The 576,716-nt window shown below is 39.2% G+C and overlaps 11 protein-coding genes across 11 annotated transcripts in view; 3 read left to right on the top strand and 8 right to left on the bottom strand.

Moving 5' to 3' along the window:
* sec61g (SEC61 translocon subunit gamma) overlaps positions 1–449 on the top strand; it is a gene marked incomplete at its 3' end in the record, with an annotated part of 1,923 nt that extends 1,474 nt beyond the window's left edge. Inside the window, exon 3 of the transcript XR_014593016.1 lies at positions 284–449. The remainder of the gene's footprint in view (positions 1–283) is intronic.
* Positions 450–1,350: 901 nt separating this feature from the next.
* Positions 1,351–55,418, bottom strand: tpk1 (thiamin pyrophosphokinase 1; the record flags this gene model as incomplete). The annotated part of the gene is made up of 8 exons (XM_083901555.1): positions 1,351–1,496; positions 21,626–21,734; positions 25,448–25,594; positions 32,334–32,429; positions 34,650–34,722; positions 45,202–45,271; positions 51,390–51,464; positions 55,376–55,418. 8 exons carry the CDS (start codon positions 55,416–55,418, stop codon positions 1,351–1,353), a joined length of 759 nt encoding a protein of 252 aa, XP_083757681.1.
* Positions 55,419–123,896: 68,478 nt separating this feature from the next.
* On the top strand, positions 123,897–435,380 carry cntnap2a (contactin associated protein 2a; the record flags this gene model as incomplete). The annotated part of the gene is made up of 27 exons (XM_083901554.1): positions 123,897–124,002; positions 250,361–250,471; positions 266,185–266,378; positions 283,236–283,383; positions 290,103–290,155; positions 290,551–290,701; positions 295,106–295,290; positions 298,275–298,418; positions 299,453–299,714; positions 309,640–309,789; positions 323,515–323,677; positions 329,382–329,488; positions 331,150–331,269; positions 332,515–332,630; positions 334,629–334,713; positions 379,227–379,383; positions 381,480–381,607; positions 393,895–394,065; positions 402,975–403,193; positions 407,638–407,667; positions 409,414–409,650; positions 414,108–414,341; positions 415,309–415,442; positions 421,774–421,867; positions 432,678–432,962; positions 435,021–435,092; positions 435,181–435,380. The coding sequence occupies 27 exons, from the start codon at positions 123,897–123,899 to the stop codon at positions 435,378–435,380; spliced, it is 4,056 nt and encodes a 1,351-aa protein (XP_083757680.1).
* Positions 435,381–439,119: 3,739 nt separating this feature from the next.
* LOC310937171 (lipocalin-like) lies at positions 439,120–440,512 on the bottom strand. The gene is made up of 6 exons (XM_083901380.1): positions 440,389–440,512; positions 440,153–440,292; positions 439,983–440,062; positions 439,697–439,810; positions 439,494–439,595; positions 439,120–439,384 (listed from the first exon to the last, which is right to left on the bottom strand). Exons 1-6 carry the CDS (start codon positions 440,482–440,484, stop codon positions 439,365–439,367), a joined length of 552 nt encoding a protein of 183 aa, XP_083757506.1. The 5' UTR covers positions 440,485–440,512; the 3' UTR covers positions 439,120–439,364.
* Positions 440,513–442,015: 1,503 nt separating this feature from the next.
* Positions 442,016–445,797, bottom strand: c8g (complement component 8, gamma polypeptide; the record flags this gene model as incomplete). The annotated part of the gene is made up of 7 exons (XM_083901553.1): positions 442,016–442,041; positions 443,095–443,130; positions 443,259–443,363; positions 443,453–443,560; positions 443,654–443,724; positions 443,837–443,982; positions 445,636–445,797. 7 exons carry the CDS (start codon positions 445,795–445,797, stop codon positions 442,016–442,018), a joined length of 654 nt encoding a protein of 217 aa, XP_083757679.1.
* Positions 445,798–452,385: 6,588 nt separating this feature from the next.
* Positions 452,386–454,601, bottom strand: msrb2 (methionine sulfoxide reductase B2; the record flags this gene model as incomplete). The annotated part of the gene is made up of 5 exons (XM_083901552.1): positions 452,386–452,514; positions 452,631–452,778; positions 452,925–453,001; positions 453,334–453,431; positions 454,484–454,601. The coding sequence occupies 5 exons, from the start codon at positions 454,599–454,601 to the stop codon at positions 452,386–452,388; spliced, it is 570 nt and encodes a 189-aa protein (XP_083757678.1).
* Positions 454,602–456,051: 1,450 nt separating this feature from the next.
* armc3 (armadillo repeat containing 3) lies at positions 456,052–463,867 on the bottom strand (the record flags this gene model as incomplete). Its single annotated transcript, XM_083901551.1, has 17 exons — positions 456,052–456,258; positions 456,432–456,594; positions 456,769–456,891; positions 457,102–457,179; positions 458,183–458,271; positions 458,370–458,538; positions 458,783–458,919; positions 459,396–459,645; positions 459,837–459,945; positions 460,027–460,179; positions 460,301–460,484; positions 460,788–460,982; positions 461,063–461,238; positions 461,373–461,441; positions 461,638–461,763; positions 462,092–462,200; positions 463,730–463,867. The coding sequence occupies 17 exons, from the start codon at positions 463,865–463,867 to the stop codon at positions 456,052–456,054; spliced, it is 2,475 nt and encodes an 824-aa protein (XP_083757677.1).
* Positions 463,868–464,536: 669 nt separating this feature from the next.
* Positions 464,537–487,045, top strand: pip4k2aa (phosphatidylinositol-5-phosphate 4-kinase, type II, alpha a; the record flags this gene model as incomplete). Its single annotated transcript, XM_083901978.1, has 10 exons — positions 464,537–464,750; positions 475,041–475,138; positions 475,283–475,379; positions 476,927–477,079; positions 477,259–477,405; positions 478,289–478,327; positions 484,316–484,429; positions 484,615–484,855; positions 486,779–486,882; positions 486,965–487,045. The coding sequence occupies exons 1-10, from the start codon at positions 464,610–464,612 to the stop codon at positions 487,043–487,045; spliced, it is 1,215 nt and encodes a 404-aa protein (XP_083758104.1). The 5' UTR covers positions 464,537–464,609.
* Positions 487,046–493,283: 6,238 nt separating this feature from the next.
* On the bottom strand, positions 493,284–501,733 carry spag6 (sperm associated antigen 6; the record flags this gene model as incomplete). Its single annotated transcript, XM_083901550.1, has 11 exons — positions 493,284–493,356; positions 494,133–494,278; positions 494,386–494,502; positions 495,501–495,692; positions 495,872–496,024; positions 496,180–496,353; positions 497,519–497,724; positions 497,817–498,000; positions 499,096–499,262; positions 501,530–501,625; positions 501,709–501,733. 11 exons carry the CDS (start codon positions 501,731–501,733, stop codon positions 493,284–493,286), a joined length of 1,533 nt encoding a protein of 510 aa, XP_083757676.1.
* Positions 501,734–504,074: 2,341 nt separating this feature from the next.
* On the bottom strand, positions 504,075–567,273 carry bmi1a (bmi1 polycomb ring finger oncogene 1a). Its single transcript, XM_083901921.1, has 9 exons — positions 566,983–567,273; positions 563,568–563,702; positions 563,387–563,483; positions 562,891–562,946; positions 562,200–562,247; positions 561,966–562,078; positions 560,946–561,044; positions 560,761–560,841; positions 504,075–504,723 (listed from the first exon to the last, which is right to left on the bottom strand). Exons 2-9 carry the CDS (start codon positions 563,677–563,679, stop codon positions 504,358–504,360), a joined length of 972 nt encoding a protein of 323 aa, XP_083758047.1. The 5' UTR covers positions 563,680–563,702; positions 566,983–567,273; the 3' UTR covers positions 504,075–504,357.
* A 1,298-nt stretch (positions 567,274–568,571) lies between these two features.
* On the bottom strand, positions 568,572–572,856 carry commd3 (COMM domain containing 3). The gene is made up of 8 exons (XM_083902013.1): positions 572,716–572,856; positions 571,332–571,443; positions 570,041–570,104; positions 569,898–569,932; positions 569,332–569,392; positions 569,194–569,250; positions 569,048–569,101; positions 568,572–568,762 (listed from the first exon to the last, which is right to left on the bottom strand). Exons 1-8 carry the CDS (start codon positions 572,852–572,854, stop codon positions 568,703–568,705), a joined length of 582 nt encoding a protein of 193 aa, XP_083758139.1. The 5' UTR covers positions 572,855–572,856; the 3' UTR covers positions 568,572–568,702.
* Positions 572,857–576,716: the final 3,860 nt, after the last annotated feature.

The raw sequence follows: 576,716 nt of genomic DNA, 5'->3' as shown, positions 1-576,716 counted from the left end.
CAGGTGTGTTTTGCAACAGACTGTTCAGTTTTATATCGAAGGATACTATGTTGTTTTGATTGACTGCATTTAATGGGTTCCTTAATGGGCATTGAATAGGAATATTACATTATATTTACTGTAAATGCATGATAATTACTTATTAGTTGAGTCTTAATATCAAAGCAAATATAATATGTATATATGATGGAAATATGCTGAAGATTTGTTTCAGTGCATTGGAAATGGACTTGTTTAAAGTTCTTCAATCACTAACACTGTTTTTCTGTGTTTTTGTCCCTAGTGGTGGATAAATCCTGGACAAGAAAGAACAAACTTCAATACCATGTGGGGGCGGTGCTGTAAAGTGTTTTTGGGCTGATGTGATTTGGTTAGAAGGGTTGGCATTTTTACATTCTATGCACAACATTTTTATTTTGCTGTGTAAATAAAACAAACGGAAACCTACAGATGTGTCCTGTTCTATGTAAATGGACTTAACTACAAAGTGTTTTTCTTTTTTCCCACACATCAAAAATACGAACACAGATTTTCCAGTTGTAGTGCACGTGCGAGGAAACTGGAGAAAACCCTTGTGCGCATGGGGAGAACGTGCAAACTCTATACACTTAGTTGCGAGGCAACAGTACAAGCCACTATTCTGAAATTTCCCCTGTCTGTATGTAGTTTTCATGTTTTCATTTTACTCCCAAAACACTCCATAGCTATTTTAAGACAAAACACTTTGTACAGTGTTATAGGAATTTGGTCTGGACGTTCTCCAGAGTCTGACATTCATATAGGAAAAACGTAGTGATGGTGTGGGGCGGACACGTTCATAACGGCAGGAGGATGTCCTGGTGGATCCAAGCAAGTGGGGGTGTCACCTGGCTTGAGCATACAGGAGAAACTGACCCGCTCGCCTGCTGTGGATTGTCCGGAGCTTCTCTTACTGTGTTCTCACATGAGCTCATCCCTGTCATTATCCACAGGTTAGACAAAGGAGCTTAGTAGGAGAGTGTCTGGAGCCAACCCTGCATATGGAGAATATCCAGGCTTCATTGTATTTCTGAATGCAGCAAGGGAATGGTGCTTTTGTTCTACTGTCAGGAAAAACAAGCTGGTTTTCATGTATTTTGATTAGGTACTGAGAACTTTTTTTTTTTTTAAATTTGTGTGAGTGTTAGTCTCTAAATTGACCGTAGGTGTGAGTGTGAGTGAATGGTTGTTTGTCTCTATGTGGCCCTGCGATGGATTGGCGGACTGTCCAGGGTGTACCCTGCCTATCGCCCAATGTCTGCTGAGATAGGCACAGCACCCACCGCGACCCTCTGGTGGAGGATGAAGCGGTAGATAATGGATGGATGGATGTTAGTCTCCATTCGTACGAATCCCCATGCTCCAAAGTAGTGGTTGGTCAGTGATCACAGTCACAGGCTTCTTTGGGTTTCCGGGAGCAACAGACTCGTAGGTGTTGGAGGTGCTCACCAGCTTTCCAAACTGCAAGACTTGATTATCTGGACGAAAAAGACAGACATGTCGTTAATGAAGCAGGCGTTTAAAGAAAGTCAAATTATTCAGTGTAAATTAGTATGACAACTTTCAATGTCGTTTCTATTGCTCGGCACAAGAAAGCCTTCATAGATGAGAGGTGATAATTTGAGAAGCTCCGAAAGCAAGGTGACATGGTCCCTGACATTGTCTCTCGCACAGAAATAAGCTGTCTGAGACCCACACGGTGTTCACAGCCAAAACCACACACTGAGCACACTCCCGCTGAAGTGTTTAGAACTTTTGTGGACAAGAATCCTTCAGCTGAAACAGTGCTAGTGACTGCTTATATAAGGCTTTGTTGATATAAGCAGCATATTGAAGGATGGAGAACTCTTCAAGGAGACGGCCTTTCAGTCAGTCAGTCAGTCAGTCAGTCAGTTGAATTGACTGAGCTGAAATGACACTTGGTCAACACTGACCTCAAGTGGTCAAAACGGGAAGGTCTGCATTAACGGTTGTGAGGTGCATTAAATTCTGCCCATGCCTGAGTGGTCAGAACGTCTAGAAGGCTATGGATTTAATATCATAACGTTCTGCTGAGTGTATTAATTTGTTTTATAAGATACAGACCGATTTTTTTATATGCATTTATTGATTCATATGGGTTGCAAACACTCACTGAGCGCTGCACTATCATTGGGTAGATTCTTGTAGCATCTTATACATGTTTTTCAGAAATAACTCGATTAAATTTTAGCTGTTTTGATCTCATTATGAAGGTTTTCCTGCTTGGTGTTGAAATTTCCGTTTTAAGATTAATGCAGAGAGTGGTACAAACACAGCTGGAAACTGTGGGGTGAGCAAAGTTTTCTTTCCACTTGTCAATTATTTCTGCCCCGTTTAAAAGCTCTTTTTCATTATAATTTGCGTGAACAGCGTAGTTGTCTGTTCTCCTGAATATATTACACCTGGGCAAATGACCTAAAAGTATAAATCAGTTAAATCTGGGTCATATCTTTGGATTTTTTGGGTCTAAATGATTAATGGAATGAGTAAAAAAACAATGAAATAGTAACGTGTCACTGATAAAAAATATCTAAAGCCAGAACTATTTTTTGTGGCCTCTGTAAAAATGTATGAGATAAAAATTTACCCCATGGGTATTTCTATTTCTGTTCTATTTCCATGTGAGAGCAAGAGCTTTTGTTTGCATGTTTTCTTATTTCAAAGTAGCACAACAAATGCTCTTCTCTCGTAGAGAATATAGAGACCAATTAATCACACAACCTGTTTACGCCTCAAACATCATACAGTACATTACACACTGTTAACCCGAGCCAACGCCCGGTAAAAATAACAGGATTTTATAATTATGTAAAAATATTATTGGTGAAATGACAAAGAACACAAAAGAACAAAGAATGAAGCAAATCATTTTGTCCACAGGCACCTATAAGCACATCAAACGAGGACAAAAAAAAATGGGCTGCTTCAAAGACTGCTAAAATAAGCATTGTAATAAGCCGGTTTGACTGAAAACGGGGAGGAAAACAAGAAGTTAAAGTACTTAATGATTAAGTGAGAACAAAGCCCCAGTCATGACGAGCATAAGGGGATATCAGAGAATGTTTGTTAAAGTATAAGTGTAAATATATTTCTCTGGAGTGGCAGTCTAAGAGTCTGGGTAAAGTTGAGGACATTTACTGTAGTTGTGTGAACACGTACATAAAAAAATGTAACGGTAAACAACAATTTCTATTTAAAATATGGGCTGAATGATTTAAGGAAAGTATCTACTTTTCTCTCAGATATTGCAATTTTGAATTGCGATGCAATTTTGTTTCGAGTCAAGCTTCACTTTAATATCTGTGGCTTGTTCTCAAACATGATGAAACTTTACCGCAAAAGATACCATCGAAATATAATGTGTTTTAAAGCAAGGATGGAAACTTGTCGCTATGAATTGTCCTCTAAAAAAACCCCCCCAAAACATTGGCATAAGGGTTCCAAAATGCTCACATTGTTAAAGGAGCCATATAATACCCTATTTCTCCAGGTTAACCTAGTTCCCTGGTGTCCTAATGAACATGTCTGTGACATGCTTTGGTCAAAATACCATAAGGAAGAAGCACCACAGCAGTTCAATCACCCTGCCAAAACAGCCCTGTTCAGGACACTGTTTAGTAGTATCTCTTTAGGTCCACCTTAAAAAAAAAAGTACAATTAAACTTAAGGGACAGGAAATGACATCAGCTACAGAGGCTACTGGGAGCTAACAGCAGTTAGCATTTGGAAAAGTGATCATTTGCAGGCTCTAGCAGGCTCATTGCCGTCATATATAACATGTATCCACTGAACAGATAACTCCTCTGAGGCTGGAAGTTTGTGTAGGACTCTGTGCTGCACTGTGGAGCCAAGAATGGAACTTTTCGCGGACTTCTGGTTTTCGGATACCGTTGCCCTCGCCAGCACTCTCTCGTGTATTAGGTACAAAGCAGAGCTCCGCGAGACAACAATTCCAGGAATTTAGCGTATTGTGACATCCCAGTGAGCGCGGAAGTCAACATCGTGTGTTTTATCTTAAAAAACACGAGTGAGTCAACTTTTTTCACACTTTGCTGACTGAAATATAAGGACTTAAATGATTGAAAAGTTTATTTTGCATAATATGTCCGCTTCAAACAAGTAATTATTACAATGACAAAACAAACAAATCAATAAGTAAGTAAAAATTAGGAATATCATTAAAAATAACTAAAACCCTATAAACATATATCTAATATAAACATGATCATATGATTTTCATCTGAAATTGAGCCATTTTGGTTATTTCATTTACAATTGCACTAAAGTTATATTATTATTAGGGCTGTCAAAATTAACGCATTAACGCACTTTCTCACTTTCATCGCGCTACGAGTAGACGTGCAGTTTATGAACAGGCAAGGCGGCGGGCAACTGCTTGGGGCCCCGAGCCGATAGGGGGGCTCCCGACACTCGGACTTTAATGCATCAGTGAGCAGCCGCATCGCCGCCCCCCTTAAACAACAATGGTTGATTTGCATCGACATCGCAGTAGGAAACCTCCCTACAGGGGCCCGACATCACCTCACGTTAACCTGTGTGAAGTTATCGTTCTGCAAGTTGTAAATGAAGCTGAAGGAAAATGAAGAGGAGTTATCAATCAGGTCGTTAGAAGAGGAAGAAAAAAAGAGGATGAAGAAAAAGAAAGAAAGACACACAGTCGTAAGTGGCGCTACTGGCGCAGATAATGATATAATCAAAATATTAACAGTCATTGTAACGGGACACAGACAGCAGCTAACATTAGCGTCAGAATGCTAGCTGATGCTAACGCTAACTAGTAGAAGCAGTGCTTCAAATGTGCTGATGAGAAATTTCCTGCGGTGGGTTTAGTAAGAAAACTATTTAACTTCTATACTTTATATTTTGTTTATAATGTGAGTTATTTACAGTGCAATGTATAATCATAATAATAATCATAATAATAATGAAAAAAGTTATTTACAGTATTTTATTTTTTCTATATATTTATATTGTCTTATAATGTGGGTTCTTTACAATGTAATGTTTAATTTTTACTAAGCTTGTATAGGCTTTTACAAGTTATTTACAGTATTTTATTGTTCTTTACATTTATATTTTCACATACTTTATTTATCTCTCCGTTCCTAAAACAATATAAAGAGAAAATTAGAATTGTTCTGGCATATTTACGAATGGTAATTAATCGTGATTAATCCACAGCTACCCTGTGATTAATCTGATTAAACATTTTAATCTTTTGACAGCCCTAATTATTATCATAACATGATAATATTTTAAATTCTAGTTTTAAAATTATAGATCTCTGTATTTCTGGCTTTTAAGATATTTGCATAAAGTTTGTCATCGGAAAACAATAGTGTACAGTTTATACCTGCAACTCTTTTCTTAGAAGACACCAAATCAGGTCCTTCAGCCAGCTGCATAAAAACCTTCCACTGATGCTTTTATCTTTGCCATAAAATAAAATGCCATAGTATGCATCCTTCAGCACAATGTGTGATTACAACTGGAGAGAGAAAAGGAGATACAGACAGTATATTCTGGGGTGAAAACTGATGGCTGTTGTACTTGAGACCTGCCACCGGAGGCAGCAGAGCACAGCGACAGAAGTAGTAGGAGCAATGCATTGCTCGGCAGGAACGGCTGAGTGGCATCAATATTTACAAGCACACATCATCTGTCTCTCATTCACACGTCCATTTACAAGCAAGAGCACACACACACACACACACGCACGCATACACACACATTTGTGTGTAAACGCTTTCCTGAGCTCTTTACTTTACTTTATTGAGGGCTTTCAGACGGCTTCATTAGTAATCCCCTCCTCAAAGCTGATACCGATCAATAGCGGGCCCTGCTGCAGAGGGGGGACCAAAATGAGCGCCGCACCCTCAAGTGATAACAATGGAGATGTTTGCTGCCTGTAATTGCATTTCCAGCGCTACAGCTGAAAGGGCCCGTCAGCTGTAAGTAGACCATATTTACACAACAAATTACCCCAGAGAGAGGGCGGGCGAGGGGGAGGAGAGATTTGTACACACTCGCAATGCACTGGACAGGTAGAGGAGGAGATTATGGTTGTTGGGGGCCATTTTGTGAATGAGAGCAAGGTCTGCTGTCGCTAGATTTTGAAAGACACATTGCAGGTGCTGCAACAAGTATTTTTTAATGCAGAAACTTGGAACCTGGTCTCAATCTAAAGCTGTTATTAATACTTAATAGACAAGAATTATGAAATGTTTCCTTTGGACTCAGTTTATTTATTCACACTTTGCTTTTGTAGCAGCTGTTCAAAATGATTTGTCTCGTCCAATTTCCCTAATTTCCCTCGCTGCCATCTTTCTGAGCTGGAAGGAACTCACCGTTACTGTCTTGGATATGAATAGACGGATCAGTATTGAGGCAAGAAAAGTCAGCCCATCTTATCGTGAATTATTTAGAATATTCCTGCTAATTTGACAAATTATTTGTGTTTGAGGAGAACACACAAACTGATATTTTGACCAGCAAGAAACACACACTCCTCTTTAACACCACTTGTCAGTGACAGGCAATTTGAAGTCATTTCATCAGGAGGTAGATCCTGCTCTCCTTCACACCAGTGGGCTTCAAATTCCATCACGCTTCACAGTTTGATTGCAAAAATAATTTTCTATAAATCTTGTTTGTTCAATACCCAGCTGTCCAATTACTCAAATCAGTTGAAGGTACAAATGTGTTTCACAGTCGGTGCTGGAGTCGTCTAACCTACCTGGACAAATGAGAGAGGCTTAAATCAACCGGACAATTATTGTGACTAGACTATTTTAATATAAGGAAAATGGAATTCTACTTGGCCAATCACAAGAGAGAGGGAATCACAGAAACTGCAGAAGTAGATGGTCTCATTGAGAAACTACTATTTTGACCATGAAAACAAGCTAATGTTTTTACCATTTAACCCGGCTCAAAGCCATCTAAAGCCTACCCTACACAAAAGGATAATTGGCCAGATTTTGGTCCCGATCTGGCTCTTCCGACAATCGTGAAACAAAAAGATGATCTGGCCAAGTTGTCCTGAAGTGTCATCCGATGCATCTTCTCGATAAAAGCCAAGATGATTCAGTCTTCTCAGCACAAAACATCGCACATACAGCGGCTATTAACTGACATCGCCGACAGTCCGCTTCCATGTCCGCAAGTCATCCTAAATCCCTGGAACCCCCCCCCCCCTTGGAAATCGTTTGATTATTTGCAGTGTGTGCGTCTTGACTGGATCGTTTAATCTGTGCTTTCTCAAGATTAAAACATTGCAAATCAGTTACAAAGCCAAGTTGATTCCGTCATCTCAGTACAAAACATCGCACATACAGCGGCTATTAACTGACAATGCCGACAGTCCGCTTCCATGTCCGCAAGTGATCCTAAATCCCTGGAATCCCGCCAGAAATCGTTTGATTATTTGCAAGGTGTGTGCGTCTTGACTGGATTGTCTAGTCAGGATTAAAACACTGAAAATCAGTTACAAAGTTCCTTGCGTCTGTGGTCTCCCATGTTTTTAAAATCGAGGTTTAGTTACACTCTAAGGTCGAAGATGATCAGGCAAAACTCTTATTTCTAAACTTGGACTTAGATGTCCAAGTTTAGATTGAACGATTTAAACTCAAAATTATACGACTCTCAGTGAACAGCGATCACAGTCCATGAAAAAAAATAAAAGTTATTACAAATAATGTACCAGTAATTCACATTTTAGTGGCGATAACACCAGCAAAAAAAAAAAAGGGATTCCTTCTAAAAAGCATACAGCCTCTGATTTCAATACAGCAATGCCACCCTTTCTCTATCTGACAATCTCCTTATTTGAAAGGCTATTTACTGGCCATGACATGAGCCAGGCCATATGCACTGGCAGGGTTAGCACCATCTGCAGTGCAATGATAGCCGCTTCCATTAAATGTTTATGATGGCACTGGTGGGATTGTCCAAAAGAGCGTGAGGTGATGGACACTGTTCAGGCTTGCGTCGACCCTGCAGATAAGAAAAGCTGGAGGTTGTAAAGTACAAAATGGCTGCAGAATGAATGATGCATTTTGATATTGGGAGGACGACAGAGGAGATAGTTCATGGATTTTGCTCAACAGAGGGTTTGAATATATAAAAATATATCGAGCTGCAGATGTGTCGTACCTCACCAAGCAAAATTTGGATGATTTGGAAAACAGCAACTAAAAATAAGCATCCTCTCCTCCTGAAACACTGGGGGTCTCGGTTGACTTGTTCGCTTGTCACCAGATTTGATTGACAGCTTTTGCACCAGCTCAAATTAACACTTTTCAACAAACAACTAAGGTGTGAAATCCCAATGCTCACTCTTAACCCTAATAAGGAGAGGGCTGCAGATGGAGACGGGCGCTTCCACCCATCGCATTGTTTGCAAATCCCAGTTGTGTCCAGTGAAACTAATACAATCACACTTATTTTCTGACTGTGCTGTATGTCAAGGGCAATTTTGAATTCACTATCTTGCCCAAGGATACTTAGTCATGGATGAGCCAAAGATCGAACCATCAACCTCCCGAGTGTCAATCAATGCAGGCTACAGTAGGTGCAGTAACTTGCAAATCAACCACCGATGTGTATTGTATTTTGTTCTTTGCTCATTTTTATAAAAGAGGTTTTCTGTTTATTTGGTGCAAATGCAGCCACCTAGTGGTGCCCTATAGGAGACAACGGCACAGGACTGAAATTCACACAGTGCTCCTGTTAATTTAATAGGAGACAGGTGTGGACAAGGGTTGTGGAAAGACGCAGATGAGAAACAGTTCTCAACTTATGTCGTGGCTTCCTTCTCTTAGTTTCTAAAAAGCCACATTAGACACTTGAATAGGACCTCAAAACCTAAGTTGCTTATCATTTTAGGATTTTTGTCTCCTTTGTTTTGATTTGATTTTGATTGTTGTAAAGGCCTGTTTTCTTTGTTGAACTATCATCTATTGTTTCATTTGAGTGACCCAAGCCGTTCCGGCATCACTCCAGCCTGACAAGACAACAATTCAGCGCAAATGTGAGTAAACAAGAACACTCAAAAGAAAATATGTTGGGTAATGTCCTATTCAGAGCGTCTAAAGTGGCTCTTTAGAAACAAAGAGAAGGAAGCCACGACAAGGTTATACTGAGTCGGTTCATCTTTGAGCCATAACTTCAGTTGCAAACCAGCACCCTGTCTTGTTTAAATAGCAAATGTACTTGCGAGTTGGTCTTTAATGAGGTGTGGTCAGGTGTGTAGCCATGCTTAAGGCAGCGAGAAGCTATTTACTTTGGACCAACAAAAAGCTGGTCTGAAATCAGCGGTGCAGTAATTCACTGTTATTTTAGGAACCGTGTTCTTTCTACTATGTATGTAGATTTTTAAAATATATGTGCCCTGTGTGTTTAAAATGACGATACAGGATGGGTTGTATTTGGTATTTATAACGTGTGTGTGTGTGTATGTGCATGCTCTCTTACTCTGCCTCCTAGAGATGGACTGCAGCTCCACCAGACTTACAGGCAGCAGTTCACATCAGGCTACTCTTCATTCCCCCCACTTCATTCCCCTCGTGTGATGTGCACAGCATCAGGAATCTACAGATCCATAAATAAAACCATAAAACAGCAGTTTTCCCTCCTGCTGCCATACTGCAACACTACAGAATACATACACTTTTCATTTCCCCCGCTCTAAGACCTTGGCGAGTGGGAGCGAAGGAGAGAAGGAAGATATGAGAGGGAAGGCAGTTAAGAGAGGAAATGGGGGAGGCAGAAGGGCAGAGAGAGGCGGCATGGTGTCGTGGAGGAGTAGAATGAGAAAGAACACGAGTTGAAAGGCATTATGAAAGAAGAGGCAAGACGGAGAGATACAGCAGGAATAAATTAATATCTTTAAAACACCAGGCGAGAGCAGCAGAAGAAAAACATCGTCAGGGAAAGGAAAAAAAAAAAGGAAATATGAAAAGAATAGAAGGTCAGGGTGCATGCTTGCATCTCAAGAAATACAAGGAACAGGAGAGAGCTTACAGTAGAGATGTCTGCCTCTGGCAGGGACACTGGGTAAGACCTCACTGAACCAAGTTTGTCAGACACATCTATCTGTTTGATTACGTGATAAACTACATCACTTTGCCCTCCTCTGAAAATAATCCTTCCCTCTGTTTAGAATGCTTCCTGAATACTGAAAGCTCAGAGTGTACACCCTGCTAAAGTCTCGAGCTGCAGCGCTTTATCTCGGCGCCAGAACAGGAAAAAAACACTTAAAAGGGCGCCATGTTTTTGCCCTGCAGTTGCAAATTCTTGGAGAGTTTAAACCATAGGTGTCAAAGCGATGAAATCTTGAAAATGTCTGCTTCTTAAGTCAATAGTGCAAGGATTAGTAAAGTATGTGCTATGTGTGTTTTCTTTCAAACCCAAAGGGCCTGAAAGGAAGTCTGCGTTCAGCTTTTTCATTCATTTCCAGTGAGGGAAACGGCCAATAACGTGCTAGAGATCTTCTAAAAAAGTTAACAAATTAAATGTTATGCATTCCAGCAATGATTACTGGCTAATGAGGCAACATGCTGCATGTTTGAAGTGTCAAAACACTGCCTGTTTGAGTTACCGCTGTATATATTTAGAATGTAACGAGGAATATGGAACGGGAAGTCATGTCTTAATTCAAAACTGTCGTTTACATGCCGGTGTGTTTGTGAAGGCTTACATTTCATAAGCAGCCTGCTGTCATTAACAGTGAAAGCAAGCTTTCTAATCTTAGTCAAAGTTTACTTTTAATTATGCTTTTCCATTGCTTCAGCTCTCTGACAGACTTTGCTCCTAGAATCCATCTGTGTGCACATTTATTTCCCCTTTATTTTCAATCAAACTTTGCACCTGTCCACCTTGGATTTGTGCGTGTTGTTCTGTCTCATGTTGCACACGTTTAGCATTTGGGTCGGTGAGTGTGTTCACAGATGCTGGCTTCTTGAATTGTTGTGTGTGTGTGTTTGTTTATGCAGCAGCTGAGTTAAGAAACCCCATCTGGTCGGTCATTTAAAAGTCTTTACCATTATGATGATAACTGGAACGCTGCATTGGTAGAGTAGGTGTCACTGTAGATAGAGTGCAATGGAAGCAAATTAATTTATCAATGAATACAGCGCATTCAGAAGATAACTATTTCACTCGTTTCACATTTTGTCATCTTGTTGCTTTAAGCTGAACTGAAAAAAATTCCTATTCCCTGATCTATACTCCTTACTCTCACAATGACAAATAACAGTCACATTGACGTATGTATTTAGATCCTTTGCTATGACACTTACCAATTTAGCTCATCTGCCTCACATTTATTCTTCATTGTTTTGAGATATTTGTTCACCCTGATGTCAGCTTGTGGTAAATTTAACAGATAATGAAAAAACTGCACAACTGCCTGTAGAGTTCACAGGAGAGAAAGCTATCAAACGATATTCTAATGCATTAAAGTTTCCCAAAAGCCACAGTGGACTCTATAATTCTTAGAAAGTTTGGAACAACCAGGATTCTCTCTTAAGCTTCCACATCAGGTGTGGAGATGATGATCATGTGATTTGACTCAAAACGGATGTGACTGTCAATGTGATATGATTTAAAATTTCAAAAATGTTATCAAAATGAGCTTTGCGGTCAAAGTAAATAATTAAAATTATATCATAATTTTAATCTCTGTCCTCATTCTGCAGGTACCTGTCACTCCTGGGCTGCAGGATCCAGATCCAGTTGTGAGTAGGGATGGGTAAGATTAAGATTTTAATGATACTACTACTTTTATCAGTACTGCTTATCGATCCAGGGCTTTATGGTACTCTGATTTATTCTTTTTAGGAGAAAAAATGAAACAAAATAACTAAAGAATGAAAATGCTTTTATTTGTCCTAAATAGTTTTTTTTGTTTAAATGTGGTGAACTTTAGCGAAGTGTGTTTGCTCATATTTCCACCCTTTAAAAGTGAAACTGTTATTGCACTTGAACGACTGTTGTTTGTGTCAATTCCAGTGAAATATATCCAGACTTTGGAACGCATAGCTCCTTCCATTACGACTCTGTGACACTGTGTGTGTGTGCAGCCTGTACAATACAAAAACAAGACGGAGACACACACCGATCTCTCGTTATGTGAACAACCAAAATCTGTCCCAGACTAAAGGGCAAAGTTGTTTCCCCAAATTGACCGTTAGCAGCACCGCTAACATCAGCGCTTAGCGATATTACGGTACTTTAAAAAGGTATCCTCGGTGGCCAATTTAGTTACCGGGTTTCGCTACCCATCCCTAATTGTGAGGCTATTACTATTAGTCGGGGTAGTATTGTCATTAGTATTATGCGTTGATTAAAATTTCTCTTTTACTTTCAAGACTATGTGAACTGATGGAATTTTCTTTTCCTCTCACTATAATATTGTCAGGTTTTTGCCTTACTATGTAAAGAGCCTTGAGATAATGTATGTTATGATTCGGTGCCATACAAATAAAAATTTATTTGATTTTGAAATGCGGGCTTGAGGCTATAACCCCCTTGCGTATGAAAACAATTTTATTACACTATTGCCATATAGAGCCATTCAGTGTGTTTGTATTATGTGATTGCTTCCTTCCATTTTATTCTAATCCTTGTTTTGTAGACAACATTCACCACAGAGATAAAATATGCGGCGTTCTTCTGTTGCATTCACTCGGGTTAATGCAGTTGCAAAATTTGCAAAATGCTCTGGCACTTTCAAAAATACTGTATGCCACCACGCCACATGGCAGCCGTTCTAGGCTCATTTGCTGCCCCCAGTTTTGATTGAATGTGTTATTTGGCACATACTTCTGGGCGCTGTGACATAAAAACCAAATCATCCAGGACTAAAGTCTTAAAGATTATAACTTCACTGACTCCAAAGAGATGAAAAACAACACTGAAGATACGTTTCGATATAATAATAACCGTAATGCAGAGAATGCACTGCGTATTGCTTTATCAATACTAAACTGATTTATTGCACAGCTCGAGTGTCCATATGTGATTGTTTTAAGGTTTTGCTTGAGCAGGCTGGATAGAGTTTGACACTTGTTAGTGCACGGATATATGAGCCTGGTGATGCTCGGGTTATAAAGAGCAGGAGTGGAACCAGAGCTGTGAAATACTAGCAGCTTATTTGCATATGAAACTGGATGAAAACCTTGAAGAGGAAAACCTCCTCAGCCTTCCTGTCATCAGCAGTGTGACAGCCATTGTTCATAGCCCAAAGAAGTTTTTCTCAGTCTTTGTCACATGCAGAGCACACTTGCACGCGCGTGCACACACACAAGCAGGATTGCACAGCAACTCTTCTGAGGACACTGCACTGACTTCTAGCCAAAACAAAACATTATCCATAACCTTAATCACAACCAATTAATGCCTTACCCTAACCGTAACCTAACTACAATTCAGATCTTAGCCCTAAACCTAACCAGTCCCTCAGATTCTGCCTTACTAGGACCCGGTTTTGGTCCCGACAGTGTCAGCATTTATGCCAGAAAAGGTCCTAAAGTCCTAAAAAACAAAATACAAAAACATAAAATATAAGACACCTTCATAAACCCCCCTACCAAAATACAATTATATGAATAGGTGTCGAGGGACACTTCCCTGCAGTGAGTGTGGGTGCATGCAGGTGTGTGTATCTGTGTGGGTGCATGCGTCAATGCAGGAATGCAGAGTCCCTTGACAGCTATTCATATTTGTGCAACACGACAATCCATTCTAAGCCCAAATTGTCATGATTAAGCAGGCTCTAACATAAGCCACAACCCATATCCCCAGTCTGAGCTGCTGCAGGATGAGACCCTTCTAATTTTAAGAAATGAAATTGAAGAAAGCTGAAAAGTTCTGTCAGTCACAGACCTATTTTTGAATTGACCTTCATACCCATAATGATCCATTAAAGCTTTGGTCTCTACCTGTTGTAATAAAAGTCCACAAAATGCCCAACAGCTTTTGACCCCATTTTACTTTTAAGGAACATAATGGATGGCTGCCAGTGAGTGGCATAAAAGGAAACCGTTGTTTAAAGCCTCAAGCATGTCGTGGCCATTTAAACTGTGGGTGCCATAGCTTCGACTGAGCCCAACAATGTATTTCAGAACCACGGGAGCCGTGTTTTGTGTGACAGAGTTTGGATTAAAAGTCGCAAAAACTGTCATCAAGGATGATGAATGAGTCAGCAGAGGCTTCCGACTCAAGGCTGAACTACAAAAACAGGTTACCACCAAAGCGAAGTTGGATTACATATGGTAATGCTAACAAAGAAAGTCTTGGAATGCAAGCAAAAACAGCTTAGCAGGTATTAAAATGCACACTTGGTTAGACTGGATATTGCTCTATCTTTAAGTTGTCCTGTGATAAAAGATGATTTGCAAATAAATGCAGCGTCACAAAATAACAAACCGTTTCCCTCTGATGTCAGGCTGTTTAGTGCGGCTTGTCAAAAATGATAACTCTCAACACATTAAGGCTATATATTTTACTTAAAGCATACACAGAGCATTAAAATTATGGAAGACAGCTGTTTTGAAAAGCAAGAGGCAACAGATTTAATGCATCAGCCATTTAAACTGCGCCCAGAGTGCTTGACAAAACGTTCAAACATCTTATTTTCCACAACTCTCGTTCACCGCACGCCTGTCTGTTAAGCTGCTTTTGATCTTTTGTGAATGAAGGAATACGCTTTATAAAATTATTTTAATGTCTGTCAAGAAAAGTTTTATTTCCCAAAAGTAGCTTTCACACCATACCTCTCATGTAAATGTGCTGAAAAAGACGACAAATGCAATATCCATTAGCACAAGGGAAGAAGAAAATTAAAAATAAAGAAGCCTTTCAACAGGTTCTGGCTTTAGTACAGTACTTGACAAATGAAAAGGCCAAGTAACCAATAGAGAGTTAATGAATCTGTACAGAGTCTGGCTAAATAAAATATGTCAATCATGATGCGCCACATCAAGGTTTCAAGGCCTACATAATCTACAAGGGACCCCCTACCTCTGCATCAGGCTCCCACACCTGTGCTGCATCTCCCTGGAATCCGGTATCAAGACGGCTCAGCAGGGTGGAGGCAACAGGTTACATTCACTCTGGATACTTTTGCACATTTAGTATTAATGCACTTTAAATAAAGAAGAGGTCTGTTCAGCTCTGAAGTGGAGAAACAGGGCTTCAGGAACTGTGCATTTCAAAAGCACAGATCACAGTAAACACATTCATAATTACTGAGCTGAATCTCTGATCTTAAATCTTTCAATGAAGCAGAATAAATATTCCCTCAGCATTTCCTCTGCCTTTTATTAGAGATCGGCTGATGCAATATTCTGTATCTGTAGTGCTCCGATACTGGTCAAAGTCACTGGTTTGGATAGAAAAATCCCTTAAAAAGAGATCTGTGCCACAGGTGGACCCATGGTAATTTGCCATGGGGAAAAATACACAACTCCTTATATGGACATCCTTGGGTTGTGTGTTTATAGGTCAAATATTCTGGCTTTAAATTATGCAATTTCTTTTGTCTTATGTGTTGTTGAGTCAAAGTTATGATTAATTTCATATCACATTTTTAGTTGTGATATAAAGTAGCAATTTTTGCAGAAGTCACAAAATTGACCGTTATTCTTCTCTTTTTGTTCATAAAATCGAAGTGAACTTTGAACAGCGACATATTTCCAAATTTCACAAATTCAATCAGATTAGAAACATTTTGAGTACTTTTTGCTCAATTGTGCTTGTATAGTTTCATATAAGGTATAGTATATAAGACAGTCGACATTGCACATTCTTATAGCTCCTGTATGTTTAAACATAGTGATGGGTTAAGCACAGGCTGCAAGGAAAGAGATGTGCTCCACCAAAATAATGCTACCAGAATGTGAGTTAGGAATGCACGTCTGCCGTGCTGCAGTGATCATGTGAGCTGTGTGGACTGAAAAAGTACTGTATCTGACTGATATGGGTACATATGCTGTGATGTCACAATTTGTCTACTTTTAATCATTACATTAATTATTCAGCAAACAAATAACATTTTAATTATGGGGGAGTTTTTTGTTTTTTTTCTTTCTTGTGGGTGAAAATAGTGAGTCAGCAGGAGCCCTTGAATAAATCCATGATAACAGAGAGTCCAAAGAATACTCAAACCTCCAAATAACTGTTGAACATTCAGCTATGCACACACTCACATAAACACAATGTGATCTGAAGGTTGCTGTGCTGGAGCTGAACGTGTCCGTGGTTTCAGGTGGCTGAATCCACTCCTGCTTTCAAGGCTGTGGAGACTCAATGACATCCCTTTATGTCAGATTAATATTACAGTGGTATCTTGCTGTGGGCAGCCCAGTGCCATTTATTTTCTGCAGAGGTATAGAGATAGGGCAATGGGATGCACAACAGCAAAGAAAATGAGCAAGGAAATGAGGATTATGGCTGCTTATTGCAAATGAATTGGTGACGGTCTTAAAAGTGTCACTGCAGGCAAACCCAATGAACAATGAGAGCCCGGCCCAAAAGTGCTGGGTTTGGATTCATGTACACATGCATGACTAATCAAGAGTGATGAGATCCTTACACTTATTTTGCATTAAAGTCTAGTTTGACCCTCATGTGCCAAAAAGAATGCACATTGTTAAGTATTCTTCCTGATACTACATGCTCTAAATGTAAGTAAAAAAAAACAAAAAACCCTGAATGCAGGACCTTTTCCTTGACAGTTTTTGACTGCAGTCATGCCTGAAGCCCCAACAACACTTATTCCGTCCTTGTGCTGAATGATCAGACATTGAGAAATTCGGAACGACAGCCCAGGCCGTGCTCTGACCATTTCATATTGAATTTATGAACAATCAGCAGGCTGCTAGCATACATATCATAGCTGGGGGCAGTGACTTTTGAACTATGAGCTAGGCAGGTGAAAGCTGTGCATCTCTGTGCCTCGGTAGGATGTGATGGACTGTCACAAGATGTTTGAGAGGTTTCTCTTGGTTCGGGCTTTACATGCAAAAGACTCATACTGAAATACAAGAATCTTAAATAATTTACAGGGACTCATGTAATACCAGGTTTCAGTGCCCATTCCGAAGAAAGACTGAAGTTTCATCTTGCAAAAGAAAAACTAGCGAAAGCACTCGGAGAGAGCAGACCTCAGCCAAGGCAGCTCAGTGCCTACAAAATACACCCTGCTGGCGCGCCTGGGTTGTGTTGTAACCAGTAATAGCTTCTATGGATCACGGTCAAAATGTAATCACTTGTTCGTGGTCCCATTGCGGACATTTCCTGAAAATGTCATCCAAATCGGTCCATGACTTTTCGAGTTATGTTGCTAACTAACAGAAAAACAAACTCCAGCGAAAACATAACCTCCCTGGCAGAGGTAATACGCTTTACAGTTTTTTTCTGTGTGGCAATTTCCATACATGATCAAACCTAATACAGTCAGCTGATCTCTTTGATTCATTTTGCCATCTATCCGACATGTGTAAACATGTACAGTTGTAAATGTCAACACTGGATTACATACATGTGTGGAACTGAAAACAAACAAAATAAAGACCCCCACAGATGGTCACTGTATGAGTCAGTCCAATGGAGAAACACATGCACTGCGTGAGATTTAGAATAAGGACAATGCGAACGAACAGTCGAGACGTCACATAAAAATGTAAAAGGTTCTAGCAGCGGTAGCCGAGGAGAGCTAAAATGAATACAGACAGAAGAAAAATGTTTAAATAAAACACAAAGACTGTGGGGGTTTTAGAAACTGTTAAATTATTGACTTAAAGTTTAAAGGTCCGACGGTTTATTTCATAAGACACTATAAAAATACACATACATCTTAAGATTTCTAATCTAATCTTTTCCTATTTCTTATTCTTCCAGGACCACCAACCCCTGAGCCAGCAATGTAATGCTAACTTAGACTTAATTTGGGGTTGACATTATTGGGGGGGGGGGAAATCGGAGAGTGTGTTCCAAACAACAAGAGACTTTGTGGAGCCAGAAACAGACGCTCTCAAGCATGTCCAGGCAGATGTCACGGGCCACAGGGAAACTGCTGTCGCAGTGAGACCAGGGCAGGAGGAGACAAACCATCCTTGACCACAAGTAATCGTCTCATTTGTCTCAATCAAATTGTTTGAAAGAAGGTAGATGCCCGGTTAGGGCAAGACTACCATGTGTATTATTTAACAAACTGCACATGAATTGCAGGTAAAGCCTTTTACTGGCCTTTATTCTGTTTTGTCATAAACATTTTTAGATCTGATTTAGACGTATATACTTGAGAGAGCCACAGTATTGCTGTAACAATTCTATTATAACCACAAATATATATTTTGTTATTGCAGAAATCTGTTTTGACTGTCTCATCAAAACTAGCACTCAAGAAAACCTATGTCAAAGAAGGCTGCAAATCCAAGGTTGATGGTAAGTCTGTCTTAAGTCTCAGCAGAGAAAAAGGTAAAGTAAATAAATCATCAAAAAAAGTCAAACCATAAGAGATATATCACTTGCTCTGCTGTGCAAACACCTAACATGTGATATCTCCTGTAATCTGATATCAAATAACTGAAACAAAAACAACTAATGGGGGCAGAGGAGCAGAAATAAATGAGGAAACCAGGCGGGAAAAAACTTCTCTATTCGAAGAAATAAATCACAAAGAATGTTTTATTGCAAATTGACAACATTACTGTTAAGAATTGGTGTCCTTCTGTGCATGTGCCGCCATACGAGCTCCCACTAAAAGCCCCTCAACACTTTCCAACACTCCATAATCCTGCTTTCCCTGCTGTGTGTCAGCATCCTCAAACATCAATCCAGCCAGAAGCCTGCCACCAGGTCTCTTTTACTCCCGCCTATAAATCATCACATCACAACCTTTTATTCACCCTGTTCTCTCCCTTCTCTCCCCAAATCCTTATTTTCTCTCATGTTTGACGTTTTCCTGACTCAGCCACCTCTACCTGACTCCTTTTACTTTGTCCCCATTCCTACAGCACCTTCTGTTCTCGCAGACATTTTGCATGTTGTACGCTCCATTGTGGTTGGGTGTTTATTGGGTGATCAGAACTCGATTCTATCGCCTACTGATTTGACAGAAAAAACACGACCAGCCATGCAAATGGCGGTTACTTCAATTACCTTAGACATGGTCCCCTTAAATGTATTGTTTGTCATTGAGTGAAAACATTAGATTAAAATAGATTAAAACATGAGTGACATGTTTTATCCTTTACTTTAATTGTTTACACATAAAATGGCCCGCATCTATTTTTGGTTTTAGGGTCACTTGTATAGACTGCATTTGTTGATAATAAGATAGACTCCCATCAAGGCCACAGAGCTCTTTGTGGTAGAGGGCAAGCCATTTCTGAAAGCACAGCCAATTGAACATAACAAATGCAACAAACAAAGACACTTCTGGTGTATTAAGCTTTTGAGCAGGCCATCGAGGACAACATCAGTCGATGATGAAAATGGTAAGATTGACGTCGCTGACATCACCACCATCTGAGGGTAAGGGTAACCATGACTCATCATTCAGAGAAGAACAGGAAAGCAGAAACGCAGAGATAAAAATCTGATGATTGAAAAAAAGATGAAAAGGGCTAGATTGGAATTTGCAAAGAAGTTTATGTATACTGAAAAATGTGAAGGTTCTGGAAGAATGCACAGTGGGGAGAGATAAAAGCTCATCTGTGTGAAGTAGGGTGAAGGTGGCATCACGGCTGCTTCAATGTGACTCACAATGGCAGCAGCAGAAAAAATTAAGAATGACACAGAAACATCTCGTTTGCTGATTAACAGAGAACTGCATCCAGACCAGGAGGAACCTCATCTGGCAGCAGGACTTGGGAGTCCAATACCTGACACAATGGAGCACCATGGATGACACGAGGACAGCCCATACTCCAACATCAGCAAAACGATGTGAGTTAATATCTCATAAGTTTCTAAGAAAGTTTGCTCTCCGTTTCCAACATCTGCTTCCTGGTAAATATTTGTCAATATAAGTTTCTAATTTGATTTTGTAACGCTTATCTTAAAAACCCCAAAAAATGAAGAAGAAGCCTTTATCCAGCTCCTTGAACATACAGTACACGCTGTGTTTGGTTAAAGTTTTCGATGGGCTAAGTTGAAAGAAAGTGAACACATGACGTTATTAACTGAGACAAAGAGCACTTCATCTCATCAAACACACTCCCTTGGAGTACCACAAGCAGAAAAAAGCTTTGTGGAACAACTGTCTGCTCATTGCAAATTTATGCTCAGGATCCAAACAATATAAATCATTGTGGAATTATACTCTTTAAAGCAAGAGTCTAAACAAGCTTGGGATGCAAGCGAAAAGCCTCCGTTGGGCTATTGTTGTAATGGCTGACAACCCCAAACTCTTTCTTTATAAGCTCATACATTTTTCATCACAGAAACACTTTGAACCCAAGTACAGGGGATCATTTCAATGGAATTTTTAAGAGTCGAGAGTGACACAGCGTTGATATGGGCTTCCCTGGACAAACAAATGCATAAATCACTGAATAAGGAAATTACAAGATGCACCGTAGCCACATGAACATTCATACCTGCATTACTCGCAGAAAAAGAAAAATACAAAAACAGGTAATCCTAATTTTTTATTTCATATTCTGGTCTTTCTTTCCAACCCCAGAGGGAAATCATTACTTCCAACCCTCTAAATATGCATGTGATTAATTATGCAGCTTGTTATTACTAGCTAATCTGCACAGGACTCTCATGTATAAAGTCCCTTTCAGTACCACTCAGAAGACCATCTCACAGGTGTGGCGCTGAGCGAGAATACAATGCACTGGCTGTGAGTGCACACGGGGGTATATTCAAACGGGTATACAGACGTGCATTACAAGCGTGGTCACAAAAGCGTGCATGCGTATATGTACAGACTCCCAGAAAACAAACACGTGACCGTACATACACTGCGAGCGGACACCCACCACGAATCAGACGCATCATCCGACCCCACTGACAGAAGGTACAAGTTTCTCTCATTTGGCCCAGAGTTTGGGCTGTGCCAACTCATTAAAAACACAGCTGGTCATAAGCCCTAGAGTGCAGTAGGACTACAGGGTTCCTCAGATGGGTGTGTGATTGGATTTTCAGTCTTGAAGTATAGAAAATCGCTCAGTGTGGCATGTATGTGTCTTCAGCATGTGGAATTTGTTAAAAAATGAAGCCCCATGGGATTGAAGCAAATCGGACGCCTCTACTGTACAATGCCTCATTAAGTTCAATGGGCGTTTGTCCAATAAATGCTTTTTTTCACATGCTAAATGTCCCTTGTGATATCAGCACCATTGTCAAGAATTTGTTCTCACATCACATTTAAATCACACATCCTACATCTATATAATGCTCTTTCACTTTGTATATCTATGTGGTGTAGGTTCTTATAAAGTATATTTGATAAAAAGGTAATTCCATAACATGTTTTCGATCCTACAAATGAGTGACTGATCGTGTACTGCGGCATTATTCAAATACTGCAAAAATGGCAACTCACCCAGGTTCCATTTGAGCCCAGTGGTTGTTGTTTGGCACGCTCCACCTACTGGAATGAGACCACACCAGTTGCCCTCCAGACCCGTGTTCACTCCAAGTCTGTGTCTGCCCTGCTGACACAATATGAACGGGGAAATTTCAGAGTCACCGACAGGCTAAAACAACAAGTAGGAAAATCATTTAAAGAAAAAGTCAATGTACAACTGAAAAGGATATGTTCCTATTTTGAATTATAAAAAAATGAATGGATGCTCGGTCTTTTTATGAAGCTCTACAAAAATGAAAGTGAACTGAAAAAAAACAGGATGAGAGAAAAAAAAAGCAGGATTATCAGATATAGAAGGTGCAAGGTAGTGTCAGATTCTTCTAGCTGAATGAAGAATTGACTCAATACAATAGTTATAATAGTTTTAGTTATAGTTATAATTTTACTGGCAGTAAAAAGGACATGGGAATGTTCTTATTCATAGCAGAAAATAAAAACTAAATAGTGTTACAGCATACCAAAAATGCCAGAAATTTGATTATTACGTATCATCAAGACGAAACAGCGGCTCACAGTACAGTGTTTCAAAGACGAGATGTGTTGACAACTAGAACTGACAAAGGATCATGCAGGCACAGACCACATTGACAGACAATTAAAGGGTAACTAAACCCTCTCTTCTAAAGCTAACTCTGCCCAATGACTGATTTTGAAAAATGCCAAGAAGTGGGCTGAGAGCGGAGTGAGGTAGAGTGGGGAGCAGTGCAGGTCATGGCGTGGTCTGGTAGCGATATCTGACGCTGGAGATTCAGCCGTGCGAGACGAGCCTCTCACCGTGTTTCAAGTGGTGGCGGGATATAGGCGATGAGGTGACACCTCTGACGTTTATAAAAGAGGGGAGGAGTCAGGGACAAACCAATGGCAAAATGTGTTTATTTGTAGTAGCTGGTGTTTGACCAGAGAGAAGCAGAAGGAACGCTTACTTTTAACACAACATGTATCGTTTTAATACTTTACTCGAAACCGTGAAGATCTGCACCTGGATCAATAATCGACACTGCGACATATCCATATACAGTGGTTTTGACCAGAAACGAGTGGTTTAGGGGTTTAGTTAGGCTTTAGGAGTTTGAAATCTTGATGGTGTGACATGTTTGAAGCAGAGCCTCATTAGCTCGGCTTCCTGGAGCTGCAGGGCCAGAGGGAAGGAATGGTGTGAAAATTCTAAGCTTTGGAGCTTTTTCGTATGAACACAGTCTCTTTTGGTAAAAGACAGTGAACAACAAATGCATTTTCACCTGAAAATGAAGGATTGCAGATCACCTGTTGTGTTGCTGCTGTGTTGAGAGACTTGGCTTAAGCTAAGAATGCTTAACTTCCTGTAGTTATAAGACCAGCTGGTCAGTAGACCAGGTTTTCAAAGTTTCTTGGTGACTATAAATTGCAGTGCTATGATATAAACCTGAGGGGACCATATTTTCCAGGATATGTTACACATTTTAATTACATTTTAATTGAAAATATAATTGTAACATTGAGTCTTAAATGCTTTTTCACACACCTGCATTAAAAAGACAAATCATACTGGCAATAAATGCTAAAATAATAAAAGTAATGATGCTAAAAATCCATCCATCTTAAACTGCTTCTCCGAGATTGGGCTGCTGGGGCAGCAGCTCTGGCAGAGAGCCCCAGACGTCCAACTCTACCTTGGGGAACTCCTCCCAAGGGAGGTGCCCCCATGGCATCCTTACCAGATGCCCAAACCACCTCAGCTGGCTCCTTTCCACACAAAATCTGGTGTTTTGGTGGATACAGTTCAACACATTTAAACTTTACAAGCAGGAAACAAGAAAGCATGCATTTATAGCAGGTCAATTTGTTTAATTCTGTAAAATGTATTTGTGCATTTCTTGTTGAGTTGTATAGCCTTGCATTTAATTGCAGTACAGATCTAAGACCATCTAAGGCAGTTCTGTAAATTTTATATTAATGTCGCATGCTGATTTTCCCACAGAGCGCTACTTTGATCGAGTTCAGCGGATGTTGGGGTCCGTGAACATCCCACAGGTACTGCACGCTTTATCATTTAAATCAGCTCTTTAGGTTTCCCTGCTCAAAAGGGCATGAGGCAAACAAGCTTGTAGATTCGGCTGTGAGTCTCTCTCTGTATTCATCCCACAGAAACACTTCTCAAGCATGTCCAGGGACTGTGCTTCTCACTTGAGGAATTGTGGAAGTCTCAACCGAAAGAACGACAAATTGTGAACAAACAACACAGATGAGTGTAAGTTTTTTTTTTTTTTTTTTTTTTTTAAACAGTAGCATCACTTTGGCAAGTCGAGTCTCTGGATGAACACGTCTGTAGCCAGTCTTCCGACACATAATTTAATATAAGACATGAATTATTATAATGAGCCAGCTCTATAAAACACAAGACCTCTACATTTTTCTGAAAGACAGTAATAACATTTTGAGAAACAGGCATAACAACCTTGATTGGCTCTAAATCATTCCGGGACAAAGAAGAAGGTCTCACAAAATGTTCTAAAATGTGCAGATTTAATGAGATGTTGCTTTTAAGAGCATACTGTGAGGGCGACATGAACTATATTTTTTATGTTAAATTTGCAAAATTGACACAGGTGCTAATTTGTCTGTCATTCCGGAAAGCTGTGACATGGAAGTGTTGACTATATCACTGAATCCCCAAAGCTATAACAAATCTGTGATTGCGGGGAATACGGGTGGTGGGGATATTTGGTGTAAACACTTCAATTACAGATGTAAGTTCAACAAGAAGCACGGGACCTTTCAAAGGTTGTATTCACCTTCATGTTGCGGCGTTTGCGTTCATCAGTTACTGACGAATTGAAGGCGCATTGACAAACGAGCTTAATTTACCCTCACTGAAGTAAGATTAATTGGAGGTGTCGGGGTATGAAGCAGCAAATGACAACACGCCTTTGGAATAATGACGAAGTGGGGGGGGGGGTGTGTATGAGAAACAAGTTTACATATTTAACGTATTACAAGGTGTCGTCAGAAAGTGTGACAGTAAGCTGTTTGTCCCGAAGATCTCGCAAATTAACGGCACAGGAAAGAGAAGTAAGGTTAAAAAAGAGCAGTGTGTTCTCAAACGGGAGGCTGCTCAGCCCACTTGTAAATTCAATCAACTGAGGAGCATGAGAAAGTGTCTGGCATTGGGGAAAAACAATTTGGGAGCAAAACAGACTCTCTCTCTCTCTCTCTCTCTCTCTCCCTCCCTTCCTCCCCCTCCCTCGCTCTCATGCACAACAGTAAATTGGGGCACCATAAGAGCAGAGAATTGTATGTGTGTCTGTGTGTTTGAAGTGATTACTTAACAAAGAAACAAAGTGTTCAACACTCCAATCAAGGTGGAGGCAGAACAAGGCAGAAAAAAAACATTTTTGAGAGAGAACAGATAATGAAGAGAGCGAATGGGAGAGGGGTGATTAGAAGGGGAAGGAAATATTAGAACAGCAGAGCAGCATGTAAATCAGGTCCTGAGCCTTGTGTGTGTGATTTTCATATGCAACTAATCAGAGGGATATATTCACAATATCCATCCATATTCTGTTTCATGCAATGTGAAACGATGGGAAGCAGATACTTAAAAACTCAAGGACAAAAGCAACAACCAATGTTTTCGGAGGTGGGCGCATTATAAGCTTTTTTGTTGCATGCCACAGTGCCTGGAAAAATAACTAGTTGACTTTGTAGCTCAAAGGAGAGGGAAATCAAATGGAAACGAGTGGACAGAATAGAAAACTGGCACATTGAAGGCTGTGTGACGTGGTTTCATTATACACTCACGGGTCTGAGTAGATATGCCAGATTCGTCTCCTGTATGACAAACACGGGCAGCTGTGTCATGGACAGAGCGTGGTGGAGGGTCTCAACAGACGCCATGGTCTGGTCCAATCTGCCGGCCAACCCGCCCAGAGTCACGACGGCGTCCACCTGCAAAGACAGACAGAGTTTAATAAGTAACAGAAACATTCACTGGTTTGATTTGTGGTTTGTTTTTTTTCTGGCAGGTTTTCACTGAAGTGAAAGGAGAATACAGTTTTTTTCCCCTCAGCTCATGGGAAAGTGATTTAGCTGTCTCCTGAAAGAAAAATGATGGGGAAAAACAACAACAACAATCCTACACACAAAATATTTTTTCTTCTGCATTTGGTTTCATTCTGATGGACAATTTAACAGATTGCAGCCATTAATTCTGAACATAAATCATGTGTTAGGAAATATTTCAGCTTTATTAATGGTTGAATGGTACAAAACATCAAGAAAGTCAGACTCGCGTCTACTTGGTCATGGGTTTTTGAATTGTATGTGTTGAGTGAGAATTGCCATAACGTTTTATAGCATTGCTCCTAAAAAAAAACATAGAAGAGGATGCCATATGTGAAAGCTAAAGCGAAAACAAATCCAAATATTTAATGTGCCATGTGCCATGGCATGTCCAGTGTCTAAAGCTTCATGAGAACGGGCACCCCCTTCACTGTAGAATAAAATCTATTGAGCTTCTTTGAGTAACTGAAGCATGCTCCACAATATTCTTTATTGTTAGCAAATTTCACAATAAGACCAAAACAAATGATAAACTGTTCCAACGAAACACACTGTGTGCATCTACAAATGTGCCATGAGGTCCACAGTTACGAGCAGTAAAAACACTCCAGTGAGCCACGCTATTGCACTGGGTGGATTGTATTTTTCTTGCAGAGCAATGAACAAAAGACAGTCAGTGCAGTTTGTTTTGAGTCAATCCCACATACAGTATACCCTCCTGGTGCTATTAAAAATCACAAGTGAAGCAAACCCAGAGCTGAATGCAGTGTAAAGACGTTTAAATGGCTTTGCCTCGCTATAAAATTGTCAGTGTATATACTCGTTACGCAGTTTCATCTCTCTTGTTTGAAATAATAAACTCGAATGTCACAGACAAACTGGGGAGTTATTTAGGAATAGACAAGCCCTTTATTAGTTTGGTCTTTTTATGGGTCTTCTTTATTGTTGAAACTAATACGACACACATACAAAAAAGCATCTTCTGAAGAAACAAACGAGCACAACGACAAAGTCCATTGGGACCATTAAGCTTTAAACATCATAGACAGAAACATGAAGGAGGACAAACAAAGATATTGTGACAGAACAGTGAATTCAGGCCACTACCCAGAGGGAAAACATCAGACTTAAATTAAGAGGTGAACATGTTAATAGCAGATAATTGATCTCTTAAACTGATGCCATTTCCTGCAAGCTGGAAAAAGCTAAAATCGTGCTCTTTTTAACTTATATCCAGCACTTTACTTCAGTATAATATTTACAGCTCTCAGCAGTTACATCCTTATACAAAGGCCCCCAAGCAGTCAAGCACCAGTGCTGACAGCTTTAAAACCCAACAGAGTCTAAAGGGCAGACGCGCTGTCACAGGCTGACAACTGACAGTCACGCCAATGCGGGGAAAAAAACGTACCAAATATCCGTCACGCCAACTTCACTGCACTGTTTTCAATTGAACCATTCACTGTAGCTAAATAAACAACATGTTGGGAGGTAAAATAAAAATGCCTTTCTTGATTCTGATGTTGAATATAGGCAGTCATTACTTTCCTGCTGAAAATGTTCTCTCTTTCAGGACTTACTCGAACAGTTACAGCATTTCAGGCGTGTCCTACTGGCAGCATTCAACTGCCACAATAACAGATGTGTGACAGCTCTTATTTATTTTTGTACGTGAGTGCATGGAGTACATTCGTATTAAAATACAGTTTAGTGCCGGCGTGTCATTAGCCAGTCTGCAATGCATTCCCACTCCCTGTTTACAACTTCGACAACCTGCAATTACTTTAATATAATACATATTTCCTAATATGTCCCTACCCGCGCTGTATGTCCAAACAGAAATGTTACCAAATTTAATGTATCATAACTCACATTCTGCCTGCAGGGAGATGAAGTTAAAGCAAACCTGATCACCGGGAGTGAGTTTATTTCAACATCTGGCTTACACCCTCAGAGAGGCACTGCAGAGGCCCTGCTGAAACTGTAAACAACAACACTTGGTAAACAAACTCCCCTCTGTGAGAGAACGAGAGACGGGGAGTTTAAGAGGAAGCGATTCCTACACTGGATATAAAAATAAAAATCTGAAACTTACTGTATTTATCCACAGAGAACATCATACACAAGTTACTCTATACAGGGAAGAATAAACTCAAAGCTATAGTCTGATCCGGCAACATCAGTTTCAGTGACTCACAACTTCTGTATTCTGTATGTCATTCTGACAAAAAGCACTAAAAGTCCTCAATTACTGCTTAAAACATCAAGGTTTGAGAAGTTCAAAATACACAGCATGTCACCAAAACCAAACAAAATGAAAGGACATACAACTAAATGAGGAGAAGGAGCCAGGAGAAAACATCAGATAAGAACTAGAGAAATCATCCACTACCAATCAAGACACTTGTCCAAATAAGCTTCATGTCTTCTTGTATACATCATTGAGCTAAAGTTTACATCCTCTCTCACACCTGGGATGTTGTCCTCAACAGGATGTCAGACAGCAGGGGGCGTAGTCACCTCCTGCTGTCTGACAAACCTGTATAAAACAGGAAGGAAATCACATGTAACATCATGTGACCCACAGGAAGTGGTTGGAGCATGGCAAGGTAATCCAAACAAACCTTGTTTTTCTGGCTGACTGAACAACACTTATGTTACCCACACACACAATTCTCTTATACTATTCTTTGTGATTTAATCCAGCACAACACAATGTACATCTAAAGAGAGCTGTAAGAAAAAACATGTAGGGGTAAATAAGTTCTTAAACAGTCAGTAACCTTGTTGTTGTTTTAACAATTCCATTAATTCACTCACACGACCGTCAATAATTTCCTTACACAAATGGATGTAGAATGAGAGAATGACACAGGATGATATTAAATCATGATATTGTGCATCCATTTGGTTTTAGAACAGAGCAAGGAGTTGCTCCTGGACAAACTATTTACTGCTTAGAGACTTAACAAAACAAAATCAAAGGCTGCCTGAGTGGATTAGTCTTCTTTTGCCTCTCTCCCAATAATTGAAATAAAGATGGTGAGAGGAAAAGAAAAAAAAAGGTCCTTCAGATGATCTGATAATCTATCTCACTATGATTGAAGCCTGCTTTACAGAGCACATCAATGGAACGCTCAGTGAGTTAGCAAAATGAAAATGGTAACCTTAAGGCCAAAGAGAACCCAGTTTCTCTTCAATTAATTAAAATTAACAACGTCATAAACGTGGCTAATGAAAATGAATGAATCTGTATTTCGAAATTAAATGATCATCTATCCTGTTCGCAGTGCTGCGCAGCTCTTTAACCCGTTTTATTTTCAATTATTTATTGTTTAATTCATTTTAGCTTCGTCTTAAATCAAAAATTATTGCTCTGAATTTCTTTCTTTCTTTTTTTTTTTTTTTAAATCTTGCTTATATGTGCTATATCCAGTTAGTAAAATATTTTTCAAAAGTACACTTTAATATAACAGATGCCTAAGTGGGAAGGGGAATGGAAAATAAAAACCCATATCAGGTAATGAAAGCAGAAATAACCCTAGCAAAGAAAAACACATGCCACACATTCAGTGTCAGTTCAGAGAGAGAGAGTAAATATTAGCTAGACTAGGGCACAAAAGACCCATGACGGGAGGGAAGGACAAAAGTGTATTTTAGAGCCTTTGTGTCTCAGTTGTGGCAATACGTGTGCATACAAGATAAAGAGCATGTTTATGTGTCTGTAACTGTCTTCTCCAGGATGTTCCATCAGCTTAGAGATGTCAAGTGATTGGGGCACTTGGCAGTGATTGGGAGCAACACTCATCATTGCTACTTAAAACTTCTAATGATGCGGAAAATAGAAAGATTGAGAACAAAGTAAGAGAGAGGGGAATAAGAGAGAGGCAAAGCACGATTTCCCAGGAAACTCAAATTGTCAAAATTATTGAAACTTAAACATAATATACAATTAAATGTACTTTCGTAATGTGATGTGCATTTTGTGCAATTTAGTTAACAGATTGAGAGACTGACTGGGTCTCATGGTCAGATCTTTGTGCGAGTCTGGCTCTGCAGCAGCTGGCTGGGCACAATGCTTCACTCTGGCAGGCAGCTCATTTTGGCAATTTGGAGATGGTCTGTTAGAGAATGCTACACACTTTGAAGGGGGAAAAAAAGGGATTGCAAAAACGAAACGCAAGTAAACATCACTTAAATGGTTAAATGTGTCTAGGTGGTTTCTGTGATACTGAGAGAACATTTATGTTTCACATGCATACACCCACACACGCACAAGCGAACCTGGGATCTGCTTGCAGTCATCCACAGTCCAATGCTGTTGACCTCAGCTCAGATCATCTTCAGTACCTCAGGACTAAATGCTTTTGGAAGTCGAAGGAGAGGAGAGCTTTACTTACTCATTTCACCCAGAGCTACAGCTACTGCCGGTTTTTCTAACTGTGTTGAACGTTTCTGACTTTCATATGATCAAGTGTAAATGCACTTAATGAACTGACTGATACATACCACTCTGAAATATATACTTAAAAAAATATAAACGCATGAACTTGAAATGGTGAACAAAAATAGAATGTCATGACATTTGCTCAGATTCTTGATGCATTTGTTCATGGAATGATTTGTTTTGCTCAAACCCAGTAGTCCAGTGTCACTTGGCCACTCCTATTGACTACAATCTCAGATTGAGTATATCAACTCACGAGAGTCATGGAGCATGGCAGAGTGGTGGTCAATATGTGTGACCAGTACACAGACACTCCTTATGGTCTGGTCAATAAAAGGGCACACCAAAATGTGGACTTTTGTCACTTGTCAATATGCCACAGGTGTCGGAAATCACGAGGGAGCGTGCCATTGGCATGCTGAGTTGAGCGTTACAGCTGTGGCAACACCACAGCCACTTTTTTGATAAAGTTATAATGTTATTTTTTGGATAGTTATTTTGTTTTTTCACATAACAATAACTACACGTTTTCTTTGTGCGTTTAGATTTTTGTTGAGTGTAGAATGCTATATTAAGAAAGTATCGTGATTAGCACTCTTTGCAGCAAGAAGACCCGGGTTCGCAACCTTTCTGTATAGAGTTTGCATGTTCTTTCTGTATGTACGTGGGTTTTCTCTGGGTTCTCCGGCCCTCATGTGGAGGATAAAGTGGTAAAAGATGATGGAGTGGGTTTAAGATCATGGGCTAACTGTGAACTTGAGTTGTGAACTTTTCTTATCTTAATAATAAGACAATGTACTATATTTGTATAAAATACAATAACATAGGCTACTGTACCTGGTGTGAAGATATAGTTGTTTGCACATTTGCTTCATAGTTTGCTGGTATTGTTGGCTTGTTAAAAAATGCACGTGTTACAGTGACATTTACTTTACAGTTGAAACAGACAATACTGTTTACTAACTGTAGGGGGATCCTGTGTTACTTAAAATTTGAGAGGAGAGGGAAAATCAATCTGAGCCATTACACAAACATTGTGCAAAGCTAATGCAACAATTTGGAAAGAATAAAAAGTGAAAGAACGATGCTGAGCAACAGACAGGGAAGAGGTTTATCCATGACAACAGCAGCAAATGATGACAGAAACACTTCTGAGAGCTGTGAAGAGAAACAGCAAAAGTCGGTAACATCAGTATCAATCGACCAGGGCAGGGGTGAAATATTGAAGGTATCACAATTCACTATTCAGAGAACACTTCAAGAGCAGAAACACGATAGTACAAGACAAAAACCACTCGGTAGAGTCAGGATCAGACAGCCAGATTGGAATTTGCATTTGAAAGCAGAGAGCTGCAAAAAGTTCTGGATGGATGAGACCGTGATTAGCCACAGAAAGGATGTGCTTAGGGAGGAACTTCATCATGCAGCAAGGCTGTGACCCAAAAACTTACTGCCAGCACAACAAGAGACTTCATCAGGAAGAGGGTTGTCAGAGCAGGAGGAGGCTGCAGAGGAACCCTCATCAGTCAAACAAGAACTGAAAGAGGCTGCTCTAACAGGTTGGAGAAGCAAAACAATAAAATAATGTGTTGTTGGTGGTTCACAAATGTGTTGCAAGTAAAGGTCAGGGAACTAAATATTAAATATTACCGACCTCAACTTTCTTGAATAAATCTGTTCTTTTAACTTTGTCTCACCTAGAAATGAGGCATTGTCTGCTATGGCCTTGTGGCTGTTTACAGATCCAGACTATGAAAAGCAGGAATAAAACTCTTGTCTCATATTCATCCAAACTCAAACAAAATTATTGGCCTTGCCGTCTCACTGAGTAGACTGTGGCTTAGCTTAGTACAAAGACTGGATATAAAGGAAACTGTTAGCCCCACTCCAGCTTAAGTCAAAACACAATCTCATCATGAGTATTTCTAAAAGTCACACATTTTGTGTTTGTTAAAAAACTATATATAGCCAAGAAACAATGGTGCCGGGAAAAATGTTTTGCACATTTATGCATTAAGCTCTGAGAATATTACCAGTCTTCTCATGTAACCCCCTGGCAAGACGGCTAATAAGTACATTCCCCAAAATGTCAAACTATACCTTTAACTATTAAAATGTCGGACGTAATTTAAAATCATGTTAAAATGAAAATGTGTCGGGCTTGCAGTCGGTGTTTACCTCTAACTGTCTCCTCTGAATCTCCTCCAGCATGATACCCAGACACTTGGTGAAGTCTGTTCGGTCCTGGTCGGCTGTTTCTATCAGCTTGCACCCCTACACACGTAATAAAGAATGGAAACACACAAAGGTAACAAAATACAATCAGATAAATCAACACGTTCAGTCATACCAAAACAAAAACCCAGGCAGAGATGGGGGATAGGGGGGATAACGGAGAGAAAACAGTGCGATGGAGAGATAGGGAGAGGTATAAATCAGTGTTTAGTGTTGTCTGGCTGTCTGCGGGCTGTGTTGCTGAATAATGTAGAGGTTCCAGTCAGTGGCCCTAAACTTCAGCATCCAGGTAAACAACCAAGCTTTTCCTCCTCCTGTCTTTTTCCGTCTCCGCACACTGTCACTTTCCACCTATAACATACCAATTTCTGTATTTCACAAGAAACACACTGGGAAAGTACAACTACTTCACAGAAACTTGTTCTCTGTGCTCCGTTTGATCCCTTCCATCCTGCCTCCCCTTCCCTTTCCCCTTCCCTCCCCCATCCCTCCATCTCTGTCCTCTCTCCCCTCTTCTCCCTCCCTCCCTTGCGGATGCTGTTCTGCTCTCTTTCTTGCATTTATGCAGAATTATTCACCGCTTCCAACAAATCTCCAAAGGAACGCCTGAAACTTTCACATTGTTCTGCTCCTAAAGCATTAGCATAACAGCCTGTTCTCTCTCACGGTAAAAGGCACTGCTCTTTTTTTTTTTTTTTTTCTTAAGCAACTTGTGTGATATTGGTGAAAAGGGATAAATATTATAGTGAACTACAGAGAGTAGGGAAAGTGTGAGAGGGAAAAGGAAAGTGCCACATCTATGTGTGTGTGTGCGTGCACGTGTGCATATGTGTGATGAAACACTGAACATGCATTTCAAACTGTAAACATAGCAAATCAGAAGGGAACTGATTACAGTATCACACACTCCCTCATAGGCACTGCTGTGTATCTGTGTGGGATCCTGGGGCAGATGAGGGGGAAAACCTGGTCCCAATGAGGCAGAACCTCATTTCTGAGGACCTGGTTAAAGGAATACTTCACCAATTTGCATTTAGCTTTGTATGACTAGAAGAGGGGTAGAATTTTTGAAAAATTGTGCTTCCCAACCTCAGTTTCCGCTGAGTTGAGAAATATCTTCATTCTTTTTTTGTTACATACCCACCAGTGACACTTGGTTAGAGTAACTGTTAGCAAAGATGGCAGATACATTCTGGGAATGAGGTCCCATCCCCCTACGGGTGGGTCTAAAAAGTGTGGAATTAGCGTTGCAGTTTCAAGCCTCGGACCAAGAGAGCAAGTGTATCTGGTAGACGCATAACAAAAATTGAATTGTGGTTAGATCATGGTTTAGCTTAATGGTTAAGGCATTATCTGGTTATGATTAAGATTCAGATAACGATCAGTTTTGGCTGTCCGAATGAATAGAATGCAATGCAGTGTCCTAAGAGGAATAGCTGTACAAACCTGTGTATTTGTGTGTGTGTGTGTCTCTGACACCCTTACCCTGTATTTATTATTTATTGGACTGAGCGTCAACTCTCCTCAAGTGGTCTGGTTTGACATTTTGCTCGTTTTACACAATGGAAAGTCCACTCGATGGAAGAACTTTCATTTTATCTTTATGACCTTAGAGAGTTTAGCTGTGAACAACTGTCTAGCACAGATAGGGACATGGGGAACCAAGACTATGATGTCATCAGAAGACTGTAGGCAGCAGTGGCTTCTACCTTGGCTGTGTTTTCAGCTTTCTATCATATATATGTACCAAAATATTGCATCTGACATCTGTTCGCATTGCTTCTCAGAGTAAAGTCCTCATGCAACATCTAGTCTTATAACTAGTCACCACAGCTTGCAGCCATCTGTTGGCCCTTGAAATATAATTTATATGAAGGATTTACATTTTTCTAAATGTTAATTTGGTGGACTTTTTTATTTTTTTATTTTTTTTTACTTCTTTCCTGCTTACTTACAAAGTAAACATGATTCCTTACAGTTTTAAAATATTAAGTAATCTCCTTACAGCCTCTTGTTATAGGTTGTGTGTTAAGAACCTGTCTCAGGAAATAGCTGAGGTGAGTTCAAAACTTCGATTTTGTGTGCCAGTCAATGTTTCTGTATCTTGTGACCCATTACATTAATTGAGTACCCAGCTGTTCTGACTTTCAGGTTGATGGAAAAGTTTAAAGTCGGAGTGCTTTTTGTTTAGTGTGAGTACACTTGTGGTACTGCATGTCTGAGAGCACCTGAGAGTGTGAAAGTTGAGTTTCCACTCACCTTGTCAGCATAGAAAGCTTTGACCTTGGGAGTAATGGAATCAAAATCCCCAGTGATATAGTCCGGGAGGAAGCTGGATGTAAGGATAGATAGAGTGAGAGGGTTAAGATTGCGAGAAAGACAGTCAGAGACACAGAGTGTAAGTCAGAGTTGGGAGAAAAGGGGGAGAGAGAGGACATCGGGGCATATATCAGTTCTTTCATCTGTGCAACGAGAGGAGAGGAGTGACGCTGCCGGGGAAATACGGAAAAACAAAGATTGACAGGGTGATTTTCTGTGATACTGAGCCTGGCCCTGCCTCTATCTCTCTCTCATTCATTCATTCTTTCATTCACTCACAACATACCCTTACAGAGATTGTCTCATTCTTTAAGACACACATAAACATTAAGAGCCCTTTTAAAATTCAATGTTTTTCACATATTCACATATTGTCCACTCAAGTTCAGTTTGATTAAATCAGGTCACAGTGCAGTGATGCTTTTATGCCATTTGCTTTTATAAACGTGCATTATATCTTGGTAAAAATGCTTATTTTCACATTTATTTTCTGTACCATATATACATGTTTGTCTTTCTTGAAGTAAAATCTGGCAGTTTACAACATAAAAGGCCACATATATTAAAATTAACTCCATATAACTAATGAAGATGTAACAAGAATGAGTTAAATTTAGTTTTGCAAGCTTATTGTTTGCGTAGCTACTCGCTGTACTTGAAAATGCATTTGCCTTTTTTTCAGGATGTATTTAACTGTATCAAATGGAAAAGAAAGAGAAACATAATTTATTTAAATTCATTCTTTCACAACGCCTCTTCTGCATGGTTTAGTATTACATCCCCAAACAAAACATAATCCAACAATACATAATATTAATTGCTCACACCATAAACCTGGCAGAAAAGCCATGTTAATACATGCAATTATGAGGATTAAAAACAGAAAAGAAAAGAAATAGAACACGCAGCACGAGGTTTGGGAATTTGTGTACATGCAGGCTTTGCATTCTTATTTCTTCCAATCAAATACAACTGAGACAACCTGCATTCTCAGGGTGTTGGAATTAAGACTGTTAAGCCAACATAATATACCAGCCAGCATTCCTGTCAGGGAAAGATGGACAACTCTCTGTTTATTCCATTTATGTGTGTTTACATGTACAGAGCAAGGACCACTCAGGGATGCAGTAGCCGCTATCTAGGGGCATTAACAGGTCTGACATTACGATTTCATGGTTGGTTGGGTTGTGTGTTTGTTTGTGTGCATGTACCCGCAGAAAGCGGTGAGAGCGATGTTCTGGTTGGTTGAAGAAAGAGATACAGAAGGATTTATTCTCTCCCGACTCAGTGTTGCCATGTACACCGCCGAGATACAACCAAACGAACAGAACAACAATCGTGCACAATAAGAATCCATGAATCCATTTACCTTAGTGTTGTGCCAAGTAGAAATGTTGGTCTTTTAAGGGCTTTTGCAGAACTTGGCTTCTTTAAATTGTATCTTTCAACCTGATAAAGGATTTTAGTTTGACACCTGGATTCTCACTTGAATATGAAACCTTCCAAGTCAGACATCAACAGTAACCTTGCTGTAAGGACTATGGACTTCTTCCCAAAGCAAAAAATCAAAGATAGTCGAGTGGAAGCTGGATAGCTGATGATCTTAAGAAGAAAGTTTCTCTTTTTTCCAGTTTCATTTAAGATGTTTTATTCAAGGCATTACTCCTGTTCAACACCTAATCATTAGTTAGCTCAGACTAAAGTGGTAAATCCACAGAGACTGGGGGTATTTGGACAGAGCTGCCTCACCACTTTGCCTGAGTCTCTCAAAAATGATACACTCTTTTTTTTTTTCTGTGTTGGCGCTGAAGTCCACCCAGCTGCTGCTTCTGTAGGTCCCACTGGCACTAATTTAGACCCCCCCCTCTCTCTGAGAATGGTCCCTTCTGACTCTGCAGTTTACCCTCCATGTGTGGCTAACTCTTTCACAAAGCCAAACTAATGACCCTACTTCCATTTTGGCCTCTGGAGACCTCCTCACACCTGAAACCTTTACCCGGGTGTGCAGAAATGTTACCTACTTCTTCACTTCATTATTTTCCTCACTAACTCTTGAGTCCATGTTTTAATCCCACTACTATCACTCATACTGTAAATGTCTCCCTGCAACTGGTGTGTCACAGCTAATTTTAAGCTTGGAATTGCTCCAGCTTCCTCCCAGTCCAAAACATGCAATATGGGGATAGGAAAACTGGACACTCTAAGTTGACTGTAGGTGTGAGTGTGAGTGTTAGAGTTTTTTTTGTCTCTTTGTGGCCCTGCGATGGACTTGGCGAACTTTCCAGGGTGTGACCCAGCCTATCGCCCTATGTCAGCTGAGATTGACACAGCACCCTCCGCAACCCTCATGTGGAGGATAAGGCGGTAGAAAATGGATGAATGGACAGAGCATCCTTTGCATAAAACCACAATCTGTGGTCTGTGAGACATGGACCAAAAAAAAAATGGTTTCCTTTGTGTTCAGGTGATTTTATGCACACCTTTCAGCAGGTGTGTGACTTTCAGTAATATAAGGCAAATGTTTTCATACTCTTATTAGTTAATTCTGTCTTTCATTGCCAGCTGGAGCACTCAACTTTCGCCAGGCCCATTGTTAGTGTCTGTTACCTCATGAGGACCTTTTCAGGCATTAATACTGTCCTCATTAAGAATAGTTGTCCTTATGGAGACCCGAAATTTGGTCCTAATGAGGCAGGACACCCTTTCTGCAGAACTGATTAAGTTGAAGGCTCCAATTTGAATTGTGGTTTGGTTAAGGTTGTTTAGGCTGTTCAAACGAATAGCATTTTAAATGCAGTGCACAAACCTGTGTGTGTGTGTGTGCACGCTCACACGTGTGTCTGTGCAAGTGACAGGGAGAGTGAGGAAAAAAAGAATCGGGAGAATGTGTTGAGTGATTCAAAGCTATACAACTATATATTAAAAATAAATTAAAGCTTAGCCGTCAGCTCTGCTCTCCTGTCCTTTGAAGAGATGCAGATGCAAGCTCAGTATTGTGTGATTCTATACCACATTTAAAATATATATATCTGTATCATTTAAAAACTAAGTTACCACTAATCTCACAAGTTTTAGAGCAACTTCTTTCCAAATCGCTCACTGCCACCTTCACTCCAAACAACATATTTTGAATTTCGATCTGGCCTCCATCAGAAGCCTTCCACAGAAATAGCCTTTTCAGAGTCTCCAATGGCATGATGGTGTCTTATGATGTGGGTAAATGCTCCAGTTTAGTGCTGATGGATCTCACCCTGCAGCCTTTGATACTGAAGATGAGAGAAGCCTAATTAAGGAGCTTAGGCAGAGGGTTAGTGTCTCCAGGGCAATCCTGTACTGGTTCTTCTGTGTCTATGTTGCTTGGTCCCTTTATATCTGAAACTGCTGCACTCTCCTGTGGTGTGCCCCAGGGTTCTATCTTGGGTTGCTTCTTATTTTATTATCAGCTCCCTGTAAGTCATATTATTTTCAAATATAAAATACTTTGCTAATACTGTTGTGGTCTAAATGCACAGCTGTGTGTTTTTTAAGCCTGGTGAAACTGATCAGTTGTCCGTATGGTTTGATTGTCTGATGGAATGGTGAATGTTTTTACTTTTTTTCCAGCCAAAAGCTAGGGTTGTTCACCATTGTTCCAGAAAGCATTAATTTCCAGATTGCCCAGTCTATTGATTTTTTTTCAGCTTTACAAACTAATCTTATCTAAACTAAGTCACTTAGGTTTTTTGATCTGAGATTAATGATTGTCCCACGTGCTAAATAACCACAAAAAGTGATTGTGTGTGTCTTTGAACACTGGGGAGAGTTATTGTGTGACATAATCAGCAGCTTCTTCAACATTTGAAGACGGCTACATTCGTTTTAATGAGTTAATTGTTGATGATAAAGACAGATTAGCACAGCTAACCATATTTGTCTATAGACATTTCCAAACACTGAGCTGTGCACACAAACCCATGCAGTATGTTTTCAACATCTGCAAATCTGCAGGTAGACATGCAAACGTTTCCCCTTCTTATAAAACAGGACACCGCTGTTGCATCTCTATTCTGAAATAACCTTCATGTGACAGGCGGGATGAGACATGACACTGGGCCTGATCAGAGCTTAACATATACGCGCACACACACACACACACACACACACACACACACACACACACACACACACACACACACACACACACACACACACACACACACACACACACACACACACACACACACACACACACCTATTTGACCTATGTGCATGGCTCCATTGGCTGATAGTACTTGACCAAGGACGATGTGAAACGCTCTATTTGTGCCTTTGTGCATGTGAATGCAGTTTGTTTGTGTGTCTGACAGTCTCCACTTCCACATTAATATTAACTGACACTTTAATTTGGATGGGAAATAGAGCATTTTACCACCAGTTTGTCTGAGTATTATGTGGCGGGGATGGCTGTGTGACCTTTGCCTGTGTGTATATTTGTCTCTCAGCTTGCCTCTCTCACTCTCTCTCTCTCTATCCTTCTCTTTCTCCTTCACACATTGCTTTCTCATTCACACTCTCTCCATATCTGATCTGATTCCTGCAATACTTACTTTCCTGTGTAATTAAGGCAACTTCCTTTCATTGTGAGAGGATCTATTCCCCTATACATAATTATACCTTATTAGACTGTCTTGTTTTCCTTCAAACTCAGCAACACCTCGTCCCTTCATATAACCACTTAATTACAACAAATTGTTGTTTTATATTCGCTCCCTCTCCCAGCACAACTTAGCACGTTCCCTCATCTTCAGCTCCTCATCCTTTAGGTGAGACTCTTATTACTCCTCTAACCCCCCGCCCCCCAGTCAGTAGATGGAAGCTAATGAAAGGAAGGAGAAATTGTTTTGGATGACATCATTAGCAACCAGTGTCTCTATGGTAGTATAATACTGATATTTGCTTGAGACAGAAATGGCTTTGCTCTGTTTAGTCCTGAAATAACACGTTTAAAAAATACTTTTTCAGGTCACTCGAATGGGGAGGTGCTGTACATAAAGCAGCCAGACAACGCACTATGAAGTACTCTCTGAGATACGGACATTGACATTAACTGTACACAATGACAACATTTTACCGACTTGCATACAAAATCTGGAGATTGAGTGTGACGAGTGATTTGTCAAATGTGTCAACCTCACTGTGTGTGTGCGTGTTAAAGAATATTGTTTGATTGTGCTTCTAAGATGCTGTCCTCATTAGAAAAACAACACAATCAGTCATCTGTCAGAATGGAGCTGCTTATTGTCGTGTGAATAATGACTGTCCTTTCTCAGAAACAAAAGGCATCCTGCCGACACTTAACATGCTTTAATATCATAACCAAATAGTTTCAGCTGTATGAACTTACAGATTATTGCACTGCTCTCTTTCCAAACATGTACTGTATATGGTTCTTATGAAAGGCCCTGTCTGGAACCCTAATGTGGAGTATAAAGCGGTAGAAAATGGATGGATGGATGTTCTGTTACTGTCTGCATGTGTATCTCGTTCTATAATACTGCACCACTACAATTGTAAGCACAAAGAAATAGTGCTGTAAATCTGTGCATAGGCCTAAAAATCCTACTTCAACAGATTCTAATTAGGAAAGTGTGATCATGCTTACATGCTGATGTGTCTTTAATATGCTAAAGGACGTCTGTATTGCAACAGTTGAAAATGAAAACACCCGGCTGCACATGGTTAGATGTATGATCAGGAAAGTGTGTGTATGTGTGTGTGGCTGTAGATGTTCTTGTGAGCACTTGTGCGATCCACCAGCGACTCATCCAAAGTTAATCAGTGAGATGTCTGTGGACACTCGAACTAATAACTGCACATAGTCATAAACATCTCTTACCCCCAAACCACATACACTCAAGTTTATTATCAACATTACAGTAGTTTTACTAGCTCTACTTAACAGAGACAACAAGAGGTATTGAAACAGATAATTGTAATTTTAATCAGCCTTAACTGTTAAAAACTCTAATTCAATTTACCTAACAAAAACTAATGGAACATGGAAACGCAAACGTGTAAAGCCCTCACATTATGAAAGAAGACCCAGTTCCCTATTCTCATCAGCTCAACTCACCATTGCAATTTCCAAACCAGCGCAATAAACACAGAGGGGAATTTTCAAATCAGTTCTTAATAGATAAACCTCACCTAGAGGGCAACAACGGGGAGAAAGAAAATATCAGGGCTGATGAAAACAAGCGTGGCTATGGGCTTCTTGACAAAAGATGATACAGGGATGAAAAAACAATCAGTGACAAACCAAAATGAATAGGCATTCCTACCGTTCCCATCCTCTCTAACTGACAAAACTATGCTCAAAAATGACGACATGTTTAGATGAGAACATCAGTGTTTGAATTTGAACATACTTTGACTTTTCTTTCAAAAGTTATGTAAGCTCCCCTCAGTTCTGCCCACATTCCCCTTCCATGCTCATTCATATTATACCCATATTCTCAGGATTTGTTCAGACGCACAAATAAAAAAAAAAAAGTACAATTATTATTGGAAACAAGAAATATAATTACTCACATCACATGAGGGCTAGGTGTTCTTAGCTTTGACAAAAGAGCCAAAGCCCCCGAGTGAAAGCAGTTTTGATACAAATTTGGTTCTTTTGACAGAATGCAATGTTGTTTTGGCAGCTAGTCTGAAACCACCTTGTATCGTCAGTAATGAAGAATGTGTAATATTTGCTTCATTGACTTAATCAAGAATTTAATCAAACATTATTGTCGATCAGTACAGTTTACAAATTCATCTCAACCTGAATGAGATCCACCAGAAATCACAGTCCACACTGACAGGACGGGGCTAGGTTTAGGGTTGGATTATTGCTTGGTGAAGTGCTGCCGTCATTTTAGTGGTTACTGTTTGGTTGTACTAATTTAACTATACTTAAGAATGTACACTATGTCTGCATATGACTGCTACTCATTCCAACTAATGGATAGAGAAGCAGGAGTGGAACAGCATGACTTCAGTTAGTGAATAATTGTCAGCCACGTACGTATCAGCAAAGCACACAACTGATGGAACATACATGAATGTCATCACAATGATGAATGATATATGACTAGAGTATGTTTCCATTATTTATTTTGCATTAGTTGGGCAAGAGCATCAAGATGACTGCAAAACACCTTCTGATCTCTAATCTGTTTCTCAGAGTTATGATGCCGAATAACAGCCGGAAAGGTGTTTTGCACAACATTATGATGTCAAGATGAAGGTGAAATGCACCGATTTATCATTTGATCTAATTGGATATTTCCCTCAAAAGCTGCCATACTTAAATTGTACATTTTTGCGTAATAGTCAAAAACGTGCATTGGCCTTTGACCACCAAAACCTAATCAGCTCATCCTCACATCCAAGTGAACGCGTGCTCGGTGTAGAACGTCTAAGTGACCTTTACCTTTGACTTCTGACAACCAAATTCTAATCAGTACAAGGTGTAATAAAATTCCCTTCTTGCAGTTTGTGATTTACAGTTTGTATTTTCTGTGTAGAATTTTTCCTCCTCATACCATTCTCTCCGTCTGGGCAGAAAATGACATGTCGCCTGTCTTGGGAGGGCATCCACCTACTCTCCTCTTATAGCACAGCAAGGAGCTATGGAGGCTGACCAGAAAATGTAAACATGATTTTTTTAAGACGCACACCTACAGTCACAGAAATGTCAAAAAGTGACACCGTCATTTGAAATCGACACGAAAGCCTTAAAAAACACCAAACATGTCAGACAGTTTCCCTTGATTTATTTTTCTAAAAAGAAACGAAATAAAGCTCAACTGCAGTGAATGTGGTCAAAATAATGACCCCTTTAAAACTGGATGTTCGAAGCAGACATCTTCCACCGCAGTGAGGCAGCGCAATTTGTCAGCATCACTTGCAGAGATTTTGTGGGATACTGATAATTTCATGAGTGTGTTCATGTGTAATCTACGGCTTAGATGCAGGCTGGATGTATTAATCAAAAGCAGAAATTGCCTAGTTTTGCTATTTTGAACTGTGGGTTTTAACTGTGGGATATCTGAGGTGGAGAAACTCTCTCTGTAATGGTTTCATTCGTACACAGCTTGTGGTAATAGTGATAGTCCTAACGAAGACAGGGCCAGGAAACCTTTTACCCAGTCAAGGACAATTTTTATTTATATATCAAGTCTTTCATGAACCATAATAAATGACTGAACACATATAGTGCACTAACCTCCAAGTAAATCCAGCTTAATGTAATGGCTGCAATTGTTTAAGCTGGTTTATCTTTTAGCGTCCTGCATGACTTGATTTGACAGTAATTACCCTAACTCGAGTATCTGTTGTGTTCATCCTGACCTGGATGTTGTAGGCTGACAGGAATGTGTTTCTTGGAGAAAAATAAATGTGTGGTATTGTTTTCGATTTCTCTTTTTTTTGCTTGTATTTATGATATATCTCTATGGCTGGATCAAATTGTCACATGGCTGATACAAACACAAGCGTAGACCTGCATGACACTGCTGCTTAGCTACCTCTTATATCTTTGTTTCAGTTTACCTTTTTTTATCTTTTCATTTCACTGCATCTCTATCGTACTGCTGTTGTTTTAGCCCCAGTCCTGTTAGGATATCATAAAACTTGGCTTTGATTGATTGCTTACATCTCCCTCTCCCTTCTACCCATCCTCTACCTCTCTGTAGTCCATTATGGTAATGTTAGGTTAAACACATCTTAACTTGGTGGTGATTAATTTACACATCCCTGCAGGATGATTTACACGTTTTTTTACTCCCCTTCTCTTGGCTATTTCTTGCTTGCAGTATCTATCCGTGTGCAGTGTATAATTTACTGGGACACATGCTGATGTTAGGCCAGGCTAAAAGGGAGGTCTGGCTGTCAGCTCCACTGTGTAGACTGCTGACAGTGCTCAAACAGAAAGGTCAGAGGATGAATCTGCTGTGACAGAACAGAAGCATGAGCAATAGTTCCCGGGGACCGGGGAAAATAAGCAGAAATTAACGGAGACGCCTGAAACACAAGATACAACAAAAAAGGACACGCTCACAGTTGAATAAGTTATGTACGTGAGAAACGTAAAACTGGAACTCTCCCTATTTGCATATTCCTAACTTGATCTTAATTCTCATTACAACTTTTACAGTCAAGACTTGCTTCCATCAACAACATTAATAAAATTATATTATTAATATTATTAATATACAGTCCCCCCCGTTCATGATCCTTTTTTATGATTTCTATAATAGTCTGTCCTCCAAACGTTTTTATGATATTGAGCCAAATAAACAGCTATATTATTGATAATTAAGATGTTTTAATTTTGTGATTATCACTGATAGTTACATCTGTGATAAGAAAATACCTTTTCTTGTCGGCAAGGTCTGTTTTTCTTATTTGAGTAATCTATAGCACAAAATAATGCGTTCACTTTTTGGCAAACCTCACTTTTACTAGCATCTAGTGCTTCTTTTGTACAGCCGTATAATGGAGCGAAGTGTACAGCAAGGCGCTATTAAAGCTACAGTCTGTAAAATTGCTTCTAAAACCCCTCTATTGCCTTGTTTGTTGAAATCCCCCTCAAGTCCTGATAGTCATCAATAAATAAAGCTGCCTGAGAAAAACAATCTAGTGTCTGTAAAAGGCAGGACCGATCATTTCATCTCGACTGAATGGATCGATTCGCTGTCACTAACTGACCTGCCTATACCTGCATGGTTGATTATGATAATATTAGGCGTTTTTGTAGATGATTCTTACATAATGCAGTCTATTTCAATAAAGCTGTCCTCCAAGCTGTATCTTTCACTGAGCTCCTAGCAGTTATCAAGTGGTACAGAATGCGTTCTGTGTTTTGACCAGGCACTGGATTTTCTTTCAAAAAGTGTCTCAGAGATAAATTAGAGACTGCAACTTTAAACATGCCATGAAGGACTTTAAACTTACCATCTAAAATAAGTTTGCCCTGAGAAAAGGCAAGAATGGTTCAAGAAGACAACATCATTTTTCAAAGAATGTCTGCACTGGAGACATCTGCAACTTCACATGGTCGTTGCAAAGGCAGAAATCGTAAGAACATGCACGTGAACAAACACAAACACAGACACACATACCATCACATTCACACCCAGACATAAAGAGACACTCACGCTCACACTCTGGGTGTTAATGTGTGAAAGTCTCAACACCTCAGGGAACCAGTGGGTCCCAGATCCATCTCTTTCCTGACAGCAATCTTCCATTAGCCACACAAGCAAAAAAAAAAATGTGGTTGTAGAAAACACACACATACAGTTTATTTATTTTGTTGTGGTTCACCTTGAACACTGAAATGCTCCTCCACATGCAACCAGATACAGGGCTTCACCACACGGTGCTGATGCACCCTTAGAGGTAAGATCGGTGAAAAAAACACATGAACTCTATAAACGTGAATGTTTGCACAAAACAGACTCACCTGTTACTATCTCCAGCAGTGATGCTGTAAAGGTGATTGGCAGCTCCATCAGCACACGCCTTCAAGAGAGCTGTGTAGAGACAGAGCAACCGAGTAGTTTGTGTAAATGAAAGCAATTAGTAAAAAAAACCTGAAAATTACACCTTTCATTCTGCTGTTTACAAGTTGCTGTTTCTTAGCGGTGTTATGTCACACTATAAGCGTTCCTCTGTCACACATGGGCTTAGATGTAACCACTTCACTGCACGCAGGTGTAATTTACTCCTCAGTGTTTTGTTTTAGTTCTGCAGAAGTTGGATACAAACAGCAGTGTGCGTTTATGAATAAATTCGCCTTTCAAAGATACAACGTCACTGCTATTTCTGCAGATATCACTATACTTTTGCAGTTTTATGCAAGAAAAATATGTGATAAATCTTTCCATTGTGCAGGTTTTCAATTTGTATTCATAACGTGAACTTGTGCAACCCTGCTGATTTAAATTAATGATCATTTTGTAAGCTTCAGCATATAGTGCCTGTTTATCAGTATTGCACTTTTTATAGAGAAATGTCTCGTCTATCTAGTCTAATATGAACACCTGTCAACGTAGGGGTCTACAGAGGACTGCAGGTGTTCCTGTTAGCTTGACAACTCGGTGTGCATTGGACTTGTCGAAGCACACAAGCAGCATTTAAACAAGAAAAAACATAACGGTAGACAGAAACATCAGTATTATCAAGAAAGAAAAACTAATTCAATCACTCCATGCCCAAATTGAAACAGTTTGAATAAGGCCCAAATTAGTTGGAGGCTACAAAACAAATCACACAGACATGTAAAGCATTATTGTTAATGTGAAAAGGCAAAGTCTGTGAAAGAGAAAGAGCACTTATCTTTAGAGATTTTAATGACAGACAAATTTGACAGTGATTTCCCAAAATGGTATTCTAGTTCTCAGAAATTAGATGCAAACTATTTGCAAATGTATTCTCTTCCGTGGCCTCTGTTCCATTTAAATTGAGCAGCCTATTTTTTAAGAGCCCTTTTTCTGTTTTTGACTGTTGTGGTGGAGGGAGACTTCAAAGAATCAGCTGTGGATTTGTACTTGAACCTTGCTTAAAACAAAGTACTGCCTGCGCCAAAGGCACGGATAAGCTCGTCTCCGAGGCTTTTCATCCATGTGTCATTTCTCAGAATCCACTCATCGAGTGTGCACTTGCCTCTGTGCATGTCATTAGTTTGAATGCAAAAACATCTGCAGAGGTTTTTTGTCTGAAGATTCCATTCACAGCTGCTTACAACTTAAAACATATAGAATGGTTTAATATAATGTGGGCATAAGAACTCTCACACTGCCCACAAGCTGGGTGAGTGGACTTCAAATTTAAACATTGAGAGAATGTGGTAAATCTAAACTGAGTGCTCCCCTTGGACTGAACGGCAACAGTTTGTCGCCTCTGAACAGTGGGCACTTTGTTACGTGGACCTATCTTGACATTAGACTTTAAAAAGTAATATCCTGCATGAAATCAACTTTTTCCTGAAATGAACACAAAAAAACCCAAAGTAGTTTCACAGCACATGCATCTCATTTTAGAGATAAAGCAATTTAATTTGCTATTCCCAATGTTCCCAATCATTATTATTATTAATATATCTGACTTTAAAAATAAAAAAAAACATCTATTACATTATATATATATATATATATATATATATATATATATATATATATATATACTAGTTTTAATGGGTTTTTCCACCAGTGGGAGTGTGTGGGAATGTCGGTATACCCTCCAGGGGTCAAATAACTCTGCAGTGCATGTGAGCATACATCTTGCATTTGTTGGCATAACCATTAGCATCAATGTTTGTAGCGATCCTTACTTTTTTTTTTGTTTGTTTTTAAACAGCCCTCAATATAATGTATTCCACTAATGGGATAATATCAATGATTCACGAAAAAGAGAGTTGTTACGTCTTCACCTGGCTTTAAAAGTCAAACTAATTTTAGTGCGAAAGAGGCAACTTCTATACCCTGTAGTCACACAATTCTTAATATTATTAGTGCAATGGACCCTTAATTATGTGTCGTGTGATAACGAATAGGGACGAGGCTATCTTTCTCCATCTATCCTCATGTTTGATAGAAAGTGAGAAAACGCTGATGCTTTTTTCACTGATGGAAGAAAGACACTTATATTCAAGGTGTTGCTTTTATCCTTAAACCTTGCCTGATGCTGTCAATGATTCACGTCAAAAAGAGACTGGGAAGTAAATGGCTCATTATCTCTGACAGAGGGAGGCAGAGGTTGTAAAACTTTTCCAAAAACAAGAGGGGAAAAAAACTTCTTCTTAAGGCTTACTGACAATTGAAAAGGAATCAGTCATTATTTGTGAATAATCTCTCGCTCTCTTTCACACACACACACAAGTAATCTGTGTTATTATTTTCATAAGCGTGACAGTATCTACAAAAGTCTACACGATTTTCAATAACGCTTTTTCTTATTTTCTGTCAAATTGTGTGTCATGGTTTCCAGCAGTGTTGTAATGGCGTTGAATTCTGCTGATTCAAACTGCTATTATTAGATGTTTGATAATTATACTGGCACTCATTTCACACAATGAGAGCAATTTAGTTTATAAATGAGGCAACGGTAATGGGATTAAACTGTTAATATGGATTACCTGCAATGACAATGATAACATAATTCCTGAATGTGCTCAATAGATGATTGATCAAGTCTAGTACATGTTTATCTGCCAAGTATTGGTAAATACAGAATTGGTTTCAATATATTCAAACCCCTATTTTGTTGGGGGTTTCTTGTATGCTGGTTTTTATATTTAATGTTCCCAATCCTTGCATGCACTTTTTTATTTTGCATTAGTCATCCTTTCTGCACGTCATAAAGAGTGTTTGTGAAGGACTATCTATACATTTGCACTAAACTCTGCAAAGAAACAATTACTGTCACTCTCTGTTTCAAGTACGCCACGATTCTGACGCATTAGCCAAAGCCAAAACTCTGTCGTCTTCCTGTTCCCCTGAGAGTTTTTGAACTTGACAAACGCGCTCAACCGACAATCACGTGCAGAGACACAATTGTGTGAACCGTGACGGTGATGTGACACTAGGCGAGCAACGGGGGGGACAACGGAGAGCCGTCTGAGGAGAGATGACCCTGCAAATAAACGAGCTATCGTAATCCTTTCCCTACAGACCTCTGAACCAAATGCCCCTGTCACTCACTCTGCTGTATGATAGATCCACATGGTGGGCAGGAGATTAAGCAGTTCCATACACATGACTAAATGTGCCATTTTTTTTCCTTTTTTTTTTTTTACAGGATGTCAAATACAGGATGTCACTGCTGAGTACGACGGAGGAACGATGTGAGTAAATATTCTTGCAGAAACACACAAACACACGCTGCTTTTGTGGAACATACTATAGCACTACAATATTACTGAGGTTAGAGGTGAGTGTTAATACCTGTCAAGTTAAAGTTCCGGAGCTGTACAAGAGAGAGTAAATGGTCATGAAGAGTGGCAAAAATATTGCTATCCCTATTATGATGCCTTGACACCATTCCTTCATCTATCAGCCTACCTCTCCTCCTCTGTCAGCCTGTCTTCAGAATCACCTTGCTCTCTGCACCTTGCCTTGAAATTGATTGATTTCCTGCACAAACATCTCATTTTATTTCTCTCGAGTCCCACTCTCCGACTCTTTACTCTTCTGCTCTGTCCTCTTTGTAATTCTAGGTGGCACAATTTCACAAGCTCTTCTGCTCATTCTCTTTGCCTCTGCGATGACTGTCTCAATGGGCTTTGTTCTCTCCAGATTTCTATCCATCAGCTCTCCCAAACAGCATCTCTCTTCAATTTCTCTACACATCTATTTGCTTCATATGATGCACGTGCTGAAATTAAGTGCTAGAAGTGTGTACGGGGCGCATTATCCAAACAGCCTTGATTGCAAGGCTGATACTCGACTGATGGATAGGTGATGTTCACAAACTTTGACTTCAGCAATCTGCTGCACATCAACACATGATGAAACGAGGCACTCGAAGTAAACAGCTTTTTGTCTTGTAGAGAGAATCGCCTTGCCTGATTGCTTTATTGAATTGCTTGTTTGTGTTGTTGCGTGGTGAATAAGTGAAGGATCTGCAAGCAAGTAAATGAGTGACTGATTGAGTGAACAAGTGACTGACTAGATGAGGAAGTGGGTGACTGATGGACTAGATGAGTGAGAGGATGCACGAGTGAGATAAGCAGCTTGATCCCACTTCACAATACCACACTTGGCACCTGTGAATGAGCTTCACTTTGATCAGTGCTGTGCTCCTCCAGCCTGTATCGCTCCTCTGCCTCCCCGCTGCTCTACCGCTCCCACAGATGATGAGGGGGCCCAGGGGCACCACATCAGAGGACCTGAGAGTACTGAGCGCATGTTTGTGTGTGGAAGACTGTGTCTGTCAGGGTGGAGACCTGGCTATGATGCCTCCAGGTGAGCAATCATCTGGGGAGTGACACGCACACTCAGGCACCTTCACACACACACTAGCATCTGCTTGTCCCATAAACAGCATTAAAATTAAATGGCATAACAAGTGAGGGATGATAAGCTTTCTTGATGTGTGTTCATCATCAAACTTTATGAGAGATTTCAGATTTGTCTTTTAACACGCAATCATCATCCCGTCAAACTTCCAAAACTCTTATGTGCTTCTGCTGCAAAGAGCAAAACTGATCGAGAAAACTTCTCAATCCCCGACGTGCACACCACAGCATTGCCGTCTTGCTCGTGGCACTTTAGTAACTGCCCAAAATCTATCTGAAACTTTTCTGTAAGTAGCCTTGTCTAAACATGGGCAAATGCCCAAATCTGCCCCGTGACCAAGTACATCTGATATGTCTCACAGCTCTCACACAGCAGCTTGGTTAAATTCCTAAGAAATGGTGTTCCTATATTGCTGCTGTATAGCAAGCGTGATAACAAAAATAAATAAATGGAACAATCAAGGAAGGGATATGTAATGCATTTGCATCCTATTTAATCCCTATGGTATTACCACCAACTTTGCAGGGCTGATCAACCAAAATATCAATCTGCAAGCTTTGCGGAGGGTCAGTTACAGTGCACAAAGCGTAAAGAATCTATTATGTGTCTAATATGTCGCCATGCTGGTGCAATTTAAACAGAAAATTTAAAAAAACTTTTCATTTAAATATCGTTTGTGCTAATAATAATGGATGTTGCAATGCATTTCAAATCAAATTATAGCTGCAATTTGTTTTATAAAAAAAGGAATTGTATTTCTTATCTATAGAAAACTGCTGTTTCACTGGACACAGTGCAATGCTTTAATTGTATAGCACTTGGTATCAATTAAGCCATTTCTTTAAATTTTTTTGAAGTAATGCAAATGGTATGCATGTTTTCTTTCTTTAAATTGTGTTTTTTAGTCTAATAGACTATCCAAATAATCTTTAGTGTAGGTTCCACAGGTCTTTTAGCAAAAGGCACAACTCAGGAGAGCAACATCTACTGATGTCAGTGTGATGGAAAAGCTGAGGTGCTTTTTGTTCCACCCCCCCTCCCCCCTCCCAAGTTGATAAAAAATGTCAAAGCTGTGGTCTTAATTACTAGATTGCCTTCAAAGTGACTTTGTTTGACAAACATGTTTCCCGATTGCTTAAGTTTTTCATAACTAGGTTTGCCTACAGTTTATTTTTGACTGTTATTTCATCGCATCATTATCAAAAAAAATGTGAGGAACCACTGATCCAAGGCAATTCCTTTGACTCTGTTGTTGATAATACAAATGCTTGCCTAACACTGTTTCATGTTAGTCTTGTTCAGTTTAGTTATTGAACTCTGTAGGTGATAAACACAAAGAAACACAAATGGAGGGCAACAGATGGTATGACAGTGTTTGCAATATAGTTTAAATAGTTTAAAATCTGCTTTGTGTATTTAATATATCACAGGTGAGTAGCCCAACCAAGCAACACCTCTACTTCCCTTTAAGGACATACTGTACAGTCGTTCCTTATCGTGGATTTAATAATATTTTCAGGTCACGCAGCCCCAGAAGTCACAGAAGAATGAATAAAAATGTCACCCTTGCACATAGAAAATAGAAAAAGGGGATACAAAGAAGGTTTATTTGTTAGTTTTTTCTGTGCTGTACCTTTATTCCAGAGGATGCGTAGGTAGTTCACATCCAAAGGCTGGTTCAGAATGATCAGACCGAGCTTTAGCGAGCCTGTTGAAGGGGCAGAAGGAAAAGGGCAAATTAGTAATACAATAGTAATACTAATACACAATTAGACAAAGACACAGGCAGTTAATAGGGTGTAATAGGCAAATGGCAAAAACAGTAAAGACGCATCACCATTTGTATATTCAATTCAATATCTACTAAATCCAGATTGGAGGTTGCCGTTTGTGGCACTAAATGTGCTTGTTCAGGAGCAAAATAAACACAATGCTATGATTTGGGTTATTATCATGCTCTGCATGGAGGACGGCTAATGAAAGAGGATTACAAACTGAAACAAAAACAATATCCAGACTTTGTTTGAAAAAGTTTCTATCATTTCCCAGTCAATCTGATAAGCTGTGGTGTGCTTACACGATAATGAAACTTAAGCAAAGCACAGGCATTGTGAATCCAAATTTTGGATCCAGTTTAACCTGGAGTCACAATGGTGTCAAAGCCTTCATAAAAGGTTAAATCACTTCGACATCTCTTTGGTGCTCATCTGAATACCTTGCCCTTGATGACACACCATCTGTAGCTTCTCTCTTTCCCCCCAGTCTACCTCCACATCACTGTGTCAAACTTTCAGCCCCAGACATCGATTTATCATTATATTAATCAATTTTCCTCTTTAACCCATGTATCCATCTTGCTTTTTTGGCTTTGTCTTCTTTTTCTTTTGCTCAGCTGCTAATGCAAATTCCCTCAAACTCTCATATGAGACAAAATTATGGGAGACTTTGCATTGATTGGTAAAACAAAACACACAGCTCCTATAAAAGCCTTAATGGACTCGAAACTAAAGCACAACCTTTTTTCCCCTGTCTTCACACTTAGCCATTTAATTGCTCGCTCATTTACAGTATGTTTCCTTTCCACGTCTCCCCTTTATAAATAATTTCTCGTCTATTTTTTAAAGATTCACTCTTCTGTGGCAAAGCCAAAAATGTCATATGTTTCAGCAACGGCAAATTCCAGGCCAGAAAAAAAGGCGAGAGTGAGGATGAAAAGAATATGTTTGACGTTTCATGAAAGTCTCTTTGCAAAGAAAAAAAAAAAGTGCATCACGCTGTATCCTGAAGAATAACTAAAAGTGTAAAAAAGTGCATTTTGGCTTGGCTGAGGAAAGGTCCTTTGGGTTTGTGACTTTGTTGCAGCAGTGGGCTTGATGTTGTTAAAAATTTCACATCACTGGAAGGTCATTTCCAAACGAAAGTCAACCCTCAGCCCCTTATGTTAAAAGGGAAGAGGAGGAGAGGTAGAAAGGATGGAGAGAAAACGGAAAGCGGGAGGAAAAGACAGGAGAACACATGGAGAGGAAGGAGAGGGGTAGAAAAAGGAGGAGTAGATTTGTCAGGCTTGTCTCTTAATTGGCTGGAGGTGTACAAAGAACAAAACACAAACTCAACCAGCCGTGACTTTTCGGATAACCCTTCTTCGTACAAGCATCGAACATCCCCGCACATACACACACAAGGAGGTGCACAGCCTTTTGTGCACTCTGTTCAAGGAAATGTCACCTTGGGTTCCTTTTTATATAAGTGCTAGAGCGCAAATACCACAAACACATACATACACTCGAAAAGTCCGAGCCCATCAGCCCAACTTACCACAAAGATATTTTAGAAATGGATAATAATCATCCACAAAATGACATGTGAGAGATTAATGTGCGCTGGCATTTGTTCTGTTTCTGCAAACTAATCAGGATTATTTGCAGATTACACTATGACATCTTTAGAATAAATCTAGGATTTGAACAGTGACCAATGTAGCCTGTAAATGCTTAGCGAACACATTTAAGTCAACATTTGTCTCAATGGATGCTTCACAAATGCTGATGCTGCTTCTTTCCAAAGTGAGCTCCTCTTGACTGATGCTGGCCTTTGTGTTATTGATTTTCGAGCTGTAGCGGCACTGAAAATCAACATCAGCTGTGTGTTCTTATCCTGCACTAATCGCATACATGAAAGGAGGCATATTGTACGTGCACATACAGAAGCATAAATGTAGTTGCGTCTGTGGACTGAGCAGTTTATAATAGGTGTCTGAGAATGTCGACAGTAACCAGTGGAGATGGAGAGAAACACAGGTGAAACGCAAAACAGGAGAGTTTAATGCAACTTTGCAACATCACCTATTATCAATCAGCCACAACAGTAAAACTGCTAACTGGTATTTCTGATGAGGCAGATAATTGTATTTTTTGACTTACTAAAGCTATAAAGATATGGAGAATCTCCAGAATCTCCAGAAAAAAAAATGTAAATCTAATTACTGATGATTCAGAATGGACTATTTCAAAACGGGGCACAGATGTGAGCCACAACATTAAAGCCAGTTTTAATTTGGGGGCCAATCAGTGTCTGCTAAATTGCGTTTGGACTAAAAGCCTATAGCTTTTGTTCCTCCAGTGAAACTCATCAATTGAACAGGACACATTATGTTCATCATGTTCTTCATAAAAACCACATTTTGTTGCTGCTGCAATCTGGAACGGTAAGGGAACTGCCTGAAATGATTGCACGCAAAGATCCTACGGCTGCCTAAAGTGCAGCACATGTGAGGGCCAAAGAAGGTCACTAGAGAATCACAGGCATACTGTTTGATTGACACCGTCCACTGCAAATGTCAAACATTAAGTCTTCAAACCTGCACAAACAATGATTGATTTGCGGTGAATGCAGGTGCAATAGACAGAGGTATGCAACAAATCACTCTCGGCCTTCAGCTATGCCTCTACTGCTTTCTTGACAGTTTTGCTGTTGCCCAGGCTAAGCATCTCATAATATCTGATATACATCATCACCACGAGACATTCTAACCAATGGAGGCCTACTGTATAACCAGTGTGAATCCAGTAAAATCCGCTCTCTATATCGCACACATTTGATTGAAGTAAATAACTATAGCTGTACAAGACAGACATTAGAGAGGGCGGGAACAAAATCTGCTCTAGAGGCCAAACTGATGTACGACTCCCTTGACCTTTTCCTCTCTCTTCCTCTCTGTAAAATCTGCCCTTAGGCTTATATCATCTTTCCTTCCTCCACACTTGCACACATCACCATGGAGGTCACATAAACTTTGAGAGCAGTGGCTACAGGCAGCTGTAACCAGCTTTCTGCTCAGGGCAGTAAGAGCTGCTGACCATCTGGAGTTCTTTGTTTGTTTGTTTTTAAAGCATAAACAGATACAGAATTTGGTCATCATTAGGGAAATAGAATCATCCAACAAAAGCTGCACTGAGAATGCATGTATATCTACTGAAGTCGTGCGTTTTCTGCAGATTGCATACAAATACCCGAAGCCTGAGGGTGAAAAATCATATAAAATCTGTCGAACACACAATAGCAGTTCACCATCTGCTGCGATCACTCTTGCCAATCTTTGAATGTACTATAACCAAACTCCAAGCAGCCTAAAAACCTATGTGAATCATTTAAAAATATGATGATGTTTTTGTACTCATTGCACGAACACTTTATAACGCATGCATGCTTTACTTCACATTTGTGGGAATGTTTCTCTGTTTAGTGGGTGTTTGTTTTCTGTTCATTAAAAAGTTAAAAACCACAATTAACTGGTTTCTTCAACTGGTTTATTCAAGGAGCAAACTGTATCTTTAATTAGCTGATATTTTTCACAGAAAGGCCTAATCTGAAAGCATTTTACCATGACAATGTTTTGCCCATATTATTGTCCAGCCTTGGACAAAGCTGTAATTAGCAGCCAGCCAGTTATGAACAAAACACCTCAGTAACATAGATTTCGAAGTGGAGCTCAAGTAGAACATCTCGTAGAAGTAAGAATAAATCATATGACGTGCATTTGTGTCTGTGCAAGGATCTTTATATTTGATTGTGTGCATGCGATTGCAACAAGGACATGTACACAAGATTGAATGACAGTACCTGAAGGCAGCAGGCACTCCAAAGGTGTTAACTCTTTATCCATGGTCAGGATCCAGAGAGGTCCACTTTTTAATCTGCCAACTCACCTGGAAATAAAAACAGGGGAATACACACTATTGCTTCTCTTCTGCATTTTTCCCATAATCAGTTAATCTGTCAGTTATGTTTGGTCTGTAAAATTGTTTTGATTGGTGTTTACCAAACCTGGAAATGATGAAATTCTTGAATGTCTAGTTTTGTCCACGAACCAAGATTGATATTATTGAGTTTATCGATGTATTTGTTACACAGAGAATAGAAACCAGAAATAGAATACCAGAAACCAGAATATTCACATTCAAGAAGTCAGTGAGCAGTGAACAGTCAGAAAGCTTTTTATAATATAAAAATATAAAAAACTTATTATCAAAAGAGTTGAGGATTAATTTAGTAAGTGATTAATAATCAATTTGTTGAATAGTCTTTGCAACCTGAATTTTAATGGAAATTAAAATAGTGCAAAATAACAAGCAACAAATGTTCACATTGAACTCAATAATAAGCATTAATAACAGACATGTCATCACAGCACAATGTACTCCCTCTCCTACTCTAAAACACATGAATAACACGAACATTAAACAAACACAGCACCTTACCAGCACTTCTTCACCTTTTAACTTTAGAACACAGTTAGAACAGCACAGTGGAGCGTGGCGTGATTAAGAAAGATGTCCAAATGATATGATCATGTTAGATTCTGCAGCTTTTCTGGCCTGACTTTATTTTCATATTTGTTGATTATTATATTAACCAAAATAATAATTATAACAATAAGTTAAGAGCATTATTTGTAAACCACCTATCCAAAAACAGTTACACATTTGAACTTTGAAATTAAAACCAAAATACAAAGCATAGCAATGAGACCAAAATATCATATTCATGGTTAATATTCAATGGAATTGTATTTAAATCATCATAAAAGTACTTCACATTGTCATTGTTTTCTTGGACAATAATATATAAAATCCATCATTGAGTAACTTACAGTATGTATTAACAGGGCACAGTTGTGAACTATGTGGAAGTAAAAGTATATAGGTCAAGGAACCAGCAGGTTTGGATACAACTTAGGGACTGAAAACATACAGATGTGGCTCAGAAGTGTTTGGCTCCAGCTCATGAGTGTTCTGACAATAAAACTTTATTATTGGCTAATAAGTTGGAGATAAACTAAAAGCTGTTGTCCTTGACTTTTGTACGACTAGGGAAGTAAGCTGAGGTCGGTGTGACCCTTGTTTATCAGAAGGTTTGGTAGACAAAGGGCAGTTAGGCAGTAACAGTAACATGCGGGTTGGAGCATAAAAGTGTTTTTAGCACAAAAGAGGCTAATTGACTATTGCTCCACTGCCGTGTAACATGTACATTGTAAATAAAGCGTTGCCTAGGCTGCAAATATATTTCGAAAAAAAGTTATTATATTATAAATATATTTATTTTTCTCCACAATATTGAAAGCCCTGTTCCCGTTTCCCCTGCAAAAAAAAAATCTAATTGACTATCATCATGGCATCTGAATTTATTTTTTGCATTACAATTATTTGGTAGGAACCATTTAAAATCATATTTACTTAACATATTATTGATTTCTCATTAGCTGCATGATGCATTTCCACCGCTTCTAAAACGACAGCGTTTCGAAGCGCTTTTTAAAATGTGTTTAGTAGAGCGGACTCTCATTATTTCATTCATTAATCAATTCGTTCATCACTGCGGTCTGTCCGTGTGCAGCCTCGCTGTATTACAGCGCTATAACGATGCTGTGCAGCTGTTAGCGACACTGCTTCTTCACGCTGTCTTTCGATAAAGAAAAAAACCTTTTCTAACTGAAAACAGACCACATTCTATCGCGACGCCTCCCGACTGAAAAAACGACTTTATATTTTTAAGTTGTCATTACAATACTTTGTAACTAAGTTATGAAATACTCACGACGTGTAACCACTTCCGCCATTGAGAATGTAAACAGCCGAGGAGAGCGGAGGCAGCAGACAGAGAAGGGAGACACAAAGGATGAAGAGAGGCTAGAATTTGTTATGGGGACATCTAGAGGTGACAAGTGGAATTGTCTTTTTCTTGATCCATGGAGCAGCTCTTCAGTGAGATTATCTCAAAGGCAGTCCCATAAGTTTTTAAAGAGCCTCTTGGGCTCTCCAGCAAATTGAGGAATAATTTAATTTCACTCTCAGTCTCATTCACTGGAAATCATCTTAATAAGTGAGACACTATTCCAATCACTGCGTTCACTCCTCACTGTAACTTTCATGATCGGTCCCATTACTGAACAGATGTCCAGTGTAAGATACCAAATCAACAAAACAACATCTGGATCCTTAGAAACACATCTGCCAAGGAAATTATGTTTATTGGCTGCGTTTTGTCTGTCTGTAAGCAGCGTATCCCGAAAAGTATAAAGATGGATTTGGATGGAATTTGTTAGGGATGTAGATTATGGCACAATGAAGACTTGATTTGAATGAGTTAGGATTTTCTTTTCAAAAAAAGCTGTACAAAAAATGCATAATAAAGCGTATTGGCCTTGATGGAGGAATGGACTGTCTAAGTGCTTTTTCACACAGTTGGAGGGGATTTTATATATATATATATATATATATATGTATAAAAAACACGTACTGATCGCCTTACATGGACAAATCAACCAGTGTTTTTGAGTACATGAGTTTATAAATATCATCTGACTCATGATTATGTCTTGTGATACAGTGCAATATATCGCATTTTTAGATAGAAGTGTTGGTGTTTGTGGAAAATAGTGGGGTTTTTTTTAGAGAGAGATATCAGCCCGATACATCTTAGTAACCTCTAAAGATTTCTGGCCGTCAGAAAAAGTCAAATCTAAAATATCAGGAAAGCTCTGAATTATCTCTTAAAAGTTCAGTCAGTAACATTTAGGAGGGTGTGTTGGCAGAAACTGAATATACTAGCTATAAGATATATATATTTGTTGTGTGCTCTTTAGTCATTTTGTGGTTTGAAGCAGAAGCTCACAATTGTAAAAAAAACAAAGAACGCTTGCTATCTTATTTGACTATGACCTAAACCAAATACATGATGCTTTATAATGTATGTATCTATGTGATACAGTTTCCATGCAGTCTTGGGAAGGGGGAAGGGGTCAGCAGAGGAGATAATAATAATATATATTATTTGTAAGCTCTTTTCAAACACTCAAGGCCACTTTGCATCTTAAATAAGAAGATAACTCAAACACACAAAAGTTAGGATAAAATAAAACGGACGCATTTAAAAAGTTAAAGGGAAAAAGTTAAGATGAAATAAAGTGAGACAAGACGGGGTCAACAAGAGAATACAGAAAATGATGGCTGAGGTGATCGTGGGGGGGGGGATCTATCAACACACAGCCAGGATGTCCATATAAGGAGTTATGTATTAGTCCCATGGTCATTTACAAAGGGTGCACCTGCGGCACGGATCTGTGTGAGCACTAAGCAATTAATAGCAAAGGAACATTCAAAAATAGGTAGACAATCAATAATTAATCATTAAAAAATAATTCAACCATTGTCACTGTGGTATGTAATGGTCCATAATCAAATAATGCTCACAATCACTTCACCAGACATAATGCATTTCCTCACCCCTTACCCTAATCACAGCTAAGTGCTTTACCCTAACCTAAACCTTATTCTAACCCTAAACCAAATTCATTAATTGACCATTTCCTCAGGCATTATTAGGCCTCATAAGGATCAGGGTTTGGTCTCCACGAGGACGACTGGTCCTGACATGTTTCTCAACCAGGTATACAAGAATTGCAGACACGTCAGAAAAATCACACATATACCATATACACACAAGCAAAACACACACCGGTAAACCAACACGATGAGCGCACAAATGCACAAACACCCGAGCTGCAGACTGATGCTCTGCGCCTCAGATATCTTCAGACAGCAGGAGCAGCCGAAGTAATTTGAGAAACTAAATCCATCTCAAGGTGAATCCACTCTCGAGGCTCATTAAAAACAAACGCTCTCTCATCAGTCGGCACTTACGACTGCACACGGGAGGCGATCGTATGCAGCGCTCGACGTGCACAGCCACGTAGAGGCGGCCCACATGTATGAGCTGCAATAAATGCACAGGTGCATGGGAAGTCACTCATTCTGTGGACATGCATTATAAATACGCCTTTGAATAAATTCCAGGTTGAGTGCAAGTGTGCTGAGATACCCCCCCTCCCCCCATAAAATATATTTATTTATTTTGACATGGACGTACTCTCTGAATGTTTCATCACATCTCTGTATGCCTGTCTGTATCCAGCTAACGAGCTCCGCCTGTCTTGTCCATTCATCTCTCTAATATTTACAAACCCTCCCTATATCCCATATTTCTCTCTTTATTAAAACATGCGTCTGATCCGTCTCTCCCGCTCATTTAGTCTACTCGGAATTCCAAAATACATTTTTATATGTTCTACTTTTCAAGGAAAGGTCATACATGAGTGGGCGAGAGGAAGAAAATACAAAAATAAATATCACAATGCAGCCAGGTGGCACGCTGAGACGAGGCGTTTGAATTGATGACTGCAACGTGTAGAGTATTATTTGCAAGTGATGGAGTGGCAGAGTCATCAAAACACACAGTTTTGGGGGGTTTTTTCCACACAGTGTAACCACCGTAAACATTCGATGAAGAGCTGGAGCAAACACATCCAATCAGTAAGAGGGAAGTAAAAAGATTGACCATCTGTGATGTTACGTAAAGCCCCTTGAGATATAGATATAAAAAAAATACATATAGCTAATTTTAATCCTGTGTTCTTATTATTTGTTGATTTATAAGACATAGTTTCTCTTCCTGCTAAAACAGTTTCACTTGTTTGATGACTCTTCCTACACTCAGGAGTATTTACAGATATAAATATACTATAAAATGTGGATTTATATCTGCCTCAAATGCCTTTAGGCTAGCTTTTTTTTAACCCATAGAACTAATGCAGCTTCTTTTTCAGAAATCTGAAAACTTTATTCAGGGGGCGCTGGTTCCAATCCCAACTAACATAAAAGGCAAATGGTGGGGGAACAACCTGGAGGGGTGCCACACATAGACAAACAACCATCCACTCTCACACCTATGGTTAATTTAGAGCAGAGTTGCCGGATTTATTTCTACGTTTTTGACAGTAATAGATATGTTTTGCATGATAAATCATAAATATGCTTTTATTGTGAAGTGTGTACATCATTCCATATCAAAACAAGCACTTTTAATTTGGAATTCTGTGAAATATCATCGTGATTATCTTAGCTGCGATATCATGAGGAAATATTGCATTACAATTTTAAGCTCATGTTGCCAAACCTAATATGAAACCGCTTTTTTTTTTTTTTTTCTAGACCTGCCAGATCATTTGAATTTGATTAAGAGTTTCCAATTAGTCTAATAAAAAAACTTGAATGTCTGTCGTAATAGAAAAATCTTCTTTAGCGTGGCTCGACACATGACATGACAACATTGCAACTGAAATCATGGGTCACATTGTGTGAATATTTTTTAAGTATTAAAAGTATTGCACATTTAATATATCTTTAAAAGGACAATTTTAGAAAACGAGGATATGGTAGGCCTGATTGTAGGAGCTGGACGTCTATGTGTAGGGGGTTAGATCTTCCGTCATGAGGTTGTCTTTCCTTTTGTCTGCTTGGATACGGAGTGCTGACAGTTGAGTTTGTGGTTTTCCCAGTAATTTCACTTGCTTGATTTATGATCCGGGACCTGCATGTTAACGGTGAGAACAGATTATGTGATTTGTACACAGCTGTTTCTTATCTATATACACTTGAATTGTTCCTTTACTCTTTTAATCACTGGAGCGTAAGGACACTGTGAACAACCAGTGATTATCAGTAAAACTCTGGATGTGAAACTGTACTGTTTTAACAGTTTTTTTGGCCTGTTTTTGCACATTGAGAGACAAAGACTCAAAACATGTGATGGGTAAATATATTTTATATTATATTGACTTTATGCAGTCAATTATAAATAACTGCCAGATATTGAAAGTTATTCTGGAAAAATGGGCAAAAGCACTGCCTTGCTGGACATTTTCTGGGCCTTTTTATGGTTAAAATTAGAAAAAAAGGTCCAGACCGACATTGTGAGGCTTAGGTTTAAAAGGGATAGTGACAGTGGTCTCCATACTCTCTGCCAAGAAGACCACAAGCATTTCCCATATGTTTGCCTATTCCTTTAATGAAAATACTCTACGTTTCGGTGTCACTCACTGTTTTGGAAGCTCGTTCAAATGACAACGTGATGCAGAAAATCAACTAATCCTCTCTAAAGATTGCAAACAGACATAAACTGGACCTACCTGTCCAGTAGAAACAGAGCCACCATGGCATCATTTTGCAGCCCTTTTTGTCGCCACCATTCAAACGCATCACCGATGTTTGCTCTGGTCTTGGATCACCTTTTTCTTGGCAGGAGCTTTCCCAAAAAAACCTCTTTTGTTTGCGACCAACAACTGTTGTGGGTTCCTTTTCTGCCTAACCTTAAGCCCTGGCGCCATCTTCTTTCAGTTAGGGTCGTTCATTATGATTGGATTGTTTCTGTGACAATGCATTCATTAATTGGTTACAATCGGGGTGTGAAGAGGAATTTAAGCAATTTTGATAATGTAGCGTCTTGGAATATTTAAAATGTATTTTTATGTTTATGCCAAGTCCCTCAGTCAAAAATAAAGAGACAATAGACATATTTAATACACGGTACGGGAATTCGCACAACAGGCAGGTGGCAGAGCCACAGGAAAAAAAAAAAAACATTCCTGGACGTGAACCAGTTCCAGCCATTCATTTTCTACCTTTTTTTCCCTCCCCTATTGAGCAAAGTAATAATAGAAGTGTATCAACATTTCCTGCCAACAGCTTTTTAATCATCTCTTTGCAGAACACAGTCTCTTTTTTTTCTTTGTCTCTAGGTTCTGGCTATTTACTGTACCTTGTGTGACTAATTTAGTTTCAAAATTTGTCACGTCGGGATTGAAAGAGCTACTGCTAATTCCTCACCTGATGAAAACGGCAATAGTCACACGCGCACACACACACACACACCCACACCAGGGTTAGTTGTGACAGCACACCCAACTTTGCACATTTCTTAAATTACCACCTGCTTTCACAAACCACAGCCAGGATCTGTGGCACTGGACGTTTTTTTTGTTGTTTTTTTTTGGAAATTTTCATTTTCTCTTCAAGGTCACATCATGCAGAAGTGAGCGTGTGTTTGCTTTCATTTCATTTTAATATCCGCTCTCAGCAGATACTTGGGTCACATTATTACCCTGCAGAATACACCTGTTAATATGACAGATAATAAAACAAAGAGAGAGAGACACACTAACTGACATGCAAATTCAGACTCGCTCACCTCCCTGTGCACTCTCTCTATCTCCACTGTTCCCTGTCATTACCTTAACTCTTCTCTGTCATTTCTCTTTTACCTGTTCTCTTTCTCCACTAATGCACTTTCTGTTTGTCTCTCCTTTTATTCCTTTTTATCTGTCTAAGCCTCACATCCCAGCTGCCTCCCCCACCTCTTACAGCTCGCTTTTGTCTCTTCCTTTGGCTTTCAGCTCTGCGTCGCTTCATTGTGCCTGTCAGCTCTCGGGGCTCTGTGTTAAAACACTGTTTTATTTCACTCAAAATTATTTCTTTTTAAATTTGATGAAGGTTGAAAGCACCTCGAACAAGTCACTTCAAGTTCCTAAGGAGGGTCTTGCAACTCCTTAGACTGACTAAAAATGTGATTATCTCGCTCTTCTTTTTTTTTTTGTCTGCCAATGTTGATGACCCACTTTGGTTTGGAATGAAAATGACACAAGAGCATTTGTGTGTGGATAACGTCTAATGCCATGGTCAACTAGGATATGTATACAAGAGAGTGCAATGTGCTGCTTGGAGGCTGGATTGCTCTCACGCAGCTAACAAATAGCTCTTGGTGAGAGGAAAGGAGGCTAAATTATGCTGCATGTACCTGAGATCTGTGCTCTTAGAATGTGGAGGGCAGATTACAAGGGACTGCAGCCAGGATGCTGAAGAGGAGGTGGCTGAACTTTTACCTCTAAGTGCATGTGCAGGGTGGTGATTATTGACATCTTGGCAGGTCCTTCCCTGTAGCATCACCTTACTGTATTTAATCCCCCCCCAGAGGCTACTTGACATATATCCAGGGGAAGCTGGTGGACTTTCATTTTGCTCGCTGTGCCCTTGCCTAAGGGCTAGTATGCCTCACCTGTCTGTCCAGAAGCACAGATAAAGACCAACCTTGAGTGTGGGGTGGGTGGCATTATTCCAAAAGCTAGTATAAAGTCATATCTGTTGAGGAGGCTGGCGGACGTGCACTTAGATAGGACTGGAGCTGGCAGCTTTGCTCTTGACTGTCATTTTTTTTCCCTCTGCGTGAAGCCAAAAATGAGACCTATGGGTTATTAATCACTCAGATTTCTGCACATCTGTCCTAAGGGCAGAAGTATACATTTGCTGATAGTTTAATATAGACTTTAAAGTGTATGAAAGTGGGTGTAGCAGAGGTCAGTCCTCCAAAAAAAATTTACATTATTCACTTGTGTGTACTATAAGCCTTAGGCAGCGTTCTGTGATGGCTGGTATCACAAAGCTGGAGCACACAGAACGGGCAGAAATAGAACCATCTCGTCCTGACCATCCAGTAAGTGCTGGAGGGGTTCATGAGAGAAGCTGCTGTGGGACCCTGCCAGGCACTGTGAGGGATGACGCTGTTGTTGGTGCCTGGTGATGCCACAGGGGAGGCGACGTTTGAGCTCTCTGTGGCGCATTTACCAACAGAAACTGGGGTTTGGCAAAGGGGAATGGATGCAAACGTTCAGTGGTTATTTTGCACAGAGAGAAGACTGAGCTGGGTTACATGCCAGAAAAACAGTGAACAGTGAACCCTTGGGCGTCGATTAGATGTTGATGTGCAGCAGCCAAAAATTAACACTGAGCAGTTTTGTTTTTCTAACTATAGTTGAACTTATTTTGCCTCTTGGAATGATGTTAGGAAGGTGTACACACTAGGACAAATGAATAGGTTAGAAAGGTAATATTCACTAAATACATGTGTCCACCATTTTGGACATCAATATTAAATGATGTGATTATTGAAATCAAAATTCACGTCAATGTCAATGCTGCCATAACATTAGAATATTCTGAATTTATTCTCATAATATTACAACATTATTTTCATAATATTAAAGCAGACCTAGACCGGAAGTTCCAATTAACGCTGTTGTTTAGTGTGTATCTGCGTCATTACCTTGTTTACGAAGCGAGTGATAGTGTTTTCTGACTCTGGGTTTGACTCCGGGTCAAAGTCATAAAAGAGACTTGCGAGTCGTGACGAAACTATTTTTAAACATTGTTAAAACAATGTTTTGATAATGAGTAGCAGTGCATCCACCGCTCCAGAGGGGGGAGCTGCGCTTCTGAGAGCGGGTGTGCAGAATATGTCACTTCTGGGTATTGGCCAATCACAAGACAGTTGGGAAGGCTCTACGCTGGCTGACCAATCACAACACACTCTCTCACTCTGTCTTCTGGGGGTGAGATTTATGTCTGAAATATTGCGGCTGGGGAACAGCGTCAGAAAAGAGGATTTCTATCAGCTCGTTTAAAGCAACTTGGAGGTTTTTGACCATAAAATCAAGTTAATGTATGTAAGTAGACCTCCATAACTTACATATATATGCAACAGGACCACTCTATGTGAGCTTTATGACTTTATTCTCGTAAAATGAGATGACTTTATTCTTGTAATATTAAGACTTTATTTTCATAATATTCCGACTTTATTCTTGTAAAATGATTTGACTTTATTCTCATAAAATTACTATAATAATATCTTAATTCTTGTACGAAACTAGATTATTGCTCAGGTGCATTTCATGAAAAAAACGTTAGTTTCAATTCACCGTATGCTTCCTCCTCATCGCGTCACACCCTCCATCCATCTATCTCACTTTCACTGGTGATCTCTCTTCCCCTCTTCCTACTTCACTCTGTCCTTAAAACACCATTGATCTTTCATTCCCCCGCCTGCCCAGTCTCTTGGGTTTTGTGTGTTGTCTAAACACAGGGACCAGACACAGAAACTGTGACAACGAATCAATCAGTTTAATGAATGAAGTGCCTTCGAAAGTCACTATCACACGCTATTCTTCTGCAGAACCCGTCCCTCTCTAACATTATGTCTTCCTTGTCTGCTTTCCCGAGACTTGCACCGTCTCTTGTAAACCCTGCCAATCTACTGTGACCTTAATCAAATCCACTGCTTTGACTGTGTTTCTCCGTAGTCTCTTTCTTTATCTCCCACCACATAAAAAAGATCCCACTTTCCTCCCCTGCTTTTAATTAAAATACAACACTGATTCTTAATAACTAATTAAAAGAACCCCGAAACGTGGGTTTTCCCTGATTAACTCAAAGCACACCTACAAAGTTCAGTAATGACCTGTGCGAGAGAATGATGTGACTATATTTTCATCTAGAATCTATAGAACGGTTGAATAATATCAGCAGATTTGTAAATATGAAGTTAATTCAGGCAAATCACTGGCTGCTCACATTGTCCTTTCACTGACACAGTTCAACCTGTTTCTGAGTTTTTCCGCTTATCACAAACAAATGAAGTCATATCGAGAAAGAACACTCGAATGAACAAATAAACATAAATTAAACGAGCAAATGGAGTCATAAATCAACGAAGTGACATGGAATAAAAACATAATCTCAATCAAATGAATGTCAAATGCGAATGACATGGAATCAATCAACCGAAGATAAAATACCTAATCAGTGTATTTCAACTAAATCAATATAATGCTTAATTAGTCAGTCCACATTATTTCATCTGATCTTCAGGGTCAGCGATAAATCAACCAGGGTTGCAAAAGGAAAAAAACATAAATAAAGCATTTCTTTTTTCTTTAACGTGTGAGAAATTATCAATTATCTAGAAGAAAAAAGAAAAAAAAGATTATTCCTCTTATCGAGGAGCAAAGTTAACTGTCCCCAATGAAATTAAGATCATGGTTACAAGAATATACTGTCACCCATAAAATTATAATGAAACCCTCTTAATCATCCCTCCAATGAGCTGTTAAGCCCCAGAGCACACTGTAAGACGCTGTCAACGACTGTCCTGGAGCTGGAAACCCTCACATCCTTGGTACAATCACAAGACTCATGAAAGAGACAATCATTGCACTTGCCCATGTTGACCAAATAACACTTACAGTAATAGTTGTTGCTGAATATTTTCATTATATACTTATTATATTCAACATACATGTGTCTTGTTTCCTAGAAACCCTATGTGCGATTTAATTCTGTTCACCGAAACGTTTAATCGGCTCACGATTATTTGTAATCGCTGCACCTCATAGTCACAGTCACACGTAATATAAATGAACGCTATCTCGCTCACTGAGTCAGACGGTCTGCAAGCTGGTGTGACGTCGGTGTGGAGAATCGTGCGAAAACGGTATGTGTGTGCGGCGTCTGCAACAAGTCTGGCCTCGTTGACGTTGCCCGTCTCAAAAGAAGCAGAAAAATAGTTGCTCTATTTCTTCATCAGGCAGAAAAGAAAGGTGTCTGGATTCGAGTGAAGTGAGCGCTTCAAAGACGTGTGGCGCTCTAAGAGAATAATCACCCGGTAGAACGGGTGACAGGAGAGGCTGATAAATGCTCAGATACAGAGGTGCTGGAAAAAAAAAACGTGCTCCTCTGAATGAATAACACAGTCATGAACCGGAACAACAGGTGAAGATTTGTCAGTCACGCTCCCCCGATCAAAGACATAATAGTAGCAATGCAACATACGGTTGTGTCATGTTATGTTTTACATAACGCAATCCATCACAGTGTAATCGTATATCCCATACAGCCTATAAGGCACGGTGTGACCACACTCCGTCAGCCTTTTGTAGAAGCGAAAATAAGAGGAACAATGTGAAGCTTCCTTTCATGGCGCAGCCATCAAAAAGCCATCAGCATAGTGCAGGAGCGTGCTTCCCCTCCGGCAACTGAAAATCTCCCACATCACCTTTTACCACTGTGGCGCACAACACAAGACTTTCAACGGAGCCCAACGAGAATCCAATATCTTTACGTGTAAATAGAAACAGGGAATGACTATCTATATATAAAGGGGATAAAAGGAATATACTGGAAACAATGCGATGACTAACAAAGGCTCTCTTTACTCCTGGCATTAGAATGCGTTTTCTGTGATTGGATAGTGATGGGATAGTGCTTCACCACATATTTACACCTTACACGCTTCTCCGGTGTCCATATCGAGATTCGATCGCTATCCAATCACGGTCATCCCCCTTTTTGTCACCTCCCCGTCTTCTTCTGCGAAGACTCATTGCATTTCTCGTTCAATGTGATCACAATGCGTCTCCAACCATCCGCCAAATCACTTGGAGCTTTTTCTGCTTCAATCCTGTGTGGATTTGTGTGGGAAGTCTGTCGACAAATAGCTGGTCGTCGTGTGTGTGATTTAATATGCGATATAGCCCATTTTTATTCTAACATGTACACTAAATAAAAACGTGATTATAGCATTTCAGTTTGACATAATTCTTGCATTTCCTTGTTGTAGTTTTTCATTGATTGTCGATTTAAATTTTTAATTTCCCTATTTGTAAATGCTAATTGGGAAATGGCTTGTTTTTCCGATTTTGTTTTTATTTTCATCAAACGAAAATCCATTGTTTCTTAAAGCGGACCTAGACCGGAAGTTCCAATTAACGCTGTTTTTTAGTGTGTATCTGTATCATTATCTTGGCCAATCACAAGACAGTTGGGAAGGCTCTACGCTGGCTGGCCAATCACAACACAGTCTATCTTCTGGGTGTGAGATTTATGTCTGAAATATCGCGGCTCAGGACGGTGTCAGTAAAGACAGATTTCTAGCGGCTCGTTTACAGCAACTAGGAGGTTTTTGACCATAAAAACAAGTTCATGTATGTAAGTAGACCTCCATAACTCACATATATGTGCAACCGGACCACTCTATGTGAGCTTTAAAACGAAAATCCATTGTCCGTCAAGTACACGGTCCATTAGCTTTCTGGAAGTATTTGCTGAATATTACAATCAAATGCGAGTTGTTCCTGGGTAACGAGAGTCCGTTGACTATGGGAAACTCGGACACCTGCGCGCTCAAGTGGACAGAAAAGCCTGTGGGGGAGGAGCCAACGCTAGGCAACCAGGCTATAACGCTCACTCTGTCGGACATTAACATGCCTGTAGTAGCCCACATGTGGAGGAAATTCTTCCATTCAACAGTGGTGTTCCCTACTTTCCGTAAGATTATCAATAAAATCCCGACGATGAATCAAAGACAAAACGGTACCTGACAGGGAGACATTTGTCGCTACTTAGAATTTGCTCGAACATGGAGATGGCAATATGTTTCCACCACAGCGGACTTCTGAACAGCTGGCAATAAGTTTTATGAATCATGATCGACAGCACACTGGATCCGTCCCTCTATTTTGCACTGCATGAAAAAGTGCCGTCTCATGTAGGTGAGCGAGGCGCAAAGTTGCTGTGAGATCGAGCTGCAGATACATTATTGAACATAATGAGTTACTTTTCAGCTGCGGTAACTTTGTAACGTCATTAATTCACTTTCAAAGGTCTTCAAACCCCCCCCCCCCCCCCCCCCACTGCTCATTTTGTGAGTGACACAGTCCCACGTGCTTCTGAGGTTTAGCCCTTCAATTGTCAGGAAAATCCAAAAGTGGGTCTACACACAGCAGTGAAACAGGGATGCCCTAATTGTTGCAGCAGAAATGTGCTTTGCTGGTTTGGTGGAAAGTTGCTCACTTTGCTGGAAAAGGTCATCACCCAGCCTTGTTATCAACTCTGTGTTCCTGAGTTCTGCTGCATTGATTGGCATCGTACCAACGCTTCTCTGACATGTTTTCACTCACAACCAGGAGTCACTGCTACAATTACATGTGGACTGGATGTAAAGGCTTTGGCATTGGAACAGTTTTTTTTTTGGTGTTTGTCTTCAGTGCCCAGCTGACATGTTTTTGTTGCACTTCAATTGCCCCCCTGGGATCAAATTAATTTGATTTTGCTTAAATGAGTCACTCTTTGTTGACGCAGAGTGACTCATAACACTAATGGCCGTGGTGCAGACAAACATTTGACACAGTGATTATGTAACGTCAAAATGTCCACCAATACAGACGCTCAAATTCACAAATGTACCTCTAATCTCTGCTGTGTGGAACGCAGACATATTGCTTTTTATTCACGGTAGATGAAAAAGAGACATACATGTCTGTTTTGCTCAATAACTTAGACAAAAGAAAAATATGTATTTGCTTTGATTGTACGCAACCAAGCAGTACCTGAACGTCTGTGGCTACCAACAGAATGTTATATTATCCCTGTGGACACTCGCCATCCATCTTGTTTACACAGAAATATGCATTTTTTCAACCGCCTCAGGATGTCTCCCTCAGGGTCTAGACTCTCTGTGGGTTTTACCTCATGTTGAGGAAAAACCAAAACCATCCCCGGGAAACAAACATACCTTTTGTACTGCTTCAGGGTTAAAAAAAGGAGGAAAAACACAGTATGTTTTTTTTAACTTAACCACTACGGTCAGTGATATTTAGCTTCCACATTCAAATGTAAGTTAATAATTTTATTATGCCGTCAAACACAGACATGGCAAGGTAAAATAATAGAAGAAATGTTAAATTTTGATGCCCAGTTGTGATGGGAAGTTTTATAAGCTACTGGAAGAAGGAGATTCACTGCAATCAATTCAATCCAAGTAGTGCCACCCATTTCTTAATGTTACCCATTTATAGGTCACAGTTAAAGGCGCCATTTGTAAGAATGTGGCCAAAAATGGTTACTACACTCAAATTCAAAATACCGAGGTCTTTTATGTTTCGCTTACTCCGCCATTGTAGCTCAGGTGTAACTGGCAACCCGTGGTTGCTCGGCAGCTGAGACTCTACTGACTGCAATGATTGGTAGATGGCGGTAGGTGGCGCCACATGCCAAAACACGATTTGTGGTACACAATTTTTTTTTTTAATGCAAATATTTTTGCTGTACTGTTGTTGTTGGTGAGATCTGTATGTTATTTGAACATTATTCCTGAGTCTCTGTGACATATTTGGCCAGTTGCTTTAGATCTATTACATAATGCACCTTTAAACCCAAATACACCAACTTTTTTCAAATATAAATTTAGGTGCCATTATCCAAATTGAGAAAATGTTAATTTCTAATACAAACAGTGCAAATGCACATTCTGGTGACACATATTCCTGTCCACACACTGGCTTCTGCATTTTAAAAATTCAAAAGCACAAATCTAATACAACTCAACAACTATCCCAACATTCTCACTGCTGTCCTCCAGGGACAGGGATAGTTTTACCTTCTTTGATCTCTTTCACTGGGTGAAGAGAATATATTTTTTGTCACTTTGAATGGAATGGTGTAGTCTCAGGGGAGGGTTTTTTTCTGGGGTTATTTGTGCGTGTGTGTTAGCGGAAGGTTCCTCATATATTGCAGGAGACCCGTGTGGTATACTTTTAGCGTCAGACCTCATAACACGGTAACTGCACGGCTTATTTAAACTGCAGGAGCCAACGAGAGAAGAAAAGAATAATACATTAATACATGTGTTTTTGGACTTCATTAATCCATTAACCTTTTGTCTAAAGTGCGGTGGACAGTAGATCCTTCTCCTGAGACCATGCTGTATTCCTCTTTTATTCTGTTCTGGGTTGTGTTTGGGTTAGATATTTAAAAAGTTGGTTTCCTGGTTATTTAGGGGAGCTTATTTTTTTGTGGCACAGCATAACCATTTTGTTGTAATTTAAATCTTACACCTCAGCTACTGGAGCACCACTGGAAAGCCTGGAGAAGAAGTAATTTAATAATTTTTACATGATTCCAAGTCTGGATCATATATGCAGAACATGGGATGGATGAAACCAATGAGTTAGTGAGCCGAAACTCAGATGATCCTTCTTATCGAAGGCCTTTATTACCTCATGTAACGTTTTGGAGGAATGTACAGAATTCCTCTTCATGGCCATGTTCTGCTTCAAACATGCCAAAAATCTGCTTAGTCCAAGCACAGAAGAAACTCATGCTATTGGATACTGAGTGGAGCAGGAGAAGGTTAATGTGCCACCAAGTTTGGATCTCTAATCTTTCGACTTCATGCTGCACAAATGTGCAGCGAAAGTGTCCGACTAAAGAGTGGAGACCTGTGAAATCCTCTCACCTCGGCACCAGAGAGAACCCGGTGACAGAACAGAAATGTAATAACTTTTCCGTCAAAAAAATATGTTCCCGGGCTGTGGCTTAAATCTATGATGAGTATGTGCTCTCACAGTCTGAGCTTCAAACTAATTAAAGTATAAGTTTGAGACCTTTTTAGCTCAATTTAGGAGATGCCTAAGATTACATGGGTTTGAATCTCAGCTTCCACCACAACTTAACATCACCGTCTGTGTTTTTGGATAAAACTTTTGTTGTGATTGTACTAAAGTGGCAACCCACCAGCTTGTTTTTTCTCTCTTTTTTTAAACTAGAAGTGGGTTGGCAACAACAGTTTAGTAGCAGGCGTTCAAGTTATAATACTATATTTTATTGTGATATTTCACAGAATTTCAATGTAGAAGTGCTCGTTTTAAGATATGGCATGATGTATACTTCACAAGAAAAAACATTTAATGTAGAATGTGATACATTTAATAATGCAATGATTACAAATGTCTTATTATGAGTATAATAAAAAAACCTATCTAGCAAATTAGTATTATACTTTGTCTATAATCTATCAACTCGTGCTCACTCGTGCTGTGTTAAAAGGAAGAGGAGGTCATGCATTAAAATATGATATTAAGTAGTGCGCCACATGTAATTGATTTGGGGCTGCGTGTAGCCCGCGGGCGGCCAGTTTGACACCTCTGTATTATGCAGTCATTGACACTAATGCTATGCCCTAAAGACTACCAAGCTTTATCAACTATTTTAATGTAAATGAAAAATGTTTAGTGACATTATAAATCAAGTGAGAAGTCAACTTTTTTATTTTTTTTAGCTCAAAATGCCTTCTTTTTTGCCTCCTATAATCATTCCAGAGAATAGGTTTCCAATTCTCTTTTTTTTAGACTTTAAAAAGTACAGTCTGTGGTTGGTATCACTTGGACAACGCTGATGAAGTTACACATACATACAGTAGCCCTGGGTACACTCTTGCAGTAAGGACATGCAACCTGGCCGCCAAAGTGCTTAGGATGCATGACTTGTTGCTGTTATCCATAGCACAATATATTACTTTTCTCATCTTCGTATACAGTTTTTTTTTCTCAGGTATTGTACATTTTCTATTTCATAAATGCTCAAACAAACTATGCTGTCATTTATTCAATAGGAAACTGGAACCATTGCAACCCACGGTGCAGTATACGAGTTAGGACGCCATATAGCACCAGGATTTCTGCATAACCACTTAAAAAACGCACAGTGATGCATATCAACAAATATTTTTGACAGAAAAGTCAGTCATTTTCATTAGAAACCTAAAATGTGCACACTGTTTTCATAGGAAATAGCACTGGCTGTGTGTGCAGCTTTTTTTGTGCCTGTCCGCACTCCACCTGGACGTGACATACTCAACCGTAGCACTTCACTATAGCACTGCACGCTAATGCATCACAGAACCCAGAAGTTGAAACAAATGGAAGCAAGCAGCACTTTTGAGTGATTTCAACAGCGTGGCCAATAATCTACAGCAAATTTAGAGGACAGTGTCTGTGTCAGGAAAAAAAACCAAGAAAAACTTTACTTTTATGGGTCTTTTCCCACACAGTAACCTAGGTTGCTCTATACTAAATTCCTATAGCAATGTCTTTTTAAGGACTGGACATTTTATGATGAATATTGATGAGTATAGATGGTTGTTTGTCTCTATGTGGCCCTGTCATGGACTGGTGACCTGTCCAGTGACCAGTAATGTACTTTATGTGGAGGATAAAGCGGTTTAAGTTGAACAAGGGTTGGACCAACTTCTTTACCATCTTTGAATGATGCAGTGATACCTACACACTCCCTACAATCAAATTGGCTTCAGTAACGCACAGTTTTATTTCTAAGCAAAATATCTCACACTGTGTCAAACGTTTGTCTCTCTCGCTACCTTTTCATTGGTTGACAGATTGTTTGGCGTGATAGTAAGACTTGTCTGCATCTCTGAGCGGCTGACTGCTGAGCTGATGCACCAGCAGTCAAAGATTAACTCTGCTCGATAACAGGAAAAACTAAAATCAATTGCCACTGAGGATGTGTAAACAAGAAACAGCTTTCAGGGTGTTTTCGGCGATATAGATTGCCTTTTCTCTCAAGCCTTGTACCTATAACTTTAATTATACAAAATACATGAAAGGGGGGAATGAAAAATGTCTCTTGAAGGCAGGCAGCATGGGAAAAGCATGATACAATATTAAAAGTACTTGGCAGGGATCTGACAAGAGACTATGAGCTCCAACACCCGAAGCAATGAGGCTACCACTGTGCCAACAAGAGGATTTTTCAGCAGGGAGCCTAACAGGCTCTTTCCAGGCTGTTACTAGTAAGATTTCTTTAAATTGTCGGTGGGAGTGGCACGGTTTAGCTTTGAGCTTTTTGCACAATACCAATAAGCCAGGGATTATTATGGTTCAATATGTCACTTATGAAACAGACTTCCTGATTAACAATGAGGGAACAATGACCGTCAGCTAAATATTATCCAGCCAAAATATTAAAGTATTAGTGGGGAACCTGTGGGGCCTTCAGAGAATCATTTGAATATGTATCTAATCCCCTTATATAACCCTCCTTATGTGTTAGCCTTCTTTTATGTGCTGTCAAGCCTGCATCTAAAATTAAAAGTGTCCGTGAGAATCTGTGATCATTGGCATTGAAACTCATACAACATTGGTTTTTGTGAAATAGTAGGACAGATCCAGTCACGTTAATTAGGCTTCCACTCCGGGTTTAAGAGAGCCAGGGTCATGCTATTGTTCGATATAGCACCACCCCGCTGCTTCTGTCGGAGGAGCAAGGCGCACCACCGGCTCTTCTCATCCAGCAGCGTCGGGGAGTTGGAGCGTGAGCACGCGTGATAGGACTCAAAAGATAGTGAACCATGTCTTGGCAGGGTGAAGCCATGAGGAAGCTCTGGTGGAGGCCCACAGCGGTCCTGACGTGCAAATCACTCATCTAACCTGGGTATAGGGGCATAAGACTAATCGAACCATCTAGTAGCTGGTTCCCTCCAAAGTTTCCCTCATGGACCCCTGGCGCTCAACTCGCAGTTTTATCTGGTAGTGAAAGTGAAAGATTAGAGGCCTTGGGGCCAAAACGATCTTAACCTTTTCTCAAACTTTAAAAGCGCGGAATGCAAGCTGCCTAGTGGGTCACTTTTGATGCCGTCATTTCGACATATATATAGATAGAAGTTAGATAGAAGTACGTGTTTCCTGTATTATCTGTATGTATTCCAGTAAAGTGATTGAGAAAATTTAATTTAAATACACTATGTCAATATGGCATTATTTCAAAGTACTGTATATTTAAATTGTGCCACCATGACGCCTTATTCACTTGGCTTTATGTTGGATGTCTGTCAGTTCCAAACACATTTTTTTATTCAGTTTAATAAATACAGCTTTTTGAGGATCTAGCTCTTCTTCTTCTTTTTAACCAGCCGTTTAAGTGGTTTAAATGGCTTGAGCTCACAAACTTTAAACTGTGATAAATAAATGATAAATTCTTACAGCTCATAGTCATTATTGTTTAATGATAAGGAAAGATTTTCAAGAAATCCTTTTCCAAAAGTATGATCGTTTAAATTAGTTGTTTTTTTTGTGTCATGAATTTGAAAATAAAGAGCCAGTGTCCTGGGTGAGATAGTGGAGAGCATCAGGTGACATCACTAGTATTTATGGCGGAAAAGGGGACATTTTTTATTAGTCTGAACGTTTCATTACAGCTGCTGTGACATATGGAGGCCAGTGTCATGCTCGCTGATCAGCAGCGGGGAATTTTGTTAGACGTACTGTAAGCGGGCTCTTCAATCAAAAGCGAGGGGAACATAATCAAATGGTTAAAAGTCTGTCTCCCTCAGGCCTGATTGCTGACAGGCAGAAACTTTATGTAACCTCTGCTTCCTCTGGAGGGATTTTCAGGCTTTTTTCCACTATGATACAGTATTTTTCTAATAGCGGGGCGCTTATAGAGTGTGAAGGCTTTGCTCGAGAACATTATCTTGTCAAAAAATGCAATTTTATGTGGAGAGAAAAGGAGATGAAAGATTTGACACAATGACCACACCAATTAATTGCTGCCCTTTTCTCGTGTGGTCTATAATGGCTATTGAAAAGAGACTTTTTCCACCAAGCGACATGCAGTCTTAATGAGCGAGGCAGCATTCCAAGCTACAAAAAAAACAAATGGTTGAATGTATATCTGTTTGTTTTTCAGCCCACACAAACCAGAGCAGGAGTAAAGGAGGCCATTATACATAAAACAAGTGACACTGAGTTCACAGGAGTGAAATGGGTTCATTTCAAGTGAAATACATCTCTTCATGTGTGGCTACCTCACTTTAATCTCTGGGATGATACAGTTTGCTGTTTGCCTGCTGCTGCGATATTGACTCCCCGCAGACTTACACACAGAATGATGATTTCGTCTTCCGCCCTTATAATTTACCCGAGATTTTTCTGCATCTCTGCGAGGCTCTAAACCTGATATACATTATCACTGTTACCCATGAGGGGGAAGAAGTGGAATGCTTTTACGATATTGGAAAGATGAAGGACGGAAAGCACAGAATGATTGCTCTCTCCTGACACAATATATACAGACAAAATCCATCCAAGTATAGATGAAAAATATCCAATATGCAAGTATTGTTTGCACAATTCAATGCATGAAGCATCGCTGCTGTCAGGAAGTGCTACTTGCATCGTGCAACAATTGGATGTGTGCTGAGGAAAAATATAAATCATATCGAGCACAGTTACCCCTCTCACAGTGAGGGGATTTCAGTTATAGTTTTGAAAGTTTGTCCCATGATACATACATGGCATTCTGAGAGCGCCAGATTTGCATTCATCAAAGAAAAGGGGCAAAGTGAAATAAAGTAAACTGAGTAGTAGTGGGCAAACTGAAACGACAAGTTGTGACAAGATGATATTCAGCACACCGTGTCTTCTGTGTGTGTGTATGATCCCAGGGATAATGGTACTGGCTGATGTGGGAAGTGCACAGTTCCTTCACCTGCAGAAACAAATCATGTCAGAGGAAAGCTCTAATGCCAATCTTAATGAGATATCCCACTTGGGAAATACAATATATATGAACTGCTGCCCCTCACTGCAAAGGGAAGAGTCACATGGATTTTTGTCTCGGTACATGAAATATTACTTTCTGCAGAAAACAATTCAGGGAGGTTGCACTCACGTGGACATGATAGAAAGAATAAAATATATGAGAGAAGAGAGAGAGCGTCAAAAGGACAAATAGTTCTTGTGATGTGGAACATTAAGCTATGTATAATAAAATAAAAAACTATCCCGCCTAAATTGCTGCAAACATTGTTTTAGTTTGTGATGGTGACATAGCAATACTGTCAGGTATGCTCAGAAACATATTCTGTCATATATACCCGGAGCCTGTTGTGATGGCTCGTGGTTTGGGCCATAGCCTGTTCATTCAACTGAAAACATGATGCTTTTGTGTAATTATTAATTCCACAGTATAATCCACTTAAAACAATGGCATTTTTCCCCCACTGAAACTATCTCTTTTAGTTCCTTTTTGGTCAATAATTATTGAGCTGGACACCAAAATAACTACTGCCCGCTCAGTGTGTCAGCCTCCTTAGATGTATTCCAATAATGAGCCAGTTTTGACCATGGTCCTGCTGTTACCTTCATGTCCTTTGGGAGGTAGACCAATCTAGAAGCAGACATGCTGAGATTGAAAAATCCAGCAGTGTTGCAGTTCTTTAACAAAAAAATCTCGCACGACACCCTCTGTCATACGCTGCTCAAAGTCACATAAATCCTACATTGTTCATCTGCCTCACAATCGACAAATCACCGGAGCCTGAAAATCCCCTCAAATCCTTATTTTATATCCCTTCATTCATTTGCATCGATTCAGGTGGATTTGAAGATTAAATTAAATGGGGATCTAAATTTGAAAGAAAGAAAGAAATTCTGTTTTGTGATGTTTAGCACATTAAAACGGTAGAATTCCCTGTGCAAAAAAACAATTTTTCTTCCACAAATCTTCACCAAAGTTTCATGAAAGTCTTTATAGAAGCCACAATTTATTTATTTTTTTGCCAAAGAATCAGTTCAATTCTTCCATTCAGATATCACTCCTGCAGAGCACATGATAGAATTTTTTTTTTCATCTATTTTGGTGAACTAGAACTTTTGTTGAAAACACATTTTCTGCCGCTCCACCACGTAGGGAGACGGACGACTTAAAAATTCTGTAATAACCGCGCGGTGCGAGCGTTGCTATTCGACGATTTTGCAAACCACGAAAAACACTTTGTTTTGTGTATTCTGTACGAAAAAAAAACAAAAAAACAAGAATGGTATATGCAAATTTCTAAAGTGACACAGTTTTCAAGTTTTAGCCCAGTTTGAGACCAGGTGGAGAACATTCGCGCGTTTTAATTGCAAATTACAATGCTGCAAAGAAAAACTGGATTGTTTCCCTGCATGTCTGCAGACATAAATGAGTTATTTTGGGTCAGAAACATGAGCAAACACATATCTGTGTTTGTGCTGCTGAGATCATGTGGACAGAGATGAGCTGCCATGTTCTCCTTAATAAGAATTGGAGTCAACAAATGTGAGAGGAGGATGTTTATGAGCCAGAGGTTTATTACCATGTGATCCATACCGAGCTTGAAATCCCGTTCCCTTCTCAGACACTACAAAGGCACAAATTTGCAAATAAATATGACTGCTCTGCATATATACACCCTCAGGTGACAACTCAGCCAGCGAAAGCCCGCTTAAATAAAGGAGGCGTGGACACAAATCCATAGGCACATATATTGTATACACGCATACAGCAAATTTGATCACAGACACTAATAAATTATCTCTAACTCCTCCTTCAAACACAATCACTGAGGACACTTGCAAAGGCCAGCAATGGTAATCATTACTCTGGCAATAAAAAAGTGACGGCTGTAGTGTGAGAATGGCTTCTTTAAAATAAACCCCCTCGTACACACACACACACACACACAAATCATAAAACATCATGATTTGCTACTTACGCGACTAACAATAGTGTTTTGCAGGTGGAACATTTCTTCATCAGACACTTTAAATCCTTTGTAATGGCGACGAGAAAATATTTCTTGGGGAGCTTTTAACTCCTTTAAATTGCTTTGCTCGGGTGACGGTAAAGCAACAGGACATCAATCATATGGTGCTTCACATCTTTTTCAGGACCAAAAAAACTCCCACATGGCTATTTAACAATTTCCCCTTCGCCTACAGCGGTGACGCATAACATTTTTTTTATTTTTTTTATGTCCTCTACATCTTTAGAATATGTCCGACATGGTTCCTGATTCATATGCATTGATTTTTTTTTTTTTTCAAGCCCCATTTTGCCTTGTGGATTGAAATTTTGGCTTCAAAGCACAACAATAGATTAATTTAAATGCAGAGGAAACTGAGGGGGGAACACAGGCGTTTTCACAGACTGTTAAATCATAAACAGAACGGATGGTTCAGGTAGACGCTCGGAGAACAACCGCATATACATGCATTTGAATGCACGCACACACAGCCTGTGGATGGGCGGGTTAAACAGAATGAAATTAGACACAGGCTGGATACTTTTAAAGTCCCATCTGGTACTCAGTCAAGCAGTCATGACACCAAATTAGCATTTATGCCGAGGAGCAATTACCGAGAGAAAAGCTAACTGTGCTCAGCGTTCTGCAACCGTACCTGCTTTTAAAACACGGGACGCCATCTCTTTCTCTCACACACACACACACACACACCAGCCTTACAAACACACTTTTACACATTCGTTTGCTTTCTTAACCGTCTCCTTTTCTTACTGCTTCAAAATGTATTGCCACGTTCTTCGTACACGTTGCCTGTTTCCTTTGCTACGGCGTACATTTTTCACCAACAAATGAAAGTGAACAGGAGGCGGGAAGGAGGCAGGAGAGGAGGCATTAGAGTGAATAAGTGGCAAACGAGTAGACACGGTGACAAATTCATTTTATGCATGGCACACTAAAGCAACGGCTCCTCATACACCAGATTTTCTTTTCGGTCCCTTATGCATTTTGGACAATATTGGGTCACCCTCCCATAGACGCTAAGCTCCTGAATCTCCTTCCGTGTCTCTCTTTTGCTTTTGTCTGCCCGCTGCTGAGACAGCATGTCGCCCTCCACTGTGAAATGCCAGGGTATTAAAAAGTATTAAGAAAGAGTCTGAGTGGGAAGTGGAAGCGATAAGAAATGAAAGTTTACATACAGCATACAGCTATCTTTTGAGGCGTTTCACCGAGTAAAGGGATTAAGTGCAAAGAGGTGAACATATGCAATTCTTCTGAAGATAACATTGACTATTACAGTGCGGAGAGATTCACGATAATCCGATATCAAGCAAGTCATGCTCATCGCTATAAGCTAAGGTTCATCGTAAAATCACCATTATAGAAATAATAGTGGGCCGCAGTCATATTTTGATGCCATATACCATATGCTGTTGCAGAAACTCATATACATATAGATTACACTCACACAAAAAAACAAAAAACGTATCACCAAAGGTTATTTTTGCAGCTGTCCGAGAATTCTAAGTGTTTCTAATCAGGGCCAGATAACATGAGCCGAGCTCTGATTAGCGCTTCCTCCTCCCGGCGTTGACCACAGACTCTCTCTCCATTAGCAATCACCTGTGTTTGCAGTGTTTACAAGGGCAACATCTGATGTGTTCGGCCATTTACATGCTATTCACCCCTTTAACTTCTGCTGCATACATATGAGCCAATTACGTCGCCTCAGCCCTCGATGAGGGCTCTTAGGCAGAGTTATGACTCATCTTAATAAATTTGCACCTGGCACGACACGAATCCTGAATCCCTGGTCGGTATATAGGGCTGAAGTGGGGAACTAAATTAGCGAAGCCTTGATTGGAGCAATCATTTCTGTTTCCAGTCGATTTGCGTAATTTGTCATTTAAGTAAATATTAACCTCAGTGGTGCAGATGCTTGAGAATAGTTGTTTTTTTAATTTTACAATACGTTCCATTTTATGGACTCGTTTAAGAAAAAGAAGGGGGAAAAAAAATCATATTTAGTGTTCATTACCTGACCCTTGAAAGAGTAGATAATAAAATGAGGTTAATTTGGAAACTGCTCGAGCTTTCAATTATATTAAAGTGCCTTCTTTAAGAGTGTGCTTGATCGTAAAGGAATTGGTAAAAATTTCCATTTTCTAGCAACCTAAAAAAAAAAGTTACTGTGACTTAATATGACGTTGCAGTTATAAAATATTTTAAAGGTGAAGTAAGTAGTTTATAGTGACATCTAGAGGAGAGGCTGAAATTTACAACAACGAACTGCTCCTCTGCTCACCCCCTCCCTTCCCTGAGCGCTACGGTATCCTCAGCCGGTCAAATGTCGTCCTCGTCGTCTTTCTCCCTGTCAGCAGATGAGGTTCTAGTATTTATTCAGATGTATAAGTGTGTCACTACGAAAATGAAACAAAAGCTATTATACAGCCACTAGACAATGCAGGAGCACATAATAGCGTATAAAAAGGTGGATTTTGGGTCATATAAATCCATAAATACTACGCAGTGTCCCTTTAAGTGATTATTTTTGTTTATATTTTGTCTTCCTTCCTTTATTTCCTCTTTTATTTTGCAGTTTTCCTACCTTTTGTCACTTCCTGCCTCCATGTGACTCACTTCCCCTGATTGGCCGATTTGTGCCATGACTTCCAGCCTCTGTTCCCGTGTGTGTCTGCTAGTTTGTCACATTTTTTGGACCTTGTTATTTAGACTACACGCTTGCTTTGTGGTTTTGGGATATAGCTGTCAGTCTGTTTCCCCACTGGTAAGTGGAAGTTTGTTTTTTTATTACACTTGCTGCACTGTAACAGTTGGGTCCTGCTTTGTTCCTGTGACAGTGTCCTTGTATCTTAAACTCTTTTAATATATATTTCCTTTGTGGGTGCTTTAACACTACTGAAATAAATTGTACTTTTTATTCTAAATTTTAAAGGACATAACCGTATGGGGTGAAAATATATATGTATATACAATGCCTCTGTTGTTGCAGCTGATAGACCTATCAGAATAAATGAGGGCACTGTTGCCGTCATCTTGGTTTGTTTTGGAATTTGCTCAACATAAATGTTTCATCCTGCAAAAGTGAGGGGATGATGTAAAGTCGTGTCAAGAGTAGCCTCTTCAAACTTTTAGATTCAGGCAGAAATATCGCAGAGACAGATGCATTATCAACTTTGTACAGTAAGCCGAGACAGAACGCCGGAATAAAAGAGTCCAAACAAACTCTAAAATCCAAACTGAAAAGTGTTATTTCATCACCTTCAGAGGTGCTATGCTCGTAAAACATTGTCAAAGTGAATCCAGAGATAAATGCTGGCTTTTTTTTCTTTTTTTTGTTACACATTTTACCTGCTTTTACACTTTGATATCATAAGGACAAGCGTTACTTCCAGTCAGCCAATCTACAGATTCTAATCGACAGCCAATTTTTACAGTTTTTATTGACATATCCTTTAAATCACACATAATCAGGAAATGAACTTGCTCGCCTGCAGTTTTACAGTAATACAAACAAGTGTGTTGAATATTAATGCAAACAAGTCCTACAGCTGCTCGCAACTTTCGATGCAACAAAGACCCATTTAATACTATCTCTAGTTGCAATTAAACTTGGATCTTACTCAACAGCTGGGAAAAAAATGTACTCAATTGGATGTAGCTGCAGTTATCTGTTCTATAAATATCGCATGTGCAGCTTGACATTTCCTCGTACAAATCTGTTGTATAGCGCAAGAACCTTTCAGAGAAAAAAAAGAAAGCTCTCTGTCGACCGCAAATCCATGCCTCAGTAAGACCCTGACAACCTCTGTAATAACACTCCAATGACCCCCAGTACTTCACCGCCGCGGATCCCAGTGTGACCACTAGTGACCTTTTTAAACCTCACTTTGCAGCGACGCGATTGAGAAGATTTACAACATCTGTCAAATCCAGCCTTTACTCACCAGGGACTCAGCTCAAGTCCTTATCCAAGCCCCTGTCATTTCCTGACTAGACCCCCGTGTCAGCTCAGTCTGCGCTGTGCAGTTCACCCATTTAACTGTGGTCCATCTCCCTAAGTCACACAGTGCTGACTTTACAATATAGATGATTGGAGAAGAACTGTACCCCCCTACCTTAAGGGAAGGGTTAAACCTTATAATTCCAGCTTTGCACTCCGTAGTTAACGGGTGCTCAGCATTATCCTCCCTGAGGCGACCTGCCTATCACTCTGCCCTGTCTGGACCACTCTCCCTTGCGGGTCCTCAGTGGTAAAATGATCCTCCTGTCAGCTGCAAGACAGCAGAAACACTCCTATGATACTGTATAATGAAAACTTCACTTCAACCTGGACAGTCTTCTCCCTTTTATTCTCCTCTTTTTTTCCCCCTCTCCATCTCACACTTACAGTGATCTGAACCCCTTGGAATGTTTCACAGTGTGTCTTCATTCTCATTCCTGAACCAGTGTATTGTCCACTTTCTTGCCCTTTAACCTTTCTTCTATTGCTGCACCTATTATTTTTAAAGGCTGTCATGACTGTGCCAATTGCGCGCTGTAAGTGAGCGGCTGGATATAAGATGAAAACGTGAAGGAGGTCGAAATGTAATTTACCTTGAAGTGTAAATTACCCTGCTGTAGATGTGTGCGAGTGTATAGTGGATACATACACACATGGTGCTTCACAACCTGTCTTGCTCTTTGGAGAATGTTTGTGAATTTGTAAGTGACAGAAAGACCAGCAGGTCTAATTCACACGTATGAATCACATGGTGTGTCAGATAAATGGAGCTCCCCTATCAGCAATTGTTTTTTTTTTTGTGTTGAGTGTTACATATTCATGAATGTAGGTCTGTTATGTGATCTTATGCCAGTCAGATCTCTGCATTTGCAAGACTAAACAGTGACTGGAGAGGAGCCATGACAACTGTGTTCTTTGAAAATCTAAAACATAAAGTGTTGGATTGTCAGGTGAGAAATATTTCTCCGCTGCACTTCATGCGATTTCTCACCCTCCACTGTAGAGGCTGCAGGGCATCTTATTTCCCAAATGTTAGCCAGTATTAGATTAAGAACTTCACTGTCAGTGTCAAGTCAAAAGTATGTATTTGTGTGTGTGTGTGTTGTGTGCGCATGGTTACTCATACAACAGAGAATCAGCGTTGAAAAGAAGACATTCACATCACATCACGTCTCTTCCCATAACTGGAGATGACGGGGAAATATGCTGACACCAACCTCTTTTCAAATTGAATTTGAGATATAATATATTCCCACTTTTTTAATGCGAGTAGTAAATCATGTGTGAATAACCCTCACTCAGTGGTTTTTACACTCGCTATTTCTCCGGATCACTGGGTGAAGGCATGCATTGATGGATAGGTTAAATGTGATCTGATGCAATTCTTGCCTTCTGTGTCACACAGGTAATGCACAGAGGATATACGTACATACAAGTTCTGCCTGAGAGCCTGTCTCCTGCATAGCTTTGGGCATGTAACCCTCTAGCCCGTATCCAGCCTTTAAGCCCTTCATAAATAAAAAAAAAACGATTCAGAGATACAAAAAAAAACTTGCCCCTACACACACGTGCTAAATTTCTTACCCATGTTGTCATAATTAGGACGGTTTCCCAGAGCGAGGAAGAAATGTCATGTAGCAGAATTCTGATGCCCAACGAGCAGCTTTTTCACAAGAGCTTATTCTGACAGGGTTACATTATGTATAAAGGCACATTCTGCTGTGAGCGAGCTAATGGTTTGGAAGCGGAAGACTCATTCAGAGGAATTTGTGAAGGAACTGTGTTGCATAGCTGCCGCGCGTGGAAAAAGTAAAAGTAGTAGGGATTTAAAGCAGGGAGGAATTAAGGTCACCATGCATACATGTAGTGTTGAGGATTTTTTTGAACAGGTCTTATCATCACCACTTTTGGGAGGTTTTGTCTTGCAACTGCACACTGCTTCACATTCAGCAATGTAGAGCAAGTTGGGTTTGTAAGACACTGCCATGCTAGTTACATATGCTAAGGTGTCATACAGTCATTTAGATATTATCATAATATATTCATATATCCTGTCATTCAACTCTTGGCAAGAAAGCATAATATTGTGCTTTGACAGGACGTCGCTCGCCTGATTTTTAATAATCAAAGAATATTGCATGATTACAAAATGAGATATTTCTTATTCTGATATGAATCCTCAGTATTGTGAGTATTCAAGCTCAAACTGACACGGTAAAATACACTCGGATTGTGAGTTGTGCCATTTAATCGAGTCATAAAATAAGGAGAATCGCGAGAAACGAGAATCCAAAATGTGTAATTTCCTCCACTGGACAGCCTCCCATTCGTAGAACCCACTGGCTGCCTTTGTCGCAGATTGAACATGTTCAGTTGAGCGTTAAGGGCAACTACTACCAGCTACTACCGACTGTGCCAAACACACTGCAAAACCTTTGGCAATGACCCCACTTTACAAAATGTCTGACTGTCAGCGTGGTGTGAAAGTTGTAAACGGCTCGACAACAGGAAAGCCAGGACAACAGGCCCTTACCTGTTATACCTTGTCGGATGTACCATCATTAATATTGACACCAGAGTTTATCAACATCAAAATTCACAGAAAACCAGTGAAAAAAATCCACACATTTTCATGTGCTTTTCATGTTCAACAGGAAATCTATAGAAAACAGTTGGAGCGAAATGGCATTATATGTGTTAAAGGTGCCATAAGAATGTGGCCAAAAACACTTACTACATTCAAATTCTAAAATACCGAGGTCTTTTAGGTTTCGTTTTCTGACGTAACTGGCAACCCGTGGTTGCTTGGCAGCTGAGACTCTACTGACTGCAATGATTGGTAGACGGCGGTAGGTGGCGCCACATGCCAAAACATGATTTCAAAACATAAACATGATTCTCAGTCTGCAAAATGTTTTATTAATGCAAATATTTTGGCTGTACTGTTGTTTGCGGTGAGTTCAGTTTGTTATATGAACATTATTCCTGAGTCTCTTAGGATTTTATGGCCAGTTGCTTTAGATTTATTACATAATGCACCTTTAACAAATAAATTAATTAGACAGAACATTTTCTCTCAAGCCATGCTCAGGATGCAGAATGAAAATGATGCCTTTCAGAGACGCGTCTTTGATTTTAATATTTACCTTCTGTCAATAGTTTTTCTTCCCTTTTTTTTTTTATACTACTTCGCTGAATCTGGAGAAGCTCAGTCATATACATAAATACTGTGCACAAACAAGGTGATAAATTTCAATAATCGCGCTCATTCATACGCACAAGCCCCCGAGCTAAAGCCCCACACACGCATTAATGCTGAATTTCTTCCCCGTGTTGTGATAATTACTGTAGGCAGACCACGCAGATCTGCAGCGAGAGGCAGAAATGTGATGTGGCCCGCAGTCTTACCTGGCATTCATTCCTCTCAATAGAGCTTATGGAGACATTAGGCAGAAGTCATTAACCACAGCAGAGACAAGGAGAGATGGAAAGAGAGAGGGAATCCAGCTTGTTCACTGAGCTGAATGCGTGAAATAAAAATGCATCGGAGCATGAGTGCTCCTGTGTGCATGTGTGTGTGTGTGTAAATGCAGCCGCCTGCTTGAATATACAGTATCCTGTGTATATGTGTGTGTGTTTGAGCACTAAATGGAGAATAACTTTTTGCTTGCCTCAGTAATTTGAATCCAGGACTCAAACCTTTCAATGCCATAAGCTATATTTTGTTTATGCTGTGATGCGATGCAGAACAGCGAGGCTGTCGGCGACGAGAGCCGCTCTGACTGATGCGAGGTGTGCGCGAATAATCCTACATTTCGAGAAAAATGACAGACGATGCGACGCGTTCGCAGGGAATACAGCGGAAAGACAAACGCCCCTGTGCGCAGTGACAGCACCTTACACATCAACATTCTGCGTTCAGCCTTTAAAATAAAAATAGAGGTGGTAAAATGTCAACGAATGCCAACAATCATTTGCATTTGTTTTCTCATTCAAATCTGTTCCCCCATAATGTTTTGTTGAAGGAGTCGCAACAAAAGCGACATCTTGCAGAACAGGGATCTAATGTCCCTGTGTTCATTTCCACCGTTTGATGCATGTAATTCATTACATTGACGTGCACCCATCAGTGATTTGAAGTGTTCTTGATTAGCAGCTTCCGTGTTTTACAGGAGAATGAAATGACCATGTTTTTACCCCATTCCCCTGAGATCTTTCTCTTTGTTCTGACTTTGGTTTTTACTCAAAAATTGTTAAGTTAGTTGTTAAGTGCTGTTGCTAAATGTGTGTGTCTCTGGTGGTGCAAAATGAGGTAGATTTAAGAAGCATTTATCATTATTAGTCTTTCATCAGTGGACCAGTAGAGGCCTTTAATATCATTGACAGTCATTCCCTACTTTTTCCATCTTCATTTTTTATCCCAATCTCTCTGATTGCTCTACTCTGCTTTCCACAGGCGGTTTTCATCAAAGAAGCTCAATAATCAGCAACACCAATCCTCTTTTTTTCCCCCTTTTCCATCACCTAAGACTTACCAAAATGCTCATTAACCCATTAACACCTCAGCCTCTGGACATTTTTGCTTATTTCTAAAGTGCTTTTGAACAGTACAAAACAAATTTAAAATAACATTTGTTTGAGTCTTTGTCTCAATGTCCAAAAATAGGCAAAAAATGGAAACTATGTACAGGTGTTTTACTAACTCTCTCCTCTCTGGCTTCCTGCAACAGCATGAGTGAAATTACCGTAAAAACCACACATTGGTTTTGACTTGCAACTTCTCCGCTTTCAGAAACTATTGCAATTTTTCCGATAGCACAAACCATTGCGTAATTACGGTAATGCAAAATGTGTTTGCGCAAACTGCGAGTTAAAATGACTTTACTTGCTCTTTGTGGTTGAGGATGAGGGGGATATTATTCATATGGCATCATGTATATAGGATGAGGCTTTTAATTAATATTTTTTAGATGAATTGTTAATTTCATATTATATTTGTATTTAATTGTTTCACAGATTGTCCTCCGATGGAGAGTGGAAGCAGTAGTTGACAGTCGTTGATGAACTCAAACTGCCCTTGAATAATTTGAACATCTACAGTAATAAGCTATCTACTCTAGCAGTGACTAAATGGGTTATTTTCTCCAGGATTTGGAACATTTCACAATCTTACATGTGTCCTCGTTATATGAAATATATTGGCTAATTGCATCATTCCGTATTTGAAGAATCACATAAAAGTTGTTGACTAAAGCATAAGAAATTCACCAGAATTGATTCCTCCATACCAAGCCCTGGCTTCTTGCAGTTTTTACCTCTCTATAGTAGCAGTCATTACCAATGCGGAGCCTTTTGTGTATTTTAACTACACCATATCTGTCTTGTTCGCTGTTGATTTTCCAGCAAGACAAAGGGATGGCAAAGAAATGCACGACAGTCGTGTCTTACCTTTCTTGGAGGGCTGGGAAAATGCAGTGTGCTGTTAAATCTGATCCTACCAGTGCACTTGACAGCTAAAAGGGACTCTGTAAGAGGCTTTATTTCTGCTGCCGATCTGTTGTCTGTGGGATTTTTCTTTAAAAGCCAAGGGGAAGATGAAGAAAGGCTATGTGAGCTATTTCTGTCTGACAGGGAGAACATCAATTCTTGTTTGGTTTTACCTCATGGTGTTTGGATTACGACAAAGAAAAAAGGGGGGAAAAAAAGACCACACGCACACCTGCGGCATACCATGTGTGAATAACCAAAACACTTATATATATGCACACAACCTTGCACACGTGGCAACAGATACCTATAGTATTTTGAGTTTCTACCTTGGGATGTTTCCTGTTCCCTTGCAAATGTTGAGGATCATTTTGTCACCATTTGTAAAATGTTACTCCGGCTGTCGTTATGGACCGGGTGACAGATTATCCAGGCAATTGTTTTTAACGAGCTGGAGGAAAAGTAGGGCAAAAATTCCAATGTATTGCCTCACTGATCCATTTTAGCTCTATCTAATTTACTAGTGGAAGCTTCGTCCATGGACACCTCACTTACCTACTCCAATGAGAAAAAAAAAAAGACACGTGTACATTTTGCACAAAAATAGCAGCTAGTTCTGGGCTGGCAAATGTACTTAATCGACTTCTTGTCATTTTGAAGTTTTGTTCTGGTAAATACCAGGAGCCTGAGGAGAACAGAAGTATGTACTTGTATATCAGTGTCAATGTGACCTGCTTAGGGTTGAAGATCCCAGAAAAACACTTAGAGGAAGCTATATTTTGAATCGAGTCTTCCGAAGCTACGCCAACCAGAGCATAGAAACGCGCAACAAAACAAAAGGTCAAAAACCTCCTAGTTGCTGTAAACGAGCCGATAGAAATCCTCTTTTCTGACGCTGTTCCCCAGGCACGATATTTCAGACTCAACTCTCACACCCAGAAGACAGACTGTCTTGTGATTGGCCAATACCCGGAAGTGACATATTCAGCACCCGCTCTCAGAAGCGCAGCTCCCCCCTCTGGAACAGTGGATCCACTGCTACTCATTATCAAAAGATTGTTTTAACAATGTTTAAAAATAGCTTCTTCACGACTCCCCGCCGCAGTCCCTTTTATGACGACTTCTTCTGCGGTTCAATGTACGCAACCGGATGTGCCCGGACTAGTGCCCGGAGCAGGACGATCTGCTGTTCCGGAGAACAATAACTGGACCGGGTTTTTTCAGAGATCCCGCTGAGCCCGAGATCACAATACAACACAGCGTTCTCAGCAGTGGCTGAACTGTTTGTTTTGAACCTTCAGGGCTTCGTAAACAAGGTAATGACGCACAATGATACACACTAAAAAACAGCATTAATTGGAACTTCCGTTCTAGGTCCACTTTAAATAATTAAAGTGAACCTTCCTGTCCAGTAGAAACTGAGCCACCATGGCATCATTTTGCAAAACGCTCTCGGTCTCCACCGTTCAAATGCAGCACAGATGTATGCTCTGGTCTTGGAAGGCTCTGCATCAGCCTTTTTTCTTGGCAGGAGTTTTCCAATCGTCTTTTGTTTGCAACCAACACTTGTTGTTGGCACCTTTTCTGCCATAACATTGCTGCAACTGTCTCATTGGATTCAGCAAGCTAGCATTAGCTCTGGCGTTGTCTTCGGAGCATGCGTGATTACTGCACTAAGAGAGGGTACGTGCATGGGGTACATACTGTAAGTTCAGACATTATGATTGGATGGTGTTTTTACAGTCTGCTCCACAGATGATTGGATTTTTTTTTTTTTTATTTCTGTCACAATTAATTAATTAATTGGTTACTAACGGGGTGTGAAGAAGGATTTTAACCAATACAGTACAAAAAAAAAATGCTCCAAAAATAATCTACCACCCCACCTTTAAATCTTGAGAGGAGAGAAAGAAGAACATAACAGAGGACAGGGAAATATTGGCAGTTTCCTGTTGCAAGAGGAAGCCTGTGAAAGTATTTTATCCCTTGTTTATTATACCCAGAAAAATGGAAAATTAAACATTGACATTCAACAAAAAATTTAGTACAAAATATAGTTATTGGACTGTAAAAGGCCAGACAAACACATGGAGTACGTCTGCAAACATTTAAGCTTCCTGCGGGGAAGTGAACCTGTAAGCTTGGTATATAAAGCGTCCACTAATCCATTAGAGACCATTAGTCAAACACTCAAACATTGCCTCCTTGGGAGAGGTAATAAAGGAAGGTTAATCGATCAATTAAAACTACTGTTATCATTCTCAAAAATAATTTTTTCACCAACAAAAAAGTGTTTCATGTAGCCATCGATATATTAATTAGCCTTTCATTGTACAACCCGCCAATTAGTGTTGAAAGTGCTGGTGATGATAACAATGGCGTCCTCAGCAGTGACGTCAGTGGAGTTCAGTCACTGATTGGCAGGACAAAAATGGGTAAAATAGGTTTTATTACAATGCCAATAAAAAAGTAAAAAGAAAATCATGTGGGAGCATTATTGAAAGGAATAAAATGACTCACAATTATCCTCTTTCTTGAGCACTTCTCTGCAATCTGCGTAATTACAGAACTTCACAATGAACATGGAGGCAATTATCAAAATGTAATTCTAGACCAAAATTGTACCTGCTGTTGCTAGGAGATTTAGAGTAAAAGAGGTGCTGCATAACAGAGTGCAATAATGTAGATTTGTATATCAGTTATATATCATTTAATAAGTAATTTTTAAAAAGGTCCTTGTCATTTTTAAGTCAACATTTTGTGACTTTCAGCAGCTGTCAAGGTATCAAAAGGTCAGTTTTGTTTTCCAGTTGATGCATCATAGTGTCCTTGTGTAGGACAATGAATTGCCCCCTGATGGCTGAGCTGGTGGTTTGTGAATTGGAAGTGTGAAAGTAGATGACTGGTCTACTCAACACATAGAGAGATTTGTTGTGCAGCTGGTTCAAGAGGAATGTTTAGAATGTCACTCTTTGCGTGTGTGTTTGTAATTTTTTATCTCCTGCCCTATCAAGGGAGAGATTTCAGTGCTTTTTTTGCATATTTATTGTCATGTTTTATTTATTTTCATAACCAATCCAGTCTTCAATTCCATTCTAACACCGTCTGCTCCCTGGCTCATTCTCCCCTCTAGCAGTCTTGTCATCTCCGCCCCTCGGTCACTGCTCAGCCCTCATTGACTCTGACCGAGCCACCGTTTCCTCTTTGCCCTCAGCCTCCGCCTGTCACAACCTGTCACCTCCACAACACATCTTCATGGCCTGAAATCACAAGTATTTCTTTATTCCTACTTGCAGAGTTTTCTTCTTTTATTTTTTTTCCATTTAGAAATCCACTTTGTTTAATCCAAGAATGGCCAAGTTCTTTCTTTCTTGTAAATTCATGACTTTAAGGTTGAAAATCCACACTGGCACTAACATGCCTTGATTAATACATTTGAATATTTATGTTTATAAATATTTATATTTCCAAACCTCCAAGAGTTTCCTTTTTCTTATCTGCTGATGTCACATGTGCCTCAGCTGACACAGGGAACATCTGGCACACAGAGAAAGGTGGTAAAGACGGATGAATAAATGAGTAATGATTAATTTATTTGATTTATTCTTCTGCACAATTACCATATGTATGTATATGTGTACATATATATATATATATATGTGTATATATATATACATATATATATATATATATATATATATATATATATGTATGTGTGTATATATATATATATATATATATATATATATATATATATATATATATGTATATACATATATATATATATGTATATATGTGTATATGTGTGTATATGTATATATATGTGTATGTGTATATGTGTATGTATGTGTATATGTATATATATGTGTATATATATTTATATATATATATATATATGTGTGTGTGTGTGTGTGTGTGTGTATATATGTATATATGTATATGTATAAAAAGTATCAGATACTTTACCATGTACAGACACTCACACTTAAGTTGCACAAGAGAGGGTGAGCACATGCATTGATCTACAAGAACAGTAGCCAACACAAATGTCACCACTGGTCCAAAAACGTAATTGGGTGTGTGTGTGCGTGTGTGAGAGACGGGATCAAAGGTACTTTGATGGAAAGGATAGAAATGATAATCCTTTGGTAACAAAACTCTCTAATCATTTATGCATAGACTTAAACTTTTTCTCGTTCCAATGCTGCATCCCCGAGAACGAGGCAGAGACAGAACTGTGGCATTATTAATATATGGATTAATTCGAAGCTCGGTAGCTACCACAGCTGTAAAGCCTCCTGAAAAGATAACCAACATCAAAGCCCAAAGAGGAACAGGCTCCTGTTTTAAAAACTTAAAATGCAACTTCAAATTGCTTCCACAAGACAATTCACGAGTTCTTGTCAAATCAAGCGCGGAGATTTGTAATAATGCAATTTGATGCAGTGGCTTTTATTCTACCACCCTTACAACTATTACACAGGGTTTCTGCAGGAATCTTAATTATGGCTGGGTTCTGCTTTTTATTCCAATAACAGGAAATGGGAGTGGGGATTAGTGATGCAGCACAGTTTCCATGTATAGTGATGACAGCACTAAGTGTTTGGTTGTGGTAAAGTTTGTGGTCAAGTGATTCAAGTAGAACCAGTATCTTTCTCCATAACCATGACCATACCAAATTAACCTGTTAGTGCTTGCACAGCCACTGTGTAAATGTGTGAAAATGCAGCTCAGTAGACATCTTTTTTTGTAAGAGCACGGAAGTGCACAATCAGTTGGTCTCCAAGAAAAATCTTGTCATATTTACTTGAACTTGAAAATTTAGCTTGACATGATATTAAGCACGTTTGACAATATTTACACTGACATTTTCCCCCAAGCGACTGAAAAATAAACCTAATTATTATCGTATTTCATCTGCTCATAATCTCACTGTGACCATTATTCTGCTCTACTGCAAATCAGCGGGCACATGACTACCTTTTAGTGACAATAATGTCCCCTAACCACATTTCAAGAAAATAACTATGTGCTCGTCTTCCAACCTCAAAGGAGTTGGCGACTATTACTGCGTGTGATTGTGCAGTCTGGCAGTGCACGTTCATTCCACTGAAGCAGAAAGATCGGTCATTGTGGCGTCGCGCTGAAAAAACATTTACTTCACTGCAGCCTCACATTCTCATCACTCATTTCCAGCCAGATGACGGACTGATCCATTGGCAAGTCAATTATCCACACATTTGGAGACTAGAATTTTTTTTTGTACAACCCAGCATTTACGGAACCTGACCTGAATCCGACAGGTGTCTTGTATTTTTATTTATTTATAAATGCATGTCTGCTTCTGACATGCAAAATTCCCAGGTAATATTTGCAACAATTAAGTTTTTAGATTGGACCCCTCTGTTTGGGGTCAGTCAATCCAAGCATTTTTCTACAACACAGCTGGAACTGGAGCCAACACCATGCCGATTTTTGGGGGAGAGGCAGGCAGAGGTGGAAAGAAATGAATTACATTTACTCGTGTTACTGTAATTGAGTAGGTTTTTTGTGCACTTGTACCTTTTTAAAGTAATTTTACGTTAGTATGTCTTTTTTGGAAGTAATGTACTTCGCTTCGTTTTTGAAATCACACCCGAGTAATAAAATGTTGGCCTCTATTTAAAATAAAAATAAATGATAAAATCACCCACTGGAAAATTTGGCAGGAGAATGATGAGGACATTATGTGCTTACATATTTTATTTTGTCAGCTCAGCACTTTAATGCAATTCATGTGAGAGTTGTGTCCCTTTGTCCTTTTTGCACGACATAAGAAAGAGCCCCAACCTTTACTCCAGTAAATTAACTTTTACTTTTTAATTTTAAACAAGCTACTTTTTTAATTTAAAGCCAGCCATAGAGTGGTCCTATCGCACATGTATGTGAGTTATGGAGGTCTACTTACATACATTAACTTTATGGACAAAAACCTCCTAGTTGCTGCAAATGAGCCGATAGAAATCTCTCCTTGCTGAAGCTCTCTTCAGCCGAGCTGTTTCAGACTGAAATCTCACCCCCAGAAGACAGACTGTGTTGTGATTGGCCAGCCAGCGAGAGCTTTCCCAACTGTCTTGTGATTGGCCAATACCTGGAAGTGACGTAATTAGCACATCAGCTCTCAGAAGCGCAGCTCCCCCCTCTGGAACGGTGGATGCACTGCTTCTCATTATCAAAACATTGTTTTAAGAATATTTAAAAAGGGCTTTGCCATGACTCCCCGCCGTAGTCCCTTTTATGACTTTGACCCCGAGTCGGACCCAGTGTAAGAAGATACTGTCGCTCTTTTACTTGTAAAGTAAAATGATATGTCGTAGTGGTACTTTTGCTGGTCTATCACAGGGCCACAGTCTTTGAACTGTGGGGTGAAGCTTGAGAACACAGACACAGGAGAACATGCAAATTACACAGTCAAACCAGGATTCAAACAAATCCTTCATGCTGTGAGGCACCAGTGCCAAGGCCCCAAAACAGCGATGGTATACAGTACACAACATAATGTGCTGGAACTGTAAACCTCTACACCCTCCAAAGCTAGCAGACACTGAGGATATCTGGAACTCTTGCATTTCCTCTTCTCCGCCATCTATAGCGTTCACAAGTCTGTTCATCCTCTCAAATCTCACTCTTTGCTGAGCACTAACCATATTTCCCAACCCCTCCCATTTCATCTCATAAGACATGGGTTATATATTGACCTGACCTTTCTATCTTTACTCTAATATACACATTTATGACTGACACTGGCATTGGCTTTTCCAATGGATTGCCACCTTAGCTATATACTGACACTGCCTCATTGTCGTCACCAATCCGCATATGATTATTATATTACAGAAATGCCTATTACACATTTAAAAATGTTAAAATATCATGTAATTATAGCGTTACATTATTACATTTTTATGCTCTGTGACTGCACCTCTCAATGTGACCCTGCAAATTGCCCCTCGAGGCCAAAAGAAAGTGTTTTAATTCAAATTAAAAACCTACTGAGACCGTGTTCCTTTGCTAGAATTACAAGCCGGAAGGGGCTCAGAAGGGGAGCGTATTAAAGTAATAAAGAAAACAAGGAAAACGGTAGATTTGAGCAATCGATTCAATTTAAATTGTCAGCAATGACGTGTTATGTCAAGTGTGCATTCGCCCCGATCATACCTACGGCTGCAAGGGACCACCTTGAAGGATATGTTGGTCAACTATTTCCTTTTCCTTTTACCACGAAAAATATTTATTGCTGTCACATGATTTTTTTTTTTTTCATCTTTGGATTTCTTTTTGGGCCTTTCTGCATGGAGTTTGCTTGTTCTCCTTGTGTGTGCGTCTCCAGGTTCTCCGGTTTCCTCCCACAGTTAAAAAAAAAAAAAAAAAAGGTAAATTGGAGACTAAATTGATTGTGAGTGTGAGAGTGGATGTTTGTTTGTCTCTATGTGACCCTGTGATGGACTGGGGTCTACCCCGCTTATTGCCCTATGTCAGCTGAGATTGGCACAGCGCCCCCCCCCCCCCCCCCCCACCCCGCGACCCTCATGTGGAGGATAAAGCGGTAGAAGATGGATGACTCTGCATTTCTTTTTGTATTCATGAATTGCCTCGTCGCCGTGTACAAGGTTGGACATTCCCACCACTGGTTTAATTCCAATCTGACCGTTATCAGTCACAAAGTTTTTAAGAAAATATTTAACATTATAATGAAGTACACTCTATTCTTCTTTTATTTATCTATGTCTGTCAAGATGTGAATAGAACACAAGATATTCTTCACAGCAGCCCCCCAAAAATTAGTGTGTTGATAAAAGTATTCCATTAAGCCAACATGCTTGATGCAAAATCGATGGAACAAGCTCACATAACTGTAGTTAAATAGGCTGCTGCTATGTCCTCAATTAAATGTGAAATTGTGTGCAGTTTTATTGGAGCTTCAACTTTTGAGCAGCAGTTTCCTCTGGGTAAGCAAAAACGTGCCTTTTTTTCCTAAACGTTTCACTCTCCTGCAATAATATAACTGACAAAAATAGTTAAATAAATAACAGTAAAATATTATTCACAATGATGAATTACCTACACAAGTGAAGCATATGCAGGTTTATTTTCATACCCAGGGTGGAATGAACTGAATGAAAGTCGGTGCCCAGGGGAAGATAATTAGTTTCTAAATGTACTGTTAGTTTTGGAAACGTCTGCTGATGTAAAACATATACGAGTCTGTATATGAGCTATGGTAGTAGGCGACGAGATATTATAAAGTCTGAATATATCAACTCAAAACACCAACACGTGCTTTGATTACATTCTGTGTCACTCGCAAACCAGTAATTCCTTTTTTAATTGTATGAAAACAAGACAAGAGATTCTCAGCTACCGGGAAGCTTCAACACCGTTTATTTGACTTTTTGTACAAACTCCATCTTAAATCTGTGTTGACTGAATTTGTCTGGGAGTCAGTGATTGTACAGGGTTCCTTGAGCTTATACCCTATGGATTAATTTGCAATTTTTTCTGAAAAAGTTCTGTTTGTTTTGTTTGTGTCTTGTGAGGGGTTCCCCATAGCTGTGATGAAAAATGGATGTCTACATTTGCAAAGAGAATGAGGAAAATACAGGCTGTCAAACATAATCAATATAATAGCAAGAAACCCCATGTCTACATGTACTTGTTTCTTTTCTTCATCATTCTAGAGCTTTAGTAGCTGATGTCATGCAATCCCATCATGCAGCAAAACAACACCATTTTGGCAGGAACATGCACTGTTAAAATCCATAGATGTGTATACCAGGCAAAATGTCAGCCGACTCTTTTCTTTGCCAGCTGTATTCATAAAAAAAAGTGGAGATGTTGGATAGCTGATTAGAGAAGATCCCAAGAGACGATGGAGGTGTATCACTGCCATACAATGATAATAGAAGAATCCACGGGCAACGGATTCCACTTGTGTAGTGATCGCTTCATATTGGGTGCATTGGTTACTAGCGGGAATATGGTGTTTATTTTGTATGCTTATGTCTTAGCATTCTATGAATGAAGAAAGTTCATCAGAAAGTTGAAGATGTCGTAATCGTGCAGGTGTGGAATAATATCCTCTGTGAAAAAAGCACTACAGGGTTATTATAAGGATCAGTTTTATTCAGGCTGTCGGGGTTCTGCAATATATCGCTTGATCTCCGCGGATTTGAAACACGCAATGCACTTTGACGGCTTGGAACCGTCACTGGCAACCTCCAATCTTGAAGAAGCTGTTCCTGCCAACATGTAACGTGTAAACAAACTAGTTACGCAACATCCGGAGCTCGTCTTAGACGTGTGACTGTATTCATCCAGCAACATAATGAATGAATGAGGATAAACTATACAAATCCACCAGAACCACTGCATTATAATTGTGTGTAAAGCCTGCGGAGCAGAGGAATAACACAGATTGGAGTTCAAGGACAAACTAAGCATTATTTGTTCTGTTGCTTCTGCTTTGGTCCTCTCCCAATGGCCACCCTCACAGACTCCTTTGAGGCTTTGTTCATGGTTAGTCAGGGAGGTTATGGCCTGTCCTTTTGTGAAATCACCAAGTGTGTGGAGGCCCTTTTAACACTTTATAGCCAGTCAGTATTTTTGCAGACTTTGCCTGAGGGAATAACTGACAGTTTATATTGTATTGTACAGTTAAAAAAAAATACAATAATCTAAGTATGGAACATTAAGTGTTGTTCCTGTTTATATGATTTTGAGCCCGTGCAGCCTCTCACACAAGGACAATTTGACATCATCAAAGTCCATGAGGGTTCAGGGATTAAGGGGCTGTCCACACGGAAATGGGTTTAGGTGAATACACATACTTTTTGTGTGCTTTCTGTCCACACTGAGACGGCGTTTTAGTTGACTTGAAGCAGTACATTTTGAAAATGGCTCAAAACCTCATCTTTTCTTGTAGACGGCGAGTACGAAAAAACGATGGCGTCATATTCTCAGCTCTCTTGCGCTGTCATTCATTGTCTTGTGTGTTTGGAGATTGTTTGACAGTTTTACCAACAACTGTCAATGTAAAGTAACTAAAACTACAGTCAGCCTGGAAAGACACTAGATATCCCTGGAACACATCCTGTCTGATTTCACACATGGGTGTGTTGTTGAATCGTAAAAAATAAAGACAGGAGAAAACAACAGTCCAGGCATATGTACTACAGCGTAGTAGTTGAGTAGGTTCCGTGTTGATGGATATTTACGTTTCGTGCCGTTTCCATCTGGTTGCCAAAGTTTTTAGGGGGGGAACTTGGCCTTTTATTGTCATCCGTGTTTTGCTTGCATGCCTTACAGCTCCACCCATCATATGTTTCAATCAATTGTCTTCCTCTTTTGTGTATTTAGTCTGTGTATTTTGACCCGATCTTTGTCTTGTGTGTCTGGTTGCGTCTCTCTTCCCTGACTGACTGCCTTAGTACCCAGCAATTTAACTCTATTTTGTGCTTTGTCCTTCTTTTTAAGCACACAATGATGATGTGTCACAAGCTATCACTTAAAAAAAAAAACACACAAGAAGTAAAATCAAAATGTTAATCACTCTCTGCATCGATGCTTACAAAATTAGCATGCTATGGATTTGAAGAGGTTGGCCGGCTGTGCTCTATTGTCTGTGTTTTTCACTTGCTCTACTGTTGGCACTGGTCGTTGCTCACAGTTTATCACTGAGCCAGCAGCAATGGGTGGCAGAACGTCTGGCTGCTCTACTCCCAACATTACCTCATTAGATTATGAGGCTTCGCCAATGGCATCAGGCATTGGTAAACTGAGGTGACTACACTGCAATGATGTTCCCCAGGGACTGTTGGCTTTGGTTAAATTCTGTTGCCAACGCCAGGAGGGAGAAGGTCACTGTGTGTGACACAGACTGGGAATTAAATTGTGAAAAATGCTTTAACTTTTTGTCTGTAATCCTCTATGGCCTATTATTAGTGTTTTGGCTCACGCCGTATGGTGATAATAGCGGCGGTCACTGTTCTGAACTGTACTTTATCTCTGTATAGAGAAGGTTGTAATTAGTAAAGGGGCAGCTATTTTCCATCTGTGTTGGGTAGAAGAGGATGACGCAAAAGAAAAATATGTGGACTTGAATTAACTTTTACTGCAACAAAACCTGATTGGTGCAAACATATTTTTTATAGTTTAGATAAACACTTCAGTGCTCCTTCAAGTCATCGCCAGTATGCTGATAAACAATAACCATTTCCTGTGTTTGTGTTAATGTGCTCAATGTTTTCTTGCAATCAAATACTAGTACTTTTTTATATTAAAATGAAATATTAGATGTGACTGTTGAAGACTATTTGGGACTTAAGTTTGTTATACTGGGCCCACACATGCTTAAAGGTGCATTATGTAATAAATCTAAAGCAACTGTCCATAAAATCCTCCTAATATGTCACAGTGACTCAGGAATAATATTCATATAACATACTGAACTCGCCAACAACAACAGTGCAGCCAAAATATTTGCAGAGTAGTATTTTGCAGACTTATGTTTTGAAATCATGTTTTGGCATGTGGCGCCACCTACCGCCGTCTACCAATCATTCCAGTCAGTAGAGTCTCAGCTGCCGAGCAACCACGGTGTTTTGAATATGAATGTAGTAACTGTTTTTGGCCACATTCTTACATATGTCACCTTTAAAAGTAGCAACTGGATCTGTGATTATGCAGTTTACTGCACATCAAGTCCACAGTTTTAGAATTAGGAGGACAGGAGGACTCATGTGCAAGGTATGCAACTCCTCCTGTGTGGTAAGCTCTGTCCCTCACCTTAAGTACTTTCAAAAGGTTTATTCTAATGCTGTAAAACCAAACTATTGTTGTTTTTTTTTGAAGTGATTATCCACTTCTTCTTAAGAGTATATTCAATTTCTACCAAACAACCTAATGTTACACCATCAGCAGCTTGGTTATCCTTTACCCAAATGGCCAAAAACAATCAGTGATTCCATTTGTGGTCCAAACTGCGTGATTACAGACCCACATCAGTAGAATTCAGGGATAAGGAAAATGTTTACTTTTTGTACTTTGGAAAATCATATTTTATAACCATGATGTTTCTTTTAGCCACATGACAACACAAATCCTCTGTCAGCAACTGAAACGTTCCTGCTAAACTTGCAGGTTTGGCTTTAGCTACCACAGCTCACTGTTGAGAAACAGGCTTCTCTCTTCTCCTTTACATGCTTCTTTCTATCTTTTCGTATTTCCTCTTGTGTATTTCTATCCGTAAATTCTCACATTTCCCTTTTGCTGTCTCTCACTCTCTTTTTCAGTTATTTCCATTACCCCCCCCCCCCCCCCCCCCCCGCTCCCCCTTGCATTACTGCTCCACAATCACAAAGGCAGCTCAGATACAGGAGGAATAAGCAGGGTGAGCTGGGGGAGAATATTTCTCCTCCCAGATATTCCTCCACAGGATCTTCCTATAATGAATCACTGGCCCTTCTCTTGTGTTCACTAGGCTGCTTTTAAGATCTGGCAACGGATCAAGTTGTTGAAGAGGAAAATAATACTACTGTTTACCTGCGTGTGTGAGTGCATGCATGCGTCTCCATATCTCCGTGCATGTTGCGTATAAACATGCACATGTGCCTCTGGAGAGTATGGTGTTTGTGTTTGTGTGTGTACGTGCGAGTTGGCGTGCCTTGTGCTGCTTCCTGATATGGTTTCCAGTCATCTGTAACAGCTGAAATTGTATTTGCTAATGGAGCCAATTTGGGACACGCAAGTTCAGAGACGGAGCTATCTGACCCAAGATAACACCTTTTGTTTGTTGGCATTTCCCATTAATTCATCAGGCGTCGTGCTGTGGTGTTTTGTTCTCGATTAAATTCACAGAGCATAGAAATTTAAATCGGTCGCGCGATTACAATTATATCACTTAAAATACGTTTCATTTCTTCTGACTATACATTTATAACTGGGTGATATGACGCTTTTTTAAATACATGTTAAAATGTGATCGTTCCGTTTAAAATTTTGGTCAGTTCATTCTATGGGAGATCCAAGCCACTAATGCCAATTTCCGTATACAGATAATGGTATTTAATGTCATGGGAGGATAATGATGCATCATTGGTTCATCAGTCCAGGGCAGTTGCTATTAAATAAAAATAAATATTACCTCCTGCCATAAAATTGCTTCTGAATCTGCACGCACATCTGGAGTTTAAAGGCAGCTTGCTATCAACACGGCGTCATAACATTTTAACACCTGAGTTTCCACCTACACTGAGTTCATTTGGGCAAATTAGGAGAGCTGTTTCAGGTGAGAGATCAGCGGTTTGAGCAAACAGAACGTGCAGTTCTTGAATATTATCATTAAAAATGAATGTCAGAAATGCTCAGTGGGGCCTGTGTGAAATACACTGCACTGGGTATTTAATTGTCCTAAGTGTTCATAGAAAAGGTTGTGAAGTTACAGAGTAAATATTTCATTTTCTTTTTTATAAATGACATTGCAAACATATTTAATTTGAGTGTATTTATGTATTGCAGATATACATATTGTGGATTGTTTTGTATTAGTTGATTAAAGCCTCCAGATATGCCCTTTGGAGGTAGAAGGCTGCCAGCACTTATTTTAATTAAACATAATAATGATAATAATGATAATAATAATAATAATGATAATAATAAGAAGAATATTCTGGTCTCGTATTTCCACATGATTAGTGTTAGTTCCCATCACACACTCACACACAGACCCATGTATATGGAAGAGAATTGACTGGGTTGTCCTTTTACCTCCAAAGTAATTGAGAAGGTCTCTGTCTTCCTTCAGCCGTGGTCACTTTCTCATTCGCCTCACAATCTGCACTGGAATGAGTCGTCAAGCTTCCCAACTAGAATTACCTTGGACAAGACATTACCATCACTGACGGTGATATTACATCGTCATAGTTTTAATAAGAAAATGGCGCGTATCAAGGTGGAGGTGGAGTTGAGGGGGGGTGGATGATAATGATATTGAAAGGTGTGCTGTGAGGTGAGTTCGAGTTCACGGCTGACGGAATGAGGGTGTTAGGAGAATTAATATATTTTGGTCTCGGGTGTGAATACATGAATGTGAGAGGTAGCACTTAAGAATCTCCCCCCTCTACCAAATCCATGCATATTTTAAAACGCGATCTAGCTCGGCAAATTTGCCAAGGGAAGTGTTGATGTAATAGGGAGAAGATTCATGGTGACGTTACGCTTTTATGCGATTGTGTATTATATCCATTATTAATCTTAAATGTGAGACTTACATTCTCCCAAAAGGTTCAAGGTCAAGGTGCAATATTAATATATGAAAAACGGTAAAATCCTATTTTGTTTTGCATGTCATTCTCAAGCAAGCTGAGAGTTGCATTGGTTTTTTCTTTTCAGAAGAAAAAAAAAACACCATTTACTGACTTAAACGATGAGGCGGCAAAAGGGAAAGACTCTATATAAATTATTTAAGTACAATTTTTCTGTGTCTGTCTATCTTTTAATATGGCCAGTGCAATGTGCTTCTGGAACAATACTGTAAGCATTATATGCATTTATGCATTCAGCGAAATGTTTTGGCCTGCACTGGACAGATTTGGCAGGAGGATAGAGTGGTTTATTTGTGAGTGTGTGTTTGGAGGTGGAGAGTGAAGGTAAAGGAATAAGCGAGGGCAGGATAGGGATTTTAGACGTCAAGACTGCAGTAATACAAGGGCAAAAGGGCATCTGTCCATACTTTGAAGTAGCCAGCAGTCAGCCAATCATCATGGATTAGGAGGCTTCACAACGTCGGCCTGCAAACGAGGGGTAAACTCCTGGAACAAATAGTACACACACACACATACACACACATAGTGTAGCTCTTTTACAGACATTGGTTGAGAGTAAGGAAAGTTGGTAAAAAAAAAAAGCCTTGGATTTGCCACTATAAATCCAGCTTATGGACAAATGGCCCCCACAAATGGTGAAAATGCCTTCACAGCAGAATCACAGAGGGCTACAAAAAGCAGGCATTTTCAGGAGAGAGTGATAAAGACTGGAACAATGGTGAGGAAAAAAAAAGGGAAGATGTGGTGCAAGGGAGATCATAATTAATGGGGTTACATTGACCAAGTCCATGTTTTCTCCTGCTTTCTATCGTTTGGGCAAGGTCATTTGAATCATGCCGTTGTCAGGAAAACTCTGCAGATATCTCAAACAAAGCTTAACAAATTCATATTCTTGTTAAGTCCAACATTGGTGCACACATAGTTACAGTAATAGATTGTGTGTTTCCATATAGTTTAACAAAGCATATGTGAATTTGCACTAACTAAAACAAAAAAAAAAGTACTCTTCCATGAGCCAACGGTGTTCAACAAAATAAAATTTAACCTGAAAGGCACATTTTTGTTTCCATGGCAGTCCACTAGTAATTAAAAGATTTCACAGAAAATCTTCATGGTGGCATCATGACTGGCAACAGAGTAATTGGACAGCACTGGAAACTATTAATGTATTTGTCATTAATTGCTTTTAATTAAAGTCAAACTTTTAGAAATTTAACTGCTGTCAAAATAAAATATAATGTCAGTCAAAATGGGTCAAAGGTCACAAATGCTTTATCTTTCTTACCTTAATTAGTGCTAATTAAATGTTCTCCTTAACGGATGTGATTTAAAACGTAGTGAAGCAGCAGCACTTCCAAAAAAAAACCATACTTGAGTAAAAGTAAAATTACACATTTTAAAAATGGACTTTAAAAAGTACAAGTACACACAAAAAAAAAATACTCAATTGCGTGAGTAAATGTAATCCATTACTTTCCACCTGGTGATGGTACTGAACAGAACATCTGGGGTCATTAAACAGTTAAAATCCATTCTTTGAACTTTGTAACCAGTTGGATAGATAGATAGATAGATAGATAGATAGATAGATAGATAGATAGTTAGATAGATAGATAGATAGATAGATAGATAGATAGATAGAATTTAAAACCACATTGGAACCAACCAAATCAGTTTGAAAAATACATAATAGTGAGATTTATTTTTGCAGTCAAAATCAACTGAAAGATCGAGATTGTCATCTCTAGATTAGACTCACATTGTCATTGCAACCCTCAATCCTATAGGTGACCCAACACTGTTACATTTCCTTTCCGATTCACTCCATCATTTGAGTGAATGGGAAACATCCTCTTTCTGATCTGACGGCAATTAATTTGCTAATTCCGTTTTTGATTAGCCGCCTCGTACAGTGGCTCAGCCACACCTGTTTGGACATGCGCCACTACCCGCCCCCTCATTAACGGGAGAATGTTCCATCATTGATGACATGCCCAATAAACACAGTGACCTGGCAACATAATCCCAAAACATTCCATCAATCAGCGTGCACGTGAAAAATATTACTAACCGAACATTCATTAGTGATATAGGCAATGGCGCTGTCTGGGTTTAGGGGGTCGTGGTGGCACTTGAGATGACAAAGGATATAGCTAATGTGATAAGTCGTTGGCATTTAACTCCAGGTAACTGAGATGAAACACACGATATAATTATCTCACTGCAAGAGACAGGGAATTGACGAGAACAAGGTGATGCAAATGTGCAAAGTTCTGTATGTGCAGTTAGAGAGGAGAGGTGGGAGGGAGGGAAAATATGAAGAGATCAAAGAAAATCATAAAAGAAAGAAAGTAGTCAAGTGAAATAACTCAAATAGTTCATTGTTCAAGCCTCCTCTGCTGTTTTTTCCAGGTCTCAAATAAGGCTCAAGCACTTTTTATCAGACACTGAAAATGCGATTAGTGTTTTCTCAAGCCTTCGTTCTCCATGTTCATAAAGTGAGACAAAAAAAACACTTCATCAACATAATTTGATAACTGCTTTCACATTAAAACCTGAGGTGTATTTCACTTTAAGTAAACAGATCAAAATCCATTACCCCATGCCAAGTTGAGCTAACAAACACACGGGATCTTCAAAACACATCATAAATGAGAACATTACAGACATCAGTGGCACACATTATAAAACCAACGTAGAGTAGATTCTAATCCAATATTCTTTTCGTCAAATTCAGTGTGTGTGTGTGTGCTGAAATCTGATGTTACACAGCCTTGACTTTGTAAGTGGGATATAAAATAAAACATGCAATTTTTTTGAACTGGATTCAAGGGGACTGCAGGTGGTGGGAACGGGCAAAAAAACAAAAAAAAACAAGAAACAAATAAATGACATTATCAGTGTTGAAAGGCTCCACCTGCCCATTGATTCAGTCATCTGTTTGATGCCCACCAATATTTTTGGGAATTTGCTCCGTAAAGGCCAATCTGATATTTTGATCTCTTGGGTCCATTCTGGGTTCATTTAGAGTCACATTTTTAAAGATTATTTGATCTAAAATGCCTACTTTTACTAAAATAACACCACTCTTCCTCACCATAATATACTCTCTCTGGCTGCAACAGCAGCGTGCAAGTACATCTCTCACACTTGTACTGAGTCACCTACACAAGCACAGTCAGGTGTTGTCACATTGTTGACTAAAGCACTGAAGGGTGGGTGGAAAAACGAGGGGTTAATTTGATGACCGATGGGTGGAACAAAAAAAACTTGCTCTGACTGTCACTTAAAAATAACTAGTGTTTGTTTCCCTCCATAGGCAGAGAGAGGGAGAACATGGATTCTAGTTAGAGGCGAGGATTCGGGGAGGCACAGATGAGGACGGAGGAAGCAAGCAGAGAAAGAGAGGAGTGAAACGACACCAAACACTGGCCTAATGTTCCAAGAGTCATACCTTGGTAAGTACATAATTTAAATCTTATAATTAATCACTTAACCAGCCACTGGCAGATAGACCCATAATCACCTTTTGGACCCTGGTTCAAATGTTTAGCAGCAGCCTAAGCTTTTCCCACCTGATTCAATCCATCATTGTCATTTTGGAGAATAAGAAAAACCTGTTCCAAACTATGTTATTGTGGAAAATGTGTGTGTGTGTGTGTGGGGGGGGAATTTCATGGGGCAATCTCGCCATAGTAGACGTCTAACAACATCAAGGCCTTAATCTTGGATGTGGATTCTTGTTTTCTGGAAGCCTTCAGCACATTGTCTGCAATATTAAAGGAGAAAAAGAAGTTCACTTACAAGTTGACTCGCTCTCTCAGCCTACTCGTCTCATGGCAGGGCGAGCACCCACTCTAATTTTGTCTCTGTTCGACTATCGCACCGACGTGCACCCGGTTGTCCAATGCGGTCAACACCTATCAAATGGAAAGCTAAATGCGGCTGCAGTGGTCAGAGGCAAGTCTCCCTTCTCAATACAACACTCTGCAACCAAAGAGTAGTGTCTGCACATCCCATGCTCTTCTTGACCGAACATGTAATTTGCAATCTCTGTGTAGAATTGAGCAGAAATTGACTCTGACCGCACAACCGGTCCGAGGCAACTGTGTGGAAATTGCGGCAAATCTGTCACAAAGATAAATGAAATGCTATTTGGCACTCAATAATCCCGCAATAGGTTGTTTGGTCTTAAATAAACAGAATTACATCCTTTCGAATCGCATTAGAAATCACACACTGGCTTTAAAAAAGCAATCTCTACAGGAGTAATTTTGCGAGTGTTTGGTATTTTCTTTATTGCCTCATCCAGGGAGGTTATGTTTTTGGCTGTGTTTGTTAGTTAGCGGCATTGCTTCAAAGGGAAAAGACAGCTTTGTAATACATTTTCTTGGGGTATAGATTACCATCCCAGAAAGAAATGAGTGGTGATACTTGTGTAGATTTGTGATTTTTAAGAATATGATTAATCTTGCAAGCTAAGGGGGAGTGTATTGAGTACTTTCTCTCGTTTTAGAAGTCCTATGACTCACAAATCAGGGGACAATATAATCAGAGGTGCGACTTCAGCCAAAAAGGCAAAAATATGCATGATTCTAGATCCTTATTTTCACAATAAGATAAGATAACATGGTCCGGGATTAGTCCCGCATTGTGGGGAAATTACATTGCCACTAGCAGCAAAGACGGTAAAGATAAAAATAATAAATAATAAACATGCATTTCTAAGAAATAATATATACAGTATGGGCTTGACATTTACAGTATAAAAAAGATTGAACATGGGATATTATATATGTAATGTATATGGCACTTATGTAAAATTACAGATGCATAATGTATATATGCTGTAATGCAATGTCACACATTAATTCAATCACCCCCAAGCATATAGCATCGCATAATAGAAAGCTTTAACATGGCATTGTTTTTGTTAACCCTGCATGATAATTTTCCATGGGAAGAATACACTCCTTTTATGGACATCCTGAGGGTGTGTGTGTTTATAGGTCACATATTCAGGCTTTAAAAAAATGTTTCTTATTTGTTTTTGAGTCAAGGTGATTCATTTCATTTTTAGTAATGGCATAAAGTAGCAATAATTATATATATTCTGAAGAAGTGACAAAATAGAGCATTTTTCCTTTTCTTTTTGTTCATAAAAACACACGAAAAGTTCAAAATTTACTTTCTTTTCATGTCAAAAACAAAGTTTGCGCCTCACACCGAATGCTGCATTTCATTTCGCTTTCAATGTTGTAAGCAACTTGGAAGTAATCATGTTGTTAAACCAAGACATAATCACCAAATGGCTTCCAGCAACAGTGATGTGTAAACAACAACCCTTCATCGGCATCAGCAATATTCTGAAACTGTACAGCCTCAAACATGTCACACTTTCATTATCTGCGCTGCAGCGTATACATCGTATAGTATAATCGTATAAAAGGCTGAAGCCCACACATCAACATAATCATCCCTGTAATGAGATGAAACATCAACTTGATTGGACCAAAATGACAATCATTCTGCCAGCACAGGGCCCGGTTTAATCCCGTTTTTATTTGTTCTTTAATGTACTTGCTTTGTACGCGTCGCATAAATATATGCACACACCCAGGGGTGGTACCACTCCAAGAGGAAGAATCCATCTGTAAATAACGAGCTTAAACATAAAGCAAATCTCCTCTATCTCAGACTCCCGTGAGAGAGGAACTGTTTTACATCAATTATATTCCAGTATTAATTGACAATAAATCAGTTTCTCCTCAAACATCTGTATGTAGCAGTTAGTATTATCAAGGTTGGGAGAATAATGGTCCTTAAAAGACAAATATTTGTTGATTTATCTGTGTAATTTAGTGCCTTTTTGAAATTACTCTGATTTGCTGTTGTGTTTTTGTTTTTTTTTACTTAAATGATTAGATGTCAGTAAAATTGCTGCAGCCTGTGTTTATTTCGGGAACAAATGTCTTTGGAGAATGAATACACAATATGCATGTAAATGTAATTACAGAAGACTCGGAATAAATACACAGAATGGGCTTTTTTAGAAACTACTGGAAATGTATTTCAGACAAAGTAGAATGAAACAAAAGTCTCCTTCTCCACACGTCATTGGGGTGGGGGTGCCTCTACTCGGTAACTAAGTACTTAGAGTGATAAAAACACGAGGAAATCTCTAACTGGCTGTAAATCAATTATTAATTTCAAATGTATCTTAGCTTTTCTGCATGGTGATTGCAAGTTCTCCCTGCTGTGTGTGGGAGAACATATTGCATAACTGCAATATGGGGATTAGGCAAATTGGACACTCTAAATTGACCATAGGTGTCAATGTGAGAGTGAATGATTGTTTGTCTCTATGTGGCCCTGTGATGGACTGGCTAACTGTCCAGGGTGTGTCCGCCTATCGCCCTATGTCAGCTGAGATTGACACAGCAACCCCCACGACCCTCATGTGGAGGATAAAGTGGTAGAAGATGGATGGATTGTAACGGAAAGGAGTGCCTTTAGTGGAGAATGATAAGATGCCCTTGCAACTCCAATCTTCGGTGTTCACATAGTCATAGAACACACTGTTTTGTGGGTCTTGGAAAATAGTCAAAATGCTGTAAAACGCTTGTCAGTTCTGTGCTGAAAATGGCTGGCAGCCAATGAGTTAACGGTTAATTGGGATATTAATAATCAATAAAACACAAAGGTTGCACAAATCATTTGTTGTCCAAATGTCTACGCACTCCACTGCCACACGTTGAGGCTACAGTAATCATGTGAAGAAAGCTGGTTGTGTGACAGTGAAGTAGATTAATTTGAGTTGAAAGCGGGAAACCTACAGAGAGTGTGGGTGAAGGTTAGAGAAGAGGACCGTGAATGAATGCAAAACTTGTGAAGTGAAGAGAGATAAGGTATCTGATCTCTACGGGTTGTATTACTCCTTGCTTTTCCCTCTTCTTTGCCTCTTGCCCCTTGCTGATTCCTTTAGGCTCATTTAGTTAATTAAGGCCACGAAATGTTCCAGGAACCAATTATGCAGTGACATTATTAAAAGACCACCCTTCCATGTAAGTGCAGATTGCGTCTTCCTCTTGTCTTCGAAGAGAAAAGAAACTTGTCTGACCTAACCATCCATCGAAATGGGGGGCGAGGGGGGTTTGATTCATCCAGAGAAAATGCAACATCGGCAACTTTTCTTTCACCTTTTTAATTTTTCGGCGTAACTGTGGGTCCATGATTCCTTCTATAATCTTGTGATTGAGGCAGTGATGGACATCTACAATCTTTACAAATTGATTTTTTTGTTGTTGACAATGGAAAGACCTGACATCAGATAACTGACAATGCACGGGCACTGATACGATCTCCTGTTCATTCTGGGGTTGGTGTTGCCAGCTGAAACCACAGGCGGACGCTTTTTTCAAGAAATTATCTCAATTACAGCTGAAAGTGCTTGCGGACCGTTAGTCATAGTTATAGGTGAAGACAATGAATTTTACTCCATAGGAATGATTATTGGGATTTTTCTCATGCAAATGGACATTTTGCACGAGTTGAAATAAACTTGTACGACGTGCATCGTGATTTGTATTGCAATATAGTGTATGCAGGAGAGGAGCGACGCAAGAGAGAGCCGGAATTTCACAGAATTGCAGATGCTGATTTTACTATTTCGAGTGGTGTTTTTAAAATATGCAAATAAGTCTGTGAGGAGACTGACACCAAAGGTTGTTAATTAACATAAGTCAATTAAACTGTGCTTTTGGGAGAGAAATGGAGCAGCACTCTAGCCTCTCACTCTCAGCGCATTTATGAAAGATGGACTTAGTGAATGAAATAATTTTTGGCTGTGATAGAGTTGAAATGTTTTGATTGAATTTAATTTCATTTAATTTTAAAGCATCAGGATTCAAGAATCAACATAAGACGAACAGTCCAGCCACAACATTGGATTCATGAATACTGCAAAGGATGCGCTTTTCATTTTTCATGAACTTGTATTCTTCTTTCTCCGTGTATGTAGGCCATATAACACAAAAGGTTACTTCTCGGGTGAGGAAGCCATTCCACAAATGTTGCACAGATATCATGGAAAAGCAACATATAGGGACCTTTTGAAAACAAGCATGCAGTATTTGTGTGGTCACTGAATACAGTATACACAGCTCGAAAAGAACATATACGAACGAGATCATTATGTTGATGGAGCATCAGTTTTTGTACCATATTTTGAAATGCATCACAGAAACACTATTGTCAAGAATAAACTTAAAGGTGCGTTATGTAATAAATCTAAAGCAACTGGCCATAAAATCCTCCTAATATGTCAGAGAGACTCATGAATAATGTTCATATAACAAACTGAACTCACCAACAACAACAGTACAGCCAAAATATGTGCATTAAAAACAATATTTTGCAGACTGCAAATCATGTTTATGTTTTGAAATCATGTTTTGGCATGTGGCGCCACCTACCGCCGTCTACAATCATTGCAGTCAGTAGAGTCTCCGCTGCCGAGCAACCACGGGTTGCCAGTTACGTCAGAAAATGAAACCTAAAAGACCTCTGTATTTTGAAGTTGAATGTAGTAACTGTTGTTGGCCACATTCTTACATATGGCACCATTAACAAGAACAGGAAAATAAAACACAGTATATATGAGTTTGAGTTTGAGTTTATTTAAAGCAGGGACAATACATATTAATGAACATATACATGTAAATATGCAAGATTATAGCCAAACGGCTAATTTCCATCTTTAGTCCCTTATATTGTCAAACATCACCCATCTTGGGCTTATGATGACAAAGGTAATGTCAATAGTTTAGCTTTCATGTCTGCTAATGGTTTATTTTTAGATGCAAGGATTGTGCCTAATGCTTCTTGTTTGGATGACAAAGTCCCCATGGGTTTTCTTTGGGTTCTCCGGGTTCTCCGGTTTCTTCCAACAGTCCAAAAACATGCAGATTTGGGGATTTGGAAAAAATGGACACTTGTCATTGACCGTGAATGTGAGGGTCAATGGTTGTTTGTCTCTATGTGGCCCTGTGATGGACTCGTGACCTGTCCAGGGTGTATCCGCCTATTACCCTATGTCAGCTGAGATTGACACAGCACCCCCCACGACCCTCATGTGGAGGATAAAGTGGTAGAAGATGGATGGATTGTGACGAAAGGAGTGCCTTTAGTGGAGAACGATAAGATGCCCTTGCAACTCCAATCAAAAAGGGTGCCTACAAAGTATAGTATATATAGTTTTTCAGTGAACTATGAACTCATTGGCTGCCATTGGTATCTATAGACGTTAATTCAAATCCAATTGTTCACAACCAATGATGTCTGATGAAAGAGGAAAGTCTACTCTTTCTTTCGGTAGTTTCGGTGTTCACATAGAACACACTGTTTTGTGGGTCAAAATGCGGTAAAACGCTTGTCAGTTCTGAAAATGGCCTGCAGCAAATGAGTGAACGGTTAATTGGGATATTAATAATCAATAAAATACAAAAGCTTTTTCTTGCATTTTGAAAGGTGGCAAACTTGAACTTGCTTCCCCGGTTGCACAAATCATTTGTTGTCCAAATGTCTACGCACTCCACTGCCACACGTTGAGGCTACAGTAATTATGTGAAGAAAGCTGGTTGTGTGACAGTGAAGTAGATTAATTTGAGTTGAAAGCGGGAAACCTACAGAGAGTGTGGGTGAAGGTTAGAGAAGAGGACCGTGAATGCAAAACTTGTGAAGTGAAGAGAGATAAGGTATCTGATCTCTACGGGTTGTATTACTCCTTGCTTTTCCCTCTTCTTTGCCTCTTGCCCCTTGCTGATTCCTTTAGGCTCATTTAGTTAATTATGATTATTAGTTAATTATTAGTTGCACCCTGCTTTTCTTCCTGCTGCAGGGTGATTGAACTGCTGTGGTGCTTCATCCTTATGGTATTTTGACCAAAGCATGTCACAGACATGTTCATTAGTGAACTCGGTTAACTTGGAGAAGTAGGGTATAATATGACCCCTTTAAGGTCATAGGAGTTTGAAGAAGATTTAGTTTTATTTTTCAAAAATGCTTTGTATAGATGATGAAAGCTTTCAGTGCTGACCCTTTTTGGTAATCTGAGTATGAGCAACTTATTTATTTTACAGATGGTACAATATGAAGCAATATAAATGTCAAATTAAATGTTTGTTTTTTTTTGTTCTTCTTTTACTCTATAAAATACTGGGGGGAAAAATAGAGTTTCCCCTCATCTCTGTCAGGTGAGATGAGACCAAACATGAGATAAACAAGGGTACAGTTTTCGTGTACTCCAGCCTCCACTGGAGTTTTATAACATCCAAAAAAAAACACAGTGAGGAAACCGTTTCTAAATGAAAATCGATGAAAGTCTCACCTCCTCTCCAAACACAATCCAGCCACTCTTAGTCACATTTAAAGGTGCAAAAGTCTTTATGCTACAACAAGAAGGCAGGCTTGTGTTTACCTTGTATTATGATACAAATTAAGCATGAGGCGAGGATGAAAATGAATCAATAAGCAACAATACTTACATAGTAAGTTAAGTGAAAACATGAGTTTTAACTACAGCATGCATTAATATTTTATTTGACCCTATCTTCCACATCATCCCCATGTTTTCATCATGTCTTAAACTGCACGCAAAGCAATAAAAATATATTTTAAGAGCTGAAAACGAAAGCAACTGGACTTCTGTTTCGTCTCTCATCCAAAAGGCTTCTTAGTTCTGATTGTGGTCTGGGTGCCCTGGTTTCACAACCCTTCATTATATAACCATCTTTGAGTAGTTAAGGTCATAGGAGCCATGGTGTGATTCATCAGGGTCATCGTTTCCCTCGAGTGCTTCGAGAGTTGTTAAAGTCACATGGGTCAAGGTGTGAACTGGGGTGAAACCTTGACCTTGAAATGCAGGGGGCACTGGAGGAGTCGTACACACACACATATACACACTTTAGTGGGGACAAAGGCAGGTGAACATCGCTGTTTGTCAGTGTCAGATGTGAAGAATATCAAAGCAAATGCCCTGGTATCAAATTCTGTGTTCAATAAACACTGTATACAGTATATACAGCCATTCAGAACAAATAAGAACTAGATCATGTTGATGGAGCATCAGTTTTTGTACCATATTTTGAAATGCAGCAAAGACATCTAAATATGTATATTGTCAAACATCACCTATCTTGGGTTTAGACTTAAGGATTGTGGTAAATGTTTCTTGTTTGGATGACATAGTCTCAGTGTGTGCATGGGCTTTCTCTGGGTTCTCCGGTTTCCTTACAAAGTCCAAAAACATGCAGATTTGGTTAAATTGGACACTTTAAATTGACAGTAGGTTGGGGCTAGTGTGAGGGTGGATGGTTGCCTGTCGCTTTGTGGCCCTGTGATGGACTGGCGACCTGTTAGGGTTAGGTGGGTTAGGATTGGACTGGCGACTTGACCAGGGTGTACCCTGTTTTGGCATGATGATACAGTGATTCAGAGATACTCTATTCATTGCAAGACTATTTAATTTATGATATTTCATGATGTATGCATAACGGAACAGGGGGAAAAAGTATTTCTTCACAGTATTTGTGTTTATTCAGAATAAAATATGCTTCAAAAAAGAACAAACTGCCACAAAGCAGAATATTTCTGGACTTAAAATTGTGCTCCATCTATGCTTCTCTTAAATTTTTTTTGAGTCAGTGTTGTATATCTGCATTATTTCTGCCCTTTCCTCGCAGTATTCATGAGGTTTTTGTTGACAAGGAACGTCTGGTACAAGTCTGTGCAGCGAAAGGTGAAACTGAAACAAAGTTGGACTCTTTTGACCATTTAGAATTAAAAGATGTTTTATGTTTTGCCATTTGTGTAGCATTAGCCAGCAGCCAGCAATCAGGGTGAGCACCAGCAGCAGCACTGCTTTTCCATGCATAGCCAGTATGGAAGCCTTGTTTATGTTTTTGACCATTGGACATACAGTATGTGATGAACACCCCTTTTAACCAATGATTTATTTGACTATAGATCTTACGGCATATGCTGGGATTTGGTAACTCCAAAAAGCAGGACAACTTAATTTAATTATGTTTAAAAATATGAAATTAAGTTTTCGGTTTCCGTTTTTGCATCCAGGGAAGATGCATTAGGCAGAGGTGTATAGGAGCAGGTGCAGCACCACCAGTAAACTGCTGATAAAGCGTGCTAAAGGATTTTATATCATTACGCCATTTGAGGAGGAGTTGTGCTAACGAAGGCTGCGCTGCGTTATAGGGCCATATTTTATCACACTCCAAAAAATCCTTTTACAGAACACAGGAGATATTCCTCACTCCACAGTTATTAGCATGATTTATTTTCTCAGCCATATACAGTACATGTGGAAATAAGAGAATCTCTGCATTTAATTTACACGCACTTGTGTCACAGCATCAGGTCGTCCAAGCCTGTATATAGTTATTTAGCTATGCCTGGTGCACTTTTTGCACAGTCGGAAATGGAATCAGAAAGACAAATTAACACACATTAAAGGTAGATGTTTTGGAGGATGTAACAGTTAAGGCTAATTACAATTAGTACGTTCATTAAACAGGACGTTTCCCTCTCATGATGCACTGGCAGTTTGTGAATCCCCAGTACTGTGACAGCAACAGTGACATCACCCCTTCAGATGGAGTTTATGTGCAGGGACATGTCAGTTAACAAGTAACTTTTGACCACGCGGCAGAGCTGAATCTTTTTTAAACGAGCACACTCGGTCTACCACTGCTAGTCATTCAACAAATTAATTGGATTCACATTTCGTGACCAGGGAGGCCACTGAAGTACACTGGAGTCATTGTGATCTTCCCGAACCAGCTTGAGATCTTGCTCTGTGACATGGCACATTATTATGCTGCAATTTGCCATTAGAATATGGGTAAATTGGGGCCATAAAGGGATGCATCTATATAGTCGGCAACAATACTCCGATCAGCTGTTGCAATAAAAAAGGGATTTATTGGTACTAAGGGACCCAAAGTGTTCCAAGAAAACATCCCCCATCCCTGCACTGTACAACATAAGAAAGGTTCAGCTTTTCCGGACTCATTGACAATATCTAACTCCCGGGACGGGCCATATGCATCTCTTGTCTCAACTACAGCATCACCCATCTGTCATGCCTCCAGTCATGCACAGTGTAAAGACACTGATTGCCAATCAAACCCCGTTATGCAAAATATTCCAACACAGCTGCTACATTCATGCGTTTAAGCTCAAACAATACACCATCAAGAATGTTCTTCTCGTTGTTGCTGTTTTTTTTTTTTGTTTTTTTTTGTCAAAACCCAACAATGGAGAACATTTATTTAGCAACAATAGTTACACTTGCTGCAAAGTAAACCATGAAAAACACTGCCTGCCCACAATCAAGTGACGTGTATGTGATCGTATCCCATTACAGATCATTCAGTGCAGCTTTGCCTAAAATCAGCCTTATTTTAGTCATGCAGGAAAAACTGAACTAATCTTTCTAATATCCTGATTCTAATGATTCAATGCACCGAAAATAACTGCTTTGCTCGCCACTAGTTTGTGTCGTCAGTAAAGCCATGCCACAGCATTTTCGTGCAGTCTTGATATGGCGACTCGGCTCATGTTGAGGCGGTACTGTCGTCATGGATAACAACAACAAACTGTGTAGTCGAGCTGTGCTGTAACTGTATCATGTATCGTTATTTGAATGAAATAATTGACAGTAAATGTATGGGTACCACCTAAATGTTGAAGGTAGTGTCTTCATAGATGTTAATTATGTTTTGGCTCACCACTCTGTACGCTGAATTCCAGTATATCAGGATTAGACTTATAGTAATATATGTGGTATCTCAGAGTCCAAGCACAAAGCAGCCTCTCCATTATGAGTAATTATATATACAGAGAGATCTTTTGGCAGTGACAATGGTATGCATACAAGGTTAGCCAAGAGAGGACCTGGCCAGTGAAACAAAACTATATATTTTCCCGCAGACTGCATAGGAAACTACCCATTTTACGAGGCCATGAAATTACATTACTTCATCAGGCCTTTCGGGTGTAGTAAGTTTGGGTGAAGTGATGTGTACAGGTAAGTGTAAGTAAAATAAATCATTGAAAAATGATGTAGCAACTGCGAAATTCTGCTTAAGGATGAAATGACAAATACATCCTTAAAGGCACAAGTTAGTCATTCATAGTGTAGAGTATGAAGCGTGTGAGACAGGAACATGACAGTTGTAATCCCAGCGGGCAAATGCAGTAGATGGCATGTTAAGTTAAAACTCTTTTAAAAAATAACCCTGTGTTTTGCCCCAAGTCCTTAAGATATTGCTCTACCTGTTTAAATTTTTATGCGTGAGCTTTCTCTGACCTTAGAAGTGCTGTGTTTGCGTCATTAAAGCTGACTGAGTGCCATTCTCCATGTTCTAACCGCAAATATGTTCATGTTCTGAAATGAAATGCACCAATAATAGTCACCCGGACAAAACATTTGCTCATTGCTCTTCAGATATAAAGAGGCTCATGTAATGCGCAGATAACCTCTTCACGATTTTTTTTTGTTGTTTTTTTTGTAAGTAGAGAAGAATGGTTTCCTGCGTCACTTGAAATGTCAAACTCAATTAAGCTTGAACTCAAACCTAAAACCGGTAGCTTGATCCTCTTCTGTACTGAAGTATTTGCCATAGTAACCTCAACAAAAAAAGTGTTCTTGATGACACCGTGGAGGAGGGAGGAATTTGTGCAGAGCGTGCTGCAAGTAAGATGAACACAAAGCAACAACTTGTTTTCAGTCGTCATTAATTTATTTCCCCTGTGGCAACAGAGCGTGCTACACCGGCCTTGAGAAAAGGTTAAACTGGACTAACAAAAAAACACTTTTACGGATGATTAACTCTGATAGACTCAAAAACACTTGCTAGTCTAGGCACATATTAAGACTACAAATAAGACGTAATGCAACATGCTGTAAGAAATCATAGCGAGACAGGTACTCTCCTCATTCTAACAGGAATATCTGTTATAATCAATCAATATACAGCTCTGAAATACAAGCTCCAAGTGCTGAGTCAGAATGATGTACATTGTCATCACAGTAATTTCCCCCTCACCAAGCAGTCCACAGATTCTTATCTAATGCTTGTTCACGTCTTTGTCGGAGCACGTGTTTAGCACTGCGGGCCTTTCCTTGTGTAACTTTTCTAATGATCCCGCAAATAATATGTGACATCACCGCAGAGCCGTATTTTCTCCGCCCTACAGTGCGTAGATAATGGCAGTGAGTCGCTGAAAAAATAAAACCCCATCTTTTCTTTGCAAGTGCTTTACTTAACAAAAACAGCCCTCCTCGGGAGATTCATCACCGCTGTCATCAACTTTTTTTTTGTTCGGAATCTGCCATCAGTCATCACTGTTATTTTTTATGAGATGAATGATGGCCGTAAATTACCATGCGTGACATATTGACAAACCCATTTGCAGTCCTCGTGGAGAAAGAGTGCTGTTGTACAGCTGAAGGCATGTTGAAGTCGTGGATGTTGCAATCAACAGGCGGACGAGAGAGAGAGGGGGGAGACCATACTGATCAACCACATAAAAAGTAATAGAGAATAAAAGAATATAAAGAAGCATTGCTTTTCATTTGTTTATTTTACTTATGCCTGTTCTAGTATGCCTGAGGTCATAATTTTTTTTCTGTCACTATCCAAGTGTCCACTGAATAGGAAGGTTTTATCGTCTGTGCAGTTGCTTCTCAGAATAAAATGGGTCTCCCCACGAAGCTATTTTACGGCATTTGATATAGTTATGTATATTGCCTTTGAGGATCTGTTATTTCGGACAATGACAATTAACTTAAAGCGGACCTAGACCGGGAGTTCCAATTAATGCTGTTTTTTAGTGTGTATCTGCGTCATTACCTTGTTTAAGAAGCCCTGAAGTTTCAAAACAAACAGTTCAGCCATTGCTGAGAGCGTTGTGTTTTATTGTAATCGTGGGCTCAGCGAGATCTCGTAAACATTGGTTCTCCTGAACAACAGATCCGCCTGCTCCGGGCACTAGTCCGGGTATATCCGGTTGCGTACATTGAACCGCAGAAGAAGAATAACATCCGTTGTAGAGGTGTTTCACGAGCGACAGTGTCTTCTGACTCTGGGTCTAACTCTGGGTCAAAGTCATAAAAGGTAAAACGTATATACCTACAAACGATTGACTAGTTTTCAACCACTAATCGCGTGGCAACAGTGGATGTGTCATATCATTGAGCCTATAATGCCCTTTTTCCAGGACATGGTCCCAGCTCACCTTGCCTTGCTTTGGCAAGGCTTGACTCTACACGGTTTGTTTGGTTGGATTACAATATTGTACCTCCTCAGCGTGGGTGGTCGATACATAAAATTGCTATGACACACAAACTAGTGACTTAGACACTTGTAAAGCAATTATTTTCGGTGTACTGAATAATTGAAATCGGTTAATACAAAAGATTTGTGCAGTACTTCCTCCATGACCGGAGCACAGACTCCGTCCGACATAGTCACTAACTGAAATACAGCGGCAGGGGTTGTAATGTGGCTCGTTACTCGCGATCGTAGGCTATCAGCAGTCGCTGTCGCTACATACACCAGACTGTTCTGTTAAATATTGAGATGTTGGACATTTCCGTGCTAAATGTTGGAGATTGGTCTGATTCTTGAGTCTGACTTTTGCTCATGATCATCTTCCTGTAACCACACTCTGACCAAACAGAGGTCGGCAGTCTGACAACGCCACGCATAGTATCGACTCGACTCGCTTGGAACCTCACTAGAGCATTTACTGAAAAAAAAGTACCAGGTACTTTTGCTAATGGAAAAGCAAAATAACTGCCGTGCCATGCCGAGGCGAGTCGCGCTAGTGGAAAAGCGACATAACAGTCTGTGCACTTAAACCTCAGAAACATACAGCAACATGTACATTAGCAGCAGTGGAGTTGTCTGTTTATAAATGTCATACTTTAAAGGTGCCATATGTAAGAATGTGGCCAAAAACGGTTACTACATTCAAATTCAAAATACCGAGGTCTTCTAGGTTTCGTTTTCTGACGTAACTGGCAACCTGTGGTTGCTCGGCAGCTGAGACTCTACTGACTACTGATTATTGCTAGACAGCGGTAGGTGGCGCCACATGGCAAAACATGATTTCAAAACATAAACATGATTTGCAGTCTGCAAAATATTTTTTTTAATGCAAATATTTTGGCTGTACTGTTGTTGTTGGTGAGTTCAGTTTGTTATATGAATATTATTCCTCAGCCTCTGTGACATAGGCCATTTTATGGCCAGTTGCTTTAGATTTATTACATGATGCACCTTTAAGATAAATGATAATAATGACACATTATATTCGGGATAGACGACAATGACTGAGACTTGCAGACAATCACAGCCACAGAAAGCAATATGTCATGATGTGGTTTATTAGATTTTGATCAATATTTTTCTTTTTGATATTGCAAAATGCTGCATAACCACAACATATGAATCACCATTACAAGAAAAGAGAGTGACGAATGAAGAAGAATTACACGGAGGCAAATGTACTCAAACACCATCTCAGAGTTTTTAATCTTGTTAATGTGCCCATTTTTGTCCACATTAAACAACACATATCATAAATAAATAAGCCATACTTCAAAAAGATACACAGCTACAGTTTTATTCAGGAACCAGGAACCAAAAGGCAGCTTTTCATGAAGCATATCGAGAACCACAGGTCTCAAAGAAATGAGAATACAGAGCTGTTGGTTTAAACCAAAATATGTCTATTCGCTGTTTGATAATATGTATTGCTCTCTTTTTTAAATAACACTTTGGCAAACAAATATTTGAGTTGTGTATAAGTGAAATATTGTGAATGAATGTATTTAATATTACAGCATTTTGGCCAATTTTGAGGAATGGGAATTAGTTTCAGGATTTAATCACTGCCAGAAGAGGAAATTTAATTTGTTGGCAGCTGATCTGTTGTATCTGAACTTTTGGTCCAACGTCCTCCAGACTATAGCATTTTATCCACCGACAAAAAAAGCAAAACCAGCAGATGCAAACTTCAGTCTGGCTCTGAGAGAGAACTCCTGCTGAGCTAAATGTTTGCAGGACAATACTCCACAGTGCAGCTCACCATTGTTGAGTGACAGCATAGACGGAAGGAGCCGCAGACGGCTCAGTGGTGGAATTCTTTACTTGAAGAGAGAGATTTTTTTTTTTAACATAAAATGACTGTTGAACTGTAGGGATGCTCCTTAAATACTTAATCCAAGTGAAATCTGTGTGTGAAAAAAATCTGATGTGCCAAGTTGAAATAAATTTCAAAAATGGTTAAAGTAAACGGATGGAAGATGTCGACTTATCTTATCGTACCAGGATATTTTTTTGCATTGATTGGAGCAAATTAGCCTTTTACCAGATGTGCTGTTGCTATAGCGAGTGAATGATGAAAGTGGGATTTTAATGAAGTCTGCATAAGTGACCCTGAGTTCAGCAATAATCTTGAACTTGCTTTGCCCTGATTCTGGTTATTTGACTTGCTGACTATCATTAAGTTACACACTTTATTTTTGCCTCAGGAGGTCATTTTCAATCTAGAAGGTCGGAGGTTCGATACCCGGCTGTCCTTGTGCAACACGGTGAACCCCCAAATTGCTTCAGGCAACATGAGAATACTGTACTTCTGCTCATGAATGAATCACGTGTTCCCCAAAGGTAACATTGTAAATTGCTTTCAGCAGTCATGAAAGGGGAAGTCCACGTGCAAGTACAGATTATCTATAATTTCTACCACTTCTCACAGCCTTCTACCTGCCCACCAAACTTTCAAAAGCTGATTTCAGCTGAAGGAGTCCTCAGAAATTGCTTTGCCTAATATAATCTCCATAGCGCATGAAACGGAAAGTGACTTGTTTCCTGCAGTCTGAGGTCATTTGGCATGCCCTCAGATCCTCAGAAAATGATCTTGTTGTTGTGAACCTGTGTGACCTGTGAAGACAATGTCCCGCTGCGTTAAACTATGGTAAACATCTGGACCCAAGGGGCAGCATGGTAGAGCGAGTTGTCTTTCGACTTTTAACCCTCAACCATTAAATGTGCTGTATGAAAGTGTGAGTGAAGGGCAAAAACTGTAGTGTAAAGCAGCTTTGAGTGGTCACCAAGACTTGGAAAAACGCTATATAAACACAGACCATTTCCCAAGTTCACAGACATTACCTGGTTCATTTCTGAAAACTGCTAAGGACAAAGGTTCAGGATGTGTGTAATGAAAGAGCCAGTGGTGGCTGGTGATAAAAAAAAAAAAAAAAAAATGTTGGGGGGCGTATTTTAATTAGAAGAAATGGTCGCCAAGGATAGTCATCCGAGCCTCGACCCTCAAACCAGCTGACGCCCCAACTCACCAGCTGATTCAGCTGTGAGCCGCTATCTGTAGCTTTGGTAGGAATGCAATGGGATACAACAGGACCCTGACACGCCAGTATACTAGGGTCCCCGATATACGACATGCACTTGTGTGGAAGTATACCACGAGCAAGAGAATGTCTCTGTAGTTACTAGAGTAAGGTGTTTATAGTTAATTTCCCTTTCTGGGACCTCAGCTATAGAAGTTTGTTGGTCGCAAAGTTTAGTGCCCCAGTGTTTTCCTATTATTTGTGTCCATCTTCTACCCTTTATCCACCCCATGAGGGTTGTGGGGAGTGCCAATCTCGGCTAATTTCACTGAAACAGGCGCTTTACTTCTGTCAATGACGATCCTTGCACGTATCTACCTTTTCCCTTGGTTAATGTCGTTGTGTTTGTGATTGTATGTTCTTGTTGCATACAGGATGGCAGTCGATCACGTTGAACCTTCATTTTAAGATTACCAGGTTGGCAGTTGCCTGAGTCTCTTTGAAAACCACATAGTTCTTTGTGTAGTTGTGTGTTTTAAAAAGAAAAAAATATACAAATAAACAACTGTGTCTGATAACTCATCAATTTAGTCGTTGAGTCGACACATTTGTGAACGGATCATCCATCCATCCATCCATCCATTATCTAACGCTTTTTCCTCCTCCAGAGGGTCCGTGGGGGTGCTGTGCCTATCTCAGCAGACATTGGGCGATAGGCGGGGTACGCCCTGGACAGTTCGCCAGTCCATCACAGGGCCACATATAGAGACAAAAAACCATTCACTCACACACTAACACCTACGGTCAATTTAGAGTGACCAATTCACCGAATCCCCATATCGCATGTTTTTGGACTGTGGGAGGAAGCCGGAGAACCCGGAGAAAACCCACGCACACACGGGGAGAACATGCAAACTCCTTGCAGAAAGGCCCTTGTTCCGAAGTTATTCCAAACGGGGCACGAACCCAAGAACCCGGTCCTTCTTGCTGCAAAGGCAAGAGTGCTAACCACTACACCAACCAACGGATTGGGCAACGGATCTTCGTAACGTAAATAAACAAAAAACCTGTGGAAGTAGAAACACAAGAAGAGAGACATCAGATGGAGACGTTACGCCGCTACAGGGTAAGAGCTTCCCTTGAAAAGAAAGGAGAAGAGTACAAGGCAACCACCTAAGAGTATGAGGGGGGCACTGTGTGGCTATGAGAAATTGATATACATTCACACACACACAGAGAGAGAGGAAGAGACAGGATAGAGATAAGTGGAGGAGAGGAATCGCTTCAGTGGGTTCGGGCTGTGAACCTCTACTGTGCCATGAACACACTTTTCTCACCTTGTGCATGTGGAAGCATCTTCAGTTGTTGTTGTTGTTGTTGTTGTTTTATTAGTCAAAGGAGGCAAAAGGGCTGCAGAGATTCTTACATCATCTCTTTATCAGAGAGCGACAGAGTCAGCGAGACGTACATAAGGAGATACAGGAGAGAGAGAGAGGAGGAGAAAGGGAGGGAGGGAGTCGGTGTGTGTGTGTGAGAGAGAGAGAGAGTCGGTGTAGTCACTGTCTCTCCTCTCAGCCACTTCTCAACTGCGAAGCGAGTCTGGCGGAGCGGCTTGAATCAGCACCACCACCCCGGCAGGTTTTTTTTCTCTCTCTCTCTCGCCCAGAGTGTTTCCTCTCCCCCTCTCCCGTCCCCGCCGCGTCCACACCGGCCGTGAATATGCAGCAGCGGCTCCGTCCTGCGCAGGGAATGACGTTGTTATTGCCGGTCGCTTTGTGGATTTTCTGCCATGTCAACGACGTGTGCGGAGCTTTGCCAACAACCGGTAAGTTGTTGTTTATGTTTTGTGTCATATGTGGAGGTGACGGGGCAGAGCGCGTCTGCGGTGCCTTCTCGTGTGCGTGGATGGCAGTTGAGTGGCGGGGGCTGCAGGTTCATTCCCCCCACGGTGATGCCAGCTGGCGAAGAGGAGCCCGGGAGAGAACGGGTTTATCTTCCGAGTTTGCACGTGTCAACCCGTCTGCATCTCCTGTAAACTGATGCCAGAGCCCGGGTTTTTCTTTTTTTTCTTCTTCTTTTTTTTGTGCCCGGTGGGTGATTTATCATCACGGGTTGTTTGCGTTATTCTGAATATCTAAGTGGGTTGCTGTGCTCGTGCTGCCTGAATCCCAAGGGAAGAGTTAAAACAAATATATATTATCTCATGCGATGCTATGTCATTTAATCAGGGATGTTTATTTATTTGTTTGTTTCTGCTGGGAACACTCTTTTCAGCCAATGCAATGAAGGCACAGGGTTTTGTTGAGTCTCCGAATATTCAGGAGGGAGTCGTGGCACAATTAATGGGACTTCAAAGTCAAATTAAAGATTTGTTTTTGGCTCTTTTTATGTCTCCTCGTGTCTTGTGCAGTCTGATGCAAGTTCTGCTATACGCTAATTGTTTTTTAATAAGTCCCCACGTGCAGGAAACTTCTGGCAACTTTCTCAAGATCAAAATGGTTTTGATTTTATTTATTGTGGTGGTTCAAGTCGGTGCTGTTTTGCCCTTTGTGGCACATCATCTTGCAAATGTAGTATTTGTTTACGCGTTGCTTGGTGTTTTATTATCCTGCTACAACCATTCTCACTTAGGGATCTGTTTATTTATTTATTTATTTATTTATTAAATCCCTTTCATGCATTTCACACAATTAAGTACCTGACAGTTTCCGGGCTTAATGTGCTATTAAATGTGCCACTTTTGATCCCTCTCCGTCGTATATTTTCATCCACGCACTCACTTTGGCGTCATTACGGTCTCGCTGACGTTGACTGAAGGTTTCAGTGTGACTGATTCCCGCCGGTGATCGCCGGGGCTTCATGAATGTGTCCGGGGACGCGCCTCATTAATCATCCCGCAGGACGGACAACGGCGATGAGACACTCGGGGCCGTCTGTGCGTGCGTGCGCGCGCGCGCGTGTGCGTGCGTGTGTGTGTGTGTGGTGCGCGTGAAGCCAGTGTGTGACAGAGAGGGAAAGAGACAGGGAGAGTAAGGGGAAATAAAACATCACATCTTTTTCTGTTCCCCCCCCTCTCTCTCTCTCTCTCTCTCTCTCTCTCTCTCTCTCTCTCTCTCTCTCTCTCTCTCTCTCTCTCTCTCTCTCTCTCTCTCTCTCTCTCTCTCTCTCCATCCAAAGCGGTTACTCAGTGGAGCGACCTCACAGCCAATAGGTGTCATGGTGGTGAAACTATTTATAAAACTCTATTGATTCTTTTATGGAAATCATTAGTCGTCTCGCACCCTTCAATTGGCAGAAATGACTTGGGTCAGCCACAGCGTCCCCGGAGCAAGAAGACATTCAGTGTCTTGTTAAAAGACAGTTTCCGCTGGGGGCTGGAACAAGGCTGATTTAAAGACTAGTAATGCATTAAATTTAAGCTGTAGCCTATAGACCTGTTGTAAGCCCGGAAAAAAAAGTCTATCTAAATGATGTTCTTTCATAAATTTCATGGGGAAAATGTGGGAAATTATGATTCCTGTTGGTGTTTTAAAGCAGGAAGCTGAAATAATCAGAAAAACGTCACCGTAAACTGAAAGACTTTATGTCATATACTGTATTTTCACCATCAAGGATGGGGAAAAAAATGTGTAGACTGTGAGTAGTTTTTCCACACTCAGTTTCCTTAGAAATTTAATACATCTTGCATTATTTCGAGAGAGAGCGAGCGATCGAGAGAAAGAGAGGGATTATCTGTGTGTGGAGAAGGCTCAGTATGATTTGTACTAGGGATGAGACAGTAAGATTATACTCAGAATTGGTATATAGGTCTAACTGGTCAAAATCACTGGATCGTATATCAGGGACAAAAAAAAATCTATGCCCAAACCCCATATTTCACATAAATGCATCATAAAGCACAGGCTGTTTGGATATTTCTTCCGAATTGGAGCAGGATATTTGTTTCACATCTAGACCATTATGTTTTTGAAATGGCTGGTTATGTCGTGGTGGTAAATGCATCAAAATAAATGAGTTGCTTAGTAGTTTAAAAGGTGTAAAACAAGTATACAGAACTGCTATATGCAGATACTCAAGGGTGCGATTTCGGGGGAAAGGAAAAGCTATACGTAATTTGTGCAGGTGATGCTGTGTGTGGTGCACACTTGCGTGTGTGTGTGTGTGAGACATTCATAAATGGGATGTTGGATTGGACCAGCCGTGCTGACTTTATCCCTCCTCGGTGACTAGATGTGAGACACTCGGGGGATCCGGCAATGTCATTGTGACCAATGGTCTGAGGCACGGACTAAAAAAGATTAACATTTCCATCCTACCGCCGCAGACACACTCACACACTTAAAGTCAATGGACTGGTTGACCTACCGACAAGGTTCGGTCTCCCATGTGCACAGTAAAAATGCTGAGGTATGTCGCAATGTAAAGAGCGGGGGAAAAAGAGAGCAGTGAAGAGAAATAAAAGTCCATATGTGTGTTTTGTTCTTTTGTGTGTGGGTTATTCGTGCATTTGCGTTTTCTTGTACAGTATCGTACATTGTAAGGTTTGCCCGAAGCGTCTGTGGCAGCTACATAAATGGCTAACACAGTGATGCAAGATCTTGTTTGTGCCAATGAGTGCACACAAAACTGTATGTATGTATGTATGTTAGGGCATTTTAAAAATAAAACATCTTCTTAGCGCTAAGCTGCATATACACAACCACAGATGCTCACGCAGCTGAATAAGCGTAGACTGTATTTGTCCTTGTTGTTCTTGAGCTGTAAACGCTCTAATGGGTTGTCAATGTACAATATGTGAATTTGCTTGTGAATTTTTGTTGTCTCATAATCACTGTGACTTAATCACTGTGACTTAACTCATCTTTTTTTTTTTTATCATTTGCAAGTAAAAACAAACATGCTTTCATGATTAAGATGCTTCACTCGGAAAATATCAGACAGGACTGCAGGAGTGGGAGTATGTTTTTTTAATGACACAATCTGGCACAGGTGTGCAGTATTGTTGTTTTTAATTTTTATAAAATGATATATAATTGCTTTCATGCCTCTCCATACTTTCCAGGCTGAACAAATAAACTCAAATTAAGATTGTTTGAAACAACAAAATTAACAAATTACAAGTTTTATTACAGTTTATTTATGTGTTGTTTTCGGTGACTCTGTGTGTGTCTATCGCTTTGTTTGTTTGTGTTTCCGCACTTGCACTTGCCACAATGACCAAGAGAGGGCGCCAGAGGCTTGTTCCGTGAATGGGCGTAAGTCTTCCATCTCTGATTGCCTTGTTTACGTTTCATTTCGATTGTTCTCCAGCTGCAAAGATTACCCAGTTAACTGATTATTAATTGTCTGCTATTTTGATAATCAATTATTCGTTCTAAAACATCATCATTTCCTAACAATGGACCAAACAAGTATTCGATTAATCGAGAAAATAATTGACGGATTCAGTGATTATGAAAAGCATCGCTATTTGCTGCCCCCTTGAATGTACCACACGCATTTGCGAAAACAATTTATGTCTTTATTCTCATCCTCTCTGTAGATTATAGAGAAGTTAATGTTTTGATGTGCTTGTGGTAATGCTCCAACACATTTCAAATGATGAACTGAACTTTGACTAAAAACATTATCATAAATCAAATCACAGTTGCTATATCTGTCAGAAAAAATAGCAATTCCTCTCATCATTCAGCCGTAAATGAGCGTCTGCGTCTATCTGACATGCCATAATGTGTTCTTTTTTTAACACATTTACATTCCATTCACAGCGTTGTCTTTCCTGGAGCGTACGTACCGTTACTGACTGAGGTGGATGACGACATTCAAGTGTTGTGTTGACCTGAGTGGGGGACATGCAAACTATGATTCGGTCTTAAATCTACCTTCAACTTTTCTGTTTTTTCTTTTGCACCATTACGGTTAAGCGCTCACTTTTTTTCCACGCTGGTGGTGAGCATGTTAAAAAATGCAAACCCTTTCGCGTAGTCAGGAATGTGTCTGTAAGTCTCAGTGACACTGTGGGTGGATAAATGGGATGCCCCCGGAGCCTGTCTGTTATAGAATCAGATTACCCTTTTCTCATCTCATTAACTATGTCAGGCCATTTGACATGGACATCAATCTGGTTGCACCTCCAGGGCCACGCAGGGCAAGTCATGGTTTCCTGTTCTTTAATATTATTAATTATATACCACATTAAGCAAAATTAAGATATTTAGTCACATCTTGTTGCCAACACAGATGTCTTTAGGTGACATGGAAGCAGTCATAGATCTTATTATTTTTTGTGTGTGTCTGTGTGTGTGTGATGGCTCCCATCAGGAGGTGGTAATAATAGGATTGTGGCTGGAGGAAGCAAACTGGTTTGCCTCAGATTAGATCAGCTCAGTGGTGTTTAGCTTTGTTTGGCCCCTGTGCTTTTGTGTGTATGTGCACCCGTTTGTGTTTAGGGCACGTGTGTGTGTGTGCCCACATTAGTGGATTTATCATCCACTGAGACAAGTGAGTCAGAGCGTGAAAACAAGGTGTACTTCTTAATTGCACTGCAATTTCACTCTTCCGCTGCTTGCATTCATGTCCGAATCACTTCCTCCCCCTCTAGTTTTCCATAAATGTGCCTGAGTACCTCTTTTTTCATTTTCTTGTAGCTTTTCATTGGTCTTGTCCTTTTACTTCTTAAAAAAAAGAAGAAAAAAAAAACTCCAATCAAAAGAAAACCTAAGCTCCTTGCACGCTTTCTTTCATCTGTCGTATTCCTAATCACCCCTGCTGATTTTCTCTCTCATTCCTTCTCCTCCCCCCTTAGTCCAATGGTTCCCATAGTCTTCCTCTAATCATTACATTCAGTTTTTATACCTCTCACCTCTTTCCCCTTCTCTTGTGCCTAAGTATCTCTAATTCTTTCTATCCCTTCCCAGTTCTCCTCAGTGGTTTTATCATCTGGCCATAATCACTTTCCTCCTTTCTTGTGCTTTCTTCTCTACTTTTTTTTTTCATCCGCCCAATCTCTCTGCTCTCAATCTATCCCCTTTTCTCTCACGCCTGATTACAAATATGCTAAGAAATAAGACCCCACTCGTCACTTTTCAAGGGAGTGCTGATGCATCTGCTTGAATGCTCATGGAAACTACCAGAGCAGCGTGTTTGTGTCCGTGTAACAACCAGACTGTCGTGGATCATGGCTGGAAACACACACATCTACACTAAAATCACCACTTTCTTTTTTTTATGCAGCCCTGTCAGTGCATACATATTTGACCTAACCAAAATTAGCATGGCACTTTTGTGATAAAATGTGATAGTTTCCAAAAATCACACATTTTCTGAGCACAAGGAATTTGACAGCAAATAAAAGGATCTGAAGTTGCCTTGATCATGTTTGATAATATCTATTTGATCATCAAGCACATTGTGACTTGATGGAGAAACCCTTGTTAGCAAGCACCGAGATCATACATTTCTTGTAGTTGGTCACCAGGTTTGCGCACATCTCAGGAGGAACTTTGGTCCATTCCTCTTTACAGATACTCTCCAAACCTGTATGTTTTCTAGGCTGTCCCTTGGCAACTCAAAGTTTCAGCTTTCAGATTTCAGCACATATTTTCTATGTAGTTAAGGTCCAGAGACTGGCTAGGCTACTCCAAGACCTTAATGTGCTTCTTCTTGGGCCCCTCTTTTGTTGACTTGGCTGTGTATTTTGGGTCATTGTCATGCTGGAATACCCATCCATGACCCATCTTCAGTGTTATTCCTTTGGCCAGGATGTTCTCATCCAAGATTCTACTGTACATGGCCCCGTTCATCGGTCCTTCAGTGCGGTGAAGTCCTCCTGTACCCTGAGCAGAGAAACGGCGCCAGAGCATAATGTTCTCAACTCCATGTTTGACAGTGGGAATAGTGTTCTAGGGGTCATATTCAGCATTCCTCTGGCAAAGTTAATGCCCAAGAGCTCACTTTTGGTCTCACCTGATCACATGGCATTCTCTCAAGCCCTCTCTGAATCATTCAGGTGTTCACTTCAGATGGGCCTGTACAAGTGCCATCTTTAGCAGGAGGATCTTGCAGGCACTGCAGGATGTCAGTCCATTATGGCGAAGTGTGCTACCAATGGATTTCTTGGTGACTGTGGTCCCAGCTCCCTTGAGATCGTTAACAAGCTCCTTCCGTGTAATGCTGGCCTGATTCCTCACCTCTCTGAGAATCATCCTTACCCCACAAGGTGTGATCTTACATGGAGCTCCAGAGCGAGGGTGATTAACTGTTATCTTACTGGTCTCTTTCTCAACAAGCTTCTTGCTGATGGTCTTGCAGCCCATTCCAGCCTTGTGCAGATCTACAATCTCTATCCCGATTTCCTTCGACAGCTCTTTGGTCTTGCCCATGGTGGCGGAGAGGTTTGAATGGAATAGGTTGATTCTGTGACAGATGTCCTTTATACACATCACAAGTTGACATTAGGAGTACTTTCTTGAAAGGACAGGACTAATTTGTGTGCCTCATGGGCACATAACTTGTTTGTGTGGGTCAGAAGTTTTGCTGGTTGGTTGGGGATCAAATACCTATTCCATGCAATCAAATGTAAATCCATTTATAACCTGTATTTAATAAAATGTTCTGGATTTCTTTGTTGATATTCTGGAGCTCTCTCTCTCTTAAAATACACCTACCATAAAATGATGGACTGCATGGGTGTAAACTTACAAATTCAGTAGGGAATCAAATAATTATTTCCCCCACTGTATAATTGCTGAAACACCCATTCTCTCAGATACAATAAAAAAAGGTATTTTGCTTTTTTCTCATTAAGGTAAGCTTGCAGGCGTAGCAAACATCTAATGGTAAGAAATGCATTGTCATAGCGACCGTGACTGTTCTTTTTTGGTTGCAAACTATTCCCTGTATCAGTCTCCTTGAAGAACTGAAATATCTCTCTTCTAAGTGAACACTACTGTGATGCTGTGTTTCATCTTGGGAGCAAGGCCACAGTGAAACAAACGTACACTGACAAGTCACGCAGCGTAATTCCCTTATCAATGTCAGTAATGCAGCATGCACACACATTTACAGAGACCCCACACCATGCAGCTCTCACAAACCACATATGAACACACATACTCATTTGGTCACCATGAGGACTACAAGCTTCACTGTTAATGTGTGTTTAAGGAAGGGGTGTGTTTGTTAGGGGTGGGTCAAAATATGGATTTGGTGATATCCCGCCGGCCTTCCTTGTGCAATACTATAATCGATATTCCAGAGCAAATATCAATATTTTAAATCATTAATTAATGGTGCTCTAAAGTAAACAGTGCCTACCAAGTCTCCTCGTACACGAGGATAATGGCTGAGAAAGCTACGCTAAAAGATGCCCCATCCACATTCAATACATTAGTTTACTATGTCGTTAATAAGTAGAGAGATCCTGCACTTCTAACTTTAAAGACATTATTACACATTGCGACATATTGTATTGGGGCAAATTTAGCCATTTTTTAGTTCATTTTGGTCACTACAACCTCAAAGGATATTTTTAGGGCAAGAGGTAGAATTACATTATAGTTTGAATAAGGGGCGGGATGGACATATGTTTGTAATGTTTAAGGTAAGGGTAATGAGGGTAGAGAATGTATTAGATTTAGGAGTGTCCTTACAGCTATAGATGTCTCTATGTGTGTCATGTACGATTTGAAAGTTATTTTAGTGGAATGTGTTCACATTAGAACCTGACAGAATCTGTCTAACTTGTTCCATAAGGGTCTCTGACAAGGAGAGAATGGAAGAGCAGAGGCAGTATTTTATCAGAAATGAGAGAAAGATGAGGAGAGACGGCAGAGGCAAAGATGGTCAGGCGAGAAGAATTTTCTCTGATACCTTGTCATTCAATATTACTGTTATTATAATTGTGCTGCTGTTGCATTAGTCAGAAAATGGTCCACACTGTCACCTAATGCTTCACTTTGCTTTGCTATTCAAGTTGCATTTTCAGTTAGTGCAAATAAACTTCATTAATTTCATCATTATTATGATTTAAGTTACCTCTGTGGAATCAGTCAGAGCAGCGTGAAAACACTATGCAATAAAACCCAATCTATTATTCATATTATTATTTGTTAAGGAAGGTTGAAACCTGGGATATAGAAGTTCATTGAGTTCATTCTGAGCTGCAACCTGACCTCACTCAGCCTTAAAGGCCTATAGCTCTGCAAAGCCAACTGAAATCTCCAGCTCAGGTTTGAATTGAATTTTTTAAATCTACTCCATGTCATTTGAGTCAAGTATTTGGTGAGGCAGTCATTGTATTTAACCACCTTTTGTTCATTTTCTTTTTCTCCAGTGGAGAAAAAAAGAAACTGGTGCATATTCTGGTGCTTACCTGTAATTCTTTTTTCTCTTCTTTAGTCCTCGTACAGAATAGAGTTAAAAGTTGTGTTTGTATATCCTTTGAATATACCCGTTTATTATCTTCGTAAATTACTACAGCAAGTATTTCAGTCAGTCCGTTCTAATTCCGTGAGCCTCATGTCCCTCATCAACAATATTAATAAAATAAATCTATCTATCTGAGTGTTAGAAAACGGTAAATATCTGCTCAATCTAACCTGAATATTTACATAACCTTAATCCTTTTCTTGGCCCAAACCTCAACCACCTAGCTTGGTCCCCAATCCTAACCACATACTCTGATTTTATTTTATTTTATCTCTGCCTGGAGCATCTAAATGTGCCGCCAATGGGTTTACAATACCAGGGACATGACAGAACGCAGTATATGATGCTCTCAGGATGAGAACAGGTTGAGTTAGTGGGCTGCATATGAGATTTATGAGATCCATTAAATGTATCATTAGTGGACTATGTGTTTGCAGAAATACTGAAATCTCTGAGTGTTGTTGAATGCATCTTGTAGCTTAAGGTTAACAGGCTGTGGACCTTATTACTCACACCAACTCTCATAGTTTGGAGTTTAGGTTTGTTTGATTTCTTGGAGTGGAGATTTGCAAACAAAATAATGTCTGATCCATACAGTAAATATAACTTAAAGTCTGTTGTGTAGGTTTGGCCGGAGCACCTATGGCTTTTCCTTCCCTCTTAAAGACGGCGATCAAGTTAGTTTGAGGAAAACAGACCGGTGCTGGAGCTGAAAGAGTCAGTGTGTGTGGAATAGCCAATTTATGTCATAAGTACCAAGTTTGTTCAAGTGCTGTTTTACTGAGTTTTTAAGCAGTTGCTTTGTTATTAATCACACATTTTAATCACATAAGTGTTTTTTTAATGAGTGAATGTTGCTGTTTTTGTGCAAGGCATGATACTAGCCAGTAGCAACCAGGAGCCACCATGCAGAGCGGTGAGCTGTGTATCCACATGATGAACGAGGCAGAGCAGCCGTCAGCCACTATCGGATCCAGGGTCTGCTGATGCTGATAGGTTGTAAAATGTCCTGTCAGAGCTGATTAATCGGCTAAACAATTAATCAGTCGACCTCTACTTTTTACTTGTCTCATAAATGGAACTATAAGTTAGTTTAAGGGTTAAGGAAGTTCAAGAAACGGCAGTTAAATGTAGTGTGCGGCGAGTATTCCTCTATCAGTGTCATAACAGCAGTGTCAAAATGTGCACCTTTTTCAGAGAGAACGTTTTTGACACGCTGACTAATTCAGTTATAAAACCTTGAACCACATCCAATGCTAGAGAAAGCATCAGTGCACAAAATAAACTACTTTTGTGTCAAGCAACTGAGGAACAAACAATACAGACGTGATCCCTCACTGGCATCCCACCCGGAAATGCTGTCAATCGTGTTCAGGGACTGAATCCAGTGTTGGGCAAGCACTTTAATTCAGCTGCTATTCATTTTCTTTTATTTTCTTTGTCAGCCACATTCAGAAGTGCTGTAAAACCTCTAATAAGTGCACACGTTTCATTCACGTGTCTGGTGGCGGAAAATCCATACCAATACTAAGGTTTTCCAACGTTCTGTAAAATTGCAACATCATTGTTTGTTTTAATTGCCATTGATGACATCTATAAAATGTATTGAATATTTACAGCAAGTTTTAACTGCACTGGCATATTATTGCCTTGGTATATATAGCACATTGTGTGCCTCTCAGCTGTTATAAAGCACAGCCACTCAAAATCAGCCACTCAGTCCTTGTTTGGTGACTGTGTGCACAGCAATTTGAGTTGCACTCACTGTGCGTGTGTGTGGGTTCCGTTCGCCATATGGAAGCCGCAAACTAATCTTTGGTCCTTTCAAGCATTTCTCTTCACGGCACTTTCTTTTTCTCGTCTTTTTGCGTCGTATATTTTCTTCCTTGTGTTTGCTTAAAATGAAACAAAAAAAAATAAAATGAATCTCACAAGCCATTCACAAAATATGCACACCGAATCATATGTTAAGTGAGAGATTTTATTGAGCCATATTGTCAAATGTGATGCTCTGCGTCATGCCCACTATTCCACACTCTCTGTGATGTTGAAGTTACTTACTACAAGTGCGATATGAGATATCAAAAACGCATGGGTTACAAATGTCAAACACTGCACAGGAGGTGTTTTCTGTGATATCGCTGGTTGCCCAAGTGAGTCATTGGAAACCACTGGTTAATCATACATGCATTATTTATGTATAGAGTGTAGAGTACATCACATAGGGGGTACAGGGATTTAATGAGTCTTTGAGCTATAATTGCATTAAATAATTAGTTATTGCTCATGTAAAAGTAAGCAGCATACATTACTAAGTCATTAGCCAGGAGTGATCAAGCAGCAAAAGGCTGCATTTCTTGAATTCTACAGAGATGCATTGAGGGTATTGTTAGCGGAAAATTAAACTGTTGACTTTGCTCAACTCCCTCTTTGAGTTTAACCTATATTCCGCAACATTAACCCTTTGAGCTGCTCATGCCTGATGGGTAACATGATGAATCTAGGGATTACACATTAAAAACTAGAGCTCAACATCTGTTCACCACCGCCACCACACGCACATCATTGATGTGGAGTCAAACAATGTCTGTGTCTTTCATGTTGCTTTACTACATGCGTACATTTAGTGTGTTTCTAAGACCGTATACTTGCATGTGTGTAAGTCCACCTCTGTCACAACGGATCTAGCCACGGACTGGTGTGGAAGAATGCTGTGGAAAAGGGCATTGTGCCACAGCTAAGACAAATGTTGTTATTACTCTGTGCCTTTGCATTCAATTTGTTTCTTAAGCCGCTTGAATAGGCAATTTACAGGCCAAGATTAAGTGAATTAATCTTAGGGTGGCTTCCGTTAGAAAGAAACAGTCCTCCTTTTTGTCTTAAGACTCTGTAGAGGAAAAACACAGAGGCAGAATGAGAAGTTACTATAGCCAGCCCACTCCCTCGGTACGTGTGTGTATCTGTTTTAGTTTATTGAAGCCATTTGTGCATGTCCTGAATGTTTGCACTACTTTGGTTGATTGTATCTCACTGCAGACCATGTATGTGTCTGTGGAAGTAGAGTGCAGAGAAGTGTAAAGCAACTTAATCGGCAAACTGGAGTTTAAGGATTGGAAATAAGGTTTTTGGGGTTTAAATGTTAAGATTTACTTTGAGGGTTCTTTTTTTTTACAAGATGATGGTTAATTTCCATTTTTTAACATCTTTGCCTCATCTGATGCCAGCTGGTTTCACAATCTTCAAATGGAAACTGCACACGCTCCGTCTTCTTTCAGTTTCAGTTGTACCTGTGGAATACACAAGAGAGGTTTGATGTCATATCTGTGTCAGTGGGTTTTTCCGCGTACAGCAGAAGCTAGGCATGTGTTTTTGTGTACACAAGATTTAGAAAGAAACTGCTGAGGCTCGATGTGGATGAGGTCTGTAAGCTCTGGTTCAGGTTTACTTTGGCCAAGATTAGTAAGATGGCTGTACATGTGTTTCTGCATTTATAGTTAAAGGTGCATTATGTAATAAATCAAAAGCAACTGGCCAATAAAACTCCTTCTATGTCACAGAGACTCAGGAATAATGTTCATATAACAAACTAAACTCACCAACAACAACAGTACAGCCAAAGTATTTGCATTAAAAAATGTTTATGCTTTGAAATCATGTTTTGGCATGTGGCGCCACCTACCGCCGTCTACCAATCATTGCAGTCAGTAGAGTCTCAGCTGCCGAGCAACCACGGGTTGCCAGTTACGTCAAAAAACGAAAACCTAAAAGACCTCTGTATTTTGAATTTGAATGTAGTAACCGTTTTTGGCCACATTCTTACATATGGCACCTTTAACAGATAATCTGAGGTTTGTGGTCTTTAAATGCAGCTAACTCTCTGTCTATACATCCATGATTCCTCTTGTTTTGTGTATTTAAATTTACTCATTCAGGGACTTTCTCATGAGCATGTTACTCGTGAAAGGTCATTGTAGGATACTAGGACATGTTTCTTTATTGGAAATGTAAACCTCCCCTCTTCCCACAAGCAATTAAGTCTGTTAATATGCCCTGCAACAATGATTTGGGTTAATCCTGACCTTTGGTTAACAGGGTCAAATTTTAATTAATATATGCTAACTTCACAGTCAGTATATTAACAATGAGCTAAATTTATGAATTGCTGAAAAGGCGACATTAGACAGTATTACAATGAGTTAGGTCATCCTTTTTAAAAGTTTAAAAGGAACACCCATTGATATATCACTCTAAACCTGCAGATTAAAAAATCTAGGAGTTTCTCAATCGATTTCATACTTTTTCTGGTTTTAAAGTGGTAAGGTTAACCCTTTTATGAATTGGATTACTGGTGAGATCTCATGTAGAGCCACTTTGTGACTAAAAGTGATGGGGCCTTTGTTATCGCAGTTGTGAAATTCAGAACACGGCAAACAGGCAAACTGTAGTGTGTGGAATATGTATTCTTAACCTTGATTCATAAACATGTTTTTAATTTCTATGACACTGTATTCCTAGTTTAATACCAACGACAGCTATTATTTAATAGAGGCTCATCATGTCTGCTGGTATCTGTATTCGTTGTCTCGAGATTAAATGATGATGGTCTACAAACATGGAGGGGATTTCATCATGGCTGATCACAGACCAGTTTCATCTCTTTAATCTGTGTCTGGAACAAACAGAAATGCTGACTGGGTAATTGGCAGAGAACACACACACACACACACATACACACACACAGTGGAAACAGTGAATCTGTTTTATGGATTTATTTACACAGACAGCACCTTGCCATGCTCTCAAATTTCAGCAGTGTGGCTGATGGTTAGAGTGACAGTAGCATTGGCTTTCTGATTCTTACTTGTGTGGACATCAGATAATGAGAGGGCGGCTGTCATGAGTATGTGCTTGCATGTAAACATAGCCGTCTGTGTTTGTCTGCAGTGCCTGTGATGTATTTTTAGGGACGGGCACAACAGCACACAGAATTGCACACTGTAGAAATTTTAGCTTTTTACTAAGGAGGTGGAAAAGTGTACTATTGATCGACTGTGAGAGCAGAGGAGAGGCAAATGCTCTTTGGCCTTCTTTGAATGACATAGTGCAAAGTGCTGCCCTAAAAGCTCAGTGCAGGGTCTGCTTCTTTAGCAGCAAGTGAAGCTTTTGTAGTTCCTGCATCACTGTGTGGAGTCCTGTCTTTTTAGCCCCTGCCTTACTTTGCTGGTAATGTTTTTAAAACTGTATCGTTAGAATTTCTCTTACCACCTGATGCTGTGCAACCACTGGTCCATTATTTTTGTTCGCCAAGTAAATAAGCCAAGCAGCCACTAACTTTTCATCATCCTCTTCCTCATGCGTACTTCAGACACTGGTATAACGGAATTATGCCTTGTTTCCACTACACGGTCCCAGCTCGGCTCGCCTCGACACAGTTTAGTTGGTTTTCCATTACAATACAGTATCTCCTCAACCTGGGTAGGGTCGTCACAGCAAGGCTGCATGAATCTGCTATGACTTTCGTTTTATATGCGACACACACAAACTGGTGACTCGTAAAGTAGATGTCAATCATTAATCATCAGTTCATTAAAATATTTGTTCATTACTTTTTCCAGAGAACAGACTCTGACGCAGTCATTGAATACAGCGGCAGGTTTTTGTGATGTGGCCTTAGAAATAAGGGTTCCAAAAGTTGTTCTTCTACAAGGACTGAGGTTCTACCTGGAACCATTTGTTTTTAAACGGTTCTTGGTAACACTGATGGTTCCAGTAAGAAACATTTTGATCCAGAGAACCCTTTAAAATGTTAGTGAGAATGTATGTCTGTGTGTAAGTATGTGTGTGCATGTAAGCCACTTGGTGTACCGATTAGCGAGACTGGGACACCACACCCCTTAAAACCCCTTTTCTGAATAAAGGGTTTTAAAAAAGTTCTTGGTAACACTAAGGGTTTCAGGTGGAAACTTTATAAAAGGTTCTGCAGGAACTAAAAATAGTACCAGGTACTGTACAATAGTTTAAATACCTATACTATATGCTTAAGTAGTGAACAAGCTGACATATGGAGGGGATGATAATGTCAACTGCAGCAACAAATAGGAATGTGATTGCTCCAACAAAATCAGACAACCACATGTGCACTCTTTTCTTCATACTCACAGAAATCCAGAAACACATTAGCGGGGTGAGCCGTTTTGATCTGGACCATGGGAGATGAGAGCAGAGGACAAGGGCACTGGAAGTGTTGTGTTTAGTCAGCACTGTGTCTGAGGCAGCTAATGGACATACATGCCAGAGTCTCCCTGAATGGGATACAAAACCATTAGCAATTCACACACTTCAAAAGGTGGTAATGGGTGATCCCGTGAAAATCATCTTAACAGCGTGTGTTTGTGTGCGCGTGCATGTTAATGTGTGCTTGCTTTTTTTGTTTTTTTTACCTGGACAATGTTTGAGCTCATAAAAGAATGATGGTACCTTTTTTGACCTAAAAATATAAATGCATCTGTTTTGGCTTGTGTGTGTTTTTTTATCAGTGTACATGGGATGATGTTAATTATATTAAAATGGATACAGTCAGAGGCTTTTATGCTGTTAAGGAGGAATTGACATAGGTTTTTCAGTTTTCTGTCAATCCTGCTGAGATTATACAACACGATATGGATTATTTGACAGGAAATCAAGTCTTATGTACATATAGATGATGGTAAAGCTTCCGTAAACTTGGGTAATAGGTAAGCCTGTGATGATATGCATATCAAAGCCAAAATCGCGACACCTGTGTCGTGGTTCGAAAAGGTAGATTCGCCAACTCCAACAATGAGCTGTCAATGCTACCAAACTTTTTAAAATTATTATTTGATCATATTTAATACATAAAAAAAGAAAAAAAAACATAAGCTTAAATGAAGATTGAAGTGCTAAAGTAAGATGGAAAGTACAGCCGTTGCTGCTAATATGATTAAATAAGACAACATTGGATTATCTTTCAGTGTAGAAGCACTTTTTTTCATATCAGCCTCTGGTATGTTTTCCATATTCATTATCAGTAGAGTTCTGGCTCCTTTTTCTTTTTCATTTTATTTTTAGCATCCATTTTTTAGATTCCGTGCACCTGCAGAAACAGTATAATACAGCACACTGACCGTGTTGAAGAAGACTGAATCAAACTTGTCATTGTCAGGTGAATGTCACACAGTTGATGAAGAAGGTCACTGTGTATGTACGTGCTGCTGTAAATGGCTCAGCAGGTATTGCAGCTGTTGTATATGCACACAAACGGCATTGAAAAAAGATGAACATGCCAGTCTGCACCTGCTATATCTCTCGCTTTTCTTACATATTCAATCTTCTTCATTTACCATCATCCCCGTTTTCTAGCCTCACAACCGTCCTCAAAACTTTTCATTGGACTGTTAACTGGTGACTACAAAATTTAATATCCATGTCAAATTCATCCAGTCAATAATAGCAAACATATCAAAGCAAAGGGATGTGTTCTTGCATTCAAAATATAACTTATAGGTACCATGAGCAAGGTATTATAATGACATGGCAAGAAATTGCTGGAGTAGGTATGAGAACGTTTTGAAGTGTACTTACTTTTTCTAGCAGCACCTCTCATTGTGCTCTTGAGCAAGATACTTAACCTCCAGTCCCACAGTATATCTTTTTCTCTGCTTCTCCAGTTTGTTGCTAAAAAAGGAAGTTTGGGTGTTATAGCACCTGTGGACATGATCCCTTTACAAAAATATAAACATGTATATATATGTAAATATATACATATGTATGTATTTATGTATATATATGTAAATATATACATTTATATGTGTATGTATATATGTGTATGTATATGTATATATGTGTTTATATATATATATATATGTATGTATATATATATGTGTATGTATATATGTGTATATATGTGTATGTATATGTGTATATATATATATGTGTATGTATATATGTGTATATATGTGTATGTATATGTGTATATATATATATATGTATGTATATATGTGTATATATGTATGTATGTGTATATATATATGTATGTATACATGTGTATATATGTATATATGTATGTGTATATATATGTAAATATATACATTTATATGTGTATGTATATATGTGTATGTATATGTATATATGTGTTTATATATATATATATGTATGTATATATATATGTGTATGTATATATGTGTATGTATATGTATATATGTGTATATATGTGTATGTATGTGTATATATATATGTATGTATATATGTGTATATATGTATGTATGTGTATATATATATATATGTATGTATACATGTGTATATATATGTATATATGTATGTGTATATATATGTATATATGTATGTGTATATATATGTATATATGTATGTGTATATATATGTATATATGTATGTATATATATACATATGTTCATGTGTGTATATATATATATACATATGTGCATATATATGTATACATATATACATATGTGTATATATATATGCATAGGTGTGTATATATATATATATACATATATACACATATGTGTATATATGTATACATATATACATATGTATATATATATTTATACATATATACCTATATGTGTATATATATATATATATATATATATGTATGTATGTATATATACACATATGTATAGATATATTATGTTTGGGCGTATATGTTTATGTGTGTGGTTATGTACAGTATATATAAGCATTGAAAATGACCTTTCATTGTACAATTAATGCCCCTTTGATAATGGTCATCAAAAGTTACTCTTAAATAAAACAGTCGCATGAAAAAACACAATTATGTAGCTTCATTCAGAGTGTGACAAAGAAAGTCCTAGAAATCCACTGTCTTAAGACGACACTTCTTTTGCCCTTTAATATTCTGTTAACAAAGTGTAATTAAAGTGTGCGTGACATTTTTCCCTTTAATAAAAATGACTTTATCTGTTGAATATATCACAGTAGTGAAAAGGATGAAAAAAATACACAGCCATTTTAATAATTACAGTGACATTACATACAATATGAGGACATTGTTAGGGTTAGGTTTTTTCCATTTTTGTTTGTTCCTTTTTTTTAATTAATACTTTTTGACTTTACATTACAGCCTTTGCAATAAAAACCCAGTATTGTAATGTAAACTTCACAGATATGTCCTGAAATATTACTCATATTTCAGCTGCGGGCGGCTCAGTATCACATTGCATTTGGAGATTACACTGGCAAAACATTTGTTTGACACATGCTGCCAAGGAACAGCTTTACAGGAGATACAGAACACGACGCACATGCTCATGATTGTGGAGTGTTTGACAAAGACGTACTTGGAGAATTCCCAAGAGGAAATGTCTCGGTGTGTACTGTAGAATATAGTGATGACTGAAATTTGCGTACACTACACTTAATATGACAAACGGTATAATGAATGGGTGAGGCTTATGTAAAGATTGTTTGTTTTTAGCCCGTTTTTAGCATAGCGTATTGAGAACAAATGAGCAGTAGAATGGAGCTAATTATTTAACCCACTTCACCATTACTTTCTTCACACGTGTTTTAGCATGTCATTAAATGGTGCCAAGGGGACACTTAAAAAATAAAGCTCTGCCACCATCATGGCAACTCACCACCTCGTTAATTCGGCCAAAAACAAGACATTACTCAACCATCCTTGTCATGGTAAAATTCATATATAAGAACATAATCAGGAAATGGGCTCAGAATTTCTCTTAGGTATTTGTTTGTGTTACAAGATTGTATGCTTTATGTTTACATTATTTCATAAATGTGTTGACTAATTGCATGTTTCCTTTGAGGCTCGATTTATAGATAAACTCCGGTTGACAAAATATGTACAGGATTTTGTATTTGTATTCGCCTGTTATACTGGGAATACAGCTTGTTCAAAAACAACATTAGCATTAAAAAAGAAAAAATATGTGCAGTAGTATCTCAGGTCATGGTCGTTCTCAAGAGTAAGACAATTTATGCAATGGAAAACATCAGCGTGTATTGTATCTTGTCCTCATACCGCAAACAAGGCTTGGAATGAACTGTAGCTCTATTTTACATTGTGACATTGCCTTGATCCAGCTATATCTGTTCCACAGTTAAATACACATATTGTTATGTATAATGTGTGTAGCGTGAATGGTGTTGATTAATTACCTTACCCACAACCTGAGGATGCACTTTTTACATTTAGCATGGTCGCAGCAAACACTGGTACGTTTTAGAGGTTTATTTCTATTCAACAGCAATATTACCCATTGTGGGACTAATAAAGGATTATATTATGTGGAACTCTTCCAATTTTAGGAAGCGTGAGAGTTCTGTTGCCTTTGGTGGTAACTGTTAGTTATGCTTCAATAGTGGAACAATTCAGTACGGTACATATTTTTTGGCATCTCCATGAGGAACAGTACCAAAATAACTGTCCCCAACCATTCCATTTTTTTGGTACCCTTCCCTTGGGTTACCAGAGTAATGGTAGGTTACAGTACAGGGTGGAGCAAGACCCACAACAGTCAGCTGATTGAGTGACAGTAAAGCGTCCCTCCCCTTGCGACCGGTGTTTCTTCAACGCCCACAGTCGATTCTCGTACAAAGCTTGACATCTTGTTTAGACAAGCAGCCACAAACCCAGCAGTCCTCCATTGTTCATGTGTTGTTGTCTGTTGTGTCGCGTTCAATGTTGTTGTTTACAAGCCTGACCCACTGTACTGTACTGTACCATGATGGAAACACTGGCACTGGATTCAGTTTTCCCTGCAACAAGGACAGGACAAGAGAGAGTCATTTTGGTTCATTGCTGGGCTCAAGCAGTGACAGACTTGTCATAAATGAAAAGTTTTAAATAAGTTCTTATTTTATTTATTATTGAATACTGCACTTTTGTACACACTGTATTGGCCGGTGTACCTACTTCTGTCCTTTTCATGTTCAGAATGACAATACAAGTCCCTGCATGTGTGTCTTGTCCCCATCCTCACCCACGAAAACCCTGAGAATGAGCTCCATCCATTCGATTTCCAGCACAGCTACAGCATCAACAACGAAACATTTTACCACCTTTTATAGTAGCAAGGTTAAAATAGAATTAGAAATAAAGATTCCCTCTAAACAAACATGGCCTAACGACTCAGTCCTTGGTCTCAAGAAAGTTTTGTTGTTTAGCAGAAGAGAGGCTTTGGAAGAGAATCAATCGTTGGCCAGTGGGTGCATGTGGTTCCAGAAGTGATGGTTGTTGCACAGTCTAATTTCTTTTTCTACTGTTCAAAGTTATGTTTTGTCTAGAGTCATGTATCTGCAGGGCCTTCTCCCCGCTCCTGTGAGGGCGGTGAACAAAATTTTATATGGCTGTAAATATTGATGCCTTGAGTAGGGGCATGGGATAACAAAGCAGCTGCTGCACACTACACTGAAGGAGAAGGATAACGGGAAGGAATAACCAAGGGTGTTTGAAGTCATGCAGAATGCAACATGTTGGGGTTTGTGTGAAAGTGCATCTCTGTGTGATGTGTTTTTTGTGGCACAGTAACTCAGAAAGTCATTTTCCAGTCTCATTAAAAGCAAAGGGCTGGTTTGTAGTTGTACTTCTCCGCTGAGGTTGTGTTCGTTAAATAATGCACCAAATCATCTAATTATGAAATATGAATCGTCTTTGTTCTCTTTACGTTCCTCCACTTTACAATGGTTAAAAAAATGCCCAAAATACTCACCTTTCCCTTTTCATTTTGCATCTTTTGTTTTTCCTGACACTCCTTCCCCTTCTCATGCTCTCTGTCCTGATTTTACTCACTGTAGCACTGACTCATAACTTATTGCGCAGCTATAAACAGTGTGCCCATAATATCCACATGGGACTGCATCAGCAAGTTTATGGTTACAGTTTACGATATAAGGTTTAGACTGCATCATTGTCAATGCTATAATCGTAGCAGTGCAACCATTGTTTTATAACTTGGCCTTGTTACGGAGTCAAAAATCTTTTATTCCTCTCGGTTCCTTTGATTTCTCCTCTTAATCCTCTTCAGAGTTCTCTTTTGTGATAGCATCCTACACACTGATACTCTGTGCAGCCTCTCTCCTCTCACCAAATCTAGCTCTCATCTCTTTTCTTTAATTTCACCTTGATTCCTCGACTCGGCTCTTCTTCTTTCAACCACCTTTATTCTTTTTTTTTCTTCTTCTGTCACCTGCCACAATGAGATGAAAAACTCGCTTGGAATAATTTTTGGAATGTGCTCCAAATGTCTCGCATTCACACGCACGCCCCACTAACAGACATACAAACACACAAGCCACAGATTCAACAAGTACATATGGTAACCAATGACAACGGGAGATGAGAGGAAGGGAACCCGTTTCATTTGACAGTGACCTACGAGTCACAAAGACAACACGGCACACATGCTCCATACAAACCTTGAGTAGTCTATTTCGGCACTTTCAAGCTTCCGCTCCCTGCATAGATAAAGAGCAATGGAACGAGCTAATAATAGTGTGGGTTAAGGTTAAGAAAACAATGCTTTCTGAGAAAGAGAACTCGTCTTTGCAGTGAAGCAGATGCAAGCCTACGTATAAAGAAGGAAGGAAGATATTTTAATTTAAATTGTGGTTCCAAGGTTCTCGATAGTTTAAATAATATATATTCACATACTTTGCTCTGCGTTTTAGTGCTATCACACTTTCCTCTAACCTCAATCTAAGCAATTTATTAATTAGTTTCCTTTTTTTTTTTTAAAGCAGTTATTCTCAGACTGAGTTCAAACCCACAGATGGATCATCGGTGTATCTATATATATGCATGTGCTTTTTTATTATGCAACAGTTTGGATTTTTGTTGCGAATTAGGTCGCAATAATTCATCATCTTTAAAAAAAAAAAAGGGCCCTGGGAAAACACTGTCTTAACAAACTCACTGTATCCGCCCATTGTCCTAAAATCATGGTTCTCAAACTTTGAGACAACTTGAAAAAATATTCTATAAGCAAAATCAGCTTCAGACTTTTCACAGGAGGCTGATTGATTCCCAATAAGATTATTTGTTCTCTCCTTACCCTCCTCTTCCTCACACATACAGTACTTAAGACACTGGTGTAATTGTTTTGTTATTTCTATGCACTCCGATCAAACTCCCTCAGCTTCCCTCCAATCACATACCCTGGTATATAAAGTAGGATAGTATTTCTGATTCACATGCCACCGGTGGTACACGTGCCACAGTTTGAGAACCATGGTCCTCAAAAATATACTTCCTATCATGCAAACAGTTTGGTTTAATGAAGTCAAAGCTGTGTGTGATTGTGCGCCATATTTCTTCGTGAAAGGATAGAAGTAGCAGAGCAGACGCTGCTTTTAAATTCCAGTTTTTACCTGCATCAGTTTTGAAGCAAACTTCTGGAAACTTTGAAACTTACTTTTGGTTTTCCATTACTCTACGCAATATTTTTAGCTCCCCGAGACTTATGTAACAGAGCAATGGGAGGAGACGCCCTTTAACTTGCTTCATATCCTTATAAAAGTTTAACATTGAACCTGCAACCCTGAAACTTTGAGAAAGTATTAACCCAAATCTATGTACAGATATTAATATGAACAAAGCAGTATTTTCAACTTGCGCTGTGTTTTCAGGACCACAGCTATTAAACATCCCCTCTCCTTTCTCTGCAGGCTGTCTAATGAGCCTGTGTTTGAAGTGTCTTTCCCTCTGTAACAGAGCTCTCAGGGATTTATGTGTTTATCTGCTCACATTTCTGGATCAGCGTGCGTTTTCCTTTTTGTGTCTGTGTGTGCGTTTCCATGTGTGTGCTTTGCGTCATGCTCTTATTTGCACATGGGCAAGCCAGCAGCATTTGGGGTTTTGGGCTGGTATTCTCGTCTTATTGCTTGTTAGAGCAAATTGAGGGTGTGATGCTGTCATGCGTTGACACGATTTTCAGTGGCGTAATCAAGCGTAGATCGATTTTTATCCGAATAAAGCCTAAGGTTGCTGTTAGCAAAATCCACGCTTGAAGGGTTTGGAAATAATGAAGCAGCACACGTGAGTGTCGAGGGAGACGTTTTGTATTCCTCGGGGACTTTAGTCTGACTCTTGCCTGCATAAGCAAGATGAAGTGTTGTGGCTACATTTCTCACTGTGCTACAATACACAGAGTGAGGTTTTTTAGCTTTCACAAACAAAGTGTTGTGTTTGAATAGTGCTTCTCTTTGTGCTGTTTGTTCTGTGTTACTACTGAGAAGAAATGAGTTCAATTATCAAAGGATTAAAGAAGTTTAAGGACACCCTAAAAATTGCTCGATTTATTTTGTTTTGTCGAACATGTTCTATAGCATGTGAACCACAGGAACTTGACTTAGTTTTTGGGTCCCAAACCCAAAAAAAACCAACAACTTTTATGTGGGATTTTTCGGTTCTGATCGCTCTCCTTCCTTTAAATGTCTGCTTAGTTTATTTGTACCTGCTAATGCTGCAGAGATCGTTTTTGAGTGATTGTTGCTTACTTAAATTTGGAGGACATCACTCACTCACTCACACCACTTAATCCTACACATAAGGGTCGCGGGGGGCACTGGTGCCAATCCCAACTAGTATCGGCTCATCCTGCTAGAAACCTTGTCAGAGCAGGCACTAAAAAGTACCAGTTCCATCAGTAATGGAAAAGCAAAAACAAATGAGTACAGCTGAGCCGTGCTATAACTGTGTAGTGGAAAATCGCCAAATAGAGACTAACAACCATCCACTCTCACACCTATGGTCAATTTAGAGTTTCCAATTTGTCCGAACCCTAAATCTGCATGTTTTTGCACTGTGGAAGGACACCCGGAGAACATGCTTCTGCTTATGTACAGTTGCAGTGAAAATACATGATGCCTCCTGCTGGCTCATCATTACTTTCCAGTGTTCCAGTAAATCTCTTAACACTGCTTAACAAGCTCGACTAACTCAAACCTGTTTAATTTGCTATAACGCAGGTCTGGGCGGCCTTTCCCTTCACGCATGGCGAAAAAACTGTACAGATGGGCAGAATGTGGCGGTACATTTGAGCTTCGATCAGTCTCAAAGGGCACGTGTCAGTCCACTGCTCATCGACCTCCTCTGGATACCCTTTCATGCCAGAATCAAATTCATGTTCAGAACACCTGCCTACAGAGCCACTTCCTGAGCATGTGCTCCCTTTCAGCCACTGTGTTCCTACATTCAAGGAACGTTGTCTGACATTAACCAATCCTTCCTCACAAGGCAACCAGACAAGCACTGGTGAGGCTGGGCCCATTTGTGGTCCCATACAAGACTCTTCCTAACTGAACTTATTGTTTATCATTCTTTGTGTCCTGGTTGGCAATAATTTGTATTTTACAGATTAAACCCTCTCATCTTACTGGACACTTAAGTTTTAGTGTTGTCTCTTTTAAAGCACTTAAGATAAAAAATGTCCAGAAAATTAGGAACATGTAACAACATGTAAAGGAAGCGTTTTAGAAAGACCAACGTGACAAATCTAATTAAATGTGCATTGCACTATTCACGCTTTAATTATCATTAAATTAAATGTGCTTATTTTTCAACTACTGAATGTTTTTATTGTTTCTGTTTTCTGCTCAGTGTCAGGTGAGATTGTGCTAATGATGTCAAAGCAAAAAAATCTGCTTTCATGTGATGACTTAAACCCAAAAACAAAAAAGAAAACACGTCTCAAATAATGACATGACTGAACACGACCGCAGTCCTTGGTAACCCATCATTTTAAAAAGAAATAACTTAATGAACTGATTCAAAGTGTATTATTTTATCTTTTTCTTTTTTCTTTTTTTACTCCCTAAAATCCATCTTTGATGTGTTCTCTTTTTTCCCCTTCATTTCTGGTCGCTCACCATGTCTGCGTGCGTAACCTAAATTGAATTTCCGTATTCCTCCAGTCACTGTTGTCAGAGTTATAAGCCCAAAATCTCTTCCCAACTTCAAAGTGTGTCTGCATCTGTGAACCAATAAAGGCCTGTCTAAACCCAGGCTTTAGCCCTTTCTCTTCATGTCTATCTACCTTTTTTTTTTGTACTCCTTCATTGGCTCCACCTGCCCTCACTTTTACCAAAAAACTTTTTTTGTTATGCCTCATGTAGTTTTGCATCATCGTGACCAACTCTCATCTCTGTCATCCATTTGTTTTTATTACATTTCCTTCTGGCTCTCCCTTTCATTCATTTGCTGCCTCATCACTTAGTCATCCCTTTTCTTTCTCTTCATTTAACTTTGTCTCTTTCCTTGAGCTTTCATTTCTCATATTGCATTCTGTATTGTCAGTCGGTAACTTTTATTCTCTTTCTTTAAAAATATACATGGACTGGCGATCAGTCCAGGGTGTGCCCCGCCTATCGCCATATGTCGGCTGAGATTGCACCTCCCGCGACCCTCGTGGGGGAAAAAGTGGTAGAAAATGGATGGATGGATGTCTTCTCTTGGAATTATTTTTCGGGAAAGCACAAGATGACCAAGAAAGCTAAAATCTGATATGCCTATCATCACAAAGTTAAATTAGTAGCGATGCGCTAAGCCTCGAGTATATAGGATATTTTTACTTTTGGAGGCTGTGTCTGTGCCTGAACCTGTGTTTGTGTAAATTTGCTCACTCTATGTATGACTGCAAATTTGTTTGGTTGTCTGCAAGTTGTGCGTCTGCATGGGGCCTCTGAGTTGAGCAATTATTTTCACTGGCTTGTGGAAAATTGAAAGCAAATGCAGAGTTACTGCCAGCAGCTTTGGTGCTTCACACTTTCACTGAACAATAACCCAGTTATTAGCACAGCCCTCTCTTGATAGTCACTTCCTTCCTTCCTTCCTCCCAGAGAACTTCTGTGACGTTGGCTAATCTTATTTCATTGTTTCCAGTTTCCATCATAGTTATTCCTTTTTACCTTTTTATTTTTTTTTCCACAGAAGATGTGATTACATGTGCACGCAAAGAAAAAGAACACACTTGATGTTCCTCTTGCTGTGAGGGTTGAGGGTGCAAGGTGTAATATCTGGTGCCTGTCGATGTGCAATATCTAATATATAACTGTGCGGGGGGGCAAAGGTTCAATATAAAATGTTATAGAATGTCAGTGATAAATGTCGAATGCCATCTGTATAGATAGACTGTGCTGTTGTGTTTGTTTGTTTGTTACACTTGGGCACCAAACAAGTCAAGTTTCCTCTTACTGTGACAGCTCTTTTAGATCTTATTGCACAGGATTCTATTCTCAAGGCAAACCCTAACCCAACTCTATCCCTAACCCTTAATGTTATCTGCATTATTTATACAAATAACGCAGATTCCTATTGCTGTTATCTATAACAAGCATTATTATGTAGATAAAAAAAGAAACAAATCCAAAATAAATTAATTTAAAGAAAACAAACAAAAAAAAATCATTGGATATGACTCACATGTGCATGCCAGAAGCAGTTGTTTACCTGTAAACCTGTATACCTGTATACCTTTTGGAAAAAAAAATTGTTTAGATTAAAATCAGAAGTAGCACCAATTTCATCGTGGTTACAAGAAAGAAAATCTCATGTGACAGTCCGACGACTACTCAATTCATCTTTCCAACAAAAATGTCGTCTTAATGAAAAATTACTCTTCCCACTGCATCAGGTTTGGGACCAGGATAAAACTATTGATCAGGATGTTGCAGCCAAATTATGGTCAAAAGTTTTATTCACAAGGAAAGTTTAGCCACTGATCTATGTTAGTGGGGTATTTATGCCCTTCTGTCTCAGCCTGTCAGTCTCCACCCCGTCTCAGTATAATAGATTTTTTAAGTGCACACACAGAACAGAGCTGTCCATGGTCCTGCAACAACATCCTAGGCACAGCTGTATTTGGGAAAATCATTGTTTTTATTTGTGTTTTTTGTTTTTTTGACCATTGATTTAAACAAAATAAAAAAAATGATTTCATTAATACAGCTGAGGGACCTTATGGGGCTGTCATCTTCACTACCACGCTTACATACTTTTCCTCCTGTCATAACTGCCACAGCTGTGAGAAGTTGTCTGACAACAAAATACATGAGAGCCTGATTGTACAGATGATGCCTTTAACAGAATGGGGACATCACTTCAGGATCAATAGCACTGCTGTATATTCTCGAACCCCAGAAGTCTTAATCTTGAATTTTATTGTACATTTAAGGGTTGAAATTGAAATCCTCATATTTTAGTCATAAAGACAACTCTATTTCTTTGTAATACGTAACATGGAATGGCTATTACGTCTTTCAATGTGAGCTCTGTATGCGCTGTAGCACACTATCAATAGTCAACTTTGATCTTTCAAATTTCAATTCCCTTTTATCTCTCCTATATTTCTAATCTCTCTCCTTTCTCCTTTCCCGTTCTTTTGTTCCCTGTTTGCTTCCCAGCATTGTTCCTTGAGCTTTCAGTGGATTTCCTTGGAGGATACTCTTCCTCCACTTCACACTGTGCGCCTCTCTCCATTTTGTTCTCTCTTCTTGTGAACTTTGCTATCAGAATTCCATTGCAATAGAAGGCTAAATGGAGGAGAGGGTGAACGCTCATGACCTCTGAGAAAAGGGTGTACTTTCCTTTCTCGCAGATTGTATCCTATATGTTCCTTCGTTTGTTTCCTTTGTATGTGCTCATACAGTATGCTGCTGTACATAACTGTGTGAACATGTCTTTGTGACTAATGGAAAGGGTGGCATTGAGTCCAGGACTGGCCCCCTACTGTAGTCACTCCAAGCGAAATGGACTCCTGTTGTTAACAGGTTGCTGTGCTGACAGAGGTCAGACACAGAACACCCATCTCTTATTTTCCCCTAGCTTCCTGAAACTGTTTCTATTTACGTTCTTTTGCAGCTTCTGTTGTCCTTTTTCACTTGTTTCTGCCTTTTGTCTTTCTCTGTTCTCACCTCACATACTCCACTCTGATAAATAAACATATTGCAATTTCATTTTAAGAATTACAGAGTATTTCCTCATGCTTGTGTAGGGATTACAAAATTCAATTCAGTGAAACGGTTGTTTTTTTTAATTGCGTTACGGCGTTTGCATGAACCAGGGCTGGGTAGAAATTTACATGTAATTTGCATGGGTAATCAGATTTAAAAAAAAATAAGATCTGATTACATTTGAAAAATGTGGAATTAGATTAGATAAACACTTGCATGGTTTACATGATTACATGTGTTTAATAATGAAACTTTTTCTCTTGATACCATTTATGAAAACCACATCTGATATGCACTACGTGGTTTCATAGACACGTGTTTCACTTTGCACTGGGGAAAAAAAATCACTGTGTTGCGTTAAGATGGAAGTGCCTGCATTTCACATTTCACTGGCAACGTAAGGTTATTTGCCTGGTGCAATTTCTTCAAGACAAAAAGTTGCTTCTAGAGACACTTGGAGGTACATTTCCGTCACACTTAAGGAGCTAAAGACAACACAAGTGTCTTTGTGTTTCTTAGAGTGGCAGCGGAGACACAGTGTGATGCATGAAGGGAAGGCACAGCTGTGTCATTAAAGTGAGGCGGCAGCAAACTTTAGGTGGAAGGACTAAAACTCAGCTTTCTGAAACATGAATGAGGTGAAGTGAGTGTTGAAAGACACGTTTTGGTTAAGGCATTAACCCTTGTTCTTCGAAACACACAAGGAAGGCACTGAAATAAAGTACATGAACCTTTCACGGGTAAATCTGGGAGGCAGGGACACTAGCAGTGTTTGGGCATTTTGTTTCCAGTGATTGATTCTGCACAAATTAAAAAGTATTCACATTCAATCATTTTTGGAGTCTAGATTACATGACTTAATGGCCATGTATTTTGTATTTAGTACCTGACTGCATTTTACACTTATCTCCACCTTATGAATGGGTGGATACAGGGATATATTCTGTCCTGATAAAGTGGGATTGTGTGTGAGCTTTAAAACAGCTGTCCTAAACTCGACCTACTGAATGGCCGGATTAAGACCATCATCAGCGTTTGCTTCTACCATCACCCCCCACTCACACACACACACCCCCCCCCCCCCCCCACACACACACGTATAAACACACTCACAGCCAGCTGTCATCCCCTCCCCCATAAAATGAATAGATAGTTGAGATGTTTTACATCCATTACACATGGGTGATGATTTAATCATTTAGTTATTATTTTAGAATAATGCACACATTATTGCAACACCATCTCAAACAAAATTATACTGCCACTGTAGGTGAGTCCAATCCAAATCAATGCAGTAAATGTCTATACGTCTCGGTCTGTATTATGGCATGTTTTTTTTCCATCGATAATTTCTTCAAACACACACAAAATAATCAATTTAAATAAAAGCAATATTAACACTTTCACAACCTAAGCCTTGTTTGTTTAATTTAACCATAATAGGAGCCGAGAATGTCCTGTAACTTTTGTCCATTTTTCCAGAATGACTTCCAGCATCTAGCAGTTATTTACAATTTGCTGCATGCTAAAATACTGTTTTTGAAATGAAGAAAAACAAGAAAGGTTTATTTAGAAAAGCACAGCAGTTGTAAATGAACAACATATTTGGACTGTTATATTTGAAATTGGAACAGTATGAAACATTTTTGAGAGTCTTTATCTCTCAATATGCAAAAACAGGCCAAAAAAATAAATGGAAACTATGTACAGGTGTTCTTCCCACTCTCTCCTCTAATAATAATAATAATAATAATAATAATAATAATACATTTTATTTGTATTGCACTTTACATTTGAACAACAAATATCAAAGTGAGAAAGAGAGAAAAACAAGATAAACCTTTGTCCTCATGGTGACAAAGACGCTGATGCTGTAATAACCACATGATAACCCCTTCGACGTGCTACTCAGCTTTCAGAAACCGTTAGAATTTTTCCGATCGTGACAAACCTATGGTAATGCAAAGTCTGCTTGTGCCAACATGTTGTCAGCGATACCGTCGGTGTTTAAAGGGTTAAAAATACTTTTTCTATATGACACATATGAGCAAGATGCAATGTACCCTGGTATATTTTTGGTTCAGTAAAAAAAAAAAAAAAGTAAACAAATTCAGCACAAGCTTTTTTGACAATGTAATCAATTTTTTTTAAGCCACAGTTTGGCTGGGAAATCGCCCCAAGCATAAAACCTGTGCACAAAAACTCCTTTTTTAAATGAGGGCGACTCCTGTCATTGGGAGCCGTAATTGGGGGTATGCCACATGCAAGATGCAACTTTGTGTGACGTCTCAATCATAAGAAATGGCTCCAGGGAGCTCATTTTCATTCCCATGATATGTCTGTGTGTTTGTGATATTCCCTCGGGAACAATCCACTATCACACTGTCACATAACTGGTGTGCGCAGATATATACTTGGTGTGTTTGTGTGTGTGTGTGTACACGTTCTTGTTCCATCTTTAAAACCTTGTCTGGAATGAACATTGACCTTGTCAGAACCAGAAGTCCTCATGGAGACCAAGGCAGAACCTCGTTTCTGCAGCTCTGGTCAAAGATAAATGAATGAATTTGGTTCAGTTTAATTTGGTTTTTGTTCAGGTTAGGGATAAGTATTTGGTCAGGGTGTGTGTGTGTGTGTGTGTGTGTGTGCGTGCGTGTTTGCTTGGATTTCAGGTTAAAATCTGGTTTAGGTTAAAGCTTAGGGTTAGTTGTGATGGTTATGTTTAGGGACTAGTGAATGCATTGTTTATACTGTGCAAGAACGGGGACCTTATCTGGTGACATATATTACTGGGATATGTCTTTCATGGGATGTCTTTGTGGGGACAAAAAAACATAAACCATTACATGTTAAGTTAAAGTCCATTTGCTAAATGTAGCATCAGAATTGGCTTTTTTAAACAGCATAAAAGTCCAGGTTGTATTGTCAATATCAATAATGTCTTTGTTGGATTCATGTACGTAAGGACAATGTGATGATGAGCCAGCATGTACCCTGGAACTGAGGAAGTTAAAGGGACCTCATGACTTCAACAATGTGATTATTTCCGCTGTGCAAAAGGCCAGTTAGGCACTGTAGCTGTAGTTAGTGTCACACAATAAATCTCCAAGAAATGTTGTTGATTCAATAATCTCCAGAGGTTGCAGAGAGTTGTGTGTTCTTTCACATATGTGCATGTGTGTCACGAGTGTCTGAATGCGTAGACGTCATGCGCGCAAAGCAGCAGGGGTAAGACAGTGGCTTTTTTTTTTTTTGAACGCTGTTCAGACTTGGCGGTGCACTGAAACCACTCCTGATGTTACATATCAAAGGGAAGTCTGGCACCCATGCTGTTTCCTGTGACAAAGTATTGCTGGTTTGGGAGAAATGCCAGCAGGGAGAGGGAGGGGGGTGGGGGTGGCTGATGGGGGTGCATAAAAAGAAATGGAAAATATATTTTATTTAAAAAATCAAACAAAAAAAAAACAGACTTGATGGCAGCAAATGTGAAAAAACACTCCAAGTAGAATGATTCATTTGGAGTATGAGTCTATAATTATTGCTTTGAATGTTAACGGCAATCTTCAATGCGCCATCTTTACTAATGCCAGAAAGTGCAGCGTGGTGGGATGTTCCACTGACCTGCTCCACTGTGCTACGAACCTGCTGGAGAGTGGAGAGTGGGATTAGTGTTGCATGATTGCGTCTCTGTACGCAAACTCACTCATACACAAACTTACTACTTCAATTATTCTTTCCCCAAATCCTATTTGAAAGTCACACAGCAATTGTAAAATATGTTGTGTTGTGCACAGTCTCAGAAGAGTGTGAATAATCAGTGGAATCTTTTGTCCGTGGTACCGATCAGGCTTTGTGTTCAAAAACAACAGTGCCTCCGTGTTTTCACTGTCAATGGTTGTACAATGGTTGTCTATTTAGATCCTTTTTCACCACCCTTCTCAAATACAGGGTCAGAGCCTGACACATTGCTGTTAAACAAGTGAACTACATTAAGTTGAGTTGGAAGGTGTGAGTCTCTGTCTCACTTTCCCTGCATGCGTGTTCCATTCCAATCCGTCTCACTTGCTGACTTGTGCATACTCTTGTGCCTCCCTCTCTCTGTCTCTCTTGATGAGTCCGGGAGTCAGGAAATTAAAGATTTGAGACGCGAGTCGTGAAATTAACCAGACACCAGACTCCTTCCAGAATCTACCGTGCGGAACTTATGTTCCATCCAGGTCAAAAAGACGGTTGGTAAGTCGGCTTGAGCAGCAGCGTCTCGTTCAGATCGACCGCCACCGCAGGTTTTACTCGCATCACCGTGTCCATCTGAAGGAGGAATTACTCATTCTCACATCCTCTTGAGCTGTCCACCCTTCTGTGCCCTCCATCTTTTGAGCCACCCACAGAACCCACTCTAATCCCCCAGCAGGCCCACTCTCTCTGGGACAGGATTAGCAATCTCCCACTACTCTCTTGCTTGGCTTGGGGCTATTTCTGTGTGCGAGTGTGCAGCCACGTGTCCTTGTGTCAGTGCGTCTGCAGAGTGCAGAGGCACATGGAAGAGAAATGGACAATGAGTAAAAGCTACCAAAGAGTTAGAAGTGTTTGGGACAGAAAGACACAGAGGGAGGGAGGGAGGGAGAGGTAGAGGTGCAGAAATATAAATCACTGGAGCAGAATGTGTCAGACGAAGGGCAAAAAACATCTCCTGCAGCCCTCTGTGGCACAGACTGAAGGGCCCCAATGAGATCCATGCAAGGTTGGACACATTATATTGAAACTGAGCGACAGAAATGAGGAGAAAGGAAAGTATAGTTTGTTAAGTTTCCATGTTATAGCAAGGAAGGGGAACTTCTAAAAAGGTCTATTAATGCATGTTTTGTTAAAGAGCAAGGCTGAAGGAGTCAGGGACTTTTTTGAGCTGAGGTTATCAAGCTTCAATCCAACCAAATCTCAATGATTATGAGATCTGCCTCATAATTACTTGTATAAGTAAGAAGAGTACTTGCATGTATTTGGTGTTAAAACATGGCTACAAATCTCTCGGACAAGCGAACAACGAGCAGTGAAAGTGAAAGTGGCTGCAACTGGTGACGTATGGATGAGACAAAATATAAGAGAAAGGAACGATGGGAAGAGGACAGTCGAGCTCCAACTCCAAATAATATTTCTTACATTTTAGTTTTCTCACATCAGAACTTCCTGATGCAACAAAGAGGTTGTATGAGCAACAGCCAAAACCTTCGCAGCATGTCTGGACCGAGGTTCAAGTAGTTGTTTGGTCTTGTGTTGTTGGCTCTGAGACTCTGTGCACTCGTTTTCTAGTCTCTTTGCAAAAGTATCACACTGGTATTTTTCCATCGTATTTAAATCATCCTGTCATACTTATTTTCACTTATTTTTGATACTTTTATGCAGTGATTCCCAATCACAGGCCATGTATAAAAAGTGGATGTAGTCTTCTTCATTGCTGTTTGAGGCCAACCAGGTAAAGTGAAAAGGTATGGGACAGCCACCAGGGGGCGATCAATTGCAAAAATACTTTGGTTTGAATGGAAGTCTATGGGAAAATTGATTAGAAAATGCAGAAAATAAGCACACAATGTCAGTTTTGTAAATGATGTTCCCATTTTGAGGAAATAATGATGATGAAGCAGAACAAAATGAACAAAAATCAGATTCTTATGGATGAAGTTAAAAACAGTTGCCACTTGTGGGCCCTGCTCCCCTGGTGGATCAGGATTGTATTGCAGGTGGGCCTTGAGAGGCCATTATAATAATGAAATGGAAACAACTTGGACCTGTTTATGAAATAAGTAAATGAGTATAAACTTGGTCCTCGGCAGCAACTATCTAAGTGGATTTGACATGAGGAGAGTTAACCTTTTAAGATGCATAGACTAGTTAGGAGCGATAACTGAATTGTTAAAAAAAACACAGAATGGATGATGCACTTAGAATGTACTATTTACTGACAATGTGGCTCAAAGGCTTTTGTTGCCTGCATTCTGTTATGACATTGACCTTGTCTATATTTTTCTAAATTGTCCTTACACAGCACTTTCCTTGAACGCCATGATACTGCAGGGCCTGATCCTTCATAATGCTTGCAATGATGAGCATTGATCGTTGCCAGTAAATATCTCCCATTAAAGAAATATTCCCCCAGATGGATGTTTAAGCTGTTGTTTAATGCTTTGATTTTTTTTCTCTCTCATTAACCATTCCCTGTAGTTTTACAGGCAATCCATTTTGCAACTTGAACAGTTGTTCCATATTTGTACACTCACTACGACTAAACTTCTCCCTGCGCGTCTCCCTTTGCTTCGCCCTCCGTCTGTCTCGCTTGCTTTTACCTTTACTCATTATAGCACTTGCCTTCTTTGTCTCCCTCCTACTCTCTGTCTCTATCCCACTCTCCTATGTGAAGTCACGTGACCTGAGTCAGCAGTCGTTCCTCTCTGATTGGCACTCTCTTGTTCTCGTGAGGTTGGATCGGTTACAGGAAGTGAAGCACACTCGTCAATAAGCTGTTATCATGTTTCAGATGATGTTCTCCGTGGGAAACTCTGCCTCGATTTTTGAATTTGGAACACTGATTTGTCTGTGTTTTTACATTATTATCTAAAAAGTGACTTGTTCAGGATGATTTACTGGTTCATAAATAACAACATACTCCCTGTGCCCTGTGGAGAACACAGGTGGCACTGTTGCTGTCCAACTGTGTCTGGTAAATGTTAGCCTCCTGTTCCACTTTGCATGCCAGAGCCCTGATCAAGTCATTTCAGATAGTGACGCTCAATATGTGAGTTTTTGTGATTGACAGCATATTTTTGAATATTACTATTACTATTACTGTTGCTGCCTTAAACATGACTTTTGTGCTGATATAGTTGCTACTCAGTCTTTCTAGATACCTTTTAAAACGTTAACTTTCACACATGGTTGCCAGGATCGATCGTCAGTGTAATGTTTCATGTCTCATCTTCACTGCTGTGCTTTTCAGTCGTAGCATCCATGAGAGGATCTTTTCTTTGAATTATAGATGGTATGTTATGTGTTCTTCCACAGTGTAACTTCACTGCAGTGATACTGAGGACACACTGGGATGGAAAGAATAAATGTATATGGAGGCTTATATACGGTCTCCTTTTACATTGGCTTTGTTTGTTTTGTTGTGGCAAAGTAGAAGGCCATCGAATCAATTTCCTCAATCTCTGCTCAATATTTTGCCTTCTTTGTTACGTTGAATCTGCATACTTAATATTCAGAATCGATCTGCCTTGCTTGGTAGATGCATACTAAACAAACACATTCAAGAAAATCTCTACAAATAAAAGAAGCAGTTGGCTGAATGTGCTGTTATACAAACTTCAGTGATGAGATATTAGTCATTGATTAATTCATTTGTTTTATTTTAGTGGTCAGTTTATCATGAAAATAAAACAATGATATAACAAGACTGGACTCTGATAAAATAAATAAAAGGCGTAAATAACATTTTAAGCATGATACGCATATAAGGGCAGTTTATTTGCACAATTTCTTCAAATGTACTCCCGAAGTCGTCCCGAAGTCTCAATCACTTGAGTGCAAATACTAAGTGATACATACAAATCTGGGGCTACATCCATACAATTATGATTCCATTCAAAAAAAAATAACACTTAAATAATCTGCTTCCAGATGAGCATTGCAGCTACTCTGTGTCCATAGTTTCAGTCCAGTCCAGTTCCCAACAGCTAACTCTTGTAGATGACGAACACCACACCTGCACGACTGAGAAAACTTCACAGACATCTGCACCTACAGTACTAATACACCTGAAAACAATATTATGTCACATGACCCTTCAGGTACGCTGGGTATGCACATGCTGGTATAAGCAGGAAGTTGATTCTTGTTTCAGAAAATATGAACAAGAAACGGCAAAGCTGATGTTTAATTGGAGTCTTTCATTCACAGCTGATAGTTGAGTCATGGCTGGCATAATACATTGCCAGGGTATTAATGCTATTAAAACAGAGCTTGCATTATGGATGTAGTCTTTTTATGTGTATCACCAAAATCGTATAGTTCATCCATCTCATAAAAGTTGGGGTTCCGACTCAACGAGTATTAATTGTTTGTCAGTGACCATTCCTGGCGTCAAATCTTATAGTCTGTCTTTTTTCTTATTTAGGCAAACCAGCAGCTGAGCTAATGTAGTGGCATAGAGGATAAAGCTGTCTTTACTTTATCTTGATGACAATGTATGATCTGGCATTTTCCTGTCACACCTATGCACCAAATTCACAAGCATGCACGACTACGTAGTTGCAGCAGACAATCAAACAGAGTGTGTATGTACATCTGACACTGACTGCGGAAGGCTATTAAGTGTGCAAGAGCAACGAAACTTTAGTGCAAGTCAGCAAATGTGTGTCTGTGCGAGTGTTTTTTGTTCAGAGCCCTTTTATCTACAGTACCCAGATCTGAAGATTTTAATTGGCCAAGACGAGTGTCAAAATCCATTTGACCCAAATACAACCCAAGCTGCGCGATGTCACAGTTCACGGTTCGAATTTCAACCCGTCTAGACGAGCAGCTTTGAACCCAAGAGGCTCGTGAGTGCACGTCCAAAAGGTTCTCACCTCAGAAAAGGCAAAATGTGCTGTTAGGAAATGGGCTGAATTTAAAAGAGGGAGAAGAATTGGCGGAGAAAAAAAATGAGACACTGGAACAGAGCAAGATGGTGCGGTCAACACCAGAGACGGGGTGAGAGAGGTGAGAGCAGAGAAAGAAACATTATCTTCATTTGGTGACACATGGTTACTGAGGGTCACATCTTTAGAGTATTCAGAATACTAATTGTATTCTTTAGTTTAATGAGAAATGAGAAAACACTGTCAGAACACAGTACACACAGTAATTTGTTGTGATAGTGATGCATCTATAGTAGCCAGTAATTTACTGAATTTTTTTAGTCCCACTTTTACGCTGTAAATTCAGTCGATTAGACATTGTGAGAAAGGTGACTGAGACCTTGATGGTCACGCTGTGAGAGCTCCAGAGATCCTGCGTGGAGTTGAGAGAAACAATCGTCACTGCGGCACTTCACCAATCTGAGCTTTATAGCCGAGTGGCCCAGTGGAAGCCCGTCTTCAGTGAAAGACACATAAAAGCATCAAAAAGACTCTCAGACTGTCAGAAACAAGATTCTCTGATCTGATGAAACCATGATTGAACTGTTCACCAATGTTCCCCCTCCAAGCCGACAGATCTTGATCTCGAAAAGAAGAATGGCTGAAAATCCCCAAATCCAGGTGATCAAAGCTTATCATGACATACTTAGAGATTTGAGACTTTGTTGTGCAGTAAAAAAAAAAAAGGGTTATAGCGTTAGACACTGTTATTGTGGTGTGTCGATGTAACATGGAATTTTCTTTTGTCCTTTTTAATGAATTGGTCTCATTTTGCTTTTTCATTGTGTGGTTATGCATCTAGATTTAGGATTGAACATTATATTATAATAATTTAAGCCTTTTTAACAAGACAATAAGATCCATGATGGAAGTTGACTGTCTATGGGGAGCACGATAGAAACATGTTATTAAGGAAATTGCTCACTGACTATTGCAAAAGAAGTGTTTGCAATGTTTTCTGTAATTAAATTGAAAAAAAGAGCCAAAGGGTAATAGAAAAGTAGAAAGTGGGAAACAGGTTTATAGAGAGATACAAATGTTGACTTTCTTCTGTCCTACAATAGACAATATGCCATATGCTTGTGTTTTCATTGCCATAAAAAAAAAATCTACAATACTACTCTGTCAGCTAGCCCAATTTTAAATGCCATTGCTCTGAAAGGTAGGGTTCTATTTGTTCGGCTTTCGAGTTCAAATGTTACGCAAACTTTTCCCTTTAAATCCACTTTGCGATGACGATGACACAGAAAGAACAACAGAGAGAGCGAGATAGGAATAGGGAGAAGTCGAGAGACGCTGTGTGGGCGGTGTGAGACCAAGAGAAACAACAGACAGACAAAGTGAGAGGGAAAACACAGTAACAGAGTAAACCAAAGCACAGGATTGAAGGAGTAAAATATATTTGAAAGGAGGACATCTTGAATATATCCCTCTAACACGAGGGTGGCTGTGAGATCTTGGCTGAGAAGAACAGAGCTTTGTCAACAGTCACTGTTGCAGCCACCTTATATCTCCTCTTGCTCTACATTATGGATTTATTTTTCTCTGCATCATTTCTCGCCGCCGCTCTTTTGCTGTTCTTTCTCACACTGATGTAACTGAATAGCAAACTGTTTATGCATAGTGACCTTGTGTATGGTTGCATCCATTCCCTTATCTCACAATTTTTTTCCACTTTCAGCTCCCTTCCGTCCTCTAAACCGATTCAGAAATGAGCTGGAGATTTAGGGGATCTTTGGGTCGGGTTTTTAATTTCCAGACATTTTTTTCCTTCCAGAGAACTGACATGATGCTCAGATTTACATCACAATCTGCCATGTGTAGTGTTGTTTGATTTATGTTAAGTGTTCAGGCAGGATGCAGGGATTTGATGGTGGAGTTAGAATCCAAAAGTTCCCCAGTAAAAGCACCTTGCTGTTTTTGGATCTTGACAGTAATATTGTAGGTCAAACTCTTTGTATAGATTAACCTGGAAATTAAACTGGAATATTCCACTTTTCTTTTTCTCCATCACAACAAGTCTGAACTACAGTGGGGTTTTTTTTCTACTCTTAAACTTTTTTCTCTTTTTCTACATTTTTGCCGTTATTTCCTAATTTCTACAAAAAATGCAATCATTTTAAACCCCGGCACATGATTTGAAATGTCTCCCGAGATTTGTTGTCTGCATTGCTGAAATGAAACCCAATAGATAGACAGATGGATAGACGGAAAACCTTTAATGCCTGATCTGAATTAGTTTTGCCAGTTTTGGTTAGCCTCGAGGCCTGAGATAGCAGAGGAGGACGCAGCAAAAAGATGAGCTGTTCAGAATCATCAGAACTTAAACATCACAAAATACAGGAAGCACCATTTCCCGCAGTTCAGGTAGGAAAAACTTTCTTGGGATAATCATGAGTTTTCCCTGTAGTATCACCAAAACCGATCCTGTGTGTGTGTGTGTGTTCTTTCTTTTTTTTTTTTTTGCCTTGGATTCCTTTTGCAGTACGATGGAGAATGATGAGAAGCCTTTGGGAGGAAACACTCCCCTCAAATTATAGAAAGATACTTTGCTTTTGGCAGTCTGCTGACAGCCATGTGCTGTTAGACACAGCGAGAGCAGTCAAATAAACAATCCAGAGATTTCCTAGACTAGCGCTATGTTAGCTTGGCAGCCCAGGTGAACTTGCTGTGGCAGCTGCAGCCGTAGCAGTAAAATAACAGCAGATGCAGAAGTAGTAGTTGTGGTGGTTACAGGGGAAAGTGTGACGACAGGTTGACGGGACTCTCATATACAGTATATGGTGACCCAGATTTGACAGAAAGGGTTAATGCTGCACTAAAAAGACAACAATAAATGAAAATTTGGTTTATATGGAGTTTGGATCACTGTCCAATGGGTCGCTTGGCAACTTGGCACGTGACTTACTTACGGGCACTTGTGCGTGCAGTGTCGACTTTGGCGGTGTTTGGATGAGGTATCAGTAGAAATAACTTTTGTGACTGCTACTAATCATTTTTAATTTTATTTAACCCAAGACCTCTTCCACAAGGGTGACCTGGCCACAAAAGGCAGCATCACACATCGAAGTTAATAAAAACAGGGAGATGAAACCTTGAAATATAAAAGTGCAGGTAAATGGACAAATAAAGTACAGGAGTTAAAGTTGCAGTAAAAACCACAGGCACTGTTGTCGGTCTTTTACCTGAAACTGAAAGCTTTTTTTTGGGGAGCAGAGACGTACAAAATGTCATTGGAATATAAGAAAAATGCATAAATAAGCAGGAACCATGCAAAGAAGAGCCTTATAAACCAGAATCATCCAGAGTGTGTGTAGCAGAGTGTCTTACCTTCAAGGAAGTATACACTTTGCAGTGGTGGGTGAGGCGGCTACAACCAGTGATAAACCTCAGAGCACAATGGTAGACCAGAGTCGAGGACTGTAGGCAGCTCTATGAAGCACACATCATATACACAACATCGCCATAATCAAGTAAAGGTTAAAAAAAGTAGCCGACATCAGAAGCTTCCGAGCTATGAGGGAGAATATATTAGACCATAGAGACCATATTTAGAAACCATATTTTCGAACATGGGCTTTGAATGAAAGCTCCCTATCAATTAATAATCCCAGGTCCTTGTAACTGGAGACCAGCTCAAAAGTGTTGCCATGGATAGTTGTTGTTGTAATAATAATAATAATAAGAAGAAGAAGAATATGTCCAGATATAACGAGTTGCATACAAGTTTGACCAATTATTTCCCTTTTTATTCTCTTGAAAATGGTAAATGGCTTTTATGTAGCACTTTTCTAGTCTTAATGACCACTCTCTGCACGACATTTTTGCTATTTACCTATTCACACCCATACACACAGCACACACATTCGCACGTTCACACATTTCCAGCATCAGGAGCAGCGTGGGGTTTAGAGTCTTGCCCAAGGACACATCTAGCGTGTATGACTCGAGTCGTATGAATTTAAGTTTGTATTGTTGATTTTGATGAGTTTACATGATTACAGTTTACATGACTGGCGACCTGTCCAGGATGTACCCCGCCTTTCGCCCTATGTCAGCTAGGAGTTGCACCAGCGACCCACATGTGGAGGATAAAACGGTAGAAGATGAATTAATGAATTAATGATATAAAAGTTGAATGAGAGGAAGGTGGAGACCTTTTTTTTTCAAGAGATAAAACACAATTCACTACAGACCCTTTAATGCCCCTTTTTTTAATTTACTGATGGTTTTCCATTTTTTGGAGTTGCAGTGAAAGATGATTTCTTATGTGACAATGTAACCACTATTACACATGTTAGTGGCAGCAGGATTGACACAAAATGGAATGAGATATTGTAGATTAGAGCAACTGGAGAGTCCTTTGTAACTTTAAAGTATTAAAACAAGGTTTGTTCTGTACCGTGTTTTGTGTTCCCATTGTTTGCCCCAGCGTGAACACTGTCGATCGCAGTGAAATTTAGTGAATAGCTATTATCAGCAGCCCAATTTAAGCTCTTACAGTGGAGTCAGCAGGGTGGTATCTCCAGTGTGAGCATTTTGGGAAAGAGAGAAGGATGGAGTGAGCACTAAACCAGAAAAGGGGCAGTGCTTTGTTTACAAGACGCAGCAGCAAATCGGTGGATGGTGAGGGAGTATGAGAAGTGAGGCAAAAAGAGCGCAGGGGAGAGGAAAAAAGGGGGGCTGTGATGCAAGGAATGAAAAAGAAATAAACAGGTGATTGTAAAGAGAACATGAGGTGAGGAATGAAGTCTTGTGTGTGTGTGTGTGTGTGTGCGTGCGTGCGTGCGTGCGTGCGTGCGTGCGTGCGTGCGTGCGTGCGTGTGTGCGTGCGTGTGTGTAGGGACCTTTCACTTCACTATATACAAGACATTTTTCCACAGAATGTGTCAATTTATGCCGTTTATTCATGATAATACCAAAACATCACAGAGCAAAGAAACCGTTCAGTGAATACAAATATGTGATGATGCAAGGAGACAAATATTCCCAAAACACTAAATACATGTATATCTATTATTCATGGTGTAGATTTACTGGCTTCTAGTAATTCATAAAATCACACCGAAGCCTGTTAGGCTCCATGAAGACAGAAAAGAACACTCATCAGAGAGAGAAATTCTACTTTGGCTTTGATTTGCCTGATAGTGGCTGACTCGCACTAGAGTGTTCCCTTATTTTCAAATACTCACGGATTCCAGACTTAATTGAATCTTTGGCAAAACACTGACTTTGGCAAAAGAAAGAATGCACACACTGAAACACACACACACACACACACTGAAACACACACACAAACGTGTTTTCTATCTCTGCGAGGAAACCTCATTGACAATCCTTACCTCCTTTCCATGACATCATGATATCATGATGGAAAAATCATGATATCATTTTAAACTCATATTGCCCAACCCTACTGAACAGATGCTTTTTTTTCACTTGACTGCCCCCTACTGACCAGACTAGATGCTCAGTGGCCCCCAGGTCATTTGAGTTTTGAGACCCCTGCCCTATCCCCAACAATAAACCAGGATCTTGAAAATTAGTTTCTGGCTTTGGTCTCCCTGAGTCAGTAGACCCTGGGACCAGAAAAGATACTGAAGAGTTAATGAAGATGAGTATATGTGACCTTATATCATGTCCCACCTCATAGGACTGTTTATTAGTGATGACCAAGTTTTAGAATTAGGCTAAGGTGCAGCACTCGTAAAGAGTTCTCCGAAGGTACAAGGGCACTGTTAAGGGTTAGGATTAGGCAGTTAATTGTTATAAATTAGGCTCAGGATAATGTTTTTGTTTTGGCTCTCTAAACAAATTGAACTCGATGCATGTGTCCTGACATGAATAGCTGTGCAAACCAGTTTGTGTGAGTGAATAACAATGAATTGTGAGACACTTCCATCACAAACGTCAACAGCATTTTTCCTTCTTTTATCCCTTTGTCTATTTCTTCTTTTTTTTTTTTTTTTTTGAAGCACAGCTTCAAACCCAAAGTCTTCTAAAAAGAAGGGAGAATTTCAGAATTGCCCTACTTTATCACTTTTCTTTATCGGGTTTTCATGTATTTTAATCATTTAACTCCATGGACTGAAAGTGATTGGCAGCAGCTATCACTTGACCAAAGACATTTGTGATTTTTGTTAATGTGGCTCTGTTATTTAGAGACTGATTGGATTGGCTTGGGTGGGTCAATTACCAAGGAAGTAGTCGAACCCTCTAATACAATCAGTTTTGTCCTTTGAAATCAGGACGTTTGATTAAGGCAACTACATTTCCATATTGCCTCTCTGATTCAAGAAAAGAAATAGTTATGTTTGGGCTAGTTAAACTAAGCTTTCATGATGAAATGATGACATATGCTGTACTTGTACTGCATTGAATGAATGGAAGTCAGTGTGTGTTGCTTAGTTGAATAGATTACTCCCACAACTTATGACGAGTTGTCAGGCTCGATGTGGTCTGTGTGAGAGACCGCAACAGTGGAGGGTCAAGAGTGTAGTGAGACTGTGTTAGGAAGCATCTCTGGGTTTGTTGTTCATAATTGAACAGGCACAAGATCTCATGGCAACTTCTGAAATGAGGGTTGTAGGATATATCTTTTTTTTTTTTTTTTTTTTAAAGCTGCAAGTGGTTAATACAGCAGAGATTTAGCTCAGCATATTATTAAAATAACATTTGCAAGTGCAACACAAACCTGATTCTGACACAAATACACATCCAGACATTACATTCACGTGTAGTCTACCATGTTTGACCCACTAAAAAACACAAAACTCTAAGCTGGAGTGTCTTAGTGATAAAGGTGAGTTCAAATTAGATGCAAATCAAATCGGCGCTTCACTGTACTTTGATGCAAGATATTATTCACTGATTCTCTTTTGGAAAAAATAGGAGGCTGAAGTGTTTTACACATGTTGTACCTTGATCAAGGTTGTCATTTTGTCCTCCTTTGTGTTCTTTGAGTTCGACTCAACCAGGTGAAGCAGATGACGTGAAATAGAGGATAAAGTGGAGGAAGATGAATTAATTAATAAATATTACGATTTGGTTGTTGGGCTATATCATTTCGATGTCATGTTTTAGGTAAATATTCATTGTAGATTCAAAACTTTAGCAAAAAAAATTCCGATGCAAGCTTCCAACATGTATAAATAGCATCCTATTTATTGGGTGTCAAAAAAAAAACTAAATAACATCAAATGCAGTATGTCAATAAGACAAAAATAGAAGCTTTGAACAATTGCTGTCAGTAATATTGTAATTTGCAATACATTTATTCCAGTGTCCACATTGTTGAATCAGAGGATGCACTTGCTCCCATTGGCTGTTAAAAGGCACATATTCAAGGTCGAAACACACACACACACACACACACACACACACACACACACACACACACACACACACACACACGGCGTGTTTATCCTGCACTTGTTATACAAACCAAAACATGCAACAGTAATGATAAATGAAATATTTGACCAGTCACTGCTGTTTATACTGTTGTGTTTCCTGTGCCGAGTCACTACTCTTCGAATACCAAAACCCTCCATTGTAATAGCAATCTGCAGAGGTGAAAGCACCTGGCTTTTTACAGGGAATGAGAGCTGGCAGTCTGATTGGTTTGTTACACCCAAAATACCCCTTATTGAACCAAGCACCTGGTGCTGCGACCTATTTTCCACTGTTAAGCTTGCAAAAGTGGATTTGGACTCGGAAAGACCTCTAAATGCACTTGCTCCGTGCCCTTTACATCATGCACTTAGATTGTTAAAGTAGAGCTCAGAGTCTCTGTAGAACTGTAGGCCTGTATGCTAATAGCACAGGTCTGTGTAAAGTTTGGCCACAACATCCTGAGGTGAAGATTTTGCCAAAAGCCTGTAGTATGCTTATACATGCACAGCTGCCATAGTATGCACTCTTTTTAATGAATACAATAAATCCTGATTGGGTTTGGGGCACTGGGAGTTCAGCAGTGTTCAGAAATAATTCCACTGTGAGCTGGAGACGGATCACTTTTCAAGACAATTAAAATTTAATGTTTTGAAATTCAACAAATTGAAGAACATTACATTTGAATAGCTTTCATTCACCGAGGGCCCATACAAGACAATTTAGAGGATCATACATCTCCGACCGCGTTCCCCCAACAAATACTACCCAGTGTTGTATAAACTTTACCCAAGAAAACAGCTGCAAACCTAAGACGCACATCTTGGCAGGGTTTTCTTAATACAAATTAAAAAAAAACTAATGTAGTAAAACTAAAGTAGCCTTAGCCAAATTGGCTCAGTGCAGCATATTTTAATGTGCCAGCAGACTACAGGGGTGAGCAAACTGCAGGCCCAAATAGAGCTTTTGAGGAATGATGGAAAACGGCCATCGTGATTACGAGGTCTCTGGGATTCTGCGATTGTGGTTTGTGTGTGTGTACATGTTTGTGTCAAATGCAGAGACTTTTTTATTTTAGACTCTATGTGCTTCCATCTTTGTTCTTTGCCATACAGAACTCAAAATGGTGTACGCATTCATGTTTGATGTTAATTCAAGATCAAAAGTTGAGACTCCAGAAATTACATGGTTAGTTGACGTGGACGTAAAATGAAAGGATCCGATTGTGGCGTGTGACCACATGCATCAATCGTTCAGTCGGGAAAGACTACTTTGACGTGTGTAGTGTTGTCTAATTCTCTGAAAGTAGAGGCTTCACTTCTGTCTCATTTTCCTCCCATTTTACTTTTGTGTCTGGTCATTCTTCTTTTTTTTCTTGTTTTTTTTGGAATGGAAATACAGCATTAACAAAAGATTTTGGTGGATCAAACACGTGACAAACCAGGAAATCGTGATCTGATCGACTGTTTACGAAAACGCAGAATGACGATCGGCATACACCGGCTCTCTCATTCAGAATGATATGTCTTTCTGAACGCGCTGTATCGGGGGCAGAGTTTTCAGATTGGCATGTTTACGTGACATCCGATCAGGCTTTTAATCCAATTACTTGTAATTCCATGTAAACATAGCTACAGTCAAAGCCCTGTCGAGAATTAATTGACAAGTTGCAAAGAAAAAGTGGACCTGTAAACTCCTTTCACCTTTTCACCAGCAGACCTGACTCCTGGGTTAAGTCTACGTATTGTGTAACTTCTAAATATATTCACAGCATTACATTAAACCCTGACTTGAGACAGTGTTAAGTTAATCCACATGCTTTCATCTGTTTCACTTATATCGATCCAGTCCTTGTGTCTCTTTTCAACATAAGATTGGACACATGAAACAGACAAAAATAAAAGATAAAGTTAAAATAAAGATTAAGTGCAGAAATGCATAACCTTTGAAGAATAAATCAGTGCTGAAGTCGGGGAAGAGAAAACAGCCCAAGTGATATAACCCGTGGACTGTTTGGCTGCTTGTATGAAAGAATATAACATTTCCTTTAAATGTAAACATGAAACCATTATCTTTTAACTAATTCTTAAACCTGGGAGGGTGAGGCCGACTTCCGCTCCTTTTAAAATCACACACCGAGCAACCACCATGCCAAATCTGAGAGCATGTTGTAAATCTGGATCAACCAAAAAGGGCTAAATGGCAATCACGATCTAAGTGTCATATAAATTATGCTATAGAGGTGGAAGATATTGGTCCAGAAAGGTAAGATCCTGGGGCAGAATGAAAAACAGGTGTCCAGGTGTCCACTCAGCTGCCTTACATGTATCATAAATACTTGATACAGATGGAAAAAAACGCCTGGTTCAGCCTGGTTTTAGAAAAATGCAACCGTTGAACGACCAGTGTTTGTGTTTCTCAATTGAAATACTTTTGACAAATATCATTCCTCACACTGTTAATTGGCGTCTTCTCGCTCGGCTCGCTGTAGCATTTCAATTCCTGCCTCCTCTTTCACATTTGACACACATCCCCTTCACACTGCTCCCATCTCCAACCCTCTGACAGACAGGCTACATCAATCAATACGGTTTCCATCTTCCCCACACTGATTCATAGTTATGGGACTTTTACATGGTGGTGCCTTATCTTGTGATCTGTGAACGGTAATGATGTCTTGCGCGGTGTTGCTTCGGGCATTGGAAGCTCTCAAACAATCATTTATTTTCAAGGAGAGGGCAGGTGTGTGCGCCCTGGTCAGAGAGCTACACGGCTGCTTCGTTAACTTGAACATTAAGTGCTTTTCTGTGCGAGTGTCAACAAACACTGTAAAAGAGCAATGCCAGTCAAATCAGCGTGGATTGCTTCAGTTTAAATTGTCGTTGCTCCAATTAGTATTTGCCCCATGTTGTTTTCCTCTCAACTTTTAGCATGTTTGGTGAAAAAAAAACAACATGTCATTGAGGTTTAATCAATATTAGCATTTACAAAAATCTTTTGTCATAGTGTTTTTGCGATGTTGCACCCGGCATCAGTTATGATTCACATACAGAGTATACACACAAATGAAGCGGGTGAAACACGAATGCAACAGCGTCTTAAATGATTGTGATCGATGAGTAACGATGAGAGATAATTTCCCAAACATCACCAATTAGATTCAGTTCCCGCATGGAAATCCTGTGAATTTTAATGTCCAAATATCCATAAACATTTAAAATGGTTTTCATTCTCTAAGGCCATTTACAAATATTGACATTAAAATGTAAAGAGTCAAAAAGACAAAACTATTCTGATTAAAGCGTCTCTATACAATTCATTGTTTCAAACTATGTATCCATTGGTACAGTAAGAACCTATACTATATAACCTGGTACACACCGACAACTATTGTGTACCAGGTCAGAACACATGACATCCACTGTCAATCACATCATAGTCATGCCCTTAAAAAATGCCATGTTTTACTGTCTATTTTACTTTAATGGGGCCATAATTTAAAATGAAAAGGACATTGTGCTGTATTGTAAAAGAGACACGCCGACACGTAGGTCCTCAGGCTCCATACTTCTCTCCATTCAGAAGTCAAGGGTGAAAACTAAAGCAGACAGAGCCTTTGCCATCAGGGCCCTGAGAATCTGGAATGACCTGCCTGAAGAAATAAGGCCGTCTGAGTCTCTTCATTTAAGTTTAAATACTTTTATCAGATAGTATTTTATTTTATGTACGTAGCTGCCTAGGTCTTTTTTGCAATTGTTTTATTTAATCAGTTTTAATTGGTTATCTGCTTCTCTCTTTTGTTGTAAATGTTTAAATTTTTTTCATTATTGATACTTATTTGGGGAGTTTACTCCACATGGGCCACTTTGTGCATTGTTTTAATGAGTGAGACCAGAAACGTATACACCCCTTAGTTTATATTTACTGAAATAATATAACCTAAGGGGTGTATAAGTTTCTGGTTTATCATTAACAATATCAATAACAAGTGGAGTCGCCCCCTGATGGCCATGCAACAGAATACAAACCCCAGAGACACTTTTGGATGGGCTTCCCTCTTTGGTCTCGGACACTTTGTCCATTATTTATCCACACTCTGTGTTTTCTAGACACACGATAATAATGTATGCTCTGATGCAGCTGATTTGTTAAGCAGCTGTTAGGCAGTTAGCATAATCTCCCTGGTGCTGAAATGCCCTCTATTCACTGTAACCTCCTCACTGACTCATGACGGCTGAAGAGCAGTAATGTTACAGTATTTATGACCTTGTTCTGCTATTATGCCTCTTTGGATGGCGTGCATGCCAGGCGGTTTGCAACCTTGTTGTGTGAAAGTCAAGTGAAGCTCCCTTTTGCCACGAACATGCGCTCACGAGAGGGAAAGCAGGAGATCCCACAAGAACCAAGCATGCAGTGCTGTGTTCACTTGCAGCCTCAGGCGTTGTAGAAAAAAACACATGCAAAGGTTTTGATAAATAAAATGCCAACCATTGCTTGAAGCTTGCTCGCGCAACTCCAGTCTATTAATTCATTATTATTGTCTATGATTGCAGTCGGGACTGTGTGTTGGCATCTTTGCCAAGTTGGTGTACAGTTTATTCCCCCATCTGCCTCACAGCAGATTGATGTGTATAAAATAAGGCGTGTCAAAGTCTGTCTTGTGTCTGTAATTTCAGACATGACAGCCTCACTCACTGCAAAACCCCAAGGGGAAGAAAAATATATCTTATGTGTTCTTATACTGTATATTCACATGTATTTGTTTCTGTGCGTATACATTACAGCCACATGTTTCTGTGCGCGTGTGATCGTGTGTGCATTTCTTGTCTCCCATTTGCACTCATCGACTACAGTCTAGTGGCGTTTGACAGCATGACCCAAAAGGGTTTGTCCTGCCCTCCTCCGTTAGGTTGCCCTGCGTCACACTGGCACTGTGTTATGCCATGAACACACACAAATCACTTCTCCACACAGCGTGAGTAACGCATGATTAATGACTCTGGTGGTGTTTAATTTTTTTGTGGTGGCCTTTGCTTTATTTTTGTAGGGTATAGAGTACAGTGAAAGGAGAAAGAGGAAAAAAAAAAGGTATGACATGTTGAAATAAGACATGTATGCTCCGTTGGACATGTTTCTTCTAAAAATGCCTCAGGCACTGAGGAGAATTTCTGTATTAACATCAACTGAAGAGGAGCGAGTATGACATGGTGAAAAATATCTTATGCGCCCATGGTTCATTTATGCTTTCCATGGATTTGATGTATTTTATAAATATTAAACATAGCATGATCCAAGTTTTCTAACTGGATAGTGTAATTTATGGGCAATCAATAATTTAAGAAAGCTAAACCATTACTACATACACGGTATTCTTGCTTGGCCCTACAGTGTAAGCTGTGGTTGGTCTCCTGAGACTCAACTAACCTCAGGTTAACTTTGTCTCAAAATGCTGGACTGCTCTCCACACTTGGTTTCACCTCATTTAAGTGGTGTGCCCATGCAGGATAAAAGCTCGGCCAAAGCTGTTTTCAGGGACAGACAGTGGATGTCATGGTGAAGGAGGGTTGAAAGAGTGTCTGAACCAGCAGAATTATTGGAGAGAATTCGAAAGAGAAGCCAATTTTTCCTGGGTTTATTTTCTAACAGAAGCAAAGCTTTTTCCAGCACCGTATTTCGAAAATATTGCCACAAATATGACTTAAAGACACAATAAACAGAATTATTTATCTGCATGAACAAAGATTGAGGGAACAAAGGATTTAATTTGAAACTGGGAAAAAAGAAGTGTTTAAGAAATGATCATAATTCAAAAATAGATCAGTTGCATCCACCTTAAAATAAACACACAACCACATTGCACAAATAGGATGGATTTATATTGAAATATAAACCCCATGTGTTTGGTCTCTGTCGCTGCACTTTCAGACCTCTCACAGCTGAACAGGCGGAAATGCTGATTTATTAATTCTCCTGATCATATCATTAAAAACCAGACTTTTACAGCGTTTCATTCAACTTTTATAGGCTATCGTGACTGTGACTCATGTGGCCGTAAATTCAGCCCTCGAAACCTCTTATATTTCACTGTACAGCAGTTTCTCAGCAGAGATTTTTTGTTTCTTTCCCTCACTCCTTTCCTCGTGTATGGCTCTTTTGCCTTTTCCTGTGTCTCTCCACCCCAACAGTATTGTTCACGTGTGTCTTTTTTTGAGGGTTAGTGGGAACGAAAGTGTGAACGTCTTCTTGGTGCGTGTTGTGCATATTTTGTTTTAGTAAATGTGTTGGAGGGCATTTAACACTTTCTCAGAAACACAGTTTTTTCTACAAGTAGGTATGAATACTGTGATACTTTTAATTAAAGGTGCACTATGTAATAAATCTAAAGCAACTGGCCATAAAATCCTCCTAATATGTCACAGAGACTCAGGAATAATGTTCATATAACAAACTGAACTCACCAACAACAACAGTACAGACAAAATATTTGCATTAAAAAAAATATTTTAGCAGACTGCAAATCATGTTTATGGTTTGAAATCATGTTTTGGCATGTGGCGCCACCTACCGCCGTCTACCAATCATTGCAGTCAGTAGAGTCTCAGCTGCCGAGCAACCACGGGTTGCCACTTACGTCAGAAAACGAAACCTAAAAGACCTCTGTATTTTGAATTTGAATGTAGTAACCGTTTTTGGCCACATTCTTACATATGGCAGGGTGTCTCAGGGAGGACTGAGAGGATAAAGGACAATGACTGAGGGAAAGAAAATTATGTTGAAAAGGAAGCAGCATTGGTCAAAATGGTTTACTGGTATAATCTACTGGCCATCTTTTTTTCCTTTTGTTTCAAAAAAGGGCATTCAGTGTGGATTCTAAGGTTGAGGTGAACTCACAGCGCATATTTTTTCAAGATGGTCTGTTGCGCTTCAAGGCTGTTCTGAACAGGTTTCTCAGGTTCATCATCTTCACCTTTTTTTTGACCATACCTGTTTTAGCTTTTTCCTTCCCCTGAAGTGCACTTTTCTTTTCCCCTCCCTTTCCCTTTATTCTCACCTCTTCCTCCCTTCACTTTCTTTTTTTCCATTTCCTTTTCCAACAAGTAAGTGATGCTTAAACCAAACATCTGCTGTCCTAATACCCTGCACAGCTAGGATATGTCTGGCCAAACACATTTATCCATGAAAAAAAAAAAAACGCTGAGAATTTAGATCGAAAAGGTTTAAAGAGAAGGATGAGGAATTATTGATCATTTTCAAATTAAATTCCACTTTTAGTGATATGGTACTCAATTTGATTCGTGTAACAATTTCTGGCCACAAGGGCATGTGAAAGGCAAAGATTAACTAATAAAGACTGAATAAATTGAAACTGTAATAACTTAAACAGTGATAATAATAATAGGGCTGCAACTAATTACAGTGGACTAGTCATCGACTACTGATGAGCGCACACCACCCGCAATAATCCACAAATGTCACGGATTTCTTTACTTTATGAACAGTTTTAATAATAGTTACATTATTAACAGTGCTGTTAGTATTCATGAGATACAGCAGTCGATAGAGATTGATGAAAGAAACGCTCCTGACTTTCCGTTCTTTATCTAAAATGTAATAATGTTACATCCCGTAGCCGTTTGTGTCGATGCAAACCGCTTCATTTCTGCTATTATTTCATAGAAAACACAAGTCTGTCAACTTGATTGTGATGGAGTGTGGCACTTTTATTTACATTATTACCCGCGGATAAGAAAACACAACAGAGGTGCTGCCGGCACAGCATCGTGCCGCAAGTTGTCCTCACGGTTTGCGCTGCAGCTGACACTTGTATCGCGTTCAAACACGTAATTACAGTTCAAACGCAAACTTTTAATCCATGCTGTTGTTTCCCATTCTGTTTCTGGTGACGAGTGTGCAGTGCATCAAAGATTTGGGAAAAGTGAGATGTCTCACTCATCGACTACTAGAGTAGTCGTTGCAGCCCTAGAAAAAACATTCTCAGAACTTTCTCCTGACGGTTAAGGGTAAAGAAATCCCGCCTCACATCAATGACAAAAAGGGGAAAAAAAATAGCTTAGTGTACATTTCTGACAAATGTTTTTTTAAGAGTGTATATATAACTATTTCATTTAACAAGTATAACACATAAGTGTGAGAAAGCGTGTGTGTGTGTGTCTCCTCTAATGAGCACTTTCACTTTACCCCCCACAGAGCAGTCCTTATTTGTTGCTTGGGTGCTGAGTAAATATGACTTTTCCCTCACAGTGGCAGCCACTGTAGCAAAGTAGTACTCGCTCCAAGGTGCAGGGCAAACACATCTGTCTGGAAATATTTTTCTTTCATTAGAAAGGCAAACATTTCATATCTCGCATAGGAGGGCAGCCCTCACGCACGTAGTGGTTTTTCAGAGACGGCGCCTGTATCTGCTGCTTTATGTGTCACATCATGTTGAGAAACCCCTGTAATATTATTAACTCTATTTAGATGCAAATGACCTGAAATCTGATTTCAATGACAAGGTATCAAGGCCTAAATTATATCCACCTGGTTTGTGCGCTGGATCCTGTGTCAGGAAAGTGTCTGAAAACTGTGGCGTCTTTATTGATGCAAATGAAATAATGTCATTATGCTAATGACAGTTCATTAGATTACCTTGTTATACGTGTTTAATTGGCTCTGAGATAAACCCTTAACCCACCCCGTTTGAAATCGGAGTCTTATTGGAGGTTCTTTAATATTGGTTAATCTGATCTTGTCCATTTAGTGTGGGAGGAAGTATATGAAGTTCACCTGAAGGTCAAGAATTGAACATACTCTCTCCTCCTTGTTTAAAATGATAAAAACAGGCAGCATGCATGAAGTTCAGTGCCAAGGCTGCTGTGTGTCGACACTTTTGTTTGCACGTACTTTGTACCAAATAGTGTGTGTGTGTTTGTGTGTGTGAAAGAGAGAGAGTGTCAATTGCCACCTCTTCTCATTAAAGGTGAACTGAAGCGATGCGTGGCCGTTTGTTGGGTTGGTAATTGATGTGCACAGCTCAGTGGGATACGAGGTTTAATTCCTCAGCGTTAACGAACAATAAATCACACACACACACACCTACATATACACACGCACGCACACACACACACACATGGGTGAAAGGAGACATAAATCAAAGACTAAGGGCCTGCCACTGCCTGCCTTACTGCAATGACAATATCATACCACCTCTCCCTCCCTTTAGTTTTTTTCTCTCTGCCTTTCTTTCAATCCCAGTTAATCCCTCTCTACCTTTGACTGCAGTGACACTATCAGCACACACATCGTCCCTCTTTCCCCCCCTCAGTTTGCGTCTACTTTGGCTGCAATTACAATATCACAGCACAAGCTCTACCGCACTCTGTCTGACTCGCTTTCTCTCTCTCTCTCTCTCTCTCTCTCTCTCCCCCTCAATCTCTTTCAAGCTCTTTCTGAACAACAGATGGTCACCTCATCCCTCCCACAGATAGAGGGATAGAGAGATAGAGAGAAGGCTGATGGGGGAGGAAGGGTAGAAAGTGGAACATCTCACTGAATGTGTGCTCGAGTGAGACGCACAGATGCAGAGCGGGGGGTGGGGGGGGGGGGGAAATGCTGGTGTTTTGTGAGGCCATATAAACAGACACAACGCAAATCATAGCCTCACAGAGAATTCAGATCAGACAACACACACACACAAGCGCACACACACACATCGGGAATGCAAAGGGACATCCCAGAATCTGCTTGCACAGATTGCATGCTTATTCAACCTGATGGCACCAGGTCAGATAATTATTTAAGCTTCATTTACATATGAATCACCGCTGTGAGATTTCTGTTGAAGGAGGTGGAAAAAAAAAAAAAAAGAGAGGAGGCCAGGTTGAGAAAGATGTAAAGTGAAAGGGAAGAGTATAGGAGATGAGGGAGAGCAATGGTGGCAGATTGAAGTGCAGCGTAGTGCAGGATGAGATAGAGGTGGCACAAGGTGAATTACAGCCGCACTGGCGAAGGGAAACCAGGCCAAGCCTCTGTCGTTCTCAATAATGCTGGCCAGCAGGAATTTTGATCCCCACAACCAATACCTCACACACACACACACACACACACACACACACACACACACACACACACACACACACACACACACACACACACACACAAAACTTGTCTCCCCTCAAATTTGTATTCATAGGTTATTATGGCCACCTCATAATTGAGCCACTAGCACTAGGTACAGTATGATGACAGAAAAGGAAAGGGGGGGATTAGCCTTTGCACAGAGGTGGAGTGTTATTTATTGTTGCTGAAGGTGAAAAATTGATCTCAGGGATAACATTTTATGAAACCAAAATATGATCGTAGTCAAGTTTGTGACAGAACATTGACTGATAAAAATGGTCGGTAAATCTGAAGGGTTCAAATCCAGGATTCCACAGAGCACCAATACGTGGATGTAGACTTATCCTAATCCTGCCGTTTGCTGTGTGTCTCATGTGACGTCCGCCCCCTGCGTCTGCATGGGGCCTGTTTCTATTTTTTTAGAATCCCATTTTGCCAACAAAAAATACCTGGCCAGGAAAAAAAAAATACCCTGGAAACAGCCAGATTTTCTTTTAAATTAAGTATTTTAATGACGGTGATTGCCTCCACATGGCCAGAACAGATTTATCCCTGACATTATTTTGCTGTCGCACTGTTGCAAGCATTGTGAGTTCAGTGCCACTCAAGATAATTGTGATTTGTTTAAAGAGACACAAACAAGTCGGGGTGGTGTTTTTCTCCCCCTGTAGCAGAATGATAATGGGTGCATCCACACCATTCTCCACTGCTGACACAGCACTGTCGAGACACAGTAGGTCACCCAAAGTGAGACTAACTTGGAAGTGAAGCATAACACTCATGGGAGGCGGCATTTTTCCTTCCATTATCAAGCTATTTCTTTTAAGCTGTGTGCTGCATTATATGAGCGGTAAAAACACTAAATGGAGAGCAAACACACAACAGCTTGACACTTCCACTCCCACAACAATCTAACATGGGATAAGTGGTGGGAGTCAATCCTGAGATGCAAAAGGAACAGCAGTGTGATTTACAGACACATTAACTAGAGTCGTTAAATAAAAATCAAGTAGACATTATTGCTTTTTACACAAATTCAAGAAATTACACTCGAGAAACTGAAACAAAATGAAATGTTTTTTATCAGTGCATCACACAATAGTGCACAACAATGACACCTTCCTGATGTTTAAATGTAGATCATTTTTGACTGAGGCAAATGGCTAGAGGGACTTTTGATATTTCTTTTGATTTTTCAAACTTTTTCCCCCCCGTCATGGTTGCCTTTTTCGCCTCCCTTTTTGGTAGGTCAGTAATTCATTTTTACTATTATGATGATGAATACTGCAAGATTAATGTGGTGTATTGCCTGAAGCTAAGGCACCATGATTGGTTGAGTGAACCTGGGATTCACTAGAGAGATTTTGCTGTCATTTTCTCATATCTACAGCAAGGTGTGCAGAGTGATGACACATAAAGGATCCTGGAAAGAAGTACCCTAATGTGTTTTTGGTTGCTGAAATATAGCAGGCGCATGCAGATGGGAAACCTGACAACACATCATCGGATAATACTGTAAAGGAACGGCATGGCAGGTGCACATTTGACAGGACATTGCTTTAAAACAGTTGCCACATTTTAGTCAATGTTCAGATTAAAATTCAGAGAGCTTTATTGACCACGGGAGGGCAATTCATTTGCAGCTTGTCCCAATTACAATCACACAAACAAGAATCAATAATGTTGCATGTCAAGGCAAAGAGCAACAAACAGAGGTTAATGGAGGACAATAAGATCATCCTATCACTAAAGAAACTGGTAATTATAAATTATTAGACATATCATGTGTTTAGTACCCATATTTCTCATTTTATGCTCTCCACTTATGATGACTTAGTTTTATTGTCCTCCATAACTTAAGGACATGAGTTGATCGTAACTGATCCAGGCCACTCTGCTTTTAGTTTTTAAACCAGTTGTTTATATTGTTGTTGAATAATACATTCTAAAAGTCAGAAATATAATCAAAATGTAAAAAAAAATCATACTAATGTCTGCTTATTTTGCATTTGGATGTGAGTGAAACAATAAAAACCTATCCCTTGTTTTGCTGAGACACATAATGGCAGACACTGTAGAGGAAAAGTCATTATCTATAGACAGCAGTAGGAATGCTTCTTGAAAGTCGCCCTCGCAGATTCTCTATTTCATGAAATTAACTTTACACTTGTTTTATTCAGGAGATCTGCCAGTAGCTGTCTAGTGCTTGAGAAAACTGCCTTTGTCTACTGTGGTACATATCAGCAAAAAAATGACTTTATTGCTGATGTCAGTTTTCTGAGTTATTGCTGCATGATTGTGTTCAATAAATAATCCATAGGGACTAATTACGCAGAGCTGAAATTGGATATTGATAATGCTCTGTACTTAATGATGTGTGAGAAATTGTGACTGTATGTGTGTCTATGGGAGGTGAATGTAATTGTGGGGGTGGGTGGGGCGTGTGTCTAATGTGTGTAACATCTTGTGTGTGTGTGCGTGTGTGTGTGTGTTTCCTTTCCATTTCTTTAAATGGTGGAGTTTTTCTAAATCTATCCTTGGTGATGGACAGTTAAAAGTGAAAAAGGCCAGTTTTAATTTGCTGCTTGGATACCCTGCTTGCCTCTCCCTGGGACTCTCTGCTTACCACATCTCCTTTACAACCATCACACACGCACACACACACACACACACCCACACGTACGCAAACACACACACTCTTCATCTTAGGACACTACATTGACTTCCACTCATTTGGACGGCCTTAACCATAACCAGTTATTGCTTCTCCCGAACCATTATTTAACTGCAATTCAAATCTGAACTTAACCAGTTCCTCAGAAGTGACGTTCTGCCTCATTAGGCCCAGTCTTTGGTCTCCATGAGGACTACTGGTCCTGACAAGTTCTGTGTCTTATGCCAGAAAAGGTCCTACAGAGGTAACAATTCCACAAACACACACACACACAAACAAACACAGGTGGAGGAATCTCAGGACGTGCCCTATTTAGATGAAATGAGTCACAGCCATCTCATTACTACTGTCTAGACTTCATCACTCTTTAGTTAATATACTCTGCTTGAGAGGAGGAACTGAAGGAAAACAAGCAAAAAGTAAAAACACAGACATTGATGGGATAAGCAGAGAGTGAAGTGTTGTGAGAGGTGAGAAATTGAGATAAATGACAGAGATCACACATAAAATGAGCAGAGTCGATTGGAAATAATGCAAGGCAGCTGAATGAGGGGGTGAAGAGGGAGAGGGAGGAGCTGTGGAAAGTCCTGTGTCAACATGTCTGCTTTAGACTTTCAGTCTCACCTCTCAGTTGCTGTGTCTCCACATGTCTTTCATAATCTTCAATAGCATCGCCATGATATAGACATCAAAAGACATTATGCAACATACAGTCATATAATATGAAATACACCCACTATCCAAACTGTTGACCCACTGAACCACTTTCAATTTTGCAATATTTAACAAAGCATCTCTCTCTCCAGGTACATCCTGAATCCTATTCAATTGTATTTGTATATTTGTATATTCATAACATACACACTCTCAAGGCACGGAAAGGTCAAGACCTTACAATTGTTGTCGAGGAAGCCAAAGGGAACACAATGAGCAAGCACTTGGCAACAGTGGAGAGAAAAAAAACTCCCTTTTAACAGGAAGAGTTACAGTGTGCAGCCAGTTAGGGTATAGGAGAGAGGAGAGAAGGGAGGGGGGTAAGGATGGAAGGGGGTTAGTGAAGGACAGGTGGGGGGAAAAGAAGCATGTAAAGGAGAGAAGAAGATAGAGGAGAGATAGAGACTGGGAACAGTTGTGGGATTGGTTCCAGCTCCTCATGTCAGGGACAAGCCGTATATGAAGGATGAGGATAATAATAGTATTATGAATGATGAATGTTACAATGAGTAGCTATATAATATATAGTAAGGGTTATAGTAATTGAACTGTGGTGTCAAGTCTGGATGCTGAAGCTCTGGAATCAGGGAAGAGCAAAAATTGGGGGGTGAGAGAGAACACATTATTGTTACCATGGTGTGAGACATCCCAAAGTTCAGTGTTAAAAAAATGACTATCTCTATTCTTACTGATTATGTTATATTCTGTTGTATCGTGATAGGCTCAGTTAAACATTTTCTAACACCACTAAGCGAACATGTGGTGTTACATTGTATAATAGCCTGCCTTCTTTAATGGTATGAGGTGATGATTGGAATTCCTCACATTTAATTAGTCCTTAACTTTGGCATTTTTGTCCTGAAAAATATCTTATCACTTCAGGAACAGTCATCGCTGCTCCTGCATTCCTACCGCTACTGTAGTTCGACAGCAATTACTTATACTCAACTCAAATGTATTTATAGAGCACATTTAAAAAACTAGTGACGTTGACCAGAGTGCTGTACAGAATGTCGTTAAATCACAAAATAAAGTCAGTAAAAATAGAAAACATAAACAAACATGAAACATATTAAGAGCATAGTAAAAACACATAAGAAACAGAACAAAAAAAACAATGGTAGTCCTACTCAACTTGTGTTAAATGCCATGGAGTAATAGTAGGTTTTTAATGATGATTTAAAATGCTGGGAACAGTCTGGGAACGTCTAATGTGCAAGGCAGGGAACTCCAGAGCTGAAGAGCTGCCGCTGTCCCCTCTGGTCTTTAGCTTTGTCTTTGGGACTTCTAAAAGTAGCTGGTTAGCCGACGTAAGCATTGAGGTGCCAGCCCATGTAATGATTTAAAAACAAATAAGATAAGATAAGAGTAAAGTTTAAGATAAGAAACATAAACTGACTGTGAACATACAAGACAACGGAGCGTCCTGTTTCCTGCTCTGTGAGCCGTTTGTGATTTCAGCACCATGGAGAGCTCCTCGCTTGTTCACTGAACGCTCATCCAGTCCCTCTCTCTTTTCCTGCCCCTCTCTCTCTCTCCTTATTACATTGTCTCACCTCCACTCCCATCTTCACTCATTCCTCTTTTTTTCGCTCTCTCCACATTCTCTGCATTTCCTCTCCTCGTTGCTTCCCAACGGTGCTGTGAGCCGAGGTGCAGCATTCCAAAGCAGCCCAGCACTGACACAGACGTAATGTAGCTACAGTGGGGGCCCATTTAAAATGCACATATAAGCAGCCTGGATATGTGGTAGCCGTCGCCATCGCAGTGTGATGTTCTGGTTTGTGCTGTGAAGCTTCTTGAGACGGGTCAAGGTGTGTAATGCAGCAGAATGCTGAAACAGCCGGCGCGACTTTAAATGGCTTAAACAACTGCAACGCACCTCGCAGAACGTTAACATAACCCCACCTGTACCTGTCTCCATAGGACCTATGAGGAGGAGGGCATTCTGAGCATTGTTGCAGCAGGACTCGTGTACATTATTTATATCCGCCTAAGCCTGCCACTTTCACTTGTGCATTCAGGAACAATAAACATATTCTAGGGAAGAATACATTGACAGAGGTGTTCTTTTGAACACCACAAACTGTCCCCCTCAGTGAGTGAGTACAGATTCATAGCCTGTGTCACATGTGTGTGTGCAGAGGGCAGAGTGACAGCTGCATGACTTATTAGAGGGCAAAATAAAACATCTAAATTCCAGAGAATAAGAGCTCCTTTCCCCCCTCAAGTGTTACAAACACACACGCACACACATGTGTCTCTCTGAGGCCAAGAGATGCAAAGAGGGTAATTGCAAACAACATTTAATTGGTTTTTGGAAAGAGAACAGATGTGGGGATTAAAACAGCAGCAGAGAAAAGGCACACCAAAAGATGAAAGCGAGAGATGGTAACACGTAGAGAGCGATGAAGATGTTGAGATGGACAGATGGGAGAGTTTGGAAGCGAGGAGGAGGGAGTCATGGAGCTTAAGAGATGGTGTGATCATACCGTGGAAGGAGGGTTGTGGCGTGTTTAAGGATGTGAGCAGGGCTCTCACTTTAATCCTTTCTTGTTAATGAACTTGTTGTTCCCTCCGTTTCTTTCGCTCCCTGTTGTCCTGCTTTATGATTTTTCTCTCGCATGCTTCTCTTAATCTAACAGCGTGCGCTGCGCTCCCTTCACTGATGATCACCTCTCACATAACCACCCACACTCACTTACAGGTACACGACATTCACGGTTTCTCACAGCACTGCCATTTCTTCACAAGAAACCGCTGAAAATTCATTTGCAAGGGTGTTGCGTCATGTCTTGCTTGTTGAGACAGTGGGTCTTTGTGGCACCACATTTGCAGCATGGGGTAAAGCTTGATGAACACCCGTTAGTCTTAAAGGTGCTTGAGCATGACTATTTATAATCTGTACAGTTAATTCTTTGAAACCATGTCTGTTATATTAACCTGAATATAAGAATTGTTGTGGATAGTCGGTCTCAAATCAACTTTTATGTGTAATTCGGCAATTTAAAGCTCAAGTGCATATGTTTTGGTGTTTTTTCTGCCTCATTTTGGTCGATATGAGTAGATATAATGTAACGTTACTTATAAGCTACATCTTCCTCTGTAAATTTGTGAGTTTTTGTGTATAAACAGTTGTTTTATGAATCTTCTGTTAAAATATGGCTTTTCTTTGACTTTCTACAAAACAGGGAGGCCAAAACATTGACCAGCCATAGTTCATCGTTGGTTCTTTGCTCAAGGACACCGCAGTAGCTCCTGTTGCCTTCCACTTACAAATTCTGGGTGAAGACCGTGCTAAGTTCAAGTAAACACCATGTGATGAATGAATATGGCACACATACTGTACCTATATGCAGTCACTGAACCTGACAAACCTGCAGTGCCCTTCAAAGGGTGAAGGTAAATTACACATGCAGCGCATCAAACAAAAGTTGGCAGCTTGTTTAGATTTAGAGGTCAAGATGAGAAAACGAAAAAGGGCTGAAATTAGGGTTGAAAGTGTATCTGGGATACAGAGCCTCAAACTAAAGGGAGTTCAACACATCTAAGCAGAAAGGCCAAGGGAAAATCAAAGTCTTTTGAAGTTTGAATCGCAGCTATAATTTTCTAGCAATTTGAACCATTAGACCCTCTCCCTCTCATATAGGACTTTATAAAGAAGTCAGCCCCTGTGAATCACAGCATAACACTTTCATCCAAACTATCCCCTCTTTAGCGTTGTTATCCTACTAATGAAGGCTAACTTCAATAGAGACCTGGGCCATTACTCTGCCAAAGTGGGATTGACTGTAAGCCTCTGGGTGGAGGGCAGTGCAAAGACATGCATGTGTGCACGCACACTCCCAAACCTATATAAACTGCTGTGAAGCGCCGTTGAGTTAGCGGCGTTTGGATTCAGCGTCTATGTTTCAGAAAATAAAGAGAAATTGTACCACATAGTCTGAAGTCAGCTGCATCTGTCAGAAGTTGAAAAATTGTCTTCATAAAGCAGGTGTGCCCCCTTTACCCAGAGTCTGTCTCAGTCTCACGCACGACCCAAAAACTGTTGCTTTATTATCATTTCTACCAGACAGTGGAATAGAGGGATCTCAACCTGGTTTTTTCCATTCTGATTCACCGCAAAACTGTTTCTCCTCAAGATTTCAACGATTCCATGTGTGTGTGTGTGTGTGTGTGTGTGTGTGTGTGTGTGTGTGTGTGTGTGTGTGTGTGTGTGTGTGTGTGTGTGTGTGTGTGTGTGTGTGTGTGTGTGTGTGTGTGTGTGTGTGTGTGTGTGTGTGTGTGTGTGTGTGTGTGTGTGTGTGTGTGTGTGTGTGTGTGTGTGTGTGTGTGTGTGTGTGTGTGTGTGTGCGCGTCTGTGTGTGTTTCTCTTTAGGTACTGTACGTGCTTTATCTCTTCAGTCTGACATAGAAAGAGCCCCGGAATTCGTAGTATATAAATAACCCTGTCTGTGTTCCTAAGATGACAGCACAGGCTATACAGTAGGTGACTTATATTCATACACATTATAAAAAATGACAAATGGCCGCTTGGGGACTGAAAGTAATTCTGATGAATGCCCAAACATGCAAACTCCATGATGAATGGCCACCGTTTCGGGCCGGGTCGCAAACCCAGGGCTAGGACTGGTTGTTTACAATAGATCTACTGCATGTCTCCTTTTTTTTTAATTATTCCCAAAATTAAGTTTTCAAAAATCTAAATTAAAGGTTACACACAAAAAAGTCATTTAATACCTACCTACTAACTATTAAAATACTTCCTACCGAAGTGCTAGGATGTGTCTTCAGTGGGGGTCAACAGGTGTTTCAGTGGGTGACCCAGCAGCTGTTGACCACTTGGCCTCCCTCTTCAGCCAGAGCCACCAAGTGGCTTTCTTTGCTGCGTCTCTGATCGATTTGACAGCCCTCTACATTGCCACTCCCACTATTCCTAGCTTGGTCAGGACTCTGCAGAGAGACCGGCCGGCAAAGCCCCGACATCCAACTTCGATCGTCTCACAACGGGTGTCCCAGCCCCTCCTCCTGCACTCCTCTGACAACTCCTGATACTTGGCAAGTTTCCGCTCTTGAGCTTCCTCCATGCAGTCATCCCAATGTACAGTGAGTTCCACCATGATCACCTGTTTGGTGGAATTAGAAAAGATGACATGTCTGATGGAGACGATGTTGTTCAGGTGATGTGCTCAGGAAAGCGCAGCCGCGTGCCCAGATCAACTTTCAGCTGCCAATCGGCTGCCGTGGCAAGGAGGCCAGTCGTTGACCTTGTCTGTGAGGTTTGTTTCTCTCCAGCTTTGACGAAATTGATAATTGTTGGGCAGCTTCGCTTGCTAGTTGTCACGGCTGAGGCTACTCTCTCTCTGTCTGCAACTGCCTTGAGCACTTCATCATGCCGCCAGCGGTAGCGGCCGTCTGCGAGTGCCTTGGGGCAGCTGCTGAGGATTTGCTCGAGAGATCCTCTTCCGGAGCACAGAGCACACGATGGTGTTTCAGTCTTGCCCCAGATGTGAAGATCTGCCGGGCTTGGTTGGCTATCGTAGACAGCCTGAATCAGAAATCGTACTGACACTGTTTAAGGTAGAAACATCATTTCTACCTTAAAACTAAATCCTAAATCTTTCAGATGGGTGTGTCGTGGATGTGCTAACCTTCTGTGAACAGTTTGGTGATGAGAGGAAACTGTGTTATTATTGTTTGTCTATTTTTGGTGCATCTCCACATTTTCTCGCTGCTTTATTATGCTGTTAATTTGCAGGCAATTTGCTTCAATTATGTGAATATTGCTGCACACTGTGCTTCAGAAGTCCACGGATGGTGCTGTATATATTATATTCACAATTACCGCAAATTACAGTGCAATTTCTAGGCCTTTTCCATGGCTGGCATTTTGACATTTGTAGGAAAACAATCAGATTAATTATGCCTGAGTTCCATTAGGCAGACTCGGTTTCTGACTACTTGAACTGAACTGACCTGTTGATGTTGTTAAGTAACAAAAAAGGTCTTAATATCAAATCAATACGTCATGAAAAAATAATTTAAATCAGTCATTTTAGTTATATTAAATGAGTACATCTTGTACGACAATTTAAGATGTTGGTGATACAAAGCAGTTTGATACATTTCTTTGTGTTAAGTTTTGATTATTAGCTATACACCAGTGTTCCTTTGTGACTACATTTTTACTTTCAAGCTGATTTCTGATTTATATTGCTTAGTTGTGCTTTTACATAAACAGTTTTAATTCTACTAGACTAAATTCTTAAATATGAGAAGAGTAAAGGAGTAAATTATTTTCTTTAGCCTCCATTTTCTTTATGGCTTGCAAATGTACAAAGGTTAAGTCAGTGAGTTGGAAAGCTTGCAGAGACTGTTCTCAGTCTTGTGAAACAAGTCTTTGTTAGGATTTGCAACTTGCATTGAATCAGTTATTGCGAATAAACCACGACTGAGATCAGACTGAATATTTGAGCAACGAAGCCTGGGGCCATGAAAGACCATTACAAAGACTTAATCTTTAATATCTTGAAGTCGACTAGCTCTTTATTTTATGGAAAACACACCTGTTAGGCTTCATTAGTTCATTCATTTATTTATTTATCGCTACCCTTTTAATGAAAGTTGCATCAGAAAGATGCTAAAAGGTTGACTAAATACTTTTTTTTGCGTATCTTGACGTGGAATTATAAGTCTGTATCTTCTTAGTAAAACATTATTTTTTTTCTGAGAATATGTTAAAAGGCCATATAGACTTGTATATTTGTATTCATTTTTCAACAACAGACAGGTTAAACGTTTGCGTAAATGATTTATATAAATGTGTATATATATTTTCATTTAATGACACAGTTGCAGTGTCTGGTGTCTTGTCAAGCTGGGAGAAGATAAAAAACCTATTTCTGCTCGACTTCTAAGCTTCTCCATTTGCACAGCCGGGGTCAATACGTGATTGAATGTGTTTTTTTAACGACCATTTGCTGCAGAAAGGTGCGAGGGTGGATTTTGATGAGATTGATCAGTGCTGTCAGCTAATTATGTTTTCAGCCATCAACACCGATATCAATATTAACACTTAATTAAACTAACACAGCCACAGTGACGGACTGCAAATGCCACTGAGGCGCTGTGGGAAAACACGACTATTCCTTTTTCTGATGGAGGAGTATTTCATTTTCCAATATATGATTGCATTCTCCAGCATTTAGGGGTACAATTGTGTGCATTTACTTCATTACCATTTATCCGCATAACATGAACTGGCATAGGTGTAGACACATGTTGGAGGAAAATCATGTGACACTGGGTCAAAACTCGGCATCAAACGCTTCCTCCTCATCCTCAACAGATTTGAAAGAAACACAATTAAGCTCTTTGATCACCTCGGTGCTGTGCGATATGATGATTGATAGCACTTGCAGCTCCAGGGAGACTGCTGCCGTTCATTATAGTCTTTTGTCTGAAACAGATCAAAGAGCGTATTTGTCAGTGAGACAGTATATTAATAAAAGTGTCTGAACCACTAAGATATGTCATACGAAGCCCTCAGTCAGCAGAGTGCAGCTGAGTTCTCTTTTGGTAGAAAACAGTATGTTCTGCACAAGAGCAGAGAAGGACAGGTTCCCTCTTTGTTTCTTCACTTTTCCCGAGGTTTCAATCTCCACATTGTGGACATTGTGGAGTAATGAACAAATTAATGCACCTTCCTCTTATATAAACATTCCTTCGAGGAGAAATATGAATGAAGTGATCTCTGACTTTTCTGTATCCTTTTTTTTCCCCTCACCCCCTCTATACTTCCACCACTATCTGTCTCTTTCCCTGACTATCTCTCTGGCCTTTTGTCTTGGAGCAACTTTGTGGGTGTGCATACATTACCATATGTGTAATCCTGCTGGGCAATACAAGGGCAGAGATGGAAAGTGGCGAGCTCTTCTGCTTCTTCCCTCGGATAAATGACTATTCGCCGTGTCCCTTCCTCTCTTGCTCTCTCGTACTCGTACTGTTGCACTGCTTCACCCGCGGCCATGGTGACCTGCATACAGAAGCACAAAGAGAGAGGGAAAGGGGGGGACAAAGAAAGAGACAGATGAGAAAGAACACGGATATGAACAACTTGGGCTCAGAAAAATCACGTATCGGAAGTAAATGCGAGGCAGGAGAATACAAACAAGGATAATAGAGTGATGATAGGAAGATGTACAGGGAAGGATGGGACAGTCAGAGGAAAGCAAAGAGACAGAGAATGAATGATTGGATCATACACTAAGGTTGTCATATCTTCTTTGGATGAGACTCTCACAAACCTCACAATAGACACTGACAGTTGTTCGCTGATAAGTGTTGACTCCGTTGAATGTTGTTGAACAGATGCCCAATGTTTTGTTTTCTGCTTTAATGCGCATATGTTGTTTTTCTTCTCCGAGGAAACACTCGATTAGCACTCAATTACCTACTTGGATTTCAGAGGGAGGAGAGAGTCTTTCAGCAGGACAGCGGGGCCCATTCATCCACAATATATGGGCACACAGCCATGCAAATAGTCCGAGGGTTCCTCAGCCAGAGAGCCCCATAGACACAGTGTCTATAGTGGTGTCGTGTTGATATTGTTTGGATTTAAAGCACATACTCTGAAGCCAACTGCCAAGTTTAAAGATGCTTTAAGAAACTGTTCATTACTTAATTAAAGGGGCTTATTAGGTTTGGGTCGATGGACATTGTGCCATTGCTGTTGCTATCTGGATGCGGCACAACTTTGACAGGCAAATCCTGGAACACAAACACACACACACACACACACAAAACAAATGTATTCTTTATCCATCCATCCAGCCATCTATTTTTCTACCACTTTATCCTCTACATGAGGGTCACAGGGGGGTGCTGTGCCAATCTCAGTTGACATCGGGGGGGGTCAACCCTGGACAGGTTGTCAGTCCATCACAGGACCACATATAGAGACAAACAAACACTCACTCACACTCTCACACTTATGCTAAATTTAGAGTGTCCGATGTACTTAGTCCCCAAATCTGCATGTTTTTTGACTGTGGGAGGAAACCCGGAGAACCCGGAGAAAACCCACACAAACACATGGGGAGAACATGCAAACTCCATGCAGAAAGAAACTTGTTCCGACCAGGTCAAACCCAGGTCTTCTTGCTTGTATTCTTTATATTTAACTTCCATCCATCCATTATCTACTGCTTTATTCTCCAGACTTAAGTAGTCTGTCTGTCTGACACGTCAACATAACCTGTTTTAATTGGTTAAAGATGTACAGTTTTGATGAAATTACTTTTATTTGGGAAAAATTGAAGGTAAAATGTTATTTTGGACTACCATATTTTTTCAGTAGCCCACAACGGGCAAATTAAACATCTTTTTGAGTTTTGATACTAATTGAATGCTACATATGTTCTACAACAAGTTCAAGTTTGAGGTGAGGGATAATCAGCTGCAACATGCAACTTCAACTATTTAATTGCTACATTTTACACAGTGTAACACTGATCTCACACTTCTATTATATGAGCTTTTTTTTTTAACCTCATTTAAAATGTAGTCTGTGAACTCAATTTTTGAAGTGAATTCCAAATAGCGCCATCCTTAACAATGACATGAAAATGGAAAGCAGAGATGTCTCATTCTGTCAAATTTGTCAGAACTGCGGAAAGGGTGCGGCAGAGTGGCAGCTCTTCTTTCACAAAGTATCTTTGATGAGTACTGACAGCAGTGGACAGAGAAATCGCTAACATACTGGCATCGGACAAGTTTAATTAATACATTTTTCATCAAGGCATTTGAGTTGCAGCTAATATATCCGAGCACACCAGCACACTTGATTATTTCTAGATTCTAGGCATAACAAAAACAACATAAACAGGAGAAAGAAAGAAACTGGCTGCCCTTTCCTACATTGTCCCAAAAAAGAATCAGCATGAGACAAAGGATTATAAGGCAGACGTCACCTTCCAGGCAAACCATTCAGTGGCAGTGGCCCAATTGAGTCTTCATGCTGGCATCTATTTACATACACACACCTGATGCACAGCACACTCATTCATTCATTCAGAAGAGAAAAATAAAAATAAACAAATCCATACATAAAACAATATAATGGCAGGCATAATAGAGGGTTAAACTAAGCCAAGGTGCACATCAATATTTACTCTTATAGGATTAACACACATGAAATGCTGTCAAAACATGAAGTACTATATTCAAATGCAAGAGAGAACAAACTTATTAAGATATACAGATTTAGGCAGGTGTGAAAACAATATTTTCCTTTATAAGATTTTTCTTCTGTTAGCCCACTCTGCATTTTGTATATTGATATTATAAATGTTCTATAATTGCTCCGTGTATTGTTTCTAACATCTCTGTATTATTATTTTTTTAATTGGGAAAGAGCAAAAAAAACAACAACAAGCTAAATCGCAAACCTTTGCAATCTGCCAAGCCAATTGTTGCAAATTGTTATTTTGAGTTGAAAACAATTAATTGTTCAGCCATAACCTTGAGTTCATATCGCCAGACTGACGCTTTCCTACTTCATATGCAGCGCTCGCCGCAAACCGATCGCAGGAAGGAATATTTTTTATTGACTCCCTCCTCAGCTACTGAGCTTCAACTTTGAAGTCCTCTTTTCAACTAAGTTTGTTTTGTTTGCTGCTTGAAGGGATCTTCACCATGTCTTTCCATTGATGAGGAACCTCTCCCTTTAGATTTCTTTGAGCTTCGGACCCCTGAGCGGTTTTGACACATTCTCGCTGAGATGCAGAGTCCTGCTGTGTGTATGTTTTAAGACAGCGGAGGCGAGCGAATCAAAGGAAGTGGCCCTTGTTCCACTGAGTGAAACATAATATGAGTGACGGAGTGGCTCCTCGACCTGTATTGATGAAAGGTAGTTATGCATAGCTCAGACGGAACAAGCGTCAATTTATAATCAATGCCTCTGTTAAGCACAGGAAGGAGGATCAATGAGAGGAAATCACCACATACTGGGTTACATGTAATCTGCCTGTGGAGCTTCTCACTTTTATTACCGTGCCTTGTCTCTCTTCTGTAAGTGTGTGCGTTGACACATTTTACGGAATGACTTCCTATTTTGCCTTTTTCTTTATTTTTTTCTGTCTTTTCAGACACATTTTTATCTTCTGTCTCGAGTGCACAAGATAATGTGTCATATACTTGAACAAATCTTAATCATTTTTAAGCATTTCTTTTGCTGAAATTCCTTTCTGTGGATGCAGGAGGTGGGGCAGCGCAAGCAGATGCACTAATGATGTAGCTTTTTAAGAAGTTTGTTTGTTATTTCTAGAAATAACATTGCTTGAATTGCGTGGGAGATGCATTTCAAACCAAAATAAATATATGTATATATATATATACATATATTTTACAACTTTTCAAAGCCTGACACAAAGGGCAGGGATAGAGGGAGGAAACATCCAAGTGCCTTTATGCAGGGTGCAAAGAATCTCAATGCTAGTCACCACATTTCTTTAGACAAACCAATGAAATTGTCTTTTCCCGGACCCACTCGCAGAGGACAAGTCAATTTTTATGGAAGATGGAAGCAAAAATGTGCAGCTCGCGGTGAAATATGTGCTTGTAGGCACTCCACGATGCTTTTAATGTTGAAGGCAAGGCTTACATATACGAGTCAAAGTGAAGAAGAGAGAGTCTTAGTCGAAGATTGTGAAGGTATGGGCGTGTTGGCAGTGCTTATATTAGTATGTGGAATGCATTGGGTCAGTGTGGTGTCAGTAAGTTACATCATGGAATATCTGGGTAAACTCCCTCTCCTCATAGAATATGCATCATGGCTGGATGAATAAGGAATGTATGGGTTTCTAAATAATACATGGCTTTAGAATAAGTGAATGCGCATATGTTTACTGTTTGAATGCAATTTGGTGCATATAATGCAGAGAAAAGTGCTTTTTTTGTGTGCATGATTTCTGCATGGACACCGCTGGCTGTCACACTTAACGTCGCTCCTGTCACTTTTCCCGGAGCTGCAGCGCTGACTTTTACAACTGCTCTTGAACCACCGGCTTCACACTTTCTCACTTTCCACCAGCTCTCACTTTGCCTTCGCTGCATTCCACTATCTGTCTGTCTGCTGAATCTGATAAATGAACCGCAGGTGTGAGGTTCTCACACCACACACCAGTGGACAACATCAGTGTCTGGGTGAAAAGTAGGAGGAAAGAATGGGGAGTGTTGGGGAAACAGCACTGTACAAATTACAAAAATGCAAATACTTTTATCAACTGTTAAGAAATAATCTCAATAACAATGTTTCCCCACCAAATATACTTTTTTGTACCTTTGAAAGAACACCCACAACAACTAATTAAAGCACTGTGTCTGATTTTTGTGACTTTGCCTTGCAGCAGACAGATTTCTGCTCTTTTTTTTTTTTGCTGGACCACAACAGCGGGGCCAGTCTCGCATACACTACTGTCAGTGAGTGAGTGAGTGACAGGGTGACACACACACACACCTGTGGTTTGCTGGCTGAAGGCTGGACTTTCACAATTGTCCGTGACAATTTCAAAAGCCATTTTCAGATATGAACTGCAGATAATGTCTAGGGAATTGCGTTTGAACATTGTCCAGAGTTTGACTTTCTCACATAATGAGCAGCAGGAGAATCTTGGCGAGGTGAGGGAGGACGGACACTTGCCCATTCGCTAGCTGGGGATGATCTGGAGTAAGCTGACACAAATAACATTCTGGAGAATGTCTTGGAATGAACATTTGTGTTCTTTCCTTCAGCCCCTCTGGTCAGTATCCGGAGAGAGTCCAGATTTCATTGCACGTCTGAAAGCAGCCAAGGCTACTTGGTGTACGCTTCTGTTTCGGTGACAGGTGTTAGCTGAGTTTAGACCTGCCCGCCATCGCAGAGACATGTATGGCTGCGGAGGGAACAACAGGGGTTAGGGCAGAGATAACTGCAGCTCATAAGGATGTGAGAAGCTGAGCAGGGGACACACACTGTGGTGCAGTAGGATTCCATCGCTGCAACTTTATATATGAAAATAATCAAAAATACAGTAAATCTTAAGCCATTGTTCTTGTTTTCTTGTAATCACACTTACCCAGTCCAACACTGGGTAAAACAAAATGTTCCTCCACCATGTCCAGATGAATTCAGAGAACATAGGAAAGTAAAAGACTGGCATGTTAAAAAAAATATAACAGAGAATTGATCTAATTCTCTCTATGGGACAGCAAGAAAAAGAAAAGGAAAAGGTGGATTAAGTCAGACATGCCTGTTGTGCAAATATAAACTCAGTAGGAGAGCAGCCAAGGTGAACGTTTCACCTTTGTGTCTTCCACATGTAGTCTAAGAAGAAACATTTACAAACTCTGCAAGGGAAGACAGAGGCAGCATTGTGAAATATCTGGTAAAAAAAATATTAATAAACAAATAAAACAAAAGACTAAAAGCAGTGTTTGTGGAGTCAATACCACTTGGTGGACTGGAACGTAAGGAAAGGCAGGATGAGATGCAATACTTTCACTGTCCTCGTGCAGAATAGCACATTTCTCTGCCAGTCGTTTAACATTTGACTGTGGCAATATGAGCCATGCATTTGCATTGAATGATTTTCTCTAGTGAAGTTGGGAGCTGTCATGGGATTAAATTAAGATGCCATTACATGAGGCCCCCGGTGTTATTGCTTTCCGGTTATCATGTGCTTTACTGTCCATGTACGTGTGTGTGTGTGTGTGTGTGGGGGGTATGCCCTTGAAGCAAACACGTACACTATTTTGTAGTGGATGGGGCTTCCTCACGATCAAAGTTCCTTTGATCAAACCGTGCCCTCAGATCACGCACTTCCACTCTCGGAGTGTGAGCTGTGGGCCTAAATCATGCACACAGTTGCACGTAAAAAACAAAAAAAAAAAAAAAAAAAAACAAGTTGTGAGCATAATACTGAGATTTGGGTCTGTTTAACTATCTCTCTATCAGACATTCACACACACACTCATTTGCACTCATAGTTATGCGCACATCGCGGGCTTCAAACAAAAGTGAGTTGACATTTCCTTCAGAGCTTCACTGTTCATGACACGGCCTCTTTCCCCATGTGGGCTTTGCATCCTCAGAAGTGAAGACCAACTTTCCTTGCTTCACACACTCCAAACTTCTGTCCCCGTTCTTGCTCTCATTATCAACTCCCCCTCTGGACCGCCTGAGGTCTTTTTCTACTCGAGGAGTGTGTACTTTATGTATGTCAGTGTGCAAATCTGTTCTTCTCTGCCGGTGTGTGCACATACAGTAAAAGGTAGACGGCGTGTTCTTCCGTCCCCCCAACTTTGTGAATTACTTTGACAGTAAAGCTGAATTTGCTGAGCCAGATCGTAACTGTACATATTGGTAATGCGGTAGTGTGTGTGTGGATATGTTGAACGTCTGGTCTTTGATTTTCTGTTTAATCTCACTGATCGTAGCATTAAAGGCGCACACAGGAGACTTAAGCTGTTCCTTTGATTCAGAGAACAGGTAACAGTTTTGAAGCTGATGTGACCAAAGTTCCAAATCATTAGCCCCTTTTCACTGCGCAAGCTTTTCTTCATTTACCTGGGATTTTGAAAAATCTCAGCACGCTTTCCACCAAAATTACCCAAAAACTTCCCCTTGACCACAAACTTTCCCAAAATAAGTACCTACAGTAATCGCAACTAAGGACTTTTCAGATTACCAGGAATTCTGGAAGGCTGTGTACTGAAGGATGCTGATTGGTGGAACAAGTTTTTCAGCCGTGTTGCCAATTTAGCGGTTTTGCCGCCTTTTAGAGACACTGGCGCAGAAGTATGTATTGTCCTAAAGATCTTTGCAGAGCAGATTAATGCAGACCAGATCATTTGCGTGCCAATTAGGATGCACATCAAGCGCGATGAAACCAATACATCATGAGGACGAGGTGAAAGAAATCACATCGTGGTCTGTCTGCGACCAGAGCACGCTTCACACACACACACAAACACACAATCAGACAGCTGTTGCTGTCTCTGGCTGCTGCAGCTCAGATCCGCCACCTCCGTGTTAAATGTTTTGACTGTACGTCATCAACAGCATTTTTGTTGTGTGTCATTAAAAAAACAAGAACAACTTTGAGGTGTGGTGGAAACAAACCACACGTGTTAAAAATATATATCACCAACTATGTAAACACACCTTAGCAAAAAGTACCCAAAGTGTTTAAAACTGGATTACATTGGTGGAATTTGGAAATATGTCACATTTCAAAGTTCACTTGGCTCGTTTTTATGAAGAAAAAGAAAACAAAAACGGTCTAATTTTGTGACTTCTGCACAATTATTGCTACTTCACATCGCAACTAAAAATGCGATATAAAATGAATCACAACTTTGACTCAACAACACACAAGAAGACAAAAAAAATGCATTTTGGAAATCATGAATATGTGACCAATAAACACGCCCCAGGATGTCCATATAAGGAGTTGCACAAATTAAAGTTAGTTAAATCTATTTAACAGAATTCAAGTTAGGTTTTGTTATATTTTAAAATGATTTGTTTGCTCCGTGTTCAACATTGTGTAGTCGACAGTTGGTTGAAGCCAAAGGTCCCAAAGTCCCATGGTGTACTCCCACACTTAGCACGAGGGCTGTCACTTTTCCCAAAAATAAAGTTTGAACAAATTTATGACGCATCATTTTTTCGAATATATTCAGACCCCCCACCCCACCGTAATTGTTACATTATTAACAGCGTCACCAAGTATTAAGTATTAATGACATACAGCAGTCAGTAAACACTCCGTTCAGACTTCCCGTTCTTTATCTGAAAATAAATAGTGTTTCATCCAGTAGCCATTTACCAATGCAAACAACTTCATTTCTTTCATATTATTTGATAGAAACACAAGTCTGTCAACTTGATTGGGATCGAGTGTGGCTCTCTTTTGTTTATATTATTACCAGCGGATGAGAACAAAATGTGGATAAGCTCCTGACGCTGTGTGTGACAGCTCACGGCGAGATGCAGTTACTTGTGTCTGACTATATATCTGATATGGTAGGAAGCATGCCTGTGCCCTGTATACATCATGATGTTTTTCGAACATGTTATAACAGTTCATACAAGAACTTTTAATCTGCGTTTGAATATGAATTTTGCACAAAAGGTGGCAGCCCTAGTTAGCACGAATAGATTCAGTAACTTTGTCCTTTCTGTCCATTTTAATATTAGTGTAGTTTATGTGCTGAAATAACCAGGTTAATCCATTTTAGTGTTATTGGTTTTGCAGTAAATCACGACAAACTGTACATTTTGTCAAGGCAATTTACCCAGAAAGGTCCAGTCTTCTTAAGAGAACTGGGGGAACCAGACTCAAAACTATAGAGCGTTTGAATAGAAAGGGAGATAAATGGGGTGTGCTGGAAAATATCACTGTAATATCATAATATCATGCTTGACCTCTCATTAGTTTTGTCTAGGTCGTTGGTAAATTGATGAATACTGTGCTGTATTGTGTAACCCTTATTGCAAGTGTATGTTATCTGGCCTTGATCTTTAGCAAGTTTCCTTGCCAAATATCAACATAAAATGTATACGTATACTTTATAGGTCCAAATACTCTGAATACAAATGGCTATGTTTGGTGTCAAGGGTCCCACTTAATCACTCCCCACAGATATGTTGCATTGATATATTGGGGAATCATGAGCAAACATCTTAAACCACCCTGTGGAGCCTGCAGGTGGTGGTGGGGCTTAATGCATGAGCAGCAACACGGACACAGGGGATCAAAATAGCACTGCCAAGCAGAGGTTAGAGAATTAGAGGCTTTTGCAGCTTATATACCAACTTCGGAGGGGGTGTACATGAGGTATAGTCTCATGGACGTTGAATTGCAGCTCTTGTTGACTGCTATCTCACATCATTGTTGGTTTGCAAAGGGCTTTTGGAGAATTTTAGAAATACTGATAGAATGGATATACAGGTGGAGAAGGATAAAACATTGAGATCACTTGGTCGCCTTTTTGAGCAGTGGTTTAATTACTGCAACTTCAAAACCTGTGCTACATAGCCTGTTACTAAAGACAAATTGATTTGACGTCGGTTTGACGACCTGAGAGAAGCTGTTTAAATACAAACCGGGCAGAGAGAAGCTCATGAAGTCATTACTGCTGACAGTTAAAGGGACACATGTCTCAATAGACTGGATTCTCAGTCGGCCTGTCTACAGAGCTAATAAGAAGTATGGGCTCATTCTTATTCTTATTAATGATTGATAATAGGGTATCCAAGCGTTATGGAAGGCGTTCTTGATATCATCATTTCAAGGTGAGATCCAATTCGATGCCGCCCTATCCTTTACAAATGAATCAAATGCAGGAAACTGAATTGTGTTTCTCGATGAATTTTCACAAATGAGATAATAGCTAAATTATTCAAATTGTCAAATGACTCCGACTGATGTTAATTCAATAATTGCGACAAGGTGGGAAGTTCAGTCCCTTAGAAAGTTCCTGTTCCTTCGGTAAAGATTGTCCTTCAGATAGTCCTTCTGGAGGTGTTACAGGCAGCACCCAGTGGGAGGAGACCCTGGGGAAGACAGATGACGTGCTGGAGGTACTGCGTCTCTTAGCATGCCTGAACAAATAAGAACCCTCGGTGCGTCTCGGGAGAGTTTTTGTGCGATAACGTTATGCATTTCTTCCAAGAAAATGTTCTCGGGGAAAAAAAAATCTGACTGACTGTAATGCTGCAAAACTGCATGTTTAACTTTATGTTATCAGGCAATGACAAGTTGCCTCGACATAATTTCAGCTGACCTGCCACATGCTCATCAGACGAATCCGTCAATTTGGATGATGAGGAAAGTTGGAACAGCTCTGCATGCACAGCCATGCGTTAATTGTCCTTTTGAACACTTTTTTTGTTTGTTAAAAATGTCAACTTGCCTATGGGGAGTGACAAACCCTGCCCTGACCTTTATTTCTTTCAATTTGTCCTCTCAAAACCCCCTTTCATGTGCTCCTAATGAGCTGGTAGGACACATGCACATTACAGATTGGACAAGACTGTGAGCTTTCTGAACTTTTTTCAACTGATACGGGTTGATTTCCACTGCTGGTACATTCACTATTATTTTTTGTACCGTTTGTGTGATTTGTCATTGATCTCCAGACAGAGAAATATGTCTTTTTCTATGTGCGCCCACCCCCGCAGGGAGTTGAGGGCACCACCAGAGCAACAGTCTAATGATCTCAGGGCTTTAGGTTAAACAAGAGTATCATCTACCATGCTGTCAACATGGTTTCTCTCGCATGTAAGAGCACAGTAGAGAGGAATGGAAATGTATTTTATGTCTTGTGAGCTCTGTTGGTGATAGTTCTGTTCTATGCAGCAGAGGTGTCCTGATTAATTCTAAGTCTATTGATTCTGTTCAACCCTCTGGCTGAAAATAAAATAGCACTCGCATATTATCACGGCTCCAAAATAAGCCTTTACATATCTCTGACCTTTAAACCATGAGCAACGCACCACATCCTTCGCTCTTTTACTTTCATTTGTAGTTTTTTTTATGTTCCTCTCCCTTGCACTCACTCATTCATTTACTCACTCAGCTTCTTGCTCTGTCCACCCTTGCCCTTTTCTGAGATTTTGCTCTTGGCTACTTCATGTTATCACTCTCTCCTTCTTTTTTCCCCCTCTACCTTTTGCAGCTTGGCTCTTTTTTTCCCCTCCTATATGCCTCCGCTGCTATCTTTCTCTTTCTTGGAGTGCACTCTTCTATTTCTGCCACATCATACGCGACACAACCTTCAAGCTTTCCTCTGCGAAACCTTTGTCTGTGGTTGCTCTTAACCATGACCCTTTCTTCTCATTTGGGTCTATTTTTTTTTTAATCTCTTTCATTTTCTCCATCATCTGTCTTCCTCATGCTCTCTGTCTTTGTATTCCCCTCAGCAGTGCTGCTTTGTTTAAGCACCCAGCAGACAAGGCTGTTGACAAAGGTGAGAGAGAGCGCATTTAAAATGTCACGAGCAAAGTGACAAAAGGTCATATAGTAAGTAAGAGACTCCCAGCACAGTTACGGCTGACTGCTAAACAGGCAACCATGCATGTTTTGCTTGCAAGTCAGTGTGTTGCATACTGTGTGTGTGTGTGTGTGTGTGTGTGTGTGTGTGTGTGTGTGTGTGTGTGTGTGTGTGTGTGTGTGTGTGTGTGTGTGTGTGTGTGTGTGTGTGTGTGTGTGTGTGTGTGTGTGTGTGTGTGTGTGTGTGTGTGTGTGAAAATGCTGTGGAAGTTATACATATCCAATACAATATAGGTGGATTATTTATGTCTGTGCATCCATGCCTGACTCCTGTGTTCACATGTATTTGTATGTGGTTACGTTTGCAGCATACAATATGTGTCTGTTATGTTTGAGCTATTATTAATGTTGCTCCCTTCCTGAGGTGAGGCCTTGAGCAAGCTTTCACCCTGAGTCTGGTTCTGACACCAGATAGACACATTGCGGCACAAAGAGTGCAAGACGAGCAGAAAGTCAGCCAGATCTCTATTATGTTTAAAAGATGCTCTGAAAAACGTGTGCGTATGGTAAGTCACCAGCCTTCTGAGATTAGTGATTCGATGTTGATGTTTTTCTCTTCTGTTTTACAAGGACATATTTTACGATGTGACCTGTACTGAATAACATTTGATGTGTGCTCTTTACCTTTACCTCGTGTATATTCCCCAATTTTGTTTGTATATCACACAGAGAATTTGCCTTCAAAGGACTTTGCAGTCTGTACAGCAAGTGGCAACCTCTATCCTTAGACCCTGTGAAGGAAAAACTCTGCAAAAAGCTTGTACAGGGAAAGAAAGTTGAGAGAAACCTCGAGAAAAGCCACAGAGGAGAGCTTACAAAAAGAGGAAACGTAAAATACATCAATGCCTTCAAATGACTTTACAGTCTATACAGTAAGCGACACCCTCTCTCCTTAGACCCTCGCATCGAGTGAGGAAAAACTTCAACCTCAAGAATAATCACAGAGGAGGGATTACAAAAAGTGGAAACTAAGCTTAATATTCAACTTGCTAAAGAACCATGGTGTTTAACCCCCTCACATTTGTCTTTGCAACTTTTTAATTCCAATAATTGCAGGAAAAAAGATGAGAAGGAGAAAAAAAAGATTCCAGATTAGAAACTTAAGTATTCGGTTCTATATTTGCTCAGGTCCCACTAAAACCCACTCAAACCTCAAATGTCAAAATGTCGGCAGAACATGGCATTTTATGACATTAATTGTCTGGAAGTAAGGAGTGTTTGACAGCAGGAAACACATTTTCAGTATGCATGTGAGGAGAATCACATACAACGTTTTAAAGAAACACATGTATTACAAATAGCTGAGTGTGATTGAAAGATAACTGAAGGTTTGTTTATGTTAATGGTGCATTCAGACAGGATGAAAAGATGAGACTCATTTTTTTTTTGTCCATGACTCAGCTGCTTTTATGTCTGGTGACATTTTTCAACACACTGCATCTCAGGAGTCCCACAAAAGAACATGTTGTTATCATGGCTCATCCACTGATATGGATAAATCGACTGAAGTAAAGGCTGCTACCCTTAAAAATTGAGTGCTAGATGACAAAAGGGCAGATGGTGGAAAAACTAACTAGCCCAATGTTGTACAGAAACTGGTACATCTTAGATACAGTTTATGTTTGAAGCAGAGTGTGATTCTGCATCTGTTTTTGTATGATTTACCTTGAAAGCAAATACAAACCTTGGGAAAAAAAATTACTTTCTGGGATTCTCCCTGTGTGTACATGGGTTTTCCCATGCTAAAATGATGACTCATTTAGCATAACTCTTTTTTTAAAGCGGACCTAGACCAGAAGTTCCAATTAATGCTGTTTTTTAGTGTGTATCTGCATCATTACCTTGTTTAAGAAGCCCTGAAGGTTCAAAACAAACAGTTCAGCCACTGCTGAGAACGCTGTGTTTTATTGTAATCTCGGGCTCAGCGAGATCTCTGTAAAAACCCGGTCCGGTTACGTAAACAGCGGTTCTCCTGAACAGCAGATCGTCCTGCTCCGGGCACTAGTCCGGGCACATCCAGTTGCGTACATTGAACCGCAGAAGAAGAATAACGTCCGTTGTGGAGGTGTTTCACGAGCGACAGTGTCTTCTGACTCTGGGTCTGACTCCAGGGTCAAAGTCATAAAAGGGACTGCGGCGGGGAGTCGTGATGAAACTATTTTTAAACATTGTTAAAACAATATTTTGATAGTGAGTAGCAGCGCATCCACCGTTCCAGAGGGGGGAGCTGCGCTCCTGAGAGCGGGTGTGCTGAATATGTCACTTCCGGGTACTGGCCAATCACAAGACAGTTGGGAAGTTCTCTACGCTGGCTGGCCAATCACAACACAGTCTGTCTTCTGGGTGTGAGAGTTGAGTCTGAAATATCGCGGCTGGGGAACAGCGTCAGAAAAGAGCATTATATCTGCTCGTTAACAGCAACTAGGAGGTTTTTGACCATAATCACAAGTTAATGTATGTAAGTAGACCTCCATAACTAACATATATGTGCAACAGGACCACTCTATGTGAGCTTTAAGCATTTTACTCAGCACTCAAAGTTGTCACTTGGACAGTATGTGCCCCGCAGCACTTAATGTATAGTACATTCAGAATGTGTCTTACTTTCAGTTTGAGGCTCAGTGTCACCTGGTGCATACACAGCCATATGTCTGCCTGCCTTTTTGTCTGCCCCCACTGTCTTTTTGCCCACCTGTGCCTTCAGGACTGTCTCTCAAAAACGAAGTGGTGCAATAATCCATCTCTTGGGGAAAAGGGGCAGATCCATAATGCATAATATGTGTGTGCAGCATGTGGTGGGTGTGCAGTGAATGCGTGAGGTGTCTAACGCTGAGTGCTTTCATTGACGTCTAGCTTTGCACTAAATGTCAGCGTGTCCAGCTTGTGAAGATTCACTCCCCCGTCCTCATCCTTCGCTTATAATTTCAACCCTCATCCATATTTGAACCTTAATCTTTCTTCCATCTCATACCTGTGTCTGTCCTTGAATGTCGTTTTTCATTCTGTCCTTTTTTGTCTGTGAAAAATGATAGATAGGTTAGATAGACTGAGATATTTGGTGAACGTTAAAGACAGCTAAACAAATGACACGGACTGATGGATGTGCATAAGGGGCCGTATATATATATATATATATGGACAGAGGTAGAGAGGAGAGGAATGTCAGCAGTGTGTCAGCGGTTTTGACGAGTTGATGGCAGAGCTGACACTGCATTGGGAGTAAGAGGCCAGCCCTCTGCTTATCCTCATCCCTCTCTCTTTACCTGTTTCCATCTATATTTTGTCAATGTCTCTGTTTGTCGTCTGAAGGGCAGAGAGGAAGAGGTTACAAAGAGGGAAAGAGATAGTGGACATTATGAGTTTTCATACTCAACACGACGCCTCCATCATAACCTTTGGCCCTGACATGATTTCCCTCATCCTTTCTCCTTACATTCACCTTCTCGCTCTCACTCTTGGTCACATAATACACACACATTTATAATTGCAAATGATCGGGACAATACCTAATGCTACTTGTCTGGTTATGCTTGACATATAAAATGTAATTTATAGCTACATATCGGTCATTTTCTCCACTTGAAGGAATCTCTATTTGAGGGATGTGCGCCATTAATCGACTATGCGATAGTCACGACAGAAACACTACTCTGTGTGAATGTGTGTCACTTAACTGGTGCAACTTAGTGGGTTCACAGCTGCCGTCCCTACCCTCCATTCACCCAAATGCCCAGATGTTATAAACCAGCAAGTTGGAAAGTGGGGCAGATGCCACGCTGTAAAACCAGCTCAGTCTGGCTGTATTATTGAAGTTCTATGCAGGTTGTATTAGAATAAACTGGTGTATAACCACATAACTGGAACAATGTGCAAACATTGCAGCACAGAGAAGAGGCTGTTAAGGGGTGTCCCACATTTTTATAGTGTTTTCTGAGTCACAGTGGAACAGACATGAGGTAGTAATGTGACAATGGGTAACAAAATGACAAATCATAAGGTTATGTTTGTTTAATGTGATCACGTATGAGATGCATTGGTGGATGTTTCACTATATTTTACCCTCCATTAAAGCCTAATGTGCATACAGTGTATAGCAGTAACATATTGGTTTCGGAAAAGCATTTCATAAAGGCTGGACAAATTTATGGGACTAAATTGACTTCATTCATGCCAGTAGGCCCACTCTTACATCATTCTGGAGTTGGATGGCCTGAAAAGGCAATGAAAAAGTGTTTATTGAGACTGTGTAGTCCAGGTACAGCAGCAATTTTCTGCACTTCACAGGCGTGTAGGCTCTTAACCGTTGACTGGAAATGTGTGTAAATGGCGGTTTGTCTTTGTGTCAGTTCTGTGATAGACCTTAAAAAAAAAAAAGAGGTGTAACCTGCCTTTCACCTCGTGTCGGCTAGAATTGGCTCCTGCGCCACATGACCATCAAAGAATAAGTCGTATGTGATGGATGGATGTTACACTCCTAATTGGTTGCTATGAAGGAGAGAAGGTGTGTTTCATTGTCTGGTGGGACACTGCTGCTCTCCAATCTTCTTGTCCGGAATAGAGGTGAATTCACTGTGTAAATGCAAGAGTCCAAATCAGCTGTTTCAATGATCCGTCCTTGTCTGTGAAGGTTCTCGTCAGTCAGAGTGGTCGTATCTTACAGAGTGTAGGTCGGAAACGGTGCTTGCGTGAGTCCACGTGCCTAGACTCCTCAAGAGCTGATCTGAGTCTTCCTGCTGCATATTGAAATCCTGCAGATTTTTTTTTTTTAGTCCAGGTCAACAATGCGCTGCCCTTTTTTGCCCTTGTTACGCCTAATCATTTCCCAGATGACGGACTGCTCAGATTGTTCAGAGGCTCGAGGACATCGTCAGCAGAAATAATAGGACATGTCCTGAGAGAAATTACCATCCTCAGTCACAGTGGACAAGTCCTGATTCTTCTCGCAGTGTTGGAAAAATTCAGTAAAATCATATTTTCGGTAAATATATTTGATCTTTTCGTCATATTCTTTTCCAAGTTATACATAAGTGGACTACAATTAAAAGTAGACTACTTACCACTGTCCTGGAAAACTGGTTAAGGCGGCTCCACCCTGTTAGGACCACTGGGACAGTTTGATGTTGATGTTCTTCAACTTGCTTTGAACAGCTTGATACAACATGCAGGAATGAGGTACAGGACTATGTTGTCAAAATAAAGTTAAGTCATCATGTTTAAAGAAAAGGGAATTTTAAAAAACACCTACATAAGTCTTTGTAAGAGACATAGTTTATATCGGGATTCAAGTCACTGCAAACCTGATTAAAATGGTTACTGTCTGGTTACAGCAAGTCTCCAATGCATCACTTATGTGCCTCACAGCAATTGCCCTCATGACCTCTGCTCAGCTGTCCTTGCTAAGAGTGAGGCTGTGAGGATAAAGCTGTGTGTGTGTGTGGAAGGGAGCACGTCAGTTGTATTTGAAGTGTGCATTCATGTACAGGCGATTGTGTGTACACCGGGGTGTGTTATCATGTAGTGTTGTGTATTTCCCTTATCAAAGTTTAAATAGCCTGATCCAATATCTTAGAGCCCGTTTTGTTTGAGGTAGCCTGCTTATTAAATGCCATATGATATGCTTGTAGTAGGCTTTTGCTAAAGGACACGAGCATGACACCTTAATTGTAATGTTGACTGCTGGTGCCATTTAAATCACCATTACCAAAATGATTGTGATAAATAAAAGCAAATACCCAGAATGCATATGATACATTTTTTATTTTTTTTTGCTTGAATCCTCCCTGCAGCTTAACTTTCTTTACTGTGTGTTTTTTTTGTCAGCGTGCCAGGCAGCAAGAGGGTTGTGTATCTCATTAATGGATGGAAGAGCAGAATGTGCTTTGTGTTTTTTGCTGATGAGATCCTCCACCTTAATAGAGCTGCTAATAAGTCCCTGCAGCCCCGCGTACCACAACCCGCGTGCACACACACACACACACACACACATCCACAAATACACACTCTGACAATGCGAGGTATGAGCTAAGGACTATCTGTTGCCATGTGTCAGTTTTCATGACAATAAATCCGTGTGTGGGTGAGTGTTAGAGAGTGTGACAATGCATACTGTATTCCCGTTTCTGCGTGGGATCAGTGTCACCGGGCAGATGACCAGGAAGTAATGAAGCTTAGCAGCTGTTAATGAGCATGTCTCCATGGCAACACACTGGCCATTTCGCAAAGTCTTAAAAATGAAATCACAACAATCAGGAGTAACCACAAAATTATACGGTACAGCAACTTCAGCGGTTTATGAATTGCCTTTATATTTCTTATGGCCTGTTTGTTCTGCTTTATAGCTGAGCTGAATAATTAATATATTTTATATTATATATATCTTGTTTGAGTTGTGATTGTTCTGTTCTATGCCAAAAAAGAAATGTTCCAAATTGTGGAAGGCTATGTTAACTTCTCAAATTTCCAAAGGTAAAATAACATCTAATTTACATTTGATATATTTGAGAGCATATTGGGGAAAAATAAAAATCTGCATTTGCACACAGCACTCAGGAAGGGAAGTGCGGAAGGTGCAGATGGCCTTTTAATGCCACGTTTAAGTGAGTGCTCCACACTGCAGCAGTTGTGCTGACCAGTGCGTCTCAGCAGAGGGTGAATCGGCTCCCTTTGAACCTTGCGACCATTTAAGAAAATCTTACAGTATTTAATTAGGGTCACTAAGGTTGCGTTTGAACCAGGACAATTTAAGATTATAAAGCCATCCCTGGTTGACCTTTTGTGGGAAACTTTTTCATCTTTCTTATGGATGGAACGCACGTGGTCGTATATAGTGCTGGATTTCTCAATCCTGGTCTTGGAGACCCACTGTCCGCAGGGAAACATCTCAGTTAACCTCCACTTTCACACACCAGTGAAAGTGGAGGTTAACTCTTTATGTTTATAAATGTGATGATACACAGCATTGCATGTTGTGCACAAAGATGACAAATGCTCAAAAATAATTACTGCAAATTTAATTTTCCTAAAATATTTCCTCTCTTTTTCTCTTGCATGCTCCCTGTTGGCAAACCTCCATCATCATCTACAGGTAAGTCTCTTTTGTGTGTGTGTACTTGAATGCATCACCACCTGTCTTATTTTCTGTTTTTTTGATTCTCCATGTGCAGGTTTTACTTTCTAAATTATATCAAATGTGTTTTATCTGTGGGCCAAACTATAAATTGCTTTTGGCTTTTGACATTGACAGTTCCTCAATGTTTTTTATAGTGCTGGCTCGACTTCCCCTCTCAGAAAAACTATAAATATCATATGTTATCTTTATAGACTAGGCTGCACAATCTGATTACATCAGTACGATTGCTTTTGAAAAGCTGAAGTTAAATCCACACTGAATAGGCTTTTGATGGCTTTAACTTAATTTTCTTTTGATTTTGCCTCAAGCTACTGTTTGTGTATCTACTGGTGTGGCACCATGCCAATAATATCAGAACACACACATTCATTCTGCTGCCTTCTTTAAAATGGTTTCAGAAAAGATGAAGTAAGTTGCTGCTCTTATTGGAATGCCAAGTGGATGCTGATATGTTTATATATATATTTTTTTCCTTCTTTTATGAAAGTATTTCTTTCATTTGTGGTCCAACACTCACACCAGGTGAGTGTTGAAGGTGTTTCTAGTTATTTTTTCCCTCATGGTTGTGCTGCAAGATGTGTAATTAAAAAGAGGCTTTTTTCGCTCTCATCCATCACATTTTGTCCTTTTGCTCTCGTTGTTGTCTTACTCTCCTTTCTGTTGCTCATTCTTGTAAATCTGTCACGCTGGAGCTAAGGTTGTATACTGGTAAAAGCATTTTTTTTTTTTTTTTTTTTTTACATGTCTAGGACAATGGCCAAATTGGTGTCAACCTGGCATTTGAGGGCTGTGATTGGCCTTTGTGTGTTTGAATGTGTGGGTGTGACTCACATTGTGTGGGCTCCATTGTCTGTCTCAGGTGTTTCAAAGTGAATTGCACATTTCTTTGAAATTTGGGAGAAAGAAAAGAGAAGCAGGTGGCCTTTCAAACTGATTCTTTTTGTAACGACAGGTGCAGAGTGTTAATGCTTTTGTGTGTGTGCATCTGGAGGTTGCATCATTTTGTCCACATTTCTGTATATATCTCTGTGTCTGGCTGTACAAGTGTGGCTTTGTTTGAGGCATTTTGATTAGTACCACCATGAAACCATCGCATTTTGCTTGATGTCCCTAAGTTATTGATTATATCACTATGACTTACAGTGCCTTGCAAAAGTCTCCACTGGCTTTGTTGTTTTCATGTCCGTCAAATTCTGTGATCATTGGCGTTTGGATTGGAATGATGTGACTGAAAGTTGGTCTAGCAGATAACCTGGTAAACGCAATTCACAGCAGATTTTTGTTTTTTATATATATATAAAATAATTTGTTGAACCCAGTAGTGGTTAGCACCCTTGCTTTTGCAGCACGAAGACGGAACAAGGGCCTTTCTAGGTTTTTTCTGGATTCTCCAGTTTCTTTTGATAGTCCTGAAACACGCTGATTTAGGAATTAGGCAAACTGGACACTGAATTGAGTGTAGGTGTGAATGTGAGAATGAATGTGAGAATGGTACTTTTCTACCTAGTACCTAGCACCAGCACGGCGCAAGTCGGCATGCTCTTTTTGCTTTCCCATTGGCGATAGTACCTTACGATAGGTACTTTTTTAGCACCTGTTCTAATCGAGCTGAGCCCATACTATACATGACGTTGACAAACTGACGGCCTGAGAGTCGCCACTAGAAGAGTCATGAGCACGATGGATGTCCGACACAAGAATCAAACCGAACAATGCCGAACTGTAGAAGGACATTTCTAAACTCTCAATATTTAACAGAGGAGTCTGGTTTATTCAGTATCAGCACTGCCAAAAGCTTTGATAATGACCCCTTCTGTCAAATTTCTGTTCAGTGACCGTGTAAAACGGAGTCTGTGCTCGGGTCAAATACTGAACGATTTTGTGAACAAATCTTTTTAGTGTAATGATTCAGTGCACTAAAAAGAACTGCTTTACAAGTCACTCGTCATTAGTTTGTGTGTGTGTGTGTGTGTGTGTTGCTTATAAAATGAAGTCATGGCAGTTTCATGTAGAGTTGAGCCGTGCTGGAACTGGGTAGTGGAAAAGCGCCATATGACCGCTGGGATTCGGCACCAGCAACCCCCAGTCATTGAGATTAGAGGAATAATTAAACCATATGGTCATCATAGCAATGTTATGACAACAAATCTAAAGGTGGCCCAAAACTTTGGACCATCTTGTACGGATGTACCCGTCATCAGATTTGTCAGCAACTCATTAGTGAGGATGTGGGCAAATGCAGCAGCTTGATTCTGAATCCTGTCACCCATCCCATCCTCACCCGTACCCCACCCTCCACTTTAATGAGTCACATTTGCAAGGTGTGAGACAGAAAGGTTCCAAGTCTGTCCACATCAACACGGCAGCTATTAGGAGACACCAACAGCTGGTGGAAGGTGGAATTAGTGATGAGGAGGTGAGGGAAGGAATGACAAACTTTAGGGTGAAGGGGAGTGAGGAGAAGTGAGAAAAGGGTAAGATGATAGGTTGGAGAGAAGAGGGCAGTTCACTTTAATCACAAGTAGGTGCATGACGGCAATGGCAGGAGACAAGTGAGAGAGAGATGAGGGGTACAGCTTGTAAAGGTCATCGTGCTCCTTCGGCCGGACTCGTCCTTCATTAGACACATCACCTTGTCTGTTGGGGAATGAAGGACAGAAAGGATGGAGGAGGAGTATGCAATTATGAGAAGAGGTGGGAAAACACCATCCATGGTCTGTGTGCATGTGTGTGTGTGTGTGTGTGTGTGTGCAAGAAAACACAGCATAAACATGAATGCATAATGCATAAGGCAAATACAACTGCACCAGCTCTGACAAGTGCTGTCGTTGCAGCAGTCCTCTCATTAGTTCTGTCATTGGGAAGTCTGCTCAAGGCTGTTGCTATCATTAGCAGCTTAAAGAGTGTTTAAAGAGGACCAGAAACCAAAACAGGGACACGCAGAGAAAACACAAGGTGAACAGTTACAATCATGGAAGCAGAGAAAGCTGCGGCATGCAATAGAAGAGTGGACGGTTTGAAAAGTTTGACAAAATAACACGACTTTTGCTGAGGTGCTCTCTGATCGTGAATTCACTGTTCATGAAGATATGGAAAGTTTGAAATATATAAAAATATAGACCACATATCTATTATGCTCCTCCTTGAGCTGCCACCTTATCGTGGGAGCTATGTTGTCCGGGGCTTAATGCCCCTGGTAGGGTCTCCCATGGCAAACAGGTCCTCGGTGACGGATCAGACTAAGAGCAGTTCACGTACCCCTTATGAGAACAAGTAAAACGAAGTCGTGTACGTCGCCCCGGATTGGCGTTACCAATCCGGGGCGACCACCCCGTGACTGCCACCCAAAACTTGGGTGGCAGTCACGGGCGGGAACTCTAGCTATGGGGACATGGTATGTGTGCGGTACAGACTAGAAATAGTCAGGCTCACCTCCACACACAGTCTGGGCTCTGGAACCCAACTCCTTGAGAGAGGCTGGACTTTACTACTCTGGAGTTGCTCAAAGTGAGAGGCGGCGAGCTGGTGTGGGCTTACTTATAGCTCCCCAGCCCGTCTGTCTGTCCCTTTTCATTCTCTTGACAACTGCTCATCTCCACAACTTAACATATGCATTGTATAATGCCAAAAACCTTCGGAAGAGCAATGTTGACAGTTTTTTTGACGAGTGGCTAATATGACCTTGACCATAACTCCAGAGATGAGTTATCCTTGAATGAGATAAGATTGCAGTCTCAGTGGTAAAGGAAGGACTCACAGCATTTTCTGGAGAGGCAACACAGGAGCAATAAGCTCCCAGTGTTACTGCACATAGAGATGAAAGTGCCAGATCACCTGCCAAACGTGTTTTCTGAGCGGTCGAGTATTATTGTGATGATTGACTTTATTATGATTATGCCAACATTATTAATTCAGTAATTAGTTCAGTCTACTATTCTGTAAATGAACATTCTGTATGGATAATCTATTGCCACATTTATAAGCCGGAGGCTTCACAGTGACTAATGGAGTTGGATCAGTGATGGCAGACCAATAAGCCTTCCAGCTATCTATAAGTTTATATCCACCTAACCAGTCGCTTGCATCCAGGAGACTCATTAACACGGACATTTTTTGTTCATAAGTTAAAGTAGCTGTAAATAATGAATCCTGTATCTTAACCCTGTTGCACTATGATTGAAAATAAAGATACTGACCTAGAAAAAAAGATAATATACCAATGTCCTCAAGGTTTTTTAATATAATTATTACTATTTTAATGTTTTTGTATTTTACACAGTCAGTGACACAATACGAAAATAAGGATAGAGTCAATTCATGTTTAGAGGTCATGCATACATGGAATCCCAAAAGTATGGCGCATCTACACACAAAGCTTAAGTGTGATTGATACCATTTTAACGCAGACTGAATTCCATATAAATCTGCCATGAAGCCATCACACTGAAGCAAATCGCTGGCATTAGGACGCCTGAATTGAACTCATATGTACTGTAGTTCATTTCTCAAATTGATCCACAGCACATTTTGTCTTGAGCAGCATTTGTAAAGGTATGAAGTTCAGTGAATTTCAAATGATTGCTCACCCTTACCTGACAGTAATGTTTTTTTAATTCATTTTGACCTCAATACTCCTCTCTCTTTGCCATGTTAAGTGCCATGTTGAAGGTTTCAGCTTATATTTCCTATCCTCATTTTACTGAACTATGGAGCTGAGATCATTATAGATATAATTGTCACTTTTATGTTTTCAAATTTGTTTCTAGACTCTCACATTTAGTCTCGGGCATTAGCTTCTCTTTTATCCAGGCTCCAGACATGTAGCTTATGGAGCTCTCCTGCTTTTTGAGTGTTTATTTGAATTTATTTCTGCAGTGAGTAACTCAGGGTAAGGCATGGTCAGTGGACGGTAAAACAACTCAAACATCCCCTGACTCGAAAACGAATAATATACTTACTGGGATGCTTTGTAAGTTGTAGCACAAACATCACAGTCTTGCTGAAAAAGCTGCAGCATAACAAAGTTACATATCATTTCAGTCGGTTAAACAGAAAAAAAAAGTTTGACACTGTAGGTTAAGAATATTGTAAACAAAAATATGCCTCACACTGGGGAGACTGATGACAGCACACATCATGAATAATCCTCAAACACTTTAAGGGCAATGTTTTCCCCTTTCAGAGTGAGTCTAATTACGGCTACAATCATTTTGTGTTGAATTTTGGCAATAAAAGTGGCACCGTTTCGTGCTTTAGTAATGTTGTTTAAGTTGGAAAAGTTATTATATATATATATATATATATATATACTGTATATCTGCTAAAATGTCTGCATATTATTGTGTGGACAGAAGCTGACAAAAGGAACAGGGGTGAATAAAGGGCAAATAGCATTTTTCATCCACTTCACATTCATATTATACTTTTTGACAACCATGCCATTCATCCGTCTGTGATTCATCATTTGCAGAGAGTGATGTTTAGCTTGTATAGGTGCTCTTTGAGATGGGCTTTTTATACACTGTGTCATTTAATAGGGAGGATACAAGGTATTCAGTGACTGGTTTCCATTGGCTGTGTGTACCTGTGATTCTCCTGTCATGGATTTATAAAAGTACAAAACAAAATATATTATGTGCAGTAACTTAGTAAATGCTTATTCGGTCATCAGTTTAATTCAGGTGTGTCATCAATCTGACATGGACTTTCCTTTTGCCTTTCTCAGAAACTGATTTAAAGGTGCTTTTACACCAGCATTTAGCATTATGGATCATCAAAGTCTATGCATCCTTCACTGGAAGAATAGTTTTTTAAGACTGCAGCCACAGTGAGGAGAAGGGAGAGCTGCCAGTTGAGTCGCTGACAGGCAGAACTGAGCGCAGAACATTCATCCTCCACGTCTGGCAGGTCCCAGCCGAGCATTGTCGCCCCCCCAGCACCATAAAGACAGCTGCAAGTTGGCAGTCAGTTTCATGGCACTCCTGGGTAACACTGGTAACTGGGCTAATTGTGCTATCTTAACCTGTGAAGGAGGAAGACTTGGGGTATCCCAGACCTGGAGGATGGACAGTGTTTAATGATAGAAGTCCTCTGACTCTGTTCCCAGCTATCAGTGATTATATGGTTCACTGGGGAATGTGGGTAAAATCACTGAGGCTTTGACTGCATCAACGCCCAGCCACCTGCTGGTCTTTTGGGTGGGGGGGACCGTGAATCACCTGTGGAGGATAAAGCTGTAGAAAATGGATGGAGGTTGAAGCAGATGTGGACTTTTTTCCAAATGCAAAAATCTTGATCATGCAAATGCAAAATCATAATCTTTTTTTTTTTTTTAGCTGTAAAACCCTACTGTTTCTGTCATTAGTCATATCAGGTAATCTTGCCATGTTTGCCGATTTCCGATAATACATCTCAAAGCCAATATCCGCTGAAAGCATTATTTTGTTGATAATATCATGCACCCCTGTTTCTGTCCATTTTGATAGAAGAGGTTGTGTCACAGGAATATAATGCATTTTTTTCCGTAGCAATATTGCAGCAGTGTTGTGTTGGGATAAAAGAAGGACATTTCTTCTCCTTACACATTAATTTCAAAAAGTAAACACAACATTGCTTGAACAACACTGAAGCAGCAAATACATAGAAAAAAAACTAATCAGCGGCTGGATATTGTTATGAGGCAGCTTATTTTTTGGATGAAGGAAGCATGACAGTTATTATTAGTAGTGGAATCACTATGGGTGGTTGTGGGGGAGAGTGCAGGCTCAGTCCTATCTGCCGTCAGGTTTAGGAGACAAAAAAATACACTTGGTACAAAAAATACTTTGGTAAATATTAAACTTGTCTGAATTCACTGTGAGCTTCTTTTGTATTACACCAGCACATCCCTATCTATCTTTATATCTATCTGCCTGTCAGCAACAAAATGCTTAAAATAGGATAAACAAGTATATTTTGAAAATAATACTATGAGTAAAAACACAAACATATTTATTAATTGAGTTATAAGCTCTTTTTTATAGGGGCAAGGTTCCTAGACAACACATTATGTGTTCCATCACATGGCTGTGGTTGTAGGCTTCATACAAACTGAACACTTGATCTGATTTCAGATATGTTGCTGCAATAATGATAATAATAATAATACAACAAATCTGTGTTCAATGTGAGTTCTTATTTATTTGGAATCAGAGCCATTTTACTGTACATTAGGAATTATTTGCTTCAGGCTAACATTCACTTACCTAATTCCTCTCTGCTCCTGATGCCTTGAAGTGGTATAGCTGTCAATCAAAAACAAATACAACTGGGTTCTCCAGTTTCCTCCCACAATCCAAAAACATGCAGATTTGGGAATTAGGAAAATTCGACACTCTAAATTGACAGTCGGTGCGAGTGTGAGCGTGGATGGTTGTTTGTTTCTATGTGGTCCTGTGATGGACTGGTGACCTGTCCAGGGTGTACCCCGCCTTTTGCCCATTTGCAGCTGGGATTTGCACCATCGCCCCCCCTGTGACCCTCATGCGGAGGATAAAACAGTAAAAGATGAATGGATGGAGCTATCCAGATGCAGAAACCTCAATACAGCTGGTACATTCATCACAACACTAAAATGTCCATTATTAAGTTTGGGTGTCCGTTCTCACAACATTAAACCCAAGGTAATTTTACTTCATTTATCTGAGAGTATGTGAATGCACTGCCTCTGACTGTGTTTATGCTCTTGAGAGGAAGAGAGAGTAGAAAAAAAAGAGGTTTGTTCCCTTCTTTGACTCGGCTCTTGGTTTTCTATTGTTGTAACACTGTCATCTCTGCAGTCTCATGCTGCTGCAGCTTCTGCTCTCACTGTGGTTGGCAGTGCATTGCTATCACTGTGATAGATCACTGTTATTACCACATGTTCTCCATTACAGGAGAACAGCGGGAGGCTGAAAACACACACGCACACAAATGGAGCAGTTCTCTCTGGGCGCATGTATTGCACTTATCATGCACTCGACAGGTGTTTAAGATCACCGCCGCACCTGTTTTTGATGCAATTAGCCAATCGCGTGGCAGCGGTGTGATGCATCGAATCACGTCAGCTTCAATTAGAGTTCATGTTAAACATGAGAATCTGGAAAATGGGACTGCAGTGACATATTTTGATGTTCAGCTTTGAGTATTTCTGACACTGATGAGCTGAAGAGTTTTCCGTGTAAAACTGTCAAAACACTACATTTAGCAGAGGTAAAAGTATGCTTACAGGAGGGATATATATATATCTATATACATAGTGACAGCACATTATGAGCCACTGTTAAAACTCCAGAGTTGGTGAAGTCCTCGGTTGGATCCAGCTGGAGTTGTTATATGAGTGGGATGATAGAGTTAACCTGCAGGCTGTTGAGTGCTTTTCCGAAAGCAAGAGGACAAACGGGAGAGGCAACCAAAAGAAAAATGTGAGTATTGACAGGAAAAGCACAAGCCTGTGGTCAATACAAGAGTGTACTCCGTACACTCGACTTTAGACTTCCATCCGTTTGACGTCCAGTAATGGCAGACCAATCAATTACAAGCCGTCTCGTCTCTGCAGCACACGTTAGCCCCCATCATCCATAGACGGTGATTACTTTTTTATACCCTTTTTTGTCTTGCGTCTCCCTTTTGTGAGTGAATGGGTGGAATTGTCTGTCCCAAAAAATATATATACACTTATTAGTGACTACTGATGGATATACAGTACTGTGCCAAAGTCTCTGGGCTATATCCGAGTGTTCAGGTGGATGCTGTTAGTAACTTTATCCATAGTGAAAGTGCAAAATCAGGTATTTGTGCTATGGATTATTAGTGTCCTGTTACTGCCTCATCACTTTGTTTGATTACCGATATCAAGCAGCTGACTTGGTATCGTAGATGTCATGATGTTGCTTCACACATTATTCATTAGAGTAGTGCTACTGTCTACACTGGAAGTAAAAGTATCACATTTCAGGACTTTAGAAAGTATGTTGACACGTTGAATTAAGACAACACTTCCACATAGAAAAGATATCAGGGAGCTGGAGTGCTATATGAAGAATTTAGACTCAGCATGAAATGCGTTTCATCTCAAACTTCTTCAACAATATGCCTGAGGGTTTGGCTTTAGTGAAAAGAATTGTACTCCACCAGAGATGGTGCTGGAGGAAAAAATAAACACAACTGAATGTCTAGACCCACTCTGTGTTTACACAATAGCTGTCCTCATCCGACGTCTCCTTCTATTAACAATCAAAACAGCAATATCTGGATTACATGATGAGTCACATTTCCTGCTGGTGGGGAGTTAGGGAGACAGGAATGGATGAGGAAAGAGAGCTGAGTTCTTGTTGTCAATAAAGAGCCGAGCTCTTGTTGTCAATAAAGAGCGGCAGACAGAGAAGGAGGCGGACCATGTAAAGTCAGCATGGAGACAAATAATCAAGTGTTTGTGTGGTTGTGTCTCTACTGCTGCAGACCATCGCCTGAGGATTAGTTTCCACTAAACATTTAGGTGCATGAGAGATAGGGGGGCGTGTTATGAGGAGTAACTATAAAGCCAGTTGTTTTGATCAAGCACTCTCATTGGTTGAGGGCACATTTGAAATAAGATGAGGATTTCCATTACGCTCTCGGGAATAAGTGATGTCGGAAAGTGTTCAGAGACTTATAGCGAGAACATAATCTGTTTGTTTCGAGGCCGAAAATATACATGTTTTAGTAATGCACACCTCGCTAATATACTCTTTTTAATAGAGGGAGTTCATTTTGGATGTTTTTCTCTCACAAGTGCACGTCTGACACAAAAAATGACCAATAACTTTCAACTGTAAATGTACTTATTTGAATAGGAGCAACCGATCATTTCATTGTTTTACCGACTGCCCAGTATAAATATTTTTTTTTAGATAAGTGTCAAAGACGATAGATAGAGTGGTCCTACGGCACATATGTGAGTTATGGATGTCTACTTGTATACATTAACTTGTTTTGGTCAAAAACCTCTTAGTTGATGCAAACGAGCCGATCGAAATCTCTCCTCACTGAAGCTATCATCAGCTGCGCTGTTTCAGACTGAAATCTCACCCCCAGAAGACAGACTGTGTTGTGATTGGCCATCCAACGAGAGCTTTCTCAACTGTCCTGTGATTGGCCAGCTACCAGGAAGTGACATAATTAGCACGTCAGCTCTCAGAAGTGCAGCTCCCCCCCATAGCTACACGTAATGATTTTTCCTTTTGCGTTGTGCTTTCATTAGTATAACTATTCTCTCATTTTTCAGTGCAAGGTCAATCATAGCCACAATTTTAACTATAATACAGGCTTCACAATGAGGGCTAGTCAGGATATAAAGTGATCACATGAAGTCTTTTTCATATGGTTTAAAAAAAAAAAATACTATGAAGAAAAACTACAGTGGGAAACTTGGTGCAAAATAAAACAGTCATAAACAGTTTACACTTGTGTTGCAACTGCAAGATTTGGTAGAATTACCTTGTAAGTATTCATATTAGGTTTTAACGTGAACGTGAATGGTTGTTTGTCTCTATGTGGCCCTGTGATGGACTGGCGACCTGTCCAGTGCGTACCCCACCCCCACGACCTTCATGTAGAGGTTAAAGCCATAGAAGATGGATGGATGAACGTTGCCTAAAATGGTTGTAAAGGTTGCAGGCTATAGGTCTTCTCCCTGGACAGTTCGCCAGTCCATCACAGGTGTACATCAGGGATACATAGAGACAAACAAGCTTCCCGTTTAAGGTAACTGTTGTTATTTTTATATTTCACATGAACCTTTTTCTTACGGCGAAGCAGCAAGCATTTTATTTTCTTCAGCGATAGCTAATCTAGATCAGTGTCAGGTATGCAGGTAGTTCAAGAGAGTCAGTGGTGTGGAAAAGCAGGGAATTTGTTTGAGGGTGAGAGCCATTTTTTGTATCATGCCGCCTTCACATTTTGTTGTGAAGGCGGCAGACAAATTTAGTCTATAAAGTAGACTAAATTTGTCTAGTGGGTAGACAAATTTAGTCTATAAATGTTTTCCTTCCAAAAACAGATATTACTGTCAGACGTGACTTTGAAACAGGTCAAATGGCTGCATCATCGTCTGAACGAAAAAAAAAAATCATGTGGCAGAAATGTTGTTTTCATTTCAGTAGCCTCAGTGTGTCATACCACTAGTGCATACTTTTGAATTAGACTCTGCCTTTTTAAACATGTTCTATATATTTTTTTTTTCCAGTTTGTTTTTTCTGTTGAAAAAAATACAACACATACTTCAAAACCAATTTACCTTTTTTATCATATACTAATGTATGAGCTCTTTGTAATGACTCATGAGTGACAGGATTCCTCCTCCTCCAGGTTGGTGTGAGAAGTAAATTTGCTTTATATATCATGATACAGTGATATTTTTTTAGCTAAAGGTTATGATATAGCAGAATCTTATACCGTTCCCATGTCGACTCAAACACGTTCCGTCTAACTCCAAATATTTTTGGGGTAAAACAAAGCAGACAAATGCTTTGGCTTCAATCACAGACTTGTAAAACTGTGCGATTCACTACTTAACAGTTGAATACTCTTAGAATAGACACTGTGATTCATCCAACAGATGGGATACTCGTAACTACCTCACAAATATGTCTTCTTGAAAGTTATATTCTGATTGTCGCATCTCTGTGTTGCCGACAGAGTCTATGCTGTAGTTTCCACTTATATAGCACAGTCCCTCTTTACTTTGCTCCTATTTCAATTCCAAACCACTTTGAACTTCTGCAGTCCAAAATGCAATCCAAGCATTATTGTGCATTTTCCCACTGTGGAATACTTTACTAATCTCTATTGTATCTTTCCACTCCGTCATCTAATCTTTTCACTTTGGTTCCTTAATGGGCACAAAGGTTACCGGGACTTCTCGTGAGCTCTTATTCCCTCTTCTCTCGTAATGTTTCTGCCTGTGCCCTCCGTATTTCTCATTCATCATGTATTCACTGTAATTGCAGTTATTAATCTTCCGTATGGCACCTCACTGCATTGTTTTAAAACGAATCCTACAAGTAAATTGACTTGGCTGTATAACTTTGCATTTGGTCTATTAATCTTTTGACCTGAAAGACCCCCACCCACCTCATCGCTGCACATTTAAATGTTTAGCTAATGCGAGAGCTTAATGACCATGTTTACAATGGACACCATAAATCTGACTATTAACCTCATTCTGAATGAAGCATTATTTTGATCGTTACGTTTTCATTAGTTGTTTACCAACTCATTTAGTCTCCGTTTTTCCGTCATCGCTGATTGATGCTATGTGACATTTGTGATATATCTGATGTGTGCCTCTGATTGATTAATTGATTCACTTAGCACATATGTCTATGGATATTTGGAATATGAATGAATGGATATCTTTATTTTGGTTACATTCACATAAAAAGTAAATATAAAGCAAGATCATTTCACACAAACCAATTTTTTCGGCCAATAACCGAAAATGGAATAAGATTATGTTTGCCTATACAAGGGAAAAACCCAGAAATTCAGAAATGTATGAAAAAATGCATAAAACATTATAGAACTGAACTTTATATGTCAAACTTTTCTTGAACCCCAAAAGAATTTGACACAATTTCGATTCATCATTGAGTTCACTCAATATAACAAAACTGACAAACGTGTATTTAATATAGACATTTTTTTTTTAGTTTCAAGCGTGAATAATCCTCATAAAATAATAATGTCCTGCTCTCAGTTTAAATAATGTCTGAATGCAAACAGGAAGAGTTTTATTCACTACAAGAAAAAAAAAACTATCCCAGTGGTTTTTAAATATACACTGTCTGGAAATTCTAACATGAAAAATCCAATATGAAAAACTGATGTGAATTACAGGTAACAACTTCATTTATCATGATTAATACTCTTAATCTATCTTAATTTGACCATTGCTTATTCAAAGTATGACGTAATCTGGGATAAGGTAATCAGAAAAAGTTGTGTACACGACGACTGTATTGTATGTAGACAATAATCTAAATCTCATTTTCTGTAACTGAAAATAATTAAGTAATCATATATGTAAACCTCATGTGGATTCTGCTTTGAAACATTGAAATAGACACCAAAGATAAGGAAAAAAAAAAAAAACACACCATGCATTGCAATTTGCATTAATCGGTTTATATTGATTTGTGTCCAGCGTTGACGTAGGGACAGCAGCTTCAAGCCAAATGGACAAGGTATTGGTTGCATTTCATCTCAGGTAATTAACTCCGTTTTTTTCCTGAAGTTGGCTCGGAGACAACACAGTCCTCCTGGGAGTAAAGGAAATGTAATTCCATTTAATCCTGCAAACTGTGGAACAGAACAAAGTATTCCTTATAACAGTATTACATACCAGAAGTTCAAGTGTTCGTCTACAGTTTCTTTGTCGAAATACAATTTCCCTCACCTCAAAGGAATCCCATGTCACTTAAATATAAACTAATATGTCTGACTTATACAGTGTGATTCATCATCGCAGCAAGGTTAAAATGTATTGTATGAGTTAGTGTGAAAGTGATGTGTGTAGGAGAGCTTAAGGTCAAGATTAAGGTTAGAAACTATCCAGATGTTTCCTCATCAGCCTGTTCCCACTTCAGTGTTATACTAAAATAAGTAAACAGCACAATCCAATTCAGTGCAAACCTGATTGTTAAATACTATATTATTTAGGCCATTTATCAGTTAGTCCTCTCAATGGCTTCCCAACACCCACCACATGAACATTACCCCTGACCTTAGAATCTCACAGGAAATAAAGTAAAGCTTCCACTCAAACCGAATGCGTAGCAATATTACGCATACAATTGTGTATGATATGCATTTCAAGTGCTGAGCGCTGACTCTGTGTGCTATCGATTCCTCATCGCAAGAACTCGCCAGCTCCGGTTTGCCTCGTCTTGATTTGTTTGTGGAGAATTATTCTGCTGTGAAATCTACCAGACCACAGAGGAAGTAAAGATGTTCTCTTCCTTCACGCTACTATGACTAAAAAAAGTGTTGCTATTTGGGAGGGGGGGGGGGGTTCAACTTTGAAAAGTAGGACAATATCACAATCCGTGGAAGATGAGGTTGTCGTCTTGACATAAAAAGTGACATCCTTGTGTGTGAGACTCAAGACAAAAATAAAAATAGAAATGACTGTGGTAAAACATCTGGTGTTGGCTATCAAACGCAGCACACTCAGAAGCTCTTTATTGTTGTGGCAGTGTTTTAAGATGGCCGAAACTCTTTACAGCTTGAAGCAGATTGGAATTGTCCTTGTAGCTGACCTTGGGCACCAACTCTGACACCGTCTTTGTCCTGTTCAGTGTCACCGTTCCCACTTGTTTTTTTCGACAAACCAGCACAGACGCTCATGCAAAGAATAGGCCTCTTACCCCCGTCGCAGCACACACTCTCTCTCTCTGTGTGCCCTCAAGCACAGTCAACTGTTTTATCCACACTGACTGAACTGCCTTGCATCTCCTTCTGTCACACTGACACAAACAAGAGAGATGCAGTGAGAAATATAAAGCCAGAGAGGTCGAGGGAAAAGGGAGGGAAGTACAGACACAGAGGCACAATAAAAGAAAATACAAAACAAAAAAAAGAGATGGAAGGAGGACTGAGAGAAGCAAAGTGAACTGCTGCTGGAGCTGAAAGTAGACGTTCTACCATCTGTTTCAACTCCTCTTCCTTTTCTCTTGTTTGAAAGTGGAATTATCCCAAACTGAGACTTGTCATATTTGAGCGGAGTCAGATAAGGAGACAAGGAATCGCAGCGGCTTTAACCAGCGTGTTGAGCGGAAGAGGGAAAGGGAAACACTTTAGTTATTGACCGGTTGTCAGGCGTAATCACTGCTAAAACTGACAGGAAGATAATATTGAGAAAATGTGACTGTAACTCTTGTGGTTTTTTTTTTAAAGAATTGTCCACTTTTTCCAACACAAAAGGGTCCACGTTAACTCCGATTTATTTGTGACACAAATTTTGTATTGTATTGCATGTTCACGAGCTCCTGTCCTCTGCCTTTGATCCATCCACCCGACGTTAATGACACATGAAGATGTTTATCACTCTGCACAATTATTGTGCAGGTGTGCCTTAGGCTGGTTCGGAATAAAAGAGGACAAAAACATGCCAGTGTTGTCCGTGCAGTTGTGTGACGCCTCAATTGATGTTAGCCATGAGGGAGTGTGTGTGTGTGTGTGTGTGGCGACTGCAAGATTGTCGTGCTGAGTAACATCGATCATTCCACCCCCAGTCATCTAAAAGAAATATTTCCATGGGAAGCAGATGCGTTTCATTTAAGAATACTAATGGTGGACACACCGGATACTGAGTCATGAATCTGAACCCCTGTGTTGTTCATTTTCCGGCTCATGTCCTCCCTTAAAAACTTTCTTGAAGTTTAGTCAGTCGCGAGTAAGGGGACATAAATTCAAGAAGCACCTTTTTATGTATTATATCTGTGTATTTTTGGGTCGTCTGATTAGCATTTCTTTTGATTTCTAGAGGAAAATATGGAAGAAAATGTAAATGAGCTGCTGATTATGCACCAGAATGTCTCCAAGTAAGAAACATATAAATGGGGGCTGCTCTGCTAATGGCTCTTCCCAGCTAGATATTTGCCCAGTTGTTGCATTTTTCAAAGATTTTTATGTTTGTGTTCCGTTAAACACTACGTTGCCACTAAATAAAGAAAAAAATATATGGAGCGTGTGCACTCTTGGTTTATCACGTGTGTACTATGTCTTCAATATTTCTATAAATCTCTATATTATGCATCCTTCTACCAAGAGTGTGATTGTATTTATCATTGAAAAAGTACAGCAGAGAAGACAAACTGTCACACACTTCACAGCCGCGATATACAGAAACTGGCTTGTTATAGCAGTCAACGGTGCAACAATTTCGAAAACCATCAAATTCGTTCCTCTGCAGAAAAGGCAACTTGGCGACGACTTTATGTTTAAATAAGGACGCATTGTTAGTTGTTTCAGTCTCTCTTTTTTTGAAAGAGATGTTTATAATGAATGCACTGTGTGTGCATGCTTTGTGTGGGTGAAAATATGTACCAACATTTGCTTTGATCTTCACATTTTCTGTTATTTTGAGCCTTTATCGCTGTCTCTCTCTGTCTGTGTGTGTTTTTGTGTGTGTTTTTGTGTGTGTGGCCCTGATGCTGATGTGTGCTCCTGTAATAGATGCTGTCCTGCAGCACACTGTCTGGTGTTTGCAGCCTGGAAAGCTGTCATAAACAATCTGCTTCAGCGTCAGTTAAACAGCAAGCGTGGGAGAATTGGGTGCTTCTGCAGCCGACAACCAGCCCCTCCGCTCTATATACAGTTCAGCCCATCTGACTAACGCACTTAAATCAAGCCGAGCAACAGTCATGCATCAACAGGTTGGCATGGAGTTTAGGTGACATCGTCTGGTGACTGAGGCAGGTGTTAACCTTTTGACTGGGTGAAAACTCGCTGACTGGGGGATGTTTTATATCATGCCCCTGTGGCCAAAATTACATTTTGAGGTTCAAATGATTTTGAAAATGGTAAATCTACATTCTGAAAGGCTTAAAGACTAAATTTAAATGGCATTTGATGGATGTTTTGTTTCACATACACATATATATATATATATTGTAATTTCATTGGCACCCATTTTAGACCCATCTCTATAACTAAACCTGATTTTCTTGAGTTGTTAAATAAAAAGTGTTTCAGTGAGTTCATGGTCCCTGCACCATTTATTTATTTGACAGCTTTACTTGCACCTATATTTTCCCACCAAGGCTCAAAATGAGCTATACTAATAATAATGAGCTGTAATACATCTGCAGGAGTTTGATTGGTTTATTGATCAATGCCAGTGACTCAGCAATTCCCAAAGCTTTGAAAAACTTACTGATCTCTGATCTCCGTTTAAAGCCTTTTCCACGTTCTATTTTCAAATGAAGGTTTCAACACTTTAAAGTTTGTCCGAGGCCATGCCAATCTTATTCAGTGTCACCACCGGGTTAAACCACCATTCCTACTTTGTTATGGATATCTTTGGAGTACACGGGGACCCATTATGTCTCTAGTAGAATCCTGCTCAAACCCCGTCGTGTTAAGCACCGAGACCTATAAGCTCCAGATTTACATAAAACATGTTTATGCATAATTCAGTGCATGTGGAAAACAGATTTTAATATCAAAACCTAGAGATGGCATTAAACATTTATCAACAATTTCAGGGAAAAAAAAAAACCTGCCATCTTCCATCTATCTTTATAGAAAATGTCACATCTGTCACTGCTCTGTATATAATTATGGTAAATGATTTGTATTTATATAGTGCTTTTCTAGCCTTGATGAACATTCAAAGCTGCTTTAAACGGCACCCATTCAGTCAGTGAATCTATATGCAGCACTTTTTCGATCACAAATCTTTCATAGCTATTTAAAAGCTGCCGGCACAGTCATTGGGAGCAACTTGGAGTAAAGTGTTTTGCTGGGGGGATTTATCGGCACGAGAGCGGCGGAATCGAATCCTCAACCTTCCAGTTAAAAGATGACTCGCAATACCACGGATCCACTGTCACCCCATAATCACATATGTGGGCTGAGATTGGACCTTCTGCGTTAATTGTGTATTTTCTGCTTACAGATGTGTTTGCCTGGTATTTGAAGGCCTCCAACGTTTAAAACTTAAACTTACGTAAAGATGTTTTTATTAATATAACAACATGCCTTTTATATATGGAATTAGATTTGTTTCAAACAACACTTTTCATAAAGCAAGCAACACTTTATGAATTGAGCAAACCACAAAATCATATGAGGGGCCGTGTAGGCCATAATTCCTTTTTTTACCTCTCACACACACAATTTACCTCTCACATACACAATTTTACCTCTCACATACACAATTTTACCTCTCACACACACAGTTTTACCTCTCACACACACAGTTTTACCTCACACAATTACAATTTTACCTCTCACATACAATTGTTTTACCTCTCACATACTCTCTTTTCCAGGTTTTACGTGCTGTCTGTTCAAAAGATTCTCTGTAAACACTAGACATTTTCCGTTCCATTGAGCTATCGCTCCGAAACTCAGTTGCCAATCAGCAGGCAGCTTCCTTAGGCCCGCCCATGGTCAGAACAAAAAACCGCAAAACGCGAATGAGGGTTTGTTTTTTTGGTTTACTGGTTCATTTTTGTTTGCGCAGTTCATGAAGTGTTGCTTGCTTCTTAAAAAAATGTTTGGTTTACAATTATTGACACAAATCTATGTCAAATAATCAAATAATATAAAAACATATGTTCAATAATGAACATTAGGAGCTCCTATACTTTGAGTGAATATGTGTTATGCATTTTGTCATGAATCTAATCTGACATAATATGACTTTTTGCTCCCTCATGGGAAATGTAATGTGATAGTTGTGCAGAAAAAAAGGACCCTCTGTATCAGAGTAGTTGTTTTCCAGCCACAGAGACTATTTCAAAGCTACAGCTGTTGAGTTCCACAGCAATCATTTGCATGTTGCTTTAACACCGTGCCATCTGTCAAGCTATTAAATTACTCTTGGTGTCTGACCACCAGTGTCTCAATTAAAAATAGATAACAATTATGAGATATTTATGCAAGGAACTAACTTTTATTTCAAAGTTATACAGTATATGCAAAGTATAGGTGGATTCTAGGATTTTCCATGTGCTCTTTAGTCCTGACGAGCTGTTTTTAGCATCCCATGCTAGACTAAGATAAGCATACTTGCCAAATGTCAGTAAGTGGGACTTTGACACAGTGAGCACGACAGCATACTTTCAGCCCAAATTACCAACAAAGTGTGCTTGCATTCAGTGTTTACTGTGTTTCGCTTTCCAAACACTTGTCCCTTTTGTCGTCATGCCCCTTAAAAAAAAATCTAAAGCTTTTCTAATTTTACTGTTTCCTGTAAAAGTACCTCTGTTTGCCTTTGCACGTCAGTCCCCTGCTCCCTCTCCACTAACTTATTAAATTGTGTCCCTGAGCAGAGGATAAACTACTCAGCCAATAGTGACTGAATCTGTGTTATCATGTTTACTTGATTAGAAGTGAAAGGAGTTCTGATGTCACCTCTTAGATTATCATTGATCGTTTTCTCTATTAAACAACGGGAGGACAAAATGCTTTTTCTTCTCCACTCAATGGACTTTTTTCCGCCCATTCCACTTCACACACTTATCTGATATATTGATTCAGATGCGTGTGTTGTGTTGTGGTGCCTTGTGGGGGTTACCGTTTAGCTCTAGGACTGAATTTCTTGTAGATGGCACACCTTGTGGCTGTAACATAGTATGTAGATTTTTACTTTGCAGCCTTTCCTAATTTGAAACCAGTCCACATTAAAAAAGGACCTCCCTATTTTCTTCTCCAGTGGATGGTGATCCTAAAACTTTTACTACAGGCATGGGAATCCATGACTGATGTTTATGACAAAGAAATGATCATCCACATATTTTCACACACGCACACACAAACAGAGTATTAGGGCCAAACTAAACTAAATAAAGTCGTAATTATTATTCAAGCAAAATCTCAGATGATCAGCTGCGACCTGCGTCAAAAGATGAAAAACGTGGCGCTTTTTCACAAATAAAGAAACTTCACATTTTTGGCACATCAGCACCACATTATCATTATCTAACCAGCGGGACTTGAGTCTGTTTTGGAAGGAAGAATCACTCAGACTTGGAGAAAATCATCTCTGGAGGAGGAAATGGTAGAGGTCAGATTAGGACTTTCTGTGATATTACTGTAACCCTAAACCCACCTTTACGACTTTACTCTCGAAAATGTTTAACTTTATTCTCGTAAAATGATGACTTTATTCTCATGGAATGCTTACTTTTATCTCGTAATATTGTAACTTTTTTAATATTAAGACTTTATTCTCATAACATTACAACTTTATTCTCGAAATATTCAATATTGTTCCTCCTCAGTTTGGCCCTAATACTTACTTCTTACAAACTAGACACAATTACAGCGAAAAAAAAGTGAATTACTGTTAATCCAGCCATACATTGCCAATCCCAGCTGACAAAGGGTGAAAGGTGAGGTCAACCCTGGACAGGTCGGCAGCCAATCGCAGGGCCAACATAAAAACAAACAACCATTCACTTTTACATTCATACCTACAGGCACTTTAGAGTGTCCAATTAAACTTGGCATGTTTTTTTGACTGTTGGAGAACCTTGTGAAAACCCATGCGCACACACACAGAAACCTTCTTGCTGTAAGGCAGCGGTGCTCGCCACATGCGCCGCTGTGTGGCCCAAATGACTTTCAAAGGGAGATAATTTTATTGTCATGGATTTCCAAACCAGCTGACGGCCCATTTCCAACATGCAGGCCCTCGGGGATTTATAACAGGCTGCTTATCGTCGTGAAGCTTTGCCAAGGAGAAGATGGGCAGATTTGGAAAATTAAAATTTACACAAAAAGGCCAGTAAAAATCAAGCAGCTGTCAAGGAAGCACATTGTAGTTTGGAATTGTGGAGATTAATTGTGCATTTATTTTTCCACTTCAGTTTGTGACACGTTCCTTTCATGATTGCTGTCACACAAAAAAAAGTGCCCTTTTATGACAGAATTAGTTTGATCAGACAAGGAGTGAGTGGGGGAGGGGTGACTTTGCAACTCAAAAGAATGACCTAATTGGACTGCAATGAAAGTGAAATCTTGCTCTTTTTGGGACTGAATGGCTGAGCAGTGTATCTAAGAACTGTGAGTTCCCAAAGGTTCCCTCGAGTCTCTATACTTTACTGTTCCTTTGTCACTTCCATCTTTCATTGCTAAAATATGTGTTCTCTATTCCCTCTCTCCTTTCTATCCCACTGTTACTGCCATGGCATGCTGTGAATAGTTCATTTTTATAGCACACGGACCTGGAATGTGATTGGATGAGGGGACAGAAATGTCAAAACAGAGGGATTAGGAGCATCTTCAGGTGAACCAATGTAAATACTTCCCCAGACTTCAAATGCTTTTTGTCGCGCTTGTCCCTTTTCAGATGTGCCCTTGAAAATATGGATCCACAAAAAAACGTGGAAGACTAAGTGTGATAATCTGCTTTATACAGCCATTGAAAAGAATCTAGATTAGGTATATTTCCTCACAAGTGCAGCTATCGGATAAAAAAAGTAAGTAAATAAGTTGTTTTCTGTGAAGTGTTTAGAGTTGAGATCGGTAATCTCACACTATTGATCCATCAACTATTTAAAGTTTCACAGGCAAACCTTGCAAGTTAATTGTTTACAAAGCAGTGATAAAGAAGCCAATATTTCCTCACAGTGAGGAAACAAAAAGGCATAATTATTCACCCTTTTTTCCCCCTGTTCTCTACTGAATACTTGCCTCTCTTTGTGACTCGGGTTGTGGCGGGTGAAACCGATGACTTTTTGAAAGTGAATTTAGATAGGGAGCTTTAGAAATCCAAAGGGATTTAGGGAAAGCAATAAAACTGCAGGTGTGTGATGCGTATCATTAATTCCCTGACATATGATGCAGGTCACTTCACCTCACTTGTATGTATTTTGCTTCAGATGATGCTGAGGTGATGTCGGCGTCTCCGTGCTTAATTTAATACATGAGCGAATATCGTGTTTGCTTGTGATTTGTTTTATTTATTTATTTATTAATGAGCTACGGCAGATATGTTGTGTGGTATACTTATGTTTACGTTACACATGAGTGGTATTCCCTCCCAAACTCTCCTGTGCTCTCCTCCTCCACTTCCTCTCTGTGTCCCCTGTACTTCATTTCGTACCCTCTGTCTCCTCAACAGTCAGCATTTACTGTTACTGTGATCTTACTACAACCTCTCTCTCTCTCTCTATCGTTCTTTCTCACTCGCTCCTTCGCTTCTTTCTGCAGTACCACTGCAGCTCCATCAATCACGTACACACACACTCACGCACACACACACACACACACACACACACACACACACACACACACACACACACACACACACACACACACACACTGAGCATTCCAGAGCTTAGACAGTGAAAACAAAGATGGCTCTGTGATAGACATACATGCACCCACGCACACACACACACACAGCAACAACACTGTCAGTTCATAAAGCTAAGTGCAACCCAGTAGGGAATTAATTATTTTCAAATGTCTTAACATTATTTAATTCTGGAGTTATCTCTTTAGATCTCTGTGCTGGAGTGGAATGAATTCCTCAATTAAGAAGGGTAGAAGGAGAAGAGAGAGGGTGCACATGAATATTTGTGCCCTATCCATCCAACTATCTGTGTGTGTGTGTGTGTTTAAATTTGCAGAGAAGAATTTGCCGCTCTGTTTGGTTTTTTTTTTCCCTCCAGTGACTCATGTTTGAAATCACAAATTCGCTGTAAACAGCCGATGCAACGGAGCAGATGTGCAACACGCAACTGAGGAAGGCACCATGGAGAGGGTCATGTCATGATAGTTCCACTGTCATATCTGTCACCTCAGTTGTTGTTTTTTAGCTTGTACTGATGCACCCAAACTGGTGAACTGTCCAGGGTGTACCCTGCCTATCGCCCTATGTCAGCTGAGATAGGCACAGCAACCCCTGTGACCCTCTGGTGGAGGATAAAGCTGTAGATAATGGATGGATGAATAGATGGATGGATGATGCACCCAACAATTTGTATGTCTTGGATTTTTATCTCGTCTATCTGTGAAAGCCTCTGCAACTGGCCAAACTCACACTCAAGGAAAGATTACATTGTGGTCCAAACTAATCAAAGACAGAGAAGAAAAGGCTCTAATCCAGATTATGTGTGCATCACGGCGATAGTATACCCACCACAGTTGCTAATTTATTTATTTTTTAATTAATTTATTGATTAGATATGAGTTTTGAAGGTGCATTATGTAATAAATCTAAAGCAACTGGCCATTAAATCCTCCTAATATGTCACAGAGACTCAGGAATAATGTTCATATAACAAACTGAACTCACCAACAACAACAGTACAGACAAAATATTTGCATTAAAACAATCTATTGCAGACTGCAAATCATGTTCATGTTTTGAAATCATGTTTTAGCATGTGGCGCCACCTACCGCCGTCTACCAATCATTGCAGTCAGTAGAGTCTCAGCTGCTGAGCAACCACTGGTTGCCAGTTACGTAAACCCAAAAGACCTTGGTATTTTGAATTTTGAATGTAGTAATCGTTTTTGGCCACATTCTTACATATGGCACCTTTAAGTAATGCTAGCTGTGGTTTAATATTACACGAGTGAAAACGTATATGGCAGAAACAAAAAAAAGACCAATTTTTTTGATTCCATACAGTCGGTATCCAGACACTGAGAAGTAAATCCACAAAGAGACATTCATTACATTTGTGCACCAATAATGAAAAAATGGCTCAGAGCATGGTTGAGCTGAAATAAACGACTTTCAGTTAGTGGATGTTGAGACCATTAACTCCAGACCATTAATAGCATCACAGAGGATTTCATTTCATGCATCTTCCTTGGGGTAAATGCCAGGGAGAAAATGCTGCTCCTTGCGTAGTGGGACTAATTTCACATGAAAGGCCAAATATCAGCTAATTATATATATTTTGATTCCAATTTATACATTTCACTGTCTTGGCTGAAGAATGAGGAGCAGCAGTACAATAGCAATTATCCTTCATCATCAAAATATTTATATTTTTTACCTCACATGAGGCATTTTATAATGGTTATTATAGTCATAATAGTTTTTTGTGATCATAAAAGTTACTGCTTTTACTCATAAACAGTAAATGTAACCAATCTTAATTTGAATAATTTAGTGCAATTTTTCCAAAGCCTCAAACTCAAGCTCCTTGTTCCATTTTATTGTGTGTGTGTGTGTGTGTGTGTGTGTGTGTGTGTGTTTCCACATTGCATGGTTGCACTGCTAATGAGCAGTGAGACAAAATACTCTTCACATTCATTTTCCCTCAGAGTGTTATTTCAGAATGAATCATCTTTAATTACCAAGAAGTTAGAACACAACATTTCTCTTAAAAATGAATCTAGCTGCACAAGTTTTTAAAGATGTCGGAGCGGAGGTTTGCGCATTTTTTGGTCTGTATAGGTTTGTGTGTGCTTGTATTTGTTACATGTTAAAGACATGAAGGCATAAACACTAAACTTGTCTGATCATATAGAGGCAGAACCTCCTTTCTAAACTAGGTTTAGTTAACCTTGATGAATCTTTTCACAAAAGATATTATGAAAAACCTGAAAATGTTATGTTTAAGTTCACCATTCACGCTGGAACTAAAAATTATAGTATTTCACATATGATGAGAAGATCAAGACATGTATTTCTCTCAACTGGAACACAACACATATTTACCCCACTTCATAGTGACTAATGCTAACTCTCTCTAAATGGAAGTCAATCAGGTGTCCTATAGCTGCACAAACGTGTGTTTTGTTCTTGTATTTGTTCCATCTTTAGAAACCTGCTTTAAACACTGGCCTGAACTTAATTTCTGAGGAACTGGTTAAGTTTAGGGCTCATTAGGTTGTCTTACCCTGAGTGAAAGTCAATGAGAGTCTTTAAAAGGATAGCTGTGTGAGCTTGTGTTTTCATGTGTGTGTGTGTTTGAGCACTGCATGTTCCCACCATATGTCCCTTTCCCTAATGCCTTGTGAATGAAGCTGCCCAGCTAAGCTGTGTGGTCACTGTAGACTGATGGAGTTGAAAAAAAGGCCACTGGAGGGATTTTTACTTAAAAATAAGCAATCATTATTGTCTTGTGTCTTGTGTTTCATTATCGAAGATGTGTCTAATGGTATTACTGTTAAGCTGTCAATGTTTTTGAAATTGATATTCTATTAATACATCCAAGACATCTTTTCCTGCCTATCTGACTCATTCAATTTTCTCATCAGCCTTTTTGTCAATTTCCTCTAAACTTGGGCAATGTTTTACTGGGCACCAATGAAAGTGCAGCGTCTTATTGTTTTTTTAGAATAGATCCTCTTCATGCACATCTGCAGTCGTTTTTTTCACCTTGGCAAAAAGTTTGGAATACTTTAAGAACAGCAAATTAGCCACGATGAGGTGTTAAAGGAAGAGGTGAAGCTGACAGGTGTTTATTGCAATTTGGGCTAAAATTAGACATGTCATCCAGGTAAACAACACCCTCAACTGTGACCGTATGTCATGAGAAAAAAACTTTTACCTGAATCATTGATTTTAACCGGTTGCTTGTATCCTTGAGCTAAGTCCTGCTGCACTCCAGGTGTTGCAATTTTCTGTGCAAGGATATTTTAACTGTGACCTGTTTGCATTCCTCTCCTTTCTCAGTAACGATTATTGTTATTACTGAAGTTTATTTTTGTCCTTTTTGTTCCTTTCCATCAGTGGCCATCACGACACAATTTCTTTGCCTTTCTTTGTCTTCAGAACAACTCCATTATCAATGTGTTCTGATTCTGAAAATAATAACCCTAAGATGGAGATGGAGAGGAAGGAAATGATCAGTAGTGGCAGGGTACAGTAGGTGAAAAAGCACAGGAAAAATCTTTTAGACAGATACGTGAGATACAATCGCACACATAGATGTCTTATCTTGTTGATAAGAGTATAGAATATGACATTAGAAGTGGAAGCAGGAGCAGAGAGCAGCACGAATGTCCACAGTGACTTCCCACGTCACCATATCTGCAAGTCTTCTAACATAACCAATTTAAAATCCTCTCCATTAGCAGCAAAGGGTAATACTCTCATCTGACAGCAGTAGATACTGTTAACTCACCGGCTTTAAAAACATCACTTAATACATGATAAGCAAACACAGTTAGAGCTTTATTGCCGCAGCACAAACAAAGCTAACAACCATAAGCTTTGTTTTGTATTGCTTGGCCATGAGCAATGCTAATTACTGTTAACGCTGCCAGGTATTACTGACATGGAGAACAATGCTAAATCCCTGTTAGTGAAGCCCAGCCACTGCAGGGGCTTAGCACAGCTTGGGTTTCCATTAGCCTTGCAGTATAGATGCATACGCACGCACGCACACACACACATACGCACACGGTCACTCACACAAGGAAACGCATTGTCTTGCAGGCACGCACACACACTCAGCCCCCTGATTCCCATTAACCTGTGGGAGCCCCTGCGTGGCTGGGAGAGAGAACCCTAATTTGTCAGCCTGCCGTGAGTCTTGAAGCTGAAGGTCGTTAGAAAATAGACTTTGCCTCTAATTACTGTTGGAATTCCTGTAGCATCATTGCACGTGTGTTGGAATGTTCTTTATGTAACTCCGTGAGCAAGAATACTTACATAAAAATACACAATATGAATGTGATTATATACTGTTGTGTCGGCGCGTTTTGTGAACTCACGCTGAACTCTGAACTATCCACAACATTTAATAAAGCCAATGCAAAAAGACTTCAGCTCCAGTACTTTGATACTGCGTGTGGGTATAATGTATTCCCTTTAATTTAAAAATGCCATCATCTTCCCATCTCCGTCTCTCTGCTTCCATGTCTCTGCATCTCTTTCATATCAGTCTTCGCCTTGCTCAGTGACTACCTCCAACCCCTCTCCTTGGAGTGCAGGACTTGATAAAAAACAGTATTTATTGATTATAGGATTATATAAGCAGTCAGACGTGAACAGTCCTTCATGCCCACCTTGTTCTCTCTCTCGGCAGCCCATGCTTCTTACGCGATAAATAAAATGTACTCACACGAGTACCTATGCGGTCCAGTTAAATAGCTAACACTGCTTCTTATAGCTGTGTAGCAATTCATAATTATTATTTTGTTATGTGTGTGGGTTTTTTTTTCTCTGATGGGATATGTGTCACAGGTGAAGATTGGCTGTAATGTGCCCTGTCTTTGTGGGCACTTCTTAGTTGGGATTTGGTTTCAGCTGGAGGACACTTCAGATGGACAGTTGCTTGATGGGTTAACGTTTCAGTCTGCTTTCTCTATTTGAAGGACACTGATGAGTTTAAGAATTGATCGATGGTCTGTAAAGAATCTACACTTTAGGAATCACAAGTGAGGATGCAATTTGTTCGAGGCTTCAGCGTTTTTATATTATAAGCAAGTACTAAGTTCAGTCAGGGAGATGTTTTTGTCCTCAAATACTAACTATTATATATTATAAATGTTATACTAGAAATACTAAACTATTTTGGTGAAGATAAATAACCAATCAATCAGTACTGTCATTTCTAAAGAGCAGTGAATGTCACATTTTGTTAAGTTTGTCTGTTCTCACTCTGAAGATATGCATCAACCAAACAAAAGAGAGTTGTGCTTTTATTGATGAAATGTTGTCACACATATTGTCACATTCCTCCACCCCCATTAATTCAGTATCAGACACATAACCACTTTACGCCTCGCCAACCACCAAAGGATATAAACATATCTCTATTCAATCATTGCCTTCAGGTATTTCAAAACCAATTACATAGAAGCATATGAAAGGATTCAGTTTCAAGCACAAAAACTATACCATGCAAATATGTCTTGCTGTGCAGACCAGACTGTATGCTGTTTTCCTCTCTGTCATCCCCCTCCCCTGGATCAACCAACCTCTGCTCAACACTTTTCCGGGAGGCAAGCTGGCCATATTGGACACCAGCATGGGATTACTTTGATAGGAAGTTAATTAGCTATGCCCATATGTACCTCTTTTGACGCCATTGCATACATGTGTGATTTTAACATATGGTAAACAAGTTTTTTTTTCACAGTTTTCATCCCACCTCTCTCCTCCTCCATCCCCTCTCCCATTTGTCTCTTATCGCCAGTCAAAACATATCGTTTCTCGGTATAGCCGAGTTTTTGGGCAGACAGAGACATTGAGGGCAGTGAAGGGAGGGAAGGATGGATGTTATGGGTTTCAGTTGCCACATTGGCAGCAAATCATTTTTATGAGCATGCAGGAGGGCAGGGAAAGGCTTCCCCTGACTTCTATAGAGGAAATGACAAAGGTCCGCCCAGACCACAATGGCAGCCAGTGAATCACTGATTAGTCTGATGTTGAGGCATGGTGCAGGTATTCAGTGTGCAAAATGTCAACAGTCTGTACTTTCATTTATTAAGTGTGGAGTTTATTTTCTTTGCCCGTTCATGTGCACAATAATAGACAGGCTCTCAGTTAAATAGATGGGTTTTTGACACATTTTAAGCGGAGACATGTTGCAGGCTCATAAATCTGTTCAAACAGTCACATTATGGGGACTTGTCTTCCTTATGGGGACAAAATGAAGTCCCTATAATGTAAATTATTACATTTTGATTTCAAGACATGTTGTATGGTTAGGGTTAGGCTAAGGTTAGGGTCAGAGTTAGGCCATAACCGAACTCTGAAGGAAGCAAACTTGAACTATCCCCTAAAACAGACGTTCAGATTATTGACACTTCACAATGTTCCAAAGTCCTGCAAAGACAAAGGATGTTAGTTTTTTTTTTTTTACTTTTGTTCTACGTTGAACATTTTTGGTTCAACCTGAGCCTAATCTGTACCCAGTTCAGCAACAATAACACAGGATCAGGATTAGTATCATTTTAAATTTCCATCCCACACACAGGCATATATCATGCTAGCATCACCCCCTTGAATGTCCATTAATTAATTTAGAGACTGTGTGTGCGTTTGTGTTCTGCCCACTACTATCTTTTCATGGCATGTGTTCATGTGTCTGCTTGAGTAATTTGATTCTGGAGAATTGAGGAAACTATCAGTAATTATTGTACTGGACAATTCCAGCTAGATAATTTTTAAGTGTCCCCTAAGAGTTGCATAATAAAGTAGTATACTGTATAAATGCACAGCTCAGAGATTTTTTATAGCATATAATATAAAGTCACATTAAAATAAACCCATATTTTTTTTTTTTTTTTTTTTAAGTATATCTTGCATGGTATAACTTTGTTTCTAACTAAACGTTTAGTTATCGAGAGGCACCTGAGTGCTGAACTTATTCATTTGATAAAGAGTAGGTAATAACTGAAATCTAGTAGTGTAATTGAGTGTATATGAAGATATGGATTATCTATCCTTTTCATTTTCTGCTCATGATGAACTATGGTTTTGCCACTGTAATTACATATTACATCTGGCACAGAGTGACAGCCAAATAATTCCTCAACCTTGCAGCTTAACTCGATGAATATCCTCTCCAGACAGTAAATTTTCCGACATAATTGGCACTACTTGAACACATATCTCACTCTCCCAGTTATCTGATTACTAGACTGTTGTACTAGATGTTTTACTTAAGGCCTATCAGTGTTTAAGTATAATCATCAAACAGTTTGCATGTATAATTAACTTAATCATTTCATATTTTATACTGTCGCTTTTATACCTTTGGTTGGTTTTTTTCTACAAACTGTGCAACAAAAAAAAAGATCAGAGTAAACCTTTGCAGTAATATTGGAATTGTGTATTCTACAAAATGAACAATAGTTCACTGCCTCTAGTTAATAGCTTTTTTTTTTGGTTTTCAGACCAAATTACCTTAGTGTCACTGAACTCCCTGACTGACACTGATTTTGAAACAGACAAAGTTGAATTTGTGTTTCTGTTGGATCTCCATTGATAGCAATAAACCCTGGGACCAATGAGCCATATCCCATCCCAGCGTGGCCTGTATGTGGCAGTATTTTAATGGACTTTGGGATGAAGCCTTTCCCACCTGAGGACCTGTGGGAAATAATTAATAATACTCTGTTATGAGCATTGTACAGTAATCTGACTTCACTTGAGTAAAATGCAATTGGCTACATTGCCATTTATCTGCTCTGCAATTGTAGCATGGAAAACCAATTACAGACCAAGACAGCTTAGGGCAAGATTTACTTAGCTGTTTGTTTCTTCACTGATATATGGTGTACTTGGTAATAGCGAATACAGTTTGACCATTACCTGACAAATAGTGCATATCAGAAAAGTGACTCGGTATGGATTGAAATTTGGATCCAATTAACATTTGTTGCACTTTGAAAGAGTAAAAAAACAAAAACATGGGACAAATCATGACTCGATTGCTTTCCAACAAACAAATGAAAGAATGAGTCTTTTTGCAAGTTGTGTTGCGAATGCAGGTGTAGCGATTGCACATGACAGCGTAGTTACCTCGGGATTTATTTGAATATCTGGTCATATCAAGTCCATCGTCATGCTCCACCTATTCAGTGTTTTTGCTTAGTCAATAGTTGCCTCCAGAGTGATGGGAATGATGGCCAACTATTGATTGCCTTCTATATTAAAAATTTAGCATAGTGTTAGTTCAGGCCACAAAGTCAAGCCTACAGTCTCAGCACATCAGCAGATTGCAGCATATTTCAAGCTCTGACCACGTCGGCTAATGATCCCTTGCTCCTGTGCATATAAATCACAAATGTAACATACAGTGCATTCTTTAAGCAGCTTTAAAGTGCTCATACACCCCCTGCTTCAAGCCCTTTTAATGCTGTATCCACTTAATATCACTCGTCATCACTTTTTTGTATGTGTGGGGAAATTATTGGAATGATAAAAACGTGGTTCTGCCACAATAGTTGAACTAGTCACTGGTTTTAATGTTGTGGGTGGATATAAAAACTTAGCACAAAAAGTAAGGGTATTAGTGTTTGGTCGATTTTTTTCTGTGTTGAAACAAAGCTTCTTGGCAATACATCTTAAACCATTGGAAAGCCTGTTTATGTCCCTTTTTAAATGGTGCCACATTTGTAAGGAAAATGCATCTGTGGGTCGAGTATGTGGGTTGTTCCCATGAAAAACTTGCCAAATCTTCTCTGCCAATGCCAGAGCTTATTCTGCTATTGACTCCTGTTTTGCTATTGACTCCTTGCTGGAAAAACAAGGCTTGTCATCATGAGGGATAATCTCAATGCAGATATATATCCAGATGAAATTCTGCTAGAGAGGATGGAATGGCCTGCCTGCAGTCCTGACCTCAACCCCATTGAACGCTTGTGGGATGAGCTTGGGTGTGCTGTTTGTGACCAACACAACCACTTTGGCTGGTTTGATTTCTTCTGTTTCTTCAGAATCATCCAATAAATTACACCAGACAATAGCACAATAAGATATGAGTCAATAGCACAATAAGCTGTTTGGCATCTGCAGAGAAGATTTGGCATGTTTTTCATGGCCGTAACTCTCGCTAAACTCTGCTGCTCAACCCACAAATGCATTTTCCTTACAAATGTGGCGCCAAAAGGGAAATAAACAGGCTTTCTAATGGTAACTAAATCTTCAAAGCACACAGGTCACCGACTTCATATTTGCAAGTCCTGTATATACATCCCTGCCTTATACACCAAGTTAACACATTTACATTGGGGTTTTTGAAGCGAAGTTTAACAGCATAAAGCGTAATTGTGTGTGGAAGCCCTGCCCTTGGGCTCCATATGAATTGCTGTGAAAGGAGGTGGTAATGCAAAATAAAATGGTACTTTACCATTTCTTCTCGGGAACCTGCTGATCTTTTGAAATCTGCTGCACCAAAAAAAAAAAAAGTACGTAAAAGGCAGTTGCTCTGATGTTGGTGCATTGTAATTAGCTGTTCCCTTTGTAAATCGGGTCCTAATTGCATGCAGATTATGTCTGCAGATTTGAATAAACAGTGTAGCACTACTCTTACGTATGTGGATTAATCATTTTCCACACACACCCTATTTATTGTGGGAGCCACTTAATTGCCACATAATGCAAAGCCATGGTTCATGCCACACAAGACGAACATAAGAACAAACCACACACATTCACAAATACACATTCCCTACCAACTGTCTATGTGCTCACACAAAAACACACACTTGTGCACACACTGATGCACTCTTGTGCAGGTATAGAGTATTCATGTGGATATGCTTCACGCAGCTATAATCAGATCGGTCGTGGTTGAGAGTTCACTGAAGCAGGGAGGTATAACTGATCTGACCTGGCACCTAATGGGGAGGTCAAACAGCCGAGCACGTCTCCACAGAGTAACATAGAGAGAGATAAAAATGCAGAATAATGAGGTGCTAAGTGAATTGATGTTCAGGTGAAAAGGGAGAGTTTAACTAAATACCAGTCCTGGTATCTTTGTGAGTTCTATCCATTCCAGTTCCTGCACCTAATTTTGAACCATTTTAACCCAACAATAAGCAGGTTTTTCAAGACGACAGGTGACAGATCATTGTTTGGACAGAGAGGATGACCAAAGGCAACACTGAGGGAGGCGTGTGAGAAAGGGCAATCCAACAGCAAATACAGTATCTTTAATAACCATACAAACACAATAATCTGTGTGATCCACCATCTCACTCCCACTGTTTACTTCAGTTATGAATTGTGCTTGGTCCTGTGTCGATGACAAATCCTTTATTACACCGGTTCTGCGCTGAACTAGAAACAACAGAGGACTGAGACTCAAGAATCCTGAAGGGAAACGGTTCAACAACCGAAGCTTATTTGATGGAATAGGAGTATGTGTCTCTCTGATTGGTGCAAGGTTTGAATCCAAGGTGTGGAGTTGATGGGTGATATTAACTGCTGCTTGGTCCTCTGTGTCACACAGTCTCATCTATCATCTTGTCTCTCTGGGATCTGTTAGTGGAAGAAGACCATTGAAAGCAGAATTTTAATATATTGTGGTTGCATTTGTCATGCGTGTCCTGTACGTCAGATACAGAGCAAAGGTGGAGGGGGGAGTAAATGTGAATAACATAAGAGAGACAAGCCGACTTCCTTATTTTAGTTTCCCTCTGAGCACTGCTGCTCAGAGTTTTCTCTACCATTCATTTGCAGCAGCACGTCCACTATTAATTAACTTTTTTTGCATGATAGGCTTAGATACACTGTTCTTTTTTTAATTTTTCTTTTAAGAACTTGCTCATACTTAAGGAAATTGCATCTATACATACATAATTTGACCTCCAGCAAAGGCTGCCAGCAAAATAGCAAGTGTGTTTGTTTCTATCATCTACTACGGAGCTTCACACATCCCATGACTCAGTTTGTTTACACTGCCATGGTGGCAGGGTGAGCGGTGCCAGTGCCGATTTCAAGCCGTCAGACTTCACTGTGCACTTTCAATTTCACTTTAATTCCACAGAGATCAAGCAATTAATCGCAGAACTTGACAGACTGAATGGGTCTGACCCATGTAATGCCCTCGTGGTGCTTCTCACCAGTATGGAAACAGCCAAAGTGGACGTTATTCATCCATCTTGAAGTTTCTCATGTCCTACTTTGACATTTCACTCAAAACGTGTAAATAAACAAGATATTCAATCTAGTAAATGTAAAATGATGTAACCTGATATGAAGTGATCACTACACAAGCGGAATCTGTGGCCTGTGGGTTTACGATCACTCTTCTGCGCTTGCCTCATCCGTGTTTTCTGGTAGTAATTCACCCCCTGCTGACTCTTGGGATCTTTGGTAATCTGGTAAATTGTTTTCCTTTTTTGCTTGTTTCTGACTGTTGGCATCCTGGGGCATAGCGGCTATCCACTCACTTCACTTTTAATGAATACACCAGGCGATGAGGCAAATTGCCTGATATATTGCCTGGTGTGTTGCCTTGTATACATCTATGGATTATTTAAAAACTATTTATCTTCAAACCGATTGTTGCTGCAGTGACGAAGTGTGTCCAGCTGCTGATAATTATTCATTACTTCTTCTTTTCTAGTTATATTCCACTTCACGTGAGCCTTTTGGGTATGCTTAGCTGTATAGATTATATCAACATGTGCATTTGGATACAACTAAATACTAGCACTAAACATGTCACATATTTGGAACCTCCAAATTCTCCTGATCTCTTCTCCTGCTTCATGTCCTTCATCTGCCTCTGTTTCTCCCTCAACTAAAAGTACACATTCACTGGCCACCTGCTCATTTGTTTTTGTCTTTTCCAAACCTTCATCAAAATTACCAGAGGGGGTCCAACCGTGGGGCCTTCACTGTCACCACAACCCTCTCATAAACCAGCCAGAGACTCTATGGATTACCACTGTCAAACTAAATCACTCATCCTGAGCAGCACTTTAATTACTGAAATAAATAATAGATGAACCTGTGCAGCAGACACAGGAGTGTTTGTTGCATTGGCCATTGGTCTAACTGAATGCTAAACTGTGGAAACACAAATAAAGACTGCAAGGACTTGATTAGAAGAGTGGGAACTGTTGTTATTATTATTATTATTACTGATTTATTTAGTGAGAACTTAGTTTCTACTGAGGAGTTTAATGTAAATCATAATCCGTCAAATTGCCGATTGTCACACTGATGAACAGTGGCTTTTGTTTTGACTGACAAATGTTTCTTTAAATATTGAGTCGGTGCTGCCTAATTTACTCTTTGTAACATTTGTTTGCAAACAACATATGGTGTGAATTTCCTGCACAAAACTAATTCTGCATCCACTTTGACAGATGTGAGCGACATGTCTGTTTTTGGGGAATTTTCAAAAGTTAGCTTGAGTTTAATTCAACAGACCGCAGGAAAGAAAAGGCACATGTGCGTGCGCACACACGTGTGTTTGGACGTCTGTCTTCGTGTGCGGTTGCTTCATCCAGAACATCTCATTATGCGCTTGGTCTGTGCTCGCATTGGCACAGGAAACAAGATCTGTTGACAAAAAATGTTTGGTGAGGCTTCCAAGACATGAAAAATGAATCTGGACCAAAAAAATTTTTTAGATTAGCGACTCAAGCACATGAGCTGGAAAGCTTGGGGGGGGGGGGGGGTTGTGGGTATTTGGGGGTGGTCCGGAAAGGCAGGGGATTGAAATGGTGAAAGAGAAATTAGGCGAGTGTTCGTGTTTTGAGTGTCTGAGCAGCGAAAGGAGAGTTTTTGTTTTTAATACTGCATGTTCCCAGAAGACGGAGGCAAATATATACCTAATTACATGCTGCAATATCAGTAAACATGGGGGGGAAAAAGGCATAGCGAAGAGAAGGACTGAAACAAATAAATGTGAAAGCACTGTGAGATATGAATTAATAGTGAATATAGTAATGAGGTACCTTACCCTGAAGCAAAGTGAGCTCCACACACATAATGTATACATTTCTTAACAGCAAGACTTGGGAAAAGCAGCTCACATTTTTGTAAGATTTACCTGAAGTATGCCTCTTTTATTTTATTTTATTCAATTTCTCTAAAACTATGATAAACCCTTTCTTCTCTCTGCACTGGACACGTTTCTCATTTGATATTTGGCACCTTGTCATTGAGACTTAACTGGCCTTTTTTAATTCCCATTGTCATATTTGTGTGAACTGAATCTGAACAGACTTCCACTCGGGGGTTTGGATGATTGTTATTCACTTCACTGCCATTCACTATTTCATGCCACATGCTGAGGGAGGCCTGCACACGCAGGTGCAGCATGTTACTTTGCTCTGAATTGACGGTAATAGAGGATGTGCATTGCAGAACTTAAGACATATAGAATGGAGTCATTTGGATATATGTGATTTTGATATGATCAAAAATACTGTAAATTGTCTGGAGAGTTGTTATTGATTTTCGGAGCAATGGAGGGTTTATTTAGGGATTGCTCAAAATATACTATTTTTACGATATATTCTGTATGCATCTAGAAAATTCATGTTGGCTTAGGCCAAAATTATTATATACATATATTATCATACAAAAGTCCACTCAGTCACTGTATGTGTGTCTTGGACAGTACATGTGTGATTTGTTTGATTTGAAACTTGAGCATCAGTCTGCTTTGTTTGTGTCTGTTGTCTGACACTTGTGATGCTGTGATGTGGTCAGAAGCTGTGGGAACGTCCAAGATCTGAAGATGGTGTTCTTCACTGCTCAACAGAGCCATTGTTTACACCGTAAAGTGTTGTTTGGAAGCCAATATCGAAGTGGACGCTGTCAGCTGCTAAAGATGTATTCCAAAATACAGACTCACAACATTCACACTGCTGATGTGTTTGCGATAGTTTCATGCTACATTAGGACTTGAACTTTTTTTTTTTAATCTGTCACCTTTGTTTAGTCAAAGAAAACATCCTGTATTCTGTCCTTACTTGCACACATTTTGTTTTGGACTGAAGACAGTGGCAAATGGAAGGAGCAACCATCTGTAATGCCAATTAGAGAGGCCTTTTGTAGGCTGCAGAACATCTGTTAATTTGGGTCCTATACCTCTCTGTGAAGCCCACCAGGGAGCTGCTGTCATGCAGTTCCAGGTGTCCAGGACAACATGCCTGTGTTGCTGCTTGCTAATTAGTGAACAGCCATTTGACCAGTATTTTAACTACTTCCTCTTTAATACTGTTAAGAAATTATACATTTACTATATATTTTTGAAGACATTTTACGTGTCTAAATGTAAATCTACATTTTTAGATTTTGCATTTAAATCAGATATTTCTTGCTAGTTTGATAACGGGGATAACACTAAATGTTTTATTTACTATAAGCTGACAAAAAAACAAAACGGCGGCGTTTGCTCTAAGACGGCAAGGGAATGTGGAATGGAATCCTCTAAAATGTCATCTAATATGTACTATGTTGTATTTCAATACTAAATATGCACTAGAATGCACTTAAAACGCTTCCAGGGAAGCTCACCTTCAGTGACAGTGGTTATGGGGATGGGCAGAAACAGACGCGGACACTAAGCTTCTGCATGATGATTGGAGGAACTGTGTGAAAGGCGGAACCAACAGCAATGTAGACTTTACTGCATCAGTCCTGTGCGAATGTTTACAAGTGAAGTCTGTAGACAAATAGCAGGTTTTTTTTACTGATAGGTAACTTACAGCACACAATCTGCTATAATTCACATACTAGATACTGCTCTGGGACATACAAGGGACTGGAAGCTTGCACATACTGTATGTAGACTCCCCCACTGATAGTTTGGAGAGTCAGACTCTATCTCCATACAGCTGTTGGCACTTTTGACAACTTCCACTATGTCTATGAGTTGAGTCCAGAAAAAGCCCCCAGGTTCCATTCAGTGTTGCTGAGAGGATGGACTTGACAGCACCAAAGCAAACCTCCACACACTATGGTTGCACAGACACCGAATAAAGAAAAGCAGAGTTTTGTGTTACATTTTCTCAAAGAACCTGGTTATCAAACTCACCGTAAGGACACAAAGCAACAGGTCACATTGAGAGTTGTTTGCAGGCTTGCCTAAAACCTCAAATATACTTTGAATATCCATTGTGTTATGCCTTCATGATAAATGTGTGTAAAGTGATTTTGTCAGTGCTGTGCCTTGAGGGCCAGTGTGGCAGGTATGGCAATTTAGGAGTCAGGATTTTAGCAGACATGGCAGTTTTCTGTGTTATTATGACACATTCTGGATGATAAAATTTAGTTTTTCATGGTTGGGGTTTGTGATTTTATGCCAACTGATCTTTAGGGTGTCATGAATTTCACCCTGGATGTATAATGGTCCATTTGTATCCAACTCCCTTCAGCTCCAGAGATGTGGCAGCAATCTAAACGCATTTGAACAAGCTGGCCAAATGTTGTCTATCCATGGCTCTGGTCCCAACTGATGGCAGCCAGCTGACGCATCACCTGCTCGCAATCGTTACACATCCTAGTTATTTACCTTGCTGGAAATGTCACAAAGATGGCTTTGGTAGGCAGCCATTTTACTTTCCTCTCAGTTTCTGTGTTTTCTTTTATAAATATCTCTATCCTATAGCCTCCCTTACTTCCCCTACCTCCTTCTCTTCCCATATCATCATGCGTAAAACTATCTGATCTTTCACTCTCTTGGGAATAGGCTGACATTTGCACTTGGATATTGTAGTCATTTGCTTTGCCCTAAAGTGCCAGATCTTGAGACAGGCAAATATCAGCAGGCCACGATCACGCACTTCAGTCATGAATATATGATCATGTGGTCTGCATTGTTTTTGTCCTTTTTTTTCTTGACTTGCTGCTCACATTGAATGCATAGCATTACAGGAAAATACAGTACAGTATATAGTGTGTTTTGACCTTGTAACCCTGCACATGCTGTTGTGCAGGGTGTGGGTGTTTCTTGTGGTTTTTTTTTTAACTAATAAATGCATTTTATTTTGATGCATTTTCTGTTAAATTACATGGCTACGGGATGCATTGCATCGTTGTGCTATATCAGTGAATTATTGATGGACGTGATGTATCGTACTGTAGGTACATTAAAGATAAATGAGGAACAACCAAGAACACATGCACAGTTTTACCTGGGTGGTAAACCCTGTGCTGCTATTTAATCACAACAAAGCAATAAATCACTTAACTGTATTGCCATTTGTGGTAGAGGAACAGTCCTTTAGGATGCTGAAAAATGGGAGAACAATGTCAACAATGCTTTATTGCTGGTAATTTCAAGGCTGTCGTTGAGCTCAAATTCTCAAGCCAGCTCAGAAAGATTTTGCAGGATATGGCAAATCTTCTGCATTTTCTTTACTTATAATGAAACAGGTTAGCGACCAATAGCTATTAATCATATGGTACGGTAGTGTATAATGCAATAAATACAAAACAACAATTTCAATAAATTACAATGAATAATATAAATCAACTTTTATAAAAATTTTAGTTTAAATTTTAGCATTTTGCATACATTCTACTTGAAAAGTAGTGTTCCCCAAATTGTAGCACCAGGTCAGAGGCCTCTCCATCTCACCTCACATTTGTTTCCTTGACTTTTTCCACGAACTACATCCCCTGCTGTTATAAAACATAATTACACAGCATGTGAGGTCCAGACAAAATTACATGCCAACTAAAGGAAACACATGTTGGTTAATTAATGTATGAATGCGTTTAATGCCGCTGAATTCTTAACAGCATTTCACCTACAGACGGTTAATTATTAACACCCCTGTATATGTACATCACACGACATAAGGGAGAAAGGGAGGGTGCCATTTTCACAATTACAGATTCAGTGTGATCAGTGATGTCCTGGTTTCTGATTTCACAGATTCAACACACTCTCTCTCAAGCCTGCTTTGGAAGTCCACATAATGCAGTCATTAGTGGGATTGCTGCAAACAATCCTAGTATGTTGTTCAAAATGTTTAGCTCAATTGTGGTATTATTGCTTGCATTTTTTCTGGAATATTTCGTAATTTCTAAAATAAGTTTATTACACATTTTCCCTGATTAAGATGCATGGAAAATGTCTTCAGAATCACAGATTTTCTGCTTCTTGCATAGTTACGTGCAATTGAATGTAAAAACTTCAAAATATTCCGAAAAAGTGGGACTAATACCTGAAATAAGCTCTTTCATGGCTGCCACAGATTTTCTGTCTATTCCAGAATTTCCCATCGATGTGTACTACGTGGAAGTTTCACTTCCAAAGTGGATGACATTGCACGCTAGAGAGGAGAGTGGAGAGTTTTACATTTTCTACCGTAGACATAAATAGCAATGTTAGAGCTGCCTTCTTCTGCCACCTTCTACTGCGATATTTTTTGCGATGATTGCAACAGCACTAATGGATGTATTCAGATATTAAACATATTTCCTACTTCCAATCCCTCATTTTGCACTAATTATCAACTTCTTTCTAAACATTCAGACATTCAATTACAAACTTGAACTCGTCGTTTCAACATCTCATTCGTACCAATTAAACGCAGCATGCTAGATTGGCTTCTGCTCGGGCAGAAGACGGCAATCTCGCTGCAATTTCTTCAGAAATTGCCTTCTCTAGTTGACTATAATTGGCTGCATTATTTCTTCAAAAGCATTGAGTGTTAGCATTTATATTAGTATTAGTCAATTATTTCATTTTTAATCATCCGATCGCCAAATTGCACATAGCAGTTGTTCTCATGTGTAGATTAAAGAGTTATGAGGAAATGATTGGAGACAGGAAATTAATATATTTATCTCCACAGGTTAAAAATCTACTTTCGCTCATTCTATCCATTCATTCCCCTGCAGCTCAGTAGTATTGACACTGATACTGATACTGCTTATCCATACTGATACTTAATTTTTTTAAATAATTTGAAGTGAATGTCAGATGCTGCTGGAACTTGTGTAGATTAGAACGGATATTTTGGCGGGTTCTCTCTTTCTAGTTTTCCACCTGGATAAATCCACGAGTCTCCGCACATAGTATGTGTAATTTTGGTACACAAATCATTTCTGTGACACTCAGGCATGACCTAAAGATTTCTCTTAACTTCATGAGCAGATGCTGCTGCAAGTAGAGCGGTGGCACATTTGCAAAAGGAGATAAGCAGGAGCACATTGTTGACTGAGTTTTCAAGTTACACCCAATGACATCAGCTCATCTAAGCCCCTCTAAAAGCAACAGTTTATTTGATTTTTTTTTGTGAAGAAAAAGGCCAGGTGATCATCTTAAAACAGACATCCTTCATCTCTTCTACAAGCAGTTTCGAAAGGTTTTTATATCCTATATACACATGAATATACCCACATAGGTCAAGTATATTATATGATAAAACAACTAACCCAACCTTATTTGAAAGCACTCTAATCTGCTGAATATCAGGGCTATGTTATTGTTCCTATTGGATTTTACTACCACCTCAGTGCAAGGTCATTGTGTCACTGACCTAATTAATTTTTGTGTGTATTTATAATGGGGAATCCGAGTGTGTGACTGAGTGTGTGTGTGTCCTCCTGTCAGAACAGCCTGTGATAGAAATTATTTGACAGCAGGAGGCTGCAGACCATTTCCTCTTACATACAGAAACACACACATACACAGCTGTACATTACCAAGATTTGATGATGTGATTTTCTTTTTCCACCGTGAGGCCACCTGTGACGAGAGCTAATACGTCTGACAAGCCAACAGCCCTAGACACTCACCCATCGCGTGGTGAGAGAAGACAAACATCTCTATTTCTTCTACACCTGACTCACCCTCATATACACTCAAACGCGCACACACTTATATTGGGGCTATTGACTGCCTCTACCTGGCCTGACAGACCATTCACAATTTTTCTCTGTGTGAAGCCTAATGTACTGTAGGTGGTGTGTGTATTATTATTTTTTTGTATAAGGTTGCATGCCTTTGTGTACTTATACGCCGCTGTATAGTCACTTTTCCTTGACTAGTTTGTGAATACAGGAAGCTGTGGGTCGACACTAAGGTCATCTTGCATTGAGCAGCACAACAACGCTGATGATTTTGACTATCTTCCTTATGGCAACTCCAAGTAACTGGGTGCACAGTTCATCTAGCCGTAAATGTGTACAGAAAACATATCTGGACATGCAATCACATTCATGGTTATGAATGTCCAAGGAAGGACATTCTAAAGCTAGTGTGTTGTGCAGTAAAATGTCCCCATCAAGGGGAGGATCTCATGTCTTGTGAGTAGGCAACACATGGCTCCTGTGCTAGGTTAGCTGCTAACATCTGTGTTACACTACTTTCCTGTTTATGTAGTCTTTCACCTGCACTTAAAAATGGTACTACTTGGCACATTAGCATGCTAAGCTAAGTGCTACTGCAGTTTCATTAGATTCCATCCACTCAGTTACACAAAAGTACTTTAGCGTGCCATGTTAAAAGTTAGCAGTAATAGCAATGATTGATAAGGAAGGTACACAGATACACAGTTCATTTTAATAAAGTTATTTATTGAATTTGTGTGGCATGTTACCATGTTCAATGGGCAGTCATGGAAGGTCCCTCCATACACAGGTCAAACTGTCAAACAGGAAGTGGGAGCATCCAAAACCTTTTATAGAGGGGGTAATTTGGAGTGTCCCATTCATATGCCAGTACAGAGGGGTGTTCCTATGGGTACTGAAAAAAAAACATGTTTTTGGGTGGCTAAATAATAGTATTTTTGTGATGTTTTAATGTTATGTTGAATATATGGATATGTATGCTGATATAGCTGTGTAGAAAACACATTTTGAATTATCTAATTGATTGTGGGCTAAGTTTGGTTTGACTTGTAGGAGGAGCTCCACTATAAAAGCAGAGATGTGGATGGGGTCTCGAGAGCGTGTGTGCAGTATGAGCCTGGGAAGGCAGCAGTTGGCTTGTTAGGCCTTGTCGCCTTGTCAGAGGCCTAGTCTGAGGTTTTCTGTCTGTATGACCTAAATTACCTTATGATAATCTAAATAGTTTAATCTATCCGTCTTCTTCTTTGGTAAGTTGTATTCATCTTTGTCTAATTTCTTTCTACCATTTTGCTTTTGCACTGCTGTACTTGAGCACCAGGTTTTTAATCTTTCTTCCTTCTTCTATGGGTTAAATCCAACAATACCTTTCTTCTTTTTGGTGTGACAGTGATTTGGATTGAACCATTAATACAAACAATAAACAACATTTAACAACCTTCATCGAAGAACCGTGAAGAAGAGGTTAATTCACTTAATGTGATTTCATTATCGTCTTTTAATCTTTTAAGCAATGTTTCCTAGATTCATTTTATTCTTAAAATACATTGCATGTTTCTTTCAAACAGAGTTTTACTTGCTCTGCGATATTAAAAGTCACCTGGCAATATGTGAATTAAGGCAGAATACGACTAAACCGTACCGTAATTTGCAAATCTGAATGTAGGAGGGAACTGGTCAACTTCAGGCTTTAAATTATTTCACATCTATCTTTGGGTTTTCTTTGTTTTTTATTTTTTTACTAAATTAAGTATATCACTGCATCGGGTTACAAGGTCATGTTGTTTTATTTTTTACAGTACTGGTTTTAAACTTCCTTTGTTCCTGACCCACAAACATACTTCCTCAACCTCCAGCGATGCTCATGTTTCTTGCTCCTGAGCTCGATAGTGAGTGATGAAAAATACAGAGAACTTTTTTTTTTTTTCTTGTAGTTGTTGTTCTTCCCAATGTTCTGTGCCACTGTCCATGTCTGCTACTTTCTCTCACTCCTCTCCTGCACACCTTCTCTCATCTGTACCTTCTTGATTCTTCATATTTTTTTTTTTCTCTCTCTCTCTCTCTTCAGCAAAGTGTGACGAAGCTCTCGCCTCCCCTCTGCCTCACACAGCCTTCACCAGCTCGTCTGTTTTCTCCAATGGATACGCACCCGGATATGCCAAGCTCAACAGGAGAGGAGGTAGGCTCACGTGTGAACAGACACAGCAAAATCCTGCAGATGTTGCATGCACTTAGATACATGAATACTGTACATGAATCATTGTATAAGTGGTGCACATACAGCCTTATAATTAGTTATAGAAATAACTCGATGAAAAATAGATGTCCTCGCCTTCATAGTTTCATCCTTCACAGTGCTGCACAGCTGCCTTCCCTTCACCCTCCCTCCGCCTCCTCCTCCTTCTCTTCTTCTACTTTCTCTCCTTTTACTTTCCTCCCACCATTTCCTCTTAATTTTCTCCACCTTTCCTTCCCTCACTCCACTCCAGTCATTATCTCAGTGACTCAGACTGGAGCTCATTTTCACATCAGTTCACAGGATAGAGAGAGAGAAAGAGAGAGAGGGAGAGATAGGGCCAGACAATTACACCCCTCCATGTTTATACAATTAATAATTCATACTTTTCCATCTAATATAGTCACACTACAACTGAGGAAACGGAGCTCAGTGTTGGCAAATAAAAGCACCGTAATCTGCTGTGTTTAATTATACCAATAGACGCTGCTGTGAGAGGAAATGGGTGTTCCTGCTTAATCGTGACACCTAAAAAGCAAAAAATTAAAGAAAGAACAAGACAAAAAGAGAAGACCAGCCCCGTCTGTGACAGCAATTATAAATGAATGTTAATATGCCACATTTGCATTCTTTATCTGCATGCTTTTATTCAGTCCCCCCAGAGATGGTGGTCATCAGGGGGAGTACAATAGCTGAATCATTGAAATGTGATCCCTCTGAGATTGCTATTCTTCAAAAGATGTAGAATAATAATCAAATAGCTAAACAATGCAGCGTGAAAAGCACTCAATCGCAGTCGCTGAGGCCGTGGTTTTAATTCGTCAACTTTGGAAAAAGTGCAATTAAATAACGCTGAATAAAATGTCACGCTGAGGTCGCTAGCGTTGAAATCTAAAAATACAATTGTTTAACCCAGTGGCTTTGATTATGCACGATCTCACTGCTGATATTCATACTTAAAAAGAAGATTCTCGGCTCGTTCGCTACCTCGCAGTTTTCATTTGTAATTAGTGACAATTTTTTCCTTGCATGTTTCAAGTTGTTGGTGATAAATGTTTGTGATCAGAGCTACAACAGTGTTTAACAATAGACTGACAGGCTCCGTCAAATGTTGACATAGTGGTAAATGTGCCAAAGTGGACACTTGCTGAGATACGTGTCACAATACTGTCGGAATTTCAATATTTATCCTGAAGAGATGACCCTGTTTGGTTGATTAGTTCCTATTCTTGTTATCACAAAGTATGTGACAAAATGCTTTGAATGTAGATTAGCGCAGATGGGTCTGACATTTTTAGACTTGTCTAATTTAGTCTAGGATCATTGGTTTTATGTCACGATAACTCATCGGCTACATGGTGTTATGAGTGATATAATGTCCATCATTTGTTTGCAGTGTATCACCCTCAGGCCCTATTGTCAGATTTTAATGATTTATTAACAACATGAATGTAGCAATAATGTAACAAATACAATCCAGGGTTTTCTGTCACTGAATAAGGTTGCATGTCTGATGCTATTATAAACACGCCTTTAGAGCGAGTTATCGCTTTAATATGAGTTTTATTTTTGAGCAAAGTTACGCTTCAAATCAGAACAGAGTTCAGATCCGAGTTTCAGTGAGGCATACTTCCTTATGAAGCCTGCGTAGATGTCTTGCTGTATTTGTTGCGTTTTCGTGTCGATCAATAATCGATTAACAATCAAGATTGTGACACACCTAATGGAAAATGGATTTTTACTTTTACTACTACTACTACTACTACTTCTACTATTTTACTTTGCTTATGTTTTTTCTTAGATTTGGCTCGCTGAGACTCTTGGCTCACTAGCAATGTGATGCGTCTTATGAGGGTTATTTATTATTATTATTATTATTATTATTTATGTTATTTTTGTGTGTGTCTTTAGTCCAGGGGTCACCAACGTGGTGCCCGCGGGCACCTGGTAGCCCGCAGGCAGCCAATACGGTGCCCGCGGGCTCACTTCACTTCACCTCACTTGCATGAATCCGTATGATCGCTCAGTAAAATATCTTTGATATTGTTTATAAAAACTGGTAATCGTTAGGAGCAAGCACTGGAATGAATGTGTATGCAGTTGAATGCATAATATTAATCATTTAAATGGTAAACAAAAAAAATTAAATGTTAATGTGGTAGCCCTCCATATTATTCTTTACCCTTCAGGTAGCTCTCATCTCAAAAAGGTTGGTGACCCCTGCTTTAGTCTGTTGGCAATGTATATATATTTTTACTTGGCACACTAATGGAATTCAACCTCAACACTATGATAAAGATTTTGAACTTCAGGTTCATTTCTTGTAGACTTGTTATATTTGATTCAGGGATGGTTATTCAATTGTCCCAATAGACCTTTATAATGGCATATTCTGCTGGATCTTTATGACGCAATACTTATTATGATCTTTTGGAATTTTGCACCTGTAAATGCTAAAATTAAGAATTTAAGTATGCATGTTTTATTTGTTTTATTTATGTACCTCTGATGTACAGCACTTCATTTCAGCTGTTCTTTTTAAAGTGCTTTATAAAGTTGGATTGAATTGGATTTTGGGGAAAATATACTAATAAAAGCTAACCTGTTCTAAAAACGAATTAAAACATATTTAAAGTTGAAGCTAAAAAACTAATAAAATATCCAAAACTATTATAACCTTGGTTTAGAATAATTGTGAAAAATTAACACAACAGCCTCTGCATAAGAATACATCATTTAATAAGCCATCAATCGTGCCTGATACATGTACACATTTTCTGATAAAGTATGATACCTGCACTCTGAGGAATACACAGATCAGACCACAGACCACAGATTATAACCTCACACCCACAGAGCCATCCCGCAAGTAAGGGTCCCTCCATGCAGCTGTATTTAGGAGCCAAATGTGCCGTCAATGACATGAATGAGAGTGTGTGCAGAGACTGTCAACTCAGCGTCTCAGTGCGATGTAACAGGGAAGACACAGAATCAATCCGACGCAACACTCATATTAAGCTTTTGTTGTGAATCCTGATAGCTATTCATTTTTCATTCACTCATCGGTGTGTGTGAGAGAGAGGTAAACAATATGCCTTAATGATTTTCTTTGGCATGCAGCTGTTTTCTGTTTGCCAGCCAATTACCAGGCCACTGGTCCATACCCTCCTTCTTCATCTAACTTCTGTTGTACACGCTCTTTGCTTTCTATCTGTGTAGGTTTGTGGTAATGTGGATACATTAGTTATCATACGTAACAGGGCTATAGGCTAATGTTTATTTCAGTGTATGTAGTTAATAAATACCTAACCAGGAACATGCATACTCTATGCCATATTTAGGGAAGATAAGGGGCTCATAAAAATGCTTCATCTCTGTCCCCAAAACTAAATTCATTCTTCATGATGCAAACTTCTCTTGCTTTCGGATGGAAAAAACGCACTTAACTGTTTCATTATGCAACACTTTATTAATAAAAATTTTATCAGGTGATTTTATTTCAGTCCTGACCCATTTAGTCTGATTTTGAGTCAGTGGTGCAGTTCATTATTACATTGTTACATCTCCAGGATGATGAGCTATAGAGTTGTCTGTTTTCATTATTATGTTTGTGGTTAGATAAATAAAGAAGGGACAGTTTTAACCTCTGATATGTGAATAATGATAAACATATTCAATGGGTGCATTGGAGACGGTGAATCTATAAAACTAAAGCTTTACTTTTTTCACTGTTTAATGTTTGGCTTGTGCTCTTTTTTCATTCTCTGGCCATGTAACTGTTGGTAAAAAGGCTGTTAAATTCCCAATATATTGGCATGGAATGCTGTCTTGGCTCTTTCCTGTCTCTCACCATCATTCCTCCTTCACAAATGTATTCCCCTGCCCCCTCACTACCTTTCCATAGTATTGGTTCAGCTCTGAACCTCTGCACATCTCATATGTGCCAGGCAAAGCCACAACCCTTTGGTTTATTTCTACAGTCAGAGGCATGATGGGGGGGGGTGATGAGGGGAAGGAGAAGGCAAGGAAGGGGAAACCTAGACGTGTTGCTAATATCATGTATAAAGGGATATTTCCCCTCACATCTCTCTCTTTGAGTTTCTAGGTTTGAAGATGGGCCACAGAACATTTTAAAAACTCACATTAAAATGCGTTTGAATCCACGATCAACACTTTATAAATATGGCAGATGTATGTAAGTCGTGCTGTGCTCCCTCATTTTAAAGTGAAATCAGCCTATAGACTTGATAGGAAGTCAAGAGATTTAAGAGAGAATTTGACAGCACAAATGTACGCAACAGAGGCTAATGTATCTTTAATTCTTTGTCCATGTCACGCTCTGGAAACATCAGATACTACATACATTTCCCATGATGCAACTAAACAGCAGCGTTTCCCTAAAGTAAGAGAGTGTAACCAATTAACAAGCAGAGGATGAAAACAGTGCTTATGCGTATGGTACCGAAAATGAGCATCCGCTTTACTTGCCATGATGAAATGAACATCAAATCCTTGCAGATGAGAGAACAATGTTCCCATTTAGACCTCTGGTGCCTGCTAAACACCATTTGTTCTCCACAATCCAAGCCCTCGGGCAGAAAACATGCATGCAGTTATCTTAAATCATTCATAATCTAATATTTATGATTGAATCCCTGTAAACACACTGAATTTGGTTGATTTTTTTTAAAAGAGATATCCCATTCCAACATTTCTAATTGGAACCATGGCTTCATGATGAGACTTGTGCTGTAGAACTGTGTTCAAATTAGTGCATATTTATTGAAGATAATGCCTAAAGCGGTTAGTTCTACTGTCACTTACGCAGTGGCTGAGGTGTGCGCCAGCTGTCGATTTATCTGGTTACTGCATGATGTGACTGCAGAGCTCACTTAGCTCAGTCGTTTGAGAACTCAAGTTCACAGCGAGAGCAGATCGTTTCCTCACATTTTGCCGTGAAAACAAACAGACAGAAGTAGGACAGTGGACAAGTTGTGGATGGATTTTGAAAACTCGCTCGACAGAGTCGAACAATGTCGCGTTGAGTCTTTACTTGCTGCAGCTGTTATGTTGTTTATTTAAAAGATGTTTTTAGTACTGTATGGTGCACATAATTGTGTTTGACATGGCAGGCTATTAAATGTATTAAACTCTATATTGCTTCATAAAGCCACCTGCTGTGGTATTCAGGTGTTTCTATTATGCTGTCCACCCTATTCATATCAGGGAAGGTATGTTAAAATAAAAAAAAATCACCTCTGTCTATAATTCAATACAGCTCCTCAGCAACTTCTCCTGCTAAATGAATGAAGTTAAACCTCTCTGAAAGTATTTTAATAAAAGAGCAGAACATCATATTCCTCAGGAAGTTAGTATTTGTGCAGGTGTACCAAACTGTCAGCTGAGTTGATTGCTTTGGTTGGGAACAGTGCCTGGCCACCTTATTATGCTGGTTAATTCGATATCTTTGTTAAACATCATTGTCATATCGCAGATCTTTTTAACTACTCTTAAAGTGAGAACTATAGCACAAAAAGTAAGGAAATGTGTATTCGGTCGATTATTTATTTGTTGTTCTTGCCAATAAATATACTGTTGGAAAGCCTGTTTAACAACAGGAAGTTCGCTGGTTCAATCCCAGGACGGACCAAGGGCTGGTGGGTGTCCCTGAGCAAAGCACTTTTAAATGGTGCCACATTTGTAAAGAATGGATGAGCAGCAGAGTTGAGTATGTGGGTTGCGCCCATGAAAAACTTGCCAGATCTTTTCTGCCAATGCCAAAACAGCTAATTCTGCTATTGACTCTTGTTTTGAGCGTCTGGTGGGGGCGCCTCATCTCCCTCACTGGAAAAATTAGGGTTGCCATCATTGGAGGCAATCGCAATGCACAGAGCTATCGAGATGAGATTCTGCAACCAGTGGCAATCCAATATCTCCAAAATCTGAGACCAAACTCAAGCATCCAAGATGACAATGCCTGCCAGCATATAGAGCGGGGTTTATCAGAAACTACCTCCAGATTTAAGGAATGCAGAGAATGGAATTCAATTCACTTGTATTTGTATAGCTCCAAATCACAACATACATTATCTCAAGGCACTGTAGGGTACATAGTGAGAAACTTTTACAATATTATAACCCTGCATGAGGAGCAGGTTCTTCCACATTCTACTGAGGACCCCTGTTTGTTAAATTAATAAATTGTTAAATTTCAATTATGTCCTGTCTCTTCAGACTTCAGTCATCGTATAATTGACACCAAACAAGAGCCAATAGCAGAATAAGCTTGTTGGCGTTGGCAGAGAAATGCGTTTTCCTCACAAATGTGGCGTAATTTAAATGGGAAATAAACAGGCTTTCCAACGGTATAAGATTTATTTCCATGAAGCATTGTTACAACAAAGACATAATCCACCACACACAAATCTCCTTACTTTTTGTGCTAAGTTTATTTTTTATAAATTCATTTTAACCGACTTTGTTCTGCTTGAGTAGGGTTTACACATCTTGAAATGCCAGCACATTAAAATAATGCAAATGCTGCTTTCCACCCACACCTGTACACACTACCTGACAACTGATGGCAGTCATTTCAAGGAGGGAGTACATGGAATTGATATTCTGTCAGAATAACATAAGAAAACGCACAGTATTTACATAATGAACCATGCAGCTATGTAGGAAGCATAGCAACAGGTATGCCAATAAATTAATACATTTGGTCCAAAATAAACAATTGCTAATGTAACTATTAATTGAAGCATATTAAGAGGAACCACATTTTAAGTAACTAAGTACTTTTTTCTTGAATTAAAGTTGTCTACAATACTCTTTTTATCCCTTATGAGCATGCATGTTGTGCAGCCACATTACTGCGCAGTGCAGACGTGGCCAAGCATGAGATTGAGCCACTAATCACAAACACGTGGTCATTGATCCTTATATTCCATTTTCTTCTCTCCGTTTTACTCTCTCTCTCCCCCCTTATCTCTCCGTTCCTCTGCTCCGTCTGCTCTCTCTGCCTTCCATCACATCATTGTCTCCTCTTCTTTGCCTCTCCATCTCATTTTACCTCATACACTCTCTATTTTCTACAGTAACATTCTCAATCCCACACTCCATTTTCTCAGCCTGCCCTCTTTCTTACTTCCCAGACTTCATTATCATTTTTTTTCTTCTTCTTCTTCCTTCTCCCACACTCTCTCAGCCAGACATTTCTCAAGTTTTTCCAAACTTTAAAGAAGTTGCACTGTGGTTCTCTTTATTTAAATGGAGGAAATCAAAGTACCGCAGAGCTCTGTCTCGCTGGACAATTAAAGAGTTTCCCCTCCCGCTTTTGTCATGCATTGCTCCTCACTCTCTGTCATTTTTTGCAAAATTGTTTGATGTCTCCAGCCGTTGCAGTCATCCATCGATAATGGCAGTCCGCTCCTAATTAAATTACTCTGTCTCCATCCGTTCCCTTTGCTCCATGACAGAAAGATGAAGTACTAACAGAGGGCCAACCAGCTGGTTTCTTTCTACTGCCTTTTTTTTTACCCAACGCATGGCGTCTTAATAAATTACTAAGTTATACTTCCTGTTAATGTGATTTTGAGATGAAAAGTATCAGCTTTGATAAGCACACACTCCCACACACGTATAGAAACGAACGCACAGAGGCATGAAAGCATCGAATACCAATTCTGTCATGTGCATGCACCCACTCACTCTCCCACACTGACAGCATGACAGAGGAAAGATGTTCTTTTTTTAATGCTCTGATCTGCCCCTGTCACTTTAATGTGTGTGTCATGCCCGTCACCAAACGCTTGTCACTCGTCCAAAAGTCAGATTCCAAAGTCCCTCTCTCTCTCTCTCTCTCAACTCTGCACTTTGACGTGGAAATGCCTGTGTTTTAGGAATCTGCTTCTTTAGTACTCTCTCCCCCACTTCTCCTCGTTCGATCTCAATTTTGTTCTTTTGTTGCGTTACCTTGCTCACTTTCCACTGTTCCACTGTCTTTTCCTTCTCATTTTCTCCCATCAGTCTGTTGTAGATCCAGTGGGGCACTTGAAATGAATAGCATTTTGTGCTGGCCTGTTTGGCAGTAAAAAATTAGAAGCTGCTTTCTACTCGGCACTCACAGCTACACTGTCACTGTTTTTTTTATACCGTGCAGTCTCTACTGTAAGTTTTGTATATTTTCAATTTATATTTTCCCAGAGAGTGCTTCTCTCTTGCATTTTCTGTCAATTATAGTTCGCCTTTCATTTGCCGGCATGTTGCTTGTATTCGGGATGTGACGCTACCACTTTTTTGTGTCAGATACCAATATCACAAACTCAAGTATCTACCGATGCCAACATTAGTCCGATACAGTCATTTTAGACCCTTTATGAACTATTTATGCCGAGTCATTTCAAAGACTCCAATTGTGGAACAAATATTGCTGTAATAAATAGTCCAAACATGACAAACATGCTTTTGCTGATTTGTATTTATTTACATTTTTAAAGTCTGTGCATAGTTAAAGGCGCCATATGTAAGAATGTGGCCACATTCAAATTCAAAATACCGAGGTCTTTTAGGTCTCGTTTTCTGACGTAACTGGCAACTCGTGGTTGCTCGGAAGCTGAGACTCTGCTAAGTGCAATTATTGTATTGGTAGACGGCAGTAGGTGGCGCCACATGCAAAAACATGATTTCAAAACATAAACATGATTTGCAGTCTGCAAAATATTTTTTTAATGCAAATATTTTGTCTGTACTGTTGTTGTTGGTGAGTTCAGTTTGTTGTATGAACATTATTCCTGAGTCTCTGTGACATATTAGGAGGATTTTATGACCAGTTGCTTTAGATTTATTACATAATGCACCTTTAAGCATGCAACATATATGATTTTTGGATTTTTCGGACAGATTCCCATCCCAAGCTTGTGTACCCTCCACATTACCAATTTGACTTATAGTTGTTTGTACGGTCACTGTTTACAATCTGTTAGATACTGGAATTTCTAACTGTGAGTGTGAGTTTTACATTGATGTCTCCTTATTTGTTGGAATATACGATGTGATTTTATTCGGTGCTGATGTCATTTAGATGTTCTTTGCAGGGGAAATTCTCTGCTATTGATGATACATCGTAGCTATTTATCAGCCCATCCTGCAATAGCTTGAAATTTCTCACGCACAACCTTATAATTCACTGGCATCTAGAACCAGTTTGTGTGGCATTGACGCTGGCATTTTAATCAGATTAACAAGCTATCTGAACAGCTACTGTTCCTGTGTGGTGCCCTTTACAGGTCTGTGCTGTCCAAATGGAATTCACACAGAGAGGCTCCTCCTGAGATAAAAAAGGAGCTAGCCAAGGCTGAAAAAGAAAACGTAGCTGGAGTTTCTTCAAGCTTGCAAAACAAGGTCTGAGCTATCTGTGATGACACAGATAACCCGCCATTGTAGCAATGGTAGTTGCACAGTTGGAGCATTCATTAGAGAATAATAGTTTCCTTGTTAAATGTAAATTAAATTGTTTTAGTTGTCTGTCTGCACAGGGCTATTGTTAATTAATCTGTTGTTTTTGTTTTGTATAAAAATAACCTGAGGTGCCTCAACTCCAATCCCCACATTTAAGAAATTGAATTGATGAATATGTTTGGTGTATTACAGACTGACAATGTTCCTGACTAATTGACTATCATCCTTTATACACATAGCATGTGAAGTAGGTTTTTCTCCTTTTTAGTCCTTTCAACATTGTCTGCCTCACTGTAGAATTACAATATTTAAAAATGACCCCCAGCAACTGATGCCGTGTTATCTACTGAGAGTGTCTTTATAACAGAGGTACTTTGAAGATTTTTGTTTTATCATCTTTTGAGATCAAGGCTTTATTCTCCGTTCTCCTCTCGGCTTGTACTTGTTGTCCATCCTTTGTCCTGAGCTTTATCTCCTGATCTTTTCCCTCTTTTACTTGCCTTTCTCCTGTTTTCTTCATATCTTGCTCAGAGGTGGATTCTTTGACCTTCTCTGCTCCCCTGTTCTCCCCTGCTATCCTTCTCCTGCTCCTCTCCTCCACCCCGAACATCTGTGTGTGTGACAGGCGAGAGAACGGTGACGGTCCCCCCGGCACTCCTCTCCCTCTGTCTTCCCCTCCCGTTTTCTCATCTTTTTTTTTTTCACCAGTATTCCGGTTCACCCCCACCTTTTCTCCCTCCAGCTTTCACCTTTCACTGAGCCTCTGTTCTTTTATATATATATATATATATATATATATATATATACATATATATATATATAAATATATACATGTATCACTCTTGTTCTGCCCCTCCTTCCCACTCACCTTTTATCTGCTCTTTTTTTTCCCAGGCATCTCCTTTCCTCCCCAGTCTATGACAATATTTGACAGCATTTGCCCAGCTCACTTCCCTAGTCCCTTTCCTTTTACTGTACCTCATACTTTATTTGTGCCCCTTTTTTTCCTCCCCTGGCATCTAGCATCAAGCTCTTTAGCCCAAAGCTCTCTTCTCTCTTTACTTTTTTTTTTATTCCATCTTTCCCGAATGCTTGCCATCACTTTCACACTCTTTTGAACCTTTACATCTCGCAGGACTTTTAAATGTATCCGTCTCTCTCGGACTCCCATCTGTTCCTTCTGGTAACCCTGTAACCCTGCTCTATGCTTCCGCTTCTTCCACTCCTTTTTCCCCCCTAACCATCACCCACGTCCTTTTCGCACAACCCTTAGAGCCAAGTTCAGACGGACAGCAAGCACTTCTTTGAATCCACAGTCTGCTCATTCATTTCATTGACACTGCAGGGCTGGTCTCTGGCTACAAAAAGTAACAAAAGGTTACCATCAAAAAATGTTCAACTTTGCGCAACTTCCAAAGCAACACAAGGCAACTTAATCCAACAATGCACTGTATTGGCCAATCGCATTTCTCATATTTTTAGTAAGTATCTTTTTAAATTTATGTATAGAGATACAGTTGGACGAGACACTATAGATTCATACAAATTGAGACTTTAAAAACTTCAAAATAGCAGCAACAAACAACAGCACTGAAGGCTTTATGAATAAAATAAAATCTAAATTACTCACAGTATATTAAGTGACCTAGCTTTTCATATTTTCATATTAATGTTTCTATGGTTTGGTGCTTTGGCAGAATCTGCAGGATTTACCTCTGTAAATGAGTGTTAATGCATGAGGTGTTGAGTAAGTTAATGTGAGAGATTATTAAATGTGAGAGATTAGTTACGAGAAATGGCAGCCATTATGTTTCATTATGTTCTGGTATTTGTGCTTTTTGTAGGAAAACTGTGTGGACAACTGAGGATAAATTAGTTAAGTGTGCAGTCTTTATTATTTACTATAGTGTTCATGTTTTCTTTATCATTTTCTGCATTTATTTATTTTGGTTGCTTACTTATGAATTCATTTCTTAGAGGTCTTTGTCAGAGCAGGCAGAAATGTTGATATTGTAGTTTTGATTCTTGTAACTTATTTGCATCATAGTCATTAAAAACAAACTCTTTGACCGCATGCCTCAAATGATATGGATGAGTTGTCTAAAAAGGATGGTGCAAATTTGTAAATCATCATAATTGTTCCCATGTGCTCAGCCTATTGTGGTGAAACTAATGGATGAAGACAACACTTTTAAATTACAGTTTGTTTGTCAGCTTAAAAGGTACCAGCTATGTGAGTGTGGTTAGAGAGAAACCTTAAAGACAAAACAAACAAAAACATAGCAGCTCTGACAGAACATGCTTTTGGTGAATGAAGGTTATATCTAACAAGCTTCTAATAGATTAATCCATCTATCATCTAGACCACTTATGCGTCAAAGGTCACTTGAGGAGCTGGAGTCAATCCCAGCTGACATTGGATGAAAGGCGTGTGTTCACCGTGGACATTCCATCACAGGGCCAACATAGTGAGACACTCTGCATATCTGTGGAGCTTGGAGGGAATAACTCCCACCCAGTCGAACCAGGATTGAAACAACCTTTTTTCTGTGAGGTGCCAATCACCATCCCACTACATTTTCAATGCAGACATTTTAATAACCACTTTTTGACATCGAAATAATTCACGCTTCAGTTCTTTCATCAGACATGACCAATGAAATATCCTCGTTGTGTCTGAAAACAAATATAGTGCCGCATGTCTTTCTCGGCGCAGACGATGTGACACTGAAATACTTCAACAGCGCATTATTGGAGAGTGTGCAGTTCCCGCAACACTGAACAAATAGTCCCACCACTCTTTTCTCATTTACCCCCACTCTTCTGTTGTCCTTAATCTGCCTCTTAACTTTTTTTTTCCCCAGGCTTTTGCTTTCGGTTCTTGTCATTTGAACTCGCATGCCGTTCAATACCACATTGATGGTGTCCCTTTTTCAGTGTTTAATGGCTTCCGTTTATCTCTCTTTCTCATCCTTTTCCCTGCGCTCTGTTCTTCTTCCCCTCTTCACTTATGTGCTCATCTATCACCTTCTTTACTGCCACTACATTGCTCCCTTTCTGTCCTTTTTTTTTTTTTTTTTTTTTTTTTACCCCTGCATCCCATCCACATGCTATGCCATCACTGGCCTCCCCAATACCAGAACCATAAAACCCTCTCTCATCACCCTCTCCTCCCTTCACCTAATTCATCTCTCTTACTCGCCTTCATTTCCATCTTTCTGCCTCGCCTCTTCCCCTCTCTTGTCACCCCTTCACCACCGCACCACACATACCTTCTCATCATTCTCTTTGACAACTCGTCCTCGGATCCTGTTCAAGCCGTCACACTGCCTCGGTCAGTGTCCACTATAAGCTTGCCTTCTTAATCTTAATTTTATGCTTTCTGTTTACTTATCACAATCTCACCACCGCTGCGACTCCCAGTTTCTCACCCCCCCCCCCCCCCCCATCATTTTATCCATTCTACTTTTACCACTTTGGATCTTACCCCAGGGGAATGGCTTTGCTGCAACGGGTTTTTGAGGTATTGACATTTCCACTGATACAGGCCTGGTTATCTATCAAGGCTGCGGCCATGAGTGTAATGGCTCTGTAATTGGATAAGATATAGGATTTTTGACATGGGAGGGGGAATTCCCCCTCGCAAACTGCCTTGTCCTCTATTTTATCATACGTCTATCGTCCCTCTTGCTTCCTCCACTCTGCTCTGTGTTTTTCCTCCCACTCGTACACTTTCTCTGTCTCGCTATCTCCCTTCCCTTCATCTTGTCCCCATGTTTCCATTCCACTCTCTCTTCCTGTCATGTTTAAATCTGTCACTCTTCTTCTCTCGTTGATTTCGGGGCCGTCACTCTCTTATCTGTGTTCGTCCTTTAGAGGAAAAAAGAAATCGAACACAGAGAATGAAGGAAGACGGCCGTGACTTGGCCAGTTCGCAGTCAATCCACCACCCACTGTTCCTGATAATCATTTCATAGTCACATTCTGTCACAGACTCAGCTGTTTGCTGCAAGATACATCTTCAGTGCTTGGTGTGTGTGTGTGTGTGTGTGTGTGTGTGTCTACTTGTCCTTACATCTGTCTGTGAAGTCCTCTGTGCATATTTCTCCTTTATGATATGACAATCTGGTGGCAAAGTCATCAACAATATTGTACAACTTTGCAGATTTTTCCGAACCCTCTTCAACATTATTTTATTTGCCTTTATGAATGCCCCAATTGCCTGTTGGGAAGGTTGGTGAAGTGGTGAATAAGTCTCTGGAGTCGATTGGGAGTTAAGTTTGAAGAATTTACTGAAGACAGCTCAGTCCTGAGGAGAACAGAGGCTACATCAGACGTAAGCACAGGTTCTGATGAGCAGCTTGCCAGCGCTGATACATTTAGTTATCTGTCTAATGACCTTAAGGTATTTCATTCAAGCCCAGATGACCCAAACGTAACTGGAATGATCTGCTCTTGGCTCCACCATTATTTTGGGTTGCATCGGGCTCTAATTGGCGTTCCTGTCAAATAATGAATTCAATGGCTTTCTCTTTTGGCCAACCTTGAATACGGCATAGTTTCTGCCTCTAAGAATCCACCTTCAATGGGAGTTCTATAATATTTAATAGAGAGGGAGAGGCCAAAGATTAAGAATTTCCCTCACATTGCCTTTGCGCTCTTGTTTCCACACCATTCAACCTGAGGCTCATTTAATCTGCGAGGTCCAGAGAAGTTTGGCCCTGCTGTAGGTCGACATCTGGGGAAGTAAATGGGGACACAATCTGTCTCGCAGTGAAGTCAGTGCCGTGTCCAGGCTAACACAAGAATAGTGACTTCCACTGAGTGGATTATAGAACAAACACAGCCATCTGTCCCAACAGTTGACTATGTAGCCATGGGGGAAATGGCACTGAAATGATCTTCTTTGATGCTTTCGGAGAGTCATTTTCTTCAAAGCAATATTTCACCCTGGAAAAAATGTCTTCCAACTTTGTTGCACCTACTCTCTCTGTAGAAGATCATAAACACTGCATATATTGGAGGCTGTATTTAAAAAGGACATATATCCATCAGCCACAACATAAAACTCATGTTGCCAAACCAGCTCTGACCTATCAAGGCATGGACTACACAAGATCTCTCAAAGTGTCCTGTGATAAGATATTAGTTTCCCAGCACTTCACATGGATCAGACTGAGATCTAGGAGCTTTGGGGTTCAGGTCAAAGCCTTGAACATTTTCTGAACTGCTTTTCTTGGTTTCCTTTCTTGGTCCACTTTTGGAAGGTATTAATCACTGCATATTTGGTTCACCTCACAAAAACCTGCTGATGTGGAGATATTCTGACCCAGTTATATCGATCACAAATGGATCCTTTCTGAAGTTGCCAATTTTTTTTGCGTTTAATTTTAAGCACTTGCTGTTTTCTTGCTGCCTACTTTATTCTATCGTGTGTGTGTGTATATGTACTGTATGTATACGAGTGTGTACATTTTAAAGGAACAAACACTGACAAGAGCATCAACCCATGAGGGCCAGCCAGGTAGTGGTTAGCAGCTCTTTATCCAAATAAAAAGGCATGCTTTTAAAAATGATCCTGCATACAAATTAAACTGTGTAATTCGTTTAAAGAAGATTAAAAAATAAGTGTTTGAGTTAAGTGGATAGCACCCTCTCTGTGTGTGAGATTTGCAGATGGTTATACATTAAGATAAGAATAAATCGAAATATTACAAAGAGGAATCCATTCTAAGACATCAGGGAAAAACAGAATGCCTTCTCTTTAGATGTTTATGTGGACACTATTGTGGACAGTGAGAATTAAATTTTACTGAATGAGAGGGTATTTGTGACACATTGTCGTCTAACCCTTTATGCCAAGTTCTTAATAAAACATGATGTGCCCCATGCTATTCTTCATTCTGTGCTGAAGCAGATGTCAAGGCCACTCTCTGCTGGACACTGACCATTAATAAAAGGGCAGACTATAAGCTTCTGACTTCACTTTTCTTCTCATAATGGGTTTACCATGCTGATCTGTTAAAATAATGTTAATGGCACACTGGCTATTTAACCATTAAGTTTATTAATCAGAGGGCCAATCAGATCTACTATGAGAAAAAGTATTATGACGACACTTTTAATACAATTCAAGTGATTTAAAACAATACACCTTCCTTCTAAATGCCACTCATAAAATATGTCTACCTCCCCAGGTGCTGGTGGTTGGTCACCTCTGGACAGTGACCATTACCAGTGGCTACAGGTTGACCTGGGGACCAGAAAGCAGGTGAGCTCCATAGCAACGCAGGGTCGCTACAGCAGCTCTGATTGGACAACGCGGTACCGCCTTCTCTACAGTGACACAGGAAGGAACTGGAAACCATATCACCAAGATGGCAATATTTGGGTGAGTAAACAATATATACTACATGTACACAGTTGCATATATATAAATATAGCGTGTGGCTGTAGGAGTGGGACAGCATGTAAGATTGAAGCTCTTTATTCCAAAATGTAAAGCAGAGATGTCTTTTTGAGTGTGTCGTCTGTCTCTTACTCCAAACCAACAGATCTCCGTCACTGCACTGTTAGCAGCACTTGAGTGGGGCATCTCACAATCCATGATCATTAGCTAATGGGTTAATGGCCCACACTATTCACAGTTTCTGCTCGCTCGACGGCTACAGGTGATAACAGATGGGCTTTTAGCTAAAGACAGGCGAGTAGAAGAATAGCACTGTCATGAATAACATTTATAAACCAAGCTCAGCAGAAATGTAAGACATATAAGTAGGGGCCATTTTCACATTTTATCCTCTGTGTACTCAAACACAGTACTCCTTTTTTCCCCCTCAGTCCATCTGATCAAGAAAAGGCGTGGGACTTGAAAAAATATTTTGGATACTCAGGGTATAATTTGCTGCAGTAGACCATTCATTTGCTTATTCCTCGACAGTTTCTTATTTTTGTGCTTTAGCAAATAAAATTTTAAATAACTTGTACTCTGACCATCCAATTTTCACCATTACGTGGTTCTTTTATTTCTTTTGACTTTGTTAAAGGTGCATTATGTAATAAATCTAAAGCAACTGGCCATAAAATCCTCCTAATATGTCACAGAGACTCAGGAATAATGTTCATATAACAAACTGAACTCACCAACAACAACAGTACAGCCAAAATATTTGCATTAAAAAAAACATTTTGCAGACTGCAAATCATGTTTATGTTTTGAAATCATGTTTTGGCATGTGGCGCCACCTGCCGCCGTCTACCAATCATTGCAGTCAGTAGAGTCTCAGCTGCCGAGCAACCACGGGTTGCCAGTTACGTCAGAAAACGAAACCTAAAAGACCTTGGTATTTTGAATTTGAATGTAGTAACCGTTTTTGGCCACATTCTTACATATGGCACCTTTAAAAAAAATCCGATAGAGTAACCAGAGAAACTGACATGGTTGCTGGATTCCAATTTTCACCACCCGTAGTTATTATGAAAAATGAATAAACTATTTCTTATTCAAGAAACATAGGAAACTAAAGTAAAGTTTGCATTCGACTTTGGTAAGACTGCTAACAACGATGAACAACTGGCAATAATAACTTACAAAAGGTATTCAAATTAGTCGACACAACTAACTTCTACAGTCAGTGGTTTTGAGTACCCGTGTCACTCTTGTGCACGATACAGTCATTAAACTGCGAGCCCAAATTTGAAGACCACACCCATCTTTAATCTGAGTGCCCATGTTATACTGTAGAAATGATGACTCGGTACTAATGGCGTGGAACGTCGGCATGTTGATGGGTGTCACGGCTGATATGATCTCATCATAACATGCTTTCTAGCTAAAATGTGTTCTCATATTCGTAAATGTGCAAGGGGGGCGTTTTAATATACAAGTATTATACAAGACCCGGCTAGCCCCATCAGTATGCTTTTAGGGCTGTGTGCTCCATCATAATTGTTTGCTGATTATTATTTATGCTGAAGAGTTTTCCTTCTCCCATTAACCCTGATTCATTGCTCCTTAATATTTCTGCAAATACTCCAAAACACATTCATCTCTTGGGTGTATGCGAGTTTCGGCTTAGATGTATGGCATACATAGTGCTATTATATCTATCACTGGTATAATTCTAAGTATTTGCTTTATGTAAACAAATGTACAGCCAATAACTTTAAGCTGGGCATATGCCATCAATAACCTCTACAGTAAGACAGAAAATGAAATGTGTTTTTATTTTATTTCGTTTTTGATTTGGAGAGGGTTTTAGAAGCAGATACACACACATTATTCTACCACCCTAAAATTTGATTTAAGGGTGCATTCACACAAGCCCTTCTTAATTGAAACCTTGTCCATTTGCTCAGAAAGTCTGGTTCATTTGGAGAAGTGTGAAAGAAAGCAAACTCTGGTCCCCTTAAAAACATAGGTCTCAGTTTACTTCAAGTGAACCAGATGCAAGAAAAAACAACAAAACCATACACCCATGTAGAATGATAGCCTTATATGTGTTGTATGTTCATATAAAGCTAAATAAACAACCCAAGGCAGACAGGATTTGAATACGTTATTCAAAAGGTTTGGTTTGTTTCACTAAAGTGTGAAAGCAATCTCGGACCGGCTGAATGTTGCAACCCCCAATTAAACCGAGTTCCCAGTCGTGCCTAGCAGAGTTTTAGGTATGAAAACGACCTAAATTTGTCTCTGTACATGTTTTGACCCATTATATATAGAAATATATGCCGTGTGTCGTAGGTGGTGATTATATCGACACTATCAGCTCTACTGGGAATAAAGGGAAGGAATATGTAGAAACACACACACACACACACACACCCCATTAGGCCAATTCAGTATGATGGTCACACAGTGATCCCCAGAGAGAGAACCACCTGTCCCTCACTCTTTTGCATGAACATTTTATTCAGGAACCCTTTGCCACCAGTAACCACCTGTCATTACTTTGCGCTGAAGATAAAAAACCCCTTCTCGGCCAAACTGGGTTAGTTTTTGGTTCCAGCAGTCTTGTAGAGGGAGACCGCTGTGACCGCGATTCACTGATGAGGAGAAGTGGCAAAGACTCGGCATGTGCCGCATTGATTTTGTGAAAAATAATGTTTCGGGCCTTGCTCCACTGAGGAGACGCCACAGCACAAGATGCGTTTCCTTAATCAGAGCTGCTTGCACTGCCTGCAGTGGCAAATGCCATGGATTTATGTCTAAAAAATATTGTATCGAGTATTCGCTTAACAATTCCAGTGAAGTGAGTAGTGTAATGTTTTTTTGTTGTGATATATTCAGTCCTATCTGATACAGAGGTTTCTGTTCACACATTAAAGAACAAAGACCATAGTTGAAATATCTTTCTGAGTATGAGAATTTAGAAATGCTGTACAAGTAACACAATGGCTTTAATACATTTGTCAGACTTTAATGATGCATATAATGGGATTTGGTGTGCAGCGCTGAAGTCAAAACTGTTTGAAATTTAAAAATCCGCAGGGTGCTTTAATAATATTTATTTTTGTTTGTCAAGTTGCACTCTGGCAATTATGGCAATTTATGAAGATTTACTGATGTGCTTACTTACCCACCGTTAAAAAAAATATATTAAAGATGAGACAGATGAGCAGATATTACCATCATGTGTTTTAGAAATTCAGAATACTCAGTGACAAGTAACAATTTGTCATCTGTTTGTCATAGAAACCTTTTAAGTGTTCATCTTTAGATCATTTTTTCCCCCCAGTGAAAGTGTCAGAGTTTGACACCACATTGTTTTCTTTAATGTGCGTCTCAGGAGAAAATTAAGCACAAAAACATGTGAAGTGTTTTCTCTAAGAGTACTGAAAAAAAAAACACTGGCTGTTTGATTTGCATGTTCAGCTTAACACAAATATGTATTTATTTTCTACACTCTAGTTGATGATGCCTTTATACTGATAACCCACTCTCACATTGTCAGATTTGTTATTATTGTGGATGAGAAGCTGAAAGCTGCATGTCAGTTGACAGTTAAGTGTGTTCCCAATAAACTAGCACAGCTGTGACCACATGTCTGAAGTTGACATGTGATCAAACAGGGACACATTAATAATACCCTCTCCTTTGTTCTGCCATGGTTTTGGTCTTTGAACAACTGTTTAACATGTTATTAGTCAATGCATCTCTGACTTTAACATCCATTTCAGGTGGACAACTCGGCAGCTCTGAATGAACCCAGAATGCACCAATGACCCATATCTTATCTGACCACTCTGGTCTTGTTTAGACAACATCCCAAATCAGATTTGTAAACATATCTGATCAGAATCTGATCTGCCTGACCAATTGTTCACATTGCACCATTGCAATTGATCAAATCTGATCTGCGTGTGTTCGTATTGACATTGTCTCGTTTAGTCTTCCACGTGGATTTCGATTTAGCGACAGGCCACAAGTAGTGTGTAATCAGCAAGTGTTTCTGTCCCAAATGTTTATGTGAAAACGTTTTTCTGTGACAGAAATGGAGGAGACTTCCGAGCTGTGCCGCCTTTTCTGCTGCCATCACAGCTGGAATGGCAGTGGCTCAGTCTCCTCCTCCGCCCGTGGTCCGTAGATTTCTTCATGCTCGAGTCGTGCTGCGAGTGACGCAGAAGGCACTTTTTGAAATCATATCTGATATCATATCGACCGAGACGTTCAGATTGAAGCAGATCTGTAAAAATCTGATCAGCTTTGGAAAAATTGAATCTTGTGTTTTGTTTTGTTTTTCCAGCTGTCCAATCTGGATATGCTTAAGAATCCGGGGGATGGGCTGCAGTATAAACAAGGTCTTAGCAGACGATCTGGGAGATGTGTGAATGCAGGTGTATCATATGAGCAACAGTGAATATAATGACGATTCTCTGTTGTAAAGCAGTGCACAACATTCATTCCCTTGGCCGCACACTGTCAAGGTTTCATTCAGTAAAAGTTTGCACAATGTTAAAGCATCCGTTCAAGTACAGTTGCATGTTTTTCTTACAAATGGTTGCCCATTTAGGCAATTTTAATACGGCTCCAGTGCAGACTAGGATGTATTACTGAGTTTTTGTTTTGGACTCCCACTATCCTAGTTCATTAGAAACACAAATAGAAAATAAAAAGCATATAAAACACCTTGATAATTTATTTGGAGAAGAAACAAATGAACAGAACTAGTGTAAATGCGGCTTGCACATTCTGCCAACTTTTGTTAATGAGAAGCACAAAGTACACAAAACTTATTATTGAATACAGTGTGCTCATATAGGAAATGTGTCAGAGTTTAGCTAAAAAAAAAGGGCACAGCAAGTGTGATGCTGTAAAACTGGGAATGTGTCACTCTGCTCTCACCTAAAGGGATCAGAGCCAGTTTTCTCCTCCCTGCACTCCACTTTGTATAACTGCACCCAATGAAATGTGCAGGTGTGAGCGTTGACACGAGACCGCGTTCATACCTTTTGTGCGAGTGCGAACAAAGGTGCAAGTGTGTGTGTGTGTGTGTGTGTGTGTGTGTGTGTGTGTGTGTGTGTGTGTGTGTGTGTGTGTGTGTGTGTGTGTGTGTGTCCCACTGGCAGCCTGTAGTTCGTCAGCTAAATGAATGGTGATGTCAGTGTGTCTCAGGGCTGAGGACTAATTCAGTTTTGGAATCCGCGGTGCATGCACTGATAAATCATACACCTGGATTTATGCACGCACGGATGAACTGTAGCTCTCTCTGTCTCGCGTTATCCATGTGTCAGGTTTATTTCACATTCCTTTGTCTCGATGTTGCTAAGTGCCTCCGAGTTTCACAGTTGTCTTCAAGGTCAATGGACTTGATTATGATTTAACTTTAGGGAAAAGCACTACAATAAGCAGTTTAATAATCATCTGTTAAAAGACCTGATTAGTTAATAGTAGTTAAAAACTAAAGTGAAAATAAATAAAAAGTTTCTAAAACCTAAATGTATTCATTTCCCACCTCTGGTTTTCACTTTTCATAGACTTGATTTATTCATTTGCAATATTTCTCAATCACAAGAAAGCAACAAGAGGCAGGAAAACGCATTGCGGATGTCCTCAGCTTGCAAAACTTAAATTGTTCCTCCATGTTTTTGCATCTGATTAAATACAGAAATGGAGAAACTCGTACATTCCCAGTCCCTTTGACACTTTTATCTGGAGGGACTTACATTAGGAAGGGAGGGGAGTAAGTGTGCATTCGTGCTGGAAACGGCACTAAAGCGAAGTACAACATTAAAGCGAGGGAACTAGTTTGGGATTAAAAATGTCTTGGGCGACAGTTTTTCCACATTAGAACAGACTGGTTACAAAGCATCATCAAACCACAGCCATAGGCGGATGGTAAAAGATATCATATCAATAATTCGCTTTGAGGAGATCCTTTCTTTATGTGAAACTCCCAAATGTAACTGCCTTTTACTTTCTTCTGAACGTGCAAATTTGCAGCCAAGTAAATGTCAACTTGTAATTGAGTCATCAGGAGGGGTGCTGCAGATCGCAGCTGGACTGCTTACCATGGTTTCACTCTGTATTTGCTCTGCTTCATATGTATTTGTTTATTCCTGAAAAATGTAATGCCACAATGTTATTTTAAAGCTTCAGTTTTGCAGGCTTTGCTTATGAAGTCTTTGAATGGAAATCGTATTATGTTCACGTGAGAGAGACGGTACGTTTTTGGCTTGGCTCTGATAATATCATAATACGGAGAAGGAAGGTGTCTGAATAAAAATATTTTTGTGATCTAATTATAACTGCCAGAGTTACATCTGCTGTTGAGAAGCCTCAAATGTTGCAATAGAAATAATTTCAACCAGCCTCGAACCTTCACACACATGATGGCCATAAGTACAGCTGTAGTGGTTCTATTGTATATAAGATGTGCCTCACTTCAGTAACACTGTCGTGTCCTGATGCCCTATAGAGGGAAGTGGACTCCAACAAAAGATAAGTCGATATGTTTTGTCAGGAGCACAAAAGAATCAAACAGTCATTGTTGCTCGGGCAACTTTTTTCTTACTAATAATTGGCTTGGAAAGAAGCGCCCATCATAAAACATTGTGTAAGCTGAGCACTGCTCACGATTCAACGATGAGAGAAATGATCAACTCAAAGTGCTTCTGGTGTCAGCTGAAGTTTGTAACTTTTGTTACCAAGCCTTCTGTGAGCATGTGGAGTTTTCTGAACAGATGACTACGGCCATATTGAACTTAAGATATTATTATTCTTTATTTTCCATATCTCAGTACCTCACTCATATTTCAGAGACAAAGGTTAATTCCTTGATCTCTACATCTCTTTCAACATTTCTTTACCCCCACTCATGTTTCAGATAACTAATGACAATGTGAGCAGTGTGAAGCCTAATCAGAATTGTGCAAACTCATGTTATTATGGGTTGAAATCATTTATATTAATTAATTTATATTACACACTGCAGTTTAACATCTTCTGTGTATTTATAGCTATCGTCTGTGTTTTACCATGACTGGGCACATACTGTACACCGTAAAAGAGGTAATTTTCATGCAAGAGCATGTTTATTTACGCACAGATTCACTCATTGACTCCAGCCAATTTGAGTAAGTGAATCATTACATGCTGCATTATCAAATAAACATGTTTGAATTTAACCAATAGACAAACGACACAGGATCATAATACTCACAGTCAAAGATGTTTAATATCTCCTCCGCTTTTGCACGTTGGCATAAAGTCTCTTCCAACATCGTATCTTGATCTGCTGCTGTGACTTCAAATGAATTGAATATCAGCCACTTTAATATCACTTCACTATTCCAGATAAGAGTTGCATGGGTATTAAATTAAATTAAATAACAAGCATGATGAATTAAAATAGACTGAGAGGACACTGCAGTTGGACATTGAAGTCTGCTGTGGTATAATTTAAGTGGCTGATTTGACATTTTTAACACCGCTGTCATGACTGTATTAGGTACCATACTTTGTAGACAAATGAAGAAGCTTTTCTTTTTAGACAAATATTACATTTTATTCTTTTTTGCATTGTCTTTGTGCCAGTGTCTTTATGATACCAGAAGTTTGTGGTTGCCATTTTTGTGCTGTAATAAGTATTTTACCCATAACACTGAGCGTACCGTAGATGACACAACATGTAAAAAAAAAATTTTTAATCAGTAAAACAGTCATTTTATTTTATTTTTAAATAGTTAATACACTATTTTAACATGCAATAACTTGTAAATAGCATTGGGTTAGCATGTACTTCACCTCACTGTGTGCTGTGTGTGTTCACTAACTCACGGATGGGTTAAAATGCAGAAATTGGAAATTTCCCCACTGCGGGACTAATAAGGGAATCTTAATCTTAATCTTAAAGAAAGAAAAATCACTTACTCAGAGGATGATTTTCTGGCCTTGTTATGGTTAAAATAAGTGGGGGGGAGTCCAGACATTTTGAGGCTTAGGTGTTAACGGGTTAATTATTTTTGTGAAGACATGGCGTCTGTCTGCATCATTTTGAATACTACTTTTTTTTCTTTTTAAATGTTTGTGTGTCCAAATCTCTTGATGCACAAACTCTCAAATACAGATATGAAAACACTGCCCGTCCTAAACATCATGTCGCACGCACACACGTGCACCCACACACCCTTTGACACGCAATGAGTAAGTAAAATGTGCAGATGTCAAACACAGAAACTTAGCTCCATGTAGTGTGTGAGGTTTTATAACAGAGCCAGTGAGGCTTTCTTCACTCCATCAGTGTTGGTCCCTGGTGAGCAGAGGGGAGAGAAAAAGTGTTCATAACCTGAGTAATGGGCTCTTAAAACTCTTTTCTTTCTGTTTGTGTGTGTGTGTAGGACTGCGTGCACGCGTACGTGTTCGCCACTCTGCAAAATGTAATCCAGTGCATGGAAATATTTTTGCACACCAATGATAATTTACTGCAGTTAGGGGAAGAAATACTGATGATGGGGTAAAAATAAAATGCTAAATTTTATAGAGCCATTTCTTTCCTTTTGATTGCTGCACAGTAATTAATGAGCCCAAATGGAAGTGCAGGAAATAGCGTTTGCATGAAACGTTCTGCAAGTGTCTCTCATTTCTTCCCTAATGTATGTGAGGCAAGTAAAAGATTCGAGTTCCCTTTGTTCACCAGCAGATTCCATGCTCCTTTTAACAGACAAGGGCAGTCAGTGAGAGACTAAACTGTTGAGGAAATCTATAACACATGACCATTACAAAGCAATATAATTATGTACTTGGTCTAGAAGTAATAACAAAATATGTCTTTGCTTCCACAGATATGAAAAGTATGAATTAAAGCATATAAATCAAGTACAATATGCACATTTTATGTGTAAAAATGAATCACTTATGTGTGCAGTACAGTTCAAGATCAGGGTTATACCTCAAATGGCATTGAAGGGCAATGGAGGAGGATACAAGGAATAACAAAATAATGTGGGGACACAAACAAGGTGTGAAATGTCCACTGACAGCTAAGGCCTGTCATGGTGAATGAGTTTCCTCTGCGGTGATTTAGTGGCTAAACGGCATGGTGTGCGGTGTTATTGTCCCCCACTGTGATGTTTCATTTTTTCAGTGACCACAACAGCAGTACTGACGAGTCTAGTACATAATATTATCAATCAATGAGCATTTAAACGTTATGCGATCATGACTTTAAGGTCCCATATCATGCAAAATCAACTTTTTAATCATTTTAATACTTATATTTGGGACTCTGGAGGCCTTACCAGTCGCCAAAGCATGAGAAAAAATGACTCAGTCATGTTTTTGTGGTCCTCCTCAGACTAAATACAGGAAATAAAACATGCGATGTTGACTTCTGCGCTCATTGGGTCGCCACAATGCGCTAAACTCCTGGAATTGTTGTCTCACGGAGCTCCGCTTTGTCCGTAAAACATGCAATACTGCTGGCGAGGGCAGCGGCATCCGAAAACCGTAAGTCCGCATAGTCCGTGAAAAGAGCTGATAGAGCCTGCAAATTATCACTTTTCCAAATACTGATGTCATTTCCTGTCCCTTAGGTTTCATTTTTTTTTTTTTTTAAAGAGATACTACTAACGAAGCGTTCTGAACAGGGCTGTTTTGGCAGGGTGATTGAACTGCTATAGTGATTCATCCTTGAGGTATTTTGACCAAAGCATGTCACAGACATGTTCATTAGGACACCAGGGAACTCAGGGGTCTGAAGTCCCCCTAAAATATTCTTAAGCCCCCCCTAAATAGTTTGGAGTTTTTTTTTGTTGTTTTTTTTAACAAAAAAAGTGCCGACAAATTCTATATAAAATGGCCATAATCTGAGTTTGAATAAATTATGATATAACCTATCATTATTCACTTAAATATGATCATAAATCTGTCAGTTTCCCTTCACTTCATAGTGTAAGGCAGAGAGAGCCCTTTGAGTGCGTCGTTAATCCATTCCACTTGTTCATATAGAGATCGCCCACATCACTGAAAATCCAGTCCACGTTTTCCCTGCGACCTTGCTTGCGCTCCTGCAGCGTGTGTGTGCACCTTGAAGCACACAGAGCGAATACAGCAGCTTAGCAGAATGACGTGAATGAAGAATGGACATCAGAAAGTTTTTCAGTAAGTATTCATCACTGCTGGTAGTAACAATTAGTTAGCTCCAGCCCCCAGCTAACAGCTAACAGCTAACAGCAGAAAGTCCCATGTAATTAATGAACCAAGTGCTCCCTGTTTGAAAAATAAAAACCTAGCTTGTTGTTTTGCGGTCAAAAGTTACATTACAGCTCTAAAAGAACACTGCTACTTAGCTAGCTAGGTAGCCTGACTGCATTGTGAAGGCCCTGGTTGTTTATAGAGTTAAGTGTGCAGTGCACTCTTTTTTTTTTTACCATAGACGAACTTAATGAGCATCAGCTGTGTTTCTCAATTTACGCATGGATGCACACCGTGTATCAGGAGCTGAGCTCAATCACGTATGATTATCATCAGTGGATAATAATAATAATAATTCACTAATAGTAATCACTATTGACCTGTAGGAGTCAGGGCAGACGAGCACAGGGAGTGAGAGGAGAGAGACCTCTACTAGACAGGTGAGTCTAAAGGATTTCACAGGATAGAGTCATTTGTGATGCAGACAGTCTTGTATGGAACTCGATATGAGATATGAAACATTTCAGTCAAGATGCGCCATATAAGAGTTATTTAACTTGAGCTTTCATTGAGGAGAGTAATGATTAGAAAGTGGAGAAAGCGAAGATATTTATATAAAAGCCAAATTAGCCTGACCCAAATATAACGGTATCTTAAAGGCGCCATATGCAAGACTGTGGCCAAAAACGGTTACTCCATTCAAATTCAAAATTTCGAGCTCTTTTAGGTTTCGTTTTCTGACGTAACTGGCAACCCGTGGTTGCTCGGCAGCTGAGACTTAACTGACTGCAATGATTAGTAGACGGCGGTAGGTGGCGCCACATGCCAAAACATGATTTCAAAACATAAACATGATTTGCAGTCTGCAAAATATTCTTTTTTAATGCAAATATTTTGGCTGTACTGTTGTTGTTGGTGAGTTCAGTTTGTTATATGAACATTATTCCTGAGTCTCTGTGACATATAAGGAGGATTTTAACGGGCAGTTGCTTTAGATTTATTACATAATGCACCTTTAATATTACTTTAATTTAAGTAATTAAGTCATATTTTCAGGGCTTGAAATTGCAACCATTTTAGTTACATATGTGCCCAAAATGTAATCTGTGCGAGCAAACAATTACTTTGTTGTGAGGGAAAGTCATGGCATTAGCCTCTATGTTGATCAGTTTCTCAGTCTTTGTCAGCTGTTTGTGAAATTTTGTGCTTGTGCGGTATGTTCGCTCACATCCTGTGCTTCTCTTGGGGGCTAAGACTCCCCTGTCCTTAAAACCTAGTGACGCCTCTGGGAAATAGTATCATAAAAAGAAACGGCAAGTTCCTCGTTCAGCCAGTGTGCCCACAGCAGCGTGGTCTTAGTCTCCGGGGATGCTTGATTGACTTTGAGGCGTCGAATTTGAATTCTGCTGGGAATTGTTAGCATTTGTGTCCAGTATGGCTAGTTTTCAAGATTTGCTGTCATTTCTCAGCATGTACTTTAAAACACACACGTACAGACACCACCACCCAGTAGCACTCAGACTGTCTCACATTGGCAATGTTACAGTTTGCAATGTTTTCTTGGCACCAAAAAAAAAGACACATACCCATACAAGTACAACCACCCATATGGCTTCACAGAAACACAGTTTTCTCTATGGCCCTTCTGTTTTGTCCCATACACTTGTCGATAAAAACAAAAGACCAGACCAGGCCAGGCTGATTTCCCTCGTTTCTGTTAGTAAGAAGCACACACACAAAAAGAACACACACTCTCTGCTCTCTCTATCGCACACCCTCACACCCTCACACACACACCAGTTGTGTCTCTGGGCTGGTCGAACAAAGGGTCCAGCAAGCAACAAGCAAACGCCAGAAAAAGTGCTTTCACTTGTTGTTTCTCAGTATCTGGAGATCTGTTCTCAGGAAACGCATGTCTCTGGTTGTCAAGGCAGATGCATACACACATACACACAGATATACACTCACACTCATATAGATAGATTTTCACTGACACACACACGGACAGGAATGACAGATTCACATTCAGGAAATGGAAAGCATGCAGCCAGTGAGAATAAGTAAGTGAGTAGGGAGTAGGAAGGAGGAATAGCTCCTGAGCAAGTAAATAACAGGTGTATAGTTACGTGTGCTGGGTGCATTAATGTGTGTATGGACACAAGGCAGACACGTTAATAAAAAACTATGTGTTGACGGACATCGGCTATTTAAAGTGGTGATTGATGTATGTGTGTGTGAAACACAGGGTTTTTTTGTTGACCAGCTGTAGTACAGTGATTAGCTTGTTCCTTCATGAATGACAGGAGCACCAGTGTTCCAAATGCCCAGCAAGGACTCTGGCAGACTTTCAGCTTCCCTGGTTGTTATTATTTTCCCAAGTCTCTCTCTCTCTCTTTCTCTCGCTTGGCTTTTCTTTAATGATTTCATGTATTGGCAAAAGTCCTGTGACAACTCTGTGGTGATTTGATAATAATAATACATTTTATTTGTATAGCACCTTTCATGTATGGATTGCAACTCAAAGTGCTTCACAATGAAGGGGCAATAAACTTTAAATAGAAAAGATGCAAATACAACAATAAAACACAACACAGGGTGGTATGAAAAGGGAAAAGTCTTAATTAAAAACCCTGTTTTGACTTTAAAATAAAACAAAAGATGCAAATAAAACGGTAAAATACAACACAGGGTGGAATAACGAGTCGAGAGGTTAAAACCCCATAAATCCCCATTTGAATATACTCCATAGTTAACTTACTTTGTTTGAATAAACATGTATCAATGTAAAATAGCAGAAATATTGCAGATTGGAATGTTTACCAGCATTTTTAATTCATTCCTGTGAGCTACTGGTGGAACCCATATGTAATTGCACACTATATTTTATACTCAAATGTGAATTAACAGAAAGGTAAAGCCTAGGCCAAACTAAAAGCATCATATATTATGGTTTTGCAATGCTGTTTTAACAAAACAGATATTGCAAAGCGTTGCATTTTGTAGTCTTTATCAAGGAAGTCTCCTGCGACGCCGGAGTAACTGTCATTACTTGCAGTCCAGTTTGTTTATGCACCTTCATCTTCTTTAAACAATGTGTGCATTTGTTATGCAATAGTTTCTCTCTGGGGTCGAGTGTAAGATGTGTCTCTGATACTGTTTGGAATGATTTATTTTTATATCGTCTTCTACAATTTCCACCAAGTTTTTGTTCACAAAATGCAGGTTTCTTAATGTGGCTTGAATATTTGAATATAACCATTTTGAAGGCTGTCATTTATAAACATACAAATATATATTTCTGGCCTGCTAAGGAGTTACAAATACTCCACATTTTTGTTTTGATGTCGCACTGCAGTGTACACAGTCATGCACATCGCAGGATTAAACTGAAATAACACACATAAACTCACAATAGCATTAAGACGAGCAAAAGCCGTGAGCACTTTGTAGCCTTTGTTGCCATAAATTACTCCAGTTCTTGATTAAACAAAACGTCAAAGTGTCTAAGCTCTGAAGTTGCCAAACACACACACATACACACACTGTTCTGTCTTAAACGTTTACGCATAAACACTCTATGCAGTGAAACTTTCACACACAAAGATACCCATTACTCATTGGTTTGCTGGTTAATGATTGGACTTTGGAGGATAGGGAATTAAATGGTTGACTAGGCAGACTTTTGCGAGATGTTCAGCACCCACAAGTTTTTTCCACCTCTCCATTCTGCTCCTCCTCTCTTCCCTATCCTACCCTGTACGCTCCATCCTGCATAGCAATGTCATTTGAATTGAGCTGTTCATTCAGCCAAGAACAGATAAATGCTGAATTGAGGGATGAATACAATAAAGAAATAAAAAAAAGGAAAACTGGAAAACGGTGAAGGGGATGAAGCTTTGCTTTAGAGATGAAAAATGTTTTTGTTCCTTCTCTCTTTCCTTCTCTCGCTCCCTCACTCACAAGGAGAGGAAAGTGTCAGCAAAGTCTTTTGCACTTAGTGAGCCAAATCCTCAGTAGATACATATTGTTCAGAGTTGTATTATTATTTTATTTCTAGCTACGCAATGAGCTTAAAGCTCCAGCGTGTTACCAAAACGCCAGGCTTTCCCCGCGTCTCAGGTGAGCCCGCAGAGCTTTCTGAAAGGTTTCACCTCCCTTATGTGGAGCTTGATCAGTATTGAATGAACTCATTTGACAATGGTTTAAATGGCATGTTCCCCCCATGCTTGAAGGAAAAGTATAATAATAGATGTGTTTTTGTGCCTCCACATTGTACCAAGGCATTTTGGAAACAGAATAGTGTAGGGCAAACTTACAACAAAGAACAAAGTCTCTGCATTTAAATAAATAATTATGTTCGAGGAACAGCAGCTGCATGTGTTTTGTTATTAAGGAAAAAGACAAATTACAGTACTGTATGCACAGAACTAGAAGCAATGTGTATCTTGCTATAGTTACAATAAGAGCAATTATTGCATTCCCCTGCCCTTGAAAAATGTTGTTTCTTGATCTCATAGAGATCAAACTTAGAAAAATGACATTAATCTCATTGGACACATTCAAACTACATGAGTTTATGAATGAAATGGGACAAAATGGTTAGCACTTTTTGAAGCAGAAACATGTATTAAATATAACTGAAATCCTAGTGGCATACTGTATAGCTGCAGTTTTGAGTAAATATCTGTCCTTATGAGAATGTCGTTTAACCCACATCTCCAGGACCCGTGCACCTGCAGAGTAGAAGATGCAGTTTAAGTGTATTAAAAGGCTGTCTGATGACTCGTGTGGAGCTGTGTGAATTTGGAGCAGGGTGATACTAAAAAAGCACTGGTGCACTCGGTTAACCTCTCCTGGATAAATAAAGATTAAAAATTGATGGAAAGGCGAAAGTCACACTGGAGATAGAGGCACCTTGTGTCCATTCCCTCGCTGCTTCGGAAGTTCAGTGGCTTTGAGCTTAGTGTGAACTCTCGACCATCTCCTCTTTGGTTGATAGCATATCTTCAGGGTCATACATTTGGGTCACTGAAGAGTCAGCTTGACGCAGACCGTCTTGAGCAGAGTGTGTCTCTTTTTTTCACCCACACTCATTCACTGCTCTGCCTACTTCATGCCTTATCTAGAAAAACACATGGCTTTCGTGTGTGTCGCTCTTGTCAAGTTACCTACTGAGCTGTTTATAATGTTTCTCCACAATGGTTCATGCCAGCTGTTCTCGCTATTTGTGTTTGTGGAAGAAACCCGTTTGGGAAAGAGGTTATGGTGTGTGTGTGTTTATTTCGGAGATTAGGGGAACTCACACAAGTGTGAATAATTCAGGCGCTGTGGTGAATGTGGATTAGTGGGCAGTCGGGGGTTCTCCCCATCATGTCCAAGGTCAAGTGAAATTGGAGATGCCAGGCGAGAGGAGCTACAAGGAAAAGCAGTGGAGATTTGTCAAAGTAACTTCAGCCAGAGCCTTTTCTGCAAACGTACAACCCAGCTCATGTTTGAAAATGAAAATGTGGAGGTCAATCAAGAGTAGGTGGATGCTGTATACCAAAAGGAGCATTTTCTAAAACATCTGACATGCAACCAAACATACAGAAACCAGAAACTATACCTAGCCCAGCCCTCTGATAGTTATCAAGCCATCCTACCTCAAAAAAGGCACCTAGTCACAATCATCTAAATAAGTTAGAAAATGAACAATCATAAATCACAGGTGACGTGTGAGAGGCATGCTGGAGAGCTGGTGAATGACGACTGTGATGGATGTCAGGCTCACCAGACTATTAACAGGTTCTTGGATGGCTGGACTGGGAGCTGCTTCAATCAGGATCTTTTCAGTAGAGAGGAAACTGGAACACAGTTCTGAAACCAATCCTGTGTAAAAGTTTCCACGACTTGTCACTCTAAAGGAGAGGGTTAGGACATAAAAGTGCATGTACATGCAACATTTATACATCCCTGTCCTCCACGATACAGCTAATTGTGGCAAAGTTATAAACAAAGTTATTTAAAATTCCCATTGTGGTCGTAGAATATGTTTCTCTTATATTTTAAATCATCAGCAAACAAAGCTTGTCAAGTATTTCCTTTTAACTCATTATGAACTTGCCAGCATTAGTGGATTGCACATCTGTTTTAATGTGATATTAGACAACAGTCAAAAAATAAAGTAAAAAGTGGCTAAACAATCTGTTGACGTATTTAGAAACATAGTATCTCAATGTTTTATATGTTTTGCTTCTAGTCTTATTTTGTAAAAGTGTGCAAACAAGAAAATCTTATCATTCAAAAGCCGCCACACATTGGGAATCAGCGAGTGGGCCAAAATAGGAAGCGATGTGAGCAGGGATATCCACACCTCAAGTTTGATAAGATGTGTTTCCTCTTCAAAACCCCCTGCATTAATTCTGTCTTGTAGCAGGCAGCAGGCATATTAGATACATAGACCCATCATGCCTTGCATGTTTTGTGAACATGGACCTTAAGGGCTGAATGTAGTGAGTGGAACAAATATGCTTGTTCTAAGTCCCAAAGCTGTTTGTTTAACTGCGGGGCTTCGATTTATTTAATTTCATTATGTGAATGTGTGCGTGTGTGTGTGCACTTATGTGTTTCCAGGCCTTTTCTGGTAACTCCAATTCAGAGAGTGCGGTTCGCCATGAGCTTCAGCAGGGGATCGTGGCTCGCTTCCTCAGGCTTGTGCCGTTGGACTGGAGTGAAGAGGGACGGATCGGCCTGCGCATCGAAGTCTACGGATGCTCCTACTGTGAGTGGAGACAAACACACAAAAAACACTCGATGTGGAACTGTTTCATTCAAAAAAAAGTATTAATAGTAATAATTATAGCTCCTAGTGGAAAGCCTATTGAAGGTTTGTCAGTCCAGTCCTGTCACATAGTATTTTTCTTCGTTAGAAACCCCTTTTGTATAAAAAGTCAATTATAGACCCAGTTTGAAAACCTGTCTGGACAAATAAACACACAAATAAATCATTCATTTTCTACCATTCATCACGGATCGGGTCATGGAGGCTTCATGCTAAGCAGGGTTTTCCCGGCAACCCTCTACGCCATCACACTTCCAAGCTGGGAAATTTTGACCCTTTACCAAGACTTTAACAAGTCTCAAAATGAACATTTTGACCATGAAAGGGCCAGAAAATGTCCTGTGAGTAGAAGTACTTTTGCCCATTATTTACACTTTACTGCTTGGAGAAAATAGTGTAGTAACAATTTAAAATTTAGAAAAACACCATAGTTGTATGTGAACACCAGGTCTTGTGTGTTAAATTGGAAATTCGAACAGTATAACAACTTGCATTTTTGTCTTAATGTCCAAAAACAGACAAAAAAAATGGAAACCATTGTTCATTGTCATCCCTCCGGTTATTCTGTCTCTACCCCAGGGTTTCCTCCCAGTGGTTTGTGCCACCTCAATTTGCTCCTTACAACATAATGAAGGAGCAGTTTGATCTGAAGCTCCTCCCAGATATCTGAGCTCCTCAACATATTCTTTAAGGCTGAGTCCAGCCACCCGAAGGAAAAAGCTAATTCTGGCTGCTTGTAACCGCAATCCCTTGTAGACACATCCTGTGCCCTGTTGCTCTGACACATACCAATCCACATACATTCACACTCACTGTATTTAGCTTTCTAGCAAATGTATCATCCAGGGAACTGTCTCTCGCAGCCTCTTTGCTCTCATCCTATTAAAAATTGCCAAATTGATTTTGATAACAATTTTCAATTAAGACTCTGCATAAATTACTCTTATAAGTGACACACACATCTTCCGTTCCACATATACAGTTACTCTGTGTGTGTGTGTGTATGAAGACACTCACTCCTTTTGATTATATTTCCCATGTGTCATTCAGTTACCTTGTAAGAAAAAGGAAATCCGCACCGATAAGGACGCCAAGATGTTATAAACACAATCACATTATAAACACATGTCAATAATGTGATTGAGCAAGCACAGTTGATGGAAGTTCTTGCTCATCACCATCCCCTCATGCACACTCACAAATAACTTCAACAAGAAAAACACTACACACCAATGCGTCTTTTTTTTTGCACCTTGCTGCTTTATTTGTTTTGATAATTACTAAAAACCTGTTGCTTTCACTGATCTTTGAAGACATTTACATTGTAACAATGTAATTTTGTTTTATTACAACTCTGTCATTTCGTAAGATGTAAGACAATAAAGGAGGCGGAGAAGATTTTGTCAGACTTCCAACATCAAGAGACTGACAGGATAATTATGGCCACATCAGTACAGAACAAAATGCTGAATAATACATAAGTTAGACTCAGCAAAGGTTTATTTCTTAACTTTAGAAAGAAAAAAAATACATTTAACGCCTATAGTTATAAATGTTAGACATAACATATATGATACTACACAGCCTGTACCTACACCAAATTCACCATAGCCAACAGAAACATTCTAATTTAATGTTGTACAAGATTGAAATTGTCATGAGTTATAGCTAAATGCAGTGTAGAACTAAGTAAGATTGAGTCATTGGTAGTTAGAGTTAGTAGTCTTCAAACAGTGTCGTAATCACTGGCAATACTGTTGCCATGGTTTATTTTCTGTGGCGGTTGAACAAGGACTGATATAGAAATAATTGGTGCAGCTCCTGATTATATGAACGTCGTGTTAATCAGAAGCCTCAGAGTAACTTTCACTGAGTCTTTGCTGTCAACTTAAAAATGTTCCCCCCCAATTGTAGATTGAACTTTAAAACTTTCAACCCCTCTTCTCTCTTCGGTCTTCTTGCTAAGCAGTCCCATGTCTCTGAAATCCCACACTGCCCAATCGCCCGAGCGATTTGATCGATTCTCCTAGACACCGACTGTCCTCAATGTCTGACCACATCACACTGCACTCAGTGGGTCGTCGTCATTGTTGAGAAACAATAAGGCCTTAAAATAGGACATTGTTATTTGAAACTAAAAGTATTTATTTTATCCATGGATATTGGATTATGTTTTGGTTTGGATTGCTTCATAACCATGCCCAACAAAGTCCTGTAGTGCTTTTTCGGGTGCTGCTACCTTTTTTTTCTTCTATGCCAACTCAAAATGTTGGCCGTGGATCTATCAAGAGAGTTTTTTGAAAAAAGGGTCAAAGAATAATTCTTTCACTACATGCATCAATTCTAATTTTCTCTTTCCTAACATAACAGTGGAATGAGACAGTGTTTGTAAAAAAATTGAGCTTTAATACACGATCTGTTGCTCATTTCTCTACCTTAAGAATGTCTCCCTTAGATGTGACCTCGGTATCCTTTCATTTAACGACTCGAGACAGACGAACCATTTAGTAGATGACGTTTGAGGTTAAAAATAATAGCTTCTATTAAAAGAACATATCGCTTTCTAAGCCAAATAGGCACAGAGAAATGTTTTGACACACATGAATGTCTGCCGTGCCTTGACATCTGTCAGATGAGACGCATACTCACATTTAGGTACAAGTGGGATATCAGGGGATGACAGACAGACACATTTGGCGGGTCTATCATTTTTCAACCTTGTCTGTCAAATGTATAATATACATTTACAGGTACTGTAACGAACTGCTCTCTGTTTCTCTGCTCGGGTGTTTTCGCACCTGCATCTGTTTTTTTTTTAGTCTCAACACACTTTGTGTTTTTTTGTCACCTTTGGTGCAATTAATTTGAAAAAAGTGTCAAAAATATAAAATGTATGCGAAGACACATCTGGAGTGAAGATTCTCACATGGTCTGTGTGTTTTTGTCGATTCTTTTTTTTACCATTGTGAGAAAACACTTGCTGCACGTTTACAAACTTCTCATTGGATTCAAACCAGAGCAAATTAACTAACTACTTAAGTGTGGAAATTCCCTGAGAATATGTTTTCCTTTGAACCTGGCAGCTTGCAGGCAATAGAGAAACGTATAATGCTGGGTACCAATAAAGAAAACAGGATGCAAAGAAGTAAAGACAAAAGAGAAGCAGTAGGAGGAGGAAGAGGCAAACGTGCTATAGGTTTTATGTTCCCAGAATAATCACTAAATGTTGGTTATATATGATAATTCTACATTTTGAATGTACAATAATTACACGCATGTGGAATGAAAGGCTGTGTGTGTGTGTGTGTGTGTGTGTGTGTGTGTGTGTGTGTGTGTGTGTGTGCGTGCGCCAGAGCCAGAGGCCATAAAGGAGTCATGATCCAGTGTGCTGTGAAATTTACATGCTCATTTCCATTTTGATGAACATAGGATCAACAGCAAATCAATTATTTCATAGTTGAGTCGGGAAACGGTGAAGCCAGCCGCGTATAAGTGTGAAAGGAAGTGAAGTCGGGCGGAAACGGCGAGTATACAAATTAAATTTTCTACACAAACACGATCACGCTCGTGCAAGTTGAATTTCAAAATGGTGCGATCGTATCAAATCTGACTTCACCCTGTGGCCCATTTATGCCAAAAGTACTTTAAATCAGTTGTCAGTCTGATGTATTACCGTCATCTGTTGAGTCTCAGAACTCTTCTCATGTAGATCTTGTTTATGGATAGCATCTATCTCGCTAGTAGGACTGAGGCCAAACACATAAATTGCTAAAAGAGCATTGTTGTAGTCCAGGCACAGAGGTATAATGTGTTTACAAAAAAGAGGGGGCATGAAAATAGTACAGAGGAAGGAGGTTATTTACCAGCGAAATGTATTTTTGCTCTTTCGTTTTATTCATATTCTATAAACTAACAAAAAAACTGAAAATGAAAACAGTAAAAGTATGATTATAAAATGTTTCCAACCAATTATCAACAAATGCAAAAACATTTTTTGTTTCTCATTGTATGAAGCAGGCAAATCCTTACTTAAGCACGTCTGCTTTGAATTGGCAGATTATGGCAAAAAAATAAATAATGAGCTGGGCCCAACAGGGATGCTCGTTCCATCATTCTTTCTTATAGCATTTTGTGAAGGTGCACAGACCACAGTTGCACAGAACATCCATTCACTTGTTGGCTTATTGCTATGGCTACAAGTAAATCCTCGAACAATACTCGCTAGAAATACACAATTCATGCAAGCCCAAAACGGTTTGCATGTCGCTTTTGGAACGAGAATGACATTCAGCTACAGTCGTTTTTGGTCGACCCGGCAGAGACAGAGATGATACTTATTATTATTATTTTCCTGCAATTATCTTCAAATGTCTCTCATTCTTTTTGTATTCTCCCTCTTTGAGTTCAAAGGGCACAAAGCATTTTTTTTTTCTGACCCCAGCATCCAGTTTCATGAGGTGATTTGCCGTGTTTGTGTGTCTGTTCTGTAAACGTGTGTGTCTGCCACAGGTCTGCAAACGTAAACTCTGCTGCTTACCCTGCTTGCTCAGGCTCCTATAATGTCCCAGTGCTCCCAGTTGACTGTACACCAGTGGTACTACGATCACTTTAATTCACTTTCGACTCTTTAATTTTCTTTGTATTATTGTTTCATAATAAAATGTTTGCTCTTTGTGTCTGTACACACCTTACACCCTTGTTGCAGGTGCAGTGACAGAGTTTTAGACTAAGTGCTAACTACCATTAGAATATTACTTTGTCTGATGTCTCGCACCATCTGTTTCAAGGTTCAAAGTGTCCATGGGTCAATGTCTGAAAACCTTGTGTGCATGATCACCATGTCTCTTCATATTGCCAAAGTATTTCCAGCCTACATCCTCCTTTCTGTTCTATTCTCTCCATCACCACATTATCTGCAGGTGGAGAGAAAAGCCCCCATCCTCCATAAAGTCGCCCTCCTGACATCGCATTCTTAGCTCAGCTGGCGGCTGCCTCTCTGAGCAGCACACCCACCACCATAGAGTTCATTAAACCATTGGAAAACTGTCAGCGACCACCACCGTTTGCACCATAAACATGCCCGTAGACGATGATGATGATGATGAGTAGGAGGAGGAGGGAGGGGGGAGAAGTAGCCTATGAGAGAGAGCGAGAGAGTGAGCAAATGAAATAATAGGAAGGAAGAGCCAGGGTGCAAAACAGATGAATAGTAGGGGCAGAGAAGAGAGTCGTTGAAAGGAAGAGTGAGCGGTAAAGCAGTGAAAGAGATTGAATGCCATGCATCTGTACCCAGGGACGAGCAGCATGTGATCATTTCAGAAGCACTGAATTTAGAACAAAAGGGAACAGATGTAATTTCCTACAAGTACCCCCCGCCCCCCAGGTGTGTGTGTGTGTGTGTGTGTGTGTGTGTGTGTGTGTGTGTGTGTGTGTGTGTGTGTGTGTGCGTGCATTATGTGAGAAGGCAATGGAGCACGTTCCGTTGAGAGACAGTGTGACTCTGCACGTGTGTGTCTCCGTCCCTAGTTATCCTATCATATCCTGTGCATCTTTCTTTACTATCACCAGTCACACAACACACACACACACACACTCCACAAGCCACTTGAGCAGCTGGGGTGATGACAGTAAGATTGAAGAGTGCCTCAAATGCTGCACTTTTTCACTTCACAGAATCTCCTCCACCCTGTTGCTCATCCCTCCTCCTCTCTCCCATTCTCTTCTTATGTAAACCCTCGTTCTTGCGTGATAAATACATTGTTTGGGGTTAAAGTATAATTTAAAATTTTACTACCAGATATTCAGCGAAAAGAGATCGATCTAAAATTATTTTAAATCACCCCCATTTAATTTATAATGGTTGTGTGTGAACAAACAATGACACACAATACATTTACTCACAAGTTTAATTAATCTCATATAATATATGACTCACTATGGAAATTATCCATTTACTGTCAGCGTGTTTCACTGCTCACTGAGGGCAATTTTCATACCCTTGTTTAAATCTACATCTGTTCTGCATTTATTTAGCAAATATTTAAAGCCGCTAAGAATATTTTCGCTACAGGCCTTTTTTTTTCACAGCAGACGTTTTGAAGTGTCAAAGCAGTAAAGGCACAGGTGTGAGCTTTAATATTAATCGTGGTTGTGTTTAATTCAAGTTCCCCCACTAAGGCAGAACTGTGTTCCTATGAGAAAACATGTGCAATACTAGAGCCCTGAAACCAAAGCAACAATATGATATTCAGCCATAATTGATTTTGTCATAAACACCACTGCTTTTACCACAGTCGCATGTGAAAATGTTATCTTTAAAACTGCCTGCTGGGTACATTTTCACTTGAAATAATAAAACCTGTATTGTGCAAATAGTCACCTGCATTTTTAACCTTTATGAGAGGCAAATTATGAGCAGAGGCCATTTGCTTTTCCATCTGTTATTTGCATATTATCACAACTGACCGAACTATCTATAATTACTTGGTTTTTTTTTATCCTGGTCATAGGAAAGTGGAGGCTTCAGAGCAGTATTGGTCAATGTCTGATCATTTGAGTCATCACTAAACTGTTTTTTTTTTAACTAGTTTTCTTCTTTCACTGTCAATGTCTACCTGTCTTTCTCATGTTTTTTTTTTGTCTACTGTCTTTTTTCTTAGGGTCTGACGTGATCAACTTTGATGGACAGGGTGTCATCTCATATCGTTTTAAGGTACTGGGTTTACTTCCTTGTTTCAGTTTGTTACTTTGAGTACATATTCTCATGAAGTCATGCAGTTTAGACTAAAAACATTGTTAACATTGTCATGTCGTCAAGTAATGCAATAGAAATTTATTGGAACTATAGAGTGTAACTTTTCACACTGACTCGGCCACTGGGAGACCTGAAAACAAGTATGTTTCCATTTGTCAACAGCGTTGCAGAAACATACGCGTTAGTGGATTTGTGGATTTTTGTGAGGGAAGTCAAAATGACCGCATTTCCTTGTTTTAGTTGTTGGTTTACAGAACTTATGTATACATAACTGGGCCTGAATTGAGCTTCCCTTTGTTTAAAAGACCAGAAACTGCCACTGTTGTCAACACATGCATTCAATCGTTTTGCAGATGAAGAAGATGAAGATCATTAAGGATGTGATTGCACTGAGGTTCAAGACGTCCGACAGCGAGGGAGTGATCCTACACGGGGAAGGACAGCAGGGAGACTACATCACTCTGGAGCTTCACAGGGCGAAGCTACTGTTGCAGATAAATCTGGGTGGGCAACACGCATACAGCACATGACATTCCAACCAGGTTTATAACAATGTAGATTTATTTGTGTCACTCAAATACCAGCTTACCATCTTCACATACAGCCTAGTTTTAGAGGGTTTTACATCAACAACAGCAACACAAATACATTTCCTAAGATTGAAAATAAGTGAGAAGCAAAATTCACACCATCTGGCTGTTTAAGCACAATTTAGCAAATAAATGATATGGATAAAAAATGTGCCTTGGGAAAAGAAAGATGAATCATCACCAAGCTATCCTGACATTGTTAACTCAAGTTAATTCAGGCGAATATTATGCTTGTATATTAAGACTTTTAAAAAGGAACTTTGAATCCTGATGTGCACACACATGGACCCCATTATGAAGACCTCATTGCCAGTCACAGTTTCTCTGTTTGGTGGGTTGGTTGGATGCAATAGTTACTCAGTCTAATGCATGCAGCCCCTCTGGTTGTGTTTGTACCTCTCTGACAGGTCTACAAAGTAATCACAATCATTGTGGGGTTGCCATTGACTCGAAACCATAGAAATAAAAATTTATGTCACGCCTGTCACCCAGAAATTATGTTCAACTTAACTGCATCATTGTAAATGGACTGCAAGCAAAGTGAAACATGGTAAATGGGCTGCATTTATATGAGGCTTTTTCTAGTTTTAATGACAACTCAAAGCACTTGAATCACTTTCACCGATTAACAATGATCATTCACTGATGGTGCACCCATCAGGGTTTGTCTTGCCCTGAAAAGCTTGTGTCACTGATCTTCTGATAAATAGACTGTGCATCCTCCTCAGCCAGAGGATTCTTTTTTTTTCAGATTTTTTTTTCTAGGAAAACATTTGTTTTACAAAGTGTGCTGCAGAGACCAGGTTGTTTATTTAGAGTTCCTGTTTTGGTTAGGTTTAGGTTTAACAGAAACACATTGTTTTCATTTAGGGAAAGGTCAGTGTTTTAGTAAAAGCAGTAAAAGCTATTCTCTTTCTCTGACTGCAACCATTAGCTGTGGGTGCCTTAACATAACCACACATGTTTAATATTACCCATGGATATTGTGTGCAAGACGAGATATTTTGACAAAACAGTATCTATTAACTGACACAAATGTAAATCGTCTCATTTGCCTTTATCCCAATTCAACTCTATTTGCATGGGATTAGTATTACATGGGGTAATAATTCAGGACCTTTTAAACCCAGGTAAAATTCATCAGAACCTTTACTGACATCGTCAGGTACTGACATGGCACATTTGGACGGGACTAAACTAATAATTTTACCTCCACATGTAAACTGAGCTAATGTAAAACTAATCCCGTCTGAATAGGGCTCTAGTCAATCATAAGAAAATGTGTTAATATCAACCTTGCCAAATTTGAACGGTTAAAAAAGTGTTAAGCATGAATTTCAGATCATGTAAAATTGAGCAACAGCAACACTAGTGGTTGTATCTGCTGCAGGAGCCGCATGCATGTGCACACACACTTCCGTGCGTATAGTACAGAATAATATGTAAACACACATCAAAACTCATATTCAACAAACACATAGAGAATCAACATCTTCACTTTAGTTACCGTCCAGGCCTCTTTCTCCATTTTCTATCTGCAGTATAGCTTGACAGCTCTGTTTCCGTATTTCATTTTGTCATCTTTAGGAATTTTAAATTAAGCAGTAGAGCTTTTCTGCGTGTGTTTGCTTCGAGGTAAGACACATTTACAGGTCCAAGACTCCTCAGCTAGCTATAATGTAGTGTAGGAGCAGGTGCAGTTACTCACGAGCGAACAGTAAACTGCTGATAAAGTGCACCGAGGGTTTTTATATCATTACAGTGTTTGAGGAGGGAGAGGAAGCGAGCGAAAGGCAGAGCCATGGATTGAATGGTGCAAGCTGAAGAAGGAAGAAGGTTGTGCAGAGTTCAGGGAAGAGTTGCGACAGGTTCTGGGAGGCAGTGAAGAGTCGCATGACTGGGAAAGTACAGCTGAAGTCGTGAGGGATACAGTCGAGAAGATGCTTGGTGCATCTCCTGCACCAGCTTGTTTTCATTCCGAGAGCGGCATATACTGCTGCTATCTCCCGTCCCTCTGCTTCGCCTTACATAGTACCCTTCCGCGTCTGAAAAAGACACCGGGTGGCGCATTTAGATGCTCAGAGCAGCTGCCCTGACTGTCCGTCCATACTTAAACGTCGCTGTGAGCTTCAAGCCGGTACTAAGCAGCCACTGACAAGGAAAATATATACTCTATTATTTATAATTGTTTATGATTTATTATGAGCCATGGAAATGCAGATGGTATTAATAAAATAAAAGTATCTCTGAGTGTTAGCCAGCAGTGAATATCCACTTAGCCTAACCTGGATATTTATCCTAAAAGCAGTCCTTTTCTTAGAACTAACCTTAACCTCAGTCCTACCCCTCATACTCTGACTTTTATTCTACCACTGCTCTTCTCTAACCATCTAAATGTGCTGCCAGTGGGTTTAAATAAGAGTCAGTTGAAAGTCTGGTGTATCTCTCTCAGACGTGGAAGGCTACCTTCTGTGACAGATGGTAGGATGAAGATGCAAGGGGTGCAGGTAGCGGATCAGTTTAAATACCAGGGGTCACCCATCCAAAGCAATGCACATTGCACAAGAGAGGTGAAGAAGAGAGTGCAGGGTGGAGATGAGTGTCAGAGATGATGTGTGACGGAAGGATAGCAGCGAAAGTAAGGTCTGCAAAACAGTAGTGAGGACAGCTGTGATGTATGGCTTGGAGAGGATGACACTGTCTAAAAGACAGGAGATATAGCTGGAGGTGGCAGAGCTTAAGATGCTGAGATTTTCGTTTGGGGTTATCAGGATTGACAGAATTCAGTTCAGGTTCAAAAGATTTTGGAAAAAAAAGTGAATATACGGGACAAAGGATGTTAAAGGAGCTGCTGGGCAGGAGGAACATAGGAAGACCACAGAAAGGTGGACATGAGAACACAAGGGATAGGGCAAGATGGAGGCTGATGATGGCGACCCCTAAAGCGAGAAGTGAAAAGAAGAGGAGACAGTATTTGAGGAGGAGTTATGATAACTATGATTTTGTTATTGAGCCATATGTTAAGACATGCCTAAAACCGAACACTTCACAGTAATAAGCCACATGGTGGAGCATGTGGCGAGCACTGTTGCCAGCAAGACGATCACCTGTTTGCATCCACATTCGAGCCTTTCACTGTGGAGTTTGCATGCTCTGCCTGTTTGCGTGGGTTTTCTCCAGGTTCTCTGGTTTCCTCCCACAATCCTAAAACACGTTTAATTGGACACTCAAAAATGACCGCTGATTTGAGAGTTCATTTCTTTATGTTTCTATATGAGTGTACCCTGCCTTTTCACCCGTGTTAGTGAGTTCTCTGCCACTATTTTCCAACATGTATGTATTTGGAGAGACTCTACGTTTGCTTTACATAGAATTTAACACAAATGTCTCATAATGATGAACTGAAAACAATTACAGTTCCTGCTGAATGTACAGTGTTTATAGTTGTCATAGTTTAGTGGTATGAAAATGCTTTACGGAGACACATTTGCTGTCAAGATAACTTTATCTCGGAGCAAAACTAAAGTGTACAAACACAGCCTTTTACCACCTTCGTTGTAAACAACAGCCGCAGCAGTCCATTAGTGGGTGAAGCATCATTCACTGTTGACCAGCTGTGTTGCTGACAGAACTGGTATGGTGACCTTTAAGGATGCCTTCCTGCATCACAGACACAGCGACTGCAGTGATCCATTCTCGCACTCACTGTAACAACTAAAGGATGCCTGTTACAGTACAGAGGCTTCAGATTGTTCAACAATTGTTTATAGCTGAAAATGACCCAAAAAACAGCATTCAAATGCAACGTGCTATTAATTTAAATCAACCCATAAAACCTTTACATGTTGTGTTTATTCAGCCTTATGATACCTACATATTATATTCCCCTTATTTTTATTTTCATACAGTATATTTTCCCCAGCATTGTAATTAATTAATTAACAGCTTGTCAAAACATGTTTTAATGTCCACGAACGCTGTCATAAAGATACAGAAGTGGCAAGGTGCCAGTGAGAACACATATACTTTACCTCAGAGCTGGTGTTATGTCATAAAAATACTTCTGTGTGAAAAATACCAAGTGAACACTGCTCTCTTCATTGTTTTGGATACCGAATAACATAGTCCCCTTGCACCATGAATTGAGCCATCATTTTTCCGTGACAGTCTAATCCCAGTGGAAAAGAGAATAGCACAGTGAATGCAGCACTTCCAGAGGACCAACAAGTTTGAGCCATGAAGTTGTCTATTTCAGCTTAATGTTATTGACAAAATCTATTGTTTTCTCATTATTGTTATCTCAATATTATAATTACAGGCAGTAATCAGTATGGCTCTATCCTGGGTCATACGTCTGTGACCACTGGCAGCCTGTTGGATGACAATCACTGGCACTCTGTGGTGATTGAACGCTACCGTCGCAATGTCAACTTCACCTTGGACCGACACACTCAGCACTTCAGGACCAATGGGGAGTTTGACCATCTAGATTTGGACTACGAGGTAAGAAGCAAACAATATTGAGTTTTTACAGACAAAACTGTGACATTAATGTTAAGATTAACCCAGATATCGAATTACAAACACTCTTATTTACACTATTTAATGCAATTTATATCATCTTGTTTGTAAAACCAGCTTGAAATCATATCACTAACAAGGGGGAAAATCTGGTAGACGAAGGATTTTGTAAATAAGTGAAATGTCAGCTTATATCACCTTTATGTTAGTGATGGTTTAATATGTATGACCTAATGTGAGTCCAGAGGAGCTGACTCCCAACGCTTTAAAGAACAAATATATTCATTTAAATTACAGAAGTGTCAACTTCCTCTCGGCTAAGTACCCTACTGTTCTAATATGTATGCTTAATGTGCACTTGGTACATAAAATTCTCATTTAAAATCAGAGGACCAAACGTTTAAGCCAAGTCTATTTGTTTAAGCTTGTTTCACATACTTTACCCTATTTTCATACTTGGTAAAAAGCCAGTGGTTGCACACAAATGGAGTCTTCATGCATTTTTTACGAGTAGAAACCTGGCAATTGTCTGGTTTTCAGAGAACAAGCAGGGCTTGGGAAGGTGGATAATATAAGGCCTCACTCAGGGACTCTAGACAAGTAATGCAATTTTAAAATCTGTTCTAAAAACTACAAGTAAATACTTCACTTAGGCTAGAATTGGAGAAATGTGGTCACATTGTCTTTAGCTCTTGTAAAATACAGATCACTTAAGGTACTTTGCACAAGTGTTTGATTTTAGATTATAGTTTTATTTATATCAATTGCCTTTACTCCCACTTGCTGAATTGGTGATTAGGGTAAAATGTTTAAATAATTTGAGGACTAAATCACTGATAACTTTTTGGTGCAGTGCTCATCCCTCCCAATCACTCTGGTTTGGGTCACGTGTCAGTTATGTCTAACATTTAACATAAAGTCAGGAAATGTGGTTTCAGTGTGATAGATTTGACAGATTTGAGCATCATTCAATACAATGTAAAAATACACAGAATTATTGCACTTAGCAGTAGAATGTAAAAAGCATTATCCTTATTTATTTAAAACTCAGTGGGACATTTTCTGCAGATTGGTAATGATCAGGGTAAATGTTGCGCAATAAGTGATTAAACGAAAATTGTCCATAAAACTTTGAACAGGAGGACATTTTCTCAATTGTATCTCTATCAATAAAACAATTTAGATGGCATGATTTGGGCTTAGGATTAAAAACTTATATAGTAGAGGAGAAATCCAGTAGAACTGAACTGCGTTGTTTTATCAATTAATAGTGGTCCCGGAGATGATGAGTATAAGTGTCAAGATGGTGGTAAACATCAGTCCTCACGCAAACTTTGTAAGAATCCTAGTTTGAAAGCCTTGGGCATTACTGATGTTCAGCACAGATTATTCAATCTTCCAACGTGAGGAGTCCTCAGATACGATCTCAACCCACCAAAACAGCTTGGAGCATCAACATGTTTGCCCAATTAGCTCAAACCTATGAGAAACCATCTCTTAACTTATTATTTATCAGGTTCAGACTCAAGTCACTTTATTTCCAAAGAACTTAACAATTACATTTTATTTGTGAAGCTGCTCTTTTCTGTTTGTTATAGTCTTGGTACCTCCAACATGACAAATGCCTTTATTGATTTTGACAGTGCATCTTAGAAAAAAAAAAACTGCTCTACTCGTGGTATCTTGACCTCTGTCTGTACAGTACATTGATACTACAAAGGAAATTGGCTATTGGTTTCACACTGGTTTCACATAATTAATGTCACTCTGTAATGGAATGCAACGAGTTCGGCTAATAATACTAAACCAGGAAATTGATTTTGTAATGCTTAATGGTTATGTAAAGCATTTCTGTGTGAGTGAGTGAATGAGTGAGTGTGTGTATGTGTAGTGGTGAATCCATATATGGATGAGCCATTGTGTTTGTGAATATATACAGTATATTCATGTCTTAGTGTGACCTTTACCTGGTTTTGCTGATATGGCTGATCTACTGTATTCCAGTGTTAAGTAGGATACAGAGAAATGGGGCAGGACGAACCACAGTCCAATTAAACTAAAGCTGTTGAATTAAGGGGTCTTCAGGGAAATCTGTACAACAGAGTGAACCAGGGGTGTATGAATGTGTGTCTGCATGTGAGGTGTAAACCCTGAATGGATCCCACCACTGGTATTGCCAGTCTGAGTCTCTTGCAGATAGCACAATTCTGGCCAGCTTTTACTCAAAGTGCGCCCACTATACTCCATTTTCTCCACACACTCCATCACTGAAACTGGACTGTGTGTGCGCGCTCTGCTTCCATTTGAGCCTGTAGACTAAATATCTGGGTGCACTTGTGTCCACCCTTGGCAGTAATTACCAAGACTACTGGAGCGTCACCACAGACACATACTAACACACATACATCGAGAGTTTCATATCCACTGGTAATTGCACACCGTCCTCCATCATCTCGTCTCCCCTCAGAGCCTCGTGCTATGGCTGTACGAGGAAAAAAAATAAAATGGGAGATGTGTACGACACAAAAAGAAGAAAATTCATCCTATATATTTTATCCCCTCAGTGCTTCCCTCCTGATGCCTGTTTATTAGCTATGGTCTCCTCACCTCAGTCCACTATGTTCTTCCATTAATGATTATTAATAGGTACATCAATAGTCCAAAAATGTTTTGACTCTGCATTTAGTTGCACTATCATCAACACAAAGCCAGACTCTCTTGAGATATAGTTTTAGATATGTAATTATTCATGAATTCATGCATTATCTACTACGGTTTTGATGGTTATGGGGAGGAGCTGTAGCTGCTTCAAGGTGACCTGTGCATTTAATTCACACTGGCCTATGTGGTGCTACAGTATACGTGTTATCCATTAAAACATGATATTAATAATCATAATAATAATAATGTCTCTTCCTTTTTCTGTCTTTTTTGTTGTACCTCTTTGCCCCCATTTTGCTGTCTAGTTGAGTTTTGGAGGAATGCCATACAGTGGGAAGCCAGTGGGAGGAGGGAGGAAGAATTTCAAAGGCTGCATGGAGAGCATCAACTACAATGGGGACAACATTACAGACCTGGCCCGCCGAAAGAAGCTGGACACCTCCAGCTTTGTAAGGGGAATGAATGTGTTGAATACTGAATGTGCTCGTTATTGTCACACTGTCTGTTTCTGACCAGGGTGAGGGGGGGGTCAGATTATTCACTGCACCAACCATTGTTTAACAGATTCCTAATGTATACAACTGACCCACAAGTGCCAACTCTGCCTCCTCTGCTGCCTTAAAACGCGGAACTGCACTGTTTATTTTAAACCTTTCTTAACAGATCAAGTCTCGCCTGTGTCTGCCCATCAAATGCACCGCATTGTGGCTGACACCTACGGTGGATGCGCCACATTAAATGTCTTGCCATCCTTAAAATGTGTCGCTAAAATTGCATTAACAACTCTCACAGGCTCAATCTCTCCCCATCCCTTGTTCCTCCTCAACAGTGAACACCCAATATATCATCTTTGATCTGTGGTGAACTGGCTGAACAAATGGATCCACTGAACAAGTTCATTAAATTCGCTCCTCTACCTCTCTCTGATGACTCACACGGACATTCATTTCCAAACAAACCAGATTCACTTGCACACATACATACACACACAAAGGGGAAGGCAATCAGGAATCATCTGTAGTTGGTAAGGCAGCTCAATATTGTGCAATTGCTAATGATTTGATTAAGGTCATGATGTTGGTGAAGCTCAATGACAATTAGTGGCTAAATTCCTTAACGGTGTTTGTTTTTCCTCCTGCACACAAACCTCACCGTAGTTACCTTTCAGCCCCGGTTTTCGAAGACGTGGTGAGACAAAAGACGTGTTTTCTGTAATTGCACGAGCAACATGAGTCTTTGAATCTAACTTCAGTGGGGAACATCCGAAGGTAAACATGCAGGCGTTATATTCAAAGCAACAAAAGCTGGTGAATAAATACATGATTCTCTCAAGGGTTACAGCCTTTCAAACATGCAGACAGCTTCACTTACAAGCCCACGTTCAAGGGAATTATCTTTGTTTCTTACACCTCTTTTTGATAACACATTGAAGCCTTACTCTTGTCTTTCTTTGTCTCCCCACTCTCTTAATACGTCCTTGCAGCGGAACTTGTCCTTCTCCTGTGTGGAGACCCACACCTTCCCAGTCTTTTTCAATGCCACCAGCTTCCTGCAGCTGCCCGGTCGAGCCAGTCACAACACGTTATCCGTGGGGTTTCAGTTTCGCACGTGGAACCCCGATGGACTCCTCCTCTTCAGTAACCTCGATGATGGCACACTGGAGATCTCCCTGGAGGATGGCAAGATTGCCGTTCATATTAATGTGTCGAAGGTGACGCGAAACAACCAGGTCGACTTATCATCAGGTAAGATGTCGCCAAACACAACCGAATGAACACAACACATGTATGTTCTGTATTTTTAGTGTTGTATTGTAACAATATTTGGTAATGAATATGATCAAATAGTCTCGATCACTGGGTTTTTGGAATGATCCTGTTGCTAAACTGACTTTCTGCAAAGGTGAATTGTGTTGATGTAGCAAGTCTTCATATAGTTTTAACATTTTAATCCAGGATGAAAAACCGATGCACGCAGAAGGTGTTTCTACCACTGACTGAACAGCTGACTCTGCTCAATTTTATCCTGCACTGAACTTTACACTCTATTACACTCACTCGATTTGGAAACTGTCTCAATTTGACCTTTTAACTCAAGTCAGAATATTGGATATGTTTTAAGTATTCATCAAAACCACCAAATCCACAGTCTCACTCAAAATATGTTTAGCTGTCCTGGTTATAACTCACCTCTCGAGGAAATCTGTCCTGACATGGTCTCGTGGTCATACCGTTTTACGGCACTAACAAGCAGTCCAGCGATGGAGGATGAACTCCTGACTATGATTAAAAATCATACTTTTTTTCTCCTTCTTATCTTACTGTCCTCTTCTTCTCTCGCTCACATTCCCTGCCTTACTTCTTTCTCTCTCCTCCTGCCTTCCCTCAGATGCATTTATTTATTCTGTCCTCTGTTGCTTTAATAGGCCATTATGCCCAGGGGTAGGGATTATTACAGAGTCACCCTCTAGGCTAATTGGGCTTGAGCCTGCGATTACATCAGTATTACTAGAATACACAGACACAAACACAGGCTCACACGCATGCCTTGCTCTGATTCTGTTATTAGCAGAGACGTTATAAGAGACTTATTAGTATCTTTAAGAAAGAAAGCCCCACTGGCTTCAGACTGCGGGGACACAGTAGGGAGCTCTGTGGACTTGTAATGAAATGCTTAGTCCCCCTTTTTAAGAGCAAATAGTAGATGCACACTCACCGAGGACAAACAGCGTGAGCGAAAGTAAAAGACAATCCAGATGCCACTTTCAACCCATCTCATTAAAACAACAAAAGCTGACATACTGTTGTACAGTAAATGACAAAGTTGTATGTATTGTTTTGTTTTTTTGTTGTTGATGTAATTAAAGGTGTAGATGAGGGTGTAGCTAACTGTGAGTGACAGACCATCTAAAGTCCTATTCACACCAAATAGTCCGCTCGGTACGGTAGACTCGGTACGATTAGGATGTCGCTTCAAGTGCGCACCAAAGTATTGAGATTACATTAACACTTACGCAAATGAACCGAACCAAGGGACCAAACATGTTTGGTGCACACCAAATGCTATAGGTGTAAAATCACCCACTTCTTTGGTGCAGCTCAGAGTTCAGTTGTGCATTCAGACCTCCCCAAACAAACCTGACTTTCTGTGCAAAGGAATGAGTATTTAAATTAGAAGGGCTGGTGTGAATACGACTTTAGATTCTTTTAGTTAAAGTTAAGGGCAGATGCAAATAAGAATAATATTTTTCTCGCTGCTCCTTTCCAATCATGAAAAGTGCAACATTGAACTGTATTGTGCTCTGCACTTTCATGAAAGGAACAAAATAGAAAGAAAGAAATAATTATTTTTATTCAGGCTTAAAAATTTTAAGTTTATAAACTAAATTAGTGCTAGAAATCTATAAAATACGAAAAAACTACTTTCACAGCTTGATTCACCTATTTGGATCAGAACTGGTTCATGTGCGCAATGATTTTTTTCTTCTTTTTTTGCACTCGCTTGGGAACAAACATTCGGAACATAAGGCATACGAGAAGGGACACTTTGTCAGTAATGTAGTTAGGCTTTTATCTTTCGCTCTCTCTTTTTTTAGTCCGTTATCCTCACACACCGATGAGTAATGCATTATTAGGTACAGCCACTCTCACATCATGTACACCACGTGATGTTTACCACTCTGTAAATGTGATGTGGAAATGGGATGAGCTGGTTTTTGGACAATGCCCCATCTACTTTTAAATAAACCCATTTTGTCTGATGTACACCAGCCAAAGACGGAACCATTAATGACAGAATTGTACATACCGCACATTGCTTTTACCCACTTTGTTATTTTAACATCAAATCAATGAAATAACTGTAGAATTCTGCTCGTTCCATCTTTCATCTTGTAGCTCAGGCATGATTCACTATTTTTGGAGAAAACGGAAGAGATATGGACTCATTTGGAGATAAACATCTAACAAGTGGATGAGATCCATGAGGTTGAATTTTCTTATAGGGGTTGGTGGATCAAAGAGAGGGAATCAATGTTGGATATATCACAGAGTAATAAGACTTCAGAAGGATGCCTGTTTGCCATTTGAGCTCAGGTTCGATCACTGATGCTATGATTGCTTGTGAATGCATTAATAGGTAGAATCGAAGGTGAATGAGAAGGTTTGACTGAACTTTATGTGCTCATCAGCTCAGAAAGCAGAGCACAGAATGTTTGGCAATCCAGGTTCAGTGTGCAGTTGCAGCAGTTGTTGTGTGTTATAAAAAAAAGGTACATTAATTGGATTCATTCATCAGCCTTAGACATACTCATACGAAATTGCTAAATGTATTATAAAGATATGTGGCCTTGTGTTTGTATGTGCAACAGCACAGATTCGTCCCCAAGGCTACAACCTGCAAAAACATCCTGCTCTCTTTTCTGTCATTTCATCCTCCACAAACAAAGACAGAGGATGAAGCTAAAGTGAAGACAAGGCCTTGGAGACACAGCTGTACATTAGATTGTGGGTGTCGTCCGTGTGCAAAGTGTGTGTATGTGTGCACGTGTTATTAAATATCGTGCTGAAGTGTGACTCGCGCAGGGACTTTGATCTTATTTTACCATCAATTTCCTTTTGCTTATTAACTCTCCAACGCTGTCCAAATTTCCCCTGCTTTTATCACTTAATTATTCAAGTTATTACAACTCCTTCATCACAGCAGAGCTGGAAAGTGTTGTCTTGATAACCATGCAACAGGAAGACGTTTTTTGATGTGTCCAAATATAAACCAAACTCCTGTTTTCCGCCTTACCAAGCATGAAGTGATCTAACACCACTAAGTTAGTGAAAAAGGGCTCCTTTTTCAACCTGATGCAGACAACAGATGAGTGCTGGCATTTGTTTTCAATTATGTGTGGTGAGGATGCTACCTTCAGATCACACCCGCTTGATTAATTATTGAATTATTGGGTGCCAGCATTGTTTCTATGGAAACAATTCTCACTGTCTCCACTTTGCCGGAGCCTGGGGAATTTAGTGTCTTTAAAAATTGTCATACAACAAAATGTGAGAATGTTTTTGTGCCCCTGTTTGGTTGTGAAAGAAGAAATGGGGTGGTGGTGGGGGGGTGATAATTCATCTCTATAGTTATAAATATTATTGTAACAGCAGGATAAGATGAAAACATGATTTGGCTCTCTGCATTCCCATGCATGCTCTTCACAGTGTGACATAGAAAGGTAAAGTAAATAATTACTACTCTAATATCTGATACTGATAATCTAATACTCCAACAAATTTTTTTTTGTTTTCCTTTTATAAGATTTCTAATATAAGATTGTGAAAGAGTATTATTTTCTTCCGTCTTGAATTCTTTTTCCTCATAAGTGTTACACTTATTGTTGTTTGTCATTGTCATTTCTGTAAATTGGTATACTTGATCCAACACAGGAAATGAATATTTCCTTCCACAAAATCAGTCTCAGTCAGAGGTGAAGCTCTCCACAAAACAGGACAAAGCAAACTTTTCTTTAACAAAAAAAAAGCAATATTTTTGCTGTTTCTGTGCGTGTCTGTGTTCTTGCATGCAAGCATTCCCACCCATCAACTCAGCTAGAAGTAATAACAGCAGTTCCTCTGAGATGCAGAGTTACTATCAGTCACACACACACAGAAGGTTACTTGCACAGTCCAAATAGGAAGCATAAGGCATTACTATAATGGAAAGGCCTGAGGCACAGATTTGAGGGGGGAAACCACACTAAAGCCACCCCCGATTATAATGTCATATTGTTTCATTCCCCCTGAGTGCTGTGTGTGTGTGTGTGTGTGTGTGTGTGTGTGTGTGTGTGTGTGTGTGTGTGTGTGTGTGTGTGTGTGTGTGTGTGTGTGTGTGTGTGTGTGTGTGTGTGTGTGTGTGTGTGTGTGTGTGTGTGTGTGTGTGTGTGTGTGTGTGTGTGTGTGTGTGCGTGCGTGCGTGCGTGCGTGCGTGCGTGCGTGCGTGCGTGCGTGCGTGCGTGCGTGCGTGCGTGCGTGCGTGCGTGCGTGCGTGCGTGCGTGCGTGCGTAAAGCCTAATGCGTCATATTTTCTGGCTTTGCATGGTTCAAATATTGCCATTGGTGTCGACATGCAGAGCTTTTCGCACCTCCTCGGAGGACCGAATATTTAGGAGTGGAGGAGATGGAGAAGGGTAAATTTATGAATGCTAAGGGGCCCCATAAATTTATATCAGACCAGATTCATTTATACTGTACATCCAAAATCAATACAGAATAGAAACGGAGGTAAGAGAGGAAGCAGAAAGAGCGGAATGAGAACAATCATTTTCAAAGAGATGAGAGTCACCTAATCATCAGGTAGTCTGATACTTTAACTCGTACAAAATGTAAACACATATCTCTTTGTCATTCAGTGTTTCTCAAAAATTTACTATATGCGTCAGTTTCTACCACTGTCGAGTTATTATAGTAGATGCTAATATAATCCTATCCAATCCCGTTTTGCTGATGAAATAGGACACCTCACCCTGACTTTGATTAAAATCTTCTAGAACACGACTTTCTCACGCCACCTTGAGCTTTATTACATCTCTGTTAATGTGAACTAGTTATTATAATTCTGTTTAAATCAGTTCAAGTACGTCATGTTTTGCTCCACCTGTCCCTTTGTCTCTCATGTCCTTGCATCTCATCTTCCAAAACTTGTTTTTAATGTGTTAATTTATTTCACTTCTGTCTTTGTATTTTGCTCTTGCAATTTGATTTTCGTTCTGTCTGTTCATTTTTTGTCTCTAAATATAGCAAGATGGAAATATAATACAAACACACACAAGTTGGAAAAACAGTATATCACATGGTCTTAAAGCTGATGCGAAGGTCGTTTGGCTCTTTGTCAAATAGCAACAATGAGTCTAGCATTGATACAAAGCAGCTTCGCTTATTCAGTGTTCTCACTCTTTGACACTTCTGTCTCTCTGTTTTTGAAGTGGAGTGCTGTTGACAGTCAGCGCTACCCTCTGCTCTAATACCATGTTTCTTCACACCTTCGGCTCAGCTCCGGTGTCAGATGCCGCCGCTCTGCCCGCTTGTGTGTTTGTGTATTGGCTCAAACCTTTTTAATTCTTTACCAAACTTTCTGTGACACCTTATCTAAAACGATTGGACTGTAACTCTCGATGTACAGTAAACTTGTTAAACTTTACCATGTCTGATGTTACCACTGTAACAGACATTGTGGACTTTGTACGAGTTAAAGTATCAGACTACCTGATGATTAGGTGACTCTCATTTCTTTGAAAATGATTGTTCTCATTCCGCTCTGAGCTAAATGAACTAGTTGTAGTTCATGTTTCCTTTGTACTGTTTTGGCTGAGGCACATTTGGCAAAGAAAATCTATTTCAACGACGTTCATTCACGCCATTATGGTTTCTAAAAGCTTTTTTAAGAAAAATAGCTGTACGGTTCAATAGTGTTTGTGAAATATGTTTTGAAAATGTGACAAAGTAAGTATGTTGTGTTGAAGTTATAAAAGATAGTGTGAGACAAAGCTGTTAATTTACTTTTTACAACATTTGCAAGCAAGTAGTTAAATTACTTGACTAGACAACAGCCAAGTAATCAGTGTTGGAATGTCATACATGGTGTAGAGGCAATGTTTCTTATTTTTTTATTGACTAAATGTGTCTTGTTAATATATATAAACCTGCGTACTCTGATTCCATTGAAGTTCCACATCTAATATTTCACTAGTGAATAAATGAAGCAACAAAACCTGAGGGACAAAAATACTATACTCAGCATTTCATTTCTTACAAGAATTATGTCTTAAAGCTATAGGGAATATTATAGAATTTCAAATGGAGAACCATCTTCAAAAATATCTGTATTTCAGAAACACATATAGACCACACATTTTCTGGCTGTGGCATTAATGCAAATGCAAATTCAAATATGATTTAATTAATAATGTTTTTGGCAATCTTGCCCAGTCTTTCATGTAAACATTTCACGGGGAGAATTTGAATGACAAGCTTTAATCGTGCATTCGGTGGTAAATGGTGCATAGAAAAAAAGCAAGGGGGAGGAAGAATTAAAACAATCAGTTCTTTATTTAGAATTCACTGTCAGAGTTTATTGTATGTATATGTATATGTATATTTCCTCTTTGTTCTTGGTGAGCTGTAGTTCAGTCGGAGAAGCAGCCAGGTCTTCTCTGTGGCTTGTCACTTCTTTCTTCTGCCTCTGCACATCCTGCACACCGGTTGTCATCCAGGGATGCCAGTTTTGTTGTTTGGACTGTATGCATGAACGTCAGCTTTTTTTTATTTATTTAGCTGCTCTTCTAACATTTTTTCCCCCTCTCTAATTAACAATAATCACTCTCTCCACCTCTTTGTCAGCTCATTTTTCTCTTGGAGCTGCTGTTCAGGCTGAGTCACTTTCAGCGTCACTGTAATTGCTGTCACCTTGTTTTCGGTTGCTGTCAGTCTTGAGCTCGTTTCTGAAATATCACGGAGGCTGAGGATGAAGTTCTTTGAACTAAAGCTCTCTTAAGTAGTATACTACCGCGTCTTCATAAAAACATTTCACTATATCCAACTCATCCAGTCGATAAAAGCATTTTTATTGTATAGTTCTACCACCTGGTGTCTTGATATTACAAGACAAAATGAAACTGGGGTAGCTATTTTTAAATAATAATAATAAAGAAATGGCAATGTTTTTTCATCCTATTGACAGCATCACAGTAAAAATACAAGCAATTTACATTAAACCATATTTATATCTACAATATTCTAATTTTGGGTAGCAAAAATACCTTAACATTTTGAATAACATTGGCAGATATTAGCAATTTTAACAATAATTACATCCTTACACCAAGCCCCAACACCTTTGTTTATTTGCTCCTTGCATTTTCTTTCTCAAGACCAAATGATTAATCTTACAGGGATTGTGTTTCAAACCCCATCATCATGTGCCTCATTGTCTTTCTATAGTGGCCCCTTCTCTCTATATCCTTTAGTCTGTGTCCCAGACATGTTATACCAGAAGCAAAGAACCCCATATTTTAAAACCTCCCCAGAAAATTAAATATAAAATGAAATGGAATTATTATTTTACTCACTCATACTCTCTGTGACCACAAGAGTGGCCAAGGATGACTCTCTTGAACAGAGTTGGCACACAAAATCTGACTCCAGCCATATTTAAAAACACAATGTTTTATAATATATATTGTAAGTATGTTATATGATTCCCATTGTTTTCTCTCCAAGTTTTTTTAAGTAACACATTTGTAATTCATTATTTTTAATGGATTAGAGATTTATGTAGCCTGAAAAGTTGTTTTGGTCGACAGAATATCTAAGAGTATCTGGGTCAAATGGCACTCTTCAATGATAATCATTTAAATATTTCAATATGAGGCAAAGTTGAACACATCTTCTGACACTGTTTGACTTTCTGCAGATATTCAAAGTGTGGGCTTGATGTCATGTTCATGAACTATTAGGGCAATTTTCTTAATATGCAATTCATTGAAAATAAAAAAAAGCGCAGCAAAGTGACTGGTCTTTGACCTCATTTACAGGCTGCATTATATAAATATAGATCGGGGAGCTAAAAAACCTGATCTCATCAAATCTGAACAGTTATCTTTTTTTTCCTTTACCCTCCATTATCTGTTTTATCTGAGGGCGAACAGTCGGCATGTGTACGTTTTTAGCATGCATGTCTTTAGGTTGTGTGACAGAAAGAAATAAGAGACGCGGCCCACTTTTTATATTTGTGTTTCAGCAAGTGCTACGACTAATAAGCTCATCATTCAAAGCTATTGCAGGTGATGTAAAACAGATGAGGGAACAAAAGGTTCCAGGAGTCTATTTCTCATTACATTCAAGAGGTTATGGAGAGGGATGGGGTGGAGTGGAGAGCATGATAGTGATTACATCAAACCAATATATAATCAGAAGCGTGATTGTCAGTGAAGGAGCACGCCAAGGCCTCTTTCCACCTGATCAGGATTCTTTGAGGTCAGCAGTCAAAAGAAAAGAAGATGCATCGTCTTATTTTCTTGTGTAATTCCTTTATGTGATTGTATATTAGTCTCTGACAGAGTTTGTGGGGGAAAAGAAGAGGGCTGGTTAACCTTCATGGTGAGAATGTTTATGCTTTGAGTGGATATTTTTAGACTTTCCTCACCAATTCAATGGTTTCTATGAGTTTTCGGACTTAATTTTAGGGTTCGGTTTTGAATTAGGTTTTGTTAGGGATCGTGTTATGTCAAGTGTCCTCACTTCACAATGACGTTGTGTGTGTGTGTGTTTATGTGTTGGTGTGCGCATAATTAACCAGCATAGCCGAGAACAAGGCCATAGCGGTCATACCCCTCAGCAGGTGGCCATCTTGGTTGAGCACACTCATACGCTCACAGAAACATGCACATAATCACCCCGCTGATAGCGATTAATTGATGTAGACTCCCTGCTAACATGAAAGGCAGAGTCTCCAAATGCATTCTGGGAGGAGATAAACAACACAAAATTGTGCCTTGAAGAAAGCGGAGCGAAATCTGCCACACATACGCGGCAAATACACAAACAGAGCCTTGTGTTAAACTTACAAAGACTGTTACAGACGTTTTGACACACAACACATTAAGGCATGTAGAGAATTTATTGGGTTGTATACACGTGTGCTCTGATCAAAACTGACTTTCAACTGTCCATACCTTGAACTTCGCTGCCGTGTCTCTTCTGTCAATGTATCATCGTCAGTGAAGCAGTGAGCTGAGCCGAATTGAAAAAAAAAAAACTTTCACTGCAGCAGATGGCCACAAGAGGAGAGGAGCATGAAGACGGCAAAGCAAGGAGGGATAGTGAAATGCAGAAATAGGGGAAAGGAAATAAAGACAGGGAGATTAAAGAAAGAATCAGGGACAGAGAGAGGCAGGGAGGGACAGATGAGAGTGGTGTCGAGAAGAGGTGATGTATAGAGGAGAGGGTGATGAGAGGTAGCTGGCTTCTCTCTCGGCTCCAGTAGTAATGTCCCATTCCAATACATCACTCATATTTAATGGAGCAGAGCTACTGGAGAAGAGAAAGAGAAGAAGAACACAAAACTCATGCACAAATACACACATACATGCAGAGTACACAGACACATGCAGACATCGCACCACATTTCAGACTTGAACACAGACACAAAACACACACGCACACACATACACACGCTCTATTGCACTCAGCTTCTTTTCGTACTTGATGCAAAGAAGGTTCCAGAGTTAATGGAGTTGAGACGCAGGAGCCTTGAGACTGTAAGCTGCTCTCGCCGAAGATGGGGAGAGGAAAAAAAAAGAGGAACGTGGGAGAAAAGAAGAAAAGTGAATACGATTTAGGATGCATTGGTTTACATATATGAGATTATCTGTTATAAGTTATGTGAATAAAAAAGTGTGTGGCAGGGGTGGAGGATGATCCTTAGTGTGCAAATGTACAGGGAAGAAGGCAATAAAAAAAACAGGTCTCTTGACATTCAATATTTTTGTGTCACAAATGAACTCAAGGGAGAGTCGACGCGTCATCATCGATAGAAAGGACACAAAGAAATGAACATGACATGGATGTAAATGCATATGTTTGCAGTTAATCACCAATTGATTTGTATATTTTCATCCCCAAACTCCAGGTTCGGGCTTAAACGATGGCCAGTGGCATGTGATACGTTTGGTCGCCAAGGAGAACTTTGCCATGTTGACGCTAGATGGCGACGAGGGTTCCGCTGTTCGCTCCAGCTCACCACTCACCATCACCACAGGAGGAACCTATCATTTGGGAGGTACAGTCAATACCAAACCCTTTATTTTCTTCTCAATCTCCTCGTGAGAGCCATCACAGCGCTTGATGGTATTTGTGACTTTGCGATTGACTGACCTTCTTGTCTTTAAGTAATGATGGGCTGTCAGTTTCTCTTTACTTAGCTGAGTGTTTCTTGTCATAATATGGATTTGAACAGTAGTCAAATAGGTCTGTTCACTGTATAGACCTTTGACCAAACCTTACCTCCCATTTCATCTGACTACCTCGAGAAGCTGATTGAGAGAATGCCAAGAGTGTGCAAAGTAGTCATCAAAGCAAAAGGTGGCTAGTTTGAAGAATCGAAAATATACAACATATTCTGGTTTCTTTAACACTTTTGTTTACTATGTAATCCCATATGTGTTCCTTCATAGTTTGGATTTATTTATGATAGATAGATAGATAGATAGATAGATAGATAGATAGATAGATAGATAGATAGATAGATAGATAGATAGATAGATAGATAGATAGATAACATTGTATTGGTTGTCTAGTAAAAATTTAAACAAGGAGACACAAAAAAAATGCAAATTTAAATGGAGCTGCTTTTCATTTGCTATGAAAGAGATAATGTTATGTGAGCCAGATATTATTGTGAGGCATAACGCAGACAGATTCATGCAGATGAATCTGCTCATTTTCTGGCTTCTTACCAAAAATAAATAATTTGTCACAAAATATTGATTTGAATCTTATGAAGAAATGATTGCCTCGTTTCCATAATTTCACCAAGACGTGTGACAATCCTACATAGCCAGTGATGTGTGTGAACAGCTGTTCACATACCAATATTCGAGCAACACTGAAAGTTTAACATCAAACTTTGTTCCTTTACTTTGCGAAAAGAGCTGTTGCCAGCTGTAGAAAGAAACTCCAGTGTTCTGACACTCGCACAAACACTAGCATTACACACACTTCACACATGCAGCAACCACAATGTATCTGAATTTGGAAGATGCCAGGTTAATGATGCCAGACACCCCTGTCCAACGTTGAAAGATGGTTCATATATAAGTGTGTGCTCTTGTATTTGTTCCCTCTTTTTTGGCATAAACACGACCTTGTCAGGACCAGTAGTCCTCATGGAAACCAAAAACCTTTTTCCTAATGAGGCAGAACCTAATCTCTGAGGGACTCTGGTTAAGTTTAGGCCTAAGATTAAGGTTAGGGTTAGGGTTAGACGTAAACTGCTTAGGGATAAGGCTTCATTTAGGCTGTTCAAATACATGGAGGTCAAAGACGGTCCTTATAGGGATAGCTCAGCAAAGCCGGTGCAGGGTGTGTGGGCACCTACAGTAACTAAGAGAAATAGTCCAGGCTTGGATATCTCCATCAGGCCTCTGTCCCTCTCCCTCTCTCCATCTGAGGACAATCTCTTCCATCAAACAAAACTATTTCCCTCAGCCAGTCAATAAGGATCAGAGCACCACAAACACACACACACACACACACAAACCTACACATCCATATAGTTTTATTCTGCTGTCCATCTTAATTTACTCCTCACTGTTGTTGCCTGAAATCCCTTGAAGCCCATTATAACTTGTATTCTTACATACTTTTTATTTATGAAATCCAACTTTGTGAAGCTTTGGCGTATTGATGAGGTTTCACAGAAGAGGCATTTAGAAGGATTTTTATTTTTTTTTAGTCCAGCAATATAGTTGAATACAAATATTGCATACTGTATGTTGTCATTTATCTGTCCTTTCCCTCGTCTCCCATATCTTCTCATTCTCTCCTCTCCTATGTTCCTTCTTACTCTCGAGCTTCCGTTTTGATCCAATTGGTGATTTATTGATTTTGTTTACGCTGAGCCAGGAATCAATAGTGGCTGAGATGAGATGATCTCTCTAATGCTATAATGTCTCTACCTTTTGAAGATGGGGAAGAAACTGACTTTAATACGAGCAGAGCTGAAAGCCCCACGCCCACTCCTGCCTGTCATGTCTTGCTCTACTCTTCTACTACTTAAACTATAGGAGTTCGGATAATACATGTACAAAATAGAATACAACTGGTTTAAAAAGCTTTAATAATGTGCCTCAAACTCCTCAATCGCATGCCTTGATTACCAGAGTAGAAAAAATGAATATCTACAAAGCAGAACAGCTTTAAAGGGCTCTGATAGTGTAAACTCAATTATAAAACATCAAGGTGGTGTGAAAAAGTCAATGCAAGCTCCCTTAAGAATGTACAGCATTTGTCAGCTTTTGGTCCGTGAACAGCTAATGATTTAGCCTTGCTTATAACAACGACATCTGTTTATAAGAACCTTTTTTTGGCTGCTCCAGCAGTGATAAAATTCAACTTTTTCAAAAATTGCATCATGGGTTTCTGTGTGTACTTTACACAGATACTGTGGGCGTGCAGACGACCGACATGTTTGCCCTTTTTAATTCATGTATCTGCTCTGCAATATCAGTTTATGATCCCAGTCCAGTGTGTTACAGTCATGTTGTCAGTGCATTACACGGCACATTATTACTTCAAATGTGGTGGCGCTGAAGGAAAAACATGTTGAAGACTATTGTCACAATGGCGTAACTATCGATTAAGATTCCAATAACATTATGATCGCAATTCATAATGTTTCTCTATCAGTAAATGGCGAGGCACCACTGTGAGAGTGAAACCAACTCTCCGTGCCGCTGTCACTGCAGCAGCAGGCAGTGACTCACTGCTACCCGCCACCCCAGTAATGACGGCTCCACAAGATAGCAAAACACACAAATTGGTTGTTGGATTTGTCTATAAAACCTTAACCATCAGCAATCGCCCACAAGTACGCTTGGTTTTATGTTTGTCCGTGTGAGGGACAGGCGTCACATTAAAGGACATTCTGCTCCTATACCGAACATGGTTCACTATGGTTGCAATTGGGATTTGTCAAGATTATTTTCAATATTTACACTGGTAAAGATTTAAAACAAGATTGAGCATTATGAGATATTATTAAAATGTATCAACTTATTTGCTCTAATGCGATAGGAAGAGACAATTGCACTTTCAACTGAAAATGAAAGGGCCCTTGCAATCATGTAGTTGTGTTCAGAGTCATTCTCTTCTGAAGTTTCAAGGCAATCGGTCTATGTATGGCGATGTTAGAGGGCACTTCCTGTTTTGGATAACGGTTGAAATTTGCCAAACTTCCGATGGTTGCCGTGGCCGAACCCTTTTAAAACTGCAAAACCTTATGCTAACTTTTTGCCTTTGAAGTGTCCAGTACAAATTGACACTTTTTTTTTATGTTGATATGTGATAAACGTGCCTAGACCTTCACATGATATTTAAAATGATAAATCAGTCACACATTGACGAGCCCAGACTGCACATAACAGTATATTATTGCACATGTCTCGTGCTCAATGTTGCCAGGTTTACTCTCTCTCTCGCTGTCTCTCTCTCCTCCCACTTTCTGCACACATAATGCAGTAATTCTTAAAGTAGTTGCACTACATGTGTTACACTGTGCCGTGACAATGGGACATAAAATCACAGAGGCACTACCTGAATGTCGCCACAGGGATTACAGCTCTCTGAACATAAACAATTCCCATATTTGTATGTGTTTTTATTTGTATGATATAGATATTGTGTTTGTCTCCGACTGACAAACAAATCTTTGTTTTCATATGAATAAGTTCATCATCGCACAGAAACACTCACAGAGACATACAGCTACTTTCCATCACTGACAGTGACAGTGCTTAGGCTGAATTGGCAGCAAGTGTGACTATGCTTTTACCTGTTCATTTTACATGACGAAATTAGTGTTGGGAAGTCGGGAGCCTAAAACATGGGTTTTGAAGGCTGCATGGGAGTCAAAACTGCTGATTATTACACTGTATCAAGTGGTTTTAAGGCCACCCCTTCACGGGCTCAGGGAGATGTTTTTCAGAAGACATTTTTGAAATCACTTCATTCAATGACAAGAAGGAGGTTCAGTATTTAGTTTGGAGTCAAAAATAAGACCTGCTATTCAAGACACCTGACATGTTTTTCTTTAGTTTCAAGGCTTCTCCTTTCATTCAGTTTAACAATGGAGTCTTGGAGTGTGTGTGTGTGAAGAGGAACCCACACAGGTCTGCACATTTCCATTCATTTATACAGCCTGAGCAGAGCATTATGCCTAACCTTAAACTTAACCAGCTCCCCAGATATGAGGTTATGCCTCATTAAGACCAGGTTTTGGTTCCCATGAGGACTACTGATCCTGACAAGGCCACTGTTTATGCCAGAAAAGAGGTAACAAATACCCACAGAGAGAGAGAGAGCTTAAAAATCAAACATAATATCAACAGCATTTATTCAAAATACCTGAACCTGATTTCCATGCAGCACACAGGTAGCTGAATAATATAGTGAGTGTACAAAGGCTAGTTTGCTCTGTGGTTTGCCCTCAGTCGCTCTCTCTGATCGCTTAGCTTGATGAGTCAGAGAGGCCAAGCACATTAAGCTGTCCTAAAGCTCTCTAACAGTATTCCATCAGCGCTTTTGGTGTGTCACCAAGGCTTTTTCTGTCAACGTGCCACAATTAGCAGGAACAGTGCAGTATCATGGACACGCTAGTCCATATTATTTTATGTAACGACGAGGCTCCGCGTAATTGCTGAGAGTGGGTTCAGTCACCCAGGTCACACATCATCCACTGATCGTGTGAGGCTTTAAGGCAACAATCTGCTCTGGCTTTTTTTCTTTTTTTTTATGCCTCCATGACAGCGCGTGACTGGAGGCATTATGTTTTCCGGTTGTCCATCCTGCCGTCTATCCATCCACCGCTGTCACAGCTGTCATTTCTGCCTCCTTTTCCTGTCGTCGGTTATTTCGGCCCTTAGTGTTTGCTCTGCTAGGAACTGAGAGCTACCGGGTTTGACTATCTGTCTCATTCTATATCCTTCATTTAATGTTTTTCCCTCTGTGGCTTAGTGTTTATTAAGCATGGCCAATTGCCACATTAAACACAATTAGGACTAATTAGGACCATAGTGAAGCTTGACTGCCAAACATATGCAGGGATATAACGAGATAATGTTTATACAAAGTCTGATCATATCATAATTTAAATTTGAAAGTTCAACCCTAAATTATGATGTGAGTGTATTGAAAATGCTGTGGTATAGCTGTTTTGTTTTTGTTATGGCTTTCAACCAAACACTTTGCCTTCACCTACCCACACACACACACACTCTGAGAAGCTGTTGACACAAGGGCATTATTTGTTATAATTATCTGTCTGTTTTTAATCAAACAGAAAGTGAGCAAGTGCACGAGGGTAACACAGCAGTGATCTTACTTTTAAAGTGGACAGAATAGCACTAGTGGGACATGCTTACTTTTATTGTCCCCCAAAACAGCTGTTTTTATCCCCATTAAATGTGAAATATAGACAACAATTAGAGAGAAGGAGAGAGAAGGGGGGTTAATGGTCTCACACTGTCTTCCTCAAAACAAAAATAAGGACAAGTCAGCTATTCTCCCTTTGTCCTACAAACTTTGATGATCACGACTGCGTTGAGAGATTAGTCTGAGGGAAAGAAAAGTGAAGCGGCGCTTAAGCTCCTGATCCATCCATACAGCATTTGCTAGATTTGAGTTCTTGAATACATAAATATTCTTTTTTAATGAAGGACAGCAATTTTTTTTCAAACATAAAAGAGCTCCACGATCCTCTTAGATCACATTAATATTGATATCATTGATGTGTAATATTAAGACAAGTATGCTGGAAACTGCTAATCAATGTTTTAATTATCTTAATGAATTGCCGAATTTGCATAAGTGGTTATGTTCAATGTATTTTGATGACTTTGGTGGGACATTATGCAACTCAAGTGCTATTCCCAAAGAGTTAGTTGTTATGCAAATCATGCAGCTACTACCTTTTCTTGTCTGAAAAAGTTTAACCACAGGTGTGACCACTTTCTGGTCACTGAATGGTTTGCTAGTCTGTTATTGTCATCACCCTGATGTGCTCTGCCAAGTGTTATATTTTGGTATGATTTGATTGAAAATGGATATTAATTCATACAAAATAATTCATTAATTACCATTGAAGGCACTGAGTTCAGTAACCAAGCCTATGTTTGTGTCAGTTGTCAAGTAACAACTAATTTTATTGCAGGAAAAAAAGCCTTCCTTGACAGATTTTCAGTAAAAATATATAGTGACACACAATTGCACTTTTTAAAAAATAGACTACCAAGAGGAATTAATTGACTACAGTTATGAAATGACATGAAATAATAATAGTATTGATAATACATTTTATTTTATTTAGTGTCACCTTTCATGACACTCAAGGTTACCTTACAGAAACAATTTAATGTTTTAAAAAAAAATCTAAAAGAGCCTTTTAACAATAAAACAAATATGTAGTAGGGAAATGCAGAGTGTGGACAATGAATAAAAGGCAGGTTTTTAGAAAGTGAATACATGGAAAACAGCATGGGGCTGAGTACAGAGCCTTGGGGAACATCAGAGGAGAGGGGAGGTGGGTGCTGCCAGATAGATAAGATTTAAACCAGTCCAGGGATACTAATAGATGCAATAGGAGGATGGTGTTTAAATGTAACTGTCCTGTCTTGAGCCACACAGCAAGAAGGTTGCTGGTTCGTATCCCGCTCTGGGCCTCTCTGTGTGGAGTTTGCATGTTTTCCCTGTGTGTATGTGTGTGGGCTTTCACTGTGTACTCCAGTTGAGGGGTGGGAATCTGTAGCCACTTAATGCATCTCGATGATGCACAGTTGCATTGTAAGTAACCAAATGTAGCAGCATCCTCCGCTTATAACATCTTGATTCACAAATCACATTTATCACTTTTAAGATAAAATGTAAACTGAATTTGCTTTTATGTGCAATGTTTGACAGCTTAGCCATATTGGCACCCGTGTGGCTCTAATTCCTTGCTCTTGTTTGGAGCACATGTGACATTAGCCTCCAGTCCTCAGTGCAGTTATATTTACGTATGATTCGGAATCAGTGAGGGCTCTTCAGAGTTCCACTTCTTTGTACCATCTATTTCACATTATTTAACGTTGAAGAACTGGTATGTGAATCAATAGAGAATCGTCCATGCCCAAAATTGCGATGCATTGAAGTATCAATATTTTTCCCCACCCCTACTCTAGTTTCCTCCCACATGTCCAAAAAACATGTGAGGGTTAAACACTCTAAATCAGTAGTTCTAGTACCACCTGAGAAAATATTGAGCTCTCGGAGTAACACAATTATCATCAACATTAACGTACAGTGGTATAAATAGGCCGAGCAAAGCCATCTACGGACTTTTCACAGTCTTTTCATCATTCTCCTCTTCCTCACAGATACTGTCATAACAAAATTAGATTAAGATGGAGCGAGAGGTAAGGTGACTCTAATTATTATTATTTAATTTCACAAACCCTGGTATATACAGAACAGTATTAATGGGACTCCAAGTACCACCAGAGGAAGCTTACATACCATTTGTGGTACATGCACCAGTTTGAGAACCCTGGCTCTAAATTTCTGACAAGTGTGAATGGTTGTTCATCTCTATGTTGGCCCTGACATGGACTGGCGACATGTCCACGGTGTACTCCGCCTTTTGCACTATGTCGGCATGGATTGGCAGCAGCAGCTCCGTGACCCTCATGTGGAGGACAAAGCGGTATAGACGATGAATGGGTGAATGAATGTCCTGTCGTTCCTGAGTCTGTGGCATTAAAATTCATGTGGCACGGCCTAAATCCAAGGCTGCGGAGTTACAGGATATTATGGATGTCAGTGGAAAGAGAAGACTGTGGTTTTGAGCCTCTGTCATCTCCTCTGTCATCAACTCTGCCCTCTTTCTCAATTCTATCCCCTTCTCTGTTTTCTTTCTCCAGTTCTCTCCAATTTTTTAGTTTATGTTCCATCTTTCTTTTTGGCTCTCATCCTCCCCTCTCATCCCTCTTATCCTCTTTAACTGAATCGACCCCCTTCCTTCTTTGGCTCCCATCATCTCCCCTCATCTCCACCCCTCCATCCTTTGAGTGTCTGCTTTTAGAAGCAGTCTCCTGAACCCAAAGCCTATTTTACGGGGAGTAGTTTCTCACTCCTGACGCTGCGCTTTGAGAAAATTAGTAAGTGACTGACATGAGACATCCACAAATTGAATTTCTCAAGAGGGAAGACAGATGGACAATGACAAAAACGCACACATGCACACACACGTGTACAAGTCAGCAAATTCCTGCTATTTTTTGCAGGGACAGTGTCTGAAATTTGTTTTATACTTTTGAGAAAGTTATTAAAAGTGTGGGGTTTTAACAAAGCATGCTGGTGTTTGTTGATTTGATATTTTCCATGATTTGCATTGCACTTTTCTGAGTTGTTGAACATCATTTCATAGCTCATTCCTTCTTTTTTTGTCATTATTATTAAAATTTAATTTTTTTCAGTGCCCTTCGCACACACACCCATATAGTAGAGGCCACAGTGGACGGGAAGAAAGTGCACTTCAGCGTCATTCACACAAAAACAAGCACCTTGCCGCAGTGTTGTGTGAGGGTGTGATAAAGAATGGAACTGCCGTGAATGTATTCCGAAGACAACTTTTTATGCCTTTGATTCATTGCCGTGTTCTCACTAACATCACCCGCTCTTTTCACTGAGCAGGGGGAGGAGGAGGCAACTATGAATAGTGTGTCTGGAAACAGCAACTGACAAATCCCGTGTGTTGCTGATGAAACTCCATTTTAGTTTTTTATCTGCTCGCTGCTCTATGCACATTTTTCACAAACTGGAATGTAAACAAGTCTTTAACATGTGCAGTATTGGATAATACTCAGAGAATATTAGTGCTACTTTTGACGGTGTACAGTGTAGAACATGCTTCGGCCATGTGTCTGCGTTTTGGCATCTTTGGCGCATTCGACATGCTAGTCTCACTGCCGACATTTATCAGAGAACATCCGATGCTGTCTTTGTGAGAGCATGGGTACTTATGTGTGAATTTGTGTGCCTACACTGCACACTCATCTACCATGGATGTCACAAATCATTCTTGACATGTGCAGTAATCTCTGACATCCATACATGCTATGTTCCTATTGAATGACTTTCATAAGATCCTTTTGGGGGGGATATTTCAGTACTCTCCTTTTTTTTCCTTTTACAGGGACCTTTACTCATTTGTATGTTCAAATGTTTATTTAAGGATCCAACTATTTATTATCTTTTATTTCAAGCAAACATTTACAAGACAGGAATATGTGTCTACCTGTGTAGGTATTTGTGCACTCTGCCTGTTGCACATAGCGATCACCTGTTTACTCTGCACAGCAGCATTCTGTTCTCCTACGTGGCAAATATGCCCTTGCCGTAGTAGCAACCTCGACAAGGTGCAAGTGCAAAGGGAATCGGAGATGCCAATCTGATTGTTTTATGATATATTACACTCAAACATACCCAAGATTAATTACCAGGCTCAGCTAAACCCTTTTTAAAAGCCAATACCAAACAGCTGTGAAAAAAAATTGCCATGTGCTTGAAACCTGGGCCGAATGTCTGAGTGTCACCTCATTTTCACCTCCACGTCTCATAGCTCACCTTTGCCGCAAAACCTAAGGATTCCATGTTTGACTTTGACTCAGTATTAATCCATCTTTGAACTTCTGAATTTCAATCCATTTGGGGCTTTACTTCCTTGGATGGTGGGGACATAAAAAAGCCAGGAAAGTTCAGCAACTTTTCAACAAGTGAATGTAAAAGGGAGGGAGCATGATCTATCCAATCGTCTTCATTGTCACACACACTTATTAAATGATGGAACAAGAGGAAAGGGGAATAGACATCACGCTTTTTGCATGATATATTCCCTTTAAGGAACATAGCTCTGGGAGAAAAAGCAGCAGGGGGTCTGTAAAATGTACACTTGTGTGAATTTGAACGTGAAAGAATCTACATACTTTTTGTCTCCTCTGAATTTGAATCCTGAATATTTGTTTCATCTTTATACCCCAAGCATTTTGGCTGATTTCCAGCCTTCTTCCACTGGAAGCAGATGTACCCCCCCTACATGTGTTGGGGTGTGGAAACAAGTGTTGTGTAGCCTAAGAGCCAGCCGTGCATGTCTGATGTGTTTAGGTAGGAGAGAGCTGGTGCTGGCTTGTGAAAATGTGTGTGTGTGTGAATTGTAAGAGAAGTTCCTTAGGCAACAGAAAGCAAGACTGCGAGTGATTTCTGCTGCTATTCATAATCCTTGTTATACAAGGCTGACGTTTTGTTTATACTACAAATTAAACCCCCAGACCATCAGGAATCTTTTTTCAGGCCTTCTTAACTTGGCTTTAAGCTGTGATAGCTTCAGGATTTACAGATGCCGGGCTACATCTGTGCCTTGTTTACCAAGTGTTTGTTCTGTTGGATTCCACCTCATTAATCTTGTTCTGTATCTTTCTCTATTTGTCACTGCAGCTGCAATGCAGCTTTATGAATAATACAATGATACATTTTTGAGAGGCACAGAAGAAAATTGGTCTTAAGATTTGTTGACAGGGAAGAGGAAGACAAAATAATAACAGCATACTAACATTGGTCAATAACAGTCATAGCTTCTGAGTGACAAAGGGGTGAATTTATCGCCTGACTACTGTCTGGTTACATTTTTACAGCACTTATGGAGCCGATTTATATGCAAATCTAAAATAATTACTTTAGTATAATGCCAACATGAACATCGTGTCAAGTGTTATTTAAATGCTACTCTCAAACCGTAAATTGCAGATAGAGGTTGGGGATTACGTAGATGTTTGATCTCTCACCCAATACTCTTTTTTTGTTATTAACTTTCAAGTTTTGCAATTAAATTGTTCATTTTGCTCAAGTCAAACGTGAGTTTCGTATCATAATTGATATTTCTTATTTTTATGAAGCCAAAAGAAGTTACATTACCTATTGCAAAAAAGGTTCTCATGATAATACAAGCAGTGTATGAAATTAATGAAAAATGAAACAAGTGACACCCAACAAGTAAACATAGCAATATCTAGTGCATCGCTCTACCCATCCCTCATTCCATGCCTCTCTTTATTTGTACTGCCAAACTGTCAGGAAGGCCGCAGTTCCTTTGTATTCATATGCGATCTCGAGGACACAAAAGTGCTGCCAACCAGTCTGCTCTGTTTTCCATCCTCTGTCTCCCTTTCTGTCTCAACCTCTCTTCCTTTCTGTGTCCGCCGTTCTTCCGTTCCTCTGGAAAGACAGCAGACAGGTGTGGCAGGAGTAGAGACAGATGGCAAGGATGACAGGAGAAACTTTCCGAGTCCAAAGTGAAAGCAGAAGATATGAACAATTCAGCACAAACGCACATGCAAACAGGCACTTTTTTGACTTTTCTGCTGCTTTACTTGCAGGTAATGGCACTGTGGGGATTCATTCAGGGTTTAGCATCCCACATGCAGAATGCACAGCTATTCTTCTTAGGACACTGCATTGATGTCCATCCATTTGGACACACTAAAAAATCACTATCCTTAACTGTAACCATAGTGATGCCTAATCCTAACCTTAAAGTGGAATTCCTGGGCCCTATGTTTATAAATGTGTGTGTGTAAGTGAATAGTACTTACATAAAGTTTCATAATTGGTCCAGTAGATCACCTTTGGCAGCAGCCGCGACAAGTGACATGGCTGCCATCCAATTCGATCTACTGGACCAGTTGTGAAACTTTTAGTAATTGGTCTTTTTCACCTCACTACAATTCCATTTAACTCTGTGTAACTAGTTCCGCAAAAATTTGATACTACCTCAATAATACCAGGTTTTGGTCTCCATGAGGACTACTGGTCCTGACAAGGTCTCAGGAGGTAGCAAATACAACACACACATACAGTGCATATGGCCTCTATAATAAACCTCTGATGCTTTGGCCTTGAGGCTGATGCGTATGATAGAGAGTGTGACAGCTTATAACATCACGATGATGAAGATGTCATTGAGCCGCGGCGTTTTGCGCGTGACCTGCGTGTTTGGGGAGAGATTGAATTCCAGGCTCTCCCCTCCTTTTATACAGCAGGTCATTCTGAATACAACCCATTCATATGATGCATAAGACAGTGTTGCACAGAGAATACACACTCACCTGCTCTGTATCCCTGGACATTTTGTGCACAAGAGTTATTGTGCACACTCACATTCCCCCTATGCACACACTTTTGTCCTAGCCTTGTCCCCATTTCAGTCAAGGCCTAGTGCTACCTCTGGATGGGCCATTGCCTCCTGTATGCCATAAAGGTATTGCATATACTAAAACCTACATGTCCTCTAATTTACTGCAGCCTAGCACTCGTATTAGGGCTAATGAGGCCTGTGGATGAGCTCTAAAAAGAAGAGGACAAGAGGACCGATGAAGGTTCTCGGCTGTATAAAGTGACACTAACCCCGCACTGCAGTCTGTTGTTCCATGTCAAGGATGATGCTGTTGTTAAGTTTGATGTCTACTTCTGTAGAGGGACGTCTTTTCATGATGTGTTGTAAATCAAGGATCAAAAGCAGCCATCTTCCCTCATTATTTTCTTCTTCCCACCCACACACACACACTGTTTTCACTTCATTAAGCTGTTGTGCATCCTGTTTTTTTCTGTCCTGTGTTCATTTCATCTCCACCTCCCTGTGAATTTATGGAGTGATCATCTTGAAGGTTTTTTTTTTTTTTTTTTTTTTTTAACTAGAAAACAAGCGTTCAGCATGTTCTCTATAAAACTGTAAGCACATGTACATCCAAACAATTTCGCCTCCCATGTGGTGCAAGGTGGAACAAGGGCCGTTCTTCAAGGAGTTCGCCTGTTCTCCCTGTGTGTGTGTGGGTTTCTCCAAGTTCTCCGGCTTCCTCCCACATTCTAAAAACATGCAGATTTGGGGATTAGGTGAATTGGTTACTCTAAATTGACCGTAGGTGTGAGAGTGTGAGTGAATGGTTGTTTGTCTCTATATGTGGCCCTGCGATGGACTGGCGAACTGTCCAGGGTGTACCCCACCTATTGCCCTATGTCAGTTGAGATAGGCACAGCACCCCCCGTGACCCAGTAGCTTCCACTAATGAAGCCCATTAACACCGAGCATATCATCAGTGATACGTTTGGGCAATCGCTCTTTACATTACCGTAACTACACAAAAATCAGGGGTTTCTGAAAGCTAAGAACTTGTACTTCAAAGCCAACTGTATTATGGTAATTTATGATGCCAATGCAGGAAGCCAGCGATCCAGCGTCTTTGTCCCCCCCCCCTCTCCACACACTCGGAGAAACAGATGATAGAGCAGCAAATTTTATCTAAACATGCCCTGAAGATGACCCTTTTGATTGATAAACTGCTGCTTGTTTCCTGTTTTTGCACATTTGGATACTCAAAAATGTTTTATTGGAAATATGTTTCATACTGTTCAAATTTCAAAATTAAAATGTCTTATTCATGTACACAACTACAGTGTGTTTTTCGGGTCAAGAAAACAAACAAAAAATATGATTTTAGTAGTGTATTGACAGTTTAAAGTCAAGAAAACCCCAAAAAATGGAAAAAGTGGGCAAAAGCACTTATAGCAGGATATGTGTTCAAGAGTTAATTCATATATTTATGTAGTTACAGGGAATCTCTGAGTACAGTCACAATGTTTTGAACCTCAGTGATTACAGTTTATTGCATTTAAAATGAAAATGTTTCCTTTTTTTTTATTTCAGGATATTTTCTGCAGACATTGTTCCCGCCCTCTCGGCGTTCATTCCAAGGCTGCATGCAAGCAATTGTGGTGGATGACCAACCTGCTGATTTACATGCGGTGGAAAAAGGCACCATTGGAGCTTTTGAGAATGTTAGCCTGGACATGTGTGCAATCCTAGACAGGTAAGAACGATAATTCCCACATGCACACACGAACAATCACATGCGTGAAAATACTGATTCTAATCATTTACAAAGCCCCAAACAATGAGCGTTACAAATCAAGTGGTTTCAAATTGGAAGATGCAGTAAACAAGAACGTTACATAGAGTCTAAATTCTTTTTCAGAGATATATGACAACAGGCTGATGAAAATGTTTATGTATGGCTGGTTTTTGTGTGCTTGTCGGACTGATAAATGGTTTTGGTGGATTCATAGAGTAAAAGGAGGTGTGTGTGAACACACAATGGTATTTCATTGTAAACTGAAAGTAAAGAGTGGGTTTCATCTCGGGAAAACGCTGTGATCCTCATCAAACATCAGAAATAAGCCACTCATTTGTCTAGTTCATTGCCAAGTATATCAGAGCTGGAACTCTGCACAGCATGTCTCAATGTTGGCTCACTGAAAGAATTCATTACAACTTGTTGACATTTCAATTTATTTCCTTGTCGTGAACTAGACAAACACATTGGGATGGATTTGCCATATATAGAATCAGCCAAGCCTTGAGCTCATTTTGAGTGCTCCCTTACATTGAGTCTGGTGTCTGTGGCAAAGTGTTTAAACTTTGTGGACTGGTTTAACCTCCAGCGCTTATGTTAAATAAAGGGCAGAGGAAAGCTATGCATTATCGTAACCTTTAAGGAAGACACATTAAGGGGAAGCAAGACTGGGAAGCTCCAATTAGGAGCTGACCTTGCACTGATTGGAACAACATTCTCCCTCCAGTGAGCGATTTGTTTTCAGATCAGCTTTGTCAATAGCACTTACCTTCATCAATTTCCTTGCCCAGAGAAGTAGACACCAGCTGCCACTGCTTGTTTATGATCAGTGTCACCCTCACTTACGGGAGATCTGCTTCCGAGGATGCTAGAGTATTTAGTTGGACCATGTCCACACTATAGACACATTTGGAAAAAGCTGTACATGCAAAAACCCAAGCTTTCTTGCACAAAAGCATAGGTTCATGCTAAAAAAGTTTTATTTTTCGATGTGTTTTAAATATAGTGGTTTGATCAAAGATGCTTAATGTCACCCAGGGTATCAGTCTTAAAGGCACTTAAACTGTGAAGTAAAGTTTGAAGTGAAATTGTTTTCTTTTTATCCTTTGAAAAAGGAAAAGTATCTCAATTCAATGCCTTAACCTGACCGCAGGTGTGTCATTCTAAAAGCTAAACTTCAAAACATAATTCAGCCGGCGATTATTTCTCCCTCCAACGATTGATTTTCCTTCAAAATATATTTGCACATGCACATTATTTGTACCAGTAACACATTTCCCTCCATGAATGTGGAAGAAAAAGCCTTGAAATTTAATCATGGCTCAAATGCCAAAATGTCACCCCCACTTGCTGCTGCACCGTGGTGGTTCAAAGCAATTAAACCTCTACTTTTCTGTTTCTGGTGTCAAACGATGGTGCAGACAAATGAAAAATAAAAAGTAGGTTTGGTCCCATCATAGTACCATTATCCAGACGTGCAATGCAGACATAATGCATATGATGTCACAGCAACATTTACCTGACAAATGACAAAATAAAGCAGCTCTACGACCACATAATGATAATGTACATAAGTTGTCTTCTTAACAGTAGCCTATATTGTTTCATATGTGTATGATGTGCTACACTATGGCAATGTAAATGTCCCCACTGCGGGACAAATAAAGGACTATCATCTTATCTTATGCTCATAGTGAGTGCGTTTACATGCACACTAAAAAACTGATTATTATCGGGTTTTTGTAGTTATCTGGTTATTCAAGTGCTCATGTAAACGGAATAATCTGATTTCATTATCAGTCATTTTAGTGTGCATGTAAACACACACATTGATTAATTGATCTTTGAGACACTGTATATATAAGATTAAGATTACTGATCTGGTTTAGTATAAAAAACAGTCAGACAGTTCCCTAATTGTATGTGACGTCTATCTGCATCAGTCCTGGAGGCAGGAAAGAGAATTTTTATGATTGGTGCGAGAGTCAGTAGATTTTACTGCCACTGTGGTACAAAAATTATTACTATTGCTGATCGTGCTGCATTTCCAGTGCGGTTAGTTGCTCACTTCAAGGTTACGTTGGTCAGATTTTTGGAACAAACTTATGAAGGCCCTAATGGCCACAAGCTTATACCTATTCCCGCTGCTCGCAGTGTTGCCCAGCTCTGTTGCTTCAAATGTGTGAGCCCTGCTGTACTTTAGGTGGGCCCTGTTCTGCCAGGATGAATGGGCACACTGTTACCATCTAACTAATCAGAATGTCTTTGAAGGCAGCTCAATAGCCCTGTCTGACCTCTTTTTGATCAATGCCGTTCTACTGTGGGATTCTCTTTAGGCTGAGAAGCAAAACACACACACACACGCACGTCCCCACAGACACAATTTCATGCTTACACAAACAGGGGAAAAGCTTGGTGCATGCAAATTTCTTTATCCCACAATGTCACTGTTATTCTGTAATGGTACCACAGCAGCACAGGCTGTGGCACATAAAATCGTGTACGCACACACCAGATGTGCACTACCCTCTCTTTATCACATTTGGCTCTTGTCTCATACAAACCCCAGAACATACAATACTGTTGGTGAACATAAGTGTTCACGGCTTGCCAAGCGTAATATTTTGATTTTCAGTGGTTGTCGATCACGGCTCATTGTGAACACAAAATAACATTTTACATGTGCTTAATAGTCTGTTGATGCCACAAGAAAGTGTAACACACAAGGTTCACAAAGATATTAGATTGCATTTGCTGTACATTCAGTGGAAGGTTGAGAAAACCAAGGGGATATTATGGTTCCAATAAAAAATGAATGACGGGGGTTGTTTCTTAAATTAAAACATATTTTTAAATTATGTGAAGTACCGTTACCTTGGTGACTCGACAGTTTTAGGTCCTTTTTGGTTCAGTCAAGCTTATGATTAGAAGTCATTGATTATATGGTTTGAAAGGAAATATAAAAGTGCCAGGAACATTTTAAAGACCATGTATTAACATTCAGGCTGCATTATCCAATGATCTGTGGCCAGCACTTAGTACAGGTCTGAACTGAGGTGGTCTGTGGATCCATGTTGCTGTATATTTCTTTGCATGCATAAATGCAGTGCATCCTTCAGGACATATTAGAGAGCACCTCTACAGATGACGTCCTCTAAGTCTTCAAACATTTTTCTTTGTCTCTCACTCTCTCTCTCTCTCTCTCTCTCTCTGTCTACCTGTCACTTGCACTCATACACAGACACAAACACATTGACAGCAGAAACATTAGTGCAGTCAATGTTGCCATCACAAACAGACCAGATGAAGCACCTGTCCAATCAAGATGCATGTTACTTCCAAGTGTGAACAGTCGTACTCAACAGTGTCCGCTTGTGGTCGGATCTCTCAGGACAGACCATCTGGGGCTTTTTTCTGACTATTAATGGTCAAGTATGGACCTCACCTGAAGCCCACAAAAGCTGCGCCACGTTACACGTTAATTGCTGGGATTAATACGACCGAGATTAACAAGATAAAATAACTTAACACAGTTAACGCAAGTTGGTTTACTTCTGGTGTGCACTGACCTTTGACATTAAAGCCATTCATTATCTGCACGAAACAGCCGCTTGCCTGCAGTCAGTCAGATAGAGATAGAGATGGAGAGAGGTGAGGGATTGTTGGGCGGAAGGTTTCATTTTAAGAAGCCCCCGCCACCGTGCAGCAAACACTGGGTAACATATCCAACTTGAAACTCTCCATCCATCCATCCATCTTCTACCATTTATCCTCCACATGAGGGTTGCTGGGCTAGTACTGTGCCAATCTCAGCTAATTTCACTGAAACTGACACTTTACTTCCAGTTCAAAGTCCAATCAGTGACAATGTTTGACAGCATGTACCTTTTTTAATCTATTGACAGCACGTATTACTATGTACTGTACTTGCATGTGCATCCAGCCCAAGTACACATACATTTATTTTCTTATCACTTTTTTTATATTAATCTTCATTGTCGTAACATGTCGTAGCATAATCATAGTATGTCTCTATGAACAAACCGACAGTTCAGTCACTTAGTTACTGTACATATGACTCACCAATCACCATATCTCCCTCAAAAGGATAGAATGCCTCTGTGCTGCCTAACTGCCCGACTCCCTGCATGTCTTAAAAAACGATTCAGTATTTGAAAGGACCCCTGTAGCTCCTAATAGTCAGTTTTTGTTTTTCTTCCAGCTGGTTTTCCTCTTATCATCACTTTTTGTGTGCTTGTTCCAACACCACAGTGCCTCGGGATCCATCCCCGCAAGGCCTGCAGCCAGTTCAAACCACACAACTTTGATATATTTCATATTTCAATGGGTTTTCAAATTTTAACAAGTAAAAACAGTGATGTCTTAACTGCTACAGCGTGTGCTCCGAGCTGTATTCACAATGAGGCACCATGCGGATACTGAATTGTAACTATTTTTTGGCAAAGAAAACACAATTGTGCATTACAGCGACCATCTGTATTTCTGAACACTGCACTTGTGTTTTAGTATGCGCAGACATGCAATATTGTTGTTCTCATCAACATTTTTCTTTTATTCTTACCCAATTTAAGAGCATAAATCAGAGAATCTGCAGCGCAGAAAATACCCATGTTCTGTGATCAGTCCTTGATATTTCCGGTTAGCTTGCATATGTTACAACTTTGGGTGCAATTTTCAACCCATACATTTATCTCACGAGTCTTAGAGTGTGTCTCTCCATTAGAGCTGAAACGATTAATCGATGAATCGATTATTGATCGATTGCTAAATTAATCGCTTTGTTTGAAGCTTTTTTCATGATTAAAACAAGATTTCTGATTGTTTTAGCTTCTTAAATGTGAATATTTTCTTTGTTTCTTTGCTCCACATAACAAAGAAATCATTAAAATTGAATCATTTTGGTTTGTGAACAAAACAAGACATTCAAGAACATCGTCATTTCCAGCTGTGACAAACACTGATCAATGTTTTTTAACATTTTATGACATTTTATGGACCAAACGATTCATCGATTAATCGAGAAAATAATCGTCAGATTAATCGATTACGAAAATAATCGTTACTTGCAGCTCTACTCTCCATGTTGCTATACAACTAAGCGAAACTTGAAGGGGATTTCCTCTAGTTGCTATTGATTACTAACTGAAACATGTACATTCACTGTAGTACATATTACATTTTAATCATACAGTCGTGCTGGCACATTGATGTACATCAGCACTAGCCGAGACATGGCATTAGAAAATGATCACTGACATTTTACGACCTTTTCTTCCGAGCCATTTTTCTTCTTTATGACTATTTCCATTGTTTTAGGACACCATGGCTCAATCTGCTCCATAGAGGGAGATATTTACTATGTACATCACGCTTCTCGTGTTTATTACAAGTGCTTATTAAGTTCGCTTGAAGCTCGTCCTCATTGTGGTTTCACCACAGTCATTCAATATATACAATATACAGTAAATACAATCCAACAAAAGATAGATGGTGCAGAAGGTTACGTGTGAGAAACTATTTTATGTTCATATCAACATGGATGCATTTACATCTGCTTTATGAAGCTCAAAAGCATTGTGGGGATACTTTTTAAAGCAGGAAAAACTCAAAAGGACTTTCCCTCCTCTTTCCCTCTGTCCAGGTGTATGCCTAATCACTGTGAACACGGAGGCCGCTGTAAACAGACGTGGGACAGTTTCAGCTGCACCTGTGATGGAACAGGCTACAATGGAGCCACGTGTCACACGTGTAAGTACTGGAGAGGTCTGCTCACCTTACTCACCTACCACCGTGTTCTCTTCCTCGTGGGTTTCTTGTTTGGTCGTCCTTGTGTGATTAAACAGTTTCTCCTTTCAACGCCACCGACCTCGGTAGTGTGACAGCCCAAGCTACTGAAGTGCTCAAAGGCCAGGCGTGTCTGATGTTGCTGTTTGAGAAGAGGCAACTCACAAACGGCTCTATAGCAGACAAAGAGAACAAAGTCGGGGAGAAAGAGCCACAAAAATTGTTCTCTTTAAAGACCAGGGGCAGAGAGATAACATTAAACTACAGTATATTGTGTATTTCCAACCTTAAGTCACCGATTTAAAATGAGCATGTGTGTGTGCGATGTGAGAAGAGGAAGGTATTGCTCAAGCTTTGACAATAAAACTGCAGAAATGTGATGAAAACAATATGAGATGGCTTTGTAAGACCAGAAGTCTCTCTGTGTCAATAACAGTTAACAGGGTATTTCACGAGTAAGATATGGTTAAAGGAACAGCTGTAACATAGAGATCAAGGTGTCTGGATTGTGACTCCAAAGTTGCAGGTCTATTCTGGGAACTTTACAATCCATGCTGACTGTGACAAACCAATGTCCTTAAGCAAGGCAATGAAGATTTGCAAAGTTTAGTCATCAGATTACTTATATGTCGAAGACTACAAACTAGTCCTGAGTGGACCCTGTCTCTTGCCCTGTCTCGGATTGGCTCATGACCTTTAAATGGATAAAATGGCCAGTGGATGTTATGAAGTAGGATGAACGAGGACTTGAAGACAAACTAGTAATAAAAAGCCAACACAAACAAAGTCAATTTAAACTCACATGGACACTATTGAACTGTCTAGAAAGTTTCAGTCCAAGTCACACTCTCACATTTGTCTTTGAAATGTAATTCTTTCCCCCCGTCTGTCTCCGCGCAGATCAACACAAACATAACATCAATATGTTGTCAGATAGATTGCTAGAGTGTGAGGGACAAGACAGCACTTCCTGACAGACGCCGAATAGAGAGTGGCAGCCACCTGAAACGGCTTTCTGCAGGAAGAAACATAAGAAAGTACATTTAGACAAGATGGTGCTACTTGAAAACAATCCACAAAATCTACAATAAAATAAATTGTGTTGGTTATCAAACAAAAATATACATAATAAAGCTTCTTGAGGAGGTGTGTTATCTTTATTGTCTTTCTAATGTTATTTTTTTGCAACAAATTCCTGAGCAACTCTATTTTTGCCAAACTATCAACTCCATTTTTGTATTGTCAGTAAAATCATTGCTTTAACTGCAGTGCCACTGCCCTCAGGCTAAAGTCAACATTATTGTGTACCAGTAATGGTGAATTTGTTCGTAGGCAATAATGAGATCCGTGTCACTGCTATGTCTTACAAGAGTTTAAATATAAAAATATATTTTTTTAAATTACAGTTTGTTCAGGGTCCTTAAGTTGGAGAATAATACATCTGTATAACATGATGAGGTCATAAGATTATAATGTGTGTTTTCTGAAAATTTCACTCAGCACTTTTAAACTACTTTTTTTACTATGCGACTATGGACTCTGAGTCATTTTTGTCTCCCTCAGAACCCTTCCTCCTCCAACTGATTTTCTTTCCTTGTTTTTCTTTGCTTGACCTCCTCTCACAGCGATCTATGAACCATCGTGTGAGGCCTATAAACATTTGGGCAGGTCCTCTGACACCTACTGGATTGACCCTGATGGCAGCGGACCACTTGGTCCCTTCAAAGTCAACTGCAACATGACAGGTTTGTATATGGGAGCAGCTAAAAAGCATTGTTCTCTGTGTTTTATGGTGTGTGCACACACTTCCCGACTCCATACAGCCCCACTAACCTGTGAGGTAAGGGAACTTTCCAGCCCTCCACAGTCTTAACCTCGAGCAGCAGAGCTCTTAACCTGCTACACCTGGGGTTTCCATGGTAACGCTGTCACTGCTGACATTTAGCTGTGAAGGAGCAGACCCACACAGTGTTACACAAACACACACACCCGACCACACACACCCACAGCGAAAACACAAGAAACAGACTTGTTATGCAAACCTAAGAGTACTCGCAACAGTCTGAGTGACACTTCTGTCTCTCTCCCTCTCTCTCACGCGCACACACACACATGCAGACACACACAGACACACACAGACATGGCTGAATAAGTAGATATTCTGCAATACACAAGCATGGTGACAGAGCAAAGGCGAGACTTTTAATGAAATGTCACTGCAGTCCGCCGGCTAGGCCCTTGGTCTTGCTGAAAAGCACACACACACACACCTCACACTGAGTGAATGAACAGGCAGAAGTCTGAGTGACTAGCTCATGCTATAACAGTGCACAAATGTCTATTAAACTCAGGACTCTCCGCTGTAACTTCATTGAAGAAAATTCACTGCCATGCCAGCTAAACTCCTCTCTAATGTGTGTGTACTGCATTTAAATGTAAGTGAAGTCCGGTGATCATCTTAAATAGTCCAGAAATAAGAAAAACTATAAAAACAAACAAACGTAAGGCGAAGGGACACCTACAAAATAAGATTGTTTGCCTTCTGCAAGGACCCCTGCCAGTGTGTCACCACAACACGGAGTATTGGGGCCAAACTGAAGTGGAAAAATATTTTTATCTTAAAATCGTAATATATTAAAAGGCATATTACGAGAAAAGTCGCAATATTATGAGAAGTCTTAATATATTTTTATATTACTTAATTACATGTTTTATTATTATTTCTATTAATATTAATAATATTAAATAACAACAGAGCGCAGATGTAACCAGCAGTAGCCTTACAGCCATTTCCTCTTCCACAAAAGTGATGATTTCTTCGAAACAGACTCAGTTTCTTGCACAATCTTTTCCCGGAGTCCTGATGCTTATGTGATAATGTGGTGCTGATGTGCCAAAAGATGTATTTCCTTATTTGTGAAGCCCATTTGAGAACGACTGTGTTTGCCCTGTTCTGTAAATTGTTTGTGTGTATTTGTTTGTATGTGTAGAGGACAAAGTATGGACGACAGTCATGAACAACCTACCGCCCAAAACAACAGTTACCGGCTCCAGCAGAGACAGACGCACAGTCCTACAGGTCAACTACAGCGCGTCAATGGACCAGGTAACTAAACTGGATTCATGCATGCCCATTATACACAGATGTAATGTCCTATTATACTAATATGATGAACTAATTTGTATTTTATTGCTATAGGTGTAAACATAATTGTATTTTATTTGTAGATTAACATTGTTCACATTTTTTGCATTTCTATGTACTTGAATTTACAAATGTACTTTCATATAACATATTCATATAATATCTTCAGCATTTTGTTGAAAATTATTTATTATGATGGGTCATCACTTGTAGTATAAGTTAGGTTCTCAAATTGACCATTTTCCTCCTTTTTTGACCTTATTTTCCCCAATTTTGTCCAATATTTTTGCTGTTACACAGTGGCAAAATGTACTTTAGACACTATAACATTTTGTGCGTGTTGCTCAAAACTTGCTAGAAATGGGCCCAGTTTTACACAACTCGCTCACAGTGATCGACAGTAATAACATTTATTTTCAACAACAGTCAACAAAAGTTTGAATCAAATGCAACAAAGCACTAATCATATATCTCCACCCTTTTTAATTAATTAACTTGTTAATTGAACCACACGGAAACATCTATGCATCATTCATCTAATTTCTTTTAATCATGTGTGTTCAAGAAGGCCTACATTTCCATGTCAGGCTGTGCTCCCTAAAAACTGCAGGGGAAAAAAACAAGCTGTGTTCAGTTAGTAGATTCTAAATGTGTGCCACTTATCTCATGGCAGAACGCTGTGGCTGGAGAGCCAAACACAGTCCATCAGTGTTGGCTCGTTGAAGGTTTACAACAAATTATTTGACTTTTGTGTTGGCAAATTTATTTGTCACAATTAGCGCTAACGGGAAAGCTGTGCTTTCAGTCGTTTGCGTTTGCCAACATGGTGCTCTTGAGGATCTAGGGAACCTTGATTGCCCAGTATTCATCATGCGTAATTCAATTAAATAAACACATTGTGCCGTCGCTAGCTAGTTTGCTGGAAAAAAAAATAATAATAATATGTTGCCAAGTCAATTGTATGGTAAATTCTTGAAGCTCTTGCATGTTGAGTTAATTAATCAATATTGCTCTTTTTTTTCTACAGTTTTTATAAATGACAGTGAAAACTAATTACATTTCTAACAACATTCTTGCTATGTTGGCCAATGTGTCCACCCATCAGTCCACTTAGCAGCCACAGGATCATATAGTTTTTAGCTTGTCACAGCAATGAGAAAATGATATCTACTCCAGTATGTTTTTCACATGCACAGACCAAGGATGGAGATTATGAAGTCAGTGATGAGTTGAAAGTTGAAAAGCTTTATTGGAAACGGCTCAGATCTGAGAACTGAGACGATGCCAAACATGAACAAAGAGATGTTAACAGTTGGGCATCCTCTGTAAGTCTACCTGTAAATCCCGGAGTTATGGTATATCTACGGTTTTGGAGACAAGGGGACAAGGGGAGAAACGTCAGGTCAAGATGTCTGGTGCCTTCCTCTGCTGATACCCAGAGTTGACCTTGAGGAGGACTGGATACTTGAGTTATCGGTCCTCTGCCCCAGTTAGGTTCGACAATGATCTATATTGAGTTGTTATATTTGTGTTTAGGAATGCAAGTTGCTAATTCAAAGAACGCCAAATTATACGTTTTTCTCTTACACTGATGACAGCAGTTACCTGCTCTGCATTGACAACACAGACTTCCTGACTCACGCTCAAAAAGCTTTGTGGTGAGTGCCTAAATTTTGCAGTTCGGACTGTCCGTCAAAAGCAACTGCAAAGTGCACACAACCATACTGTGTAACATGAGATAACAGGATGTGAGAAGCATATCCTTCCTGAAATGATGTTCCCTTCCTTAATTAGTATGGATCACATGTTCCACTGTCAGCCTCTCTAAAAACAAAGCAAGATTGCAGTGCACTGGGTTTTCATTTTGAAGCTCAATTATTTGTTCCTTTCGTGCAAGCCGGAGACCTGTCTGGTTGAATAAAATAAAATGAAAATACATACCCCTGCTTGTTTTTCCAGGTGACTGCCATCACCGCCAGTGCAGAATACTGTGAGCAGCAAATCATCTACAGCTGTCAAAAGTCCAGGCTGCTAAACACTCCAGGTAAGAGCTGAGGGTGGCATCTTTATTCACCGCTGACTCAAACAGGGCACACACCACTGGGATAGGCAGAAAGCTTGTTCCCTCCCCTGCTTCCTTGTCTGGGGATTCTACAGAGGCAAGGGAAAAATTAAAAGAAATATCTGCTTTACTTGAAAAGATGAACTTAAAAATGCAAACGAGTTAGAAACCGATGACCTGAGACCCAAGCTAAGCAAACGCCTTTTAGTTGAGGAGCTTTAAAGCTGTTCTAGTGGCTTCTTATCAACCACTTCTTCACTAAGATGCTCTGTGTTTGTTTTTCCTTTAATTTGTCACACCTGCATGTTTTTTTACATTTAACTTCCTCTTGTGTTTAAAGGACTAGAATAAATGAAAATAATCCAAACAGACCATTAGTAATGCATTGCAGCTTGTCCGGGATCCTTTTGAGTAGATCAAATTGGATTACATACATTTGCATCCGATTTGCTTGCACTTAGTCCGTTTGGCTGGAATGTAATTTAGAAGGCCGGGGTTTTGTGTCAGTTTGGTTTGGATTAGTTAGGCTGGCTTTCGGAATGGCTGAGGTGTGTAAGGTTTGCCCCGGATTAGATATGTTTGATTTGTGGTCGGTGTAGTGGAGTTTAATCAGGATTTTAATAGTTGGTATGCAGTGCAGAATAGGAGAGAGCAGGGCTCGCAGCTGTGCAGCAGCTACTGGTGGGGACCGAACAGACAAAGGCAACAGCATTTTACTCCTGTTTTGTCCAGTCTGTCTCAGTGCTTGGTATTTAGTCTAATTTCTTGTTTGAAGATGACATCTGTGCGTGCGTGTGCATACTCGGTGTGATGTGTGGCTTTCAGTATGGCGCTTTTCCACGAAACAGTTCCGGCACGGCTCGACGGCAAGGTTTCGTATGGTTTTCCATCTCCATAGCATGGAAGGAATCATCATACCACGGCTGCTTGAAACTGCCGCGATGTTGTTTTGTACACAACACACAAACTAGTGACGAGTGACTTGTAAAGCAGTTGTTTTCTGGTGTAACTGAATCATTAGACTCTGTTAATTAAAAACATTTCTGAACAGAATTGTTCACTAGTTTCTGCATGACAGGGGCACAGACTCCATCTGAACTGAAATACAGCGGACATTGTTGTGATGCAGCTCGCAGCTCGCGATTGCCGCTTTCGACAGTACTGTCGCTAAATAGACCAGGCTTGTTTTTAGATATTAGAGATGAATGCATGTCTTCAGGATTTTTAACTGATCTACAATTTGCCATTGTTTGGTTTGATTCTGTCCGACATCTTGCTCATGACTCTCCCGGTGACGACAATCTGTGGATGACAGTTTGTCGCCATCGCATGTACTGTAGTATTGGCTCAGCTCACTTGGAACCTAACCAGACCAAGTACTATCGCTAATGGAAAATCAAAAGAAAAAATAAAGTGCCGTAACTGTCATTTAAAGCACCATTAAACATCCTTATCTTGCAGTGTTTCTGAGGATCCTTGCCATAAAACATTACTAATTATTCTCGATGACCTATTAATTATACCATACATTCCCTTGCTTCTTTTAAATCAAGTAATAATCATCAATCAAACTTGTAGGGTCAAGCATTGAGGTTAAAACAAAGCACTTGGACCCCACACGAACAGTAAGCTCCAGGTTTGTTGACCCCACAAATACAGTTAAATTACAGAGTAAAAATAGACATTCTTACACACTCAAAGTTCATCGAGCAGATCATGAAAACAAGGCCCTCCTGCCAACTAGAGATTGACAGAGCATGGGGGGTGGGGTTTCGTACGTTGGGTTTTTGTGCATGCATGTGGGTGTGCGTGTGAGTGCTGCTGCTCCTTGATTGACAGAGAAGAAATAAAGCAAAAGGCAGTTAGTAATAGTTGGGTATTAGTGCAACGGACCAAAACTTTGCAATTAACCTCCACTGCTCCGAGAGATGACATCTACACCTACAGTGTGCAAAAGAGCACACACACATACACACAATCAATTTTTCTTTATTTTCTCGACTTTTTTTTCTTCTCTTCAGCTTAAACGAAGTTGTGTGGGCGCACGCACACATCGTCCGATCACACGCACTCACATCGTGCGTCAGTCCTTCATTAACTAGTTTACTCTTAATTCACTACCTTGTAACTTGGGGAAATCCAATTACCAGTATAAAATGTCTGAGAATGTAGGACCGAGGAAAATCATTTACCCCAAAATATGCTTCATAAATTAGCTGTCAGCTTTTATCAAATTACATTGTCAACAGCATTTCCTCTGTGGACGGCAGACATTCACACACACACACACACACACTTACGACTCTTCCACTTCCACTGTTTTCCCCATCCAGATCTCATCTATTACACAAAGGCTGGCATTTTGAAAATAAACGAACTGTTAAATGGCCAATGTATTCTGCCACCAGTGACACCTTTAATTTGGAGCTGTAGCAATAATTGTCCTAATGGTCTGACCCTCTCGGCGCCTATTTCACGTACTGCATTCTGCCCCTTTATCATTTTTATCACCCCTCTCACTCACAGGCTCACACACACACACACAGCCTCCCCGTCAAACACTCGTTTATTCACAATATTAAAATGATGCATGCAGCAGCACAAGTACAAAGTTCCAACCTAGAGACGCACTCCGGAGATCTCCCCAACTCACCTCTCACCTCCCCCTGCTCTCTCTTCCGACTGCTCTCCATCATCTTCTGCATCCAGATGTACCAATTTTATATCAATCTATTTTCTGCACTTACTCTGCACTTACCTCTCCCCTATTCTCACATTGTTCTTTCCTGCGTCCCATTTAACAAGGGACAATTTTACTTCACATTATTTCCCTCCGCCCTTTTTCTTTTTTTTAAATCTGCTGCACCCCTACCTCATTCTCTTTCTTTTGTTCCCTGTAATGTTGGAATCAGCTTTAATACTCTCCACTAACAGCAAGCCCTTGCATTATAAACTACCGGTGGCACAAAGTTTGTAAAAACATGCACCCAGGTGGATACAGACTAATAATTTTGGAAAAAGATGGAGGCACACAGCTCCCCTACAAATGAAGCCAAAATAGCCCAGACTGGAGCCCTGGCATCTCACTCTATTCACCTCATTTTGAGCCAGAAACTGTGCAGTCGTCGTGGTGGGGAAGTGAAGTTCAATGTACTGACTTCCCACTGACACACTTGCATAACCAATCTCCAGTTATCTGAGCTTTCATTTGTGGCATCTTGCTCTTTTTCAAAGCATCAAAAAACAAACAAATAAATAAATAAATAAATAAATAAAACCCAAGTTATTGGGGGGGAAAAATTGCGCTTTCTGTGATAACAACTAATCAAAGTGACAGCCACAGTCTCGAGGAAAATTAGTTTGTTTTTCTTCAATATTATTTCAGCCCATTTGCTGGCAGGAAGGAGGTGGGGTTTATGACTGATATTGCATGCACAGATCTGTCACGTCATCCATCTTTATATACAGTGAGTGTGTTTGCTGTACACCAAAGCATGGCTGCATTCAACGTAATATAATATGATATATCCAATATGCTTGTCCATCAACCACCTCAACGTCCCCATTTCCATCCTCGCTATACAGTGCTGTGAAAAATTGTTAGTCTTATTTTTTATTTTTTTTGCATGTTTGTCACACGTACATGTTTCAGATTATCAAACAAATTCACATATTGGACAAAGATAACCCAAGTAAATACTAATAGTTTTTAAGTGATGATTTTATTTATAAAGGGGAAATAGCTATCCAAACCTACATGACCCTTTGCAGAATCCTTTGAAAATCATGTAGTGGCTAATCAGGAGTTCACGTAAGAGATAATTTAAATGTAAATGTAAATGTAAATGTACTTTATTTATACAGCCCTTTACAACAATCCTTTCGGTGATCCAAAGTGCTTTACAAGAAATAGATAAATAAAGAGGAAACACATAAAAGTAATTAAAAACAATAAAAACAATAAAATAGTGCAAAATAAAATAAGATAGAATCAGATAAAAGATAAGAAGACAAAAGATAAAAAAGATAAAAAGTGTCACCATACTACTCGGTATTAAAAGCCATCCTAAATAAATAGGTTTTTAGCCTTGATTTGAAGAAGGGACACTGTGTAGTATTTTTGGGTTTATATGACCCAAAATCCACTATTTATACGTGCTCCTGCATTGTCTAGTCGCTGTATAATAGTTTTTGTTTCATTTCGTAGTGTTTCATGTTTCTACTGGAGCCTGTATAGACAAACCCGCAAGAACAAATCAAGCTTTGCTTTACTTGTGGTCGAAGTCCCGCCTCCACTCTCTCTCCGTCTGAATAAATACTAGAACCTCATCTGCTGACACGGAGACAGACGAAGGGGACGACATTTGACAGGCTGAGGTTACCGTAGCGCTCAGGGAAGGGAGGGGGTGAGCAGAGGAGCAGTTTGTTGTTGTAAATTTCAGCCTCTCCTCTAGATGGCACTATAAACTACTTTATACACCTTTAAATGGAATCCCTCAAACAAACTGAAGTAGGCCAAAAGATCCAATAAAAGGAAGATGACATGCCATTAGGAGCTGTTGTTGCTAACGGTGGCACAACCAGGTTTACTTTTCACATAGGGCCATGTAGTTTTTTTCCCTTAATAGACAAAAGCATCACTTAAGAACTGCATTTTGTGTTTGAAAATCTGAAACATTTAAGTGTGACAAACATGCAAAAAAAATAATAAGAAATCAGGAAGGGGGCAAATACTTTTCACAGCACTGTAAATAATTTTTCCCTCTTGCTTTTACTCCCTGGATTGACATGCAACCTTGACCTTTAACTCAACAAAAGGAAATAAGATATTAGTGTTCATACAGTTGAGCACTAAATCATTGTAATGGTGCTGATGAAAATTCTGGAGACAACGATTGTCTCACGTCACCACAAACAATCAAAAACCAACCAACCATTTATTTTCTGAACAGACAGCGATAACTTGTCACTATGTTTTTGTGACACACACACACACACTGCCAGATGTATTCTCTCTCACACAAACACACTCACAGATTTTTTTTTTTTTCAACTTATGAAAACACTTTGTTTCTCTCTTTGTTTCATTTGCCTGAAGCAGTCGCGAGAATAATTTATAGCAGCCGGGCTAATGAAGAGAGAAATGTTTCTATCAAATAAATGGGCTCATTAATCCAGTGAACTGTGCCTCAGTGAGACATACTGTAAGTGTCGAACACATGCATTGTTTAGGGGCAACGCAGATGCACACAATTTCTGATCATATAAGGGAAAGTGGCCTGTATTGCTTCCCGTTTCAAACATTGTTTTAAAAACATTTGATTTAGCTGTTTTACAAAGGAGTGACTGGTTCTGTGATGAATTTCACAAATGAATAGTCACATAAGAAGAGCCGTAGTACGTAATGATGGAGGAACAACATGAATTTGGCTGCGACTGCTTGAAGCAACCTATCAGTGACTGAGTTACTCATTAAGGTTTAACTCATTGGCTGATTACATCATTGATAGTTCTCTTTCTTTCTGACGAACATAGCAGTGTCATCTTGTGTAAAAAAAAAAAATATTTACCGTGATGTCATTAAGTTAATTAAAAATAAAGTGTTTTCTGTCCAGATTTCGTTGTTATGCATCATGATCACATCTGTTTCTGATGTGATGAGCCCATAATGTTATCACAGAACCAGAAGCCAGATTGTCTTACAAAGATGAAAAAGCACTGAAATGCACCAAATTTAAACAACTTATTTGACTTTCTTGTATTTTTCTTAAACCTTAGTGCTCATGCGGCAAGGAACCGTGTCACAGGTGCACAGCTGTGGTGTGTTTATAGGTCACATCATTTATTCAGACTTTACAAAATTGATTTTTTTTCCTTGGTGTTTTTGAGTCAACGCTATTCTGCAGAAGTCACAAAGTACACTGTTTTTATTTTATTTTTGTTAGCAATAAAACTAAGTCAAGCGAACTTGAGCTTATGACACGTTTCCAAATTTCACAACAATTTAATCCGATTTTAAAAATGTTGAGTACTTTTTGCTGTGTGTGTTTATAAAGTCAGACTGTCTGGGTTGTGCTGAACCTTTTAACGTAATGGGGGGGAAAAAAGCAGCCTAAATGGTCTGTGTACTACGGGTTAACAAAAAAATGCATTTAATTTGATGTGTCAAAATATTCAATTATGACGAGTGCCATGCAATATGACACACGACCTGACCTGCATTTTAAAATCATGAGGCTCAAGAAGACTGGCCTAAAGGTATTCGACCCCATAGAAATAGACGTTTGGTGAAAAAAGGTTATGAGAGACAGAAAATGAGAGAGAGGGACGTACTGGAGGAGAGGAAAAGAAGAAACCTGGGTGGCCATAGAGTGGAGATGAGTGTGTTCAGGATAATGAGGCTGTGTGTATGCATGACATTGTTACACTCCAGTCCTTGGGCTCTTTTGGTCTCAATTATTGCTTCACAAGTCACAGCAAGCCAGCCACAGTAATATTCCACACACATGCACACAATCACAGGTCTTGAATTACACCCTTGTGACTTTATTCAGCACCACCAGTAAACCACTTGTTTATTTTTTTGTCTCGGTTTTTTTTGGGGGGGGGAGGAGGGTTTTGATGTTCATCATTAAATTGATGCAGCGGCAGCATACGAGTGTTATTATTTTCTGCTGCTCGCTTTTGCTCTCATGTGTCTCTCGGCAAAAAATAACACGTACCGGTGATGGTGCTCCACTGTGATATGTGAACAAGGCTCGCTGGCATGCAGCTGAGCTACGAAAGTCTATCCCTAATTAAGTTTTATCGTGATAAATACAATCCTTAACCAGGCTGCAAGGAAAGTTCTGCTCACTCCTCCCTCAGCAGTGTGGCCTCAACTCATACCTGCTACCTTGTTTTTTTTTTGGGGGGGGGTGCTAGTCTGAGTTGTTTTACTGCTGATGGAAAAATAATAAGTCTATGCATATTCAGGACCTTGTCTTGTCATTTTGTCATTAGTTCAAACATCACTTTGAATTTCTGCGTGCTCTCCCTTTTTATTAGCCTATTGTGATTACACACTGCCCAATTGTGCCACATCTTTCATTACCCAAACAATGTTCTGGTTACAGTGTCATTAATTTTTGAAAGCACTCTAGGCTAGAAGCATATCAAGGGCCAAGAGAGCTCAAGAGCTAATATATTGAAATACAAGAGAAAGGGAAACCATCGGCAGAGTCTTCTAGCGTCTCTCCTGCTCTCCCGATCACACCAGCGTCTATCTTATTTCTTTCCTCTCCTATTTTTACCCCCTGTGGACATGATACTAATTAACGTTAATTTATCCTCTCTATCTTTCCCTGCTTTAAATGCACTGATGAGAATCCACACTCCTTCAAGGTTGCGGGCAGCGTTTTGGCGACCACCCCCAGGGGCAGGCGAGCTGAAAAGAGACACTGGAGGCTGATGTGTAAAGTTGGACTTAATGTAGCATCAGAAATTAACAGATGGAATTAGCCTGAGACCCTTCTCCCACTATCCAGATAGGTTAGACCAGGATTTGACAATTATATCATATTTAGTATGTGATGTGTCTGTGCAGTGGTGGACGAGTCAGGGAGCTTTTTCGTGACAAACGGAGTTTAGTTATGGAGGCTGTACAAAAACAGAACCCACGATGTACGATCCATCACCGCAAAGCCCAAATCATTTACATCCCATAATGCATGCTCTCTGCTCGCTGTTGCCTTTGGTAATGCGCCATTGCCTGGGATAATGCTGTCGTATGTTGTGTTGACAGAGTCGTGTGTCTTATCCCGCCCCACGTCTGCCGACCTGACTGCGACACTTACAGCTTATAGCTACACAGGCGCAGGTGTCGGAGTAAAAGAGTATAACACTTTACAGTACATTAAGTTGGAGTAATAAGGTGTTTGCCAGGGCAGCGTCTCTCTTTTTTTTTTATCTTTTATTTCCTCAGTTATGCTTTTTCTTTCCCTATAAATTGTTCTCTTTCTTTTTTATTATATTTGTCATTTATTTTTGTCAGTCTCTTTGTCAAACTCTGTTTTTTTTTTTTATACATGTGTATGTGGGAGCTCCCGTTTAAGTGACAGGCCAGAGTGAGTAGTCTGAGTGGAACCGTGTGTCATGAAACTGTTTGTCGATACAGCACCAGCTGCTCATGCAGGTCTGACTGTGTGCTTCCGTGTGTGTCTGTGTCATTTTTTTTTTTTTTTTTAAAGCCTATGTGCCTGTCTCTCATCTGGCACTTGTGTTTGCATGAGTGAGTGTGCTGCCCACATGCCACTGGTGTTAAACTACTGCACTCTACTCGCTGCAATCACAAGGCACAGACTTTGTTTTAACACAAGTAGCCGTCATTGAGTTAAAGAAGAAGGTGTAGTTCTTTGTGTTTGAACTAACTTAGCAAAACCTGTAAAAACATGTTCCTTAAAGGTCCCATATTATGCAAAATCAACTTTTTTAATCATTTTAATACTTATATTTGGGACTCTGGAGGCCCTCACAGTCGCCAAAGTGTAAAAAAAAGATGACTCACTAATGTTTTTGTGGTCCTCCTCAGTCTAAGGACAGGGAGATACAGTATATCACGCAACGTAGACTCCTGCGCTCCTTGGGACGTCACAAGACGCTAAATTCCTGTAATTGTTGTCTCACGGAGCTTCGCTTTGTCCGTGAAACACGCGAGAGTGCTGGCGAGGGACACGGCATCCAAAAACCGGAAGTCCGTGAAGTCCGCAAAAAGAGATACTACTACTACTAAACAGAGCGTTCTGAACAGGGCTGTTTTGGCAGGGTGATTGAACTGCTGTGGTTCTTCATCCTTAAGGTATTTTGACCAAAGCATGTCACAGACATGTTAATTAGGACACCAGGGAACTCGGTTAATTTAATAGGATATAATATGGGACCTTTAAAATCTGTTAATGGAGGAAAATGTAATTCCTTCCAGTGCTGTCTGTATTATGTCATTGTATAAAAGTATTCTCCACTCTATGGCCACAAAGTACATTTACATTTACATTTACATTTACATTTATAGTCATTTCTTAACGTGTGTTGAACATCGTACGGCCATTGTTTGACAGGTGTGTGTATTCAAACTCCATAAAGCCATACAAGAATACTATAAAACAGGTTTAATGAAAGTGTGTTGTATTTTCCAATGGAGACAAGTCTGTCTGTTGTACCTGCCACAGCTGCTGACACCGGGAATTAGTGCAGTATTTCAGGACAGAGTTAGAGATCAGATGGTACAAGGTGCTCTGGGCCATGTTTTTGCAAGAGCTGAACCTCTTCTGAACACATAAATTTAAATGCGGTCGTCTGACGTGCACATCCCCACTGCATTTATTCATCTGTAATGCAGAAGAATAACAAGCGCAGATGTGATGACTATTTTCTCCTCGGGGTTTATTTCTGATTCAACATCTTCTATGTATGACGTGTCCAGTGCACACGAGTGGAATTAAACTCTGTCAGTGGAAAAAAATTAAAAGAAAATGTGTGAATGCAACACAGGTTTATAACAATAACACACATTCACTGCTTTTTTCTTTAAATAGATCTTCAAAACGTGTTTGCATCTGTGTCATTAACAGAGCGTTTCATTAATATCAATTATTTATCTTTAACCCCGTGCTGTGTTTCAAAAACAATGTTGTTTGCGCGATGTTTGTGAGCTTAGTTGGAGTCTGTGAGCTTTAATTTGCTCTGACTGTGAGAACTTGATTAAGACGCTGTGCGTGTTTGCGACCTTTACTAATGTTTCATGCCGTTTATGAATGGTCTTAATTAACTCTGTGTTTTAAATGCATAATACAGTAAAAGGCAAAGGACATAATCATAGCTGTAGCCTCATTTAATTTAGCATCGTTTAAACGAGATTTAATTGCATTTTGAATTTGTAGTTTCTGTGTCATTGTTGATTGTTGGAGTGAAATCAGGCTTCCACTCGTTCAGTTATATTAAAGGATGAAAAAAAAGATCTCTGTCCCTGTTATAAGGTTTTTTTTTTCCCCTGGAATTTTTTGTTACACTCTTAGAAATAAGGGTTCCAAAAGTGTTCTTCTACAAGGGCTGAGGTTCTGCCTGGGACCATTTACTTCTGAAAAACCCTTTCCTGAATAAAGGGTTCTTGGTAACACTAATGGTTAAAGTAAGCAGAGGTGGAAAATAACGAAATACATTTACTCAAGTTACTGTATTGAATACTTTTTTTGTATATTTTGTATTTTTTAAGTACAATTTAAAATCAGGATTTTGTATTTTACTTGAGTACGTATTGACTCAAGTATTGCACTTAGTTACTTTATAAATCCTCTCTGTTACTGAGTAAAAATAAAAATTGAAGATCTACAGGGGGAAAATATACACCAGAACCAGGCGAATGATGATGTGATTAGCACCGGCACTGGCGCTTGAACATAGAGGGCGCACGCCAAAAGTGACGTAATATCCTGTATCGCACCGGGCGCGTGAGCTACAAAATAGTTTTGGATTTCTGACCCCTTGTCATATTTCTACTTCCCTCACACCCCACACGAAGTAACTAAGTAACTTTTACTTAAAGTACATTTCAAATGAACTACTTTTAACGTCTACTTGAGTACATTTTCAGATGACTACTTTTACTTCTACTTGAGTAATATTTCATCAAAGTATTGGTACTTTTACTTGAGTACAATATTTTGGTACCTTTTTCCACCTCTGCCGGTAAGAACCATTTTGATCCAGAGAACCCTGTAAAACCCTATTCCTGGATAAAGGGTTTTAAAAGGGTTCATGGTAACACTAATGGTTGGTTCTGCCTGGAACTAAAAAGGGTTCTCCTATGAGGACAAGCCGAAGAACCTTATATGGTTCTACTTATCACTTTTATTTCTAAGAGTGTACCCCTGGCCGTTGGTCCAAGGACAGAAGAAGTTACCAACCCTGTGAAGCCCCGTGGGGCAAACTGTGTTTTGTAATTGTGGGCTATATACATAAATATATAATTTGATTGATTAATTAAAACTTTAGATATTTTAAAATGGTGCACTAACACGCTAGCTTGTCAGCTTTTGTCTGGGATCAAATTCAAATTGTGAATGCAGACTGGTGTTTCCTGCCTTTGCTCTTTTCAGGCAAAAATTAGACATCAGTCAAAGTAAAGAGCCTACAAGAGGGAGTCCATTATCCATACACAAAAGGCAGCACTCAGCACATCGCATTTCGAACAATTTGCTAATGGTTTTGTTACTGCCACTGTATACATCAGCTTTCAAGACAAGACATTAAACTTGTTAATTGTCTTCTGGGACTGACGTAAAGCCAGTCCAGAAGAGTGAGCCAATGCCAGTGTGTTTTTCACTGTGTTCACTTTTAGTTTCAAGAGTAGAAACCACACAAAACCAAACCATAAAAAAAGAGAATACATTTCCAAAGAATAAAGATGTTTCCGGAGACGGCAACAAAGTGTCTGCCCATGATGTCCATGAACCCACAGAAACCCACATAAGAGCACAAACCAGTGATAGAAATTGCTCAGCACGAACAAAAACATAATGCAGTAACCTCTTTATGCACATCCACACAACGCATGCCTCTATATAGATTCATTTGTTTGCCTTTGTTTTCTTTCTGAACTATTTTCATCTCTCGTTCTTGTATCTAATCCCCTTTTTGAAACGCTCATTGTTGAAGGGTGGGTCCAAGGCAGTGAGTTTTGAGCAGCTGTTTTCTTAGGACACTAAGGTCACAATTAAGATCTTAGACCTAAAGATAACCAGTTCCTCAGGAATAAGGTTCTTTCTCATTCGGACACAGGTTTTGGTCTCCATGAGGACTACTGGTCCTGACAAGGGCAGCGTTTTTGCCAGAAAAGTTTTTCACAAACATAAGATCTGACTAACATTTCTTGTTCTGGCGTCCTGTTTTAAAGAATTGCGAGTCGATCAGAGTTGATTGGGGGTGATGATGGTGTGTCCATGTGTGTTCCATGAGGCACTTGAGCTGATGCACCATACTGTATATTGACAACTTTATCAAATTGGGAGTCATTTACATGAGAGGTCCAGATGGAGAAAAATATCCAAGCCAAGATTAAGCCAATTTACTGTACTGCACTATTTCAATATGTGCATCAGTGTCTCTTGTGTTCAGCTTCCCCACCTGAGATTGTTTACTTTGGATGTCTTTCCTGACACAACATTTTTATCTCGGCCTAGGACTGGCACTAGAAGTACACTGGATGTGGCTGAGGTCAATTTACTAATTAATTGTCCAACTTTACCTTAATCAATGGCGAACAATTGGGATTGGCTCAGGGATACCCCAGCCCTTGACCTTGGGACTGATGATGAATGATGAACCAAGGTCGTATCTTTCCACTTGGCCATGGGGGTGCCCATTTTCTTAATGTTAATATAATGTTTAAAAAAATTACAAAATTGAAATGGATGAGTCATACAACAAATTCTCTATTTTTTAAATTAAATAACGCAGGCGCACAAAACAAAAGTAATGACTTGGATGCAAACAACTTAATTACACTAATTTAAGTTCACCTTTTACTTTTTGTTTACCAAAAACACTTCACTTTTGCTTTGATTAAAATGTTGCTGTCAAAATTTCTATTTTCAGAAATGAAGTTTCTGATTCTCCTTCTATTTTTCCCTTCCTCGTGTCTCCATGGAGTTTGTGTTTCACTCCGTGTTGTTCGCACAGGGAGTGTGTCTGCTGTGCACCTGCTGCTATCATTGATAATGCAATTTTTTACATTTAAATGCTGCTCTGTAATGAACTTATTGCCAGGACTCTTCGGTATGAAGCTGCGCATCTGTCGGTCCTTCAAATAATTCACAATAAAAGCCTTGTTTAAGAAAGGCTTAGACTTAAGGAACTGAAATGCGTTTACTTGGAAACACAAACGGTAAGTGGTGTATATGGGGCATGATATGTAGCATCGAAAGATAATTTTCTCTTTTCATGTCGCTGGGAAACATGAGTGCAGGGAAAAATAGACAAGAGTTTTAATCCCAAGAAAACCAGCGCCACTAGTGTGGCTGCTATAATCATAAAAGTGAATTAGGGCCACAGTGGAAGCATGAGCAGAGTCTGTGCATCACACTGAACAGATTTTTTTTCGTCTCGGGTCAGTCGCCACATGGTAGTTTACAGTGTATGTAATTGGTCTGCATTAGTTTAGTGCCAGAAAGACAGTTAAAAATACCAGTGTTCCGTCAAAACGTGGTCCAGGTCTGGATAAGACTGTACCTTGACTTGCACATGGACTAACTTGTAGGGGTACGACTTCAATTGGCGCTTATGAGAAAGTAGCATGTCCATATTGAGCAGGTAATTATAATTCTAACGTGAACTTTATATTTTACTTACTTGAAATAAAATCTAGTCGTGACAGAGAATGTATTCGTGTGTGTTATAAGTTAGTATGCGTGTATCCCCTGTGGATGTCCATGTCCCTGATATAATGGATGGAGAGTATTGTTAGATGGCAGAATAAAGCTGAGTTTCCCAAGAGAAAAAAAACACTTTGCATGGTTTGCACTCAAGGGGGGGAGATTTCTGATGTAAGCATCCTGGGCGATGATAAAGTGAATGTGATTCTTTATTGATCTCCTTTGGGAGATTGTCATTGTTTATGACTCCGGCGGTTCAGCAAGTTGCTAAGAGGAAAGTTTTTTAAGAAATCAGGTTGTTAGTGTACCTATCGAGTACAAATAATAAGGACATATTTGTATTCTCAGAGCTTTTGCTCAGCGTGTTTGGTTCTCAAAGCCCGCACCACCCTGACCTTTAAGAACAAAGCCTTTAGCAGTGAAATCTCATTAACTTTTTCATGCTGGTGTCGTGACGTTTGTCTTTCATTTTGAGCAAGTGCACATCCTGGTGCTTTGCAGTGAAATGAAACCTGCCATCATTCACTCCTTTCATTTTCAAATTAAGCGTTAATGATTTACAGCTTTAGTGTGGGGACATTCCAGGGAAAAGTCGGTTCTTTTTTTTTTTCTTTTTTTTTTTTAATCCACATAAAATCCTTTTTATTTTTGCCATTTACAGTGTATCATGGAGCTCTCCCTGTTCATACACTGAGCTGTGTATCATATTATATTATATTATATTACTCCTGCTCCAAGTTTACACATTTTCAGAGATACAGTAACATGGACTAATGCACCGTGGAAGTTTCTTTTGGTACAGAGACGATGTTGCATGGAACACTAGACCCATCTCACAGGAAATTGTTAGCATAACAAGCCAAGTTTGGATGTTATAAAACCATGTTTATATGATACTTTAATTTAGAAATATCATCAACCTCACCAATGTGTTCTCGTTTTGCCAACCACTCAACGCTGTTTTTTCGCATTCACACAGCAAATCCATGTGCAGCACTTTTTCTATCTACATCTTTTATACCCATTTCACTCACTGCCAGCTCTGCTTTATTCTCTTTGTGATGGCAGTGTCAGTCACACTTGCTTCAATTATACTGCAACCTCCTTTGTGTTGTAGATGATATCATATGTAGTAACTTATGGTTTGTTTCTGTCCTTAAATACTGTAATTACGCATTAATCTTTTATTGCTAATCATTAGAATAAACTTTCTGCACCTCCTTTCAAACTCTACCATCAAATTATACAACACACATCTGGATTTTACCTTACACATTATATAATCAGCCTTAGTACATAATATGGTTGAGAGATTTTGACAGCACACAGAGCACAGAGCATAAACTGCCTCATATTGCCCAATCAATACACATTTTCTTTGGGCAAATAAAGGAAGAAGGAGGAGGATGAAGTAAAAGTTTGCATTTTGGGGGCAGGTATACCGATGAAGGGGTGCAGACAGAGATTGATGTAGAGTGACGGAAAAGGGGGGATAAGTAAAAGAGGGGGAAAGGGAAAGAAGAAGAAGCAGATTAGTTTGTTTTCTGCTGCTTGCTCTGACATTGAAAGATATGTTGGTACTAATGTCCCAGAAAGCCTTGAATAACACAGCAAACCAATACATATCCCCCTTAATGGGATTTTCTGAGCTGTACTTGCTCACACTCATGTGCACACACACACACCCACCACACCAGCACACACACACACGCACACATAATTCACCATATGGCCGATGCCTCGCAGAAAGATAAAAAGCAAATGGAAAAATAGAAACATCTCGCTTGAGGAGTAATTATAATATTGTCTCCTCATTTGTGACGAGCTGAGGGGTTGATCTCAATTATAAAGCTTTCCAAAGCAATCCTCTGCTCTCCATTTGTCCTCCCCAAGGTTGCCCGGGACAACGGAGGCACGGCGAGCTGTAGTGTATGACCATAAACTGATCATCAAACATAGAGGTTTCGGTGATGGATCACATGCAAGGGTGAATTTGCATATGCATACTAATGGACTGTGCCTTTTTTTTTTTTTACCTGTCTCTCACTCACACTCACACACACGTGCCTATATATTATGAGCCATGAAAGGTTTTCAGAGCGTCATTAGTGTTTAGGCATGCAGCAGGTTGTCTGAACCAATAAGTGTAAAGTGTGTGTGTTTTTTCTTGTATTTGTTGCCTCTTCAGGACCTTTCTTGGCATAAACATTGACCTTGTCAGGACCAGTAGTCCTCATGGAGATGAAAACCTCGTCCTAATGAGGCAGATCCACATTTCTGAGGAAGTGCTTTAGTTTAGGGATAAGATTTGAATGATTTGGTTAAGGTTAGGGTGAAGCAATAAAGTTAGTTAAAAGGCTGTTCAAATGAATGGAATTCAATGTGCGCGCATGTGTTTATGCCTGGTGCTCACTTGAGGATGTTTTAAAACCCGCTCTCGGATTACAGCAGGATATTGGGGCACGGAGAGATTAGACCATTTGAAAAACAACGGGAGGAAGAAAAAAAAAGAAAGAGGAACTATCACTCAGCGGTGCTAATGAAGCAACACAGAGAGGAGAGATGATTATACAGAGCTTGACCTTGAGCTGTTTCTGAAGTAACCCCGGGACAGTTGGAGAGACAAAGTAGTGAAAAGTTTTACCACTGTTCTATATAAGGACGAGAAAGGATAAGAGTGTTTGTGGGTAAAACAAATATGAAGTACATTTGTGTATCAATGTGAGTGTTTTTTCTGTTTTTTTTCTTAAAGCCTGTGCAGTAATTTATACACACACACATACATATATATATATATATATATATACTGTATATATATAATATCAGAGTGTTTATTCTGATAAATTCTTTCTGATTCTCTGTCAGTGAATGCGTGAGTGCTCGTGTCGCGTTGCATTGAGCAGATGACACATCTTTGTGGAACATTGTTTTCGCCTTGTCTCTCACGCGGGGAGAACAAACAAGGAGATGAATATTCATGACGTTTGTCTTATCGATTGTTGATGTGCCATATGACATTCTCTTGTAATTACTCAGCGCCATTTGTTTTGTGTGTGTGTGTGTGTGTTTCCGCGTGCATCGCTCAGCGTGTTTATACGCAGGGCCTGTAATTCCTGAGTGCTCGAGCTTTTGACGCCCTCCTGAGTATCAACTCATGACAGCTTTGTGATGGACTTGACATAATCCTAATGTCTGAGTCATGCATGTAAGCCCCTTAATTAATCGTGTTACTGAGAGGGAGAGGAAAGCAGGGCACTCTTTTAGTGTCCAAAACTCTTGAAACTATGGTAATAAGAGCACTTGTAAGCAGATGGCAAGGTGTTCAATACCCTGACTAATTGAGCAAAGAGTCGTCTATTAAAAGTGAAAGAATGAACATTATTTAAAAAGTAATCATCCATAGTGAAAACCATCACCTTAATTCTTTAAATTTGCTGACAGAATATTTTCCATAGCCATTGCCATTAAAAACTTTCATTGTTTGCGTCCCATTAACATTTTTTGATTCAGGATTTAAAGGGGCATTAAACTTACACCGTATTAACCCTTCTGTGAAAAATTCAAAAACTATGGACTGCTGTCGCCATGTCAACTGAGATTGGAACAGCACCCCAGTGTGACCCTCATGTGGAGGTTAAAGTGGTAGAAGATGGATGGATGGATACCAGAAAGCAGAGAAATAGAATTTTCAGCCCATATACTTGTCATCACGGTAGCCCTCGGGACTTCCGTGGAATGACCACCTAATCACAGTCAAGATTCACCAGCTCTTCATACGTTTGTGACGTCAGCTTATTCCTAAACGGTTGCATAACTGCCAGATATCGAAAGTGAAACCTCTCTTGGGAAAAGAATCAGAAAGAGGCAGAAGCAGTTCCTCATGAAACATTTTTTGACAATACTACAGCCATAAAATCTATATAAATCCAGGCAGCCTCATCATCTTGATGGTCGTAAGAGGGTTAAAGGGGATACATTCTAAATATGTAAAACTGCAGCAATGTGTTTAAAAGACATGATGCAAACCCAAGTAAAATAAGGTGTTGCCAGAGAGCTACATACGTGAAAGGAGCCGCACTTGTACACAGTAAACACTTCATTGTTCCATTGCAGGTTTTATTTTGATAGCCATAGATCCCATTTGGTTAGTTATTTGGTGAAGCGTGGAAGTGCGTAGCAACGAAGGAATATGACACGATGAGAGGAGAGATGAGCAACTCAGGCAACATTAAAGGACTGTAAAAAAAACAGAGAGAGAAAGACCTTGACGAAGCTCAGTAGCTTAATTGTCCAAAAAAAAAAGTCTCGCTCAGTCTGCATTTATAATGCATCTCCAATACATTTTTCACTTTTGTCTGGACATTTTTGAGAGGATTAATGTGGCCTTTTTGGTTTGTCATAGACATTGGCAGCCCAGTGGAGCAAGTGCAGTCTGTAATCTCTGGTGATATAATTTTATTAGAGGGGCCTCAAACTCAAAAAGTCCTTGTGGCCAATGAGCATCTAGTCTAGTCAAGAGGGGGCTGGTCTAGAGAAGTGGGGGGAATAAAACAACTGTTCAGTAGTGGGCAATATGACCCTATAATGTAATGATTTCATCATGAAGTCGCAGTAAAAGGTATTCATGATGATATTTCACATAACTTCAAGGTAAAAGTGCTTGTTTTGATGTGGAATGATGCATACTTCACAATAAAAACACATTTTTGATGCAAAATGGATCTTTAAATAATAAACATAAATAAAAACATGTAGCAAATAATAATGTGGAAGACTGTCAATTTGAAAATAAACTTATTTATAAGCTTATGTACATCATTCAATTATGTATCGTGCCTTTAATAATCTTATCATGAAATGAAATTTAGTATTCCCTCCATATTCTATCACCTCACTGATGCCTGTGTGGCCACGTGCTGTGTTTACAGAGCATTAAAGGTGCAGTGTGTAAAAATCTAGCAACGTTAAAAGCAGAACTAAGGTTGCCTGTGTAGCCCGGTCTAAAATAACACTAAATAAGTTGATCTGTTCAATACATAAATAAATAATAAATAAGTAATTTTCATAAAGAACGTTCATTTAATCCCATTTCATATATTTGTGATATTATGTGCAACTGTTTCTCTTTGTTGTCTCATTTATTCCTCTAAAGCTTGTCAAGTGATTGCCTGCTCAGTTGCACGACTATTTCAGGGTTAAAATATAATTGAGTGAACCAAAGAAAGGGACCAGCTCACATTAAACGATTTAAATTCATATTAATTGTGTGTAGGGTTTTTTCATGTTCTACTAAGTGGAGGCACCAAATAATGAATTTACTTATCTTATTTCTGAGGTATAAAAGTGCATATTTCGTTTCTGACTCACTTGGGTAGGGTGCTACACCTGTTTCAGCAAAATTACCCCTTATCTTATCCTTGTCTTCTGTTTGTCGGGGAACATGTAGTTTAGCATCAAAACTGAAAAGATGATTACTTAATTCATTGTGGGCTGTTGTAAATACATGGTGGTCCAAAATGGTTGCCAATGTAAGGCAATATAAATATAAAAAGACTCATTCATACAATCAGGCAATTCTATAACTCTAGAAAATTGAGTATTATGACATATTTTTTGTAATTTCTGCCCAAGGGATGCAAGTTTGAGACTGCTGTTTTATGACGTGATGCAATAAAATATATTGCATAAAACCACGTAAATAAATTGGGTCCAAATGTCAACTCTTTTTTTTCTTATCAAGTCCAACAGTTCTGTTCATCTGTTCCTTCTGCTGAATGTTGCTTGAGCTCCTGCAGCCATAGCATTTAAGTGCATGCATTTGCCAGGTCTCGGCTGGTGATGTTGGAGCTGCAGTCATGGGCGCGCTGCCAGTGTGCGCTGAGTCACGAGAAAAGTAACTCGGGCCCGTGGGCAGAAAAATGTGCACTGCATCTATTAATTGAAAAGAGAACATTATAGGATTAGGCCATTGTTTGAGAAGAAAACAATAACATTTCAGCTGATTTCAATGGTGAGACTGAGTTTTAGTTATGTAAGAGCAGAACTTTTTATTAAAAGCTATTGTAAGTTTATTAATATCAATGTATATACTATATATGCTAAGGATTTAATGGTAGTTTGTAAATCTAGTAAAACTAGTAACACTTGTCATTCAACATCTAGCTGTTATATATGGAAGAAATATGGCAGAAGCAGTAATATGTTCTCATTATTTTGTAAAATACTTTTTCAGTCTTTTGTAGTGCCACATTTTTTTTTACATCCGAGATACAAGTTGCCAAATATTTAATGATAATGTTCATATGTGTAAAGTTTTCTGTAGTTCTGCAAGGTCCTTGAGTACAGTTTTGTTTGCATCCTGGATGTGAGCTCTACCCACAGGTATTGACGAAGTCTAAAAAAAAAAAAAACACAAATATTTGTTGGCCCAATTCATGACCTTTGCCTCTGATATGTTGGCCTTCAGCTCCTTGAGTTTGTTGGCAAAAATCTATTCAATATTTCACATTTTATCCCGAAAAACTCATTCTCAGTTTAGTCAGTTTCGGATGATTCTGAGGTTTGCCCTTGCAGAAGTTTAAAGCTTTTTATTATTTTTTTTGCCACAGTTAAATTCAGCCACACTGAGGAAGTCATTTTGTCAAAAAGGGCCCCTGAGTCAAGCAAAGAAATTATCTTGACTGTTTAATGTTTGCTACAGTTTCAGGGTGCAATTGATTTGGATTAGGATCAAAGACTCGCAGCAATATTGTGCAACAATAACAGAACCTGGGCTTTTAGTTGTGTAGTTTTTATATCTTCATGTGCATAGCAGCCATAATGGAACGTCAGTTTTAATGTTTTTTTGGGAGGTTTTGTGCTGTTTGCATTTAGCTGTGGCTGTGGTTGCCAGCAGGCTAATGTGGAGGAGAGAGGGAGAGGAGGTGTTAGTGAGTTGGATGGATGCTGTGATACTCATTAACCCATTAGACGGAGTAACAGCTGGACACACAGAACCATCTGCAGCATGTTTCCTTTCTAAACAAGACTGTTTAACCTGATCTCTTTTTCTCTCTCTTTCACACACACACCAAAACACAAGCAAACATAAAGTAAACAGATTCTTACTATTCACACACACACACACACACACACACACACACACACACACACACACACACACACACACACACACACACACACACAACACTTCATCTGTACCTCTTTGTTCCCCTCACACATTCTGATCTATGTGTGCCTCTTTCACTTTGTCACACTCACACACACACACACACAGGCGATCTGAACTCTCTCACCCCCGCGAGTCCTTAATTTTCCAGCTGTGTAGGCAAGCAGCGGTTGGCAGTTTGTCCCCCTGACAAGGGTCACCGACCCAGGGGAGAGAGCTCTATGTCTCTCCCCCGACTGCCTGGAGGACTGGAAGCCAGGCAGTGAGATAAACACTCGAGATACAGAATGGGGAGGGAGAGAAATGGAGCGCAGATGGGTGGGTTTGAGGGGAGGGCGGCACGCGGAGTGAGGAAATGAGAGAGCGTGATGAGGAGAGGAGGGTTGAGTGGAACGAGGGAAGGGAAGGATGGAGCCAGGTCAGACCAGCAGCTTGAAGGGTGGAGGTGAAAATGAGAGTGGGGTGATGTTGGTGTGGGGGACTCCGCTGAACCACAGCGTGATGGAGCACAGTGTTAACGGATAAGACGGGAGTTGAGAAGGGGCAGGCTTGGTTTGTCGAGAGCAGCTTTTGTCAGAAGGCAACATGGGGGGAGACGCACATACACACACACACACGCCACCAAAGAAAGAGAGGAAACTGAGCTGAAGGTCTAATATATTTGTTTAGGAATATCTGAGAGAGGTAAAAAAGAGAGGGGCACAGCAGAGGCTGCGCTTGCATAGCCCTCTCTGATTTATATTGCACCGTAAAAAGGCAATTTATATGTCTAACACACTACAAGGATCCCAAGATTTCAACCTACCTTTCATGCAGATGCACTTCATTGCTCAGGAAAGTGCTCTGCATGCAGTTTAACTCTGTTGACTGTCTTTCACTTTAAAGACAGTGTAAAGCAGTAATGTATATTTGTGTTCTGAGTTTGTAATGTCACAGTAAAATGTGTCATTAAACCACCCAGTCGGAATGATATATATATATATATATATATACATACATATATATATATATATATATATATATATACATATATACGCATGCATGCTCAGGAAAGTGCTGTTTATGTGTGTGTGTGTGTTTATGTGTGTATGATGTTTGGGAAATCGAATTGTTCGAAATGTTATCGTCTTGCACAATATTGACTATAAATGCGTTCTGTTTTGTTATATTCTACACGCCAATTTTGTCTTTCTTTTTTACCAGACCACAGGCTTAGCGTGAAATCACGGCACTCACTTAACTAACCGCATTGACACCAGTTGACAAGCGATTATCTACCCAGTTTAAAATGGTCACTGCAGAGGTGGGTGTTTGTGGTGATCCTCTAAATCCATCAAAGTGTTTCTTAAAAAACACTAGGATTTACAGTGTTTCTGGCATTTTGAGAAACAAATTGTAACTATAACAATCTCTAGATTGTTGCAGCTGCTATTAAGCAAGACATTCACCCACTAACAACTTTTACTACTTTTTTTTTTATCTTGCTTGGCGAAGGCTCATGCTAAATATGACTCCAGTGTGTCATTCAGCGATGATTTCAGTTTCAAAGCGGTTCATTTCCATGATCCAGTACTCCATAGTTCACATGTTGGATATGAAATAAATCGTATATGCACAAACACATTCACACGCACACACACAAAGCAGGTGAGAGATTCATTTGCTAATGAAGTTTTGTTATTGTACTTCCAAAAATGATGCATTGCAGTGGGCCTCAGCCCTAAGCAAGCCTTGACTTTGCTACAGCAACAAAAATGCAGTAATAGAGCTGGCAAAGTATAATCTGATGAAGGATGATTAAGGCACTGAATGCCTTCAACTTAATGCATCGTTATCTCTGGGGAAATGGATAAAATGTTTTTATATAGGATGCCTCACACTTTATATATTAGCACGATAATGGATTTGCCAGTCCTGGGCTGGGTTGCTGTGTAAAGATTGACTATTCAGAGCAGGAAAGTGAATACATACCACAGGGTTGCTAAGCTGTGTTTAAACTCAAGAGTTAATGCCGAAAAAAGCTCACCTCGACATAGCACCCACAAAGACTGACTCATCAGATGCTTCACATCTCCTTATTCCTTGTACCAATTTCATAATATGTTTTCTACCTGCAACCTACAACAAAATCTGCAATTTCTAGTTGGAGTGTTGCACAATGAACTAGGCAAGTTTGATCGTTAATATTAATTATTAACCCTTTAACACCACATGTTGACTTTAGCTTCTCAGCCTTCAGAAACCAGTGCACTTTTTCCAATAGCACAAACCACTGTGTAATCATGGTAAAGGGTTAATCTCGATAAAGTTAGTAATGTTAACTGATAATTACACATTACCATGCAGATTCAGATACAGAACTTTCAATATCCAATATGATGACCCTCATGATCCAGCTGTTCGCACCTGATAAATGCACAATGCTTAGAAATAATGATTGCTTTTAATTTGAATGGAAAGTGTGTTATTCGGCTACACAAGCAACCACTTCCACAAACAAAATATAAAATCAAGCGGCAAGTAGAATCTGTGTGGACATAATAGGTGGTGCGTGTCGGGGAGGGAGGGAGACAGAGAGGGGCAATGAAAGGTGGCGGACAAGGTCACATGGGCTATTACAGGCTCCAGATGATGGGTTCAAGCGTAATGGCTGGGGCAAACTGGGTTATGCTTCTACAGTACGCTCTACTCTTATGTACCAGTTTGTTTTTGTGAATGTGTACAGATGTCTGTTTGCAAAAAAGGGGGAAGGAAATTAAAGAAGATTCTAATCACAACAGAGAGAGACAATACTATTTAACTCTTAAAGCAAAACGGAAGGCCAACTGTATTGTATACACTGGCTGTACTGAGGATGAGCAGCAGAGAATGTTAAGTACACATCACAGGACTTGGCATTCCATTTTGCAGAAAAATATCTCTGCTGTTTACAATCAATAAAACTCACCGTACTCACTACTCAGTATTAATAAGTTAAGTTACGAGCCTTTTATTTTTAGTTGTTTCAAGAAAAAAAAACATGTTGAGTGTGTGTGTGTGTGGATCCTTGTGGTTTGGCTTCAGTCGTCCTTGGCTGCACACTGTTGGGGCTGCTACCTCACTCCTCAGGCAGTCACGGCGAGCTGGTTTCCTCAGTGGCAGCAGGAAAAAACAGCAGAGTCAACTCAGCTGGAGGAATCCATTATCTCTTTGTCAAAATCTTCCGTCCTTCTGCAGGCAGTACAAGAAATCATCTTGGCCCCGTGCAGCTGTCTCCCTCATATCTGGAAATGTACCTGCTGAATACAAACAGTCTGCTCGATCCGCTGGTTAAAGACTTGAGGCCGTGCTCTTAAGTTGAGTTCAGTCATTTTGAGTAAGATGCTCATTTTTTCTGTGAAGTCGCAGGGAAGAATTTGCAGAGGCTCCCGTTAGCAAGAGCAGTTCAATGGGGAAAAGCCAAGGAGGATGAGTTGCGGCTGCGCCACAGGGAACTTATAGAGATTCCATGGTTGTCATCCAGTGAGAGGCTTACATTTATTTAATTCATGCTAAATTTCACACCTAAGTGAGACTGTAAGTGTTTGGTGTGGTTGCAGAACTTCAAAGCCCATGTGTTTCTCGTAGGCCATTGTTCCAAACACACAACACAAGAGGTAAATAAACAGAACGATCTGGGAAAATGGTGCATGAGGTGAACTAGCCGATTATCTCTATGCTGCCTTTTCTCTCGTGAAATATACACATTTTCACTTTATTAAATTAATACGACCCCAGCATCAAGTTCTTATCTTCCTCTTGTTGATTACCTGGACAAAACCTATAAATCCCCCTCTTTTTCTTATTCTTCTCTCAAAACTTTTCTCATAACAAACCCCTGCGGTTTTGAATTATGCAAATTTGTGTCAGTGGCTCAGCCATGTTTAGGTCTGCTTCTCTCAGCCCAGACTAATCCCATCCAATTACAGGAGCAAAGAGTTTGATGTCATTTGTGAACACTCCTTTTCTCACATAGGTTTCTGTCAACCCAAGCCAGCCATTAAGTTCATAAAGTGTGAGTCCAATCAGAATGCTAAGTGCCTTATGTCCAAATTGCTTCCTCAGAGGATAAACCTAAGTCGGACCACGGAGGTGCTGAATTAGCCATAACTGGGCTCAACAAGCAAATCGAAGAGAATGCAAAATGAGCAATTCTCGGGGCTTAAACCAGGCAAACATGTTCACTTTCACAAATTAAAAGGTCTCCTGCAGTGACCTTGTTTATTTGTGTAGAACACGTCCGGATCCTGTACAGTTACAAGCCTGAGTCAGTCCCAGAGCAGGTGATGCTGTATCTACATGAGCCTTTAATGCATTGCCAAGATTACATCTAATTAAAAGTAATCTTCAGGAACAATGTATCGTTAAATTCATTGTACAACTTCAAACCTTTTGTGGAATTCTGTGACAATAGAAAACTTAAATATCATTATTTATATTACGTATAAATGTGTATTATTTATGTGTAACATCAGGGGTGTGGGATGGTGACAGAAGGCTTTATGTTCAGGCCGTTCTGTGAGGTTATGTTGTCTTGAGCAGTAAATATGATAAGTGTTTCACCTGGTTTAATTTCCCCAGGAAAAGCTGTTGTTTTGTTTCTTTTTATTTTGTGTCTGTGTGTTTATGTTTGCGGTTCCTGTTTCCTTATATAGACAGTACAAATCCTGCCTCTCCATTTGTGCGCTATTAATTCATTGTGCATTGCCTCAATAGAGCTTTATATATACATATATATATATACACATACATATATATATATATTTATATATATATTTATATATATATATATATATGTAGATATATATGTATACGTATATATATATATGTATACGTATATATATATATATATACGTAGATACATACACATATATATATATATATATATATACATATATACGTATATATACATATATACGTATATATATATGCTTTTAGTTTTATTGTAATTCAAGTGGGGACCTTCAACTTCACTAAGATAGTGTATTGTTTGGTACATATTTTGTGTCTTGTGGAATGGAAAATAGCACGCCATCACAACATAATATCAAAGCCGAAGACTCCGAGATGCCATGTCGTTCTCCCTCCGTTCTGCTTCAATTTCAAGATTTGTTTTTTCATCATCGTTTTTTTTTTGTCAGAAACCTTAAGCGCAGCACCGAGATTTGATGTCATCTCCAAGATTTCACCCCTTTTTCAAAAGGTGCATGAATATGCACTTTTTGGCACTCATCTGTTATCAAACTTGCATCGAAACTGGTGCAAATTCAGGTGTAAATGTCACTCACGACACGTACGACTCATGGAAATTTAGTTTTTTAAGTGTGAATATGGGAATATAATTTTTCTCCTGAACCCAACTTAGTCAGTCTTGTCCAGAACTGACATTTTAGTCCATACTACATCGCAAAAGGGGCTCATTCTTCACTTGAAGAGTACAAATATCAGACATTTAACTCATTCTTAACCAGAACTTTTTGTGAACTCTTTTTAAATAGTGGCTCAAAGTCCAGTTATTAGGTCTCTTAAACATTTAACAACATTTTATTGTTTTTCCAATTCAAAATTGTGCTTTAAAATGTGAGAATTGAAAGAGGGGAGACAGAATATCACAGTAAATAAAAAACAGGATAGAAATAGAGAAGAGGGAACATTAAAGGTTGTACAGTGCGTGTTATTATACTGTATCTTCCCGATGATGTTTCTTGCTGTGCACCTCTGCAGGAGGTTTCTGCGTGACTCCTCCTCAGTGCGTCTTCCCAGACAGTTATGGAATTATCATAATCCGTTGTCAGGGTGCACTGGAAGACCTGTGCCACGTGGTGGTCCTTAAACTGTGATTAGATTCACAACATGATACTGAGGTGCCTCTCTGCATGTTAATTGAGATGGGATGTCCTATCATCAGTTCTTTCAAAGGATACTTGCGTGACAAACACTGGCATGGCCTCCTATTGACTAAATGGGGGTTCATTATAGCTCCATTGTCGCTTCCTCACAGAGCAGACATAATTTGAGCGGGCTTTGTCAATGTATAATAATAAACCCTGCCACAGAAAGGGTACACTGTTGTCTTTGGGTCAAAATGAAGGCAGATGTTTTAAACTAGTAGCCACTTGTGATAGATTTGATGTTAAAATGCAGATATCAAAAGAAGTGACCCCTTACCCGTGGCACAGCGATCATATTAGTGTCAGTGTTTGTGCACTAGCATTTATGCATGTCTTATTATACATGTGTCTCTCAGGATGCGTGGTCTTTAGCTCCCAGGTCGCTTTGGGGTCATCCTGTGGTGTTTAAATCTGTGTGTCATCTGTCATTTAGCCTCCTGTCAATGTGCACTCTGAGATGCTTACTGCCTCCCTGGTCCTTTTCCACCCAATAATGCTCACAGTACAATAACTCAGAAAAGCTAACAGGATCACATAATGCACCATGACTACTGCAACAACAGGTGACCTTTCTTTGTTGGTCAGCTTACCACATCACTGTTTCTGTGTGATGTTCAATCCCCAGCTTTTTTCTTTCTCTCTCTCCTCTTCCTCTTCGTTCTCCACTCTCTCTTTCTTTTCCCCCTTATCTTTTATTTTACATAATTGGTAAAGTCTCTACTCTTTCTCTCTCTCTCTCTTTTATGGAATTCAATTTGTGTTCTCACAAAGCAAGAAAAACTATTAAGAAGCAGAAAACACTTTATGAATTGAACAAACAAAAATAAACCACAAAATCACAATACACAAATTGCAAATAAAATATCGATTTAATCATTCAAAATGATTCAATACTATTTATTTGAAAATACACTCTTTTTTTGCAATGAATGGAATTTTGCTTGCTCAGACTCTTTTACTCATTCAGACTCTTTTACTTAGATCATCTGACAAATGTTAGATAGTTTTATTACAATTATTACAATAACAATACAGTTATCATGAGTACCTTGTCGGATATCAGCGGGGAAAACCCAGAGAGCGCGAGAGTCGGAGCGAGCGAAAAGTGTTGTCACAAATCTAATTCCATCCTCTTTACCTCTATGCGCACAAATGATAAACAAAGACATAATTTGTTTCTCACACTTTAATTTATATTTAATACATGTTCACACATTAACTCCATACGCTGGTCACATACTGCTGTTGAACAGCTGTGAAAATAGTGTTAACTTACTGCTAAGTGTTTCTTTAAATAAACATTACACTCTTAAAAAAAAAAAAAAAAAAGATGGTTTCAACCGTTTCCCAGAGCTAGTTTTTTGAATGCCTTTATATCATTTTAAATATCATATCGTTTCACAGATTTCACTGATCATTAATCTTAAGACGGACTGAATTTTTCCTGAGCAGGAAAGCAGAGCATGTGCTTAATGTCATCGCATCTATTCAAAGCCACTCTGTAGGAACAACGTGAGGTGGGTCCACCACTACCTGACTTTTCCAGACAGCTTGAGAGAAGAATCCCTGTTTTTCTTTCCGGGGAGCAATAGCTGAACTGTACACTTTGCCATTAGCGGACAGTGACAAATTGCAAAAAAGCAAGATAATTTAAATGCTGCTCTTTCTTTCTTTTGCTTTCTTTTGGTGGTTAGCTTTACTCGCTTGCGGGGTTCTCGTCTCTCTAGTTTCAGGGAGGAGAAAGGAGGCTGGCGTGGCAGGGCAGACAATCATGCCCACGCTGTCACCCCCAAGGACCCATGCTTCATCTCAATATGCTCCTTTCTTCCTCCAGCTCTGGAGAAGTTGAAAATAGCATGTGGGATTTGCGGTGCGCGCGTGTGTCTGCACACTCTTACAAAAAAATATATTTCAGCGATATGAGACAAAGTGAGAGGTCAGGTTTTGTGCTGTCAGTCGGACTGCAAAAGAGGAGAGAGGTTAGTAGAGAGAGAAAAAGAGAGAGACAGGAGTGGAGTGTAGCAGTGTTGTGAAGAGAAAGACAAATAACATCAAATGGGGAAATAAAGAAATAAAAAGAACACAAAGCTATTGATAGTCAAGGGGAAGGAGAGAAAGACGGGGAGGTGAGATACTCTCCCTGTTTCCCAGATTAACCTTCATATTGTCTTATTCAGTTCAGCACAGCTAAAACCATGAGAGCTTATTGCTGTGCGTTTATAAGAGATTGCCGTATAGAAATACAATAAGAACTCAATAGAAGAAGAAAAAGGAAAACTGATCTGATTATGTGCCTTGTTAGTGCTGGATCAGTTTCTAAACTCTGGTTTGTTGATATGTGTCTTGTCATATCTCCCCCACTCTCTCGCGTTGATGTGATTTCTGTTTACTGCTTTACTACCAATGTGGTTAAGGTCAGAACAGTCCGTCACTATTAGAACTAGAATTTGTAATTCTTGCACACACAAACCCATTTGTGATAGTGAGTTTGACCTCTGCATTTAACCCGTCCTGATTACACACCGGTAGTGAACACACACAAGCCGGGGAGCAGGAGCGGAGGGCAGCACTTATCTTCGATTAGCAGCCCAATTCCTTTACTCTTGGCCATGGTCTACCCATTATAGTCCATGACTGCAGCTGTTCAGCCTCTCACAACCTCTCTCTCTCTCTGTTGTATTATACATTATATATTATACATGTTATACACACACGCCATGATCTCTGTCATGTATTAAACTCCTGTGTACTATGTTTTCCTTCAAATGGTGACAGAAACAAAACCACTCCTATTTTCTTCTACTTTATTAGAGCAGATGTGTTTGTGTTATAACAGTATAAGAAACCTAACCCAATTTTCAGTCGATGATATTTTACATTAAAATAAATAATTAATTAGAAGAAACGATTCGTTTGGAAGAACGAAACGTTTGCAAAAGATCTGTACTTCCCTGCATGACCGGAGCGCTTGTGATTTTAGAAATTTCCTAAATTTTGGAGGTTAACGTATGTTTTCAGGATTTTCAATTGATCTACAGTTCGGCATTGTTCGGTTTGATTTTTGTGTCGGACGTCCTGCTTATGACTCTTCCAGTTGATGTCACACTTTAGTTTTGGCTCAGCTTGCTTGGAATCTCACCAGAACAGGTCCTTAAAAAAGCACCAGGTACGAGTCAAGCTGAGTTGAGCCAAGTAATGCTAGAACTGTATAATGCAAAAGCCTGTCACTTATCAGACATAATCTTACTTATCTTGTTGCAAGTGTCATTTGTTGGGGTGTAACGATTGACAGACGTCACAGTTTGGTATGTAGCTTGGTTTTGGGGTCATGGTTCGGTGTGTGTTGGATTCAATAGAAAAAAAAATTCCATCAAAAGGGAGTCGATGCGACTAAAGAGAAGAAGAGAAGCTCAGTTTGTTTCAGTATTTACATTATGACCTTCAACAGCTTGCTTTATGATTTACATAATTATCTTTGTGAAAGACTCATACAAAATCTGGAATGTACATTGAAATCTCGCCGCACTCCCTCGCACAGTGTGAGAGAAACATAACACCAAACTATACCACCTCTTTCTTTTGTTATTTTTTTATTTTTTATTATTTATCTTGCTGTGTTGGCGTGACAACACTTAACTAGTGGAAATGCTTTCCTGGTCTTCTTCTATGTGTCATCTTAACTCGCCTGTTGTGTTGTGTGGACCTCATTACTCATTACCAGCATTACTGCCCCCAGGATTAGATTGTGGGTACTACCATGAGTGACTGCCTTCGTTACACACTCAGGGTCAGGTATACCTGAAGAATTACTGCATGCACAGACCCGTTATGTCTGTACCATGATGCTACAGGACGAATACACATATTGTTACACCCCTAGGACTTGTCGTTAAGGAATATCAGAGCTTTGGGAGAAATTTTCCCCTTAGCAGACAGTGATCATGTTCAAAACAAGCAACCGCTCCTGACCCTTTGTCCTGTAATATCCCGAAGCACTCTGAGAATTTCATTTTCATTTCCCTCTAAGCACCTTAATGCATGGTTGCTAGCCATCATTTGGCTGAAGTATGGCCCATACAAAGGCAGAGATGAGTCTGCACCTAAATTGCTAATATCATAAAACCATGAGGTATATGATTACACTGACAGAGGAACAGCACTGTCATCCATATTCTCACAGTAATTACCGTCAGTGGACTGTGATGACAGAACACATCGCAATAATGTAAATGGTGTATTAATAGAAGATGTGTTTAAGTAGCAAACAATTACAGGGCGCACATTAAAGGATTCATATTATACCCTATTTCTCCAAGTTAACCAAGTTCCCTGGTGTCCTAATGAACATTTCTGTGACATGCTTTGGTCAAAATACCATAAGGATGAAGCACCACAGCAGTTCAATCACCCTGCCAAAACAGCCCTGTTCAGTACGCTCTGTTTAGTAGTATCTCTTTAGGTCCACCTTAAAAACGTAATACAAAACTTAAGGGACAGGAAATGAAAGGAAATGACATCAGCCACAGAGGCTACTGGGAGCTAACAGCAGTTAACATTTGGAAAAGTGATCAGTTGAAGGCTCTAGCAGGCACATTGCTGTTTTACAGACAAAGTTGAGGTCTGCGTGACAACAATTCCAGGAATTTAGCGCATTGTGACGTGCCAGTGAGTGCAGAAGTCGACATCGCATGTTTTATCTCCTGTACTTAGACTGAGGAGGACCACAAACACGAGGCATTTTTTTCGCACTTTGCCGACTGATAGGACCTCCAGAGTCCCAAATATAAGGATTTAAATGATTAAAAAGTTGATTTTGCATAATATGTCCCCATTCAATTTTTAAATAATCATGTTGGTGACACGAGCAGTTTATTATTAAAATTGATATTTGATTATTAACAACGCTCAGAACACTTTACTAATTGGTGAACCGTGTACTCCAATTTTCTTTCAAGGTTGTTTATATAAAACTGCTGAAGTTACAGTCGCAACAAAACAGAAAAGCCTCGCTTCATATATAAGACACAGCAGCGCACAGCAGCAAACCGATGAGCAAATTCTTCTGCTAAACTGAGGCATGGAAGGTTGTGTTTTGTGAAAAAAGAATGAGAAAATAAAGAAAAGAGAGGCTGATCTTTGAAGGAAAAAAGTGTGAAACAGCAGGCCGTGAGAAGTTAATTGGAAACACATATGGGTGTGCAAGGTTACAGCTGAGCTGACAGACACTAATAAGTGCATAGTGCGATCATGGCTGCCCCAGGTAACACTTGCTAACTTGAGAGATCATAAAGTGACAGCTTCTTTTCTATCTTTTTTTACACATTTTGATTTGTTATATTTCCTTAGGAGAGAGTTTTATATGTGTGTGTGGTTGTGTGTGTCTATTAGTAGTTCAATGTACATTTTTCCGCGCACACACCTCTTCCTGTATGTAGAGCCGTGATAATGTTCATGACCTTGATGCAAATTTAGCCCAAGACTAAGTGTTGTGTGTTTGCTCTGTCAATCATTGTACTGTTTGATTGACAGTTGTACCCATGGTATATATGACTTGGTCTATAGAGACAATCCCTCTCCAGCTGTAAAATACACGTACGCAGAAATAGCTTGTGCCTTGGAATTTGTTCCCTCCTGAACCATGAGTTTGAACTTGCATGAAAGTTTTTAGCGGGCTGTGCCCAAATGACTCAAATGATTCATCCGCCCTTGTCCTTATTCCTGTTCAAAGAAGCGATTTACAGCAAAGATAATGGGAGAAGACAATTATGGGATAATAATGGCGATGTATAATTAATGTTTGTTGCCTTTTTACATGTGTTTACACTAATCACCCTGCGTGTGTATTATAATATGTCAAGTTGAGTTGTTAATATGACATGCGTGTATAAGTGCGACCATGCATGTGTGTAAGCATAATCCCCCTGGGAAGGTCAGGGACATTAGTAAGATCAGTAAAACAATCTTGTTCATTTTATTAACTGTCTTCCTGATTACATCTTGCCCTAGGGTATGCTGCCTCCATTAGCCAGGTCAAAGCATGATTGCACCAGAATAGATTAGGGCTCTATTTTTCCTTACTTAGAACTAACTGTGGAGGAGATAAACCGTGGATGTAAATAATAAGGTGAACGCATATTGAAGTAACCTCGTTGTGGAATTTGGAGATAAAAAGGAGATTAAAATGACCAGACTGAGCTGGTCACAATTTGACTTGTTTTGTCTTCTTTTTACAAAGCTCAATAGGTGTCTGGTTAATCAGCAACCGTGTCCTGCAGAAAGGAATATAAAGGTTGCCCGTGTGGTCATTTAAACGCGAAAGCATCAGTTTTTCTCTTTTCTTCAGAATCCATTAAAGAACAAATTCAATGTCTGCCGCTTTAAACTTGTTACCAAAAACAAATGGAACCATCTCCGGGTCATGTTTGCCACCTGTTTGCTAATGATTGAATCAGTTACACAGTCAGTCATAGACATAAAAGCGAAAAATAATTACATTAAAATATATTAGTTGGGACGGATATGCCTGCAGGTCATTCTTGTTCTGAAACTGCTCAACATAGCCCTTATTAAAAAATGAACAAATCACTCTCTTGCGACCGACTCTGACAAAAAAAATTTTAAACTTTGGATTGATAGGCACTGTCGGGCTTCTGCATGCTGGGCGCCAATGGGGATTTCCCCGCTTGAAATTTCGATGGACGGATATTGTGACATTTCCAAACTCAATTTTCAATTATGTACGAGCTCCCCTTCCAGCTGCCTACAGTGAGCCATGATAACTGTCTGACAGCTCCAACAAATGATGAAGGCCTGTCGTGAAATGATTGAAGTGTATTCATCATTTGCTCGCCTCTGCGGCGAAAAAAAAACCTGCAAACTAACCCAGTCATTTTGGCCCTCATTATTAACTACCATATCATATCACATAGTCACAAACACACGCATACACATTTCCCTGCACAGAGTGCTTAATGCACCACATACCAGCTACTTAACTTTTATTTAAAAATTAATTCAACTTTGTAGCAAACACCTCGAGACTAAATGGTTTTCTATTTATACTATAGAAGTGATGTTAATACTGTGCATTATGGCGTCCCTCCCACACACAAATACCCATAATAGCTTGTGTGTTTTAGAGCTGAGGTTTTATATGGTGGTATTTATCAAGCAAATAAAGTCGTACATAAAGACCTTCTTGGGGTAAATAATCTGTTATCTGTTCTGTTTATTAGTTCGCTTGTTTTTGATAAACCATAAAAGTGGAACAGTATCCTGAACAAATGAATGCTAATGACTTTGGCAAGATATGACTCACTGAAGCCCTGCAAAGGTGTCTATAACTGTTGGAACTCAACTGCAGACTCATTTCGCAAAATACTACTTGAAATGTCGCAGGAACACTCAGTTTAGAATAACATTTCTGAACCTCATATTGACACATGCTTGTACATTGTACATGTAGCAACTTATTAAAACTGCATAGCTTTATTTAACCTGGTTAAAAGTAAAGCCTGTATATAGAAAGCTCCAGTTTACCGGAAGTAGCCAACGTGGAACTGAAAATAAATGACATATTATGCTGTAATTATGTTCCCATTAAGAGGAAAACAGATAATATAGTACACTATACTACATATGAGTAGGCTCCGTGATTGACAGCTCGGGTCATCCATTAGGCCCTGAGGTTGCAGTTCCCATCTGTGAACATCTGGGTGTAAAACCTTCCACCTCGCTTCAACCGTCACAACTGGTTGCCACTTGGATGATATAGGTGTTATTCTTGAGTTTCCGATCCTAATAATCTAAATAAGGGAAATGGAAAAGCCACACCTTTTTGCACACATTCGTACACGACTAAGTTTTGAATATTATTTCTCATACCCCCTTAATTATCCCCGTGTGTCCCCTGCAAACTCCAAATGAACCTTCACACGCACATCCAATGAGCAATTCACAGATCTCTCAGACACTCTGAGCATCCCGTCTGTCAAACCAAACCAAAGCAATCACGCTGCCCTCCACCCAACACATACACACCAACCGAGCAAGCATATTGCACCGAGAGCCGCAAAGTTTCCTAATTATAGAACACGGCACATCATTAAGACTGTGTAATGAGCCTCCACGAGGCAGGTGCAGCCTCACCTGTCAGCTACGTCCTCATTACTAATGTGGTCATCATGTTCCCCTCGACATCATGGACAGGTTATTAGGAAGTGATGGGCAGATGAGCCACACTTTAAATACAGTTTAAGCATAATCGTGCACCTCTAAAAATAAGGTTATCTACATTTTTAAAGACCTTAAAAAGTGATGCAAAGCACATATATATATATATAACACTGTATTCTTTATACGGTGTGAATTATTTATGCCCGTGGTGTGTTTAATGTGTATGGTTTTAAGGGAAAATAACATTTGTTTTATCTAAGTTTGCAAAGTTTTCACAGAAATCCATCACACTTCACAGCCGTGGTAATAAAACTGTGACTCTAAATTTGACAAAAAACGGTGTGAATGCTAGTTAAATGTTCTTAATTGACTGGTTTCTTTTGCGAAATGTGTGATTAATTTCCTCTTGTGATCGTTGCTGTGGAATTAGTGGCAATGACACCCACTGGTGCAAATAACCATTACACACTAAACAGTGTGATGTTATGTACTTTCCGGGGTTTGATTTACTGTAGATGTTGTAGCAAACAAAATCTCCCGTGTACAACGCTGACAGGAAGTATCTGTGCATGTGACACAAAACATGCTTTTAATGTTATCATCCACTCACCTTGCTGAATTAATCATAGTCATATGATGTGGGACTCATTCCATACACTTGGGCCACTGATGCACTGATAAATATTTATAGTTAACGTACCTGTTTGCACATGGGTGGCATTAATATCAACTCTCTCTTTTTTTTTGACCTGATGTTACAGCAGTTTTAGGAGCAGCAGTTTTCCTTTATTAATTTTCCAAATTTATTCAACAGCAAAATCACTTTAAGTCACGTGTGACCTTGTGGGATTTCCTGCTCTCCATTACTAACTTCAGAGCAGATATCTGGTATCCTATTTACCAGATATTTGCATGCATGCGAAACCTGTTTTACCTTGTTTTTAAACAGCATTATTGTCTTTGCTGCGCTACTTAACATTTGAAAAGAGCAATTCTCTGCTGTTACATCAGGCATTGTGACATCCGTGCTGCAGTTTATTTGGATTCATGTGTTAAAGGATATTGTAGGAAACTGAACCACATGTTCTGTCTGGCGTTGCATAACTGACATGAGCACACTGCATGTCAGGCCATGTCGAGGTAGAATACTGTAGGAGTGGGCAACAAAGGACCAGGTATACATATGTAGACTGACACACTCTCAAATATTTTTTTTTTTCTCAAGTTGAGAGGGTCCAAAAAAAAAGGGTAAGAAAAAGTGTAGTGACAGCCAGAAACTGAAAGTGAATTTTAACAAAAAAAGTGGTCGAAAATAGCGGTAGAGTGATGGATAGAAAGGCAGGAAAAGAAAGAGGTGGGAGTTAGAGAGCGCGAGAGACGATAGAGAAAGGCAGCAGCAGCAGTCAACCCTTACAGAAATCAATAACTCAAGCTAAAATGGAGACAGCAGGGCAGAGATGGAAAGAAGGGAAGAGGGAATGGAGAGACGGGAGATGAGTTTACCAAAGAAGGATAAGAGCAAGCAGCGGAGAGAGCAGACAAAGCTGAAGAAGCAGATAAAGTGTGTAAGAGAGAGGTAGAATAAGACAGAGCAAGGTTGCTGCGTCTTTGTGTGCTCATGGAAAAGCCCAGTGGGTTAGTATCTGGCCCGTTGAGGTCAACCTCTTCACCTGCAGATCGACAGCAGACACAAAAAAAAAACAGGGTAGGAATGAATCGAGGGAGAAGAATGTTGCAGACTGGATGCGAGAGGAGTGTCAAAGGTTATTCTTTGTTCTCCTTTTAAAAGACACCGTGTATACCTCTAAAACGTGTCCACTGTCTAAAGCCACCTAAACCATTATTAAAGCGGAGGCTCTTAGCATCTTAGACTACATTAAGAGATAAATACTTGTAAGAAGTTCTCAAGGCTAATGCATTGATGAAGATTTGTCGAATATAATACACTCTGCAAGCTACCATCTGAACTATCCTAAACTTGAGACTTCCAAGGCCTGCTCATTTGGATATGTTGGTGTCAGTGGCTATCATTCAGACATCGAGTCACATTATCACCAAGGTTAAGCCACCAGCAAGGCTAAGTCTCTATACTGCCAAGTGTATAATCCACTATTGACAAGAATAAAGCAAAAGGAGCTGAGGGGATGGAATCAAAGGCAGATCAGTTGGCCTTGATGAGTGTTGACAACATGCCCTTCCACATGTTCTTCCTTCACTTCAATACATTTTAATTTGGATGTGATTTGATAGGTACATATTGTTTGATGACACCATGTGAGACTATGACAAAAGAGAGACTGGAGTAGCAGCACAGCTGCACCATAAAAGAGTGGAGGGAAACAGAGACAGTCAGAATTGAAGGAACAAGAAAAACAAACATCTTTTAGGATAAAAGCCCGAAATCCGTCACATTTCTGACAACAAAGTGGCGCAGTGATGAACATACTGTAGCGTGCAGTTGTCAGCAGGATGCACGTCCCCTTCATGAGTAATACAAAGCCAGAATCCAGCAAGTGCTTCTATGACAACTGATAGACACAAGAGAGACTTGGTTGTGTTGTTTGATGACACAGTAACATGAAAGAAATTTAGATGTTTGTCGTACGCGTGTGGGTGCGTGCTTGAATACTTGAGTGCGTGGGCACTCGTTCACAAGTGCACTTAGTTTATATCTTGCACACACACCAGAATGATGTTTATGAAGTCTGAAATATTTGTAATTAGGCTGCTGTGAAACTGAAAATTACAGCTTATCATGAATTAATTTCGGAGCAACAGGGTTTGCGTAGTGGTTAGCAATCTTAGCTTTGCAGCAAGAAGACCCAGGTTGAAAACCCGGTCAGAACGGAAAAAGGATTTTCTGCATGGAGTTTGCATGTTCTCTCCGTGTGTGCATGGGTTTTCTCCGGTTTCCTTTCACAGTCCAAAAACATTCAGTTGTTTCCTCACTTTTACCAACTTTTTTTTAAAATTTTCATTTCAGCCTTAGTTTAACTTGTCCTTGTTTCTGTTCAGTTGTGTATGCTCCCCTCTCTTTTCAAGTGTTGCTCTCTGTATCCCCATCCACATGATGAGATGGACTTACAGGGAGAGGGATGGTGTGAGTGTGAGTAAAAAAAAAAACATAATGGGTGTTTGCAGATGTCATTTCCCTCACAACGCAGCTGTCCAATGGCCTTGACCTGAGGGGGACACACACAGATTAAAACGTACATAAGCACACACTGATTGAGATTACCCTGTGATAATGATGATTATGGTAGTTTATGGTCTTCACCCGACACTTTTGTCAGTCACAGTGGCTGCCAGATGTGTATGTGTCTGTGTGTGCCACACATTCTACTTAGTTTGTTTGTGTGTGTACTTGGTGTTTACTTTATTCTCAGAAAGGGGGGCGGGGGATTATAGTAGATTCAGGTTACTGTGTCCTTTATCAAGCAGACAAGCCAATTAGGGCCACAACTATTGATATTAATTTCCCCATTCTCCCCCTCTCTGCTCTTCCTGGGTTGTTTTTCATTTAATGGCTGGATACACTCGGTGATGACCTGTAAAGAGTTGTAGATGACTGCAGAGGTATGCAGAGTGAATTTACTAGAGCATAACATTGTGCTGAAGAGAGAGCGAGCGGGGGGAGCGCTCCTTCCTCAGAAATTGGCCCAGGGAGGTGGATCCTGTTATGGATGCGTTCAGGTAGAAAGTGTGTTGAAATAACTTGTTATCATCGTTCCCCTTGCTTGTCTGCTGTGTGTTCTAATATAGAAAACGGAGACGTCTCACCCGGCGCTGCTCGCACCGCAGGCAACGGAAAACTAATTTCTTCACCGGTCCTCTTTAACCTCTCCGTTCATGAGGCTTTATTGAAAATGTTTGTGCCTTTTGAGACATAGGTTGCAACAAAGGGGGATCCATGTTGAATAAATCCATGTTTCCTTTTTATTGTTGCTATTTCACTGCATTTTCTATACAATAGGTTGCGTAGATGCACTTGATATGTAATGCGGTCTTATCTGAAGCCACTGCAGCTGCAAATTTAGTATTTTTATGATCATGGGTTTCTTTATTGTTTTACAATACAAAATACCAGCCTGTGTTAGAGTTTCTAATCCTGTGAGATAATATGAAGATCGTCTGTATATCTTCCTAACATTGCATTTAAAAAAAAATAATAATAACAACACCTGCAGCACAGACTCTACAAATCAATCGCTTAGATTGGTTATTGTAAATGACTACACTGCAGTAAAGGCATAGTGAAAATCTCCTATCATGACTGCTGTGCTTAAGAGATGCAGACCTGTGTTTCACCCACATTAGCTCAAACAAGGGTAAAGAATTGCAAGCACTTGCATATCACAGGCATTTAAAATTTCCATATGCATCGTAAGCATCCACAGATCAAACCATAAGTGATAGACAGACAGGGAGGGAGGGAAGTGTTTCAAATCCAACTTCAGATCAGGATCAGAGCAACGGGAGTGTGTAATTTACATGGATTAAAGGGCAGATCATAGGGGGACTAATGGGAACATAAAGGGATTAGATGCTAGGAACAAGTCATGGAGTCATAGGATAAATAGACAGATATGGATGAAGACACAGAGGAAGGCCGCTGAGACCAACCGCAAGAAAAAGGTGCGTGGGTAGATATGGGGAGGGGGGTGGGTTAATGTTTGACCAGGAGATCCATGAGCATAAAGAGGAAGTTGAAAGACACAACAAGGAAGAGAAATGAAGTGAAGGAGGCTTTTGAGAACAATATAATGCAACAAGGAAGGGGTGTGGAACAAGTAGAGAGAGAGAGGCCTAAATATTTGAAGGCCATAGAGACAGGGAAAATGGTGTAAAAGCTTGGAGGTAGGAGGGGTTTCTCAAAGCAAATTGATGGATAGGTGCCCTGGGAGAGGAGAAAGATCAAAACAATTGGAAGAGACGGGGGAGCCAGACAAAGTCTCTGAGACAGATTAAAAGGAGCAGAGAGGAGAATTTGCAGACACACATGCACTCGCACAGATAAACAAAAGGACTAAGACAATGAATGACGAACACAAATACTCCCTTTCTCTTTTTCTCATATCCACAAACGCAAACCGCATTATCTGTCACTCTCGAGAGGGATCCCAGGCCGTGGCTAATATGCTCCCCACAAAAACAGTGATGTTAAGAGGATAGGAGGCTAACAAAGACCAGGCGTGTGCGGAGAGCTCCCGTCGGGCTCTTTGTAGAAACCGTCAGAAATGCAAACAAGTGACAACAAAGAGAAGTGACACAGACACATCGATCGGCAACTTAGTTTCGCAACTTTGAATGACTGATATTACAACCAGACTGAAAATATGTGTGCTTGGGTGTCCTGGGAGATGCTCTTGTCTTTATCCTGAACCCCTCAGAGTGGAAAAAAAAGGGCTTTAAATGTGTATACATTTGTGTTTCCTGATGACAAGGAGTGTATTCTTACTTTTTAATTTTTCATAAAATAATGAACTGCATGGTCTTGATTGAGCAGACACGTTCACTATCCCATTGTTACACGACTTAATGCTTCGTGCAGAGCGATAACTGTTTCTACTCCAATGTGCACATGTTCGCACCGTGTGTGTTCGTGCCCGGTGTGCTTTTGCCCTGATTTCTAGTTTTTACAGCTCCAGGAAAGGTGCAAACAAAAGAAAAGTGATGTCTGAGACAGGTTTATGAGAAAGCCATATATGTGGGTTATGAATGCCTCTCTGGCATTTCGGCCCCAGCTGACTGCCTTTCTTAAAAGCCATCATCTCCCAGATAGGGATATGAGTGACTGAGCATGTTGAGTGCCGTTCTGGATCCACTGACCTTTCAGTTCATGCTCTGACCGGCTGGGGTCTGATCCCTTGATATGAACAAAAATGTGGCCCCCATGTGCTTGGGTTGTGTACGAGTACTTGTATAACTGTGGGTGTGCATACCAATCTGTGATCAATCTTTTAAAAAATATATCAAACAACCTGCAAATATTTACATACATACGATTATTTCATTCACCCTCCAGCAGAACTTTGACATTACTATGAGTATCCTTGGTGTCATTTTGGCTGCAAAATTGTGGCTGGAATTAATGTTTTTGAGAGAAGGATAAAACTTGTCCCTATAAAGGCAGTGATCACATTTTTCTCTCACACGCTTTTTTTCCCCCCACCGCCGCTTTCATTCTTTTTATCTTACTGCTCCCTATCTCCTTTTTACTGTCTCTCTTCCTCTCTTTGTGTTTTTCTCTCCACTGCTCTATCTGTCTTTGAGAGAACGAGTCTCTGTACAAAATGCAGCAGACATGATGAAGATGTAGACATTAACCTTTTTTAGATAAGAAGGGAGATGAATAGGTGTGTGTTTGTGTGTGTGTGTGTGTGTGCAGCTGATATAACGGATACATAAAGTCATCACAATAAGTAGTGTTGTTCAGCCGTCCCTGAGAAGACAAACACAACCCCAGGCCTTATCAATCTATTATGTGAGTTCCCACCTCTCCCATGAAAATTTACATATTTGACAGAGCTCATCTCATATATACGCACACCACAACAACATATTTCAAGGAGTAGCAGAGTTTTGGTGGTTGGGGCAGGGGATGGATGGGAGTGTCCTCTCAGGTCCCTTTCTCTTGCTCACTCCCAGTTGGGTTGGGGTTGGCAGTGCTGCGGCACTCCTGGGGCAGTATTGGCTGCAAAGGAAATTGTGTTCCCATGGCGATGGCTCATCATTGTGTACCATTGCACATCTTTTTGGAAGTACGGCAGTGGGCCGAACCACCTCAAATTGAACACATAGATGCAAAGCACCAGTACTTTTAGTTCCTTCTCGATTCCTCATTCATTTAGCTTTTAGCCATTGGAAAGTTAATGGTCAGAATGAAGAACAACCTGCAAATTGAAAACCTTGCCTTCTGCAACTGCAACTTTCCTTTGCTGATATTTTCAAGATATTTCAACTCCTCCACTCACATAAACCTCAGAGAGCAGTCCACCATTTTCCATCTGGCAACCATGGCCAAAGTCCTGGGGGTTCTCCCTGTCAAGCCCACTTGCTTCACACTTGGGCTGCAAACTTTTCCTGTGCAGATGTCATCATATGATGAAGTCAACAAAAACACATCATCTGTGCCTTGAAATCATCATCACATACGTCTCCCTGGGCAACTCCAGATAAAGGATGGCACCCAGCCTCTCCCCAGGAATTTGAATCCAAAGCCAATGCTGGAAGTGAGCCCACCAATATCTAACTGGTTTCTCGCCACCTCCGGCTTCTTCCTCACTGTGCCAACAGGGATCAGTGTGCCTCAGGTCCCTATACTGGCCTGCCGCCCAGCTCACAGTGCAATCTGACCCAGTGCTTACCTCTGCAAGTGTTGAGCCCTCAGGGTGCATAGTTGAAGAGTTGCCTGATATTTTCAGAAACATACAGAGATTTGATTTATTGCATTGCATATTCTGAATTTGGTTAAAACCAACATAACAGGGAGTAATTTACATTTAAAATATGTTGCTGTAAAGTAGCCATGTATCTCTTCCTGTCAGATACACAGTCTCATGTTGGCAGTGGTCCATTTACACTGACCACCTATTTTCATAAGTTATCATATAATAATGTGGTAGCAGTGGTGGCTGGTCTGCAGTGGGTGTTTGAGTTTTTGTTGGAAAGTTATTTTGCTTCTTTATCATTTTGAACCAGTCCATTTTCCTCTGACCTCTGCCATCAACAAGGGGAACTGGTGCTCACTGGATATTTTCTCTTTTTTCAGACCATTGGCTGTAAAACCTTGAGAAGCTTGTCTATGAAAATTCCAGAGCAGTGCTTTCTGAAAAACCAGCCCACCTGGTACTAGTAACCATGCCACATTCCGGTCATTTAAACTAGTTTTTTAACCACATTCCGATGCCTGGACTTGGTTTGGACTTCATCTGCTTGTCTTGATCATGTCTACATGCCTAAATACACTGCTGCCATGTAACTGGCTGCTTTGAACTGGTGTACTTCCTTATATGAACAGTGAGTGTAAATTCCTGCTCATATAATACTGACTCTCTCAGCTACCCCCACACACAGACACACCACCACGGCCACCTTCCTCCATCTCTCGAGTCCTCAGGTGTTTATTTTGGCGAAAGTTTGACTGAATCTCACAGGAGACTCAGACTGCCACATTACACGGCTCACATTCCACCTGATGTTGCTGCTGTTTCACCTCTTGTCTCTTCCATCTTCTCATCCTGAAAAGCAAGCAATAAAAGTGATTCAGTTGTGTTTTTCCCCCACCAAGTCCTCCCATTCTGTTAGGGAAAAAGTGACAGCAAGAGTCAACTGTGTTATTCTGTGGCAGGTTTCATGAGAGGCCAAGCAAAGAACGAGTGCAAGAAGTGTCCCTTTGGAAGTGTCCCTTTGGCTTAGAGTTATCAGAAGGTTTTGTCTTTTCAATGTGAATTTCAAGATCAGCTGTACCACATCTCGAGTCTGACTAACCTTTGTACCAACTCAATTTCTAAAATGTCATTGTGTTATTTTGGAATTTTTTTCCATCCATCCCCATTGTAAGTAAACTGTGGAGCTTAACATGACTACTTCCATGTCACATCCAAAACCATTTCCAAACACCTCATCGATTATGTGTTTGGAAATGTGTGATGCAGTGAGATTTCTGACGATTATAGGGTTGTTGTTTTTTCGTTATAAGAGCGACGGGAGACATGCGAATGGAAAGAAAGTTCAAAGTGGCAGCAGATTAGTACAATGACGTGAATGTCGCTAATCAGGTTGGGGTTAAAAATTGTACGCTGTCTTTGTCAAGGCTGGAGCTTAGCTAGTATAGTTGTGTTTGGGGACTCCAATGACCTAACTGTGAAGGTCTTAAACTGAAACTTTCTTACTTGGATAGAATAATAACAACACACACACACACATATTATGCACGTACACACAAAGGATTGCAAAGTCTTTTTAGGAGACGCTGTTAATCCCATTGACTTGTCTGTACTGTGGCCTGAGGAGAAATTAGGCTAATTCTGACACATCACCATAGCAAAAATACACATGCATGCAAAGACACAACTTTGTCCTATACTTTAGCCCCAATTCTGGAAGTTTATAAGAACAGCAATACATTGTGCCGCAGCCAAAGTCTGCTTCAGTTTTCCTCTGTAGTTACAGTATATGTGGCTCTGGAGAGTTCATTGTCTCTGATACAATTTGATGAAGTGATATTGACAATGCAGCTTATTTTCCCAGAATAAAGAGGGTGGGGAAATGTAATATTGTTTCATTTGTTCTCGCTGTTATTGTGATATTGCCAGCCACCAAACAACCCATCTCCCCGCCGAGCCACTGTTCCGTGCCACAAGTACCTTATCCAATGTAAAGGAAACAGTATTGCATCTCCGACTGAAATATGGCAATCGTTTACCTTTTATCCACTCATGGAGACACACAAAAAGCCACACACTCACATAAGAGGTACTTGTGTGTCAAGATATTGGTTCTGTGACCTTCAAACACCAAAGGTACATGTAAATGCCACACTGAAGCTGTTTAAATACAGCCTTAAATCTGTTACCAAGTGTACCTGCCAGTCTCAAATGTATTGAACTGGATAAGCAAATCAATTACACTCACTTTTCAGCTGCTAGTTGTCCATGTACATCACATTAATGAGACAAACTCCTCAGTCAACGATTTAGCAATCAATCACATGTATTGGGGAGATGATTGTGAGTTTGTTCGTTTGTGTGCGAAGTCAAAAAGAAGAGATGACACGATTCGTCTGTCTCTTGAAATAACTGAAATAAGTTTTTTCTGTTTGTGTTTGGTCTTCAGACGGGACCCCTTACACGTGGTGGGTGGGCCGGGCCAGCGAGAAGCACTTCTACTGGGGCGGCTCAGGGCCAGGCATCCAGAAATGTGCCTGTGGCATCGACAGGAACTGCACTGATCCCAAATATGACTGCAACTGTGACGCCGACCTCACACAGTGGTAAGGCCCTTATCTGTCATCCATCAAACATTCAGCACGAGCAACAACAACAACAACTTGGAATGTATTGATTTACTTCCTCACTTCACTTCCACATTTCAGTTTTGCATTGACTGTAATTAAAGTCTGTAGAACCGGCTGGCAGTAAAAGGTTTTCAATCAGTGTTATACGGTTGACGTATATACAATTGATTATTGTAAAATGCTCATTGTGTTCTATGCAACAGGTCTTATGCCTGGGAAAAGTCTTAGAATATAACATAAAATGCCTGCCAACTCAACTTTGAGAAGTTCCCATACCAAAGATAATAACTTTTTTGTTTTTTTAAAAAGCCAAAGATTCCATTTATATTTAGTCTTGGTCGTAGATATATCAGGTAAGCCTAATATCAGCAGCTTGGTAGCTAAGCAATCCGACTTGGTAACTTTATTAAACAAAAAATAACAGTCTGTTTTTCTTAATTCTATACTTGGCACTTTCTAACTTGCAAGTAATTCACCATTTTTGCCATGAAATTGCCCTGTATTTTAGGGCGATCCATTTCTTCATCACATCATTATAAACTGCCTCCACAAATCTCTGCCAGTCATAGGAACTAGTTAAGTGTCTGTTTTACTTCGTTTATTAGATATTACAGCAGATACAGCAGAAGCTGAAGCTTGTTTCTGAAATAATCTTTGTTAAAGGTTTAAGTTTGACATTCACATGTGAAAAGATACCTGATTCTTTGCATGAATTGAAAGAGGTCAAGTCTATATTTTTTTATATTTTACTTCTTGTTAATACACACACAGTTTCACTGTGCTGAAACTAAAAAATTTTGCTGCTGTGTTAATGTATGCATCAATCTGAAAGCTCAGAATCTGTCTCAGCTTGACAGTCTGACTTCAAACACTGAAGTGGTTGAATGATGAATGCGACAACTAATGATGCCTTTATTTAAGGGGGATGTTTCCCTCCAGTACCAACAGTTTGTGTTTCACAGCTCCTTTAGCCAGCTGATGGATATTCTCATTAAAGCAGCTGCATTGGTGTCTGTGGGTGTGTGCATGTGCATGCATACCAGACATGAGTAATTACTGCGTGCTGCCAAGAATAAAAGAGATTTCATTTAATCTTTCTGTTTAAACCTGAAAGTGACAACAATATAAATAAGTTATTCTCTGTTTATTAATAATGAATGCATTAACGAGTCATTGTTTGGTCGAGCAGGTTTATGAAATACGACCCATGTAACTCTCATTCCCACTTTACCCGTGTTTTTGCCAGCACATGGAAACACAAAGTTCCACACATCTTTTCCTTGTAAGGACTTTCCTTGTCGGCCTGAACAATAAATTGAATTTTTTTTAAAATCGCAATACAGCCTATAATGACATTTTTGAGGTGCAATATTTGTTAAAGCTTACATTTTTAGATGAATTATTGTCTCTATCAATACACAGAACAACTTTGTTTCTCACAGATCTCCACACAGTAATAATTTTAAATGTGTTTTTTCGAATGAAAATTAGAATAATGATGTCATGCTGGGCAGCCCATGTCCAAGTGGAAAGAGTTTGAGTTTTTTGAGTCAAAAAATGGCTGCCTGCTGTTCCCAGAAGGTTTCTAGTAAAGGATGGGCTAAATATGAATGGGTTAACCCGAATGGGTTAGATACAGAGAATGAATTTCCCCTGCGCAACTGATAAAGGACTCATTTATTTATTTATTTTTTTAAATTGCAATTCCTGTCAAAGTAGTCGCAATTTGATATTTGTTCAGAGTCATTCAGCCCTATCTCCTTGACTTGTTCATTTGCACATCCTTATCAAAGCATAACCTGTTAATGACTTCCACAAAACTTAAACTTACCATAGCCCTAAACCCAAACCAGTTCATGTTTTGCCTCATTTGGACCAAGTTTTGGTCTCCATGAGAATAATTACAGGTCCTGACGAGGTCAGTGTTTGGTTCGAAACACACATATTCTGTTTGTATATACAGTATATAAATTAATGTTTGATTTTCCAATTGCGAAAAAAAAAAATGTGTATTCACGTTTTCTTGTATGGTTTGTTTATTCATTCATTCATTTTGTTGATTCGTCTTACAGGAGAGAAGATTCTGGGCTCCTCGTATATAAGGAACACCTTCCAGTCAGCCAGGTTGCAGTGGGCGACACCAACAGACCGGGGTCTTTGGCCAAGCTCACTGTCGGACCACTCAGTTGCCAGGGTGACAGTAAGTGTTCCGCTGTTGACACAAATGACAACAGAGTTGGTGATGCATATTTCACTAGCGATATTGCTGTCGACATCTAGAATCGGAATGTCCATGATAACGTACAGAAATACTTGTAAGGATGACTGTTGAGAAATGAATTCAACAAATGATAGGATGTTGGGTGATTAATAGATAAATTGATATCGGCAATGCAGTTGTATTCATAATGTGCTTTTTATACACAAAGACATATTCTAGGTGCTGTTCACGAACATCTCAAAATAACACAGTGACAGAATTGTAAGAAATCAATACAGACATGGAAATTACAATCAATAACTTATTTTTAAAAGTTTTCTTTTTTAAATGAAATGAATAAAACGATTATTAAAAGAATGTTAAAGAGAAACAAAAGGAAATCAAAAGATTCAAATCAATAGCATTGAAATGCCTCTGTACAAACTTGTTTCACTCACTTTAGATGATCCACAGTATTGGTAGAACCCTAATGACCTCAGTCCCCGTGAGTCCAGGCAGCAGAGTTTTATGTCAGGATATCAAGGTGTGCTCTGATTCAAAGGAAGTTAAAAGGTCACTAATGCAGCCGGGAGCTAAATCACACTGTGCTTTCTAGTAACCAGTCAGATCTTAAAAAAGACTTCAAAACTTACAGGGAGTGTGCACAGGAAGATGAAACCTGGTGTGAGCAGTTTGGAATAGCTGCAGGTCTGGAAAGGACGTTTGAGTGAGACAGGAGGACTGCAGGTTACAATGGCTTAATTGGAAAATGTGAGCATTAATAAGCCTGTCCAAGTCAGCCACTGGAAAGATTGGTTTCATATTAAAAAATAATTCTCAGCTTGTTGTAGAGGCATAGCTGCATAACCTTTGTGAAGGGTGCATCAAAGGTTGACTCAAGAAGACTCGCCCTGACAAAATCCTCATTTTTGACACAGTGAGTCACTTTATAACAGCGAAAAAAAAACGTGTTTCCCTTAAAGTAAAATTGCCTTTTTAATTTGAAGTTAATTTGTAAGAAATCCAGGCACAAGCCGTTCCAGATACCTGTAAAAGGACAACATAACTTGATCATTTTAAAGAGGAGAAGAGCTTGGTATTGTGTATTCATAAATAAAAGGTTGTGCCACCTATTAAAACAAAAAGGTTGCTCTACGATGCCACTTCAACCGTGATAGTGTCGTTTCTGAAATGCCAACACGTTGCTAAAATAGCTGATGTTACATGGACAATGAAACACAAAGTAAATACAGATTATCCTCCACAGTATCTTTGTCCCAAGGTCATCTGTGACTCTTGGGAGGATTGTCAATGCAGCGAAGCAGCGGGAAACCAGACTAGAGCTTTTCTAAAGTACAATTAAAACTGAATAACTTATCTGTGAGACTAATATTCTTGGATTGTTAGAAACGAACCTTTTGACTTAAGATTCTCTGTTCATAAGACACATTGGATTCCAACAAATTGACTGTCTGGTCTGACATCGAGTTTTGCATAATACCACATACCTTACCAAAAGTTATGTAGCCTCTGCTTCTCCTTAATCTTCTTCCACTCTGCTCGACTCAACCTTTCTTAATGCATTTTCCTTACTGGGTGAAAATTACTCATAAAAACCAAGTAAATGTCGGCTGTCTCCATTACTACTGATGTATTCAGGGATGTAATAAAGGGGAAACTGCAAAGATGTGTAATGCTGGTGAGCAAAGTGCCAGGCATCTTACAATGATAGCTGGATACATTTATACACTCATACTTGAATTACTGCCTGAACTGGCCATTTACTGTGATGGCTGCAAGGTGTGCAATTCACTGCAGAGAGAGCAAAGCGTACCACGGAAACATTTGTCCTATATATTAAATCATGATCACTTCAGGTAAGAGTATACGCAAAATGATCCGTGATGTGGTGATTGTCGCACTGTTTGTGTGCTCGGTCAATCATGGTTATCCCGTTGTTGTCATACATATTCTCTGTTGTACAGTGGCAGCACATAATGTTTTATGTTCTGCTGTAGAAGTGCCACCATCTTTGCCATGGTCTTTGACAAATTGCCATGTGAATCAAAGTGCAACTGGTCACACTGCTGCTCTGGACTGTTGCTTTGTTGGGAGTGTCCATGAGCTGAGCAGAATAACTGCTTGTGCGTGTTTGGTTACAGTTGTATTCAAGTGTGTTTTAAAGCAGACCTAGAGTGATTCTGTTGCACATATATGTTAGTTATGGAGGTCTACTTGCATATATTAACTTGTTTTTATGGTCAAAAACCTCCTAGTTGCGGTAAACGAGCCGATTGAAATCCTCTTTTCTGACGCTGTTCCTGAGTCGGGATATTTTAGAGTGAACTCTCACACCCAGAAGACAGAGCCTTGTGATTGGCCAATACTATTCAGCACATCCGCTCTCAGAAGCACAGCTCTCCCTCTGGAACGGTGGATGCACTGCCCATCATTATCAAAACATTGTTTTAACAATGTTTAAAAATAGCTTCGTCACGACTCCCCACCGCAGTCCCTTTTATGACTCTGTCGCTCATGAAACACCTCCACAACGAACGTTATTCTTCTTCTGCGGTTCAATGTACGCAACCGGGTGTGCCCGGACTAGTGCCCGGAGCAGGAGGATATGCTTTTCAGGAGAACCGGTGTTTGCATAACCGGACCGGGTTTTTTCAGAGATCTCGCTGAGCTCGAGATTACAATACAACACAACGTTCTCAGCAGTGGCTGAACTGTTTGTTTAGAACCTTCAGGGCTTCTTAAACAAGGTAAGGAAGCAGATACACACTAAAAAAAAAACACGTTAATTTGACCTTCCGGTCTAGGTCTGCTAAGAGACACATCTAGTTCTCGAAGTTTTCCTTGCCCAGGCAAACAACACATCAACTACCGCAGACACACACACTGAGGCAGCTTAGACCTTGCTGTTTCTCTTCCTGTCTAGTTCTCTAATCATTGTTGGCACGCTGCTCTCTGTGGGACATTAGGTCAACTGGAAGACGCCCATGGATTCGGCATCAGAGTAGCTGCAGTGCTGGATTAACACACACAATACACATCAAAATACTGCACTGACAGTGTGCATAATTTCTCTGCATTTATTCCCATTATTTGCTCCCCCAGATGGAATCATTCAGGTTACTGTACCCTGAATTATGTCTGGCATGTGCTGTTGGTATACTCTTGTAAAATTGTGTGGCTGGCATGTGTTTCTCGGAAGACTTTCTGGAACCGTGAGTGCAATCTTTGTGGAGGCGCAGGAGCCAAGCTGCTTTGTGTTCTTAATTCGCCTCATGTCGGCTTTGTATCCTTTTCCTCGTCCCTCCTTTTTGTGACCTGAACAAGAACGAGGTTAGAACTTTCAGCAGACGGCGAAATGAAAACGTTTTTCTATCGTCCAGAATAAATGTATTATGCTACAGGTACGAAAGCAACCGCAATCTGATACCGACTTCCCAAATGTATTACATATCCTCTCTTTTTATTTCTTTATCTCCTAAGACAAAATATATTACCACAACACGGAGCTAAAGTAATGCTGCTATCTGCTGTGATGCAAGACCCAGAGAGATTTTGCGGAAAAAATAATATCCTGCGAGGAGGAAATGCAAACATGGATTTAATCTTTAGCACACGGCAGCGATATCATTACCATGATAATGCTTCATATATTATCTATTGACTGCTTATTTTTCATACCAAAGGGAATATTAGAGTGGAGTTATGTAAATCTCACTGGGACTGTGATAGTGTGTGTATATGTGTATTCCCGAATGGTTTATAGTGAGTCAATGCTCCACTTAATGCCTGTCTCTGTCTGTTTAGCACACATGAAGTCCAGAGCATGTCAAAAAACCTGCCAACTCTCCTCACTGGTTTCACACTCATTATAGTCCCCTTATCAACAATCTAGTGCTGCTTTCTCTTCATCACAGGGTTGCCAACATGTATGACTAAATGACCCATGACATCACATCTGTCTTTTTTGCTGCACTGCTCTATCATGTAGCCGTATGTCAGACGTAGTTAAAAAAGATAGATCCTTCTGTCACTTTTTTCCCCATCTTATTATACTTTCCATTTCGTGTGCATGTGCAAGAGAGACATGCTTATACACTTTTTTTACGCCAAGTTGACCAAATTGAAATGCTAACTTGAAAATAAGGATGACTTTGAGGTATGTTGGCCATAACGCTTGCCTAGACAGTGGAACATGGAGCATACATTATAAATATGCCCATTAAGGCATATTAAACATATATTAAAAATTTCACACGTGAACGAGTACTCTGTCCGTGATTGATGCTTCTCATACTCTGCACAGAGTTCTGTCTCAGTAAGAGCAATGATGATTGGCGGCCATATAATAGGTTTTCATTTGGCAAATGACTAATGTCCTCCTCTGGCAAAGTTTTAGGTACTTGTGTGTCCATGTGTGTGTCTGTCTCTCTCCCTGTGGTGAGCACCAGAGAAAGTAGCAGTGCAACTTTCTGTGTAAGTGTGTGTGCAACGTACGTGCGGCAGCATTAATGAAGCCCATTTCCATGCCTGGTTTAATGGCAGCCTATACAGTCATAGGCAGACAGAGAGGAATTAGTCTCATTTATTGATGTAAAAAGGCGTTGGACATTTTAATAGATGAGAATGAAAATAAATGACAGCAAATGAAGCAAAGCAGCATATATTATATTATTATAATGTAATGCACCTTCTATCAGATGCAGTTTGTTCTGATGACTGGCCACAATTGGAACCGTCACTGGAGTCACCTAAGATAGTTGAAAACGTATAAATTGCTTTGTAACCATTTGTCACTGCTCATATGCCCCGATAGACTCTCTTTGTAATTGATGTCATTGAGGGCAGTTCATTTAACATTCTGTGCATTATTCTTCCTGAAGTCAATATAACGATACAAAATATGAGCGAATAATCATGATGATACAAAAAAAGATGAGCTTAAATATAACATTAATACTGTAAATGCTTGTCATTGACCAACGTGGTGATGAATCAATGGGCCAAACGACATAAACCGAAAGTATAGTCTTGAAAACAGCTACCCTTAAAGTAGAAGATAATCTAGTAGTATTGTTTGTAATGCTCATGACAATACTTGCCTGTACTTAATTGCCCCATGCACTCCAGCCTAGAGTGTCTTCATGTGTGTATCATTTGCAAGGAAAATTAAATTAAATACTGCGCTGCATCTTGCAGACATGAATTTAAATTATCTTGTCCACCCCGTTCATATCAGTGACGGTCAGTTAACAGATATAGCTCCCTGTATGTTAAAATACAGGTCAACACTGCAGTGAACTTTAGTGTCCAAAGTGGACCGACCCACACACTAATCAACCAGCTTTAAAACTGTTACAACTAACACCGTGTCGACAGTAACCTTTATGGCGGCCAGTGTTAGTGCGGGACCCATTTGTGTCTCTGATAAACTGGCAGCCACGTCGGTGTTGCTCTAACCTCGGAAGGTTTGGTGCTAAAAATGTATGACAAGCAACTTAATTACATAGTGAGATTGAAAAGGCTTCACAGGTCTCAGTTGACAGACAGAACTAATTACCTGAAGAGATTCCAATGCTACATTACTTTGAATATACTCTACTTGCAGCATAAACTAGACAGAGCCACAGATGGCTTAATTATACACAGAGATGAAACATGGGTCTCAATGGAAAATGAAAAATGAGCAAGGAAGAAAATATATGTGTGATGTGCCACTGTTAAACAGACTTTGAATCTATGCTGTACAGTATATGTAGTTTCAAGTGTTTTGAACACTGCCGCCATATCCTTAGGGGCACCTTCAGATCGTGGCTGTTACCTCCAAGATAATTACAGCTGTTTCTTCCAGTAGAAAAGCGTATTCTTAGAGTTTTGATGGAATAACCTCTTCACAACTTTGCACCTGAAGTATGATGTCGCACATATTTCTTCCATAAGATGTACCAATACCTGCTCGATACGGCTTTATGTTAGAAATCAACTGTGATACTAATACTAAACATTGTGTTCACATGCAGTGTGTGAGGATGTGATGTTAGAGTCCAGTGACCTGACAAGTGAAAGCTTTAAATAGATATTAATTAGAACAGTACTGGTGTGAAGCAGTGTCGCGCCTCTCAGGTCAGCACACTCTTCTGTGCCATAAAGAATCTGCTATTATTCCCATTCCTGTTTGCACTCATCTTCAGTTTACTGGCGGGCGGGTTTTGATATTTTTAAATGCATAATGGAGAATCTGAAGATATGGTCGAATGTGTTCCCCCCCCCCCCCCCAACCACATTTTATATTTGTACTTCCATTTCAAATGCTCCATCTTCAGACAGAAAGAATGGAAAAAGTGAAAATGTCCAGGCAGAGTGCAGAAAGAAGTGTGACAGAAATTTTCAACAAAGTATAGACAGACGGCACAAAACAGTGAGGCAGGACTTTTGTTGCTACTACTATTGTATGTTTCACTTTTGTCTATATTTTCTTAATAATTAACCCTTAAACACCTAATCCTCAAAATGTTCGTCAGGACTTTTTTGTTTAATTTAACCATAAAAGGACCAGAGAATGTCCTGTAACTAAATGTTTTTGTCCAGTTTTCCAGAATCACTTCCAATATCGGGCATTTATTTCCAATTTACTGAATGAAATACTGTTTTAACAATTTGAAATGAAGAAAAAACAAAAAGTTTTATTTCGAAAAAACACTGCAGTTGTTGAAGAACAACAGATGTTGCATGTTAAATTTGAAATCGGAACAGTGTGAAACGTATTTACAATAACATGTTTGGAGTTTTTGCCTCAATGTGCATAAACAGGCCAAAAAAATGGAAACTATGTACAGGTGTTCTTCCCACTCTCTCCTCTCTGGTGACAGAGACGCTGATTCCCTGGGGCTTCTTAAAGCAGCACGAGTGATATTACCATAATAATCACATGTTTGCTTTAACATGCAACTTCTCAGCTTTCAGAAACCATTGGCTTTTTTCCCATAGCCACAGTCACTTAACTGCGGTAATGCAAAGTGCACTTGTGCCAACATGTTGTCAGCGATACGCTCAGTGATGAAAGGTTAAGATTATAGGTTTCGGGAAGGCATAGCTGTTCAACTCAATTTGCCAGTAAAGTCACCAGTACATGAATTTGAAAACTTAGTACTTGTATTTATTCCTTTGTGGGGTCCAAAAAACATACAAAACAAACATTTTCACCTTGTGGGGACATTTTCTGGGGCCCCACAATTTTACAGGGTTTTTTTGACGGTTAATACCTGATTTTAGGGTTAGGGTTATGAATGGTTTTAGGTTAGCTTTAAGATAAGGATTCAGGTAAGGCACTTAGTTGTGATGGTTCACGTTGGTATAAGTGGCTATAGGGAATGCATTATGTCTATGAGGTTTCCTCACTACAACATAAAAACAAGTTTGTGTGTGTGTGTGTGTGGCTGAAAATGTCTGTGTTAATGACCTGACACTGTGCAGTCAGTCATCCTTACCATCTGCTGGCGCTGCCACATAACCCATCTGGTCAACTATAGACAAATGAATCATCGAGTTGGCTTCTAGACCCAAACTTCACCTGGAAATGTCTAACATCAGGTCAGCCTGTACAGCCCAGTAGTATTTGTCTTTTTAATACCTGTGGACTAATCCAGAGGTTCACAGCTGCTGTCTCGAGCCAAAGTGGAGTACACAACAGAGATTTATAGTAGCTGTGTCTGCTTACATGTGATTTTTTTTTTTGGGCCTCTGAGACTCAAGCTCCCTTCTAACTGAGCCAAGATCACACAAAACGTATTTCATAGTCTTGTGATTGGAAGGCTTGAAGTCCTTATTTGTTCTCATTACATAATTGACTGGTAAAACGGGGTCATAGACCAGGCTTCATGATATTTCACCGAGCAGGATTCCCCAGCTAGTATCTCTCAGAGTAAATTGTGCGTATTATATTCCTGACTGGCAACCTGTCCAGGCTTTTTCCCCGCTTTTGCCCCCCTGCGTCCCTCACGTGAATGATAATAATAATAATAATGCAGGTAGAAGATGGATGGATATTCCTTGTACATCTTCTCTCTGTTGGGCTGGTGTTGTATTTTTCCAGATATCCTAGACTCGCCTAAGTTACCATGAATTTCTTTGAAATCTGATTTGGGATCTGACTCTTTGAAGAGTTCACGCAGCAATTCGCAACTGTGGGTCATCCGACATCGGGTGCTATTTTTAGCAAGTTGCAAAACTTGATGTTGAATATAAAATCATTCCATTCCATATCATGTAGTGTAGTGAAATGGGCATGCCTACATACATTAATCTAAATGCTTACATGTTAACATACTTGGTGATCATGTCAATGATGTCACACATATTGTGAAATCATTATTATAGTTTTTATAGTTTCTATCCAGAGCTCAGGTTTTCAATAAATTCCAATAAGTTCACATGCTCACATGCTTATTTCTCATGCTGAGAAGTGGTAAAACTCCCTGCACATAAATTAGTCATCTATGAATCGAAAGGCCGATTCCTCTGCATAGTCCATTCATTGAATTAGCAACCTGTCAGCCAATCAGAAAATAGTATTTCTTGTTGCCAGCTAAAGTCTGAAAATTGGTTTCTGCTGCAAGTACTCGTTCCATGAAGGCACGGGAGGTAATCACTTCAATTATCTCACTTAATTTAGTATAATAGCTGTTTATTAATGTGTGACGTGTAAAGAGTATTAACTTAAAAATCTGCCACAAACACTGACCACACACACAACACCATTCATAAGCTAAAATGCACACATACACACACACAGACAATGACCAATGCTTTTTAAGGCTAGCTTTACACGACAACAATCTGAAAGCAAACCGCAGAAGTGGCGTTGCGTTCCCACTTTTTATTTCGCGTTTAGACGAGCATCTTTGGGTGGAAATCTGCATGCACACGGTGATGCAAAAGTGTGTGAAATTTGATGTAGTACAATAACACCAGGGGCGCAGGAGCATTGAAAATTCGTCTAAACGAAAGGCACATCTGATAAAATATTTTGGCGTTTTCACCTGGGAGCGTTGTCGTGTAAAGCCAGCCTAAGGGGACAGTTTGGGGCCAAATGCAGGAGACATCACTGCGCAAGCTACGCAGAGTTCGTGTTCATTCAACCAGTAGTTCCTGTGACATTTCAGTCAAGCTGATGGTGCCTGTGGAGAAGACACTGGACCAACTGACTGACTTGACAGACCTACGTTATCATCCACAGTGCAGGACAAAAGGTGTTGCTCACTCCATCTTTGTTCTTTTTAACTTGAGGTTACTTTTAGGCCTTCTTCAAGATTCCAGATCGCATCGTCTCCATGAATTTTCATCGTCCTCACAGTCGTAGGCCTTAGCTGCAGTAACTCTACTATTTTTTTTTCTTTGTAAATTCTGCATCTGTTATGTTATTATCGCCATGGCCACTGCTGTCCCAACCCATACCACTGAAGGTCTCATTTTGATAAAAATGTGAATTGCTACGATTTGTGTGTGCTTTATGGGCATGTGGGTGGTAGGTGCACTGTGTGACTCTCTGTATTACTGTGCTTCGAGCTGGTGGTGATTCTCCCATTCAGACAGTAGTTGTCCTTCCAAACAGTGTGCTGAAATCTCCTCTCTCACAGGCTAAAAGTGAGAGAAGATATTTCAGCACACAAATGGGATTCTTTACACACAGGTGCTGTACCACTTACTTAAACCCGCTGGCAAAGTTATCATAGATAACTTAATAATGCCATTTTCTCCTCTGCTTAAGAAACTGTACTCTTTTGTACTCCCTTAAGGGCTGAAATGCCTTGTGATTTTACCTTCTTTAACATGATCTAGTTTTAAATCTGAGGGGAAATTATCAGGAAACATTATGATTTTATGGATTTTTTTTCTTATCACTTGGAGCAAATCGTTGTACATTGGGGATTTATCGATATGGCTCTAGGTGTTTGGAACATTCTTGAGCCCATAACACTTTTAGTATGAGCTTTGAAAGAGGGAAATAAATACCAATCGCACTTCATCCTTGCTCTCCAGTAGATGAAGCTTCTCTCAGTGCAGTGGCTAAGCAACAGAGGCCATAGACACATTGAAAGTACATCTGACATACTCTTGGTTAAGAGTGTATTGTCTGCAGTAGTGTCTCACACAAAAGGACCAAGGGTTTGCAGAGGTAACAACAGGATAAGAATTTCTGCTTTATTGTCACCAGTTAGAGAGAGAGAAGTCTGCTCCATATGAATGTGTACAGTAAAATCACTTTCATACATACGGGAGGTTATAACTCCAACACAGTTTGCCTTTGAACATCAGGCAGTGTTGGGATTTGTGTCAAACGATGTTTTTGATGGGCAAATATATATATATATATATATATATAGAGAGAGAGAGAGAATTTGAAAAATTCAATAAGATTCTGCTAGATGTGCCACAGAGCCTGGTCAACCAGTAGCATCTGTGAGTTTGGCACTGACTTCCGTAACAATTTCCTCAACAACGCTCAGTTCTCACTTCTATCACGCTCCTAATTCTTTGTTGTCCTTTGCTTCTCCTCACACCATGGATCCTTTTTGGGCCACTTCTAACGGAATCTTCCACTTCCATCCTGTTCTCTGTTTGCCTCCTTCTGAGGTGTGACTCACCGTCCATACTTGCTGTTCTGTCGTCGTCAGTCTTGTTTTTATTCACCGCTTGAAGCTGCTGAAGTCTTTTTTTCAGTGAATCACAAATGAGACATTACATTATATTTGATGGTATTGCATATTTGCACTGTGTTGATTGTTTATTCTGTATGAAAAATTAGCAAATTGGTTATAGTATAGTGTAAGCCTCTATACTTCTGCCCTTTCTGGTCATGCCCCTGCATATAAATACATCATCAAAGTTATTTCTTTGTAATTAGTCAGTAATTATACTTCTGAGATTCTTCACAGAGACTGAAACAGTAGGTGGCCTTGTGCTTGCGTGTTTGTGCGTGCGTGTGTTTTTGTTTGCGCGCGGGTTAATGCGCTTGCCCGCTATCTGCCCTCGCCTTTGTGACAGGATGTGAGGCAAGCAGTGATGGGGGAGGAGCTCAGCCATGTCACTGGGGAACGCTTATCGCGCTGAACCAGGAGACACACGGATACACAAACACACCGAGATGCATGGCTTCAACTACCAAACAAATGCAGGGAAGCACACAGGTGCCAACATATACGAATCAACCAATAATTAGTGTGACATATAACAATAATTATAATTAATCTGTAATTAATTCTTCTGAATATGGCTAAACATCAGACATTTTGTCACTGATCTTTGTTTTGATTAATCAGAAATGTAATATATATATATATTGTTAGTTACTTTGATCATACCTCACACTGAACTCCAGCAATCCTGTACAAATACATTTGACTGCTCTGCTGCGCTGTTCCCGTTTCCCAGGGTTATGGTGGATGGTCTAATGCCAATCATCTGAGGCATCAAAGAGATCTCACACAGCTGATACCACATTTAGCCTTCTCGCTCCTTCTCCTCCTCCTCCTGTCCTCCTCATGGCCCTGAAATACTCCTACTTCTCTTCTGCCATCTGCCATCTTGACTTTACTCTCTCCTCTTTTCCACCGATTCTTCAATCTTCCATCGTCTTACTCGTGCCCGGCCTCTTTCCTCGTCTTCCGTCTCCTCTCTTGACATATCCACACTCCCTCCCTCGCTTCATCTTCCTTGAGTGTGAGGAGTGACACACAGATATGGTGAGGGTGAGGCGAGACAGCGGAGAGGTCGCTTCATCAACCACGGTGTGATAATCCATCAGCAGCTGTTTAGCGTGCTGCTACTTTGTCTTCATTAGCCGCTGCTCGTTTCAATTCTTTCACAAATCATTACAAAAGTTTTTATCTTTGCTCTGCGTAGGCTTGTCTTCTTCTCAGGTTTTCATTCAGAAGGAAAAATGGTCTCCTTTTGTCGTTCCGATATGATCAGCTTTCTGTTGAAAATGATTGAAGTTGTGGGAAATTACAGGCTACATTAAAATTTTTACTAAGAAGATATTAAACAGGCATCATTAAACAATGAATGTGAGATGACAATGTTTTATCCATCATAGATTTATTGCACTTTGCATTGAAATGAAAATGGATATAAAACTCATTTGAAATTAAAGCACTTCTGCACTGAATTTATTATCTGGCTTATCAGATCTGAGAGGGTTATAGTGTTTACTTCTGTCGTAGACCAGATGAGTCGGTGCAAAGTTGTAATTCTGCTTGTTTTTTTTACAGATAACTACTGGAACGCTGCATCATTCACCACCCCGTCATCCTACCTGCACTTTGCCACCTTCCATGGGGAGACCAGCGCAGACATCTCCTTCTATTTCAAGACCAGCGCACCCTATGGCGTCTTTCTGGAAAACCTGGGCAATACTGACTTCATTCGTCTGGAGCTCAAATGTAAGATGTATCCTAGTGAGTCTTTGTGTACTGAAGAGTCATTTTTCATCCTGTATTTCTCTCTCACACTGTGATGTAGCCATGCATGAGGTTTAATCCAGTATTCACTCTGACAGTGCACACTCACAGACACACACTCTCAGATTCACATGGGCACAGAGGCAGATGCAGACACGCACTCATCAGCAACAACCATTTACCTTCGTGATTATGGCACACTACTTTGTGACTGCAGGAGAGAGCAATCATTTATTTAGGGTGATTGGTGTGTGCGATAATTATGTCCATTATGAACCTCTGTTTAACCAAATCACCCATTTTCAGGGATGACAAAACACAAGCGATCAGGCACCCAAGCCCACACACACACACACACACACACACACACACACACACACACACACACACACACACACACACACACACACACACACACACACACATACACACACACACACACACACAAAAAGAAATAGTCTGTTTCTCTTGTCTTTTGTCATTCATGCAAAGAGCACCATCTTTTTTTTAAATTCCCCAATTAAAGACCCCTAACAACATTTCACCACACTTCACAAACAAATTATGTGTGTATCATGTGCACACACTTTCTCTCACAAACATGTCTTGCATTCAAAAAAATAAATGAAAATAGACCATGTTTAAAAAATCTTCAAGTTAAAACACTCATCTTCTACCACTTTTTCCTCCACATGAGGGTTGCAGGAGACGTTGGTGCCAATCCCAGTTAGCCAGTCCATCACAGAGACAAATTCAAAAATTCACTCTCACATTCACGGTCAATTTAGTGTGTTCAATTTGTCTAATCCCCAAATCTGCTTGTTTTTGGACTGTGGGAGGAAATCGGATTACCCAGAGTACACCCACACACATACAGGGAGAACAGGCAAACTCGCCCTTGTTCCGACCGGGTCATGAACCCCGGGTGTTACATTACATTCATGCCTTTTTCCAAATGAGTTCACACGATGGTGATTAAGCAGCTCCACATTAATGTTAGTGTATTTCTCAGTATGCTTGAATAGGCAAGCAGAAGCACAACAGGTACTTCTGAGTATGAGCAACGCAAGATGACTGCAAACTGCAGCTTAAAATGGCAAAAAGCACCCACAAAAAGTTTCCAGAGTGAATTCTACTATTGAAGAAAACTTCAGCAGGATAAATGAGAGAATAAATGCTTATTGTAACTGGGAAATAGAGAGGTCGGAGTGGCGCAAGATGACCTCGGCCTCGGTGTTTTGGTAATTACTCAGACTTCCTCAGAGAGGTCTGCACTGGAGCTTTCAAATCTGTATTTGATTGACTCAGAGGACAGAAACGTACGTTTAACACTCAGACTAAAATAGGTTTATTTGATGTTCACAATCCATAGCAACCTGTGATTTTAGTTGGCACTATCTGACATCTAAATTAACATAGTTACCAAGATTCTTTAGAGAGGAAAGCGGCTTCCAGCTCTTAAGCTTATCTTATTGTCAAAAATATTCGTAATAATAATAATAATTTTATGGGAATCTAAAGTAATTATTGCCCAAACAAATGTCCAGCCGACACATTGAATGATTAAAACGTTGTCAACTAAAATGCGCATCATGTCACAGCCTTGGCCTGAGCGGGTATTTTCTTAAGTTGGCTATAAATTCAAACCCTCCAAAAAGTGTCAAAAGAAAACAGAATTCCACAGTGCCTGGACAGATTAGTTTCCTTTCAGCTGAATGTTTGATCTCAGACAAGAAGCTAACAAACGATAAAAAAATGTAAAATGAAATCTAAAATGTAAGGTTATGATGAAAGACATTTGTAGATGAGGCACATCGCTGAAAAATATCAAGTCAGAGGATGAAAGAGCAAGAGCGATTTTGCAGCTGCTGTGGAAAGCAGAGCAGACCAATGGTAATTTTTTTTAAATGGATCAAATCTCCCAAACTCTACTGTTGCTGTATAGTTTCATGGCTGCTCAGGACATGGTAAGGTGTGGAAAGTTGTTCATGGACAATGAATACATGAAAGGATAATTAATTAAAAACATCAGAGCTATTTTCAGACCATTCTAAAAAAAAAAAATGAATCCACTCTCAACTGTTGAATTGTTCTAACACTCCATTAACTGATAATCATAGAGTGGTGTTTTTGAAACATCACACACTGACTAACTAGTTTGATTTTGACTGATAAGTGAGTTCCCTTCATATTATTATTTTAGGGGTATTTGTCATTTCATGTTGCAAAAGCAGTACAATGTCATACGTAAAATCCTTTTTGAGACTGGTGATTGACATGTCATACAGCAGGTTTCTGTGATTATGTTCCAGCAGCTATAAATTAACATCCCAACAGCTGAGCTGGCTTTGATCAAGCATGTTAAACTCTCAGGCTTCTGCTTAATCACCGAGCAGAATCGTGTAGGGGGTTCCTGGCATGATGTGTTTGCCAATGTATAACTGATTACATTTCTTTTGGATCTGAACATTTGGTGTCAAAAGCGCAACATGATGATCTCCTGTCGGTGTTCCTTTCCCACCATTTTATGCCAAAATGCCAATGGCTGGATAGACACAAAACTGGATGAATGGTGAGTCAAAGTGTTTTCTAAAGGCACTAGACAGAATTTTCTTACGGCTAATTCTCTGAGATAAAACTACAGGTCCCTGCCTGTCGCGCTCCCCACCAGTGCCAGTGGGCCAGCCGCAAGGTCCTCAGCTGGGAGCCACCCTTCACTGATGTTTCACTGCTTTAATTCCAGAACATCTCTAGGTGGTAGGGTTGTAGTAGAGACGTCTCCCTAGTGCTCTCTGTGACTGGCCCTGTGATCCTTAGTTTTGCCCCTTGGGGTCTCTTCTTCCGAGTCAAAACCAGAGGCTCCCTTTCTGTGCCTCCTCAGTTCCTTCTTGTGCTTGGCTGTGGTGATTCCAAGCATCTTCAACAGCTGCTCGGAGGATTTTTCTCAAAAAGCCTCTGCATCCAACTTCAACAGATTAAGTGTGTGTGTTCCATCCTGGCTCTGTACAGGCTGCAGCAAGCTTGCTGTACTTTTCCTTTTCTGCTCAACGGGTGACTCCATCAGTTCCTCCCATGGTACTGTGAGCTCTGCCATGGTTACTCTCCTGGCAAAGCTAGACCACACAATGATGTCTGGCCACAGAGAGGTTGTTGTTATTTGAGCTGGGGGGTTTTTTTCAAGGTCGACCCTCATCCGCCATTCACATCCAGGTTTCTGTATGGACCACTCTGTCCTGTTGATATACTCTGTCTCAGCTCCCTAACTGACAAAACACATCTGTGGCTTTGAGCTCTGTTGGGCTCAAGCCTTCCTTCCTCCGACACCTCTGCCAATTTTCAGAGCACTTGGTCATGGCGCCACCTGTGCTGGCCTTGGGACAAATCAATTTTCCATCAAGATGTAGGCTAGGTTTTGGGCATCACATAGGCTTCAGATTGTCTCTGAGCCATACCAGAGATGTATGTCCTGGGGACTTGGAAGGATGTCAGTATTATAAGGAAGCTCAGTCTTGCCCAAGGGACGTTGGCCCAGGTTATTTCTTATTCTCTTATCTTATTCCCAATTGCCTTCCAGTGTGTCCATCTTGTTGCCATTGGCTCACAGCTCTAATCTTGAAGGATATATCCTCCATTCTACTGACTTCTGAGACCACCGCTCATTCCTTTCTTTCTTCGATGCTTACTGACAGCTGCGTCATAACAGATTGAGCTATGTGCTTATCTGAGAGCTCAGCCGTGTATTGTCTACCAAGGCTTCGCACTGGCTGCTCTGCCAACAACGGAGCTTTCTTTCCACTTGGGTGATGTGGTGTTGAACTTGAAGGCAGGTTCCGGAGGGCAGGGAACATACCCTGGTGAGCCAAGGAAGTTGTTTTTGTTGCTGTCACTGAGCTGTTCCCTGACGTGGCTCTCTAGGTTATGTGAGGTGGGCTCGAGCTTCTCAGACTTTTTTCTCTTCAAGCAGTTCTCAAGCATAAAGTGGTCCTAGAGGAAACCATGCTTTCTCCTTGCTGCTCCACCACGTCCGAATCCACTCTGCCCACCTCAGGTTGGCAAGCATGGATTTCAGCTGGTCCCAGAGAGCTTTGAGGCCCAACTTTTCTTCCACCTGTGGTTTCCTCCATTCTTTCTGGAGAAGTATTTTTTCTTTCACCAGCTTAAGGATTTCACTCTCCCTTCTTCCTTTCTGCTTGCTTCTCTGCCTGCCTTAGAGAAAATGATTTTCTGGAGATTTACCGGCTCAGAATATCGGTATTGCCTCTTTGTCGCTGTTTTTTGGCCATCTGACCGACGTCTGGCAGACTGACTTCTCCTTTAGTGGTTTAGCTTGGCTGCTTAGGGACTCAGAGTGCTTGTGGTGGGTCTTGGTCCTGCGTATGTTCTTCCTGCAGGGTGGCTGATGCGTCTCCTCTCTGTTCATGTGCAATGGTGGAGTCAAGAGCACTATGGTGTTCAACCAGGCTTTGAGTCATCGTTGTCTCACCTGTAGAAGCAGTGCAAATTTGCAGATGGATTCTCCCCCACACTGTGACTTCCCTTGATGGATGCACAAGCCATGGTGTGTTGTTGTTTTGGACCATCCACAGCTGCACAATCCACAGATCATCGGTCGTTTCATTCTGTTCTGTGTAATCCAGCCGAGTTGGTTCATCGTCCATCCCGCCTCTCGGTGGACCAAAGGGATGTCTTTTTTGTATAGTGATTGTATCGTAGGTGGTCCATAGAGTGAGGTAATCTATTCATGGGCATGTGGGAAGGGTAACTATCCCACCCACACCTGGTGCAGTCAGTCACATCTCTGCCAGTGCGCCAGCCACAAGGTCAGGTGGAAGCAGATAATCTAAGTTCGGAGTAAAAAATTATTGCAATGACACTGTATCATGTGCAAGTACAGTAAAACATTTTACAAAAGGTGGTGTTTGTCTTGCAAATGTGCACAGAAACACAGACATTGTGTCTTTGCAGCTACACAGCAGGCCCGAGGAGATGGAAAGAGTGTGTATGTGTGTGTGTTTCTACATCCCTGTGTTTATTTGTGTTTATGTATGTGTGCGTATAGTTGAGGCTTTCGAAATGGCCCCACATTGATTTCCTCTCTCTTCTTCTTTGCTATCATCTTGCATTCTGCCCCACAGCGCACATTTAGACACACAATTGCATGAACTCTCTCTCTCTCTATGTGTCTCTCTGTCTGTCTCTCACACACACACGGGTGCAAAACTGTATCTGCTACAATCCAGTCAGGGCATGAAATAACTAGCATTAACCCAGAGTGGCACATACCATTGCTGGAGCTGAAGAGCACATTCACACTCGTAGATACACACGCAGGCGACTTTACACAAAGCAAAAATCTCTGTGACCTCAGCAGATTCAAAGTCATTAGGTGGCAGGTATTTCTCTTTGAATCTTAATGGAAAGAAGTGGGCATAGACACATTTGAGGGTCAGCATTGAAAATGTATTCAGAACCATGTGAAGTGGACTGGTAATAGGATTGAGGAGATATTGAAAGGTCCCCCAAATATAGAAATGCTTGACTTCTGGGCTCTGCGGCTCAGTGGAAAGTATGTATGTGTCATGCTTTGAGTCCTTAAGAGGCTGCAGTTTCAGTGATAGCCTTGCCCAAAGGTTATGCTGTAAACATTTTCAGTCTGGTATCCAGCTGTGACATCTACTCTCCCACTGCCAAGCTCAGTTTTCTGAAACGGTACCATTGATCTTTTTTATGAGGGCCAGACAGAAACAAGGTTGAAATTAAGTCAATGCACCAATGGCCTTTCATTGTGTTTAATTTGAATATTATTTGTGATGGCAAATCACAACACAGCCCTCAACAAACACCTCAATTTTCCAGCACGAGAAAGCACTTGGACACAATAAAGAGATAATTTTTCTTTTCATATAGAAGAAACTTCTAGGGAAAATTGCACTCTATGTAGGTGGTCTCAACAGTTGAGCTGAAGAGGAGAGGTGGAAGAAAGACAAGAGAAGGAGGTGTGGGGCTGATCCAGCTACACATATGGTACATCTAAAGCCACAGACTGGCACCAACAAAATCTAAGTTGATTATTTTTGGAAAAAGAAAAGATCAGATGCTAATATTCTTCCCATACTATATGTTTCATGTACACACACTAATCATTTCCCAGGATGCTTTGCAAGCGTGAGGTGTGTTTTGCTGATAAACTCGTGTTTATCAGGTGTTAAAAGGAATTCTGTCTTTTTGATGCTGCAATCTCGTTTTCAGCGTCGCCAGCGCCAGGTTTGCCTTGACCTCTGAATTTGGCTCACACTTAAGTAAACTGAGCCTCCTTCAAGTGTCCAGACTGTTGCAACCGCCCCAGGTGTGGGACAACACAAAGTAAAAAAATCGAGCAACCCAAATGAGAAAAGAGTGAGCAAGTAAAAGACCGTGAAGCTGTAATACAACGCAGTCCGACTGAAAATCAAAATGGAGCAACATGCATACACCCACTTGAGCAGTGAGCTTGTGATCTCTCGCACAAAGACCCACACAATCTCGTTCACTATTTATCACTGTTAAGTTGTGCTGTGCTGATGCACAGCTTCCTGCCTCTGTATTAAAAGATTAATAGAAAAGTAAATTGCAAAAATAAAAAGCTTCACTGAGTGTTCTCCGGGCCAACGTTCCAGAATAAGCGCGCACGCACACACACACAATTTAATTCACACACATTTTTACACTTATGAAATCCATCACAGCTATGCAAATACGTGAGGTAAGCGCTGTGCTCTGAGGGCACTTTAGTTTTCATTCCCGCCTGTGGACAGAGTGGAGAAGAAAAGTTGTGGGGCATCCATCTTGCTTTGCAGTGGCACTAAAGAAAATGCAAATAATCTCACATGCACACACACACACACACACACACAAAAAGCGTTGCCATAGCAGCATTTCTATAGCTTTTGTTTCCATGGGAGTATTGTGATAAATGTTTGGCTTTCCTTCAACATTTGAAATAACGGATAATGCTCTAACTTGTCCTGCAGACGTGCTCCATGCATAAAGACATTAATTCAGTGTGCTAAACCCTGCCGTTGCGCACGCATGGATGTGCCTCTTTGTGCTGTTTGTTGTGGGTAGTTGGATGATCGAGCACTTTTTCATATTCATCGTGTAGGTTAATGCCCGCTACAAATCCAGATCCAGGCCGTTGCTGAAATGATTTCTCGTGTCTTTGCATCTCATCTAGGACGAGGTGATCTGTGAGATGGGATTCGAGGAAGAAAGTGAAGGAGGAGTGGGGGGTTAGTGACAGGCAGATTGATGAAGGATGAGTAAGTGAATGTGGGGGGGGGGGAGCAAGGAGTAAATTAAGAAATAAAAGTTTGATGGAGGGAATACACAGGGAAGGGAGGTTGACTCAAGACAACAACAAAATAACAGAATGAAAAATGAGAGGAACCAACAGGAAATGGTTAAGAAAAGACAGAGCCACTAGCCACACTACAAGAGGGCAAATAATGGGAGAATAGTTGGAGTGAAAAGAGATAATTAGATGAAAGAGATGGAAAACGGAGAAAAAGGCCACACATATTGATTGGACAAAGAAAAGAAGAAAGTGCATTCTCCCAGTGGCAGCTACATCAATTTATCCCCTCTAATATTTGAGCCTAATGAAACCATAATGAAGCAGTAACATATAGAGCTATGAAGTTGTTACTTATCATCTCGATGACTGCAGCGCTCTGGTGACAATAACCAACATATGGTGTCTCTTAGAATATATGGCTTTTATACAGGCGTGCCGACAGTGCTACCAAACAATTAGGAAAACAGTCCAATTGGGTTTTAATGTGACAAATGCAAATCGTCTTTCCAGCCACAAAAACAAATGTCGTTATTGTTTTCTCCTCTCATTCATTGGCCAGATGCGTTCACGACTGGCATTTTGCAGGGGCAAACATCTCTCATCCAAACAGTGGCTATTCAGACGGAAAACACTGACAGAGTGAAGCACATGAATCTAAATATCAGCTTCTGGCAATTAGGGGATATGAAAGACCTGCCACTCCAGCTGTAAAATATGTGTTACTCATGTTTTCATCGAATCAGTAGTGTTTCAAAATGGAAGGCCAGAAATGTAATATTTCATGGGGAATGTGACCTCACCAGTGCACTCGCAGAAACATCTGGATAGACAGGTGGTGAGCTCACACACAGGCCTGCATACATTAGACACTCAGACAAAGAGAGAGCTTCATAAATATCAGTGAACATTTGTCTTGTCCTAGTAATTAAAGGATTAACAGTGACCCCTGTTGGTTTGTTGAAATCAGGTTTGCTGAACTTGTGGTGATAAACTTCCATATCATAGTCCTTTTTTCTGTTTATACAGCTATAATTCCTCATAATCCTTGCCAAACGCATATACATGTACTGTATATATACATGTATGTGTGTATACACACTCATGTCATTTGAAGAAAAAAATTACTCGTGTGCGATCATCTTCTGTCTGGCTCTTTTTTCCTTCCTTGTCCATTCACATGTTCTTTCTCTCTCAACTGTTTTTAATTATAAGTTTCCTTCCTCTTTCTAGAGTGAGAGAGCTAAAGAGAGAGGTAGTGAACGCATGGAAACTGCTGTGATACAACTTAATGTCATGCAAAGCCAACAGTTCCTGGCGTGTATTGACTGCCTGTGGGATTAGCGCCGTCCAAAGCTGTGAGCAGCCGTGTATTGCAAAGCTGAAATCTATACAAGGCAAATGAATGGCCTTGAAACAAATGAGCCATTAGATTAGAAATTGAACACATATTTACCTGCAGAATGGACTATGAGCAGGGAGTTATGGGAAAGTTGTTTGTTTTATAAACCGCCATTTCTGTAACTAAGGCTTTTCGCTCTCTCTCTCCCTCTCCCCGCAGCCCCTAAGGTGGTCTCCTTCTCCTTTGATGTCGGAAATGGGCCGGTGGAGTTAACGGTGCACTCAGCCATGTCCCTCAACGACGACCAGTGGCACCGCGTAACGGCTGAGCGGAACGTGAAAGAGGCCGTCCTCCAGCTGGATCAGACCTATCGGGCGTCTCGGCTCGCTCCCGCACAGGGGCACACACGGCTGGAGCTTTTCAGCCAGCTTTACGTGGGTAAGACACGCACATAACACACGAGTGACTCGGAGACACACATTCGATTGCGGTTTGACATTCTTTGTGTAGGAGGGACTCTCGCAGAGACAAAAAGGTCAGAATTTATGAGCGCTGATGTGTGGAACGCAAACACCTCAGTACACATCATTCAGTGTCATTGTAATTGGATTGAACTTTTAATTTAAAGTTTCTCTGCTATCTGTATTTTTAGTAACTAGTGCAGTGCCCGTAGGAAGTATGTATTCCTATAGCTGAAGAAGATTTTTCAGTTATGAGGAACGTAAAGGCTAACATAACAATACAAACACTGTGCAACCTCATTAGGCACAACGCAGTTTTTTTTAATATTTCGATTAGCATTAGCGTAGCGCAGTCACTGGCATGGCTGACAGTCACAACAGCTGCGATAATGCTAATCGTAGCCTCGCTAGCTTAGCTTTGGAAACAGGTTCACCAAGTTAGCCACAAAATAGTAGCATGCTAATGCTAAATAAAAATGTGCTCGCGTATTGGTGAATGGACACCGACTGCGTTGTTTCTGAACCGTGCGAAAATGTCATACCCACCATGAGGACAGCCTCTTCACGCCCACCTCCCCGCGCCAGACAGCGCAGCTGCTGCTGATGAGCCACTGCCTGCCTGGTGTAGCGTGATAAATCAGCTAAATTGCAGCATGATAAATTAGCAACAATTAAAATTACTCCAAAAAATTTGAAAATCAAGGATGCACACTGTCGGGCCATGCTCAACCCATATCCAAAATGTGAGGAGATCTGACTAACGGTCAGCGAGATATGACTGTCCCAGACAGACAGACACACAGACACGACTTTCACTGTGAGGACGTCTGATTGCTTCATAAGTTAAATAAGTAGCAGCCTTTACTGGAAATCAGTGTTCTTGCTTAAGTGGTATAATTCTAGATTAACCTTAGCCATAATTAAGTTAACATTAATTCAACACTCATATGCAGCTATTCAGGGCACACACATACTCAGAAACTCATCCATGTAAGTGATTGTATTTCTAATAAATTCAATCCAATCCAACATCAGCAGCACTTTAGCAACAGCTGAAAGAAAGTGCTGTACATCAGAGATGAGTAAGACTATACTAAAATATAGAAACATATGACCTAATAGACCTAAAAACATACAATTAAAAAAAGATACTGTAAGTAGGAAAACAACACAAATAAAAAAAAATTTAAAAACAAAAGGGAAAACCAACGTCTCATACTGGGTCGGAAGCCAAAGAGTAAAAATGGGTTTGAAGATACGTTTTGTGGACAATGAAGGGGCGTGTAAGGAAGAAGCTAAGGCTGGGCAAGGTCATTTAAGGATTTAAAAACAAAAATAAAATAATTGTTAAATGGACTCTAAAATGCACGGCAGCCAGTGGAGTGAGGCCAAAATGGGTGTTGTGTGTTCCCTCTTATGTGCTCCGGTTGAAAGACGCACAGCTGCAGCAGCATTTTGAACAAGCTGGAGACGAGGCAGGTGAAGTGGAGTGACTCCAAAATAAAGTGTGTTGCAGTAATTCAGGCGAGATGTAATAAAGGCACGGATTACTGTCTCAAAGTGATGCTTTGAAAGGATAGGTTTTTACTTTTGCTAACTGTCTTGGACTTCACTATTGCATCACTTTAAAATCACTGTCCAGATTTGTGACTGTAGGCTTAACATGCAGTGCTAAGCGGCCCAGGTCATGGGAAGACTCACAGGAGCCACTTGGTCCAAAGGCCATCATCATTTCATTGTAATTTAAAAAGTTCAGGACCATCCAAGCTTTAAGTGATTTGACCGAGTAAGCTGCCTTCTTTTTTGGGATACAGTACATAACTCTAACTGTCATCAGCATAAAGATAGAAGGATAATGTCAAAACTGATCTTCATACTGGCGGTGAGAGCATGTGATCAAAGTTATAATAGTTTTGGATTTCCATTCATTTTAGTTTTTATTTAGTTTTGACTCTTTGATTTTAAAATGAGTTTTAATTAGTTTTTAGAGCGGGTTTGCTTGTTTTTATTAGTTAATTAGTTCTAGTGTTATTTTTGACTTTTTTGTAATATGGAGTATTTGCCAGGTGCAAGATTCAAAAAGGTCACAATAAGTATTGTTTCATAAAATCCCAGCAAAAGTGAAGTGCAAAATGTGCATCACAGTGCTGAGGTTGGTTAACAGACTTAAGACACACACAAACATAACAACATAAATAATAATCATAAATAACCCTCGCAAGACACATCACATTGTTTGTGAACCAGGAGTCTCAGGGAGCTCAATCTGAGGAAAAGCATGAGCAAAATTAGAAAAACCCAATAAAAGACGACAGGTTTGATTCACAGAAATGAACCAACTCAACCCAATTAACTCCATAATAAATGTTATGTTTCACTTGCATAGCCTTATGTCCTACATTGAAAATAACAACTAATTAAATACATTTTATTATGAATGAATGAAAAGGCTCTCTCAAATAAAACCTTTTAAAATTGCTGGCAGAGAAAAATTAATACACTTCATATGAACTCAAAAGGATTATGTATGACCTTAATTTACAAAGACGTTTTCATCACAATTTTAGTTAGTTTTATAAACACACAATTCAGTTTATATTTTTATTTCAGCTCACAAAAATGTTTTTTTTTTTTCAACTTTAGTTTTCGTTAACTATAATAACCTTGCATGTGATGGATACTTCTTAAAGGTCCAGTGAGTAATATGTTGATGGAATTTTCATCTATTCGTAATTAGTTTTAACAGTTAACAATCACCTTATTGTATGAATTGTTGTTTTTCATTAATCTAGAATGAGCCTTTTATATTCCTATCCATGTTTGAAGGCTGCCACTTTGGACCACCATGGTTTTATACTCACCCACGATGGAAAAAAACTTGATGTACCTTGAGCTTTGGTGAGGGATATTGAGCTGCAACATGTAACGTTCCCAGTAAATGTCACAAATCTTTACATACTGTACCTTTAATTCACGAAGCGGTCATATCGTTGAGACTATAATAATTTGAATCAGCCCTTATATCACTTTGGATTAAGAAACTATTATAGAACTGTCACGCTCTATCACAGACACACGAGATGGACTGAGCTCTTATTATCACACCATTTATGCCTCCATTTTCTTAAAGGTCTTTTTCGTTCCTTCTGGCTTCATCTACAAACTCATTCTCCCGAGTTCAAAATAGCAGAAGATTTGCCTACGCTTCTGCTCCCGACGTCTTCAGCTCTCCGTCTCAGTCGGCCTTTTGTGCTGAGCCGCCACTAAACCGAACTGTGCGGCTAAAATAGTTTCAGGGGTCTTTTTTTTTTTTCCGGACGGAGGGAGAAGTGCTGAGGCTGATCACAAAGTTCTTAATATGTCATGGGAAAAGGAAGTTCCACCTCGAAGGAGATTGTTCCAAATTACAATCAGACATCCTGATGTGATAGCCTCAACCCCCTGATCCCCGTTTATAATGTAATTTCATTGTCTCATCACTTTTGCTGATGCAACCGCGACTGAAACATCCTCACCTTATCATGTCCCAATTTACCTCTCTGTGTACTTTTGTACTTTCATTTGCGAAATGGAGAGGAGCGAGGAATGCTTCGTCGCCGTGCAACTCATGGCTAGGAAACATAATGGATTCTAGATAGCACCTCAGCCATTTCTCATCATTCACACATATGTAGTCTTGGCCAGCGCGCAGGCTTTGGCTCTATTTCTATAGCAACACGGAAAATGGTGGAGGATGTAGAGATATAGAGCAGGGGAAGTGTTGTATTTGGCAGCGGCCATGCCAGTGACTTCACCTTCTCATATCTGATGTCTAATCCCTTGTTAATCCTTATTTGAGGATAGCTTTAGGAAGTTAGATTTGGCCTCTAACACAAGAAAGATCTTTTTTGTTTGTTTGAGAGATTTGCAAAGAGAGAGAGAGAGAGGGAGCAAAGAGAAGCGTTCAGGCATCCAGATTTTTGTACACAAACTCCCACAGTGCAGGGAGCTTGATTTTGCTCACCTTGGCCTAATATCTCTTCCTATATCATCTCCCGCTCTCTTTCTCAATCAATATGCTCCTCATCAAGTATTTTATTGCTTTAGTGTTTACTGCACAGTGGCTCATTTGCTCTAATGGCCTCCAGAGTAAATGTTATACCATCAGCATCCTGTAATTTACTCCACTCTGTTAAGTTTTGCTTTTTCGATTCACTTCATACATGTGCCATAAATCTTGCCACGTTTTATTCATTTAACGTCACCATCTGTTCTCTGGTTTTTGTTCTTGATTTATGTTCCCTATCATGTTCTTCATTATAGTTTTGCATGTTTGTTTTTTTTTTTTGTTAAGTTCTTTCTCTCTTTTCCTCGCTTCTGTCATCATGGATTCAACGTCTTGCTTGTCGCCGCTCATTGCATGTGCGTGACCTGCGTCGCAGGGAAACCAGCCTCGCTCACCTGCCAAGACAGTAGGTAACATTTAAATCGTTTGGTTCATCAAATTCAGTTGCAGCTCCAAAATAATGGTGATTAAAACTTGGTATTCCGTAACAAAGAGGTGCCGATGCATTTTCCACGCAGAAGCAATCCTATTATCGACCTTTTAGAGAGATAATTGACGCAGAAAACTCTAAAGCGACACCACTGGGTAGATAAAATTACATTTCTGTGATAATATCTCCCCAGGAAATGCCAGCGGGTAGGGAAGTCCTTTGAAATGACATTTAGACCACATAAATCAAAACACCCTACTGACACTAATACAAATGGCATTCGAGAATGTGTCTTTTAAAACACGGAGTGGGTAAACAAACAATGTTTTCTTCAGTCATAAATTAAAGAGAAGAAGGACAAACCATCACTCCAGTAAAGAGAAGAATATGAAGCTTTCCAAACAGTCTGAATAATAATAATGCTGTACGTGCAAAAACATACTCATTAGTACGTTATCACCCAGCAACGAGGAGTCCACACCAGCACAGTGAAGGGCAACAAGTCAAATATTATGACTTCGGCCTTTATTAGAAACTTGACATGCACAGCACGTTGTGTACAAATGTAATCAGACCTTTTAAAAAACATAAGTGCATAGACATCATGTGTGTGTTTGTTAGTTTCTCTCTGCACTGCATTCTTGTGTGCATATGTACAGAATGCACGCGTCTCTGACCCGGTCTCCGTGGACCTCAGAGCCTGACGTCCAGTTAATCATAGACTGTTAGACCTGCAGCCCATTAGTGGTACAACATAGATTAATTAAAGCGTCTCCTAAAAGTTATATCCTTTGTGGCACTGGAAAGTGGGGGGGAAAAAAAGTGCTCCTGCCACTGCGTAATATGTGAATAATGTGTTGGCTGGAGAGTAATCTTACTTTCTGTCTGTTTGAACAGGGAAAGATGTGTGTGAGACTGTTGCTCAGGGAAATAACTGAATGAGTGAGGAGTTTATGTCCAGGTCTCCTATGCATCTTCTTCAGTGAATACTTCTCCACAATTCGAAAGATGTAATTGAGAGGTTTTAATAAATGAAATGCCCCCTGGCTCGAGTTAATGACGGTGTGCACATTAATTGTGCACACGTGTGTCTGTCCTCTGCGGCTGTGCTTGTGTACATTCAAATCCATACCTGTGGGTGTATGTTTATGCGGGTGTTTATTTCTATCGTCGTTTAGTTGGACATTAATCTGTTTAACACCCCTGCTCTGTCCAACTTAATGGGTAGTTAGTCTGTGATGGCACGAGGCCAGAATGACGGTGGAAGCACTTTAGAGGAATGGCTATTGACACCCCAAGGCTAAGCATTAATGCATATATTGACTCATTCAAATCAGGAGCGCTGTGTGTGGTCATGTGTTTTGTTACATGCGTTCACTTTGCCGTTTGCAGGTGTATGCGCGCTAACTGTTCATTAAGGCACAGTGTTCATTAGGCTGTTCTAATTAGTGAAGAAGAAGAAGGAAAAAAAAAAAGAAAATCAAATGAGTTGAAGGTTGATTCAAGAGCGCCGTCGCAGCCGGAAACGATTAGCGTATCACCAGTGGCTTCCTCCAGGCAGAGATTAAAACAGAGACTCTTTACAGAGTGACTTGTGTGACCTGGACTTCCACGTCTCCTCCCTTCCTTCCTCTCATTTGTATTTTCACTTATTTCCGCACTGCTTCACATCCTCGTTACATTGACCCCACTGCCGGTCTTCACCTTTCTCCTTCTCCTCAGGTGCGGCAGGTGGACAGAGGGGATTCCTGGGATGCATCCGAGCTCTGCGGATGAACGGCATCACTCTCGATCTGGAAGATAGAGCCATGGTGACGCCGGGGGTGAAGCCCGGTTGCCAAGGCCACTGCACCAGTTTTGGAATGTTCTGCCAGAATGGAGGGAAGTGTGTTGAGAAGTACAACGGTTACTTGTGCGACTGCGCCTCCACCGCCTATGACGGCCCGTTCTGCACGAGAGGTGAGAATCATCTTCGGTCTGTCTCTAATTAAATGACTAGATTGTTGGACAATGAATGCCTAAGAGAGTGCTTCTTCATTTTCACAACTTCATTTGCAAGACAAATCGATCTCAACCCTGCTGTGGGCCATCAGCATCTGCAGATATTTATTTAAAGTTTCCAAAGATGTCTAACTCGTTTTTTTTTTATTATTTCCCTCCTCAGCACTAACAAACTCCATGCTCTGAATTTTTAGGAGGAAGCACTGAGACATGATCTTGCAACTGAAATCCTTCAAACAACTTTTTTACGGCTATCTTGGTGAAAAACGTGTTATCTCTAGCTCACAATGCCACTGTCTGATATCACAGAGTTTACTGCTGCAGTAGTGATATTTCAATGAGCGTCATTGTCTGACAACCCACTGTGATTTTTCTTCTTTTTTTTTTTTTCCCAGCCCTCTGATTGTCCTTGCTTCCACTTCAGTTTAGAGCTGTCGGTTGTTACACTGTTTGGGCTTATGATAAAAGGCATCGATTGAGGATGATATTGTGCTTACCCACCAATTCTCCCTGGCTTTGGATTGCCTACGTTGAATGCTAATGCTGTGCGGATGCAGAGCTGAGGGATAAAAAAAAAAAAAAAAGATAAATAAATAAAATGCAAGTCACCTCACTAAGCGCAAGGGGAGGTGTGTAGGCTTTGGAGGTTTCGGAGATTATAAATGTCAGACTGCACTTCTGCTCCTGCACTCTTCCATAGTGCTAAAACACAATATTTGTTTTCTGGTGGAATTCATTAGATGCAACATTTAAGTTCTACTTACTAAAACAGGTTTTCATAAAATGCTCAGGGGAGAAGAGGTGCATTGCTGTTCGAGGCGTTCTGTCTGCTCCCAATCCCCGACATGTGAATTAATTTGTTTCCTAAAGCTGAGCAGTGTTTTTTTTTCCCTGTGACTCTTGGCAGGAGGGGTGACAAGGTGACATAAAGCTGTGTGTGTGTCTCCGTGTGGTTGTGTGGTTGTGTGGTTGTGTGAGTGTGGTGTGGAAGTGGGTGACAGTGTCTGGTGATAGTGTAAGACATGAAAAGACCTTCTCTGAATTCTATCATAAGCAATCAGATCTTTCAGGGTTTAGAGAATGAAGAGTGTGTGACAAAGAAAGAGAAAGAGCACACCCTTGTGTCTGTTTGTTTTTGTGCATGTTAGGGGACTCCTCTTATCTCTCTCTTTCTCTCTGCTCTCCTTTTTCCTCCTCCTTGTCTTTTTTCCCCCTGTCTTGATACACATCTTCCCTCATATTCTCTCAGTCTCTTTTTCTGTATTTCACTCCTTTATCCCACCGGCCTTTGTACGACTGCTACCTTTTCTGAAATCTATTCTTGTCTTCTCCATTAATGCTCTCCTCCGTCTCTGAATCGACTCCTCCTTCTTATTTTCCCCCTCTCCATTTTACTACGTTTACTGCCTCACTTTGCACTTTTCTCATTTTTTTTTTACAACTTGTGTTTTCTTGTTCCCTGCTTTTCTCTCTTTTTATGCCATTTTCCTCCCCTCCCTCCCTCTTCTCCGACTGCATTTTCATTTTTTTTCCTTCCCCAGTTGCCCTTTTGCAGCTTTCTTTCTCCCCGACTTTGAATCTCTCTCCTTCTCCCCCTTTTAATATCCCCCTGTCCTCCCAGCCAGTGAAAAATGCATGAAACCCCGCCATAATTGTGTAGTGCATTTCCATTGTATCCATATTTACACAGTGCTCAGGGGACCCTGCAGTATTATTATTGTACACTCCTTTTCAGCTTTTCTGCCCTTGAGGGGTTACTGGAGCCGCTGTGCACATGCACACACGGCCACACACACACACACAGACTCACACAAACACACACGCGTCTGTTACCTGTACAGGTCTGCATGCTTGACCAAATTCTCTTTTCACAATATCTTCACACGCTGACATAAAAACACACACAAACATAAAGAGCTCCTGCCCTGGAGCAGAGTTTTCTCATTCCTTCTTATGTTATGACTGCTTTGTGTGTGTGTGTGTGTGTGTGTGTGTCTGTGTGTATGTGCGTGTCTGTGTGATTTTGAGGCCGTGGGCGGCCGCCCCCTCTCTCTCGTATTTTGTTTTTATTTTGCAGGAAAGAGAAAAACGGAGACACATCGCATAAAGAACCAAGTATTCATATTTTAACTTCAGATGATGTCAATAACGAGGCTTTTTAAACAAGCTCAAAATTGTAGATGCATTAGACATTTGTTGATTCACAGAAAGATACGTTGACCTTGTGACATTAGTGCAGTATTTTATCTGCATCAAAAACAATATCTTGAAGAAGAAACACTCAAATTATGCAGTTCAAAATAGCTTAAAAAAAAGTGTTATTTTCCTATTTATGCTCACAAAAACAACAGGAAAATGGAAAATGGGACCATTTATTTTATGCTGTTAACCCCGAGCGTATCGCTGACGACACATTGGCACAAGCACAATTTACATTACCGCAGTTACGCAACGGTTTGTGCTATCAGAAAAATGCCAGCCGTTTCTGAAAGATGAGAAGTTGCACATCAAAGCCAACGTGTGGTTATTACGGTAATTTCACTCGCGCAGTTTCAGGAAGCCGGGAGAAATCGGCGTCTTTGTCGCCAGAGAGAAGAGTGGGAAGAACACCTGTACAGAGTTTCTACAGAGTGTCTGTCTGTCTGTCTGTCTGTCTGTCTGTCTGTCTGTCTGTTAGTTAGTCTGTTAGTCTGTTAGCAACATAACTCGAAAAGTCGGATGGATTCGGCTGAAATTTTCAGGAAGTGTCTGCAATGGGACCAGGAACAAGTGATTACATTTTGGGCGTGATCCATATACGCTATCACTAATTTTAGCGTTATTTTGTGGGGGCTGAGCTGCCTTGGCGGAGATCTGCGCTCTCCGAGTGCTTTTCTAGTCTGTTATGTGACCATTTTATGGAATTCAATAGAACAAATGTTGCCTGTTGATTCACTTTGTTGAGCAGAATTTCAGCCTGGTTCAAACAGTAATCAGCCTAATTAATCTCAAAAGACACTAAACGGTTGAATTATATATATATTTTTAAAAAAGGGATATTTGAAAACTTCACTAGCTCTCTGCCCACAATTTACCACACAGGTCTGTGCCCAGACGTCCAAAGTTTGAAACTACATCAGTGCACAGCAGAAAGCAGGATGAAAACTGTGCTGTAGCTGAATGGAGGCGAGGATTTGTCTAAACAACACTAATAATGCCAGTTAGAGAATTCTCCCATTTTCTCGTATTAGGCCTTCTATTAGATTTAGCCAATGTAGCTTGAAGTATTTATTGTACTGCGTATGGTCGGAGTGGACGGGTGAAGTGAGGCTTTAAACTAAAATGCATAAATGTGTTCACTTAGTATTCTACACGTGTAACTGGTGTAGCTATACATTTGCACTGCTGCGACGGAGGGAAGGCAAACATGTCGAGGCAGATTCCATGTTGTTCTCTCACACACACACACACACACACATACGCAGACACAATACCCTGGGCTCTCTGCCTTCCCTGTTACCATTCTCTTTAATTTCACGCACATTGTGTCTGTTTATCTCCTCTGTAGCTGAAAGGCAGATGCTGCACACACACACACCCCCCCCCCCCCCACACACACACACACACACACATATACACCTCCAGGAGTATAACAGAAGTATAGAAAAATCAGGTCCCCCTCCCTCTTCTCAACACTTGATTACGAGAATCAATAAGCCCCCCTGGAATGGCTGGAATATTCCATTAGGTCTGTTAATGTACTGGTAAACAATGTATTGTTTGGTTTCAGATGCCAGAGCACAGCAATATTTTTTTTTTTCATTCACCATTTAGACCATTTAGAGTGCAGCAATTTAACACTCGCTTTGCTACACCTCCTGAACACAGCCATATTTATGTGTGTGCTTATTCCTCTCTGACTGCATAATACGTCTAAGCCCTGTTGTGTCTGGCATTTGAGAGTTTTTCTACCCTTTCCTGTGGCTTCTTTATGTGAAGGGAAGTCTGTCTGTCTTTCCGACTGTCTCTGTCTTTCTTTCTTTCCATCTGTATGTCTGTCTGTCTGTCTGTAGGTGTACAGTCTTTCTTTCCATCTGTATGTCTGTCTGTCTGTCTGTAGGTGTACAGTCTTTCTTTCTGTCTGTTTCTTTATTTCTGCCTGTCTATCTGTAGGTGTACAGTCCTTTATTTCTATATGTCATTCTTTCCTTTCTGTCTATCTGTTCTGTTTCTTTATTTCTGTCTGTCTCTAGGTGTACAGTCTTTGTCTGTCTTTCTTTCCTTTCTTTCTTTCTGTCTTTCTTTCTCTGCCTATATCCTTTTGCACACACTCATGTAAGTGTCCTAACCAAATTGACAAGAACTGTTGTCGTGTGTGTGTGTGTGTGTATATAGGCTACCCCTGTAAAGTCATTTTTATTTCATTTGTCACTCAGATGTTGGGGGTTTCTTTGAGGCCGGAACACTCATTAAGTACGACTTCATGCCCGAAGCAGTTGCAGGAGCCAGTCGAGATACGAAGATACTGATGCACCAGCTGACGCCACATGACGTTAATCTGACCAAGGAGGAAGTCGCTTTTAGTTTCAGCACATCCAGTGCTCCTGCGATTCTGATGTACGTCAGCTCCAGGACACAGGACTATCTGGCTGTGGTGTTAAGGCACAATGGTAAGACACACGCATTCAATTTAACTATATCCCTAACTCAAACCTTGACCTAACCACAGTGCAAATCTGTAGGACTTAACTTAACACACTTTGTCCTCCACATGAGGGTTAACCCTGAAAGGCAGGGTTAGCTCCAAAGGAGACAAACAATCATTCATTCTCACATTCACACCTTCTGTCAATTTAGAGAAATAGCCTCTGCATGTTTTTGGACTGTGGGATGAAGATGAAGTACCCGGAGAGAACCCACATGCACACTCAAACCTAGATTCTTGCTATGAGGCAACACCGGTAGCCACTGCACTGCCTTGAAGCCTAAACTTAACTAGGTTATGTCTCATTAGAACCAGGTTTTGGTCCCCATAAGGTCAGTGTTAAAACCAAAATCAGTCCTAAAGAGAGACACACACACAGTTTGTGACTGAACACTTGTGAGATGCCTGCTTGTTAGTGCTGCAAAGTACTTTTTTTAAAGGGTGTGCTTGCAGCACAGTTTGGAAAGTTGTCTAATCTCCAAAACCCTCTTTTCATTCCGCAGCCTCCCACTGTGCGGCTTACAGGCTGCAAAGTGCTTCGATAAATCAGAAGTCATAAAACTTTGACAGTGCCATCTAGCGTTCCAGCGACTGATGTGCGCAATCTCCGAAATCACACGCCAAAGTAGTCACATTGCTTGAGGCTGCTGCAAGATTCTGCTGACAGTCCTGCTCATGCGGCGCCCTCAGACAGTAATCTCCTGTCAAGCAGTGGCTTCTCCGAATCACTCACTTTTTCCTCCACTCTTCCTCATTTCTTCTTGTTTCACTTTAAAATGAATTTTTTTGACACTGTTTTTTTTGATAGAAAGCCTTAACATTAGAATAATCAATACACATGTGTCATAAATGAGTGATGCATGAACTGCTTATGAACTGTTTGAGAGGTTTCAAACTGCAGCCTCATTAAACCACTCATCGTATGTCTTCAGGTTCATTGCAGGTGCGGTATAATCTCGGTGGTCTGCAGGAGCCGTTTGCTATTGATGTGGACCAGCGTAACCTGGCCAACGGACAACCTCATAGCATTAATATGTCCCGGGTCAACAGGATCATTACCATCCAGGTACAGACCACACACACACACACACACTGAACTCTCTCCAACACATATTTCAATTTCAAGATATATATACTTGCAACTACAGAGTGCAGGGAATTGCCATCCAGCTGCAGCTCGGATAGTTCGCAATAAGTCAGAGGCGAGTGCAATGTCCTGTTCTGTCTTCTGCTGTGATGAAACAGCTTGTCCTCTGCCCTTGTTAATCCACTTCCAGTAGACAGCCCAAGTATATCAAAAGAGAGACCGCATAGATCTGTATGTTTGTGCAAGTGCATGAGACGGAGCGAAGGTGTGCACGGCCGTGCGTGTGTGTATTTTTGTTCTGTGTCCGCGTTTGAGTGCTTTTTACGTTTTTGCGCAGTGAAACCTCAGAATTCAGCTGAGCTGTCGCATGCTTTGTTTTGGAGGTAAAATGCTCAGATTCGGCTGCAGACTGTAATTTAAAAGGAGGCTGAATGGAAGCCACCGATAAAAACTATAATTGGTTGCATCCGGGTCGGAACAGATTTGCATCGGCAGGTTATGATTTGTGAGGAAATTGATGGGCCTCCCTACAATCAGAGTCCAACAGAAGATGCATGACCTCCTATAGAATTTGTAAATTGAATGCCATATTTTTTTGCTTTTCATGCACCTACTGTATATACACGGTGTTCCACTCACACAATGCAAACCATATATTATGTTCAAGGTAAATCAATCACACATTCACTCGCGGACAGCCCACCTGCCCCCACTTTGCCAAAAGTGTGAATGACATTAACCAGAAAACCCTGACTCATCTTTTTCCTCCGAAAAAACTGCTGAACTATGTGAAGAGATTCACTTGTATAATGTTGTATAAACTTGTCACTAATATCCCAGCCATTTAATTACACTGTGGACTGCGTTTTCTCCACGGAGCGTAATATTATATGCTGACCTCATTTCCCTGCAGTCATCAGTGAAGTCTGGTCTTATCTGCTCTGTTATTTTATTCATGGTTTCTCCGTGGATGACATTTTCCACCCATGAAAACAAACTCCTGCAATGGGAAGACACATGTTTGACTCGTGTCTGCATCACCTCCGTTTTAAGAGAGAAAATGGTGGATTAACAAAACCAAAAAAATTTACTTTTGTGGTTTTTGACCATCAGACAGTGGATCTGAGATACATGCCTCATTCCCACAACAACAGAGGAAGTTGGGATTGAAAAACATGAATAAAATTGGCAAAAAAGTCGACGTTAAGTCATTTTCTTCAAAGAAAATAAAAGCCCTATACCCTGCTTGTCACCGTTAGTCAATTGACTAAGATTTATGAGTAAAAGATCTGAAAAAGTAAAATAAATTGATCTGAGTTAAACAAACACACTCAGCATCATAATGCTGTTTATTCTTCATTTGACCAAGTGGGGAAAAAATGGGTGAAACATTAGGACAAAGTGGGTGTGTAGATGAAATAAAATGTTTTGAATAACTGCAAGATGTTTTATTTTATGCTTTCACAATGAACACAAAGAATATAAATGAAAATAGTGCAGTAGGGTAAATATAATATTGTTGTTTTCCCTGTGATGTAAATGTCACCTTCTCCTTCAGTAATTATAGATGGATTATATGGTTCTTACTGTCGCTCTCGTCATTGTGAAATAAAACGTTATTAAGTAATTATCACATCTCCAAAAGTCTTTACCCGCCCTCCTACGCCCTCTCTCTGGCTCTTCCCCCGCTAAATGTCCACGGAGCAACGACCTCATTCGTTTGTGCTGGAATCTCATTACGCACCATTCACACACTAAAGTGAAAAATTTTGACAGCAAGAAAATTAAACTGAAACATCCAATGGAAATCATCCTCATTTTCTGAGCAAATCACTTCCTGCAGCTGCTGATCACACCGGCGGGAGCACTTTACACATAACACATTCCTTTTTTACTGGCATGGAAAGTGATTGGAGGAACTGTAAGATTCTGTGCTCATCACTCTCTCTCACTCTCTGACACACACACACACACACACACTCGTACACACGCTCACTCTTGATTGCAGCAGCGTCGTTGTATCAAGATTGACGACAGCAATGTTCGGGCCCAGTGCTCGGGCTGTGACTGAGCTATTAACAATGAAATGGGTATTCCCGGTTTACCACTCCTCTTGTGCCCGGGCTGCACTCTAAACAGCAATCCCTAAAATCTATTAGTCTCTCAATGATGCAACAGTTAAACATCTCGGAGTGTTAAAAGATTTCATAGGAACACTAATGTGCATGTTTGTGGGAATTTTGATTGAAAACAAAAACAACATGCATCAGTGATGGAGCTATAGTGGAAGATAACAGGAGGTTAAAGGTCAGGGCCTGAAAAGTAACGCAGATAACTTTGATAAATAAAACTTTTTTTTTTTGCTATGTTCACTCACTGCCTCGGGGGTACAAGTACAAACATGAACTTAACGTTCACCCGTAAACAGATGCATAAGTGATGCATACCAACAGACACGTTTGCATAAGTGAGATCTTGTCAGGTCAAGCCCCGGCAGAGGATTCACACTACAACACTACAAAATCAACATTATTCAAATGAATCTGTCCAGTCCACTTCTCCCCTTGCGTCTCGCCATATACCTCCTTCTCTATCTTAACATCTCGCACAACCCCTGAGGGCTTCTGGTAATAGTTTATTTATTTTCTGAGCGGGCAACCGTGACTGTACTCGCACTCGTGCTAATGCGATATGAGGAACGGGGGTGAATTCTGTTTGTTGCAACAACAAAAAATCCTGAATAGGACCAGGCAGGAAAAAGGGGACACCTAGTGGTGACTCTGTAAAAAAAAAGGCACAAATGCATCATCATTCTTATGAATTCAAAGTTCATTTAGAGTGACTGTCATCTGTTTAGTTCAGCTTAAACACAGGGGTTTTCATGTGTTTGTGGTCAAACTGTCAGAAGACAATGATTCATTCGACAATAGCAAGGTTTTAGAGTTTTTGTGGGTTTTTGTCCACAGTGTAGTTTCTGTTCCAAACAGGCAGCCTTTTACTTAACCATAGCAAAACTAAATGAACACATTGAAAGGACTATCTTATCTTGAAGTGTGTAAATTCATCTCTTAACCCTTTAACACCTAAATCTCAAAATGTCTGTCTAAAAGTGCCAGAAAAATCCTCAGAGTAAGTGATTTTTATCATTTTCCAGAATAGCTGAATATCTGGCAGTTGTTTACAATTAACTGCATGTCAAAAGAGTGTATTAACAATTTAAAATGAAGAACACCAAACAATTGATTTGAGAGATATTTTTAAAAACCACTACAGATTCTGCATGTTAAATTTGAATTTTGAACATTATAAAACATATTTGTAACAAAAGCACTTGCTCCTTCTCAGTTTTCAGAAACCGTTTGAATTTTTTCCAGTTGCACAAATCGCCGAGTAACCACGGTAACGCATAGCGCGCTGGTGCAAACGTGTCGTTTTGTGATACACTCGGTGTTTAAACACGTGCCACTCTGAATTAATCAGAATGTTTCTCAATATCTGTCCAATGGGTAAAAAAGTTGTCGTATTAACACAATCGACCTGAGTTACCCAAATTAAGTCAAATTAAATTATAATCTATATTATAATAATCTGGATTGAAAAGTATCACCCATCCCTTATCTTCGCTGTTTAATCAGGGGGGTGATAGAGCCTATACTGGGGAAACAGGTAGGATACAAGTCGCTAAAAAGGAGACAACAAACCATTCACGGTCTCGTCCACACCTGAAGGCAATGTGGAATCTCCAATTACCCATGACCTAGACCTAGATGATGCGAATTCCCCTCAGAAAGGCCCAAATCGAACCTGTGAGTCACCACTGCGTCAATGTGCTGCCCTTGCGTTATCCGTTGAAGCCTAAAATGCATTTTTTTTTTAATAGCATGCCATCAACATTTTGTAATTTAACCATCCCATTATTATTTTGGTTCCATGCTCATCAGAGACTTTGTTGCAGCTGTACTCATTTGAGTGAGGGGCAGAGATATGAGTCAGAAGCAATAAGAGTCAGTTATGCTGGTGGGGCCTGCCAGTGGATCAAATTCAATTTCCAGGGAGGAAAAAAAAAATGGGGGGGGGGGAGTTGAGTGTTTACCTGAGGCTGCAGAGGTCTCGCTTCTCAGCTATCGGCCTGCAAATCTTGAAGGCAATTTAGACAAGCGACTATTTAGTTTAAGGACGGCGCAGAGAACAAGTGAGAAGACAAGTAGGCATCGGGGTAATTGGAATCTGGGAGAAAGGAGGGCAAGGAGAAGGATGAAGAACAAAATAAGAAGATCAAATAATTTGGAGATGGAGGAGAGCGCTAAATGAACCAAAGGCCCGATGACTGCAGATCAAATAGTAGACCTGCAGAATATGATTACAGAAGTTACTTTGAAGGGTTTAAATGCTCTATAATCCAGGGGCTTACTGAAGAAATGTACATTCAGGCATTTAGGGTGCAGCATAGGAAGCAAGCGTTCGGTTTTTTAGCAGGGAATACCAGGGAATAATCCAAATAAATTCCTCTTTTTTCTGTGGCATTTGCTTTCTCTCACCCTCTCAGGGCTTTGAGAAAAGAGCATCTTAAGGCATTAATCATCTATCTTCTCCGCCTGGTGCGACAAGTTAGGAATTTCACTTGATTATGTTGTTAAACTATTCATTTAAGCAGAAATTAGCAATTATTTGCTCTTTACTCATATACTGCGAACAAAAGCCACGCGGAAATGAAAACTGCTCATTGTACTGTAAATTAGTTTGGATATATACAACACGCTCGTTAAATTAGATTCTTTTTGGGGCGAGGAAATAGATTTTACCCATTGTTAAATCCCAGATCCCTGATTATAAGCTTTTGTAACCTGAGAGGCAGCAACAGCGTTTGGAGGAGAAAATTGTGTTACATAAATGGTTTGTTGTAAAGGGAAGAAATCCCAGTAATTGCACTTGTAATTGACAAAGTTTGCCAAAACAAGGTTTCCTTCAGTGGTTGTCTTCCTCTGTGGACGTTTTTCGTGGGGGTTTCTGGGACTCTGACCGCCCTCAGTGGCTGTGCAACCAATTTGTTTTCTCAGATAAAAGTAAATAAGCTGAGCGCAATTTAATTGTGCCCCATTATCCCACCCTGCAGTCGCTGTGGAAAACAAAACCCACACCATGCTCCACTGAGACCTGGCTTTTGGAACAAATCAAATTAGGATACATTGTATGTGTGTGTGTAGTGAAGAGAGAGACGGGGAGAAAATACTCTGCAGGGGTAGGAGGTAAAGAGAATTTTGGTTTGGGAGGAATATACTGATTTAATTCAAAAGTACACACACATAAATTTCAACCCTTTAGTGACAGTCGAGCTCAGCTCCCAGCTAACAGGCCACGACAGCCGTTCAGCACATCAGTGGAACAAGTTTCGAGTAAAACTCCCAGCAACAAAAGTCAAGGTATTCAATCCAGCTCTCTCTCTTTCTCTCCCAGACTCGGGCAGTTGTGTGCATGCATTGTGTGGCCTGTTGTGTACGCTAAAATGAAGTGCTCCTGAGTGCAAAGGTTGGAAGGAAAGACTTAAACATTTCTGGAACACACGGAAACCAATTTGTGCTGTTGAAATTATTCTTGTCAACAGCACCGGCTGAACCCTTCAGGCTAATTAGAAACTTCAGTGAAACGGCAATAACAAGATAATTATGTTGCAGGGATATTAAACTCGTGTATTCCCCTTCTTCCATCTGCATCTCTGCTCCCCACGGGCTCCGCCGAGACTCACCTCACTTTAAAATCCTCAGGAAAGGCTTTTGAACTTACTGCACACCTGAGAAATTCCATGTTGTTAATTAACGTGTGATCATTCATCTCTTATAGCGGCGGCGGAGAGCCGTTTGTTTGCCGGATCGTTACGGAAGATTACTTTTTCACTTTTACAATCAGCTGACAAGCAAATTTAAGAGCTACTCAAATGAGACTTTTTCTTTCATCCTCTAGAGAACTTCCGTATTTAGGTCTTTCTTGTATATCATTTCACTCAATATGATGTTTAAATGTAATGAGTCTGCCTTCAAATTATGGCTGTATAAACAAAATCAACATGTATTAATATTAATGTTAATGTTAATTGTTTTTTCATTGAACTGCCTTCAATCATGATTCATAGGAGTAATAATGAGAGGGTTCATTAACCCAGTGTTTGTTTGGAGTGTCTTTGGCCTTTTAGTACCACAAGAGGGAGCCATAGAGTTTTTGATGATGCTCTGTATTGCAATGAGAAGCTTCTTCATTATCTTGTGGACACTCCTCTAACATATTATCTCTCCCCAACCCGCCCCCATTCTTTCAGTTGGATCATTACCCTCCAGTCAGCTACACACTCCCAGATGCCTCAGACACACAGTTCAACCAGGTTAAGACCCTGTTCTTGGGCAAAGTCCATGGTAAGTGTGTATAAATCTTTATTTTTCTTTCTGTAAATCAACCCCCATACCTCATACTTTGTCTCTGGCCCTGTTTTAAGAGCTCCATGTCTGCTTGTGTGAGTTATAGGAGAGAGTTTGAGGGGATGGTATTGCCGTCCCATAAAATTGACCTTCAGTAAAGTAAAATATCTATGTCGTTTTGTTTATTTATTAATTCACACCGGCTCTCAGTCAAGTCACTTGTTGTAAAAGCTTGGCAGCTGTTCAGGTGGTGTCTTATATTTGATTGTTTTAGCATGTTTGCTCCAGGTTCTCCGTTTTCCTCCCACACGCCAAAAACATGCAGATTTGGGGATAAGGTAAATTGGACACTCTAAATTGACCGTAGTTGTGAGAGTGTGAGTCGATGGTTGTTTGTCTCTGTGTGGCCCTGTGATGGACTGCCGATCTGTCCAGGGTGCACCGCGCTTATCGCCCTCTGTCAGCTGAGATTGGCAAAGCAACCCTCTTGACCCTCATGTGGAGGATAAATCGGTAGAAGATGGTGGGAGTTTTTTTGCTGAGCCCTTTTAGAAAAACAACCTCCTCTTCAGTCTCCTCTACAATAGCCTCCTTCCTAAATTCACATTAATGCTTTAGCAGAAATGGAAAATTATACGAGGGGAAGCTCAGAGAAATACTCATGGTTCACCCCCCACCACACTGTTCTCAACGACTCACTCTGAGAGAACTGCGATTACATCTTAACTCCACCAGAGGATGCCAGAAGCCTTCAGAAACATTGATCTCTATTCTCTTCTCTGCCTTCAGCATGTGAGTGTGCATGCACATTGTGACTGATGAGGTGATATATAAGACAAATACTATGCTAAGATGTATGAATTCTCAATTCATACCCTAAATCCATAGTTTTTGACCCAATTACATAAGCTGTAAGGCAGAACAATCCCCATGCAACCTTTTTTTTCCCTCATTTGCCATCGTACCATCTAAATAGTTTACACCGATGGCCCTAATTATCAGTATGCGACCCTTAACAGGTGTAGCCATGGTTTATGGCTACATAAGTTTAATCAGGCTGTTTAATTATCCAAATTTGACCTCTTGAGGAAGATTGTATTTTATTGTTCTGCATCCTCTCCTCTCTTTTGTCCTCTACCTCAAGTGCTGTGAAAGTCAGTGAGGTTGAAGTAATGGCTGACTTCACATATCAGTCGCACTATCGACTGCCACACACACAGTGAGACCCTCTGGGAACAGAACACTACACACACATAAATATGGGCATGTGAACACAGGCATCCATCTTGGCCCGACTAACACAGCACAGATGCTTTGAGGACACACGGGGACAAAGTCCCTCACATCCCAAAAACAGTACCAACCATCCTCTCATCGTCAAAGTCACTGTAGGCAGTAAACATCGCATGGACAGAGAAAGAAAAGATGCTTTGAAAGAGGGAAAAAATACTTTGTAATCACAGGGAGAACCAGAGAATGAAAACAGTGATAACAAAAGTAGGCAATATGCTTTTGCACGTCCCATTAGATCTGCTCCATTTCTGTGTTGGGACTACAGAGACTGTCAAAGAGCTGAGCTATCATATTCTCTATGTCTAAGAGACAGAGACGCTCTGTTTGCTACAGCACACACACACACACAGACAGACAATCCAGGGCGACATCTCCTCTATCACCTCCCAGTCTGGTGATACCAGGAGAGTGTTTGGGGGATTGCCTGCTCCTGGTGCCCGAAACTACCAGAGTCAGATGTCGAGTGGTCGATTCATGATTAATGACAAAAAACAATCGCAATTTATCATTAAAAACACCACCAAGAGACAAAGATAAACAAAACTACCATTGATTAACAAAAAAAGACAGGAAATATGAAATATTTCCACCACCAGATTTTACTAATGATGAATAATGTTTATATACGGTGCTTAACAAAGGTATTCAACTATGTATCGTAACATAAATATTTTAGAAATCTTACAAACGCGAAAAGACTATTGTTATTTATTTGGCATTTGGCATGAATTCATATTTTTATACTCAACTTTGAGTCGTCTCACTGGGCTTCTTCTCTGAGAAGCCAGAAATTAATCGAGCATCACATTCAATTTTTTCTGCAAGTAAATAACTATAATTTGACATCTTAATCAAGAAATAATAATGTGCTTGTAAAACGGTAAAAGAATACGGTCAAGGATAACAATAACAATGATATTTTAGCGTTAAAAATATCATTGCTGTTCAAGAGCTTCTAAATCCTGGAGTATTAACCATTACAGAAAAACTTAATAATAGTATTTTGATAATTTCCAATGCTGTTAATTTAGGGCAACTGTGGCTTTTGGTGGTGAAATCGAAATTCTCTATTTCTAAGTTCAGTTTTCAGCATATTTGTTGTTGGGGCCTGGTCGTAACAAGCTGTCAGTTTTGATATTTCACATTCCTGGTCATTATATTTCCACTGTTAGCTGCTGAGGTTAACTGTCCTGCAGAGTATTGATCCTGAAGCCCGCGGGGGTGATTCAGCACTATGTGCTCCTGTGACTGCTGTAGCCTTATGCTTAATGTGGTTGTGAAAGTAACTGTCCATGTCTACCTGCATGCAGGAACGCATTCAAGTGTGTAGGTGGCTGGATGGATGTATTGCGCTGTGTGGGTCTGCCCTCCCTACGTCTCTGCATCCCAGCGAAATAGATGGCCTCGATGAGTCATTCATCAGGCGGAGCAGCAGGCACACTCCCAACCCAGTCCTCACTGCTACAAATCTGTCTGAGCATGCATGTGTGTGTGTGTGTGTGTGTGTGTGTGTGTGTGTGTGTGTGTGTGTGTGTGTCTTGACTTTATGTGACTGGCTCAGGGAACAGGTTCAGAGCCACAGGCAGAGACAGAGAGCGGTAGAAATAGTGGCTCTAAAAGTGCCATCAGGAATGGATGATTGTAGCCCCGAGGGTTGTTGGTGAGGCACGCTGACATCAGTACCACTCTGAGATTCCGATTTCGCCCTTGATCTTGTGGTGTTGTTTTTAAGTTGTTGTTTTCCTGGCCCTTGCCTCTCTCCCATGCTGTTGACACTCATTAACCGCATTGCTCTCTGTGGGTTTTTGCCAATTATTTCACACAGGCAATGAATCCCTGATGTTTCAAGGTGAAATTGCCTATTTTTTTTTCTAACAATCGCAGGTCTTAAGGTTAGCGGTAACTTTATTAATCCCTGTGGAGAAATTCGTCCTCTGCATTTAACCAATCCTTGACTGGGAACCTTTCTATAACTTTAGGAATAGTGTGGGCTGTCAATAAGCAGAACCGAGGGGACCAACTCCAGATTGAATGTCAGGGTTTCTCAGGTTTAAATTAGGTCTTTAATTTACTTCGGACACACGTTGACCCCAGGCACGGCGCCAGGATTCTAGTTGTGGAGGATATTCCTTTCACAAAAACGGGCCAGTGATTCGTCCTCCTTATTATTCTTGACAAAATTAAAATATATTATAATATATAATATACATATATATATATATATATAAACGTCTTTTTAAAGAAAAGTTTTGGATGGGCCTGTTGAGATGTGGGCCTAGGCCCACCCTTAACGCCGTGCCTGGTTGACCCTCGAAAATAGCAAGTTGTTATTTGCACCAGGGCATGACTTGACATGATGAAGCTTCATTTTTACCATATTGCAGCTTTAAATTTCCTATTTCTACGTTGTTTGTGTTGTTGAACATGGTTTCTTCCTATAGATAGTGGAGGTGGTAGCATGCAAACGTTTAAAAGATAAGAGCTTATAACTTCTACAAGGCCAAATAGATGCTGCAGTGTCTCACTATCTGAAAGCCTTGAGACAGACAAGCCAGATCGGGGATAGCTGATTAGCATTCTAACTTCATTAGAAAGAAGCCACACAAAAGTTAAAATCTGAGACTTATTTGTCATTATACAGTATATACTTTGGCCCTAATATTAGGGGGGAAAAAAACTGAAAATGTTCCCTCCAACGTCTTTTACCATATATTTTAAATGTCTTTGTTTCACGGTTAAGGTTATTGATTTGTTTTGTCTGTTATAGTTTACCTACTTTTACCTTCACAATGGTCCAGTCCAGTTAGGATGGAGCTAGTAGTGGTATACTATTAGAAGACACCTGGCTATCGGGTGGTGGAAAGAGACCGTGTCAGCTTGCTGAGAGGCGGTGTTAAGTCGTGTTTTGAATGTGTTTATACTTGTGTTATTTGCCTTACACCTTGGCCTTTCCTTGTGTTGCATTTTCGTTTTTTTTTGCTCTTTTGAGCATGAACTTCTGTTTCCTGAGACCTTCTTCAAGCAAAACACCAGTTTTACTAACACCAGTGCTGCCAGTCACCCTCAAAGAGAAAAATATCCACAATTTCTGCGGCTTTACAACGACACCATCCGTGTTTAGTTTGGTCTTTGCTTTTATTATGCTGTTTTCCCGGCAACCAAGACATGTTTTTCAATTATGCCTCAATTTACTTTACAAAGGCAATGGATTATTCAGTTTTAAAATTAGAGAGAGCACACCCCGCCCCAAGGTCACACAGTTTCCTACAATGTCAACTATGCCCCCTATTGATCCTACTATTGTTTTAATACATCCTGAATCTTTTCCTGGATCACCACTAAAAAGCAATAATTTATTCCTTTAATAAAGGCTTGAAATCTTGCCAAATATAGAATAGAATGAATATATAGTTTTCTTTTTCTTTTTTTACATCAGTAGAGCAAAGGCCACTATATGCTGAGGAAGTATTTCTGTGAAACACTGCATTAATACGTCATTGCATGTGGGCAGCTGTCCTACAGAACATCACATATACTTTATCTGTATACATTACTGCTGACACTGCTTATCATGATAAAGTTTAATCAATTTCCTTCTCTCCAGACCGTCGCTGGTCTTTTCTCCAGACGCCCCGTCTCGTATCAAAGAATGATCGACCCTGACGTTAGATGAGGCTGATAACGCAGAGGGCGTTTTTTTGTCTCGTGTATTTCGCATCACTGTGTGAGGATCACCTTGAGCCTTCTGAACGGTGGAGTCGAGATTGTACCTGTGTGCTTGTATGAGGATGACATCATACCACCTTCACTGCCTGGGTTTAGAGTGCTGAGTCCTGATCCATGCCGGTGTAGTGCCGGGCTCCTGGTTTTCTCCAGCTGCTGTGGGGGTGGGACTGCACTGCAGAGAGAGAGAGAGAGAGAGAGAGTGAGAGGAGGGGGGGAAGAGGTAGAGAGATGCTCGCCAATGTGGTTGGCAGGAGATTCACGTAGCAGAGGAAGAACGAGGGAGAGGAGAGGAAGCTGGTTTGACTCACCAACTGTCGCAAATTAGGTAAATGCAGGTGTGTGTCTGTGTTTGTGTACATGTGTCTTCTTGTGTATATGATCAGTGTGTCTTTTTGTCAAATCTAAATTGATTTTTTTTTTGTAGAATTAGACCTTTCCCTCTCCAATGTTACCTTCCAGCTTGAGGCAGCAGTGATGTGTGTAAATGTTGCACTCAGTATGACGGGGTGTCGCGACCACAGGTGTATTATTGTATCCACCTCTTAAGCAAACAAGTCAGCTCAAACTCCCAATCTCACGTCTCGCCCACATGTCGTGTCTTTCCACCTCCACCTCGCTGTCTTCGTTTTTATCCGTTGTTTCTGATTTGCTGGGTCATTATTCACTCAATTCATATTGTTTTGATGCCAGTTTGACCTTGTATGTTATGGATTTGAGGTTTAAAAAAAACTACAAAAGTTGGGGGTCAATCAGTTCTTTGCTATATTTTAAATTTGTTGTGAATGTGATAATTTGTGAATATTTTTCAGGAAAAACTAGTAAGTTAATCATTTTGTGGGGCCACATTAGTAGTATGATACAAAGGGTGTGGTGGATGGATTCACATTAACATTCTTTTAATGTGTCTGAAATGCATCATACTTTCATTAACACCTTCCCCCCCTTTTCTCTCACCCCTACACCAGCTTCCATTTGTTCCCATGGCAACAGTGTTTGATCTCCTCTAACCAACCTCTCCATCTGAGTCCCCTTATTGTCACCCCATTTTTTCCCCCCCATATTTTTTCCACCCAGACGCACGCACACACACACACACACGTACTCCAGAGACACTTATCTCCTCCTCATGTCTCTCTCCTTTAGCCCCAGCCCTCCTCCTCCTCCTCTCCTCTTCTCTCCCCATATTTTATCCTTTTATCAGTGAAATTTTTTTCTACCCTTCACGCAATCCTCAGTTTTTCATCACCTTGTCAATGATTCATGATCTCAATGGTCACCCTGGTGACATATTGTCTCTGTGTAGATGGTCACATTCACTCAGTTGTAATGAAATGTAATGGGACATTTCATTATTGCAGTCTTAAAACCAGATGTATTGTGTCCCTGTTGTGCTCTCATCATTAGTATGTTGGTTTGTGTGTGTTTACATTCAGGAAACCACTGCCACTAAAGAAGTGATGACAAAACTTAGTGTGTACTAAGTGTACCTTTACTCTAGGTATCGGTACAGCATAGCTTGGTACACATGAAAGGTATAAAACATGCTGCATCAGCACAGCTTAATTCACTTTTTAGCATCAGTTCATCACCTCAGCGGTCGTATACTCACAATTTGGTGATTTCGGTAAAAAATATCTAACGTTAATTTGCTCTGATTCCAGCACTATTCATTCATTCATATCAGACCCATGTCGTTTACAGGGTGATATTACTCTTTATTGCACTGTGGGTGGCCATAATCTGCGTTTTGAGCAACTTATATGCATAGTTTTCACCTTATGAGTCTTACGATATTCACTGTTTGTTGAGTGAGCGTCACAGAAGTGTTAAATGGACTCTTGAAATTTAATGGGGCCCCTGTTTGTGGTGGTGGTGTGCTTGTGTTTTATTGCATTTTATTATAAGCATTAGTTCCTGTAAAGCACATATGAATAATGTAACACAGTGTGCTAAAAGCTAAATATTAACTACACTGCAAAGGTTTACAGGGCTCTTAGATGTGATTGTATCATAGAGAAAGAAATCATGAGATGACGCTAAATGATACGGCGCCATTAAAACCATTGAGGCATTTTATCATTGACGGCCTGCTGCCTTCAGTTGATATTACATGAGTGATGATTGTGAGTGTTGGGAGTGTTACTTTACCTGTGTTATTTAACATTTTAAATATGTTTTATCATGCAGTAGCCAACTTCAGGGAACACAGCTTTCAAAGAAAATTGCAAGCAAGACAAATATCGACCTGCTTTGACGTGAAGTGGAGCTAGAGTCCTTGCAGAATTGTGTTAGTGTCCTACTTTACTTGCTTAGTGAGCATATACGGAGGCATTTGATTTGCTGACACTAATAAATCTTGTAATCTACATGCCACTGGCATCTCTAAATGTTTGATCAGAAAACACAAAACACAAAAGTCAAATTTCAATTTTGCTGTGTCTGGACACAAGTCAAGCTCAATACAAAGAGAGAAGAGTCACGTAATGTCAGGATGAAAGAAGCTTTATCTACAACATCTCGATGGATACCAAAGCAAGTCATGCTAGTGAGCAAATTACGACTTTTTATTGCAGTACTCAATCATATTCCATTCACAACACAACTAACGATTGATTAGTTTCAATATTCAGTTTGATGATCACCACTGTTTTCGACGAATGCATATATTCATTGAGAACATTTTAATCCCATCTTCTTTGCCTAATCTCACAGGGTTTGTCACACAGCTTGGTCTTAAAAAAGCTGGCACTTCCTAAGCTGCATGTTTTAAGCGAATGTAGAGCAGGTACAAGACAATCCTTTGAACATGCCCTCAGATTGATTATTTTTAAGTCGGGCCACTGCATAATGTATCTGCACACATCTTAGCCATAACCCAGGACCACGTCTACAAAAAGTAGACATGTAGAGTCCACGGCCTGTGGCCAACCTATAGCTTTCAGAAACATTAGTCTGCCACAGCCACATGTCACGACAGTAAATTATATGATGAAATATCGAAATATCAATATCAAGTCCTTCGCAGGACAGAATGCCCTTCTGAGATTTGTGGAAAGATATACAGTAGCTTCCACCGCACTATTGATTTAAGTGCTGTCTAATTTTAGCCTGAGCTGGCTCTCGTTTGATCTGATGGCTGCCACCGATCCAATGAACGGCCCGCTGAGATATCACTGGCACCAAAAAAAAAATCAAACAACAAGGGAGGTTTTGTCTGCCGTGTGCACTCCATGCCGGCATTGTATGCAAAGCAGCGTGCTGTTCTCCCGAGAAAGAGCCTTATTAGTATTCACACAGAGATCTCTGCAGTGATCAGTATGAGTTCAGACGCAGCAGAGAGAGCACTTGTAGTCATATTCTGTTTTCATAACACTGTGATCAGTATTCTGCTCACTGTGCTCACTGTTGTGCCCTTTTTTTTTTTTTTTTCCTCCTTCCCATTTTTGTGTCTGCACCCGCTGTACAAACATGCATATGCAGATTCATACACACAATCCACCATCATTTTCACGGTGTGATCTGACTGATACAAGGCAGGTTCTTCTTGTTCCCTACCACAAAGCTGTAACACAAAGCAGCACTTATAGTGCGGCATCTTGAATCTCTTGTATTTGAACTTACAACACGCACATATACAATATATACAGCACAGTGTTGTTTCTGTAGGAGGTCTGGTCAGATGATGAAGAATGAGCTCTATTCCTGGCAGCACAATCAATAGTGTACAAACACAAACATACACACACCCTTGTGTTGGACCCAACAAAATGGAATAAAGACGGGGAATCAAATTATCAGCCATGTCCAGATACTCATATCCCCATCATCTGACAATAACACGATTCATTAAACAAGCCCAATCCCACATACTCGGAGAGCAGCGTTCCAGTCACTCGACCTTTCGCCAGATTTTGCTGCAGATTTGTTCAAACAGTTTGTTCTGGGTGTGGCACAGTGGTCCAGCAGCAGAGCAGCCATGCATGTGAGAAATTTAAAAAAAAAGACTGTCTCGCACACACAGCCAGAGTTCATGTGAAGCAGCGGGGTATTTTGCAGCTCTGTGAACAGTTTGGCTATTGAGGTCAGTCCAGTTTTGTGTCTAAGGATGTTTGTTTTATTCATGAGTATGTGTTAGGTGGATTTTTTTTTCCTTCTTTCCAAGATTATGTTTGCTACCTGTGCTTTCTCCTCTCTCGTCTTCACTGTGTGTGTGTGTGCAAGCCATTGAAGCAGAGAGACGGATAAAAGTGCAGACAATTGCTGCCTTTGAGCACAGATACACCTGGATCTCTCCTAGATGGCTTTGGCAAAAAGTGGACATCGGGTATTTTGCCTACCTGCCACTTCACAGCAGTTGTCAAGGGAACAAGTGAGGATTTTTTTCTGTCAAGTGGACGACAAAGGGCAAAGCAGTACACAAACAGAAGAAGTATTGAAAACAACAGGGGACATATTGGTCACTCTGGTAAAAGCACAGCCATGACCGAACCACATTGTGATTAAAAACATGGCAAGGTTTAAATTCTAAACGCTGTCATAGAAACCTTATATCGTTTCCCGTTTCCATGTTAAAACCACAGACTCACTTTGCTGCATTCTGCTATAAAAAAAAACTACTGAAACACAATCCCTATGATATTTAATTATCATCCTAATGAATAGGAGCATGAATAGAGAGAGAGAGAGAGAGAGAGGGGAAGATGTTACTTCATTATTCATTTTTCGAATTTGACATCAGAGGTCGATGTCGGTGTATGTTCCTCTCATGCTCTTCTCATACTTATCATTGTCATTCATGCTCTCGACTCCTCATTTATACAGAGTCATATTCTCACTGGGAGCTTTAGACATTTTATTTAATGTTATTTTGTTTAACCTTTATTAAACCAGGTGAAAGATCTCATTTACAAGGGTGAACTGGCGAAGAGGTCCTTTCCCCAGTTCAGTCTGAACGCGTGGGAGAGTCAAAGTATAAGGCACATTGGCTTGTAGTTCTTTGTGGAAAGATGCATAAATAGGAGGGAACGAAATCAAAAAGAGCCTTAAAAAGAGTCAGTCAGTGCATAATGTCTGCATACACTCAACAAAGGCCAGCCAGATTTAAGATAAAGTTCACAGTGGTGTGTGAGGTGACTGCAACCCCTTACGAAACGCGAGGTAGACTGAATCCAAAGACTGGAGACATTTTGGCTAAAGCACTCGTATTGTATGTTTTGGGTAACATCTACTGCACGTCTGTCCGTCCAGGGAGTGGATCCCTCACCTGTGGTTCTCCCTAAGGTTTCTACCTTTTTTTCCTTGTTATAAGGGTTTTTTCCCTGCTAGTTTTTCCTTACCCCGGTCGAAGGTCTAAGGACAGAGGATGTTACCAACCCTGTGAAGTCCCGTGAGACAAACTTATGTTTTGTAATCTGTGGGCTATACAAATAAAGATTGATTGATCGATTGATTGATACAGGACATCGCCCATTAATCAATCAAAGATAAGAAGGTTGCCGATACAAGAATAGAAGGCAATAAGGTAATAGAAAAGCTCTCGGTCAATGAGGAACATAGAAGGTTTACATCAGTTTACTATGTGTGCATCAGCAAAAACTGTGCCTGCCAATGCAAAGCTGGTGCATGGGTGTGCACTCAATGAGACTCAACATTTAAACGTTCTGCAAAACAGCCTCTGTTTGATTTCTCAGGTTTCATAATCCCTACCTTTTCTAATTTTTGGCTGAATGTGTGGCCATTGTTCCTCCATACTGACAATCTAACAACACTTGCTTTTGTCTCCGTACAGAAACTGGCAGTCTAGACCCGGTCCTTATCGATCATTACAACACTCCAGGTTTCGTTGGGTGTTTGTCGCGGGTGCAGTTCAACGGCATCGCCCCCCTCAAGTCCGCACTGAGAACAGCGTCGCAGTCTCAGGCCACACCGACAGCCGCTCAGTCTGACAGACGACCTCCAGTCGCGTCCCCGGTGTCTCACCAAGGAAAACTCGTCGAGTCCAACTGTGGGGCGTCACCGCTCACCATCCCACCAATGTCTGCAGCAACAGATCCCTGGCGTCTGGACAACACAGGTGAGACATTCTCCAAACAATCTTTCCTAAGATCACTGATAATAGTGAGTAATATTCTGGGTCACCCAGAGAGCGTAGACCTCCACCAAGGCTGAAACATACATGTTTCCATGTTCATGTATGAATACACACACAGGTACACACTTCAGCACTCTTGTACTTGTGTGTCTGATGTTACGCCTCGCAGCAGTTTTGTTATTACAGCATGTCATTATTCTGCATTCAGCTGTTTTCCCTAGGCTTGGTGCCAACTGCACCTTTGGGAATGTTGACATCTCTGAGATCAATCCCTCCTATTGATCGAGACTCCAGGTCCAAACTCACCATCGGCTCTCCACCATTCTTCCATAGAAAGGATCAATATTTATTCCACTTTATAATAATCTGTCTTCTCTTTTCTTTATTTTCTGTTACCATCCTTGTTTTCTAGTTGTTGTTTTTTTCTGTTTTTACTTCATTGATCTCCCGTCCTCATTCCGGCCTTGTGTCTGAACTCTTCATGTTATATCCATGCACATCCTGACAGCGACGGGGCTGTAATGAGTCTCGTTGTACTTCTGCCCTCAATTACACTCTATTTCCCCTGCAGTTTCCCGTGCTGAGCCTCTTCCTTTCTTCTTATGCAGTCTCTCTTTCTCTTCTCTGGAGAACTGTGTAGTCAGCAGCAGAAATGGCTGACGCTCTCCCTTCAGGGTGAATCAGTTTGTGTATATGTAACCTGGTTTGATAAATAGGTTCATCTAACATATAGTTTAAAAACTTTATCATAAATAAGGTTAAAACTAATTAAACAATAAAATGACATAGTGTAATAAATATGTTTAAAATGGGACAGATTGCATAAAGGAGAAATGTTAAAATGTGTTTTATTTTGAAGAATTCATTGCAGTAGCAGGAAGTATCATTTGGGATGAAGGTCGATGCATTGGTGGATTAGAAGATAGGGGTGGTCCCAGAGAGGAATAGGAAGTTGAGGGCGGGAGTGAGATTGAGGAGCTTGACGAACAAAGTCGCCAAAAAAAAAAGTCTGTAAAATATTGACATGAACGAGTGTGTAGCTGGTGTTTTAAGATTATCTACTCTCTACTCTTTACCAAGATACTTTTTTTTCTGTGAGCGTAACGTCGGAGGCTCATGGATGTATAATATGAACTGGATAGAGCTCCGCCCCTTCGCTTCGGTTCATTCCTATGAAGCTGCTCACCTAGCGCAAATGCCAAAAAAGTTTTTTGACTTCCGCGTTTATTTCCGGGTTATGGGGCCCATAGAGCATGCGCAGTAGTGTCACAACCATATAAAGATCTATAAAAGCCCGTGTCCATGTCTCGAGGTGTCCTGTGGACACTTTTACAGGCGTCGCTTTTACTATTGCGGTCAATGGGAAAAATACTTTTTGGGATTTTGGGCTTTTATGGGGTTTTCTGTTGCAGTACACACAGTGGCCAAAATTGTCTTCAAGGCAGAGGGGGCGGTGCTCTATCCAGTTCATATTATACATCCATGCGGAGGCTGCAGAGAAGTGCGCCACACCTACCTGCTCGGGCTGAACAATTAATCAAATATTTATATTACTGCAAATAATTCAAATTGCAGGAGACGCAATATTTGTGCGAGCCAAAATGTGTCGGGGGGGGGGGGGGTCTTCCCTGGTTTAATATAGGGTTAACTGGCAACATATAGGAAGGTTGTCTGTTTTTTTGTATGTTGTTGTTTGCAAGCACAATATAGTGTGTGTTATTGTTGGTTACAGACTGAACACATTGTCTTGCACTTTCACCTTACCATTAGACGATGTGTCTTCTCAGTAGAGAGGTATTCTCTCTACCTGGTAAATCCACCATTATTAAAGGAATCCAGCAAGATGCCAGATTGGCAAAGGGAATGGAAACTGTGTAACGGGTGGCAGAATCCAAGCAATTAAATGATTTGTGCTTCACGAGAACACTTGTGTCATAACATGTCATGGAGTTTTTGTTGTTTTTTTTAAAAGAAATACTTGTGTTTTTATGTCTAAATGTGTAGTTTGATTATCTTTTTTTTGTGTCTCTCTGTGTTCAGATGGAGAGTTCCCCTTTAATGAAGAGAGGGTGATTCCTGATGGAGTCAACAGGGACTCGGCCATCATTGGAGGTACACGGTTGTAAATCGGTAACTCTGTCTGAGAACTTTGCTGGTAGAACTTGATCGCGATTGAAACGATGCCTCTCCTCCTCCGCAGGTATCATCGCGGTGGTCATCTTCACCATCTTATGTACTCTGGTGTTCCTGATCCGCTACATGTTCCGCCACAAAGGCACCTACCACACCAACGAGGCCAAGGGCGGCGGCGAGTCCGCCGGGGAGTCAGCGGACACGGCCATCATTGGCACCGACAACCCAGAGACCATCGACGAATCAAAAAAGGAGTGGTTCATCTAACGGCCTCCCGACTGGACTCTGAGAGAGGAAGCGATTTGTCGCATTAACAGTTGCCACACAAAAAAAATGGAGGAGGTATTATTCAGTGACCCATCGCCATGGGGGAGATGGAGGAACGGTCAATCAGCAGGACAGTAATCTCCCATTAGGAGGCAGGGATGTGAGGGAAAAGACGTGTACAGGAATCTTTTTTTTTTGTCGTTTGTTTTTCTTTGATTTTTTTTTTTTTATATATATATCCAGAGTATTTGAGAGTGAAGACGTCGTTATTCAGCGGGGGCACAGCTACAAAAGAGACTCTACATGTACATACTAACCGGCTTGTCCTTCTTTGTATTGTGCTTGGAAACAAAATTTTTGAATACTGTATATGACAAATAATTATACTTACTGGGTCATGTGATAGCACAGATTTATTGCCAGGCTCTGTTGTGTTTCTTAATTTTATTTTTTACCGAAACTCTTCGATCACAGACGATTAAATCAACATGCCAAACCCTTTTTTTTTTTGTCTATCAGGCTCAGTTGCACCAGTCCTTATATCTGTCACAAGTATTATGGTAATGAGAGTTGAATATTAATGCCAAATTTCCCTTTGTAAATATAAATATTTTGGGTAATTTTTTTTTATTATTATTATTTTTTCCCTTTTTCTCAAAAGATTTATTTAGAGTCATTGAAATCATAAACACTAATGAGAAATGTAAGACCTATATTGCTATTATCATGAGTCTGTTCATTCTATATTTGTGAAGTATAGAGTTTTATGTTTAAATTTTATGATATCGGATTGTATGGGACATTCCTTTTTTGGGAAATCATGACACGTCATATTTTGTTTTTGGTTTTTTTCACTCGGCAAGGGTGTTTTATTTTATTTTTGTTTACTTTCTATGTGGAATTAGTGAAACCGTGAGCCTTTACTCATTATTCACACGTGTTTTCGACATGGTCCGTTTGTTTCTTTGCCAAACACGTGAGTCTTATATCCTTTGTCTGAGTTGAGGAAACTCTCTGTGTGTCTTTCGATCTTTTAGACTGGCGCCGTGGGTGCATCTGTGTGGTATTTATATATATATGTGTCGGCCAGGTGAACGGGACATATCCAACCTCATAAGTGCTATATTTAAAATATGTCCAACAGCCACCTTGAGCATTAGTATGGGAGAATGTGGTCACTGAGAGAGGACAACCTGCACTTATACCCAGCATTACCCCCTGTGTGTCCCACTTTCTGGTTTTATTTTTGTGAAAAATTGAACCTAATTTGGTTACATTGTCATGTGTAAGCCACAGACACAGCAGAGTTTGAAACAGCAGAGAGAGAAATTAATAAGAGACTGAACTAACCTTGGCTGAAACGCTCAACATCCTCTCCTTTTTCATTCGTCTATTTTCTATAGTTTTATCTCCTCTGGTCTAGACTTTTCTGTTTGGAGCTTTTTTTTTGTTTTTTTTTAGGTTCAGTACCGTTTGGCATTTCACCACTGCAGCTCACTTTGTCGACGTATTTAAAGTCATCATGTGCACAACAGAGGGAGGAGCAATGGACCAAAACTCCAAACCAAAACATAAACAAGAGTTAGCAGCCAGCAACTGAAAATGTATTTTTTTGAATATATTGGCTGCATTATTATTGTTATCATTACTCAATTTAACACTTTCCTTAATCTCTGATGACATATCATGGTCATTTTCTGACTTCATATAATACATTTGTTACATATAGTATCTTTAAATGGTGGGGGGGAAAAAAATAACATTTTGTTCTAGATCTGGGACACAGTTAAGATGGTCATTGGCTTACTTGTTTGTTGTGCCTTCAAGGTCTTGAACCATTTGGCCTTGTCCCAGTTCATGAATCCTTTTTTTTTTGGTGTTAAATATGTCCTTTCAAATTCAGAATAATACTGTATGTATTGCTTTAATCACACTAGGTTTTATGCAGCAGGAGCAGCTATACATTGACACTTAATGCTTTTCACTCTGTGCCACTGTTGTTCATCATACACTCAAGAGAAAATGTTTACTTTCTTCTTATGTTTTCCCATCCGTTGTGTTTACCTGACCAATTTTACTGTTTCATTGTACATTGGGTTGTTCTTGTGTGTGTGTGTGTGTGTGTCTGTTGTCAAACTGTCACCATGGCGCCTTGTCGTTACATGAATGATTTCCGTCATTGTCGATCTCATGTTTGAGCGCTCGCCGCACATCACAGACAGATACTCAGCCTTCTACTGCAGCCTCAAAGAAGACTTTCTCCACACTCTCACATCAATCCCTGAAGGCAAGTGAGTGAATCTACTTTACTGTTTTGTTTGTTTGTTTTTTTAAATGTTCCTATTACCCAGACAAGACAGCAATGTCCCTGATAATGGACTCTCAACTCCAGCAAACAAAACCATAACTGTTTTTTTGTTTGTTTGTTTGCTTGTTGCATTGGGTTAATTACGTTCAATAAAGAGTGTTTGATCTTTAACATCGGTCTTTTTCATGGTTGCATAATATATAAAGCACGTGTCACACACGGTGGGGGATATTCACTGGACGTCTTGTATCTTATCCCAAGTAACGTTGCTTTTGAAGTCTTACATCCTGTTACATGCACCTGGTTTCATCCTAAACTGTGAAAATTCATCAACCTGTAAATGGGTCACTTAGATTATTTTTTCATGTACAGAGAATTTATTTTTATTTTTATTCTGCTTGCATGTTCATCCTTTTGCATTTTGACCATTGTGGTTTGTCTTTGACAGGTGGTAGGCTGCCCCCTTGTGGTCAGTAAATGTCACCCAGACGTCAGAACTCCCTTTGTTGCTGTCAGTTCAGGACAATGATAATCAGCAGCTTTCCTACCAGGTATAGCCTACACATAGAAACTTCCTGAAAATATTGACATTCAATATAGTAAAATGGATTGTTGATCGTGTCACGGAAAAAAAAAATGGTGCTCTTACATCAATTTGCTCTGCCAATCGGTGTTTAAGTATAACATGAAAACCATGTGCTGGAAACCATTGGATTTTGATTCTGCTTTTTTGAAACATTTTTGGTTATTTATTTATTTATAAAAAATGTATGTGTGTTAAGATTAGATGTGGCTACCTCAGCTTCTGAAGTTCTGAATTGAAGAAACATCTTGAGTAACAGGTTAAACTGCTTTATTAGCAGTAAATCCACAAGTCCACTTACTCCAGTTGCTCTTTGGATAACTTTGACCTGGATAAAAGAGAATTTACACATACACGCACTGAATGAACTAACCTGTTCTTTATCACTGCTCTAATGGACTTTACTTTTACTTGACTTTAGGTCAGAAATGTTGATTTTTGTGACGTAATATTTGACTTTTTTGTTAGCCACACTGTGGACTCGATAAGCCGAATCAGAATCACAGCCAGAAATGAAATCATAGCGAAACCGTCATTTTACTGCAAATCCTTCACCTCCTGCTCAATGGTTAACATCATGTTTGTTTTGCACTGTTTGCTGTTGTCTTGGTTCACTCAGATCTGTTTGGGAACCTCGTAATATCACATAATTTACAACAAACACTGTCCACCAGAAAGAAGAAATAGTGAGTTAAAGAAGTTAATTTGATTAATTGTATGTGCACCACAAGTTAATATTAGTTTTTCATGTCATTTGTTGTGCCTACTGCTACTTGTGGGGGGCAAGTGAGGTAAAATACAGATCTGGTACTGGAAATAAAATAAAAATCCCTCTTATTAAATGAAGTTTTATTATCTTTATTGTCAACAAAAGACAAAACAGATGAAGCGAAAGAGAATAGCCTTTTAAAACGAGCAGACTTCACACTGAGCTCTGAATGAGGATGCGTTGGTCTTTTTGTTCACAGCAGGAACAGCCGAAGAGCTTTTGTGATGTTGCAGATGTCACAGCAGGGCGGAGAGAACGACACTTGTGAAGATGAAAGCCTGCGGGAGAGCGAGGGATGAAGGAGGGCAGATTGCAGGAGACTCCTCAGGCTTCGGAACATTCGTCTACAGAGAGAGAAGAGGACACGACGCAAATGAAAGGTCTAAATCATTTACAACCACAGTGCGTTTATAAGTGAAGTCTCTTCCATTGTTTTCTGAAGCAATCACCTACCGTATTTAGGCAGGATGACAATGTTGTCAGCTAGGATTTGTTTGTCCAGGGAGAACTGTTTGAACTCCTGCTGCAGCTCTTCACTCACCTCTTGATTACGCTCTGCAAACACAGAATCAGTTGATCTCTAATCTTCACGTCACTGTTTTTTTTGTTTTTTTTTTAACCATAATGCTGCTCAGAAATGAGTGAACCAGACTTACTGTAAAGTCCACAGAGGATGTGAGAAACTCCATTCTCTGTCTTATTGGTGGAGACGAAGGCATAGTCGTCGTACTGGACCTTCTCGAAGTGCACTTCGTTGTCATTGTTCCAAACTGCAGAGGACAGAATGTGAGTCAAGACAGGGTTATTGAAACTGTGTGTGTGTGTGTGTGTGTGTGTGTGTGTGTGTGTGTGTGTGTGTGTGTGTGTGTGTGTGTGTGTGTGTGTGTGTGTGTGTGTGTGTGTGTGTGTGTGTGTGTGTGTGTGTGTGTGCTCTCCACTCACCCGCGCTGTGGAAGACGTAGTGTCTCGGAGAGTCAGTTTTATTAGCGTGGTGAGTCTGTCTCCAGCAGGTACCATCAGCCCTAAATTATATATATATATTATTTATTATTGCTGTCTTTTTCACAAGAGAACTTTCAGTTGAAGATATTCTGCACGCATTTATTACTCACTGCCTGTTGGCGTAAGAGATATCCAAGTTTCCTTCAGCGGTCGGCGTAAACACAACAGTGCCCATCTTCATATCTGCCTTTTTGTTCACAAACCACTGAACATCGGACGCCATGCCAACGACGTACCACTTGCCTGCGATCTGAAATATCATGTATGTAAAAAAGTGAGCTCTTGATAAAAAAAAAAACTCCACACATGGACAACATTGAGTTCCTCAGGAACTGTAAGAACTTACCTTCTCAACTTCAAAGTCTTGAACCGGTACAACGTTGGCGGTGGCGGCCAGTGCACACATCAGGGCGCCCAGCATCCTCAGCAGTGATCTCTCCATGTTTCCCTTCGTCTCCAGCAGTGGGTGAAGAATCAGCTGGGTTTCAAGAGAGCGGTGGTCTCCTTATATCCATACAGATTCCTGCTCTTATCTCCTCCTTTCACCTCTGTCTCCTCCTCCTCCAGTTATCCCTTTGCATAACAAAAACTCTCTTTGGCCTTTGTCCACTTGCTTGCAAAAAAAAAAAATGCAGTTACACAACTGACACGTGTGAATGAAATAGGGGGAGGAAGGAAGGTGAGGAGGGGGCGAATAATAAACCCTCTCCTACATAACAATTGCTCTGGCATTTGTGGAAGGGGGGGGAAACCTCTTAGGAGTATAAATATTTAAAAACAGTTATATCACATGCACATTTTTAACTGAGGTTAAGTAGGAGCAATTATGTAATCTCTCCCTGTCAATAAATGTCACTTGATATAAAGATTTCAGTGCATATTGTGGAGCAGTTTAGTAGTAGGTGAGTGTCACTTCTTAAGGCCACATTATACTTCTCCGACTGCGTATGCGTTATCCGTCTGCGTCACCACGGAGACGCCTCGAGCATTTATACTTCTGCGTCGTGGTGACGGACACTCGCTGCAATTTCCCGCCCGATCAGTAGGGGTCGCTGCGCAAGGTTGTTGTGCTTCTGGCTACAGTGAGCAATGGCGTCCGAGAAAGAAAGAGAGAGAAAGACTGTTGTTGTTGAAAAAGTGGCCGTTTCTCACTTTTCTGTGTCACGGAACGCAGTTTTAAGATAATTTGAGGCGAGAAATTGGCCATTTAGAGTCTAAACATGTGCTGTGTGTGTTAAGATATGACGTATTTATAGTTCGGCAGCGGCGTTATCGGCGGGGATCAGCTCCGCCTCTGTCAGGACGCCCGGAGCGCACTGAGAGCCGGCACAGAGCAGCTTAGCTCGGCCTGTCCTGAGGACCAATCGCAGCTCTTGCCGTCTCCGTAGTCCCTTGACGGAGTGACGGACACTTAAAAAATATTTCGTGCACCCGGAGACGACGCAGAGGCTCTTCGACAGGTTCTGCGTCGACGCAGAGGACTCTGCATAGCTACGCAGAGCACTTTACGCAGGAGTATAAATTGGGCTTTAGGCAGTGATGTTTAAAAGCCTTTGGCAAGCTAACAAATGTGTGACATTGATGGTCCCTTTTTTTGGAATAAAAGTGATTGAATTAACTTGTGTTGTGGAAATGATCTGTTGCTTGTTGTTGGTGAATAATGAAGTAGTTTTTTTTTTATCTCCTATCTTAAAATGTGTAGGTCGGCAGAAGTCTCCATTTCCAACAACAAGCAACAGATAGAGATATTTCATGCTGGATCATTTTAATACATAAAGTGCTGACATTGATCTGGACACAGTGATTGACTCAGCTGTGATCTTGTTACGAGACGAGGTTCTAAAAAGGTTGTGTAACAAGAGGGAAAGGAACAGCCCGTTTTGTAACCAAACTCAGCCCCTTTCGGGCTGCACATCTGGACTTCATTATCTGCTCCAGCATTTGCCAGCCCTCAACTTTCTCTCCCCCCCTTTTCACACCCAGAAGCACACTGTTGAATCTTCAAAGTTTACAGATTACATGTTAATGAAAGTTGTAGCAGAACCTGGAAACGTTTCTTTGATTGTTTTATTCGCGGTAACATTCACAGTTTAACCCTTTTGAATACTTCCATGCGTTTTTTTATTTGACATTTTTCAATGATACAATATTCAGATAAAGCCTTACACTGTAAAAAAAAAAAAAAAATTGAAAAAAACTTTAAATTTCAAGGCAACTCGATGCAATCAATTTTTGAGTTTTTTAAAAAGTTCCATCAACTAATATTATTTTTGTTAGACAAACTTGTAAGTTAGAGTTAAATTATTAAAAAACTTTTAAATTTTCTTTAATTTTGAATTTTGAGTTGGCACAACTCTAACTTACAAGTTTGTCTCACAAAATAATATTAGTTGAGGGAACTTTTTTAAAAGCTCGCAATCTTTTGTTGGGCTGCAAAGTCAAAAATCGATTGCAGCAAGTTGCCTTGAAATGTTGAGTTTTCTTTTTTTACAATGTAGATGTGGAAAATCCTCTCAACTCTGCAAGGCTGGATCAGTCTGTTCCACAGCTCTGATTCTTCAACATGTGGGGACACAGTCTGTACCAGAAAAACATGCAACAGTTTTTTTTAATATTTAAAAAACAACTCGTCTACAAAATTGTCTATCCATGCATTTTTCTTACCAAAAGAAAATTGAACTTTGTAATCAAATAAATTTAACAAATTGGACATACTATAGTTTAAAACTTTAATAATCAATGAATAGCTTGCTCATTCTCAGTATCATTAAAGCTATAGAGTTCCCGTAGTCTCTCTGATTTGAATCACTTCAATCTTCTTACAGCAGCATGACCATAGTTAATATATCATGCACTCTAATAATAGAAAATGTCATACCATAAAATACATGTAGCATTAAGGTACAGTGGGTTTCATTCAGCAACGATTCACAGAGCTCAGACAATGTTCTGTGTGTAATTAACTGTAAGAGTAGCAAATACATGAAGCCTATACTTTTACTGGCTAATACTTTGCTACAGCTTTGATTTATATTTAAAAAAAAACACTTACTGATGATATGATCCTGGTCCACATCACCACAGTGACCTGTAAAGTGAAAGAAAAAAATAATGCAGAAAGTTCAACCACGCTGAAATATTACTTCTTTTCAGCAAATATTGCTATTACATATATAGCTTGTTGTATTTTGCTTTTTCAAGTGAACGTGGACGTACTGTAGGTGGGGAACGGGAAGAGGTACGCAAGTCCCAGACTCTGTTTTGCAGCGAGCTGCTCAAATTTGGTCAACACTGGCTCTGACAGATCATCTACAGACCTGCCTGAATACACAAAAGCAAATTATGATATTACAAATGCACCTTTTTTTACATATACAGTTTGTTCAAAAGGCACAAAGACCGGAACCCACCATAGAGTTTCATGGTTATTTTGCCCAGTTTCTGGTAATACATGACAGCATATGAGCTGTAGTCCGTCTCCCCAACCACGATCTCAGTGTTGAGTTCTGGACGTGCTCCTGGTGGTGAGAAGACAACAGGAAGCATGGTTAGACCACAGGGTGAGACATCTGTCGTGCTGAATTATTATCTAATAAGACAGAAAGACTGACCCTTAAGTGTTAGTCGACCCGGGGTCGGGGTGAGATCGTAGACCTGCAGTATCTCCCAACACTGGTGGTTACTGAGGAGAGGAGAGACATTATTCTTTGCTCTTGCAACCTGTCTCTGTTTGTGACTGAATAATATTAATAATAATCCACAGTGTTAGTCACTCCCTAATCGATTGTACTTACTGTCGTGTCTTAGTGCTAACGGACAAAGTCGGGTCGGAGGCAGAGGGACGCGAAAGGTACATGACCGTAGGCTCCACTTTGGTTCCATGATTCATCAGGTACGAGCATTTCGAGGCCGTGTTGAGCAGGTACCATCTCCCCATCATCTGCAACACAAACACAAGAATCAGCTGAAATTACTTATTATTTATAGGACGAATGAGGAGATTTTCATTTCGAATAAATCACAAATCAATAAATTCTCCATGGACTAAAGAGAGCGGAGCCATTCTTTAGAAGGTTGATGAACATTACCTTTATCCTAAAAGTTTATTATGCAGCATGAGTTACTGGCTAAATGAGTATTTAAATCAAATCCCTGTGCTGATTTTTGTGTTCAAGCTTATTCATCTTAAGCGAATGTATCAAGAAGTCTTTAGTTGCTGAGCTAGGAACAGATATATTTCCCTTCACCATCGATGTTGGCAAAGTTAAAAATGTTCAAGAGGAAAATAGGTTGTGTGACTCTATGAGAATGAGTCATGTTTTCTTCTGTAATGTAGTCATTATGCTGAATTATGAATACCTAGGATGAGATATCTTTTCAATATCTGGACAGAGTGCTTGTAGTTTATAGGTTTGCTTCCTATGTGTGTAAAACATTGGGGAGAAATGTCAGGATGGTTTATTTGTTAAGGTTTATTTATTGATCTATATATTTAAATAATGGTGTCTTTGAGCTATGCATATTTTTTTTATACATGACACAATCATAAAAATCCATTCAATAATTTTAACATCACCTCTTAATAGCTAAATGTGTAGGATTCACTGGCATCTGGTGGCGAAGTTGTGTATTGCAACTAACTGAACTATGTTGTCGACTTTCCTCTTTAATTAAGTGTAAATTAAGTAAATTAAATTTACCCTTACATTTCCTGCCCTCTGGTGGCCATTAGATATATTAACTTTCACATAAGCATTCTCAGGATAGTATATTTTTAAATATATGTGTGTGTAAGAATCTTTGTGGATAACCTTAGAAGGTCGAACATAAAACAAGACCCATAAACACCCTCTCTAGTCTACATATATGGTTTGTCCAGTCTGGGGTACTGTAGAAACCTAAAGGGCTCATTCTCAGGTAGCACAAAAAAATGAGGCAATTAAAAACGGCTAATTATAAACTGTATATGAATTTACAGTTTAATGAGACAGCCATGTGTCTTTCTCTACCACTTAATGATTTATTTGGGATTGACTAATGGTAACAATTTCAATCTAAGATTGGAAGAAATCTCAAACTTTAACTGTTCCAGAAATAAAAATGTGCTTTATTACTGCATTCTAATCACATGCTCTGTTGAGTAATTTCCCCTAAACACAAAAAACACACCATATTGACACAATTACACAAGCGTGTCCCCATCACCTCCACCCCCACACTAATCCCTGACTAAGTAACTTCATATGTTTGTATGTTTGAGGTTCTGAAACAACACTTTTAACTCGAGTACTTAGACAGAATTTTGCATGTGGTCGTCCACCTGAAACAACATTTTAAAGCTTTTTTATGGTGTAACTCTGCAGGATTAACCAGTGTGTAACTTTTTGGCTCATCTGTTTGCGTAACAACTGTTTTATTTTCATCAGACAGTCAGTGTGCAAAGTTCAGGCACAGTGAGCTCTCATGTTTATCAAAGTGAGATCATCTCTTTCAGTAGCAGCTTTTAGGCTTCAAGACAAAAAAAGAGAAATGAATAACAAAGTGCAGCCATGCACTGACACAATATATGATCCATTTCTGTCCAATTTCTTACCTGCTGTATGTCTATATTCTGTGCTGGTGGAGTCACATCAATTGGCTCCACTTTTGGCTTCTTGCGAGGTCGTCTCTGGGGTCGCGGTCGACTCTTAGCCCCCCCTACAGCATCGCTGACCCCCCACAGACAAACGCACCACAACACCATCGTTACCAGCATGAATTGCCTCAGTCCAGCCATTTCAGCGATTCACTCAGGGGTCAGACTTATGGTCCTGTAGGTGCAGCTCTGCTTCCTGTATTCCTGCTTTTCTCTGTTAACTGTTTTTTTTGGTTTTTTTTTAGACTTTCTGTCTGCACTGTGTGTCTGCTCTCTGCTGTCTGTTGCTGCTTCACTCAGACAGATAGAGCAAGAACAGAGGATGGCCTGTCATGTTACAAATTAACTCGGATCACTCTCAGTGATGAAATCAGCAGAGGGCAGCATTCAATTTTTATATAATATTGAGCTTAATTCCCAATTAACTTAACAGAACTGTCAAGTGAATCCATACATTCAGGGAACAAAGGTTCTGTTGGAGCTGTTTTTAATAGTTTTGGTTCTTTTCGGGAGTTAGGAGGTTTTTGATAACATTGATTTGCTTAAAACGTTTAGTTTGTTATAAGTTTATCTTTGTGCAGTATTGTATAAAGTACATAAACGGGATACTTTAGTAAAAGTACAAGTATCTTTGGGAGAAGTTGAAGTCACTTGATTATAATATTACTTAAGTAGCCTTCAGTAAATGTCCTATACCTTACTGAAGTATCAAAAGTAGTGCTGGGCAGTTAATGTTTCCCTGACGACTGACCGGAAAAGGACGCGTGACATCATATTTACGTCGTATTTATTTACGTATTTCGGCGGAACATAGCAGGATAAAATACAAATATAATCCTGAAATAAATATTTTTCTGTGTCCCGGAACACAGTTTTGAAATCATTTGAGGCGAGAAATTAGGGACTGTATAATATTAATGTTTAACTTATTGTTACTTTGAATTTTAGATTTATATTAAAGTCGCACTGTCATTGTATATGTATTTACATATAATGGACACTATTTTATAGTGTATAAAATATTTAAAATGTGAAAATAACAACAATATATGTATTTATTAAAAGTATTTTATATGTTCATTCATCAACACTGTAGGTGGCGGTAATGAGGCTTAAGTGCTTCGCGCCACCCGCCATTCAAACAGTAGAACAAGGAAGTAGTACACTGCTGTTCCAATTGAAGAATCGTGCTCGTGTACTCCCGTGCTTGGCAAGTATGTTCTTCAGTCGTACTTCTCATGTATGTACTTTCCAAGTAAGCAAGTACATACTGGCATATTTGGGTATTGAGAAACGGCCATAAAGAGTAGACGCCGCAAGAAATGCGGCCGCCATCTTGAACCGGTCATTCTACTATTAGTTGAGCAGCGGAAGCAATACGATGCCAGAACACTGTGCAGCATATTCCTGCGTTAATAGACGGACGTTTGAAAACAGGGCTCCAGGGATTACTTTTCACAAGTAGGAATGAACTTTACTATTGGTTGTATTTTGTGACTCTATATTATATTACTGTACTGTATTTATGTCCACCAGCGAAATCGTAGCCAGCTAACGTTAGCTACGCTATGTTTGTTGCCGGTGTTCACCCGGCGATGAGCCTCTTAAAAAATGTGATGGAATATGCAGGATATTAATGCAATTTTATGATATGAAATAGCGTGAATATGCTAAAAACTAACATATTTATAACTAAATCGGCTTCAATACTCCCACATTTGGGCATTTCCCCAAGTAAATATGATAGTTTCTTTGTATCTGTAGTGTGTTCAAATTCAGGGTGTATTTTTTATTATTTTGGGAAAGTGTTCATTTCTCAGAGCCTGGTATTTGGTATCTCTCTGTCCTGATATGAATTATATATATTTTCATTTTCTCTGATATATACCGTGTGTGTGTGTGTGTTTGTGTGTGTGTGTATATACATATATACACACATATATATATATATATATATATATATATATATATACATTTTTTGTTATATATGATTACTTTATGATTTCTATTGCTGTGTTTATATTTATAGTGTATATAGTGTTTGCATAATACCTACATATATCATATATCTGAATATTCTATTACTGTTAATCCCACTATAACTATTAAAATACGCGAACCATGTGTTCTGTAGCATAGCTACATGTATGACGTTTGCAGCAAAAAATAAAAGCGTGAAAATAAGTTTTTTAATATAAACGTTTTGACCTGACAGTGTGAACGTTTGTATAATGTTAACCCTCAGGGGTACCTCGGCCCTTTTCGTGGCTTTCTGTTTTTTAATTGTTAAGCCATTTTGTATGTGTTGAATGGATATAGCTCAAATATTCCAAAGGATATTCATTTTTGGTGAACTTTAGAACTGTCATCTCAGTTTCTTAAATTAGCCTAAAATGGCTAAGCAACGCGAGAACTTAAAGTGTTAAACAACTAAAGTGTTCCTCGTGGTAGAAAACAGCCACCATCCCAAAAACTGCTATTAAAACATTATATATTAATAATTTATATAATAATAATCCACTTTAAATTGTCAGACTTTTAAAGCTACTTCAGCCTGAAATATATATATCAAATATTAATAATATTTTTAAATGTTAACCCTTTAAAGGCCGGTTTGTTTTCACAACTCCACTGGTTTTTTTACCTAAAAGAAACACAAAAACTACAATAATTCCTGTAAAATACAATTCAAGGAATATTTGATTATTATCATTTTAAGGCCCTATGATGGGTCAATGATTGACAGCAACATTGATTTTGAAAAAAAAAAATACTATTTTTGCACATTAATCTTAACATGAAATAATGCATTTCTTTATGTTAAGGTTCCATGTTGGACTACTAGCATTAAATTTAACATTTTTATATTTGTCTACCAGGTGGCGCTATGTTTTCCCATTCAAAGCATCCAGCAAAGTTTCACTGTTTACTACACACATTTCTTGCTACTAAAATGATAATTGTGTGCCACTGTTGATGTTGGATAATGTGTATGTGAATGACTTGTTTTAGGCTGTCACCTTTGTGTTTCTGTTTTTTGAGTCAGTAAATGACCTAATACTGACATCTAGTGGCCAGTCTTTGTGGAGGGTAGCAAGGAATAAGAGGGAAGAGACTATTGATGCCTGTAATCCTCACCTGTGCACATTCCCCCTCCTGAGTCTGTCTCCTCTGTGCTGGCATGGTGCATGTGCTGCTGAGTCTCTCCTTTGTTTGATTATTTGTGGCTCTCCATGTAAGTTTCATTTTAAAACCATTTATTGTAATCATGGGTCATCCTCATGTTGATTAGGTACTGTGGTCCGCTTTAAGTTTGTTTTATTGTTGTTAGGAGGCAGATGGTTTCCCCCGACCGCACCTTTGACATCAAACAATTAGCTCCCTTGGTATAGTGGAACGAGGTATGTGGACCTCAGTTTCTGAATTATTTTTATCCTTGGGATGTCTAGATTCAGTTCATTTTGAGGAATGTGCACATTATTTGATATGGTCCGATTGAGTTTTAACAATGATTCTGAACATGATTTAATCAATGTATATTTAAATTTTTTATTGAACAGAGATAATTATATTGATATGTGTATAAATGAAATATTTTTCCGATGTATTTGATCTAATTTCCTTTCTGTATTTCCTCTTTATAGTTTTGTCAACTAATACAATTTAAGCACTCGTTGATTCTCTCCGCCTTATTTGTGGACGCCAAGGGCCCACTACAGCGTATGTGTTAAAAAATTGTGTGAGTGTGTATTTTATGTCCAACTTCATAAGACTTTTTTCTTAGAAGACCACAGTCAGCATTATAAAATCATTCAATAATAAAAACAGCGAGTGGCCTTTTAGCACTTCAAAGATAGTTCAGCAGCAGGAACCAAAACAAAGTCCAAATTTGTTTTGAGTCTTGCTGAGATAGTTCTAGTATGCAGATGAACTGCAGCCATGGTTATAAGTATGGGCAGAAGTGCAGGAGCAGTCATTTTGGAAATGGAAAGATTTTACACCACACAGAAGGCTTTGGAAATGATCATGAACTCTGAGGACTCGGAGGCCGACATGGATGAGGCCTCAGAAGTAGAAACAGACCAGCTGTTGTCCAACTCCAACTCAGCTGAAGACGATCTGAAGATGAGAGTGAAGTGGAGGTGGATGATGCTTTTATGAAGACACACACAATGGTCTCTTCCATCCCCTGGGGAGGCAAGGATGTGCTACTCCACAAATAATTGTTGAAAGGAAGAGAAAGGAAATATTACAACAGATGCAAAAGAGGTGACAATAACCTTGATCAGGTACGTGCCATTACACATCAGTTACGCACACATTTATTTATTGTTACTCTAATGTTCTTGTCTAAAATATGTCAGTTTTTTTTTTTTGCAAATGTCCTTATTTGGCATAACATAAATAATATATGTATCATGAGAAAGAATACTTGGATAAAAATTTTTATATTGTTGTTTTAAGTGTTGTTGTTTTTCTTTTGTTAGGTTGTCGGCACCAACCCCTGCAGAAGGAGAGTAAATAGGTAGCAACGGGCCCTTTCCACAACCTGGTTGATGTTTGGCTGTATAACACCTTTATGCTGTGGTGGGAGAGATGCTGGTGACCCCCCCACACATCGAGAGGAGAGGGCGGCTTCCCTGCTCATCAGCTGCTGCAGGAATGGTTGCATACCTGCAGGGTGCTCATGCTGCAGGTCCTTTTCTCATGAGTAAATGTGAAGACAGTGGGCTGCGTCATTTTTGCACTGATAGAAAGACAAGAGTTGGCAGCACCTGCTGCAAATGTGGGGAGTTTACATGCAAAGACCAAAGCCTGTATATTTGGAGTCTCTGCTCCACTCGAGCTGGACTCTCACACATGCTGCAGTCACTCACTCACTCAGTCACTGACTCACTCGCCATCTCTATCTTCTCCCTTCTCCCCATCTCCAACAACACAACTAACTGCCCCATGTATCATATTCAATGTTCATATTTCAGTGTTCATCATTCAGTGTCCTTCTTTGCAAAATAAATCTTTTTTTCAGGTTCAACTTATTATTGTTTGTTTATTTATCTTAAAACAAAAAAATGTTTTTCAAAAAAATTGTCAGATTTTGGACGACATAGTATAGTATGTGTGAATACATGTGAATAGTAAATATGTCATGTTGCTTCCTCTATCACTAAATGATGTTGAAGATTTCACCAAATTAAATGATAACAAACAGCAGATTCCATCAGCGTCATAGCAAACAGCACATCTCTGATCATGTCTATATTTACACTAAACCCTCCCTGCAGCTTGTTCATGTGTTTAGATCATAAATCGACAGTTATTTTGAGAAGATGGTATTTTCATGAAAACAGACTTGAAGAACTAATGGGTGAGTGTAGGCCAGATGAGATTATGAGAACACATAATCCAAGAGATTCAGTTTGGTGGAACATATAGTAATCTTGTATTTATCTTAAATATTATTAAGATATGTTGACAGTTGGCCAGTGAAAATGGCATAAATGTATGGTTATTTAAATAGAACATAAGTACGAGATATGACGCTGTAAAAACATTTTTTATTTGTTATATGTGAGGTGCCATTTTTCACTTGAGCACCTGCTTCCAAAAATATCTTCGTACACCATTTCTGCACATTATAGAAAGCATAACCCACTCGCCCTTCCCTTTTCCAAACGATGGTGGCCTTATCGCATACTGATGTTGTAACCTTTGTAACTGTAATTTTTGACCTATTTTACCAGGGTAATATTACTTTAAAGTTGAATATTTGTGTTGTGTTCCCTCTCACTGATAATACCACTTATTGTCTAAAACACTATACATATCCATATTGCCACACTGATGGATCTAAAAATCTATTTAGGTTTATTTAGGTCACATTTCATCTGCACAAACATTTTTGGCCCCTATACGGAAGTGCAAGTATATTATTTTGTGTCGCTTCAGGAAAGAGAATTCAGGCAAAATGAACAACAATTGTGGTGCTTTTTTTCCTGTCAAGTGTAAAAACAGGTCAAATTTCACCCAAACAGTGTATAAAGGTTAAATATTACCTTTCCCTTAGAAATTAGGTCATACTACAATGTTGGTCACTGGACAGCAGAGGGCAGTGTTGAATTCTGGTTTATTTTAATATTAAGCTTCAGAGTCATTGTGCTAAACAGTAAATCAACAACAAAATGGCCATGTATTGAAAAGAAATGATATATTATTATTAATAAAAACACAAAACATTGGAATACATGTGTGTAAGATACAAGGAAGTGAAATTGATTTTATTGTTATTATCATCATCTTTATTATTATTTTTAAATTATTATTATTGTTAAATGATTCAGAGACATTTTCTCAGGCATGAAGACAAATAAATCTTTTGATTAGTCACATATTAAGTTGCCCATTCACTTTTTTTTCACTGTTATAACCAAACAGTTTGAGTTTGGGTTAATGTGAGTCATGTAAAATATGATGAGGACATTTATCGTCTTATTTCGCATATGTTTGACTTTCAGTTTGTTAAACAACAGGAAGTCAATTTACACCAAACCCAAAGAACTCTGACCTCCTGACCTGTTTTAGTCAAAAACCCTGGAATGGATTCTCTGACACTGGAGCTAATGCCTCTCCTCAAAACTAAACACCTACTGTACAGTACATGCACAGCACAGCGTGTGTTCTCCGTGGCCTAACTTAAGTCTGTGTCGTTTAAGAGTTTTCCTCTTTGGGTTTGCTGTCGTCTTTTGATTTAAACGTGAGCGCCACACTATTGATGCAGAACCGTTGACCTGTCGGATCCGGTCCGTCTTCAAACACGTGTCCCAGGTGGGCGTCGCACTGCACAGCACACAGAGACAAAAAAATCATGAGCAGAAGCAGAAGTACTAAATTAATGGTCGTATTTGAGGAATATTAATGACGATAGACAAAAGACTAGTCGGAAAACAACTCACATTTTTACATATGACCTCTGTCCCTGTGCTGCCCAGGCTGTTGTCAGGGCGACGTATGATGGAGGCATGACTTTCATCACTCCCCCATGTCCCATGAGCCTCTTTAAATGCTGGCCAGCCAGTCCCTGAGTCATACTTAGCCCCTGAACTATGAAAAGAGAGACCACCACAAGCATTTAATCCATTTTTGTTAACAAGCTAACACGCTGTGAAACTTTATTTAACTATCATTGTGTTAGAAATTGCAGTATATTTTGAGTAAATAATGGATGCTTGTAGGAAGCTTTCATATACCTGAAGAGTGGAATATCACAGCAGGCGCAGTGGTACATACCCACTTCACAATGGTTTAGATAGATCCCACTAAAGGGCTGAGAGCACAAATACACCAACCAAAAGCAGGACAGTTTGTTAGTATATGAGTAACAGGATGATTTCATTATATTGTTTTTGTGTCCTTAAACTTGTTTTTATGAGTTGAACTGACAACTGACTGCTTTATCTTTCAAGTTCACAGGTCTGAACAGCCCCAGTTTGTAACTGGGCAGTTCAAACCTGCCTCGGGTCAGTAATACGTCAGTAATGATCAAAGTCCACATGCGAGTCACTGTGGCAGACTGAGATAGTGTTGGGTTGACCCAGATCCCTGTGTTGCTGGTGTCTATGTTTACATTTCCATGTATTATTTTATTGTGAAACTCACCTCCTCCGTCGCTTTCTCTCTGGTGACGAAGTACTGCTCCGGAGTGAGTTTCTTTTTCCAGTCTGTGGTCTCATTGTAGCGGGTGAGAGAGTGAAGGCCTGCAGGTGTAGCAGCGGTTAACAGTGAAGAGGTCACAGAGGGGTTTTGCTTGTGACACTAAGATGAGTACATGAGTTGAGCACACAACACCCATAGCATTATAGATAACACACTCGGAAGATTTTAAAAAAAACTGTTCAAAATGTTCAGTATGACAAGATTTGGAATGTATTTTATTATGAAAATAAATAAATTGCTTTAGACAATATAATTGTGAAACGTTCACATTTTCTTAAGCCTGGGGTTTTATTAAAGAGGATTACAAATGCTTTTAATCATGCCCACGGCCGAACTAAGGTATAAGAGAAATATATATAAAAATATATATATAAAAGAAATCTAGTTTTAGATATATCTAAATAGTGTTTATTTAGTTGAATAATGTACATTTAGTCCACATTTAAAAACAAAAGCCATTAAACTGATTTACTTGTTGACAGTGAATGCAATGTATGCTGTTTTCTTATTATTCAATTCAATGTCACAATGTAAATTATCACCACAGTGTGATTCACTTAAAATAATATGAAAGTGCAAATTAATAATTGGCTGCTTTTGTGATTTTATTGCCCTCTAAGTTAAAAAAAACAAAAATAACTCGGCAAATCAGATTCTGCTTGTATTTATATATATATATATATATATATATATATGTATATAAAAAATCAGTCCACTTCAATTAAATTACAGTTAAAATGAATCAACATTGTATATGTTAATTTCTCTATTTTATACATTTGGTGAACAACATTTAAACTTTAAACTCAGTTTATCCCTAACTTTTATTTATTTTTAAATTCAGTGATTCAAGTGATTTATTGCCACGCACTGCTCTTATTTCTCCCAATATCTTATTTCTCTCCCATTTTCTTAATCATACCTTCACCAAGCTTTTCAGATCAGAGAGTATACTGTGGTGCTCATAATATTAAATATCAGTGAGGGGAAAATATAGAGCGTGCTGTTGCACCTGCAGGAAATCAGCAACTGCAGGAAACCACGGGTCCAAAAAAGGCGAATGAACCAAATAAGGAAACCAAAAACACGCTACCTTGACATGTGGATACAGGACGGAAGAGGATCGGGATCCTCCAAGATGAAATCCCGGATTTGGCGGCTGTCGCCCGCTGGGAAACAGCAACGACAAGACGAGCAACTAAACGGGACATGTTTGCTTCTGCTTCTGCTGCTGCTGCTACAGAGTGTGAGGTCTGTCCAAAGTCAAGCGCAGGAATCAGTGAGAAACGAGTGCACTCGCTGCGTCTGGTCCTATCTTGGCTGATACTGGATGTAGTTGGATGGCCCGGTCAAATATAACTCTTGGAGCCGCAGTCAGTGGGTCAAAGTGGACTGAGTGCGTCTGCGCCTTGTTTCTCTGCGGACAATGTGACGCTTAAATATTCATTTTTATTGTCCTTTTCTTTTATTATTATAAAACATCAAAGGTGTAGATCAGAACGAACGTAGGAGCTTGGTGTGGAAGAATTAGTGACATCTAGTGGCGAGACTGAACATTGTAGAGGCCAATTTCCATTGGAACTCAGAATAAGTTGTTCCAGTTGAGAAGTCGGAAGTTTTAAAATTATATCATATTATGTGTAACATTCCTTTAGCCCTACCAAAGAGGGAGTGGTTAAAATCTACCCCTATGAAACAGGACAATCCTTCAAGAACGCAACTCGTAACCACATTATCGGCGTGGCATGTCATCAACAAAAATAAGAAGCCATATTGTGAACTGTGGGAATTATTATTAGGCACTAATTCAAATAAATTGCATTGGGCCTTTCTGCATGGAGTTTGCATGTTCTCCCCAGGTATGAAGGTCTTTTCCAGGTTCTCTGGTTTCCTCCCGCAGTCCAAAAACGTGCATTTGGAAGTTAGGCAAATTGGACACTCTATTTGTGAACGCAGATTGTTGTTTGTCTCTATGTTGGCCCTGTGATGGACCGACTGTCCAGGTTGTGCCCAGTCTTTCACCCTATATCAGCTGGGATTGGCACCAGCACCCCTGGCAACCCTTTTAAGCTTTTATTGCTTTAAAGTAACTTTTCCTGCCAGGATCATATGGCGGAGTAGTATAGCTAGCGTTGTTGTCTTGCAGAACAATGAACTATTGTTCTATTGTACAGCTGGGATTGACTCCAGTGACCCTCATGTAGAGGATAAAGCAGTATGTGATAAATAAATGAAAGCTTTTACTACACCTGAGTTGCAATTCACAATGAAGTCACAATTAAGTTGTTGATAATACTAGTAATCTTAAAACACAGCCTTCAGTATGTCCACTGCAGAATTAAGGACCGTACACGGCGACTTTCTGAGAGCGAGATTCTCAGTGAAACAACTTTTTATTAGAAAAGACTCATTCATACACAGACAACATTTCCCTTTATGGCCCATGCATGCATCAAAATCAACCAGCAAATACGCATGTACACAGGCTTGAGGCGACTAAAAACATCTGCAAAATTTGCGATGCACTGTGTTGTTTTAATACTGATTTATAATCCGCTCAAAACAAAAATATGTTTTAATTAGTTAAGTGAATGGGATATTTTTTATAGACTAGTCTTAGGCCCACCTGTTCCTCTGGGAATAAAATTGATATCATATGGCTTATATAGTCTGATAACGTACAGCAGCAGGGTCATTTGCTGCCAGTAGGCTTCCAGGCTGGTGCATGAGGTCAACTATGTAGCGGCTGGGCTGCGAACAGTGTCCGATCTTGGAGCGATTCCCAGTGAAGAAGAACACCTCGTTCCAAGCCCGATCATACTCCCCCCTGACAAGCGTGCTGCTCACTCTGATGCAATCTGCCAGATACTGAAAATTAGAAGAGAGGAGACAGCTTGGTTGGAAAATGTCATAAAAATGTTTGAAGGAGGATTGGTAGAACCTGGATAGTAGTTAGGTGTGAGAGATGCAATGACAGGGAGGATGAGGAAGATTAAAGCGAGGAAGTAAAAGCTGATGATTTGGTGTTTTGGCGGTGTTACCTTGAAGAGAAGTGCCCGGTGGCAGTAGAATCCTCTTTTGATCAATCCAATGGGAATAATGTTGGACTGCAGCTGAGACTTGAGCTCACTGATGTGTAGCACCCATGCAAATTCATGCAACTTCTCCCTCTTCACCTCTCCACCCATGGCTTCGCTCACCAGCCTGTTTGATGAGATGCCCATGCAGTACATATTTGACATGTATATTGTGTTGTTTATATTTCTTTCTGTCATTTTTGAGATAATGATAAATGGTCATCATGTTAAAGTATGATTGTCCTTGTCACAACATCTCTGCATGTCAGTGATATGTGCACGATCTGCATTAATCCCTCACCTGGCCAAGGCAGCATACTGCTCTCGTTCATCTTCCAGTGGGAGGATGCATTCTTTGGTTGTCTTCACTAAACTCTGCAATGAGACGTCGTCCTTCAGCTTCCAATGATTAAATTTCTTCCTCCTACAGAGAGAGAAAACGTTAAAAAAGAAGTGAGCAGGCATTCACTCTCACATTCACACCTATGGTCAATCTGGAGTGCACAATTAACCTAATCCCCAATATGTATGTGTTTGGACTGTGAGAGGAAGTTGGAGTACCTGGAGAGAACAGGCCCAAACAAGGAGAACATGCAAACACAGAAAGGCCCTCAGCTGAACCACCTACACCTACCGGTGAAAAGGTGTATGTGTAGTTTGTTGGTCTAACGTGGATCCAACCCAGTGACCCTCTTGCTGTGAGGCATCAATGCTATGGATGGAGAAATTTACACAATAATCTTATTTAATGCATGAGTGCTGGACTAACTGGCATTTAATTTTAGAAAATGACTTGATTATGGCCTGTGTAATTCAAAATACTCAAATAGAAAGTAGTTGAAAAATAATAACATTTATAGCAGTATCTTGTGATTTATCACTAAGTATAGTGTTAAGTGCATTGTCTGTGGGGAAGTACTTCATATGCTGTATATTTATTGGAAAAAATCTAAGAATCTTCTTCACCTGCCAACACTTTTTCTTGTCTAAAACCCCAAGGTCATACACTGATTTCCACTGTTAGAGATGGAAGGAGAATACGATGATTTAAAAAAAAAAAGTTTACATTCATTCAGTCATAGGATGCTATGGTTGAGAATATTAATGGATTATGTAACGCCCTGTTTAAGAATTCCTGATGTGTGTTTGCATGATGAAGGGAGGCATCCTGGAAATGGATTTGATCTCTAGGGCAATAGTATAAGTAATAATAGTTAATTTATCAAAATGCTATAGGCATTGTTGTGTATCTGTCAACATGGATGAGCGTTATGTAAATGAATCGTCAGGTGCATCTTCGCGGGTGTGCGTGCATATGCACACGTTTGCATGTTTGTTGTTAATCCCCTAAACACAAAGGCTCTTTTACACTGCCTGGGTTGTTGCATCTTTAAAAAAAGTGGGGTTATTTATCCTGTGAGGCATCACTAATGGGGTACAATGAAGGCAACAGGAAAGGGGGAAAAAAGAGAACTGTAGAAAGTAAAAGTGGAGCACTGGATTGGAGCAGACAAGGGGAGGGTGAGGGTAACAGCCACAATAAATTGTATTGACAAACTACAGGGTGTTGGTAGTGCAGAAGCCTAATCTCTTTTTGTGTATGCAAACCCAGGCACTTTATGTGGTCATGGTGAGAAATTAGTTTTGTTTGTAGGGTTAGGACAACTCCTTCACTGGATAAAAACATAATGTTGTGATTGTGAGTGGACTCCTACGTTGTGTTGACGACAATGACGGGCCGGCGCTGGTTAAGTGGCTGGTTGGAGAATTCCTCTAAAGTCAGAACCCTCTGTCCTGCACGACCCTGAGGGATAAAGAGAGAGACCATATATCATTTGAAATATGTAGTCTCATGATTTAGCGGGAAAAAAATGATGTTGTGTGATAGGTAGAAGGACGTACCTTCCCAGCATCATAGAAGCCATCACTGATTATGTCAGTGGAGGCTAACTGACCCGTCAGGCTGTATTTAACAGACAAGTTGGAGTCAAGCAGGCTCTTCATGGCCGTCTCACTGAAAGTGCTCCTGCGGTTCACTGACATGTTTATTTCCTGAAGCATTTCCAAGGCTCTGAAACACACATGAACACAATCAGCACAGGCACATACAGAACGTCTGATATTTGATGTTGAATATGAAGAATATTAACCACACATTCATACAGTGTAATGCTGTCTTGTGCTGCCATCTACTGGCCATTTAAGAGACTACTCTAAGTTGATGCTGTAGACCTCTGTTGCTAAATTGCAGCACTCCATTTAGACATTTTATGACTCATCTGTCATAGTTTCATGCCATTTCCATGTCATCTTACCCGTATCTGCACATCTCCGCAGCAGCAGGCTCATCACGGGCGAGGACACTGATTGCCAGGCATGCGTTGTGCAATACTTCCTTGTTATAGGTTTGCAGTAAATTGACCAATGGGGGGAGGCCTCCAGCACTCTGCAGCTATGAGGGACAGGAGGTACATTTAGTACAAGTAGTGTATATGGGCACTTTATGAGATATTTTTTGTTGTATTCAGTTCTTTTGTGAGTTAAACAAATTCAATTTCGATCGTATTTGTACAGCACCAATTCATTACACATTATCTCAAGGTCAAGACCTTACAATTATTATAGAGCAAACCAAACAGGAACACAATGAGCAGAGAGAGTAAAACTCCCTTTTAACAGGAAGAAATCTTTGACAGAATCAGACTCCAGACTGTACGGCCATCTGCCTCGCCCGGCTGGAGTTGTGAAGGGATGGGGGTTAGTGAAGGAAGAGGAGACCTTTTCGCATAATGGCTGTTCCCAAAAGGTTATACACTGCTTCTTTAATTTTATAAAACCATACCAGCGAAATGACACATTTTCTGCATTGTTGTAATCCATATTGTTCAGGATAGGAAGAGTGGGAATATAAAGCACGCAAACACTCACCTCTGCTCTAGCTTCTGCGTCGGAGGATAGCAACGACAGACACAGTGTGGTGTTGACCAAGACGTCTGAGTCTTTGGACTTCAGGGGCTCCACCAGAGCTGTTACGGCTCCATGTGACAAGATGCTGCAGCGGATGACTTCCTGTCTTGCCATGGTGCCAAGCGTGGCGGCACTGTTGGCGACTGCCCTCGGACAGCTTCCATACAGCTGCTGGACAAGGATCTTGTGGCCTTTTGCCGCAAACACCGCTCTGCAAGATGCCATTGGAATGGACGGGAGATTTACAGTAAGTCTACAAAGCTGACAAACGCAACATAGGATTTCTGCAGAGAATATAGATATTATTATGGTTCTGTGAGTAACTTAATGTGTGAGAATGTGTATAAGGATGACAAGCGTAACTTATAATGGTGCGTGTATGTAGTGATGTCAGTGACTCACAGTGAATTAAGCTGGTTGTTATGTGTGAGGGTACAGAGGACCTGGGTTGCTGCCTCTCTCAGCTTCAAACTCTCACTTTTCAGTAACTCCACCATTACAGGGATAGAGCCTGAAACACAAGTCAACTCCTTGAGACTTTATTGTGATCATTGTATGGATGACACTGGCGCTCATGGAATTGTTTACATACCCAGGTCTCGGAAACGTTCTTTGCTCGATAAGTGGAAGCTCATGGCAGTCACAGCCTGACAGGCGGATGTTTTTACAGTGATGTCCTCTGAGGAGAGAAGTTCCACCAGGACATTCTCCACGTTTTGCTCATGCAGCAGTTTTCGATTTTCAGCTAAGACATGCATGGAACAAAAGGTACATACAGTGTAACACAATTATTATCCTCATGACTTTAAAGTCTACAGTTTAAGAGCTAAAAGAAACTTGCTATCTCCCGTCCTCCCATCTCTTACAGCTAAGAGCAATCCTGGCGATGCATTTGATGGCGTTGGACTGGATTTCAGGCATGCTGGGCATCAGAAGAAACTCCATCAGTCTGGCCAGGCCTCCACGCTCGTGAATCAGGTGAACACTCTCAGTGTCACTCAAGCAGTTAGCGACGACACGTAAGGCTTCGGCATGAAGGTCACCAAAGTCCTGTGAGAAGAAAATAGAAGGTAAGGAAGATGTAACTATTTCAGCTGACTGCATAAAAGGTAAAACAAGGAAAAGCAGCAAGGCTTTCAAAATCAACAAGCAGTCACAAGCACAATAAAACTAAAATGAGATTTATAAAATAAAATCAACAATAGAAAGGAATAGAAACTAATTCCAGGCCCTCCAAAACTGATATGGAGCAGAAGTAAGTTGTACATGGCCTTCTTGTGCAGCAAAGAAACGATAAATCCAGAAGTGAACCCTTTAAATCAACCATGTAGGAGAAATGCAGTGTGATCCCACCATGTTATCGAGGGTGTCCATGATCCTCTCGAATCCTTCCTCGTCTCTGAAGGTGCTGCGTGTGTCTTTGTCAGTTGTGACATTCTGCAGCGTCTTTAAAGCCAAATGCTGAATGACAGGGAATTCTGACTTCAACAGTTCCAAAAGCGGAGGGATCCCACCCAACAAATGGACCACCACGCGATACTGATAGGCCTACAACACAGGATTCATTGTAAATAAAAAAGACACATAACCGTAAAACGGTACCTCTAGACTTGATGACTTTTAAGCACCTGGACTAGGTTAAAGATGACATCCAGAGAGTTCTTCTGAACATCTGGGTCTGGACTGGACAGAAGCTGGATGAGTGGTGGTAAACCGCTGTTGTCGAAGATCTTGACCTTACAGACAAAATCCACTGACAGAGAGACCAGGCATAGTGTTGCAAACTCATGGATGACTATATCCTCTTTGGAAAAGAAAATAGAAGGGAATTAGAATTGTGTAGGAGTAAAGATAGAGGAATATCAGTTCATAAGAAGGAATGTTGCATGTATTAGTGTCTTTAATATGCCTCTGTAAAATGACATGAAAAGTACTCACCTTCAGGTGATAGGTTGACTATAATTGATGGAATAACATCCATTTTTTTCAGAGCATTCTTTACTTCACCTTTAAATTTAAACAAGACAGAAAGTTAACCACCAACTCAGCCGGTTACTCAGTTCTACAAACAGTTGCCTGACAAGGAGATAGATAACCAGGACATTTTTCTGCATTGCAGCCACTGGTTACATAAGACATATTGAAAACCATCCTATCCCTCAGTAGGCAAATCTGCACTGATGACGCCTGTTGTGTGACAAACCATTTATGGCCATGTTGCCCAGAGCCATGAAGGCGTTGCGTCTGATCAGCTTGTTGCTGTGAGTGATGAGCTGACAGAGAGGCTCCAAAACCCCAAGTCCCAGCAGAGAAATCTTGTCCTCATCACCTGGCAACAGGGGGAGACAGTGGACAGGAAAATTTATCAGAATAGGAGCGTCAGTGTGGATGCATTATAGTGTGGGATGTGAGCAATGAACAACAAAAGTGGGACTGACGGCTAATGTACTTTTCTGGTACAAATGTAATGGAGGTTTTCATTAAGGGGAGCATGTTGAAAGGTTTAAACCTGCCATCTGCTCTTGAGACAGTATACAGATGTCTTCTATGAGTGGAGGGAAAATAAATTACATGGTAGTGTAGATCACACAGAAAATTGAATAACTGTGTGTATGTGTGTGTGCGTGTGTGTGTGTGAATGGAGGTGGGGGGTGTACCTTTCTCTGCAAATGCATGGGTTGCTTCACAGGCTTTAACAAGGATATCCTCCTCGGGTGATCTCAGCAGCAGGACGACTGTTGCTGCCGTACTGAGTAGAGTGTCAAACTGTGAGTGTGAGGAAAGCGAGAGAGTAAATGGTCCGATACGGTTTTATGCTTAGAAATTATGTTTTGTTTTAGTTATATGTTGGTGAGGCCTTTACACAAAAATTTATTTTTTTACAGTGGCCATTGTAACATGTTTTGACAGGAAAAGCACAGGAGTAACTGTCAACATGAACACTGATGATGGCTCTGTTCAGTTCATGCAAGACCCTGAAACTGAGGGAGCTAATCTGAACTCAGCTATTATTTACGCTGTTATTTACACCTGTGCCTTAAGACCTGTCAAAAACACTGTGAAAAAAGCCTATAGTGAACCATAAAAATGTCCCACCGTTTCTTGGGGTGGAGTTTCAACCTCCTTCTTCTTCCCCCCTTTCTTTCCCATTGTGTGACTATTAAAGAGAAATCAAGATGGTAGATTTCAGGGAGCCACTTGAGAGATGGGTTAGGGTTATTACATACTGCAGATATATACATGTGTAGCTAACTACTAGACATGGGGTACCATCAAAGGATGCATGTTCTTTAATGCTGCACAGAAGGCAGAAGAAGATCTGCCTCAGAACCTACTAACTAATGTGACATCATCTCATATTGCTGTCACATTGGGAAGTCATACATATGGTACATCAATATGCAATCGTGACTCATTGCGATGTCGTCTTTATGTGACATCGTGTAAACGACGTGTAAAATCATAAACAAAACCACAATAACCTGCTTTGTTGGTTGGTTGGTGGCGTTTTACTGTAGTTGTCATCCATAGTGTTGCATTACTTCCTTCTTCTCTTTTCCTTCTTCTTCTTTGGTGTTTTACAGCAGCTGGAATGTCACAGTAGAGTTTTCACCATTAGTTTCATGTTCACTTTTTTGCTGTGTTGACATTGTCCCTTGTTTTAATTCACATGGTTAATGAACTGTGATGCACTTTGGGCTAAATGTTGCATGAAAGTCATGTTGTTGTTGTCATGTTGTTCACAAACAGACAAAAAACGGCAAAAACAAAATTTCCTTGGCAATGGTTAAAAACACTCGAAATAAGTAATAGATGAGCATACAATGCGGCTTACCTGTTCTGTTTTAGACGGGAAAAGATGAAGAATACTAGCCGACCAGAAGAATCAGCATAAGCTTTTCTGTGTTTAGGACAGGGTGACGCTGCGTTGCTATAGCAACGGCGGCCATGGGACGGACCTCGAAAGACATTACCTCTGGTAACTTGGGGCATTTTCATTCGCCTGTTTGAAATGATCGTCAGGTTAATCTTTGTTAAAGCAATCCATAATGAAGGGGTTGGATTATGGAAGGTCGCCAGTCCATCCAACGGGAACATAGAGACAAGCAACCACCACCCAATCTCACGGTCAATTTAGAGTGTCCAATTTGCCTAATGCCCAAATCAATATGAAAATGCATATTGAGATACACACTGCTTGATATTAAAAAGCACAGAAAAGTAGCACTGGCCCGTGGGAGGGAGGGTGTTGCAGCGAATCAGCGCAGCAGACACTGCATCGCACAGGCTGTCACCTCCCCCCGTCGAGCTGTCATTTGACAGCGGCACACATGAATCCCAGTGCCGCAGTAGTAGGAGCTGGTCACCCGTTTGAAGGCACGTCTAAACATCGGCGTTAAATTCAAACGGGACACGAACATGACAGGATACATGCCCGTCTCTGCGGACTGAGCACAAACGCGTAGGAGGAGTATTCGGCCGCGCGGTTGTAAGCTGCCAGCTAATGATAACAGTTAGCTTTGGATGCTAGTGGTAACTGGCTAAACAACGGAGTCCTGCGCTGTGCTGTCAGTGGGCAGCTGGCACGTTAGCGAAGGTCGGTGCGGACTAATGTTAGCTGGTCGTCAAGAGCATTTAGTTAGCCATTTGCTTTTCACATATCATTTAACAGTTTGTTGAAAGGCTGCGTGGCGCGTCATCTGTTTTTCCTCTGTCACGGTGCTTCATATTTTAACCGTTTTGCGCTCATTGTACGAAATTATTCGCTAATGTGTTGCTAGCTAGCAAGCTACACGGGTATGCTAACGCCAGCTCAGTGAGAGCTCACGGGCAGGGGTGCGGAGAGCCCGAGGCGAGTCAAGGAAGGAAGAGAGGTGACTTATGATGCGGGCTGAGGGAAGCAGCGGTATGTCAGTAGGCAAAGGTGAGAAGCAGTATTAACTAAAACACATCGCGTGTTTCACCCTCCACACTCGTCGACATAGAACCACAGCGTCAGTTAGGCTGTGAGGGGCGTTGGATGAAGGAAAATAATTCGGGCACTTTGATTTCCGAACAGGCTAAATGAACAGTGTTGGTGTTATTTAGTCGTGAACCGGTGGCCTCTGTGCCAGCTTCCAGGCAACATAGTCTGTCGAGATTATCGTACATTAATCAGCCAGTTTGCTTTTTAAGATGGCTACGGCAAGCAGCATTGCCGCATCCATTGCGAGCAAAACGAAGACCAAGAAAAAACACTTCGTTGCTCAAAAAGTGAAGCTCTTCCGTGCCAGCGACCCTCTGATCAGCGTGTTGATGTGGGGAGTCAACCATTCGGTGAGTAGGACCAACTAATCATCATATTAGGATTCACTGTTGTGTCACATTATGCCTTAGCTACTCGCTGTCAACTGTCAACCGCAGTGTTATTGCAGCTCATTTAGGTGTCCAACGGTTGGCCTTTGGCCTTCGTGCTCTTACTATAAATATGTGATTCTCTTCAAGACTCGTTTAGTCAATCATTAGGTTCATTTCTGTGGTCAGCTTTTTACAGTGACAACTGCATTTGATGACTGCACTTAAACGTGTGTGTGTGTGTGTGTGAGAGAGAGATAGAGATAGAGAGACAAACGGACAGACAGAGCAGTGGACTATTTTTTTGGCTTCCTGTTGTGCACATGTAGGATAAGCTCCTGGGGCTCTGTGTCATGAGAGAGCACATCTTCCCATCCATGTAAGACAGCGTAACTCTGCTCTCTTTCTTTGCCTTTATTTGCAGTGGGCCAATTCTCATATGTTGGACAGAGAGAAAACTCAGTAGGCAGTGGACACACATTTCTGGCACAAAATCTCAAACACTGAACCCCTGTGCAAACATTTTACACCCTTAATCATTCCACAAATTATTATGCTCAATCAAGATTATGCTCAATCCGTTTTCTAAGACTATATTAATCTGTAGGTCTTTGACTTGCTCATTCTTGCATTCCCCTTCATCATTCACTCTGTTTATTTCTGATTACCATAACAGGGTAATTACAGTGACGTTTATTCAATGATTAATGGGCAGGAAAGCATTCCAGCTCTTTGATACAGATGCTCTGGGTTTTTTTTACCCTTAATTTATCTCTGATGTGAGCTAAGGGAAGTATCGGTATGTTAGTAGTACCTGCCTGTGGTTGTCCTGCTTGGTTTGGTTGAATGTGGCATGAATCCTCAGATGCTATGAAAGAGTACAGTACAATTAGCAAGCCAATTTATAGTTACTTGGACTAGCTTTATAACCGAGTCCACTTGCACCTTTATTTATTTAATCTATTTGATATGATATTAATGGGTCACTTTTAATGGGGTGGCCTTTACAAATACCCTTCATGTGTTCACTTTGGAACAGAGATATTATGCCAAACACATTTCTTCATTGTGAATAATGCAGCAGTTTTTGCACTGATGGGTTGGCCTCATTTGAGCTTGTTTTATTTCTTCCTGTTACTGTAAAAGGTTTCTTACAGATGTACTTCCAACCACAACCCATGTTTTAGAATGATGATTAGTTTCCCAGACCCAATGCACAGTATGTTTGTATGTGCACGTGTGTTGTATCTGATATGTTTACATCTGCTATTCATGAATAGTGCAGTGATGTTACATTCCAGGTGTACTATAATGGGCATGGATGCAGAAAAACCTTCACCTCTGTGGATGGTGCTTTTTTTGTAATAAAATTATGGTATAGTGGTATAGATGTAGCCTAGGAGCTAGTCTGTTTGTTTTAAATCTACATTTCTCTAATTGTTTCTGGATCCAGGCATCTGGATGTTGGTGTGCTAGTGTCTGATTTTTAGCCTACGGATTTGGGTGGGAATTTAGTGCGAGTTTAAACTAAGACAAGACAAGACTGCCTATGCCTTATATACAAGGCATAGGCAGTCAGGGCTGAACCTGTGTTTAAGCTGTTGTCTTGTCTGTGAATGGATTATAGTCACCTGGCTTTCGTTTTAAGCCCCAGGGTTAAAGCAATGTACACATGTTTAACTCTTTGCAGTTATGTACTGCAGTAATTCACTCTTTAAATAGGCTCTAGAAATCACAATAAAACGATGATTAATATGTCATCCCACATATATAATTATGTTATCTGCCATATTATCACTTGGCGTGACAAAAACCTTTTTCCTACAGAGACTGAAAGTAAAACTACAATTAATGTGCCCCTTTTAGGAAAAGTCAGAAAACTTTATTCCCATTAACACAGCTTTGAAACAATCATTTACCATGTGTTTACAGGCTAAAAAGGATGTGAGTTTGTGAGGGAGTTGAGAGGTCATTGCTTGCTCAGACTTGCCTGACAGCAGGACAGAACATTTTAGGTACAGCTGAGATTTCAATTAGTTAAGCTGACACTGGAGGAGCGTGTTGGTGATTTATATGGATATCATGTAAAACTCTTAAGTCCCCAACATGTTCTGTAGTCTTTCATGGGAGCTATAATTTTTATCTCACATTTCTCAAAGTTAACATCACTTTACTCTGATAAAATCACAAATATTTGAATTCTGAATTTAGAATTGTCAAATACAGTAAACCACAGGAAAACATTTTTCAGAATGGACAATGAAAGAAATGCTCAGTAACAAGTTGCATTATTTACAGAAGTTTGTGAAACAGGGTTTAGCTCATGTGTCATTTCTGTATTATTATAGTTACAGGTTGTCATGTCTTTTTGGATTCAGGCAATATTTCACATGTCTAACAGAGTAGTAGGTGCAATAGTGTCATGTGATAAACATCTTCTCTCTTACTCTTGTGTCTCTGTCTCGCAACCATAGGAATCTTCCCATTTGGAGGATTTACATGTTCAAACTGTTCACTTGGATTGCATAAGAGAACACTGCTGCCGCCAGCACATTTCCTTCTTATGCCTTAGGCTACCTCTCCTGCTGTTTTTCTCATAACTTGATAAGGGACTCTGTTTCTCAATTCTCACCATTGGCAAAATAAATTTGACATTTCATGCCCTGTCACCGTTAATGTACTAAGTTATTGCTTGGGCGTAGGGTTTTTATTTTATGATTGTGTATGGCACATCACAGACCCTTCCCTTGTTTTCTGTTTGACTGTTATTCCCAGAGATGGTTCATATTGAAGCGTATGTTGTTCTTGTCTTTGCAGACTTCATTGTGCATATTAGTTGAAATAACCCATAAACCAGTTTGCTGAAGTTGGAGTGAAGAAGAAACATAAATCTGTGTTTATAGTAGTAGAGATGTAGTAGTAGTAGTAGATGTCAGGACTGCCCCATATCCACTGTAGCCTGCCAGTCAAGCATCTCTCCTTCTGAAAGCTAGACTAATTACAGTGTTCTTGCTGTGGGAACATAATAATGAAAGAACTGACACTTAGGAAAGGAGATTGATGAGTTACTCTATAGACAACACAAGAGAGCCATAGATGCAACCACTCTTCTGGCTGAAAGAAGCAAAGATTGTCATCAGACTTCATAACAGGTTGCCCATTTCTGCTTTCATCCTAACAATAATGGTACTTTAAAATTGTACTTGCTTATGTTGGAGCCTAAATAGTTTACTCAGCTCATGATTTTAAATGAAAGCATTGAGGCCAAAGCGTTTCTCTTTTTCCAGTGAAAAATCTTTGTTTAAAGCAACCACTGAAGGTTAGTGGTTGCCAAAGCTCAAACTAACTGCTGAAGTCTTCTACAAGATCACCACATCTCAAACTAATCGCTACAAAATCATTTCCTGTTTTTAAGTCTGTATGATATTACAAATAAACATTAGTTCTCTTTCGGGCACTTTTTTTTTTTACTTAAGGGACTACATGACTCAAGTTTTAAAAAAATAAAGAAATATGGGCTTTGCTCTGGCCAATGCCAATATTTAGAAATCAGGGCAGCTGAATTCCAATGTTTCTTTTTTCTATTGCCAATCTCTTAAGCTGGTTTGCTTTTCCCTTCCATCGGATGAAATATATTTGTTTAATAATTCAAAGAATTGCTTAATTAAGAAGGTGAACATTGAACAACACTCATGGTTTGTCTGTACACTCTGCTTTTCTATCTGCACTCCTTTGTAAATATGTGCTGATTACTCAAAATGATTAATCAGACGACCAGTTAGGTGGTCTAAATCTTAAAAAACATGCTCTCCTATGAGGTAATATAAAAGCCATTTCACACAAGTCCTTGGGGTGTCTTAAGTGTTATGTACCATTGGAATGAACAACATGTCAGAATGTGTTCCACTTTTTTGCAGATATGTCACCAGTTGGAAACCTGCATTGTCACTGCTTAAGGCAACTCTGGTGTAAATCATTGCTTTGACTTCAGCAGCTCCTAACCTGCTGTTGCCTCTCACCTGCTATTGATTGCTGGGAAGACAACAAATTCTGTTCATTCCTTGTGGATTTTTAAGGACAGACCTAACTAATACTTAGCTTGAAAACATGTATTGTGCCACCTATTCACTGATTATGATGGGCTATTATTTTAATGTACCGGTAAAGGCTGAAAACTAGAGAGTTTTGATATATTTCTTGGTGTCCCTCTTCATCATATATTTAGGACACCAAAATAATTGTATTGATGCGAGTAAGTCTTTTAGGCCTTTTTTAGGTTTTACCTTTGTTTTTCCTCATAATGCTCCTCCCCATCCTGGAGGTTCATTCAGTTTTTGTCACAGCCTCTTTTTTGGGTCATCCTGTCTATTTGGCTCACTTTCATTCCCTGCCCCCCTTTGTCCCTTTTCTTTTACTCTCCCCTGCCTCTCTTTCTGAGTCAGAGTAGTCGAGTCGGTTTCTATATATTGTATAAGAGGTGGTTGCTATAAATATCGAGTGATCTACAGCTAATATTGGTGATGATTGTAGATAAGGAAAACAGAAAAGCTAAAGTCTTGCATTCTGGCACCCTCAGGCAGTGACAGTGACTTTTGAACAACACAGGTTATTTTGTATTCACTCCTATATGCATTCTTGTGTCTGTGTCTCTGTTGGAGTCAGTGGCACACAACTTATCCAAATATGATGCAACTTGATGCTGAGTAGATTGATTCACAGGGCAGAACAGTCATTTTAAACCACTACATCCTTTAATAACCAACCTTTCGCAACACTGGCTTTACAACAGACTTGTCGAGCTGTCTACAGGTGTGTCTGTGTATATGTGTGTGTATATTTTGAGTGCAACTATAATTTCCATGTTTCCCCTTTAGTAATTTGTCATTTTCTGTTCAAACATGAATGGAAGTATGACTGGTAACAGACAAATTAACCCTCCTGGAGATGCTGACATTGAGACCTTCCTTTCCTTACCTTGCATATTCTGTTTTAGTCTATTTGGGTAATAAGTCTAAAATACAATAATCTGAATCCTTAAACGGTCTTAAATACAGTTTTTGCAGGTCTTAAATAATAATAATAATAATAATAAAAAAGATGAACGTTAAAGTTACAATTATTTCATTTTGGCAAAAATGTTTCCATTTATGTAAGCCTGTTGAGAATTTATCGGCACACAACCAAACCAAGCCAGTCTGGCAATGTGAGGATTACATTAGCTTGTTACTTGCAGAAAATGGGGAGTGTTCAAAGATGCATGGTTAGAACATATTGATTTTCAGGAACCAGTTCCAAGCCCGCTGCATCTTTTTATGTAAGACGCTGCTACAGCTTGGGACGCTGGAAATGAAAGCATTACCGTCACATGCACAGTCTGAGAGACCGTATAAAGCCAACAGCCAATATTGTTCCATATCAGGAGCGGGAGCATCAAAGTCCAGCCCCAGCATCACTCATTCTGCATGTCCTCCGGTTAACGACCACAACACACACTACTCACATTTCAGCACACGCACAGCCTAGGCACTAGTTGTACACTTTTTCTAACAAATATTAGTTCACAGCATTCATTCATCTGAGGTGGTTCTGTTACTCACAGAGTTCTAGAGTTCTGTGTAGTTATATTAATGATGAATCTTTACTTTGCAAAGTCCCTGGGAATTTACCTTAATGTGTTTCATACTTTTTTGATTCCAGTGTGGACATGAAACCGGTGTTAAATTGTGTTCACGGTGGTCTTAAAAAAACTTCTGAAATTGGACCTGTTGAAACCTGTATACCCTGTATTAAGACTGAGAAATTATATTACTCCTTTTAGGTGAGTGTGATTGAGTGAATGACAATTAAGTTTACTTATTGAATTAATCTATCCAGCTGTTTTAAGTGGACATACATTGATTTTTTCCACATTTACTGACAATCGCTTCTTCTTATTCTGTGTTTTTTCCTCTATATCCATTATTTGATTCATTCCTTAGACCAATTACTGTTGTACTGTGTTTAGAGCTTTCCTGCTATAAGGACTTCAGTTGGAATGGACTATGATTAGTTATGTTTGTCTTTATTTGGATATTGTTAAATGTGTGACATAATGGGTTTACCACCAGGTCAACTGATGATGGCAGTGACTTTGGTAAGCAGTCAGTGAAAGAGCAAGTTCACACTATTTACAATCCTCTATCAGTAATGTGTGTTTGTGTGTGAGAGAGAGAGAGCCCTTTTGATTTTGTAAACTGTGAATTTACATTTAGTGGGAAGTATACAGTGTGCTGCTGTCCTATCCTTGTTAATATGAATTCATGTTGTGCAACACATTCATGCCTGCTATATTTACATTTCCGTTTATTAGTTAACTGAATGATCAGTCAGCCTTGATTGCACACTATAACCACCAACACTTTTCATGTTTTGTAAATAGACTTTGAGGAAGTATATTTTAGTATGTCATTCATTTTAAGAGTTGCTCCTTCACATCGCACTCAATTACACCCACATAATTGACAGTTCAGGCACTAAAACACTGTACATGATTTAATTTAGCTACAATTTAAAAAGTGCAATTGAAAATACATCCCACTTCAATCCCACTCTCTCCGTTTCGGTCTGTGTAGGTTCTCAGTTGGCTAGATCATAGTTCTCAAAGTCATTCAAACAGGAGCAACTTCATTTGTAGATGTCATCAGCCAACAGTCACCACTTTTTTTGTCCATGCTTGTCTCATAGGACAGCTCTTTTTGTTAACTGATAAATATCTGTGATTTAAATAAAGTTTAGATTCAATATTAACTGAGATACTAATATTGAAATACTTTGTTTTGAAGGGCTAGAATTGTGTGTGATTTCAAGAGGAACTTAACCATAACTGGCATGTCATAGTTTTGACTTAGGAACTTAGGAACACCTGGTAGTATTTTGAAAGTCAGAAACTGAACATTTTGAAAAGAATGATGGTCATATTTTTTTACCCTTCATTATTAATTGCCCCTCTAAAGGCTACATATCCTGGTGGCATGCCCTTTTTTCAGTTTTGACTAGACTTCAATATTTGACAACACCAGTAGGGAAAAAAATCGAAAAATAAATTCTTTGTCATCAGCGTTATTAGTGGTCTGTCATCTGCTAAGTGCAAGTCATCTGCCTGTAATTGTTCAGAGAGATAACACTACACCATGATGCTGACAGAGCATGCTCTCTTCACCAGTTTCCTGTCCAAAGAGCAAGAGCACACACTTGCTTCACTCTGGGCCGGAAAACCAGTCCTCATCACCATGGAGACAAACAGGAAGTGGTGGTGTGAAATTTGTCTGCAAGTTTGATAGCTGCAGGAAGACAAGCAGATCTGCTGGATGTGACTGATTAAACAAAACTGTGCTCAAGATAGCGGCTCAGACAGACAAGACGTATGTTGTTTAATGTGGAGTATGAGGTTAAAGGGACATTCACCTCAATATGCTGAGTTGTGCACATGCATGTGGATCAGCAAATCTGTAAACGGTTGCGTAATGGTGCAATTTGGACTATAAGTCATACTGAATGTCAGCTCATTCCTACTGCAGGCATGAGTCGATCATTTTAATCAGTATTCAGTACACTGGTTTCCCCTCAGATGTGTACTTGGCAAGGCATTGTCAGCATTGTCTTTGCCCTTGTGTGAAACATGGCTTTGTTGATGAGGCGACATCTCCCTGCTGAGTACCCAGAATGCATCTGTGCTATAGCATCACTGCAACGTCTGTGCCTGTCACACCAGGTCACAAAAACGTACTCCGATATGTCATCTGTGTATTTGCATGCTCTGTTTGATCCATCCAGTTCTGTCTTGTCTGTCTTCTCTTTTCTTTTTTTTTATACCGTTGCAACGTGATATGTTTTTATTTCATTCTCTTCCATGGCTTAAAAGCTTACAATAATCCCAGAGAATATGTAAAGGTCCCCAGATAATAGTTTCAATTGTAACTGTCACCCCTCATAAGACAGCATTATTGCAACATTATAAAATTGGTATTGCTACATTAAACAGCCTTGATAAGCAGTTCTCCCTCACTCACTCTGGATGTTTGCTTAGCTGGGAAAATGCAATCATGAATAGTGTACAAAAACAGTAGACCTTGCAGATCACCAAACAAGATTTAGTTTGACATTTGACCAGTCGACTTGTAGGTCAGAGTTATATTTGTATCCATATTGTGTTCCCTACATTGAAAAGAGGAGTGAAACAATTCTATGCAAAAAGGTGTAACTGTTATGATGTAGGTTGACCTTTGATGGTGACCTACTTAATTCCCACGGCTTTCAGATGCATTCAATATATCTATGGTCCAATCATCAACATGATTTGCATAAAAGCCTGTAGTTGCACCAACAACCTCTTGTCTAATATCCCTCCCACGGTTTTGTGTTATCACTACCTTTCCTCTCTACATTGGACCACTGTCTTTTATTTTTATGCTGTGATACCCATGTTTCGATGACTATTTCAGAAATGTGTAATATATAACAGAAATACATTTAACTGAATCCATCCCAGTGTGAAGATGATGGGTCTGTTGTGCTGAAAATAGTATCAGTCATCCTGTCCTTTTAGATATAGGCTCTTTGATGGCAGCCTCCGAGTGAAACTGATTGAAGTGGCTCACTTTTAAAAGCACAACAAATCACACTAATTTTTCCGAGACAGCAGTTGGCAGCATGTAGCCTGTGTGTTGTCTCCTTTCACAGAGTTTAGAATTAGGCCATGTTAAACCAATGTTAAGCTTGGGTTAGGCATAAACTAGTTGTTTACATCAAATTTAAAGCTTTGATAGATGCAATATGTGGGCATTGCGCAGATGACGGGTAGAGCAGTTGGCAAACTCAATTTTGAATGATGATGCTCTTAACAGTGAATTTGTGCTTCTTTCCTCCAGACAGTGGTTTGTAGTCCCACGATTTGAAACAACAAAGCAGCTTACAAGTAGCTTTTCAACAAGTAATATTGCACATTATCTGTGTGACTTGACTTTGTCCAGGTCCGTTTTTAATTAACAAGATGTATATTAACTAAAACATTTTCTAATGTTTCTTCTACCCTGTATTTTACATACAGGGTAACTTGTGACATACACCAACTATGGTGCAACCTGGACACATCCTCAATGATGTTACCTGGAGTCCTTGAGTGTCCAGGTAACATCATTGAGGTTGTCCAGGTTGCACCATAGTTGGTGTGTCACAAGCTACCCTGTATTTTACTGTCTCAATAAGAATTGCAGAAAACGAATTGTTCTGCTGAGAATTGGTCCATTCTTTGTCATGTTCACTCCTCCGTGTTTTGTTTGAGATGCCTTCATGCAAATGTCCCATCTGTCTCTGTGTAGTGTTGTCAAAAATATTTAGAAAAATGCTGTGGAAAATGATTAGTGGCAAAGTAAACATTAGAATACAATATCAAACAATTTGTGTGTCTTGGAAGATAAGAAACAAGACAGCATCAGTATGTGGGAACATGCATTTATTTGTGTTGGATAATATTGCATAGCAAGCAGGGTTACATGAGTTGAGCTTAGCACAACGCTGTTAATTGGTTGCAGAATTGTTCTTTTCGGATATGTTCCAGGAACATGTTACAAGGAACATAAACAAATGTGTGATTCTGTCATGTTTACTTTTTGTGGGTTGCATATTGTGTTAATATATTAAATAACACTGTAACGAATGTTTAGTTGCACAACAAAATAAATTGTAGAAAAAAAATAAATCTACCGGTTTGTGTGTGCATAGTAATTATGCACAGCAGATGCACACAGAGTGTATAACTATTTGAGTTTATTAAGAACACCTGCAGCATGACTGTGATTGGTGGAATGGCAAGTTATTAATAGAATAAAGCAAACCGCCAGCCTCCCTGCCTGGAGCCAACAACAAATGTGTGAGCATGCACACATCTATTATGTGTGTCAAGCTGTGTTTGAGTCATAACAAATGTCATGTCTCAGTATTACAGTAATGCGATGCACGACGAGCTCCGAATGGAAACCCCTGCGATTTACCTTATGTGTTTGAAACCCCAGTGTTAATTCATTGTACAAGGTTTATTCAGGCCTCCAGTAATGGCATTTAGTTGAATGGGCATTATGGCAAAAATGTGCAGGCAAAACAGTGTTTGAAGTCTTAATTTCCTGGTGGCCTTTATGTCCCATGAGATTGTGAAGCTTATCAACTCCTGGAAGTTGTATATGTATAATGTAAATGAATGATTTCTAAGTTTTTCATTCTTTTGTTTTTTCTGTCCAGATAAATGAGTTAAGCCATGTTCAAATCCCCATTATGCTCATGCCAGATGACTTCAAGGCCTATTCGAAGATCAAAGTGGACAACCACCTCTTTAACAAGTAAGCTCTTTTTTGTGTATTTTCTTGTGCAATGAATGTTCATCCCTGTATAAATTTCACCTTAAAAAAACATTTTATTTTCATATTTGCTGAAAACATTCCTCAAAGTACTCACCACATCTCTCAAAATGTGTGTGTTAACAGGGAGAACATGCCCAGCCATTTCAAGTTTAAGGAGTACTGCCCCCTGGTGTTTCGAAACCTCAGAGAGAGGTTTGGCATTGATGATCACGACTTCTCGGTATGTCATTATCATAAATGACAGGAAAATCTCACTGTCGCTGCTTAGTCAAATACTGGATTTCTTTAGTCACTCTACTTGACTGTTGTGAATCAGTCACAGTCGCTGTAGATCATTTTGGCACCTTAAGGCCCCAACCTCCTGGTGCTGCAAAAACAATTAATCAACACTAAAGTAAACCAGTTCAAAACAAATATTTTTGCCATCTCAAGTGTTTTCGCCTTGGTGTTTTTTTCCTTTCCCTCTTTTGTTTCAGCACAACCCTCATCTTCCTTTCCTTTTTCCACTCTTTTCCAGTAAATCCCCATTCCCAGTGCATGCAGTGAGTTGGCAGTATTTGGAGGTCATTGTTTCCCAGCCCAGTGCAGCTGTCCTTCTCACATGTTTACATTAGGGTTCCACTGGCTGAAGAGAGCGGGCAGCCCAGGGTGTTAAGACACTGGCCAGTGTTGGAGAATGTTGTGACATTTTGAGCATGAAAACAGCTTTATTGCGTGAAGAACTACTTGAGCTGTGCTTATTTGTTTGTCCAGATTTCTCTCTGTCTCTCTCTCTTTTTTTTTTAACTACAACCAGCCTAGTGGTATTATTTATAATTACACTGGTATTATTCCTCATTACAGCCAATAGGTACCATCAGCTGCAATCCTGCTCTTTTGGTGACATGCACCAGTTTTATTGTGTTAAGTGTTCCTTGAAGTATTGGTAGTGTAAACACTTTTCCCTCACATTATGACTAATGCATTTAGTGTAAGACTTCCAACTAAAACAAAAAAATATTAGAACATTGGAAGTTTTTCTTATTTTTTTTTTTTTATAATGCCAGCCTCAGGCAGAGGGCCTCCTAAACATTCTCAGCCTGTTACATAAAGCACTTCAATGTTCCACCAGCATCTGGACCTTAGGTGGCTGTCTTGGTGTTTGGTGTTCCAGAAACAAGACTGCAAGTAATTTTGGCGTCTAAACTTAACAATTGAATGTACGTTATCAATTGTTTTAGTCCGTACTTCAAAGGGTTAGTTCTCACTTTGCAATACATACGACTGATGCTTAGAGTTGAAGTGGGGAAAGGGAAATAAGGGCAGAGGACATTGGGCATTCTTGGAGAATGAGGCATTGAGCCATGAATGTTGGATCATGTTACTTTTGAGCTCCAAAGTCTGGGCAGCAGCTGTTTGTGTGTAGCTGGATGGGCAGCAGGCATAAGGGTCATAATTCCATATGTTTTCAAGTGGAGGCTGCGAGGTGGTCAGACAAAGAGGGTAGAGCCAGGACAAGCTGTGTTGTCCAAATGTATAAGGAGACGGGCTCTGTTTAAAAAAAAAAAAAATCATGTTTAGTGACTCATACCTTCCCCAACAACAATTTCAACATGTAATCTGAGTTTTTTTGTGCAATCTTTAACATAGGCCTTTCAAAATGCTGCCTTATTAGTGCCTTTTTGTGAGTAAAGCTAACAAAAATGAAGTACTGACATTTTCCTGTACTCTTACTTTTGTTAAACCAAGCAATAGCTAATCTGTGATTTTTTTCATGCCCATTTTCAGAATTCTCTGACACGTAGTGCTCCCTTGAACAGTGAGGCCCAGGGACGGAGCGGCGCCCGTTTCCACACCTCCTATGACAAACGCTATGTCATCAAAACCATCAGCAGTGAGGATGTGGCCGAAATGCATAACATTCTAAAGAAATACCATCAGGTGAAAATATCAAGTGGAGCACTTGGTTGGACTAGTGTCAACATTATTGATGCAATTTTACAGCTTTATTTTATTGTTTGATAAAGTATTAAATTACAGATTCATCATATTCTCACAAGTTTGTCACTTGAATTGAGATTTATTGAAAATCCTCTCACTTTCTCTCTCTCTCACGGTAGTTCATCGTGGAGTGCCATGGGAACACACTTCTGCCTCAGTTTCTGGGGATGTACCGACTCACAGTGGATGGAGATGAGACCTACATGATTGTTACGCGCAATGTTTTCTCCCATCGCCTTTCTGTCTACAAAAAATATGATCTCAAGGTACGAGAGCTGGAGTTTAGAGAAGAAAGGGAAGGAACAGAAAAGTGATCCATATGAATATCAAACTATGTGTGTATGCTGGATTTTCATTGATGAGTACATGTCTGGGTAATGAAAGACCTTATTAAGAGGTGGAAAAAAAATAGAAAGAGTGGCACGTGACCTGCTCCTCCCATGAAAGTCACATCTCTGTCAAAATATCGCAAACTAATAATCATCATGTTGTACTGTACAAGCACACATTTGAGGTTAGAGATGGTTGCTTCAACTTTCAGTCTGTATGTTGATTTTCTCACCCAACCACTTTTTATAGAGGAATTAGCATAGACCAAAGAAGTCTGACTAAAATACATACAACTCCAGCAGAAACTGAAAAGGGTGCAACAAGCACATTTTGAATTGTCTCTGCACACTGAGAATTAAAGTATAGAAATCTAGCCTAAGGTTCTTAATTTTAACTGATCTTCTAATGTTTTTTTCTAAGAAACAATGCAATTGTCATATAAACAGTAAACCAGTTTACTGTTGAAATTGTCACAATTAATAAATCATACACAAGTCAAGATTCCGAATCTACCTATACTTTGTCAAGTGAGGTTTGATTGTATGGTTATGACAAAAGCCATTGGCCAAGAAATAGCCAAAAATTGGGCTTTGAGAGTCGGATAAGCAGCCTTAGAACAGACTGAAGCCATTTTTTAGCCACTCTGCCTTGTGTGTATAATTGGATGAGCTTGTGTGTTCATTCACAAGAGTTATGAGTGTTTGCAGGACTGAGTGCAAGACGGTGGTTAAGGGAAATGACTGAAGCAGGACTTTCCAGTCGGTGCTTCCAGTGGCAACTGGTTAATGGAAAGTAATTTCCTTTCTTCTTTTTTTCTAGGGTTCCACTGTGGCAAGAGAGGCCAGCGACAAGGAGAAGGTACAGGCACCTTACGAGTCAGGATTTACCTTTACATATTACCACAAAAGCTTAAAACACACTCAATCCATATGTAAACATAATGACAATAATACTACTAATGCTCATTGGAATAAATAATCACATTTATATATTCCAAAGAGCATTAGTAGTACTATTTCTCACTGGAATAATCACATTTATTTAAAAGAGCAATAACTACAATAAGAAATGTGTCATATGTCATATTTAGATAAATCAGAAAAAACAGGGTAATCCACACTGCCTGTTACTTGAAATCATGTCAGGAATATATTGGACATTTGTACCATCTCTTTCTCTCTGAGAGGGTATCTATCCACAACAACACCAAGTTGTTGCCCGTCCTTTTTTTTTCTTGAATATTTGTGAAATTTCTGTACCTCCCTCTGAATTAATGTTGTGGAGTGTGTCAAACAAGGTGACCGGTAAACTGCTGACATCTCAGTTCTGATGAGAAGGCCAATCAAACTGTTAATTGGAAAAAAGAAAGTCTTTTTATTTTCTAAAACATTCTGGTCATTTCACCACAGATGTCAAGAACAGAACATGAGTCACTTATTCTGTTTGAAAAGCCATGTGGATAATTAGAGAATGAGAGAGAGAACAAACTGTTTCCACTGGTTTTAAATAACCAACATAGCTTCACACAGTCCCAGGCTCATCGTCATCACCCAAATGGCCCAAATAAAAAACAACTTTGGTGTCTGCATTCGTTTCCCTTTGGGTGGGGATGACCGTAGCAAATATCCATCTCCTTTAGTTAGCACCTACTTCATCACACCATTGCCTTCGAGTCCCTGCACGGTCTTTTTCTTTAATTTGCTTCATCCCTTCTAACCTGGCTTCTGCTGTGCCTTCAGTTCTCCTGCTTGCTCTCTGTGTGTTAAAGATTGAGTTGTGTGTCTAGGAATGTGTTGAGCTCCTAAGTTAAATTCAATTAGATGTTGTCCCATGATTTTTAGTAGTTCTGTATATGATGTCATTTCTGTGTACCTGTTAATTGTACGTGTTTGTGTGTTTGTGTGTATGTATGTGTGTATTTGATAGTGATGAAATACTGTTTGTTGTGAAAGGCTGGCTATTGTGAGTTTGTGGTTCTGCTTGGACAGAGTCAGCTGTTTGAAAAGATTTGTTGCAAAAACTTTGACGGTCTAGGTTGGTCACTTTGCTTCTAAATGAAAACAGATATTGAATGTAGAAAATGTTCATTTTAAATAAGCCAAAAAGCCCTTAGTCTGTGAAGTTTCTCAGTCATCCAGCTCATGGTCATCTTCTGTAGTTAGCTGTATGCGACTGGACTTGCTTGAGTTAAGTTTGAAGATGTTTCACTTCTCGTCCAAGAGGCTTCTTCTTCAGATGGACGGAAGATAAACAACCTTTTGTGTGTTGGCGGCATCATTTAACACTGCAACTAACCATAGTGGGCAGAGTACCATACTTTTGACCTGTTTGCCTTACCTTTGGTGCTATTTCGAAAAAAAACGTTGTCTGAAATGTATTTCCATACGCATGTCCCTCTGTAGAAATCTTTCTGGGTTTTGTATATAATAGCTGCACAGATTAAACTTTCAACTAGATGTTATAGGGGCTCGATCATGGGTCACCACAAAATGTGGCATGGCGGGGGAATCCCCAAGCCTGATATACTGTTGCCTTCTGCAAGTGGAAGAAGAAAGAAAACATTGGGTTAACAGAAAAGTTAAGGATTTAACACACAGCCTACCATGTGACTTGTCTGCAGCTCAACGGTGTGAGAAACACCATTTATAGTCTAGCAATATACATGAAGCAGCAACAGGATAAATGCCAAGCTAACATGAGAGATGTTTTTCCATCACTGAGTCCTAACTCTTAGATAAACTTGTTATTGTTAGCCCATGGTAATTTGCATCACTGTTATTCAAATATCGATGGGCGAGTTTCTGCTTCAGCAGTATTTTTAGGCTACGTGCGCAACACAGAATACAACAGATGATCATGTGCTTTTAAATGTTCACACCTGACTGACGCATCTCCGAGACGCAACTAAGCTCAGACTTCAAAGACGAGAGACTCGCTGTTCTCGCCACATGACGAACCAGACATGATTAAAAGAAATGTTAGCCTTTACTAGTGCTCAGTGAATCAATGTGTTTAGACATTACACTCACACACTGCTGTTCCATCATAGCAAACAAAGAAACAAGGGAAAAATAAGGTAATTCATTTATTTTTCCAGAAGGAAGTGTGTGTTTTTTTGTGTTGCTTCACACACGGGCATAAACAACAAGCATGGCAGGGCTTCCCTCTGACTGCATGACTCCGACCCTCTCATGCATGTATCTGCATGGTATATAATGTTTTTCTGCATTTTCTTTTTTGAAGTAACATGATTTCTAACACATGTATTGACTTCCAGTCGTCATTCTGTTGTGGACATGTTGTGTTCTACCCACATGTACATTTGTTTTTATTTTTAATTGAACATGTTTTTGCAGTTCCTGTAGCTTCTGTCTCGGTTTTGGAAAACTTAAGAGCATTTTGACAGGCTGTTATGGAGCAATTCATCAAGTAATTGGTTAAAGAGGTTTTTACCACCAAGTTATCTTGGAAATATGATGTTTTTAATGCCCATCATATTATACTAGTCAATTTTATTTACGTTTAAACACAGAGGTTTGGACACAATTTAGCAAAATCTTAAGAAACTTTTGATATAGTTATGTGACAACTTAATATTTTGTAATCAAAAACATCTTGTAATACAGTTATAACATGTTGTCATAAGAATCTTTTCATATTATAATTTGATTATAATGTTTCTGTTTTAGTAGCAGATTTTTCTGTATTGTCACTAAAAATCTCAATTGTAGTATTTCACCTGTGTATCTGCTCGGTATCATTTACCTCAGTTTGTGTTTTTTGTTTCCTTTCTCTCCTCACACCAGCATCAGCTGGTTATCTTTGTTGGGTACACATGACTTTATTGTGTTGGCGTGACTGAGTGTGTTGTGATATGATTAGTTGAATTGTAAGCTTGTAGAAACAGTCTCCCAACTAAATTGATGTTTGGCCAGGTTATAGTTTCCTACTATTTAAAGTTGTTTTCCTTGCTCTGCTTATTTCCAGCTCCTAGTATCCTTAGAGTAGCATTACCAGACCGTTTTCTCTCTCTACTAGTCAAACTTACAATGTAGGCAGATGAGAGTGATGCAAACACAAGAGTCATTAAATATGGACCTTTGTCTCTGATGAAACTGCCAGACAATGTGGACACACACATATGGCTTGTAAAGAAGTTAAAGAATCCTAAACTTCTAAGCTGCTCTTCTGAATCTTTCGCGTTGATGCCCTTTCCAACCCAAAAAAAAAACAAAACTATTGTTCTGTTACATTTTAAACTCTTTGCCTTTACTTCCAACTTCCTTCCTCTCTCCTTTCTTCTCTCCTCAACCCCTACCGTCTCTTCCTCGCTTCCCCCTCTTCTAGCAGCCGCCCCAACCAGAGGATGTGCCCCCGCGGCCCAAATCTGGTAACGTTCAGCAAAGGCTGCAAACACTGCGGATTGCCACGCGCTTTTACTGCGCCATGAAACACGTAAGAGATGTAAGAGAACCAGGGCTCATATACCAGGCATGATCTATTACACCAATCTTATTTTATTGTTATTTATTTGTGCGGCCAAGTTTTCTTTATTTTATTTTATCTTGTCTTTACCGGCTGATACAGTTATGCAAACGCAATACATTTCACACTTTTCATACCTTTTTTTTGCTCAAGTTCTGTTCTATTTTACCTACATGTATCTGAAACACTAGAGAGCAAGAAGTGAACGAGTATGGTGGCGGCATTAATGGGAGGGACACGCAGCAGGGACAAAAAAAAGCCAGAACTCGCTGCTTTTTAGGTTAAAGGCTTAAACTAATGACAGTGAATTACATGACTTTGTCCGTTTGCTAACTATAGCACGCAACTCAAAGCAAAGTACATTATTATAGACAACCTGTCCCCTCTGCTCCAAATTATTTTCTGGTTCCATGTCCAATGGATGTAGAAATGGATGAGCTTGATAAGACAGTTAAAGGCTAATAAGAGGTGGGCTACACAACATTTGAAACATATTATTTATTACTGTCAGAGATTGTAATTAATATATCCTATGTCGCCAAGGTGAAATTGATAGTCAATCTGTGCAGTAGGAATATAAACAAAGATTTAAAAATATCTCGGTCCTCAAATTTTTCAGAAGACCCAGCTTTGTTCCTTGATGTCATTATTGCTGATGTCAAGGTCGGTTTTTAAATGGGAAATTGTAGAGAGAAATTGTTGTTTTGTGTTGTTTCCCCCCCCCCCCCCCCACCATGTAACCGACTGTTAGGCTGAACCAACGCTCTCTTCCTGCCTCTAATATTCAGTATTTCCATTCTTCTTCTTAACAAATGGATGCAATGCACTCAGAAGTCAGGCGGGTTCAATTTCGGGGATTGTTATAGAAAAAATCAATTACAGGCCAACATTCCGATGCATGACTGAACGTTAAAAGTAAAAAGACCTGGAGAGATGGATGACTGTGTGAGGTGAGGTGCCAGTTGAAGTGACAGATGTGTAAAATGCTTTCAGGTTCACGCTCGTGCTGTGTCCTCATTCATCGCACCTATGTTCAGTTGAGCAAGTTGTTCATTCCATATTTTTTTGTCAATTGGAGGTCTATGTCTGTGGATATATGTAGATTTATGTATGTACTGAAATGTCTTGTTGTTTGTGAGACATATTCCTGTGTTCATCTGTGTGAAGCTGTCTGCTGTATGTGTGTATCTGTGTGTGTGTGTGTCTGTCGGTGTGCTCTGTCCGAGCTCGACCGGAGTGCTGTTATGTGTTGCTGCTCTTTTCCTGCTGCCATAGAAACACCATAGTAGCCAAACTGCTGCTGCAGCTGCCCTGTTTCCTCATTTCCTGCTCTCTTTTTCCTCAGTGACTCAGAAATAGGCCCCCTCACATAACACCTCCTCCCCATACAGGCTGCTGGCAGGCTTGCAGGAGCCTAGTATAGAACATTTATAATCCCAGTAGATGGAGTCTTATATAGGGGCCTGCTTCATTGTGGTTGTAGGCTGAACAGTAGACGAAGGGTATGCTGACATGCTAAACATGTTAATATTATTTGTGTAAGGGAGAATATACGCCCTTTAACATGAAACTGATTAAAATAGATGCGCTTTGGTGTCCCGCTCTGTCCCAATAAGGATGTTTTCAATGGACATCCCTTTTTTTTGTAATGTGTGTGGATCTACCAGATGCATTGAAAAATTTTCAAGAGTGAATACATTTCCCTATGACCAATATGGAAAAATATATACATGAAACAGTGCATCAGATGGATCTGTCCTGCTGTGAGCATGCTGCATGTACTGTTTACTCGATCCAATCAAAAAGGGAACACACTGCCTCTACTTTATAATTTATAGCAATGAGTTGTCCAACAAAGTATCATGTTGTATTTGGCTGAATCAGAAAGGCTCATCTCACTAACCACAGGCTCAAAGCCTCGTTTGTGTCACATGGGGTATTTCAACATGCAGGATTGTCTGATCAGGAAGATCTAAACATGCTGCCAAAGTCGCACGTCACAAGGATCAAGATAGATTTTTACTATTGTGCATTTTGAAACACCCCCTGATTCACACAGTTAACCAAGACAGTGTTGTGCTGTCTTTTAGTCTCGGGTAATAACAAACCAAATTGTACATTTAAATGTTTTAAGTAATCTGGGGAAAAGTGTTGAAGACTGATGCTGCCGATTGTCGATATTCTCGAATTGAAATATACTGAAATTTGATGAACTGATATTCAGAAACAAAAATTAAGATGAGCACCAGCATTCTGTCACGTTTTTGCCCAGATCTACTTGCTATTGCACCGTGCCGCTCAATTTTGAACAGCCCATTGTTGTAGTTTTGACTGTTTTATTTGATCATTACTAATGGGCAGGCCAAGGAGCTGCCCACCTACAAGGACAATGACTTCATCAATGACGGGCAGAAGATCCACATTAACGATGAGAACAAGAAAATGTTCCTGGAGAAGCTTCGAAAAGATGTGGAGGTATGTGCAATTTTGTTTGCGTCTTAACAAGATGCAGCTGTCTGTTGAGGCTGGAAATCTTGCTGGATGCCAAAATCTGTCTCCTAGTGTTGTTTCAACTCTTCCCTTGTCTTTGCCACATCCACATCTCTCATTTTCACACTTGCTCTCATTCCCTGTCCCCCCTCCCACACAATCGTCTCCAGTTCCTGGCCCAGCTAAAGCTCATGGACTACAGTCTGCTGGTGGGGATCCACGACGTTGAGCGATCTGAGCAAGAGGAAGTGGAGAGTGAAGACAACGAGGCTGAGGAGGAGGGTGAGAGTGACGGAGGGGGCATTGGGACGCCCCCCGACAGCCCTAGCAACACCCTGGACAGCACCAAGCCTCTGTCACCTGGAGAGTTTGATCCCACCATTGATGTCTATGCCATTAAAAGCAATGACAGTGAGTAGCCAATTGCATCCGCTTCAAGTTTATAGCACAATAGTAAATATGTCACTTTTCCATTAGAGATAGTACATGGTGCTTTTTTTTTGTTCCAAGTGAGCCGACACAACTGTAGATCAGTAAAAAAGACTTAAAAATCCTGAAATCCTTCATCTCTAATTTCGCAAGGAAATGTCTACAATCTCAATATTTAACAGAGGAATCTAGTGTATTTAGTGAACGCAATGCGAAGGCCAGCGATCGTGAGCTGAAACACAACCCGTATTTCAGTTCAAAGACTGAGTCTGTGCTACGGTCATCCAGGAAGTACTGATTACTCATTCTAATAATTAAATAAACCGAAAATAACTGCTTCCCTCGCTAGTTTGTGTTTGTGACATATCTAAAACAATATCACGGCGGTTTCATGCACCCGTGCTATGACGACTCCGCCCATGTTGAGGGCGTACTATAGTAATGGACAACGACGTGCCTGATACCAAACATAGTGCTGGAGCTGTATAATGGAAAAGTGCCAGTTGAGTTATCATGTTTAAATGGCTGCCTGTATTAGTTCTGCACATATTATTATTATTATTATTATTATTATATAATTATTTCCTTGCAGTCCTATGTGTGTTTCTTGATAAAAGACATGAGCAGTGTCCAATAATATGCGCATAAATAAAAAGTAGTGCTGCCAAAGGATTCAAATATTTAATCGCACATTTATATCTATTGTAAATGTCCCTTGATTTATTTTTGTCCCATTTTGTGCAAATGTTTTTTTTTTTATTGAAAACATTGGCATATACTGTAGTGCAGAGCTGAACAATTAATCCAAATTTTATCAAAATCTCAATACAGCTTACTGTAATTTCAAATAGCAGGAGATGCAATATTTGTTCAAGAAAAAATGTGTGTCAAAATATAATTTTAGATGAATTATTATTACACGATTTTGATTTTGATCTTCTATGAGACGTTAGTGTACTGCGTGTGACGTCAGAGAGCTGCGTGGGTGAAGCAGGAAGTAATGTTTACATTAACGAGCCACAGGCGTGGCCGCAGGTGACCCTGCATATTTTGAGTTAGTCTGATTATTGCGATACTATTATATTAATACTTATTGCGACAGCCGCACACTAATGAGAGAGGCGGTGTATCACATTGTAGTGCTGTGAATAAAGTGTCATTCTTCAACGCAGACGAAGTCCCGTGGTTTTAACGTGTTGTTGCCGTAACAAGCTAATCCAAGCTAAAGAAGCTAGCGGTCTTCGGAGGTCTCTTCACTGCGGTTCGGGGGGTCTGCCAGCTTGGTTGGTAACGCATACATCATTACTTGGATGTGGGGAGTGCGTCGAGTAGAAAACATTAGCCCTCTACTCTTTTGCCGGCTCGCAAGCCCAAAACAAGTGTGTGCAGCGTGCTTGTTGTTTTGTTTCCGGTCTAGTTGGATCCGGTGTGGTGTTGTAGTCTTTCTAACGTTACGAGGTGTTGCAACAGCATGTGAAAAAAACTAATCATTTGGTCGGACTAGATGAACGTTAATCTCGCGATTTAAAAAAATTGTCGCTGTTAAAATGGATTTGCGTTAACTTACAGCACTAATACAAAAGCCTTGCTAACGTGTCAAAACATGACTCAAAACTAATTATAATTTCTGGGATCGGCTGTTCTGGCCATGCAGTACAGCTGCTCTTAAACTGGAACAGAAGGACAGTTAAAGCTGTGCAGCCTCATTAAATGTTTATGCACTATGCACTTGAGGTGCCACCAGCAAAAAAATATCTGTTGAGATAACAATGACTTATGCACCAAAAAATATGGATTATTTGATAAAAAAAAACTTATCACTAAAATACATAAAAGATGTGAAGGGACAGCTGTTTCTTTTGTTGCAGTACTTCTCATTAAGGGTGTCTTTGTTTTGAACTTAAGGTGCTCCCAGGAAAGAGGTGTACTTCATGGCTGTCATAGACATCCTGCAGCATTATGATGCCAAGAAGAAAGCTGCACACGCCGCCAAGACTGTAAAACATGGGGTATGTACCCGAGTAGAAGAGCTGTTTTATATAAATGTTTGCTCCACGGTGAAGGTAATTAACCTCCGTGTCCCCTCTGCAGGCCGGAGCAGAAATCTCCACAGTGAATCCTGAGCAGTACTCGAAGAGATTTTATGATTTCATCACCACTATCCTGTCATAGCCTCCAGGAGCGATGGGGGGGGCACAGAGGCACACAGGGAAGGGAGGGCAAGTGGGGAGTAGTGTGGAGAAGAAAAGTGACGGAGAGGAAGAAACCATCGAGAGGCTGATTAATAAGGTGTCCAGGTGGTTTTCTATCGTTCTCCTTTCTCCTCCCCGTGCGTTTATCTCTTTCAGTGGTGGTGCCATGCTCTGCAGCTAAAGAAAAACATCAATCGTTTACATTTAACCTCTCCTCTGTTGAGTTTTGTTCCACGTTCTGTTGGATGATAAGGGTGTTGAAAGCAAGTGTTCAAGTTTTTACATTTTTTTATTTTAAATAATTTGTTTTAATAGTTTTGTTTTTGTGAGGAATATTGCTTTTTCATTGCCTCTAACATTCGGCATTGTTGTTGTTTTTTTTAATGTTTCGATGTTTGTATTTGTGTTTCCGTTGTGATGTTCAGAGGCAGGATGGGGGAGGGTTTGAAATGGTATGCAAGTGCAGATATTGGATAACAGCACAACATCCTTCTTTTTAGAGAGAAAGCTTGCGTGTGATGAAAATACGGAAGTTTATGTTGAGCCTCTAATGCAATTGCTTTATTTCAGGAAGTAGGAAGCAGTCTTCCAATAGGCCAACAGCCAGACTCTGCCCTGAAAATGCTATACAAGTACTTAGCCAAACAAATCTTCCTGTTTTGGTTTCTCATCCATTATCAAATTTTAGATGCCTCCTCTTCCCCTCGTGTTCCGTCGTGTGCATAGTTTATGAATTTGGCTCCTGGGTTCTCGTCGTGCCACACGTTCAAACCCACACTCCTCTGAGTTCACTCATTACAATATAGTGCTTGTTCCGTGCACTTGTGTCGCACCTGTCCCTTTTGCGTTGTCGTGGCGAACAAAAGCGACCAAGCTAAAGTCATGTCATACATACAGTGTCGTTTCGTGCGTTCACTCTCTGAATATTTTTGGGCATTGTAACTTTAAAACTTGTGGTTTCTATTCCTGTGACGGAGAATGACCCAGATTTTTTGTGACTGTAAAAAAAAAAAAAAAGAAAGTTAAGTCACTTGTATAAGATTGAGCAGCCCTCACACTTCCTGTTGCCATCAGCACCTTATGAGTTAAATAAAAAAAACAAAAGTTGCACTTTTTTGTTGTTAGGTTAGGAAAAGGAACATGGCTCTCTTTTAGAATTGAATCTTACAAGCCTGATTATGAACTCTGTCTCCTCCATCACGTCGTACCTGTGAGCACTACTACTCGGGGAAGGTGCATGCATTGTCGTTTTTTCTTCTTTTTTTTTTTTTGATCCTTGGAGAAGTGCTCCGTGGTTGTCGTGGCAGGGGGGTTTTTTTGGGGACCAGGCTACCAAGTGTGTGACCGTGCTCGTGCATTCAGGGCAAAAACAGAAGACAGTTTACCTCCAGCATCACACCAGCACATACACCAGTGTGGTGTGTGTTAGTGTGTCAGTGTTCAGAAGATTTACAGGCAGGGGGAGAAAAAAAGAACAGGGAGGAGAGAAGTGGGGATGAGTCGCTGCACATGTGTAAAGATACGCGTTAAGTCGTTAAAAAAAAACAAAAAAAAAACAGACGGCATCGTTCTCTTCCCTAACCTCAGCTGTGAGTCTGTTACTCATCGTTGTTTGTGTTGTTGTTTTTTTTACAAGTGGTTTATCTGTGTTTGTATTTAGAGGTGATGAATTGATGTGGTTAATCGTTTGTTTTTTGTTTCACTTTTGAGTTTTTTTCTTTGTATATTTTGCACAAGAGGAAAGGAACCAAATGTTACGAATCTGATCCCAATTAGTCGATATGGTCTTAACAAGGGAAATGCAATATATCTGTGTGTGTCGGTGAGAAAAGTTGTTGTTGTGCGCGTGGCGTTGTGTATCACCTCTGGATAACCAACTAAAACAAGTACCGTCGTCCTCTTTTGACTATTCTTACCCACGCGAAAAGCTTCCATTGCAATATGTTTGCTTAGATATCATAGATTATATTCACATTTATATTTTTACATTGGATTTTAGTCATGAAACATAGTTGTATTTAAAAAAAACTTACAAAAAAAAAAACACAAAAAAATAAATCCAGGAGCCACCCGTGAGAATGGATGATGATGATGCTGTGGTTAATGAAGAATGATAGTGTTTGAATTTACCCAATGCTTCGTATAGATGTACTCCAAAAAGAATTGCATGTCACAGGACTAAATTTGTCGTCTGTGTTAACTGTTCACTTTAACCACATTTGTGAGCCTCGTCCCTACCATGCTTTAAATAACTGTTTTTTTTCCATTGTATACACTTTGCAAGATGTGTGCCTTTATACTCCGAAATTATTTAATTTTATATTTTGTAATCTTTTTTTTAAACAACAAAGGTAAAAGGTTATTTTAATTAATAATGGGGTGTTTTACTTTGACATGCATTATTTCCAACTGTGTTTTCAACCACCTCCCCCCCCTTGTGTGTGTTTGTGTGTGTGTGTGTGTGTGTTGGATTTGTTCCTGTTATTCAGTCAGTAAAAATGACCGATTGTGTTTCTATCCGACAAGAAATGAGTAACTATGTTAAGTTTTAAGATGGTGGATCCATCAGATCTGTCGTCCTGATGTTTCAGTGAGGCTTCGTCTTCCTCCTTTTCAAACTGGAGCTAGTGTCTGCTGATGCTAATCCTTTGTTGTTGGTGTTTGTTGTTCATGCTGGTCCTGCCTTTTGAAAAAGAATATTTGTGTGTGGCAGTGAAACGTGGAGTACCCCCCTCCCCCTTCCAAATCCCAGGTGCAGATGTGATTTTTAAATTTTTTTTTTTTGTCCGATATTTCACCTCCCTAATGTTCGACTCTTGCGTTTAGTTTTTGAAGCCAGTTCAGGTTTTCTTGCTTCATTACCTCCATGTTATTTTTTAATTTTATTTTTTTTTAATTGTGTGTGTAACCCGGATCACCTGCTTGTTATCAGGGAGTTCATCAGCTGATTGTTCGCTTTGAGTCAGTGGTTAGTTGATGTGTCTGTGTTCTTTCACTGTCAATGGGCTGTTTTCATGTACATATACAGTAGTTTGTGTCATAAGAAAAAAAAACAAAAACACAGGGAATGAGGGAACACAATCAACACAATCATGTTTGCTGTTTTGTTCTGGAGGTTTTCCTTTTAGTCACATATTTGCAAATGTGGAAAACAGTAGTTAGTTTTTTTTTCTAATAATAACTGGATTTCATGCAATGGCGACAACGCCAGACTGTAACCGATGCAAACTAAAAGACACTTGTACAGTAAAACCTTGGAATGAATAAGTCATGACTTCTCGTGTCATGAGTGAATAAACAGCCATTAACCACAGCCACCAGTCCAACCTGCTGCCAGTTTAACTGAACCCCACCCCTCCAAAAACAATGCTCCACATGAGCTTTAAGAACATGATTATGTGTAGTGTTTCTGAATTTTTTTTTTTTTTTTAATCTTTACTGTGAGAAAAGAAACTGTGTGAGTATGTCCACAGTTGTCCGGTGTGTTGTATATCAAGTGTAAAAGTGACATTTTAGGTTTTAAAAATGCACCTGGACTGGAGGCCAGGCGAGATCTGCAGAGTTGGTGAAGTTTTCTTTTTCTTTTTTTGTTGGGCTTTAAAATTGAAACTGAACAAATCCTTGTGCACAAAAAATATCCATATATCTATATTTTTTTGAAAATGCTCAGAAATAGTTGCATTTGCATGTAGACGTTGAAAAAACAAACAAACAAAAAAAGAGCTGACACAACACGAGAAAATCTCCCCCTGCAGAAATTGCTCAGGCTTCACGAACAGACCCTTACACTTTTAGACTGAAGCATTCATGTGTGTGTGTGTGAATGTGTGTGTGTGTCTTTCAGTGGCAGAAAGGCCAAAAATGATGTTGTATGTTTTATTGTTCTTCACATTTAATGACGACGATAACAATACACTCCATTCCATAAGCCTTCACTCAAACCAATTAAAGCACTTGCTCTGCTTAACTTAACGTCTCCCTGTGCTTTATTTAATTTAATTGATTTAATGTAACGTGTGTATTTTTTTTGAAGTGTTAGTTTCACGGTTATAAAAAAAAAAAAAAAAATCAAATGTTTTGATCTTCGCCTAGGAAAAAAACTCGAATTTGATTTTTTTTTTTTTTACTTGTGATTCGGTTTGGTCATATACTGAACATAATGGTAGTTTTGTATGAATGTACACATTATAATACACACAATAAATTGAATAACGGCATTTTTTTAAATGTTTCAGTACGCCACCGTTGACGTCACACGCGTTTCTGCACAATTTTAATTCAAAATCGCTCAAAAAACGTGTCAAATGTATGGGAAACCTGCCAAAAAAATCCACACTCGTGTTTCACAATGTTTAAAAAAAAAAAAAAGGATATTAATGAGTTTTTATTTGGTGTTACCTTATTTTCGAACAAAGGGTTTCTTCTTTCGCGGTGACGGTTAAAACAATACAAAACTAAACTTTATTTATAAAGCATTTTAAAAACAGCAACAGCGGAAACAAAGAGATAAATAAATGATAGCTTCCGTTTTACACACGTTTAATAATGTTAAACGTCGGTGGAATTAAATGTTTTGTATTTTTAACGAAATGTTAACAGATGAGGATAAAATAACGCTTTGTTTAGAGTAAATGTTTCATATCTGTTTGTTAGGATGTATTTATTATTAATATTATTATTATTTATTTATTTATTTTTAAAGGTGGAAATGAAATGCTCGGACCAAACGTACGCTCCCTCTCTCTATTGGTTTGTATATTAGAGCAGATGGTTGTGGAAGGGGGAAAAAACACGCATTGCTTCTTGTGAACTTTACACATTTATTGTTAATTTTAAAAAAAATGTACATTACACACACGCGCGCGCACACGGGAGGACAAACAAAAAAAACTGCGCCATTGAGGAAATAAAATCAGATTTTTACAGAGAAGCTGCTGGTGCTGCTGGTGGTGCTGCTCTGCTGCTGCGGTCAGAGGCGTCGCTACAATGCGAGGAGACAAACAAAGAGCCGCGAGCCACGTGCGCCGCAGCTGCTGCCGCGCACGCACGCACGCGCGTGCACTGCCAGACAAACACAGCTGAGGCGCAGTGAGGAGCAGCGGCCGCCAGGAGGCAGTGTGACCCGTGCAAAACCACGCCGAAGACTGAAACCAGTCTCAGTGAGGGAGTGAGTGAGCAACTTTCATTTCATTTCATACATTTAATTGGTTTAACCAGATTTTTTTTTTCTTTTAAAACAACCTTTTCAAAAATTAAAAAAAGTAAAAAGAATATTGGTTATGTGTATTTATGATTAATTTTCTGTCACGATCATCATAAAACGCCACAAATGTTGTTTTCTCAACAGTTTTCTACAGATTCTGAACAGAGTGAGCAGAAAGATGCTGTCACTTTTCCAGGTACTTGTTTTCTTATATTTTCTGTCCTTCACACGCTGCTGTTTTACAAAGAACATAAAAATCCATATGAATAGTAAAACACAGATGAGGCTGTGATGTGTGTAAGAATCCAGAAACCCTTTTCCTTGCCCTTTTTGTTGTCACCTTTGTACATTTCTCAGCTCAGAATTAAAATTCTCATTTTAATTACACACACATAATTATAAAAAAAAAAAATCTGTCACAACTGTCATACATCATACATTGTTGATCAACGTGTATCATAGTGGTTAAATAGAAGAAAAAAGGTAAAACATGTAGGTATTAACATTGTGTAAAACGGTGTCTAAATTAAATTTCACAAAGCACATATTCTAAACGTACATGAGACTTTTTTGTAAATCCAGTTCTCTCGTCACTCTTTGTTAACTTGTCATAAGGATGCACACTCACTGCGATGCTTCAAATCACAGTATGTCGTTTATTCTTGACCAACATCTAGGCCATTGTTTGAAAGACCAACAGAATCGGTCTCTCACACGAGCGACTGATATACAGTATGTCAATATGATGGTGCACGGAAGTAGTTGAAGAAGAAGAAAACATCAGAAACACTCACTTAGCGACACACTCATTCACTTTTTTGACATAAACAAAGGCTTCTGTGTTAGTTTTTCGACAAGTGCAACCTCTGTCACTAAAGCTGACCTTTGACCTCTCTGCGTGAGATGGATTGGTTGTGAAAATGTCATTTTGTAGAACGATCATAAAGTTGTTCTTGAGTAAAGTGGAAAATATGGCGTTAAAAAGAGAGATGCTTTGTTTCTGCTGTTCTCTTCATTATTTATTCAGACCTGGCACGTAGTTCTCCAGTCTCTCCAACAAGACCTCTGAGTAGCCAGGGGAATAGTATCTGCAACAACAACACACATGCATGTACACTTTAAAAACCTTAAAACCCTTTTTAAACCATTATCTATTATTTAAAGTCCAGAATTTGTCCTTCAACCATACACTTTTTAGAAAATGAATTTGACCTAATTATTTCTGTAACTTTTTGTAAAGTTCGACCCACTTGACATCATGTGTATGGACTTGTCCCATAATTATCTTAATATCTATCTACTAATAATAACATTATCTGGGTGTTTATATGCAAATAATGGATTAAAATCTGTACAAATACTGTGTCACGTTACATTTTAATCCCTTACACATCATTTAAAGTCCCTAATTCCTAGCTTACTTTGTTAAAATTGCATATTCGATATTGTTAGTGTGTCTTTGTTAACTCTTACACAGCCTGTTTCCACTGTAACTGTCATGTTTATGTATTTTTCTTGCGTTGCAGTGAAAGTGCTTGATTATTTTGTCTTATTCCATAATCCTGTGCGGGATTATCTGGCATATTAACACGCTGATGTTCACTAAAGTGCAATGTCTCTACCCAATACCAAATGAAGCGTGTTTTATAAAGCGTGTTGTAGCTGAGATGAGACCAAAGTGAGTCAGGAGGACACACTTCTGAAATGACTGATGCGATGAGTCAATCCGAGATTACTGTTAACATCTCTCACACTCTCGCACACATATTGTGTTCAGATGTGGGCAGGGTGCTTGTGTGTGTGTGTGTGTGTGTGTGTGTGTGTGTGTGTGTGTGTGTGTGTGTGTGTGTGTGTGTGTGTACACCTGACTATCTCTTCAGGGAAACAGTTGTTGATTGAGTTGATGTACTCCTGCAGCTGAGAACCAGGCTCGGCCCTGATCTCTTGCACCTTGGCCAGACCTCCACTGGTCACAAAAGAACGCCGGGCCTTGCTGTCGTTAGGCAGCACCTTTTGAAGGGAGGGAGAGAGGGAGGGAGGACAGAAAACTTTGTCATTTATCTCACATCCAAAATGCACATTTTCTGCTGCAGGTTGGATCACACAGGCTCTCTGACCTTGCTGAACTGGCCCACAACGTGTTTGAGGATGTTGCTCGGGGCGTCGTAGAGGAGCGGCTGCAGCGTTGGCAGGTCAGTGCACTTGTGCAGGATGCTCTTCAGAGCCTTCTTACTCTGCACGAGAAGCAAACATTCATAATCCAACATCTTGAGGCTACCTCTTGTTCAGGGGAACCAATCGGTGGCTCTCCGTTTACCTAGTCAAACATTTGGGCCGCTGTAGAAGCAGAGCGGCACAAAATGGCGGCCTCTGTTAAGCAAGGCCCTTGCCTGAAGCACGTGCAAAGATTCTAAGGCTACAAAAACCCCAAATAATTTATATTTGAACATGATTATACATCTTTACAAAAGGGAAGAGTTACCGTTTCCTACATTTGCCTGAATTAAGTGATAAATTCTATAATGTATAATTATTATGCATATCGCAGACGACACGTTTGCACAAGCGTACTTTGCATTACCGCAATGCACATGACGGTTTGTGCAGAAGTTGCACGTCAAAGCCAACGTGTGGTTATTACGGTTTAAGAGAGGAGAGAGTTCATATGTCAAATTTAACATGCAAAATCTTGTCTTCGTGTATAACTACAGTGGGGTTTTTTTTCGAAATAAAAATTGTGAATGCACCATTTTAGCATGCAATAAATTGTAAATAATTGCCAGATATTGAAAGGTATTCTGGAAAAAAAATCACATTTCCTTTTATTGTTAAAATAAAACATTTTGAGGTTAGGTGTTTTAGGGTTAATGATGATTTGGTCTTTAAAGGTACTGTATGTAATATTTACAGAAGTTTATTTACAGAAAGTAAGAATAACTTTCAATATCTGGCAGTTATTTACAGTTTACTGCATGTTAAAACAGTGCATTAACAATTTATTTAGAAAAAAACTAAACACTGTAGTTATACACAAGCACCATTTTCCATGTGTCAAATTTTAAATGTGAACACTTTTTGTTTACATACAGGACCTTTAAAGAAACTGACTTTAATTTTGTTTGTGGCACATTTCTGTTGTTGAGATTATGTGTAGTTGTGTATAGGGACTACAGGTGGAAATTAGCCCTATAATCCAGCACATTTACAGGTGAATACTTCAGAGAGCTGTTACTTTCATCTGCAGGTCCTCTGAGCTGGTGGCGTCCATGTAGAGCTGCAGGAGTTTGGGCAGCAGGCCGGCTGTGGCCACGGCCTTGGCGTGTTCGGGCGTGTGCTGCCCGATCTGACCCACGGACCAGACGGCGGCCGCCTTCATGTGATGCTCAGGCTCCTCGGAGAGACACAGGGCCAGCTGCGGCACCCCCTGCAGGGCAAGAGGACACAACACACAACAGTTCAGTGGTGTACAGACAGTGTATGACCTACATACTGGACCTGGAGGAATGCCCTCTGGGGTTTAGTGGTGACTCTAGCTGGAGGTCACATGAAGAGGGGAGGTTAAGCCACACACACACACACACACACACACACACACACACACACCCTGGAGAGAATGACGGCCATGGCGAGGCTCTCGCTTTGAGCTGCCACATATCCCAGCATCATGATCCCAGGCAGCCGCAGGTTTCCATGGCAATCGCCCAGATAATCTATCACCGATGCCATACCGCCACAGTTGACAATCACCAGGGAGAGCTGGAAACACACACAAACACACACATTTGCTTTGTGCTCTTCAACAGTATGTGGTTGTGTGTTTGGTTGTGTGTGTGTGTGTGTGTGTGTGTGTGTGTGTGTGTGTGTGTGTGTGTGTGTGTGTGTGTGTGTGTGTGTGTGTGTGTGTGTATCACCTCTGGCGAGTGTTTCACCACCTCCCTCATGAGAGTGGTGACGTTCTTCCTCACATATTCGTCTGGGTCTTTGAGGCAGGCCACGGCAGCGGGGAAGATCTCGGCCTCTATCACCATCTCGGCCAGGATGACCGAGTGCTTACTGATCTGGCTGAGGGCCGAGAACACCTGCCTCTGCAGAGAGGAGACGCCAAAAGAAAAAAAGAAACAACCCATGACTGAGTGTTTCCACACACAGAGGACGCTGACTGTACTGCATCTGTTTCTCATCTCGTACCACACACACTGAAGCTGCACCAGAACGGTAAGTGTCTTATTCACACACACACACTCACTCAAACCAAGGGCTGTATGGGGATCGAACCCCAACCCTCTAGTTAGAAGGCAATCCTTGTCTACCACTGATCCACAACTTTTTTTTTCTTTTTTTTTTTAAGATTAATTTAGTTAAAATTAATGTGTACATTGTTCATTAAAGATATGCAAGACAGTCCCAAAATGAGCTAAAACTAATTTATTTCAAGAATTTGTGGCTCACTTGTGGCTCACAAGTTTTTTTTTATTTTTAATTAATAAAGTTATGAAGTAGTTTCATATCATTTTTTTTTTGATTATTATTATTGTTATTCACTGTTTTGATTGTTAAACAAATCACAGTGTATCAAGCAAAAATGAAACAGAACATTTAATATTTTTAAAGGCACAGTATGTAAAATTAAAATTAAAAGAACATTTAAAACACTTTAACACTTTCTGCATCTCTCTTTGTTAACGGTTAACTGTTTTCTCCTTGTTCATTGCTTGTCTTCTTTTGTTTTTGTATATTGTCTGAGTCTGCGAGAATAATATATAATAGACTTAGACTTAGTTAAGTGATGGATAAAGCATACATTTAAAGACATACAATATTTTTGGTTATTTGTTTCTTTTATGGCTATTTGATAGTTATTTTTGTTATTTGTTGTTATGTTTATTTAGCTTAAACACTTTTTCATTATTTGATTTTATTATGATTTTTTTTATTGGCAGATAAATGTTGTAGTTTTGGTTTTGGTTTGATTTAGAATTATTTATTATTTATTTATTTTATTAAAAATAGAAAAAAAAAAGGTAAATAAAATCTTATTTAAAAATCAATTCAGCATAAATTGAAGGCTACATGGGTGCGAACTTGCATTTTCACCAATAAATATTTTAATAATTTTACATACTGTGCCTTTAAACATGCCTCGGGCATCAATTGTTATAAAATGTCATAAAATAGTTGCTTGCTTAAGTCATTGTTAAATGTCACAGATAATGAATGAAGAATTGACAATATCTGACTTTTTTTCTTTACCTTGAGTTTTGCGTCCGGGTTGAGGATCATCTGCGCCAGGTGCGCCACAGCGCCAGTGTCCACCACAGTGTGCGCCAGCTCGGGCGTGTGTTTGCAGATGTCGCTGAGTGTGGACGCCGCGATGCGTTTTAGCGCCAACTCGGGCTCCCGCAGACACATGACCAGCAGCGGGACCGCGCCCGCGTCCACGACGCACTGCGACAACACTGCAATAGGAGCGCAAATATGAAAAAATGCCCACGTGTGGAAGAAGGACCATCATAACATCATTAACACATCCGGTCCGCGTTCTTCTTACGCGCATTGTGACGAGCGATGAAGCCCAGAGCCCAGACTGCGGCCTCCTTCACCCCGGAGTCAAACTCCTCCAGGCACAGCACCAGCGCGTCCACGCCGCCACAGGACACCACGGCGTCGGCAAGTTCAGCTGAGTGTTTGGCCACAGCACGCAACACAAACGCTGCTGCTTTCTTATAAAATCTCTACACACAGAGAGAGAGAGAGAGAGAGATACGCACATGCGTGTTTTAGTCATTCCCAAAGCCTGGGTCGGGACCCAGAAGTGGGTCATGGAAGGTTTTTTGGGGGTCCCCAAATTAAATAAGTTGCAGAAAATTATGTTTTCTCAAAGAAAAAAACATTAGGTAAGTAAGTTACTAAGTTTACTTAGTAAAAAAGAAACTTTATAATATGCACACATTTCCCTTTTCACCTTTAAAACGTGGGTTCCCGTATTAGAACATTTAGGAAACTAACAAACTGAGGATTTCACATAACACTTTTCCGATATTGGATTTTTTTTATGTGATGTAATTAAGAAAAAGACAGTTCAAACAAACCATAAATGCACAGTTAAACAAAGAAGAGAAGGAAGCAAACAGGAGGCAGTGCAGTTTACTTACTATAAATAAATCATGTAAAATCTAAAGTGCAAGAGGAAGGAAGTTGCTCTTTTTTTATTATTACCTATTCACCCTCCATCTTATACCTCCTTATAACAACCATTTTCTTTTTTTTTTAAGTGTAGATATGTTTTGTTCTCCAACCATGATAAAAAAAAAGAAACTCAGTGACATTTATTTTTCAGTACTGTGCAAACACTGAAGGCCATAATTAGATTTGTTGTATTAGAAAATATAATTATTGAACGGGTTATTGTCAAATACGTATGGTGACCTTCACTTCCACTTGAACGACTAGAGCACGACCTTGGTTTTCTTAAACCTGGAGTGGAACCACAATTAATGGCTAAAAACAACGCTTTTAAAAGGTCAGACACAGAGTCCCGTAAAAGCAAATGTTTGTCTTTAAAGGGGGTTTATTGTGCATATATTACTAATTTAATGTGCATGTGATAATAATTTACTGTTTTTTTTTTTGTTGTTGTTTTTTTATCTCAAAAGGATCTTTAAGGTTGTTCCAGAGAGTGGAAAAAATATCCCTGTCACCGTTGGACCACACCAGAAGTGTCCAGTAATTAAAGCACCCTGGATGTGTATTTTGTAAATACACAGTAAATAAAGTGTCTTGTCCCAAAGTATGACGTTATATATATATATATATATATATATACTGACATTCTGCGAGGCCAGAGAGTGGACCAGCTGAGGCAGGATGCCCTCCTTCACCACGGCCTCCGCCAGGTCGTCGCTGTGGTCGGCCAGACGGCCCAGAGCCAGAGCTGCCGTCTGCTGGATGCTGGGAACAGAGTCCAACATCAGGGGACGCAGCAGGGACATGACACCTGCACAGGAGATGGGGGAGAGGAGACGCCAATGTGTATGTAACAAGCTTTGTACTCCACTTATATGGCTGGATGTGACATTAATTGCCTGTTAAATAACTTTATCCTCTTCTTTTTATAGATTTAAATGCTGGTTTTATTCCGCATTTAAGCTCCAGTGTGACATCGGACTATATAAAGGTATGAACTGTTATCTTGTATTTATTCATTATTTACTATTCGATATCCAATCAATTATTCAGCTGCAGCTGTAACACAGGTAATCGCACCCAAACTTTTTTAAAGAAGGCAAACTATCGTGAGTCAAATCCCAGATATAAATCATCATTTACAGTCATATCTGTAGCACATAACGTCATTTAGAATTGTCATTTCCAAACTGCTATGTAAAACATACACACATCAATCTGAAAGTTCAATGACCATCTGTGGGTCCTGACCCAGATATTGGGAATTACTGTTCTATTCTATCTACTCTGTTGGGTTGTTGACTTATCCTTCGTCAACATTTGAAGTGATGCTGTGTGATTTTTATACACTGTTGAATTATGTTGATGTATTTTTGAAAATGTATATTGTGACTTCTTTGTTGACATACTCTACCAGGACATTTTGTTTCAAATTTTTGAAAGTTTATATTTTGACTTTTTTGTTGACATACTATACTATATGCTTTGAAATTTTGGAGACATGCTACACTAGGTAATGTTTTGACATTTTGGACAGTTTTTGATGACATATCATACCTATATTAGGACATTTCTGACTGTTTATATTTCGACTGTTTTAGTCAACATATACTAGGGCATTTATTTATTTATTTTTGAAAATTTATATTGTGACTTTTTTGTTGACATACTTTACCAGTACATGTTTTTTGACATTTTTGAAAGTTTATATTTTGACTTTTTTGTTGACATACTATATGCTTTGACAGTTTATATTTGGACAGTTTTTGTTGACATACTATACTAGGACATTTTTTTGACTTATTTGAAAACTTATATTGTGACTTTTTTGTTGACATACTATACTAGGACATATTTTGACAGTTTACATTTGGACCCTTTTGGTCGACATACTATACGAGGACATTTTTGAAAATGTATATTGTGACTTTTTTGTTGACATAATATGTACTTGGAATTTTTTTTTTCTTTTTTTACATTTTTCACAGTTTATATTTTGACATAAACTCTAGGAAATGTTATGACATTTTGGACAGTTTATATTTTGACTTTTTTGTTGACATACTATATGCTTTGACAGTTTATATTTGGACAGTTTTTGTTGACATACTATATTAGGACATATTTTTGACATTTTTGACTGTTTATAGTTGGACCGTTTTAGTCAACATACTTACTTGGACATTTTTTTTGACATATTTGAAAACTTATATTGTGACTTTTTTGTTGACATACTATACTAGGACATTTTGATAGTTTATATTTGGACACTTTTTGTTGACAAAATATACGAGGACATATTTTGACAGTTTACATTTGGACCCTTTTGGTCGACATACTATACTAGGACATTTTTGAAAATGTATATTGTGACTTTTTTGTTGACATAATATGTACTTGGAATTTTTTTTTTTTTTTTACATTTTTCACAGTTTATATTTTGACATAAACACTAGGAAATGTTTTGACATTTTGGACAGTTTATATTTGGACAGTTTTTTGTGGACATACTATACTAGGATATTTTGACAGTTTATATTTGGACACTGTTTGTTGACAGTACATTAGGACATTTTTTGAGAGTTTATATTTGGAGAGGTTTTGATGACATACTAGGACATTTTTGACAGTTTATATTTTGACCATCATACTACACTAGGACATTTGTCTGCCTTGCCCTTGTGTCCAAGTAATCTTGTATGATTTTTAGATAGTGTTGAATTATGTCCTGGCATAATAGAGTTTCAAGATGATGATGTATCTTCAGAAATCAGGACAGTAAATGGCTGATACAAGCAGTTTAACAATAACAAAAGATACACAGAAGTGCTTCAGTTAAATAAGCATTTATTAAAGATGCAGGTGATCTGTCCCTCATATCTGCCTTTAGATGGGAAAAAGTCACTAAAATATTAGTGTTTCAACATGTATTTTATAGCTTCACAGTGTTTTACTGTATATATACTGTATTTAACTGCACAAACATACACTTTAAATGACTGTAAAGGGGTTTCCTGCCACACAGTATGACATAAATATATTCTATTGTAAATGATCCCAGTTAAAGTTCTTTCTTACCTGCGTTGTGGAGGAGGTCTATGTTTTGGGGTCTGGTTGCCAGATCAGCGATAGTTTGCACAAACTGCATCCTCGATTTTTGGTACTGCTCGAAAACTACAAAGCACAGACATGAACCAGTAAATCCACGACTGCGTCTCACTCACCTTGAATGATTTCAAACAGCTGATGAATCTCACCTTGAATGATCTGTCGCTGACTCATTGTTTCTCTGATGCAGAAAAAAACCCCACTTAAATGTCTATAACAACGCAGAAATGTCTTGTTTTCTTTCAGGTTCAGGTCAGCGTTCCTCCCCAGCAGCCACTCGGGTCTCCGTGTTGATAAAATGTTGCCGTGGCAACGGACAGGAAGCAGGGCTGTTCTGTGTCTCACATCAAAGATCGTCGACGGTGTACGCGGACGACTCACTCTGCCATCGTCTTACCAGCTCGGACCTCGCGTTGCCTTTCATGTGTTCGAGAACGAGAGTTTGGAGGTCCACGCGCTCCCTCGAAACCCGCCAGAGCGTGACTTTGTTCCCACGGAAACGGAACCTCGCAGGTATTTGTGTCACACACACACACACACTTTCATAAACGATCCTTAGATCAGAGCAGACAACATCATCACAGCGAACCCAATAAACCAGAGGTCAGCTACTGTAGGAGAGAGTGACCCCAAATGACCTGCATGTCTGAGTCCAGATTAATCAATTAGAAATTGTTATTATTTGTTATATATGACGTCACGGAGTGAACTGCGTACTCGCATTGTACTTCTACACGAGCGGCTCTGGCGCAAAGAAAGACGAACTCACTTCTGAGGTGGAGAAATATTCCGAAATGCTTAGTTCCACTGATCTAATCCTAATCCGGACAACCATACTTGAGATGAAAATAGACGCAAATTCACTTGTAGCTCGAGGTGCATACAGCGTTTTTTTTTAGTACGTGTATGGACCAAGTGTTTGCGCACGTGTATTTTATATTAATATTTATAATGTTCCAACTCGCACAAAGACATAACACAATTGTGGTTATGTTTGTTTGTTAGTGTATTAATAATGTAATGTAATGTAACAGAATATAACATAACATTATATAAGTATAAAAATAAAATATATAATATAAGATAATACAATATAATATAGTGTCGTATAATATAATACTAAGATATAAATAATATAAAATAAACAAATATAAATATTTTGTTTATTTATGCATTTTTATTTTCAGTTCTGAGGTATTTTCTTAAAAATGTAGGGGAAAATGTGTAGCAAACGTTTGTTAAACAAATAGATAAATGCGTAAATAAATGTTATTATAAGGCTAATTTATTTTTTCGCTGCCTTTCTCGCACAAAATGTAACCTAAAAGCGGGTAAGTACTAACTGACTCATAATATTGTTCGTACACATGGATGTACTTAATTAAAATAAACGAGACATGACAACGACCTATGGGTTATGAAGTAATGAAGCCGATCTACTAATTTGTTTATTTATTTGTCGTCTGTCCCATTTACTAATCCAATTCTGACGTATTTAATCTAAAAATCTCAACTCTGTGCTATTTATGGACTGAAATTTATTTTAATCTCGTTCTAATTTCAACAAAAATATTCCAAGAAAATAAAAGAAAAAATGTTAAACGTGAAAAAAATCGATAGAAAATAAATTAGATGAGGGAGTCTAACTTAAATAATAGTTATATTATTTAAATGTTCCAATTTCACAAACTATATTTATCAATTTACTTTATTTGTTTATAATCAAAAAAGAATTAAGTGTTTTTCATTGCAATGAAATGCGATACAGAATAATCATTCGAATGATCCCTTCGTTCATTTATTTTACGATCTACCACAACAAAAAGAACCGAGTCGACCAATTTCCTAAGTGTAAAATGTTGTTTTATTTAGATGTTTTATACTGTGCAACAGTAACAATACAATAACTTGTCCATACAATCGAGCGATACAAATACGGAAAACACGGGAGACATCAAAACATGGTGAACTGAGCATGAAATGGGAGCCCAAGTCATTCCTTCAGAGCAAAAGGGGAGATTAGGAGAAATAACATCGCTGATTAAATATGCATTTTGTTTCTATTTACACGTGGATTCTCGTAAATTGCTTAACTGTGAGGAAAGAGAAGCAATCTGATTCCACTGCGGCTACAAGAAAAAAAGGATATTTGATGTGTGTTTTCCCAGTTAAAGGCAAATGTTTTAATGTATTATTATTGTTGATCCATGAAGCCAAACAGCTCTGTACAAATGTGTTTTCCTCTCATTGTCGATGCCCGAAACAGAGAGAGAATGTGGGTTAACACGCGAGTTTCTCTTTCTTTAAAAGAAAAGTGTTCTCATGAGCATGCATGTTTAAAAAAAAAAAAAAAAAAAAAAATCCCAGCACACATGAAATATTCATGATACAAACATTGAAGTTTGGAAGAAAGAAAAAAACTGAAAGGAAAATATAATAGTGGATTCTTTTCAGTCGCTTTTGTAAAATAAAGATGCAGCTTTTCAAAGAAGAAGAGACGGTCTGTCCTTCTTTCCAAAGTCCTTTTCTTTCAACATCAACATTTTCTTTCACGGTAAAATCCCCGCTCATCTCATTCGTTTTATTTTGAAATGTCTCTGATTCCACTACGTTTAAATCTTAACATATGATGTTTTTTTTTATATATATATATATTCATAACAGCAAATGAGAGAAAGAGAGAGGGTGTGCGAGAGAGAGAGAGACAACATCGTCTAGACAATGGAACTACGTTGGCATGGAAACGGTATCAGCTGAGCGGATGTCTGGCGTTGGCGGCTCCGGTGCGGAGACCCGCGTCATCCGGAGTTGGTGGATGAGCCGTTCACGGACACTTTCCGTGGCTTGTTGACGCCGCTGGGGCTGAACTGGGTGAAGGAGCGATTGGGGGTCGGAGGAGCACCACCAGTAGCAGCGGCGGGACTTCCGTTGACGTTGCTGGGGCCGTGCGGATGCTGCGGGTGCGGAGACTGTGCGGGTGTGCCGGGGCTCGGCAGGGAGGAGGAGGTGGACGGAGCCCCGGCGGGACTCCCGGCTTTGTCGCTGGCGGAGTCGCTTTCTGGTCCGGATCTGCCGGCGCTGTTCTGACCTTCTTGCTGCGAGTGGCTCACCTTCATCTTCTTACAGTTGGGTCGGACTCGGTACTTCAGAGGCAGAGGACCGTTCTGTGGATAACAATGAAGGTAAGTGATCAACAAATTAACGAATCACACACCAAAGCAATATTGGACACGTCACTGTGAACACTGTGAAAATAGGCATATTATAGAATGTATTCCAAAATGAACCCATAACGCCATAGTATTATTGCCAATGGCAGTTTGGATCAATTTTGATCAAAACTGACAATTTTTTTGTCATAGTATACTATGTCGTCCAAAATCTGACAATTTTTTTGAAAACCCTTTTTTTGGTCCAAAATGTGCCAAAACCATCATACTATACTATGTAGTACGTCATGCTATACTATGTCGTCCTAAATGTGACCATTTTTTGGAAAAAAAATGTGGTCCAAAATTTGACAAAAACGACATACTATACTATGTCGTCCAAAATCTGACCATTTTTTTGAAAACCCTTTTTTTGGTCCAAAACGTGCCAAAACCATCATACTATACTATGTAGTACGTCATGCTATACTATGTCGTCCTAAATGTGACCATTTTATGGAAAAAAAATGTGGTCCAAAATTTGACAAATTTTTTTGAAAACCCTTTTTTTGGTCCAAAACGTGCCAAAACCATCATACTATACTATGTAGTACGTCATGCTATACTATGTCGTCCTAAATGTGACCATTTTTTGAAAAAAAAATGTGGTCCAAAATTGGACAAAAACGACATACTATACTATGTCGTCCAAAATCTGACAATTTTTTTGAAAACCCTTTTTTTGGTCCAAAACGTGCCAAAACCATCATACTATACTATGTAGTACGTCATGCTATACTATGTCGTCCTAAATGTGACAATTTTTTGAAAAAAAAATGTGGTCCAAAATTTGACAAAAACGACATACTATACTATGTCGTCCAAAATCTGACAATTTTTTTGAAACCCCTTTTTTTGGTCCAAAACGTGCCAAAACCATCATGCTATACTATGTAGTACGTCATGCTATACTATGTCGTCCTAAATCTGTCCATTTTTTGAAAACCCTTTTTTTGGTCCAAAACGTGCCAAAACCATCATACTATACTATGTAGTACGTCATGCTATACTATGTCGTCCTAAATGTGACCATTTTTTGAAAAAAAAATGTGGTCCAAAATTTGACAAAAACGACATACTATACTATGTCGTCCAAAATCTGACAATTTTTTTGAAAACCCTTTTTTTGGTCCAAAACGTGCCAAAACCATCATACTATACTATGTAGTACGTCATGCTATACTATGTCGTCCTAAATGTGACCATTTTTTGAAAGAAAATGTGGTCCAAAATTTGACAAAAACGACATACTATACTATGTCGTCCAAAATCTGACCATTTTTTTGAAAACCCTTTTTTTGGTCCAAAACGTGCCAAAACCATCATACTATACTATGTAGTACGTCATGCTATACTATGTCGTCCTAAATGTGACCATTTTATGGAAAAAAAATGTGGTCCAAAATTTGACAAAAACGACATAGTATATTATGTCGTCCAAAATCTGTCCATTTTTTTGAAAACCCTTTTTTTGGTCCAAAACGTGCCAAAACCATCATACTATACTATGTAGTACGTCATGCTATACTATGTCGTCCTAAATGTGACCATTTTTTGAAAAAAAAATGCTGTCCAAAATTTGACAAAAACGACATACTATACTATGTCGTCCAAAATCTGACCATTTTTTTGAAAACCCTTTTTTTGGTCCAAAACGTGCCAAAACCATCATACTATACTATGTAGTACGTCATGCTATACTATGTCGTCCTAAATGTGACCATTTTTTGAAAAAAAAATGCTGTCCAAAACGTGCCAAAACCATCATACTATACTATGTAGTACGTCATGCTATACTATGTCGTCCTAAATGTGACCATTTTATGGAAAAAAAATGTGGTCCAAAATTTGACAAATTTTTTTGAAAACCCTTTTTTTGGTCCAAAACGTGCCAAAACCATCATACTATACTATGTAGTACGTCATGCTATACTATGTCGTCCTAAATGTGACCATTTTTTGAAAAAAAAATGTGGTCCAAAATTTGACAAAAACGACATACTATACTATGTCGTCCAAAATCTGACAATTTTTTTGAAAACCCTTTTTTTGGTCCAAAACGTGCCAAAACCATCATACTATACTATGTAGTACGTCATGCTATACTATGTCGTCCTAAATGTGACCATTTTTTGAAAGAAAATGTGGTCCAAAATTTGACAAAAACGACATACTATACTATGTCGTCCAAAATCTGACCATTTTTTTGAAAACCCTTTTTTTGGTCCAAAACGTGCCAAAACCATCATACTATACTATGTAGTACGTCATGCTATACTATGTCGTCCTAAATGTGACCATTTTTTGAAAAAAAAGATGTGGTCCAAAATTTGACAAAAACGACATACTATACTATGTCGTCCAAAATCTGTCCATTTTTTTGAAAACCCTTTTTTTGGTCCAAAACGTGCCAAAACCATCATACTATGCTATGTAGTACGTCATGCTATACTATGTCGTCCTAAATGTGACCATTTTATGGAAAAAAAATGTGGTCCAAAATTTGACAAAAACGACATAGTATATTATGTCGTCCAAAATCTGTCCATTTTTTTGAAAACCCTTTTTTTGGTCCAAAACGTGCCAAAACCATCATACTATACTATGTAGTACGTCATGCTATACTATGTCGTCCTAAATGTGACCATTTTTTGAAAAAAAAATGCTGTCCAAAATTTGACAAAAACGACATACTATACTATGTCGTCCAAAATCTGACCATTTTTTTGAAAACCCTTTTTTTGGTCCAAAACGTGCCAAAACCATCATACTATACTATGTAGTACGTCATGCTATACTATGTCGTCCTAAATGTGACCATTTTTTGAAAAAAAAATGCTGTCCAAAACGTGCCAAAACCATCATACTATACTATGTAGTACGTCATGCTATACTATGTCGTCCTAAATGTGACCATTTTTTGAAAAAAAAATGTGGTCCAAAATTTGACAAAAACGACATACTATACTATGTCGTCCAAAATCTGTCCATTTTTTTGAAAATCCTTTTTTTGGTCCAAAACGTGCCAAAACCATCATACTATACTATGTAGTACGTCATGCTATACTATGTCGTCCTAAATGTGACCATTTTATGGAAAAAAAATGTGGTCCAAAATTTGACAAAAACGACATACTATACTATGTCGTCCAAAATCTGACCATTTTTTTGAAAACCCTTTTTTTGGTCCAAAACGTGCCAAAACCATCATACTATACTATGTAGTACGTCATGCTATACTATGTCGTCCTAAATGTGACCATTTTTTGAAAAAAAAATGTGGTCCAAAATTTGACAAAAACGACATACTATACTATGTCGTCCAAAATCTGACAATTTTTTTGAAAACCCTTTTTTTGGTCCAAAACGTGCCAAAACCATCATACTATACTATGTAGTACGTCATGCTATACTATGTCGTCCTAAATGTGACCATTTTTTGAAAAAAAAATGTGGTCCAAAATTTGACAAAAACGACATACTATACTATGTCGTCCTAAATCTGTCCATTTTTTGAAAACCCTTTTTTTGGTCCAAAACGTGCCAAAACCATCATACTATACTATGTAGTACGTCATGCTATACTATGTCGTCCTAAATGTGACCATTTTATGGAAAAAAAATGTGGTCCAAAATTTGACAAATTTTTTTGAAAACCCTTTTTTTGGTCCAAAACGTGCCAAAACCATCATACTATACTATGTAGTACGTCATGCTATACTATGTCGTCCTAAATGTGACCATTTTTTGAAAAAAAAATGTGGTCCAAAATTTGACAAAAATGACATACTATACTATGTCGTCCAAAATCTGACAATTTTTTTGAAAACCCTTTTTTTGGTCCAAAACGTGCCAAAACCATCATACTATACAATGTAGTACGTCATGCTATACTATGTCGTCCTAAATGTGACCATTTTTTGAAAAAAAAATGTGGTCCAAAATTTGACAAAAATGACATACTATACTATGTCGTCCAAAATCTGTCCATTTTTTTGAAAACCCTTTTTTTGGTCCAAAACGTGCCAAAACCATCATACTATACTATGTAGTACGTCATGCTATACTATGTCGTCCTAAATGTGACCATTTTTTGAAAAAAAAGATGTGGTCCAAAATTTGACAAAAACGACATACTATACTATGTCGTCCAAAATCTGTCCATTTTTTTGAAAACCCTTTTTTTGGTCCAAAACGTGCCAAAACCATCATACTATACTATGTAGTACGTCATGCTATACTATGTCGTCCTAAATGTGACCATTTTTTGAAAAAAAAAAATGTGGTCCAAAATTTGACAAAAACGACATACTATACTATGTCGTCCAAAATCTGTCCATTTTTTGAAAACCCTTTTTTTGGTCCAAAACGTGCCAAAACCATCATACTATACTATGTAGTACGTCATGCTATACTATGTCGTCCTAAATGTGACCATTTTATGGAAAAAAAATGTGGTCCAAAATTTGACAAATTTTTTTGAAAACCCTTTTTTTGGTCCAAAACGTGCCAAAACCATCATACTATACTATGTAGTACGTCATGCTATACTATGTCGTCCTAAATGTGACCATTTTTTGAAAAAAAAATGTGGTCCAAAATTTGACAAAAACGACATACTATACTATGTCGTCCAAAATCTGACAATTTTTTTGAAAACCCTTTTTTTGGTCCAAAACGTGCCAAAACCATCATACTATACTATGTAGTACGTCATGCTATACTATGTCGTCCTAAATGTGACCATTTTTTGAAAAAAAAATGTGGTCCAAAATTTGACAAAAACGACATACTATACTATGTCGTCCAAAATCTGACCATTTTTTTGAAAACCCTTTTTTTGGTCCAAAACGTGCCAAAACCATCATACTATACTATGTAGTACGTCATGCTATACTATGTCGTCCTAAATGTGACCATTTTATGGAAAAAAAATGTGGTCCAAAATTTGACAAATTTTTTTGAAAACCCTTTTTTTGATCCAAAACGTGCCAAAACCATCATACTATACTATGTAGTACGTCATGCTATACTATGTCGTCCTAAATGAGACCATTTCTTTGAAAAAAAAATGTGGTCCAAAATTTGACAAAAACGACATAGTATATTATGTCGTCCAAAATCTGTCCATTTTTTTGAAAACCCTTTTTTTGGTCCAAAACGTGCCAAAACCATCATACTATACTATGTAGTACGTCATGCTATACTATGTCGTCCTAAATGTGACCATTTTTTGAAAAAAAAATGCTGTCCAAAATTTGACAAAAACGACATACTATACTATGTCGTCCAAAATCTGACCATTTTTTTGAAAACCCTTTTTTTGGTCCAAAACGTGCCAAAACCATCATACTATACTATGTAGTACGTCATGCTATACTATGTCGTCCTAAATGTGACCATTTTTTGAAAAAAAAATGCTGTCCAAAACGTGCCAAAACCATCATACTATACTATGTAGTACGTCATGCTATACTATGTCGTCCTAAATGTGACCATTTTTTGAAAAAAAAATGTGGTCCAAAATTTGACAAAAACGACATACTATACTATGTCGTCCAAAATCTGTCCATTTTTTTGAAAATCCTTTTTTTGGTCCAAAACGTGCCAAAACCATCATACTATACTATGTAGTACGTCATGCTATACTATGTCGTCCTAAATGTGACCATTTTATGGAAAAAAAATGTGGTCCAAAATTTGACAAAAACGACATACTATACTATGTCGTCCAAAATCTGACCATTTTTTTGAAAACCCTTTTTTTGGTCCAAAACGTGCCAAAACCATCATACTATACTATGTAGTACGTCATGCTATACTATGTCGTCCTAAATGTGACCATTTTTTGAAAAAAAAATGTGGTCCAAAATTTGACAAAAACGACATACTATACTATGTCGTCCAAAATCTGACAATTTTTTTGAAAACCCTTTTTTTGGTCCAAAACGTGCCAAAACCATCATACTATACTATGTAGTACGTCATGCTATACTATGTCGTCCTAAATGTGACCATTTTTTGAAAAAAAAATGTGGTCCAAAATTTGACAAAAACGACATACTATACTATGTCGTCCTAAATCTGTCCATTTTTTGAAAACCCTTTTTTTGGTCCAAAACGTGCCAAAACCATCATACTATACTATGTAGTACGTCATGCTATACTATGTCGTCCTAAATGTGACCATTTTATGGAAAAAAAATGTGGTCCAAAATTTGACAAATTTTTTTGAAAACCCTTTTTTTGGTCCAAAACGTGCCAAAACCATCATACTATACTATGTAGTACGTCATGCTATACTATGTCGTCCTAAATGTGACCATTTTTTGAAAAAAAAATGTGGTCCAAAATTTGACAAAAATGACATACTATACTATGTCGTCCAAAATCTGACAATTTTTTTGAAAACCCTTTTTTTGGTCCAAAACGTGCCAAAACCATCATACTATACAATGTAGTACGTCATGCTATACTATGTCGTCCTAAATGTGAACCATTTTTTGAAAAAAAAATGTGGTCCAAAATTTGACAAAAATGACATACTATACTATGTCGTCCAAAATCTGTCCATTTTTTTGAAAACCCTTTTTTTGGTCCAAAACGTGCCAAAACCATCATACTATACTATGTAGTACGTCATGCTATACTATGTCGTCCTAAATGTGACCATTTTTTGAAAAAAAAGATGTGGTCCAAAATTTGACAAAAACGACATACTATACTATGTCGTCCAAAATCTGTCCATTTTTTTGAAAACCCTTTTTTTGGTCCAAAACGTGCCAAAACCATCATACTATACTATGTAGTACGTCATGCTATACTATGTCGTCCTAAATGTGACCATTTTTTGAAAAAAAAAAATGTGGTCCAAAATTTGACAAAAACGACATACTATACTATGTCGTCCAAAATCTGTCCATTTTTTGAAAACCCTTTTTTTGGTCCAAAACGTGCCAAAACCATCATACTATACTATGTAGTACGTCATGCTATACTATGTCGTCCTAAATGTGACCATTTTATGGAAAAAAAATGTGGTCCAAAATTTGACAAATTTTTTGAAAACCCTTTTTTTGGTCCAAAACGTGCCAAAACCATCATACTATACTATGTAGTACGTCATGCTATACTATGTCGTCCTAAATGTGACCATTTTTTGAAAAAAAAATGTGGTCCAAAATTTGACAAAAACGACATACTATACTATGTCGTCCAAAATCTGACAATTTTTTTGAAAACCCTTTTTTTGGTCCAAAACGTGCCAAAACCATCATACTATACTATGTAGTACGTCATGCTATACTATGTCGTCCTAAATGTGACCATTTTTTGAAAAAAAAATGTGGTCCAAAATTTGACAAAAACGACATACTATACTATGTCGTCCAAAATCTGACCATTTTTTTGAAAACCCTTTTTTTGGTCCAAAACGTGCCAAAACCATCATACTATACTATGTAGTACGTCATGCTATACTATGTCGTCCTAAATGTGACCATTTTATGGAAAAAAAATGTGGTCCAAAATTTGACAAATTTTTTTGAAAACCCTTTTTTTGATCCAAAACGTGCCAAAACCATCATACTATACTATGTAGTACGTCATGCTATACTATGTCGTCCTAAATGAGACCATTTCTTTGAAAAAAAAATGTGGTCCAAAATTTGACAAAAACGACATACTATACTATGTCGTCCAAAATCTGTCCATTTTTTGAAAACCCTTTTTTTGGTCCAAAACGTGCCAAAACCATCATACTATACTATGTAGTACGTCATGCTATACTATGTCGTCCTAAATGTGACCATTTTATGGAAAAAAAATGTGGTCCAAAATTTGACAAATTTTTTTGAAAACCCTTTTTTTGGTCCAAAACGTGCCAAAACCATCATACTATACTATGTAGTACGTCATGCTATACTATGTCGTCCTAAATGTGACCATTTTTTGAAAAAAAAATGTGGTCCAAAATTTGACAAAAATGACATACTATACTATGTCGTCCAAAATCTGACAATTTTTTTGAAAACCCTTTTTTTGGTCCAAAACGTGCCAAAACCATCATACTATACAATGTAGTACGTCATGCTATACTATGTCGTCCTAAATGTGACCATTTTTTGAAAAAAAAATGTGGTCCAAAATTTGACAAAAATGACATACTATACTATGTCGTCCAAAATCTGTCCATTTTTTTGAAAACCCTTTTTTTGGTCCAAAACGTGCCAAAACCATCATACTATACTATGTAGTACGTCATGCTATACTATGTCGTCCTAAATGTGACCATTTTTTGAAAAAAAAGATGTGGTCCAAAATTTGACAAAAACGACATACTATACTATGTCGTCCAAAATCTGTCCATTTTTTTGAAAACCCTTTTTTTGGTCCAAAACGTGCCAAAACCATCATACTATACTATGTAGTACGTCATGCTATACTATGTCGTCCTAAATGTGACCATTTTTTGAAAAAAAAAAATGTGGTCCAAAATTTGACAAAAACGACATACTATACTATGTCGTCCAAAATCTGTCCATTTTTTGAAAACCCTTTTTTTGGTCCAAAACGTGCCAAAACCATCATACTATACTATGTAGTACGTCATGCTATACTATGTCGTCCTAAATGTGACCATTTTATGGAAAAAAAATGTGGTCCAAAATTTGACAAATTTTTTTGAAAACCCTTTTTTTGGTCCAAAACGTGCCAAAACCATCATACTATACTATGTAGTACGTCATGCTATACTATGTCGTCCTAAATGTGACCATTTTTTGAAAAAAAAATGTGGTCCAAAATTTGACAAAAACGACATACTATACTATGTCGTCCAAAATCTGACAATTTTTTTGAAAACCCTTTTTTTGGTCCAAAACGTGCCAAAACCATCATACTATACTATGTAGTACGTCATGCTATACTATGTCGTCCTAAATGTGACCATTTTTTGAAAAAAAAATGTGGTCCAAAATTTGACAAAAACGACATACTATACTATGTCGTCCAAAATCTGACCATTTTTTTGAAAACCCTTTTTTTGGTCCAAAACGTGCCAAAACCATCATACTATACTATGTAGTACGTCATGCTATACTATGTCGTCCTAAATGTGACCATTTTATGGAAAAAAAATGTGGTCCAAAATTTGACAAATTTTTTTGAAAACCCTTTTTTTGATCCAAAACGTGCCAAAACCATCATACTATACTATGTAGTACGTCATGCTATACTATGTCGTCCTAAATGAGACCATTTCTTTGAAAAAAAAATGTGGTCCAAAATTTGACAAAAACGACATACTATACTATGTCGTCCAAAATCTGTCCATTTTTTGAAAACCCTTTTTTTGGTCCAAAACGTGCCAAAACCATCATACTATACTATGTAGTACGTCATGCTATACTATGTCGTCCTAAATGTGACCATTTTTTGAAAAAAAAATGTGGTCCAAAATTTGACAAAAACGACATACTATACTATGTCGTCCAAAATCTGACAATTTTTTTGAAAACCCTTTTTTTGGTCCAAAACGTGCCAAAACCATCATACTATACTATGTAGTACATCATGCTATACTATGTCGTCCTAAATGTGACCATTTTTTGAAAAAAAGATGTGGTCCAAAATTTGACAAAAACGACATACTATACTATGTCGTCCAAAATCTGTCCATTTTTTGAAAACCCTTTTTTTGGTCCAAAACGTGCCAAAACCATCATACTATACTATGTAGTACGTCATGCTATACTATGTCGTCCTAAATGTGACCATTTTTTGAGAAAAAAAATGTGGTCCAAAATTTGACAAAAACGACATACTATACTATGTCGTCCAAAATCTGACCATTTTTTTGAAAACCCTTTTTTTGGTCCAAAACGTGCCAAAACCATCATACTATACTATGTAGTACGTCATGCTATACTATGTCGTCCTAAATGTGACCATTTTTTGAAAGAAAATGTGGTCCAAAATTTGACAAAAACGACATACTATACTATGTCGTCCAAAATCTGTCCATTTTTTTGAAAACCCTTTTTTTGGTCCAAAACGTGCCAAAACCATCATACTATGCTATGTAGTACGTCATGCTATACTATGTCGTCCTAAATGTGACCATTTTATGGAAAAAAAATGTGGTCCAAAATTTGACAAAAACGACATACTATATACTATGTCGTCCAAAATCTGACAATTTTTTTGAAAACCCTTTTTTTGGTCCAAAACGTGCCAAAACCATCATACTATACTATGTAGTACGTCATGCTATACTATGTCGTCCTAAATGTGACAATTTTATGGAAAAAAAATGTGGTCCAAAATTTGACAAAAACGACATACTATACTATGTCGTCCAAAATCTGACAATTTTTTTGAAAACCCTTTTTTTGGTCCAAAACGTGCCAAAACCATCATACTATACTATGTCGTCCTAAATGTGACCATTTTTTGAAAAAAAAATGTGGTCCAAAATTTGACAAAAACGACATACAGTACTATGTCGTCCAAAATCTGACAATTTTTTTGAAAACCCTTTTTTTGGTCCAAAACGTGCCAAAACCATCATACTATACTATGTAGTACGTCATGCTATACTATGTCGTCCTAAATGTGACCATTTTTTGAAAAAAAAATGTGGTCCAAAATTTGACAAAAACGACATACTATACTATGTCGTCCAAAATCTGACAATTTTTTTGAAAACCCTTTTTTTGGTCCAAAACGTGCCAAAACCATCATACTATACTATGTAGTACGTCATGCTATACTATGTCGTCCTAAATGTGACCATTTTATGGAAAAAAAATGTGGTCCAAAATTTGACAAAAACGACATACTATACGATGTCGTCCAAAATCTGTCCATTTTTTTGAAAACCCTTTTTTTGGTCCAAAACGTGCCAAAACCATCATACTATACTATGTAGTACGTCATGCTATACTATGTCGTCCTAAATGTGACCATTTTTTGAAAAAAAAATGTGGTCCAAAATTTGACAAAAACGACATACTATACTATGTCGACCAAAATCTGTCCATTTTTTTGAAAACCCTTTTTTTGGTCCAAAACGTGCCAAAACCATCATACTATACTATGTAGTACGTCATGCTATACTATGTCGTCCTAAATGTGACCATTTTTTGAAAAAAAATGTGGTCCAAAATTGGACAAAAACGACATACTATACTATGTCGTCCAAAATCTGTCCATTTTTTGAAAACCCTTTTTTGGTCCAAAACGTGCCAAAACCATCATACTATGCTATGTAGTACGTCATGCTATACTATGTCGTCCTAAATGTGACCATTTTATGGAAAAAAAATGTGGTCCAAAATTTGACAAAAACGACATACTATACTATGTCGTCCAAATCTGACAATTTTTTTGAAAACCCTTTTTTGGGCCAAAACGTGCCAAAACCATCATACTATACTATGTAGTACGTCATGCTATACTATGTCGTCCTAAATGTGACCATTTTATGGAAAAAAAATGTGGTCCAAAATTTGACAAAAACGACAGTCTATACTATGTCGTCCAAAATCTGACAATTTTTTTGAAAACCCTTTTTTTGGTCCAAAACGTGCCAAAACCATCATACTATACTATGTAGTACGTCATGCTATACTATGTCGTCCTAAATGTGACCATTTTTTGAAAAAAACATGTGGTCCAAAATTTGACAAAAACGACATACTATACTATGTCGTCCAAAATCTGTCCATTTTTTTGAAAACCCTTTTTTTGGTCCAAAACGTGCCAAAACCATCATACTATACTATGTAGTACGTCATGCTATACTATGTCGTCCTAAATGTGACCATTTTTTGAAAAAAAAATGTGGTCCAAAATTTGACAAAAACGACATACTATACTATGTCGTCCAAAATCTGACCATTTTTTTGAAAACCCTTTTTTTGGTCCAAAACGTGCCAAAACCATCATACTATACTATGTAGTACGTCATGCTATACTATGTCGTCCTAAATGTGACCATTTTATGGAAAAAAAATGTGGTCCAAAATTTGACAAAAACGACATACTATACTATGTCGTCCAAAATCTGACAATTTTTTTGAAAACCCTTTTTTGGGCCAAAACGTGCCAAAACCATCATACTATACTATGTAGTACGTCATGCTATACTATGTCGTCCTAAATGTGACCATTTTTTGAAAAAAAAATGTGGTCCAAAATTTGACAAAAACGACATACTATACTATGTCGTCCAAAATCTGTCCATTTTTTTGAAAACCCTTTTTTTGGTCCAAAACGTGCCAAAACCATCATACTATACTATGTAGTACGTCATGCTATACTATGTCGTCCTAAATGTGACCATTTTATGGAAAAAAAATGTGGTCCAAAATTTGACAAAAACGACATACTATACTATGTCATCCAAAATCTGACAATTTTTTTGAAAACCCTTTTTTTGGTCCAAAACGTGCCAAAACCATCATACTATACTATGTAGTACGTCATGCTATACTATGTCGTCCTAAATGTGACCATTTTTTGAAAAAAAATGTGGTCCAAAATTTGACAAAAACGACATACTATACTATGTCGTCCAAAATCTGTCCATTTTTTTAAAAACCCTTTTTTGGTCCAAAACGTGCCAAAACCATCATACTATACTATGTAGTACGTCATGCTATACTATGTCGTCCTAAATGTGACAATTTTTGAAAAAAAAATGTGGTCCAAAATTTGACAAAAAACGACATACTATACTATGTCGTCCAAAATCTGACAATTTTTTTGAAAACCCTTTTTTTGGTCCAAAACGTGCCAAAACCATCATACTATACTATGTAGTACGTCATGCAATACTATGTCGTCCTAAATGTGACCATTTTTTGAAAAAAAAATGTGGTCCAAAATTTGACAAAAACGACATACTATACTATGTCGTCCAAAATCTGACAATTTTTTGAAAACCCTTTTTTTGGTCCAAAACGTGCCAAAACCATCATACTATACTATGTAGTACGTCATGCTATACTATGTCGTCCTAAATGTGACCATTTTTTGAAAAAAAAATGTGGTCCAAAATTTGACAAAAACGACATACTATACTATGTCGTCCAAAATCTGACAATTTTTTTGAAAACCCTTTTTTTGGTCCAAAACGTGCCAAAACCATCATACTATACTATGTAGTACGTCATGCTATACTATGTCGTCCTAAATGTGACCATTTTTTGAAAAAAAATGTGGTCCAAAATTTGACAAAAACGACATACTATACTATGTCGTCCAAAATCTGACAATTTTTTTGAAAAACCCTTTTTTTGGTCCAAAACGTGCCAAAACCATCATACTATACTATGTAGTACGTCATGCTATACTATGTCGTCCTAAATGTGACCATTTTATGGAAAAAAAATGTGGTCCAAAATTGACAAAAACGACATACTATACGATGTCGTCCAAAATCTGTCCATTTTTTTGAAAACCCTTTTTTTGGTCCAAAACGTGCCAAAACCATCATACTATACTATGTAGTACGTCATGCTATACTATGTCGTCCTAAATGTGACCATTTTTTGAAAAAAAAATGTGGTCCAAAATTTGACAAAAACGACATACTATACTATGTCGACCAAAATCTGTCCATTTTTTTGAAAACCCTTTTTTTGGTCCAAAACGTGCCAAAACCATCATACTATACTATGTAGTACGTCATGCTATACTATGTCGTCCTAAATGTGACCATTTTTTGAAAAAAAATGTGGTCCAAAATTGGACAAAAACGACATACTATACTATGTCGTCCAAAATCTGTCCATTTTTTTGAAAACCCTTTTTTTGGTCCAAAACGTGCCAAAACCATCATACTATGCTATGTAGTACGTCATGCTATACTATGTCGTCCTAAATGTGACCATTTTATGGAAAAAAAATGTGGTCCAAAATTTGACAAAAACGACATACTATACTATGTCGTCCAAAATCTGACAATTTTTTGAAAACCCTTTTTTTGGGCCAAACGTGCCAAAACCATCATACTATACTATGTAGTACGTCATGCTATACTATGTCGTCCTAAATGTGACCATTTTATGGAAAAAAAATGTGGTCCAAAATTTGACAAAAACGACAGTCTATACTATGTCGTCCAAAATCTGACAATTTTTTTGAAAACCCTTTTTTTGGTCCAAAACGTGCCAAAACCATCATACTATACTATGTAGTACGTCATGCTATACTATGTCGTCCTAAATGTGACCATTTTTTGAAAAAAAACATGTGGTCCAAAATTTGACAAAAACGACATACTATACTATGTCGTCCAAAATCTGTCCATTTTTTTGAAAACCCTTTTTTTGGTCCAAAACGTGCCAAAACCATCATACTATACTATGTAGTACGTCATGCTATACTATGTCGTCCTAAATGTGACCATTTTTGAAAAAAAATGTGGTCCAAAATTTGACAAAAACGACATACTATACTATGTCGTCCAAAATCTGACCATTTTTTTGAAAACCCTTTTTTGGTCCAAAACGTGCCAAAACCATCATACTATACTATGTAGTACGTCATGCTATACTATGTCGTCCTAAATGTGACCATTTTATGGAAAAAAAATGTGGTCCAAAATTTGACAAAAACGACATACTATACTATGTCGTCCAAAATCTGACAATTTTTTGAAAACCCTTTTTTTGGGCCAAAACGTGCCAAAACCATCATACTATACTATGTAGTACGTCATGCTATACTATGTCGTCCTAAATGTGACCATTTTTTGAAAAAAAAATGTGGTCCAAAATTTGACAAAAACGACATACTATACTATGTCGTCCAAAATCTGTCCATTTTTTTGAAAACCCTTTTTTTGGTCCAAAACGTGCCAAAACCATCATACTATACTATGTAGTACGTCATGCTATACTATGTCGTCCTAAATGTGACCATTTTATGGAAAAAAAATGTGGTCCAAAATTTGACAAAAACGACATACTATACTATGTCATCCAAAATCTGACAATTTTTTGAAAACCCTTTTTTGGTCCAAAACGTGCCAAAACCATCATACTATACTATGTAGTACGTCATGCTATACTATGTCGTCCTAAATGTGACCATTTTTTGAAAAAAAATGTGGTCCAAAATTTGACAAAAACGACATACTATACTATGTCGTCCAAAATCTGTCCATTTTTTTAAAAACCCTTTTTTGGTCCAAAACGTGCCAAAACCATCATACTATACTATGTAGTACGTCATGCTATACTATGTCGTCCTAAATGTGACAATTTTTTGAAAAAAAAATGTGGTCCAAAATTTGACAAAAAAACGACATACTATACTATGTCGTCCAAAATCTGACAATTTTTTTGAAAACCCTTTTTTTGGTCCAAAACGTGCCAAAACCATCATACTATACTATGTAGTACGTCATGCAATACTATGTCGTCCTAAATGTGACCATTTTTTGAAAAAAAATGTGGTCCAAAATTTGACAAAAACGACATACTATACTATGTCGTCCAAAATCTGACAATTTTTTTGAAAACCCTTTTTTTGGTCCAAAACGTGCCAAAACCATCATACTATACTATGTAGTACGTCATGCTATACTATGTCGTCCTAAATGTGACCATTTTTTGAAAAAAAAATGTGGTCCAAAATTTGACAAAAACGACATACTATACTATGTCGTCCAAAATCTGACAATTTTTTTGAAAACCCTTTTTTTGGTCCAAAACGTGCCAAAACCATCATACTATACTATGTAGTACGTCATGCTATACTATGTCGTCCTAAATGTGACCATTTTTTGAAAAAAAATGTGGTCCAAAATTTGACAAAAACGACATACTATACTATGTCGTCCAAAATCTGACAATTTTTTTGAAAACCCTTTTTTTGGTCCAAAACGTGCCAAAACCATCATACTATACTATGTAGTACGTCATGCTATACTATGTCGTCCTAAATGTGACCATTTTTTGAAAAAAAATGTGGTCCAAAATTTGACAAAAACGACATAACGTGCCAAAACCATCATACTATACTATGTAGTACGTCATGCTATACTATGTCGTCCTAAATGTGACCATTTTTTGAAAAAAAAATGTGGTCCAAAATTTGACAAAAACAACATACTATACTATGTCGTCCAAAATCTGACCATTTTTTTGAAAACCCTTTTTTTGGTCCAAAACGTGCCAAAACCATCATACTATACTATGTAGTACGTCATGCTATACTATGTCGTCCTAAATGTGACAATTTTTTGAAAAAAAATGTGGTCCAAAATTTGACAAGAACGACATACTATACTATGTCGTCCAAAATCTGTCCATTTTTTTGAAAACCCTTTTTTTGGTCCAAAACGTGCCAAAACCATCATACTATACTATGTAGTACGTCATGCTATACTATGTCGTCCTAAATGTGACCATTTTATGGAAAAAAAATGTGGTCCAAAATTTGACAAAAACGACATACTATACTATGTCATCCAAAATCTGACAATTTTTTTGAAAACCCTTTTTTTGGTCCAAAACGTGCCAAAACCATCATACTATACTATGTAGTACGTCATGCTATACTATGTCGTCCTAAATGTGACCATTTTTTGAAAAAAAAATGTGGTCCAAAATTTGACAAAAACGACATACTATACTATGTCGTCCAAAATCTGACAATTTTTTTGAAAACCCTTTTTTTGGTCCAAAACGTGCCAAAACCATCATACTATACTATGTAGTACGTCATGCTATACTATGTCGTCCTAAATGTGACCATTTTTCGAAAAAAAAATGTGGTCCAAAATTTGACAAAAACGACATACTATACTATGTCGTCCAAAATCTGACAATTTTTTTGAAAACCCTTTTTTTGGTCCAAAACGTGCCAAAACCATCATACTATACTATGTAGTACGTCATGCTATACTATGTCGTCCTAAATGTGACCATTTTTTGAAAGAAAAATGTGGTCCAAAATTTGACAAAAACGACATACTATACTATGTCGTCCAAAATCTGTCCATTTTTTTGAAAACCCTTTTTTTGGTCCAAAACGTGCCAAAACCATCATACTATACTATGTAGTACGTCATGCTATACTATGTCGTCCTAAATGTGACCATTTTTTGAAAAAAAAATGTGGTCCAAAATTTGACAAAAACGACATACTATACTATGTCGTCCAAAATCTGTCCATTTTTTTAAAAACCCTTTTTTGGTCCAAAACGTGCCAAAACCATCATACTATACTATGTAGTACGTCATGCTATACTATGTCGTCCTAAATGTGACCATTTTTTGAAAAAAAAATGTGGTCCAAAATTTGACAAAAAAACGACATACTATACTATGTCGTCCAAAATCTGTCCATTTTTTTGAAAACCCTTTTTTTGGTCCAAAACGTGCCAAAACCATCATACTATACTATGTAGTACGTCATGCAATACTATGTCGTCCTAAATGTGACCATTTTATGGAAAAAAAATGTGGTCCAAAATTTGACAAAAACGACATACTATACTATGTCGTCCAAAATCTGACAATTTTTTTGAAAACCCTTTTTTTGGTCCAAAACGTGCCAAAACCATCATACTATACTATGTAGTACGTCATGCTATACTATGTCGTCCTAAATGTGACAATTTTTTGAAAAAAAAATGTGGTCCAAAATTTGACAAAAACGACATACTATACTATGTTGTCCAAAATCTGACAATTTTTTTGAAAACCCTTTTTTTGGTCCAAAACGTGCCAAAACCATCATACTTTACTATGCAGTACGTCATGCTATACTATGTCGTCCTAAATGTGACCATTTTTTGAAAAAAAATGTGGTCCAAAATTTGACAAAAACGACATACTATACTATGTCGTCCAAAATCTGACAATTTTTTTGAAAACCCTTTTTTTGGTCCAAACGTGCCAAAACCATCATACTATACTATGTAGTACGTCATGCTATACTATGTCGTACGTCATGCTATACTATGTCGTCCTAAATGTGACCATTTTTTGAAAAAAAATGTGGTCCAAAATTTGACAAAAACGACATACTATACTATGTCGTCCAAAATCTGACAATTTTTTGAAAACCCTTTTTTTGGTCCAAAACGTGCCAAAACCATCATACTTTACTATGCAGTACGTCATGCTATACTATGTCGTCCTAAATGTGACCATTTTTGAAAAAAAATGTGGTCCAAAATTTGACAAAAACGACATACTATACTATGTCGTCCAAAATCTGACAATTTTTTTGAAAACCCTTTTTTTGGTCCAAAACGTGCCAAAACCATCATACTATACTATGTAGTACGTCATGCTATACTATGTCGTCCTAAATGTGACCATTTTTTGAAAAAAAAATGTGGTCCAAAATTTGACAAAAACGACATTCTATACTATGTCATCCAAAATCTGACAATTTTTTTGAAAACCCTTTTTTTGGTCCAAAACGTGCCAAAACCATCATACTATACTATGTAGTACGTCATGCTATACTATGTCGTCCTAAATGTGACCATTTTTTGAAAAAAAATGTGGTCCAAAATTTGACAAAAACGACATACTATACTATGTCGTCCAAAATCTGACAATTTTTTTGAAAACCCTTTTTTTGGTCCAAAACGTGCCAAAACCATCATACTATACTATGTAGTACGTCATGCTATACTATGTCGTCCTAAATGTGACCATTTTTTGAAAAAAAATGTGGTCCAAAATTTGACAAAAACGACATAACGTGCCAAAACCATCATACTATACTATGTAGTACGTCATGCTATACTATGTCGTCCTAAATGTGACCATTTTTTGAAAAAAAAATGTGGTCCAAAATTTGACAAAAACGACATACTATACTATGTCGTCCAAAATCTGACAATTTTTTTGAAAAGCCTTTTTTTGGTCCAAAACGTGCCAAAACCATCATACTATACTATGTAGTACGTCATGCTATACTATGTCGTCCTAAATGTGACCATTTTTTGAAAAAAAAATGTGGTCCAAAATTTGACAAAACGACATACTATACTATGTCGTCCAAAATCTGACAATTTTTTTGAAAACCCTTTTTTTGGTCCAAAACGTGCCAAAACCATCATACTATACTATGTAGTACGTCATGCTATACTATGTCGTCCTAAATGTGACCATTTTTTGAAAAAAAATGTGGTCCAAAATTTGACAAAAACGACATACTATACTATGTCGTCCAAAATCTGACAATTTTTTTGAAAACCCTTTTTTTGGTCCAAAACGTGCCAAAACCATCATACTATACTATGTAGTACGTCATGCTATACTATGTCGTCCTAAATGTGACCATTTTTTGAAAAAAAATGTGGTCCAAAATTTGACAAAAACGACATAACGTGCCAAAACCATCATACTATACTATGTAGTACGTCATGCTATACTATGTCGTCCTAAATGTGACCATTTTTTGAAAAAAAAATGTGGTCCAAAATTTGACAAAAACGACATACTATACTATGTCGTCCAAAATCTGACCATTTTTTTGAAAACCCTTTTTTTGGTCCAAAACGTGCCAAAACCATCATACTATACTATGTAGTACGTCATGCTATACTATGTCGTCCTAAATGTGACAATTTTTTGAAAAAAAAATGTGGTCCAAAATTTGACAAGAACGACATACTATACTATGTCGTCCAAAATCTGTCCATTTTTTTGAAAACCCTTTTTTTGGTCCAAAACGTGCCAAAACCATCATACTATACTATGTAGTACGTCATGCTATACTATGTCGTCCTAAATGTGACCATTTTATGGAAAAAAAATGTGGTCCAAAATTTGACAAAAACGACATACTATACTATGTCATCCAAAATCTGACAATTTTTTTGAAAACCCTTTTTTTGGTCCAAAACGTGCCAAAACCATCATACTATACTATGTAGTACGTCATGCAATACTATGTCGTCCTAAATGTGACCATTTTTTGAAAAAAAAATGTGGTCCAAAATTTGACAAAAACGACATACTATACTATGTCGTCCAAAATCTGTCCACTTTTTTTGAAAACCCTTTTTTTGGTCCAAAACGTGCCAAAACCATCATACTATGCTATGTAGTACGTCATGCTATACTATGTCGTCCTAAATGTGACCATTTTATGGAAAAAAAATGTGGTCCAAAATTTGACAAAAACGACATACTATACTATGTCGTCCAAAATCTGACAATTTTTTTGAAAACCCTTTTTTTGGTCCAAAACGTGCCAAAACCATCATACTATACTATGTAGTACGTCATGCTATACTATGTCGTCCTAAATGTGACCATTTTTTGAAAAAAAAATGTGGTCCAAAATTTGACAAAAACGACATACTATACTATGTCGTCCAAAATCTGACAATTTTTTTGAAAACCCTTTTTTTGGTCCAAAACGTGCCAAAACCATCATACTATACTATGTAGTACGTCATGCTATACTATGTCGTCCTAAATGTGACCATTTTTTGAAAGAAAAATGTGGTCCAAAATTTGACAAAAACGACATACTATACTATGTCGTCCAAAATCTGTCCATTTTTTTGAAAACCCTTTTTTTGGTCCAAAACGTGCCAAAACCATCATACTATACTATGTAGTACGTCATGCTATACTATGTCGTCCAAAATTTGACAAAAACGACATACTATACTATGTCGTCCAAAATCTGTCCATTTTTTTAAAAACCCTTTTTTGGTCCAAAACGTGCCAAAACCATCATACTATACTATGTAGTACGTCATGCTATACTATGTCGTCCTAAATGTGACCATTTTTTGAAAAAAAAATGTGGTCCAAAATTTGACAAAAAAACGACATACTATACTATGTCGTCCAAAATCTGTCCATTTTTTTGAAAACCCTTTTTTTGGTCCAAAACGTGCCAAAACCATCATACTATACTATGTAGTACGTCATGCAATACTATGTCGTCCTAAATGTGACCATTTTATGGAAAAAAAATGTGGTCCAAAATTTGACAAAAACGACATACTATACTATGTCGTCCAAAATCTGACAATTTTTTTGAAAACCCTTTTTTTGGTCCAAAACGTGCCAAAACCATCATACTATACTATGTAGTACGTCATGCTATACTATGTCGTCCTAAATGTGACAATTTTTTGAAAAAAAAATGTGGTCCAAAATTTGACAAAAACGACATACTATACTATGTTGTCCAAAATCTGACAATTTTTTTGAAAACCCTTTTTTTGGTCCAAAACGTGCCAAAACCATCATACTTTACTATGCAGTACGTCATGCTATACTATGTCGTCCTAAATGTGACCATTTTTTGAAAAAAAAATGTGGTCCAAAATTTGACAAAAACGACATACTATACTATGTCGTCCAAAATCTGACAATTTTTTTGAAAACCCTTTTTTTGGTCCAAAACGTGCCAAAACCATCATACTATACTATGTAGTACGTCATGCTATACTATGTCGTACGTCATGCTATACTATGTCGTCCTAAATGTGACCATTTTTTGAAAAAAAAATGTGGTCCAAAATTTGACAAAAACGACATACTATACTATGTCGTCCAAAATCTGTCCATTTTTTTAAAAACCCTTTTTTGGTCCAAAACGTGCCAAAACCATCATACTATACTATGTAGTACGTCATGCTATACTATGTCGTCCTAAATGTGACAATTTTTTGAAAAAAAAATGTGGTCCAAAATTTGACAAAAAAACGACATACTATACTATGTCGTCCAAAATCTGACAATTTTTTTGAAAACCCTTTTTTTGGTCCAAAACGTGCCAAAACCATCATACTATACTATGTAGTACGTCATGCAATACTATGTCGTCCTAAATGTGACCATTTTTTGAAAAAAAAATGTGGTCCAAAATTTGACAAAAACGACATACTATACTATGTCGTCCAAAATCTGACAATTTTTTTGAAAACCCTTTTTTTGGTCCAAAACGTGCCAAAACCATCATACTATACTATGTAGTACGTCATGCTATACTATGTCGTCCTAAATGTGACCATTTTTTGAAAAAAAAATGTGGTCCAAAATTTGACAAAAACGACATACTATACTATGTCGTCCAAAATCTGACAATTTTTTTGAAAACCCTTTTTTTGGTCCAAAACGTGCCAAAACCATCATACTATACTATGTAGTACGTCATGCTATACTATGTCGTCCTAAATGTGACCATTTTTTGAAAAAAAATGTGGTCCAAAATTTGACAAAAACGACATACTATACTATGTCGTCCAAAATCTGACAATTTTTTTGAAAACCCTTTTTTTGGTCCAAAACGTGCCAAAACCATCATACTATACTATGTAGTACGTCATGCTATACTATGTCGTCCTAAATGTGACCATTTTTTGAAAAAAAATGTGGTCCAAAATTTGACAAAAACGACATAACGTGCCAAAACCATCATACTATACTATGTAGTACGTCATGCTATACTATGTCGTCCTAAATGTGACCATTTTTTGAAAAAAAAATGTGGTCCAAAATTTGACAAAAACAACATACTATACTATGTCGTCCAAAATCTGACCATTTTTTTGAAAACCCTTTTTTTGGTCCAAAACGTGCCAAAACCATCATACTATACTATGTAGTACGTCATGCTATACTATGTCGTCCTAAATGTGACAATTTTTTGAAAAAAAAATGTGGTCCAAAATTTGACAAGAACGACATACTATACTATGTCGTCCAAAATCTGTCCATTTTTTTGAAAACCCTTTTTTTGGTCCAAAACGTGCCAAAACCATCATACTATACTATGTAGTACGTCATGCTATACTATGTCGTCCTAAATGTGACCATTTTATGGAAAAAAAATGTGGTCCAAAATTTGACAAAAACGACATACTATACTATGTCATCCAAAATCTGACAATTTTTTTGAAAACCCTTTTTTTGGTCCAAAACGTGCCAAAACCATCATACTATACTATGTAGTACGTCATGCTATACTATGTCGTCCTAAATGTGACCATTTTTTGAAAAAAAAATGTGGTCCAAAATTTGACAAAAACGACATACTATACTATGTCGTCCAAAATCTGACAATTTTTTTGAAAACCCTTTTTTTGGTCCAAAACGTGCCAAAACCATCATACTATACTATGTAGTACGTCATGCTATACTATGTCGTCCTAAATGTGACCATTTTTCGAAAAAAAAATGTGGTCCAAAATTTGACAAAAACGACATACTATACTATGTCGTCCAAAATCTGACAATTTTTTTGAAAACCCTTTTTTTGGTCCAAAACGTGCCAAAACCATCATACTATACTATGTAGTACGTCATGCTATACTATGTCGTCCTAAATGTGACCATTTTTTGAAAGAAAAATGTGGTCCAAAATTTGACAAAAACGACATACTATACTATGTCGTCCAAAATCTGTCCATTTTTTTGAAAACCCTTTTTTTGGTCCAAAACGTGCCAAAACCATCATACTATACTATGTAGTACGTCATGCTATACTATGTCGTCCTAAATGTGACCATTTTTTGAAAAAAAAATGTGGTCCAAAATTTGACAAAAACGACATACTATACTATGTCGTCCAAAATCTGTCCATTTTTTTAAAAACCCTTTTTTGGTCCAAAACGTGCCAAAACCATCATACTATACTATGTAGTACGTCATGCTATACTATGTCGTCCTAAATGTGACCATTTTTTGAAAAAAAAATGTGGTCCAAAATTTGACAAAAAAACGACATACTATACTATGTCGTCCAAAATCTGTCCATTTTTTTGAAAACCCTTTTTTTGGTCCAAAACGTGCCAAAACCATCATACTATACTATGTAGTACGTCATGCAATACTATGTCGTCCTAAATGTGACCATTTTATGGAAAAAAAATGTGGTCCAAAATTTGACAAAAACGACATACTATACTATGTCGTCCAAAATCTGACAATTTTTTTGAAAACCCTTTTTTTGGTCCAAAACGTGCCAAAACCATCATACTATACTATGTAGTACGTCATGCTATACTATGTCGTCCTAAATGTGACAATTTTTTGAAAAAAAAATGTGGTCCAAAATTTGACAAAAACGACATACTATACTATGTTGTCCAAAATCTGACAATTTTTTTGAAAACCCTTTTTTTGGTCCAAAACGTGCCAAAACCATCATACTTTACTATGCAGTACGTCATGCTATACTATGTCGTCCTAAATGTGACCATTTTTTGAAAAAAAAATGTGGTCCAAAATTTGACAAAAACGACATACTATACTATGTCGTCCAAAATCTGACAATTTTTTTGAAAACCCTTTTTTTGGTCCAAAACGTGCCAAAACCATCATACTATACTATGTAGTACGTCATGCTATACTATGTCGTACGTCATGCTATACTATGTCGTCCTAAATGTGACCATTTTTTGAAAAAAAAATGTGGTCCAAAATTTGACAAAAACGACATACTATACTATGTCGTCCAAAATCTGACAATTTTTTTGAAAACCCTTTTTTTGGTCCAAAACGTGCCAAAACCATCATACTTTACTATGCAGTACGTCATGCTATACTATGTCGTCCTAAATGTGACCATTTTTTGAAAAAAAAATGTGGTCCAAAATTTGACAAAAACGACATACTATACTATGTCGTCCAAAATCTGACAATTTTTTTGAAAACCCTTTTTTTGGTCCAAAACGTGCCAAAACCATCATACTATACTATGTAGTACGTCATGCTATACTATGTCGTCCTAAATGTGACCATTTTTTGAAAAAAAAATGTGGTCCAAAATTTGACAAAAACGACATACTATACTATGTCATCCAAAATCTGACAATTTTTTTGAAAACCCTTTTTTTGGTCCAAAACGTGCCAAAACCATCATACTATACTATGTAGTACGTCATGCTATACTATGTCGTCCTAAATGTGACCATTTTTTGAAAAAAAATGTGGTCCAAAATTTGACAAAAACGACATACTATACTATGTCGTCCAAAATCTGACAATTTTTTTGAAAACCCTTTTTTTGGTCCAAAACGTGCCAAAACCATCATACTATACTATGTAGTACGTCATGCTATACTATGTCGTCCTAAATGTGACCATTTTTTGAAAAAAAATGTGGTCCAAAATTTGACAAAAACGACATAACGTGCCAAAACCATCATACTATACTATGTAGTACGTCATGCTATACTATGTCGTCCTAAATGTGACCATTTTTTGAAAAAAAAATGTGGTCCAAAATTTGACAAAAACGACATACTATACTATGTCGTCCAAAATCTGACAATTTTTTTGAAAAGCCTTTTTTTGGTCCAAAACGTGCCAAAACCATCATACTATACTATGTAGTACGTCATGCTATACTATGTCGTCCTAAATGTGACCATTTTTTGAAAAAAAAATGTGGTCCAAAATTTGACAAAACGACATACTATACTATGTCGTCCAAAATCTGACAATTTTTTTGAAAACCCTTTTTTTGGTCCAAAACGTGCCAAAACCATCATACTATACTATGTAGTACGTCATGCTATACTATGTCGTCCTAAATGTGACCATTTTTTGAAAAAAAATGTGGTCCAAAATTTGACAAAAACGACATACTATACTATGTCGTCCAAAATCTGACAATTTTTTTGAAAACCCTTTTTTTGGTCCAAAACGTGCCAAAACCATCATACTATACTATGTAGTACGTCATGCTATACTATGTCGTCCTAAATGTGACCATTTTTTGAAAAAAAATGTGGTCCAAAATTTGACAAAAACGACATAACGTGCCAAAACCATCATACTATACTATGTAGTACGTCATGCTATACTATGTCGTCCTAAATGTGACCATTTTTTGAAAAAAAAATGTGGTCCAAAATTTGACAAAAACGACATACTATACTATGTCGTCCAAAATCTGACCATTTTTTTGAAAACCCTTTTTTTGGTCCAAAACGTGCCAAAACCATCATACTATACTATGTAGTACGTCATGCTATACTATGTCGTCCTAAATGTGACAATTTTTTGAAAAAAAAATGTGGTCCAAAATTTGACAAGAACGACATACTATACTATGTCGTCCAAAATCTGTCCATTTTTTTGAAAACCCTTTTTTTGGTCCAAAACGTGCCAAAACCATCATACTATGCTATGTAGTACGTCATGCTATACTATGTCGTCCTAAATGTGACCATTTTATGGAAAAAAAATGTGGTCCAAAATTTGACAAAAACGACATACTATACTATGTCATCCAAAATCTGACAATTTTTTTGAAAACCCTTTTTTTGGTCCAAAACGTGCCAAAACCATCATACTATACTATGTAGTACGTCATGCTATACTATGTCGTCCTAAATGTGACCATTTTTTGAAAAAAAAATGTGGTCCAAAATTTGACAAAAACGACATACTATACTATGTCGTCCAAAATCTGACAATTTTTTTGAAAACCCTTTTTTTGGTCCAAAACGTGCCAAAACCATCATACTATACTATGTAGTACGTCATGCAATACTATGTCGTCCTAAATGTGACCATTTTTTGAAAAAAAAATGTGGTCCAAAATTTGACAAAAACGACATACTATACTATGTCGTCCAAAATCTGTCCACTTTTTTTGAAAACCCTTTTTTTGGTCCAAAACGTGCCAAAACCATCATACTATGCTATGTAGTACGTCATGCTATACTATGTCGTCCTAAATGTGACCATTTTATGGAAAAAAAATGTGGTCCAAAATTTGACAAAAACGACATACTATACTATGTCGTCCAAAATCTGACAATTTTTTTGAAAACCCTTTTTTTGGTCCAAAACGTGCCAAAACCATCATACTATACTATGTAGTACGTCATGCTATACTATGTCGTCCTAAATGTGACCATTTTTTGAAAAAAAAATGTGGTCCAAAATTTGACAAAAACGACATACTATACTATGTCGTCCAAAATCTGACAATTTTTTTGAAAACCCTTTTTTTGGTCCAAAACGTGCCAAAACCATCATACTATACTATGTAGTACGTCATGCAATACTATGTCGTCCTAAATGTGACCATTTTTTGAAAAAAAAATGTGGTCCAAAATTTGACAAAAACGACATACTATACTATGTCGTCCAAAATCTGTCCACTTTTTTTGAAAACCCTTTTTTTGGTCCAAAACGTGCCAAAACCATCATACTATGCTATGTAGTACGTCATGCTATACTATGTCGTCCTAAATGTGACCATTTTATGGAAAAAAAATGTGGTCCAAAATTTGACAAAAACGACATACTATACTATGTCGTCCAAAATCTGACAATTTTTTTGAAAACCCTTTTTTTGGTCCAAAACGTGCCAAAACCATCATACTATACTATGTAGTACGTCATGCTATACTATGTCGTCCTAAATGTGACCATTTTTTGAAAAAAAAATGTGGTCCAAAATTTGACAAAAACGACATACTATACTATGTCGTCCAAAATCTGACAATTTTTTTGAAAACCCTTTTTTTGGTCCAAAACGTGCCAAAACCATCATACTATACTATGTAGTACGTCATGCTATACTATGTCGTCCTAAATGTGACCATTTTTTGAAAGAAAAATGTGGTCCAAAATTTGACAAAAACGACATACTATACTATGTCGTCCAAAATCTGTCCATTTTTTTGAAAACCCTTTTTTTGGTCCAAAACGTGCCAAAACCATCATACTATACTATGTAGTACGTCATGCTATACTATGTCGTCCAAAATTTGACAAAAACGACATACTATACTATGTCGTCCAAAATCTGTCCATTTTTTTAAAAACCCTTTTTTGGTCCAAAACGTGCCAAAACCATCATACTATACTATGTAGTACGTCATGCTATACTATGTCGTCCTAAATGTGACCATTTTTTGAAAAAAAAATGTGGTCCAAAATTTGACAAAAAAACGACATACTATACTATGTCGTCCAAAATCTGTCCATTTTTTTGAAAACCCTTTTTTTGGTCCAAAACGTGCCAAAACCATCATACTATACTATGTAGTACGTCATGCAATACTATGTCGTCCTAAATGTGACCATTTTATGGAAAAAAAATGTGGTCCAAAATTTGACAAAAACGACATACTATACTATGTCGTCCAAAATCTGACAATTTTTTTGAAAACCCTTTTTTTGGTCCAAAACGTGCCAAAACCATCATACTATACTATGTAGTACGTCATGCTATACTATGTCGTCCTAAATGTGACAATTTTTTGAAAAAAAAATGTGGTCCAAAATTTGACAAAAACGACATACTATACTATGTTGTCCAAAATCTGACAATTTTTTTGAAAACCCTTTTTTTGGTCCAAAACGTGCCAAAACCATCATACTTTACTATGCAGTACGTCATGCTATACTATGTCGTCCTAAATGTGACCATTTTTTGAAAAAAAAATGTGGTCCAAAATTTGACAAAAACGACATACTATACTATGTCGTCCAAAATCTGACAATTTTTTTGAAAACCCTTTTTTTGGTCCAAAACGTGCCAAAACCATCATACTATACTATGTAGTACGTCATGCTATACTATGTCGTACGTCATGCTATACTATGTCGTCCTAAATGTGACCATTTTTTGAAAAAAAAATGTGGTCCAAAATTTGACAAAAACGACATACTATACTATGTCGTCCAAAATCTGACAATTTTTTTGAAAACCCTTTTTTTGGTCCAAAACGTGCCAAAACCATCATACTTTACTATGCAGTACGTCATGCTATACTATGTCGTCCTAAATGTGACCATTTTTTGAAAAAAAAATGTGGTCCAAAATTTGACAAAAACGACATACTATACTATGTCGTCCAAAATCTGACAATTTTTTTGAAAACCCTTTTTTTGGTCCAAAACGTGCCAAAACCATCATACTATACTATGTAGTACGTCATGCTATACTATGTCGTCCTAAATGTGACCATTTTTTGAAAAAAAAATGTGGTCCAAAATTTGACAAAAACGACATACTATACTATGTCATCCAAAATCTGACAATTTTTTTGAAAACCCTTTTTTTGGTCCAAAACGTGCCAAAACCATCATACTATACTATGTAGTACGTCATGCTATACTATGTCGTCCTAAATGTGACCATTTTTTGAAAAAAAATGTGGTCCAAAATTTGACAAAAACGACATACTATACTATGTCGTCCAAAATCTGACAATTTTTTTGAAAACCCTTTTTTTGGTCCAAAACGTGCCAAAACCATCATACTATACTATGTAGTACGTCATGCTATACTATGTCGTCCTAAATGTGACCATTTTTTGAAAAAAAATGTGGTCCAAAATTTGACAAAAACGACATAACGTGCCAAAACCATCATACTATACTATGTAGTACGTCATGCTATACTATGTCGTCCTAAATGTGATCATTTTTTGAAAAAAAAATGTGGTCCAAAATTTGACAAAAACGACATACTATACTATGTCGTCCAAAATCTGACAATTTTTTTGAAAAGCCTTTTTTTGGTCCAAAACGTGCCAAAACCATCATACTATACTATGTAGTACGTCATGCAATACTATGTCGTCCTAAATGTGACCATTTTTTGAAAAAAAAATGTGGTCCAAAATTTGACAAAAACGACATACTATACTATGTCGTCCAAAATCTGTCCACTTTTTTTGAAAACCCTTTTTTTGGTCCAAAACGTGCCAAAACCATCATACTATGCTATGTAGTACGTCATGCTATACTATGTCGTCCTAAATGTGACCATTTTATGGAAAAAAAATGTGGTCCAAAATTTGACAAAAACGACATACTATACTTTGTCGTCCAAAATCTGACAATTTTTTTGAAAACCCTTTTTTTGGTCCAAAACGTGCCAAAACCATCATACTATACTATGTAGTACGTCATGCTATACTATGTCGTCCTAAATGTGACAATTTTTTGAAAAAAAAATGTGGTCCAAAATTTGACAAAAACGACATACTATACTATGTCGTCCAAAATCTGACAATTTTTTTGAAAACCCTTTTTTTGGTCCAAAACGTGCCAAAACCATCATACTATACTATGTAGTACGTCATGCTATACTATGTCGTCCTAAATGTGACCATTTTTTGAAAAAAAAATGTGGTCCAAAATTTGACAAAAACGACATACTATACTATGTCGTCCAAAATCTGTCCATTTTTTTGAAAACCCTTTTTTTGGTCCAAAACGTGCCAAAACCATCATACTATACTATGTAGTACGTCATGCTATACTATGTCGTCCTAAATGTGACCATTTTATGAAAAAAAAATGTGGTCCAAAATTTGACAAAAACGACATACTATACTATGTCGTCCAAAATCTGACAATTTTTTTGAAAACCCTATTTTTGGTCCAAAACGTGCCAAAACCATCATACTATACTATGCAGTACGCCATGCTATACTATGTCGTCCTAAATGTGACCATTTTTTGAAAAAAAAAAATGTGGTCCAAAATTTGACAAAAACGACATACTATACTATGTCGTCCAAAATCTGACAATTTTTTTGAAAACCCTTTTTTTGGACCAAAACGTGCCAAAACCATCATACTATACTATGTAGTACGTCATGCTATACTATGTCGTCCTAAATGTGACCATTTTTTGAAAAAAAAATGTGGTCCAAAATTTGACAAAAACGACATACTATACTATGTCGTCCAAAATCTGACAATTTTTTTGAAAACCCTTTTTTTGGTCCAAAACGTGCCAAAACCATCATACTATACTATGTAGTACGTCATGCAATACTATGTCGTCCTAAATGTGACCATTTTTTGAAAAAAAAATGTGGTCCAAAATTTGACAAAAACGACATACTATACTATGTCGTCCAAAATCTGTCCACTTTTTTTGAAAACCCTTTTTTTGGTCCAAAACGTGCCAAAACCATCATACTATGCTATGTAGTACGTCATGCTATACTATGTCGTCCTAAATGTGACCATTTTATGGAAAAAAAATGTGGTCCAAAATTTGACAAAAACGACATACTATACTATGTCGTCCAAAATCTGACAATTTTTTTGAAAACCCTTTTTTTGGTCCAAAACGTGCCAAAACCATCATACTATACTATGTAGTACGTCATGCTATACTATGTCGTCCTAAATGTGACCATTTTTTGAAAAAAAAATGTGGTCCAAAATTTGACAAAAACGACATACTATACTATGTCGTCCAAAATCTGACAATTTTTTTGAAAACCCTTTTTTTGGTCCAAAACGTGCCAAAACCATCATACTATACTATGTAGTACGTCATGCTATACTATGTCGTCCTAAATGTGACCATTTTATGGAAAAAAAATGTGGTCCAAAATTTGACAAATTTTTTTGAAAACCCTTTTTTTGATCCAAAACGTGCCAAAACCATCATACTATACTATGTAGTACGTCATGCTATACTATGTCGTCCTAAATGTGACCATTTTTTGAGAAAAAAAATGTGGTCCAAAATTTGACAAAAACGACATACTATGTCGTCCAAAATCTGTCCATTTTTTTGAAAAACCTTTTTTTGGTCCAAAACGTGCCAAAACCATCATACTATACTATGTAGTACGTCATGCTATACTATGTCGTCCTAAATGTGACCATTTTATGGAAAAAAAATGTGGTCCAAAATTTGACAAAAACGACATACTATACTATGTCTTCCAAAATCTGACAATTTTTTTGAAAACCCTTTTTTGGTCCAAAACGTGCCAAAACCATCATACTATACTATGTAGTACGTCATGCTATACTATGTCGTCCTAAATGTGACCATTTTTTGAAAGAAAAATGTGGTCCAAAATTTGACAAAAACGACATACTATACTATGTCGTCCAAAATCTGACAATTTTTTTGAAAACCCTTTTTTTGGTCCAAAACGTGCCAAAACCATCATACTATACTTTGTAGTACGTCATGCTATACTATGTCGTCCTAAATGTGACCATTTTCTGAAAAAAAAATGTGGTCCAAAATTTGACAAAAACGACATACTATACTATGTCGTCCAAAATCTGACAATTTTTTGAAAACCCTTTTTTTGGTCCAAAACGTGCCAAAACCATCATACTATACTATGTAGTACGTCATGCTATACTATGTCGTCCTAAATGTGACAATTTTATGGAAAAAAAATGTGGTCCAAAATTTGACAAAAACGACATACTATACTATGTCGTCCAAAATCTGACAATTTTTTTGAAAACCCTTTTTTTGGTCCAAAACGTGCCAAAACCATCATACTATACTATGTCGTCCTAAATGTGACCATTTTTTGAAAAAAAAATGTGGTCCAAAATTTGACAAAAACGACATACATTACTATGTCGTCCAAAATCTGACAATTTTTTTGAAAACCCTTTTTTTGGTCCAAAACGTGCCAAAACCATCATACTATACTATGTAGTACGTCATGCTATACTATGTCGTCCTAAATGTGACCATTTTTTGAAAAAAAAATGTGGTCCAAAATTTGACAAAAACGACATACTATACTATGTCGTCCAAAATCTGACAATTTTTTTGAAAACCCTTTTTTTGGTCCAAAACGTGCCAAAACCATCATACTATACTATGTAGTACGTCATGCTATACTATGTCGTCCTAAATGTGACCATTTTATGGAAAAAAAATGTGGTCCAAAATTTGACAAAAACGACATACTATACGATGTCGTCCAAAATCTGTCCATTTTTTTGAAAACCCTTTTTTTGGTCCAAAACGTGCCAAAACCATCATACTATACTATGTAGTACGTCATGCTATACTATGTCGTCCTAAATGTGACCATTTTTTGAAAAAAAAATGTGGTCCAAAATTTGACAAAAACGACATACTATACTATGTCGTCCAAAATCTGACCATTTTTTTGAAAACCCTTTTTTTGGTCCAAAACGTGCCAAAACCATCATACTATACTATGTAGTACGTCATGCTATACTATGTCGTCCTAAATGTGACCATTTTATGGAAAAAAAATGTGGTCCAAAATTTGACAAAAACGACATACTATACTATGTCGTCCAAAATCTGACCATTTTTTTGAAAACCCTTTTTTTGGGCCAAAACGTGCCAAAACCATCATACTATACTATGTAGTACGTCATGCTATACTATGTCGTCCTAAATGTGACCATTTTATGGAAAAAAAATGTGGTCCAAAATTTGACAAAAACGACAGTCTATACTATGTCGTCCAAAATCTGACAATTTTTTTGAAAACCCTTTTTTTGGTCCAAAACGTGCCAAAACCATCATACTATACTATGTAGTACGTCATGCTATACTATGTCGTCCTAAATGTGACCATTTTTTGAAAAAAAACATGTGGTCCAAAATTTGACAAAAACGACATACTATACTATGTCGTCCAAAATCTGTCCATTTTTTTGAAAACCCTTTTTTTGGTCCAAAACGTGCCAAAACCATCATACTATACTATGTAGTACGTCATGCTATACTATGTCGTCCTAAATGTGACAATTTTTTGAAAAAAAAATGTGGTCCAAAATTTGACAAAAACGACATACTATACTATGTCGTCCAAAATCTGACCATTTTTTTGAAAACCCTTTTTTTGGTCCAAAACGTGCCAAAACCATCATACTATACTATGTAGTACGTCATGCTATACTATGTCGTCCTAAATGTGACCATTTTATGGAAAAAAAATGTGGTCCAAAATTTGACAAAAACGACATACTATACTATGTCGTCCAAAATCTGACAATTTTTTTGAAAACCCTTTTTTTGGGCCAAAACGTGCCAAAACCATCATACTATACTATGTAGTACGTCATGCTATACTATGTCGTCCTAAATGTGACCATTTTTTGAAAAAAAAATGTGGTCCAAAATTTGACAAAAACGACATACTATACTATGTCGTCCAAAATCTGTCCATTTTTTTGAAAACCCTTTTTTTGGTCCAAAACGTGCCAAAACCATCATACTATACTATGTAGTACGTCATGCTATACTATGTCGTCCTAAATGTGACCATTTTATGGAAAAAAAATGTGGTCCAAAATTTGACAAAAACGACATACTATACTATGTCATCCAAAATCTGACAATTTTTTTGAAAACCCTTTTTTTGGTCCAAAACGTGCCAAAACCATCATACTATACTATGTAGTACGTCATGCAATACTATGTCGTCCTAAATGTGACCATTTTTTGAAAAAAAAATGTGGTCCAAAATTTGACAAAAACGACATACTATACTATGTCGTCCAAAATCTGACAATTTTTTTGAAAACCCTTTTTTTGGTCCAAAACGTGCCAAAACCATCATACTATACTATGTAGTACGTCATGCAATACTATGTCGTCCTAAATGTGACCATTTTTTGAAAAAAAAATGTGGTCCAAAATTTGACAAAAACGACATACTATACTATGTCGTCCAAAATCTGTCCACTTTTTTTGAAAACCCTTTTTTTGGTCCAAAACGTGCCAAAACCATCATACTATGCTATGTAGTACGTCATGCTATACTATGTCGTCCTAAATGTGACCATTTTATGGAAAAAAAATGTGGTCCAAAATTTGACAAAAACGACATACTATACTATGTCGTCCAAAATCTGACAATTTTTTTGAAAACCCTTTTTTTGGTCCAAAACGTGCCAAAACCATCATACTATACTATGTAGTACGTCATGCTATACTATGTCGTCCTAAATGTGACCATTTTTTTAAAAAAAATGTGGTCCAAAATTTGACAAAAACGACATACTATACTATGTCGTCCAAAATCTGACAATTTTTTTGAAAACCCTTTTTTTGGTCCAAAACGTGCCAAAACCATCATACTATACTATGTAGTACGTCATGCTATACTATGTCGTCCTAAATGTGACCATTTTTTGAAAGAAAAATGTGGTCCAAAATTTGACAAAAACGACATACTATACTATGTCGTCCAAAATCTGTCCATTTTTTTGAAAACCCTTTTTTTGGTCCAAAACGTGCCAAAACCATCATACTATACTATGTAGTACGTCATGCTATACTATGTCGTCCTAAATGTGACCATTTTTTGAAAAAAAAATGTGGTCCAAAATTTGACAAAAACGACATACTATACTATGTCGTCCAAAATCTGTCCATTTTTTTAAAAACCCTTTTTTGGTCCAAAACGTGCCAAAACCATCATACTATACTATGTAGTACGTCATGCTATACTATGTCGTCCTAAATGTGACCATTTTTTGAAAAAAAAATGTGGTCCAAAATTTGACAAAAAAACGACATACTATACTATGTCGTCCAAAATCTGTCCATTTTTTTGAAAACCCTTTTTTTGGTCCAAAACGTGCCAAAACCATCATACTATACTATGTAGTACGTCATGCTATACTATGTCGTCCTAAATGTGACAATTTTTTTGAAAACCCTTTTTTTGGTCCAAAACGTGCCAAAACCATCATACTATACTATGTAGTACGTCATGCTATACTATGTCGTCCTAAATGTGACAATTTTTTGAAAAAAAAATGTGGTCCAAAATTTGACAAAAACGACATACTATACTATGTTGTCCAAAATCTGACAATTTTTTTGAAAACCCTTTTTTTGGTCCAAAACGTGCCAAAACCATCATACTTTACTATGCAGTACGTCATGCTATACTATGTCGTCCTAAATGTGACCATTTTTTGAAAAAAAAATGTGGTCCAAAATTTGACAAAAACGACATACTATACTATGTCGTCCAAAATCTGACAATTTTTTTGAAAACCCTTTTTTTGGTCCAAAACGTGCCAAAACCATCATACTATACTATGTAGTACGTCATGCTATACTATGTCGTACGTCATGCTATACTATGTCGTCCTAAATGTGACCATTTTTTGAAAAAAAAATGTGGTCCAAAATTTGACAAAAACGACATACTATACTATGTCGTCCAAAATCTGACAATTTTTTTGAAAACCCTTTTTTTGGTCCAAAACGTGCCAAAACCATCATACTTTACTATGCAGTACGTCATGCTATACTATGTCGTCCTAAATGTGACCATTTTTTGAAAAAAAAATGTGGTCCAAAATTTGACAAAAACGACATACTATACTATGTCGTCCAAAATCTGACAATTTTTTTGAAAACCCTTTTTTTGGTCCAAAACGTGCCAAAACCATCATACTATACTATGTAGTACGTCATGCTATACTATGTCGTCCTAAATGTGACCATTTTTTGAAAAAAAAATGTGGTCCAAAATTTGACAAAAACGACATACTATACTATGTCATCCAAAATCTGACAATTTTTTTGAAAACCCTTTTTTTGGTCCAAAACGTGCCAAAACCATCATACTATACTATGTAGTACGTCATGCTATACTATGTCGTCCTAAATGTGACCATTTTTTGAAAAAAAATGTGGTCCAAAATTTGACAAAAACGACATACTATACTATGTCGTCCAAAATCTGACAATTTTTTTGAAAACCCTTTTTTTGGTCCAAAACGTGCCAAAACCATCATACTATACTATGTAGTACGTCATGCTATACTATGTCGTCCTAAATGTGACCATTTTTTGAAAAAAAATGTGGTCCAAAATTTGACAAAAACGACATAACGTGCCAAAACCATCATACTATACTATGTAGTACGTCATGCTATACTATGTCGTCCTAAATGTGACCATTTTTTGAAAAAAAAATGTGGTCCAAAATTTGACAAAAACGACATACTATACTATGTCGTCCAAAATCTGACAATTTTTTTGAAAAGCCTTTTTTTGGTCCAAAACGTGCCAAAACCATCATACTATACTATGTAGTACGTCATGCTATACTATGTCGTCCTAAATGTGACCATTTTTTGAAAAAAAAATGTGGTCCAAAATTTGACAAAACGACATACTATACTATGTCGTCCAAAATCTGACAATTTTTTTGAAAACCCTTTTTTTGGTCCAAAACGTGCCAAAACCATCATACTATACTATGTAGTACGTCATGCTATACTATGTCGTCCTAAATGTGACCATTTTTTGAAAAAAAATGTGGTCCAAAATTTGACAAAAACGACATACTATACTATGTCGTCCAAAATCTGACAATTTTTTTGAAAACCCTTTTTTTGGTCCAAAACGTGCCAAAACCATCATACTATACTATGTAGTACGTCATGCTATACTATGTCGTCCTAAATGTGACCATTTTTTGAAAAAAAATGTGGTCCAAAATTTGACAAAAACGACATAACGTGCCAAAACCATCATACTATACTATGTAGTACGTCATGCTATACTATGTCGTCCTAAATGTGACCATTTTTTGAAAAAAAAATGTGGTCCAAAATTTGACAAAAACGACATACTATACTATGTCGTCCAAAATCTGACCATTTTTTTGAAAACCCTTTTTTTGGTCCAAAACGTGCCAAAACCATCATACTATACTATGTAGTACGTCATGCTATACTATGTCGTCCTAAATGTGACAATTTTTTGAAAAAAAAATGTGGTCCAAAATTTGACAAGAACGACATACTATACTATGTCGTCCAAAATCTGTCCATTTTTTTGAAAACCCTTTTTTTGGTCCAAAACGTGCCAAAACCATCATACTATGCTATGTAGTACGTCATGCTATACTATGTCGTCCTAAATGTGACCATTTTATGGAAAAAAAATGTGGTCCAAAATTTGACAAAAACGACATACTATACTATGTCATCCAAAATCTGACAATTTTTTTGAAAACCCTTTTTTTGGTCCAAAACGTGCCAAAACCATCATACTATACTATGTAGTACGTCATGCTATACTATGTCGTCCTAAATGTGACCATTTTTTGAAAAAAAAATGTGGTCCAAAATTTGACAAAAACGACATACTATACTATGTCGTCCAAAATCTGACAATTTTTTTGAAAACCCTTTTTTTGGTCCAAAACGTGCCAAAACCATCATACTATACTATGTAGTACGTCATGCAATACTATGTCGTCCTAAATGTGACCATTTTTTGAAAAAAAAATGTGGTCCAAAATTTGACAAAAACGACATACTATACTATGTCGTCCAAAATCTGTCCACTTTTTTTGAAAACCCTTTTTTTGGTCCAAAACGTGCCAAAACCATCATACTATGCTATGTAGTACGTCATGCTATACTATGTCGTCCTAAATGTGACCATTTTATGGAAAAAAAATGTGGTCCAAAATTTGACAAAAACGACATACTATACTATGTCGTCCAAAATCTGACAATTTTTTTGAAAACCCTTTTTTTGGTCCAAAACGTGCCAAAACCATCATACTATACTATGTAGTACGTCATGCTATACTATGTCGTCCTAAATGTGACCATTTTTTGAAAAAAAAATGTGGTCCAAAATTTGACAAAAACGACATACTATACTATGTCGTCCAAAATCTGACAATTTTTTTGAAAACCCTTTTTTTGGTCCAAAACGTGCCAAAACCATCATACTATACTATGTAGTACGTCATGCAATACTATGTCGTCCTAAATGTGACCATTTTTTGAAAAAAAAATGTGGTCCAAAATTTGACAAAAACGACATACTATACTATGTCGTCCAAAATCTGTCCACTTTTTTTGAAAACCCTTTTTTTGGTCCAAAACGTGCCAAAACCATCATACTATGCTATGTAGTACGTCATGCTATACTATGTCGTCCTAAATGTGACCATTTTATGGAAAAAAAATGTGGTCCAAAATTTGACAAAAACGACATACTATACTATGTCGTCCAAAATCTGACAATTTTTTTGAAAACCCTTTTTTTGGTCCAAAACGTGCCAAAACCATCATACTATACTATGTAGTACGTCATGCTATACTATGTCGTCCTAAATGTGACCATTTTTTGAAAAAAAAATGTGGTCCAAAATTTGACAAAAACGACATACTATACTATGTCGTCCAAAATCTGACAATTTTTTTGAAAACCCTTTTTTTGGTCCAAAACGTGCCAAAACCATCATACTATACTATGTAGTACGTCATGCTATACTATGTCGTCCTAAATGTGACCATTTTTTGAAAGAAAAATGTGGTCCAAAATTTGACAAAAACGACATACTATACTATGTCGTCCAAAATCTGTCCATTTTTTTGAAAACCCTTTTTTTGGTCCAAAACGTGCCAAAACCATCATACTATACTATGTAGTACGTCATGCTATACTATGTCGTCCAAAATTTGACAAAAACGACATACTATACTATGTCGTCCAAAATCTGTCCATTTTTTTAAAAACCCTTTTTTGGTCCAAAACGTGCCAAAACCATCATACTATACTATGTAGTACGTCATGCTATACTATGTCGTCCTAAATGTGACCATTTTTTGAAAAAAAAATGTGGTCCAAAATTTGACAAAAAAACGACATACTATACTATGTCGTCCAAAATCTGTCCATTTTTTTGAAAACCCTTTTTTTGGTCCAAAACGTGCCAAAACCATCATACTATACTATGTAGTACGTCATGCAATACTATGTCGTCCTAAATGTGACCATTTTATGGAAAAAAAATGTGGTCCAAAATTTGACAAAAACGACATACTATACTATGTCGTCCAAAATCTGACAATTTTTTTGAAAACCCTTTTTTTGGTCCAAAACGTGCCAAAACCATCATACTATACTATGTAGTACGTCATGCTATACTATGTCGTCCTAAATGTGACAATTTTTTGAAAAAAAAATGTGGTCCAAAATTTGACAAAAACGACATACTATACTATGTTGTCCAAAATCTGACAATTTTTTTGAAAACCCTTTTTTTGGTCCAAAACGTGCCAAAACCATCATACTTTACTATGCAGTACGTCATGCTATACTATGTCGTCCTAAATGTGACCATTTTTTGAAAAAAAAATGTGGTCCAAAATTTGACAAAAACGACATACTATACTATGTCGTCCAAAATCTGACAATTTTTTTGAAAACCCTTTTTTTGGTCCAAAACGTGCCAAAACCATCATACTATACTATGTAGTACGTCATGCTATACTATGTCGTACGTCATGCTATACTATGTCGTCCTAAATGTGACCATTTTTTGAAAAAAAAATGTGGTCCAAAATTTGACAAAAACGACATACTATACTATGTCGTCCAAAATCTGACAATTTTTTTGAAAACCCTTTTTTTCGTCCAAAACGTGCCAAAACCATCATACTATACTATGTAGTACGTCATGCTATACTATGTCGTCCTAAATGTGACAATTTTTTGAAAAAAAAATGTGGTCCAAAATTTGACAAAAACGACATACTATACTATGTTGTCCAAAATCTGACAATTTTTTTGAAAACCCTTTTTTTGGTCCAAAACGTGCCAAAACCATCATACTTTACTATGCAGTACGTCATGCTATACTATGTCGTCCTAAATGTGACCATTTTTTGAAAAAAAAATGTGGTCCAAAATTTGACAAAAACGACATACTATACTATGTCGTCCAAAATCTGACAATTTTTTTGAAAACCCTTTTTTTGGTCCAAAACGTGCCAAAACCATCATACTATACTATGTAGTACGTCATGCTATACTATGTCGTACGTCATGCTATACTATGTCGTCCTAAATGTGACCATTTTTTGAAAAAAAAATGTGGTCCAAAATTTGACAAAAACGACATACTATACTATGTCGTCCAAAATCTGACAATTTTTTTGAAAACCCTTTTTTTGGTCCAAAACGTGCCAAAACCATCATACTTTACTATGCAGTACGTCATGCTATACTATGTCGTCCTAAATGTGACCATTTTTTGAAAAAAAAATGTGGTCCAAAATTTGACAAAAACGACATACTATACTATGTCGTCCAAAATCTGACAATTTTTTTGAAAACCCTTTTTTTGGTCCAAAACGTGCCAAAACCATCATACTATACTATGTAGTACGTCATGCTATACTATGTCGTCCTAAATGTGACCATTTTTTGAAAAAAAAATGTGGTCCAAAATTTGACAAAAACGACATACTATACTATGTCATCCAAAATCTGACAATTTTTTTGAAAACCCTTTTTTTGGTCCAAAACGTGCCAAAACCATCATACTATACTATGTAGTACGTCATGCTATACTATGTCGTCCTAAATGTGACCATTTTTTGAAAAAAAATGTGGTCCAAAATTGACAAAAACGACATAACGTGCCAAAACCATCATACTATACTATGTAGTACGTCATGCTATACTATGTCGTCCTAAATGTGACCATTTTTTGAAAAAAAAATGTGGTCCAAAATTTGACAAAAACGACATACTATACTATGTCGTCCAAAATCTGACAATTTTTTTGAAAAGCCTTTTTTTGGTCCAAAACGTGCCAAAACCATCATACTATACTATGTAGTACGTCATGCAATACTATGTCGTCCTAAATGTGACCATTTTTTGAAAAAAAAATGTGGTCCAAAATTTGACAAAAACGACATACTATACTATGTCGTCCAAAATCTGTCCACTTTTTTTGAAAACCCTTTTTTTGGTCCAAAACGTGCCAAAACCATCATACTATGCTATGTAGTACGTCATGCTATACTATGTCGTCCTAAATGTGACCATTTTATGGAAAAAAAATGTGGTCCAAAATTTGACAAAAACGACATACTATACTTTGTCGTCCAAAATCTGACAATTTTTTTGAAAACCCTTTTTTTGGTCCAAAACGTGCCAAAACCATCATACTATACTATGTAGTACGTCATGCTATACTATGTCGTCCTAAATGTGACAATTTTTTGAAAAAAAAATGTGGTCCAAAATTTGACAAAAACGACATACTATACTATGTCGTCCAAAATCTGACAATTTTTTTGAAAACCCTTTTTTTGGTCCAAAACGTGCCAAAACCATCATACTATACTATGTAGTACGTCATGCTATACTATGTCGTCCTAAATGTGACCATTTTTTGAAAAAAAAATGTGGTCCAAAATTTGACAAAAACGACATACTATACTATGTCGTCCAAAATCTGTCCATTTTTTTGAAAACCCTTTTTTTGGTCCAAAACGTGCCAAAACCATCATACTATACTATGTAGTACGTCATGCTATACTATGTCGTCCTAAATGTGACCATTTTATGAAAAAAAAATGTGGTCCAAAATTTGACAAAAACGACATACTATACTATGTCGTCCAAAATCTGACAATTTTTTTGAAAACCCTATTTTTGGTCCAAAACGTGCCAAAACCATCATACTATACTATGCAGTACGCCATGCTATACTATGTCGTCCTAAATGTGACCATTTTTTGAAAAAAAAAAATGTGGTCCAAAATTTGACAAAAACGACATACTATACTATGTCGTCCAAAATCTGACCATTTTTTTGAAAACCCTTTTTTTGGTCCAAAACGTGCCAAAACCATCATACTATACTATGTAGTACGTCATGCTATACTATGTCGTCCTAAATGTGACAATTTTTTGAAAAAAAAATGTGGTCCAAAATTTGACAAAAACGACATACTATACTATGTCGTCCAAAATCTGACAATTTTTTTGAAAACCCTTTTTTTGGACCAAAACGTGCCAAAACCATCATACTATACTATGTAGTACGTCATGCTATACTATGTCGTCCTAAATGTGACCATTTTTTGAAAAAAAAATGTGGTCCAAAATTTGACAAAAACGACATACTATACTATGTCGTCCAAAATCTGACAATTTTTTTGAAAACCCTTTTTTTGGTCCAAAACGTGCCAAAACCATCATACTATACTATGTAGTACGTCATGCAATACTATGTCGTCCTAAATGTGACCATTTTTTGAAAAAAAAATGTGGTCCAAAATTTGACAAAAACGACATACTATACTATGTCGTCCAAAATCTGTCCACTTTTTTTGAAAACCCTTTTTTTGGTCCAAAACGTGCCAAAACCATCATACTATGCTATGTAGTACGTCATGCTATACTATGTCGTCCTAAATGTGACCATTTTATGGAAAAAAAATGTGGTCCAAAATTTGACAAAAACGACATACTATACTATGTCGTCCAAAATCTGACAATTTTTTTGAAAACCCTTTTTTTGGTCCAAAACGTGCCAAAACCATCATACTATACTATGTAGTACGTCATGCTATACTATGTCGTCCTAAATGTGACCATTTTTTGAAAAAAAAATGTGGTCCAAAATTTGACAAAAACGACATACTATACTATGTCGTCCAAAATCTGACAATTTTTTTGAAAACCCTTTTTTGGTCCAAAACGTGCCAAAACCATCATACTATACTATGTAGTACGTCATGCTATACTATGTCGTCCTAAATGTGACCATTTTTTGAAAGAAAAATGTGGTCCAAAATTTGACAAAAACGACATACTATACTATGTCGTCCAAAATCTGTCCATTTTTTTGAAAACCCTTTTTTTGGTCCAAAACGTGCCAAAACCATCATACTATACTATGTAGTACGTCATGCTATACTATGTCGTCCTAAATGTGACCATTTTTTGAAAAAAAAATGTGGTCCAAAATTTGACAAAAACGACATACTATACTATGTCGTCCAAAATCTGTCCATTTTTTTAAAAACCCTTTTTTGGTCCAAAACGTGCCAAAACCATCATACTATACTATGTAGTACGTCATGCTATACTATGTCGTCCTAAATGTGACCATTTTTTGAAAAAAAAATGTGGTCCAAAATTTGACAAAAAAACGACATACTATACTATGTCGTCCAAAATCTGTCCATTTTTTTGAACACCCTTTTTTTGGTCCAAAACGTGCCAAAACCATCATACTATACTATGTAGTACGTCATGCAATACTATGTCGTCCTAAATGTGACCATTTTATGGAAAAAAAATGTGGTCCAAAATTTGACAAAAACGACATACTATACTATGTCGTCCAAAATCTGACAATTTTTTTGAAAACCCTTTTTTTGGTCCAAAACGTGCCAAAACCATCATACTATACTATGTAGTACGTCATGCTATACTATGTCGTCCTAAATGTGACCATTTTTTGAAAAAAAAATGTGGTCCAAAATTTGACAAAAACGACATACTATACTATGTTGTCCAAAATCTGACAATTTTTTTGAAAACCCTTTTTTTGGTCCAAAACGTGCCAAAACCATCATACTTTACTATGCAGTACGTCATGCTATACTATGTCGTCCTAAATGTGACCATTTTTTGAAAAAAAAATGTGGTCCAAAATTTGACAAAAACGACATACTATACTATGTCGTCCAAAATCTGTCCACTTTTTTTGAAAACCCTTTTTTTGGTCCAAAACGTGCCAAAACCATCATACTATGCTATGTAGTACGTCATGCTATACTATGTCGTCCTAAATGTGACCATTTTATGGAAAAAAAATGTGGTCCAAAATTTGACAAAAACGACATACTATACTATGTCGTCCAAAATCTGACAATTTTTTTGAAAACCCTTTTTTTGGTCCAAAACGTGCCAAAACCATCATACTATACTATGTAGTACGTCATGCTATACTATGTCGTCCTAAATGTGACCATTTTTTGAAAAAAAAATGTGGTCCAAAATTTGACAAAAACGACATACTATACTATGTCGTCCAAAATCTGACAATTTTTTTGAAAACCCTTTTTTTGGTCCAAAACGTGCCAAAACCATCATACTATACTATGTAGTACGTCATGCTATACTATGTCGTCCTAAATGTGACCATTTTTTGAAAGAAAAATGTGGTCCAAAATTTGACAAAAACGACATACTATACTATGTCGTCCAAAATCTGTCCATTTTTTTGAAAACCCTTTTTTTGGTCCAAAACGTGCCAAAACCATCATACTATACTATGTAGTACGTCATGCTATACTATGTCGTCCTAAATGTGACCATTTTTTGAAAAAAAAATGTGGTCCAAAATTTGACAAAAACGACATACTATACTATGTCGTCCAAAATCTGTCCATTTTTTTAAAATCCCTTTTTTGGTCCAAAACGTGCCAAAACCATCATACTATACTATGTAGTACGTCATGCTATACTATGTCGTCCTAAATGTGACCATTTTTTGAAAAAAAAATGTGGTCCAAAATTTGACAAAAAAACGACATACTATACTATGTCGTCCAAAATCTGTCCATTTTTTTGAAAACCCTTTTTTTGGTCCAAAACGTGCCAAAACCATCATACTATACTATGTAGTACGTCATGCAATACTATGTCGTCCTAAATGTGACCATTTTATGGAAAAAAAATGTGGTCCAAAATTTGACAAAAACGACATACTATACTATGTCGTCCAAAATCTGACAATTTTTTTGAAAACCCTTTTTTTGGTCCAAAACGTGCCAAAACCATCATACTATACTATGTAGTACGTCATGCTATACTATGTCGTCCTAAATGTGACCATTTTTTGAAAAAAAAATGTGGTCCAAAATTTGACAAAAACGACATACTATACTATGTTGTCCAAAATCTGACAATTTTTTTGAAAACCCTTTTTTTGGTCCAAAACGTGCCAAAACCATCATACTTTACTATGCAGTACGTCATGCTATACTATGTCGTCCTAAATGTGACCATTTTTTGAAAAAAAAATGTGGTCCAAAATTTGACAAAAACGACATACTATACTATGTCGTCCAAAATCTGACAATTTTTTTGAAAACCCTTTTTTTGGTCCAAAACGTGCCAAAACCATCATACTATACTATGTAGTACGTCATGCTATACTATGTCGTACGTCATGCTATACTATGTCGTCCTAAATGTGACCATTTTTTGAAAAAAAAATGTGGTCCAAAATTTGACAAAAACGACATACTATACTATGTCGTCCAAAATCTGACAATTTTTTTGAAAACCCTTTTTTTGGTCCAAAACGTGCCAAAACCATCATACTTTACTATGCAGTACGTCATGCTATACTATGTCGTCCTAAATGTGACCATTTTTTGAAAAAAAAATGTGGTCCAAAATTTGACAAAAACGACATACTATACTATGTCGTCCAAAATCTGACAATTTTTTTGAAAACCCTTTTTTTGGTCCAAAACGTGCCAAAACCATCATACTATACTATGTAGTACGTCATGCTATACTATGTCGTCCTAAATGTGACCATTTTTTGAAAAAAAAATGTGGTCCAAAATTTGACAAAAACGACATACTATACTATGTCGTCCAAAATCTGACAATTTTTTTGAAAACCCTTTTTTTGGTCCAAAACGTGCCAAAACCATCATACTATACTATGTAGTACGTCATGCTATACTATGTCGTCCTAAATGTGACCATTTTTTGAAAAAAAATGTGGTCCAAAATTTGACAAAAACGACATACTATACTATGTCGTCCAAAATCTGACAATTTTTTTGAAAACCCTTTTTTTGGTCCAAAACGTGCCAAAACCATCATACTATACTATGTAGTACGTCATGCTATACTATGTCGTCCTAAATGTGACCATTTTTTGAAAAAAAATGTGGTCCAAAATTTGACAAAAACGACATAACGTGCCAAAACCATCATACTATACTATGTAGTACGTCATGCTATACTATGTCGTCCTAAATGTGACCATTTTTTGAAAAAAAAATGTGGTCCAAAATTTGACAAAAACGACATACTATACTATGTCGTCCAAAATCTGACAATTTTTTTGAAAAGCCTTTTTTTGGTCCAAAACGTGCCAAAACCATCATACTATACTATGTAGTACGTCATGCTATACTATGTCGTCCTAAATGTGACCATTTTTTGAAAAAAAAATGTGGTCCAAAATTTGACAAAACGACATACTATACTATGTCGTCCAAAATCTGACAATTTTTTTGAAAACCCTTTTTTTGGTCCAAAACGTGCCAAAACCATCATACTATACTATGTAGTATGTCATGCTATACTATGTCGTCCTAAATGTGACCATTTTTTGAAAAAAAAATGTGGTCCAAAATTTGACAAAAACGACATACTATACTATGTCGTCCAAAATCTGACAATTTTTTTGAAAACCCTTTTTTTGGTCCAAAACGTGCCAAAACCATCATACTATACTATGTAGTACGTCATGCTATACTATGTCGTCCTAAATGTGACCATTTTATGGAAAAAAAATGTGGTCCAAAATTTGACAAAAACGACATACTATACTATGTCGTCCAAAATCTGACAATTTTTTTGAAAACCCTTTTTTTGGTCCAAAACGTGCCAAAACCATCATACTATACTATGTAGTACGTCATGCTATACTATGTCGTCCTAAATGTGACCATTTTTTGAAAAAAAAATGTGGTCCAAAATTTGACAAAAACGACATACTATACTATGTCGTCCAAAATCTGACAATTTTTTTGAAAACCCTTTTTTTGGTCCAAAACGTGCCAAAACCATCATACTATACTGTGTAGTACGTCATGCTATACTATGTCGTCCTAAATGTGACCATTTTTTGAAAAAAAAATGTGGTCCAAAATTTGACAAAAACGACATACTATACTATGTCGTCCAAAATCTGTCCATTTTTTTGAAAACCCTTTTTTTGGTCCAAAACGTGCCAAAACCATCATACTATACTATGTAGTACGTCATGCTATACTATGTCGTCCTAAATGTGACCATTTTATGAAAAAAAAATGTGGTCCAAAATTTGACAAAAACGACATACTATACTATGTCGTCCAAAATCTGACAATTTTTTTGAAAACCCTATTTTTGGTCCAAAACGTGCCAAAACCATCATACTATACTATGCAGTACGCCATGCTATACTATGTCGTCCTAAATGTGACCATTTTTTGAAAAAAAAAAATGTGGTCCAAAATTTGACAAAAACGACATACTATACTATGTCGTCCAAAATCTGACAATTTTTTTGAAAACCCTTTTTTTGGTCCAAAACGTGCCAAAACCATCATACTATACTATGTAGTACGTCATGCAATACTATGTCGTCCTAAATGTGACCATTTTTTGAAAAAAAATGTGGTCCAAAATTTGACAAAAACGACATACTATACTATGTCGTCCAAAATCTGACAATTTTTTTGAAAACCCTTTTTTTGGACCAAAACGTGCCAAAACCATCATACTATACTATGTAGTACGTCATGCTATACAATGTCGTCCTAAATGTGACCATTTTTTGAAAAAAAAATGTGGTCCAAAATTTGACAAAAACGACATACTATACTATGTCGTCCAAAATCTGACAATTTTTTTGAAAACCCTTTTTTTGGTCCAAAACGTGCCAAAACCATCATACTATACTATGTAGTACGTCATGCTATACTATGTCGTCCTAAATGTGACAATTTTTGAAAAAAAAATGTGGTCCAAAATTTGACAAAAACGACATACTATACTATGTCGTCCAAAATCTGTCCATTTTTTTGAAAACCCTTTTTTTGGTCCAAAACGTGCCAAAACCATCATACTATACTATGTAGTACGTCATGCTATACTATGTCGTCCTAAATGTGACCATTTTTTGAAAAAAAAATGTGGTCCAAAATTTGACAAAAACGACATACTATACTATGTCGTTCAAAATCTGACAATTTTTTTGAAAACCCTTTTTTTGGTCCAAAACGTGCCAAAACCATCATACTATACTATGTAGTACGTCATGCTATACTATATCGTCCTAAATGTGACCATTTTTTGAAAAAAAAATGTGGTCCAAAATTTGACAAAAACGACATACTATACTATGTCGTCCAAAATCTGACAATTTTTTTGAAAACCCTTTTTTTGGTCCAAAACGTGCCAAAACCATCATACTATACTATGTAGTACGTCATGCAATACTATGTCGTCCTAAATGTGACCATTTTTTGAAAAAAAATGTGGTCCAAAATTTGACAAAAACGACATACTATACTATGTCGTCCAAAATCTGTCCATTTTTTTGAAAACCCTTTTTTTGGTCCAAAACGTGCCAAAACCATCATACTATACTATGTAGTACGTCATGCTATACTATGTCGTCCTAAATGTGACCATTTTTTGAAAAAAAAATGTGGTCCAAAATTTGACAAAAACGACATACTATACTATGTCGTCCAAAATCTGACAATTTTTTTGAAAACCCTTTTTTTGGTCCAAAACGTGCCAAAACCATCATACTATACTATGTAGTACGTCATGCTATACTATGTCGTCCTAAATGTGACCATTTTTTGAAAAAAAAATGTGGTCCAAAATTTGACAAAAACGACATACTATACTATGTCGTCCAAAATCTGACAATTTTTTTGAAAACCCTTTTTTTGGTCCAAAACGTGCCAAAACCATCATACTATACTATGTAGTACGTCATGCTATACTATGTCGTCCTAAATGTGACCATTTTTTGAAAAAAAATGTGGTCCAAAATTTGACAAAAACGACATAACGTGCCAAAACCATCATACTATACTATGTAGTACGTCATGCTATACTATGTCGTCCTAAATGTGACCATTTTTTGAAAAAAAAATGTGGTCCAAAATTTGACAAAAACGACATACTATACTATGTCGTCCAAAATCTGACAATTTTTTTGAAAAGCCTTTTTTTGGTCCAAAACGTGCCAAAACCATCATACTATACTATGTAGTACGTCATGCTATACTATGTCGTCCTAAATGTGACCATTTTATGGAAAAAAAATGTGGTCCAAAATTTGACAAAAACGACATACTATACGATGTCATCCAAAATCTGAATTTTTTTTTGAAAACCCTTTTTTTGGTCCAAAACGTGCCAAAACCATCATACTATACTATGTAGTACGTCATGCTATACTATGTCGTCCTAAATGTGACCATTTTATGGAAAAAAAATGTGGTCCAAAATTTGACAAAAACGACATACTATACTATGTCGTCCAAAATCTGACCATTTTTTTGAAAACCCTTTTTTTGGTCCAAAACGTGCCAAAACCATCATACTATACTATGTAGTACGTCATGCTATACTATGTCGTCCTAAATGTGACCATTTTTTGAAAAAAAAATGTGGTCCAAAATTTGACAAAAACGACATACTATACTATGTCGTCCAAAATCTGACAATTTTTTTGAAAACCCTTTTTTTGGTCCAAAACGTGCCAAAACCATCATACTATACTATGTAGTACGTCATGCTATACTATGTCGTCCTAAATGTGACCATTTTTTGAAAAAAAAATGTGGTCCAAAATTTGACAAAAACGACATACTATACTATGTCGTCCAAAATCTGTCCATTTTTTTGAAAACCCTTTTTTTGGTCCAAAACGTGCCAAAACCATCATACTATACTATGTAGTACGTCATGCTATACTATGTCGTCCTAAATGTGACCATTTTATGGAAAAAAATGTGGTCCAAAATTTGACAAAAACGACATACTATACTATGTCGTCCAAAATCTGACCATTTTTTTGAAAACCCTTTTTTTGGTCCAAAACGTGCCAAAACCATCATACTATACTATGTAGTACGTCATGCTATACTATGTCGTCCTAAATGTGACCATTTTTTGAAAAAAAAATGTGGTCCAAAATTTGACAAAAACGACATACTATACTATGTCATCCAAAATCTGACAATTTTTTTGAAAACCCTTTTTTTGGTCCAAAACGTGCCAAAACCATCATACTATACTATGTAGTACGTCATGCTATACTATGTCGTCCTAAATGTGACCATTTTTTGAAAAAAAAATGTGGTCCAAAATTTGACAAAAACGACATACTATACTATGTCGTCCAAAATCTGACAATTTTTTTGAAAACCCTTTTTTTGGTCCAAAACGTGCCAAAACCATCATACTATACTATGTAGTACGTCATGCTATACTATGTCGTCCTAAATGTGACCATTATATGGAAAAAAAATGTGGTCCAAAATTTGACAAAAACGACATACTATACTATGTCGTCCAAAATCTGACAATTTTTTTGAAAACCCTTTTTTTGGTCCAAAACGTGCCAAAACCATCATACTATACTATGTAGTACGTCATGCTATACTATGTCGTCCTAAATGTGACCATTTTTTGAAAAAAAATGTGGTCCAAAATTTGACAAAAACGACATACTATACTATGTCGTCCAAAATCTGACAATTTTTTTGAAAACCCTTTTTTTGGTCCAAAACGTGCCAAAACCATCATACTATACTATGTAGTACGTCATGCTATACTATGTCGTCCTAAATGTGACCATTTTTTGAAAAAAAAATGTGGTCCAAAATTTGACAAAAACGACATAACGTGCCAAAACCATCATACTATACTATGTAGTACGTCATGCTATACTATGTCGTCCTAAATGTGACCATTTTTTGAAAAAAAAATGTGGTCCAAAATTTGACAAAAACGACATACTATACTATGTCGTCCAAAATCTGTCCATTTTTTTGAAAAGCCTTTTTTTGGTCCAAAACGTGCCAAAACCATCATACTATACTATGTAGTACGTCATACTATACTATGTCGTCCTAAATGTGACCATTTTTTGAAAAAAAAATGTGGTCCAAAATTTGACAAAAACGACATAACGTGCCAAAACCATCATACTATACTATGTAGTACGTCATGCTATACTATGTCGTCCTAAATGTGACCATTTTTTGAAAAAAAAATGTGGTCCAAAATTTGACAAAAACGACATACTATACTATGTCGTCCAAAATCTGTCCATTTTTTTGAAAACCCTTTTTTTGGTCCAAAACGTGCCAAAACCATCATACTATACTATGTAGTACGTCATGCTATACTATGTCGTCCTAAATGTGACCATTTTTTGAAAAAAAAATGTGGTCCAAAATTTGACAAAAACGACATACTATACTATGTCGTCCAAAATCTGACAATTTTTTTGAAAAGCCTTTTTTTGGTCCAAAACGTGCCAAAACCATCATACTATACTATGTAGTACGTCATGCTATACTATGTCGTCCTAAATGTGACCATTTTTTGAAAAAAAAATGTGGTCCAAAATTTGACAAAACGACATACTATACTATGTCGTCCAAAATCTGACAATTTTTTTGAAAACCCTTTTTTTGGTCCAAAACGTGCCAAAACCATCATACTATACTATGTAGTACGTCATGCTATACTATGTCGTCCTAAATGTGACCATTTTTTGAAAAAAAAATGTGGTCCAAAATTTGACAAAAACGACATACTATACTATGTCGTCCAAAATCTGACAATTTTTTTGAAAACCCTTTTTTTGGTCCAAAACGTGCCAAAACCATCATACTATACTATGTAGTACGTCATGCTATACTATGTCGTCCTAAATGTGACCATTTTATGGAAAAAAAATGTGGTCCAAAATTTGACAAAAACGACATACTATACTATGTCGTCCAAAATCTGACAATTTTTTTGAAAACCCTTTTTTTGGTCCAAAACGTGCCAAAACCATCATACTATACTATGTAGTACGTCATGCTATACTATGTCGTCCTAAATGTGACCATTTTTTGAAAAAAGAAATGTGGTCCAAAATTTGACAAAAACGACATACTATACTATGTCGTCCAAAATCTGACAATTTTTTTGAAAACCCTTTTTTTGGTCCAAAACGTGCCAAAACCATCATACTATACTATGTAGTACGTCATGCTATACTATGTCGTCCTAAATGTGACCATTTTTTGAAAAAAAAATGTGGTCCAAAATTTGACAAAAACGACATACTATACTATGTCGTCCAAAATCTGTCCATTTTTTTGAAAACCCTTTTTTTGGTCCAAAACGTGCCAAAACCATCATACTATACTATGTAGTACGTCATGCTATACTATGTCGTCCTAAATGTGACCATTTTATGAAAAAAAAATGTGGTCCAAAATTTGACAAAAACGACATACTATACTATGTCGTCCAAAATCTGACAATTTTTTTGAAAACCCTTTTTTTGGTCCAAAACGTGCCAAAACCATCATACTATACTATGTAGTACGTCATGCTATACTATGTCGTCCTAAATGTGACCATTTTATGGAAAAAAAATGTGGTCCAAAATTTGACAAAAACGACATACTATACTATGTCGTCCAAAATCTGACCATTTTTTTGAAAACCCTTTTTTTGGTCCAAAACGTGCCAAAACCATCATACTATACTATGTAGTACGTCATGCTATACTATGTCGTCCTAAATGTGACCATTTTTTGAAAAAAAAAATGTGGTCCAAAATTTGACAAAAACGACATACTATACTATGTCTCCCAAAATCTGACAATTATTTTGAAAACCCCTTTTTTGGTCCAAAACGTGCCAGAACCATCATACTATACTATGTAGTACGTCATGCTATACTATGTCGTCCTAAATGTGACCATTTTTTGAAAAAAAATGTGGTCCAAAATTTGACAAAAACGACATAACGTGCCAAAACCATCATACTATACTATGTAGTACGTCATGCTATACTATGTCGTCCTAAATGTGACCATTTTTTGAAAAAAAAATGTGGTCCAAAATTTGACAAAAACGACATACTATACTATGTCGTCCAAAACCTGACAATTTTTTTGAAAACCCTTTTTTTGGTCCAAAACGTGACAAAACCATCATACTATGTAGTACGTCATGCTTTACTTTGTCGTCCTAAATGTGACCATTTTTTGAAAGAAAAATGTGGTCCAAATTTGACAAAAACGACATACTATACTATGTCTTCCAAAATCTGACAATTTTTTTGAAAACCCTTTTTTTGGTCCAAAACGTGCCAAAACCATCATACTATACTATGTAGTACGTCATGCTATACTATGTCGTCCTAATTGTGACAATTTTTTGAAAAAAAAATGTGGTCCAAAATTTGACAAAAACGACATACTATACTATGTCGTCCAAAATCTGACAATTTTTTTGAAAGCCCTTTTTTTGGTCCAAAACGTGCCAAAACCATCATACTATACTATGTAGTACGTCATGCTATACTATGTCGTCCTAAATGTGACCATTTTTTGAAAAAAAAATGTGGTCCAAAATTTGACAAAAACGACATACTATACTATGTCGTCCAAAACCTGACAATTTTTTTGAAAACCCTTTTTTTGGTCCAAAACGTGACAAAGCCATCATACTATACTATGTAGTACGTCATGCTTTACTTTGTCGTCCTAAATGTGACCATTTTTTGAAAAAAAGATGTGGTCCAAAATTTGACAAAACGACATACTATACTATGTCGTCCAAAATCTGACAATTTTTTTGAAAACCCTTTTTTTGGTCCAAAACGTGCCAAAACCATCATACTATACTATGTAGTACGTCATGCTATACTATGTCGTCCTAAATGTGACCATTTTATGGAAAAAAAAATGTGGTCCAAAATTTGACAAAAACGACATACTATACTATGTCGTCCAAAATCTGACAATTTTTTTGAAAACCCTTTTTTTGGCACGTCATGCTATACTATGTCGTCCTAAATGTGACCATTTTTTGAAAAGAAAATGTGGTCCAAAATTTGACAAAAACGACATACTATACTATGTCGTCCAAAATCTGACAATTTTTTTGAAAACCCTTTTTTTTGTCCAAAACGTGCCAAAACCATCATACTATACTATGTAGTACGTCATGCTATACTATGTCGTCCTAAATGTGACCATTTTATGGAAAAAAAATGTGGTCCAAAATTTGACAAAAACGACATACTATACTATGTCGTCCAAAATCTGAATTTTTTTTTGAAAACCCTTTTTTTGGTCCAAAACGTGTCAAAACCATCATACTATACTACGTAGTATGTCATGCTATACTATGTCGTCCTAAATGTGACCATTTTATGGAAAAAAAATGTGGTCCAAAATTTGACAAAAACGACATACTATACTATGTCGTCCTGAAAATGTTTTTGAAAACCCTTTTTTTGGTCCAAAACGTCCCAAAACCATCATACTATACTATGTAGTACGTCATGCTATACTATGTCCAAAACCATCATACTATACTATGTAGTACGTCATGCTATGCTATGTCGTCCTAAATGTGACCATTTTATGGAAAAAAAATGTGGTCCAAAATTTGACAAAAACGACATACTATGTCGTCCAAAATACGTAAATTTTTTTGAAAACCCTTTTTTTGGTCCAAAACCTGCCAAAACCATCATACTTTACTATGTAGTACGTCATGCTATACTATGTCGTCCAAAATCTGACCATTTTTTTGAAAACCCTTTTTTTGGTCCAAAACGTGCCAAAACCATCATACTATACTATGTAGTACGTCATGCTATACTATGTCGTCCTAAATGTGACCATTTTATGGAAAAAAAATGTGGTCCAAAATTTGACAAAAACGACATACTATACTATGTCGTCCTGAAAATGTTTTTGAAAAACATTTTTTTGGTCCAAAACGTGACAAAACCATCATACTATACTATGTAGTACGTCATGCTTATACTATGTCGTCCTAAATGTGACCATTTTATGGAAAAAAAATGTGGTCCAAACTTTGACAAAAACGACATACTATACTATGTCGTCCTGAAAATTTCTTTGAAAAACATTTTTTTTGTCCAAAACGTGCCAAAACCATCATACTATACTATGTAGTACGTCATACTATACTATGTCGTCCAAAATCTGACAATTATTTTGAAAAACATTTTTTTGGTCCAGAAAATACATTACCGTCATACCGTTAGTGTTAGTTAATTTTGGACGACATACTATACTATGACGTTTTTGACCATTTTTGGCATACTATACTATAGTATTGGAACTATATTTATAACTGTATTGGTCAAAAATGCATAGTATAGTATGTCGTCCAAAAATGGTCAAAAACGTCATAGTATAGTCCAAAATTCTAAACAAATAAAATACAAACACACCCTCCATTGAGAACAGCTGCTCTATTCCTGCTTCATTTCCATTACATACACAGTTAACCTGCAAGTTATGCACAATATGTGCGACTGCAATGCTTTGGCAACAACATAATCCTTGGGAATATGTCAAAGCTCCGGTTTAAAATAATGTAATTTTCATTGTGAGTTTGATGCCTTACCCTTCTCCAAGTATAGATGTACGCTATATCCATTAATGTGTAGTAGTCTTTCAGAGGTTCATCTTCATACATGACTTCAACCTGGAGGAGAAAATACAAATTCTGTTTATCAATATTCAACAGAACAGAATTAAAAATAAAATCACTTAAATTGTAAATAAGTAAGCGAGTAACAGCTCAAATACCTGGTAGGTATTTGGGATGTCCATTTTACTGCGCAGAAACTTCCTCAGGTGCATGACTGTCATGGCTGCTGGACACTGAAGATACCTCTTGTTGGCCACCTGCAGATACATATTTAAATACATAATGTATTTATATTTACACACCATTATCAGACTATATCGTTACAGCAGATACAAGCACCTTAAAAAAAAAACATTATGAGGGATTTTGCTGTATCTCAGGAAAAAACATCAGAAACAACATTTATTTTTTATTATATATTTTATTTATTTATTTATTTATTTACTGCCCAGATGAATTAATGAACTTTCAGCATGTTTCTCATTCAGCTGCCATCGAGGAACAGTAATAGGATAAAACAAATCAATGCATGGGAAAGAATGTGGTCAAAATCTATATAAAAGTCACCTGATCTTTAGACTGCTGCTGCTGCTGCTGCTGCTGCTGCTGCTGCTTTTCCTCCACTCCTCCTCCTCCTCCTTCCCCTCTTTCCCCTCCCCCTCCTGCTGCTCCTCCTCCTCCTCCTCCTCCTCCTCCCAGCCTGCACAGAATGTAAGGGGAAAACATTAAGATCTTGTCAAGTGTGGGATTGTGTTTTTCATGTCGAATAATTTAATCATCTTTTTATTACTATTATTTAAATTAAGAAATGTTACACATTTAATTTGAATTAACTTTACACACTTAAAAAAAAGGGAAAAGCATTCAAATAAATTCAACTTTTAACAACAACTTCTTAAATAGATATGATAGCTCTACTGTTTAATTAGATTTTATGCAGGGACATGGTGGCAGAGCATATGAAAGAAGTTGAATATTAAAAATAGGGTGTAAAATACTTCATAATCAATATTATACCATTAAATCTGTTTTCATTGTTTTGTTCCAGAATAAAAAATGTGTCAATAAGCACTCCAATTTTACATTTCCCCCATTTTATAAGGTTGTGTGTCTATGTATGTAATTGATTTAAATGGAACGGCAATGTTAAAGTTACTGACAACTGCACACACACACACACACCTGCTCTGGTCGAAGAACTCAATAGAGAGACTGATGATCTCATCATCTGTAATTATTCTCTTGTCCTCGTCTGCGACTTCGCCGCGATCCTCGTTTGATCCATTAGATGCTGCAGGGCCAAAAAAAAACCACATAAATAAATACTTTATAATACTTTTTTTTTTTTTTAACTCTTTATAACAAAGTCTGTGCCAAGTGTGAATTCTCTGTGGGGACTTTCTACGACTCACCATCTACAGGATGATCCGCATAAAAGTCTCTCCTCCGCTTCATCTCATCTGAGGGCATTCGCGAAAGGCAATTCATTACAAATATATCCACTTTTAATTCACATGGGAATATTACTCTTATCAAATGTCGGTGTGAAAATACACCGCAGCTGTTTTTGCACCAAAATTACACCAGAATCGAGGGGAAAACATAATAAATTACTTAAAGAGCCTAACATACCCTAGTCTAACTTGTTTTCTTTTCTATTTTTTTTATCACTGTGATGTTAGTATGAGACAAGGGAAGTTTTTCCTGACCTAGTCTGACAGGTTTTTTTTTTGTTTTTTTTTGTTTTTTTTAAATCACCAGCAAATACAATGTTAGACAAAACACACACTTACGAAAAACACTATGATGTGATGACAATAACATATCAGCCGAGCGGTAGATTACATGCACAGGTTTGACAAATGCTGGGATGAAAATACTAGTTATACACACTGTGAGTGTCCTTCATTCTCTTATATAAATCAGTATATTTAGAGTTGATTTTTGCACAAGCGGTAGATGCTGTAGTGGTCTGATTGAACTGGATGACTGTGGATGAAATGACTCGAGAAAAAAAAGAGCAAGAGCATGTGAAAAGAGTCAAAAATGAAAGTAAATAAGACATGTGAGACACGGAGACAGTTTCACAGTCATTGCTCTTACTTTTGAAGAGGCCGGGGACGAGCTTATACACAATGTCCTGTAGAGTTTTATCAGACCTGCAGAGAGAGGAGAGGAAGAGGAACTTCAGTTAAGTCTCTGACACACAGGATATAACTCTACTTTCAAAAAACAACAAGTTTTTTTTGTGTTTGTTTTCTTCCTGTCTGATGAGGAAAAAGCACCTCCAAAAAAAAAGTTTGAGCTTGAAAATGCTGCAAATTTGGCCACAGCAAACACGGTCTTCTTTTTCTTTCACATATATATATTTACATATTGTACAATTTATGTGTTAAGGAATTAAATTACTGGCTGATGCAGCTATAGGAAAACAAAAGAGTGGTCAAGAAACAGGAGACAAATTCCAAACAATTGTCAAATGCCTAACTTAAACAAATGTATAATAACTCTACTGTTTAATTAGATTTTTTTAAAGGAATAAATAAATTAGTGAAATTAAATGAGGGAAAGGAGAGATTTCAAAGGGCAAAGTTGTTACCTAATGTTGAGCAGAGGCTTGGTTTTATGCACTTGCACATCACAGATGGGACAGTATTTGCTGGTTTCCAGGTAGCGCACGATGCACCTCTTGCAGACTGAAAAAAAGGGGAGAAAAAAGTTTTTGCGTGTTCTAAAGTCAGTGGTTTTTCTTTCTTTTTTTTCCTCGTGGGCTCACTCACATGAGTGGAGACATTCGATTATTGTGGTGGCGTCTATGAAATATCCTCCACACAGGACACACATGAGGTGAGGGTTGAGCTCCGTGATCTTTATCCTGGTGGTTCGATGCATGGTTAGAGAGAGGAACAACAATCCTGCATGGAAAAGAAAGGACAAGGGGGAGAAAACAATACACAGAACAAGTCAAAACAATGTAAGAAGGAGGCGGCATGAGCAGAAGCTGCGGGTCTGTGTCACTGCAGCGTGAATCCAGACCATTTGCAAAGAGGGAAAAAAAAGAAAAGAAAAAAGGGGGCTGATGTTTGTTTGTCCTGTGTTAGAGCAACATCATCTTTTATGCTAATCCAGTAATAACCAACGAGGAAGGATTGATAGGCAGCAGCAGCGCAGTCACCTGACAGAGGCGCAGTGAATAATCATAAATCATTGCTCTACAGTAAGATCGATGGAGCTTTGCGCTCCTGCGTTTCATGCTTAAAAAAAGCCCGCACACATCAGAGAAAGAGCGCGCGTGTCAAAATCAATACAGAAACAAAAGGTTCCTCCAAATAAATAAAAAATATATAAGAAGAGATTGCATTTACAGATGTGATTTGATTATTTTTTGCGGAAACCTTTATTTAACCGACTGAAAATATAGATAAAACCTCCTCATATGACCAAATACGCACACATTCTGTTCGAGCTCCACTTTGTAACCAAACATTTCCCCCAAATGTTGCTACATTTCGGAGAATGTTTGGCAAATTCTGGAGGAAAATCTTGGGCGCGGGGCTGATGTGCCGCGTCAGGTGTGCCACACAGACTAGTGGGGGGAACCTGCGCGTTTCTATGGCAACCCCTTTTTGCTTTTCAGCCCACATGGCTGGTCGCCAGTGACCAGAACAAGGCAGCGTGTCAAACCAAAACAACAGCACGGCGAGCATGCCGGTTGTGCAGAGCGGGAACACGCGGGGACCGGAGGTTCCCCCCGTTCCTCCGCGCTCACAGACACACAGCGGCTGGACTGCCGGGCTTGCCGACTGCACGGCTGCCATTTTGTGGAGGAAAAAAAAAATCCCCGTGTATCAACTGGCTGTGGGGTTTTTCCTCTAAAGGGGAGGGGAGGGGGGGGGGGCAAATAACGCCAGAACCAGACCCAGTTTGTGCGAGTTCCCTGAATCTGTGTGGCGCGTGCGTGCGCGAACGAGCCACCCAGAGGGAAATCATCCGCTTTATTCGCGCTCGCTTTTTTTTTTGCCGTGTTTTTCATGGCGTGTGCGGATAATCGGCACCGACCGCGCAGCAGTAGCAGCAACAGCAACAACAACAGCAAGTTGAAGCGCAACCCTGGATCACAGCTTATTTAATATGCGCAATCGCTAAATAAAATCATACACAATCTCCTTTTATTAAAATATAAACACTGTATTTCACCCACGTCGCACCACAGCTCTCGACTTTATAAACGCGCTCCTGTGGAGCGGCAAAGAGTGAAAGAGACGTCGGTGCCAAAGTATCACCGTGTTTCCAGTTATTTTTCTTCAATGTTTTTGAGCCATGACGCAAACATGGTGAATAATTGGACAACAATGAGGCGAGCACGCGCGTTTAAATAAAGCCTGGGCTGTAGGGAGACAGTTAAAAAAAAATATGGACACTGTTACATGAGGAACTTGAAATATGGATGACAGTCAGGCAGCCTTGAAACCCAACAGCCGCACCAGAAGAGCCGAACCCCGGCTCTGTGGTCTCAGAGCTGGGGTCGCTTTCTGGACAGGTTTGAACAGCGACCCTGTTTCAAAGGAAACTCTCACACATGGATAATGATGGATAATGTCTACATGTAAAGGGAGCCTGTTGCGCAATTAATCGATTGACCGGTGTTTGGACAACTGCTCTCCTTCTGTCCTGAGGGAGCTGCACAGCTCACTGTGCAAGAAGTCAAGTCAGCCGCTCCATAAATCCATGATGGGAACGAATATGTTCTGAACCCAGAAAGCTTCAACATACAATTCGATTCAACTCCAATCATACAGATAAACACAGATTCTAATTATTTAAAGGGAGGTTTAATTGTAGACGCGTCATTGCAACACATACTTCACATGCAAAGTTATTTCTTCCAGTAAAGCAACAGCACATAAACACACTTCTCTCGCCTCTTGCAGTGAACCAAAGTTCAACCTTCCTCTCATTTGTTCCCAAACGAGCCCAGTTCCTCTTGTAAAGGTTCCCCTTACACTTAAATCAACAGCAGCTGGAAATGACCCAATTAAAAATGGGCAACGGGGGGAACAAAAAACACCAGTGAGTCCTGTTTAAAAGCTGCTGTCAGTGGATTTAAAAACTAATTAAATAGGCGCGGATCCCTGATCGGACATATCAGTGAGCGTTCAAACTGGTATTTCTCACATGATCAGATGAATCCACAGAGATGTGAGGCTGTCAACCTGTAGTCACGAGTGGGGGTACAAGGCGTTCATTTTAAACCATCATCCAAAGCATTAATGAGAGAAATATTTTTTTTTTCTCTGCACTAAGTTCAGCTCATATCTGTTCATCTGACGCGTCTCCACACAATGAAACACAAGAAGGTGAAATATTGAAATCCATAATGAGCTTTGATGTTTGTCAAAGACAACAAAGCATATGAATTTAAGAGAACTCGCCGCTGCTTTGGTGACACAGACGTCCACAGCCCGTGCTGCTGCCTCCTTTTATATATTTTTTAATTCCTCAAAAACTCAACCATCCTTCTTCATCAAGACATTCACAAACACAGCCACAATTAAACTTTGAAGGCGATCCAGTGTCTTTTTTCCCACAAGGAACAGACGAGAAACATTTATTTATGCGCGACAGACACGGTTTACCCTCATTGTCACGTCAGCGGGAGCCATCAAAGTTAAGTTAATAAATCCCACATATGATCACACACACGGAAAACCAACACAGCACTGCCTTCATAACATCATAAACATCCCAACTCTATAAGATGAAGGGTCTGCGTGGAACCACGGTCACGCAGGGACCGTTTGGAGCACTCGCTGCCGTGAACAGACGAGCCAAGGCAGCCTGGTTCGCCCGAGATCTCCCACTTCACCTAAATCCTAACGACGCAAAGCAAATTCCGAACGTCGCCAATTTATACGGACACGTTCCCGAAAGGTGGACGGTGCGATCGCGGGTGCGAGTGGGTCTTAATTCGCGCGTGTGCTCGCGCAGGGAGCATATTTTGCGAAGAAAGGGGGGCGAGAAAAGTGGTGCGTAGAGAAATACACACACGGAGCTCCACGTCGGTGAATCGCTGCAGCCACCGCGGAAAGCTCCACATCCACCGCTGGATCGGTAGCGTGGAAAAACACAAAAGCACAAAGCCCGAGCCACGCCGCGTGGCCGCGTTAGTTCGAGGCGATATCGAAGGAAACATACCTGGAGTCTGGGCTGGGAATCCGTGGGTCTCGGGGCGAGCAGACAATGAAAGTTGGGAGGTGATCAGCAGAAAATGAATAGGAGCCGAGCCGCCATCTTGAAGCAGGCTGCAGACGCTGTCAGTGGCTGAGAGCGCACGGCGGAGCAGAGCGCATTTCAGATGTGCGAATAAAAACTCCTCTTCTCCGCGCCGCTTCAGCGCCGCGTGCGTGTCCGATCCGCGGCGTCGCGCGAGCCTAGTCCACGGAAAAGCGTTCCACTTCGGCGCCGAGAACTTTGCCTCCAAAACATTCGGCTTTGCCCCTCAGTAAACGCAGTAGAGTATGTGTGAGTGAGTGTGTGAGTGAGTGTGTGTGTGAGTGTGTGTGTGGAAACTGACACCGTCCCCAAAATGGCTTGTAGTTCGACCGCCCCGCTTTGGTCACGTGGTCTCTCTGCTTAAGGGCGCATTGGAATTATTGTCGGTGTACGCTTGTTTGTCGTGATCCTGCTTCGCATGATGTGAAATATTACACAAAACAAACACGCGTGTGCGCGTGGACGGCGTTATTAACGACTGAATCTCAGCTGCAGTTCGCGCTTTTATTCTCGAACTGCATCGACTTCGAGGCGCCTATAGAAATTCCTGTCGGCGTATTTCTAATGTGTGACGCATGATTTAAAATAAACCACTGCGGACTGCTGCACTTTGTTGCACATTTTTTCTCACCACGGAAAGCCACGATGCCACGCCACGAACACGTCTGTGTGTCTCCTCTCATCAAAGAGTTCCGTGTTTATTGTGGCGTCTGGGGAAAAGTGAACCGCCGATGTTGTGCCATCGTTTAAAAATAAAGCCCGCACTGGCAACACATTTCCGTGGCGTTTGTTCACGCTCCAAACGCTTTCATCCACTCTGAGGAGGAGAAAGAAACAGCAACATAATTAATCTGACCTTTGTGTTTTTTAGGACCCATGCACTCTGTGACAAATAGCTCTGGTGTCAAACCTCTCCTGGTATCTGGAAGAAGGAGAAGAGAAGAGAAGAAAATGCGCCACAACTTCCACTTTATGAATTGGGGTTCTTATTCCTGAGCCAGCGCCGCAGAAAATGAAGGCATCTCGGATGTTTATGGAATCTGAGCCTCTGTGGAGCTTCCAACTTTCAGCTGAGGTGACTGCAGGAAACAGGAAGAAGTCTAAAACGGTGTACGTGTACATGCATGCATTTGTGTTTTGTTTCTTGGTGTTTTATTTTATTTATTAAATAAATAAATTAAAAAATTAAAAAAGAAGAAGAAAGGAACCAAGTCACTAAAGTCAGATCTCCGTCAGCCCGAGCCTTTGGAAAGCTGGACGGTAACAGATGCTGCAGGAAACAAAATCCACTGCTGTCACGCAGCTATGGCAAAAATTCTATTCAGGCTGCTTAAGTGCTGACAAAACAAATGCCTACTTTACAAACTCCGTGTTCAAACACACACATACACACACAAGTTTCACATCTCTTTTATAAGCAAGGACATGAAGCTGTGTCCTTTTTAGAAATCAGACAAATAAAGTGTAACACTTTTCAGTTTAAATACATCAAGACACCAAAGCACAAAGAGTGGATTTTCTCTCTTTTTATTAAAAAAAAAAAAACATGTTAAAATGAATACAGGTCGTTTTCAGTCTCAGGTGTAGAGAGGAGAGGAGGAAAAGAGCGACTATGAAGGAGAGGGGAAACCAGACACCGGCATCACATCTGACTGGCTCTCTCCACACTCTTGGCAGCGTCTTTCAACTTTCCCACCAAGTCCTGAAAACAAGTGACCAACTTATCATTCAGTGAGGAATAAAAGCAGAACAACACAACCCAACACTGAAATATTGATTAGGTTTAAAAAAAGATATATATTTGTACGGAATTAACACTGGCGTTGATTTTTATTCTGGGAGAATTGGTGCTTTATCTGGCAAAGGGAATCTCTCCAGTGTGCAGGAAAGTGTCCTTTTCCATTTTAAACACTTTTTATGTACTGAAAAAAAAAAATGTGGAACAACAACAAAGACAAAGGAAGCAGGGAATAAAATGAAATCAGACCTGTAGTTGCTCCACAGTGCAAGTGAAGTTGATGTCTTTAGAGGATCCTTCACTCTGAGGAACACAAACACACATGATCAGAGAAAAACGCAGGGAGACTCAGATCAGTGAGAGTTGCAGGTGTGTGTGTGTGTTAAGTTCCCTACTTCTGAGTTCAGTGAAATCAAGTAGCCAGGCTCGTTGACCTTATCCACCTGTCCGTTCTGTCGAGACAACATAGTGTTATACATGTTTGGACACTATGACTTAAAAGGGGAAAAAAAGGAGTAAATATGCTTGTTTACCTTCATGTGATACTGCAGACGCCATGAAACGTCGTTAACGTGAGGCGCTCGCCTTCCTATGCTGCAACAGAAACCAACAAATAATAATAAATAAATAAATAAATCGACATCATTTAATCCTCCATGTTCCAACCCTTTTATAAGGTGATATTTTTTTTTTATAATTTTAACACACTTTCTTGTGTTTGATATTATTAGTTCCATTTCCCTGCTGCACCTACTTTTCTCTCTGAGCTGCAGCTGCAGACACTGCGGCTCTTTGTTTATGGAGGCGTCATAACGCGGCATTTACACTGCACTAAATCACGCCGCGCGTGTCCCTTTCGACCTGACACGCAAATCCAGAAAAGAGCCTCTCTTGTTTCTCACCGGAGCTGAGGCAACAGCCACGTTTTTCCCCTTAACCCACTTTTTTTTCTTTTAATCTGGTGTCAAAACTCTGGTATTTACATACGCTGACCCTCGCGTGTTTTCCCTCAAAAAACACCAGATGTCATTAAAGCAAAAAACAAAAACATTTATTACACTTTATTCTGCATTGTTGGTGCATCTTTGAGGACTCTCACCTTCCTAAGAGACGCCCCACTTCTTTTTTATGCGTCTGCAAGAACAAAACAAGCATAATTGAGCTGTGGTTCTGCCACAACGTATACGCATAACACATGCAACACAGCTTTAAATGTTTATAGATATGTATATATATATATACCTGATAAGAGCTATATAATATTTCAGTTCTCTCTGCACTGAATGCAAGTTCTTCCAGGCAGGAGCTGTAAGAATAAAAACAACTTTATTTGTTATTGGAACACTTTGTTGTCTTCACTGCAATAAATGTCATGTGCACAGAGAGAAGACGTGAAGGAAAACACCATTAAAACATTAGACTAAAATCATCATATGGAAGGCAAAAAATAATAATAATAATAATAATAATAATAATAATAAAAGAGATGAGTCCACCTGAATGAGAACAACACATTTTCTTATAAATGCAAACCAGGAATTTCCACTTTCTCCAAAACTACTCTAGATTCCAAGTTGTGCACAGTCTGAATGTGTTTTACTGCCAAACACAAACACACACACACACACATTTTAGTTTGGTGTTTTTGCGCATGACACAAGATTAAAGAGAGAAGTAACTGCAGGTTTGCAGAAACCACACAAGTCATAAATGCAGTTTGAGAATGAGGAGAAAACACACGCAGGAACCTCTCAGTGTGTGTGTGTGTGTGTGTGTGTGTGTGTGTGTGTGTGTGTGTGTGTGTGTGTGTGTGTGTGTGTGTGTGTGTGTGTGTGTGTTTATTAATGGAGGGAAACATCTGGAAGCCTGAAGGATTCTGCAGTTGTGCATTTACAGCACAGTACCCCGTCCCCCCCCCACCCCACCAACACCCATGATAACTTTATTATGAAATCCAAACATTTTTAAACGGATCTGGCTGTAACCATTAGATGCTTTCAAAGAATATTCCCCTCAAAGGCTGTTAAATGATGATAATTCATTAAAACTATCAACACCAAGTGTTTATCCGTGGGAACGTTTCTGTTATTACACATCTGGACCACACACACAACCACAGCACGGTTTATTAACACACTTTGCATCTCTAATGCAGCCCTTTTTTTTTGAAGTATTTCACAGTGTTTATTTATGTATTTATTTATTTTTCTGCAGCAAACTGAAGACCTTTGGACCACGACATCATAGTGGAGGCTATTGCACATGCATGATGAAGAAATGTGATGTATTTCTGGTCATGAGAAAATATTATTTTTGCACACGCAAACCAATTAGTGACAGAGAAGATTGACCTCTGCACCATTTTACACACACACACACACACACAGCAGTTATCTGCGCCCAGGGAGCATTTGGGATTCGATGTCTTGCTCCGGGGCAACCCATTCCTAAGATTTTAAACCGGCAACATTCAGGTTACAGGCTCCGACTGCCTCCATCAATCACATCACTCATGGGAGACGCACTCTCCTACCTGATGGTGGACTTGTCTGCGTTGTGTTTGACCGCCTCCAGGATGAAGGTGGTGGCTGCGGTGTGAGTCTGCTTCAGCAGGATCCGGTCGATCTGCTTCAGCTCGGGCTGATCTGAAAACCAAACGGAGACTGAACTGTGAGAACCAGGACTCAACAATAACAACAGCCCTTTTTCATGTCGCAATAATACAGTATTTCTATCAGAAATGTCTGTTTTAATGCGTAAAACAGACATTTTTCAAGACCTAAACGCATCACAACTTCATTTTTCATCACGAGGATAAGAATTGGGCCAGAAATCAGTAATAATATCGTCTAGTGTCACAGGAGCTGCAGGAGGAGAACGGTATATGGATACCCAAGGGCTGGTGTGCCCCTGAGCAAGGCACGTCCATACTGTTGTGTAAATGCAGAGGGCAAATTTACTATCACGAATTTCTGTTAATTTATATGGAGAGAGACCCAGCCTCTGCAACAATAACTAGTATAGATGATGTGAACTATAGGGGTTTTTTTTGCGATCCATAGTTTGGATCCCTCAGATTGACGCGCAGAATGGAAATCAATGATGATTTACATGTGAATGGGCGCCTCAGCTGCATCATCCTGAGAAGGAGGAGAAGGAGGAGGAGGATGAGGAGGATATGGAGGAGGAGGCTCCTTTGTTTATGTGTATAGTGGACATTTCTAAACAATTCTGTGCCAAAGGCAAATTCCTTTATTGTCACTGCACAGGCTGCACAACAACGCTGCGTAAAAGAGAAAGCAAAGGAGCTGCGATGAAGTTTGGACAAAATGTGAAAAGAAAAACAAATAAACACAGCAGCAGCCATGACAGAGCAGGGGCTGCAGGACTGGACTGTGGCGTGAGGACTGACTGTCAGGCAACTGATGTTGCATAAAGTCAGCCTGTATTTACTGATTCCACCCAAAGTGGATCGATCATAGCAAAACAACACAAAGATATGCTACGTGCGATTAAAGCTAGCAGCCGCGTGTGTGACCATTAGCAGTTTATTGGTGATTTAAATGCTCTATAACGTGCTTTTTCTAATATGCTGAGTAGGCTTGATGTCAGTTTTTAATGACAAAGGGCGACCAGAGAGGCTGTGTGGTGATGTGGGACCAGTGGTGAATGTTAAACAGGCAGCGGATTACACAGAATATCGCCAACACCGCTAATGCACGTAAACGCTTCCCGTCTAAGCAACAAACAACCGGAGTGGAAATACAACGCAACAGCAGTGGAACACACACACATCCACGGTAATAAACAGCACCGAGGCTGATCCACAACATATCCACATCCACGCAGAGAGAAACCGGAAGCAGCGGCGCAGACAAAAGCGGCAGCGGCAGCGGCGTGGAGAGGCGACAGCTCACCGAGGACTCCCGGGTCTCCGTGAGCGGAGAGCAGGCTGCGGAAAGAGGCGTCCACCAGCACCTGGAAGCCGCTGTGGTCAAAGGAGGACGAGTCTGCGAGAGAGCGCAGTCCTCTCTGCACATACTCAGACAACTCCATTTTGCAAGAGGAGAAAAAAAAGAAAAAGAGGGCGACCAGAGAGCTGGGACACGTGACGGATCAGCTGACTCTGCTCGCGGGGGCGGCGGCGGCGGCGGTTACGCGCACGGAGACTGAACGGAGAACAAGGGCTGCGAATGTGGACGAACCAGCGGGGGATCCCGGGAGAAGAGTCCTGGTTCTAATCCAGACTTTTTTCAAACCACTGGTGCTTTAATCTGAGTGTTGTAGAGCAAAGAAGAGGTCGCGAAGAAAACAAGTGTGAAGTTAAAGTCTGTGGTTTCCAAAGTGTACATCATTTATTAATAATAATGATGTATTGTTACTAGATTTATTCGAGGAAATGTAAATTTCTTTCATTAATGACGTTCTTTCACATTATGTTTATTCATGTGTGGATCAGGTTATATTATTATTATTATTATTATATTAATAATTGGACAGGCATGGAAACAAATGATCTACCTGTTCGACTGTTTGAATTTGTGGGATCCAAGTCATCGATAATCCAAGGAAAAGCCAGGATTAGACTATAGTTACATGACTTATTTAGTCTAATAAAGTTCCGTCTTCATTTGACAAAATATTCGTTATAGATCTATAAAGAATATTTTACATAAGGCAGAAGAAGATCGAGAAGGAAAAGAAGAGGAAAATAAAAGGAAAAGAAGAGGAAAATGTGAGGGCAGTATTGCAACAACTACCATAAAATACCAAGAACAGATTAAATCAATAAAGTTACTCTCTTATGTAGTCATTAACAAGTCATTTAGAAGATTTACACCTTACTGGGCGAGTTTTATTTTGAAAGAGCCACACAATGGTTTATGTGGAGATTGTTGATGTCCTTACATTAAAGATGGACACACAGTTAACACAACGATTTACAGATTCAAATGGAAATAATTTAATAATTCTTACTTTAAAAAATGATTTTTTAAAGGGTATAAACCAAATTGCCTTGAAGTGATTCCATAAACATCTAATAATAACAGAGGTTTGGTGATGACCAGAGGATGAATTACAGAGTAATGGCAACTCAAAATATAAGTGGCAACAGGGAACCACACATTTCAAGACTGAAGGATGAATTCTCTTGGATGTCTCTTATAATTACACCAATAAAAGCATTTGTCTGCACAAGACACTAATTAAATCATCTTTGCAAGATTTGCCAAGAATCCTGACGCATGAAACTGACCTCAAACAAAGTAGCAGCAAACAAGGGAGGAAACGATGATGATGCATCTGTGTAGACTGGAGGAAGTGGCTATTTGTGGATTTGAGAATTCAACATAAGACATGTTATGAGACATTGAGAAAATAATAATAATAATAATAATAATCTGCCATCAAAAAATCCCTCCAAAAATACACAAGGAAGACATTTGAGACACTGCAGCATGTATCACTAAGTTGTGGACTATGTTCTATTAAAACAAAATGATGATATAGTCAAAAGACTTTTAGTCAAAGAATGAAAGTCACTGAGTTTTTAGTAGATATAAAAATATTACACAACCTACTTGTGTTTATTTGCAGTGGATTCTCTTTGCTGAAGCAGCATGTGGGAACTTTTCTGTACATTGTTTGCTTTGTAAATCATGTTTAGATGATATTATTGTATATTGAAGGCTGTTACAGTCCAGCTCAGACAGTTTTCTGTGTTGACATTATGTTTTCAGTCATGTAGATCTTCTCTTCTGAGGAGCTGATGACATGTGTTCTTCTTGACACTAATAGATTTTAAGGCAGATTGGACGTGCATCTTAACATTTGTGCAACCAGTGTATACATCATCATTTTATAGAGGTCTGTGGTGTGCAGTCGTTTCGTCGTTGTGTTGGTTGATATGGGTTTTTTGTTACTGAACATTGAACTAAATTGATTGAACTTGTTGGTGTGAGCATGTGTAAATGTGACTTAATTTTAGTTAATGATGGCACAAATTATTGTGAAAATAAGCCTTAAGTGCTCAATAAAAGTCTCAGTTATGAGTCAGGTACGAGTCAAACTACTGCCTCCATACAAATACATGGAATCTTTCTGAATAATCAACCATAACTGTAATATCAGTTATATTATGTGCATGTACAGTATGTGCAAAGTGTTTTTCTTCTTCTTCTGAGTTTAAGGAAGACTAATCATTTATGTTGCCTTGTTAAAAACCACAATGAACAGTGTTACTTCTCCAGCAGAGATCGAGTGCTTTCAAATACTGCAGATCGCTGCATCTCTTTTTTTTTCTCCTCTTCATACATTCGTAATTATTTGAAGCTGCATCAGTGAGATCATCGTCAGCCTGATTATGTAGAAGGAGAAGCTGCAGCTCGGCCACACACGCTGCTGCTGCTGCTGCTGCTGCTGATGCCCCTCACTGTGAACTCTGTCTCTGCGCTTTGTCCAAAGTCCAGTTTCTGTCTCGAGTTGTAAAACTCACGCGCTCACCTCACTTTACTTTCTTTTTCTCCTGACACAAAATGTCATCGGCAAGTTCTCCTTATCTGTTACGTCATCATCATCATCATCAACAACAAAAATCTGCGTAAAACGCGATGTCATTGGATTGGTAACCTACTGTGTCTCAGTCTGTGCAGCCCTTTTTTAGTGGCTCCTTCAAAATAAAACTCAAGCAGGATTAATTTTCGGGATTTCATTTACAGTAACCTTCTTATTTTCCATTTCTCAATGTCGTGTGTGAGCTGTCATTTATCTTCTTGTTGAAAAATTAAAGCGCACACATCTCCGTCTGGATTATATTTAAAGACTGGTTTGTCACATCAGTCCCTGAATTGATATAAGACGCATTATGAAGCAGTGACAGACTTTAACAACATTTTCCCTTAACACTTTAAGACAAAATGGTTGCAGTGTTTTAAGTCACATGAAAAAAAAAATCATACAGGCTCCTGACGAAAGTTTTCTCATTAATTGGTTTGGTGAACGTAAAGTATGATGTTGTAAAGTGCAGGGACAGACTGGATTTAAACTTTTCAGTAATTTGACCCTGAGAAATGTTTTTCTGTGCGTCCTACATGTTCTTATTTTCAGCATAATTATAAATACACCGATCAGATACCGGTAAAATGGGAAACTGGTTTAGATGTCATGGCAGGACGTTTATTTCCAAGAATGTCAAGTGACTTTGACCTTTAAACAAATCCTCATGGTTAGACAAAGTCAGAAACATACTTTTTTAGGTCAAATTTTTACGAGTCTGGTTTGATTTCTTCTTTCATTTTTCCCTCTCCAAAGACAATGCCACATTCTTTGCCTCAAAACGTGATGAAAGTTATTGTTCACCTTGATTCTGTGTCTCTGGAGTCAGTGATGACCGAGGACTCATTACGCATCAGGCATCTTCTTAACGCGTCACTGATTTCTGTGAAGGGAAAAAGTTTCAAACTGTGGTTATTATACTGTAATAAATACAGGATCAGGATCATCTGTGTACACAGGCGATATAAACAAGCAGAGACGAGTCAATGCAGCCCTCGATTTTTGTGTGGAAATCACTTTTCATATATTTTATTGTCTTTAGTTGACTGGATTATTCAAAACCATTTTTAATAAATCCAACCTTCATTAAAATAGGAGTTCGTAGACTTTTGTAAAGAATTGAATCAGTATTTTCCTCTTAATACCGTACATAATCGCGATTAATTGTGTTTTTTCTGAGGCTGAGCATATAAAAAAAGACTGTATGATATGTTGATAGTTCAGTGTTCACTGTTACAATGTGATTCAGAAGAAGGATGTGGTTTATAGAGGATTTTTTTTGTTTGTTTTGTTTTTTATTTATTTATAATTTACCCTTTGCAGGATACAATATCTCTTCTTGGAGGGGAGTCCTGGTCAAAGA

This window comes from Microchirus variegatus, assembly GCF_963457635.1.
Source record: "Microchirus variegatus genome assembly, chromosome: 15".
Lineage (NCBI taxonomy): Eukaryota > Metazoa > Chordata > Actinopteri > Pleuronectiformes > Soleidae > Microchirus > Microchirus variegatus.
This window is presented reverse-complemented; position numbering and strand designations above follow the sequence as displayed.

Bases quoted from the DNA above. Each gene is read 5' to 3' on its own strand.
- bmi1a (XM_083901921.1), bottom strand. From the start codon at position 563,679: ATGCATCGAACCACCAGGATAAAGATCACGGAGCTCAACCCTCACCTC. The intron at 562,248-562,890 runs GTAAGAGCAATG...GAATGCCCTCAG, and splicing joins CGTCCCCGGCCTCTTCAAAA to ATGAGATGAAGCGGAGGAGA. The intron at 560,842-560,945 runs GTATTTGAGCTG...TTTCTCCTCCAG, and splicing joins ACATCCCAAATACCTACCAG to GTTGAAGTCATGTATGAAGA.
- commd3 (XM_083902013.1), bottom strand. From the start codon at position 572,854: ATGGAGTTGTCTGAGTATGTGCAGAGAGGACTGCGCTCTCTCGCAGAC. The intron at 570,105-571,331 runs GTAGGAGAGTGC...TTATTCTTACAG, and splicing joins GCAGACAAGTCCACCATCAG to CTCCTGCCTGGAAGAACTTG. The intron at 569,251-569,331 runs GTAAACAAGCAT...TTGTCTCGACAG, and splicing joins GTCTGCAGTATCACATGAAG to AACGGACAGGTGGATAAGGT.
- LOC310937171 (XM_083901380.1), bottom strand. From the start codon at position 440,484: ATGGAGAGATCACTGCTGAGGATGCTGGGCGCCCTGATGTGTGCACTG. The intron at 439,596-439,696 runs GTAAGTCTGGTT...CTGTGTTTGCAG, and splicing joins CATCCTCTGTGGACTTTACA to AGCGTAATCAAGAGGTGAGT. The intron at 439,385-439,493 runs GTAGGTGATTGC...CTCTCTCTGTAG, and splicing joins TGTCATCCTGCCTAAATACG to ACGAATGTTCCGAAGCCTGA.